Here is a 559,489-nt window from a genome sequence, read left to right as displayed (position 1 = left end):
GCCTTCATTTAAGGGATAGGAGCTAGAAAATGACCTGGTAATTAACCTCTAGCTTAGTCTGACCTTTGGTTTTTTTTGCATTATGCCAGTCAAGATGGCCTTGGATTTGAATATCAAACGGATAAAGAGCTACCATCACCATGTTCCCACAACATTTTAACTGGAATGATAATGTACTGTTTTCAAGGCCTTCAAGATCCTAATTTCATGCAGTTTGTTGTGATACTTATCTCCTAGGGTTACGTGTATCATCATTATTAAAGAACATTTATGAATTGTAATTAGATAAACCACTGCTAGTTACTATTATGCAGATACTTTTTTGTGCTTTCCAGGATAATTGTTCCAGGACATCAGTAATAGAGACAAAAGATCATACTTACAAGCAGGAAATGAAGTGTAAAACAAGTAAGGTATTCTATACCACATACATCTGGGGTCCTGTTACATTTTAAGATGATGGTGAGGGGCAGCCTGGGTGGCTCTGTGGTTTAGCACCGCCTTCAGCCCAGGGCGTGATCCTGGAGTCTCGGGCTCAAGTCCCACGTCCGGCTCCCTGCATGGAGTCTGCTTCTCTCTGCCTGTGTCTCTGCCTCTCTCTCTCATGAATAAATAAATAAAATCTTAAAAAAGAAGTTCAACCAACTGAGCAACTCAGGTGCCTCAAATGAGACAATGTACATTGGTGCCTGACACACATTTATATAGAGCTCAATAATTTTTTTTAAGTCAGGATAGGGAACTCCTTAGGATGTCAACTCTTCAAAGGTTTTCAGTTCTAGAGCTGTTATGTACATAGACAGATGAATTAAGTAGTTGTCTATAGGAGTAGTTTGGGCACTGAATGGCTCTTCCAAAATATCTTCCCTACTGGCCAGCTGTAGTATGTTAAATTCTCACAACTAAGGATTTTATAGGAACTTCTGGAGATTTGCATATCCATTAAATAAGGCATTATGGGAGGGGTCAATTTTCTCACAAGCACTGAAGCACTAATGATTTTTTAAAAAGATTTATTTATTTATTTATTCAGAGAGAGCAAAAGAGAGGCAGAGACACAGGCAGAGAGAGAAGCAGGCTCCATGCAGGGAGCCCGACGTGGGACTCGATCCCGGGTCTCCAGGATCACACCCTGGGCTACCGGCGGCGCTAAACCACTGCGCCACCGGGGCTGCCCAGCACTAATGATTTTTGATGACACTGTCATGCTCCCATATTTCCTAGGAAAGCATTGAGAGGTTTTGCTTAGACAAAAGTCTGAGAAAGGGGCACAGCCCGATGCTAGGAAAAGTGCCACAGTGGGTAGCTCAGATGGTAAAAGGAATGTTGGAAAAGTTGCCCAAATGGACAGTTGGTGGTTTTATCTTGCACTGGTTTGTGAAGTTAAGCTTCTGGTTTTTGTATTTCCTGCTTTCCTCCAGTTTCGCTGTAAAAGGAATATGTCACAATTGATTGACTTTTGCAATAGTTGACTTGGTCATACTTTATGTTTTATTTACCTCCAAAAGATGAGGTGGCTGGTTTCGAAATCTTTAATTGGTGGTGGATTGAGGACAGTTGTGCTTTGCCATCTTTTGCTTCTTTAAGGAGGATTTGTTTGGTTTCTGTGAATTCTTCAACATTCATCTAGACTATAAGCTTCACAAATGTAAGACTGTTGTTTAATGCCAGCACCTTGTACATGGCACAGAGTACTCAATAAGTATTTGACCCAGGTGTACCTGGCTGGTTCAATCAGTAGACTGGTACGAGTAGTTCTATGGTTGAGGTAAATTTACAGTCTATATATAGGTTTTTGCAAGCTGGTCTGAGACCCTAATCACCCTTTGTTATGGGAAAATATGTTATGAAATCCCAACAGTTGGCATACAAATAAATTTTGGAACACAACCCATTAAAAAATTGGAGATGATTGGTAGGCTAATTCATCCATTTTTTTTTAACCAGGAAACCCAAGTAAATAGATTTCCAGATTGGTCTGTATTAATAATGTGTACCACTCCTTTTCTCTAACTCTGGACAAATAGCAGAGAAGGTTTTTCCTTTCAAGGTTGATGTAATTATTTTTATTATTATTTTAGAGAGGCAGAGGGAGAGGGAGAGAGAGAATCTTAAGCAGGCTCCATGCCCAGCACATGAGCCTGACATGGGGCTCGATCTCACAACCCTGAGATCATGACCTTACTGAAATCAAGAGTCAGACACTTTAACTGACTGAGCCACCCAAATGCCCCAAGGTTGATACAATTGTTTTTGATGGAGGATGATTGGCTAAAGAAAATTCTTTCTGATTATTTTGGTGGTAGTGGCCATTATTTTGGGAAGGATATTAGTTTAGAGCAATTTAAAAATACTGGAGTTCAGATTTATTTGAATACATTTTTTTTCTCTTTATAATCAAAATAACACTCATCGAGGCAATTTATTTGACAGATTTCCCAGGGTCTCTTTCATTGTTCAACTTCATTGGCAGACATAAAATGTAGACGTCTAATGTCCTAAGAATGAGAACAGTAACCTTTGAAGAAAGAACATTATGGGTAATAGAAGATATCAGCCAAAGGGACCTTTCATGCTGTCAACTCCCAATTATTTTAGAGCTGGTATGTTGAAAGATGAAGTCATTAGGAATATTTTAAGAGCCACATCTCACTGTTCCCAGTGGGATATGTCCAGGAAATTCTGACTCTGCCTACTGGCCCAAATAGAATTTAAACTCTTTCTCAAAGTAAGAAATTCTGTGTTTTTTATTTTGACGAAAGATTACATTTGCTGAGGTATGAAATAATTGATTTGCTTTTACGTTTAGTCAGAAAACTTCCTTAGGGTATTTTTAAACCATAGTTCAGCTAACAAAAGTTCTACTTACCTACAGCATTTGAACATATTCAATGGCTTAACTGAGAAACATGCTAAAATTAAAGTGGCAAACAAATTTTTATTAAAATTCTGATTCATGTAGCTTAGGTAAATGTTGTAGCATTATTGACAGTATGTTTTCTTTTGAAGAAGGATGGTAGTACACTGTTTTAGGGAGGAGGGAGCAAGGGCTTGGATGGAGAGAGTGAAGTAAGATGGCAAGCATTTTTTAAAAGTTTATTTTTTAGTAATCTCTACACCCAAGGTGGGGCATACAACCCCACAACCCTGAGATCAAGAGTCAGATGCTCTTCCAGCTGAGCCAGCCAGGTGCCCCAAAGTGGCAAACATTTTTATAGGTGCTAAAATGAAGCATAGAAACATCATACATTTTCTGAGACCTTTCTGAGACCCCACCCCCCAGAGACCTTTAGAAGTCAGAGAGCTAGTAGCCTGTAAGCTAACCTTCTTCACTATCCTAGGTACCCCCGGTTCACTTTACACAATAAATATGTTCCTGGAAAGCACTTTAGAGTGCACATAGAAATAATTTTTCTCAGCAATTCACATTTTCACTTCTGATCTTCACTTATCAACAGATTATGAAACTAACCCAGATAGTTAATATGAGGTATGTAAACACAGAAGGAGATTCTTTTGTTTTAGGGAACTCTAGTGAATTATTTCATGAAACAAGCTTTACGAAAATGTGTACTCTTGTGTCCTAAAAGTGAGAACTGCCTATATTTTCTCTAATTTTTTTCCATGGCTATTATGATATTTCCCCTGAATACTAGAAACCAAATTTTCTTCATTTTGGTTATTTGTTATCACCTTATAACAATTACAGAGTAATCATTCATTCTATAAATGTTGATTGATCACATAGGATGTGGAATATGGGAGCATAGGATGAGAGGTTGGAGAAAGAGGGGTTCAGGGAAAATTGCTTGGGGTAGGCGATGTCTATAAAAGTGCAAGCCTCAAAGTAATTTGTTAGCACATGCCAAAGTTTTAGTCAACCAATTAATGAAAGAATCAGCAGCATATACACAAGATTGCTTCTTCAGGGAGCATTTGAAGAACTGGGATTCATCTAATAAATTGGGAAGAGAATGCCAAAATAAGATGACAAAGTTAGATTCAAACCTAATGTTTTATAGTGCAATAAAGTGAAACTTTCGGAGTTATTTACTGAACCAACCACCCTCCAAAAAGTAAGTCACATCTTGGTGGTTTTCTGCACATTAACTCTAACTTTATATGACTAAAATTCTCTGGAACCTAATTAGTTGTGGATAGTTAGTCCAAATTACAAACTTAGAGAGAGTCAGGTAACTGGCAGGCTTATTAGAAAATGTCTGCCATGATATTTAATAAATTCTGCAAGTATTTTTCCTTATTTTCAAGTTTTAGATAAATTTTCTTATAGAGTCTTTTTAAAAAATTATTTATTTATTCATGAGAGACACAGAGAGAGAGAGGCAGAGACATAGGCAGAGGGAGGAGAAGCAGGCTCCATGCAGGGAGCCCGATACAGGACTCAATCCCGGGACCCCAGGATCACACCCTGAGCCAAAGGCAGACGCTTAACCACTGAGCCACCCAGGCGTCCCTTCTTATGGAGTCTTACGTGACCTTGGACAGTTTCTTAAGAGTGTTCTTGGGTAGACACAACAAAGCTGATCTCATTGTGATTTTGTGTCAAGATAATTAGTTGGATTTACTGCTTAGTCATTTTCTATAATTCTTAGAGGTAACAGAAATTAGATATAGACTCAATAGGCTCAATGATATTGTTCATAGTTATTTTTACTCCCCACCTTTCTTGTAAGAGGATTATGTATCCCTGCCCATTGCCAGATAACTTGCCATGTCTCCTATGGGAGGAGTACATATTTGACTTTGGGCACAACTGACATGCTTTTGCAATAGAGTGTGAGGGGATAGGACATATGCCACATCCAAGTACAGGTTTAAGGTGATTATATGGTTTGGCTTAAGCTCCTGTCTTGGCCCTTTGTAAAGACAATAGTATAGCCCAGGTAAAGCCCGAGGCTGGGTCCTAGAATGAGGAGATATTTACATCTCAGCACAGTTGCAAATGATCTGCCATAAGGCCCCAGCTTATATGTAATATGAGCAAAAATAAAGATTACAAGCCCCTGAGATTTCCCCCTAAGGGCAGGAACAAGACAAGAATGTCCACTCTCTCTGCTTCTATTCAATACTGTATTAGAGTTCTAGCCAGAACAAGTAGACAAAATAGTAAAAATAAAGGTATCTTAATTGTGAAGGAAGAACTAATACTTTATTTACGGTTGACATGATGTAGTATATAGAAAATCCTAAGGAATCCACTAATAACTATTAGAACTAATAAAATAGTTCCACAAAGTTGGAGGATATAGAATATATAAAAATCAATTATATTTTTATACAATAGCACTAAGCAACCTGAAAATGAAATTAAGAAAACAATACCATTTATAATAGCTTCAAAAAAGATTAAAATATGTAGGAATAAATTTAACAGAAGAAATGTAAGCCTTATATTTTTAGGAGTATAAATATTATTGAAATTAAACATGAAATAAATAAAAATCCTGTATTCATTAAGATGGCAATACTTCCCTGATTGATCTATAGATTCAACCCAATCCTTAACAAAATTCCAATTAAAAAAAGGGCAAATGATCTGAAATTTTTCCAAAGAAGATACAGAAATGGACAATAAGAACCCAAAAAGATGCTCAACAACATTAGCTATCAGGCAAATGCAAATAAATACAAGACACCACTTCACCCTCAGTAGAATGGCTATAATAAGAAAGACAGATAATAACAAATGTTGACCAGGATGTTGAGAAATGAGAACTGTTGGTGGGAATATAAAATGGTGCAGCCACTTTGGAAGTGGCTGCGGGTGTGTGGGCGAGGCAAGATGGTGGAGGAGTAGGGTCCTCAAGTCATCTGTCCCCACCAACTTACCTAGAACTTTCAAATCATTCTGAAAACCTACGAATTCAACCTGAGATTTAAGAGAGAACGGCTGGAATGCTACAGAGAGAAGAGTTTGCACTTCTAACAAGTATAAATTGTTAATAGCCGCTTTGCACTGAGCAAAATGACTAGAAAGAAGAACTCACCACAAAAGAATCAGAAACAGTACTCTCTCCCACAGAGTTACAGAATTTGGCTTACAATTTGATGTCAGAAAGCCAATTCGAAGCACAATTATAAAGCTACTGGTAGCTCTGGAAAAAAGCATAAAGGATTCAAGAGACTTCATGACTGCAGAATTTAGACCGAATCAGGCCGAAATTAAAAATGAATTAAATGAGATGCAATCCAAACTGGAGGTCCTAACAACAAGGGTTAATGAGGTAGAAGAAAGAGTGAGTGACATAGAAGACAAGTTGATGGCAAGGAAGGAAGCTGAGGAAAAAAGAGAAAAACAAAAGACCATGAAGAAAGGTTAAGGGAAATAAATGACAGCCTCAGAAGGAAAAATCTACGTTCATTTGGGGTTCCAGAGGGCGCTGAGAGGGACCAGAAAGCATATTTGAATAAATCATAGCTGAGAACTTCCCTAACTTGGGGAGGGAGACAGGCATTCAGATCCAGGAGATAGAGAGATGCCCCCCTAAAATCAATAAAAACCGTTCAACACCCCAACATTTAATAGTGAAACTTGCAATTTCCAACAATCCTTGAAAAAGAGAAGATCCTTAAAACAGAAAGAGACAAGAGACAATAGATCCTTAACCTTTATGGGGAGAAGTATTAGGGTAACAGCAGAACTCTCCACAGAGACCTGGCAGGCCAGAAAGGGCTGGAAGGATATATTCAGGGTCCTAAATGAGAAGAACATGCAGCCAAGAATACTCTATCCAGCAAAGCTCTCGTTCAGAATTGAAGGAGGGGTAAAGAGCTTCCAAGATAGGCAGACACTGAAAGAATATGTGACCACCAAACCAGCTCTGCAAGAAATATCAAGGGGGATTCTGTAAAAGAAAGAGGAAGTCCAAAGAAAAAATCCACAAAAACAGGGACTGAATAGGTATTATGATGACACTAAAATTCATATCTTTCAGTAGTAACTCAATGTGAATGGGCTTAATGATCCCATCAAAAGGTACAGGGTTTCAGACTGGATAAAAAAGCAAGACCCATCTATTTGCTGTCTACAAGAGTCTCATTTTAGACCTAAGGACACCTACAGCCTGAAAATGGAAGGTTGGAGAACCATTTACCATTCCAAAGGTCCTCAAAAGAAAGCAGGGGTAGCCATCGTCATATCAGATAAATTAAAGTTTATCCCAAAGACTGTAGTAAGAGATGAAGAGGGACGCTCTATCATACTGAAAGGATCTATCCAACAAGAGGACCTAACAATCATGAATATTTATGCCCCTAATGTGGGAGCTGCCAAGTATATCAATCAATTAATAACCAAAGTTAAGACATACTTAGTTAATAATACACTTAAACTGGGAGACTTCAACACGGTGCTTGTTATAAATGACAGATTTTCTAAGCACAACATCTCCCGAGAAACAAGAGCTTTAAATGATACACTGGACCAGATGGATTTCACATATATTTATGGAACTTTACATCCAAACGCAACTGAATACACATTCTTCTCAAGTGCACATGGAACTTTCTCCAGGATAGACCACATACTGGGTCACAAATCAGGTCTGAACTGATACCAAAAGATTGGGATTGTCCCCTGTATATTCTCAGACCATAATGCTTTGAAACTTGAACTAAGTCACAAGGAGAAATTTGGAAGAAACTCAAACACGTGGAGGTTAAAGAGCATCCTGATAAAAGATGAAGGGGTCAACCAGGAAATTAGAGAAGAATTAAAGAGATTCGTGGAAACTAGTGAGAATGAAGAAACAACTGTTCAAAATCTTTGGGATACAGCATAAGCAGTCCTGAGACGTAAAGACACTGCAAAACAAGCATCCCTCAAAAAATTGGAAAAAACTCAAATACACAAGCTAACCTTGCACTAAAGGAACTGGAGAAAGAACAGCAAATAAAACATACACCAAGCAGAAGAAGAGAGTTAATAAAGGTTTGAGCAGAACTCAATGACATAGAGACCAGAAGAACTGTAGAACAGATCAACAAAACCAGGAGTTGGTTCTTTGAAAGAATTAATAAGATAGATAAACCATTAGCCAGCCTATTAAAAAGAAGAGAGAAAAGACTCAAATTAATAAAATCACGAATGAAAAAGGAGACATCACAACCAATACCAAAGAAATACAAACGATTTTAAAAACATATCGTGAGCAGCTATACACCAATAAATTAGGCAATCTAGAAGAAATGGACGCATTTCTGGAAACCACAAACTACCAAAACTGCAACAGGAAGAAATAGAAAACCTGAACAGGCCGATAACCAGGGAGGAAATTGAAGCAGTCATCCCAAACCTCCCAAGCCACAAAAGTCCAGGGCCAGGTGGCTTCCCAGGGGAATTCTATCAAACGTTTAAAGAAGAAACCATACCTATTCTACTAAAGCTGTTTGGAAAGATAGAAAGAGATGGAGTACTTCCAAACTCGTTCTATGAGGCCAGCATCACCTTAATTCCAAAACCAGACAAAGACCCCATCAAAAAGGAGAATTATAGACCAATATCCTTGATGAACAAAGATGGAAAACTTCTCAACAAGATACTAGCCAACAGGATCCAACAGTACCTTAAGAAGATTATTCATCATGACCAAGTGGATTTATCCACAGGATGCAAGGCTGGTTCAACACTCGTAAAGCAATCAATGTGATAGATCATATCAACAAGAGAAAGAACAAGAACCATATGATCCTCTCAATAGATGCAGAGAAAGCATTTAACATAATACAGCATCCATTCCTGATCAAAACTCTTGAGAGTGTAGGGACAGAGGGAACATTCCTCAGCATCTTAAAAGCCATCTACGAAAAGCCGACAGCAAATATCATTCTCAATGGGGAAACACTGGGAGCCTTTCCCCTAAGATCAGGAACGAGACAGGGATGTCCCCTCTCACCACTGCTATTCAACATAGTACTGGAAGTCCTAGCCTCAGCAATCAGGCAACAAAAAGAAATAAAAGGCATTCAAATTGGCAAAGAAGAAGTCAAACTCTCCCTCTTCGCAGATGACATGATACTCTACATAGACAACCCAAAAGACTCCACCCCAAGATTGTTAGGACTCATACAGCAATTCGGCAGTGTGGCAGGATACAAAATCAGCGTCCAGAAATCAGTGGCATTTCTATACACTAACAATGAGACTGAAGAAAGAGAAATGAAGGAGTCAATCCAATTTACAATGGCATCCAAAAGCAAAAGATACCTAGGAATAAACCTAAGCAAAGAGGTAAAGGATCTATACCCTAAAAACTACAGAACACTTCGGAAACAAACTGAGGAAGACACAAAGAGATGGAAAAATATTCCAAGCTCATGGATTGGAAGAGTTAATATTGTGAAAATGTCAATGCTACCCAGGGAAATTTACACATTGAATGCAATCCCTATCAAAATACCATGGACTTTCTTCAGAGAGTTGGAATAAGTCCTCTTAAGATTTGTGTGGAATCAGAAAAGACCCCGAATAGCCAGGGGAATATTGAAAAAGAAAACCAGAGCTGGGGGCATCACAATGCCAGATTTCAGGTTATACTACAAAGCTGTGATCCTCAAGACAGTGTGGTACTGGCACAAAAACAGACACATAGATCAATGGAACAGAATAGAGAAGCCAGAAATGGGCCCTCAACTCTATGGTCAACTAACATTCAACAAAGCAGGAAAGACTCTCCACTGGAAAAAGGACAGTCTCTTCAATAAATGGTGCTGGGAAATTGGACAGCCACGTGCAGAAGAATGAAATTGGACCATTCTCTTACAGCATACACAAAGATAAACTCCAAATGGATGCAAGTTCTAAATGTGAGACAAGAATCCATCAAAATCCTAGAGGAGAACACAGGCAACACCCTTTTTGAACTTGGCCACAGTAACTTCTTGCAAGATATATCTATGAAGGCAAGGGAAACAAAAGCAAAAATGAACTATTGGGACTTCACCAAGATAAGAAGCTTCTGCACAGCAAAAGAAACAGTCAACAAAACTAAAAGACAACGTACAGGATGGGAGAAGATATTTGCAAATGACCTATCAGATAAAGGGCTAGTATCCAAGATCTATAAAGAACTTATTAAACTCAACACCAAAGAAACAAACAATCCAATCCTGAAATGGGTAAAAGACATGAACAGAAATCTCACAGAGGAAGACATAGACATGGCCAACAAGCACATGAGAAAATGCTCTGCATCACTTGCCATCAGGGAAATACAAATCAAAACCACAATGCGATACCCCCTCACACCACTGAGAATGGTGAAAATTAACAAGACAGGAAACAACCAATGTTGGAGAGGATGTGGAGAAAGGGGAACCCTCTTGCACTGTTGGTGGGAATGTGAACTGGTGCAGCCACTCTGGAAAACTGTGTGGAGTTTCCTCAAAGAGTTAACAATAGACCTGCCCTACGACCCAGCAATTGCACTGCTGGGGATTTACCCCAAAGATACAGATGCAGTGAAACGCCAGGACACCTGCACCCCGATGTTTCTAGCAGCAATGTCCACAATAGCCAAACTGTGGAAGGAGCCTCGGTGTCCATCGAAAGATGAATGGATAAAGAAGATGTGGTTTATGTATACAATGGAATATTACTCAGCCATTAGAAATGACAAATACCCACCATTTGCTTCAACGTGGATGGAGCTGGAGGGTATTATGCTGAGTGAAGCAAGTGAATCAGAGAAGGACAAACGTTATATGGTTTCATTCATTCAGGGAATATGAAAAAATAGTGAAAGGGTTTATAGGGGAAAGGAGAGAAAATGAGTGGGAAATATAGTGAGGGTGACAGAAGAGGAGAGACACCTAACTCTGGGTTAAGAACAAGGAGTGGTGGAAAGGGAGGTGGGTGGGGCGCTGGGATGACTGTGTGACAGGCACTGAGGGGGGCACTTCACAGGATGAGTACTGGGTGTTATGTTCTATGTTGGCAAATCAAACTCCTATAAAAAAATATATACAAAAATAAAAAAAAGGGAAAAGACTGGCTGTTCCTCAAATGGTGAAACAGAGTTAGCATATGATCTACCAATTCTATTCCTAGGTTTATACCCAGGAGAATTGAAAACATTTTTCCACACAAAAATTTGTATACAGATGCTTATAGCAGCATTATTCATAATAGTCAAATGGATCATCAGTTGATAAATGGGGAGGCAAAATAGGGTGTATTCATACTATGGGATATTATTTGGTCATTAAAATGAATGAAGCTATAACATGAATAAACCTTGAAAATGTTATGCAGAGTGACAAAATCTAATCTCAAAAGACTACATATTTATGATTCATGTGATATGAAATGTCCAGAACAGGCAGATCTATAGATATTGAAAGTGGTTTTCTAATTCTGGAGGAATTAAGGGGAATCATGTAGCCAAAGGGTATTGGATTTTATCTTAGGGTGATGAAATATTCTAAAGTTGATTATTGTACTGATTACAAAATTCTTTCTGTATACTGAAAACCATAGAAATGTACAGTTTAAGTGTGTATTATGTCGTATGTGAATTATATTTCAATAAAATTGTTATCCCCAAAAGGTCAGCTTTTGGGCAGTGCATATGAGCTCGATTATGCTTCTATCCATCCTGAGGGATATAGTAGCTGAGATATTCGTATTAAGAAGATCTGACCTACAAAAATTACTGGTGGAATTGAAACTTCTTTTTATTTGGAAACTTTTCTCATATTGTGGGTTTGATGACAAGAAAGCTCTTATACTAATGTTGATATAATTTTCGATTATAAAAGAGGCTTCCAGTAATTGTGGAGGAATGAAGTGTTCATATGTAACTTCTTACAGATAACAATTATAAAAATTGATTTTAAAAACTTGTTAAAGACACTGGAAAGTGCAGAGAATCAGAAGAAAAAACAGCACATCTGCAAGGAGTGAATTGTGAGTTTGTGACTTTCTGATCTGAAGACATTTCCTGATCCCCATGGCTATAGCTGGAGGAAATAGCAGTGGAAAAACACAGCCCTATTGGCTCAAAGTACCTTTCAGGGCTGGAAAATCAGCTGGAAATTTAAAGAGGGAAGTTCTGGCAGCAAGAGAAGTATAGAAAGAATGAGACCCAAATTTCAAATATAAATTATGCCCAGATTCTTTTTAACAGCTGAACTATGCATGTGCAAGAGAGAATTCATGAGACCCAACCCAAAATAGGTAAAGACCAGAGAGAAATACATACTTGGAATATGGAACTACATAGAGCAATATCTGTGTATTTGCTCTCCTTTTTTGGGTAGGTTTTTGGTTTAACTATTTTTTTTTTTACAATGACTTATTTATTTGAGAGAGAGCAAGAGCGCAAGTGGGAGAGGCAAAGGGAGAGGATCTTAAGCAGACTCTGCCGAGCACAGAGCCAGATGTGGGGCTTGATCTCAGGACCCTGAGATTATGACCTGAGCCAAAACCAAGAGTTGGATGCTTAACCAGCTGTGCCCTCCAGGTGCCCCTGTTTGGTTTAACTTTTAGAAGATTATTTTTATTTAAAAAATCAACTCTATTGAGGTTTCTTTTACATTGTATTTTTTTTTTTACTTTTTTATTTGGAAACAATTATAAATCCACAGGAGGTTTCAAGAAGTAGTATAGAGGGATCCCTGGGTGGCGCAGCGGTTTGGCGCCTGCCTTTGGCCCAGGGTGCGATCCTGGAGACCCGGGATCGAATCCCACGTCGGGCTCCCAGCAGGGAGCCTGCTTCTCCCTCTGCCTGTGTCTCTGCCTCTCTGTCTCTCTCTGTGTGACTATCATGAATACATAAATAAAATCTTTAAAAAAAAAAGAAGTAGTATAGAGAGGTCTGTGTACCCTTCTTCCAATTTCCCCCAAGGGTTACATCTTACATAACAATGGTACAGCATCAATACCATGGAATTGACATTGATAGAATGTGTGTCTGTAGTTCTGTGCCATTTTGTCGTATGTGTAGGTTAGGGTAACTACTAGCACAATCAAAATGCAGAACTATCCTGCTCACAAAGATCTCCCTTGTGCAACCCTTTATTTAGTCACATTCACCCCTCCCCTCCCCACCATCCCTAACCTCTGATAACCACTAATCTGTTTTCCATCACTGCAATTTTGTTACATGGAGAATGTTATATAAATGGAGTCCTATTGTATGTGAATTTTTTGACCCTATGAGACTGGCATAATTCCCCTGAGATCCACGTGTTTTCAGTATTTTATGCTTTTAAATTTATGATTAAAAAATAAATTTATGATTAATATTTCATGGAAATATAAATATGATTCACCTATTAAGGAATATTTTGGTGGTTTGCAGTTTTTGTCTATTACAAATCTGCTATGAAGGTTTGTGTACAGGTTTTTGTGTAGACATAAATTTTTACTTTTCTGGAATAAATGCCCAGGATTATAATTGTTGGGTTGTATGGTAGTTGAATGTTTAGTTATATAAGAAACGGCCAAACTATGACCATTGATTTCACATTCCCACCAGTAATGTATGAGAGATCCTGTTGTTCCATATACTTGCCAGCATTTGCTATTGTCACTGTTTTTTATTTTAGCTGTTCTAATAGGTATGTATTTATATCTCATTGAAGTCTTAATTTGCGTTTCTTTAATGGCTAGTGATTTTGAAAATAATTTTAAAAAATAACTTATTGAAGTGAAATTCACACATTGATTATTTTAAAGGTGACAATTCTGTGACATTTAATACATACATGTCATTGTGAAATCACTACCTCTATCTCATTCCAAAATATTTCCATCATTCTGAAGTAAATATTCTTACCCATTAAGTGGTTTCTCCTCAGTCCCCCCCTCTCAGTCCCCCTGGCAAACGCCAATCTGCATTCTGTCTCTATGTATTTACCTATTCCAGATATTTCATATAAATGGATTCATATAATATGTAACCTTACTGTCTGGTTTCTTTCATTTAGCATAATGTTGCACTTAAAATCATCCATGTTGTGGCAGAGATCAGTACTTCGTTCCATGGTTGTGGCCAAAGAATAGTCCGCTGTCTATATATACCACAATTTGTTTATCCATTGATGGACATTTGAGCTGTTTCAACCTTTTTGCTATTGTGAATAGTGCTGCTTTGAACATGCAAGCACATATACTTATATGAGTACCTGTTTTCAATTCTTTTGGGTATATATCTATATATCTAGAAGTGCCTTTTTTTTAACTGAATGCATTCCCATCTATGCTTAGAGCAGCAGAGACTGAAGCCTATGGATTTGCATTGCCAGTAGACAGAACATAAGGCTAGCAGGACAGCTGATGATTAGGTGTAAAGCCTTCGAGGCAAGGAAGCCATGGAAAGGCTGAGCCTCATCTCTGTCCAAATTCTTGGCTGATTGTCAGATTACATGGGCCCATGGGAGACAACACAAGGAACCAGGCTAAAAATCAAAGCAGGGAGCTATAAGAACAAAACAAATACATCATTTCCTGCATACCACAAAGGACACAAAATTTTTCAGTTCGAATTCAGGTAAGTTAACTGTCTAGTAGAATAAAAACCCAGTAATTATAAGAATACATCAGAATCCAGAATCACTACAACATATTTTCTATAAGTCTAATTTTCAACCAAAAATACTTGACATTGACAGAAACAGAAAAATGAGACTCAGGCCTAGGGGAAAAGGCAGTCAATAGAAACTAACTCTGAGTGGGTCCAAATATCAGACTTAGCAGACAGACTTATCTATTATGAATCTATTTGAACATTCAAAGAATTAAAGGAAAATGTGTTATCAATGAATGAGAACATGACAATAAAGATACTGAAGCTATCACAAAAACAGATATTCTAGAGCTGAAAAACACAGTAACAAATAAATTTACTAGAGGAGCTCAACAACACATTGGAGATGGCAGAAGAATTAGTGGACTTAATTTCATATATATATATTTCATATATATTTCAATATATATATATTTCATATATATATATATATCATACATATATAAATTTGAAGACCAGAGAGAAAAGACTGAAAAAAAATGAAGAGACAATAGTCCAATGTATGTGTAATTGATATCCCAGAAAGAGAAGAGAAAAAAGGACAGGAAAAATGTTTGAGAAAATACTAGCTGAAAAGTTTAAAGGATCTCAAACACACCTAATTCTTTCTAGCATCTTTGTTTTGAGTGCTTTGCAATAGGTTACAGGGTGGAGGAGCAAGCCTTTGGTGCTACCTAGTGGCCACTTGGAAATGACAACAATAATTTGGCTATTAAAAACACCTTTATAATTTGAATTCCTTGAATCTCTGAATTTTGTGGCTTGTCTCAGAGAAGGGCAACATCAACAAGAGGTTCCAGTTAACACTGATGCCCCAAAAAGGAAATGGCCACAGTCTTGTCTGTGTTATTAATCAGGAAAAAAATACTTTGTAATAACTAAAAAATAATAATTTCAGCTACTTTATAACTGGAAACCTATACTCTATTTAATTACAATGATTTATAGTTTTAAAGTATGCAAAGTCAGCACAAAAACAACAGACCCTTTTGAACAATTGTATTTGAGTAGGGTAAGAAAAACAAACTTTTGCCATCTGGGTAGAACATGCAGAAAGTAAATAACCTTTTACACCCTCATGGTTGAGAATAAACCATATACTCAGAGACCACTTTTCTTTTTGAGTACCAGTCCTCTACTATACATAGCTTCTATTTTTTTAAATAAATTTATTTTTTATTGGTGTTCAATTTGTCAACATACAGAATAACACCCAGTGCTCATCCCGTCAAGTGCCCACCTCAGTGCCCACCACCCAGTCACCCCCACCCCCGCCCACCTCCCCTTCCACCACCCATAGTTCGTTAAAATCAAATAGTTTTAATAGACTTCAATATGTAATCTAAATGTATGTACTAAACAATGATACATGACCACACTAAAGCTTTAAACTTTAGCTTAGAAGTTAATCTTACAAGCATATTGTAAGACTTTTTATTGTCTGAATTTCCCCTTGTAATCTAAATGTTATGAAGAACAAATAAATTTATATATTATTGAGTCAATTAAAAATGAACTTTTTTATTATTTTTTAAGATTTTTTATTTATTTATGAGCGACAGAGAGAGAGAGACAGAGGCAGAGACACAGGCAGAGGGAGAAGCAGGCTCCATGCAGGGACCCTGACATGGGACTCGATTCCCGTACTTCAGGATCACTCCCTGGGCTGAAGGCGGCGCTAAACTGCTGAGCCACCCGGGCTGCCCTAAAAATGAACTTTTATGGTGACCAAATATTTTCACTTTTTCTGGTTCTCTTTATTTTAGTTTCTTTAAAAATTGTTGCACTTATATAATGCAATATTACACTTGCATTATGTTCTTCAATGTAATAAAATCAGGGAGAAGACATTTACCTTTTTAAAAACCAAGTTTACCAAATCACTGATTTGTGGGAGGATTCACTTTGATAGAGAATATTAGATGAACTTGGAAATGTATGTTAATTTTAATATTCATTTAAAAATATTAAAAATGCTTCATGGAACTTTTCAGTAGTGTTTTTTAATGATTACTAGATCCTAGCTTGATATGTATTTTCAGTTCTTTCTCGCCTCTCTCTCTTTCAACATCCAACTATTTGTCTCAACTTGTCAATTTCTGAATTGGCAGTTTCTGTGTGTGAAGAGGTTTTCCTAAAGGGTCAGTACATTTAAAGCATCAGAAGTCTAATTTTTTTCTTCTATGAGAATTCCTAAGTTATTCTAGGTTTATATAAGCACTTGTTAGTTTCAGTAAGCTAAACAGAGCAGAATGTCTTTTAATTTTAAGACTTTATAATCAAATTTATTACGTCTCTGGAGGTAGGAGGAAGTGTTTAAATTATTTCTCTAGAAAATACTTCACATTCATCTAGTGGAAGAATCCTATCACACTCTTGGACAAGTTAGAATTTGCCCAAGTTGGAGTTTATGGTTGATGTTTTTTCCCCTCTATTTTGTTGTATGCTGTTTTCTGTAGGACTTATCCATTTAATGTGTGAGTTGAGCTAGAGGTTCAATGTCAGCACACAGTTTTTTTTATTACATCTTGACTTGGTTTATTCACGTATGTCTATACGATTTGCTCACTTTTTACAAGGGAGAGAAAAGGAAAATGAATGCACTCAAGAATTATTCAGACTTCTCAGATAATTAGAGGTCATAAAGTGTCTAGACAAGCCCAAAGCAGATGGACACACCCCATTTCTTGTTTTCTCATTCCATGTGTAATATAATATTTAAATACTTATACAAACCCATTCATATTATTGTTATACAAGCCAGAAGTGAAAACTCTGCTTTCTAAGCTATGGAAAGCCTGTTTCAAGTCTATTCTTTGACTTTGATGATAAATCTGTCTTTTTGGATTAGATATTTATATAGTGTGCACAAATGACAGATGCCTGTATCAATCTCTGAAAATGCTCCTCCCAAAAGCCAGACACAAAGGGTTACAATTACAAGTAGATTATAGTACATGGCTAATTTCTTCTGTGAGGAGGGAGTAAAGGTTTTTCTCATTTAAACATACACATAATTGTCTTTAGTCAGGGAACAAAAGGAAATACAGAGACAAATACATATGTGAAATTCACTATAGGGAAAAAGAAAATGCCCATCCTTCTAAGTTTTTAATGAGATAGTCACCATTCTTCACCCATATGACACACTGCTGTAGACCATTAGTTTCTATTTGATCTTGGGATTTATCAACCCCAACCCATGGAATTACTTGAGTAGAAGAAACACGGACAAAACCCCTATAAGTCCGTAACTTGAACTTTTTAAAACCTTTACAGACTTTCAGATACAGTTTTACCATAGCCAGGATGATATATCCAGACTGTTAGTTTCAAACGGAAAAACAGTATCCATGGGACTCCTGGGTGGCTCAGTGGTTGAGCGTTCCTTCAGCTCAGGGCGTGATCCTGGGATTCCAGGATGGGGTCTGCATCGGGCTCCCCATAGAGATCCTGCTTCTCCCTCGGCCTCTCGGCCTCTCTCTCTCTCCCTGTGTCTCTCATGAATAAATAAATAAAATTTTTAAAAAAAAATCTAAAAAGACAGGTGTCTGATCATATCCGGCAGGTTTCACCCTGAAAATATGGTTGCCTCCATGACCTCCGGTTGAAAAACTAGAGAAGGTTTTTCAAACTCTTTAAAAAAAAATAGGTCTCATTAGCTCCTAAATGGCAGACAATCATGATTTAACAAATCCAAATCTTCTCTCCAGATGAGAGAGGGGAGAATTGGATGCTGTAAGACTGTGGGAGAGTTTATTTTCCTTTATTGTTCTGAGATCAGTGGGTCCCTCTGGAGGCTGGGTCATCATTTTTTCCTGTCACTGCTCTTGTCCTAGCATGTGGGGTTGGATTATGATACTGTTCCTTAAGTGAGATGAGTGCACATTGTCTAGAAATAAGATGAGGCTCTTAGCTTCATGCAGCATTTCTTGGTTAGGCATTTAATTGTTTATACTGTTGTTGGTGTGTTTTTAAATTTTTATTTCTAGGCATTTATTAAGAAACCTCCTACTTCACAGAGAATGTGGTTTGAAGAACCTCTGATTCCAATGCCATGTTTTCTCACAGTATTTCTTCTTCATATCCAAGAAGATCAGTTATTTGACCTACAATTACCATAATCCTAGGCCAACTGATAGACCATGCCCCAGTGGAGGGTGTAAATGGAGGGATTCTTGGTACCCTTTATTCAAAATCATCTTTGAAAGCTGTAAAGGGGGATGTTGTAGCTGTTTGGGAGCATTATGGGTAAAAGGGGGGAATTTCCTGTTTGATTTTGACCCTTTTAAATACTGGCATTTATTTATATGGTAACTACAGCTAGAGGAAGTAGGCTGGAGTAAGTTACCTCAGTGTTTAAAAAAGGTTCTGTTCATTTTGCCTTGGCTTCTGCCTGCTATGGTATTAATAATGACAGGATTCTCTTACAGAAATCTAGGAAGTTGGTCAACAGCTTGCTCTGACAATCCACTTTCAATTGCTCTTGAGAAACAATCAAGTGCAGGCTTCAGCCTAAAATGTGAATAGACTGTATGCTAACATGGCTGCTGTGAATCATGTTGATAAATTTGCTGGTAGCTGGCCTGTTTCCTGGTAGCATCTGCATCAAGACTTAAAAGTTCTGTCTTGACATAATCAAGATGGAAAATGTGGTACTTGCCTAGAAAAAAAGAACATGCATTTTGCAATCATTGCATATTACTTCAGGTCATTGCAGACTTTTCAGTCTCGTCCAAACTGAGGACAGTATCTTGCACTATGCTTCCACATTCAACATGGTGAGCAACAAAGCCTGGCAGAAGAAGTTTATGCTGTTTAAAATACAAGAACTGTCCCAGGATACCCATCACTTAGCATTGGATAGTCTTCATTTTTGCACATAATATTGCAGACCCAGAGAGGGGGTCTGACAAGATGCTTTGTAATATTGCAATTGTCCTTATTTTCAGGCAGATGTATGGAAAGAATGAAGTCAATTTTACTTTTTAATTTTTTTTAGAAGATTTTATTTATTTGAGAGAGAGAACAGCACAAGTAGGGGGGCACCTAGAAGGAGAGGCAGAGGGAGAAGCAAACTCCCTGCTAATCAGGGAGCCCAATGCAGGGCTTGATCCCAGGACTCCAGGATCATGACCTAAGTCGAAGGCAGATGCTTAACTGACTGAGCCACCTAGGCACCCCAGAATGAAGTCAATTTTAGATTGATACCTATTATATAATTTAAACAAAACCTGAAAAGGTCCAAGATTATGAAGTGCATGTTGGAGCAAGTTTACCAAGATCAGCATCTTTCAAGATAGCAAAGACCACACAGGTGATATTGTGGGAAGATAGTTCACCTTTCCACAAACATTGAGTACTGAGTAGTAACTGCATGCCAGGGCAGTTTATACTTGTTTTCATTCTCAAAAGCCTCTTGGGAGAGAATGGATTTCTGCCCCTGGAAACCAGCATCCTAGGACTCAAAGTCAATATAGTAGGACAACCACAGGAAGTTGTCAATGCATTTTTTTCCAGAAGATTTTCTGGGGTGGGGAGTACTGGGAACCTACTTTGGAGCATCAAGGGTTATATATATATATATATATTTAACAACTGAACCCATTTTATTCAATGCATTCAATGAATGTACGTTTGCAGCATGTGGTATCAAAAGAACATAAGCTTTAGGAACAAACAGACCTGGGCTTTAAGCAATTTTTGTTGCTTAACTTGCTGTGTTATCTTAGGAAAGTTATTTTACCTTTCTGAGCTTCAGTTTTCTTACCTATAAAATGAGAAGCATAATACTACCTGTCTCATAGGTAGGATGATTCTGCATCTCAGTTTGCCTGGGATAGTCCTGGTTTTGTCTTTTATCCAGTCATAATTATTAATAGTGCCCTCTTTCTCTTCAAAGTGGCCTGATTTGTGGGTGCCTAGGTGGCTCAGTTGGTTGGGTGTCTGCCTTTGGCTCAGGGCATGATCCCAGGGTCCTGGGATTGAGCCCTGCATTGCTCAGCGGGGAGTCTGCTTCTTCTCCCTCTCTGCCCCTCCCCTCCCTTGTGCTTTCTCTCTCTCTCTCTCTAATAAATCTTAAACCTCAAAGTGTCCTGACAGCAAATTATATGACCATTATCATCAGATTCAGCAATCAATATAAAGAGCCTAGCACAATGCCTGAACTGTAGTAAGTAGTTAATGATGCTACTTTTTAATTATCTTGCTGTTAGGGAAAATAGCAAAAATATCAGAAAAATAGTTTTATAAGAAGTCTTTTTAAGTTTAGGAAAGATTAATACTTGAGAAGTTTGCTTGAAGAGAATTAGGAAATCTTGCCTTACAAACAAAACATGAGCTCCTTAGGCAATTAAAATTCAGATCATAAGTTAAATATAAAAAGTAGCCTATTGACAAAGGATAGGAATTGTCAAGTTTCAATCAAAGAAACTAGATAGGAGATGTGAGCTTCAACCTGAAATGGTTAAGACAAAGGCTACAGGCAATCAGCAGCAAAGGAAGAACCATGCTTTGATTTTGGTTTTGGGTGGCAGGACATCCCCAAAATTGCTTCATTGAAGGAAAGCCTAAGGATACTTAAACTTTATGTTAAAAATTATTTGACATTCCACTTCCTGAGGAGTCACCAGATTCACAAAGTGAAAAAATAATCCACTCTTTTAGAGTCTAAAAACATCTGGAAACCCTCCATGCCTCGTTTATTAAAATTCATGTTTGTTAAAATTCACGTCCTGCCTCTCTTTTTATAAACATAAACATTTATTATCCTTTTTAAAATCTAATTTTAAATCCAATATAAGTCCATATGGTGGCTCAAAAAACAAGCGATAGGAAAAGCATTTTCAGGATGGTGGATTAACGACTTTTGGAAATTTGCACCATCATAAAAACAAGAGCACTGGCAAAAATTGTCAAAATCAACTTTTTTGGAACTCCAGAAATTAACCAAAGCTTGCAATGGTCTGAGGAGTATTTATTAAAAAAAATCTGAACCCCACTAAGAACAGTGAATTTTGTGCCATTTTAACTTGCCCCAATCCCATTCCCTTCTCCCCATTTCTGTGATACTCTTGAAAGCCTACAGTTATTAAACCTATGGTAGCTGTAAAAGCCAGGAAGCCTAGAAGCCACTGGAGGAGTTAGGAGTTTCCTGCGAAGTTCTATCTCCAGAGAATTACCACTATTTGACCTGTTGGGAAGCTCCGTGACAAGATCATTTCCCTGGGCTTTAATTTATTTGATCTGACTCAGGTGGCAGTGTATAAAGAGCTGTATCCCCAGGTTACTTCTTAAAACAGTGACAATTATCTAAAATCACAGCTGTCTGAGGTGGTACCTTTTAGCAAGAGGGCTGTAAATAAGGGGCTAATAGGAAGCTGCCCAAAAAACTTAAATAGAAAAGCAGGAATGAGACATCCATAGAGAAGTTTGAAAAGCTCTGACATATTCCTGGGAATCTTGGAGGCCACATGCATGTTTGGGGCTTCATGTATTCAAGGCTAAAGCTGAGTTGTAAACTGCCTGCCGGAATGTTGAAGGCATGCTCCCTGCCCTGCAGCATCTTGGAAAAGCCTCATGGCTTCATGAGGCTTCATGGCATTTGAGGAAATCTCTGTTCAGTAATTAGTTGACCGCTAATCTAACCAAGCAGGGGACCATATTTGCCAAGGAATACAAATATTTTTTAAGATTTCATTTATTTATTCATGAGAGAGAGAGGGAGAGAAGGAGAGAGGGAGGGAGGGAGAGAGAGAGAGAGAGAGAGAGAGAGAGAGAGAGGCAGAGACCTAGGCAGAGGGAGAAGCAGGTTCCATGCAGGGAGCCCGATGCAGGACTCGATCCCAGGACTCCAGGATCACACTCAACCACTGAGCCACCCCGGCGCCCCGCCAAGGAATACAAACTTTGAGGAATTAGTCCAGTAAAGTCACCAAACGAACAGAAGCAGCAACAACAAAAACAGCAAACCCTGGAGAAAAGGAAAAAACTGATTGTTAGAGTTGACACATTGTATTATTTAACATGTCCAGTTTTCAACAAAAAGTTATGGGACAAGCAAAGAAAAATATGGCTCATACTGAAGGGAAAAAAGGAACCAATACAAACTGCCCTCGAAGAAGCCCAGTCTCTAAACTTCATAGATAAAGACTTTAAATTAGCTATTAAAAATATGTTCAAAGAATTAAAGGAAACTATATCTAAAGAAATAAAGGAAAATATGAGAACAAAATCTCCCCAAATACAGAATATCGATAAAAAGAATTTATAAAAAGGAGCTAAGTAGAAATTCTGTAGTTGAAAAGTACAATAATTGAGTGAAAAACTCTTAAGTGGGGTACAACTGAAGACTTTAAGTGGCAGAATAAAGAAGCAGCAAACTTGAAGGTAGGTCAATTGAGATTATCCAGTCTGGGGAGCAGAAAGAAAAAGGTGAAGAAAAATGAACATAACCTCAGAGACCAGTGGGACCCCATCAAGCATACCAGCATATGCATAATGTTGATGGACATCAACCATATAAAAATGTAACTCATATTAGTACAAAGGGGGGTGGACAAGGACTATATATAAGAATAAAGTTTTTGTACGCTATTGAAATTAAAAACTCGATTTTTATAAATCCAAACTGATCTTTAAAAATTAAGTTGTTAAGGGACACCTGGGTGGTTCAGTTGGCTGGGTGTCCAACTCTTGATTTCAGCTTAGGTCATGGTCTCAGGGTTGTGAGATTGAAACCTCTGTCAGGCTTGGTGCTCAGCATGGAGTCTGCTTGTCCCTCGCCCTCTGGACCTCCCCTGGCTCATTCTCTCTCTCTCTCTCTCTCTTCCAAATAAATAAAATCTTAAAAAAAATTAAGTCGTCAATCATAATCTCCAGAACAACTAAGAAACTGACTAAAAATATGTAGTATAAGAAGTGATAAGGAGGGACACCTGGATGGCCCAGCAGTTGAGCGTCTGTCTTCGGCTCAGGGCATGATCCCCATCCCGAGATCGAGTCCCACATTGGGCTCCCTGCATGGAGCCTGCTTCTCCCTCTGCCTATGTTTCTGCCTCTCTCTGTGTCTCTCATGAATAAATAAATAAATAAAATCTTTTAAAAAAGAAATGATAAGGGAATACAATGGTACAGTAGAAAACATCTATTTAACACACAAGAGGTAGGAATGGAGGAAGATAAAGAGGACATAAGTCATATAGAAAACAAAATGGGGGATCCCTGGGTGGCGCAGCGGTTTAGTGCCTGCTTTTGGCCCAGGGCGCGATCCTGGGGACCCGGGATCGAATCCCACGTCGGGCTCCCGGTGCATGGAGCCTGCTTCTCCCTCTGCCTGTGTCTCTGCCGCTCTCTCTCTCTCTCTCTCTCTCTCTCTCTGACTATCATAAATTTAAAAAAAAGAAAGAAAGAAAGAAAACAAAATGATTGGGCAGCTCCGGTGGCTCAGCGGTTTAGCGCTGCCTTCAGCCCAGGGTGTGATCCTGGAGACCCGGGATTGAGTCCCACGTCAGGCTCCCTGCACGGAGCCTGGCCTGCTTCTCCCTCTGCCTGTGTCTCTGCCTCTCTGTGTGTGTCTCTCATGAATAAATAAAATCTTTAAAAAAAAAACCCAAAATGATGGACATAAATGATACTTTATTAATTAGCAATTACATTAAATATAAGTGGATAAAACACTCCAATTATAAGGCAGAAATTGGCAAAATGGATTAAGAATACATCCAACTAGATACTGTTTACAAGAAACATACTTTAGATTCAACAACACAAATAGCTTGAAAGTAAAAGGATGAAAGAAGACAATGACCCAACATCAGTCCCTTTGGAATAGTGTTATTTTGATCATTGAAATGAAATTTAATGGAAAAATCTCAAATAAAAAGGTAGACAGAGTGATAGAGTGAACCTCTATGTCTTTGATGACTTCTTTGCTTTCTGGTATGGCTTACTTTGTACATTATCTGCCCCATGCCTGGAAGCAACCATTTCTCCAAGAAGTCCTGGTTACTTTTATTTGTTGGTTGGTAAATTTGCAAATTACCATTCACTGTCTAGCAAGCTTTCATATATTATTTGGTGAAAATATCCTAGAAGGAACACTTACAAGTCTGGGTACTGCTCGTTCTTAAAATTTCCTTGTGCTCTCCACAAGGAGTCTCTCTGTGATATTTAGGAGAGGGGAAATATTGAGGTTATAGGTTAACAAACACCCAAAGGCTGATTTATTCATCAAAATATATCCCTGTCTAATTAGTATTCTTTCTCTTGGGTAGGCAGAAAATCTGGGTGATTCTATGAGATTTGAGTCTGTTTTCTGGAATGTCTATCATGAATCAGTTCATATGCAAAATTAGTTTTGACTTTCAAAACTTTGTCTATTTCAAGAAGAACCACATTTGAGTGAGGAAAAAAAAAACCTCTCAGCTGGTTTTGCTCCAGAGCCTAGGTTCAGAACTGTATATGTCTCCTAGTCACATCCATGATTATTATCCCAGGCACCATCTTTAGGTCGACAACTTCCAGGCTTTTTGTCTTTCACACGGTCTCTTGCCTAACATTGGAATCTACTAGATATCTCCATTTGGGTGTTCTACCGGTATCTAAAGTGAAAGGTGTCTAAAGTTGAACTCATTAGTTTCCCTTATCATACTTGTTCTTTTTATTCCCGTGTTTCAGTGAATGAGACCTCATAGATGCCAGGCACTGTTTTAAATCATGGTGATTCAGCAATTCATGGGACAGACAATGTCCCTGCTCTTTCGGAGGGAGACAGTTAATAAATAGAAACGTGTATAAATAAAGAAACTATTAGCTAAAGGGATTATGTGGGGAACTAAAGTAAGGTAGTGTGATACATGGTTACCAGATTTGAATAATCAGTCATTTCTAAGGGGGTGACATTGAAACTGATACCTGAAGGATAGTAAGTAGCCAATAAAGGACAATTGTTGTGAAAGAGTCCTTTCAGATACAAGTGCAAAGTGCAAAGCCCCTGAGTTAGAAAAGAATTTGGTCTCTTCCAGATGCCAGAATATGTCTTGTGGAAGAAGTATAGTGAGCAAAGGGGAGAGTGGTCAGTGGGGTTGGAGAGACAGATAGGGACCTGATCATGCAGACTCTTATAGGCTCTGGTAAGGATTTAGTATTTTATTCTAAATGCAGTGGTAAATCATCAGAGCATATTAGGCAGGGGAGTGATACAACTGGTTTATCATTAAAAAAATAAAAACAAACCACTGACTTCTGTGTGAACCAGAGGTGAATTAATTTACTTATAATGGGTCCCTTCTAAGGGCCTATGGGGAGCTGTAATGGGTGTCCATGGCCATATATTTGTATAATATTTGCAGAAGTAAGATATTTTAACAATTGGTTATAACTGCCATCTCTTTCCATTGAGCCTTACCTTCCATCATATTTCCTTTGTTATTGTTGGTTGGCCTTGGACCGGCTATGGGAATTTCTGGGATCTGGCTACTGGGCAGTTGATGGAAATGCATTGTATGTAGTTAGGTTATTAATAATGTAGGAATGTTTTCCAGGAACAGCCCTACTTCCCAATCTGCCCAAAGTGTGAGACCACAGGTTGTGCTGTAGTAACAAATGCGTTTCTGGTGGCTGGCATAGAGACTTTGTGCTTACTGGAGTAGAAACAAGATTCGAAATGTACAGAACCAGAAGCTAGTCTATAGAAAGTTCTTCATATTACCAGATTTGTAATATTTTATGTGGAGGGTTTGTTTCTTATCAATACCTAATCAAGACAAATTTTAGACTGACAGGAATACATAAGTAATGCAGCATAAATTATTGTAAGTATACCATAAACTTTTTTCTTTCTTTTTGATGGAAATCTAGTTAAAGAGAACTTATCAGAATTTCTATGTTTATAAGCCCAAACCTATAGCACTACTATAAGTAAGGAGTATGTGTATGAAGTCTCATGTTTTATACATCCCAACAGATTGGATGTGTTTTCTTATATATATAGTTCCATGCTTTCCAGAGAAAGTCTGGCAGTTTTGCATGGAACAGCATGTAAAATTACCACTAATACAACAAAATGGCTTGAAGAAATGAATGGTCCAGTGGCAAAATGCCTACACATAGTATCCAGTATGTCAGTGAATGGAGCATAAGAATAATGTGATAAATAATGGACAATATGTATCCAATATGTATCCCATTTTTATTCAGAAATGTTGACTGGCCCAAATTCAAATATTATAAGAAGGAAAGTATTGTAGTGGAAGCCAAAGACAAAAAATGGAAGAAGACTGACAGAAGCTTCAACATGTTAGAAGCTCTTATATTACGATAGAAACTAAACACTCTAAAAATAAAAATTGTAGAATTAAGGAAAAAAACACCAAATCAAGGAAATACTGATAATGAAGATGATAACAGAAGAAAAGAAAGAAGATTGTAAGCATCAAAGGAACTGAAAAGTGGAAGATGAAGGTAATAAAATAAAACACAATTTGTAGGGTCAACAGAGCACATGATGAAGGTTAGGCTTCGTTGACTTCAGTAAGAACTGTGAACTTTCCTTGTGCTTTTTATCAAAGAGAATAATTCCATTCAACATTGTTTAATGAATATTTTCCCCATGTCATTATCCCAATTATATTTACACAGAATCATGCATAATATAAAATGGATCTTATAAATACTTAAATTGTTATGAGAGGCTCATTAGCCTATTCCAAGACTGAGGATTATTATTTTGCTTATAAACTCTTTTCAACAAAAGACTAGATAAATATATTAATTCACAAAGACTTCTCAGAGCACCAGCAGGCTATGGTTTACTTGGAATACCTGAAAAGCCAAATGAAAATGCACTAAACCAATGTCTTGAAAAACAGATAAGTGAAGACATTCAGTAGAGTTGCCACAATTAAATTTTTAAGTGAAAGAGATATTCTCTTCAGAGGTTACAAAGAAAAGTGGCATTCTTCAAATTTCAGGGGGGCGGGGCAAGATGGCGGAAGAGTAGGGTCCCCAAGTCACCCGGCCCCACCAACTCACCTAGATAACTTTCAGATCATCCTGAACCTACGAATTAGGCCTGAGATTTAAAGAGAGAACAGCTGGAACGCTACAGAGAGAAGGGTTTGCGCTTCTAACAAGGTAGGAAGACGGAAAAAATAAACAAATAAAAAAGCATCCAGTGGAGGAGGGGCCCCGCGAGGAGCCGGGCTAAGGTCGAGCAGCTAGAGCCTCCAGGACAGCAAAGCCCAGCCCCGGAGAGGCAGGAACTTTAAAAATCCGCGCCGGGGGGATCCCTGGGTGGCTCAGTGGTTTGGTGCCTGCCTTTGGTCCAGAGCCTGATCCTGGAGACCCCGGATCGAGTCCCACGTCGGGCTCCCTGCATGGAGCCTGCTTCTCCCTCTGCCTGTATCTCTGCTTCTCTCTCTCTGTGTCTCTCATGAATAAATAAATGAAATCTTTTTTTTTTTTTTTTTTTTTTAAAGAACGAAGGGACACCTGGGTGGCTTAGCGGTTGAGTGTCTGCCTTTGGCCCAGGTCGTGATCCTGGGGTCCCGGGATCGAATCCCATGTCGGGCTCCCTGCATGGAGCCTGCTTCTCCCTCTGCCTGTGTCTCTGCCTCTCTCTCTGTGTTTCTCATGAATGAATAGGTGAAGTCTTCAGAAAAAAAAAAAAAGAAATGTTTAAAAAAAAATCAACACCCGATTCTTCCCGGACAGAAAGTGCTCAGCAGGGAACTCGGGCAGGATCCCAGGAGGGGCAGTGATGCCCTCAGGCTGCCGGGGTCACTAAAGGAGGAGGGGTGCCTGGGGGAGAGCGCCCCACACGCCGCGGGCTAGCGTGGTAAAGGGCCGGAGCGTGCCCCTCAGGGCCCCGGGAGCAGCTCAGGCAGCGGGGGACACAGCCCAGGATTCGGAGCTCCCGCCGGGACAGGGAGAGGCCGGGAGGGCCCAGAACAGCAAGGACGCTCCTCCGCCGGGGCCCCCAAGCTGTGCAGGTCAACGCCCCCCGGGCCCAGAGCATCCTGGCCTCTGCAGACTGAGAGCGGCGGGAGTTACTGCAAGAGCTGAGTCCAGAGCTGGGGAGCTGGCCGCCGCCACTGCTGTTCCTCCTCCTGGTGTCGCCTTGTACCTGGGACTGAGCAGGGGCCTCACAGGATAAACAGCTCCCACTGAGCCTGGCTCCCGGCAGGGGGTGGGGCATCTCCCCCAGGTACACACACCTGAGAATCAGCACAGCAGCCCCTCCCCCAGAGACCAGCTGAAAGGACAGGGGAAGGGCAAGTTCTTGACCAAGCAGCACAAGAAAGTTCTAGGGAAACTCGAGTGATTTATAGTATATAGAATCAGAGGATATGCCCCTTGTTTTTCTGTTTTGTTTTGTTTTTGGTCTTTTTTTTGTTCTTTGCTTTGTTGTTTTGTTTTATCCCTTTTTTTTTCTCTTTTTTTTTCATTCCTTTTTCCAGTACAACTTGTTTTTAGCCACTCTGCACTGAGCAAAATGACTAGAAAGAAGAACTCACCACAAAAGAAAGAATCAGAAACAGTACTCTCTCCCACAGAGTTACAGAATTTGGGTTACAATTTGATGTCAGAAAGCCAATTCAAAAGCACAATTATTAAGCCACTGGTAGCTCTGGAAAAAAGCATAAAGGATTCAAGAGACTTCATGACTGCAGAATTTAGACCGAATCAGGCCAAAATTAAAAATCAATTAAATGAGATGCAAACCAAATTGGAGGTCCTAACAACAAAGGTTAATGAGGTAGAAGAAAGAGTGAGTGACATAGAAGACAAGCTGATGGCAAGGAAGGAAGCTGAGGAAAAAAGAGAAAAACAAAAGACCATGAGGAAAGGTTAAGGGAAATAAATGACAGCCTCAGAAGGAAAAATCTACATTCATTGGGGTTCCAGAGGGCGCTGAGAGGGACCAGAAAGCATATTTGAATAAATCATAGCTGAGAACTTCCCTAACTTGGGGAGGGAGACAGGCATTCAGATCCAGGAGATAGAGAGATGCCCCCCTAAAATCAATAAAAACCGTTCAACACCCCAACATTTAATAGTGAAACTAGCAATTTCCAACGATTCTTGAAAAAGAGAAGATCCTTAAAGCAGAAAGAGACAAGAGACAATAGATCCCTAACCTTTATGGGGAGAAGTATTAGGTTAACGGCAGACCTCTCCACAGAGACCTGGCAGGCCAGAAAGGGCTGGAAGGATATATTCAGGGTCCTAAATGAGAAGAACATGCAGCCAAGAATACTCTATCCAGCAAGGCTCTTGTTCAGAATTGAAGGAGAGGTAAAGAGCTTCCAAGATAGGCAGACACTGAAAGAATATGTGACCACCAAACCAGCTCTGCAAGAAATATCAAGGGGGATTCTGTAAAAGAAAGAGGAAGTCCTGGGATCCCTGGGTGGCGCAGCGGTTTGGCGCCTGCCTTTGGCCCAGGGCGCGATCCTGGAGACCCAGGATCGAATCCCACATCAGGCTCCCGGTGCACGGAGCCTGCTTCTCCCTCTGCCTATGTCTCTGCCTCTCTCTCTCTCTCTCTGTGACTATCATAAATAAATAAAAAAAAAAAAAAAAAAAAGAAAGAGGAAGTCCAAAGAAAAAATCCACAAAAACAGGGACTGAATAGGTATTATGATGACACTAAATTCATATCTTTCAGTAGTAACTCTGAACGTGAATGGGCTTAATGATCCCATCGAAAGGTACAGGGTTTCAGACTGGATAAAAAAGCAAGACCCATCTATTTGCTGTCTACAAGAGTCTCATTTTAGACCTAAGGACACCTACAGCCTGAAAATGGAAGGTTGGAGAACCATTTACCATTCCAAAGGTCCTCAAAAGAAAGCAGGGGTAGCCATCGTCATATCAGATAAATTAAAGTTTATCCCAAAGACTGTAGTAAGAGATGAAGAGGGACGGTCTATCATACTGAAAGGATCTATCCAACAAGAGGACCTAACAATCATGAATATTTATGCCCCTAATGTGGGAGCTGCCAAGTATATCAATCAATTAATAACCAAAGTTAAGACATACTTAGTTAATAATACACTTAAACTGGGAGACCTCAACACGGTGCTTGTTATAAATGACAGATTTTCTAAGCACAACATCTCCCGAGAAACAAGAGCTTTAAATGATACACTGGACCAGATGGATTTCACATATATTTATGGAACTTTACATCCAAACGCAACTGAATACACATTCTTCTCAAGTGCACATGGAACTTTCTCCAGGATAGACCACATACTGGGTCACAAATCAGGTCTGAACTGATACCAAAAGATTGGGATTGTCCCCTGTATATTCTCAGACCATAATGCTTTGAAACTTGAACTAAGTCACAAGGAGAAATTTGGAAGAAACTCAAACACGTGGAGGTTAAAGAGCATCCTGATAAAAGATGAAGGGGTCAACCAGGAAATTAGAGAAGAATTAAAGAGATTCGTGGAAACTAATGAGAATGAAGAAACAACTGTTCAAAATCTTTGGGATACAGCAAAGCAGTCCTGAGACGTAAAGACACTGCAATACAAGCATCCCTCAAAAAATTGGAAAAAACTCAAATACACAAGCTAACCTTGCACCAAAGGAACTGGAGAAAGAACAGCAAATAAAACGTACACCAAGCAGAAGAAGAGAGTTAATAAAGGTTTGAGCAGAACTCAATGACATAGAGACTAGAAGAACTGTAGAACAGATCAACAAAACCAGGAGTTGGTTCTTTGAAAGAATTAATAAGATAGATAAACCATTAGCCAGCCTATTAAAAAGAAGAGAGAAAAGACTCAAATTAATAAAATCACGAATGAAAAAGGAGACATCACAACCAATACCAAAGAAATACAAACGATTTTAAAAACATATCGTGAGCAGCTATACACCAATAAATTAGGCAATCTAGAAGAAATGGACGCATTTCTGGAAACCACAAACTACCAAAACTGCAACAGGAAGAAATGGAAAACCTGAACAGGCCGATAACCAGGGAGGAAATTGAAGCAGTCATCCCAAACCTCCCAAGCCACAAAAGTCCAGGGCCAGGTGGCTTCCCAGGGGAATTCTATCAAACGTTTAAAGAAGAAACCATACCTATTCTACTAAAGCTGTTTGGAAAGATAGAAAGAGATGGAGTACTTCCAAACTCGTTCTATGAGGCCAGCATCACCTTAATTCCAAAACCAGACAAAGACCCCATCAAAAAGGAGAATTATAGACCAATATCCCTGATGAACACAGATGGAAAACTTCTCAACAAGATACTAGCCAATAGGATCCAACAGTACCTTAAGAAGATTATTCATCATGACCAAGTGGATTTATCCACAGGATGCAAGGCTGGTTCAACACTCGTAAAGCAATCAATGTGATAGATCATATCAACAAGAGAAAGAACAAGAACCATATGATCCTCTCAATAGGTGCAGAGAAAGCATTTGACAAAATACAGCATCCATTCCTGATCAAAATTCTTCAAAGTGTAGGGACAGAGGGAACATTCCTCAGCATCTTAAAAGCCATCTACGAAAAGCCCACAGCAAATATCATTCTCAATGGGGAAGCACTGGGAGCCTTTCCCCTAAGATCAGGAACGAGACAGGGATGTCCCCTCTCACCACTGCTATTCAACATAGTACTAGAAGTCCTAGCCTCAGCAATCAGGCAACAAAAAGAAATAAAAGGCATTCAAATTGGCAAAGAAGAAGTCAAACTCTCCCTCTTCGCAGATGACATGATACTCTACATAGACAACCCAAAAGACTCCACCCCAAGATTGTTAGGACTCATACAGCAATTCAGCAGTGTGGCAGGATACAAAATCAGCGTCCAGAAATCAGTGGCATTTCTATACACTAACAATGAGACTGAAGAAAGAGAAATGAAGGAGTCAATCCAATTTACAATGGCATCCAAAAGCAAAAGATACCTAGGAATAAACCTAAGCAAAGAGGTAAAGGATCTATACCCTAAAAAGAACAGAACACTTCGGAAACAAACTGAGGAAGACACAAAGAGATGGAAAAATATTCCAAGCTCATGGATTGGAAGAGTTAATATTGTGAAAATGTCAATGCTACCCAGGGAAATTTACACATTGAATGCAATCCCTATCAAAATACCATGGACTTTCTTCAGAGAGTTGGAACAAGTCATCTTAAGATTTGTGTGGAATCAGAAAAGACCCCGAATAGCCAGGGGAATATTGAAAAAGAAAACCAGAGCTGGGGGCATCACAATGCCAGATTTCAGGTTATACTACAAAGCTGTGATCCTCAAGACAGTGTGGTACTGGCACAAAAACAGACACATAGATCAATGGAACAGAATAGAGAAGCCAGAAATGGGCCCTCAACTCTATGGTCAACTAACATTCAACAAAGCAGGAAAGACTCTCCACTGGAAAAAGGACAGTCTCTTCAATAAATGGTGCTGGGAAATTGGACAGCCACGTGCAGAAGAATGAAATTGGACCATTCTCTTACAGCATACACAAAGATAAACTCCAAATGGATGCAAGTTCTAAATGTGAGACAAGAATCCATCAAAATCCTAGAGGAGAACACAGGCAACACCCTTTTTGAACTTGGCCACAGTAACTTCTTGCAAGATATATCTATGAAGGCAAGGGAAACAAAAGCAGAAATGAACTATTGGGACTTCACCAAGATAAGAAGCTTCTGCACAGCAAAAGAAACAGTCAACAAAACTAAAAGACAACGTACAGGATGGGAGAAGATATTTGCAAATGACCTATCAGATAAAGGGCTAGTATCCAAGATCTATAAAGAACTTATTAAATTCCACAGCAAAGAAACAAACAATCCAATCCTGAAATGGGCAGAGGACATGAACAGAAATCTCACAGAGGAAGACATAGACATGGCCAACAAGCACATGAAAAAATGCTCCGCATCACTTGCCATCAGGGAAATACAAATCAAAACCACAATGCGATACCCCCTCACACCACTGAGAATGGTGAAAATTAACAAGACAGGAAACAACCAATGTTGGAGAGGATGTGGAGAAAGGGGAACCCTCTTGCACTGTTGGTGGGAATGTGAACTGGTGCAGCCACTCTGGAAAACTGTGTGGAGGTTCCTCAAAGAGTTAACAATAGACCTGCCCTACGACCCAGCAATTGCACTGTTGAGGATTTATCCCAAAGATGCAGATGCAGTGAAATGCCGGGACACCTGCACCCCGATGTTTCTAGCAGCAATGTCCACAATGGCCAAACTATGGAAGGAGCCTCGGTGTCCATCGAAAGATGAATGGATAAAGAAGATGTGGTCTATGTATACAATGGAATATTACTCAGCCATTAGAAATGACAAATACCCACCATTTACTTCGATGTGGATGGAACTGGAGGGTATTATGCTGAGTGAAATAAGTCAATCAGAGAAGGACAAACGTTATAGGGTCTCATTCTTTGGGGAACAGAAAAAATAGTGAAAGGGAGTAAAGGGGAAAGGAGAGAAAAATGAGTGGGAAATATCAGAGAGGGTGACGGAATATGAGAGACTCCTAACTCTGGGACACGAACAAGGGGTAGTGGAAGGGGAGGTGGGCGGGGGGTTGGGGTGACTGGGTGATGGGCACTGAGGGGGCACTTGATGGGATGAGCACTGGGTGATATACTATATGTTGGCAAATTGAACTCCTATTAAAAAATATCCAAATTTCAGGGGTCTCTAAACAAATCAATAAATTGGATCAATTATTGCATAAGTACATGAAAGAATATTAAAATTGACTGGGGTGCGTGAGTGGCTCAGTGGGTTATGTGTCTGATGCTTGGTTTAAGCTCAGGTGGTGATCTGGTCATGAGTTTCAGCCCTGTTGGCTCCACCTTCAGCCCGGAGTCAGCTTCGTATTCTCTCTTCCTCTCCCTGTATCCCTCCCCAGCATTCTCTCTCTCTCTAAAGTAAGCAAATAAATCTTAAAAAAAATTAAAACGTGACTTATTTATTCAAACTCGTTCACAAGATTTACTGGAATCAGTGAGAAAATGAAGTGGAAATTTAAGTTAGTAAACCAGACACCAAATACTACCCCATCATTGTAGATTCTACATTGGATGTGACAAACAGCAATCATTTGGTCATTACTGGGCACGTTTGTGGATATTCCTTGATAATACACCAAAATTTGAGAAGAGTAAGTTTCTTAGAAGTTTGTTTCAATGTGGAATCTGAAATAGTGTCAATGAACTTTTTGTGTTTTTGTACGTGTAAAGTCCTTTACTATTTCCTCATTTTGAATAGATTTTTTTAGCCACGCATTATTTCATAACATAATGCATTGATCATTTGAAAAATATTGCTTCACTGAAGTTATGCAGATCTTTCAAATATTGACATATTTCATGATACAATATAAAAACATCACATTTGTTACTATAGCCATCGATCTTATCAGGAAAGTATGTTTTGGAAAGCTGTCAAGCTCATGGTGGCAGATGCAAGTTTTCTAAGCCTCTAATTTTTACTTGAAAACTTGAATTTTATAATTGGCAAAAAATGCTGTCAGTTGTTTTCCTTGAAGTGACAGCCTCAGTTTGTTAATTTTAGAGAAAATGGCTGCCAAGAACCCAAGGCTGAATAACTGAAGTTTCTCTGTCAGTTATTCTTCCAAGTAAAAATTGTGTTTTGTGAGAAAAAAGTTGCTTTAAAATTGCACAAGTGTTTGTCTTTGAGGCAATTATTATACTTCAGTATGCAGCAGAAAGCGCTTTATACATACTTCCCATTTTGTCATACAAAATATTAAGAAAGTGTGTATTCAATGGTTAATATTTATAATATTAAACTTTTTCACTACTCCCTTGAAGACATTCTTAAGTGCAACTGACTTTTCTTTTTTTTTTTTTTTTTTAATTTTTATTTATTTATGATAGTCACACACAGAGAGAGAGAGAGAGAGAGGCAGAGACACAGGCAGAGGGAGAAGCAGGCTCCATGCACCGGGAGCCCGATGTGGGATTCGATCCTGGGTCTCCAGGATCGCGCCCTGGGCCAAAGGCAGGCGCTAAACCGCTGCGCCACCCAGGGATCCCGCAACTGACTTTTCTTAAGTGCAACTGACTTTTTCTTTTTTAATAACACTGCATATGGTGGTGATGAAAACTATGACCACTAGTTCCATTTGGTTCTAGTCCCCAGTTTCTTAGGGCTGCTGTAACAAATTCCTACAAATTTGTGGTTTCAAAACAACACACATTCTCTTGCAATTCTAGGGGTTAGAGGTCTGAAATCGGTTTCACCCAGGCTGAAATGAAGGTGTTGGTAGGGCTGTACTCCCTCCGGTGGCTCTAGGGGAGAATTCATAGGCTTGCTATTGTTTTTCAGCATCATGAACCACATTGCTTCCTTCATTCCTTGGCTCATAAACCCTTCCTCCATTTTCAAAACCGGCAGCATAGCATTTTGTTTTGTCGTTATGTTGTCTTCTGTTCAAATCTCTCTGTCTTTGTTGTGACTGTTGGAGGAGGTCATGGAGAAGACATGATCACTGGTTGGCCCTCAAGCCAGCCTGGGGCAATTGGAGGCTCCTCATCCCCTCTGCTGTCATTGAAATGTACGCTCTGCGCACTGTTCCCCCAGTGGGAGCTGTTTTCAAGGACACAGTCTTGAGAGAGCACAGGGTTGTTGAGACCATCAGGACTGAATAGATGACATAGCCCTACGAAGGCCTCTATATAAACTTTCAAGATTCTGGTGGGCGGATCTACTCATCTTGCAGCCAGGACAAACCTTGTGTGTAAATTCCTTGCTTATTAAACCTACCACTTACCAATCTGGAATGGCTGCCCTCTTTCTTTAGCCTCGACTTGCCCTCTTTGTATGAAGGCCAGTTTGCAAACCAATAGTGACATCCTAAAGAAACACGATGGACTGCCACCCTCAAAATTGGTCTGGATATCGACTGATGGTGCCACCCATACACAAAGAATATGAAAAGTTTGATTATTTACATGACTGAGGGTATTCTGGGGAGAGGAGGGCAAACCTCACAAGCAGGTCTGAAAATGACTTGAGAAAGCAAGGAAAGGAGACTAGTTATGGTCGTTCACCATACAACACTATTACAATATCATTGACTATATTCCCTATTCTGTGCCTTTTACTCCCTTGACTTATTCATTCCATAACTGGAAGCCTGTATCTCTCATTTCCCTTCACCCATTTTGCCCATCCTCCCATCCCCTTACCTCTGGCAATTATCAGTTATTCTCTGTATTTCTAAGTCTGATTTTCCTTTTTGTTTATTCATTTGGTTTTTAAATTCCAGATATGACTGAAAACATATGATATTTGTTTTTCTCAGTCTGACTTATTTCACTTAGCATAATACCCTCTAGGTCCATCCATATTGTCACAAATGGTTAAAGCCCATCCTTTTTTATGGCTATATAATATTCCATTGTTCATATGGAAATTTTAAATTCAAATATAATGAAATATCAACGTTTCTCTCCACAGTTTATGCTTTTAGTATTGAATTTAAGAAGTTCTTTCCTATGTCTCTTAGAGTCATGTTGTGTTTGTTTCTAAAAAGTTTTACAACACCTCCCTTTACATTTTTAAACCTCTGGAATTTATGTGTGTGATGTGTGGTGTAGTTTTCTAATTTTTAACCTGTAAAGACATTTATCCCAGCACAACTTTTTGAATAATCTGGTTTTTTTCACCACCGAATTGTAACTCCATCTCTTTTATATGCCAAGTTTCTATATATACAAGAGACAGCTTCTTGACTTTCTAATTTGTTCTGGTTGTCTGCTTGTATGTTGCCATACCAATCCCCCATTTAAAATATATTCTTCCTTTTAAGTCTTAAAATCTGGTAGTGTAAGATTCCTTCTTATTCAAGATAATTTAGTCTATTCTTGACTCTTTATTCTTAATTCCAGTTGGAATTTTGATTGGAATTGCAATGAATTAGCAAGTCAAATTGAGGGAATTGACATATAAATATAATTTCCATCCATGAATATGACATATTCATTTATCCAGGTTTTCTTTTACGTCCCTTGATAGAGTTTTTTGTCTTCATAAAGGCCTTACATAACTTTTATTATATCTCCTCCTAGCTACCATAGAGTTTTAAAATTTATAGTGAATTAATTTTTTTAACATTTTTAAAAAATTTTTATTTATTTATGATAGTCACAGAGAGAGAGAGGCAGAGACATAGGCAGAGGGAGAAGCAAGCTCCATGCACCGAGAGCCCAATGTGGGATTCGATATCGGCCAAAGGCAGGCGCTAAACCGCTGCGCCACCCAGGGATCCCTGAATTAATTTTTAAAAATGTAAGAATTAATTTTGCATTTTAGAATTGGTTGTTATTATTGAATAAGAACATGATATTTGTATCCAATCTTACTAAACTCTTTTAGTTTTAGTAGTTTTTAGCTCTTTGTGGAATTTTTAATGGGTTATTTGGCCTGAAAACAATAATTATATTGCCTCTTCCTTTCCAATTCTAACAGATATTAGTTATTTCCCTGTCTTATTGCTTTGTTCATGACCTCCAATACAGTAATAAATAACAGTGGTGATAGAATATCCTTGTTAAAATTATCCTTGCCTTCATCCTAATTTTGATGAGAATGGTTCTAAAATTTCACAATGATCTTTGATGTAGGTATTTGGGAGAGACCCATTTGTGTTTAAGTTCCCTTCTATTCCTGTTCCAAACGGTACCTCATGCTCTAAAGTCTCTTCAGTTCCAGTTGCCATTAAAACATATCCATCATATATTGTATTTGTAGGGCCTTTGAAAGTCACTGGTTTGCACAGTTATAATAATAGACAATACTTTAAAGTGTGAGTTAGTGTCAGTATAGCTAGTGATTGAGAGAGGTTTTTGACTTATCTGGATTTGAATCCAACTCTGTTATTTACTAGCTGGGCAAGTCATTTAACCAATTAACATGTTTAAGCCTCAGATTCCTCATCTGCATATAGGCTATAATAATATGCACTTTAGATTCATTTATTGAACAAATGTTGATTGAGTCAGTCATGTTTTAAGCACTGGGGGCATACCAGTGAATAAAGAACTAAAAGTCTATGCTCTCATGGAATTCATACAGTTGTAGTCCATGCTCTCATGAAATTCATACAGTTGTAGTAAAGATTAAGAGAGATAATGGTCTTCAGTGTTTGGCACAGTACCTGGCACATAATAAATACTCAATAATTGTTACTACTTGCTGTTAACATGATTCTTACTATTCTCCTGGAGGATCTTGTGGCATAAAGCAACTAGATTTGTTTATCCACTGAACAAATATTTATTTATTTTGTCCTTATGTCATGCTAGGCAATTTGCTAAGAACTAGGGGTAAATAATTTTCGGGAACCATCTCCTCTTGGCCCAAGTTCTAAGAAATCAAAATGTTAAAAGTGCTGCTTCAGAATAAAACTGAGGATTTTCTTCTTCATCTGACACTTGAAGCAGATTTTGCTTTTAATTTAAAAAACTGTTACTGAAATTCTAAAATATTTTTTTTATTTCTAGCTATATTTAAAATTCTCAAGTATAGAGAAAATAATGTAATGAACACTCATGTGCCTATTGTTTGTTTAGCTTCAACAATTATCACTGCATATTCACTTTTGTTTCATATGTATCTCCACTACCCTCCCCCATTATTTTGGGTTTGTTGTTTTTTAAGATTATTTATGTATTTATTTATTTGAGAGAGAGAGAGCACGAGCGAGCGAGCTCTCAAGTAGGGAGAGGGGCAGGGAGGAGGGAGCAGGAAAGGGAGAGAATCTCAAGCAGACTCTGCACTGAGTGCAGAGCCTGACATGGGGCTCAATCCCAGGGCCCTGAGATCATGGCCTGAGCAGAAACCAAGAGTCAGATGCTTAACCAACTGAGCCACCTAGGGAGTACCTGTTTTTTGTTTTTTAGATTTTATTTTTAAGTAATCTCTATACCTAACATGGGTCTTGAACTCATGATTCCAAGATCAAGTGTTGCATGCTCCACCAACTGAGCCAGTTAGGCACTCCTCCTCCATTATTTTGAAGTGACTCCCAGACATCATATTATTTCATCTGTAACTAGTTCAGTGCATAGAAGCAGTTGTCTTAATCAGCTCTGCACAGCCTTACTATGACACTCATTATAATTTCTCAGCCTATATTCCCAGGTAGAAGGGATTGTCTCCAGATCAGGAAAATTGAGATAGGCTTAGGAAAATCAGCTTTAGAGTCTCTTTTTCCAGTGTAGTAGCTAAGATAGAGGAAGGAAAGCTCAGAGCTTTTGATAATCTCCTGGAAAACAGAATTCCAGCAAACATGAACAAATATGAAGCATTTTAATTTCCAAGACAAGGGGTCAAAAAGGCCTTGCCAGTGAAATGGACGTAGAATTTTGTGTGTTTTTTTCCAAAAAGAATTTTAATTTAGAGAAAGAAATTGTGTTTCTTTGCACAGCAAAGGATACAGTCAACAAAACTCAAAGACAACCTACAGAATGGGAGAAGATATTTGCAAATGACATATCAGATAAAGGGCTAGTTTCCAAGATCTATAAAGAACTTATTAAACTCAACACCAAAGAAACAAACAATCCAATCATGAAATGGGCAAAAGACATGAACAGAAATCTCACAGAGGAAGACATAGACATGGCCAACATGCATATGAGAAAATGCTCTGCATCACTTGCCATCAGGGAAATACAAATCAAAACCACAATGAGATACCACCTCACACCAGTGAGAATGGGGAAAATTAACAAGGCAGGAAACCACAAATGTTGGAGAGGATGCGGAGAAAAGGGAACCCTCTTACACTGTTGGTGGGAATGTGAACTGGTGCAGCCACTCTGGAAAACTGTGTGGAGGTTCCCCAAACAGTTAAAAATATACCTGCCCTACGACCCAGCAATTGCACTGTTGGGGATTTACCCCAAAGATACAAATGCAATGAAACGCCGGGACACCTGCACCCCGATGTTTCTAGCAGCAATGGCCACGATAGCCAAACTGTGGAAGGAGCCTCGGTGTCCAACGAAAGATGAATGGATAAAGAAGATGTGGTTTATGTATACAATGGAATATTACTCAGCTATTAGAAATGACAAATACCCACCATTTGCTTCAACGTGGATGGAACTGGAGGGTATTATGCTGAGTGAAGTAAGTCAGTCGGAGAAGGACAAACATTATATGTTCTCATTCATTTGGGGAATATAAATAATAGTGAAAGGGAAAATAAGGGAAGGGAGAAGAAATGTGTGGGAAATATCAGAAAGGGAGACAGAACGTAAAGACTGCTAACTCTGGGAAACGAACTAGGGGTGGTAGAAGGGGAGGAGGGCGGGGGGTGGGAGTGAATGGGTGACGGGCACTGGGTGTTATTCTGTATGTTAGTAAACTGAACACCAATAAAATAAAAAAAAAAGAAAAAAGAAATTGTGTTTCATCTTTCAGTGGTTGGCAGTGTCTTTAAGCTACCTCAACTTCATTTATGTGGTTTGAAGCAAGGAACTGAAGTTCACTGTCTCATTTTTGCCTTTCTTCCCTTCTTTTAGTCTCTCTGAGAGCTAGAGTAAGTGACTAATCCAGTTAATGAAGGGATCCTTAAACTTCTTCTGTAAAGGGCCAGATAATAAATATTTTAGGTTTTGTGGGCTGTAAGGTCTCTATTGTAACTAGTAAACTTAACATGCAAAAGCACCCATAGACTCTGTAAGTTCCAATAAAAGTCTATTAATAAATACTGAAATCTGAATTTCATATAATTTTCATGGGTCACAAATTAGTCTTCTTTTTCTGATTTCTATTCGACCATTAAAAAAATGCACAAACCACTCAGCACACAGGTCATACAAAAACAAGTGATGAGCTAGATTTGTGCTGGGCTACAATTTGATGACCTTTGGATTCGTGTTTCAGAAGAGATGGGAGAAATATCACATTTATTTAACAATTCACAAACATTTTCACACATATTATTTCATTTGATTTTTAAACAATTCTATGAAATACATATTTTCATCTTCTCATTTTATAGATGAGAAAACCGAGGCTCAAAGATCAGTCTAAAGCAGTGGCTCTCCACCCTGACTGCATGTTGGAATTATCTAGGGGGCTTTTAAAGAATATCAGGCTCCACCCCTAGAAATTCTGATTTAATTGGTCTAGGACCATGACTCTCAAGTGGGGGCAATCATGCTCCCCCTCTGCCAAAAGACATTTGCCAATGTCTAGAGATAATTTTGTTTGTAATGACTGAGGGAGAGGTGAGCTGGTATAGTGGGTAGAGTCCAGTGATCAGAAAATGAGTGCGAAAAATTAGGGTGACAAAACATGAGAGACTCCTAACTCTGGGAAACAAACAAGGGATAGTGGAAGGGGAGGTGGGGGGGATAGGGTGACTGGGTGACGGGCACTGAGAGGGGCACTTGATGGGATGAGCACTGGGTGTTATACTATATGTTGGTAAATTGAATTTAAATTTTTAAAAATGTAATAAAAATAAAATAAAAAAAGAAACATCCTACAATGCACAGAACAGCCCTTCACTGCAAAGAATTATCTGATAAAAATGTCAATAGTGCCAAAGTTGAGAAACCCTGGTCTTGGGCAAGGCCCAGTCATTGATCTATTTGAAAGACTTGTTATCCATTCTCTATCTGTGGTATGAAGGCTCCATGATAACTTGGATAATTCATATTAACAGATGATTGTGAATTTTCAAGAAAATATGATTCTAGCTCTGCACTGACAACTTTTTTTTGCTTGAGCTGCTAATAAGATGCTAAATGGGTGAGTTTGAAGCCCACTTCTTTGTTTTATCTTGTCCACTCTGTGGAGTAGTATTAAGGAAAGGAAAGGCTTAAATAAGCCTTTCTTTGGTAACAGGGATTTTTGCAGGAAACAAAGCTTATGTATTTACTTGAAGAGCTTTTGCTCTGAAACACATGGGAATCTGATTGGCTTAGGGAAGACTGTAGTCTTCCAGATGGATGCAGCTAAATGGTTCTTTCAAAGGGGAATGCACATGTGTGAGGGCCTGAGAGGTATGAGTCTAGAGAAGGAAAATGTAGAATATGTAACTTTTTCCTAGTTCATGCTAATGAGGTGAAATGGAGCTTAGGGAATATTAGTGTAAGTTGTTTAGGGCATACAGAAAGGCTCTCAAGAGAGATAGTAGAAAGATTTATAATGCAAGGATTCAAAACAATGCAAAGGGAGAAAGAAAACATTGCACGGGTCAGTGTTTCTCACAATGTCATTATTTAATCATTTACAAAACTACTATCTGGGTGATTTTTTAAAAAAATACAGAGTTTTCAGGCCCTACCAAGATCTTTTGAATCAAGACCAGTGGGGGAGCCCTGGAATCTGCAGGCTCTCCAAGTGTTTTTGATGTATATAAGTTTGAGACACTCTGGTATGAGCAGAACTTTAGTTCTAAATGGAGGATGGTTAAGATGACAATGCAGTTTGAAATAAAGATGTCCCTTGCCTTAGGAAAGAATGTCTTCCTGAGAAGTTATGTGTTAATAGACATTTTCTACATTTACATGTATTGTAATTGCACTAGTGGGACTCATTATTACTCAAAGGAGGCCAAAGGTTTAGACTTTCATAGTGAATGATCACATTCAATTGATATTTTAAAACATTTAGGGGATCCTGAATCACTATATTGTACAACTGAAACTAATATAACACTGTATGTTAACTGGGATTAAAAACTTTAAAAAAATGGGGGGAAGCTAATCTGTTATTATCAATATTAGCTAGCCATCTAAAACAAAATATAAGCATCTAAAAATACTCACTTTATACCTATTTCTGTGATCCTTTAGCATTTTTGCCTTTCTCAAGAACATTTCATGTCAATTTTAAGCTTAGAAAATAGAGCGAATTAGGTTTAATTAAATTTGACAACCATGATAACATGCTTGTTATGATTATATAAATGAGATTTTTGTGGCTTCCATATCTGTTGCATCTCGTGTTCAAACAAAGATCTCACATTGGAGCAGAAATATGCTGATTAGATGAATGACATTAAGTACAAAATTGTATTGTGCTGGGTGCATTTAAATTTTACACAAAGAACAGACTCAGAGTCTGATTATCCCAGTCTCTGATTGCTTTGTCATTCACAGTTTTGATAAATGGTTTAATCATTTAATGAATTGATAATTTGCTATTGAGTCAACAAAATATCAAATTGCAAACCTTACTTATGAAAATCTGAAGTCTAGTTGGATTTTCATCCGTTGCATTATTTAATAGTGTATATATAATTGTTCTAATTTTTTCTACTGTCCTTAATCACTTCCACTTGATTTGATAAGGCCCTCACAGGCTCTCTGTAAGATTTTCATTTTGACAGGATGATGATAATACATGGCACATTGAGAATTACAGCAACTCGAATAGAGGAGAATAATGGCTTTATAGTGTGGAAATGTAGAGTCCCTATTTAGAAAATCAAATCGGTGGATAAATGAAATACATTCCCAGCTTGTTTCCAAATTATCTGTTCAATGAGGCCCATGTCAATCCACAGTGTTTTCTGTGTAAAGGAGTCCAGAAGAGTATAGAATTTCAGAACTAATGACTGTTAGAGTTGGAAAGAACTTAGGATTTCTCAAACTCAAATAACTAAAAGGTCCAGGCAATTAACATAAATGAGCAATGTGCAACAAACTGCAATATAAAGGAGGGCCCTCCTCTCCTTGTTGATTGTGGAAATGTGGGCTCAGTGTATCTAAATATTCTGATTTTTCAAAGGCTGCCCAAAACTGGTTTTCCCTTTTCATTCTCTTGCTGTGTCGTTACCAGGAAGTCAGACCCCTCCTCTTAGTCACAGCTGATTGGACCAGGAATAGATGCCTGTCTTTGAGGGATACTGCTCACCCATAGGCTGGCAGCCAACTTTTGTGGCCCAGGGTTAAGATGAACAGGGGCAGATTTTTACCTCAGAAAGTTTGATTCATGACACAAAGGAAATTTACCATTTGGTAGCAGAATAGAAAGAAGCAGACAGGGAGACTGGAGCCAAGTCATGTTAATTGCAGAATTCTTGACACAGGGTCACACACTTCCGCAGCTGAAGTCCTTAGACCTACTTAGAATCTAAACCTACCCACCTTCTATGTCCCCATGCTAGGTAATGTATTTTATTTTAACAGTGATCTAAGCCTAAGGGAAATGGACATACTGTATTGGGAAATGTGTAGGTTGCAGCACTGGGTTAACTGGGGATAAGAGCCACTCCAAGAATTAAATGAGAACATGTGAAAGGGTCTGCGTTAGTACCCAACACACAGTGGGTACTTAGTCTACCTTCCTGGCTCCCTTCTTCTCCCTTCCCCCATCACCTATGTATGGATATGTTGCTGGCCTCAGTCAAGGGCAGGATACCAGTAGCTGTGACTCAGGCCAATGATGGATAAAGAGTTTTTTTCCTTTTAGCCAGATGTTACCTGAAAGGCCCTGTCTATAACTCATATTTTTCCAGACTCAGGTCTTGAGGGGAATTGGTAAAAGATCCTGACCCTGGCTGCCTATATCTGTCAGAAGCCACTCTAGCTATTTTTAGTAGAAAGGGATTTAATAAGGAAATTAGATTAAAGAAACATCCTTGAAGAGATTGGAAGAGTGGGTTCTAGATTAGGCCTGAAGGAATGGCTCCCAGAAACTTATAGAACAGATCCGCCAGTTAGCTACTACCTCTGATACCACCACTGGAAGGCTCAGTTCTAGAACATAGCACCATGGCTATGACCCACAGAACAGAAGCTGGAATTAGGAAATGCTCTGTCACTAATGGGAACAGCCTCTTGACACCAAGATGGACACTAGATGCTGGTACACTGCTGTAGAACATTCTCATGATTATGAGGGTAAAGGAACCCAAAAAGGCAGGGAAGGTGGCCTTGGCTTCACTTCTGTTTTCTAAATCTCACATAAGTGCACATAACTGGTAGAAGCTATCGCACTACTCAAAACTAGCTAGAAAAGAGTTTGTAAAAAAAAAAAAAAAGAAAAGAGTTTGTGAAATATGTAATATAATCACTATCAAAATACCAACAGCATTTTTCACAGAGTTAGAACAATCCTAAAATTTGTATGGAACCCAAAAGAACCTGAATAGCCAAAGCAATCTTGAAAAAGAAAAACAATACCGGAGGCATCACAATTTTGGACTTCAAGTTACATTACAAAGCTGTAGTAATCGAAATAGTATGGTGCTGGCACAAAAATAAACACATGAACACATGAATCAATGAAACAGAATAGAAAGCCCAGAAACAAACCCACGATTATATGGTTAATTAATCTTTGACAAAGGAGGCAAGGATATGCAATGGGAAAAAGACAGTCTTTTCAACACACAATGTTGGGAAAACTGGACAACAATGTGCAGAAGAATGAAACTGAACCACTTTCTTACACCACACACAAAAATAAAATGGATTAAGGATGTAAATGTAAGATCTGGAACCATAAAAACCCTAGAAGACAGTGTGGGAAGTAATTTCTCTGACATTGGTCATAACAACATCTTTTTAGATATGTCTCCTGAAGCAAGGGAAACAGAAGCAAAAACAAACTATGGGGACTACATGAAAATTAAAAGCCTCGCACAACAAAGGAAACAACTAAAAAAACCTATAAGACAACCTATTGAGTGGGAGAAGATATTTGCAAATGACATACATAGTAAAGTGTTAGTATCCAAAATATATAAAGAACTTATACAACTCTATACCAAAGAAACAAATAATCCAATTAAAAAATGGGCAGAAGCCATGAACAGACATTTCTCCAAAGACAGCATACAGGTGGCTGACACATGAAAAGATGCTCAACCTCACTCGTCATCAGGGAAATGCTCATCAAAACCATGATGAGATGTCACCTCACACCTGTCAGAATGGCTAAAATCAAAAACTCAAGAAACCAGTGTTGGCAAGGATGTGGAAAAAAGGAAACCTTATGCAGTACTGGTGGGAATGCAAACTTGTGCAGCCACTGTGGAAGACAGTATGGAGGTTCCTCAAAAAATTAAAAATAGAACTACAGTATGATCCAATAATTGCATTACTGGGTATTTACCCAAAGAATATGAAAACACTAATTCAAAGGGATATATGAACCTCTGTTTATTACAGCATTATTTATAATAGCCAAACTATAGAAGCAGCCCGTGTCCATCAATAGATGAATGGATAAAGAAGATGTGGTATATATACTATATTATTATTCAGCTATAAAAAAGAACGGCATCTTATCATTTGCAACAACCTGGATAAATCTAGAGAATATAATGCTAAGCAAAATAACCCTGTTAGGGATCCCTGGGTGGCGCAGCGGTTTGGCGCCTGCCTTTGGCCCGGGGTGCGATCCTGGAGACCCGGGATCGAGTCCCACGTTGGGCTCCCGGTGCATGGAGCCTGCTTCTCCCTCTGCCTGTGTCTCTGCCTCTCTCTCCCTCTGACTATCATAAATAAAAAAATAAACAAAATAACCCTGTTAGAGAAGGACAAATATCATATGATTTCACTCATATGTGGAATTTAAGAAATAAATGAACAAAGGAAAACAAAAGAGACAAACTAAAAGCAGACTCTTAACTATAGAAAACAAACAGATGATTATCAGAGGGGAGATGGTTGGGAGATGGGTGAACTGGGTGAAGAGGATTAAGGGTGCACTCATCTTTGTGTGTGTGTAAACCTAACTTATGTTTTTACAGGGTTATATTAGTTTCAAGGTGTACAATATAGTGATTCAACAATTCCATGTACCACCTGGTGAAGAGTATACTTACCTTGATGAGCATTGAGTAATATATGGAGCTGTTAATCAAGAGCTATATTGTATACCTGAACATATAACTGTATGTTAACTACAGTGGAATTAAAATTTTAAAAGAGAAAAAATAGTAGGAAAATACACATTTATAGTGGGGGAAAAAAGAGTATGAAATGCAGTTTTCAGTTTTCCATGCTTTGCAGCACAGAAGGCACACTAGAAGCAAGTGGGAATAAAGGATGCATGAGCCAATGCACAGTGTCTACAACACTGTCCTACCATATTAGTCAGTGAAGGCTCTCATGATCCCCTCGTACTGGGCCTGTCACCTGGTACATTCTAAATTCTAATCTACAGTAAATCCTGATTATATTGATAGTTCTGATAAAACACATTCATCGTTTTGTGCCTTTTACCTGTCTCCAGCTCACTTAGGTTCTGTATTTTCTGCACCATTTGGGGTGAGTGGGGGAGGGATATAGGAATGACTCATGATCCTTGAGGACTTTCTCAGTTCAGTGTAAGGACTCCTGGGTACAGTAAGTTTAACAGATCTTTACTTTGGTGCTCTTTGAGACAGTGGAGGCCAACTGAAAAATACATCTCTGTTAACTTTGCAATGCTATGACCCTGCATTTTATGTGATTGAAGTTTTGGACTCCACTTATAGCTTTTTAGAAACTGTTCTATACTTGCTTCTTGGTTTTATTTTCTTCGTAGAAGTCTTTAGTATAGTTTGGGGTTTGAATGCTTTTGGTGCATATAAATGTGGGGAGAAGCAGGACCTGGGTTTAAGATCTTTATCTTTGGCAGGACCGCAGTGCAAGCACACATCCTTAAGGATATAGTGCCCATCTAAAGGGCCATGTATCAGTCAAGGTCCCAGCTAGGAATAGTTGGCGCAATGTGAGTAATTTGACAAGAATTTAAAGATATAGGTAGACTTAAGGAATCAGCAAAGGAGAGTACAGGACTTGAGGGCTAGTAACGGTGGAGGAATGATTACATCTGCTGCCTAAAGGGGTGAGTAGAGGAGGCTGTGAGTGGTCCCCAGACCATCAGGAAGGTAGCTATGTGGAAAGATCCTCTTGATAGCAGCTTGTTGCCTTCATTAGGTCCCAAAGGGAGAGAGCTGGGAGAAGAATACTCTCTTACCATCCTCCAAACTCCTACTCGTGCTCCCACTGGCCAAACCCAAGCAGAAGCCAGAAGGCAAGGGAGCCCATTGACTAAGTCCATACAGGTCAATTTTCTGGGGCACAGAGCATGGTAGAGAAAGTTGGAGGTGGAGTTGATGGACAAATGGAAGACATCCAGCACAGGTAGAAAGAAAGCCACTGCCTGAGTGAGCCTCATAGAAGTAACACAGCCCTGGAGGTCTTCATTCTTTTCCCTGGCTCCAGGTTTGTACCTTTGCATCTTTGGAAAGGCTCACATTTCTCACTCCTGTGCCTGCTGATGTGAATTTGTAAGCATGTGAGTGTATACACTGGCTGTGTCAGATAGCATGGTTCCCCTCTTTTGTGAAATGTCTAACTGCTACAAGTGAGGGAAGAGGTGCACCAGTGGAACAGAATAAGAAGCCTAGAAACAGACACCATCATAAATCAATGGTTAATGACCACTTAATAAGGCAGCAAAAAAAAGTTAAGGAGAAATTGTTATTTCTTCTTTTTTTCTTTTAATTTTTTTATTGGAGTTCAATTTGCCAACATATAGCATAACACCCAGTGCTCATCCTGTCAAGTGCCCCCTCAGTGCCCGTCACCCAGTCATCCCAACCCCCACCCTGTTATTTCTTCTAGTTAACGATTGTAGCATCATTATTCAATAAAGCTATAATCTGATCTTACACTTCAAAATAAATTCCATATGGATTAAATAGTTAAATGTAAATAACAAAACCAGAGATCTAGAGGAAAAAATATAAATATAATTTATGAGAAGGGAAGGCCTTTTAAAACATGGCATCAAAGTCAGAAACCATAAAGGAAAGGATAGATTTGAATGTATAAAAATCAAACTTCTCTATGCCAAAGAAATAGACAATAACATGCTGAGAAAACTTGTGACATATGATAAAGGGTTAACCTGTAAAGTGTTTATAAATCAATATAGAAGATAAACATTCCAACAGGAAAAAAAATAGGTAAAAGACAAGGACAGTCAATTTACAAAGGAACAAATCGGTGTCCATCGAAAGATGAATGGATAAAGAAGATGTGGTTTATGTATACAATGGAATATTCCTCAGCCATTAGAAATGACAAATACCCACTATTTACTTCAATGTGGATATACCTGGAAGGTATTATGCTGAGTGAAGTAAGTCAATCGGAGAAGGACAGACATTATATGGTCTCACTCATTTGGGGAATATAAATAATAGTGAAAGGGAATAGAAGGGAAGGGAGAAGAAATGGGTAGGAAGTATCAGAAAGGGAAACAGAACATAAAGACTCCTAACTCTGGGAAACGAACTAGGGGGTGGTGGCAGGGGAGGAGGGTGGGGGATGGGGGTGAGTGGGTGATGGGCACTGAGGGGGGCACTTGACGGGATGAGCACTGGGTGTTATTCTGTATGTTGGCAAATTGAACACCAATAAAAATAAATTTATTATTAAAAAAAATAAAAAACAACCAATGTAAAAATGAAAGCAATTCAAATTCACTGATAATAAAAAATGAAAATGAAACAAAAATGCCATGCCATTTTGCCTATCAGTAGCAAAGAATAAAAGTAATGATAATACCTAGTGTTGACTGGGGTGTGAGGAAATAAGCACTTTCAAATATAGCTGTTGGGAAAATAAATTAGTATTAGTATAGTCTTTCTGGAGGGTAATTTGCAGTATGTTTCAAAAGTATTAAATGTGCATGTTCTTTAACTGAGTTGTCACAATCACAGGAATTGGTCCTAAGGAAATAATCAGATATGTTATTTGTAAAGAAACTCCTACAACATAATATTACAATGTTGAAAATTTAGAAACCATCTGAATGTTTTAACAATATAGAATTGGTTAACGAATTATGGTATATCCATAAGTGAATCATAGTATTTCCATATGTTGGAATACTATTTGGCCATTAAAAATAATGTTATATAAGAATGACATGGAAAATGTCCATGATATGCCACTAAATGGAAAAACCAGGCACTGTATCTATGTGTATTGAGTGGCAACATTTTATACTCATAGAAAGACAGGAGGGAAATAAAATATTAATGAGGGTTATTTATGGGTGGTAAGGTTATGGATGATTTTTAATGTTTGTGCTTTTCAGATCTTTATTCTCATTTTTTATGCATTTAAGAAGCATTCTCTAGGGAAAAGAACAGAAATTACTATTCCAGTGTAAACTCTTTTGATTTGTTCTTTTGTCTATGAAGGCAACTGACTGAGGAAAATCATTTGTGTTAAGAGTGGTCTTGGGCCAAGTCCAGCCTGTTAGGCCTATGCTAAATTTCTACAAGCAATAGCAAGGGTGGATCAGACTGTGGGTAGTTTAAATGGGAAAATTGCTGGGAAACTCACCTTACCCTATCCTGCAGCACAAAGACAAGTGCTTTCTCTGACACTTGCTTTTCAACCTCCAGTAGCCACTGAATGTCACTGTGGTTCCAAGGAAATGCAGTAAAGTTAAGACTTTTTGGTCCTAGTAATGACTATGGAGGTTGGGGTAGGAAAAATAAATAGGCAAAGCAGCCCCAGAATTCTCTAGAAGCCCGCACAATGCCTACAGCCTCTTATTTCTACTAACAATACATTGGGGCTGGTAAATGAGCAATGAGAACGAAGTGTTTGACTCAACACTTCCCAGCCTCTAAGATTTTCTAGGTCCCGTGTAAAAAGAACCAAAAGCCCCAGATTGTGATCCTGGTTCTACCAAACCCTGTCCAGATTCCTTCAATTCCTTCAATGGATAGGTGGAGACATTGAGCTCAGAGATGGAGAACAGCCCCAGGAGGCAGAAAGGGGTTCCCTAAAAGACAGGCTAAACACCTGCTTTAGCCTGCAAGAAGCAAAAGGACCAACTAGTGATGCCTTTCCTGGAGGCAGAGTACATGTAGCATTCATCTCCATACACTGGTGTGCAGTACAGAGTCTGCATATAGTAGGTGCTCAGAAAAGTTGGAATGGCATCCCTGAGCCTGGGTTAGGTGCTCCTCCCAAGTGGTGCCATAGTACTTGTGCTTCCTTCTCTCATAACACACGGCACCAAGTTACAATGATCCATTTACCTGTTGGCTGGTTGCTTGAGGCTAGGGACTGTGTCTTTTGATACGATCCTCTGCACTTAGTGCAAAAGAAAAAATAAGTTTTTATAATCTTTCCCTGCTCTCCCCTATGCACCATCCACCCAAGATGGTGGATCATGGTAATTAGAAAATCCTCCCTCTCCTGCCAAATGGGCTTACAAGTTTGGAGAAGCTGGAGTTGGATTAGGGGTAGGAATAAGAGGTCCAGGGGTAGAGAAGGTTAGTGAGGCTAGGCAGCTATAAGTGGAAAAAATATCCCATTGCTGGGATGATTGGAGAGAGAGATTGAGACTGGGAGACACGTCAAAAGGGGGCCGGTGAAGCTGTGTATGATATAAATGTTTCTTCTATAACTCTGGGAAATCTTCAGTATAATCTTCAGTGCTTTGTCAGTAGATTTTTGGGTGTGTGTGTAAAGAAGTGTCAACATTGGTGGGCAAAAACAGATGACTGTCCCCCAGGAAAAACTAATCTATGCATTATAGTAGACCAACATACATGTCTTTCAGTTCCATGCTCTTTCCAGGAGAACTGATTTATCTTATTTACATAGGCCTGCTATAATTGGCTGTCCTGATCTGAGAGCCTCAGAGACCAAATGCAACTCTGTGTAAAGTCAATCCCAGGTGTACAGGGAGCTACTACCTCTGTGGTACTGATTTCTTTCCCTATTTTTTATTTTTGTTTTTTTACTGAGGTATAATTGAAGTAACATTATATTAGTTTCAGATATACAATGTAGTAATTTGATATTTGTGTGTAGTGCAAAATGATCACCACCATAAGTCCAAGTCCAAGTGATCACCACCATAAGTCCAGCTAATAATAATCATCATACATGGTCACAAAAATTTTTTTTCTATTAACCATAGTCACCATGCTGTACATTACATCCTTATGACTTACTTTATTTTAAATTTGTTATTATAATTTTCTAAAAATTAAAGTACAGTTGGCTTGTATTAGTTTCAGGTGTATAACATAGTGATTCTACATTTATATGCATTACGCAATGCTCACCATGTTAAGTGTAGTTACCATCTGTCATCGTACAAAGTTATTAAATTATTATTGACTATATTCCCTATGCTGTACTTTCCATCCCCATGACATATTTATTTTGTAACTGGAAGCTTGTACTTATTAATCCCCTTCACCTATTTTACCCCTTCTTCCCTCTGGCAACCACTGGTTTCTTCTCTGTATTTTTGAGTCTGTTTCTGTTTTGTTTCTTTGTTTCATTTTTTAAATTCCACATATAAGTGAGACCTTCCAATATTTATTTTTTTCTGTCTGGCTTCTTTCACTGACTGTAATACCCTCTAGGTCCATCCATGTTGTCACAAATGGCATGATTTCATTCTTTTGAATGGCTAATATTCCATTGTGTGTGTGTATATATACCACATGTTTTTAATCCACTCATCTATTGATGGACACTTAGGTTGCTTCCTTGGCTATTGTACATAATGATACAAAACCAGACAAAAGACACCACAAAAAATTACAGGCCAATATCCTGTTGAATGTAGATGCAAAAATCTCCAACAAAATACTACCAAATCAAATTAGACTTATTCATTGCTGGAAATTTGTACCCTTTGATACCTTTCCATCCATTTTACCCACTCCCCCATCCCCAACCTCAGGCAGCCACCAATCTGTTCTCTGTATCTATGACTTGGCATTTTGTTTGTGTTGTTGTTGTTTTATAATCCACATATAAGTGAGATCATACAGTATTTATTTTTTTCTGTCTGACTTAGCATGAAGGCCCTAAGGTCCTTCCATGTTGTCACAAATGGTAGGATGTCATTCTTTTTTATGATTAAATAATATTCAATTGCATATATATATATACACATATATATGTGTGTGTGTGTGTAAAATGTGGTGTGTAACACCACATTTTTGTTATCAATTCATCCATTGATGAACACTTGGGCTGGTTTTCATGTTTTGGTTATTGTGAATAATACTGCAAGAAACATAGGGGTGCATGTATCTTTTTGAATTAGTGTTTTGTTTTCTTTGGATAAATACCCAGCAGTGAGATTGCTGGATCATATGGTAGTTCTATTTTTAACTTTTTGAGGACCCTCCATACTGTTTTCCATGGTGACTGCACCAGTTTGTATTCTCATCAACAGTGCAGTAGGCTTCCCTTTACATCCTTGCCAACACTTTTTATTTCTTATCATTTTTTAAAAAAGATTTTATCTGAGAGAGAGAGAGAGACAGAGAGAGAGAGAGACAGAGAGAGAGGACAAGCAGAGGAAGCAGCAGAGGGAGAGGGAGAAGCAGGCTTTCCGCTGAGCAGTGAGCCTAGTGTAGGGCTTGATTCCTGGGATCATGACCTGAGCTGAAGGCAGACACTTAACTGACTGAGCCACCCAGGTGCCACTTTCTTATTGTTTTGATAATAACTATTCTAACAGGTGTGAGGTGATGTCTTATTGTGGTTTTGACTTGCATTTCCTTGATGACTAGTAATGCTGAGCATCTTTTCATGTACCTGTGCTATTCATATATCTTCTTTGGAAAACTGTCTATTCAGGTCCTTTGCCCATTTTTAAATTGGGTTATCCACTTTTTTGCTATATTGAGTTGTATGAGTTTTTTATATATTTTAAATATTAATCTCTTATCAGATATGTGATTTGCATATAGCCAATTACCTTACTCATTAGTCATTGCTTTTTGGGCAAAGAAAAGGGGGAAATAGAGGTTTACCCTGAACTGTGAGTCCCATTGTCCCCTTCCTTGGATATTCCCTTGTCTATTCTCCAGATCATCCTGTTTTCTATCTGAACCTCTCTCCCATTCCCTTGGAGATCTGTTCTCTGTTAAGTTTCTAGGCCACATCTTTTTCTGAGGCCAAGGACCCTGTAGATATCCTTGACTCCTCTCTTTCTCTTTTATCCTTCATCCAATTCATCAGCAAATCCTTTGGCTCTACTTTGAAATACACCCAGAATCTGGCCTCTTCTCACCACTTCTACTGCTACCACCCTGGTCCAAGCCATCATCTTCTATCTTACTGGGACTATTGCAATAGTCTCATAAATATTCTCCTTGCTCTTACCCTTGCCTTGGATAGTCTGTTCTTAACATTGCCAGATAACCTTTTCAAAACTGAAGTCCAATCATTAAGCTCTGTGATCACATGTCTTAACAGCTTTCATTTCTTCTGGTAAAAGCCAAAGTCCTTGTGGGAATCCATGACCTCACTGACTTCATCTCCTATTACTCTCACCTATGACGGCTAACTGCAGTCTAGCTACAGTGCCTTCTTGCTGCTTTGCAAGCATACCAGGCATGCTCCCACTTTAGGGTCTTTGCTTACTTTTATTCCCACTGCATGCAATGATCCTCCCCTAGATATCTACAGAAATCATTCATCACCTAAATGTTTCTGCTTAAATGCTGACCACAATAGCTTTTGTGCAAATTGTTTCTTCAGGAATGTGACCTAAGGAAGCAGAAGTGAGGGGCAAGGAAATTGAAATAGGGATGAAGGGAGGGCCAATATAAAGATCGGTTATGGAGTTGGCCACAACTATGGGCGAGTGTTTTCTCAGTCCTGCTGGATGTCTGTGAGGATATTTGCCATGTGTTTCAGCACCATTTTCTGGGGGTTAGAAAGGGAAAGGCATTTATCCATCAGTTCTCTATCCCCCATGCAGGACCAACTACATAATTTGTAGGATCCAGTGCAAAGTGAAAATGCAGGGCCTCTTGTTCTGGGAAGATCAGAGAAAGAATTCTTGCCAATGTTACTAATTCTTTGTTCCTCCATGGCTCTTCTTTTCCCTTTTCCAAAGGAGCTAGGGAATGATGCAAGCACTTCTTAGCACAATCTGTACCTTCCTGGGGTCGTGGCATCAATACATGGGGAATGAACAACAGAGTTTCTCATTCTTATTCTTTTTCATGTTTGTGAATTTGCCTGAACTGTTACCTTTCTTCCTCTAGTATGTGGCTGTGGTTGGTAGATGGGTGCTTGACGTGAACAGTGACATGCCTATCACAGACCTTTGCTGGGGACAGCTCTTCCTCCCAGTGCTTGTTTTGAGTATGCAAACAGTAAAATAGCTGCAGTCTTGACTTTCCATCTGTGGCAAAGACTGCCAGTTAATTACCAAAATATGTTCTTCCCTTCTCCCTAGGAACATGGTGCGTGGTTATGCCTTCTCCTTTGCAGTAGGTTTAGCTATTTGACTACATTCTCCCCAGTGAAATGTGAATGAATGTGGTATGTGCAGCTTCCAGGCCTTAAGAAAGCGAATATGCCTCCTCTGTACTACAACCTACGACAACCTCACTTGAACCAAACAGATGACATCCATGAATGAAGGGATGAGGAGCAGCCCCACCAAAGGAAACTAGATCCTTAAATGATCACAGGCCAGACAGAACTGCCTTACTTACTATGACTTACGTACTTACATCACAAGTAGTGTAAGAGATATATATCAACTGCTTTTTTAAATAAAGATTTTTATTTACTTATTCATGAGAGACACACACAGAGAGAGGCAGAGACACAGGCAGAGGGAGAAGCAGGCTCCATTCAGGGAGCCTGACGTGGGACTCGATCCCGGGTCTCCAGGATCACACCCTGGGCCGAAGGCAGCACTAAACCGCTGAGCCACCCCGGCTGCCCTATCAACTTCTTTTTAAAAAAGAAAAACCTGTATTGTTAGTACTATTAAAGCAGCTCACCATTTTGCCCTAAAACACTGTAAATGGGCTCTATATGAACAGAGCCCCAAATTCAAGTTAGTACCTCTTTGCTGCAGTTAAATCATGTGCAGGTGATAGCAAAAGCCTTATTACACCTGTAAATGGAGACTGAGTTTTTCCCCTGGTGGGAATGTTTGCACAGACATAGCAATACAGTCACTTGTCCTTCCAGGATGGAGGGTGACCTGGCCAAAATCAGAGGTCACACTCAAGGTGGAAACAAAGGTGCAATCTGTCTATGGAAAGTTCAACTGGCTCATGCAGGGACTGAGTCCACTAAAATCTGAGCTTCATTAACAATACGAACAGCTCAATTGAGTTAATGATCCCAGCAGAAAAAAGCCTAAGCACATGAGAAGTTGCGTTCTTGAAAAATAATAGTGAAAGAAAGCCTTTACAATTCTAATAAAGACTCCTAGACATGGAAGAGAAAAGTCACATTTTTTTGTCATTCTGACTTGATTCCACGGTTACTAAAGATTGTATTCTGTGGGAAATTTCACTTGAATGATTTATTAGAGCTTCAGATTTTCTAGAGCAAAGAAAAGTAGGGTTGTCAAAGAGTTGCCAAACCTCAAAGACACTGGATACAAGGTATTCTGAATCTTTATGGTTCAGATAAGCTATCCTTTCTTTAGGTGGCTAGAAATGGAATCTTTTGTCTTCCTAGAAAGCCATGGAAGGCCTTTGTTGATTTCATGAAAGCAGAATTGTGGGTTTAAGAAACATTAGCTTTGTCACCTCCTTGAAGACACTAAGAAATGCGCACCCTTTAAACATGAAAGAAGTAGAGTGTGAATTATTTTTGCTGCAAGTTTAAAGGGTGGTCTTAGAAACATAATTCTTTGGCAAATAAGATTTACTCTTTATAATTGGGGTGATATGAGGTGAACCTGCACCAAGAATTAAGCCCATGTAAGAATTAAATATTTATTTGCCTTCTAAAAAAGATTGAAACAAGAAATCATAAAAATTGCTTTGAAAAAAGTCTTTAAAAATAACTTTTCATCTCTTTCGGGTTGGGGGGAATCTATCACCTGGTTAGCACTGGGTGATATTAGTAGTTGATTTATGTTTTTCAAATAGGGAGAATGTATTTGGAATTGGTTGGGGAATGTTTGTGGTATTTTTCTTGAGAGTAAATGCTATTCTCTCAGGTATGAGTAATCAGTATTTGCATGCCATGAACTTTTTGTTATTTCACATCTTTGGAGCCTGGAGAAGCAATGTTGTCCGTTCGGAGCTAAGTGATGACTCAGTTAGCTTCGCTTCATAACCAATCATCCCCAAATTTAGTGGCTTAAGGCCATAATTAGTTTATTTGCTCACACTTCTGTTGGTCACTTATGCAGGTGAAGAGGAGGGAAGGACAAAGCCACATGCAGAATGGCTTCACCCTTCCCTCCTACTTTGTCATTTCATGGAAGGGTCTTCTGCTGGCAAAAGCTAAGCAGAGCCTCACTTGTAAAGAGAGTCTTGGAAATGTAGGTTTTCTGGCTTTCAGTAGTAAAGGGAAGATTATAGAAGGTCAGGTGTGAACCTTAAGTACCCACAGACAATATCTGATGTAACTACTTGCTTCAAAGGAGGTTGAAAGGATTAATGAGACAGTATATACAAGTTGTATAATATGGTGCCTTGGCACATAGCAAAGTGGTAATGCTGTGTGTAGTTGTGGGTATAAATACACATACATAATAGTCATTGTAAATGCATCTACCTTGCTTATGCTAAATAGTTTTTCACAAACTAAAATGTTTTTCTCTTTTTTCCCCCTCCCTATGGTTTCTTAGACTATATTAAGGGCTCCATATAAAATATTTTCTTATTTATTTCAAAATATTTAGCTGTTAGAAGTAGATTTTAAAACTTTTCTTCCAGGGACGCCTGGGTGGCTCAGCAGTTGAGCATCTGCCTTTGGCTCAGGGCGTGATCCCAGAGTCCTGGGATCGAGTCCCATATCGGGCTCCTTGCATGGGGCCTGCTTCTCCTCCCTCTGCCTGTGTCTCTGCCTCTCTTTCTGTGTCTCTCATGAATAAATAAATAAAATCTTTAAAAAAATTAAAAAAAAACTTTTCTTCTAAAAAGTATTCTAAAAATAAAAAATAAAAAAATAAATAAAAAGTATTCTAGAAATATAAATGTAGCATGTTAGCAGCTTCTAACATATTTCACTTTGCTTCAGGGGCTCTAGTTGTGGGTTAACACTTGTCTATAAGTTAGTTGTGGAACTCCACCAATTAGGAGTATCCCCGTGACTAATTTTCCTTTCATTTCTCTGGTTTCTTTGCATTTGGTTGCTTAAATTTTGGAGCTTTAAAGTGTGATGAATTTTGCATTAACACAGACCTTGGAGATGACAGTAGAATTGAAATTTCTTCATGAAAATAACTGCAAATCTGAGCTTTTCATCCTGCCAATCTTGGCTAATTTCTCAGTTTTCTTTGCAGCCATCATCAAATGATCTCCCATTTCCCAGAACTCAGACAATTTTTCTCCTAAGGCCAGATTTTGAGGTCCATCCACTAAGGCAGTTTCTGGCTGGTAGACACTTCTTTGAACTTGGTATTCCTCTGGGCAGGCTCAACAGTGGAATAGTTTCACCGAGCGGCAGGAAATGGTTGGGAAAAGTGAATGAAATGAAAAAAATGGATAAAAAAAATGGGTGTGAGAAACCAGGAAGCATTCCACCTCATCTTCGTCTAGAGAGTTGTCAAGTTGATACGAGTTATGACAGCACGGTCTATGTTAGATGATCCACTCCTCTGCTCTTGTGCTCTGTCAAATATATACCTAACATTGGCTGGTCAGCTCCCCTTGGCCTTCCTCTACTGCGTGATTGTTCCATTTATACCTGTCCATATACTTGATAACTTTATACCTACCTGCCAATGTATCAGGCAGGTATCTAAAATAATTAAGTGGTTCCTATTGTTTTTATAATAAAATTCGCACCTCTTACCATGGTAGCCAAGGCCTTTCCTGTTTTGATGTTGGCTACTTTCCCATCTGATCTAAACTCCTGCTACTCCCCACCTCATAGGTTATACTCCAGCTACACTGAATTTCATCACCCACACCCAGCCACGGTTCACCACCAATAATCAACAACTACTGACTGCTCACTAACCCTGCCCATGCCCAGTAAGTCCTGCTTACTACGTCTGTACATTAGGACTCTCCACCTCCAGCCATACGCAACAGCCCTGGCTACCACCACGATCTCTGCCCACCAGATATATCTACCAGCAGTTGCCCAATTACTCCTCCTACTTCCCAACCCTTCAGCTTAGTCCTGTTAATTCTCCTTAATATCTCATTAAATGTCCCATGCATCGGTTCTCTTCTCCCTAATTCTACCTTGTTCTGGATCAAACCATCATCATCTCTTCCCTGGAATACTGCATCAGCCTCCTGACTAGGCTCCCTGTGACCAGGTTAGCCTCTCTCCAATCCTTCCAAAGTATGCAGCTAAAAGGATCTTTCTGATATCTAAATATGACCATATCCTCCCCCTTATGAAAGACAGTGATGGTCATTAGTGCTGTCTACTACATATACTTCGCTCTCCACTCTTCTAGGCACATGGTAGGATCACACTTCTTTAGCACCCCTTGAAGTTAGGTATGATCGTATGACCTGCTTTAGCCAATGAAATATGAGCAGAGGCACTGAATGACGTCTTGGGGCAGCAATCTTTAAGAGCCAGTGTACAATTTGCCCTATTTTCTCTTTGTCTGGCGGTGGCTGTTCTGTTAGTCTGCATCCACAAGAAAGAGGCCTCCAGACTACTCACAATAGATATGAGTAAGAAACAAACCTTGTTGTTTGAAATAACTGTTTGGGGTTTTGGTTTTTACTCTGGCATAATCTGGCATACTTTGAATAATACAAAGACTAAAGTAAAGCTCAAACTCCTCAGCAAAATATTGATATCCTTTATAGTCTGACTTCCACCTTCCAGTCTCATTTTATACTGTTTCTCTTCTCACATCCTACGTTCTAGACAAATTACTATTCCTGGTATGCACTCTTGTGCTTTCCTGCTTTGGTTGTTTGCTGTTTGCCCTGTGCTTCTAACTCAGCATGTCCAAAAACCATCTCTCCCCCTTTAACCTTGATAGCGTCTTATCTGGGTCATTTTTCTATTTGTATCAGAGTTTCTTATACATGAATTTTATCTACTCTGTTTTCCTGGAATCTCCTGCATGCCAGGGTTTGTGTCTAAATCATCTTTGTATGCATCTATCTATTTAGATCAATGCCCTTGATCATTTTAGTGCTTAAATATTGGTCAAATGGGTGTACTCTGTTCCTGTTAAACAGTATAATTGTAATAATCATCTTAATTTTTTATTTTTATTTTTAAAAAATATTTTATTTATTTATTCATGAAAGACACACACACAGAGAGGCAGAGACATAGGCAGAGGGAGAAGCAGGCTTCCTGCAGGGAGCCTGATACGGGACTCCATTCCAGGACCTAAGGATCACAACCTGAGCCAAAGGCAGACACTTAACCACTGAGCCACCCAGGCACCCCAATCATCTTAATTTTCACAGTAGGGTTTTTTAAATGTAAAAAATAGCTTTATCGAGGTATAATTGATATACAAAAAGCTGCACATATTTAATGTATACAATTGATAGGTTTGGATATATGCATATACTGTTGATACTATCACTATAATCAAGGTAATGAAACAATCCATCACCTCTAAAAGTTTCCTTGCAAAACCTCCCCTTTTTTGTCATGGTAAGAACACTTAATATGAGATCTCCCCTCTTCATACAATTTTAGGTGCACAATACCATGTTGTTAACTTTAGGAACTATGTTGTACAGCAGATTTCCAGAACTCTTTCACCTTACATAACTGAGACTTGATACCCATTGAACAACCATGCCCCATTTCTCTCTCCTCCCAGCTGTTGGTAACCACCATTCTATTTCTCTGCTTCTATGAGTTTGACTATTTTATATACCTCATATAAATGGAGTCATATGGTATATGTGCTCCTGAGACTGATTTATTTCACTTAGCAGCATATCCTCAAGGTTCATCCATGTTGCCACAAATGATTGGAATATGGGCCGAATAATATTCCATTATATGTATACACCACATTTTCTTTCTCCATTCATCTGTCAATGGACATTCAGGTTGATTCCATATCTTGGCTATTGTGAATAATGGTAGAGTTTGTTTCATGTCACTGGGTGGGGCATAGGGTAGCCCTGAGGAAGTGTAGGGAACTGATTAGGGGGATGGGATGGAAAAGGAAAAGGGGAAGGGAATGGTGAAGTGCATGCATAGTTACCTGGCATTTTCCTAAACTCTAACACTGTGAAGAATTTCTAGGAAGAGGACACTACTCTTGACTCCATGAACTTATTGTCTGGTTTGGTGACAAAACATTATATGCATGAAGCTATATAAAACAGATGGAGATTATAGTATAGACTTCAGTTACAAAAATCTGGTCCCAGACAGTGGATTTTCAAGTATTTCTGCAATATGCTATTGTATGTCTAAGGCTATTACAAAAACTTTCAAGCAAGGTTAGCCACAGTATACCTCAATTAAACAAATTGCCATTCATTTAAATTCGGGGAGAAGGGCAATTCACAAAATTGGGATTGTTGCAAATCCAAACCATGACCAATGGCAAGCTGTTGTGGATGTGAAAATATTGGCTGAGTTGGAACTTGCTCCCACTCAGATTTCTGTGATTGATTCTATTCTGTGTGACTGGATAGCATTTTTAATCTCCAAAGCTCTTTGAAGCAATTTGACATGATTTGAATGATGTGTGTGTGTGTGTGTGTGTGTGTGTGTGTGTGGTGTAGTGGTGATAAATGTTTCACCTTTATCCCAGGGAGGATAGGGCCCTGATTTATAACATTTGCCTCTTTCTTTTGTGTCAATACTCCCACCATGGCCAGTTGTAAAACCGCCAATTGAACATTGACTCTGGAGTTGGGAAGAGAAGAATATGGTTAGCTCTCAAAAGCCCCTGCAAGCAAGCTCCAATACACCACTCGGTGAGAGGGTGGGTGGAAGGAGAAAGGCAGACTGAGTGGTGAGGATAGGCAGAGATATAAACAAGCAAAGGAACTGCTTTAAAGATCCTAAAGGAAGAAGCAAGGCCAGAGGTTTGGATAATTTTGAACTCAGACCCTGGAACAATACAGGTTTGAACTGGGCTGGTCCACTTCTATGTGGATGTTTTCCAATAAATACAACACAGGACTGTAAATGTATTTTCTTTTCCTTATGAGTTTCTTTCTTTTTTTAAAAAAGATTTTATTTATTCATGAGGGACACACAGAGAGAGACAGATACACAGGCAGAGGGAGAAGCAGGCTCCATGCAGGGACCCTAATGGGGACTCGATCCCTGAACTCCAGGATCAGGCCCTGAGCCAAAAGCAGAGCTTAACTGCTGAGCCATCCAGGCATCCCTCCTTATGAATTTCTTAATAACATTTTCTTTTCTCTAGCTTACTTTATTGTAAGAGTACAGTATGACATACATAAAGCACGAAATACGTGTTACTTCGACTGTTTCTGTTACTGGTAGGCTATTAATAGTTAACTTTTGGAGGAGTCAAAAATTATATGCAGGTTTTTGACTGTGCAGGGGTTGGCGCCCCTAACCCCTGCATTGTTCAAGGGTCCAATGTACTTTATTGGCTTCCGGAGAAAGCAAAATCTTGTTAAGCTGTACTGCTAAGGCGCCTGAGCTGCCTTGACAGTGGTGACAAATAATGTCAGTCTTCACTTTGGGAGATTTCTAAGTAACCATTTTGCATTTTTTAAAAAAGATTTTATTTATTTGAGAGAGTGAGCGAGTGAGAGAGAGAGCACGAGCAGGGTCGGGGTAGCAGCAGGGGGAGTGGGAGAAGCAGACTCCCCCTTGAGCAGGGAGCCTGATGTGGGGCTGGATCCCAGGACGCCAAGATCCTGGCCTGAGCTGAAGGCAGAGGCTTCACTGACTGAGCCACCCAGGCATCCCGCCTTTTTTTTAAGACCAATTTTTCATTTTTAAGAAGTTACTCACTTTGAAACTCATATATGGGGATACAAATCAGAATAGTGGTTGCGTTCTGGGTATAGATGTGGAGGGAGCACAGGGGAGCATTCTGGGGTGCTGAAAACTTTTTGTATCTTGATCTGGGTAGTGATTATGCATGTTCATTTAGATCTCAATAATAAATAAATAATCATAAAAATTTGCTCACTTTGAACATCCTGTCCCCTTCCTGCCAAATGTTTCTTTTAGGTGTATGTTAGATAAAAAAATAGTGGGAGGCAGGGAAGAAATACAAATTATCTTATTAGGCAATGCACATCCCAATAACTACTATATATGATGTGTTTTGCACAGTGTACATTTCATACCGTGCATTATTCATTACAGACACGGTGGTATTAGCTAGGAAATTGGGATCAGGTAAATAACACCAGGAAGTAATGACTGTTGACATTACATGTAGTAATCTGTTTTCCTGGAACAAACTGCAAATGTATTCTGTTTGGAATTAATACAGTATTTTAAATTTTATCCATAAAAATGACTTATGAGATTGAATCCATTAGTTTAATGGAATATCACAATCATTATTCCAAACTTATTTATATTGCAATCAGTAGAATGGGATGTCTCTTCCGAATAAGAAAATGAATGTGAATGCCAAAGATTTTCTCTTATTTAATTTTAATAATTGTAAATCATCATATGTGATATTTATTTTTCATATTTATGCCTGTAAGTAAATCCCACCAGAGAAAATAGAATAGAGGGAAGCCACATTAAAATCTGCAAACTGCTTCTCTCAGATGGTTTTAGGGCTTTCTGTTTCCACAGTGAAATGATCAGCATTTTGGCATGGTCCCTACTGAGGGTCAGGTATAGGCCAGGAGAAATGGACAAGGGAAGGCCCATGGCATGGCACTCATTACGTGAAACATCTCAGAGGAGCCTTGCATTTCATCAGTATATTTGTCAAGGCTAGAGCTTCTAATCAAGACCTTGGAAGATCCTGGAATGGCAATTCATTTTGGAAAGCATGTCAAAAAATTTTGGGTGGAATGTTGTTGGCTCCACTGCTTCTAGAAATTAGCTAATAAGCAGGCTTGAAATTTTACTATTAGATACTCATTCCTTTGGTTTGTAGTATTATTGATGGCCCAATTAAAATATCTTGCCACTTACAAGTTGGGGTTAGCAAGTTTCTTAATCTGTCTGTGCCTCAGTTTCCTTATTTGTAAAATGGAGAAAATAAGAGTACTTGCATCACAGGCTTGTGATGATTCAGTAGTAAATATGACTCTCACATCAAGGCATGGCTGATTTATCATATTGTCAAGTCTTTCCCCTAAAGGTGTAATTTCAGGGACGACACTCAGAACAAATTAAATTGGAGGCTTCTATATGGTGCTGTGTCCCTTATGGGAAAAAGAGAGGGTTCAGGAATCAAGGAGTGGAAACAGTGATGGCAGCACTAGCCATCACTCCCGGTGACCTGCTGGAGGATTTTGTGTTTCCTGTCTCTGCAACTCTCTGCTTTACAGTGTAAAAACAAGTCTTCCCCGGGGGACACAAGGATCCCATTGACCTGTAAAATACAACTGGCACTTGGACCCTTTGCGTTCCTTGTGTTCAATGACCAGTAGCCGAGAACAGGATTTGCCATCTTATCGGGTATAGTTGACTCTAGTCGGCAGGGGATAAGAATAACATTCCACAATGAGACTAGAGAGAAATACGTGTAGAATGGGGATGACCTCCCACCCTGACAGTCCTCTAGTCTGCTGTAACTGAATAAGCAGCATGTGCACGAACCCCACTCTGAGAAGGGTGTGGTTTACTGGAGACTCTGATCTTTCAGGAATGAGGGTTTGGCTCAAACTATCACATGAACTACCAAGACCTGCCAAGGTGATGGCTGAGGGGAATTTAGAATGGATAGTGGAAGAGAAAGGCAATGAGTACAGTTAAGCCCAAGACCCAGTGAAGTGTGTTTGGGAGGTTGGCTTTATCCCACCCGTGCCCCTCTTGTAAGGCCCACAAGAGCCCTGGCTGGGCTTCTCCCTGAAAATGCATAGAGAAGTAGATCAGCATAGACCTACCAGGTATGTCACTCAGATCCTTCTTCAAGAAAGGATTTTCTCCCTACCTACAAGAAGAGTATTTGGCTGCCACCAGCTGTTAGCACCTTGAGGGTTGGCTTCAGCTTTTGAGCCAATATCCTACTCTTCTTGAAGAAGCCTCTGGCCAATGACTGAGCAAGGCAGTGATACAAGATTCAATCCAGCTGTTTCTATCCAACATGAAACTCCTCCAATGGGAATCTTTGCTCCAGAAATCCCCCATTGGGCTGCCAGACTCTTTCTCATGTCTGCACCAAGTCTGATAGCACCTTCTACCCCAGACCTGCTTCCTTCTTTTTCCTTCACAGGTGTCACTCCCCAATAAATCTCAACCTCTGCTTCTTGAACAACCCCTCTTTCCTGCATTCTAGTTTTCTGCGAGGCCAGGTACTTCTGGATGTCGTGGTATGTGACATGACCAATGGGTCCCATGGTCATGGGCTCACTCCCGTACCTTCTTTGTTGTGAAGAGGGTCACCCTTGGTGGATTCTATGCTTGTGGATCATGCATTTGCTAAGTACCAGGATAGTGTTTATGGCTGAGGTTCTGCAGGTAGGGAAAACAAACCCATACCCCAAATAGATAACTATTCCTGTGGAAATGAACTGCTGGTTCTTTCAGGATAGATGTGGCTGACTACAGTAAACTTACTACCAGGTGACTGATTTGTCTCCTTGGAAAATGGCACCATGCCAGGCCTTCAGCTTTGGTTACTGTTACTGGTAATTTAAACATTTAGAAGCGTAATATCCAAATAGATCACCCTGAGTGAGAGTGCATCTATATTTTTGGGCCTGTGCATTGCCCAGTGCCTGCCACTATGCTATACCTTTTGGGAGCACATTTTGCCTATGTTTGGGTAGATGATGAAGAAGGGTGGTAGGCATCATTTAGTTTACTTGATATATAGTAGCTCTTCCATGGTAGATCCCTTTTGATGGACAGTAACATTTGATACAAAAATCTTCACCATTCGTGCCCACTCCCTTATATTAATCCATGCACCTCCATTCCAGAATATGTGTGTGTGTTTTTAAATCTGATTTTCCTATCTTTCTCCTTCCAGGGTCCTGACCCAGCCATTCGCCACTGCCTGTCAGGATTTATTGTAATCTTGGGGCATGTCTCTTCCCACACAAAGTAGATGATCAGGTGCACATCCTGTGGTTCTATCCATTGGGTATTTTTTCCTCTACACCATCTTTCAGGGTTACCCCTGAGTGAGGCTGTAATGTAGTCACTTTCTATTTTGGATTTGCCTTGTATATCAAGATAACCCATCTGTAAAGCAAATTCTGAATTTTTCTTCTTCTTTCAGTTGGTCATATAGGACTCCTTCAATATGGTCATGAGTGTGAGACGAAGGACAGGTGCTGGTGTAGCTGTGGTGGGTGACATGAGAGTTTGGGAAACCTTCTCATGCAGCTTGCTGGTGTCTACTGGTTCAGCTTGTGCTAGGTCCTGGATGTGCCATTTCCATATTGTCATGAATTTCTGCTAGGCCTACTTGATGTTAAGACTTGGTAGGTCTGACAAGACCTAGAACATCATGGGCATTTCTAGATGCATGGTCACTGTTTCATGGTCAAGCATTCTATTTCTCTCATGGCCTATAGCTTGCCAGGATCTATTTTCCAAAAGGTGTGTATGTTCTCTGGCATTGCCTTTCCCTAAAACTCTAGAAGCCTGCATTGTGTTTCTCCCATAGCTCTCCCATAAATTCAACATTGTATTTTTTTCAATACCAAAACCTCCAACAACACAGGGTCTGCCAGGTGATATGGCCCAAGTAGCATGGTTGTTTGCACCATGGCTTGGATCTACTATGGGGTCTTTTCTTGCTGTAGACTCTGCTAAAAACTGGTAATCTTTTGGGTGCCTGGGTGGCTCAGTGGTTGAGCATCTGTCTTTGGCTCAGGTTGTGATCCCAGGGTCCTGGGATTGAGTCCCACATCAAGCTCCCCACAGGGAACCTGCTTCTCCCTCTGCCTATGTCTCTGCCTCTCTCTGTGTGTGTGTCTCTCATAGATAAATAAATAAAATCTTTAAAAAACTCCCTGGTAACCTTTTATTTCACCCATTATATAGACCAGAGTATGAACATGTATTCCCATATATGAAATATATTGCATCCAGAACCCAAACAGACCTATTAGGCATTGTGTTTACTTCTTTGTAGTAGGGTTTACAATATTCAGCAATTTGACTCTTGGGAGAGAAGATCCCTGCATGCCTCTGATGTTAGACCTCCTGATAGCTGTACTGAATGATTAGGTCCTTGAATCTTTAAAGTGTTTTTTTCTCACCTTCTGGTGCATGTATCTTACCAGGGCCATTATCATGCTGGTTATCTCCTGCTTATTCTTTGAGCAACATGATGATGTTGATTGATGTAAGAGGTCAATGTGATCATGACCAGACAGAAGTCCAAATGGCCCATATCACTCTGGACTCCATTATGACAGAGGGTATAAAAATTAACATAGCCCTTGGACAGAATTGCACATGTACTTGTTGTCTTTTTCATATGAATGCTCCCTGTTTCCTGTCCTCTTTCCTGATTGAGATAGGAAAGAAGGCATTTACGAAACCAATAGCTGCATGTTATGTACCTGAAGCCATGGGACTACTTCTTGGTTGAGTTTGTGGTAGTATACAGTCATTCTCTAGGATCCATCTCATTAATTTAGGGACTGGATTTTCTAAAAAGATTTTATTTATTTGAGGGAGAGAGAGATCATGAGCAGGGGAGAGGAGCAGAGAGAGAGGGAGAAGCAGACTCCCTGCTGAGCGGGGAGCCCAGGTGGGGCTAGATCCTAGGACGCCAGGATCATGACCTGAACTGAAGGCAGCCACTTAATCAACTGAGCCACCCAAGAACCCTGGGACTAGATTTTTTAATTAAGCAGGATATTGTAGGAACCCTCCAGTTCCATCCACATTGAAGCAAATGGTGGGTATTACGTTGAAACAAATGGTGGGTATTATGCTGAGTGAAATAAGTCAATTGGAGAAGGACAAACATTATATGGTCTCATTCATTTGGGGAATATAAAAAATAGTGAAAGGGAATAGAGGGGAAAGGAGAGAAAATGAGTGGGAAATATCAGTGAGGGTGACAGAGCATGAGAGACTCCTAACTCTGGGAAACGAACAAGGGGTGGTGGAAAGGAAGGTGGGCAGGGGGTTGGGTGACTAGGTGACAGGCACTGAGGGGGGCATTTGATGGGATGAGCACTGGGTGTTATGCTCTGTGTTGGCAAATCTAACTCCAATAAAAAAATATATACAAAAAAAGAGAGAAAAGGATATTGTAGGAATCGCCACCCTTGCATTGTCTAAATCTTTACAAGTGACAGTGATTTCCACCATGCCCCTCAGAATATGATACTACTTTTGATGTACTATTTAGTCATTGGGGGGAGGGAGGCAACTTCAGAAACTTCCATTTGGCTTTCTTCATATAGCCAAGGACTCCATGTAGGGATGACTCCAACTGCCAAATATGTCAATCCCAACTACATATTCAGGTATCATGAAAATGACCAGCAGGTGAGTCAGCAGACCCAGTGGGTCCACTGCAAGTGGGGTTTTGGCCAGGATTCCACTTATTACCTGACCCCCATATGACTCCACTCTAACAAGGGGACATGATGATGTTTCATGTCTCCAAGTGTCAGGGTCAACTCAGACCCTCGGTCTAATAGTCCTTTTAATGTCTGGATATTTCTCTTTCCACAGCATACAGTAAATGTATAGTATATACAGTAAATTTACCCACATAAATGTCTGTGGGTCCCTTTGGTAAGCACTGGGAAAGGAATGGCGTTGCAGGATTCTTCCCCTGGGGCCATCTCTTTTGTCAGTGGGTTATGGACCTGAAAAGTAGCTTATATCTGGAAACTTGACTAGGAATCATGATATTTTTTAAATTGGGAAGACTAGCTTCAAATGTTGGATCATTTATTCTTACTCTTTTAATTTTATCATATATATTAAGCAATAAGCTGTTGCCCTATCGACTTGAATCTAGGGATGCTGTGCTTTATTAATCATCTCTTTAACTCCCTACGGATCAGGCCCGCTTGGTTGCCATTCGAATCTTGTCTGCTGTTCCAATAATTATAAATCCCTGGCTGCTGGTGGCTAAGCATTATCACCTGGACTTCACTGCTGGTGGATAGAAAGGATTGCTTATCGTTTCCATTTTTTCTTTCAAAAAATTCAGGGACGGGCAGCCCCAGTGGCGCAGCGGTTTAGCGCCGCCTGCAGCCCGGGGCGTGATCCTGGAGACCCTGGATCGAGTCCCGTGTCAGGCTCTCTGTATGATGCCTGCTTCTCCCTCTGCCTGTGTCTCTGCCCCCCTCTCTCTCTCTCTATGAATAAATAAATAAAATTTAAAAAAAAAATTCAGGGACAACTTCCACTATCATCTGCCCTGGCCTATAGGGAGAGCCACCATTGAACTTCTTGGTGATGCTGCTGTCCTGCTCACCAACATTCCTCATGGTCTTGGTGGTGAATACTGTGTTCCCTTCACTCTTACATGGAATATAGTCCTCCAGTGGGTCCTCTAGATTCATATGATATATATATTCCAGTATGTCCACTTCCCTCAGCCTTTTAATCCCCTCCTGTACCATGTGCCACAATAATTCAGGAATTTCAATACCACTCAGTGTGGGTCATTGTTTTTTCTAGGCTTGTAGAGGAACCACCTATAAAGAGCAGGTTTATACCAACCTCTGGGAGCCCTGCTTGGATGTTAAGTCCTGTATCCCAAGAAAGTGCCTCCAAATTGACAAACTCTCCCTTATCTAGTCTTAACATAAAACACCTCTTGATCAAGCACCTCCAGAATCTATACCCATGGGTACTCCCTTGACTCCTGCCAGCACATGCTAGCTAGATCTTCTAGTCCTTCAGGGTAGAGTCCCTTTCCTCCCCTGTCAGGTTTAGCTTGTTTTGTGGAGGGCTGTGCTGCTTACAGTCCTGTTGTTTTGTGCAGGAAAGACCTCTGTATTATCTCCTCATACAGAGGAAGTAGTGATTCTTATTTGGGAGGAGTGGGCTCAGAAGTTTCAGAGAAGACTGAGGAGTTAAAATCTTTAGGAGCATCCATTTAGTGTCCCCATCCCTTGTGTCAGGGTGCTGAGTTTTCCCAATTAAGGACCCTGGCTTTAACATAACATACCACCTCAGTTGAGCATTCAACTATCCTTGCAATTCAGCTACTCTAATGATTAAATCCTGGGTTTGATCTTCACCTTTTTATGCTCACTATTGCATGAAATGAGTGTAACTGTAAGCTAAAGAGAGTGTTGGGTTCTCACATTTAGTTTTCTTTTTAAAGATTTATTTATTTATTTATTATTTATTTATTTATTTATTTATTTGAGAGAGAGAAGGGGGGAGGGGCGGAGGGAGAGAATCCTTAAGCAGACTCCCCATTGAGTGTGGTGCCTATTCCAGGCTCTATCCTAGGACTCCAAGATCATGACCTGAGCCGAAATCAAGAGTCGGACACTCAACCGACTGAGCCACCTAGGTGCCCCTCACATTTAGTTTTTAATTATTATTTGCACTCAGCTTTTTCTTATCTGTTTTTAGGGCATCAATGTAACTGAATAACAAACATCAGGTTCCATTTCTTTATATTTATAATTCTCCCATACATTTCAAATGCTTGAGTCATCTCACCAGCTAGTGCCTTTCCTCCACTGGCCCATTCTTCCAAAACACCACAGTGACAGCTTTAATGATTGGACTGCCACCTTGTGCCAGGGGCTGTCTATGCACAACTTCCCACTGGGAATAGGGTCCTCATTACTACCCTAGTGATGAAGGATCCAGTCCCCAAACCCCATCTATGGCCTGCTTTCTTGAGATCACTGCTGGCACCAAATGTTATGGGTCAGACTCTCAGAGAAGGAGGTGTTGAGGAGTTAGGAATGCCAAAATTTAATGTGAAGGAATAGGGACAAAGAAGCAAAATTGAGCAGGGGGTTGGTCATCAGACTGTGATGTGGATCTGATAAAGTCTCTAAGGGGCTTTCTGGAGCCAAGATTTCTCATTAGAGAAGTCCTATGTTGGGTGGACATGACTAGGTTTTCATACAATTGCTTTGCTTAGTCATTAGCTGGGGTCACCCCAAGAGGGTGTGACTTTATCACCACTAGCTCAGTCACTGGCTACATGCTGCCCCAATAAGAGTGTGATCTCAGTTCAAAAGCTGAGATGTTAACAACTGGAGGCTGTCAGGTACCCATACCACTTGCATCTGGGCATCAAGTCATTTCTTAAAGGGGAATATGACAGGTGCATAACTATGTCTGCCACATGGACTAAGCCTAATACCACTGTATATGAGCTAAATTTATCTGCTCTGACTAAAATTTATGTGGCCCATCCACTATCCATCCAGTGGATGAGTCTCACAAAGGAGATTAGATTTGCACATCTGAGTGTCCCATGAGTGAATACATGACGTTGATAGAATGTAGCAGCTTGGGGCATTGGCCAGGGAAGGCACCCCATATGGGTTGGTGATGGTGCCTAGTGCTGGAGATACTCTGCATCCAAAGGAAGTTGAGGGCTTGGCTGCCTGGGTAGTTGGTGATGAGGTGGGGCTTCTTTGGGGGAGAAGAGAAGATGGTGGGCTCCATCCTGTGGGATAGAATTCCGAGAAAGGGTCTCTAGCCCCATCCTAGGGGGAGAGGACAGTCAGGGAAGGCTTCTGAGAGGAAATGAAGCCAATTTAGTCTTAAAGAGAAACTGAGTTAGGCATAAAAATGAGGAGAAGGGAATTCCAGGTAGGTGGAGAAGCACGTGCAAAGCCACGGAAGCATGGAAAGACATGGCAGAGCCAGGAATTTATATAGTTGAATATGAGGAAGTTTTAGTGGAGTAGAAAATGGAGGTGAAGGGGGTGGTAAACAACAGAGCTGAAGAAATGGGCAGGAGGCAGGTTGTGAAAGGCCTTTTAAGGTAAACTAAGGGATTTATTATTTTTTTAAAAAAGATTTTATTTATTAATTTGTGAGAGAGAAGGAGAGAGAGAGAGGGAAAGGGAGAAAGAGAGCAGGGGAGGGGCAAGAGAGAGGGAGAGAGAATCTCAAGCAGACTCTGCATACACCATGGAGCCTGACTAGGGATTGATTTTATGGCCCTAATGGATTTACTCTTATGCCAAAGGGCAATGAAAAGTGATGAGATCCATAGAATCATTCTGGCTGCAGTGTGGAGGGGTGAATTGAGGGAACTAAAGCCAGAAACAAGAGGAATAGTTGAGGCTTTTGCATTAGGCCATATGGCAAGTGTTACAAGCTCAAACTAAGATAGGGATTCACAGAGATGGATTTCAGAGTCAGGACTTGACTGAGGGTAAAATGAAGGAGGCGGCACACAAGGTTGATAACCAGGTTTCAGTTTCTGGATTGGGTTTTTTGGTTTTATGGTAGTGATTAACACCTGTCTTACTGTCCTTTCTGCATGGCCCAACCCTCTATGGTGGTGGCAAGAGTAAGGAAGGAGAGCTAAAGAGTGGGCTGCTTAGATAACTCAGGACACTTAAATACACATGCTTAGCTTTATATAAAATGGATGCACCCCTCACCCCTGTTCTTTCCTTGTTCTTTCTTTGATTCCATCAAGGTTCCACCTCATATCTCCCAGAGAGTTATCAGAACCATCTTTTTGCATTATGCTTCCAAATTAATTTGTGTAGCTTGTTTGGAATCTGCACATTCCTTCACTGATGACAACTCTAGTTGGTTTTCTTCCATGTGAGTGCAAATCATATTATGATTCTGAGATCCAAAAGATGAAAAGAATCATACACATACTTTCCAACGCATCTTATAGCTGTACAAGTTGATGTTAAACTGACTTGTTTTTTTATTGTCATTGTACTGTGAATTCTGCTTTTGAGTGCAAGCCCATTTTTCTCGGATTGTCACATATATCAATTTTAAAGTTTATTAGGTTTATTCTTATATTTTACTTTACTCTCTATCAATCGTTTTATTTTATTTTTTTGTATTTTTTTTATTGGAGTTGGATTTTCCAACATATAGTATAACACCCAGTGCTCATGGTAAACTAAGGGATTTAGTTTAATCCCGTCAAGTGCCCCCCTCAGTGCCCATCATACAGTCACCCCATCCCCCGGCCCACCTTCCCTTCCACTACCCCTTGTTCATTTCCCAGAGTTAGGTGTCTCTATGTTCTGTCACCCTCACTGATATTTCCCACTCATTTTCTCTCCTTTCCCCTTTATTCCCTTTCGCTATTTTTTATATTTCCTGAATGAATGAGACCATATAATGTTTGTCTTTCTCTAATTGACTTACTTCACTCAGCATAATACCCTCCAGTTCCATCCATGTTGAAGCAAATGGTGGGTATTCGTCATTTCTAATGGCTGTCAATAGGTCCATTGTCTGTCAATAGTTTAAAATCAGGATGGAGACTCTTAGAGGGAACTCAGGGTTAGCAGTGGGGTGAGGGTAAGAGCAATAGTTTCTGTGTTGGACATGCTGAGTTTGATGTACTTATGGGACAGTACAAGAGAGGAGGTACCATAGACATTGAGATATACTGGTTTTGTGCTCAGGAGAAAGTTTTGAGATGGAAATGAGGACTTGAGAGACAGGATGATATAGGTGGAAACAGAAGCTATGGGATGGTACTCATAATATAGGTATCAATGGAAACTATGGGTGAGAGTGTACAAAGTGAGAAGAGAGGAAGAAATATGGTGTAACTAAGGAGAACATTGACATTAAGAGATAGAAGAGCAGGGGCATCTGGGTGGCTCAGTGGTTGAGCCTTTGGCTCAGGTTGTGATCCCAGGGTCCTGAGATGGAGTCCCGCTTTGGGTTCCGTGCCAGGGAGCCTGCTTCCTCCTCTGCTTATGTCTCTGCCTCTTTCTCTGTGTCTCTCATGAATAAATAAATAAAATCTTAAAAAAAGAGATAGAAGAGGAGACCAGCAAGCAGGAAAGAAATGAGCAGCAGCAATGTAGGAGGAAGACCAGGAGAGAATGCTGTTATAGAAGTCAAAGGAATAGAGATTTTCAAGGTGGGACAAGTTAATAGCATCAAATTCTGGAAAGAGGCCAATTAAGACAATGACTATCAAGTAGGGTAAAGTAGGGGTTAGTAAGCTTTTATGTAAAGAGCAAGTTAGTAAATACTTAAGACTCTGTGGGCAGTACTGTTGCAACTACTCAATTCTGCCATTGTAGGGTAAAAACAGCCACAGATAATATGTAAATGAATGGTCATGACTGTGTTCCAATAAAACTTTATTAACAAAACCAGGTGGTGGGCCACATTTAGCCTGTGGGTCAAAGTTTGCCATCCCTTGCTATAATGTAGGATTACAGTTTACTGATGACCTTGTCAAGAGCATTTCTTGTAGAGTGATGGGGTGGAAGCCATAGTACAGTTATCAAGGAAGAGGAGATGGGGAGTAACAAGCTTTTCCAAAGCTCTGTTGTAAGTGGGGGAAAACATAGGATTTAAAGGCCATTACCAGGTTGAGAGTGGGTCTCTAGTCTTTCAGAAAAATTTGCACACTCATGGGGAAGATGGCAATGTTGTTTGGAAATATTTGTGAAATTGTTTCCCCCATTGGCTTACATTCAAGCTTATTGTGAGCTATTGCTAGAGCTTTTTGACTTGTTAAGGCTTAATGAATATTTATTAGGAAAAATTTAAATCAACCATTTTGCTACAGGATTGAAACTCAGTGAAACAACTAAAAGGCCAATTTTGCCAAATCTGCTAACATGAGGAGAAGATTATTCCTTAGGCTGACATTGCAGGTTCTTTTTAATTTTAATTTTTTTGTATTTTTTGACAGCAAGAGACAGAGAGAGAGAGAGAGAGAGAGAGATGGGGGCAGAGGGAGAGGGAGAAAATCTTAAGCAGACTCTATGCTGAGTGTGGAGCTCGATGCAGGGCTCAATCTCAAAATCCTGAGATCATGACCTGAGCCAAAATCAAGTTGCTTGCTTAACCAACTGAGCCACCTAGGAAGCTCAGTTCTTTTATACTTTTATAGTGAGGGCATTATGGGGCAATAAATAAACAAATATCTCCTGCTCCAAGGGTGGCAGAAAAATAGTCATTCTGAGGTTCTCCCCAGCTAGGGGCCTACAAGGGCCAGGTGTCACTTAGTTGAAAAGGCCCACGGCTTTGGAGGCACAAAAATTCCACCTGATTGTATTAGAAATCAGTCAGGTTCCACCCAATTACAGTAGGAAGCATACATTCAAAGGAAGAGGCAGAAGGAAAGTCTTCATGTTGGGCTCCTTCTAGTTATTTCCCTGAGCAAAGCACTGAGCATGAATGGACATAGATTCATCATCTACCTTGCCACCAAGCTTGCAGGTCCCCTGAGGGCAGGAGCCAAGTTTGCTACATTACAAGGACAATGACTGTCAAAGAGCTTGGGCATCTCGCCCACTCAAATGAGTTTGTGAACGCTCAGTTTTGAGGATGCTAAGAAAATGGCAGTAGGTTTGAGAGAATGGCAGACCCTCCCTAATACCTCCTTCCATCCTCTCCTGACAACAGTGACAAAAAGCCTCCCGGGGAACCTTTTGAGAAAGCCCAAAAGTGTGTCCTGTGTCTTCACTGAATATGAATGTGTTGTCTATGACTTTAGTCTTAGATGTACATGAAGTCTCCTAGCACCTCATTCTTTGGCTTTCAGTTCTAGAGGCAAATTTCATTAATTCTCAGTGCCATTCTTAACTCTTCCAAGACCTTGCCTTGCTTTCAGTCCAGAGATGATAGGGGTCAAAATGGTAAGTCTCTCCAGTGGCCCATGTCCTGTTGGGATGCCAAGTTCTGTGTGTGTCCACAATTGAATGCAGATATATTGCTACTGAGTGTCATATCTGGAAAATGATCTGGTAATAAACTGGTACCTCAAAGCCCAGTCCAACAGGGTGAGGATAAGAGGGGAGTGGTAGGGGACAGAGTAGCTGAATAGCTGGCTCTGGCTCTAACTGATGGTAGGTTTTGGTGGTATAACTGGCTTATGGCCCTTCTAAGACAGCTTGTTACTCACTCTTCTGCTTCACATAGTCTGCATTCTGAGGAATAATGGGAATAATGGTACTTATTCTTGCTTCTCAATGTGTTCTCCTCTAGGTTCATCTCCCCAAGTCACAGCCAACCCTCTCTCCTCACCCAATTTGCAGCACGGTTCTTGCCTGAGCCTACCTAGGTTTCCTTGAGTATATTTGCCCTTCCCATTTGAAGATTTTACTATACAGTATGATGGGGTGTGATTATTGACAGGCAAGGAAACTAATGTGGGGACCAAGAGTCATTTTACTTTTGTGCATGGAGGGGTGTGTGCATGTGTGTGTGTGTGTGTTTGTGACATTTGAAGCTCAAGACCTCTTTGCAGACCTGGTTGGCAAGTCTGACCCAATGTGTAAGCAAGATATATAGCTACCTGCAGTCTGATTTGAGAAAGACTACACATATTCCTTTTGCTTCTCCCTCCCATCAAGGAGAAAAAAAACAACCCAAACTCCACCTGAACCTAAATTGAACTCTATCATCGTCTGCCACAATGCCTGAGAGTGGCTTTTCCTTCGGGGTAAGGAATTGGAAGTTCTCGTTATTTTGGAAGATCCAGGGGCATCATTTGGTGCTTGAACCGATTTTATCAGTCACCTAGGGAAGCACCACTCTAATCTGGTCACGGAATCTCCTCCCTAGAGAATCAGTTCTCTACTGGTGGGACTGCTGTAGGTGTCCTAACTGAAGACAAGGAAAGCAGCTGAAGAGTAATAAAGCGTGATGGTTGGCCAGCCCATCTGACAGCATTTCCGAGGACAGTGAAGATGGGAGTAATCTGCAGAGGCATGTGGGCCAAATTAACCTCAGTGTGTTTCCATCAGCCTGCACTTCAGAATCTTCTGAGAGTTTTCCTTTCCCACTCTGAGTTTTCTTTGTTTCCAAGGCCTTGTGCTCCCTGTTCGAAACTCTGTGACCCCAGATAGCTTCCTTCCTTTCTCTCTCTAGCATCTCAACTGCCCTTTTCTTCTTTCCTGGCTCAGCTGCAAACAATCCCTTCCTTCCCTCCTGTCATTATCCTCTGTTTTCTATGGTGATCAGGATATAAAATTGGCCTATATTTAAACACTTGCTTTATGTATTGGATAAAACTGTATTCCATGTTCACAATCTACAAATCAGACTAGATCAGTGGCCTTTCGTTTCTCCCTCAGAAACATAAAATCAGTACAGTCCTGATTTCATTATTTCTCTCTGCACACTAGATCAGTGACCCCAGGTGGAACGAAAGTTTTTCTAATAGAACATGAAGTTACTATTAGGAATTTAGACAGCAGAACAAAACTTAGCTACTTAACTAAGAGTACTAAGACACATACTTTGTGATGATGTGGGGCAGGCAGTTGGAAGTGTTATTGAAGAACATCGATCCTTAGTTTGGACACTTTGCTGGGAGGTCAGATCTGGAAATAGGAGTATGGGAAACCAAGGTTAGGGTCAAAGCCCCTGGGGAGAGGGTCTCAAAGGGTGGAGGAGACAAAGAATGGAAATGGAAGGCTCTGGAGTTAAACTTTCCCTATCAACTGAAGTCCTGCTTCTTGCTGTTTATGGACATCGTCTCACTGTTGGAGATCCTGGCAAACCTAACCTAAGGCCTCGATGGCACACTTCTATTTAGGACAAGGGCTCTGAGCTTGTGTGTGGTTGCAGCTGAGTGTCGGTCGGGCATGGTGTAATCCTTTATGAGAATCACCAGCAAGGTGACTGTGACGTCATTGGCAAAGCTTCTGATGGGAAGTAAATTAGTGAACAATAACTTCTTGGCACCTGCACCCAAGTAAATTTTAAAGAGTCAAAGCACAGAAATGGAATTCTTTCTTTACAATTTTATTTACAAAATGTATTAAAACTTTGTACAATACCTCATGGCAATGAGGCTCCGTAATTTATGCCCACACATGCAATTTACGCTTTTACAGCCATTAGTTTGCTTGGCAATTTTTCTGTTCACTGAAGTACAGCTTTAACAACAAAAAGAAAAGAATTGGAAAAAAAATCCTCAAGTGACTACTGCCAAACTCCCATAGCTTGAAGTTAGTAGCAGAAATTTGAAGCAATCAATGTTTTTTTTTAAACATGCAGGTTTTTAAAAAATAACAAACCAATTTACCCGCCTCTTCATTCCCAGTGAAGTTTTCTCTGAAAAACTGATTTGAGTCAATAAACATATATTTCTCTTTATACAGTGCCTATGAAAACATTTGTGTGTAGGTCGGTTGATTTGTTTTATAGAACTTCACATTTGCACGGCGTTAGCTTCCTGCTCTGGACATCATAGCATTCAGAAGTTGAAAATCACAGTTTCATGAAAACAAAACAAAACAAAAACACAACAGCTTTCTTTTTGTTTGTTCAATACCATTTAAAATTTGACAGGTGAGTTATTCGCTTATGACACAATTTTTGGAATGAAAGTTTATATTACACTTTTCTGGAAACGTTTCATTGGAACGAGACTTCTTCCTTCCTTTGCTGAAGACAAGAGCAAATGGGCAGCAAGTCGGCTAAGCATCTAAAGGTCACACTTGGGAAATGAATTCGAGCTCCTAGTTTTTACAGTCTGGAAACTTCCCAATGCACGTCACTGATGAGAGCAAACTACTGAACTACAGAAAGCATACGTCATTATATAGGAGGTAATTAGTGAGCGGAGACTATTTCCTCTGACTGTTCTGATAATGCCAACGGCAGGTACGCAATTAGTGACTTGATAGCCTGTGGAGCAGTGGAGCGATCTTCCGAGAAAGCCAGGAGAGAGGCTGCCCCAAGCAAGGACCTAGGAGTGATGCTGAGGCCCTTGGTTTAGCGGTAGGTTTGGGAATGCATTTTAGTCTTTGCAAACTAGAAAAGGACACATGCAGTCTGACGCAGAGCCATGGGCAGTAACAGGCGACAGCTGGGAAGACAGACCTAGCAAGAGTAAAGTCACACTGAGAACTGGGGTCTGAACCCACTGGCCTGCCTTGCGACGCGGTCCTGTCTCCGAGGTGTACACTTGAAAGGCATACTTAGCGGAGAAAGCAGAGCTAAACACAGTGTTGTTTCTGAGAAAGATCTTCTAAACACATTGGGGAGTGTAGGCAGCATTTCCCTCACCTCAATGCTAAATACTCAACTATATTGACTGAAAATGCACACTGAAGCAAGAAAAACAGATCTGTGAGCTGCAATTCTAGGCTTCTTGGAAAGCCCCGGGATCCGTTTTGGGAAAGCACCGAGAGGTATGCCAGATAGTGTGCCGTCCCTTGCTACACACAAAAGTCAATTTCGAAAGCTCTGTTCATCCCCTCACCGAGTGGGAAGTTATCAAAGCATTTTCACAAAACCATTTCCAGAACACAGAGAAGTCACGGTTTAGTCCCTTTTCCAAAGTGTTTGAATTTTCTTAAGTGTCGCATTTACATTCTAAAGATATACACATTTCAGCAACGTGGAAAGGAAATAGGGTGCACAGAACATCACTACCAACAGGAACTACCAAAAACATCTGGTCAGCAGATCCTAGAAGAAATGCCAGTCTGTCTTCCCAAACACAGGGAGTCAGAGATTTTTTTTTAAATCAGGAGGAATTAATTATTTTAGCTGAGATGGGCCTATTTGCTGAACTGGAATTTTAAATTTGTGTGTGCATGTGTGTGTGTGCGTGTGCGTGCGTGTGTGTGTGTGTGTGTGTATTAAAGAACATGGTGTTCATATACTGAGCAGTGGTATCAAAGAATGGCTTTTGTTCAATTGACTTTTTTTAATAAGATTTTTTTTCGCATACTGGAATCTTGCATGTCCATTTTTTTGTTGGTTTTATTTTAATTTTTTCAAGCAAAGCAAAAAATTTCAATGATGGTTTGCATTGTCGCGAGTCTCAGAGTGTTCCATAAGGCACTGAAGGAAAAAAAAATCAGTTTTTCCTATTGAAAGGTCATTGCACCATCAGCAATATTCGTGTCATGCCCGACACCAAGGAAAGTGAAATCTGGCTCAGGATCCTTGAAGCAGCCACGTTTTCGGTGATTCCTCTCATCACATGCCGCCAGTGGGACGGGATCTGCAAAGGCAAGGGGGAAACTTCCATTTGAAAGGGCTTTCTCTTAGGAATTGCAAAGTTTCTTATGGTTCCGTCTATGTGGGACGAGAACCGTGAATGTTTTCTCAAATTGGCATCTCTGGGGCTGCACTCGGTTTGACTGGCTTGAGGCAACAAGTCTGTTTCACTTCTCTCACCTGATGCAAATGCTTTGCAATGAGGTTAAATTAGGTTCCTTCACTACTGTGCATTGTACTAAGACGTCACAGATGTCGCGTGAAGTCTAACTCAAGGCATTGATCACTTAGGATGCGAGTATACTAGGAAGTCTTAGTAGCATTCATATAGAGATGTTCAGGGCAAGTAACCTGTGGAGTGTAATTCTGATTGCAGAGCCTGTGACAAGGGACTGTTTACCTAAGACAGAGGATAAGCGATGTTCTGTGTGGCTTGTTCATTGAAATCCATTTGACTGCGAGAAGAAAATTTGCTGTTCATTACTGGAAAGGTGACAGCTTGTCCCTCTTAATACCTACGCCCTTAGTTATTCCAATCTGAAAATAGCATATGGACTTTAAAGCACATTCCAGAAAGAGGCCAGAACGGTGATACCCATGAAGGGGCTTGGCAGGGGTCCTTGCCCCAGATGTTATAGGCCTGTTGGGATGCTGAGGCTGCCCTCCTGTAGGAGGTATTAACTAGTGCAGGGGATTCATTTGCCCCTGACTCTGAAGACTGCGGGGCATTTTTCTGCCTCCTTTTCAGGTGCACACCCCTCTTCTCCATCCTTTCCTTCTATACCAAGGGAATCCTTGTTTTTCTCCTGAGCCAACAATTTCCCCAGGAAGAATGTTTATGCATGGGCTGCAGAAAGGAAAATCGATCATTTTGAAAATGGTGGCATGAGCAAAGTTAACACTTTCTGGGAGGACTAAACGGAACCATCTTAGAGGAAAAATAGAAATCTTTTCCCTTAACTTCAAGTATCTTGAGGTTTTGAAAATGAGAAGCATTTCAAAAATATAGTTGAAGAAACCAAAGAAGCTAGAACTAGCTCTAGTAGATGTCTAGTAAGACACCTCCCACCTAGAATCAGGGCTATGAAGTTGCTAATTGTTCTGTTCCCCTTCAGGTAGGTGTGTTAGTGATGACAGGTGCATAAGAAGTAGTTCTTGATGGCAGTGAGGAAATTGGGGAGAATCTCTTAAAACAGCAGAGCCAACCCGAGGGTGCAGTGAATTTGGAACATCTGGCAGTCAGTCACTGCCAAGGCATGCTTGTGGGGGGTGGGGGCGCACACTTTCAGTAGTTGGTCAGTAACCCAGAGAGGCAGCAGACATCCGGGAGCTGTCTGCTCCCTGGTGGGTGCTGAATCTGAGGCTGAGGCATGTGTTCCCACAACAAGTTCATTAATCCTGACTATTCTCACCCATACAACATGAGCGATGACTCCCTCTTCTTTCAAGGATGCTTTTCATTATCCAGGTCTTACCTGGATCATATTTTTGCAAGTAATTGCCCTGGGGTCATTTTTCCTGAAGAAATTACTGGTACTCCAAACTCCTAAGGCTGACTCGATGATTAGCAATAAAAGTAAAAATCTCAGGGTGCTGCTTGATCTCTGTGCCTCCACATAGACCATGATAGATGTAGGCCAATTCACATAACTGGAAGCCTAATAACTAGGTAACAAATTAGAAGTCATTAGGAGATCTTCCAGAACTTCATGGGAATTAAAAGATGAATGGATAAAGGGGTCACCCTTCACTTAATCAACATTCCCCTACCATTATGTGACTGAGCTGGCTGAGGACAGCAATGAGGTTTATGTTTCCTGCTCAGCTTGCTTTGTGCCTCTTGAACTGATACATGGAAGGATTTTTCTGGTATCCTCAGAGGCTTTTCCTTCTTGTCTGGAGACTTCACATAGACTCAGAGGATCAACCAAGATGACTAAAGGAAGGTCAGAGAGCCAGAAGCTGTGGAAATTTCATTTCTGGGCCCCCACTTGAGGACTGCAACATTCTGCCCAAAGGTTTGCTGACCCCAGCTTTTCTTTCTTTCCCTTCCTCTCTTTCTGTTTCTTTTTTTGTCTTTCCTTTCCCCTCTGCCCTTCCCTCTGTCCTTCATTCCCTCCCCCCTTCTTTCCTTTCCTTCCTTAAGTTACATGCCCTGAGATAATTTTCTCTAGAATCTTACAACTCCTTGGACCAGCAGCATCAACATGGCCTGGGAGATTGTGAGAAATGTAGACTCTCAGGTAGCATCCCAGACCTACTCAATCCTAATCCACGTTTTTATAAATTCCCCAGGTGATTCACAACACACTCTGAGGTTTAAGAAGCACTGCTCTGGGGCTTTAACAAGAGATTGAGGCTATAGTAGCTGAGAAGTAGAGACATAGCTTCTCAGATGGAATGGCTGATAATAAGGAGGTTCTGGAGACTGTATGACTTGACAGATTCTTTGTGGGGAAAGCAGGAGATATTGACTATACAACCTCATGTGGAATGTGTAAGAAATGAGTAACCAATGTGTAACCAATGAATGTGTAACCAATGTTTTTTGGTAAACAAGTGGGACATAGACTTAGGATCTGCTTTCCATTTAACAGGATCCTGTTGGGATTTCAAGGTTTCTGGAGACCACCAGGCCACTGGCAGCTAGAGGCAGGATGGTTTGGCAAGGAGAATACAGATATGAGAGGAAGGAAGGCTGGGTTCTAGTCCCAGAATGGCCACTACCTAGTTGTGTTGCCTTGAGCAAGTCACTGGGTGTGACTGGGTCTGTTACCTGAAAGGGAAAACACTTTGTGACCCACTACCTCAAATGAGGCAATAGATGTGAATGCACTTGGAAAACTGTTAGGCAAATTTCAGATGTATTCTTTTTTTGGATGCCAGTATCTCAGAATTTGGGATAATTAAGGTAAGCTGAAATCACCCATGAACTACCCTATGAAAAAACAAATAATGTGCCCCAAATTGTAATGGGCCTATACAACCTACTCAAGAGTAAAATATTGTAAGCACACTAGAACATTAAATGCTTGCATGCAAACAATGCTAATTACAGATGAATCCACATATTGTACATTCAGCAATGCAATGGGAAAACTCAGTTAGTGGGTTAGTTCAGTGTACTGAGTATGTTGTGGCAAAGGGTTGTAGTTGGCCGCAGGAAAGAACAACCAGCAACTTCATCAAATGAGACCATGCTTTCCATGGTGAAGACACACGATTTATTTGGATGAAATATTAATTAAAAGTGGGCTGAATTTAGTTCCACAATGTGAAATACAAGGAGATCAAAACGCAAATACTGCATTTGTAGAAAGTTGAGTGCATTCAAGAAACTCATATTGATGTAGTCTCATGAGGTAAGATATCTCCCACTTAGAATAAGGGCTATGAAGTTGCTAATTGTTCTGTTCCCCTTCAGATGGGTGTGTTAGTGATGACAGATGCACTTGAAGGTGACAGGACTATATTCTTTTAAACACTTCCAGAATGGACAGGCTATCTCACTTCAAGCTTGCCTTTGAACACGTCTGAGTTATTGGTTGGGGTAGGGGTGGGGGTTTGGCTGTAGCTGCTAGACTCAAGGTAGCATCAGTCAGGTTCATCTAAGTATGGATTTGGGACAGCCAACAGCAGGGAGCCTAGACTGTTCTTTGGGAGACACTTACCTGAATATCAGTTCCAAGAAAGGGACAACAAAGAAACTCAAAAATGAAAGAAATGGTCTCAGATTTACACTTAAGAGAACCACCATGCCCTTACAGAAGCACTGCATTTCTCAAAGTGGCAGTGGCCCACTTCCATTCCTCATTTTACCATCAGATCCAGAGCAGCTGTTTTCTGTAGAACTGCACTGTCCAATACAGTAGCCACATGTGACCATCGAACACTCTGTAGGGGGCTAGTACCAGTTGAAATGTAGTATGGGTACAAAATACACGCCAGATTTCTAAGACTTAGCATGAAGGGAATAATGTAAAATATCCCATTCACTTTTTTTAATAAATTTTATTTTTTATTGGTGTTCAATTTGCCAGCATATAGAATAACACCCAGTGCTCATCCCGTCAAATGCTCATTCACTTTTGATATTGAGAACATGTTGAAATGATATTTTGGATATATTGAGTTAAATAAAATGTAGCCTTAAACTAATTTCACTTGTGTTACTTTTCAAAGTGTAGCTCCTAGAGCACTTCAGATTACACATGTGGTTCACGTAGGTGGCTCACAAACATTCCCATTGAACAGTGCTGCTCTAGAGAATTTCTTCTCCTTTTGGGTCACACATCATAGTACAATTACGATGGTGCTATTAGAAAAGCAGCACTGCCCGACAAGAAAGCACAACCATTGTTTTCAAAGAATCAAATGGTTGCAAAGAATAGACAATACTTGAAACAATAAACCAAAGTGAGAGAGAGACAGAGGGAGAGAGAGAGAGAGGAGAAATTAACACATAGTAAGGTGATGCTGATTAGTTTACTAGACCTTGACCGTACCCCTAGATCTTAACACTTTCTGTTCCATACACGTTGTAGCCTTCTCTGTATGTAGCGTAATTTTGAGTGTTGGTGGCAGGAGCAGGCTTAAAGTTTTGGGTGTTCTTTGTGAGTTTCATGCGTTTGGACTCTGCCCGTGATTTATAACAGAATTCTATCAAAGCCACCATCATGGCCAGCCCCAGACCTCCGACAAGTATATAGAAAACGCCTGCCACATTGCTCAGGCTCAGAGCGCTGGTCTTGTCCTAAGAGAAATGAACAACGCGATTAGTTCTTGGGGAAAACACAAGCAATAGGACATCATAATGCATGACAACAATATAGGATAGTTCTAAGTTGTAAAAGAACTAAACATTGATGTCAGTAAGTGTTATGACTCGACTCTGGCAACTGACTGATGTTTCACAAATGGCCCGCAAGATGGTAGATTGTGCTTCTGTTGACAGTTGTGGTCCTCACCTAGACGTTCAGTTACTTTGACTCCTTAATTCCTTTGGTACCTCAAAATGGTGTCAGCAACTAAATATAACAGCGCTTGGCCACAGGAGCAAAAGTGTAAACACAAGCACAATTTATTCTTCTGCCAGCCTCAAAGTGCCATTTGCCAGAGTTGAGCTGTGACATAATCTCTAGAAATGTAACACTCTTTTCATTTGGGAACTTGAAGCACTCTTTCCCCTCTCTGGCCCGCAACACCCCTTTCTCCCTTGTTGTCCCTGTGACAAACTTGTCAACAACTTGTCTTGAAGATACCAGGTGAGAATATTAGAGGTTCCTGATATTCCTATCTGGAGAGTTCCTTCACGAGGGTTTGTTTAAAAGGGATTAACTCTCCCCTTTCCCCCGGTGGCTGAGAAATTGCTCCCTTTGGGGACTGGTTGCTAAGTTTGCATCCTCAGGGCAGCAAGTCTTTGTGCTTCTGCAACAAGGGCATAGCACAAAGAATTGGTTCCCTCCCATCTTCCTGAGAGTTGAAGGAAAACTGTCAGGAGGACCTATTGGGTCCTGAATTGGCTCCATATAAATCAGAAAGCTTTTCCAGAAGGCTGATGATTTAAAAAAAATCCAGCTCATTTTCAGCTTTACTCAGGGAATGTGGCAAATAATTAAAAAAAAAAATACTATACTTATCTGTTCTCTATTTAAAATAGGGGCGGGGGGGAATCGAGGAAGCCGGTCAGTGACTTTCAGGTCAAACTGCAAATCTGACTAAGTTATCTGCCTGTATGAAAAAGCAAAAACTGAACTGCTGAACAATGGAAAGAAAAAAGTTGGTGCCTTGAGCCCTACCTTGAGGTAGGACACACCAAGGGCCCGGAGCCTTTCTTTGAAAAAAAATAAAATAAAATAGCATTTTGTAGTCTTTTTAGAGGGAATGTAACCATTTTGCTGCTGAATGCCATTGAATGGAATACCCAAATTGTTAAGTCAGTGAATTGAATATCTTACTGAAATGGTAATACAGTGAGCAGGTAATGGCCATGGCTGACACTCAACACTCTGTGGCCCAGCTAGTCCTGGTATCATTTAAAGAATTAAATGGAGAGAGGATACGGCCATGTCTTGATTCTATTGTTATAGGAGACAGCGCTATACTTGTTTACCTTAATAAAAAGGCCAATTAGAATTGAATTGCATGGTTGGGGAGGAGGGTATGTGTGAGCCTCATGTTTACAAAACCTTGTAAATAGTCACTCTTCTAGGGCCAGTGACAGGAAACTAGAGAAGTGGGAATTTCTGTCCCCTATGAAACAATGGATCATTTCCTTATTAAGGAGGCTGGTGAGGCTACCTGCAAGGATGCTCCACGATCCACTAGGAAATGGACCGGTTCCGGCAACCCTCCCTCTGCCGTGAGGTTATTATATGTATGTGGTACTTCATGAAGGAAAAGTGTCCTTGGATATAACCCACGTTAAGTTGTGGCAACAAGAACAGTTTCAAGTTCCAGGTATTTAAGTTTCACAGAATTCCCTGTCATGGGATGTGGAAAACCAGTAGCAAAATGGTTCACTGCACAGGGGAAATGAGTGACATTTCATGAAATGAATTAACTGATACCACAATATTAGTTCAAAAAAAGGCAAGGCAAAAATTGAAACTAAAAAGAACTTTCTTAGGGGAGCAAAGGGGGGCAGGAAGGAGGCGGGGAAGAGTGTTTCATGCTTATCAATGTGATGTTATCCTGACAATGTATACCCTTAAGGAGCATGCGACTAAATTTCAAAAGTATTATGTACCGAGATTCAAGTGACACCTTTGGAAGAGAGAAGTGTGACAGACTTAATGATATTCGAGATCTAAATAGATGCTGAACTCAATAGGACAGCAGCTGGGAGGAGGCTAATCATTCCGCTTACAGAGACCAGTCTTTGTTATTTATTTCTTTGACTGTTTTCACATGAGATTGATATAATGTACGAATAACCAAAGGTATTTACAACTACAAAGTCTCTGACATCGTAAGAGGTTAAGAGAAAGTACTGTCACAACTGGATGTTTTTTTTTTTTTTTTTTTTTGGTTGTGGTTGTTGTTAGGTTTTCTCTTTGAACTTTCGAAATGTGAAATACAGTAAAACCCCCTTATAACACAGCTCAGTTTTTCACAGCTTTGGAAGTGCGGTGGGCCAGATTGGGTTCCAATCTCAACACTAGCTCCGTCCTGAAGGTCAAGGTCAATGGTTGGTGCTTGGCGGCAGGTCTCCGCGGTGGGCCACCTGCCTTGTGACTTTAGCGCTGCTGTTATAAAGGGGTCCCACTGTGTTGGGGGGGGGGTGTGTTGGGAAGGAAAGCCGTTTTGGGGTAGAAAATAAACAGTGGTTCAAAATGTGATTGCTAATCAGTACAAAAAGACCTTCAGCGACTGACCTTACTCCCGGAGTCCTTGGCTCCACACTCCCCCTTATCGTACCACCATTTGTTTTTCAGCTTGTCTAAGATGCCTTGTTCACTGAGTTTCAATACTGCAAGGTTTACAGGCGTTCTTCACGTGGGAAATAACATAAATAACATTATATTATGTTATTTTATGTTATTCAAGCTTCAAACTACTTTAAAACTATAGAAAGCGATAAAGCAGGGGGCCCTGGCCACAGAGTAATTTTAGAACACTGCAGGCAACCTGAGCATTACCTTATAAAAAGTTAACACTACAGCAACGCTATATTTACCAGGGCCTGCCCATATCGCTTTGAGTAATCGGCACACACTGTTAAATAATGAGGATAGAAAAACAGGCACTCCTTGGATAGGCTGTGTGTGGTGAGGAGGGGGTCTCCCCTCAAGTGACAATCGTCGGCGGCAGCTCGAGGTAGCTTTATGACGGACATGTGTTAGGTTTGATCTAACCGGGTGTCTTGTTGTACTTCCAGACAGAAAGCAAGCTCTATGGAGGAGCAGGGGAGGGGACGGGGCCAGAAGAGAAAGTCGACTCTACGGGCATGACATGCCTTCTGATTAGTTGTCCTTTATTACACAAACCTTTAGCCCAGATGAAGATGATCTCAGAAAGAACTCTACTACAAACATGTCTTCACTCCGCAAGCTCTGAATTCTTTACACACGTACTGGTTTTAGAATTGATAGAACGTGGACCTCTGAGTTTTGGATGAGAGGACTTTCCACAAGAAGAAAACTGGCCTGTGGCTTGTTCCTCTTGCTAACTGGCTGTCTCTCTGATATGGCCCTATGTCTTTGGTCAACTCAGATGACCAGAGGGTGAACCAGATTGTTTAAAAATGGATTATTAATATGGCACCATCTAAAATGGCACACTGATTCTGCCACTGTGCATAGTACTGTAGAGGAACAGTTTACTGTTCCAGGAAGATAAGACTTCCTCAACTGAGAGTATCCTACAGCCCCAGGAGGCCAGGCCAGTGCTCCCTAGCCCTCCACCTTTTAAAGCATCAGGCCTGCAGTCCAAGCCCCTGGGCAAACGCAGGAAACCCTACTGGTCTGAGGTTAATATTTCCTCCCTTAGAAATTTCTTCAGCTGTAGAATGGGAATAATGGCCTTTACCCTGTCTTCTTGTTAGAGCTAATGGATTTTAAATAAAATATCTTCCATAACTTCGGATAAAAATGTATTATATTTAGAGGGTGGCATAATTCTATTATAAGATAACAAACTACTGTGTGTTCATATTCACACGAACGATGTTGCGAATACTAGTGCATGTTATTCTGAACGCCACCAATTCACAAGGAGGAAAGCAGACACGTTTCTGTTACTATGAACATGCCATAGAATTTCTTAGCTTATTCGGGGTAAGTTGGACCCACCAACATATTCAGTCATTGGGAAGACTTCCTCTAGTCACAGAGATGTGCCCTCTATCAGACCAAGTTCCCAAAGCCTTGTTCCTTTCTCTCCCCCTTTGCTGTTGAGAGCAGAGGGACCATCTCATCCTGAGATATACTGAGAAATGTATAATCATTTAAAAACAATATGCAATTTTAGGGTGCTTGAGATTTGAAAAACTATAAACCTGGAGTGTCAGGGAGGTGACATTTTCTCAGTTGGTTCTGGGCATGGCAGCCAGAATATCTGCATTTTGTATCTCACCAGGAAATTGAGATCTTTTTATGTTTTTTTTTCTTTCTTCTTTTTCTTTTTATGTTTTAAACAAGTTCTTTCAATGCTCAGAACCTTAGCCTTCTCAAATGCCAACCAGTTTGGCTTGGGATACAAAGCAACAAAAGATACTTAAAACTTTGAGCCTCTTTAAGATATCATTGGCAGTGAAAGTTAAGTCTTAGGTTTTTAGTTTCATTCATTTATTTATTTTTAAAGATTTTATTTTTAAGTAATCTCTACACCCAACGTGGGGCTTGAATTTACAACTTTGAGATCAAGAGTCACACACTCTATCCACCTAGCCAGCCAGATGCCCCAAGTCTAAGACTTTTAAAGGACAGACAGGCCATCTATGACCCTGAGATCAGTGTTTGAACTTCCTTCTCCCTTACTTCTCACTGTTTGGCCCCCTTCTGTCTCTCCTTTTCACTTATTAGTTTTTGTTTTATCACCACCTCTCCCTCAGTGCTATGCCTTAAGCCAGACACTGGTGCCCAGGCTTCAAAGGCAGGGGAGATGCTTCCCAATGGCACCTGGGTGCCCAATTCCATCAGGATCCCAGGAAAAAGCACAAAGAATTTTCTTTCTCCTTTCTATGCTTTCCTTTTTCTTATTTTAAAGGGTGCAGTGTCCTCACGTGGCTCTCTAAGCCTTTACCGGTCCCCATCCTCATTCAAGGTCCTATATTCTTCATATGACTATTCAATTTCCTTAGTACAGTGGCTCTTACTAGATCTCAGGAATAGAGCAGTCTGATCAAAGGCACTCACACTATGGTCCAAATAGAGATCTCTTCCTAGAGAACCTGGGTTTTAAAGAAGCTTGTCAACCATTAAGTGAGCTATGTTGTTCATAGTGTTACATGTGGGTTTATTTATTTATTTTTTTCATTATGGAAATAAGTTTTATTGAGGTGGATGGGATAGTACAAAACCAAAACATTGTTTTAGCTTCATCTATACACAGGGCAACCTCTGATCTACATGTGGGTTTAGAGCAATAGTTCTTAAAGTGTGGTCCAAGAACCCCGGAGGACCCCTGAAACCTTTTCATCAGAAGATCTGCATAGTCAACACTATTTTTAATAATACTAAGACCTTCCTTGTCCTTCTCACTCTTATTGCCTCATGAAGTACAGTGGAGTTACCTGGAGGCTTCGTGACATGTGATCTTGCCACAAATTGAATGAAAAAGCAGAAATGAAAATCCTTTTCTCTTATATGGAGCCAGATATTAAAGAGATTTGCAAAATCATAGGACCATATACTCCTTACTAATTTTGTTTTGGAAAAATTTAGTTAGTTTTCATAAAAAGTATGTTATTTATGTTAACATATATTGGGTTTATTATTATTATTATTATTATTTTGGGTTTATTATTTTTAAGATAAATTAAGGAATACATCCTTTTAGAATTCCATTTTAATTTCTGATACAGTAAATATTAGTAGATATGCCACACATAAACAAAATCTTTTGGGAGTTCCCTTTAATTTTTAAGTGTGTAAAAGGGTCCTGGGATAAAGAGAAGTTTGAGAAGCACTGGCTTTGGAGAAGGAATGCTTTTTCTGTGCTGCGGCCTATTCTAGGTTGCTACCATCCACCCTTGCTAAAACCTCAGTAGTTTAGGCTCAGTAGGTCGGCAGTTTGGAATCCTACTTCTGACAAATGGCCTGTCACTGCCGGAGGACATCCAGTGGCCTCTGCAGAATGGCTGCTAACTGCTCTCCGCTTCTATGGCCTCCGCGGTTACTGTGGAGGTTACCTTACTGTCATGGTTCTCAATCAGGGGTCCTTTTGTCCTCCAGGGGCTATTTGGCAATGTCTAGAGTCACTTCTCATGGTCACAACTGGGCGGGGGGTGGGAGGGACACTACCTTGAAGAAGTTTAGTCTTTGATTGGAAAAAAATCACAGGGCTTATGAAATCTGGCAGGGAACCAATGTGCGTTTGGGAACTTCTAAATAAAAATAAAGGAGAAAAACAAACATTTCAAGCAGCAGCACAGCCAAGGAGCATAAAAGCTGTAATCAGGAATCACAGATAATGCCACTTAACAAGGTTTAGGATAGCTGCCAAGAAAAGAAAATACAAGGCCCAAATCTCCTAGAACTGTTTGTTGCTGTGGAGTGGAAGAAATTCCTGAGATGGCAGAGAAATGCTGCCAGGATTTTCTTTTTTACTGCACCTTCCTGGATGTATTGCCCAGCTCATTCCAATTCAACCAAATGTATTGACACTCCCCTGATGCACCCGCACACCCACACACATGCACACACAATCTGGGATTTTAAAGGAAGAGGAATCACGTGGGCATTCTGTCATTTTAAATGTCACTGTCTCCGTGAAGCAGTTTTTGCTCCCTGCCTCAGTATTTTCTCCCTCCTTCCTATTTACACATGTGTCTCTTACTCCCACTAGACTGTGTGTTTTCAAGTGCAGGGACCGTGGCTTACGTATTTGTATCCCTGCTTAGACCCATTCTCTCAACAAGTGCTTGCTGCATAGCTAACTCTCTTTTAGCATTGCTTTTCAGCCTAATATTTCCCCAAGTTATCACACTTCTTACTATTGTTTGAATTTAATGATCACCCTAAGAAGGTAGATTTATGGCCTCTACATTGTAAGTCAAGAAATTGAGGCACAGATAGGTTAAGCAATCTGCTCAAGCCTGCACAGCAAGTTATGGGGCAGGCCAGAGGGCAAATGAATATATATTTAACTCTGTACTGTGCATTCTCTAGTGGAACACACGAAAGGGTGCAGTCCTCTTTATTTCTATTCTTCGTGCTTGGATGTTCATAATGAAGTTTGTCTTTAGGGACTACCACACTCCAAGTAACTATCAACCTAGCAAGGGCATATCTTGCAGCTGGGGCCTTTCACTGTGTGGCAGCAATATGTCTCCAGGGGAGGCTTCAGAGCAATTACTGCAGGCCCTTAACTGGTACCTAAGAGAATTATAAGTCAGAAATATTTATTGTACTCACCTCAATAGAGAACAAAAAGAATTAAACAAAGTAGGTCAGATTCCTATCATGGAAATTAGGCATTCTCACCTCTGACAGGCTTGCTATGAACCTTTTGCTGGGTACAGCCCTCCCAAGAAAAAGGCAAGGGTCCAGAGGCTTAGGGAGAGAACAGGAGAGTTTCGTGATGTAATTTCAGGAGGTCTGGGGATGTCCCCCTGTCCAAAAATATTTTCCTCACGGGTACCTGAAATTCCGTCCTGAGAATTGCACACCTGAGAATTGCCCACCTTTAAGTTTGAGCAATATTCCTTGTTAAAATACAAAGCTCCTTTGGGAAATGGGAAATGGACCAGAGCAACTATTTACAGACTCCAGTTGGAGTCTTTGTTATATTTTGTTTAAAAAGTGTTCAAGGAAGAAGAGTGTAAAACTCCCCTAAGAGTATTCATAGAAATGTGTATGGATTGTTGATCAGATGAAGAGGGTAGGAGCAAAGGTGAATCACGTCATTTAAAAGTATGTGAAGGCAGTGCGGACTGGTGGCAGGATAATGAATACTGAGCGTGGGGAACAGTCTTGGAGTGGCATCTATTTTTCTTTTTAAATAGAGGTAGTAATGTAATGCATAATGCTTTGAAAATGAGTTCTACTTTTGAATAAAAGAAACCATATCTAGCTGATACAAGTTTTTGCTTATCTCTGCCATCCACACCTGGCAGTACCTCAGCTACAAAGGACTGTGCTCACTAATCCAAGGCATCCAGCTCTCGGTGGCGGTTGTCCAGATTCCCAGCTCATTCCTGGGATGTGCCAGCCAGTTCAGTGTTATCTTAGTGATGGCCAGTGCTACATATGGAGACAGTTTTAGGATAAGAAGGCTATTTTCTTTACTGTGAAAGTAGAAACTGTTTATTAAAAAAACCCCAAAGTAACCAAAACTTTTGATATCTTTCAAAGGAAGTGTCCAATTTATTTTTCAATTTTGAGTTCAGGAAATACCCCCAAAATAGGTAGTTTGGAGCCACAAAGAGGAAAAATGTGGGGAGAGAGATGTGAGGGTGCTGAGTTCCCCAGAGTGGGAAAGAAGAAAAAAAATGGCCTGGTGAATTAATGACCAAGTTGATTCCTCCAAATAGTGATCCTGGAAGGGTTGATATAAAAATCTGTACTGTGGCTATGTCTCTGAGCCTGAAAAATACAGGAACCCCGGGGCAGTACTATTTATCTGCCCAAAAGACTGTGGGATAGATTCTGCTCTGAATGGCTTCACTTCTCCTTTCTGAGGGGGGACACCTAAAGAGTAAATGTCTGTTTAATTAATGATGCCAGAAGATCTTCAATGTTGCCCTGAGGAGGGATAGATATATGTGTAAATACATCGGTTACAGAGAAAGACAAATACATCGGTTTACAGAGAAGTAAAAGAAATATACGAGGAAGGGTAGTGTATTTGCATAGGTGATGAACTCAGCCTAACATCTGGATCTGGGTGATGACAATGGAAGCTTATCACAACCTAAGCTGGAAGCCATCCCCTCACCCCATGCCTCATCTCAACCTCACTCCAACTTACTGACACTTGCTTCTTGGTACCTGGTGATTTTTTTGAATGACTTTTTAGAATTATCTTCAGCCCAGTGGAGGGAGGATAGCCATCCTCTCTTTCACTGGCTTTTCTACTGAAGATATTTCAGGTTTTGGGGACAAGTCACCTTTCTGAATTGCTCACATGCTTCCCTAGCCATTTCTGAAAAACTCCTAACATCACTCAGGAAATCACAGACATATGCAGACATGTGCGACTAGAGACATCTCTGCCCAGGTACGTCTTGATTTATTCACTTGAAGCCAATTGAATTGATGACCCAGCAAGAGAAGATTCTTTGCTAGATAAAAAGATTTACTCTAAGGTCCTTTATATTCTTTCCTGATGGTTTCTTTGGGATATGTGACCTCTCCATACAGTAGCTGTTGGGGATCATGGCAGTTCAAAATATGCCCTAAACTACACTAGAATCTGGAGCCCTTAAAAAAAATCTCTATCCAATTCTTTTCATAGGGATTTCTGGATGCAGGATTCTAGGAGAATGAGGGTTTAAGTTATTTCAATCTTTCTACCCTTGGATCAGCCTGAGCTTTCTCCACAACCTGGGAGCATGTACATATGACTGCAGGTATTACTGCACCCTGGCCCCCAAGCAACCCTCAGTCCCCAGGGGCAGCTACAATGATTTGCAGAGTTATGCAGAGCTTAGCTGCTAGAAGCTCCCTCTGAGTGAGAATTTATATCTATGTAGTTCACAAATGCAGCTCAAACCTATTTAACTCCTTGCTAATGAGATCATAATTTAATGCAAGTGCAAAGAGCAAATTCAATAATGCATGCACATAACATGAGGAGTTGAAAGCCGTGAGTCATTTTACTAAGGGCCTAACAATGCTAGTGACTGAAACCTATTGATGAGCATCTATGCTAGAGAAGCAGCTCCAGAAGTCACTTGTGGATATGTGAGTAAAGCTAGTGCTCTTCCAGATGATCATCTCTCAAATTCAAAGTGGTAGACCCCTTGATTCCACAAGTTGTGAATTTCACTGATGGATTTCTGCCAAACCGGGCCTTTGTCCAACCTCTCCCTTTAGAACAGGAATTCAAAACCATTATTGGTTGTGTACTATCTCACACTACCCAATTTGTCTGGAAGGACTTCTTACTCAATTTGTCCCTGATAGAGAGAAGGGCCTCAGGGAAGATGCTAAGCATCTGGAGAAGCCAATTTTGGCTAAAACGTGGCCACAGATACTTCCCCAAGTCATAATTGATATGATGCACTTGAAAACTCTGTTTTAAGATCCATTAAAAACTCAAACTATTAAATTTGGTTGGGCTTTTTTTTTTAACGTATAAATATGTTTTCTTTAGTTCATCCCAATGGCACCAAGAAAGAAAAGCGTAGATGGAGAAGACAGACAGAAACTGGTCTCACATTACATCAGAAACTCACATGACATGTGTTTCTGAAGACATCGAGTTCATGCCCCTGACTCTAGGCAAAATGTTGATTGAGAGTTAAACCTGATGGGTGCCAACATCCTTTCTCCTGAATAGCCCTCTCTTGAGCATGACCCATAGAAAAATAATCAGTCTTAGCTTACACTCCATTAGATTGCAGCAAATGGGGTCTATGTATCAGATCTGAAAGCAGCTGACTACTGGTTGCCATGCCAGGGCACATACCACTCTCTCCTAGCATGCATTCTAGCATCCACTTATCTGCCCTTTCCAGCGGTGATGCTAGATAGGACACACCAGCAGAGTCGGTCTCTCCCTCTCATTCTCTCTCTCTCTCTCTCTCTCAAATGTAAAGTATGCTATTGCCTTAGTTTTGTATTTTGAGAAGTATTTGCTTCAAGGCCAGATGAAATTAGGCTTTAAGGTGAATTTAGTGCTTGGAGCACACTTTTGCCACCTGTGACCAATGGGGATTTGCCTCACGTGCCAAGGGCCAAATGCTGTACCGCTCTCTAGAAAGTCAAAAGAGAATGGATTTTAATTGTTCTCCAAATATTTGCCCCCACCCTACTCCACCAACTTCAACTCCCACCCTCATTACATATTTTCCAATCATTTCAAATCTTTCATGTCTCTTTTCCATGGCTGTCGTGCCTTTCAGAGAGTGTGGTTCTATAACCTTCTCTCCAAATGAACAGAAACCAAATGATTTGGTCTTAGTGGGGCAGAAAGGGTATAGACACACACCATTTCACTCTGCCTCTGTAGCGATGTCTCTCCTCTTGGCAATTATTGTGTAACAGCATTCTTACCTTCAGCCTTTCCACTCCTGCTGCTCTTTCTGCTCTGGTGTTGAATATTTAGTCATTATTTGTCAATTAGAAACACATTCAAGTTATCAGGATAACACCAAAGGTAAATAATCATGTCTTAATCATAGAAATCATGGTTAAGGCCACAGTCAATTTAAAAAAATCACTAGAATGGATTAATTAAAACAACTTTTTTCTGGATTACAATTGTTTTCCGGTGGTAGAATTTATTCTTTAACACCATCTGGCAAAATCAACGGTTTTGGCAGTCACTGGACTGGTTCAGTTCTTAAGGCAAAAAGGTCCCTTGCTTGCAGCAGCCACTTGAGAGAAAGTGAGGGTTTGCTCTTGGGAAGAAGACCTGAGTAAAGTTCAAGGAGCAAATTTAGTCACTACCAGGAAAGAAAACTGTCAGGTTCTTCATACTTCCGGGAGGCAGCACCAGCACAGAGACATGCAAACCAACGAAGAGCATAATATACTCACCCTACTCCTTGATCCCAAACCAGTCTCGGTGATTCACGGGAACTTCTTCTAAGACCCAGGAAGTGCCATCGATCTGTAATGATTCTTGCCTACACACATAACAGTGTCAATAAAGAGTCATTGGGATCCATCTTAACCCTGGGCATCCAAAATGTCTACCTTAGGGATGGCTCCTGCCAATAAAAGGTCCATCTTGTTGCTGGTAAAAGGCAGATGCAGATTTCACATCCGTTACCCAAGGCCCAAGAATGTCAAAGAATTCTGGGTGTGGAAGAGAAGTGGTTAAGAGACGGTGGCATAGGAGAGGAGGTTTGTAGACATACACGGAAGAAGAAATACACATAAAACCGAGGATCTCGTTTATACATATGGGGAACATAGTATTACCTCATTCATCTAAGGACCACCACATAGGAAGCAGAGGGCATTTGGAAGTAGGCTGTTCTAAAGTATAACTTTTCACTGTCTTTGAATATAAGACTTGGTAAGCAAATGCATGAGATAAAAAAATGATTGCTAGTGATAGGAAGGAAGGAGTGTTTGAATTTCTTAAGAGAACAAACTCTTTTTAGGTCCTTTGAAAGCACCCACATAAAAAGAAACAACTAATTTTAATTGCAAGCCACTTTTTGAATTTGTGAAAACAAGTTCCCTAAATGCTCTCCTAGCGTCACATTGGTTATTCTAGTTGCTATATATTTTTAAAGATGACAAAGCTGCATTTCTCTATCAAGATTCTATAAATCATAATGATTATACAAGTGTTTATTTACTTTATTAAAGTTTAACTGCATGTCCCATTGTCATCCCTCGCTTCCTGATGTGCTTTGCAAGTTAAGGTATCTGTCATACAACTCTCATTCTAGTCAAGGGGTTCAGAATGGTTCCGTTTAAACATTCTGTTCCAATGTTCTCCTAAAGCACACAAAGAGTGCTGATTTTCAGCTTGGAAAATACAGACATTGGAAGCCTACATCCCTGGATAGAACTAAAGCCAAGACAATTTTAGGGCGAGGTGGGGTAGGGTTTATAAAGCCTTGTCCCCCAAGTCGCAGAGAGCTTGTTTCATAGACCAGACCCCTTCTAGGAAGGTAAGGCTACACAGGAAAGCTAAACAGGTGCCCTTTCCCCAAGATTAACAGAGTGAAGCAGGGCAAGTGGGGGTGGATCAGAAGAATTCGAAAGTTTGAGGTGACAGGCAGCTGTGGAGGGAGGCTGATGTGCTTATGTGGTAATTCAGCAGCTGAATCCCCATTCTGCTGTGATTTACAGTGACAGACTTTCACTGGCTGTGTCACAAACCCCTGGTGATAGGGGTTTATCGCTGGAACAACCTACTGACTCTTAATTACCGCATTTAGGCACACATTGTAATAACACACTAACACAAAAGGGTGATTTGCAGGTTAAAAATTCCCAAACCACAGCTCTAATTTTCATGATCCTTGCCTGTACATTTATAGTCCATCAAGGAAGGATCAGGTCTGATTTGTTTGGGTCCTATTAGTTGAGGTTCAGGAAATTGCTAAAAGCAAGCAGTTTTTTAGTTCTAGCCTGTAGGTCTGGTTCAGAGGCCACCTCAGTGACTGACCTTGTCTTAATTCCTTGTATTCAGAAAATGAAATAAAATAAACAAAGTGAAATTAAATATCTATTGTGCTGGTTTAAACATGCACATTTAAAGCAGCCTGAAAAATTGCTGGTTCCTTCTGTAGAAGGGTAACTTTTTGAGAGTAGGCTGAAAATGCAGGATGTCTCATGTCAGGGGGAAAAAGTCAACAGTTTATCATAATTACCCATTTATCATTATTTTAAGGTTGCGGAAGAGAGAGAGATAAGTATTGTAGATTTTTCTTTCTCTCCTGGTTTCAGAGATAATAGGTGTGGGAGTGTTTTTGAAAAAATAAAAGCACTCATAAATGTCAGGCTTTGTGATTATTGTCATTTTTAGTAATCAGTACTGAGGGCTGAAATGGCTTAAATATGCCATTTGCCTTGTAACCGAGGTAGTTGAGAATGAACCTGATTTTCATGGAAATATATCACGTGCAATCAGATTCACATTGCCTGTTGGATGGGTATATGTGATCAATCGCTGTCTGCAATATTATCACAAGAGGTGACCCTGAAACTCAGCAGAGATTTGTGACAACATTAGCTGTGTGACCTTCTCAAAGTCACCACCATCTCTGGGTCTCACTCTCTGTGAAATGATGGTATATTCAACAGTCAATTGTCATGTTAACTGGGGATGGGTTACAATAAAGAAGTGTAATTTTCAAGCCATTTTACCAATACAGTCAAACCTCCCTGATTTGGACTAACATAGGGACTGTCTGAATGAGAAAGACCCGAATTACAAAACAGGTTTAAAGAATGACAGTTTTATTACTTTAAGTCTGTTTTGTAATTCAAACTCACTATAATACATTGCCATAGTGGAGGTCCTTGCGAGAGCTACTTTAGCGGATAGCTTTGTAATGAATATGAATGTATCTCACAAATGCTTGCAACATTTGAGAAAAATTTGTTCTCTTAAGGAAAAAATTCAACTGACAATCTAAACTCTTCATTTGCTTAACAAACCTCTCTTGGCCCCTTTCCTGATACTATTTGGGTAGTTCATCGACTGGTCCCTGTGTGGTTTGTCACAAATTAGAAATATGAGGGCTCCAGGTTAATGGGGTTTTGCTGCCTTTTCTACCTTCTTCTCCATTGATTTTTGGCGTCACCACCAAATAGTGGTAAAATGGATTCAAGTTCATCTCTTGCCCCTTCTCTTGCTCACTCTCAGAAAACAGCAGGTAGTAAGAAGGGAGAGGATAAAGGCAAGCTCCTTGGTAATCCGGAAACAGAAAAAGCAATCGTTGGAGATGCAGCACTCATCATACTATTATCCATAGCTGAGAAAAGGGGTTGACTTATTTCAAAAGGCTGGCTGGAGGAATGACCAAAACAAGTGATTTGAGAGATGCCTGGCCGGTAGCACTAATGTCAGAGAACTTGGACACATTTAGACTCTATCTGAATATCGAAAATCAGATAATCTGGAAATCGTGGGCTGGCAATAAGGTTACTTGATAACTTTGCAGCAGTATCAGCTGAGGAAAAAAGAAAGGCTTGATTGCTGGTTGTAATTAGCAAAGAGCTGGTCTAAAGTTTTAGGGGTCTTCATGATACCAAAACATCTGGGTCAAAAGTAAAAATTCAGCCAAATACATGCAGATTTTTTTTTTTTTTGGTTTATGTGACATCAAACATCTGGTTATTTGAAAACTTCTGGACACTTGGCATCATGTGGATGTTTTAGAGTCATCTTGACACAGTCCATGGCTCCTTTGTAACCATGATGAGTGTGAATGATGAATTCATGAGAGCAATGTATCCAATCCAGCTCAATTTTCATTCTGCAACTCACTTGAATGAGAAAATTAGGTTCTCCGTGGCCTGCTAAGAACATGAGAAAAAGACCAGGAAGAAGGTTCTAAATACTCTAGGCATCAGGTTAGCCACTGCAAAACTCAACTGAGCCGAAAGCTTGGCTGGCTAAACTGTCAATGTCATCAGTTCACACTGGTGGGAAAGGAAGTTACTGCTTTCTGACACACATAGTAAAACCTTGATTAATTGGAATCCATAAGGGATGAATGGAATTTTCAATAAGAATACTCATTTTGTTTCATTCTTGGCTAATAATATGTTTTGTTTTGTTTTTCCTCAAAATGCTTGTATCCACTTTCTCGCCTCCGGGAAGCAGCCTCTAATGTTTGAGGGTCAATCCAGATGGAGAGAAGATATAGGAGACAAAGCTGAATGTGACCTAACCACAGGTCATCTCTTGGCAAGTGATTTAAGAAAAATCAATTCCTTGCAGATTTCTTCTCTTTTGGTACTATTGCTGCTTTCTCATCAATGTGGAGTACTGAGGAGGGGCATGAATTCGGTTAGTTGGGGTACTGGTTAGGTGAGTTCTGGTTAATCAAGGTTTTACAATAAAAGACCTCGCCATTGCCTGGATAGATTATGTGTTGAAGAGAGTTGTATTTGAATTTATCTCTTGGAAAGTGCTCTGTATCAGTGTTTCCAAACTCCTATTATACTGCAGACTGGCCAACTAACTTTTCCATCAGGATCCTGAGGAATGGAGAGAGAAAGAGAAGAGCAGAGGTGTAACCATTGTCTCTGAAGGAGAAAAGGTTTGGCTTGCCTGTCTGTTGGCCTGTGTATGGGAAACACTGTTCTTCACCTTAAGATGCCCATGGTATCTTGGTTGTACAAGAGTTGATCTTACATGCTTCAATATAATTCGCATGCCCTTTGGGTCATGGAGGATTCTGTTTTCAGGTCCTCTCCTGTACTTACCCAGTGTGTCCTTCCATTACTTGGTATCATGGCTTCTGAGCTTGCCCCTATTTCTTGTTGCTTGGATGAAGGCTATTCGTTCTTTCTAGCCCCGAAGAGCATTAAGGAGCCAAAGGAGTGTCAAGTGAGATGGATTTTCTCATGAAGGCAGCCTGGATAACAATTAGACCTACCTGAACCAAGAACATGGCTAAGAAGAAGCCAAATCAGGAATTTATACACATGGAGTATCACAGTTAGGCGACGCACTTGTTTAAATATACAAAATGTCTTTGCCAAGTCTGTATATGGGGTGGCCTATTGAAGAAAGACCCCATTTAACTTGAAACCGAGCTTGTTCTTTGGCTTTCAAGTTAAGCGGGGCCAGCTTGAATAGGCCATCACATATCAAGAACAACATCTCATCACTCATACACATAATTGAAGAAGCCAACTCTAATCAACCAACCAATCTTTGTGAGCAACCATCATGCCTTAGTGGGGGGGAACAAAAGGCTGTAACCTGACTTTTCAGTAGATTGATTTGATTTCTCACACCACTCATGTGAGGCAGATGGGGACAGTCTTAAGGAAAGCCTTGGGCTCTTGAAAGCCTAGGCCATTGACACCCACACCATGGCCTTCATAAGGCAACCAGTCTGGTGTGTGAGGGGAAGGAAGGGGTGTGGAGGGGTAGCCTCTGTCTGGGAGTTTAAGAAGGGACCCAAGTTAGATCAAAAATGAGGGCAGTGCCCTGGAGTCTTTCTGGTTCCCAAAGCTGCCAGGCAGGGGAATAACCTGGTCATTCCACCTTATGTGTGAGTCTTGTGCTCTCTCCTCAATAATAAGATAACAGTCTTGCCGATTACTCGTCACTAAGGGTACCCGGTTGTGGTGACATTGAGGCTGACCTTGGAGTCACCGCCCCCGCTGCCGCACTCTCCTTTGTCGTACCACCATTTGTTTTTCAATTTGTCCAAGAGGCCTTGCTCATTCAGTTTTAATACTGCCAGGTTAACAGCATTTCTTGAAACGATAAAACATAACTTGTAAGAAAATGCACAAATGCTTAGGAAATCGTTAACGTATAAAAAGGAGCACAAGAGGACAAATTGGCTAAATTTCACAGAACGTGGAGCTATAAAAATGTCTGTACAGCAAATACAGGGTTAAATATTGGAAGGTGGCATGGAGGATAACATTTGCTCAAAACTGAAGTGTGCGGGATGGGGAAATTGTCTTTGAGAAAAAAAGTAACAAGAACACCACATCCATGCAATTAACATTCGTCACATATGGCACCATAACTTGGCTTTTACCATTTAAATTGAAAAAGCCGTTGAACTGTAAAATTAAAACAGCAACAAACAGTCAGAGAGGACAACACAGAGAGAGAACATTAAAAAAAATGGATGCATTAAATAGATGAAACCATAATTTACCGTCTTATTTAACTCCATGGAATATTGTAGGTTTTAAACTTTTAAAAGTTACCTCAAAATCCACAAGAAAGAAAATGACAACAAAATGCATCAGGGTAGGTGGAATACTATAACAACACGGATATTGTTATATTATTCCACCCACCTTAATGCTGAGCCTTTAGGGGTTGCCACACCATAGCCTTTGGAATCCAGATTTCCACCAACTTTCATGGTATCACACGGCTTTCTCTGCTCAATGTACTCATTCATGGTTGACTCCAGCAGGAAGGCGAACTTTCCCTTGGACTTGCGCACTCGGGCCACTCCGTCTGCGGTTGTTTTGGTAAACACAGATGGCTCTGCTGATTTCATGTAAGACCACATTTTCTCATAGACAGCGATTTTGGACCTCTGCAACAGAGAGAAGAATTCTTAGAGCTACCAGATATTAAAACTGGAAAAGACCTCGGTGCAGTGGTGTTCAAACATTCCTGATGGCAACCCACGGGAAGAAAAGCGCGCCACGCTGTAACCCAGCAGGTACATTCATACATATGTAAACATGGTTCCAAAATAGGTTCCTTAAAAACATACTCATTTTTGCGATGTGTGGTGCTTCCTAATATTTTCTATTCTATTCTAATTCCCTGAAAAAAACCCAAACAAAACGTGCCAGTTAGGACCCACTAAAGTGATTTCATGGCTCCGCTAATGGGTTTGCAGTCGAGTTTGAAAAACACTTTCCTAGTTCAATCTTCCTCCCAACTCAGAAATCTCCCCTCTAATATCCTGCTATGTGATTACCTTTTACTTGCCTGGAAAAAAAAATGCCATTGGAGGGAGACGTACAACCATTTTAGTTAGCCCACTTGGCACGGGGCATCAATTATCTTAAGAAAGTACTTTCTTATTCTGAGCTGAAATTTGTTTCTCTGTCACTCCCAGCCATTAGCACTATTAGCACTATCTGCTAGAGTCATGCAAAGCAATCGTGTCCCTTCTTCTGCATGATGGCCCCCCAAATGTTGCAAGGCCGTTGTTATTCTCCCCTTCATCTCTTCACCTGGTTGAACTCCACTGATGTCTATAACTATTTCCAGAACACTCACAATTTTGGTCTATCTCCCATAGGATACTAGCTAGCAATGCCTCTTTTCAATTAGATTGCCTAGAAATAGACATGGTACCCCAGATATCTGACAAAGAGGATGAAAAGAAATACTGCTTGCTTCTTGTCACTGAAGAATTATTTTCTAGCACGACACTGCCTGAATTTGCATTCATGTATTTAGCCTTTCATCCATCCTTTTAACAAATATTTATTGAACACGTGCTATAGCTAAAGCACTCTCCTAGGGGTGTGAAGGCCTCAGGTAGAGGCCAAACCCAAACTGTTACTTCTTCCTACCAAGCCAAGTTTCCCTCTTCTTTACCGTGTTGGATTTTGAATTTAATGTCATTAAATTTCATCTCAAATCAGGTGGTCCTTGGAACATGTACTAAATTCTTATAGCTCTATGTTAGGCATTCTGGAGAATATAAAGAAGTGTGGTCTGAATGACCCCATGACTGCCAATTGAGTTGGGAGCTAGGTCCTTAGGAATGAAAACCCTGTGGAAAAATTCTAAAGTGCTATTTTACTAGAGGTGAGGTAGCATGGTAGAAACTATAAACATATGCCATGACTTCAAGTGTCCTTTAGAGCTTTTCTGGCCCCTACCTCAGACTTGTTGATTGTTAGTTTAGTTGCTCTTCTCTGGATTTTGACTGGCTACATTCTTGAGGCCTGCTTAAACAATTCCAGAGGGCTGGAGCTCCCAGAGCTATTGCCCTGGAAAGTAAGCACTGTTGTTTATGGCAATCAGATCCCCCACTGAAATTGTTCACCGAGATTGGAAGTATGGTTTCCACATTTGGTTTGCAAACAGAATGGGAAAAAAAGCCATTATGACTGAAGCCAAATGAGCAAAAAGAAGAACAGTAGGAAAGGAGTTTAGAAGGATAATCAGAGGTCAGATCTTATAAGAATCTATGGGTCATGGTAAAAAGTTTGGATTTATTTTGATGGGAAATTATTGGATAATTTTGAGGATGGGTGTGATAAGGTCTGATTTAAAGTTTTAAGTCATTACTCCAGTTGCTATATGAATACACTCTAAGGAGGGCCAGAGTGGAAGCAAGGGGACTGGTTAGGAGGCTACTCTAGTAGTCCAGGGGAGAGATGGTGGTAGCTTCAACTAGGTTGGGAGCAATGGAAGTAGAAAGAAGAGGTTGAGTTCAAGACGTGTTTTGGGGAGACAGCGAACAAGCCTCGCTGATGGACATCTCCACCAGATGGTCCTATAGACACTTTGAGATTAAAGTATCTCATTACCATTGCTCTGGAGCAGGCTCCCATCATTTTTTTTTATCTGAACTACATTGCCTCCTAATTGCTTTCCCAGCTTCATATCTCCAATTTATCTTCCAGTGATCCTTCCAAAATGTAAACCTGATAATTCTTTAAAATCTTCTGACAGTTCCCTAAGACCCAGGACAAAATTCAGACTCTTATGTATGATATTCAAGAGTCTTTATGATCTTGACTACAGTCTCCTATGATCTAGTCACATTGGACTATTGACTATTCAACAAAATATGCCACACACCTTCATGTCTTATGCCTTTGATTATGGTTTTGCTTCTGCCTGAATTATCCCTATTCATCCTACAAGGTCAAGAGCAAATATCATGTCTTCTGTGAAATCTTTCCTGACTCTCTCCTGCTCACGCAGAAGTGCTTTCTTGGGTGCTCCTAAAGCACTTTTGCTCATACCTTTGCTACAGAGCTTACAGGAATGCATTTTGGTGAGTTGACAATGTGGCTGTCTTATGTTACTGGGTGTTCTTGAGGACAAAGTCCTTGCCTGGTTCATTTTGGTGGCCTCTTGGCAGTCAGCACAATGCACATAGTAGGCATTCAAGATATATTTGCTTAATAACTGAAGCTTAGCCCGATCAGGGTGACATCTAGATTGTTAGTCAAAGGTATCAGAAAGTTGATGAAAAATGGCTACCAGCACTAGTTTTAGAACACTGTAGAATTCTAGAAATGAAGTTACTCTCAAGATCATTGGGTCCAATTCCCAGCTAAGCCGATGAGGATACATGTTTTGTAATCCATTTTGTTTTGTTTTTGTTTTTGTCACATGGCCTACCTTTGTTGTCCACACCAGTAATTTTCTACCTTAATAATCAGGCCTTCTAAGATTGAAATCTCACCCATCGATATTTATGAGCCTTCCATATAACATTATCCTCATCTGACACATAAAACAATTTCTAAACATCACAATGAAATATATTCTCAATGACTGAATTTTATCTCAGTAGGAATTTCCTAGTCAGTGGCTCCAAGAATTTTTAAAAATAGTAAATAATTCAGATGTACTGAAAAATAAAAAAATAATGTAAGAATACCTTGTACTTGCCACAAAACTCAATAAAACTTTATGAAGTTAGTTGAAGTCTGACTATATTCCCCTCCTTAACTGCATATCCTTCCTCCAGACCAAAAGTAACCATTACACTGAATTGGGTCTTTTATTTTTTTAAATATTTTATTTATTTATTCATGAGAGACACACACACACAGAGGCAGAGACATAGGCAGAGGAAGAAGCAGGCTCCCTGTGGGGAGGACTTGATCCCAGGACCCCAGGATCATGACCTGAGCCAAAGGCAGATGCTCAACTACTGAGCCACCCAGGTGGCTGAATTTGGTCTTTATCATTCCCTTGCATCTCTTTATATCTTATGAGAATAAACACATCTCCTTTGTGATGGCTGCAGAGTATTTCGATCTATGGCTATACTGTACTTTATCTACCCAACCTCCCATTGAAGGACTTTTAGATTAATTCCATTTTTTTTGGCATTAGAGGCAATACTGTGGTAGGTGCATATCTTTGTGCACTTGCAAGGAGATCTTTTGTGTTCATCTTGCCCCATCAAACCTGAGTGAAAGGGGGAGAGAGGGTGGACCAATTTGTCTCTTATGCTATTTGTAAACAGGCTATGGCTTCCAAAGATAAATTTATAAGACAAGGGCAAAGGGGTCTGTGAATTCTGATCTGAATGCACTATAATTTGGATTCATTTACTTCATCATTTACTTGAGCTCTTTGATTGCTGATACAGGTTAAAAGGTTTATTCCTTTAGGTAATGATGCATTTCTAGGAGAATAAATGGCAGTGTTTGAAGTGGGCACTTTAAATGTGCATGATGTACATGCAGCAGATATTAATGAACCCTGTAAATGAAAAGTTAGTTAGTGGTAGAAATGACTGGGTCCTGGTTGATTAGTGAATTCTGAAGCACTGAAGGAGGTTAAGAAAGGGAAAATGCAATGGCTCATAAGTGAGAAAAATTAAGCTGAGACGTTTATCTTCCTAACTAGTACTTAAGTGGCAATCTAACATGTAGACCAAAAAGAAGAAAAAAAATCATTAGTATTTTTTTCAGTCTACCTTATTTTGGCTGAAATACTGAAGGCAATATAAGGAACTGAATCTTAGCTCAGTCATCTGGGAGAAATTTAAAAAATTATGGGTAAGATGTGTAATAGCAAGTTCTTTTTTCTCAAACCTGCTGTGATTCATTTATTTCATGCCACAGAGCACCATATTGTATGTAAGAAGGGTACGTAACAATGGGCATGACCAGAGATCACTCGAAATTCTCTTAGCACTGCTAGATAATTAGCATATGAGATCCAAAAGGAGATATCCATGAATGGAGGAGGAACAGATTAATCCAAAATAGCAGATAAAGCAGAGCTCTAGCATTCATGGATTCAAGTCACTGTTCCAACTATTTGTAATAAATCATGAAGATCAACCATATGGAGAAATTTGCCCTTTTGTTGAGTGGAAATTTGAATCTTGAGTCCAGTGAGGTTGCTGCATGGAAACAAGTAATCAGTGACCGCACTTAGCCTGCTACTTAGACTCAGACTTCTCGTATGTCTTTGCAGGGGTGCTGGTTGCTCCTCATCACTGTGCATAACTCTTCCTCTGGAGACCCAGGTAATACAAGGTAACTGTAGAGTACAGTGCTTGGGAATGTGGAGTCACATTGCTTGGTTTGAAGTCCGCCTGCTAGGTGCATAAGTTGTCTAGCTCCTATGTTTCTCAATTTCCTCATCCATCAAATGGGATACTTTTTTTTAAAGTACCTAATTCAAGGGATTCTTGGGAGAAATTGAATGAGTTAATACAAGCATCTCACTTAGAACAGTGCCTGGTACACAGGCAGGGCTGAAAACATTACATGTTTTTATAGTATAGAAAGCGTAATTTGTTTTATTTATTTATTTTTATTTATTTTTATTTTTTTCATAATTTGTTTTAGTGGCAGAATTTCATAGCATTATAAATTACTTTAGTCCCATAATCACAGAATCATTACTTGATTTTATGGAGAGAATGATATGTTCAAGTGTTATTCGTGTATTTGGGTCTACAGATATATTCCTGGTGAATGGCCAAGGTCTGCTATCAATAAAAGTCATTATCATTGGATTTGGATTTAAAAATTTTGTTGGAAAAAAATGGTTAGGATATCAAATTTCCCTTTAAAATGTATGTTTGGTAGTTTATTTGGGGTTCATACATTAAAATCCCCATTAACCAGAACATGCTACTGGGGAGACCCAGTGAATGAAGCTTTCTGCTTCCCTAAGAGTTCAATTAAAATATCCACTTGGTCACAGAACATCCCATTGAAATCAGTAGAGTAACAGATTTTAAGAAATAGAAGACCTTAAAAACCACCTGGTCCAGCCTCTCACTCAGTGCACTGGCTTCTCTGTTCAAATGTCGGTGGTGGTGAGGAACTCCTGAGCCCAAGAGAGGCTCGTAGCTTACACCAGTAAAAGCTGATGGAAAATTCTTTTTGCTGGGCTGACATCCTTTATGAGAGTCTCTCTCTTCTCCAGTCCTAATTCTGCCTTCTGTTTGAATTGGGCAGTCTCTCTCCTTTCTGCTTTCATTTCTCCATTGTAGGTAGCACTGGTTATATTGCTTTGTAATGGTCATCTCCAGTGCCATTTGAATGCCATCTGAGCTCCTTGGGAGTAGGAATTATGTCTCTCTCTCTCTCTTTGTTTCTGCATTCCCACTGACCAGCATAATGCCTGGCATGTAGGAAACTCTCATTATGTATCTGTGGAATGAATGAATATTACAACCGCAGTTCTACCTACTGGTCCTAATTCTGCACTCTGTAGCAATACAGAATAAATAAGTTCTTTTCCACATGGTGTGCAGCCTGAAGATTACTACCACTATGTTACCCATTAATTGTCTCTTTCACAGGCTAAACATTGTAAGGGCCTTTGTTTATTATTCTTATGACATGAATTCCAGTTGTCCCCGTCTCCTTTCTGGGATCCTCCCGTCTTCTAGGCACTTTTTAATTTTTCAGAGTCCCTCCTAAAATGTGGCCCCAAGAATTGATGATAATATGCTTGATATAGTGGCACTAGCACAAATGATGATGACACAATCTCTTCTCATGATCTGGACATCAGCACAATTTTTCATTTTGACGGGATTCAACGGGCACTAACAGAACAGATTGGAAGCATGATTGTCAACAGGAGCATGCATAATCTGCTAATTCACTTATGGTATTAATTTGCTGTCCTCATGCTGACAAAGTATTACATAATTTTCCAAGAGTATTGGTGTTTGTGACATCTCTATGCCCCAAACATGTACTGTGTGTTCCAAGTGATTAATTTGAGAGGTCAGGGGAAGATGGTTTTAGATACCTTCTTTTTTTAAGATTTTATTTTTAAGTAATCTCTATATTCAGTGTGGGGCTCAAACTCACAAGCTGAGATCAAGAGTCCTACACTTCACCAACCAAGCCAGCCAGGTACCCCCAGTTTTAAATACTATGTACCTCAGCATTCCCCAAAGTGGAATGGGCTAGCTTTATGCATTTATTTTTTGGACACTTTTGCCATCATGCCTATATCATCCAATTCCACCACTGGAAGCATAAGACTAGCTTTGTACATGTCACAAAGAAGCTGTGTTCTCACTCTGTACCTCTCTCCCCCAATTTCACTGTCTTCTTTACTCAGGGATCCATTCTGTCCCCTTCTCTGGCATCAGTAGTCTTGGTCTTCATGGAGGTGCTCACTGATATTACAAGGGTTTCTGTTACCCTTGGGGCACCTGGGTGGCTCAGTTGGTCTGACTCTTAATTATGGCTCAGGTAGGAATCTCAGGGTTGTGTCTGCTTGGGATTCTCCGTCTCCCTCTGCCTCTTCCCCTACTCATGCTCTCTCACTCTCTCTCAAATGAAAAAATAAATAAAATCTTTAAAAAACAAACAAAACCCCCCAAGAATTTCTGTTACCCTTGGGCAAGGGATCATTTTTATTTGAATAGAGGGGATTGGCGTCCCCACAAGGAGAGTGAATTTCTTGGTGGTGTAAAAGGTGCTGCTCGGGGACTACAAAAAGCCAGCCCTGCAAATAGGCCACTAACAAGAGGAAAATGGCATATTTCAAAAAAAAAAATGCCTTACCCTCACTCAGTTTTGTCTTCTCTACTTTTATTGTAGATCATTTATTGCTTAGGAATTTGGTCAATTTCTTCTCTATACTGTACCTTTAGTTAAGAGAACATCATTAAAAACTATAATCTGCTTTTCCTTCCAAATTATTTAGCCTCTTCTCTAAAATTTCTACTTTTAGTAAAGGTTCGGGGGGCAACGCTAGCTGATACACATTCAAAAAGGTGGCCTTAGCCTGCTGTCTGCCTGAACTGAGCAAGCACTACAAGACTTCTGTGTGCTTCTTGTGCCCTCCTTAACATTCAGGAGCAAATGTGCGTCACTGTGTTTCTCAAATACTGGGATATGGACATATGATCCTTGCAAGACAAGGCAATAGAAGAGAGGAAGCTGATGACACAACTGCTCTGGAGAGCTCCTGACCTCCTCTTTTCTCCCTCTCTTCTCTGTCTTTCCTAATGGTTGATGGCATTGGAAGAGGACAGGTGCTTTTGTGTCCTAGTGGGGTGGGCAGGACTGGAGGACTGGGGCAGAGCAAGGCCTGGATGGAGGGGGCCCATTCTCAAGTGCTTTAATGTGGTTATACATCTCAGGTCTATAGAAGTTCTTTGGATGGGGACGCTGACAGTGGAAGTTTCAAGCACTTGGGTTAGGCCATCAAGGGGAGATTTTTACGGCAACAATGTTGCCCATCACATCACTTTTCATGTATTTCCCTTTCTTATTCGGAGACATCTTAGATTCATCATGACCAGAAGCAGGAGATAGTTGAATTTCTGTAAGCTTTATATCTGTATAGGGCTTCCACATTGCCAAGGTGATTTTATACACACCATCTTATTTAACATCCACGGCAACTTCATGAGGTAGATGCAACAGGAATTGTGTGTTCATTGCTTAATCCCTAGCATGTAGAACAGAGTCTGACACCCAGAGGTGCTCAGTAAATATCTGTGGAATGGATGAATGCATTCCCATTTTATAGATGAGGAAATCAAGAGTAAAAGATGGTAAGCGCAGTGCCAAGGCCAAGTGGTATCACAGTGGACTTTCCATCAATCCAGCCCAGAGTCACCACAAGCAAGTCTGGGTAACACTGTGTTTGCTACACATAGCCTCTAGATAAGTCCCAACCAGAATGCCCCCCTGAAGGGCTTCTGATACAGAGATTCAGGAGTTGCTGCTGGCTCAGTGACTTGCTCCAGGCGACACAGCTAATGAGGAACAAAGCCAAGACACCCTCCAAGTCTGCTAAACTCATGACTACAGATTGTTTTCCCACTACAAGCCCAGCCTCTTTGGCTCTAACACTGACAATATACCTTTTGGTGAAAGAGAGCAACTCATCTTCAAAAACATTTTTAATTTCTTGTTCAAGCCCCCCCCCCCCCCCAGCAAATTGGGATAAACTGCAATCTAACCCCAATCGTTTCCCAGTAAGGGACTGGAGTAAGTGTATGTTCTTGTCACACACTGTAACCCTGCTATGGGCCCCTAGTGTTCACGCCTCACCACGTGAAGGGATCAGAGCAATTTGGAGCAGCAGCAGAAGAGCACATCTGGCTTGCCAAATGCATCTGACACATGTTTTTCTTCCATACCTGTTTTGAAGAAGCCAGTAGCTCTGATGAGGTGCATATGGAAAAAGGAATCATTGAATTTTACACTTTCTTTCCCTAAAGCAAAGGCAATAGTTTCCATTGGAGCAAGGCGCACAGGAAATTACTTCATTTCTAAAGCATGGCCCAAACCCTAGTTTCACTGTCTTTCTTTCCTTCACTTCAAATTTGCACATTTGTAAGCATTCAGACAAGTCCTGCTTGTCAGTTTCCTTCTGCTCAGTCAGCAACTGCCATGTGACTAGGTATTGGTGAAAGCTGGGGGAAGGGGAAAGAAATACTGGTTTCTATTCTTAGTTTTTCTATTGGTGTGCTATGATCCTGCCCAAATTATTTTGGGGGCTGGGCTTTTAGATAACTTCAGTGGAGTTGGAGGTCACCTTTTGCCCAGACATTGAGTTTTGCCCTCAAGCGTCAGGTACCCGTTCCACGTGCCTTTGACTAATAGTTTCACACTGTGCTCTCAAGTCCAGGGACAGGTTTACTTTTACATCAAGGAGTTTCCAGTGTCTCCTTTCCAAAGGTGCAGGTGACAATCCAGATCAGTTTCCAGTGACCTTTCTGGTGTCCCTCCCTAGCCTGCAAAGTCAGATCATTATTCTGATTTGTCTTCTGCTTCTGTCTCTCTTTCTCTTTCAAAATATTTTATTTATTTATTCATGAGAGACACAGAGGCAGAGACACAGGAAGAGGGAGAAGCAGGCTCCCTGCAAGGAGCCTGATGCAGGACTCGATCCCAGGACGCCTGGATCATGGCCTGAGCCAGAGGCAGATGCTCAACAACTGAGCTACCCAGGTGGCCCTGTCTTCTGCTTCTCTTGCCAACCTAGACTAAGAATATTATAGTGGGTTGAAAGTAGCATCAGTGGCTGTAGGACTTTGAAAGCCAGAGTCAACAAACTCTTGGATAAAATGGTTCTGAAGTCCTATTACTCTATTCTGGGGCACTAGAGGAAGGGACCCAGTATCCTCCACCTCTGTGACTCTCAATCAGCAATGATTTTGCCTTCCGGAAGACATTTGGCAACATCTGGAGACTTTTCACTATTATTATTATTACAACTTGGGGAGAGGAGTGCTATTGGATAGAAACCAGAGATGCTGCTAAATATCCTACAGTGCTCACAACACCCCCATGACCAACAACGACCTGACCTGAAATATCAATAGTACCACAGCTGAGAAGCCCTGCTTTATGGGCTTTGATGGAGCCACCCTTAAATGGGCAAAACAACACTAACATTTCATTGAGCCCATACTTTCAGACTCTGTTTTAGGTGTTTTACCTGAATTAATTCATGTAATACAGCAACTCTGTGAAATAGATTATATTATGATCCCATGTTAAAAGTGCACAGACAGAAGGATAGAGAAATTAGCTAACATGCCTAAGGCTGTACAGCCAGCAGGTAGTGGAGCTGGGAGCTCACCCCTACAGCCTCCAGAGTCTGTGCTCTCCAACAGTACACTGTGCCCAGGTGGGTTAAAGGATGGCTAAATTATACTCTGGGGCTGGACAAAGTTGACATAAATTCAGCTCGAAATGGTGCTTATACTTTAGTATGACATCAAGGGGCATGATATTTCTATTATTCTCTCCCCGAAATGTGAGATTGAAGACTAAGATACTTTTACCCTTAACCCACATGAAATCCTCACTTTTTAAACCAGAAGTCAACAAATTATTTCTTTCCTTTATTTTGAAAATGAAAGCATATAAATATGGACTACTAGGGCTGTCATCAAGCAAGACTGAATCAACTTTTATTGTTTCTGATATTCTCACGTTTTACTCCCCCACCTGGGCCATAACACCTCTTCCCCATTTGCCTTACCAGATACAAGATGCCCTCCCCACTCCATCCTGCTCACAGAAAAGGATTGGAGACATTCCCAACTGAACAATAAATGATGAAAAAAAGCTCAAAGTGTGATCCCCTTGCAGGAGAACTTGCATTTCAGCAAAGATCAAAACACAGCTAAAGGAATGATAGCCTAATGGTGGACACATCAACTGGTTAAGGGAGAGGTGTGTGTAGGTATTGAAAAGCTGACATTTCTAACTATATACCGTCACCTTTAGATTGTAGAATCTATTTTCAGGACAGAGAATGGGTGTGCCTGTTGCACCCTTTAACTACTAGCTAAGGCAAAGCCTTCAATTCCTGGACTCCCAAGCAATGGATTGCCTCTAGGCCTTGCCATCACTATTGAACACTCTAGGGTCACTTCCCTCATCCTGCTGGAGTTCTATTTTTCAATGAAATTTCATCTTCAGCAATCCAGAGCCTATAAACCTTGGCCAATTGGATTTCACCTTCAAGCTGTATTTTTATTTTTTATAACTAAGGCATTTAAAAGAGAAGTTCAATACTCTTATTCTTCTTGACTCAGTTATAATTGTAATGCAGAGGCCAAGCCTGACAACCCAGGGCCTAGGAAGTGAGAAGAACAAACATTCTTCTATTAAGGAGAAAAATCTATCCTGGAATTGTAATATTCTGAGTTTCCGCAGTGGCTGTTTCTTCCAGGCCCTTAGAGCAAGAATTATTTTCATACTAAGGGGGAAAAAAGTAAAAGAAAAAAAGAAGTTATTTGTTCAGGAAGATCGGGAAGAGCCTAAATTTTTCACTTAGTGGTTTTTGGGGGAGAGTTAGTTTTCTAAAAGGTGAGCTGGAACTAATCCGAGGAAAATTTCTCTTAAAGCCAGCCCATCTGCTCTCTATCTGTAAGTAATATATACCTGGGCAGCTACTGATTGCTGCTCCTGTGATCCTGATGTAATTGGCCTGAAGCAGGGCCGACGATTTTTTTTTAAAGCTTCCTAGGAACGCCTGGGTGGCTCAGCGGTTGGTCACCTGCCTTCGGCCAAGGGTGTGATCCTGGGATGCAGGATCGAGTCCCGCATTGGGCTCCCTGCGAGGAGCCTGCTTCTCCCTCTGCTTGTGTCTGTGTCTCTCATGAATCTTTTTTAAAAAAGCTTCCTAGGTGATTCTGATATTCAGTCTGGGTTTAGAACAATCAACGACGATTCTGTAACAGCTAGCCACCAGTGATTGCAGTGAATACTGACAATCCGAAGGCTACCATTTATTAAGCACTTGGGTGTACCAAGAATGGCTCTTCATATTTTACAAACACTATTGTGAATCCTCGAAATGGCTTCATGAAACAAACATTACCTCCATTTTATTGATGAGGTAACTAATGCTTATTTACTGGTTCATTTACTGGTTTAAGATGATACAGCTGGCAAAATTTCTAACCCTGACCTCTCTAAACCCTGGACTCGTTTATCCAACTGCCTACCTGACGTCTCCACTTGGATAGCTCATGGGCCTCTCCAACTTGGCAGGGCCAAAATGTCCCTCTCAATTCTCCTCACCCCCACTTGCTACTCCTCCAGTGTTCTTCATCAGAGAAAATGGCACCACCATCCAGTTCCTCCAGTTGTTCAGACCAATCCCTTGCAGTCATCCTTGACTTCTTTCTTGGCTCTCATATTCCGTTCCCTGTCAGCTCCACAATATATTCACAATCTAACCACTTCTTTCCACCTTTGCCCCAGTCCAAGCCAGTCATTTTTCATCTGATGCCATACTCACTTCTTAAGTGGTTTCCCTGCTCCTCAACCTTTACCCTCGCCTAGCAGTCTGCATGGTCCTTTTGTGCATAAATTGGATCACATCATTCTGCTCAGAGCCCTCAAAATGACTTCCTGTCGAACACAGAATAAAATCCAAAGTCCTTCCCAGGGCTTAGGAAGCCCAGCACAATAGGCTCTGGTTTGTCTTGTCTCATCTCTTACTGTGCCTTCCTTCACTCACTTCACTTCAACCATGTGGGCCCTCATTCTCAAACCCACCAAGTACCGTTCCCATGTCAGAGTTTTTGCTTATGCCGTTACATCTGGAATGAATCTCTTCCTACCTCACTCTACCTCATGTTTGCATGGCCTGCCCCTTGCTTCATTCAGGTGCCTGGGCAAATGTCACTCAGCAGAGAGGCCTCCTTCCATCAGCTGAGATGAAACAGCACTCCTGACATGTTGTCTCCTTACCTGCTTATTTGTTTTCATTTCACTTAACACCAGCTGAAACATATATGTTGTTTACATATTGGTTCATCTTTTTTGTCTCATCCACTAAGATGAAATCCGAAAGGACTTTGTAACATTTGAGCACTTAGAACAAGGACTATCACCTAGAAGGTCCTCAATCAATATTAACTGAATGAATAAATGAGTGAAGTAGCTGAGATTTAAACCTAGATCATTTGACATGGAAGTCTATATTCTTAATTACATTGTCATCATTTGTCTCCCCCACCATCTTCCAAAGCATAGAGAAGCAAGGTGATATTTGCATAGATGCAAAACGGTAGAATTAGTACTCAAATTTAGGCCTGTTGGTTTCCAAAACCTGTTTTTTTCCTACTACTCCACATTGCCTCCAAGTGGAGAAATTGCTAGTGACTACATTGACCAAAATGCCAGTGAATTCATTGAGGCTTACTTCTTGGAGCTGTCATTTCAACATGATTTTATATAGCCTTCGTCTTCCTTGGTTCGGCTTTGAAGCCTGTGCAATACGCTATGAGGTAAAAGGCACCAATATAATACTCCACTAGCTTGTCACAAGGCCCTAAATCCTACCATTATAGATCATGCCTTCTGTTTCACTTGGACAAATTACTTAAATTCCTCTAAGGCTCTAATAATTATCTCTGAAATGGAGATAGAATATGAAATGAGGTAAGTTATGTAAAGCACCCAGCACAGTGCCTGGAATGTAGTAAATCCTCAATAAATTAGATTATGTGATTACAGTAAATGGGAGGGCACCAAAACTCCTGTCCACCACCTTTGTATGATTTGGTTTATTTGGGAATTTGTGCCAGAGGAATATGGGATGGATGGAGAATCAAGATAGGTCTTGGAGAGGGAGGGCAAGATGGGATGCCATGGGCTGATACATCAGGGCCACATTGAGGGCATGGGCAATGTGGATGGGAAGGATGATGCCAGGTTATGTGTTATCAATGCTACTGGGGCAGAGACTGGAATCAAAACTAATTCATTAGATGCTTAGCAGAGAATACCTTATAAGTCCAAATGGGGCCACTAAAATGTTCTATTTCAATTTATTCACATTTCACCTTCTCTGGTGGCTCTCAATTTTGAACAGTGGGGTTTAGATTTAAGTCTTTTCCTTCTTGCTGTTAGGAGTGTTCCAGTAAGTATTATTTCTAAAGGCGCTATGCTGATTAAAAAAAGTGGCTGGCTGGGGTTTTGTCTGGCAAACACACTGACTGTGAAAGCTGCAGGAAAATTGATTTTCTGGCATTCGCATGTCCTGGCACAAACTCTGCAGCATGGAAGCTCAAGTTACAGAACCTTCTGGTAAGTGCAGCATGTGGGGGTGACTTCAAAAAATAATTAGGTTTCACTAATCTTCATCACTGGAGGCCAGCAGCAATGGCCTCCATATTCAAAATGGCAGATAAGGCTACTACTTTGTTGTTATTTCCTTTAGAGAAGTAGTCAGCCACTTAGTTTGATACCCACACAAAACCACAAATCAACATACTTCTTTATAACCTCATTCTTCATGCTTAGGCCCTTGATCCCAGCCTGTTTGTATTCTTCCTTGGCCAGCAAGAGTGCTATGAAGAAGCCACCCAGTCACCAATGTTTTGCAAGATGCTGGCCTATCCATGGTGAAATGTGCAGTTAAGTGTTTTCTTTTGGTGCATAGAGCAGAGGTTAAGAACATAGGTTCTAAAGTTATAAAGACCCAGCTTTGGTATTTATTAGCTGAGTGACTTTGGGTAAATCATTTAATCTCACTGAATCTCAGTTCCCTCATCTGAAAAATGGGAATGATGATAGGACCTACCTCACAGTGCTCTTGCAATGATGCAATGAGAGATGGCTTATAATGAATTTAGCACAGCTCTTGACAACATAGTAAGCACTTAGTTATTAGTTAGGAAACTGAGTTCAGCTTCTCCCCCTTTCAATGGTTGTGTCAGGCACTGTGGTGGAATGCTACAGGGCACGGAGATGTGGAAGATATACGGTCCTTACTATCTAGAAGCTAAAGGAACGAACAGAAGCATGGTCCAATAGAACTTTCTGAAACGTTCCATATCTGTGCTGTCCAACATGGTAGCTTCTAGCCACACGAGCCTATTGGCCAATTGAAATGTGGCTAGTGCCACGGAGAAACTGAATTCTTAATTTTAATTTACTTAAATTTAACTAGTCACATGAGGTTATTGGGTACCATATTGGATAGTGTGGGTCTACAGCTTAAGTGAAGCAGAAGGCAAAGGGATTAGAAAGGCACCAAACGGGAACCAGGAATGACTGTCTGCTTCACAATATTTTTCTTGTTTGCTCTGATGGTGGAAGCGGTGGCTGCATCCGAGTCCTGCCTGCAGCAGGGAGGGAGGGATTAGCTATAGCCTAGGTTGAGGGGCAGGGGAAGAGAAAGCATAACTCCTGCTCCATTCGGGTCTGATCTGTAGCTCTGGATCGCTTACCCAGCCTGTGTTTATGAAAGGCCACTCTAGAGAAAGGTGAGCTGTATTATTTGCATGGAAAAAAAATCCTTTGGGCATACACAGGAACTATTTCCTTTAAATTTATTCTCTTCGCATAAAATTGAAAATAAATGAACTCCTGGGTCTAGGTATGCCATGAAAGATTATTCTCATTACTGCTGTCTGAGAACTGTCCTTTCCTTTGAAAGAGCAGAGCATTATACGAGGAAATATTTGTGCCCCCAAAATAGAGTATGTTCCCTAAGTTTCCATCCAGCCTGATTCTCTCTTTCTGGCTCTGTGAGTTGCTCTATCAAGTTGTTTGGATGCCCTCTCTTGGATTCTCCTCTCTAAGAGAAGAATTCTGACAGAGGTGGGCAGGCAGGTAACAACATTCACAATTTCCCCCAGTTTTTAAAAAACAGTACTTCCCTTTATCAGCTCAGATAGATGGGCTGAAGGATCGAGTATAATCAAAATGGAAAGTGGTAAAATCTCCAGAGACGTTTTCCACTAAAAATTCCAAATAACTTTGTCAAGTACTCATTCCAAATGCCTTTGCCTAGCATTTTCAAACTGTGTTACAATTACATTAAGGTCACAGCTGTAAATTTGCCTTTTCTGAGTCACCAAAGGGAGTATGGGACCAGCATTTCATATGGAGTTAAGACTGGGGGAATTAGACAGGTTGAATGTTAGAGCCATTCGGCTGGGTTACCTGTCATACAGTGACCATGGTGTTGAAACGAGCCCTACACTGAGTCCCACACTGAGGGGCCCCTGGGTGGCTCAGTCAGTTAAATGTCTGACTTCGGCTCAGGTCATGATCTCAGGGTCCTAGGATCAAGCCCTGCAACTGGCTCTGTGCTCAGTGGGGAGTCTGCTTGCCCCTCTACCTCTCCCTCTATTCTGGTCTGACTCTCAAATAGATAAAGAAAGAAAGAAATGACGTCTTTTTAAAAAAATAAAAGTCCCACACTGAAATGAATGCTGCCAAATCGCAAATTTGCAAATCAAACCCCATTAGAAATAGAAACAGATTCATAAGCTGAAGCAAAATTGTTGTTTATAAAGGATTATCTAGAAAACTAGGTTGTTTCATATTCAGGCCTGGGTATTTATTGCAACCATTGAACAGAAACAAAACCAAAGTATGGAAACTCTCCAGAGTAAACCTAATCAAACTATTATTTCATTTGTCTTGAGTTTCTGATAGATAACAGTTATCACCTCTGCTCAGTAAGGCTCAATAGTCAAACTGCAGAAGGAAGCCATGTTGAATCCTAAAGGATTTAGAAAAGTAAAGGGAACCTGAAAGTCCAAATTGCATTTCAAAATTTCATATATTTTGTAGTACCTGTGAAACCTGTGACCTGTGGGATAATTTATTAGGAGTCATTGGTTCAAAGCCCCCATTTTGGTGCTAGCACCTTATTACCAAAGAAATACAGTAACTTAAAAAACAGGCCCTCTATTTCTAAGCAAGACCATTATTATCTGGTGCTATTCCAGAAAAATGGAGTAGGGCAATAATACTTTTTTTTTAAGTTATGTATTTTCCCTCTCTTGCTTGCCTTCTATTCCAACTCTGTCAACCAATGGCAGAACATTCTCAGCCCAAATGCTTATTACTCACTATGTCCCACCCTCCATCTCTGCCAGTGTGCCACTAACAGTAGTGAAGTGAATAAATTAAAGAATGCTTATGCAGACCTGTATGTTTTTCAGAGCCCAGTAGGATACTCTGTTACTAAGAGTTATCTGGTTTTCTTTTTCATAATTAGATAGCTTGTTTCTATTAACCCAAGATTTTTTAAGTCACTTGCAAATTTTGATTTTTATTAGGATGCATTTTCCTTCACAGTTCTACATGTAAAGACAACAGGATATTTAATTAAAAATCCTCCTAGACAGTTATGGCTCTTTGAGGCTTGTTTTCAATATCTTCTGACTTGAAATTGTTTGTCGGTATGGTGGAAAACGTGGACTCCCTCCCCACTTCTACACCTAATGGCAATCTGCATTTTCTGCTAATTTCTATCCAGGTCATTCATTATCCACTCACTGAAAAGCATGTTATTAATGAGAAGCAGGTAGGAGTCATGCTGTCCTCCCCAGGTTTAAATGAATCTTTAAGATGGTACAATCAAACAGATATGCAAAATAAGCCATTAATGCAACATTAAGGTTACAAATTTAAATACAAAATCAGGGAATACAGAACTTTTTAAGTTTCAGTCTTGGCAACATGGGCCACGCTGAATATATAGTACAGCGTTGGGAAGACATGGATCCGAAGCATTGAAAAAATAACTTCTATTTGTAAGGGGGACTCCAAGAATAGCTGCCAGACTTCTGGAATGCTGTAACCATATCTATGTAGATTGGCTCAACCTCAGTAAGTAAGGTTTTCAATACCTTCAAACTTGCTTTTCCCTGGTTTGTGCTGCTATGCCTAGATAAGAGTATGCCTTCCATCATGTAACAGATGAATTCCTAGAAAAAGCTGTGCCATGAATTAGATTCATTTTTGAAAATCAAATTTTATTTCTCTTTCGATGCATGGGCTGTTTTATGTTTATTTCTGACAGCTCTCCTCTTAGGTTTTTTTGACAAGCAGTTAATGATCTGTAAACACCAAAATGCACTAGGGGATCTTCATTTTCCAGGGAAGAATATATTTCTAATGTGAGTAATTGCTATTTATTGCTTTTATCAGTTGTGAAATTTCTGATATAAGGATTACTTAAGGAAGGGTCCGGCTGTGTTGTGTAGCCCAGGTTTGGGAAGAAAAGGGGAGCTTTAAAGATAATAAACGGCTTTAACTGGACCCTGTTAATCTCTGGACTGGCAGAAGGGCGATCCCAATAATTACCTGGGAAGACAAAAAAGCCAGTACGAAGCAATTTGAGGTGGGAGATCCAGATACACTGGATATTGTGCTGCACCCCCGAAGTGCCACTGGCCACCAGAAGAGGTATCTGTGGTCACAGCAAGGGTCTCAGTGGAACAGAGGGGGAAAAGATAGGATGCTAGACTGACAAAAGCTGATCTGGTTTCCACAGAAGAGAGAAATTCCTTTTCAGTGAGGGGGAGGATGGAGGTGTCTTAACTGTCGTAATCAGCATCCACACTTCTGTTCAGGAGATGGTGATGGTGGCACCCCAAGGGAGGTTAGAAAGAAGGAACGCTTCCTCTTGAGTACCTATCAGCATCGCAAAGAATTTGGGGTGAGAATACTCTACTACCTTGTTAACATTTCCCCTTGATGGCTTAACCCTGCCTGAGTCTTAGCAACGCCCATAGCTTGCACTAACTGGAAATCTGACCAACTGGCCCTAACTGACGGTGTGGGTGAAGGCTGCAGTCTGGTCTCTGGGCTGGAAAGCATTTCTCTCCTGCTTGGGAATCAGAATGCTCCCACTACCGCCCTGGTGCATCACAGCCCTATTGACCTAATGCTCATAGCATGGAGAAATGGTAGTGACAGTGCAGAATTAACAAAAGGGAGGGAGGAAGAAAGAGCACAGCAATGCCACTTCTTTCTTGAAGGCCCAAAGAGCCAGCACTTCGATCTGGCTATAAAAAAACCACCATACCATTCTTTCCTATAAACATGAGCCCTCAGTAACTCTTCTTAGCAGACATACCAGGAAGAGGGGTTCAGCTCAAATTCCCCTCACCAGTCACCTGTGCTGATTCCTAGGAGGCTGTACTTTGCCATGTGGATACTTGGGGCTGCCCATTCCACAGGTCGGCTATGTGGAGAAGATTGAACCTCTCGCCTCCCTAATGTCTCTGTAAGAAACAAATGCAACTGCGTTTGTTGCCCAATGCCCAGACCCAGGAGGTAAAATAGGAAAAGGGAATGGGATAAGGAGCAGGGGGCAGTGCATTAGAAAAGTGCTTCTGGGGCAGCCCGGGTGGCTCAGTGGTTTAGCGCCGCCTTGGGCCCAGGGCGTGATCCTGGAGACCCGGGATGGAGTCCTGTGTCAGGCTCCCTGCATGGAGCTTGCTTCTCCCTCTACCTGTGTCTCTGCCTCTCTCTTTCTCTCTGTCTCTCATGAATAAATAAATAAAATCTTTAAAAAAAGTGCTTCTGATACAAATCAAAACCAAGATGAGCTACCATCTCACACCTGTCAGAATGGCTACAATTAACAACACAGGAAACAGCAGGTATTGCAAGGATGCAGAGAAAGGGGAACCCTCTTGCACTGTTGGTGGGAATGCAAACTGGTGCAGCCACTCTGGGAAACAGTATGGAGGTTCCCCAAAAAGCTAAAAATAGAACTACTAAGATCCAGCAATTGCACTACTAGTTGTTTACTCAAAGGATACAAAGATACTGATTTGAAGGATTACCTGCATCCCAATGTTTATAGCAGCATTATCCACATAACCAAACTATGGAAAGGGCTCAGATGTCCATTGACTAATGAATGGATAAAGAAGAGGTGGTACCTATATACAATGGAATATTACTCAGCCATCAAAAAGAACTAAATCTTGCCATTTGCAATGACGTGGATGGAGCTACAGTGTATTGTGTTAAGCGAAAGAAGTCAGGCAGAGAAAGACAAATACCACATGGTTTTACTCATGTGGAATTTAAGAAACAAAACAGATGAACATATGGGAAGGGAAAAAAAAAGCAGGAGGGAACAAACTATAAGAGACTCTTTTTTTTTTTTTTTGAGACTCTTAATGATAGAGAAGAAACCAAGGATTGAGGGAGGGGAGGTGGTGGGGGAGGGGCTAGGTGGAGGATGGGTATTAAGGAGGGCATTTGTTGTGATGAGCACTGGGTGTTATATGTAAGTGATGAATCACTGAATTCTACTCCTGAAACCAATATTGCAATATATGTTAACTAATTAGAAATTAAATAAAAATTTGAAGAAGAAAAAAAAAGTGTGTCCATCCGAAGGGCAGGCATTTCCCAGCTCCCGGCCTGTCTTTCCCTTCTGGACCAGTTTTAAAATACACTCCTCTTCCAGATAGAGTTTACATTCTCCTAATTCTGAGCTCTTCCTAGCGACTGAGTTCATGTCTATGCAGCAAAGTTCCTCTGGGTTGCGAACTTTGAGGCATGAGGCTCCCTGAAGCGTCTGAGAAGCAGTAACACAGCACAGCCACCTCATCATAAAAGGCATGCAGAAGGACCCAGACCAGGGAAGGTGAGAGGTCATGTGATAGAGAGAGCTTTGGCTGATGGCCAAGAGTTCAAAGCTCTTGTTGCAATTTCTCATTCTGCCCCTTTTCATTTTTAAGGCCATTTCTCTTGCCCATAGTTTCCAATGATATTTTGATACTTGAACTTCCCCGAGTGAAGGCCAGCTGTTCTGTTTGTCTATCTACTGCCCTTTGGCCTGGGGAATTTCAGAGCTTGGGATTGCCTGAAGCCTCCATAAAAACACCAACACAGCAGCCCTGTTCCCTTGAGACCCTGCAGGTGACATGGGGAAAAACATGGAGGCAGGGCTGGTAGCTTCTGTCATGCTGGTAGGAGATTTCAAGGTCCTGAGCAATCTCTACCCTCTGTCCCATTGTTTTCTTTCTCTTTATGAAATTTTTTGTGCCCCTGCTTCTTTTTAGGTTCTACTGCTTTTGTTTTTCCCTGCTGACTAGCACCTAGGGATGTTCATCTAAATTCTTCCAGGTAGGGCCATTTGAGGTAAGAGGTTCTCTGAAGCCTCTATGAAAGTGCTAAGATAGTAGCCCTGACCACCTGAGACCCAGCAGGTAAGAGAAAGAAAGAGAGAGGGAGGTAAGGGGCAGTTAAAAGGAAGTAGGAGAGAGCTATCTTCTACTTCTGCCCTGTTTTTTCCTAAGAAATTCTGCTATTCTCAGCTTTTACCTAGATCATACTGATTGAAATCTCCACAGAAAACCAATGCTGGATCTGGCCACCTGCAGTCCTCTAGGATGGGAAGTTTGAATCAGGGGCTTACTGAAGGGTCCATAAAGACACTAATACAACAGTCCTGGTCACTCAAGACCCATGCAGTAAATAAACAATGGAAAAGGAAGGGTGTCATAGGGGTCATAGGAGAAGAACTTATAAACATTTTGAGGCCTCTGGACGTTATTCGCCCATAGTGTCATTTTTTCCTCACTTTTAGGACTTTTATTGTCCATAGTCTCCAGTCAGATACCATTGCTTGAGCTTCCCTATAGATTACTGTCTGCATTTGGGGCACCCTAAAGCTTCAGATTCTAGTCCCTGAAACAATCATCTCCCATTGGTCCTTGTTGATCAGAGGAAACTCTTTCCTTTCCCTTCCTAACAGGAACACTGGGAGGAGGAGGCTACCACTCAGCAAGACAGTTGTGTTCTCTCGAGATACCTCTTCCTGCCGGAAAGGCTCTAGCTACTTCTAATCAGGCTTGTCTCTGTCCTATAGGCCCAGTGTCCAGCCTTCTCCCAGTATCCATCACATAGGATTAATAGAAAAACAGCAAATCCAAATCATCAAAGTAGAAATTCTCTTCTATGTGATATAGTTAAATGTTCTTCAAAGAGTGGCTCTTAGTCATTTGTGTTGGAATCACTTGGAGTGCTAGTTTTAAAATGCAGATCAATAGCATCTATGGGATCAACGTGGTAGAAGGAAGCGTGAGACCCAATCATCTGTGTTTTAATATAGCTCCCCAAATCATTTTATATGCAGCTAATGTTGGAAAACATTGCTGTAGTGCAGTCATTCATCAGATTATTGAGTCCCCTATTCAACATCCCTGACAAGTGGCCATTAGCCTATTCTTGAATCCCTTCAAAGATGAACAACTCACTATCTATGGAGACAGCCTGTTCTATTTTTGGATTGCTCTATGAGAATGTTCTTTTTACAATGAGCCAAAAATCTCTATCCCTGTAATATCCACCCTTTAGTTTTGTTCTGTCCCATAGGGCTTCACAAAACAAGTATAATTCATTTTTGAAATGTCTACCCTTCAAATATTTTAAGACAATCCTAATATATTCTACTGCTGCGTATTTTCTTCAGGCTAAATAGTCTCAATTCTTGTGATGTGAAAAACAATTTTGTAAAAAATTGTAGACCAGTCCTTGTAGGTCAGCTCATTGGGCAATTGCATCTGGGAGTGTTTTAAGACAAGATCAACAAAGAACTATGAGAAGCCATGGTTGTCCTCTTGATGTCAACTCTAAAAAATCTGAAGGTGTCCTCCAAGCGCCTATCTTTTACCTTTGACAACTTTCTATGTATCTGTATTGCATGAATGTATCCAAGCCTCCTTGAATGTACTTCTCTTTCTCCTCAATCACTGACCATGCTGTTCTCAACCTTCTTGCTTATACAATTGGCTGAAACCCCAGGCTGAGAAAAGAAAGCAAAAAATGTTCTTCAGGATTTGGCCAGTGGGTCCGTTTGCTCCCTGCTGCTTTCATATATAACAAATGTCAGGTATTTGTCACAATTACCCAAATGGTGTGTATGTGTGTCTGTCTGGAAGAAAGGGGGCAGGATACAAATATTTGGAAACCAAACTTCAAAATTCTGTGCAAAGGGGCTTTAATAGGATTCTCTTCATGATTACCCCATTAAAACTACTACATTCAGGAAAAGGGGCTGTTCATTTTGGATGAAATAATGTCTATTGCAGTAGGGTTATTTTTAAATATGAAGGGTTGGTTATGAAATATTTCATTTGATATTGTTTGCCAAAGCAGAGATGGATCTTGCTTTTCAACTTAGGTTCCTCAAACTCATTTAAAAGAAAGCAAAGTATTCTAAAGTATTCTTTGGAGAGTCCTTTTTTAATGAACCTCATCTTCACATGCCAAATGTGAATGATGAAATTACAAATAAGACAGCTCTCAGAGCACCCTGGTCTCAAGCAATGATTTTCAATATAGCCGTGGCAGTCTATAGATTGATTTCTACCATGATACTATTATTTCAAAGCAATACTTTTTCTGGAAACTTTTTTTTTCCATCCTAAAATCCCTCCCCCAAACATATATACATACACTGTCTTGTGCAAACAAATCTTAGTGTGAACCCTACAGAAAACTAACAGTTCCTTAGTCAAGAGGAGCCATTGGCTAACATGATATGAAGTCATGGTCTTGTTGGTTTTTTTTTTTTTTTTTTTTTGTCATACATATGTTCTCATGTTCCCTTTGAACTGTCTTAAAATTCTGTTTTCTCTCCAGATATTTTTTATATCCAGACATTATAAGATGTCCCTTTCTTCAGTAACCTTTTCTGACTAATTCACCTGACTCCCCTATTGTCTGTATATTGGACTCAGGGGTCTGCGTGGCATCTCCTATTCATTCCAGTGTGTTGAGGACAGGATTCTTTACCCAGTAGGTTGGAAAATCAATGTTACTGAATGATGCAAGAAATAGTCTGTGGGCTGGATGTGTTTGGTGGCTCAGTGGTTGAGCATCTGCCTTTGGCTCAGGGCATGACCCTGGAGTTCTGAGATCGAGTCCCACATCGGGCTCCTACGAGAAGTCTGCTTCTCCCTCTATGTCTCTGCCTTTCTCTCTGTGTGTCTCTCATGAATAAATAAATAAAATCCTTTAAAAAAAAAAAGAAATAGTCTGTGGGCGCCTGGCTCAGTTGTTTAAGCATCTCCCTTTGGCTCAGGTCATGATCCTAAGGTCCTGGAATTGAGCCCTGCATCACAGGGAGCCTGTTTCTCCTTCTCTCTCTGCCCTACCCCCCCCCCCCCCCCGCAACACTAGTGCATGTCCTCTTTCTTACTTTCTCTCAAATAAATAAATAAAATCATAAAAAAAAACAAATAGTCTGTAACTCAGACTAGAGACTCAAAGGAGATAAATTGAGAGTCAAATAAATCAGATGTGAACACCTGATTATAACAAGATTTTTTATAAAACTGGGAAGTAAGACTCAGTTCTGGAATGCAGGTTTCTTTAGGCATAGCAGCTAACCACCTTCAGAAACCTCTTCATTAGGGCAGCAGGGAGTGTGCAGACAGGAGATGAGTTTTGGGAAAAATGTACAGACAGATGCCCACTATCAGAACTGGAAAGAAGTGCAGTAGATCATCACTATCCAAGTCCTTCCATCAAACAGGTAACATTCTAAACCATTTAGAACAGAAAGGAGATAGGTTTCACTCTACCATCCATCACCTGTGTTCTGGTACAATCTTGCTAGGGCATCAGAATTGTAGCCCAAACACAGAAAGAGAAAGCATGTTCCCTCAAATTTTTGTTACAAGCTGGAATCAGTAGCTAAAATATCCAGGACGCTCTGTACATATGTGTGTTGTAGACAGGACTTTGTGTTTTTTTCAACACTTGACATACATACACATACCTCCTCCTCGCTGCAGTCCTGTATCAAGATGAAACTTTGTGATATTAGCTAAAGTTCTGTCTCAGCATCAGCTACCCAGCCACCCTCTTCCTATTGGGAGAGAGGCATCTATTGCCTAAGGGAAGATTAGGATTATTTGAGCAGCAATGGGAGGAAAATGGAACAGAAATGCCCTCATCCTTTGTTTCAAAATAGACCTTAAAACAGAGAAACAAAGAATTGTCATATAATCCAGCAATTCTACTCCTAGGTATATACCAAAAGGAACTGAAAATAGGGATTTGAAGAGCTGTTTGTTCACTAATGTTCATTGCAGCATTATTACTTGGATAGGGTTAATCCTCAAAAAAAATTTAAAGTCCAGAAGCCCTTATGTTTCATACCTTTACTGTGTCTTACTGCTTTCTTCTTAGAAGGTGGATTTATGGTAGAAGCCTATTTTCACAGGTGACTAACTTCATTTTGCAAAAAATAATAATAATAATAATAATAACTACTCTCTCCCTGGTGCCTAACTTGATGATAGACCCTCAATATTTACTTGCTCACTGATTAAAAATGTAGAAGATGTTGAAGATTGGAATCAACATGACCACAGGACATCACCTAGTAGTTTTTTGAAAACAAAATTCATATCAAGGTCTTGTGTGAGTTGCCTTTCCTTTCAAAAGTGGAGTTTTTTGAACAAACCATTTTTGAACAAACCATTCCAGTTAACCAAATGTTTTTGTTAGCTGGGTTTCAGGAAGTTGAAATTTTACTTGATCCTATAGTCAAATTCTTAGACTTCTGCATGGTGATGAAGGAGAGTTTAAATAATTAACCTGTGCTGGCTTGCTAGGTGAACTCAAGGAATGTTTAATTGAACAGATGGACCCAATTCCTCCAACTAGAAGTGCTAAGGTGATTTGATCTTGTCAGCTAAGAAAAGACAGTGAGATCCTGAGGTGAATTACTCTAGGGAAGAGAATTTCAGAGTTCTCCCAAAGATTTGGGGATTCTGTGTGGCGTGAATTACTCTGGCATTGTCCGAGAGAGTTTGCAACCTCAAAGAAAAGGAAGACTTAACTCCCTTAGGGTTTCTAGGCTGTGAAATGCTCTCATAAGCAAGTAGGTTACCTGGGAGGACTAACAGAGAAAGGCTAATGAAATCCATATGGTTGGTTACTTTGGGCAGATGGCCTGCATGCCCCCTTGGAAGCAGCTGAAGTTTCTAGGTGGTCTTCAAGGGCAGTTCTAAATTGTGCATAGGGAAGTTGTTGAATCTGCAGGCCCCAAAGGAATGGCTAAAGATGGACTAAGAGATGAAGTCAGGAGTAGTATTTTATGGCAGGGGTAGGGATGGGATCAGGAGGATGGCAGGAGGATACAATGAGGTTTCTCTCTCCTCCCAAAGACAGGAAAAAACCCACGTCTCTTCCACTGAGCCAGCAGAGATGATTTTATTTTCTCTTATTTTCTTCTTGGGAAATATCCCTCCCTCATGTATCCATAGAGCCTTGTCTGGAGTCTTTATGCTTTAATTGCTCCAGTGTTGGGCTTTTTTCCTAAAGTCTCCTAGGATTTGGGGCATCTGGGTGGCTCAGTCGGTTGAGCATATGACTCTTGGTTTCAGCTCAGGTCATGATCTCGGGGTCGTGAGACTGAGCCCCACATCAGGCTCTGCGATTAGCTCTGAGTCTGTTTGTCCCTCTCCCTCTGCTCCTCCTCTTGCTCTCTCTTTCAAATAAATAAAATCTTAAAAAAAATTCTCCTGGGATTTGTAGAATCCTTTGTACTTTTAGAGATCTTTTTGTGATATTATCCTATTACTAACCCTATAAGGAGGGTAGAGCAGGGAATATTCCCCTTGATAGATGAGGAAACAGACCAAATGCTTCTTACCAAAGGAAAAAAAAGTCACCAGTGGATGTGGAACTAGAAATCATTTTCATCCTCTCTCTTTTTCTTTCCAGTTTTATCCAGCCATGACATAACCCTTGGCATATCGGAAAGTATAATTAGCTGTGAATAATAGAGGTTTGCTGTGTTTGTGGCATTCACTCTAGTTTTATGGATGTCTTCCTTTTCTTTGCCATCTTATCTTGGATCCTTTTGAGGTTACCAGAGCATGGGAGAATGTCATTTAAAAGTGTGGATAGGTTTTCTTTTCTGATTGATCCATCAAGGGATATAAAAACAAAGATCAACCAGGAGATAATACAGATGCCTTAGCATGCTTGATTCATGCATAACAGCCCCTGTTTCTGTGAATGCTTAGGCCAGAAAGGTATTGAGATGAAATGGAAAGAGGATTCAATCTGGACTCAGAGTTCTACTCTCCCCCATTGATCTGAGTGACATTTGGCAAGTCACAATGTCATTTTGCTCCCTGTGTCTCCTCCACGAAGTAGGTGCAATTGTGCCTGTTCTGGCTGCATTGCAGGATTGTCGAGTGAATTGAATGTGGTAATGTTATGTGAATATGTGTTGAAAATTGACAGCCTCCTAGGTTGTGAACTCCCAGAGGCTAGAGGCCATTTCTGTTTTATTCATTACCTACCTGACCTTCATGTTGGGTTTGTGGAGAATCATTAACCCTCCTATTGTTCACCATGGGTTGTATCTGTAGATTGGCATGTGTGGGGAAGGAGCAATGTAAAAATGAACACTGTCAGCTGCCCTGGAGGTGTGATCATCTAGTTTCTTGACATGCCTATATTTCAAGTCTGTCTGTCCCCAAAAATAACCTCCAAATATGGTGGAAAACCCTGTCGAGGTGTTTTCATGTGATTTGGCAAAAGACAGAAATTTAATTTTGTGTACAGAGATGGAGCTTCAGTGCTTAGCCTAGAACTTGGCACATGGAGTGTGCTCAAAGAAAAGAGTTATTATTGAAAGAGTGATGAATACATCATAGAATCTAGGGCATTATTATTAGCCTGTCTTCATTGCTACATTTTCTTCTTTCTCTTGGAGGCAGATATTAGGTATGTTGTCACTTGTGTACAGTTGGCAGGTTAACTGTCTTCTACTCCCTTGGAGAGTGTCCTTTCCACCCACCTCAAGACCTGTCCGCAAGGAAGACCTAATGGAACCACAGATCCCTAGCTGCTGAAGGATGGGAAAAGCCAACAGCTGTCTGGGTGTACCGTGCCCTTTTCCCAAGGCCTATGTGGCCAGGTCTCAGCATCCTCACCTTGTGCCTCCTGTTCCACCTCCAGTCTTTTTTTTTTTTTTTTAAGATTTTTTGTGTTTATTCATGAGACACACACACACACACACACACACACACACACACACACACAGAGAAAGAGAGAGAGAGAAGCAGAGACACAGGCAGAGGGAGAAGCAGGCTCCATGCAGGGAGCCCGAAGTAGGACTCGATCCCAGGTCTCCAGGATCATGCCCTGGGCTGAATGCAGGTGCTAAACCACTGAGCCACCCAGGGATCCCCTCTACCTCCAGTCTTGACCTATGAGGTATAGGAAGGAGTCTTGTTGTGTAATGTATCATGACATAGGAAAATAAGATTGTTTTTGACAAGGTGGCATCCCAACAGCCATGTCAAAGTTAAAAAACAAATTTTTCTTTTTAAAAACTGTCAAGTGGTATATACAACAGATGTCTCTGACCTGCCATCCCTTGATGTCAACTCATCTCTTGTTGTTGCTATTATGTGTTCCCTAGTGTGTGGTTTGGCTGTGTCCTCAAACATTTGGTCACATCATATGTGTCTTCAAACTAATTAAATCTGGTTGCAGTTGTCCAAGTATATTGTCTTTCAAAATTGCAAATTCATCATAGTTACCTGGTGAGAAAATTTTTAACAAAAAGACTTTATAATTTGATGTGTATCCTAGGCCTGGGGCATGCGTTATGGGGTCTATTGTGTACATAGGTCAGTTGTAACAAAGCATAAAAATTAATGGTTAGTTTTCTTGATCATGTCAAAAGGTCAACATACTCAGCATAGGTGCATCTGTGGGGAGACTTCCCCCTTCCCCTTATATACTTCAAAAGCCCTATAAGAAATAACTGCGAAATGTTGAAATGTGGGCTCCAATTAAAAATGCTTGTGTGTGTGTGTGTGTGTGTGTGTGTATGAGAGAGAGAGAGAGAGAGAAAGAGAGAGAGATTCTGAATGTGTAAGCAGGATCCAAATACTATTAGTAGGGACTGCTTTCCAAATCAGTTTGGAGGGCTCTTCGTTTATAGCCTAAATTTAAAAAAACATAAATGACCGATGACAACAATTAGGCAGAGTCTTGTGTTCAAATAAAATAATTTCCATGAGTAATTCAGCTGTGCTACATGGGGGGTACCATGTCTCCAAGTCAGAAGACAGAACAGTCCCCTTGGTGGTTTCCAGATAAAGTTCAATTCCTCTGTCCTACTCAGGGCCCTAGAGCAACTCACTCTCTCTCCACTCCTCTCCTTTTATATTTAATTTCTTAAAGGGGTTTATTTTTTTAGGATTTTATTTATTTATTTATTTGAGAAAGAGAGAGTGAGAGAGTGCACACACTCATGAGCAGGAGGAGGGGCCGAGGGAGAGGGGAAGCAGACTCCCCCTGAGCAGGGAGCCAGATTCGGGGCTTGATCCAACGAGCCTGGGATCATGACCTGAGCTGAAAGCAGATGCTTAACTGACTGGACCACCCAAGTGCCCCTCTTAAAGGGTTTAAGGAGAAAAAATGAGTGGGAAATATCAGAAAGGGAGACAGAACATGAAAGACTCCTAACTCTGGGAAACGAACTAGGGGTGGTGGAAGGGGAGGTGGGTAGGGGGTGGGGGTGACTGGGTGATGGGCACTGAGGTGGGCACTTGACGGGATGAGCACTGGGTGTTATTCTATATGTTGGCAAATTGAACACCAATAAAAAATAAATTTATTAAAAAATTCATTTTAAATATTTCATTTAAAAAAAAATCTCCTTTAATCTCCTGAACTACCTTCAATGGGGATATAGTCAAGTCTCTGGAAAAGACATCAAGCATCATAATTATCTCCTAATATTTCTAGGGGTCTGAAGGCTGAGAGAATTTTGGAAGTGCTTTTTTCCCCAGTGCTACTTTTTTAACATGAATCTGTATCAGGTTAAATTTCCAAAACTTAGTGGGGAATGATCATTTCGGTGCAGCTTTCCAAATCATAGTGGCATTTCTCTGGGTAATGACAATAAAGCTGTCGACTTGTTTTTTAGCATGGGTGCTTCCACTGTAGTTGGGACATTTCGTTTTGGAGCTACTGTCTAAGGAAATCAGTTTGAAAGTCAAGAGGGCTGACTGTAATATTTCAGAAGTCTCTTCCAGCTGCATACATTTTGCTTGGTATCATTCCCTCTCCCCCCCCACCGCCTCCTTTCCTGATGGAGCAGGTCCCTCTGTGCCTATGACTTTACGTGATGGTCGATAACAGTTAAGGATAGCTTGAAAATAAGAGAAACAAAGGAATCATTTTAAAATACCATCATTTTAATGGCAGCTTTATCCAGGATGAGTAAAAATGTCTGCAGGGCAATTGGAAAGGAATTGTATTTTATTTATTTCTCTCTCCTAGTGGAAGAACTAGAGGGCTGGCCCCAGGCTGTTTTATGGTATTACTACTTGGTCCCTGTGGTTTTAGTATGCAGTGAGAATGGGAAGAAATGAGCTCATGTTATGTTTGTAAATGTTGCATGTGATCTCGTTTTATTCTCTAAAGTTCAGAGGCATGCCATCAGAGGCCTTCACTTTTTTCTGTGTGTAGTGGAGTGACTAATCTTAAAACTGCCTTGAGGTCATTGAGGGTTGTGGGGCGGAGGGGGTGGTGGTGACAAGCTAGTTTGTGAAATCCCTGAGTGAGAGATGATGTGTTCTGGCTCATTGTCTTCTCTGATCTATGTGGTTCAAGGCGGGTGGAGTGGAGAGCATGGAGAGGACACATCGCTTCAAGACCAATTGGTTGGGCCCCCCTGTATTAGATGAATATCAACCTTACCCTTTGTTAGGTTTGCATGACATTTTCAGTACAAGCAGGCTAAAAAAGTTGATCTTTCTAGATTGCTCAGTTCCATTCTTAGATCATCAACCTTTGTGTGCTGCCTGAAGAACTTCCCCACAGAATCCTAACGCTGTCATCAGCGACCATTTGAGGAAAAAGAAAAGTGGTGCATGAGAATTAGAAAATGATTTGCATTTCCCTATACCTAGAAATATCCAGCTCCCTCTCTAATCAGATTTTCATAAGAGCTCCATTTCCATACGAATTACTCATTGGCTGTAAAGGTCACTAGGAATTGGTGAGCATTAGAAACCGCAAACCAATTAGAACGCAGCAATAGCTTCACTCAGAATTGGATGTTGATTCAAATTGGCTCTGGTAATATGATGCTTTTTAATGAAACCATCATTGAATAGATTAGCAGACACTTTCCTGGTTTTTCAGAAAGACACAAAAGGCACGGGGGATGGGGTCTGGGTGTGGGGACAATGACTATTTGGTCACACTTTCAAGTCTTTGTGCTAATCAATATCCCTCGAGAGGGTCCTTTGCTGGCAGTATGGATGAATGGCCTTTGAAAGCTTAATGGGAATTGATGCCATCTATCGATTACCATTTAAAACACACCTTCCTAATTTCTAATTGTCTTTGAAGGTAAAATGCTTTCCAATGGAACAAGTATCTCTTATCAGACAGTCTAAGTCCTTTGTCTCAATAGGCTAAGTGATCAATTACTTCATAGGCCAACATGATGCCTATTGGGATGCTGCTGGAGGTTCATACCAAACCAGCTTTCCATGGAGCTGATTATGTGCTGACTACTCAGCAGATGGAAATCCCTGGCTTGCTGCCCTGAAACATGTGAGTGGTTTCATGCAGGCAGGGGATTATTTCAAGATAAGTTTCTGGGATTGCCACAGTGGTCAAGGTCAAGGCCAGGTTAGTTCCAGGAGGTCTTCAGTGATGGGTTCCAATACTGGGCCCTTCTCCCTGGTTGGGGATTTTGATCTGCTCGATAAATAGTGGTAGAATCGAGAAAGGGATATGCAGAGCCAATGAGAATTCTTGAAAGGGTCCCATAACTAATGCTTTCTCTTTCAGGGAATGAAAGCAGCTTTTAGCTAATTGCTATAATTTTAAGAAACATACGCCCGTTTTCCCAGGAAATAATTGAACAAATCTCATGATAATACATGTAGAAATATATTTCTTACTGATTTCTTAAAATAAGCCAGTTTAGAACCAATATGCTTTTACCCTGGACTTGGAGGAAAGGTCAGTACTTATACCTGCCATCCAATAACTTGATTATTGGTTGTAAAGACTAAACGTTTCCCTTTTACCTACTATACAAGTGGCTTCTGGATCATTGCTACAACCAGTTATAGTGATGACAGTGGCAGGCAGTGGATAATGTATAGAATGGGCCCATTTTCTAATCACCATACTTTTGTGGTTGGGGCAACTGAAGAAACATTTGAATTCTTAACCATTCCACTGGTGGTCTTTCTTAGAGTTCAGTTGGTACAGAAAAAAGATCTTGAAAGTTTATGTAAAAGTGGCATGTCCATCAATTTTCTGCTTCAGTCTCCTTTCATCCTTTCTCTTGACAGTGTTTATGCAGCCTGACTAACTTTTGCTCGTGAACAGCTTGCTGTTTCCCCACTAAGGTTTTTTGGTCGATGATGGGGCGGCGGGGGTGGAATAAGTGTACTCAAGAAATTAAAACAATTACCGGCTTCTCTGAAAATGGAACTATCAGCATGAACACTTGAAACAAGTGTAAAACATTTCAATAAGAAACCATTGTCTAAAATAGAATATGCAATTTTATAGTCTATCACTCCTCAGAATCTTCGAGTCAAGTACCTACCTTCTCTGAACTGAGACATTAAATCACTGCTTTTGTAAAAGCTAGAAAGAAGAACGCGCATTACTTAGTTTAGTTCCCTCATTTCTGAAGCAAGGTGATCAAGGCTGACAGAAGTTATATGACTTGCCCAAGGACAAAGGAGCACTCCGCGCCAGGGCTGGGCTTCCAACCTGGGAGTTCAGGCCTCGCGCTCTCCATAGGCCACTTGTCAGGCTGCACGCTCTTAGTTGTCAACAATGAATTAGGTCACCAACTAAGCCCAGCCAAGATGCTCTGCTTTGATAACAACCCCACACGTTCCCCACCCTCCCTTAAGGAGCCTTTGTGAGAAGACTGGACGATAAAAACCAGCGGGCCCGATTCACCGCAAGGCACTTACTCGGAAAAATTCTTTTGTTGAACCGGAGTCCAGGGTCCCATATGCAATTTCAGTCTGCTTAGCTAAGTCTTCGGCACTCTCTATGGGAGAAACCATCCTCTCCACAGTCAGAAAAGCAGCAAGATTGGCAGTATAGGAGGAAATTATGATCAAGGTGAAGAACCACCAAACCCCTCCGACAATGCGCCCAGACAGCGATCTGCAAGACAAAACAGAGACCAAGCCAGACCCAGAGGGGCCGGATTTCAGTTTAAAAAAATCCTTGTCTTTATTTCTGGAAAGGGAAGTGGTTTCAGGAGAGTTGAAGTAGATGATGTCAGGGAATTAAAACACCAAACGAAAGTAACACGTTCACAACATCCCGTGTCAGGATGGCAGATGATGATACATGCATAATGCTCTTCGGGCCTATATAGCTTGCAAAGCGGGATTTTTTTTTTTTTTAATCCTAGGAAAAACATCTCTAGCAGCTTCTGCTTACACGTAAGAACTGTACTTATCAGATTCTCTTCCTGTGGGAGCCCTGATGGGCATGCCTGTGGAAGACGGCTCCTTTCCTTTAAGGCTGGTGGTGCCCAGCCTGCACTGTAAAAAAAAAAAAAAAATCTCATGCTCAGGCCTAGCCCAACACCAGGTCAGTCAGAGCCTGGGAAGTGGGACCCACACATAACATTTTTTAAAGCTCCCCAGGCGATTACGGGGTACAGCCAAGGTTGAGAACCACTGATGGAAGGTGATGTCATGGTAGAAACACAGGATCAAAACCCTTCACTTATTTCAAGAGAAATGGGTAAGTGGAGGCGTACTCTTCACTCTGAGTTTAGGAAACTTAATAAAGACTGTGCCATTTTGTGGAGTTGGTGGCCCATGGGGCAAGGAGCCATTAAGACCGTATTTATTAGCATCTTAATAGAAATGGCTAGTGGGGCTCAGGAGCTTAGCTCTAGGGATCAAAACTTTCCTCTTTTACTAAGACATAGGAGGGGCCTAAAGGTAGGGAACTATCTGTGTACTAGAATTTGCCAGGCACCAAAAGCCTGGTTTCCACGCCTACCTCCCAGCCCCCCCAAACAATCAAAACGAAACCATCCTCACCAGCCGCCAAAGAACTGCTTCAGAGTGGAATCACCCTCTGCGTTTTCTTTAGGAGACTCGGTCAAAAGGTTAACAAGTTAACTTCAGAAGGACCTATTATCACATTGTCTTGGATTAGTCCATCTACTTAGGAGCGGAGGGGGCAGAAGGCGGGTAAGGTGCACTAAGGGGCAATTTTACTCTTCAACAGGACTAGCCTGTGGCTGCACGCCGGGTGTTTGTGAAAACGCAGATTCAGAATGTCCGAGCGCTCAAGAAGCTGCGCCTCGGCCGTGTCACGGGTGATCGCCAGGGGTCTGCAGACCAAACTGAGAAATCTCGTTCTTCTTCTGCATCACCGATTCTCAACTCTGCCTGAACATCAATATCATCTGGGAAGCATGAGACAAAAGACAACAAAACACGACGACACACAAAACATGCCCCGGCTCCACCGCAGGCCAGTGAAATCAGACTCTTTGGGGGTTAGGCCGAAGGAGCAGCATTTTTTTTTTTTTTTTTTTATTCATGATAGACGTAGAGAGAGAGGCAGAGACACAGGAGGAGGGAGAAGCAGGCTCCATGCAGGGAGCCCGACGCGGGACTCTATCCCGGGACTCTAGGATCACGCCCTGGGCCCAAGGCAGGCGCTAAACCGCTGAGCCACCCAGGGATCCCCAGGAGCAGCATTTTTATAAAGCTCTGGTGCAGGGGGATCCCTGGGTGGCGCAGTGGTTTGGCGCCTGCCTTTGGCCCAGGGCGCGATCCTGGAGACCCGGGATCGAATCCCACGTCAGGCTCCCGGTGCATGGAGCCTGCTTCTCCCTCTGCCTGTGTCTCTGCCTCTCTCTCTCTCTCTCTGTCTCTCTGTTACTATCATAAATAAATAAAAATTAAAAAAAAAAAAAAAAAAAAAAAAGCTCTGGTGCAGCCGGGACTGGGGGTCACGGCGGGGCCTGCACTGTGAATGCTGCTCAGGGAGAGGGTCTGGGGGGGCGGTTAGAGGGCACTGGAAGCTTGGCGATGGGAGGCGGCTTGTACGGAGGCACTTTCGTCTCCTTCACAGTGTTGCTGACGGCTGCTCTGGCTGCAGAAATGAAAATCTGGTCCCTAGGTTTTATAAAACGTTGCCACGTTATCTCTAGGATAGTTCTCTCCGTGGCAGAGCTCCATCCTGATTAGGCTCTGTTCTCTCATGCCCAGAAAAGCTCGCAGGCAAAGAACCCACTCTGTCATAAAGTGAAGAATAGGCGTAGGAGCCTGGCACAATTCCAGGCTCTGTGGGAAGAGGGCAGTTCTGGGCTGAAACCTGGCAAATCAAGCTCTTCTCTGTATTTGCATTTTACCACTTGGAAGCAAATTTAAATTCCTGTGTCCCAAGATAAACTTTTATTGGCCTCTGGAAAATTCAGTTGTTTCTGATTTTACACTCCGGTCAAATAATTTTGGCAGGTGTTTGAATAATGGTGGTCTTTATTGATGAACTAAAACAAAACTACTTGATTTTTAAAGTTTGTGATTCCTATTGGTTGCAGGATGCTTAAAACAACCCTGCTTTCTTTATTTTTGAACACAATCACCTGTAGCCTTTCAGATGTGAAAATCTGCTTTGCAACAGATTTCTCTAATGGTTCTATTCTCCCAGGATCTCATCTGGGAACATGTCCCTTTTAATCAGAAGCGGTGAAAACATCCAGGTGAGGCGGAAAGAATGCGTTACCCTTCCAAATGCTAAAAGTTTCCAGGATATTTCAGTTACGAATTTGGACCTTTATAGTCTTTCTTCATTGTTGCCATATATATTTAACTTATCCTCAACTGATCTGACTCTGGAAATAATTTTACCATATAAAAGATTAATGTTTCAAAGTAGCATCTGTAGTAATAGGGTAATAAAAACGATAATGATAATAGCTAACCCTTACAGAGCACTTCCAGACTGTTCTGATTGCTTTAGGTTGACATGGGTCAACTCTTTCAACCCTCCTTCCCTATGGTTAGGCACTATTTATACAGATTAGGAAACAGAGGCATCTTACAGATAAAGAAACTGAGGCACAGGGAGGAGAAATAGGAAATGATCTATTCTTACACAATAGGAAAGAAATGCCCACATATTTGTGCTACAAAATAGTCATAGTTTGTGTAAGAAAATCCAGAATGGTGTATAAATCACAGAAGGTGCAATTTTCTGACAACTGAGAATTATAGTTGCAGGAAAAGCAAACAAGTTTGGATAATTATTGTTTATTATTTGTTCATTCGAAATGGAACTGGGAATGCCATCCTTATTTGGAATGACGGGGTTTTCCTGAGACCAAGGGGAGAACTGACTTTGGAGTATTTCCAGAATCATGCTTTGGTATAGAAAGGGGTGTATTAAGCTGCTGCGAATACCGATGGTAGTTTATGCATTGTCTCCTTGAAACAGAGAAAAATACAGTAATTTATGGAAATTATATTTGTGCCATTCTAGTGAGGCTAATGGATTGTGTCTGTATGATCTAAAATCAAGGCTGCACATGCTAATCTGGTTATTTTGGCCACCATAATAGGGGACTCAGATAATCATGTGGTTGATCTATAGCACTTAGCTGAGATTGGCTGTTGACGTGACTGAAAATAAACCTAAATGCAAAATGGTCATTTTTGTGGCCTCTTGTATACATGGCTATTGACTTTGGCAACTACGTGGTTAATATGATGATATATATATCTATCTATGAGCATGGAAAATTTTGGTGAATATTCATATAGAAATGGTATAATAGTGTCCATAAGCCTCAGCAGAATGGAAAAGGAGCTTCCTTGGAAACTATGTTAAATGCACAAGCTTGCATTCAACATTCTCCCCTCAAGGCAGCAGTAGCTTTGACAAGAATCATAGTGGAATTTCTACCACTTTCTTTCCTTTATGGCGTGAACGCCTAAATCATTTCACTGAAAAAAGGTACAGTGGAAACTCACAGGGAAGATGCTCTGTAAGAATTTTTACATTTCCCTTTTCTCATTAATGAAACTATAGCCATTTAATAACCCACATTTCACATGGAGGCTATATAAAAAGTGACTGATGGGTCAGCCCCATGACATTTTTAAAAGGATCTATTAAAACAAGACAAGACTTTATAGTTGAGTTAAAAAGACCTGTCATTTTCCAGTTTTTTTCCCTCCATTAATGCAGCTTCAAAATGTTTAACATTCATTTTAAATAGTTTTGTTGCACAAGACAGATTTTGAGGTTGACATAATGAAATGGCTATAAAATGCTGCACATTTAGTATTTATAAAAATGCATTATAAGGAGCATATTGCATACCTTTTGAAGAAATGTAAGAGGGAGTGAATGAAAGCGGATTAGCAATAAGAAAAACAGATGTAAAAACACTGCAAAATAATATATAATGTTCTTGTTATCTGTAATCATACCGGAGTTTCTGAGTTAATAATAAAATGTATTTTATGACCTCTGAAATGCTAATAAAAGTGAGCTATGTGCTGTAACCTTCATCCTGTAAGTAAATTTTGAAATCTGCACTTTACTAGCTTCACAAGACCAAGAGCTGAAACTGTAACCACTTCTGTGCACAAACTCTTCATCATGCTCTTTTCTCCCCCTCTTCTTTTTTCCAAAGTATGTATCTTTTCTACACCCTATTCAATGCTCATTCTATGACAGGTTTTTAAAAAATGTGCAGAATCAATCTTTGGCTCATATAGTATTTTCTGATGGGAATAAGTAACCATCTCCCAGACTGAGAACTATGGCGTTCAGCCAGAAAAGTCATAAAATGGTTGCAATAAAAATCCTGCTATTACATCATTAATTGATCACCACATCACTACTACTTGGAAGAGAATTTGCAGTAGGATAAGACCCTAGTCAGACATCAGCAAAGGAAAAGCTATTGTTTAAAATGGAGCCCCCAAATCCTGCTGTCTTTGGGTCCCATTCATTTCATACTCTTCATGTCTTTTATTATTTTGCACACATTTTCCATTTTACAAAAGGTCAGCTAACCTGAACAGATGCCCTGCCTCCTCCTCTAAAGTATCTGATATCTTGCAGAACTAGAGAAGAGTAATGCCTTTGGAATAATATGTACATGGTAATCAGATTCAAGTTAGCGTGCTCCCTCCAGTTTCTCTGTTAGAATTCCCCCAATCCTCCCACCTTCACCCTGGCTAGACCTCAGATGTCCCTGCAGCTTCAAAGAAAGTCAGCAGGGGGAGCATTTGTCTGGAAGGACTCCGACTTTGGACTGCTCTGCAAGGTTCTATCCAAGTTTTACAAAGGAAATAAATTACAGATTAAAAAAAATTGTAACATTTCTGTCAATATTAGTAAATCATTATAGAATATACAATCAAGACGTTTGCACGAGGTGTGATCCTTAAGGAGAGCACTATATGGATTCAAGAAGGAAAGTTGTTGGTTATTTCTCATCAGAAATCGGCTATGTGGCACTGACTACAGTTTCAACTGTATTCCTAAGGAGTTTTAGGGACTAAAAAGCAAGTAAGATATTAACTGCTAGTATTTGTGAAATTAGAGTGGTGAAGAGCAGCCAGTTTAATAATGAGGATAGCTACCCTTTACTGGGAACTTACTATCCACCAGGTACTGTGCTTTACATTTTATGGATGAGAAACTGTGGCTTAGCCAGATTTAGTAACATGCCCCAGAGGTTATACAACTCCTAAGCAGATTGGGGATCTAGTGAAACTAACTCCAGCACCTGCATCCTTAACCAGTAGGCTACCTCCATCTGGCTACACCCACTGCCCATCTTCCCAATCCCCTCCAGGGGAAGAGGGTTGAATGGAATCTCCTCATACTTTCCTCTCCTCACTGCCCTACACAGATCAGTTTGTATATGGATATAACCTCAGCTTATCACATTGATTAGCCTCTCTAAAGGCAATTCAGCCTCCAGCTGAATTGTTCACTCCAAACAACTGGAGTAGTTGAAAATACCAAACCTAATATTGACATGGGCTCTTTAAGCTTCCAAGCCCCTGTCAATACCTTTATTTAATGGAAACAGAATGATGCTCAGCGTTCCTCATGTCGTCTCATTGTTGATTTCCCACACTTTTACTCTGAGTGGGCACTGCCTCCTTTCTTTAACAACCGGGGCAAAGGCAGAGTTTCATTGGAGGCTGGGAGACTAGAAAATACTCCTGTGGACAAATCTGAGGAAAAGAATGGAACAGGCAATGCACCTTCAGATCCGTAGTGGTGAGGCAGTGGGTGGTAGTGGAAACAGTTGTACTGCTGGCTCTTAAAACCTCTATGACCCTGGCCTCCACCACAGTCTCTCTCTGGGTACTGTTCTTTTGTTTGTGCTGTGAAAAAAAAGCAGCATGAAGTGGAACAGCCTAGGTTGTGGACTTGGAGTTAGGTTTGAATACTGGCTCTGCCATCAGCCGTGTGACTGGGCAAATTATTTACACTGACCGTCACCTTCTTCCACTTAAAAATAAGTACGAGGCGGCAGTGTTTTGAAGATTAAAATTTGTATGATAATACAGGAAAAGTACCTATACACGGCAGGAGCTCAGTGAGGGCTGTTGTCCCTCTGCCTTCAGGAAACAGAAGCAGTTGGGTCAATGTACCTGATGTCTCCTCCTGCTATAATAGTTGGTAGTTTTACTTTAAAATGTGGTCTCTTATAATTCCTTGAATTGCTTCAATTTTGGGAAAAGTCAGAGTGTACAATGCATGTTCACATTTGGGGCTTTCTGGAGAGTCTACATTCTAAGTGTGGCCATTAAACCAAGTATAACATTGACATTTGGAGCCAAGGCAACCATGAATCTTAGAGTACAACTATGTCATTATCAGGAATTTCGAAATCTGTTAATAGAAGAGCACATTTCAGTGGACTTTTCTGTTATATGATTGAGCACAAATATATAACCAGTAGAGCTCTCAAGGAGAAAAAAGTGTGCTACAAAGTATAAAATTTTATCAAGAGGCTTAAAGATATAATTTTCTTTGAAGGACACAAAAGACAGTATTGAAAGAGGGATCACCCATGTGGTAGAAGATATACATAGTAATAATTTATTACTCAAAAGCACAAAAAGGAGGATGTTACTCTAGACCAGTGTTATTCCATAGGCTATGTGCACCATTGCTGGGTTGAGTTGCAATTAGTGTTTAAAACAACATGGCACACTGTAAGAGTGATGTTTGGTAAAACTTGTGTCATATACATGTTATATACATATATATGCACTGAGTCATGATGGAAAATGTAGTTCGTATTGAGGGACATGCTCAAAAAGTTTGAAAGCCATTGCTCTATATGACAGTATCTAGTGCAGTATAATGAAATGTGTGTCTCGGAGAAAAAAGGATTAGATATATATATATATATGCCATAGAAGAGCCACAGTTTAAATTCTGCTACAAAAAAAAAAAAAATCTACCCAGCTTGTCATGTTCAGGTCATCATCTTTAAGTTAGTACTTAATGAGGCAATATGCATAAATACTTCCAAAAACAGATAGCTTTTGAAGAGTCCTGTTTGAGTATATAGAGTAGTATGCAGCACTCCAGTGGGGATAACACAAATTTAGTTTTGAAAATTCACTTACAGAAACCAATAAAATCTCCAGCCTTAATGACTCTTTAGCATTGCCTCAACACAGATTACCAGCCATGTTAAAAATCACTCAATTACGGGATCATTCAGAAACCCTAGTCTCCAAGTGAACATTTTAAAAAATAAGAAAAGAAAGAAACTAGCAAAATAAATGAACTCCCAGTGGTACCACATGGGAGATGACACACATTGTAAGCACAAAAGGAACAGGGAGTGAAATACTTTGGAGAATCTGACCAAGCAGATTGAGAGTGGCAAAAGATATGACTTAGACAAAAGAGGCTTGTCCCATATACATTACATTAGAAACTTGAAGATGGTTATCCATGAGTTATGCTGCAAATCTTCATTTGAAATGTTTTGTGCTCCAAGTGGATAATCTTAAAATGAAGTAGGCTGTAAAACCATAGTAGTTGACCTTCTGAGTCCTTATATTCTAAATGAAAGTCCCCATATGTTTGTATAATGGACTCTGGTCAGTATTTGGATTAATGTTCAATTTTACCAAAACTACAACTTTTTATTTCAGAAAAAAACCCACTTCCCCCTGCCCCGATTTTAAAGATGCTGCATTTGCTTATAATATTTTATGATTATGAATTCAATACTGTTTCTGTTTAGGTGAGTTAACACTTAAACTAAGTGGGCAAGGTCTAGGACATTCACATTCAATATTTTTAATAGCTTCACTGAGATAAAATTTGCATATCATAAAATTCACCAATGTAAATGTACAATGAATGATTTTAGTCAAGAGTTGTGCGGCCATCACCACAATCCAGTTTTGGAACATTTCTATCACCCTGAAAAACTCCTTCATGCTCATTTGTGCTTAATCCTGACAGGGCTGGGACTAGGGTGAGACAAGTGAGGCATTTACCCCATGCACAAAATTTAGAGGGGTACCAAAATCTCATTAATCAAGATAAATAACATTTTAGTGCAATATTTAAAAAAATCAAGATTAATTCAAGAAACCCATGATGAACAAATATTAACATTTTAAATAAAGACTGAATTTGCCCCTTTTGCTTGCTGTACTCAACCTCACCTGCCTCAGCCTAATCCTCGTCCTTTTTAGCTTTGCTCTACTCCAAGTCCCCAGAAACCATTAGTGTACTTTCTGTCTCTATGGATTTGCTTATCCTGAACAAATGGAACAATGCAATAAGGGACATTGAATAGCTAGAATTCAATAAATAGAAGAATATAATATGTGGCCTTTTGTGTCTGGCTTTTTTCACGTAGCATGATGTTTTCAAAGTTCATCCATGTCATAGCACATCAGTAGCTTGCTCTTTTAGATTGACAAATAGTATTCCATCAGATGGAATTTTGTTCATCCATTCACTTGTTGATGGACATTTGGGTTGTGTCCACTTTTTGGTTTTTATAAAGCGCCTATGAACATTTATAAGTCTTTGTGTAGATATAGGTTTTCTTTACTCTTCAGTAAATAACTAGGTGGAATTACTGTGTCATGTTTTAAGCACATGTCTAACTATAAGAGAGTGCCAGTCTGTCTTCCAATTCAGCCATAGCATTTTGCGTTCATGCTACTTAATGGATGAGAGCTATAGTCATTCTATGTCCTCACCACCACTTGGTATTGTCTTTTTTATTATAGCTGTTCTAGACAATATATAGAGGTATCTCATTGTGATTTTAATTTGTGTTTCCCTAATGACTAATTATGTTGAGCATCTTTACATGTGATTATTAGCCATTTGTATATCTTCTTTGGGGAAAGGTCTGTTCAAATATTTTGTCCATCTTAAAAATTAGGTTGTCTTCTTTATATTGAATAGTAATGCAAGCGATCTTTATATATTCTGGATTTAAGTTCCTTATCAGATGTATGATTTGCTAATATTTTCTCCCAGTCTGTGGCTTGTCTTTTCATTTTCTTAATGATGTCTTTTGAAATGTCAAAGTTTTGAATTTTAATGAAGCCCAGTTTATCAATTTTTAAAAAATGGATTGTTCTTTTTGTGTTTTGAAAACTCTTTGTCCAGTCCAAGATCATATAGACTTCCTCTTAGGTGTTCTTTTTCCCCTCATCTTATGTTTTCTTTTAGTAGTTTTAAGTTTTAGTTATAAAACTTGGGGAAGATACTATAATGAATAGTTCTAGGCAGTCTCAGAGTGAAATAAAAAAGGTAGGATGCTGAAAGGGGAAAGTAGGAGGGCTTTTAAGAAGAGTTCTATATTCTTTCAAATTTTTTTTTCTAGATCCTATCTCTAGACAAATAAGAAACTGTTTTAGCTCAATTGAAGAAACCATGCCTGACTGATCTGATCAAGATTTAGTATTAGCTTTATCTGAATAATAATATTAATATTAGCTGACAATGTTACCTTTATCCAGAGTCCAAATGTTTGTTATAATATGTACAATACCATAGAAATGCATGAAGGACATTCAGAATAACACCAATAACACACTCACTTCATGGACGCAAGCAAACAAAATGGCTTGATGATAATTTGTCATTGGATGGAATGTTAAATGAAAGAAATCTGGACTTGAGATGGGTGTACATGAATGGATCATGGCCACAGAATGCAAGGAGGCATTAGGTATGACATGGAAACAAACCTTGGAGAAATATCACATCCTTGCTGCATAAAGGCACCCAAGGAAAACCAAAGACTGTTAAATATTCCAAATTCATTTGGAGGATCAGGAGGGCTTTGTGGATCACGAGGTTCTTCATTGTTGTCTTCCAAGTGCCATTCATAGGGGCTGAATCTGCTGACTAGGAAAAGAACTACGCTGACTCCAATGTAAGCAAAGACGATGCACATCCAGATTTCATAAGCCAAGGGATCCAGAAATGAGAATACGCCTGGTTTTGACTTCTGAGGCTTTTTTATCATGATGGAGATGCCCAAGCTCATAAACGGCTTTGAGAAATCTATGACTTCTTCACGGACCAGGGTTATAGTGAGTGGAGCAACAGCTATATCAGCCCTCTGGAAAAAAAATTGACTTTTAGAGATAGTATTTCCATTAGTCATTTGACACTTACTATACCTCTTTGGTGGAAATATAAACTCTTAGATCACTATAACCAATTGATTTGTCAATGCTTTGGTCAGAAAAGTAGCATTCAGTGGTTTCTATAATGCTTTAACTTGATGGTAAGGTAAGGAAAAGACACTGGCTGGCCTTTTGTCCTTTGTGACCTACGGGCTTAGGGCACCCAACTCAATTTTTCTTTCTTAGAATTTTTTTGCTCTCTTGCAACTCAACTTGTACCCCCTTGTGACATATCACTGCTTAACTCTTTTTAAAAGTAAGTGCTATGCCCAATGTGGGACTTGAACTCATGATCATGAGATCGAGAGTCACATGCTCTATGGACTAAGCCAGCTAGGTGCCCCTATCACTGTTTAACTATTGTTTTGTTTTTAAGTCTTATTTATTTTTGAGAGAGAGAGAGAGAAACAGAGAGAGAGAAGGGGCAGAGGGAGAGACAGAATCTCAAGCAGACTCTGTGCTGAGCATGGTGCCCTACAGGGCTCAATCCCATGACCCTGAGATCATGACCTGAGCTGAAACCAAGAGTTGGACGCTTAATCCATTGACTCACCCAGGTGCCCCAACTCATGTTTTTTAAGTTTTAATTCTCATGCTCTTATGTCTTAGCTCTCTCATGTGACTGGGAATTCTTGAGGAGCAAGCATATAGTTTAGACTCCTTATATGTGCCTCTCTCCCCACCATGAGGTGCAACACAGGACTATAGGCTTCAGTGTAATATTTCAGTGTTTGCTATTATTCTTGAACCATTTTTTCAGAGCATGTCTGTTAAAACATAGGTTCTTTAAAGGCAAGGACTCAATCTTTTGTTGTAGTTGTTTTTTTTTTTTTGTATCTATCACTGCAGCACATCTTAAACTAAAGAAACTATGGATGTCCAGAAAATAAGTTGTTGACTATTGAAAATAATCTATGCAAACATGAAAGAATTCCACATGGGCATAACAAGGGTAAAGCAGTTATTAGAATACATATTAATTTCTATAGGAAGCCATCATGTCTAGTGATAAATATCAGTGTAGTACTCATGCATATTGGATCAATAAAATAAATGTGTCAGTAATGCCCTGCATAATGGGATCAGGCAAAGTCAGGCAATGTTTTCATGTTAATCCCATGGAAAAAGGCACTAGGAATTTCTTTTCTTTTTGGCAATAGGAATTTCTACATTTACTTATTTGGTCTTCCACAACTGTTTCTCTACAATAGTAGTAGGTTTAGTAGGCTTTAGTCTAGAGCTAGGCCTTAAAATACACACCTGAAAAATGCTCCTAAGGAAAGCCTTTTGGATGGTGTATCAGATATGAAGTAAAAACACCAGTTTTGGGGTGCCTGGGTAGCTCAGTCAATTAAGCGTCTGCCTCTTGATTTTAGCTCAGGTCATGATCCCAGGGTTGTGAGATTGAGCCCCACATCGACTTCATGCTGGGTGTGGAGGCTGCATAAGATTCTCTCTCTGCCTCTCCCTCTGCCCCTTCCCCTGTTTGCTCCTACATGTGCACACTCTCTCTCTCAAAATAAAAAATAAAAACAAAAGGACCAATTTTGATAGTTGTTTTTTATACCTCAATATCCTTATCAGTGGGGAAAGGTGGAGGAAGAATGATGAAGTCTGAGACAGAGGATGTTTTCAAAGAAATGTTTTACTATCCTTAGTCCCATATGGTGACTCAAACTGATTCAAAAACAGATCTTAATTAATTTAAAGGGAAACGCAGATAATAAACAGCCTGCTAACATTTATTCAGTGCCTTCACTGTGTGTAAGCACCTCATATATATTATCTTATTTAGTTCTCACAGCAAACTTAAGGTTGGCACACAATCATTCCCATGTTAAAGAAGGAGAAACAGGCCTGGGATTAGAACCCTGGTCTTCAGATTTCATAACTCACATGCCTTTTTTCTTTCACGTTTTTATGTAAAATCTAGATAACATATAGTGTAATATTGGTTTCAGGAATAGGATCTAGTGATTCATCACTTACATGTAACACCCAGTGCTCATCACAACAAATGCCCTCCTTAATGCCCATCACTCATTTACCCCATCCCCCACCCATCTCCCTGCATCAGCCCTAAGTTTGTTCTCTATAGTTAAGAGTCCCTTATGGCTTGTCTCCATCTCTTTGTTTTAGTCCTTCCCCTATATTCCTGTTTTGTTTCTTGAATTCCACATGAGTGAAACTATACAGTATTTATCTTTTTTTGACTGACTTATTTTGCTTAGTACAATACACTGTAGCTCCATCCATGTTGTTGCATTTGGCAAGATTTCATTCTTTTTTTATTGCTGAGTGATATTCCATTATATATATTCCTTAACCATTCATCAGTCAATTGACATTTGGGCTCTTTCCATAATTTGGCTATTGTTGATAATGCTGCTAGAACTCATGCTGTTAACCACCACAGTGCCCTAACTCCATATATATGTGCAGGTTTCTACTATACACTGTTTTAATGTATGATAATCAACTCCTCTCGGATTTACTCCAGTGCATATTTGAGTGCCTATTCTGTGACAAGTACTACTCTTGGTGCTGGGGATGAAGCAGTGAGCAAGATAGACAAAGCAGACAAAACTCCTTACCCTTGTGGAGGATGTCCTATAGCCTGGGGAGAGCTGCAGAAAGTATGCATTTCTTGAAGACAACAGCCCACTGACCAAATCTACCTGAATGGCTCACTACCATCTCAAACTCCCCATTTCTGAAGTTAAATACATCATCTATCATAGGAAAGCTGATTCTCTTCTAAGTCTGAGAGTGATGCATATTCCAAACTTTATGCAGTGCCTAATCCTTACTAGCCCACCTTCCCTGCAGGTGATCTTGCCTCTTTCTTCTTTTTAAGATTTTGTTTATTTATTTGAGGAGGATGGATGGAGAGAGAGAGAGAGTGAGAGAGCGAGCGCCTGAGCAGGGGTCGGGGGAGGCAGAGAGAGAAGGAGAAGCAGACTCCTGCTGAGCAGAGAGCCATCTGATACAAGCCCTATTGTCTCAGTGTCTTTTTCCTTCTCCATATTGCTGTATCTTCACCTATTCCTTCTTTTTTTAAAAAAATACTATATTTTTTCTTAAGTAGGCTCCACATCCAATGTGGGGCGTGAACTCACGACTCCAAGTGTTGCATGCTTTACTGACTGAGCCAGTCAGGCACTCTGATTTACCTATTCTGTCATTCTCATCTCATAGCAAATGAACTTTCTAAGGCTTAATCCACTTATTCCTTGCAGCCCATATTCTTCTGTCTCTTCTTAAAATTCAGCTCCATTGGTTCTCTTTTACTAATTTTTCCTTCTCAACCTATCTCACTGGTTCTCAAAGGGTGGTTTCCTGGACTAGCAGCATCAGAGTCACCTGGGAACTTGTTAGAGATGCCAATTCTCAGGTCCCATCCCTGATGTATGGAATTAGAAGCTCTGTGGGCGGGATTCCAGTGGCCCTCCAGGTGATTCAAATGCTCACTGTCATTTGAAAGACATTAATTGATCTTATTCACTTAAAATCATACTCAGGTAATTATGTTTACTGACAGCCTAAAATGAAACAGAAACCACTCCTCCCACCTTCTTTTGATCCTGATACCCTCTTAACCATATGACATCTTTGTCTCCCACCAGTAATCTTCTTGAAGAAATATACCTTTTCTATCTCTTGATTTTAATCCCACTTTGTCCTTATAAAACACCTGTGATCTACCTTCCATCCCCTCTGGTTTAATGACATTGCTTCTTCAACTATATACTTGGTTATCAAACTCAAAGTCTTCCCCTCAGACATCCTCCACTCATGTGACACCACTGGCCTTTTGCACAATGTACCCCTTTTCTTGGCTCTCTGACACTGATGACTATAGGTTCTCTTCCTACCTCCTGGAATGTTCCTTCTCTGGCTTTTTCCCCCAGTTCTTCTCCCTCGACCAAGGTGCACCTCTATAGCCCCAGAATCTACCCATGGAGCCTAGCTTAGGAGATAGTCAATGAAGGTTTGTGAAGTAAGCAGGTTTATGTCCTGTTTCACTTTTCCCCCTCAGTATTATTACCTATGGCTTCGACACTCCTCTCGTTGCCACTAACTCCTGAATCACCAGTTCTGCATTTATAACTGGACGGAGGCCAAACCCAAATTTTACCTATTTTACCCTTTTGCTTGGGGCCAGACCTGATCTTAGAAACAAAAGCTACTGAGAAGAATGGAATTGGCCAGAAAGCTAGTGGGGGTTTTGGCAGAGAGAGTCTGAATCAGCTAGAAAGAGGCCTGTCGTGCCAACAGAATTCACAGATGAAGCCACCTTCTATCCTTGCCAACGTGTTTCTGCCTCCATGCAAATGCCCCACTCGTATCATTTCCCATTTGATCTCATTTGAATTTAATTACTTCATTTAACTAGTTTTTTGATCATTTAAGTATACATAATTGATAGTCCTAAGAGAAATGGCCATTTCTTTTGCTTTGGAAGGAAGAAATAAGTGGCATTTGAGAAAATCACTTTGGATTGAATTTTAGGGAATTGGGCTCTTTTCAAGCAGGTAAAGAAAGAAGTCTGAAAATCTTGACATCCTTTATGAGGAAAAAAAACCCCACCTCGGCACAAACACTCACTAGATGATAAGCACAGCTAAACACTAACAAGAGGTAGCTAGATAGACAAAGCGGGGCTTCTTGTCTGGTTCCCAGGAACATGCAGCAAAAGCACAGATTCCCAAAGGAAGCCACTGCTAGTATGAAGTACTTCTGAAGTCACATAAGACAACAGAAAGAACCTGCTCCCCTCAGGCACTTGCCTGTTTCCCTCAGTCTGGCTTTTTTTTAAAAAAGGATTTTATTTATTTATTTAGGAAAGTGAGAGAGAGCACATGCATGAGCTGGGGGAAAGGGAGAGAATCTCAAGCAGACTCCCTGCTGAGCACGGAGCCCAACCTCATGACCCTGAGGTTATAACCTTGAGGTCAAGACCTGGGTCGAAACCCAGAGTTGGATGCTCAACCAACTGCACCACTAAGGCACTCCAGAAATGTTTCTTCCTAAGGAGCTTTTACAAAGCAGGTGGAGTTCATCTGTTTTTTGGAGGGTGCTCCGTGTTTGATTAATCTTCCTTGATGTGGACCTGGCTCCAAAATGAGATTTCCCATGCTGAACCTTACAAAAAGACCCATTATGGCCAGAAAAAGACAAAGGAATAGCAAAAAGCAGGTGGAAGAAGGCTCATTCAATGAAAAGCAAGGAGCTACTGATCAAGCTGCAGGGATGGCCAGCTGGGTAGGGGACTTAGCAACTCTTCCCATCTCTTGTATGCCTGGTGGGACCAAGGCAGCAGGACTGTCCTACCAGCTCATAGGCAGCTGGGGTTAAGCCCTTGCCTTCTGCCACCATATCCCCTCATCCATATGAAAAAGGATGTTGTAATGGTTGGTTATTTCAGAGCCCAGGATCTGCTTGGCATAATGTCTGTGGAGCAATCACCTGATTAGCAAGGGAAATGGAAGGAGCAGTTAAGTAGTGTCGGAAAATACCAGTTAGCTCTCCTGGAGCTGCCAGGGCATGCAGGCAAGGGGGAAGGTCATTTCCAAGGCACGTTAAAGATTTTGGAGGTCAAGAGTGATGAGAAGGTAGGAAAGGCAACGCCCCAAACAGCATCCCTTTCCTGGTCTCTGCTCTTTATGGCAGGCAGCTGTGGCTGGGAGCAAGGGTGAAGAATTATTGATGGGGCTAGGGAGTAGTAGGGAGTAGGTGAGGTTCGGACTCTGTGATGAACTGCCTCTCACTTCGGGTGTCCTGAACCAGTCAGCGGCCTTTTGTTCTCAAGCTTCAGCCTCTGATAGTAACAGCAGTAGACAGGCCATTTTCACAAATCGAGGCAGGTAAGTTAAGTGGTATGGAGGTGCCTCAGGTGATGGACAAAACCCAGCAAATGGAAAGAGCTCAGGGTAAGAGTTTGCTAGTACTTTTGCTGGCGTCTTGACTACTTAAAGCATTTTAATCAAGCAGCTTAAGAGCGGCTGTGTGGGCTCAGTAAACACACCAAATTAGGTTTGATTTTTCCACTCACCAGTGGCAAACCTGGAGGAACTACATTATTGGAGGGGATTTAACTTGGGGATTTATGATCCTTTTCATAGGTGGGTTTCCAAAGTCGTAAATTTCGTAAAACTTAAATTTCGTAAAACCAACTAAGTCCTATGTATAGGGATGATGCACTTAAGAGTCTGACAGGTTTAAGGCAGAAATGATACTTTGTTTAAATGGCATTTAGAATGATTTTTTTTTTAGCTGAAAGGCTTATATTGTATCTTAAAGTATTTTCACTTGATATAAAACTTATACTAGACCTGGAGACTATGCATGAGCAGGAGCTTGTCAGCTGCCATTTTAAAGCACTTTCTGGGGATGCCTGGGTGGCTCAGCAATTGAGCATCTGCCTTCGCGGCACAGGGCATGATCCTGAATTCCTGGGATCGAGTCCTATGTCGGGCTCCCTGCATGGAGCCTGCTTCTCTGCCTGTGTCTCTGCCTCTCTCTCTCATGAATAAACACAAAAAATCTTTTAAAAAAATAAAGCACTTTCTGAAAGCAAGGGAGAGAGGGGAGGCAATGTATTGGTGTGTAATGCATAAATTATTATGTGTGGGGCACCTGGATGGCACCGTGTCTGACTCTTGGTTTCAGCTCAGGTCATGATCTCAGAGTCTTGGGATCCAGCCCCACATCAGGCTCCCTGCTCAGCACAGAGTCAGCTTGAAATTCTCTCCCTCTGACCCTCCCGCTTGTGCTCTTTGTCTCTCTCTCAAATAAATAAATAAGTCTTTAAAAAAAGATATGCTAACCAAGAGAACAGGCAGACATGACCCAATCCCCTATCCCTGTATCAATCATAAGGTTCTAGTAGCCTTTGGTAGATATTTCTTTTGGAAAGTTTAAATGTGTTTGAGAAAGGAGTGGACAGAGTCAAGCTAAACAATAGGAATATAATTGGACACATTGAAGACAGGACTTAAACTGCTTTACTGGCTGTACTCTATGGGATATTTACTGTCTGCAATTGTTTAGATCTGGAGAAAGGGATGAGGTCTATTTAAATCTGTTCAACAACAAGCAGTGTCACAACGGGATCTCCTCGTCTGCTTAGCCAGAACAGATGTCCCAGTCTAGATCTAATGGTTAGGGCTCCTTGTCCTTGGGGAGCTGAGAGAGTTAAAAAAAAGTGAAGATAAAGGCGTATGCCTGGAGCTGGGTAAAGGTCTGGTGAGACTAAATTTGGTTGGTAATATTTCCCTACCCTCTCTGCTCAGAATGGCAGACTTCCATGCGTCATTAATGCTCCTGGAGTTCATATACAGCATTTGAAAGAGAGGGGCACTTTTATCAAACCATCAGCCCTTCTGCCAAAGCCCAGTGTAATCACCTGAAGGATAGAAGAGAATATTTGGCGTCCGTTACTGCACCCTTGCTTCTCTGCCTTTTAGCTGGAAGGACAGATCGACTTTCTGTCTTTCTTAATGGAAAATGAATCTATCTTAGATAGTGACAACCTAAGAGATAATTTCTTCCAGGTAGAGAAATGTCAGTGTGAATAGCATCTATAAAATTGCCATTTGTCCTGGGGGTGTGAAGGAGTCTGAGGGTGCCCAGGGGATGTGACCTGGAATCAACCATCCCCCAACCCCATCTCCATCCCCAAGCTTTCTGCTCTCTTCTAAGCCAGAGGTACCAATCTGGACAGTGGTTTAGCCTTTCCCAAGGCAACTCTCTCCCTGTTGTCTTTATCTTTAGTTCTAAGTGTTGGGAACATAAGGAACACAGCAGCTGCCTGCTGGCAGGCAACCCTTTGTCAATTAGGACCTCAATTTCTTTCCAGCCCTTTTCCTGATTCTCTTTCTGCTGGGTCATACATATCTCCTCTCAAAGGGCAGAAACCCCCTGCTGTCTACTTTGGGTTTTCAAATATTTCAAGTGATAACTAGGGATGTGCATTACATTATTCTGGAGGCCACAGATAAGCAGGATGGGTATCTTGGATGGAAAAGCTCATAATCCAACTAGATTGTAAGCCCCTTGAAGGCAGGCAGGGATGTCCTATCTGATATACAACACCAATCTTCCCGTAATTTGACAAGCTTAGGAAATTGAGCCAGTGTGACCCGGTGGACAGAGCACTGGGCCAAGAGTTATGAGACTTGAGTTATAGCTTAAGGTTTGCCAAACTGTGTGATTTTGTGACCTTGTCACAATCTCTGCCACCATTCTTGTCATCCCCATCTTACCTCAGGCCTTGCCTGGTTTACCCAAATGGCAGTCATAATGGCTAGTCCTGGCAGATCCCCATATTTATGTGTAAAATGAATGAGGCAGTAGGCTAAAAGATGTCTAAGAGCTCTGTTAGCAACAAAATGTTTTTAAATGTCCTCTTAAAACACATGCTATTTTGGAGCCATAAAAACTTGTGGTCTGTAAGCCATTTAAGCTGGGGACAATTACCATGTGGTGATGTTATAGACATCTAGCTCAAAATCAACACTGCTAAAAGCAGGTGGACAGTTTTGAGTCCATAATGTTCTGAAGAGCTTACATAATGGGGTACGTTGTGTCCTACTGACGTTTGTTTCAAAAATAGCCTTCTTAGCAATACAAGGTGCCCCAAACATCAACCTTGATTTGGTTTTCTTTAGAGAGAAAAGACAACCATTCAGGAATCCTCTGAAAAGAGGCTGATTGGCTTCTTTCTCCCTGAACAAATTTAATTCATTTGACTCTTTCTGGAAACTTTATGGTAGGTACCAAAATCTTCACAAAGATTTTTTCATCTTCATTTTTTTCCTCCTCTGATCTGTTTTACATGCTAAAAGCATAAGAAAAAATTCCTGAAGGATAAAGCTGAACCTGTCTGTGTAGTTTTCATTTTCATTGCAAGAGATAATCCCCTACCTTGTTTTTTTTAAGTAGGCTCCACACCTAGTGTGGAGCCTAATGGGGGGCCTGAACTCACAACCCTGAGCTTAAGACCTGAGATCAAGAGTCAGATGCCCAACCAATTGAGCCACCCAGGAGCCCCACTTTCCTTTTTTTTTCTTAAGCAACATGCAAAACTACAAGAGGCTAGGCCTGCCAGAAATGAATACTTGTGTTTCCACTTCTCTCCATTTATATCGTTGAAAGAGAAGTGGAAAACTTGCCAGTGCTCAAAGATTAAAACTTCTAAATGAAGATGAGGACACATTCAGCTTATGAGGTCATCTGCCTGAGTCTAGAGGTCTTACTCCAAGCATGGCAAGAACATCCATTTTTCATATAGCCCCAAGTTTCAGGGGAAAGTGGAATTTGGCAGTTGGTTTGCTGTCAGTTCCCTGGAAACATCTTGTGTTATAGTCCCAGAAAACATCAGAAACTTGCTCAAGGTCAGAGGAGGGTGGAAGACATTTCCTTAAGAGACTTCCCTGGCTATTGCTTTGGTCTTTAGTAGAAAGAACTGGAGGGAAAAGGTGGGAAGGCTCCTTCAGAAGAATTTTTACCTACTCAGCAGTAAAGAGCTGGTTTCTGAATTACTAAACAAGTAAGGGACTTTAATTCTCTTTAATTCTCTCACTCACACATATTGGAAAGAGGGAGAGAACGTGGAGATTAGGTGGGTGCAGTACAGAGGACATGCCAGGAAAAAAACCGAAACCCAGTGAGAAAGCTGGATCTGTGTCTGAACAGTGTCAGGAAATCTGTCTTGCTCTACATCACTGGGTCTAATCTAATGTCTTGCTCAATGTCAGGAGGGCACTGGGCTATTTATAGAATGTGACAGGTCTTCTTCTGAGACATTAGAAAGCTCTGGCTACCGAGTCACAGTGGGCTGGTAGAACTCAGGTCAGTTACTCTGGCCCAGTAGAAATTGATACCCGAAGTCTTTGCCGTGCTTCTGTGGCCAATCTTCTCCCCAGAAAAGCAGAGGCACCAAAAGCCTTTCAACAAGTTTCAGCTATCTTTTAGGATGAAATGGGTCTGTAATAACATGTCAGCTGCTGGGCAGTCTAGGGCAGTGGTTAAAGAACACGGACTTCATAGTCAGAGACTGGGTTCAAATCACTGTGCCACTACAAGCTGTTCAGTTTTGTTATAGGGCCACCTCTCTAGGCTTCAGTGTTTTCATCTGTAGAATGATGTTAATAAAATGGCACCTCCCTTGGAGGTACATTGTGAGGACTGAGTTACATAATGCCTATAAAGCCCTTAGCACAGTGTCTGGCAACCAGGAAATAAGCAACAAATGGTAGCTAATAATAAAAATAAAATGATACTACTAATAAATAATGATATAAGATTACCTCCTACACTGAGCTAAATTTATTTATTTTTAAAGATTTTATTTATTTATTTAAGAAAGAGTGAGAGAGAGATCACAAGCAGGGAGGCAGGGGGAGAAGCAGACTCCCTGCTGAGCATGGAGCCTAATGCGGGGCTTCCAGAACCCCGAGATCATGACCTGAGCTGAAGGCAGATGCTTAACCGACTGAACCATCCAGGTGCCCATGAGCTAAATTCAATGAACATTGGCTGGGCACTACTGCATGCCAGGCATTCATTCATTAGGGCAAAAAGTGAATATCTACTATGGACCATGTAATGTGCCAAGTGCAGGGGAGAGCTGTGAGCAAGACAGGATCTCTTGGAGCCTGAGTGTTGGGGAGATTAGGGATAGAAAAGGGAAGAAGACTTGATCACCAGCTCATAAAGAGGTTAGAGCTGTGTCAGGATGGTTCAGAGCTTCTCAGGGTCCTTAGAAAGCATGATAGGTGCTCTGCCCCTTGTTCAGCTCCCGGCATTAGAAATTCTTCTCTTTCTCATAGCAGAGTTCACTTGAATCTCATCTGCAACTCAGCTCTGCCCCAGTCCCCAGGGCCAGCCTTGACCCAAGACAGGAGATAATTGGCTCTGGCCCCACTGCTGGGGGCTAAGGTTCAAATTGCCTTGCTGCTTGTCTGACTGGAGGATGGTGCACTAGTTTTGATACTTGAGGTCCAGTCTCATTTTAAGCCTTAATTCCTTCTCTGTGCCCTTATTTTTAGAAATGAGCTTCTGCCTTTGTGCTTGTTCCTGAGGACCTGTTCCCAAAACTTATTTAGTGACCACAGTACTATCTTCTGCTGGGAGAGCTGCACTTTATTCTTGCTGTTTCCCATCTCAAGCATTGGAGTCCTTATCCTGAGCCTCAGCCCAATAGATAACATGGATGTTTGCTTCTTGCCAAGTTCTTCTCAGTTTATGCACTCCCTAGATTCCTCTGTCTTCCCCTAACCTGTTGTCTAGACAGGGACCAGTCATTGCAAGTAATCCTTGTCTGTCAGAAATAAACCTCTGCAGAGCATACTTGTGATGAGCATAGGGTGATGTGAGGAAGTGTTGAATCACCGTGTTGTACACCTGAAACTAATATAATGCTCTGTGTTAACTACCCTGGAATGAAAATAAGAAGCAGGAGAGAATTAAGCCTTGGCTGCCACCACTTACACTTGGGTTAGTTTTCTAGTGACTGGTTCACCCCAATGGGCAGTTCTTATGCCCAGTTCTGCTTGTCTCCATAGGCCTCACTGGGCGGCCCAAGACCTGACATTCCCAGTCAGAGGCCCAAATCTTTGAAAGTGAAGCCACTGTGGAGCTCTGAAGATACTGCTGTACCCCTTTTGAAAGCCCTAAATTAATAGTATAATTCTTCTTGGCCCATGGGCAAGCCCTGGCAGAGCAATTCTGTTCATTTATTAATTCATTCAACAATTATTTGTTGAACTTCCATTATGTGCCATGCTCTGGGATATTGAAATAAATCAGATATGGCTTCTATGTTCAAGAAGTTTATACTCCAGCTGGGGCAGCTGAACTTATAAATAGATCATTATAACACAGGTTCAAAAGGATACAAGAATGCAAAAAGCAGGGACACCTAACCAGACTGCAGGTAGGTAAATGGGATTAAGGAAGGCTTCCTGAGCATGGTGACACCTGAGTTCTGAAGGGCTGCTCGGTGAGGTTAGCTGATGGACAGAGGTAAAGGTACTTCCAAGGATGCCCTGACAGGTGGGCACCTTCAGAGAATTACACATGCTTTTTGGTGGCTGGAATGTGAAGTATGGAGGGGAAAGAGTCTAAGACGAATCCAGAGAGGTAGGTGGATGCCAGATTATGAAGTGCATCATTTGCCATATTGAGGAATTTGAATTTTATCCCTATTTTTTTTTTTTTTTTTTTTTTTTAAGTATGAAAAAATTTTTAATTTAATTTCACTTTTATTTTTTTTTTTTTTTATTTTTTTATTTTTTTTATTGGTGTTCAATTTACTAACATACAGAATAACACCCAGTGCCCGTCACCCATTCACTCCCACCCCCCGCCCTATTTTTAAAGTTGGAGATCACAATAATATGGAGACCTGATTTGCCAGGGTAAGAGTAGAGGCAGGGAAATCAGTTAAATGACCCAACCAATGCTAAGAACCTTAACTGAAATGATGATGGTGGGAATGAAGAATGTGTCTGGATTTGAGAGACAGAAGAGTAGAATAGAGAGGACACAGTCACTGCCTAGAGATGAGGGAACAACGAGCAAAGATGACCAGGTTGCTCAGGCAAAGTTGCTGAAGCAATGAGGTAGGTGGTGATTTTGCTGCCCAACATAGGGAACATGGAGGGAACAGATTTTCAGTAGAGGGCAGGCTGTATTTAATGTTGTCAGATAAAGTACCCCAAACTTACTTTGCTTTTAGCAAGATAATCCTGTCTAAAGGATGCTATTGACAACCTACCTTTACAGAAGTCAACTAGAGAAGAATTTTTTTTTTACAGACTACACGAAAACTATACAATTGGATGAGTATCACACTTGAAAATGAAATCTATTCTCATTAAGTGGAAAGTACAGAAGCAAATGAAAATAGAGTTGAAAAAACTTACCCCGTAGACAAGTTCCCCAACCATGCCATTCCATATTTTTGTCTCTGGATCCCTTGCGCCATATTTCCCATCGCCAACAATGGACAATTTGTACTTGATCCTTACGTGTTTGGCTATTTCATAGGCCAAGTCAACACAATAGCCTTCATATCTTTCATTTCCTTCCAGTTGCTCATGGTTCTTCTTATACATTACATATGGTGATTCCTTTGGGACCAGAGGAAGATTGAAGGATTACTCTTATACATTTTTCTAAGAGATGATACATGTAATAATCAAGGTTTCCCCCCATGTGGCTGTTGAAGTTTGGTGTGTGAAAAGAGCCTTTAAAAAGTGTTTGCTTAACGAGCAGGAGAACCTCAATTGATGGACTATTCAATGGGCTATATATTTCTTGGAGTCCTTAACTGATGATTTAAAGATGTAGAGAATGATTTAAGTTCTGTTTGAGGGTTTGAAAGCAGGACTGGTTTCTCTATGTAAAGTCTTTGTCTTAGTCAAATTGGGCAAAGGTATTGCCCTTACATGAAGGTGAATTGCCTTTGATTTCTTGAGATTTACCATATAGGAATCACAGCTAGCCCAGGAAAGCCCTCAAGAAACACTGTGATCTTTGTGAGGTCAGGGTCTCTGGCTTATTCAATTTTACATCCTCAGGGATGTACTAAGGTACAGTACCTAGGACAAAGTGTGTATTTAACATGTATGTTTAAATGAAAGGTAAACTTCAGCTGAATCTTCATCCAATTATTCACAACTTCAGATCTAGTGGTATACTTATTTTTGCAATAATCGCGCCTCGGATAAACCTCATTGGCTACGATACTGCCACTGCTCAAAGCTAGTGGTATACTTATTTTTAACCCTGGTTTGTACTTTACCAAGTAAGAGCATACCAAGTTTTAGAAAAACATTTTAAAACTAAATGAGAATACCATATCACATTTCAACCATGCTTTGAATTTTGCAGGAAAGCTTTAAAAGGTGAATATTGCCTTGAAAGGGCCTTATGACATTATTATACCCATTTCATTAATTAAAAGAAACATAACCTGAGGCTCAGAGAAGTTGTGACTTGCACAGTTAAACACAGGTTAGTGGTAGACTATTCTCTTTCACGTAATCCCCCCACGATGAAATATCAGTCCTACGTGAGTGTGTGTTTGTGTGTGTGTGTGTGTGTTGGGGGTGGGTAAAGAAGAGAATGATATGTGGAACTGTCCCAAATTCCTATTCTTTTTCGTTTTAGAAATGACATTCTGGGGCACCTGGGTGGCTCAGTTGGTTAAGGACTCTTGCATTTGGCTCAGGTCATAGTCTCAGGGTCATGAGATTGAGCCCCACATCGGGCTCTGTGCTCAGCATGGAGTCTGCTTAAGATTCTCTCCCTTTCTGTCTCCCCTGCCCCTCCCCTTGCTCATGCTCACTCACGAACACTCTCAAATAAATAAATAAATAAATAAATAAATAAATAAATAAATATCTTTAAAAAACTGACATTCTGTTCATGATCATGGCAAGATACTTCAAGAGGTTCCTAAACTGACCTATTGGATGTTTTCACTGCTCAAACTTGGCATCCTTTCTACTGGCTGAATAATGCTTTTCAGAAAGCAGAAGTCCTATTGTATAGAAAACCCACCTCTCTTCTCTCCATACTTACCAGAATGGTAGTCACTACAATGGTCCGGTTCTCTGAGGATGCACTATCATTGCTGATTTGTTGATCTGAGAAAGGCACAAATCTTTCATACTCATTCCAGTAGCCAGCCTAGAAAGAGCAGACATTTGACATGGTTGCCTCTTTTTCACTCAAAAAGTACCACATGAAACCCAAATGCTGTCATGGAATAAAACTTTCTTTTTAGTTGCTGGAACTTTCCTAAGGATTGATGTCCTGTCTCCCTCTGTCTTGTCATCCCCCCAGGACCCTAACCCTGAGACATACCTTCATCCTGGGGGTTCCCAACCCCACCTCACCTTTACTGGTATTTTGTAAAATAACTTAGCCCACTGCAGGATGGTCAGCCATTTTTTTCTCCCTTTAAATTCATATAGGCCAAAAGTGCTTTTCTCTGAACTGTAGGAAGGCTGGAATGTGGGGGTGGGGTGGGGAACCAAGGAGTGTCCTTAGAAATGATACAGGCTATTTTACGTTCTGAGATTTTATCACATGGCTACAGAATCCTCATTTCATGCCCAACTTAACTATTAGTGTGACAGAAGCCAAGTGGTCATTATACAATTTAGCTATAGAGAAAGGTACTCTGTCCAGCGTCCTTTGGAGGGTGAGGTGGCAAAGTGGAGAGATACCTACTTTCCGAATCTTTTGCTAAACCATATGTTCCTTGGCGGCTTGTTTAAATAACAACATGTCGTAAAATTGGTGATTCCTTCCCTTTATTGTTGTTAATGACTCTTGAGTCTCTCACTTTTATAGGACCAGCCTCAGAGGGAAATGCTCCTTTCAAAATGTGTAGATGGAATACTTTGATTGCAAAACAACTGTGCATCATGTCCTCGTTGTTCACCAACAGAAAGGCAAATATGATGTGTGGGAATTTGTTTTGTGTGTCTTTCCTAACACCTGATTTCTTGCATCTGAGTGCTGTCACCTTCTGAAAGACTTTTTCTTTGGACATCTGTTTTGGTTACTTACTTTTCGAGAGCCAGTGACTTTCATCTCGTACACATCGATGGTGTAATTTGTCCTACGTCCATAAGTATCAAATTGGATGTTTCCAGTCATTCCTTGTACTTGCACCTAGTAGAAAGGGAAAATGTAAAAAATTTAAATAGCACCATATTATTGCCGTCTAGGTGTCTGGGGGTAAGGTTCACTGACAGAATTGTAGTGAACTTTTATCTCAAGTCTATACAGATCTTAATTTCTTCCCCAGTGTTTTCTAGATATGCCTTTTAGTTGCGAAGCTTTGAGTGGGTGATAGGCAGTTACCTATATGATACAGTGAAGGCCCTACCTCTTTTTCAAGGGCCTGAAATTTCTACCATTAATCTCTTCTTAAGGGAGTAACCTGAAGGGTATTCTTTTCTTTAAAAATTTTTTTTTATTGGAGTTCAATTTGCCAACATATAGCATAACACCCAGTGCTCATCCCGCCAAGTGTCCCCCTCAGTGCCCATCACCCAGTCACCCCAACCTCCCGACCACCTCCCTTTCCACTACCCCTTGTTCATTTCCCAGAGTTAAGTGTCTCTCATGTTTTGGCACCTTCACTGATACTGAAGGGTATTGCTAACTAACATAATGCATTCTACTAAACTACGAGTTCTGTGAGGGCTGTGGCTGTGTCTTAGCATTCCCAATATCACAGAAACTGGCTTCAATAATATGGGCCCTGGAGCTCCTAGATTCACATTCTAGCATCATCACCTACTAACTCTATAACCTTGGATATGTTCCTTAATGCTTTTGTGCTTCAGTGTCCCAATCTGTAAAATGAGAAATCCCAATAGTACCTATCCCTCAGAGTTGTTGGAAGATTAAATGAGTTATACACATGTAGAGTTTAGAAGAGTGTCTGGCACATAGTATGCATTGCAATACATGCTAGCTATAATAATTATTATTGTTAATTGAAATGAATTTAGTTCTGTTTCTTGAAAGTGTTACACATTTACCAGCTGCCACAGTAACAGAGGTGAATTTTTCTTCTTATTTAACTTATGCCCAGCTACAAACATGTAGCAATGAGCTAGGCTGTGGAGGGATAAACCATACACTGATGAAATTTGTTAAGTCTAAGGAGTCAGGGGTACGTAATACTAGATAAGAAAGAAAGAAGTACTAGAAGAGCCTGGACACCTATTTGGGATGCCAACTGCAGATTCGTGTATGCCACAATTTTTCCTGGGTCTGGTCCCAATAGTATGAACTAATAAAAGGCCATCTCTGCTGGGTAGAGAGATTTCCTTAGCGATTATTTTATGGTTCAGAGACACTGCACAAAAGACCCTCTATAAATAGAAGTCACTGGAATTATTCATCTGGTGAGTAAGGGTCAAGGAATTTGCTTTAAAGAAAAAGCATCTGTCTCATTTTCCTAGGATGAAAGGCTAGAATACTTATTACTTATAGAGAGTGACAAGCTACTAAGCAAGTCAGAAGTGGTAATGGGCTTATGCTGCAGAAGGGAAAATTGATGTCAGATATTAGGGAGCATCTTTTGAAGGGGAAGGGGGCTTGTTCACTACCAATAGGAAAATGGAATTTCTGTTGAAAGATAAATTCTCCAGTGTGAATTCCTGAAGACAAGATGATTGTCCTACTATATTACTCAGCCATTAGAAACAATGAATACCCACCATTTGCTTCAAGGTGGATAGAACTGGAGGGTATTATGCTGAGTGAAGTAAGTCAATCGGAGAAGGACAAACATTATATGGTTTCATTCATTTGGGGAATATAAAAAATAGTGAAAGGGAATAAAGGGGAAAGGAGAGAAAATGAGTGGGAAATATCAGTGAGGGTGACAGAGCATGAGAGACTCCTAACTCTGGGAAACGAACAAGGGGTAGTGGGAGGGGAGGTGGGTGGGGGGTGGGGGTGACTGGGTGACGGGCACTGAGGAGGGCACTTGATGGGATGAGCACTGGGTGTTATGCTATATGTTGGCAAATCTAACTCCAATAAAAAAATATACAAAAAAAAAAAGATGATTGTCCTACTGACCCAACAAACCTAAGCACTATTGTCAGCTCAGGCTTGCAGAGAAGGTGATGTCACACTTCTGGGTAAAACAAAGGTCCTTTGTTGAGATAGAAATTACTTAGCCTGTCTGGTGCACACTGTGATGCAGGAAGGGTTCTTTATTCTGAGCACTGAGTTCTAGGAGAGGAGATAGGTAGAGAGAGCAGAGACACTGGCATAGGAACTTATTAAGGAAATCCTTACTCAAAGTAGCGAAGGCTTCAAGTCTCATTAAGAATGGCATTTTTCAGGGTGCCTGGGTGACTCAGTAGGCTAAGCATCTGGCTTCGGCTCAGGACTGATCTCAAGGTTCTGGGATAGAGCCCCATGTCAGGCTCCCTGCTCAGCAGGGAGTCTGCTTGTCCCTCTCCCTCTGCCCCTCCCTCCCCAGCTCATGTTCTCTCTGAAATAAGTGAATAAATAAATAAATAAATAAATAAATAAATAAATAACATCTTTAAAAAAAGAATGGCGCATTTCTAAAGATCTAGCATATTTGGACATGATAGACAAATTGGACAACAGTCCAGATATGTCCAGGAGATTTGATATTCTAGGATTAAAACTTTTGGTGAGCAGAAGTAGGACTAGACTACTGCTCAGAGAGAAGTCTATTTTCACCAACAGGAATGTCAGTTACAGTTTCCTATCATCCCATCTGGGATCCCTTCCTTAATCACCCCCCACCTTCCCCCCGGCCCCCACTCTCCACCCCAGTCTATATTAGGTGCTTCTCCTCTGGGTTCCCACAACATCGTCTGGAGAACCTAACCATACAATTTTAATCATCTCTGTATTTTTATCTCCCTAACTAGATTGGGAGCATCTTGAGATTTCAACAGGAATTTCATTTTCCTGGGTTTTCAGCAACCAGTACAGGGACTGGAATAGAGCAGGTGCTTAGTAAATGTTTACTGAACAAAGGGGCAAGTTTTGATGACTTAGAATTGTGACCTATGTCAGTCAATCAGGCTCAGGCTGATATTTGTACTATCTGTAGATTTTGAGGAGAATGATCACCCAATTTTCAAGTGGCTTTAAGGTCTTTAAAAGAATTTGTTTGCATATTAGCAACGTATGTGTGAGCTCTCCTCCTCTTATTTCATGTTTGCATACTAACTTCAAGCCTGATACTTAGTCATTGGTGCTCAGTAAGTATTTACTGAATGAATGGTGTGCTTATTTATCCATTAAAACAGGCCCCTTAGGCGCCTCTATCAGGCAATGATTTTGTTTGCCAGATTTCTTTGAAGGAATAGAATGATTTATTGAGCAACAACTATGTGCTTGTCACAGTGAGGGATGCTTTTACACATGCATTCTCACTTTTAATTAACTCAAATAAAATGGGATTTCTTTTAATATAGTAAAGCCTTTAGTACTTCAGGCCATCCTCCTTTGTAGTCCTGCTGAACAGTGGCATTTTACTTGAGCGCTTATCACAAAGGGAACATCTGCTTCTGGAAAAGATTGACACTACTTTCCAACCCCTCTGGAGCAATAGGAAGAGGCTGGCTTGTAGAAATTGGTAGTGCATCCTTTTGGTTGAGTGTTTGATCCTTAGGGCCTGGGAGGACGGTTACTTACCTGGCTTCTAACTCGAGCTTTATCAGTGAGTTAGACATGCAGAAACTATTTGTGCAATAGTATGATCAATTTAATTTTTTTTTAGCCAAATGAATTTCTTATCCTTTACTCTGGTAGCCAGTTTTTTTTTTAAGATTTTATTTATTTATTCATAGAGACACACAGAGAGAATGAGAGGCAGAGACACAGGCAGAGGGAGAAGCAGGCTCCATGCAGAGAGCCTGACGTGGGACAAGATCCAGGGTCTCCAGGATCACGCCCTGGGCTGCAGGTGGTGCTAAACCACTGCGCCACCAGGGCTGCCTCTGGTAGCCAGTTTTCTATTTGGGGAAGGTGGTTGTTTGTGTCATGAATGGGGAGTCCATTGAAGATGCTGGTACTTGCCCCTTGAGATTTTGTTGATCCAAACTCCTTTTGATTTACTCTGAGGGAGTTTTGTATTTCACTCATCATTATGTTTCACCTGACAGTACAAATCTTGTAACTGCTATGAAGGTTGAATTTAATTAACTGCTCTTCAAAATTGTTCAGTGCTACCTCCATAAAACTACACTTAGGGCATTTGTTAGGGAACTGACATAATGACATAAAAATCTGCATGATGGGAGAATGAGTCATATCTTTTTCTTGGAGAGAGACACAGGGGCTACTAACCCCTTTTGATTGAATGCTTCCAACTTGGCAAATTTAAGGCAGCAGTAGGAGAGCCAACTACACAAAATGATGTACGTTAGGAGGCCATTACAAATTCTTCATTGCTGGGTTGTGCACAGTATTATCTTATCATTGACCACTTCTTTGTTTCTCTGTATGTCCCAAACATTAGGATAATTAGATAAGTAGAAATAAGAGAGGCTTGTACTCTCAAAGGCTCATTTTTAATGCATGCATAAAGCAAAATATTCAAGAAAGAGCTCTTGCTCGGAATGCTGCAATGAATGACTGACGCTACTCCTGGTGTAAAGAATGAAATCTGTTCAAAGGATACTGCCTGAAGCCTTAAATGACTCCTACCCATAAATACTAAAAACAAGTGACCTATTTGACTGTCTATGTATTGATTCCTTGTACTTCTTTGTAGGCTTTTTCTTTGGGGCATTGGGGAAAAGCTTCCTAAATAGAAATATATCATATTTTTGCCTTTCATCATGTAGATTAGCATGTATTAAGGTTCTCTTTGGCAACAGAACTACTGCCCCACTGGCTCAGTTCAACAGTCCATCCAAACTAATAGGCTATCCAATGGGCCAGAGGATGCTGTTGTCCTCTGTAATGTCGGCCTTCAAATTAGGAGCTCCCTATATAATATCCCAGTCCCTCTAAGGTAACATCATATCTCTACAAACTTTAAAGTTTTTGAAGCTGTTTACATGTTCAATCCATAATTTTTGAGGGTACTGAGTTTGATTTACTACCCACAGGGCAGCACAGAACTAATTATTCATTTGTCCTCAATTGACCATTTCTCAAGCTTCAAGGAAGAAACTTCTAGTTTGACATTTCTAGATGTTGATGAATAAATATCCATGCTCATCTTCCTGTACACTCTGACATTCTTAGACTCTGAACTTATTCCCTTTTTGGATGTCTTTTCTCAAGACTGAGGTTTCACTTTTTGTGTATCTTTATAAGACCCCTGCCCCACCCCAATAACCCATCATGGTCTTTACCATTTTTAGAGCTCTCTCGATATCAATTCCTTGACTCCAGGGCACAGCAGGATTTGCTAAGCAGTCTCCAGCACTGCCTCTCCGGGATACATCCACTCGCTGTCTCCTCAGATAACGGAAAGCTTCTGCTATGACCAGTATTGCGTCGTGCGTCAGTGCAGATGTATACTGAAATGGATGTATGGAAAACACGATATCCTGACAAATGACACCCTCAAAATTTGCCTTGCTCCTTATAATTCTCATTCATCTCCACTTCTTGCTCTATGAAGTCACCCTCTTAATTATTTGAATCAAGAGATCTCTCTGGGCAGGCCTGACTTTGCTTCATTCTAGAATGATTCCTCTTACCGTTGTGTGTGCACATGTTAAGATTATTAAGATCAAATGGCTCAGGGGAGTCTCTCTCTTGCTCTCAGTACTGTGTTTTGTCTTGAGTGAGTGACTACTAAAAGGCCAGGTCCTTTATAGAGAAAGAAATACACATGAGGCTAAAGGATGGCATATGTAGATTGGTTATTGCTGTTTGTAATAGAAAATTCAGGTCTGGTGTTTACTTAGGGGAAAATGGAAATAGCTAAGTTAGACAGCTTGAAATTAATTTGGAGGGAAGCATTAATCATTTCTGTCTGGACCATGTTTCTGGCAAACTAGGACCTCTGGCCAGCAATAAATCAGTTTTTGTTTCTTGGGGGGAGCAGAAAACCAAAGCTGGTTTTCGATTGTAGAAAATTACAATTGTTATTGAGTTTTATATCTGATAACAGTGACAATTCACAGGCAATACTTCATGATGCTGCCTCTTTCAGGCAAGAACACTTAGTTTCTATCCCTTGGATATACTGATATGCTCTACTAGGGATGAAACCAGTCACTTAATACAAGGGGTTTGATTATCTGTGATTTGATAGGGCAGATACCTTTTCATTAAATGAGTCAACGAAGTCTGATTAAAATAAGCTAGCCTCTGTTTTCCAGGGGTGACAAACACTGGGAAGATATAGAATTCTACTGATTTTTTTAATGAGGCAAAATGTCCTAGGGGGAGTTTTCTCTCCATAGTATGTCCAAATAGAATCGGGAATGAATACATTGTCATCTTTACAACTATCTATTTACTTTTCTTACTTTTCTCATGTTACTTTTCTTTCACTAGCAAATCTTCAAGTGTGACTATAACAGGGGGCATATAGTCTCTCATGAAAAAAAAAAAAGATTTGTGTCTGTCCATCCTAGCACTACATAAACCCAACATGGTGGTGTTCTCTTTTCCAGCTGACTGCATGAATTGTCTATAATTCCAAGCCATGCCAAAAGAGCTATTTAATTTCTACATTTTCAGCTCCTACTTACCAATGTGTGAGCATGTAAAAAGAAAGCCCTAAAAGGCAACATTCATAAAATATAGAATAAATTAAGCATCAGGATTGTAATCTCTAGACAATTTTATTTCCTAATAAAATATTGTATCATTTTTTTAAAGTGGGCTTTTGGTCTGATTGCTATAGAGTGAGTTTCCATGACTAATACTACGCAAAAGCATCTGAAAGTTGTAACTATCTATTTAAAGATTCCATTTTCCTAAGCTTTTTAAAGGGGTTTTCTTATAAATAGTTCTTCTCAGCAAGTTCTGAGAACTGTACTTTCTACATACCATGAGTTATCAATAAATAATCCAGAGCTAAGATTGTTTTCCTTCTCTTTTGTACAACCTCTATAACTTTTGAGCAAACATAGACTACTCTGTAGTATTCTTTTCACCCTTTTATCCTTGTTTTTTGTGCCTAAGACACGGTGACTGACACTTGGTGTACCCCTTAAAATATTGCATAAATGAATTTTTGCCTCTACCTATTACCTGTTAAAATTAGGATGGCAAAGCAGTGGACAGGTAGTTTATTAAAATCTAAATTTGTATAAGCTCACTTAAATGTAGTGGGTAGATTTAGTACATTGAAAAAATTTGAATCATCAGGGAACTGCAAATCAAAAAAGCACATGAGATATCACTTCACACCTGTTATAATGGCTAGTATAAAAAAACCAGGAAATAATGAATGTTGGCAAAAATGTGGAGGAAAGAGAGCCCTCTTGCACTCTTGGTGGAAATGTAAGCTGGTGCAGCTACTATGGAAAACAGTATGGAGGTTCCTCAAAAAATTAAAAATAGAACCACCATGTGATCCAGAAATTCCACTTCTGGGTATTTATTCCAAAAGAAACAAAATCACTATTACAAAAAGATATTTGCACTCCCACATTCAGTGCAGCATTATTTACAATAGCCAAGACATGGAAACAATCTAAGTGTCATCAACAAATGAGTGGCTAAAGAAAATGCGGCATATATATATGTATAAGCTCTCTCTCTATATATGTATATATATATATAGTGGAACATATAAGCTCATATATAGTGGAATATCATTCAGCCACAAAAAGAAAGGAAATCCTGCCATTTATGACAGCATGGATAGATCTTGAGGGCATTATGCTAAGTGAAATTAAGTCAGACAGAGAAAGACAAATACTGTGTGATCTCACTTAAATGTGGAATCTAAAAAAAGCCAAACAAAACTGAACTAATAGAAACAGAGAGAACAGATTGGTGGTTGCCAGAGGTTGGGGCTGGGGGTAGGGGATGGGGGAAATGGGTGGAAGTAGTCAAACGGTGAAAATTTCCAGTTATAAGATAAAGAAGTCCTGTAATGTACACCACAGTGATTATAGTTAATAATACTGTATTGTATTTTGAAAATTGCTTAGAGTTGATTTTAAAAGTTCTCATCACAAGAAAAAATTGTAACTGTGGTGGTGATGGATGGTAACTAAAGTTATTGTGGTGATCATTTTGCTATCTATCTATCTATCTATCTATCTATCTATCTATCTATCATCTATCTCAAGTCATTATGTTATATACCTAAAACTAATATAAGTCTGTATGTCAAGTCTACCTCAATAAGAAAGAAAATAATCATCTTGAAAGTAATTTGACTGCAAACCCTAACATCACAGGGATTGTGACCATATTTGCTGAAACACATCAGGATGCCTGATCTGACCATGGGACAGAATGTTTTAAAATGGGACTACCCTGGAAAGATCTGGCATGTATGCTATGACCACTACAACTACAGAATACCACTTAACTAGCGCGTGGCTTAAATGAATGAACAAATCATGCTTAACTCCTAACTTTTCTAAAACATACCATTTGTATAAAGTCAGGGCCCACTTGTATTATAGTCTCATGTGACTCATTTAGGGTGGACCTGACCAGGTGATACAGAACGTGTCTCTTCTCTGGTCTAGGTCCCCACTGTTCTCTCTCATTCTATTCTTGCTGGGGAGGATGTGAGGATGGGTATCTTGAAACCTTGAGAAAAGAACTATTCACCTCCTTTCTTTTTTTTTTTTTTTAGGGAAAGGCCTTGACTCTACTTTGGTTCCTTATCTTGGTCACAGGGATCCCACAGCCATGGTATATACATACTGTCACTGTATAAGGAAGGAAGAATTTAAAGTCAGTTTTGTACTTGAATCAATGCACTGAGGGAATGGTTACTTAAAATATAAACACTTAAAGGGTCATTTGTGTTACATGAATAACTTTCCTGTAATTTATCTGTTTTAATTCCTGATTTTTAAATAATGGGATTTCTAGCCATAGGGGAACACCTGTGAAAAATGTTCACTCTAAGCATGACTTTCTACCTTTAATATTCTTATCTTGATTTCATGAAAATGAGCAACTTAGGTAATCTAATTACTTTTAAAGATACTTTTCCAAGCAGGAAAACATTTCCGTTCAATATATGTACAGACAACATGCGCTCTGTATTACAGCCCAATTCACTTGGGTGTACTGAGACTCATGAAACTTATTAACACAAAGCAATCACATAAATAATGTAAAATCTAATTTTCTGTTTCAGACTATCAATCTTCCTTACCTATTCCCACTGCCCCCACTCTTTGCCCGACTCAGGTTCTTGTAATATTGTAAATTGTTATGAGCATGTTACAAATGAAATTCATTAAAAAATTAGTTAACATTCCCAAACCCCAGGTTTTAAAGGGCCTCCTTCTCAATCGCTTCTTTATTTGCAAGCTTAGTTTTCAAACGCAGCAGCACCTGCAGTTTGATTTTTAGCATTCTTGAAACGCTTCTGAGCGAAGGCCACTTGATCACAGGATGGCCGTAAATATATAAAGGCCATACTGAGATGTTGTGAAAAGCTGGCCTAAGGTTTCTGCATGCCATGGAACATTACCTTTAGTGGTGCATTCTTGGCTTCAGGGAATTCCCTTTCATCTAGCCTCACCCAGCGCTGAATAAACTGCTGAACCATAGGGTTTTCATTGTTGACAATCTGGAATCCTGTAATGTTGGCTCCCCCATGCATGACTCTTTCTAGCAAAATATCGGTAAAACCCTAGAAAGAGAATGAAAGAGAATCATTATTTGTGGGAGGTGGTGAGTTCTTACCATCTCTGTTGGTTAGAACGCTAAGGAGAAAATGAAAGGCCCTTCCTCAGGATCACTCTCCAAACAATCAAGAAAACCCTGAACACAGTGTTCTATGTCAACTACACCTCAATTATGACAACGATGACGATTACAGATACTAAAAAATGCTGGATTTGGACTAACTCCCAGGGTACTAGGTCTCCGAAACTACAGGCATGATGGAGAAAATATGCATTCTTTCGTTTTAGTGCCTCTTTATTTAGTATTGCTGCTGCAAGGACAAACATGGGTGCCAACTTCAAGCAAATGTTTTGATTTGTTTCACTTACCTGTATTTTTCGTTTCTCTTTACTGAGTACAAATACAATGCTTCATGGAACTGGGAAAGTGTTGAAACACTTGACCCTAACTAGAGGTTTAAAATCTTTTCTTCAGCTTAACATGCCAAGCACAGCAGATTGCTTCAGATTCTAATGATGAGTACTTTCAACATTTGTGACTTACGGAAATGCCAAAGAGCAAAACTGACAGCTTGGTTGTATATGATGGTACAAACCCCAGGGTATGTCTCACATGTGTTTATAAACAAGTCTTGACATCTACTTCAAATCACACACCATTTTCTTTCTCACTCTGGTTACCATCTGGTGTCTCTGTCACCTAAGTCTCCTGAAGGAATCTCTTCAGGTTCACACCAGGCCATCTCCACCTGGGTACCACCAGCTCCACTGGGCACTGCTATCTTCTAGAACACTTCTCCCAGGAATTGTGCTGTTTCTGCTGGATGCCTGGCTCTTGGTAGTTGCAGTGGATGCATTTATGTCCTCAATGGGCTGAAGTCAACAATTATATTCATAAAGAAATGAGGAGAATTCTCCTCCCTTCTTTAGACTCTCTTGCCCAACATTTTAATATACAATTTTCAAATATATAAAAAAGTTGAAAGAATTGTACAGTGAATACCCATATAGTCTCAAATCAGATTTCACAATTAGTATTCTTCTATCCATCCATCACTCCATTTTGTTTTCTAGATGCACTTTAAGTTGTGGACATTATATACTTCACACCAAAAGACTTTGGCAGGAAGTCATTAACTAGAGTTCAATTTTTGTTTGCAATTTCTTTCTTCTTTCTTTTCTTTTCTTTTCTTTTCTTTCTTTTCTTTTCTTTCTTTTTTTCTTTCTTTTCTTTTCTTTTCATTAACTAGAGTTCAATTTTTGTTTGCAATTTCTTTCTTCTTTCTTTTCTTTTCTTCTTTTCTTTTCTTTTCTTTCTTTTCTTTTCTTTTCTTTTCTTTTCTTTTCTTTTCTTTTCTTTTCTTTTCTTTCTCCTTCCTTCCTTTTTTCCTTCCTTCCTTCTTTGAGGTAAAATTTACATCCAATGAAATATACAAATCATAAATGTAGCACTTGATGAGTTCTGATAAATGCATATACCTGTTCTCTGAAGTTTTTTTTTGGATTCTAAGTTTTTATTGAAGTATAACAATCATATAGAAAAGTACAGTTATCTTTAAGTATATAACCTGATGAATTCTCACTAACCGAACACATAAATGTAACCAATATCCAGAAGGGCCCCCTCTGTGTGCCTCTCTAGTCACCACCCCTACTCCCACTTCTTTTAATTCACCTTTCTTTATATTTTAGTGAAACAACTTTATCAGTTACTACTCACAGCCCCCTCCCTCTTGCTTTCACAAGTGGGCCTTGAGTCCATGGAGACTGGACAAAGAATTTGCATCACTATCATTCCTCCTTTCTGATAACCAAAAAACTGTTTTTAAAATTAACATTAACTTGTTAGGTTGAGCTTTGTCCCACAGTCTTCCTTAATGAAGGAAACTAAGAATGCTTTCTCCCATTTGCTGCCCCCCTGCACTACAATCAGCAGAGAGACTGACTTGGTATGAAGTAGTAGAGGCTCCAAATAGGGCTTAAGCCTATTACCCAAATCCCCACCCTTACCCCCCGACATATATACAAATAAAGAGCCTGGGACAAAATTTTAACAAATGGCTTTAATTCACTCACTGTGCCAAACTGTATTTGTCAGTTAACAAGTATTACACAAGAACATTGACCAACTGCCCACCTGCCTGCTGGCGGGGATGAAGAGTGTGCCCTCTGATGCTGTCCTGTGTCTTAAAAGCCTGGGCTGGACAAGTGGAGCTCCTTTCCTTGAAAGAAGGGGGTTGAGAATGCTTCTGCCACCATCCTGGTCTTCAGGGTCATTGCCACAGCATGCACTAGGAAGCAGTATCTCTTGCGCCCCTCACACTTTCATAAGCATCATACTCCTGTTTGCCTAATATCCATAGCATGTTAAAATGGCAACAGAGAATTAACAAAAGGGAGGGAGAGAGAAAGGATCCCTGAACTCTCATGTCTGTCTTAGGGCACAAGAGCTAGCACTTTAGTCTGGTTACTCACCATGTTGCTTCTTTCCAGAAAGATGTTTCCTCACTCTCCTTTTCTTGGCATGGATACTAAAGGGAGGGGTATAGCTCATATTTACCTCACCAATCATACCCACTTACTCCCAGTAGGCTTTATTCTGTCATGTAGGCCCACATATTCCTGCTTGGGTATCTTCCTCTCCAATAAACACATTATAATTTGAAAACATCTTCATAGGCATCCTCTGCACTCATCTTTCTACCTCACAGAAACCATACCACTGAGGACCTAGAAGTTTTTCAGTCAATCCATGTTTTATGACAGACATGCCTGCGAATGAGTTCTGGAATGCACACCTCAGAGTGGAATCAGCCTGGCTGTCCTCACAGGAAGAACTGCATCCACAGCAACTCAAATCAAGCCAGGGGCAGGTCACCTCAAACCATTCTGTTTGGTAAGATACATGCAACTCTAGCGCCTACTGACTGCCCTGAGGGCTTATCCTTCTGTAAGGTCAGAAAGCACTAACATGGACTCACAGACAAAATGGAGACAGAAGAAATATGGTAGAAAAAGAAAGGAGGTAACAGGTATATAGAGAGATGAGATACCTTGTTGCTTAAGGGCAAGAGTTGGCTGGCTTCTGGTCTTCCTTTGTTTCATTTGTGTACATTTTGCTTATTTGTAATCTCTTAGATTCTATGGCCTGAATGTTGCTCTGGTGCTCAGGATTTAGATGCAGCAACCCACATCCTCAAGGTTGAGACAATCAAGACTAGATTCTCCCTATAAACCCTCTTAAAAGACATAAATACAGCTGAGCTGACCAACAAATATCAAGGAAGTAGGAGGGGAAAAGGGAAAGGAGGTGAATGGTAGAGAGGGGGCTGTGAAGAAAGTGGTTCTGGCTAATAGTCATGTGTTGTCATCCTATTTATGAAAATTTTTTTAAAAAAGAATTTGATTTTTGTACCAAATATTGCTAAGTCCCATGATTTGAGTGGCCACCGATAGTCCCCAAGATATAAAAACTAAAATTGTTAGATTTTTCTTTTTGAAATGGCAACATACCCACCTCAAGTTTGGATCTAAATGCCAGATACCTCTAAACCCTCTGGAAAAAAGACTACATTAGAAATGTAGCAATGTACAAAAGACATGACATTAAGCAGATGAAAGGGTAAAGAGACAAAACAGTGAAGAACGATGAGGAAAGAAGGAAGTTAGGAGAGAGCTGTTAGCTGGAGAGCAGAAACCGCCTGATTCTTAGCCGTGTTTGCCATTTCTGTTCGATTGTTTTAAAACATATTGTTTTCTACCACATATTTCCATTGTAGTTGTGGATAAGCATAGTTCGTGATGCTTTGAAAACTGAGGCCTGACTCTCCCCAAAGCCTCAGCAAAGACACTGATTCAGCCGACCTGACAACCAAACCTTCAACAGACAAGGGATGCTATGAACAACTGGGGGAAAAGAGACAAATGGTAGGTATGGTGGCATCAGGGAAGAGATTCTGGTTTTCCTTCTCCACTTACCTTTCAACTTTAAATCATTATTCTTGCTCATGATCACTTGCTAGATTTTCTTTTTTGAGCTTCTCATCCACAGTCCTTGAGTTTGGAGAACTGAGGACAAATGCCCTAAACTCTCTGTTAAGACAGTAAGTGGACAGATCTGATCACCATAGATCCAGTAAGTAACAGCAGAAAGGAGGAAGGGGAGAATGAGAGCCTGAGATGGTAGAAGTTGGTGGTTTCTGGTCTTTTTTTTTTTTTTTTCTTGTTACCCCTCAGTGATCTTTACTTAACGTCTGCCACCCAAAGTCGGCACTTTGGGGGATTTTGGTCCCCTGTCTTCCCTAAACTTTATAAAAAAGCTCCTCCCTCCCCATCACACTGTGATCTACAAGTGGGACTTGCCATTCTGTCTGGTTTTTTGTTTTTGTTTTTTTTTTTAGAACTGAAGTCTTTGGCCTCCTTAAAGCCTTTGTAAAACTGCCCATACAGATTTTATCGCCCAAAAGCCACTAGGTAAAAGTGGAAAAGGGAAAGAGGGGTAAGATATAGAGACAGATCTTTAAGAGAGAGCTACTTTCCTCCTAGTTTCCCATTTCATTCTTTCACATGATCACTGCACTTGGGAATGGCTACCCAAAATCTGCTATGTGGCGAATTTAGAGTCCTCAGATGCTTAAAACTTCTGGAAAAATCTAATGACTCAAAATAGATGAAAGACCTAAATGTGAGATAGGAATCCACCAAAATCCTAGAGGAGAACACAGACAGCAACCTCTCTGACCTCGACTGCAGCAGCTCTTTGCTAGACACATCTAGAGAGGCAAGGGAAACAAAAGCAAAAATGAACTATTGGGACTTTATCAAGATAAAAGGGTCCTGCACAGCAAAGGAAACAATCAACAAAACTAAAAGGTAACCTATGGAATGGGAGAAGATATTCACAAAGGAGATCTCAGATAAAGGGCTAGTATCCAAAATCTATAAAGAACTTAGCAAACTCAACACCCAAAACCCAAAAAAATCCAGTCAAGAAATGGTCAGAAGACATGAACAGACGTTTCTTCAAAGAAGACCTACAAATGGCTAACAGACCCATGAGAAAATGCTCAACATCACTTGGCATCAGAGAAAGACAAATCAAAACCACAATGAGATACCACCTCACACCAATCCGAATGGCTAAAATTAATGTCTCAGGAAACAACAGGTGTTGGTGAGAAGGAAGAGAAAGGCGAGCCCACTTACCCTGTTGGTAGAAATGCAAACTGGTGCAGCCACTCTGGAAAACAGTATGGAGCTTCCTCAAAAAGTTAAAAATAGAACTACCCTATGACTCAGCAACTGCACTACTAGGTATTTATTCAAAGGATACAAACATAGTGATTTGAAGGGGCACATGCCTCCCAATGTTTATAGCAGCCATATCCACAATAACCAAACTATGGAAAGAACACAGATGTCTGTTGACAAATGAATGAATAAATAAGATTTATACATCAGAATGTTAATCAGCCATCAAAAAGTATGCCATTTGCAACAACGTGGATGGAACTAGACAGTATTATGCTAAGGGAAGTAAGTTGGTCAGAGGAAGACAAATACTATATGATTTCACTCATATGTGGAATTTAAGAAACAAAACAGATGAACGTAGGGGAAAGGAAGGAAAAATAAGATGAAAACCGGGAGGTAAACCATAAGAGACTCTTAATTACAGGAAGCCAACTGAGGATTGCTGGGGAAGAAGTGGATGGGGGGTAACTGGTTGATGGGCATTAAGGAGGGCACTTGATGTAATGAGCACTGGGTGTTATATGCAACTGATGAAATGCTAAGTTCTACCCCTGATACTAATAATACACTATATAGTAACTAACTGGAATTTAAAAAGAAATTTAAAAAGAAAAAAAATCTTCTAAGGATATATGGCTCAAAAAAAAAAAAAAAGTCTAATGAAGTAGAGTTAGGTTTTCAACACCCAAACACAAGAGTAAAAGAGGAAGGAGATGGGATTGCTAGTGGTGGGAAGTAGTAGAGGAAGGCATCCTACCTGTTTGCCTGCCAGCTGTCAAATTATTTTCCACAGCCAGCTACCTTAGACTCCACCCCAGAACCTGGTCAGTTTTTCTCATGCGACCTTTTCCAGAAAGTTCCATTCTCACTCCTCCTTGACAGAAACACACATGGGCTGGGACACCATTCCCTCAGGCAATCAGCTTTGAACCTTCTCATGAGGCCTCCTCCTGTCACATATACTTTTAAGTATTCCCACCCAGGCTTCTCCCTGGCGCATAGGCCTAGCCTCTCCTTATACTCCATTTCCAACTCAGTCCCCTGAAAATGGCTGAGTAGTAGTACAATGACCAGACAGCAATACATGTGAATAGATATCAGTTTTTGTTAAAAAATGTTTTTAGAAAATTCTTATCTTTAGAAAAAGTATGTTTGATTACCAGTTTGAATATGTGATAAATGAGTTCAGAAGGTTCTGCTTTTTAACTCACACTCTTGGCTCAAAACTAAATTGACATTTGTTTTATTTTATTTTTTTAATAATAAATTTATTTTTTATTGGTGTTCAATTTGCCAACATACAGAATAACACCCAGTGCTCATCCCGTCAAGTGCCCCCCTCAGTGCCCGTCACCCATTCACCCCCACCCCCCGCCCTCCTCCCCTTCCACCACCCCCAGTTTGCTTCCCAGAGTTAGGAGTATTCATGTTCTGTCTCCCTTTCTGACATTTCCCACCCATTTCTTCTCCCTTCCCTTCTATTTAAATAATAGTGACATTTGTTTTAAAGTTCTCTAAGTCTTTTTGGTTTGTCCTGACTTTTGTTTCAGGGCTTAAGTGCCTGACCTGAGCACTTTCCCAACAGCAACGGCTCCAAAAAGGACAGAAAATCCCATATCCTTTTATTTAATACATGTATTTTAGCATGTCTGACTCCAAAAGAAATTTCTGTGTTATGAATTCTATTTTCTCACTGAGCTTCATCTGCTATTAAAATTATGTATTTTAAATTGAACACCAATAAAAAATAAATTTATTATTAAAAAAATAATAATAAAATAAAATTCCCCTGACAAAAAAAATTATGTATTTTAAAATAACATATTTTTATCAAAAATAAACTATGTTCTAGTGGATTTATTTGTTATTTTGCGTGGGAAAAGATGGCTCATTTTGCATAAGCAGTTTGCTATTTTATAGCAACTGTCCTATTCCTTTGCTGAATCATAGCAGTTCATTTTTTGCTTGAAAACTAGTTTTGCCTTCTGGGATCTCCTATCCAAAGATATTAGAATTTGTTCTTTGTTTTTTCTTTACCTTTTTTCCATTTTAATTTTGAGAGTGGAGGTAGATAGTCATGATTTCTCATCCAGCTGGGCTCTGAGAACCTAATTTTTTAAGAGGACAACACTTACCATACATACTACCTCAGCCAATGAATTTGTTACATTTTGAGACTTCAGAGTCTATAAAACAAATTAATTCTCATTTTCTTTTGGAATTTTTAATTTGAGTTCACTGAATGAGACACCAATGAGTCTCTAATTAGAGCCTGTCTCGTACTCTAGCACCCCTTTCCTGTCTGCTGATTAAATTAACTTTCATATTCCATGAGCACCTTATAAAGAATGTGCCCCAAAGAAAAGTTATTTTATTCCCTCAAAATCTCTTCCTCTTCCTGTATCCCTTCTTTGAATTAATGTACTTTAGGCCTACTGGGTCAGTGGGTGTGAGGTCCTTGCACCTGTATCTTTATAAACTCACCAAGTGACTTCAAAATACAAGTGGGTTTCAAAACCACTGGCCTAGATTATTGTCTGAGTTTCCTAGCTGGTACTCTAATGTCCAGTTCTTTACCTCTCCAGTTAATTTTTTACATAATAAATTCACCTTCCTGGGGTATCTGGGTGGCTCCGTTGCTTGAGCACCCGACTTTTGACTTCTGCTCAGGTCATGGTCTCAGGGTCCTGAGATCAAGCCCTGCATCAGACTCTGTGCTCAGTGGGGAGTCTGCCTGAGATTCTCTCTCTCCCTCACCCTCTGCCCCTCATGTAACCCACATTCTCTCCTACTCTCTATCAAATAAATAAATAAATAAATCTTTAACTAACTAAATAAATAGATTTACTTTCCTAAAATACCAGTTAGAGCATACTATTCCTTTCTTCAAATCGTTGTAATGGTTCCCTACTTTCTACAAATGTATTAACAGCAAAATGTCTTGACTTGGCCTTTGAGAATTTCCATTATCTTTATTTTCCACTCCTCTGGCTCATCTGTACCACTTCCTTCAACAGACCTCATGCTGTAACCATATTATGCCCTTTTGAACCATGCTACCTTTGTTTTGTTCTCTTTGTCTAGAAAGGGCCCCTGCTTCATCACTGACAGCTCTGGTGGTCTCTACTGAAATTTCATTCTTCAAGAACCATTTCCAATAATGACTAAGGAAGATTGATATCAAATTTGTCTTTACAATCTCTACCAGGTAGTAAAAGGGTCCATTTGTACTCATTTTTGGCCAATTATTACGTAGGCTTTTGCACACTGTTGACTGTTTATGGGCTTTTGTCCTCCTTCATTACTGCATGCCTTCCTATACTTTCCATGGAATAAATATATGTGTATTGTCACAGCATCATTGCTAAGTGATTCCAACATTCCCAATTCCCTGCTATACTATGTGGAATATCTGTTGAGCTCATTTTACTATTTCATAGGATTTTATTAACTAGATGTGATGATGAGATACTCAAGGACTTTTGCTTAGACTGGACTTAACAAGTTCTAGTGCTGTTTGTATCTCACCAGTTCTGTTTGGTTAAAATTGTTGTTTGGCTAATTCTTTTCCTTTGGCTGGGCCAAAATAATGTGCAGAGGGAGAAAGGAAAAGAGATGAAAGAAGGCAGAGGAAGACTGGAGGCAATCCTGATGCTCACAGATTGGATGAGTTGAAACTACTTTCTCACTTTTTATGTTTTAGGTATCTGTACAGTTGACTATTTGTCTCTGTGTAATAATGGCAATATTTGACGGAAATATGGATATAATCTCTAGGAGTTATTCCTTTGAGAGGGAAACTACTCATTTGAATTTGTGAGTTCTGCTATATTTCATCAGTCATATCACTTTTTGATCACGTCACATCTGTTTGATCCATCGCACTGCTGCCCACATCCAAATGCAACTTTATAAAAACAACCATGACTTTTGTGTATAAGCAGTTTATATGGGAGACTTGTAAGCTACCCTTGACTGATTTCTCCAGGGCCATCTTTTATACAGATACTGGTTATACAATTGGCATTCAAACAAGATTGTCCTGATTTCAGAATAGCCAGACAAGTCAGTCTTGCAAAGATTTAAATGACTTTAGTATTATCCTGTCTCCCTTGATTTATATATACTGTAATTCAATTTCCTTCTGGTAGTATGGATAATGGAGAGTTGCAAATAAATATATTCAAAGCTTACTTTTAGAGCATTTATTTTCAAGATATTACGTGGAGATTCCTTTCATATAATACTATTCTTAGGGTACATTTTGTACTGAAAGGAAAACAGAAACAAGATAAGTTCAGTGACTTTCAATGAGTTGATGGCAGATTATAGGTGAGAAATGGGAAAGGTGGCTTGCCTATGGGGAAGATAAAAGCAGTAGAAAGAGGGTTGGGAAGCTGCCAAGGTCAAGTATTTATCTCATAATTTGGATGAAGGCTAGCTCTATCTTTAGTGTCATTTGAGTTGTGCGATAGGGAAATGCATAGTAATTGTGGTGACTTAAGTTATCAGGTTGCTAATGAGAGACATAAGTCTTTTTCGAGAAGCAGGTCCATCCTCCTGGGAGGGTGTAGTGTGTGGAGTTGAAGATTACACCATATAAATTAGCACTTGATTATAGGTGCTTGTATTGTTTGCTCACTGTTCTATTCTCTAATCAACATACTTTGAAGCCTTTTAAATGCAATCCATTGGTAACATAATGAGCCATATCAAACTTGCCCTGACCTCTTGGCACTTTAGTCCAGTGGGAATTATTTGTATGAATATAAGTTGATATAAGCGCTATTACTGGGAAAAATAGCCACTGATCTCTTTTTTTAAACAGTTGTATGGAGGTATAATTTAAATACCATAAGATCCATCCATTTGACACTGATTTTTTTTAAAGCAAAAATCAGTTCATGCACCCTTACTCCAGCTTGAAGTTCTTCAGTGGCTTTCTATCACTGTTGAGAAAAGCTAAAAGTCCTTTAACCAGGCTTACTGAAGCCTTACATAATCTGAAACTCACCTCTGCTCTAGCCAAGATTGCCTTCTGACAGTTCAGTGAAGGTATCAAACTCTTTTCTGCCTCAGGACCTTGGCACATGCTGTTCCCTATGCATGATATGAACTTTTCCTGATTCTTCACATAATTGGATCTTTTACATCATTTGGATCATTTCAAAGTCACCTTTCCTGAGAGAACTTGTTTGGCCATGCTATGCAGAATTTTGATTCTCCATACTCTAGCTTCTCTTCATTCCCTGTCCTAGCACCTGTTCTAGCTCCATGCCAATTATCATGAGCTCTAAAAGTTTTGTCTGTCCATTATGACTATAAAATTCTTAAGGACACCATCTTCTGTCTTCCTTGCAGGGGAGTGAACAAGGTATTGGGCATACAAGTGATACAAAGGAAAAATAACTTACTATAAAGATCTTTAGAGCAGTATTACCCAGAGTGTATGTGGACTGGTGCTGTTCTGCTGTTTGTTAGCAATCAGAGGTAAAATAAAGAAATAGAAAGCAAGTTTTCATAAACCTTCATAGCAATTTGATAGGCTAATATGGCTGTTAAATGTAATACTAAAAAATCTGGCTTGTATTTTCTATTCTTTGTTTTGTTTATTTCATACTTTCAATAATTTATTTCTGTTGCACTTTTGTTGATCTGTGACGATATGGAGGAAAAAATTGGCTTTTCTTCACAGATAGTTTGAGAAGCACTGTTTTAGAGGACATGATCTGAGAGCCTGGGGAAGAAAATAGAATTCTTTCGATTTATCTTGCTAGAACATTGGGTAGAAAATAATCTTTCTTTGTTGAGAGAGAGAGAGAGAGAGTTGGCTATTACAATGGGGGCATTTTTGGACAGGGAGAACGAGAGTCTCAATGTTGGCAACTTTAAGTTGATGAGTGCCTGTGGATTTCTAAATGCCAGGTAGGAAGTTGGACCCCAGCCCAGTCCCCAACTCCCCATCCCTTGGTGCTCTGCTATAACCTACCTCTGTTTGGAGAAGAAAGTGAATTCTCAGCCACCAGAGAAGTTGTGTACCCAGGGGGGGGGGTGACTGGGCTCCTGGCATTTGGGACCAGTGGGGATTTTTCACTTATATCCCACTTCCTTTGCCTGTAAGGCCAGGCTCCAGTCCAGTGAGCTCTGTGTTTACATGCTAGCTTCTGAGGTGTCATTGTTCACAACATGTGGCTTTGAGCATTTGAATTTTTTTAAAGAGAGAGAAAAGGCAGAGGAAGAAGGAGGATCTTAAGCAGGCTCTATGCCCAGCATGGAGCCCAATGTGGGGCTCGATCTCACAACCCTGAGACCAAGACCTGAGCCGAAATCAAGAGTCAGATGCTTAACTGACTAAGCAACCCAGGTGCCTCGAGCATTTGAATTTTTTATTTAGAATATAAAAATGGAAGAACAAAGGAAGGGAAGGAGTAGCAAACAAAATGAGAAGACCTGGAAGGGGAAGGGAGCAGAAGGGAACAATTGTTATTGGCAAGCAAAACACATGACCCAATCTCACTTGAACTTGTTTTCCCTCTGAACAAAGGGAGTCCCTCTCTGTTTCAGGTACATTAGAAGATTTAGAAGACTGTAGAGTTCAGTTCTTCAAGCTTACATTACTCCTTGTGGTCTCTTTTGGATTTTGAATGGTACTTTTGTTTTAATAAAAATTTGAAAAAATTAGATGTAAGCTAGTGCCCCCCATTATTTCCTGGCATGCTAATAATATGAATGGGGCAGATAAGAGAAAAGAGGGAGCAAGAGCAAGAGGGGAGATGAGAGAGCAGGAGAGAGGGGTTTGTGTGTGTGTGTGTGTGTGTGTGTGAGAGAGAGAGAGAGAGAGAGAGAGAGAGAGAGAGAATAGGGAATGTGGCACAAGAGAAGAGAGTGATGGACAGATATAATTGGTATCTGTTAAGACGCATTTCAGATTGGCTCTTGGACAAGTTTCAGACGCCGTTTCACAAGGCTCCCCTTGGTTTTTAAACCTTTTTTCTTTCTGATCACTTTACTCTCATAAATGTATAGTTTGTATTTCATTCATACGCATTTATGTCTTTGCAAATGTTCTTAAGTGACCTTTGTGGGGCTGGCCTCTTGTCTCACTGAGATGCTTGAGTGGGTCAAGGGAAAGAGGAAGGTGCTCTGTCAAGAGTCTGCTCAACCTGCATTGGAGGCCTAGCTTGGCAATGGATTAGCTCTGAGACTTTGGGCAGGTCATATATTTTTTCTGAGCCCATTTTCCTGATCTCTAAAAAGCTTAGGGAGGTGCCAAGGTAAGAAGTCTCTCCTCATGGGAGTTCTGAGTAAATTTAGTAAGCAGTCTGAAGAAAATAGCTGACACAGCAATGAGGAGTCTAAGATATGCTAGCTTCCTTCCCTTTGCCCCCTAGCACAATGGCCTCCTGGAATGTCTGCTCATGTGGCCCTCTACCACTGGCAGCTGACATTATCTAACTTCCACTTGTAGGATCAACAACAGTCCCCCACTCTGGGATTAGTCTTGATCCCTGTTGGGTCTTCTAAGATAGTGGTTAACTGGTACAACACTGAATAAGTCCACTATGGCTCATGTTCTCCCTTGGGCCACTTCAAATGCTTGGGATTTTGTTTTTTTGGTCTTATTTGGGTGGCTGGGTGCTGAACATCTGTTGTTGGACCATCTCAACCCAGATCCAATTCATTTTGTGTTGACTGCAAGGTGGTTTTGATTGATTCTTCAGATCATCAGCTATGTTTAGAACTTAGGTAAGGAAAAAAAAAGAACTTAGGTAAGGATACTCAAACCCCTCTTGGCTTCTGCCTACCTGAATGATTTTAAGTCTGCCTTATGACTTTATATCCCTAAGGATAACAGGGCTCTGGTTTTGTTCCCCTATTTATATCCTTAGCTTTTGCCTAGCTGGTGTGCCTATACTCTCACTCAGAGCCTTTTCTGATCCATACTGATCCTCCATGAGGGAAGAAATGTAGAGTTGGAGGTGACCTTGGAGTGTTTCCTAAATTTTAGTCATTAATATGCCACCTTTACAGTTTTTTTTGCCGTATAGGTGGATCATCTGAGCCATAATTTACCTAATATTTTTCTTTACATTGGCTAAATTTTTAAATCTAAATATCTACTTTATCCTCATTCTAAGGAATGGTATCTGTAAAATCACAGAATTGAAAGGATAGTTATCTTTTTGCAATACACAATTAATATAAATTCAAAAGTAGTAAGTTTAAGAAATTTTGCTGTGTATTCCCTAAAATCCTCTTGTGTATAAGTAGTACACTTGGAGAAATTGTAATCTGGTCTAACTCTCCATTTTGTGGATTAGGAAGCCTTGTTTCCTAGCTCTGGGTCTAGTGCTTGTTTTTATTATGTTATGCCTAGGGTTGTTAGTTTAGGGTTCTGCACACAATGACTGAGCTATCATTATTGACATATATGAAAAGATTAAACCACATATACAACATGCTTGGGAATGCAGTATAAAGGATCCTGACCCAGGACCTTGCCTTGAAAGAGAGAGAGGTTGCCTGACTGGCAGATTGTATACATGCTGGTTACCTCTGGTACCAGAGTGGAGAAACATTACCACCTTAGAGTCCAGGAAGAGAAAACAATTAATTATGGAACAACCCCTAAAAATTGACATTATCAACTGAAATAGAATTTGTAAGAGACTTACTTGCTCTCTCATCATTGGGATGTCAACCTCTGGCCTGTGTGCTCACCATATCACATCTCTGGCCTGTGCTTCTTATGGAATATTTTGTTTCTTCCAGGGATTTCAACAAGTTAGAAGTTTCTACAGCTTATTATTCACTATGAAATGTACACCCTGACCTGTGAAAGGCCTGTGTCAAAGCATTCATGGACTATCCAAGTCTTCTCATTTTAGGATTGCTACCAGAGAAATGTCCACGTAAAAGCACATAGAAATCTTTGCCAGATAGATGTAGCTCTGTGGCAAAGGGCACACATCGTGCTCTGATGTAGGTGATTCCAGAAAGCTTAGGTAAGCTCTGTGACCGTTTTTGACTTTGCATTTTGGAGAAGAAGGCAGTGGTTCTGTGTTATCATAATACCAGGAATCAGATTAGACTTTGTTCCTTTGTGTATATGTCTTCAGCTTTCATCCACCCTGCTCATTTTGAGAGGAAACAGCTCTACTTACCCTTTTTTGACCACCTGAGTAACTTCTAAATAGTTTTGGGGTGTGTGTGTGTGTGTGTGTGTGTGTGTGTGTGTGTGTAGAGAGAGAGAGACTTTGGTGGACGTATTTGGGGTATTTTAATCTGCTTTTATTTTTTTAAAGCTTTTATTTATTTACTCATGAGACACACACACACACACAGAGAGAGAGAGAGAGAGAGAGAGAGAGAGAGAGAGAGGCAGAGACACAGGCAGAGGAAGAAGCAGGCTCCATGCAGGGAGCCTGATATGGGACTGGATCCCAGGTCTCCAGGATCATGCCCTGGGCTGAAGGCGGGCACTAAACCACTAAGCCACCCAGGGATTCCCTTAATCTGCTTTTAAAAACCTGGAAACCATGGTGGGATGATCTGTCTCATTTTTATCAGAGACTAGCAACAGTTCCTATCTCTATTGCCTGTATACAATTTGATATAGAGTACAGGGACTTATGGAAACACATGACTGAGTTCAGATGAAAAGAAGGTCACTAGAGGAAAGGAGTGGCAGCTCAAAGCATGGTGAATGAGTTCACGTTTTCATTAGGCAGACTGACATGACACTATATATTACATTCATTCTGAAGGACCAGACTTTACTTGTTTTTGTAGTAGGCTTCCTCCCAATGTCTCATGATTCGAAGTCCTGGTTAGGCATTCAGTTAACCATTCTTTCCCCCAACTTTGTCCTAATATTTCTCTCTTGCAGTTCTATCACTCCACAGGCTTTCATTTCTGTCAGGTCTAGGTCTCAAGTTGAAACCAAAGCTCATCTGAAGGATTGTTGTCAGGAATAGGGAGGCCCAGTTAGAATTCTAGAATGGGGAAGGTCTTTACGTATCATCATCCGTATGCATGGCTCAGATCTCCCTTTAAGATGGAACCTGCCTTGAAGAGTTGAGTTAGCTGACAGCCTCCAGCTTCATGATCTTCCTCAGCTTTCAGGCAGGAGGTATGTGCTTCCTGAGCAGCTGTCAGCCAATGGCTGAGCAAGGTGGTGGTGCAGTGGATCACCGTTTCTTGGCAGTGTGGAGGTGTTTGCACTGGAACTCTCAGTTGTGCTCGCCAAGATGTTCTCAGAACTATACTACCATCATCAAATTTCCTTTCCCTTTCCTTAGCTGATGTCAGACCTCAGTTGTGGTCTTAAGCTCTCCCTTCCCACTTGTGACCCTCTCCCTTTCATTTTCCAGAGGTATCACTCCCAGTAAATGTCTTGCATTTCTAATTATATCTTAGCATATGCTTCCAAAGGGCCCAACAATTACATCAATGAACTCCTCACTCCCATCTGAATTTCACAGTAAAGAAACTAAAGTGACTTAGGCAAGGTCCCACAGCTAGTTAGTAGTAAAGTCCATATGACAACCCAAAGTTTCTGACCCCTCATCAGTGCTCTTTCCCAAACTTCAGTAGTCCACATGCCACCACAGCCACATCCACAAAACCAGATCTTGCCATATGTTTATCCCCCCCATGCTATTGTTTACATGACACATTTTACATGTTACAAAATGGATTCATTTGTTATTAAATCTGTACTTTAACCCTGTATGACATAATGATATTCATGAAATTTGGATTTTGATGTGCTCGTCTCATATTTTTCTAACATATAATAAATAATACATTGCCATTATAATAAAAAAAGTTTATGTGTGTACTATGTAAAATCATCTCATGTACTGTCAGTGATGGGTGAACCCTGGGATATGTAAGGCAGGAGAGAAGGAAAATGGAGAAGGAATGAAGGAGAGCAAAATACTTATTGATGAGAAAGAAATGGTAAAAACCCATCAGTAACTGCCCTCAGGTGCCTTGCTATGACATCCATGTTTTCTGGGGAGCCCTGGTCTAACTTCCAATGAGTCAGCAAATATCCTTTACTTATTGATTGCCAAAAAAAAACCAAATTGAATGTATTCAGATCTAAATGGAAAATCAAGATTTCCTAAAAGAGTTTATTCATTTATCCCCCAAATGGTCTGGAGTGCTCCACTTTGAGCAATCTATTGGAGAAGATGCACACTACATTTTAAAGCAGTAGCTCTAATCTTCATCTCATAAAGTGTTGGAATGAACATACTTCCTAAGTAACATCTCTTTTCTCATTTAAAAATTTTTCATCATTAAAACAAAATAAGATTTTTTCTTTAAGAAATCTAAGAATATAATTATAATAATATTTCATTTTTGTTGTTATTCTTTTGGTGTAAGAGCTCCATAACAATTATCATTCTGTTGTGATAATGAAACGAGATTGGGGTTAGAACTTGTGATATGTAATAATTTAAAAGATTCTTAGTATCACAGTGATCATTTAGCATTTCTCTTTCATTTTGGGGAGGTAGCATTATTCCAAACCTCTGCCAAACAGATATTACTGACTTGGAAGCCATTTTGTTAATTCTAAGACCAACTGTCTTTTTGGAGAAAGAACTATAATCTAACCTAAATGAAATACTAGCTTCTAATGCGTCATAAATTTTAAAGGCATGGGAAATATGAAGGAAAAGATTCAACTTGTGTTTTATTATAAGTATAAAGGTAGCTGTATGCTTTGACAGGGTCCCTTGATGTTCCACTTTCAAATCTACTTCTGGTATCTGGTTTGAAAGGATTTGGTAGTGGTCTGATTCTGGAAAGACAAATCCAGTACTGATGTGCACATATACTTGGGTTAACTGGGGAAAGAGTCAGTTAGTTTCCTGTGTCTCCTGTCTCTTGTGTTATATTTCAAGCCTGGATAAAATGTTTTACATTTCAAATCCAAATCTGATCTAAGAATAATCGGTAAAGAATCATATCAAATTACTATATTTTAAATGAGGAGAGAATATAAGCTTCACAGCTAAAACAGAGACACCATAATTGAAAACAAGGATATTGCATTCAAGTTTTGGTATTTACTTATTCATTTCTCTAAGTGTCTAGAGGGCACGTTACATTCTTCATGTATTTCTTTTTTGGATGATTATAGATGACACAAACGAAATAGAATATATTACCCTGGGAAACAAAAACTCCACTTGTTCTTACCAGGTTAGCAAGCATGTAGTGATAACCTCTTGAATGTTTCCCCAGGATCACAACCTGCAGAAGAAGAAATAAGAGATATTGCTTATTTAAGAAGGGCATTTTCAATTGCCCAATCAATGGGAAGTGCAATAATCAATCAATGGGCTAGAGCAAATTACTTTTAAATGATCAGCAAAGTGTTAGGTCTCTTGTATACAGTAAAATCACAGTTAACTGGACCAGAGTTCTTTTTGCACATTTCAATTTCAGTCAGAGGATACAGGAAGAATTGCTAACATCAAAGTTAAAAGTGTCAAAAACAAGGGAGAAAAAGCTCTCTAAACTTCCAGGTCAGTAGCATCCTTGTCACTTAAAATAGATGGCAGAAGCGATGAAGCTGATGATCCCCCACCCATGAACTGGATTCTGTACTTAGCTGCTGAGATGGAAAATGGGCTGAACATGGAATACAAATTAGAAAATAGAATGTACAGTACTTTTTTTGTTGTTATCTGGAATTCTTAGGGAATAGAACACTCCAGGAATGGGGCTAATGGGATTTTCAGGTTAATCGAGGTTGCTTTTGCTTATTGAAACTTTTCTAAAATGCTTATCTTCCTTTTCCTGCCTTAATATGAAAGATTTGTGACCATTTATACAGCTTTTGGTGCTGGATACAAGGCCCAGGGCAGTGGGGGAGAGGATTTTCCCCTAGGGGACATCTGGAGATGCCTGGAGGCATTTGGTTGTCACATCTGGAAGAGTGACTAGTACATAGTGGGTAGAGGCCAAAGATGCTGCTAATCATCCCACGATGTACAGGACAGCCCTCCACATCAAAGAATTGTCTGGTAAAAAATGTTACTAGTGCTGAGGTGGAGAAACTCAGTTGGGGGTCATCATTCTTAGTTGGGGTCATCATTCTTATGGTAATTTTCATGAATAACACTGTATTCTAAGCCTTACAGTTTATAAAATGCATTTTTGTTATTTTAAAATATATAAGTGCATTGAATGATTTCCAACGAAATGTATTGGTTGTCAGTCGGAAGTTTTTGACTAAATACCTCACATAAGCTTATTTCCAGATAGCTAAATAGGACAAAATCTGGTTAATTGAGATTTTATAAAATGTCACTTTATTAAGTACTATGTACAAAGTACGGTACTGAATGCAGCGAGTGGGAATAAGGGGAGGGGGGTAGCATACAGGTTAAAGATACAACCAGAAGTGGAACCAGATTTTGTTCTAGGTCTGACACTAATACCTAACTTTAGGAGCCTTCTTTAAGAAAAGAGAAACAAAATCATGAATAGTAAGGCCTTGGGAGAACCCATGCAAGTAGGGTACAATTAGGCTTAAGCTTCATGACAAGTTCTATCATGGACACAACTATCAAAGGATTTAAAAACAACTTGGGGGGGGGGCCTGGGTGGCTCAGGAAGTTGATCATCTGACTCTTGATTTTGGCTCAGGTCATGGTCTTGGGGTTGTGGGATCGAGCCATATGTTGGGCTCTGTGCTCAGTGGGAGTCTGCTTGAGATTCTCTCCTTCTGCACCTCTCCCAGCTAAGTAAGTAAATAAAAAAATCTTTTGTAAAGATAAAAAACAACTCGAGAAGATAACAAAATTACATAAGTATCAAACCAGAACTATATATAAAAGGCTATAATAACAGTAAAAACAGCTACCCTTAATTGAGTTCCTAGTATAAGACACACAGTGTGCTAGGTGCTTTATATGCATTTAATCCCTAAAACAATTTAGCAGATTATGTTTCATTTTACAGATGAGGAACCTCAGCTAGAGAGAGTTTAAGTAATATGCCCAAGGCCACACAGCTCATAAATGGTAAAGCTGGAATTAGAACCTGGGTCTGTCTGCCTATGGCAGTACATTACATGGTTTCTCAATATGTGCTAAATGTCAAATACCAATAATTGTTCTAGATTCTTGGAGAAGAAGAAGAGGTATCTAAGGTCTGCTGGGATGGATAGGGAAGGTTTCCTGGAGAAGATAAGGTTTAAGCTGGCTCAAAGGAGTGGAACCATGTAGTTAAATATGCTTATCATGCTGGCATTAGAAGCTCTCCAGTCATTTCAAGGGCTGAGAGTGAGAGAGAGAGAGCGAGTGAGAGAGAGAGCGAGAGAGCTGTTTTTGATTAATTTAAAATATGAACCACATTTCTGACTGATTATTTATGGAGGAAATGAAAGGTTAATGAATGTCTTGAGGAAGTGATTTCTCACACTGTCATGACACAAAATGAGCTGTTAGGTATCTGCTGGGATGTATTCTTCAGTGTCCGCTTGTGAGAAACATCCTTACTGGTGACATTTGTTAACTTTTGATGGCAAGTTGGGGCCATACATTTGTTGAATTTTTAATTCACTGACAACCCTCAACATAATAAAATCAGAGGGTTTTGAGTTCTTCCAGAAAAATGAGCAAGATTCCTGAGGACATCTGGCAGAACTTAGAGAAATAAGGCAGCAAGCCCAAAGGAAATGGGGTCTTTCTCACTGGAGGAAGGGCTTAGTGTCCTTTTGAGCAGAGGGGAGGTGAGAGGGAGCCATTGAAGCATTAGTGTTGTGAGAAAGTCCCCAAATAAGAACCCAGAAGCCCAACCTTGTCAAGTACTCACTGTTTGCTTGTGGGCAAACCCCTCAATGTACTCCTGCCTCCATTTCCTTATCTGTAATCTGGAACAATGAACCTGGCCCTTCCTGTCTCAGTAGTGTCTTCAAGATCAAAGCGAAGAACATCTACAGACCAGGCAGGGATGCGCCTTATGTAATTACTCGAGGTTAAATAACCCGGGGAGGGGGTGGTGTCACTCCCTAAAACATTATATTTGGGTTTAGAAACTCTTGAAGCTATTGGAATATCTGCTTTAGTCCCTGCCCAGATAGTCTGTTCAGAAGAAACTCACTTATTTGAAGGTAGCTGGCTCATATTATCACTCCCAAAACTTAGCTGAAGCTGGAAGGGATGGGGAAGTTATCTAAAGATAGGAACCTTTAGGTGTCACAGAGCTGCTGTCTCGGAGGCCAGGAATTATTTCCTCATCCTTACTTCCAGTACCTTCTTAACTCTTACTTAACATACAGTTCTTACCAATCGTGGGTTTTCAGTTCAAAGTAAATGAGAAGCTGCAAATTAGAAGGGGTATATAGAGAGGGAGGGGCTAACATTGGAAAGAGGAACGTTAGCAGCAGGGGAAGTGACAGGCTGTGACTCCGGCACAGTATCCACAGGGATGTTCATGGTGAATGCCTGAGTCATCAGGGTCTGGTTGATTGCATTGGTAATCTCTGCCGGAGGGGGAAAAACAAAACAAAACCAAAAAAAACCCAGTAATACGTTTTGTGGAAGGTTTTCATCAGAAATGCTCCCAGTCCTGAGACTTTCTAGAGTGTACTCCGATATCTTGAAATCATACTTCCATGAGGCAGCAGCGATCCTACTGATGTGAGCTAAGTGAGGCCTCGCTGCAAAAAGTGCCCTGTTTTGCTCTGGGTCTTTCTCTTTTTTGCATTTTTGGTGCAGGGCTTGTGGGAGGGAGGGTGAGGTGGGAGGACCGTGTGTGATAGAATGCACAAAAGAACTAGTTAATGGGAGTGATTCTTGCGCAGTTAGTCCTCAATCTTGATTCTTGCCATCTGCTATAGATGAACAAGGCATAAATTGTACCCTGAGCTATTTAATGACTCTGGTAACCAAGAGAATATTCAACTTTGCTTTTACAGTAATTATAATAGCTCTTTCTGAATTAGTTTCAGAACTTCAAGTAGAAAAGCTGTCTTAGTCTACTGTTCAATTTAAGGAGGAAATACCAAGTTCCCAAATCCATGTACCCTATTCACTGAGCCTTTGTGAGATTTGTTGGAGATGATGGATGGCAAGTTATGATGGCAGATATGATAAATGTAATAAGGAGAGACATGTCAAATGTAGATAAGATTCATTGTTTTAAGGAAATTTATTTTGAGTCTCACAAATAGGATCTGAAAAGAACAAAATGCCACAATCCAAATTCACTGAAGCTTAAACCACAATTTTGTTTGCAGATAAAAACAGTTCTTACATACTAAGTTACTGAGTCGAGCATATAGCAGATCATTAAGTTATTTGTTAAAGCAGCCAGTGAATCACGGTCTACTCGTTTGGGGGAAATGTTTCCTTATTAACTCCCCCATCCGCTTATCTGTGACATTGGAAGCTGGGTTTCACTGAATAGTTAAAAATAATTCAGAAAATGTTCAGTTGGCTTTCTGTGTGAGAGGCCATTTCTTTTTCAATCTAAAGTTCGATCTAGACATTTTTGTAATTTTAGAAATTTGAAATTAAATTGCTCCAGAAGACTGCTTGAGAAGGCCCACAGACCCTTTGGGAGCAAAAGCATCTGCTTTTCTATGCTCACATTAAAAAAAAATATGTGTATGTGGAAAAGTGTCTATGATTTTTTCCCCCTTAGATCCATCTGGTATGCAGATTAGGTTATTTGCAGACCTAAGTAACTCCATGTTTGGATTTTCTACATCGGTGCCAAAAAAGGATCTATGTATAAAGATTGATCTTGCTTTGAGTACAGAACATGCCTTCCCGCTCACCTTAATCTGCTTCTCTTTGATTTAGGTACCCTGAGAAGTCTGGGAGACTGGGGAGAGAAATGAGGGGGGCTTCCAGTTTTAATGCACCCGATTTACCTATTGTATAGGTGTTTTCCCTTTAAGGAAAAACCCACATTCCTTGTGTTCAAAGGGAAAACATTCTTCAGCCCCCCCCTTTTCTGCTTCCTCAGTTATAAAAAGATATGTTGTCCTATGGCAACCTATCTTATTTCAGCTGTGTTGGGAGTTAAATAGTGATATTCTACAAAAATCAGCCTCAGAATATGCCACACTTCCCAAAAGAAATCTTCCATCAGATATGATAAAAGGCATTCATTTTCTTGAATGAAAACCCCGAGCTACTAAATTGCTTTAGTCTTAGTAAACATATATCAGAAGTCAATTCCGTTAGAATTATTTTGTAATAATCTCAATCTGCACACACGTGCTCTCCTCTAACTGAAAAACAGTGCCTCATCATGTGGTCATCTGACTTGAATAAATGTGCTGGATTAGTGAGGCAGAGAAGAGTCAATCACCCATCCCAAAGTCAGCCCAATGGCAGCAGGGGTGGGGGTGCTGCCGATGGAGAAAGACAGGCTGAAGCTTTTCATAAAGAAGGAAAATGGGAGTATAACCGAGAAATCTCATCAGCGCTTATGCTGTCTAGAGGGGAAGCTTATGCAGAGAGAAGGCAATTGAATAAGGCATCAAATAAAATGATAGGATGTGAGGATTAGGGGATGAGGATTTCACCAAAGAACACATCTTTGGGAAGTTTCACTTCTCAGATTTTAATAGTGCATTCACTATGACTGAATGGAATTTACGGAAGATTTAATGCTGAACAGCAGGAGAAGCAAAGAGAACGTAGAAATGCGAAGCAATACATGGCCACAAGTAAGTTAAAGAAGCAACAGATTATTCTCACTCCTGTAGATAAGGGACCATTTCAGTGCATGTTGACCATGGTGGGACCACCTCACTGTATCAGCCTGAAAACAGTATCTCTCAAATTTCATTCCCTTACAGACTTCCCTTTGTGTTCTATCCACATCTCACAATACTATTACTTACTTCATATTTATCCTTATAGCTAATCCTTTTCTTAAATTTAGCCATGTCTAAAGCAATAATATTCATGAAACTACATACAAGAAAATAAATACAACTGTATAGAAATAAAATATATTTCTCCAGATGTCACTGAAAATCCTACGGTATACTACAAGGGGTGGTGGGAAATACTGCCTTAAAGCCATCACATCTTTAGAGAAGAGAATGTAGATTGTGTCTGCCTGTCTGATAAAATAAGGTTAATTTGCCTTATGGTTCAAATCTTGAGTATCCCTACCTATTTTAAAAAGTTCACGAGTTTTGTAAGGGAGAAAAATGATGGGCAGCGTTTCGGAGGTAACAAATAATGCCTGGGACTGGGTACAAATGACAAATCTGGAAGCTTACGAAAATATTTCCTAAGGCAATTTACATGTATTGACTTACCCAGGAAGTCCAGCAACTTTGGTTAGAGTCCTTGGTCATGGGGCCAATAATGAATATTTAAAACACCTGGACCTTTCCACCAGAACTTCCTGTAAAATGATGTGCTTCCATACACTGTGCCTTTTCTTGGAGTACCTCATCTGGAAGATCTTTTGCAATACCCTATTTATATTTGGAAATATTCTAGATGTTTCTTCAGGTTAGTGGAGTAATGTGATTTTAACTAGTATTTAACCTAGAATAATAGCAGCACAAAGAACCTTAGTTTTTCTTCAACATACCCATATGTATGACTTCTGTAGTCTCTTTGCATTTGTATTAGCTATACCCCAAGTTAGTGATAACTTATTTTACAATACATACTTATTTTTTTAAAAAAAAGATTTATTATTTATTTATTTGAGACAGGTAGGGAAGGGGCAGAGGGAAAGGGAGAAATAATCTCAAGCAGACTCCACACTGAACATGGAACCCAGTGTGGGGCTTGATCTCACAACCCTGATATCATGACCTGAGCTGAAACCAAGAGTCAGAGGATTAACTGACTGAACCACCCAGGTGCCCCTAAACAATACATTTTTAAATAACAGTGTTCTTCACGTGTTCCTTTATGAAATTTATGGTCAGTTATTTTATGTTCACACTTACAACCTTGGCTTTAATATTTACAACTTTATTCTAAATATCAAATAGTATCTTTTTCCTTTGTAGATTCTGCAAAATCATTTGGGCCAAAAGCACTATAATCCTGAATTTCTAAGACCTACTTAGAGAACTATATAGGTGGGAAATAGAAGGCTTGAGAGCGCCAGTGGATTCATTCTTTGTATTTTTTTCATTACTTGGATTAAAAAAAAAGTAATGGCAACATCTGGCATATAGCTGAATAGTCACTCAAATATGTGTTGCTTCCAACCGCAACCACTTGGGGATAGGTAGAATAATGCAAGACTTCCTTCATTTACCCACGAGTCACACTTTCCCATCTTTAGGTATTTATCAGGATCAACAACATTAGTACCACTCCTAAAAATGACACTTTGTAGTGTTTATATTTTTCTTTATAGATGTGATCTGAATCACCCTGAAAGCTTGGAACAAATTGGTATTGATTAAAGGTGATATACTAGAACAAGATGGTTCTGGATTCAAATCCTGCCATTCACCTATTAGCTACATACGGTGTGCAAAACTGAGCCATGGATGGTTGGGTATTAGAAACCCAGGTTCAGCCCAGAATGATGGCGCCTTCACATTGGTGGGGGTAGAGGAAGGAACATTTGGTGTGGGGATATGGAGAATAAGACGTTCTCTTTAAAACTCCCTGATTTTGCCTGTGAATGAATCTTCTGTTTGTTCAATGCTTCCAGCATTCGACAACCTAATCTGTGAGATTTTCTGATTGCTGAAGGAAGCGAGTGAACAAGTTTATATTTTCAAATAAAAGTAAATATCTCTCAGAAACCCAGTATATTTTGGGGGCCTTTGTTTTTTAGAATAGTTGCTTACTTGGCAGATTTCTCCCTCTTCTAAGACCCATGTCATTGAAGTGTCTTTCAATTTAGCAATGGATGACAAATGATAGAGGCTTAGTTCATGGCAGACCAAACACAGAATTCTTCTAATTCACTAATGTTTGGTTTGCTTTGGTCTTTCACTCCTGCTATTTGAATTTGGCATTATCTTCCCCACTCTGACAGCTTGTCTACTTTTGTGATCCCACTGACATGATAACAGTTCAAGCACTCTAGGCAGAATTACAGACTTTCAGCCCCAAACAGGGGGCTCCTGAGAGCCGATCATTAAATATTCAGGAATTTTGTGAGCCAGTTATTAAGGCATTGGTGGCTTGAAATCAGCCATAGTAGGAGTATTTACACTATAGAAGTCAGCCAACACTACAAATCACAGCTTTCCCCCCTTGAGAGCCAGTTTACCTGCATACTGCTGGACTCAAAAGGCATATGGGTTGAGGTCCTTAGTGGATGGAAGACTTGCCTCACTTAACCACATTTCATTCAACTCTTCTTCTCATGGCCATCTGTTGAGTGCCTGCCCTATGCTAATCCTGGGGCCAGATGCTGGGGAGACAGAGGTCACCAAAACCTGGTCCTAAGCCTGGAGGATCTCAACACCAGAGTAGGAAAGACTGCCAAGTTAACAGACAATTGCAACCCTGTGGGACAAGTATGAGGACAGAAAAATGTATAAGGTACAACTGAGGAGAGAATGATGAACTCATAACCCACTTGAGATAGAAAGTGCTTTGTCTCCAACTAAAGACCTAAAGAATTTTTCCCTGTGGTTTTTATAAGTGGGAATCTGACAAACAGGTAACTTAAAGATAATGCTATTTTGAAAACAAAGAGAGATGTATTTCAGAGGGCTATTTCTCTTGATTTCAGGAGAGCCTCACTGTTTTACAGTGCTTACAAACTAGAGGAAAGATTTTTATTTAGACCAACATAGGCATTTGTTGTGATGACAGGCAGGGCTGGCTCCATAAGAAATTGTGAATGAAATGATTGGTTGGAAAAGCTAAGTTAGAAGGGGTCTAAGTGGTTATGTGGTAAATAGAATGGGATCTGCTAAGGGTAATGGGTTCCAGCATTGCCAGTCACAAGCTGTGTAACCTTGGGCAAGTTACTTAATCTCTCAGAGTCAGTTTTCCATCTGTAAAACAGAGATCATAATAGTTGATAGGTAGTAGAGTGGTCAAGAGTGCAGGGTAGACTGCCTGGGTTAGGCTCCCTCCTTTGCCCTTTAATAGCTGTGTAGCTTTGAGCAATTAACTTAAACTCTCTGTATTTCAGTATTCTCATCTATAAAATGGGTCTATCATTAGTACCTACCTTACAGAATTGCAGCAAGGAGTAAATGAAATAATGTATCTATAGTTCTTAACATAGTGCCTGATGCTTATCCTATATTAGTTATGTTCTCCCTTTCTTATTCCTATTGTAATGCTCCTTCCTTCCATCCTTGTCTGCAGAAATTGCATCTATCATTCAAGGCCTGCTCATATGCAGCCTCTTCCATGAAGACTTCTCTGATTTCATGGCCCTTACTCTAAAAATGTACGAAAGTGTTTTCCTGTTGCTATGGGATAAGGGATATGGAGAGGCATCAGAACTTGGTGTGGAGGGGTATTGGAGCCACTGGTCAGGATAGCACAGGGTTGGAGGTGCAAAGAAGGAGCTGAGATTTGCATGTGGAGTTCAGGCATTTGAGTCGAGGGTAAAAAAAGGACAAGAACCTGAGGGTAAACCAACAACAAAGAAATCCACACTGTCACCCTCCATTACTCCCTCCTCTTCTGCCCCAAACATTGATCAGGACCAGGAGTCCAAACCACACAGAGACTATGGTTGAGAAGATGTGTGTGGAGAGCTGGAGGTGGAGCAGAGACAAAGAAGCACAGGTTATCACTGAACTGATCATATGTAGTCATCACAGCATTTGTAGCACAGGAGAGAACGAGAGTTGGAAGTGGGCATTGAGAAAGGTGAGAGCAGTAATTTGACAAGATGGATTTCTCTGCTTGGTAGACAGTTGCCAGGAGTCTCAGGCCACCCCACACTAACAGTAACAACTGGTCCCTGGCTTTATCCACGCTTCATTTCCAGAGCAAGGAGGCATAGCAATTCCAGGCTTTCTCATTTGAATCCACAGAGGCCTTGGGGGCAGAGAGAACATGAGGAACACAATCCACATTCCTTGGAGTCCCAGGCTACAGGAATGTCTTAGGACAATATTTCTCAAAGTGTTTGTCATCTGGATCACCTGGAGAACCTTTGAAAATGCAGGCACCTGAGCACCTCTCCAGGGAGTCTGCATTTTGACATTCAGTTGATTATGATGCGCACTGAAGTCTATAACTACCTTTCCATATGATAATAAATGCACTTTGAAGGATTCTCAATGATGAAATTCTCATGAAAGGGGTTAAGAAGGGAGACACTGAGCTTATGGGGTGCACCCTTGAGAAGCTTCCATGGTAGGGCAGGGGGCAGCATGAGGACACTCACTCAGACTCCTGGAACAGGGGCCAAAGGAGGAATCTCTGACATATTTTTGTTTTTGACAGCATTGCACCAGAGGTGGACTCTTGAGACAAAGATTTGAAGGCCAGTAGTTGGGATTCCAGGAAACACTGACAGAGGAGTGAGAAAATGAGACAGCAAAAGGAAAGAGCCAGTCCACAGTTATTCCTGAGCAGCTTAGCTATGAGTGCTTCTGGGAGTGGTACGTGAGGGCCAGGAAACTGGAGCCTTTGTCCTTCACTCCCCATTCACCATTGGCTGATAGCTTCCTAGTGTATTAATTCCTACCCAGCACTTCTGACTTGTCTCATTCTCTGGCTGGGAGAAAGGCTTCCAGGGGAGAATAGCACGTGCTTACAGTAGGAGGCCACTGGCATGGATAACAAAGGCTAGTGCCAAGGGGCCATGGGTATGGCACCCCCAGCACCTGCTGCAATCGTAGTGGCCCTTAAGTCACACACACTGCCACTTACAGTTTGCATACGGCTTTGCTATTCATCATTTGCAACAGATGGAAAAAACAAACATGAGGTGGGCAGTAGAGCGTCATGGTGGTGGGAGTGGAGCCTGGAGTCAGACTGACCCAGAGCACCAGTTCTTCCTTTTTGTTGGCTGGGTGGCCTTGGACAAGTCACTTTACCTCTTTGAATCTCAGTTTCCACATCTAAAATAGGAATCATAATGGCACCTACTTCATAAGGTTATTGTGAGGCCTAAATAAAGAAATGCATCAAAAATTTCTGGCAGAGCAAGTAGCTTTAAGGGGATTCAACCAATATCGTTTCCTTTCTCTCACCCTTGTCTTTACTCATCTCAGGTACCCCATAGCCTAGAGCCCCAGTGTATGGCACCAAGGTGATGTTCAATAGATGTTTCTAGCACAGAAGGTTTAAGTCCACCTTGGAGAAAAGTCCAGATTGCTTAGAAAGTGGTAGAAGAAGGTGCCATTTAAAGTAATACAAAATTGAGAAAAGTGTATTGTTCAGAGGGATATTGAAGAAGTTCAGATGCAGGGAAGACTCTCTTCTGGAGAGGAAGATGCCTTTTTGACTCAATTTTGAATGACTGGGGGCAAGGGGCTGTTGCTGGCAGGGAGAAGGGAAGAGAGGATCCCTGGTGGAAAGATGCCCTGGGCAAGGGCCTGGTGGTGGGACAGAACAGAAGACACACATATGCTCACATTTATTGAGCATTTCCCATGTACAAGGCACTGTGTAAACTGATTTTTCACACGCTTTACCTCACTGTATCCTTACCACAACCCTTGAAGGTAGGTATTATTATTAATTTCATCTTCCATATCAGGAAACCGAAGCCCAGAGCAGTTGGGTAACTTGCCTGAGACCTCACAGGCAGAAAATGATGGAGCCTGGAGTCAAAATCGGATCTGACTCCAAAGCCCAGTCACTGGGTGGTAGCAGCTATACTAATGATTACTGATCATAAGAACTATGATTTGACTGTGGGATGATCACTATGAATGAATTCTCCCACTATGAATGAATTCAACAAAAACTGAGGACCTACTGTTATTATGTATTATTACCAAAGGGGGGAGCAGTTATGGCCCGAGTCTTTGGAAATTCTCCTTTGTTGCGGGGCATCCTGGGAATTTCTCTTTGCTTTCCCCTAATTATTTCTCAAAGCTGTGGGCCTGGTTCATATGATCCTGACTCCAATTTTCGATTCCTTCTCAGTGTACAACATGAGTTGTCATTGTTTCATCGCAAGCTGCACTTGTGATGAATGCTGGATAATCAGAACAAAAGCACAGGAAAAATAATTAGGGGGAACCAAAAGGAAGAGGCTCACAGCCTTGAATAAGAGACTGTGCGGAGGTTTCTAGGACTCAGTCCCTGAAGCTCTGACAATGTATTTTGATCCTTGTCTGCATGCAAATGAATGACTCCATCAAATCAGAGGCAGTTTGTCACTGTGCAGGTTATGTAGCTAGTTAATTAAAAGTCTGAGTGAGCTGGTGCATCTCTGCACTGGGCTCTGAAGATAACCAAACCTATGTCCTGACCAGGCAATTTAATTTAAAATAAGTGACCTCAATTGGGTAATGGCTGCAAGTTCAAATTCAAGAATCGCTATAATTAGTCCCAGATGGATCTTAATTGTTCTTCCAGGAAACAGAGTGGGGAAGGGGGAAAGAGAAATGCCCAAGCCCAAAGTAAAGGTTATTAGCCATACCTTTCGAAAGTAGGGGAGCTGACTGGGGCAGGGCATAGGTATTGTGGTATAACAGGAGTTTTGTTGCTGCTTTTCTATATACATCCTTCCAGAGGCGGTGTGTAAAATGGGTCTAGCTCTTTTTGAAATAAGGTCTAAAGAAATTCAGCATTCTGAACCATGTGGTCTCAGGCAACTTAACCTTCTTATGTCTGTTTCTCACCTATGTAATAGAGAAAACCCTATTAACCCTACCTACCTCAGAAGACCAAAGGAGATACCTTGCAAAAAAGCTTGGAAAAACTGGAAAGCTCTATAGGGCAGTGTGTATTCTTGCTTTAATCCAGGAAAGTTTCCCAATCAAAGATTTTTGATTTTAGAGTATAAGGCCCTACACATATGCTTCTTTTTATTTTTCCCTTAGGCTCTGTCATAAATCAGGTACCTTCTGAACTACACCTCATATCTGTGTGGTGGTACGTGATGTTCTAATTTCTTAGGAGGTGTACTTAACAGAGCTAAAAATGATTTTGGCTTTGTGGGTTTTTGGAAGAAGTCAGATTATGAAATCGGATCCTTCTCCATTCATGTTAAAATAAATCTTAGACTTGAAATTACATGCTGGCACAGCACTATGGTACCATGAGGTTAGTGTAAGTCACGGTGAGAGCAGGATGGCATTATCCCTGCTTGTTTTTTTATATGAATGCTTGAGTTTCTCTACAGTGTTCTGGTACATTCTAATTGCCCATATCTTCCCAAGCCTTGGAAGCCAAATTAATAAGAATTTGTACAATGGTAAAAACAATATAAGTGAAAAACTCCGAGTACAAAGCCTTGGAAGACCAATAATTTGACCATGTTGGGCTGCACGAATGACTGATTTTGAAACTGTTTTTCCCCACCTTGATTCCACTTTTTATGGTTTTATGGTATTTATTTTAAGGTTTATTTATTTATTCACAAGAGACACAGAGAGAATGAGGGGCAGAGACACAGACAGAGGGAGGAGAAGTAGGCTCCATGCAGGGAGCCCTATGCAGCACTTGATCCCGGGACTCCGGGATCATACCCTGAGCCGAAGGCGGACCTCTGAGCCACCCAGGCATCCCTTGATTCCACTTTTTAAAGGGAATTGTATTGTGATACCCGTTTGAGTCCCTCTTAATGGAATATAAGCATCTAAGACAGATTTACAACCTATGCCTACTGACAGTAATCACAACTGTTTATCCTTCAAGCCTAACCAAAACTCATTTAAGGAGCTTGCTTTTAAATCAGAGTCTGCGTTTTGCCTTGTTAGATGAGCCAAGCAAATAATGGAGTTGTGTCTTCCAGAATTGCATTATTATCGAAGGGCCGTGCCTTTTGCTGAAAAGAGCTTGAGGTCATAATGAACAAATAAACAAACAAAAAGCCCTGGCTCCACATTACCCTTCATCACTGGGAAACACTCATCCGTGGTAGGGAGCAGCAGAGGACACAGCTTTGCTAGGATTTTGCAAAGGTTAAAGTTATAGGCCGAGCCGTCATTTCTACAAATCTCCCCGGGGAGTTCCTGTAGCGCAGCATGAATAAAAGGCACAATATGCAGTGCATGCAGGACTGGCGATTATTCTCCAAGTGATAAATGTCAGGACTTTTTTTTTTTTTTAGCTAAAAAGTCAAGAAGCTAAAGCTATTTATTTAATTCAACAAATATTTATTGAAGCACTTACTAGGTTCCAAACTGTTTTGGATGCTGGGGATACAGCAGTGAACAGGATACAAAAAGCCCTGCTCTCGTGAAGCCTAGACTCTTGTTGGGTTAGCTAGTAATTTACTCCCTCCTGTGAATTCCTATGTGGTTTCTACCTCTCATCTTTCTCTCCCACTACTAATTGTGTGCCTAATTTAGACGTGTGTCCTGGGTCCCAACTAGACTCTAAGTCCTTGAGGGCAGGGCCTCAGTTTAAATTTACTAGTGTGCACATCATTCAGCACAGTGCCCCGTGGGGGCATATTCAATCAATGTTTGTGGATGATGAGAGAAAGAAGACGACTCAGAATACAAGGAAGAAGGATGAGAAGTGACATTAACTTGAAATGTTCTTTCTGGGGTAGTACGTTTTCATATGAACAGACTGCCTTAACTGATACAGTAATTCCAGGCAGTTGGGCTGGAAGTGGGATGGGGTGAGGAGACTGGTGGCCTATTCAGGGGGACCTATATGTAGATTTCTATTTGGTCCATGTATTGGCATAATCCTGGGTGGTGTGCCACGAAGGGTGTGGATGTTAAAATCAAATCTGGGTTTATATTCTTGGTTTTTCACCTCAGTGTCTTCATTGTAAAATGATAGTGTAGTTTAATCCCTAGGTAGAATCCTCTCATTTTGGAGACCGTGTTACTGCATTTCCTGGTGGAAAAACCCCATTTCTTGAGGATCAAAAGGTCATGATGAAAAGATAGAGTCGTGTTCTGGCCAATATAGCCTGTGTTCTTATTGGTATCAAGTTTCTACTATTCTGCTTTATGACATCTGAGCTAATCTTAATCTCCTAATTGGCACTGCTTATTAGCATTCACTCTGACAAGTAGGAAGTAGCATTTATCATACCTATTCAAATATCAACTTCCACTCCCTTCCACCAAACCAGACAAACTACTGGGTCCTTGAAGCCTCAGTTCAACAAATCATGAGGAAGAGGCCTCCCTGATCTTCAGGTCAGGCTGAAGTAGGCATGTTTCTTCTGCATTCCATCAGGATCTGTGTTCTCCTCGGTCACTGTACTTATCACACTAGACCATGATCATCTGTTTACTCTACTGTGTCCCTACTAAACCATGAGCTCCTTAATGGCTCTCTTATTTGTTTTTTACTTTCTCATTGAACTTCTTACTAGTTCTTATCCATGACGACAGACGTAGGCACCGTGAATAGGAATGTTGTCTTGCTTTCAAGGAGAGCTTGAAACCATCTCCTTCCATTTCAGCAGATCTGCTGGAAGGGATTGTGTATCAGAGCCTTCTGTTTCCTTTTCTCATGCAGTTAAGAAGATAAAGCCATTCACTTGTTTCTCCCACTTCAAATAGTATTCTGTTTGTATAGATTCTATGAAGAGGACACTTGAGCAACGGGTCCTTTTCAGTTTCCATAAATAACCAGATCTGAGCTAGTCTTGTTTATGCAAAAAGCCTTTGTCAGATATGCTGGGTTCTGTTGAGATGAGATTGCCAACGGAACCATCCCTCTCTTCCTCTGGACTACAGTAAGGGGAAATTCATTGCCATCTGACAACTTTTCAGCTAAACTCTGAGCAAAGCAAATAATATGGAACTCATGAAATTACTTTGCAGACTGAACAACTTTCATTATGTTTGGAGAAACCAGACTATTTTCTCTTGGCTCAGTACCTAGACCATTATTAACATTACTCCTTTTCTTTAAAAAATACAGTTTGATGGCAAGGCTGTCATGCATGCATTGACATAAGAAAGTTAAGAGAATGAGTTGCAGGTCACTGAGTGGTAAGGACCATAAGAGAAAGTGGCGAGGATTACATGTGTATTGTCTTTTGAAGGTTCTAGATCACTGGCTATAGTTTAGTAAGCAGGGTATTGTGGTGGAGGCTGCAGTGGACTGAATCACTGGGGAAGTAGACCATTGGGAGGTTTTCTCAGGCAAAAACTGTCATCCTATTTGGTTTCCGTATTCTGCAATTAGTGCTTTATCTTCAACAGGTTGGGTGTGAGAAGCAGCCCATAAGTCTTCTGGGGAGGAGATGAGAACCACATTCCCCCTCCCTAATGAAAGCAAATGCCTAAGGATTTGGGGAGGGACCTGCTGCCACCTGCTATTGATGTAGCTAATGCAGAGGAGCTAAAGGCTCTGTTGGGAGATGCACTTTCCTGTCACTCCTTGCACTCTCTGATGGCTTGGTGGTCGTTGCCATGGACACCAATAGCAAAGGGGTTTGGGTCAAAGTTTGAAGGATTGCACTGTGCTTGAGTGAGTGAGACTGAAATTAAGTTAATGCATGTACAAATAAGGTGTGTTTCTTTCCTTTGTGCCTTTGAGAAAACTGCAACAAAGCAGTCTGTCAAGTAACAATTGATTTTATATTGGCCAGGGAAGGGGGAGGAGGAGCGATTTATTTAGTAGGAGGTTCTCAAGTTAAAGCACAGGCAGTAGTTTGAAATAGGTCAAGAGAAGTGAAAAGGACTCTCAGAGCTGTTGAGGACATAACAGTGATGGAACTTAAGAACGGCCATTAAGAAGCTTTCAATAGTGCCTTCTTTGACGGCCTAGTCTACTGCTTAGGTGTCCCCAGATTTTCATCTCTTAATCTAAGACACAGTGCTATGAGGTTCTACTCTATTTTGGTTCTTCCTTCTTATTTACCTGTGCAAGTGTGCATGTGTCTTTTATTTTTATTTTTTTGACATTTGAGAAATCTTTATCATTTCTGCAGAGGTGCCTTCATATGTGTAACGGCTGTGTAAATGCCTTTCAGGTACCCACCATAATTTCTATAAGAAAACTCTATTAATATTTATTGAAGTATAGTCAACATACAATGTTACACTAGTTTCAGGGCTACAACTTAGTGACTCCATTTTGTACATTACTCAGCTCTCCCCATGAGAAGTGTAGTCACCATCTGATCCCGTACAAAGTTACAATAGTACTGACACCATTGCCTAGGCTGTACTTTCTAAATTTCTGTGGCTTATATATTTGAGAACCAGATGTTTATAGCTCCTAATATTCATCTATTTTGCCCATCTCCCACCTGCTTCCTCTCTGGCAATCAGTCAACGTAATCCATCACATTAAGAAGAGAGAGGACAAAAACCATACGGTCATCTCAATAGTGGCAGAAAAAGCATTTGACAAAACACAACATAAAAAGCATAGTGGGTTTTGAGGAAATGTCCATAAACAGAGTAAAGGCCATGTAGGAAGGCCTGTAGCTGATGTTGTACTCTACGATGAAGACCTGAAATCGTCTCCCCTAAGAGCAGGAACAAGACAAGGAAGTCCCCTATTAGCCCTGGAAGTCCTACAGTAGGAATCACACAAGGAAAAGAAAAGGAATCCACACCTCTAAGGGGGAAGTCAAACTGTCCCTATTTGCAGAAGACACGGTACTAGAAACAGGAAACTCTAGAGGCTCCACCAGAACTGTTAGAGCTAATGAGTGACATCACTTGGGGACACAAAATGAACATAGAAAGATTGGTAGCCTTTCTGTGTATCAACAATGAACACTCAGAAAGGGCACTGAGGAGGGCACTTGATGGGATGAGCACTGGGTGCTATGCTATATGTTGGCAAATTGAACTCCAATAAAAACTAAAATAAATAAATTAATTAATTAAAAAAAAGGAAATTAAGAAAATGACTCCACTCTCAGTAGCATCAAAAAGAACAAAATAATGAGACTGAACCAAGGAAGTGAAAGGCTTGTACACTGAAAACTGCAAGACTTTGGGAAGACATTGGGGCTCATGGGGTGGGAGCCTTCATCTTGTTAAAATGCCAATAATCCCTGAAGCAACCCTCACTTTCAGTGGAATTCCTATCAAAATTATGGTGGCAGATTTTATTTTATTTTTTTGCATGTGTCTTTTAGATAGAATTGTTTCAAGGTTCTGATTTACAAATCAATTCACCCAGTTCTGTGTTCCCATTTTTAAGATTGGCAGGCACATTTTCTGGCAGTGCTGAACTTTGAAAGAGATGGCAACCTTCCTGCCCCTGTCCTCAATAATGATCCACTTATAGCTAGAATTTCTACTGTTGGGGCAATTAAAGGCATGAAAATGATTGAAATTAAACCATAGAAATTTGAATATAATACCTCTATTTGGCCCACAAAAACCACAATCAAAGCACCTGCCACCCACTTGGTAGCACTCACAAATCCAAACCTTTAAGATGACTCCTCCACTTCAGTCTCCCTCTCTTGAGATTCCCTCTCGGAATATAGAAGAAGCTTAAATGCTTTTTGAGGTCTTAGGCTCAGTGACTACACATTCCTTTCCTTGTTCATTTCTCCTCCTTAGGAAATAAGGTGCAGTGACTCTAATTATAATGCTTGATATGCTTGATATGTGTAGACTTGCCCTCTGAGGATCTTAGGATACCTTAGAGAAATTTTCCAATTCATCTTAACATCATCCTAGCAAGGCAGGGAAGGATTCTTATATTTTATGGCTAAACTCACTAAGATGATGAAAGGTGTGATGGCTATACAAGGCCACACAGTGATTTTGAGATAGAACTCAGCCAGCTTTTGGGCCTTTGGCCTAATGTTGGATTACTTCAGAAGATATTGGTCAACCGCTATTCTTTTCCTGAGTAGGGTATTGGGGGTTCATGTATATTTGGGAGACTCTTTGGTAGCTATATTTATTTTTAAACGTTGAAGAGAAAATAGTGGTGCCTGAATAATTCTCTTTTCCACTTACCTCTACCTCTAGTGGCATAATAGTAATTGTCACCAGTCTCCCCAAGCTCTGGCCCTTGCCTATTGAATGGTGTTCCTTACTTGTCAATTTGTTATAGCCTCTGGGCAGAGACAGAGCTGGACTGAGGGAAGGCTGCCCCAACAAATATGGGATTTGACCAGAAAGGCTAGTTGAGGTGGTTGGTAACAAACTGACCAAGGGCTCTTTCCCATACTCCCTGTCATCAAAGTCCAGACCTTGGCATGGATCAGTTCATCGCCATTGCTGTTCAGTGTTAGGGCAGTAAAGAACCTGAGTTTGCCTCTTTTATTTTATTTTTTATTACTGCACTTATTTGGCTTGGTGTCTCTCTGTAGGAAATCCCAGAAATCTAAATTATTTTAAACATACGGGTCCTGTGGCAACAGGAGCAATAACTAGCTTTTGTGTTGCTGCTGTAAACTGTGGTTCTTGCAGCCCTTATGAAGCTGTTTGTTACAGCATCTGTTAGAATCTAGGACAAGACTCCTGTAATCATGCAGCTGTGTGATGAAGCTTCTAATTGCTACATTTTTGTTGCTCTTAATCTGGGGAAATTTCCTAATAAAGCAGGATGATGATTCTAAAAAATTCATTAATGTTTACAAGGCAGTCATTCTAACACATAGGACTTGTCCAACTCTCAGTACCTGCAAAGGCTCACCTGGCGCATTCACAGTGTAAGCCATACAAAGGAACAGGTATCAGGGTCTTTTCCTCCCATGCTAACTGAAAATGCATTCTTTGCCTATGGAGGGATAAGACACCTATGTATATGGTCAATGTTTCCTTTCTTTCTATTTTTTCTAAAGACCTGAGGTCTCACTTGATTAAGTGATGGGATCTACTTAAACAAAGGAAGATATTTTTATTAGTGCTATTTTTGCAATTGAATTGGTTCATATTAATTTTGGAATAAGGTAATAATAAGCTTTAATCCTAAAATGTTGGTGTTAATAGATGAGAGAGAAGATCTTTTGATTTAATGAATCTTTACTGTAATCTACTATCCATTGCTATGCGAGAAGGGCACCTGAGCAGGAGGATGACAATGAATATGGATATGATGGGAAACTTATGGTAGGCTTGTGATGAACCAACAAACCTCAGTTAATCAGAAGCCAACTACCAGAGATTCTTGATAGGAATTTTCCCCAGTCATTTTCCAGATATTATGAAGGCTGATGTAATATTTATATATACATTTGTACAGAGCTTTGTTCAACCAGAAAATCCTATTAATGGGAGCATTTGTTATTCTGTACTCTAAGGATAGAAGTAAATGATAAACTTCCAGGCTGTATCCTGGCCTTGGGGCATAGCGTTTCAATTTCCCCCTTCATCTGTGTCTCCAAGACTAAGCAAAGCTCACTGATACCAAGGCTTGCAAGATTCGCAGTCAGCAAAGACACATTCCGTGATGGTCACCAGCCTGGCAGTGATCAGAGAAAGTAGGAAAGCCAACTCACACAGTTTTAGATACTTATCATACTCTGCCTTCCAGAACAATTGCATTGCTTTAATCACCCCTGCTACTATATAGCATGAAAGACATGTCCTTCCGCCTGCCCATATTTAGGATGGTATGGTAACATGGGTTGGGACTCAATATTCCTCCAGTTGCCTACCTTGTTTTTCACAGCTCTGGAAATCATATATAGCCTGTTGGAACTGGAAGGGACCATCATATAGAACACAGTCATTTTACAGTTTAGGAAATGGAGGCACAGAGGGATTAAGTGAGTTTTTGGAATCCTACAGCTTGGGGCTAGAACCCGGGTCTGCCTCAAGGTTTCTGTACTCTGGTTTATAAAACTCCAAGATGCTTCCAGTCATAGCAAGGACTCTCATGAGGTTCCCTAATGAAACCTAATTTGAATTTGTGTTGATTTTTAAAATAAAACCCCCAAACCTCATAGGAAATAATCAAGCAAATAATTAAATACCACAATTTTTTTAAAATAGGGGGAAGGAACTCTTGTTTGAGCAAGAGTGGTTCCTTTTTGAGACCAAAGCTTCTATCATCTGAAATAAACAAGTGTCTTGCTGCTTCAAAGTAATGATCTTGAATGGGGTTTTTTCTCTTTATTTTCCCAGAGGGGATTTGTTTCTAAATAGTCACAAAGCCAGTCTAGCCAGTCTAGTGTGAAGTATGACCAGAGAATCAGACCATCTTTTTAATAAGCTGAAGATAAAATCTCTAAATATAGAATATTGGTGTCTGCTACTAACTATTAGGATAAATATCTTTGCATTTTAGGGAACAAGTTTGTTTAAGGCTGCCAGTGAGTGCTGAAACCACCTAACATGTGGGAGACTTTTACTGCAAGTAAAAGTGTGTGGCTCTGCCTGCTCATGTAGGGCCTGGAGGCTGGATGTTAGGCTGGACTTAAGAGAAATGATGTCTGCAGGGAGCATCTTTAAGAAATCCAACCATTTTGCTTTTGGGACACTGTTCTGCAATTTTGTGGTGCATTTTTGCTTCAAAATATCTATTAGGGTAGTTCAGTATGTATTAAGTAATATCTTTAAATCACCATGTCAATAGGGTAAGAAATAGAAACTATGGGACACCATAATTAGTGAAATAATGAGAAAGGTCCCTGAAAAGGATGTATGAGGCAGCCAATTTCATTTCAGAGAGAAACTGGAATGGCTGAAGGTGGGAAAAGAAAGGGAACATCTAATAAAATACAGTAAGAGATGAAGGAAGACTAATGGGTATGCTTGGCTATGTATCACATGTATGTCTGGAAGTATGACCATTAGGATATTGGGGAGCAGGAAAAGCAAAGAGGAATGGGGTCTTTATTATAATATTATAATACATATATGCCTTATCATGTACGTGGGGGAAGAAGCTGGAGAGGCGTCTGTAGATGCCTTAGAATTTACATTCTCTGATGAATGAACTCCTATGCAAAACTACGCTGTAGGCTTTTCTAATTCCTTTTATTCTACCAGCAAACTATGTACCTTGTCTTTATTATATTCTTTTACATTTGTTGAGATATGCTGCTCTCTCATTTGATTTACATTGCTAGGGGCTGTTACAAATTTTAAAAAGGGAAGAAAGAGAATTTCTATTTCTTCCAATAGTGCCTAGTACAGTACTCTAATATAAGCCCTTGTATGGTGTTAACCTCAGAACAGTTGATTGGCCCTTGTCTTGGAAATTTTCCATGTACATTACAACGCCTGTTCCAGAGGTCTGACCCCTTTGCCTTCCTTCTTCATGAGTTGCCTCGTAATTATGCAGTGATTTCTTAGTTAGGTAAAGAATTATTTACCCATTCCAAGAGATCCCATTCTGTGTGGTCCTTGTTTCTCTATCATGGGGATATGGCCTTAGATCATCCTTAGAAATCCAGATAAATAACACCTACCAAATACTTTATGTGCCTTTAAAGATTCTAAAAGACTTCTCATTTAGTCCACTGTAGACACAGGCTCATAAATAAATGTCATCTTGCTTTGATTCAAGGGGTCTCCAGTGTCACCGTACTATCTCCTATCTAGTACCAACCCATCACAAAAAATTTGAATGTCATGGAGGACATAGACTTGAGTGTGAAGTACAGAACCACTACCATGTGGTGGCAGAAGAATATTTAGCTCTCAGCTTATAACCACGTCTCTGAAAGTGGGTCTCTAGAAGAACTCTGGAATTCTAAGCATAGTGAATCTTTCTTAGACAAACTCTAGTGTTGAAAAGGAATTGACCAGGGGGTGCTTGGGTAGCTCAGTAGATTAAGTGTCTGATTCTTGATTTCGGCTCAGGTCATGATCTCATGGTTGTGAGATCAAGCCCCGCATTAGGCTCTGTGTTCAGTGTGGAGTCTGGGATTCTCTCTCTCCCTCTCCCTCTCCCTCTCCCTCTGCCCCTCCTCCTGCTCATGCTCTCTCTCTTTCTCAAAATAAATAAATAAAATCTTAAAAAAAAGAAAAGGAATTAACCAAATGTAGTGCTTGAGGGTGTGTTGCAGCAGTGGGCATGGAAAGGAGGAGAAAACTGAGTAATTTTATTTCCCTAGCACTGTCCCCCAGACTCATAATTTATCTTAACCATGTCCACTGACCATCTTCTTCTTTGGACTTTGGATAGGGTAAAAGGGAATATCTATGGAATAAAGCAAAAGATATGAGAGTATCAGGAAGATTCTCTGGAGTAGACTGTACCCGCCTCTGAGAGACAGAAGTAGGATAAAAATCTTCCAAGAGTGATGGGCACATCACTCTCTCAGTTCTACTGGATACTTGATTAACTTTTTCACAGCATTTAGGCTAGTCAGGAAGAGATTCCATTACTGTGAAAAAGTGCTCTCCTCAACCTGCCTCACCAAACAAATATCATGATAGGTAACTGGAAGAGCTACATTTACACAGAATGAGAGTAGAGTGTTGAGAAAAACCTACTCTTGGGAATAACTGGACATTTTTACTGAGGCATTTATGTTTTTAGGTATGAGAGACATAGGTGAATAGGAGCAGATTCACCCCTAACGTTTTTGGAACCCACACCAAGAATACAAATGGAGGACCACATACCCTATATTTAATGTTAAAATGTCCAGAAACAAGGCATACCTTGGCCTGGCCTGTTTATCCACATGTCAACCCAAATAAAGAGGTAAAACTAAGGCAAGCTCAAGTTACCAGAAATTGAGTTTGTGGAGGAATAGCAGAGGAAGTGCAATTCCAGGGAATGCAAACTGTAGCATGCTACAGGTAAGCCCATTTAGGGTGTGTGGTGGGCTTATGGGCAAGGAGTGTGAAAAGTGGGGAAGTCCAGTCAGGGTCCAAGCAATAAGTTCATTGGCGTGAGGATGATAAGAGATTCTTGATGGATGTTCATTGGTCTGAAGAGAAGTCAGGCATTTATAGGAAGTATTTCTCTCAGTTCTTAAGTTTCATTTTCCTGAAGGTGCATGTGTGAGATTCTCCGTTTCAGATCCTCTAGTTCCATTTTAGATTGAAATCCTTTTACATACTCATAGGCTGCAGGCCATGCCTTTGAAATAGGTCAGGATGCTCAAGGACTCAGGCTCTCTCCCAGTCCGGCACTACTACCTGTGAGATCCACACACACTGCTAGGGCAGGGCAGGGCCCTGGGCTCAGAACTTCTGCCGAGTCACTGGATCTACCTGAAGCTGGGATGGGGCAGACCTGTCAAGTTCTCCAAGAAGCCAGGGACAGCAAGTTCCCAGCCCAAAGGCTTCTGATGTGGAGTTGCCAAGCAATTCTATGTGTCTTCCAAAATGACATCATTCAAGTAGTGCAGAGGGAGGGAGCACAGTTATCTGGAGAAACTTATCTGCCAAGATTCTTCACTTAGGCTGATTTGGGGAGGCCAACTGTAAACAAAATCAGCCATTTTTATCATTTCCTATTGCATAAGTGGTCAGTTTCTCCTTCATTGCCCCTGCCCTTGGCCCACTCCCCCTTAACCCCGTGTACCTTTGTGCTCTGATCTGGGGAGCCCAATTTGGCTTATGTGTCCCTCTCCCTTTTTTCCCCTGATGCTCAAACAGCTACTAACCATTCAAAAAATCTCAAGACCAAAGGAAAAAAAAAGTCTCTGTGTTTTAGTGTTTGTGTTATGAGGAGTCCTCTGGATTTAAGGATGATAGTGGGTGAGAGTGAGAAACATGACCCTTGGGGGCCTGCTGCTCAAATCTAGTGGCTCAGAAAAGCTCAGCACCCATCCCAAACAGTTATCCTATGGGCATTTATGCTTTCCAAGAACCAGTCTTATTTTATGTTTGGTTTTCTGGGGGTTAATAAAGGGAAGAGGAACTGTTCCTTCCAGACTTTTCCAGTTACATTCAGGTTATTCCCTAGCAAGAGAAGGAGGAAACGGGTAACATCTAGGGCAGTTTGGGATAATATAATGGAGACTGTGGTTCTTTACCTGAGAAGAAATACACACAGATGGGAATGCTAGTTGTACTTACATATCACTCTGATAAAGTACTTCTCACAATTTATTCCTACTCTTGTGGGGCCCATAGCATAATTAGATTGTTTTGGCACCATAAGTAAATGAACTTGTTCATCATAAATGAGCTTTTTACCAAAGGGTAGGTTTAAGGGGCATATTTTCAATTCTGTGTTAATAGAATATGAATCCTCGTCAAGTGGAGAAAATATCTGTGAAATGCTTGTTGTTTAACAACGCTTGTTGTAAACAAAGCTGCTTTAGACCTCATCAGGATGCTTATCTCTTATAACCTCTTATTGAATCTACTCTGCTTGAAAACCTCAGTCAGACCCAAGGCTGATTAGTGCAGTGATTCACAGCATTCAGAGTCCGACTCCCTGGGTTCAAAATCTGGCTCCACCAGTTATTAGCTGTATAACCTCCATGTCTCAGTTTCCACATATGTAAAATATTCCCATCTACCTTACAGGGCTAATATGAAGATTAACTGATGTGAGATATATAAACATACATATCTACACACATTGATTAAAGAGGTATCTGGAACTTTTTAACCACTTAATGCCTATTTCTTATTAAAAATGCCCAGTTGTCATAGGTAGCTTGAGGTTTTAATGCCTTTAGTTATTTTGAGTGATGCTGAAAAGCCTAGTTAATTCTCAAATAGTCCTTGAGCTTATCAATCAATGTGTGTGACCCAATGTTACACTGGAGAAAAAAACAGGTCGTCTAACATGCTAATCTCATATTAGTGAGACCTGAGGCTAGCTCAAGTCTTAAACTCTGTTCTCATGTTAAGACCCTAGATTGAACTGGTATCTTGGGGAATCCATGAAGATGCAGTTCTTGAGCAACAGTCCCTAAATAACTAATTTCCATAAGCATGAAAACTTGCCCCTCATGGGCAAATAGCTACGGTTACCAGTTATTGAGTGCTACTGGGTGCCAAGCACTGAGTCAGGTCCTCTCCACAGATCTTTTTTTTTTTTTAAAGATATTATTTATTTATTTAAGAGAGACAGAGAGAATGAGAGGCAGAGACACAGGCAGAGGGAGAAGCAGGCTCCCTGCGGGGAGCTCAATGTGGGACTTGATCCCGGGACTTCAGGATCACGCTCTGGGCTGAAGTCGGCACTAAACCACTGAGCCACCCAGGCTGCCCTCCACAGATCTAATTTGAAGCCTCACAACACATGAGGATCCCATGAAAGAAAGAAAGTGGAATAGTCTTTCAAGATTAGAAATTGAGCCTCAAAGAAATTAAATCACTTTTTTCAAAGTCATGCAAAAGAGAAGTAATATAGTTAGGATTTGAAGTCAGGTCTATTTGATTCCAAGGCTGGTGCTTATTCAACTCTACCACAAAATATTTCAAGAAGAAGGGATGCTAATGCAAACAGTCTCCTAGACTGGTAAGTCAGCTAAATGTTCCACAAGGAATGTTGAGAGTAAGGGCTGGGTACAGAACTGGAGCAAACAGAGGAGAGGAACTGAATGGTACCACTATGTGCTGAGTGGAGGGTGAGGCCAGAAGTAGGCATAAAGATATATATAACATTTTTAATTCACTTGACCTAGGTCTAGCCATTGACAAAAGTGCTCTAGTGACCCCAATTGCTACACATACTCTGGAGTGAACACTGTCTCTTTTGTGTTAAAGCCCTATACTTTAGAAGGGCCCCTAATATTGCTCATCTTGATTGAATTGTTGCCTTTAAAAAAAAAAAACTATTGCCTTTAGAGACCCGACTTACTAACTTGGATGTTTCACTCTTAAAATGACCATCTTTGAAGTGACAGAGTTCTCAAATGAAAGGAGCTGAAGGATTGACCTGCTTCAAGATTCTGTCCTTAAGAAGTATTCCTTTCATATCATCACAATGAGGTCATTTTAGCCTTGAAATATTTCCAGGAGAAATCATATATTCTGTATATTTCCTGAGAGTAGCACATTGCCACATGTTGGTTTGGGCCCCGCCAAGTTTGTGTATGCCATAATTCAAGCAGGGGCTATGCTGAGATTTCCCTTTGAATTATCTATGGAAAAAATAAAAACATGGCAAAGCCCAAAGGGGGATGTTTAGATGTCTTTAAAGAGATAAACTTAAAAAAAAGAGAGATAAACTTTTAGATATGCAATGGATAGGCAATTTAGGAAATGCCTTATCTGTTCATTAAAATACACCTTCTATAAGGATATTAACTTGTCAACAGACAGGATTAACTCAGAATATTTGTCTATTCTTTTTTTTTTTATTTTTTTTTATTTTTTTTTTATTTGTCTATTCTTGAACAAAATCTTAAAACTATTCTAGATTTGACTTTTCACTACTTTGGAATGACCTCAGCTCCATATTGCCTCCACTGGAAAGCTTTTACTTTCTTCCAGCTTCCTCTCTCCTTGTAATGAGTCTTTTCAAATGCTGACTCTCTATCTAGTCCTAGTTAAGCTCATTTGCTCTGGTCCTGTCCTTAGGCAGGCAGAGCAGTTGGCCAGTGCCCTCTTATGATCATTCCTTATACCTGAGGGTGGTGATGAAACTGCCTCTTGGTTCTCTTTCACTAGCCTAAACAACCCTAACCCCATGTGGCTTTTCCTTGTAGGGCCTGTTTTCTAATGCTTTAATCATTTTCTGTTGCTCTTTTATATAAATTTATTTTTATTGGTATTCAATTTGCCGACATATAGAATAACACCCAGTGCTCATCCCATCAAGTGCCCCCCTCAGTGCCCGTCACCCAGTCACCCCCACCCTCTGCCCACCTCCCCTTCCACCACCCCCAATTCGTTTCCCAGAGTTTTCTGTTGCTCTTCTCTGGATCTTCTCCAATTGCTTTGCAAGTGTTTTGCAATATAATCTGATGAACAAGCCTAATCTAGGGTTTGGCTTTGGCAAAATATTTAATAAATGACTTAGAAATTAAGGAAGGTGGTTCAGTGTAGGGGAAAGACCACTGGACTAGGAGTCAGAAGAACTGAGTTTTGTCCTTGCTTTGCCACTTACTGGGATTGAGCGGAGCACCACATTTGGACAAATCATTGGAGTGTCTGTAAGCATCCATTTATCATCTGTAAATTTGGGATAAACACATCTGCCCTGCCTGCCTCCCATCGCGAGGCTCAAATGAGATAACGTATGTGAGAACACGTCATTTAGCACCAAGGCACTCTACAAACACTATGTGTCAGACACCTTGTAAAAGCTTTGCATATATTAAGTCACTAGTGTACAGTTATCATTCCCATTTTACAATCAGCAAATGGAGGCACAGAGAGTTGAATAACTTGCCCCAGGTCACACAAGTAGTGACAGGATCCACGCACACTGGCTCCAAAGTCCATGTTCTGAAACTCTCTACTATGCTGCCTCTCCAAATGGACTTTAAATGTTCAACAGAGGCATATCCTTTTGTGGGACCTGATTTTCAAAAGCAATCCACAAGTATGTGCTACTGGGATGGAGGATCTATTCTGTCATAGGTAGGAAAGTCCACAAGAGGCAACCTTTTCAAAAGTGAATGTTTAGATTGGTCATTGCATTAAGGCAGCTGTCCACCAATGGGGAGGGAGGGCCTCATGCACACAATATGGCAATAGGAATGCTATATCAGGTCAGGTCAGTGGTTCATTCATCCTAGTATACCCAAATCTTCCTATAGAAAATGTTTCTTCATTTTTAGATCCAACATTTACAGTTTCTAAATATTCTCTGTGAACTCTGACAATCTCTCATGGTTTCTTTCATCTGTCTCTAGCTCTTTTTCTATGTTAATTCTTAGAGCTGTAAGTTTGGAATATTTTCCTTGTAGTTTAACTGTTAAAGAGAGATATTAGTACCTCATTTGAGTCTTTCTGCTGTAATCTGAAAGTTGGAAGGAGTTCAAAAAAGAGCTTTGGGAAGGAATGTTAGAAGAATTTATATTCACCCTCTAACTGAACATTCACAGGGAAATTAGAACCTATATCATGAAATGGGGGAGGTTATGCTATATAACATTATATTGAAAAACTTTATATTTGAAAAATTGCACCATATTGATGTATTTTCATTCACACCCATCAGATATAGAGTACAAGATGAACTTTATGCCAAAAATCAAATCTGTAGGGAATAGCATTATAGTGGTGTAACAGGCTCTTCTACTTCAGACTGTGTGACATGAAGTATCATTTTGTGGGAGACTATAGAGGTTTCCTTCTATGAAAATAACCTCAACCTCCAAAGTTGAAAACACCTTTGGAGGATAGGGGCATCTTTTATTTATTTATTTATTTATTTATTTATTTATTTATTTATTAATTTATTATTTATTTATTTATTTATTTATTATTCAATTTGTCAACATATAGTATAACACCCAATGCACATCCCATCAAGTGCCTTCCTTAGTGTCTGTCTCCAGTTACCTCATCCCCCCACCCACCTCCCCTTCTGCAACCCTTTGTTTTTCAGAGTTAGGAGTCTCTCATGGTTTGTCTCTCTCTCTCTCTCTCTCTAATTTTTCCCACTCAGTTTGGATAGGGCATCTTTTATAAGAACTTGATACTGATTGAACTATAAATGTCATCATTCTAACCAGGATCTGTATAGTGAATTAGGATAAGTTTGTCAAAAGAATAGTTAGGAACCAATGAGAGAGTGATATCTCTGTATGTTAGCATTCAGTTCATTAAAAAAATGTTTCCTCTAAAGAAACATCATGTTGAATCTGTGGTTTAATTTAAATAATTTGTTTAGTGAGAAATCTATTTTTACATAAAAAATAAATGATGACAAATTCATGATATCATCAGAATAGGTTTGAGCAGAGAGCCACCATCTTAAACCTTTGAGAAATGTGTGCTTTAATATATTTTAATAAGTATCATGTGGCTGCAGGTACTTTTTTGCCCTTCGATGGAAGCATAGCAAAATCACAGTGGAACTTACTGAAATGTACTTGATCAATATTCATTCATTCATCTGTCCATTCATCCACCCATCGGTCCAACACTATGTGCCAGGTACTCTATTGGACACTGAAGATATAACTATGAACAAGACAAATGTGGCCCCTACTTCATAGTACTTATGGCCTAGGAGAGATTCCTTAAATAGCAGAGCAAACAATCATGAGTTGATAGTTCTATAACAATTCTTTGAAAGAGGGAAAAAGAATAAGTGAAATGAACTCTTTAGCCTTACCTGGATGTTGCTAAAACTTTTTTTTGAACAATGTTCCCTGAAAAATTGTATAGAAAGTATTTTGAGGGATATTGTGAATGGACATATAGAAGAAAGGAAGATAGAATGTGATACATGAAAAGAGAATGGGTTTTTAAAATAATGTTAGTTTAGATTTCCTGAGAGGGTTTGGTAATAATGAGGTTTTTTTTAATTTTTCTTTTTTTAAAGATTTCATTTATTAATTGGAGACACAGAGAGAAGCAGAGACACAGGCAAAGGGAGAAGCAGGCTCCATGCAGGGAACCCCACATGGGACTCGATCCTGGGTCTCCAGGATCAGGCCCCGGGCTGAAGGCGGCGCTAAACCACTGAGCCACCCGGGCTGCCCGAGTATTTTTTTTTTTTTTCAATAGCAGTTTATGTTTCTTGGAGCAATTATACCAATCACGTAAAACAGAGCAAATTTTATTTTCCCCATTATGCAGATAAGAAAACTGAGGCATAGATATTTTAATTGTCCAAGATCTCATAGCTACATAAAATTCAGAGCTCTACCCACTGCACTTTCTATTACATCATGCTGAAAAATCCCAGACTCCGGTGTAAGACCCTAAAAAACCCAGAAGATTTAACAGAATTTGAGATATTCGAGAAGCCAAAGTTCCTGACACAAAAGAAGGAAAACAAAGTGCAACAAGGAGGATGTTCCTGTGCTTTAGGCTATTAAGTAGGTCACCCACTAAAAGGCTATTTTGGTATAAAATTTTAGAGGGCATGTAGTACATACACCAGCATCACTGACCTGATTCTTCACTTTCAAGATCTAAGAAAATCAAAGGCTTTTTTTTTTTTTAAAGAAGGGAGGGGTGGATCATTTGGGCAGCTCAAGAGAATGTTAGTTGGGAAATCTGATTTAGTCAGGCTATGCTCTAGATTTCATGTGAGATGTGATTCACTAGAGGTGATGCCATCCTCAGGAAGGGGACGGCTTTGTGTCTCCACAATGCAGGGTCAGCGATTTCTCTCTTCCTTCCTTTCTTTCTTTCTCCCTCTCTCCCTTTCCCTCTCTTTCTCCTCTCTCCTCCTCTTCCCTTCCCTATTTTTTTTTTGCTTTCTCTTCTTATGGGGGGCATATCTGACAAATTGTTAATATTTAATTTGCTATAAAAGAGCTCTCCTAGGCAATGGCTGCTCACTATAATTTCAATCTCTGAAGCTGTTTTGGCCTTTAGGTACACTGGGATCGCATTAGAATGGAAATATTTCCCCTACAGTTTTGTTTATGGCAGCAGAGGCACTTTGTTATTAACTGGAAAATTGAGATTTCTAAGGAAAATAATAAACTTTCACCACATTTCAATTTGACTCTTTACTCCAAACAGAGTATCCATCTGGCTTAGGGTGAAACATTTCTTCTAATATTTTTTAGTCTTAGATTTAAATATCTGAGCTTAGTAATGAATACCTTTTGGCCCACTGAATTATATTTTTCCCCCACTTTAATTCCTTTTCAATTTGCTCACATTTTTAAAACCATAAACATTTTTTTCATATGCCATCTTACTTACAAAAGGGTCTAAGTTACATGTACACATTCTCTCTGTCTCTCTCTCTGGAACTGGTGGGATGTTTTTTGCCTTGACACTCTGCAACTACGCCCTGAAACAAAACCCTTCCCTTCTGCCCTGCCTAATCCCTTGTCTGTTTCCTACTGGGAGGAAGTTATGGAAAAGGAAGGGGATTACTTTGAAGCAGTCAGCGATCTATGAAAAGGAGGTGTAGAAGAGTGTGTTTATCTGATAGGTAGCATTAAATTGCAGAGACTTCCAGATTAATCACAGTATGCAATTTTCAACAGCTTACATTTTCTTTTCTTTTTTTTTTCTGCAGCCACTGAGGAGGAAAAAAGATTAGAGAGACTATCAAATACTGTTGGCCCATCTAGTCTATTGGCTAACTTAATTTATTAGCACATATGGGAGCTGCCTGTGGTTGATGATTTAATGTGTTGGCTGGGGGGTGGCATAAATCTCAAACATACCTGTTCCAAAATTGTGTTAATCCTTTCAACTTCACAGTCAATCAGGTATCGCTTTTCCTGCCTCCTGTCCATTTCTTCAATGATGCGCCGGAATTCTTGGACGTCCTTTATGTTTCCCACAGACCTGGCTGTCACTTGCCAGTTGTTTTGCACTGCTGCTTCCATAATCGCTTGGAGAATGGAAAATCCTGAAAGAAGGAAGAACAGCGATGATGTTTTTCTTTTTAAACTCTTCCTGTAGGTATTAAAGGTTCTGCTTATTTTTGATACAGTCCATTGGGTACCTTTGAATCAATCTTATCCACTGTGGAAAGCAGGCTTACTCATGACCCCAGTCTTAACCATCCAGATAATCGGCAACACTATCTTGCTTTATTTTTTTAAATATTTTATTTATTTATTTATTTGGGTCAAGGGAGAGGGGCAGAAGCAGACTCCTCGCTGAGCAGAGCCCAATGCAGGTCTCTATCCCAGGATCCTGGGATCATGACCTGAGCTGAAGGCAGATGCTTAACCAACTGAGCCACTCAGCATCCTCCATCTTGCTTTAAGGAAAGATTCTACAACTTGTAGGCACCAGGTTGGTCATTTATCAGGACTACACTTAAGTAACCACAGCTGAATTATAGTACCTAACTGTTTTTTTTTTTTATGATAGTCACACACACACACACACAGAGAGAGAGAGAGAGAGAGAGAGAGAGAGGCAGAGACACAGGCAAGGGAGAAGCAGGCTCCATGTACCGGGAGCCCGACGTGGGATTCGATCCCGGGTCTCCAGGATTGCGCCCTGGGCCAAAGGCAGGCGCCAAACCGCTGTGCCACCCAGGGATCCCCCTAACTGTTTTGATTGACATGCATTATCAAAACACCTATGGAATGAATGCCAAAGTTTTTTCCTTGTTTCTGGCCTCAATGTTTCCTGTTGCAGTTCATGTCTTTCATCTTCCACTAAACATTCTTCAGAACAAGACATAGCTTCAATAGAGATAGAACCTTATAACATGGCTGATTCTTACATGGATGTCACTATCCAACAAGATAAATTATGTTTCCTAAGAAAAATAACTAAGAAAACCTGACACAAAATAACTAGGAAAACTTGAAAAAAGACAGCCTATAACAAAGATATCATGCTGGTGCTTTGATCCCAACATTATGAAAATGTTCAATCATGTTAAGTCTTCCTGAGTTTTTCCCCTTTCTTAGTTAAATTTACCAGGGATCCTTCATTCCTTTTTAGTCAATTTACATCTGACAACTATTAACTACTAACACCCTATGCTGAATGGGAAAGACAATAAAGATGTGATGCTTGAGTTCTGGATAATCTTTTTGGAGGTAGGGTTTGAGAAGCTGGGAAGAACAGTGTATCTTAAAGTATGAGCCACAAAATAGCACAGCGTTTTTGTGTATTGGTCTTTTAGAGTACTTACATCTCTAATATTATATCTATATTTTTGCTTCTGGTAGGAATCCATAATCTGAGTATAATCTCATCAAGTACAGACATCATTTTATTGGGATATGGTCAAAAGCAGCTCTCTTCTTCCCATAAATTTGAATTGTTTTCCATTTATATTTAGGCAATAACAAATGGAGATGGGTAATGGGAGTGATTTGCAAAGCCAGAATGATCTGTGGCATGACCATTTGGTCACTGGAGCAATAGAGGATGGAGGAAAATCATGGTGCCCTTTGAACACATTCCAGGGCCCATCCTGTAGTGTAAGCAAGCTATGGTTGGGAATCTTCGTCATTGCACCATAGAAAATGGTATTGACATTTGGAGAGCACGCTTCAGGGAGATGGCAGCAGTGACTCAGCCGGTCATTATCACTCCTTTGTGTGCTGGGTGTATGCAGGAAGAAGATCACAAATGAGACCCAAGCACTTGGTAATTTCCAAATGAGCAATTTCAGCACAGGAGCTCAAAATTACAGATCAGAGTAAATTACCATTGCTTTAAATGTTAATTCTTACTCTTTTTAAACCAATCACGCATATTTATTTCTCAGATTTACATTTTCGTGTGGGTTTTCTGTGTTCTCTGTGCTTCAGTGGGAGTTGAGGGTACACGGTGGGGCCAAAGCATGGGATTAAGAAATAAACAGGAAGAAGGAGATTAAAGTATTTGAAAATCTTTCTTAAGCAGTGTACAATAAGGTCTCATTATTTTGAATCCTCCTAATTAAGAATTTATGAAATTCAGCAAGGCCTAGATTGGATTTTACTTCTATACTATCTATGAAGAAAGTATTGGCTGAATAATAATGGAAAGGAAATGACATCAGGGAGTCTCTGATATGTTTAAACTTTTTAAAAGACCCTTTAGCAAAAGACAAGTATTTTTGTGTATTGAGTCAAAAATCTACATTCTTATCATTTCTATTTGCTAGTCCTATTCCACCACTTAGGGTGACCCAGACAAGTTTAATCCCTTTACCATGTGACAGTCCATATTTTTTAATGACAGGTAACATATCTCCTCTTATTTTTCTTTTCTTCAGACTAAAGATGTCCCAATCCTACAACAGTTACTTTTATGACATAGTGATAGTTTCCCATACTGTTCTGTATCTCCCTTAAGGATATTTTATCAATGTTTTATTGACCCAGATAGATCAGATGTGATCTGACTGGTATGGATGACAATGGGATTATTGCCTCCTTTGATATGGGCTATTATTTTGGCAGCCTAGGATTGCTAATATTTTTAAATCGCCACGTTATTTTGTTAACTGACACCAAGCTTGGATTCGACTAAAGCATGTTGGTTCTCTCCATAAAAACTTTGCTACATAAGGACTCACCATCCATGTATCAATATTCATTCCATTCTAACCTGCTTTTGTCTCCCTTTCTTTAATCCCTCACCTCATACCAGTCTGTACCTCTCCTGTATTTTTACATTCGCTCAAACCTGGAAGATGGTTTTGCACATTTATCCAGTACTCTCATTGTTACCTGCTCAAGGCAACTATATCTGCATGTCTCTTTCTGCTACATATAGACCTTTGTGGATACTCTCCTCCCTCCTGAAGCTTCCATAACTGACTTGTCATTCATTTCTCTAGAGATGAGTAGACTTAAATGCAAGGGAAGTCAGTTACAAGCAGTAAAGTAGCACTGTATGACAGGTGTTCAAAAAATCCAAATAAAACTTGTTAAAAAGTTATAATCCAGACACTTGGAATGCTATGCTGCTGTTAAAAAGATGGCCCAATCTCTATATGATAAAAGAAAGGACTTCTGCAATGTATTTTTATGTAGAAAAAAGCTGCAACTAGCACTTATACTATGTAATTTTATTTTTGTAAATAAAAACCTCACAAAGAATGTAAAGGAATTGGCAGTAGTTATCTCTGAGGTATAGGATTACCAAGAACATCCATTGCACCACAACTTATTTATGTAATGTTTGACTATTTTACAAGAAGCAGGTATTATTTTCTGTAAGTACAAAAACAATAAAGATTAAAAAATATGACTTATGCTGTCCTCTCAGAGCATAAGCTCTTCAAAGACACAGATGACAGATGAGTGCAGCTCTGCATGCTGCCTACTGCCACAAATAAGAGGCCTTTTAACAAACACTGATTTTATAGATCTTTTTATACTTTTGTTCTTTGAATCATGTGAATGTCTTACCTACTCAAAAATTAAATAGAGAAATCCACTGACTTTTTAATGAGCTGGAGTCTGGGGCCTCCTGGGCTATGAGCCTTGCTCATATTTTCTAAGCAAGTCAGAACGGTGGCTTCATCCTGCAGTATCTTTTACCAAGCAGAATTTCCCTGGGTCTGCCTGAACGTGTGGCTGTGTACTTGAGAGCCCTGGGGGCAATGATTACTTCAATTTAGTACATATCCATGAGTAATCCCCTCCAAAAGGTTTTATTTGTTTTTGTACCTAATTTATTATAGTTTGACTGTTGCCTGTTGCAGCTTCCCAAAGAGAGTAAATATGACTTGAGGGTGAAAAAAAAAAAAAAAGAAAAGTTTGTCACTGGAGGCAGAGCAAAAGCAGGCGTTGGTGCTTGTAGGAGGTGAGGTACTTAACAAAGCCTTGGCTTTGTAAAAATAAGCCTGCTGTTTTAGCAGCTTCAGAATTGTCCTCCACTCTGTGTGAGCTTTAGCATGCCCAACTTTGCAATACTGAAAGCTACTTTGTTTGAGCAGCAAATTCTCTCATCTTGATTCCAGACCACTGTTGCTGTTCACCTTCTTTTCTTCCTCATTTTAAAGACTGGGAGTTACCACATAGGTAACTGGGTGAACGCTGGATTGTCATCTGCATTCAACCCAGATAATGTAGAAGCACGACAGTATAGGGATGGCGAGGTGACCATGGATGAGGAACTGGGCCCCAGCTATGACCAATCCAATCCTACTGGACTGGTCTTTGGGGTACTCTTGCTAAACAAGGAAGCCATTGTGGGAAAAGCTAGTGTGGGATGCTGTGCTATACTATTAGATGTCCTTTTAGCACCAAAGGGCTTTTTCCTTCAGCTTCCGGGAAGGTTGTTGGCTGAAGAAAGCTGCCTAGCTTCAAGTAATGCTCCCTTCCCAGAGCAGCCTGCATCCAGTGACTGCTTATTACAGGGTACAAAGGCACAACCCCTTTACCCCAGAAGGGGTAACTCTAAAGGGCCATCCCAACCTCAGAGCTCCCTGATGGGTAGGCAGAGACCTTGTTAAGACAGCACCACAGCCCAGCTCCTCCTTCTTTCTGCCCAAACCCGCTCCTTCTTTTTCTCCCATGAGTGTTGGTAGTGAAGATACTCCCCAGTAAACTTTAGCATGCTGATCTCTATCTCAGAAGCTGCTCCCAGAGAATTCAATCTGCGACTGTTGGGTTGACCTCATGACAGGGATGACAGCAGATACAAAAATATCTCAAATCTACAATTGTCAAAATAATTTTCACAGGGGGAGAGAAGGTCAGGATTTCGTTCACTATACAAATGAAATGAAAAACTGCTCCATGCTGAACAAATTTAGTATTTGATCTAAAAACAGAATGATAAACTTGCCCATCTTCTGTCCCATTCTCTCAGCATTCTGTCCTTTTCCAGGTGCCAGTGTAAGAATGGCTCATGGCTTAATGTGTTACCCCCTCCAGCTAACACAGTTGCATCTTGGCAGTGTCCTTCACACAAGCCAGTTTGGAAGGAAAGGAAAAGGAATGTTGAGCATTGTTTTAGGGTCTGCCAATCTCATGAGGTCTTTCACATGTTGGCTCTGAAAGTTGGTGATGCATTTAACAAATGAACAGCTGGTGGCTGGTGGGTATCTCAGAGGCCAGTGGAGTGTGGGGTCACTGTCCATCTTGCCTATGTTACTCAACCGAATTCAGCTGAAGGAAGCATTACTTTATTTTTCTGCATTTTTACTTACTTCTGTGGCTCTTGACTCTGGCTGCACATTATAAACACCTTGGAAGTTTTTAAAAATGGATGTCCCAGCCTCACCCTGGATGTGGGCTTTATTTTATTTTAAATTCCTTGGGTGATTCTCACGTACAACCAGGGTTGAGAACTGTTGACCTATTCTAATGGCTACCTAATACAAGGAGGTATGGGGAAGAAGGCTTGTTTGTTTGTTTCTTTCTTTTTAAGATTTTATTCATTTATTTGAGAGAGAGAGAAGGAGAGAGAGATAAAGAGAGCAAGAGGGCAGAGGGAGAGGGACAAGTAGACTCCTTGATGAGTGAGGAGCCCAATGTAGGGCTTAATCTCAGGAGCATAAGATCATGACCTGAGCTGAAATCAAGAGTTGGACACTTAACTGATGGAGCTACGGAAATAGGTTTCTTTCCTTCATGACTGGTGGAAAGGTTCTGGGTAAGAAAAGCATGATCCAAGAAGGGACCTATAACCTCCAGAAATAAGCAAAAGAGGTACAAAGGCAAGAAAAGAAGGCTCAGGCCAGGGTTATGAATCACTTCTTCCTGTGGTAGATAAGGAATCTGGGAACAATGAATATGTAGGAAGCAGACCCTAATGTATTCAAAACACTTTACAAATGTTTTTCCTCTTCTGAGATAGCATCTTTGTTTTTCTTTCTAAGTATAAAATTAATACATGCTCATTTTGGACATCTGAAAAGACACAGAAAGAATAAAAAAAATAAAATACAAGTATAGGTGACTCTGCTTCTCAAGGATAACCACTATTACCATTTGATATATTCTTCCATTTTATTTTATATAAATATATTGTGTTCTCCTTTTTTTTCAGTAAAATGAATTGTACTATTTGTGTCCTATCTTTAAAAAGCTAACATTATATCTTGAGCACTGTTTTATGTTATTAAATGTTTTCAAACATGATTTTAATGGCTATATAGTATTCCAGCCCTTAAACATATTTATTTAGCCATTTCCCAATATGAAAATTTCAATTGTTCCTAATCTCTCCCTGTTATGAATAATGCTGGGATAACAACATTCATATAGCATCTCTAATTATTTCCATAGGAAATTATAATTATAATTTCCATATTCATACATATTGCCAAATTGCCCTCCAGAAAGGTTGTATCACTTTATGTCCCCATCAGCAGGTTACAAGAGTACTTGTCTCTCTGCCCCTTTGCTAGCATTGACTAATACATGTGCTCATTTGATAGGTGGATATAAAAAGATTCCCTTTCTTGTTAGCATTTCTTTGATTGTTAGTACTAAGCTAATGATTTTAAGAAATTTTTTGGAAGCCTGGGTGGCTCAGTGGTTGAGCGTCTGCCTTCGGCTCAGGGCTTGATCCTGGAGTCTCAGGATTGAGTCCCACATCAGGCTCCCTGCATAGAGCCTGCCTCTCCCTCTGCCTATGTCTCTGCCTCTCTCTCTCTCTCTATCTCTGTGTGTCTCATGAACAAATAAGGTCTTTAAAAAAACTTTTAAAAAGAATATAAATTGTGTCCATGTTTATTCTTTATTTTGATAATTTCCTCTTTATTTCCATTGTTCAGATTTCTACTGTGATATTAATGGTGTTCTTTTAAAATTATTTTTATTTTTTCTAAAAAATATTTTTATCCTTATTCTTATTTTAAGTAGGCTTTATGCTCAACATATGGCTTGAACTCACAACCCCGAGATCAAGAGTTGCATGCTCTACTGACTGAGCCAGCCAGGCACCCTGATGGCTTTCTTATTGATTCATAAGAGTCCTAATATATTAAAGATATTAAGTGTCTGTAATATATATCACATATATTTTAATTCAGTTTATTTGACGTTTAATGTTGTCTGTGACATATTTTAATCAACAGAAGTTTAACATTTTATGAAATTAATATCCTTGTTCATCAAAAAATTATATGAGATGGAAGGAAGCAAATGAAAATTTCTCTTCTGCTCTTTTTTTTTTAAAGACTTTAATTTATTTATTCATGAGAGACACAGAGAGAGAGGCAGAGATGCAGGCAGAGGGAGAAGCAGGCTCCATGCAGGGAGCCGATGTGGGACTCCATCCCGGGACCCCGGGATCACGACCTGAGCCAAAGGCAGATGCTCAACTACTGAGCCATCTAGGTGTCCCTCTTCTTCTCTTACTCTAGTGCTCACCTGAGCTTTAAACCCAAAACTTATGTGAACCACTCTCTTCATTTCGTACAACTTCTTTGGTCTTCATGGAATATCAGATTTTTCTTGTATATGGTGGCAAAGTAAGTGAATGGGAGAACTACATATGGAATATGAAGTTGGTTTCTGAGATACAAGTGAAGAGCAGAAAAACAGAGAAAAGAGAGAGATGAGAAGCCCAATTCAGCTATTTTGAATTATATTTTGTCATATCTAAGTAACCTGATACTCAAAATTCTGAACTCAAGCCCAAATACTTCAGGGTATGTTTATTCATATTACAAATGTACTTTTCTTTTTTAAAAGACATTTAATTATTTATTTTAGAGAGAGAGGGAGAGAAAGCATGAGTAGGGGTAGGGGCGAGGGGAGAGTGAGAGGGAGGAGTAGAAGAGAGAGAATCCTCAAGCAGGCTCCTCACTGTATGAAGAGCAGGAGGGGGGGGGGGCTCTATCTCATGACCCTGAGATCATGACCTGAGCTGAAATCAAGAGTCAGATGCTTAACTGACTGAGCCACTCAGGTGCACCCCACAAATGTACTTTTCTTTAAAGAGAATTCATGGAAAGATTCCTATAGAACATCTGAATCCACATTTTGTCATTTTGTTTTTGTTTGTTTTTGTTTGAACTTGATTTAAACACATTTGGTTTTCACCAAAATCGATATAGCGATTGTCTACATTTGAGATGCTAATGCAGAATCTCTTCTGTGTATGAGGAGCTCAAGATGGAAAGATCAAGAACCCCTCTGTGTTTGCATATGGATGCCGGTCTGTGGATTTTGTGGAACAGGATAAAAACAAATATTCACCCACACCCGGCCCAATTTACCCTTAGTGAATTAAGATTTCCCTGAGGTCTTTCTTCCTCATAATTGTGTTTGGTTAAGTTTCCCTTTAATTAAGAGCTGACCCTTTGCAAATCTTGTCTTCCTTGCAGCTGCATTATTAGGATGGGACCTTAGCTAATTTGGGAGTCAGTGAATAGAAGGTGTCCCCCCAACCCTGTGTCCCAGTTCTATGTCCTTTTCCTCTTTCCCAGTGCAAATCCTCCCTCCACATCAACCCCTTTACTCATACTAGACTGCCCATGACAGATTAAAGCTTAATTGTGACCCCTTCCATGAAGGATTTATGTTTTAAGTTAGAATCAAAGCCTGAAAGTAAAGAGGCAAACTCTAATGGAGAAATGGACATAGTAAGCGTGAGGTATTGTTTGGCAGCCTGAGGTATTTCTGATACTCAAATATCCCACTCGAAGCGGCAACTACTGACTGACTACTTGTCGAGTTTAAAGTTGGTTCTGAAACTGGCAGTGCATGTAATCCTGCTTTTTCATTTTTCTTTTTCATCCTATTCTTCATTATGCACTTTGTCCCCTGCTGGTGAATTACAAAGCTCTATTCTCATCATAAGCTGAGAAGGCATGATGATCAAATAGATACATCAGTGTTGTTGAGTGAAAGTAAACTTGGTTTGCATCGTCAGCTGAGAGGAAATTTAGAAGACCATCTGGAGTAGATTTGTTTAACATCCAGAAAAAAAGCCTTCTGATCCTCAACCACACAAGGTCTGATATAAAAAATAATAATAAAGAAACCAAAGCAAAAATTAAAAAATGGGATTACATCAAACTAAAAAGCTTCTGCACAGTGAAAGAAACCATCATCAAAATGAAAAGGCAACTTACTGAATGCGAGAAGATTTTTGCAAATCGTATATCCAATAAGGGATTAATATCCAAAATATATAAAGAACTCATACAACTTATCACTGATAAAATGAAACAATCTGATTAAAAAATGAGCAGAGAATCTGAATAGACATTTTTTCAAAGAATACAGATGGACAACAGGCACATGAAAAGATGTTCAGCATCAAATTTTTAGGGAAATGCAAATTGAAACCACAATAAGATATCACTTCAACTGGTTAGAAGGTTAGAATAGCTATTATCAAAGACAAAGGGCACCTGGGTGGCTCAGTTGGTTAAGCGTCTAACTCTTGATTTCAGTTTAGGTGGCGATCTCAGAGTTGTGAGATCAGACCCTGAGTTGGGCTCTGTGGTGGGCATGGAGTCTGCTTCAGAATTCTCTCCCTCTCTCTCTCTGCCCATCCCTCTGCTCAAGTTTCTCTCTTTAATTCTCTCTCTCTCTCTTTCTCCCTCAAATAAATAAATGAAATCTTAAAAAAAAAAGACACAAGCAACAAGTGTTGGAGAGGATGTAGAGGAAAAGGAACCCTTATACACTGTTGGTGGGAATGTAAATTGGTTCAGCCACTGTGAAAAACAGAATGGAAATTCCTCAAAAAATTAAAAATAGAAATACCATATGATCCAGTAATTCCACTTCTGGGTATTTATCTGAAAAACAGAAAAAGCCTGATTCAAAAAGATACATGCACCCCTATGTTCACTGCAACATTATGTATGACAGCCAAGACATGGAAACAACCTAAATGTCCATTAATGGATGAATAGATTAAAAAGATATGGTATAGGGGTGCCTGGGTGGCTCAGTTAAGCGTCTGCCTTCAGCTCGGCGTCCTGGAATCGAGCTCCAAGTTGGACTCACTGCTCAGCAGGGAGTCTGCTTCTCCCTCACCCCTGCCCCTCCCCTCTGTTCATACTCTCTCTCCCAGATAAATAAAATCTTTTTAAAAAAGATATGGTAGGGATCCCTGGGTGGCGCAGCGGTTTGGCGCCTGCCTTTGGCCCAGGGCACGATCCTGGAGACCCGGGATTGAATCCCACATCGGGCTCCCGGTGCATGGAGCCTGCTTCTCCCTCGGCCTGTGTCTCTGCCTCTCTCTCTCTCTCTGTGACTATCATAAAAAAAAAAGATATGGTATATATGTGCACATATGTAAATATGTATCTATATATATCCATATATATGTATTCCATCATATATTCATATATATGATACAGTATTACTCAACTATAAAAAAGAATGAAATCTTGTCACTGAAACAACATGGATGGACCTCGAAGGTCTTATGCTAAGTGTAAGAAGTCAGATTGAGAAAGATACTAATATATGGAATCTTTAAAAAAAAAAGTGAAGCAAGTGAACAAACAAAACAAAAACAATTTCACAGACACAGAGAATGGATTGGTGGTTACCAGAGGGGAAGTGGGGGTGGAGCATGGACAAAAAAGAGCAAAAGGGGTCAGTTGTATGGTGATGGATGGTAACTAGACTTTTAGTTGTGATCACTTTGTAGTGCACAGAGATACTGATGTTGTATATCTGAAACTTACATAATGCTATATTCCAGTTTTACCTCAATTAAAAAAAAGAACTAAAAAAAATAGAAGGCAACTGCAATTTGGATTAAAGGGGATGGATACTACAATGCTTGAGCACAATTACTTCATGTTTCTGTTTGGTATCTAGGTAATTGTCCTGGGATACACTGCCTGCAATGCAAACTCACAGAGGGTCCAAGTCATCTCAAAGCTGTTCTGGGGACTGCTCTGCACTTAAAAGATGTCATGTGATGATTGATTGTGCCCATTGATAGGTTTCTTATTTAACATTTCCTCACTTGGCTTTTAATCTTGAAATCAGTAATTTCCAGTACTCGTGTGACAATCTCTTAGCAAAGCAAGTGGTGAGTGGCCTGGGTGTTAGCAGGTACTTTATGGGCAGCTAGGGGAGAGCTGACTATAGGTGTCAACCAAATAATGCACTTGCCACCTCTGATTGTGTGGTGGTGGAAACGCTTTACACATGATTGAAAGGGGGCCCCACTTACAGGTTGAGGGAAGAAGTGCTGCCAATCAGCCACAGTTTATTTTCTCCCCAAGTTATTCCAAATAGAACCTAGTGGCCACAATTAAGATAACCCCTTACTCTGCCATCCCTTCTTTGGCAGGGGAGGAACTTTGAGTGGGTTCCCAGAAGTGGGTGTATTTTGTATTAAGCATCCACATCCTGGGCTTCCCTTTGGACACAGTAGTTTATAGTTTACACTGTGGCCTGTGCTTATGGAGAAATAAGGTAGATTGACCGAGGTGGGACTTAAGCTCAGAAAATATGTGCCTGCATTCTATTAAGAAAAAGATTTCTTATCAGGACAGTGACTTCTCTGAAAACATTTTTGACATTCTTAATTTTAAGAATGCAAGGTTATGGCAAATCTCTTAACATTCCCGAGTTTTGGGGGTGAGGCATGGGTGCTGGCTACCAGCAATAAAGAGAGGAGGTGGAAAGTCAAGGCAAATTTATGTCAAGATGAAAGGAGTTTGGATGTGATTGGAAAGGACTGTCACTTATTCTGCCTGGAAGTGCAGAAATTTCTTGATCCTGATACTATTGGAAGGCTGTCAAAGGTAATATTAAGGGCAAGCTTTTGCCTAGAGGATACAGAGGGGCTAAAGATACAGTCCTAAAGACAGCAGAGAGCATACTTCTCCCTTGAGGAAAGAAAGTTCCCTTTGACTTAATCCTGTGGTCTCAAAACTGCTTGGGAAACACCCAAAGTGGAATGTGCAGAATTTACAAGGTAAAGTAAGGATTTGCATGTGCCCTCTCAGACAAAAAAAAAAAAAGAAACACATACATAAAAACATCGCTAAGATCAACTCATTTTTGATTAGTTGTTTTCTTTCAGCTGAGTTTTTCCAATGGGGATACAACAGTGGATTTAACAGTATGGGTGAGGCTAGTATTTCATCTTGCGCAGGCCTTGGGCTTCCGGAACAGTGGCTGAATCTTGCCTGAACTGTAGAGAAGTTAGGTTGTCTGAGATGGCCAGGATTCTCCTAAGTCTCTTAGCATTCTCAAATATGAGTCAGAATTTAGTGATGGTCCCAATCTCTTCATTGTATAAATGAGAAACTGAAGTCCAGAGGGAGAAAATGATTTCTTCAACTTGACCATGACTGCAACCCATTTCTTGTTTTAACTTTCAATATTAATGTGAAATGATGTTTCTACTGTGTTTTCTGGATAAAAATTCATTCTGGGGCAGCCCCGGTGGTCAGCAGTTTAGCGCCGCCTTCAGTCCAGGGGGTGATCCTGGAGACCCAGGATTGAGTCCCATATCCGGCTCCCTGCATGGAGCCTGCTTCTCCCTCTGCCTGTGTCTCTGCCTCTCTCTCTCGCTCTGTGTCTCTCATGAATAAATAAATAAAATTTTTTAAAAAATTCATTTTGGTATTGAGTGAAAGTTAAAATCCAGCAGGAAAATCATTGTGGGTATTCCCTGTAACTTTGCCTGTAAGACTTCAGTGACTTCCTTAAGGGCTGCACTCCAGGAGTTTGTGTATTGGAGCATCTCTTCCTCCTCAAATCTAGCCGAGACTTCCCTTTGGTTCTGGGGCCCATTCTAATCTACACGGGCTTTGAAACTCGTGGCTTAATTAATCTTGCCTAATCACACAGTTCTCAGGCAAGGCCCAGCCTTCTATAGCATCTTTGATCTCTAATGACTTACTCTGGCTGCCCTCCATACCTAGAAAAGCCTCACTCCCCCCATAAGCCACTCATCTGTTAAAACTCAGTTCCAGACATATCTCATCAAACAGATCACCTAGCTGAGATGGTGGGGAAATGAAGGTTCCAAGCTCTCACATCCATCCTCTATTAGTCTGAGAATTTTAGACTACAGAGGGTGACCACTATCTTTCGAGGGTTATGGGTGAATGCCACCTTTAAGTCATTGCTGGAACGGTAGATTTCTTTTAGATTATCATGTGTAAATTTTTTACTCTCATTCCTCAGATTTTATAGACTTTATTTATTTATTTGAAAGAGAGAGGAAGAGAGAGAGAGCACAAGTGGGGGGAGCAGAGGGGGAAGGAGAAGGAGGAGGAAAGAATTTCAAACATACTCCATGCTGAGCACAGAGCCCAATGTGGGGCTTGACAACCCTGAGATCATGACCTGAGCCAAAACCAAGAGTCGGACTCTTAATGGGCTGAGCCAGGCAGGTGTCCCTCATTCTTCAGTTTTTAAATTGAACTGCTTTTACTTGTCCTGTCAAGTCTGGGATAGGAATATAAATTCACGTTTCTCGAATGCCTAATTTGGGCTCAGCACTGTGCTAAGCCCTTGTACACACTATTACATCTAATCCTTCCAACAATCCTAGGCATATGTAGTTATCCCCAATGAACAGATGAGGAGATTGAGCCTCAGAGAGGTAGGTGCTTATAAATAAATGCACATAACTAGTAAATTTTGGAGATAGGATCCATATCCAGGTTGGGCTTCTAAACTCATGCTCTCCTTTCTCCTCATCAGTGGCTGAAATTACTCCAACATGTGCAGTTGTTCAGGAACTATGGAGTCATACATTTTTCTATGTATTTCTACACGACAAGGAGGGCTTTAGAACAAGGGAGAAGAAATGTCTGGGAAATATCAGAAAGGGAGACAGAACATAAAGACTCCTAACTCTGGGAAACGAACTAGGGGTGGTGGAATGGGGAGGAGGGAAGGGGGTGGGGGTGAATGGGTGACGGGCACTGAGGGGGGCACTTGATGGGTTGAGCACTAGGTGTTATTCTGTATGTTGGTAAATTGAACACCAATAAAAAATAAATTTATTTAAAAAAAAGGAAAAGAAAGAAAGAGAAAAGAAAAAGAAAAAACAAAAGAACACATTGTTGTATAACTACCTGGAGACACCCCGGGATTTTTCAGGCCCACTAGGATGCATGCTGTGCAATCAACCATAGGTGAATGCTTAACAGGAACACAGTCAGAGTCGTCTGGATAATGGCATATCGCTCATCAGTTAATCACCACCTTTGGAGTTGAGCTGCAGTTACTAGACTGGGTGGTTTTTATCATTGCTTGTGCCTGTATTTATTTCTCACACTGTCTCAGATGCCCCCTGCCTCCAAAGCAGCTGTTTTTTTCTGACTTCCCTATTTCTGTCAAATTTCCTAGTTATCAAATCTGAGCATTATCTGTGACTTTTCCATTGCCCTAAGCAAACATGAAGTGAAATTAATTCATCCTTTCTGTGTCTTCACCATTCTTTATATTCCCATGACTACCAGCTATCTTGAAATTATTACTGGTATTTGCTTGGGCTGCTGCAAACTGTCCTTCCCCTTCTGTCCAAACTGCTCACGAAGACCAGCTTTAACATTCTCATTCTTTTGATTACATAATAGCTATGCTCATTCTCAAAAAACCTTCAAAAGTTTTTCTTTGCCTCTGGGATAAAGTTCAGAGGAAGTATTATAAATGTTTCCATTTGCTTGCAATCCAGGATTTACCTTCTAAGAAAGTCTTGAGAGGCTCTTTAAACTGGGTGAGATTGTGGTTGTTCCTTTCCCATTCTGGGACTCAGTTTCTTCAATATTCTATTTTGAGGGGTCCCTTAAGGACTATATACATAAGTACTGTCAGAGTTTGGAGAGGGTAGATCAAGAACATTCTATTCTGCTAATAGACAGGGGGGCTAGGACTTAGAGAAAAGGAAAGATAATCTGAAAGAGGACAGTGAGAAAACATTTTTATAAAAATTTCTGTTCACTTATCCTCATTGTTCCTATCTAGTGTTTCACTTGGGAATGGACACTTTTGCTCATGCTGAGTGTGAAGTTAAGAGGTACAAACAAAGCTAGCCCTACCATTAGGCCCAGCCTCTTTTGCCACCCATGGCACAGATTACCAAGAAGGTTGGCTGGCCAAGATAGAGGGAAAAGTAGAAACCCATTGGATGAGAAGGAGGGTAATTGGCCCTAGCAGCCATCAAAGTCATGGCCTGGGCTTCATTTAGCCAGGGGATCCACCTAACTGAGTTAATGAGTTGCAAATTACAAACAACCATATGGCTATTGCTGAATTTAGGAGTGCTTCAGCAAACTAGAATCTGGAAGGTTTACAGAGGGAGAACCCTGAATCACTTACAGTTAAGATGCTGACTCTAGTGATGGACTGCTGGGAACAGGCACTGGCAAGGAATTTATTTGAATAAAATGAATCTAATTAAGAACCATGTAGCTAGTCATCATAATGATTGGGTTAGTGGAGGGACTAGTCAACCATGCCCAAAAAGCTTCTGTGCTCATTGAGGCAAAGTGCTCAGTGACAGAACTTAACAAAATGGCTAAGTGAGTTCCTCTTGGCTGGAAATTTGATCCCATTGGCCAGTGTGGTAGGTCTATGTATCATTTTGAAGGAGATGTGGAGTTGTAGGGTTCTATGCAGATTAAAGTATTATTCAGCCCTCCATGAGAGTTAAACAACTGGCATAGAAGAGCAGGGACAGTGGGCAAGAGGAAAACAGTTAATGATGAATATTTCTTTGGCTTGGAGATCCTACTGGAGCTAGCAATGGGCCAGTCCAGCAAGACTTGCTCCCACACAGCTACTGGAGAGTGTAGGTATGGGACCATTCTGGATCTTCAAGTAGGCCTACTTTTAAAGCCATCTTAAATTTGCCAATGTGTTTTAAAATATTGCTTGATAACCTCCTTAGGCCATAAAACATGTTTATATTTTGGCTTAAAACCACATAATCATAATGCTCTGGAATCTTCTTAGGGGAATCTTCCCATCTGCAGTGTTTAGCTCTGCAAATATCAATGTAATAGAGCATCCCCTAAGCCAAATACAATGTTCTTTAAGATTTATTTTGAATAAAGAACACAATCAGCAGCAAAGCTAAAGAGAAAAGGATTCAGGAATTAGTTTAGGAGAGAAACAAGACAGAGCATTTTCCAGCAAATTTATGTTTTAACAACTCCAGGAGTTATACACCTTGCACTTCAGACAAGAAATGGGCTTGCTCTGTCCAGCCCAGTATTGATGCACTAATGACATCTGGGGCCTCCTCAAGGGGTACATTGCTCTCCACTGAGGAGCTAAATAGTACAAAAGGCATATTTCCTATAAACTCAAAGCTGTGGCAACTGCCCAGCTTAGCTGGCCTCACTTGGATAGAAGATTGTTTTTTTCAGCATGAAATAAATGGATTGTGCCTTGGATGATGTAGCTGCTTCCGTTGTCTTAACCACTGATGCAGATCACAGCATGAGTGATGTGGCAGCAGCAGCCATCCAGATCCACTGTGAAAGGAGACGCGATAAATGGTGTGGCTGGACCCAAAATGAGTTTGGCCTGCATGATTTGCTTCAGGAAGCTGGGCAGGTGCCCAGGAAGGCTTATTCAAGTAACCCAGGTCTATGCCAAGGTCCACATTTGCCACACCCTCTGCCCAGCTCTGGTTACACTAGAGGATTATTTTAGCCTCAGTATTAAAGGATGCTATTGTTAGCTGCCAAGAAGAGAGGTCACTACCTCTTACTCCAAGTAGCGCAGTTGGGTTGAACTCATTCAGAAGATGGCAGATGTTCTTGCTACTTAAAGTATGACCCCTAGGTCAGAATATCGATTTTAGATTATAGATGACCCTAAACATGATGTATTGACATCTTTGCTACTTAAAGTATGGTTCATGGACCAGCAACAGTGACAGCACCAAGGCTGTTTGTTAGAAATGCAGACTCTCAGGTCCCACCCCAGACTTAAATGAATCAGAATCTGCCTTTTAACAAGCTCCCCATAATCTGTAAGCACATCAGAATTTAAGAAGTACTGGTTATTATTATTATTATATATCTACTGAGAACCACTCCTTGGCTGGTTAACAGATGGGTGATTCAGAGGGAGGGAAAGCCTAGGCTTTGATGGAAGTTACAGATGGGAAATGAATAGTGTTGGTCGGCTAGAAGGGGACCAGTGTATGAATTGGCAAAGGCTGGAGAGTGACTCACTTGCTCCAACTAGGCCCAGGACAAGTTTCTTGACAATATGCTGAGAAATTTATGTTGGTGGCTCTGTGACGTATGGAGTAGCAAGTGAGGGTCTTTATCTACTGGGAATATTTCAAGGTTCCAACCAAGACAGACCCAGTGAAAATCCTAGCATTATCGGGCTGGCAAGTACTCTTTACTACACAGGCCAAATGGGCAGCCTAATCTCATCTCTTATTCTGTCATCTTGCTTTTCCCATTGGCCATGGAGCCTCACAAGGGGCAGTAGCCAAAGAGTTCTGGGCAGAAAGACTATATAGCATAATGGCTCCCCCTACAGGCGTGAAGGGCTGCATTTAGGAAGACCCTGGACTGAGTCCTATAGTAAGTAACAAGGAACAAAAAGATCCAGAGGACTATACCCAGAGCTATCTGCCTAGGCAGCATGGAAGCTGCAGACACTTGATGAGAAACTCTTGAACCCTCTCAGAGGTGAGGTATGGGGAGTTAATGCATTACCATTACCCCTCAGTCGTGTCTCTGTCCTATGTGATATGCTATTTTATTTCAGGTTTTGAAATACTCCTGAAGCTTTGCCTCCAGTGGTTTTTGCCAAAGAACAAATTCCGTAAATCCCACATCAAATCCTATCAACTTGAAGCCATCCAGTTTTTGTTCTTGAACCAACCACAAAACCCACATGACAAGACAAAGAGAAATGCTACCTCCTATGAGTATCCCCCAACACCAACTCCAAGTTAGCAAGTTCTATGGAGCTCAGCAAAATTTGGCTAGCTGATAGGATATTGACATGGATGAAAATTCTGAAAGTGGCCCTGAAGGCATCCCAAGGTTGTTTCCAGGGTGAAGATGCTGTGGGGACTTTGTCCTGACTTTGCCTCATGGTGGTTGCATGAAAATGAAAGGCTTGTAAATGGTTTCCTGTCCCTAGAGCCTGACAGTCCCCTGTGCCATTTTAATTTAAGCTTTGTGGATTGGAATAGAATGAACAAGCAGGGGAGGTTAATTATCCTAATTAGAAAAGAAGTGAAGTTATGGCCCTTCTAGGTCAGGCACTTGGACAAACTTCCCTTGGCTCCAAGCTTTGAGCATTAGCTCCTTACTTGATTGCTAAAGGATACACAAAGCCTCCTCCCCAATCTTTTGCCAAAGTCCCTGGAGCAAGACAAGATAATTCTTTTTAGGAAATGGTATGCGATCAGCCTGTGTCCCAGGGCCAAAGACAGGGTTATCTGCAGGTGGCAGATATGTGGGCACAGCCTGGTGGGTACGGGTATTTGGGTCCACCCCCAGGCCTCCCTCCTCTGTCTGTAGTGCTAAGCGAGCTACATTGAGCCTGCTTGAAATGTGATCATTTCAAAAGATATGTATCTTTCCCTGAGCCTCTCAATATCCTATCTTCAGCTGGCCAAGGATGTTGGTATCTCTCTGGAAGGCAAACTCCTCTGGGATTCTGCTGGTACTTCTTGAATCAGTATTTTGTTGTTGGACTTGTTGATTCCCAAATACAACACACTTTAGATGATGTATGTGAAATTTCTTAGCACAGTGTTCGACACATAGTACGTGCTCACTAAATGTGAGTTTACTCCCTTCCTTCCTACTAGAGAAGATTGTGTCTGGTACACAATCATAATCATCACTTGTTCTGCTCTCTGAGCCTTGTATTTGATGTGTGATGTGATAGCAATTTGTGATCTGGTGACATAAAGGGAAACATACATAAAGCCTTAGATAAAGCTAGAGTAGTAACTGTATAATATTAAAGATCAAACTGGCCAATTATTCAGACAGACCCAACAGATATGTCTAGTACTCGCCTTTGAATTATCCATGTACCCAAGGGATGAATAAAAAAAAAGACCTTAAATGCCATCTTTCAAAACAGACCTCAGATTGTTGAATGATCAATTTGTGGGTCTATTACAATTTGCCTTATTCACACAGAATCGTCCAAGAGCATTAACATCAATGACTCCTAACAGAATGATAGAGCAAGTGGAGGTCTCAATAGACCATTTAATCTACCCAACCCTGCTTCCCCTGGCCTCCCAGCTCCAGCCATTCTGTCTACCGGCTCTTTAAAATGTACTCTTCAGAATTATTTGCAACAGGGTCAGGGAATCTAAGGTGTGAATGCCACACTTAAATTCACTTATAGTTAATTTTGGAATCTTTTTTATGCTTTATAATTGAATATGTATCAGCATGATATGGGAATGGATTTAAATACAAAGGCCTGTGCTAGAAGAAATGTGAAACCACCCCACTTTTTATGCCCATCTCTCGTGCAGTTTGGACTCATGACTCTCTCCATGCTCACCTCTCAGATTCGTACAAAAATTCACCTCTGTAGAATTGTACTTCCCCAATTGTACTTCCCCCAGGGAAGCCTGGTGTGAAGGGTATGTATGTCCATTTTAAAAGATGAATGGAAAGGAAACAGAGGACGTTTGACACATTGGGGGAAAAGGTAATTACGAAAAATGGATTTTCATGGTCCAACTCAAAAGCAGTATTGGCACTGAGGGTAAGTAACCCCAATAATTAGGCAAGCAGAATACAGGAGACATGTCTTCTGAGGTCTTGAGGTTTATGCTTGGTATAAAAATGTTTGGAAATGTGTAGAAAAATCTAAATGTTGTGATATATAACTGATACAGACAATAGAGAGATCATGTAGTCATTCTTTTGACGTGGCCTTGTTCATTTTTTGCTTTGTTCTCTTAGCTCCCAAGTCTTGGCATCACACCCCTTAGTAAGTGGAGCCAATGCCCCCCAGCAGTCAGAATCAGCAGCAGAGTTTTACTTTGGCCTTGAGTGGGCGTGGGTTCAAAATCAGATCAGCTGGTATAAACTGATTTGAAAGCAGGTTTCTCTTAGACTTCTAGAAACCTAAGTCCAAAGTTTGATTGTGGCTCAGACAAGTTTCTTGAGCAAGTTCTTCCTATGGGAGGAAGTATCCAGGTGCTAGGTTTACTAGGAGAAGAAGTGATGGCCTCAGAAATATTTATTTATTATTATAGAACGTTTAAGGTTTATTTTTCTGTTATTGAAGCTTTATACTAACACTGTTTAGGGGAAGAAGGACCAGAAGTGCATTTTGGACCTGCTGAGTGTTGGCAGAAAAAACGTCTTAAGAAGATAAGGCATTTTTGTTAAGACTGCCACCAAATCCCAAGACTGCCTGCAGCATTATTGACAGTAAGTAAAATCATCTTTTTATTTATTTTATCTGATTTATTCCAAGACTCTCTTGCCTTTCAATTAATAATGCAAACTTAATTTCAAACTAGCTCCAGGCCAATATAACCCTCTTGGAAGCAGTTGCCAAACTTCCTTTTACTTAATTCTTTATTTAATAATTCCATGCTTGTCAGATGGACTTCTGTTCTTACATGGGAGGTGGCCTCATCAGCTCTCTTGAGGATAGTCATCAAAAGGACTCTGATAGCCTTCCATAGATGAGCTCAGCAAAACCTCTGCCCTTAGTCAACTTGGGCTAATAGTCCCAAGACTGTGTCCTGGTCTCTGGTACTTCAAAGGCACTGAATGACAGAGGGAGCCTCAGAGGAACTATTTTCCTCTGAGGTAGGCCCTGCTAGAATTATTCATAATTCTAAAAATACAGAGGCCTTTCAAGAGATTGTAGAGATGAAATAATCATAGAACAGAATGGAAAGGGACCTTGGATACTATCTAATCAAATGCTTTTATTTTATGGATGCACATACTAAGGGCCATAGGGGAATGTGGCATGCTCGGAGAATTGGAGAGGGAGGAGGAGCAGGAAAGTGCCTTCTAGTAACGCATATGGAATTTTCTGGGTACTTGTCAGGAAGTCCTTGTGTTGTTATTAAACTGTTATAGAAAATATCTCCAATGCATGTAAGTCTACTTTTCTTCCCCAACAAATTTAACCAAATGATTATTGTGGAATTATTCATGATGCTCCAGGATCTTGCAATATCTCAGGATCATCAGTCTGAACATAGGTATTCATTGCCCAGGACTATAGAAGTCAAAAGTGGAAGTAGTTGGCCAAATGTGTACTGACTCTGGTGGAGTCCAAGAAAATTGTCACATTTATGAAACTCTGATATCACCTGCTCTCTCCTTTTTTTTTTTTTAATCACTTGTTTCTTTCCTAAAAACTCTGGGCAGAAATTCTGGCTATTTGGAGATTCTGACCCATCACACTCCGAATGATTGAGATTTTACTATAAAAAGATAGCTGAATGTTATTTTGGAACCTGAAATGAGGGCAGACACATTGTATGCCTTCATTGGATTCTCCTTGGACTTAGCATTAAAACTGGAGCCTTTGGGTAGTGGGAGATTCTCCTCACAGAGGAAATGTCTGAAGCAAGCCAGGATATTCCTGGGACATGGAAGTCAGACATCAGGGTAGAGGAGTTGAGACGGTGGGATCAAAGAGTATGGCATTCATTGCAAAGCCGTAGACCAGTACTGACACTGCCCGAAATGAGCAATAATGTAAAGCATGAAGCATAAAGAGAACTTCATGGAAAGGGCTAGACCTTTTAACCACAGTGCCTTTCCAGATAGACATTTCTTTAAAATCTTTAGATAGTGAAGCATGTGACTCTCAAAATGGATCAGACCATTGCCAGGAGATATCCTATCAGGTGAATCATACATTTCATTCACCTTAACATCCTTTCCTTAACAATCCAGTGCATTGTCACCCACGCCAAAGTTACAAATATTCCTTGGAAGTATCCTTTCATTTCTCTGGCTAGGGAGAACTAAGCCTTCCTACCTGGATCAGAGCACGCCTCTGAAAACGAATGATTTCATACTTGTTGGGTTGATCAAACTTATATTTTGCCCACTATTGAGTAATTCTGCTTCCCAACGTGATTGATCAGGAGCCTGGACACACCCTTGCTAGATCCTGCAGCCTACCTTTCCCTTGAAGTGCCACAGGGCATATCTGAATAAAATCTAAATACACTAAAATTAATTTGATCTTAAAGAAATTTTGCAGTAGTCCTTGAAAGTAATAGGAGACCCTTCAGGGCTGAGAAATGGTGAAGGGCCTGGACAGTGGGAATTTTCTGCTCCAAAACTTGGATTTGAAACATTCCCTGGGCACCCAGGCCATAGGAAAGAAATCTGTTGAAGGTGTGTAATGGTGGATACTTGTCCTTTCAGGCTTAGACAGAGGATAAAAATAACCAAGGAGAAAGCCATGACCTTTGAAATAGCCGCTTCTCCAGACTTTCTCTGACCTTATCAAGAGATTAAAACCCCTGGATGGAAACTTCCAGCTTAGAGGGAAAGATTCCAGTATTATGACGATACATGGGCTCAGGTTACCCTTGACTTCTTTTAGCACACTGAAGTGGCTTCGTGTGGATAGAGTGATAGACCCATGCAGCAATCCTCAGAATGTCAGGAAGAGACAGCAGCAAACTGAGTAAATGCTTTCTACTATATAAAATTACAAGCGGGACACCTGGGTGGCTCAGTGGTTGAGCACCTGCCCCTGGCTCAGGGCGTGATCCGCGGTCTCAGGATCGAGTCCCACATCGGGCTCCCTGCCTGGAGCCTGCTTCTCCCTCTGCCTACGTCTCTGCCTTCTCTCTCTCTCTGTCTTTCATGAATAAATAAATAAAACCTTTAAAAAAATTATGAGCAACTGGGGGGATGGGAGTATTATTATCTCTAAGAGAAAATTAAGGTCCAGAGAAGGGCATGTTTTGGCCAAGATCATCTAGCTTCTGCTGGGAGCAAGGAGGCAATCTTAGGTCAGTCTGGTTCCAAATCCTAACTCTTCCTGCCTCACTAGAGACCTGGGAGGAGGAAGCCGCTATGAATGAAAGATGCTTCCAAAACTATAGAGAATATATTGGGATTAGAAAGACACTTAAAGACCATCCAATCAGTCTTACTTTATAGACATGGAAACCAAGGTCCAGAAAAGGATATTGATTGAGTCAAGATGACACAGAAGAGAGCTTAGCCAAAAATTCAACACCAAACTCATCTTATCTGAATGAGAACCCAAGTCTAAAAAGAACCAAAATCTACTCTCTAATGCAGTGACATCTGATTTTGTGACTATAATATGATTCCAAACAATCCTGAACATTTTCAGATCTGTCTCTTAAAGATGTGGTTTGCCCAGAGTTCTATTTATTCCGTAATGGGTTCATGGGGGGGAGGGGGGCAGACACCTTTATTCTAGGCCTTGGGAACAACCTGAACCCCTTACTCTTTTTTTTTTTGAACCCCTTACTCTTGTAAGCTGTCTAGGATGCCCTTGCCACTGGCCATGAAGTTATCCAGGCAGAAAAGTGGGAATTACCAGGTAAAGCTATACCACTCCTTAAAAAACAAATGTTTTTTATGAACTTTGTTTCAAATAGTAAAATCTGCCTGAAATCTTATATGAAGACATTACCACTAATATTTTCAGCTGTCTAATTCTTTTTTTTTTCAAGCTTTTATTTATGTATTTGAGAAAGAGAGAGAGCACAAGCAGCGGGGAGGTGTAGAGAGAGGGAGAAGCAGACTCCCCGCTGAGCAGGGAGACCAACTTGGAGCTTAATCTCAGGACCCTAAGCTGAAGGCAGACACTTAACTGACTGAGCCACCCAGGTGCTCCTAACCATCTAATTCTTGTGTCGGCCCAGCATCCACAGTAAGATTGGACTCACAATAATTTGAGAAATTTAGATTTAGAATTGTTTTCTCTTTCTGCCTCCTCAGGCACATTTTAAGTTAAGTAATGGATTTAAGAGTGTGGGCTCTGGGAATGTCTGAGTGGCTTAGTTGGTTGAGTGACTCTTGATTTCGGCTCAGGTCAGGATCTTGCAGTTGTGGGATTGAGCCCCATGTCAGGCTCTGTGCTTATTGTGGAATCTGCTTGAGATTTTCTCTCTCCCTTTGCCTCTGCCCCTATCCCCCACTCAAATAAATAAAATTTTTTAAAAAGGAGTATGGTCTCTGTAGTCACAAAAAGCAGTGTTCAAATTCTAACTCTACCACCTACAAGCTGTATGATTTTGGAAGAGCTATTCAACCTCTCTGTGCATCAGTTTCCTTATGCATAAAATGAAAACAGTAATAGCTGATATTTATTAGATGGTCACTACATGCTAGACATTGTTCTCAGTGTTCATACTTTTCAACTTCTTTCATTCTCATGGGTAATTATCCCCTGAGGTAGGTGCTACTCTTTCCATTCTTCAGAGGAGGAAACTAAGGCACAGAGTTTCAATATCTTGCCCATGATCACACAGCTGGTAAATAGTAAAGGCAGAATTAAACCCAGATTGTCTGATTTCAGAGCTGGCTATTTAGGTACTGCGCAACATCTAACTCATTGAGTTAATGTAAGGATAAAGTGGTGTATTATATTAAAAAGTGAAACCTAGGGCCTTGTCATATAGAGGCATTTGATAAACATTAGCTGTTGTTACCAGTTTCCCCTACTTTCCAAAATATTGATTGGTAACCTGTACATAACTCTCATTTCTAAAAAGCCTTTCTTGAATAACCCATCCCACATGATCTTCCTTATGACTGCATTATTGCAATATAAAGCACACAATTTAGGACTAGATTACATATTGTCCTGGGTAAAAACCAAAACCAAACAAAACATGTCTTTTCCTTTTCTGTATTTTCCACAGTGCCTAATAGTCCCATAGGGGCTCAAAACATGTTTGTGGACTGGAATCTGCAGTGTAACTCTTAGTGCCTGGTGACAGGAATGACACTGTTCCCACAGTACAGTGCTTCCCAAGCTATTTGTTTGTTTGTTTGTTTAATGCTTCTTAAGCTTTTAAGCACACATGAATCACATGGGAATCTTGGGAATGTGGATTCTGATTCCAGAGGTTTGCATTTTTGACAAGCTCCCAGGTGATCCTGATGCTTCTAGTCTATAAGCCATACTTTAAGTAGTAAGGTTATAGGGTGTGGAATCTTTAGGGGCTTTTCCAGAATTGGTATATTTTGGGAGAGGCAAGCTGGAATCCATTTAATAAACTAAGGTATATAAGGACTTATATGTCACAACAGAAGGTGAAATCAGGCATTTTATTCTCATTGATAAACAATACTATGGAAATTTGAGACTGGTCATGAGCAGCCATTCATTTAACAAGACCTCATAAAAACCCTACTAATGCAAAGCTTTGTGCTAACAGTCACTGGGCAGTATGGAGATGAATTTAAGGTAGAGTAGGCTACACATTGCCATGTGGATTTGTCAACTTCGGTAAAGGCCTCTGCTTTCTGCTTCAGTGAACTAAATGGACGTTGCACGTCCAAAATTGAAATCTGGAAGGAAAGGAGTATAATTATTTATTTGTGTGCAAGAATTAGTAATGCCAATTAAGGCCATTTAGATTTGCTGATTGTACTTAACACTGTATTTTCCACCACTTATTATTGGAATAATTATTTGTGTCAAAGTAATTTCTGAGGGAACATAGTGTAATTTATCTCAAGCCCCAGTTAGATGATCTTGATATATCAGCCTCTCGAATAGTAGCAGGAGACATAGGTCTTTAAATGGTGTGTGGAAGTAGGGTGGGAGGTGGGGAGGGTGCTGGTAACAGGAGCAGGGAGATGAACCAGTTTGATTCATGAGCATGGGGTAAGCAAACAACATCCTGGACATTTATTTACAGACTTTTCTCAAATGAGGCAGGGGCAGCAAAAGCTATAGGTAGCATAGTTCAATAGTAAGAACGCTGGGCCAGAAATCAGGAGACCTGCAAATCTAGTCTATCTCCTCTATTGATCTAGTTGTGGGACCTTGGATAAGTTGCCCCACTTCTCCAAGCCTGCCAAAGCAGAATGAAGCATAGCAGTCCTAACAGATCCAAAGACATTATCTGAGAATGATAGGTTGACAAACAAAAGTGATATTAAAAATTCAGGGTCATATAAGCAACTATTTTGCACACAAAAATTGTTCTTAAATTTCCCAGATATATAATGGAAAACCAAAGATCATTCTCTCTCATTCCAAGTGGGAGTGGGAGACATACTGTTCCACTCGCAGAATATTTTTTTCTACTAGAGAAAGGGTCTCTTCCCACATATTATTTATCTTAGTGACACATTCCAAAATTTTTAAGAATGGAGATAGAAAAGAGGTTTAGGAGGTTGGATCCTCTCCCACACTTCCACCAGATATGTCCTTCATTGAAAAGAAAAATTGTAATATGAGCCTTGTGTATATCTGTGTGCCATTTGCCTGTTACATCTAAAAACTGGAGTGTGCCAAAACCCCAATCAGAACTAATAAATGTTTCTGATCAATCTGCTCCCAGTCGACTTGGGTTTTATTGCAATAATTATTCATTCCCTTTCTTATAGATCGTAATTTTGACTCAGTGAGCGTCTGGCTCCAGCTATTGGCCACGACACTTAAATCACAGTGTACTTTGGATGGTGCCCCTCTTGCAGGGTGACCATAACTCAGAACACTTCCTGGGTATGCTATTTAAATATCCAACTCAGCATCCTGCGATATAAAGAACCCCTCCGTGCCATTTGTTATGATAGGTGCTGTGAGGCACGACTCTGATTCCCGAGACTCAAATGTACAATAAATCCGACTACACTCTGCTGGCAGTGCACATAATTATAAAATATGCAGAACGCTTGTTATTAACTAGTCTCATGGAGAAGATCTACTGTGCCATGCAGGATATATTTGGGAATAGAGCTACAAACAGTGATTGATTTTTTAAAATTCATGTCTCTCCTATCCTTTTAATCATTCAACCTCTAAGAACTAGCAAACATTTATAGACATTTAATGAATGGGAAGCAAGGCCCATTTGCAAAGGCTGATAAAAATTATTGTTTGCCTCTTAAGTGAAGATTAAGTTCCGGTTTTGTTTTTAATATGAAATTATTTAACACAGCATTTTTTATGGGGTCTATGCAGAAATGGAGACCAAGATATAAATCAGGTGGGAATTATCAAGGGAGCCACCTAATAGTTATAAAAATAATGAAAGCCATGCCTAACCTTTAACTGTTTGAATCCCAGTTGAATAGGCTATCACATTTTGACCAATATTTATTCTCAGAGGATAGACTTTTGTGTACCTTAAACATCCAACAACAAAAACACTAAGAGCATACACACAATTCCTTCCTCTGCCATGAAGCTACGGCGATTCCTTGTTTGTAGGGTCCTTGTAGAAGGGACTGAATGGGAAGCCGTATGGATGGTGCCAGGCCCCGTTACAGGGAGAGGCTGCAGCCATTAAGAACAGAAATTGCCTTTGCTCAGTTGATGCCAGCTGCATGAATCTTTTTAGTGTGGTGCGTCCCGGAGTGTGATGCTACTGGGCTCCTGTTCCAGGAAGTATTCCCAGCCATGGCCACGCAGAGAGATGTCTTCAACACGGCCTTTTCCTTTTCCTGTGTGGGAGGGAGAATCTTGGGCACAGCAGATCCTGGAACGCGCTTCTGTTAGTGCCAAGTGACTCCTCACTGGAAAGTTGAGGCCACAAGGCCCCAGAAAGAATAGCTTCCCCAGATTAAGGAGCCTCCAAACGGATGCTCACCTGTGTAGCGGCTGATTTCTTGCAACTATAAGAGAGTGGCTATCACGCTCTCAGGTTAGAGGGAACACTTGAAATTCAGCTGTCTTCAGTTTCTGCTATTCACTGCTGACTGCTGACATTCTCTTCTCTGTGTCTGCCCAGCAGAGCTTATGAGCGCAGAGTCCGGAATCAGACTGTAGCACCTCATTTCTTAGCTCTGCTTCCTAATAGCTGCACAGCTCTGGGTAAGTTATCTGTCACCCATTGGGTTGTCAGGATGCAATAAAATAATGCATATGAAGCACTTAATCCAGTGCTGCCTGGTCCACGATAAGCAGCCGATAGATGTGGTTTCTTGAATTATTAGTAAGGTCTTGTTGAGTTATGAGGGGCAGAAGACTGGCTGAAACTGCCCTTAGAGAAAGCATTGTTGGCTTTAGTTACTGGAAAGTTTAAAGATCAAATGATATCAGGACTCAGTTTCTTCATTGCTTCTCCCTGCTTCACAATGATCAAATTTCGACATAAACTTTGTACCTCAGTTTTTTAGTCTGTAAAATGGGATAATAATAATAAATCTAGGGGTGCCTGGCTGGCTAGGTGGTTGAGCATCTGCCTTTGGCTCAGGTTGTGATCTCAGGGTCCTGGGAATGAACCCTGCCCTGGCTCCCTGATCAGTGGGGAGCCTGCTTCTCCCTCTCCCTCTGTCGCTTTTCCTGCCTGTGCTCTCTCTCTCTGTCAAATAAATACATAAAAATCTTTTTAAAAATAATAAATCCACTTCATAGGATTATTATAAAAACTCAGTGCGTTCATGCGTACTAGGTGCCTCCAACAGGGCTTGCTATTATAATTAGTTTGGTTGCTCTTATTTGAATATGCAGCATCTCTTTACCCTGTGTTTTCTTTCCCTTGACGTCTTGACACCCCTTCTCCCTTCTGCTTCTGCCTTCAACTGCTTCTTTTATTCTCCTTCCTGTGTCCCTTCCATGCCTATTCTATTTACACTGCTCTGTGAATTATTATCACCGTCCCATCACCCCGCCAATTTCAGTGCCTCCAGTCTATGGAGACGTTATGCAGGCAAGGTTTCCTATCAGGTATGGGCAAGCAAAAGTACAGAGGATGACCTGTAGATATGAACACTTGCATTTAATCCACTGATGTTTTGCCCTTCCATCAGCCATATCTTCCCCATTAGATTTTTTTCATGCAATCTTTGATGAGAAGGATTTATCAGAGACTGTCTATAAGTATCAATAAGACACTACCACTCTCCTGCTCCTCTCTCAGGAGTCCAGGGGCTGCCTATCCCGGACTTCCTTCAGGGACCCCCTCACTTCGCTCTGCCTGGGCCCTAAACTACAAACCATCCCATTCCTATCCCTCAAAAAAAACCTGCCCATTTTAGGTACCATATATTTAGGGCCCTGATCTTATCTGGGTGATAATGGGCCAACAAAATAAACTAGTAGCATATAACATGTCATCCTTTCCTGGGAATGGAAGGCACCCATCACCAGACAGCCCTTAAGAAACAACATTAATGGGACTTACACTCTTACAGGCCAAGAGAAAAAATATGTGGGCAAGAAGTTCCTTCTCAGATCACATTCTGTGGGTTGTTTTGCCAGCCTGCAGAAAGGTTAATTTTGAAGAGTCTATGCATTATGATCCTAGTGGCCACTCCCAGACTTCCCCAAAGTCCTTTTCCGTTCTGCCTTTCCCAAAAACAAAATGTTACTGGACTTGGGTTTCAAACTAAAGGGAATATGTGTCTGACCTCATCCACATCAAAGCAGCAAAGATCCTTTCTTTCTCGGGAGCCATTCATTCATCTTTCCTTGGAGAGAGAATTCCCAAGAACAAACCCTCAATAGAAATCATTCTGGAGCTCTTAATCATTTTTCCTTTGCTATTTTGAGGGGCAGAGGTCTTCAAAGATATCAGTCAGCAAGTATGATGAGATTGGAAGCTGTATGGGAATAAAGGTAGGGAGGCGAGCGGGAATAAAGGTAGGGAGGCGAGCTGGCACCTAAGGTTCTTGGGCCATTGTACTGCTGTCCATAGCTGGAACCTATTCTGCAGCCCATCATCAAAAGCAATTTGCAGTACATCCAGGCACAAATTCAATTAAAAAAAAGGAAGGGATTTGCATGCATAAAATAACTCTGATGCATGGTTTTTAAAAAAATGACCCTGATAGCTAAAATTCAAAGGCCTTTCTTTGTGAAGGTCCATATCTGGAGCGGGTTAGCTGATGTTTGAGTCTCTGCCCCAAACTATCTGAAAGATTAGATGAAATTACATTCTCAAAGCTCAGGGCGGCTTGGTGGCTAGGAACAAAATAAAACCTGACACACACAGCTAGACGTTAGTCTTGGTGATTTACCCCAGTGAAGAAGCTTCATTCTTTGAATTCTGGATAGCCTGAGGCAAAAGCCAGATGTCAAAGCACATGGCACAGTGTTTGGCACCTAGTAGGTGCCCAGTGAGTATTCGTTGAACTGAATGAGTGGCCAAAGCTCTCCTTTGGTCTTTGGCAGGCACTGTTTGTTGTCTACCCAAGATCAATTTCCCTCTTCTTTGCTAACATAATCCTGGTTTTGTTTAAGGTGGCAATGTGCCCAGCTAAATACTCTCTTTCCCAGTCTCCCTTGCAACTGGTGTTGAGTGGGTGGGGCATGTAATATAATGCTAGCCAAGGAGATGTAAATGGAAGCCTATTGGGGAAACTGGCAAAGATTTTGTTTTCCCCCAAAAAGGTGATAGATGTGATTGGTACTGCCCTTTCTTCATCTTCCTGACTCTTGGGAGCACTGATGTCTTAGTTATCTTGTGACCATGAGGTAGCAACCATGAAGGTGAAAGCCAGCATGCTCAGGATGGTAGAACAGAGAGGAAGAAGTTACGTCTTTGATGGCTCTTGAACAATGGAATCAATGCCTACAACTACCTACTTGGAGGCTTCTGTTGCATATTTTGAAAATCCCTATTTGTTGAAACTGCTGCTAGTCAGGATTTTGTTACTTGCAGCTCCTGATCCTAATAGATACATATCTCTCTGCCACCAGGCTTCCAGGACCTTAAAGTTAGTTCCTGGCTATTCAGTATGTCTCACTAGAGCACTTCACCCAATGTTAGGCTGCTATGCCAATGCTACTGCCAGTGTAATGCATAGACTCTTCAAAATTAACCTGTCTGCAGGCTGGCAAAATTATCCACAGAATGTGATTTGAGAAAAGTTTCGGGTCTCTCCTGACCTCCATCCACCAACACAAATAAAACCAAAGGATAACCTTTTCTGTGTCATACTTCTTCAGGGCCTGGTATAGAGATAGGAGTTAACTGAATAAATGTCTCTGTGTTAAAGCTTTAACTCATAACAGAGTTCTCCAAACTGTTAGCCTCAAAGGGTGGCTCCTTCCATTCCAACAACTGAGTTTTGATAGCTGTGGCAGGACATCAAAGGACACATTTTTAGCCAAAGAAAGATTTTGGGTGTCCATCAACCCCACGTTGGAAGTAGTCACCTTCAAAAGGTCGGGCTGTATTTGGAACTATTGTGGGGATGACTTTTTATTCCCTTCACAGATTTTATTTAGTTGTCAGTAACATTTGCATGATCCTGAGAAGTAATGCAAAAAAAAAAAAAAAAAAAGCACTGGATATGATCCTCTGCAGAATTGTAAAAGTTACTGTGCTGTATAAATTGAGAACATGATTATGATGTCTAATGCAAACACATTTTTTCAGACAGACTCCCTTACATACAAACACACACACAAACACACATATACACACACACACCCTTGAAAAGAGGGAGCAAGAGAACAAAATTTAGAAGCTCATTAAAGCTGAGCATTGATGAATTGCACGTGATGGGTGCCCCTCCCATGCAGAAGACACACTTATTTGGTTCTATGTCTCTGTGTTCTAGCAGCCTATGCCCCCATGGTGTTTTCTGACCTTCATTAGTTAAGCCACCATGTGTGGAATTGTACTGAGAAGCCCATAATGAAAATAAACCAAAGTTATACAGTGACTAGACAGGAGACACAAAATATATACTAGCTCTAACTCAACGGTAAACCAAAAAGCAAAAACACTGGCAGACTTGCAGTTGCCACAGTGAGGGAGAAAGATTGCATTTCATCCTCAAACTTCCAGGATCTTTCCCACTCTTGAGAGATAAGAAGAGGGGCATGCCAAGTAATGAACTGACAATATTTCAGTGCCATGGCAGGAGAGTTCCAACCCTTGTGTCTGACTATCTAATCAACGCTGCTCTCAGGTACTTTCCTCACCACCTTTTCTCCCCCCTCCTCCTTTTTCTCTTGTATCTTAGTGCATCATTTCAATATAAGCTATGGCATTTCTCAGAACATTAAAAAGACTAAAGTCAGTATGGAATATAAATAGCTTTGAAACATCTACAGAATGTGTCATAAAGAAGCAGGGGAGATAAAAATTTAAAGAGAGAGAAGGTATAAATATAAAATAAAATAAAAGCATCTTAAAAAACCCAAATCTTTTCCTTACTGGGTGGAATTTGTCAGGGACTTAGGTATGTGTGCTTTAAGCAACTTGAGAAATGTTCTAGGCAAATGGATTCATATTGTTTGCGGGGATGGGGGGTGGTGGAGGGTGGGGGTGTCATATGGAAGGGTGAAGGAGGGAGGAGCCTGGTGTCTCTCCTAGTCTCACAAGGTTTCTTGTGGGGCTTGTAGATCCATGAAAGGGGGAGTAGTGGTCCGTTAAGAGAAATAAAACTTCCCCTAGGATCCTTGACTAAATATAACACTTGGTTAATCCTTTCTTTAGGGGTTCTCCAATTTAGTATGTACCAGAAACACCAATAACCTGAAGCACTTAAGTACCAGAAGCACCTGTATTCCCATCTCACTTCTGGAAGTTCTGATTCACTAGGTCTACAATGGGTTCCCTCATTTTCATTCTTAATAAATACCCTGGATGATTCTACTACTGTTCATTTGGGGATTATACTTTGATAAGCACTGTCTTATGCAGTAGGGAGAGAGACCATTCTCTCTGTGGCTTCCTTCTAGACTCCAAAGCAGAGGGCTCTTCTATTTCTAGAGAAACCAGGGCATGAAAGAAGCAAATGTTTCCATTAGAAATGGTGCTAGTCAGTGCATTTGTGGTGAGAGAATGGCATTGTTTTCCAGAGGTCAGGAATATTTCTTTCTGTGACTGAGGTGCAAGGAAACATGACCCTGTGTGGGGAGATAAAGGGAAAGAAGAGGACACTGAGAAGACAATAGAACATAACAGGTAATTTTGTTTTATTTTGTTTTAATTTTCTTTCACACATATATTCTGAAATATCTCATTTTTTAAAAAGATTTATTTATTTTAGAGAGAGAGTGTGTGATGGGGAGGGGCAGAGAGAGAGAGACTCTCAAGCAGACTCCCTGCTTAGTGTGGAGCCTAATGTGGGGCTCGATCTCATGACTCTGAGACTGCAACTCTGTGATCTTGACCTGAGCCAAAATCAAGAGTCAGGTGCTTAACTGACTGAGCCACCCAGGTGTCCAACTAGGCATCATTTTAAATCTTATGGCAGTCCTAGGGTTTAAATGAGATATTTCAAAAAAATTTAAAATAAATAAATAAAATAAATGAGATATTTCAGGGGTATCTGGGTGGCTCAGTTGGTTAAATGCCCGACTCTTGATTTCAGCTCAGGTTGTAATCTCAGAGTGTAGTGAGATTGAGCCTCACATTAGGCTACATTCTCAGTGGGGAGTCTGCTTGAGATTCTTTTTCCCTTTCTGTTTCCCTCTACCCACACCCCACTTGCACACTTCTGTGCTCTTTCTCTCTAAAATATATAAGGAAATATTTACAAAATAAATAAAATGATGCCTAGGCTGGTGGTTCTAAAAAGTGTGGCCCTGGACTAGCAGCATCAATATCACCTGGGGATTTGTTAAAAATGCAGATTCTTGGACCCCACCTCTAGACCTATTGAGGCAGAAACTCTGGAGCTGGGGGCCAGAAATTAGTGTTTAAAAAGTCCTTCAGATGATTCTGATACATGCTAGAATTTGAGAACCATTGACTTAGCAATAAACTACCTTATAAGCTCCCTAAGACAAAAGTCTGAGTCTTTTGTGTATGGTGCTGATCACAAGAGTATGATCATGAAATTGTTGTTCTAAGCAGCTGCCATTCTCTAGTATCTGAATTCCTTCATTTTCAGTAATAAAATTAAAATGATATCAGTTGATCTTAATAATAATCTTACGGGTTTGATAGAACAGTCACTTTTACATATACATATGTAAAAATAAGAAATAAGAGGCATCCAAATTGGTAAGGAAGAAGTCAAACTTTCACTATTTGCAGATGACATGATACTTTATGTAGAAAACCTGAAACACTCCACCAAAAAATTGTTAGAACTAATACATGAATTCAGCAAAGTTGCATGATATATAGTCAATCTGCAGAAATCTGCTGAATTTCTATGTGCCAATATCGAAGTGGCAGAAAAAGAAATAAAAGAATCAATCCCATTTGCAACTGCACCAAAAACCATAAGATACCTTAGGAATAAACCTAACTAAAGAAGTACAAGACCTGTATTCAGAAAACTATAGAACGCTTATGAAAGAAATTGAAGAGGACACAAGGAAATGGAAAAGCATTCCATGATCATGGATTGGAAGAACAAGCATTGTTAAAATGTCTGTTTATCCAACACAATCTACACATTTAAAGCAATCCCTATCAAAATACCACCAGCATTTTTCACAGAGCTAGAACAAACAATCCTAAAATTTGTATGGAACCACCAAAGACCTCAAATAGCCAAAGCAATCCTGAAAAAGAAAAGCAAAGTGGGAGGCATCACAATTCCGGACTTTAAGCTGTTTAAAAAAGCTGTAGTTATCAAGACAGTATGGTACTGACACAAAAACAGACACATAGATCAATAGAGAATAGAGAGCCCAGAAACGGATCCATAGCTACATGGCCAACTAATCTTTGACACCACAGGAATGAATATCCAATGGAAAAAAGATAGTCTCCTCAACAAATGGTTTTGGGATAACTAGACAGCCACTGCAGAAGAATGAAACTGGACCATTTTCTTACACTATACACAAAAATAAATTCAAAATGAATGAAAGACCTAAATGTGAGATAGGAAACCACCAAAGTCCTAGAGGAGAACACAGACAGCAACCGTCTTTGACCTCAGCTACAGTAGCTTCTTGCTAGACACATCTCCAGAGGGAAGGGAAACAAAAGCAAAACTGAACTCCTGGGACTTTATCAAGATAAAAAGTTTCTGCACAGCAAAGGAAATAATCAGCAAAACTAAAAGGCAGCCTACAGAATGGGAGAAGATATTGCCAATGACATATCTGAAAAGGGCTAGTATCCAAAATCTATAAAGAACTTATAAAACTCAACACCCAAAACCCAAATAATCCAGTTATGAAATGGGTAGAAGACATGATAGGCACTTTTCCAAAGAAGACATACAGATGGCTTACAGACACATGAAAAGATGCTCAACATCACTCCTCATCAGGGAAACACAACTCAAAACCATGATGAGATATCACCCCATACCTGTCATAATGGCTAAAACAAAAACAAAAAACCAAACATTAACATTCTCTGGCTACTCAGAAGTCTAGCAGTTTATCTTGGGAAACCGAAAAAAATTCATCCCCCCAGACAGTGATGCCACAGACAAGTGTCCTCAACACAAGGATGCAAATGAGCATTTAGTATGCCAACATCATATTATGCAAAATAAATAGTTCTCAACTGGGGAGCTTAAGGACACTATTATCATGGCAACTGCTATTACATTAGATATGACTTTCACCTAAGTTATTCTGAATGCTATAAAAGTTGACCACACATTCAGATATTTCTCTGACTATGATGGGATTAGCTGAGCCTAATGTGGCCTGTGGGGGAGGGAGGAGGAAGTCAACACAAATGCGGGGAAATTAGAATCACCATGGGTATTGTGGTAGGCTTTCTTGTGGAAGGACACGAGACTGAGACTCCAGACAGTTGGTGTGGTCTCAGCCTTGGGCAAGCCACTTAGCATCTCTGGGCTTCCGTTTATGAAGTGAGGAATCTGTCTCCTAAGAGTGTAATAAGGATCAAATGAGACCTAGGCATAACAATGTATGGACAAGTTGAAGATACTGTCACATTAAATTTTAACCAGAACCGTCACTCAACAGCACTGTTCTCTCCCTATGCCTTTGATTTAAGAGACAATAGACAATCAATCTCTGAAACTGGAGATGCCACCAAAGTTGTGTCCCGAGTTAAGTCTCTGTCGGTGCTATATCTATCTTCATTTCTCCCCCTGGACATCGAGGACACATGATCCAGAACTCCAGAGCCCTGCCAGAGCCTCAAATACCAAAGATCCAATGGCATTTTCAAGGCAGGGATGTGAAACTAGACATTTTAGGAGATTTGCTCAAAATAGACCAAACTAAATGAGTTGTTTCAATATTCTTCTAATTTTAGCTCAACAGTTTATCAGAAGATTCTGTTAATTAGAACAGTCCATTCCCTGAGAATTTTGATTAACTAATCCTCAGCTTCCTTATTTGTAATAATAAAAAAAAGTGAGTTATTTAATTTGGCTTTCTGCCATAGAACTGGTTTGGCAGTCCAACGCTGAAGCACCACAAACAAAGATGAAATGTTTTCTGTACGTTTGTGGGCAACAGTTGAACAAGAAATAAGGTGAGTCTCTTATGGAAAGAAGAGGCATCTGTATGACCTGTTTTGGGTTTGGTGTCCAAAACCTTGGGGTGTCTTTTCAAGATTGACCCAGGAGTGTGACTATGATTGGTAAGTGGCACAGTGATGATTTGTTTGCCCTGGGAGCCCTTTTTGGAGCTGTGACACTCATTTGTGAAATGAGAGCTGCTGATCTCATTTGATTCTTTTTCTCTGGTTGGAGTTACAAGCACCCACAATCCTGCAAATTTTGTCTTATGTGGTTGGGAATGGGGTGCCTCGATTAATCAAATATTCTAGTTTAATAAAGTACTTCCCTATTCACCCTTTAGGGATTTCTGATTTTCAAAGAGTGAATATAAAGCAAAATATAATTAATAATATCACATCAGGTTGAGCATAATTTTATCGTTCTTTGGCAATTTAAGGAGGTACTTCAAGGCCTTGAAGGGTTTCTGAGCTATGAGGTGGAACGTCAGGTTTCCTTGTGTTTTGTTGATGTGCAGAAGGGCTGGCTAACAGAGAGGTCTTTGGAGCATTGAAGTGCTGGGAAATGAGCCTTTGCTGTGCTATTCTGCTGGGGCACAACAGGATGCTCTCTGCGTTAGTTAGAATATTCCCCTCCCATTTCCCTCTCCCTCTGCCAGCTCCTCTCAGCCCTCTTCACCTTGCATTCCCCTGCACTCCCATCTGCCTGCTGTTTCTTTTTTTAATTCCAGTATAGTTAACATACAGTGTTATATATTTTTTCTGTTCTGAAAAACACCCTTTTAATGAAGCTTTTCTTTTTTAATTCCAGTATAGTTAACATACAGTGTTATATTCGTTTCAAGTGTACAACATAGTGATTCAAAAATTCTATACATCATTTAGTGCTCATCATGATAAATGTACTCTTAACTCCCTTCATCTGTTTCACCCCCCCCCACACACACCACCCCTGCCTGCTGTTTTGAAACTTCTATTTCCTTGAAGTAAAGCAATTTTGTGTGATAGGAGAAACCTTTGAACCAACATCCAAACTCTAAATCCACTGCTACTCTATAGTGACTCATTAATGACTCTGTAATGACAATAAAAACACATGGTATTATAGTCCAGGGGTGAAGGTTCTGGGTGCATCTGTCACTTGGTGGGGAGGGACTCTGCCAAAAAGCCAACATGCACCCTACAGTCTTATCAAAGAGGCTGCTTTACAAGGAAATCTGGACTGTCCATGACAGCTGCCACACTGACTGCTCATGAAGCCAGCAGCCTGCTATGAGGACCCAGGTAAATATTTTGTCCAAACTGACTTCTGATCTTTTTTACTGTGGGTCAGGGCTTGGAAGTTTAAAGCTGGAAGAGACCTTAGTGAGCATGTAGTTCAATGATTTTCAACCCTAGTCACTCCCTAGGATCACACGGGGAAGTTTAAAGTCCAGGTCCTACTCCAGACCATTAGCTCACTGTCCTCATTATCTTACCTGATTGTCACACATATCTGGAGAGTAGGCATTATTGGCTCTATTTACAGAGAGGCAAACAGATGCTCAATGATGTTAAGTGGCAGTGCCCAATATTACACAGCTAATTAAGTAGCAAAGCTGTGATTTGAGCACAGGTCCTTGACTCCATTTTGAATGTTTGATCTTTCTCTTTTTTGTAAGTATTGGAACTCTTCCTGTCACTGTGTGTGTGTGGGGGGGGGCACCCAATCATGTGGCATGATCTTCAGATCTCTCCTGTTATTTACTCAGACTTCCTGAAAGAGGTGAGTTTGATTCAGGTCTCAAGTTGCACTGGCTCCATCTAATCTTTGGAAGAAATCCATTGTATTCTACTGGATGAAGTCTCACTTCCATAGTGTGGTACAGCAAGCCCTTCATCATCAGGCTCCTGCTCCTTTCTCCAGCCTCATTTCTTCCCCCTCATTTTCTGCCTTTGAGCTAAAAAGTTGGGTAGGAACCAGATTGCAGAACACTTGAAAAGCCAGGCTGAGGAGTTCAAAGTTTAGCCTCTAGAGAAGGGCTGTCCAATAGAACTTTCTGCAGTGAGGGAAATGGTATCTATTTGTACTGTTCAGTATGGTAGCTACTAACTGCGTGTGACTTTTGAGCACTTGAAATGTAGCTGGTGGGACTGAGGAACTGCATTTTAAATTTCATTTAATTGTAATTAATGTAAAGTTACACTTAACCACATGTGTCTGTACTGGACAGCACATATGGAGAGGCAGTAGGGATGGAGAGGCAGTAGGGAATAAAACAATAATGACACAGTTTAGGAAACATATTGTGGCAGCAGTATGTCAGCTGTTCTCAAGGGGATCACATAAAGCCTAAGATCATGGACACTAACATAAGACTGCCTGGATTCAGATTCCAGTTGTGTCACTAGCTGTGTCACCTTAGGAATATCACTGAAGCTCTCTGAGCCTTAGGATCCTTGTTTGCAAAATGAGAACTATCATAGTGCCTACACGAGGGAGTGTAGTGCCTACCCAAGGGAGCACTACACTATGGAATGAGCGAAAATTCACGCACCATTTCAGCACAGTGCCTGGTATACAGTAGGCACACCTCAGAAGAATTTTAGAATTTCCATCTCCTCATGGCTGAGTGGGGGAGAAAGGGGAAGGGGTCCTGTGTTGTTCCAGTTTTAGAGGACCCAGCTGAGTCTAGCAATTAAAGAATGTAATATATGGAAAATCACCACCTAGCTATGGGAATTTATGGAGAGGATGGAAAAAGTGATCCTAAGGTAGAGGAGTAGGTGGTGGCTAGAGGGAACAGAATGACTGTTTTCCAAGTGAACTTCAAAAGCAGGGAACCAGAAGGTTCTAGAAGTAAAAAAAGAAAGTACGAGAAGAGCAAAAATATAGAGGAGAAATCATTGCATAGACCAATGTCATGAAGCTTCTTCTCTGTTTTCTTCTAGAAATTTCAAAGTTTGGGATCTTATGTTAAAATCTTTAATCCATTTTGAGTTGATTTTTATGTATGGTGCAAGATAAGGGACCCACTTCAGTCTTTTGCATGTGGATATCTAGTTTTCTCAACATCATTTGTTGAAGAAACTATCCTTTCCCCATTGTGTGTTCTTGGCACCCTTGTTGAAGACCAGTTGACTATATATGCATGAGTTTATTTCTGGGCCCTTTATTCTGGTTTATATGTCTGCTTTTATGCCAGTACCATACTGGTTTTACTTACTATAACTTTGTAATATATTTTGAAATCAGGAAGTGTGATGTCTCCAGCTTTGTTCTTCTTTCTCAAGATTGCTTTGACTATTTCAAGTCTTTTGTTGTTCCATATGAATTTTAGAGACTTTTCTATTTCTGAAAAAAAATAGGGATTGATGTGGATTGCACTGAATCTGTAAATCCTAAGCAATGATTTCCTGGATATAACACCGAAAGCACCAAGTGGGACTACATCAAACTAAAAAAGCTTCTACACAGCAAAGGAAACAGAATGAAAAGATAATCTACAGAAGGAGAGAAAATATTTGCAAACCATATACCTAGTAAGAGGTTAATATCCAATATACAAGAAACTCCTTCAACTCAATAATAAAGCAACCAAATAATCTGATTAAAAAATGGGCAGGGGGTGCCCGGGAGGCTTAGACAGTTGAGCATCCAACTCTTGATTTGAGCTCAGGTCATGATCTCAGGGTTGTGGGGTCGAGCCCTGAATCGGTCTCTGTGCTCAGTGTGGAATCTGCTTGAGATTTCCTCTCTCCCTCTGCCTCTGTCCCTCCCCACCACTCCCACTAAATAACTAACTAAATAAATAAACAAATAAATAAAATCTTTCAAAAAAATGGGCAGATTTGAATAGATATTTCTCCAAAGAAGATATACAAATGCCTAACAGGTATACAAAAAGATGCTCAGTATCACTAATCCTCAGGAAAATGCAAATCCATACCACAATAAATTTATCAGCTCATACTTTTAGGATGGTTATTATTAAAAGAACAAACAATGACAATAATAACAATAAACCCAAAAGATAAATACTTGTGAGGATGTGGAGCAATTAGGACTCTTGAACATTGTTTGCAGGAATTTTAAAATGGTACAGATATTATGGAAAACAGTATGGAGGTTCAAAAAATTAAAAATAGAACTACCATAGGATGTGGTAATCCCACTCATGGGTACATAGCCAAACAGAGTGAAGGCAGGATCTCAAAGAGATATATGTGCACGCCTGTGTTCACTGCAGCATTATTCACAACAGCCAAGACATGGAGACAACCTAAATGTCCATTGACAGATGAATGGATAAACAAAATGTGTTATGTTCTTACAATGGAATATTATTCAGCCTTTAAAGACAAGGAAATTCTGCCATATGTGACAACATGAGGGAATCCATAGGACATTATACTAAGTGAAATTAGCCAGTCTCAGAAGGACAAATACTGCACGATCCCATTTATGTAAAGAAACTAAGAATCAAACTCACAGAAAAAGAAAGTAGAATGGTTGTGCAAGTGGTTGAAGAGAACGGGAGACGGGGAGTTGCTGTTCAAGGGTATGAAGTTATACAAGTCAAGTAAAGTTCTAGAAATCTGCTGTCCAACATTGTGCCTATAGTTAACAATACCCTATTGTGCACTTCAAATTTTTTAAGAGGGTAGATCTCATATGAAGTGTTCTTACCTCAATAAAAACAAACTAAACATATCAGGAAAAAAATGTGGAGGAGAAAAACTGAACCAGTTTAGAATCTCCAGAAAAGCACCCTTGGACAGTGGACGTAGCACTGGATTGGGAGTGAGGAAATCACTGTTGACCTGCTGTGTGACCGTAAGTAAGTTACTTCCCCTCTCTGGGCCTTTGTCTTCTCATCTCTAAAATGAAGGTTTAAACTAGCTTTCTTTGTTTAATACACTCAATTTGTGTGTTTGGGAAAATGGATGCTTTAAAGGCTTGCTATCATTATTATCATCACTATTCTGTCATTATTATTACTACTCAAAAGCTTAATTTCCTTAGCCTCTAGTATTGTCTGGGAAATGAGCCCCTCTACTGTTCGTGCTCTACTTTGGTCATTTTCTCAGTTTGAACTTCGTAGTAAGTGCCTTCCTCATGGGACTTGGCCAACTAGCAAGATCCTAGTGCTCCCCCTCCCTTGGGTCCAGTTCCACTTCCATAGTCAGTCCACAAAGCTGCCTGACACTAGCAGAATTTTTAACTCTGCAGTTGTGCAAATTGCTAATTAGGCTTGTAAACATTCTCCACTTCACTACCCTAATATTTTTTGGCCATGGAACTCTTCCCACTGTTACTCCCGGGGTCTGCGCCTGGTGTTTAATTACATTTGGGCAGCCCTGCTGTCTGTGCAGCAGCCTGGCCACGCCCCTCCTGCCCGCCTTGCTGTTTGCTCGCAATATGCCTTCCGAGGCCCAGATCACCCTCAGAAAACACAAGGCTTGACATTTGCCAAAACTTGTTCCTTTTTCAAAGAGCAGAATAGCACAGCAGATGGCTGGGGGGGTGGGGAGGAGTTGGGGATGAGAGGCAAATAGTACTAACTATATTTCCTAAGAAGGCCTGGTGACATTACTTTTATGTCATGTACAAGTGACTAAGACCAGTGTCATGATGGGCTAGATGGTACATGTTTCTTTCTCCTATAGCTGCCTTCACTCTTCCTCCCTCACCGCCTCTCGGCCCTCCAGCACAGTGTCCCATGCTATAGGTCAATCACAACCAAGTGTCACAGGCAAACAAATGCCCAGCTGGCACGGTTTTGATGATAATTCTCGGCAGACCAGGTCTTACTGTTAAGCCAGGGTTGGCAGATTTAGCAAATAAAAAAATAGGAAGCCCAGGAGATTTGAATTTAGAATGAACAACATATAATTGTTAGTGTGAGTCCAGTGCAATCTTTGGGATATACTAAAAGATTTTGGTTTTTTTTAGTCTGAAAATCAAATTTAGTTGGACATCCTGTTTTTTATCTGGCAACCGTAAATTAGGCAAAATAGATGGCCACTTAGGTGGTGTAAGTTACAGAACTGTGAAGTTCATTTGCACAATGATATTGCCCTCGATGGCCTGGCTCATTGCTCAAAATCTTTGCCATACAGAGTGTCCTTCACTTAATGCATTAGAAGCTTTTGGCAAAACATGTGTATGACCAGGGAGAGGTTAGACATTGAGCTGTTAACCAGTATTTACTCCCTAGCCCACATTTGCTCTACAGGTGAATTCATTGATCATCTCATGCAGTTTAGATAAAATGAGACACAAAACAGGCAAATATAATTTGGGAGGAGGAAGACAGGTGGGACAGGACTAGCTAGAACCAGAACCAGGGTGGCGCCCAAGAACGGAGAGTTAACCTCACACACAGACAATCACTAATACGGTAGGACTGAAGAGGTGGCAAGCACAGTCCCAGACATCCCCAAATACTTCCCCCTCTTACAGCCACGATGCTCGATAGGTCACCATGAGTCTTCTCTTTGGGTTGCCATTGCTTTCTCTCTGAGAATCCTCCTAGATGAGAGGCAGCTGTATGTAATAAGAGCCTAGAGAGCTATGAGACCTGAGTTCGAGTCCTAACTCTGCAACTCACTAGCTGTGTGACTTAGGTTGGGCAGGCAGGGTGTCCTTTTATTTCTTCATCTCTAAGCCAGAGAAAAGGATTCTTGCCTTGGGAGTCTCACAGGATTGTTCTGAGAAGCAAAGAAAACATTGTATGTACACAGACTTTGGAAATAAGTGCTGTCAAAATGCTTTAGTATTAAAATGCATGTCCTCCTGGGAAGGGTAGCACAATCCTGGTTATTTGGTATATCACAGAACTGTCCTCCCTCAGCTGAAGAGGTGGACCAGAAGAAGGCCTGGGGTATCAGTGGTGGTAGCCACTGTGGGGCTAGGGTGGGGAGGAGGAAACGACTAGGCAAAGAAAGCTGGGACTGCCCCACCACCACCCCCAAATAGACTGCCAGCTCTAGCATTTTGCCAATGACTGATCCTATGGCATGAGCTCAGAGCAGGAAGGCAGGCCTGAAGGGAGGAGGTACGGAAGACTCCCTTGAAATAATGCGGGTGGCATTCACCAGTTCTCAAGGAAGAGCTCCAAGTTTAGGGGGGCAGGTGGCCAGCGGAGGTTTTGAATCTACCAGAGGAAATTATCCTCCCTCTGTGTGCCCAGGATAAAATCTCAGAGCCAGGGAATGTTTGTAAATGGACTCTCTCATTTAAATAAATCCCACTTAAATATTTATCAGATCATGAATATGCATGTTTCTCTCAGCGCTGGAAAGAGAACGGGCATGTAATTTTTAGATGGCACATAAATAATGTAAGGGGGGGAAAAAGAGATCTTTGTTCTGTGTTGACTGTGTATTTACAGCATCTCAAGAGGTCTTGAAATAATGAACTGATTTTTCCCCTTCCTGGTCTAAATGTGCACGTGTAACTTCACCTTTCCTGTCTTTAGTGTGATTTGCTCTCATTTGTATCCTCAGGGAAGAAATTTCTGGAAGCAAGAAAACGAGGCTGGTCAAGCTCCAATTAACAGTGAGTTAGTTAACCATAGCAACCCATACCCTACCCCCTTCTAACTGGCTATCCCTACCTCAGATTGGGATGGGAGAGGGCTATAGGTAGAGCTGGTTCTCCATCCCCCGATTCAGATGCTAAGAAGGTGAAGGGCTAGAAGGCACTTCTTAAAAAGCAAATGTCATCGAGGTGTGCAACCACTGTCCTCCTCAGTCTCCAGGCATCTAGCAGAGTTCCGGGGAATGGGGAACAAGGGTGATTGTGGTGAGGGGTGTGAGATAGGTTGGAACAAGAGCAGGACCCTAAGCTCCTCATGGGAGGATGGAAGTGAAAGAGTGACTACTCCTACTTCACCCTTCTCTTTGGTTGAAAACCATCTGTGACTGGAGCCCAGATGGTGAGCAGGTAAGAGGGGATCTACCCCTGCCCTGAGTTCTCTCTGCTGGATTCCGTGTCCCTAGCTGTCCTTCCACAGCTGTGCAGTCAGGGCTTTGGGATTAGGCATGATTTGCCTGCTTTCTGTACTTCTCTATCATATGAGGAATTGAGAGAGGACTGGCTTATCTTTTTGCCCTAAAGCATCTTTAAAAATAACATCCTTTCCTTGTTAATAAGAGAGCTGGAAGTTCCTGTCAGTGTGGAGTCGTAGAAAGAACACTTGACTGGGAGTTAGGAAACAGGGCATCTAGAACTAGCTTCAGGACGCACTAGGAGTGTGGCATTAAGCAAGTCACTTACCTCTGCCATGCCTCTACTTTCTTATCTGTAAAATGAGAATCACAAGTACCTTGCTATAGAAGTGTAGTGAAGATGAAAGGAGTTGTTGCATTTAAAAGGCTTAGTGGAGAGCCTGGCACTTAGCAGATGCTCAGGCAAGGGAGGATGTTGGTCCAAAGAATTAATTACTTGTTTGCCCCTAAACATCCCCCCTAAAGCCTGAGTCTATCATTGTCAGTATGGAAATAATCTTTTGACCTAAAATCATTCAGCAGCCTGGTGGAATGGGAAGACTGTGGGACTGGGTGTTAGGAAATTTGGACTTGAGTCCTGTTTTCACTACTCATTAGCTGTGTGACCTTGCACAGGTCACTTCCCTTTGGGGGGAATATAGATTTTTTTCAGCAGTAAACTGGCAGTGATACGCCTGCACTGCCCTCCTCACAGGGCATGAATGATGACAAAAGACATGAGAATGATGCTTGGAAGTGTAAAATGGTAGGTTTTGTTTTGAATAATGTTAATTAAAATAACTGCTCTTCCATTTTGGTGGGTTCCAGCTAAGCAATAATTTCGATCTCTCAGTGACAGGTGAGCTCATACAAGCAAATAGTTTATGGAGATAGTTCTTGAATTTCAAGTTGGAACATTCAAAGAACACAAAAGATAGGGGGCCAGGAGAGAAATCAGATTCACAAAGCTCTAAATAGCTTATCAGTAGCTACGAGGAATTATGAGGTCAGTGAGAAGGTCGCCTTCTTTCTATGCCTTGTTAAACTGAAGGGGAAGCAGTGTCTACAGATACAGCGATAGGACATCTAGGATTTTCTGGGGCAGGTCAAATTTCATGTATCTTCTTTTCTTGAACTTAGTAACTAAACCATGTCTCATGTCGATGTGTCTGCAAAATTTCAATCATTACCATAGGTAATAATAGCTAACACTTACCAGGTGCATTTCTGTTTATCAGACACTGTGCTAAGAGCTTCCACCATATCTCATTTAGTTTTTGTTAACAGTCCAATTAGGCAGATACTTTAACCAATGCCACTTTACAGATGCTTAGGTTTCTTCCCCCAAAGTCACACAGCTGATCTACGTCAGAGCTGGGACTGAAATCTTTAGGCCTGCCTGCCTTGGAAAAACCAGAAAGAAAAGAAAGCATGTTGTAGGACTGCATGTCCTGTTTTTGTGTTCAGAAGACGTGGCCACTGTCCCATGGTATCTTGAACGCCTGTGCGGTGGGGACAACCACTAAGGTAAAGTGATGAGGCAGCTGGGGTTTGGAGGATGCTGACTTTGGATTTGTCAGTGAGGGTAGTTGTTATATCTTATCCGTTCATCTCTAAGGCTGAGGAAAAATCCTTTGCATGATCTCTCTCCACATGACCAGAGACTCCCCCCATGCTCTCTGTGGTTCTTGACTTTCTTTTCATGCCCCTCCTTGTGGGTGTATACACAAATGATCATGTCTGTCCAGTCGCATGGCCATGGATGCAGGGAATGGGTCTGCAGGTGCAGGCAGAGACTGGAAGGGAACCTGTACAAAGACCTGGCCATTCCTCCCTTTCCCAACAGTGGCCAGCTTTTAGCCAAACTAATGTAAGACCATAAACTGAGCTTTGCTTCAGGATTCTAGGACTCTGTATACATACTATGAATCCAAGAGAGCCTAAAATGTCAGAAAAGACATATGCTCCACTTTCTGTCAGCTTATCAAAAAATGAAAATATAGATATGTTTTTGGTGGAGCCACTAGCTTCAGGACTGTCCAAAGAGGCTGTCTGTTTAGCTTAAGTTGCCTTTAGGCATTTCTATTTGCTTGTGAATGAAGAGAATGCTGTTTTCTGTTTTATTATTCTCCAGAACATGTGCCCAGTAAAACCACTAAAATGTGCTGGTCCAGCTCTTCCACTCCTTCCCTTCTCTTCAGCAATGGGTCTAGCCTTGGCAATATGTGGGACAGAGGGCTGCCTATGAAGTTAGGATTGCAGGAAGCCAATGATCCTCCTCCTCCATCACCAGTATTGCAATTCCAGAGGCAAGGCTTCCTTCCTGTGGCCTGAGGCTTTCTGCACTTGCCAAAAACACAAGAGGTCTGCGTGAGGCTGTGTACATCAGTCACTTCTGCCCCCGTGTCATGTAAATAAACTTCCTCGCTCCTTTCCCAGGAACGGGTTCTGATTCTGATGGAGGAGAACCAAAATTAGCACACCAGAGAGGTGAGCAGGGTCACCCCAAAAGTGCGGAAGAGACCAGATAGGGCAGCCTAGGATTCTCATTCTGTGTCTCAGTCCTTCCCCTTCCCTGTGACCCCAGTAAGAGCCTAATAATGATGGTTGACACTGACAGAATGTTAACTAGGTGCCAGGAACTGGTGGAGGAGCCTATCCTAGATGTAATCTGCACAACAATCTTATGAATTAGGTATAAGTGTTCTCTCACTCTAAAGGTGAGGAAACGGACATGCAACCCCGAGCCTAGAGCCCGTGGCCGTTGCTGCTAGCCATGGTATGGCCCTGGTCTGATGAGCATTTGTGGACTATCCCCATTTAATGTGGTGGCTTGTTGACTTGCTAATTGATGCAGAGAATGGATAGAACTGGCTGGATCCTCCGGGTGGGTGAGTATATGAAGAGTGTGGAAAAGTGTGTGCTCTTTCAATTCTGTTGGGTAAAACCTGGTGGATAGCTCTGTAACTCTGTGGGCGCAGATGATGAGCCTGTCTTGCATCTTAACCACTTATCTACAGAGTTCTTTGAGCTGTAGGCAATTGCGCAGTCATGCATTTGATTTTAGCTTACGTCATTATGCCATTCCTCTTTATTCTTGCAAGATAGGGTGCAAAGTATATTACTGCCATTATGTAGATAAAAGCATTGAGACAGAGTAGAAAAGGCTTAATATGATAAATCTGTGGCTAGCCTTTAGATTTTTGGAATCCCACATTTTAAGTAGAATTACAGATTAGGAGACTTACCGACTCGACAAAATATGGGGCCAATCCATTTTTCAGAACCTGAAACCTCAGACTTAGGAACTTTAAAGACCTCTCCAGCTTGACATCTAAGTTTTAATGCTGCTATCCAGCACTGTTAGATAAAAGTGGTGGGATAAAAAAAATCACTTAGATAAGCCTTAGTGCTTCCTCTTGAAAGTTACCATCTTATTGACAAGCTATAATAGACTTATATTATTGAAAAGAGTCAAAAAAGAAAGACCAGGGCTAGTTTTAGCAAATATTGTATAGCTTTCTGCTGTATGTAGTATGCCAAATGGAAACCATTTATTTCTTCTCCAGGATTTCCAGGAGGAATACACCTCTACCAAGAGCTTCCCAAAAGAAGAAGAGACCCAACTAATCTTTAGAGGCTTTTTCTCAGCCTCTCCGAGGTATACAATGCTTCTGTATAATAATTCTGTAGTTTGCTTGTTGAAACCTGGAAACTTTAGAGCTGATGCAATTCTTTTGAATTTCTTAAGCAATATAAATACTTACTTTCAAACCTCTTTAGCAAAAATTACCAGGCTTTCAATGTTTACTGTCAATTGTCTTTGTTCCTGATTTATGTCTGTCAGTCATTATGGTTTCAGGAGTGGGGCTGGTCATTTTAAGATCAGCAAAGTTTGTTTTGGGGGCCTCGACATCATGTCTTTTCTCCCCAGATTCAGGGCCCTTCCTCTGTTTCCTTCTCTGTCCCCCTTATCTACTTCTATTTCTCCATACAACTATTTTATATCCTATTCCTGGTAATTCTTCCAAAGGGTGCTTCCTGTCTTTGGGAGAATTTATAATTGAAAGGACATCTTTAAAGTTCCCTTCCCCTAGAGTACCTCCCTTTATTTCCATGTTCAGCTAAGCCTAAGTAGTATAGAAACAAGAAGGAAATTCTGTTATAAAATGGCATTTTTTCATGCCCACAGAAATGCCCTTTGGCTTATCTGTGCCTGTTTCACTTCATCTTGTATGGATAACTGAGAACTGACTGCATTTGCTCTCAGGTTGCCTCTCATCCTTGTCACATCGTCTACATAGACATGTTGAAATAATTTGCTTTATTTACTTTTTCATTGGCAGCTGTAGAAATTAATATCATGTTCCTCTTATCTTTAGAGAATTCATGTGGATCTCTAAATGCCATTGGTTGGTATAAAATAGTACAGGACCTATACACTGGCTCTTGAAATTCCTCAAACGTTAATGACTCTGTATTGGCTGAGACTTAGGGACCATCTACCATATTGGAGGGGTGTCCTTTAGCCAAAGACCTACAATGAATGTTCCCAGCACTAAAATGTTCATTCTGCTTCCAAGTTGATTGGACCAGGAAGGTGATATCTTTTTTGTTAATTTTTTTTAAAAGGAAAGTGATATCTTTGGTGAAGGGGTTGGGTCACAGAAGGACTCAAAGTGAGGACTAGCCCAGTGTATAAGAGGTAGGGGGGGCAACATCTAATGTATGACCTGAGGATACAACCCACCCAAGTCCTTCTTTTTTACCACCTCCTCTAGGCCCTTCAAATATCCCATTTTGTTTTAAATGAAGGTTCTGTTATTCACTCATTCATTTGTTCAATTTACAAATAATAATAACCATCCAGGCATTGTATTATACTCAGCACTTAGCACAGTGCTGGCAGAGATGAGTAAGACAACAATCTTCAATAAGTTTACAGTCTCTTGAAGATAAAAGCATAAACACATAATACTACTATAGAAAGAGCATAAACAGATAATACTACTATAGTAGGATCAGATCTATACTAGAGGCATATACAAAGTATTATGAGGACACAGGGCAGGCAGCCTTGTACACGTAGGCCTGGGGAAGTGAATATTTGAACAGAGTTTTGAAGGACATGTCATTTAGCAGATAGTGTGTGCTTGTGTGTATGTATGTGTGAAGGTGAGGGGAGCAGGGTGAGGGAGCTGAGCGCCAGAACGTCAGAACAGTATATGCAAAGGCATGGAGCAAAAACATAAAGGTACTGCACATATGGCATATTGAAACTAGTATAGTTCCAGATGGCTAGAGTACAGAGGCCTAGTGGGTAAGAAATGGGAGGAGACGAGGCTAGGAAAACAGGTTGGAGTTGCATCAAGTAGGGCCTTCTGTGCCCTGCTAAGAAGTTAGGACGCCATGCTAGGAGTCATGGGACACCACTGAAAGCTTTTAGGCAAGTGAGAGATGTGAAAGGAAGATTGCTGCCTGGTGGCCCTGAAAGGGGTAAGATGAAGAGCTCTATTAAGTGCAGGAGGTGATGGCAGGCTGCACTTGAGTCAGTGGTGGAGGGAATGCAGAAGAGGGTCTTGGTGATGAGTGTGAGGAATGATGAAGAGGGAAGATTCAAGGATGAAGTTTTTGCTTTGGGTTGCCAGGCAGTGGCACTCATGGGGCCTGGGAACACAGATGGAGGAAAGAATTTTCTAGGAAGATGATAAATTCAGAGAATTCAGCATGTTGAGTTTGAGGTCCCAGTGGGGCATCAAGAGAAAGGTTTTAGAGGGAGATGAGATATACAGATCTAGACTTGGAGAGACCCTTTGGAAAGCCCGTGTAACTGTTTTGCCTCATGAAGCATTCTGAATTTTTGCAGAATTTGGATATAGTCAAGAAACAAAGCTACATTATTATCCTAGAAATTTTTGGTAGAAATGCATTGATTTCACAGAAGCCTTGAGACTAGAAAGGGCTGTGTGGGGCTATGGCTTAAAAATTTGAAGGGTGGGAACCCTGGGTGGCGCAGCGGTTTAGCGCCTGCCTTTGGCGGGGCGCGATCCTGGAGACCCGGGATCGAATCCCACGTCGGGCTCCCGGTGCATGGAGCCTGCTTCTCCCTCTGCCTATGTCTCTGCCTCTCTCTCTCTCTCTCTCTGTGACTATCATAAATAAATAAAAATTAAAAAAAAATTTGAAGGGTGCTGGTAGTAAAGACCTTAGGTAGGGGGAGGACGGGACTGTTGAAAATTCCAGCACATCTCATTAGAAGAAAACCTGTGAGATCTACCATGAAGGGTTTTAAGAGCTACTGGACATCCTAATCTACCAGCTTGGCCTTGTTTCCTTTATTCCTCTGCCTAGCAGGATCCAGGAAAGGTTAAGCACTGGGCACTAAGGGGTGAGCAAGAAGGATCTCTGAGTGTTCTGAGGTTGTCTGGCTAACTTTCAAAGCTGATGTGAGTGAATATTTGAGTCTCTGTAACCCTCCCTAAGAGTGGCCATTTGAAAAGGAGTTCTGGTTTCATTATGGGGGAAAAAAGAGAAAGAAATGGAAGTGCTATGATAGCCCACAGAATTTTAGAACCTGAAAGAATCACTGTAGATTCTACTTACTTATTTACACACCCTTGCTCCCCTTCGAAACTGTGAGCTGCTTAAGGATAGGCACTCTGTTCCATTCACTTCTATAACCCTAGTAATGCCCTTGCCACACAACTGCTGCACCCAGAAATTGTTGGTTGAAGTATGATTGAGTCCACTCCCCTTGTTCTTGCAGGTATGGGATCTGAGGACCAGAAAGGCTCTGTGACTTGCCCAGGATCACACATGCTACTTAGTGGCACAGTTGGGCATGGAACTGGTTTTCTTCAACATCCTTATAGCTGGGCCAGTCACCTCCTACAATAGTGTATTTTTCTTGCTGTGCGGTTGGAGGCTCTGATTCTAGAAGAGTAGACACGGTGGTCCTGAAGAACATTTCCCTATTTCTCAGTATTCCTCTCCACCTCCCAGATGCATAGCAGACTCTTGAGATTATCTTTAAAAAACCCAGGTCACAGAATGCCAGCACCCTGTGTGACCAGTTGCCTACGAGAAAGCAAATATGACCCCTTAAATCTATTGTGCGGTTTGTGGTGACCTCAGTTTCGAGAAATCTTCAAACATCTCTTTCCCTTAATAACTCACTATGAGTCTGTCATCCATGAATTCACCTAAGCTTTTATTGGGGGGAGGGAAAAGCTATTTTTATTTTCAGTCTAATCTACCACTTGGTGTAATGAGTTCCATATGTTTCCTCCATTTTCTACCTGCTGTGAGAAGTAGGGCTTCCTTTACTTGTCCTAAACTCACCTCTATGGGCTATGTGCTGGTAAGACACGCACACACAGTCTGTCTGTCTGTCTGTCTGTCTCTCTCTCTCTCTCTCTCTCTCACACACACACACACACACACACACACACTTACACACATGATTTAGGAGGGAAAATGACCCCACTATTAATTTTTTCCCACTATTAATTATTATCTTTGTTTACAAGCATATTAAAAATTCAAATGAAAAAAAATTCAAATGAAAGGAAGCTAAAGTAATGCAACTGAAAGCAAACACAGTGGCAGCTCATTATCACAAGAAGAAGGAGTGCATCCTGGACAAAACAGAGGCCTGTTGATGCAGGAACTGGTGGAAATAAATGCGAAGCCTACGATGGAGTCAGGTGCCTGGCCAAGCACTGTCTGCCTGCGGTGGAGTTGAAGCGCCCTCTAAAAGTTCTGTGTGGCCAGGAATATAACCTGTCAGCCTCCTCGCCTGACATGATCTTAATTAGCCTCTGTTCTACTGCCGAGAAGGCCCGCTGAGGCAGTTAGCACCAGAGAATTAATCAGATCATTTGTGGAGTAGACAAAGCAGGATAGCAGCCGACACTGGCAACTTACTGATGGGAAAGAATCCAGGAAGATGGGGAGGGATGTACTCTCTGTTAGTGCCGGCACTTTCCCCGACTGAAGGTACTCCATAGAGACTGGGGAAGGGGGCAAGAGGGGAGAGGGGAGGGCAGGGTGAAGTGAGCTGTGCTCCACCTTAACCTCCCACTCATCCTGTCTTCCTTGCTTCCGTCCACTTTTCTGCTAAGGCATCATGTGTGCTAGTGCTGATGCCAAACAGTGTGTTTGACTACAAGAGAGAGGGAGAAAGCAATGTTGATTTTGTTGCAAATTGCACTTTTGCTACAGGATTAGTTGGGGGGGGGGACATGGAATTTTGCCAGTATTTTCCTCCCTCCTTTTGTTTACTGCCTATTTTCAACAGCTCTGTAATTGCTTTCCATTTAGTAAAAGGAACATTGTTCCTTTTTTTGGTTTTTCCTTTAATTGTGTTTCTTGCCCTGAGCTCTGACATTTGGGAGCCTTGATGGGAATGCTATGTTGTTTTGGTTCTAGATACCAACTTGGCCTTAGCAATCAAGGCAATGTCATTGCTAGTTGGGTGGTGAGCTTAGAAAAATGTCTAACTTCTTCTGTTGAGCTTTCCCTAATGGGTCAGCTTGCCTATTGCAAACTGTCTCTAATTTGGATTCCCACGATACTTCAAATCTGTACTACACAATCTAGCTCTTGCCTTATGTTGTTTTATACTTATCTTTATGTCATGTGCATTAATCTTATCCTGTCTTGCTGACCATAATAGAAGCTCTTCAAAGCCAAAGGCTTTACCTCCTATTGAACCTATCCTATCTTAACACTAACCTAGGCACAGTAGGAGATACTCAGTAGATGCTAGATTGGTTCACTGACAACCCCTTGAGGAGTTCCTGCAACCATCTGTCCTTTGACCCTGATGCTACCTTGTTCCAGATAATTCTTTTGGAGGTGGATACTGTCCTGTGTGCTGCAGGATGTTTAGTAGCATTCCTGGCCTCTCCTCACTACTGATAATGTCTCCAGACATTGCCAAATGTCCCTGTGTGTGTGGGGGGTCAAATCACATTCCCTCCCCACTGAGGACCACTGGTCTATAATGATAATAGTAAAAGGTAAAATTTATTGAGCGTATTACTGTGTCCAGCTTAGTGCTAAAGACAGTACATGTATTCTTTTAACTTCACAGCATTCCTGCCCTGGCTTTAATTGTTTCCTAAAGGGGCTCCTGGGGACGAATCTTAAAGCCACGGTTGTAGGTCTACACCACAGTCTGTCGCTTCCCGCAAGGAACATTTAGAAGAGCCTTCTCAAGGACCCTTCAGGCTCAACCCTTAATAGTATCAGGACCACTCATTCATTGAAAACTAGATATTCAGCTTAGTGAGGGTTAATTCCTCAAGGAGCTCGATGAAAAGCAATGGAAGGTCAGAGCAAAAGCAACCCTGCCAGCTGTCACCTCCTTTTTTTCAGAGATGTGAATACCATTCCAAACAGCTAATGCATGGTAGGGGGGCTAGAGATTTATTTCTTTTGCTCTTATGATGGCATTTTAGCTCAGGAAGCAGAATTTCTAGCTAGCCCACTGAAGTGTCATTCCTGCCCTAAATCCTGACCAGCTGTCTTACAAACAATGCAATTGGTCACAAGAGGGACAGGGCAAAAGAAGGTAGATAAACCAGTGCAAATTTGTCCTTCTGTCTGTGTGGGGGAGGGTGACGACTCGAAGCACATCTCCTGATGGTCACACCATCTCTGAATATGAAGGACAGCCCAAGAGAGAAAATTCGACATTTTAGCTTACTGTGTCTCTGGAGAGGAATGGCTCTCTCGCTGTGAAGTCAGTTTAACCACAAATTCACTGCCACCAAGGAGTTAATGATACATTAAAATTAGTCATGTTGTCTGTTGGAGAAATATTCTACTTATGGAAAATACCTTTATAGGAAAACTGCCTTTCTGAGGCTGAGCTGGAAATATTACAGTAAACAGGATCTAATCACAGCGAAGCCTTTTTTCAGCTTTGCGTGACAGCTGTAAAATATGACAGTATTTATTAATAGTCACTGCAGTCTAATCTGTAGCACTGGAGAGCTACAGCAAAATATGTTAAGCCACTGAGAGAACAATTTCCACAGTAACTAATATTCAGCTTTTGAAAGGGTAGTTTAATGTCTTGCGTTTTTTTTTTCCCCTACTGATGGTCCAACCCCAGGAACAAGCTACTAAGCTAATAACCTTTGTGGAGAGGAAGTGTTTAAATGATAATTTATTTCAAGAGCTGACAACAAATTGCTCTGCACTTTCTCTTTTTATGCCCCAAAGCAGTCAAGGATGTGCAAATCGAAGTATTAAAAAATATGACAGCTTCGGTATTTTCATTTTCAATGAAATTCTCATTACAGACATATGTGCGGTCTTTTATTCACAACCGAGTCCAAATAATAGTCATTCACTGTTATTATTGCACAGGCTCTCAAGATGCTCTCATAGTTGAGGACTCATCACAATAGATTAGGCAGGCCGTAGAAGCTACCAAATGTCTCAGGTACTGTCAACCCCGATTATTGCCGCTCAAACAGGGGAATTTAGTATCTGTCTCTCACAGCATAATGTATTCTCTGGGCCTTCCTAATTTATTCAGATGTAAAAAGTAGCTTGAATTTCAATAAAAACTCTCTTGGCTTTGCTTTTCCCAGAAGGCAAATGGACATGACTAGAATTGGAGCCATCTGTTACCTTCGCACATCCTTTACTCAGTTCTTAAAGTGGAGGAGAAAAAAAAATCCACGATAGTCTGTCCTTTTTCTTTCTTTCTTTCTTTTTTTTTTTTTTTAAATCAAGGTACCTGCTACTTTTTTTTCCAGGTTCCTGCCAAGTAACCATGGTAGAACCTATCTTCCGCCTCTCCTTGCTTTCTTTTTCTCCAAGCAAAAATGCCGCCTTAGTGATGAACACCTGCACGCTCAGAGCTCTCTCTGCACTGGGAACTGTTTCTGCCCCAGAGAGGAATCTCTGAGTTCACTTCACCTCAGAACCAGGTCCCCACCACAGCACTCCATGAGTTTGCACCATAGGCAACCCCCATGTGTCTGACTGTATTAGCTACTTTTGCTACTCATTTCCCTCTTAGCCAGGATTTTTTTTTTTATTTTTTTTTTTTTTATTTTTTTTTTTTAGCCAGGATTTTTGATCTGCTGCCTATCCGGATTCCTGGAACTCTGGGACCACGATTTCTTGTGTTCATTTGTGGACACCAGGTTTTAATAGAGGATATCAACCCCTGGACAAAGTACATCCATAGGAAGACCCCCTAGGACAGGGAGGGTCTAGGTACCAGGTCCTTTGAGAACGGCTAAAGGAAGGACTAAGGGAAGAGGTAGTAGAAGATTTCAAATGTTAGAAGTATGGGAGGCAGTAGGTTAGTCCAGCGAACGGCATGCATGGACTGTGAATGTGGCAGACCTGGGTTGACATCCTGGTTTCACTACTTTTAGCCTTTTTGTGCCTCGGTTTCTTCGGTCAAAAGATGTGGGAATGCCATATGGATTCAATGGGGTGATCTAGAAATTCAGGGCCTAGAGCATACTAAGTGCTTATAAGAAATGGCAGCTGCTCTTACCAAACAGCTTTATCTTATGATAAAATGGTGCCAATAATACGGATATATTGATTTGTGCCACTGATTGGTACTGGGATGTGTGTGTGTGTAAAAAGGGAGAGGGAAGCAGGAAGGAGGGAGGGAGGGAGAGCAAGAGACAGAAACAGAGACAGAAACAGAGAGAGATGGGAGACAGAGATTCTGTGCTTTATTTGGGAAAGTAGAACTGAATGAGAGAGACAAAGCCAGGTTGCATAAGTAGGTGGTAAATGACAATATGCAGGAAGGTGTGTGGAATTGAATCCAGTCAATCTGAAAACACTCCTCTGAGGAAAGGCTCTTTTCTCCTTGTCTGAGGGGAATCTCTTTACCTCTTAAACCCTCAAGCTCTTTCAACGTTTTCCCATCTTCCTCACTATCTGGCAACAATTTTAATCTTCACAAGCTGTCTGCTCTAATGAGTGCACATGTCATTATTGGATGAGGGAACAGTTGGGTTAAAAATTAATTTTTTCCAGGCCTCTGATATAAATCACTGTTTCAGCAATAGGAGTGTGAACTCTTCAAAGCCAGGACCTAGTTCTGCCTCTCTTAAATACTGCCGGTAGCCTGGTGCAAGCTAGCACTAGAAAATGCCCAATAATTACTTGGTGACTGATGGACTACCTGTTGCCACTGCCCATGTTTCTGCCACAACTTTCTAGAGCAAATAGAAAGGTCTTTTAGAAGGCTGTTGATTTCCAGAGAGTTACTTGGGAACTGAGTAGGGAGTTTCGGGTTGAGAATGGGAAACAGCAGGAGTTTATTGAACACTGGCAAGAAGGTAGGGACTAGTTGCCTCAAAGGGCACTTAGAACTATTATCTCATTATCTAAGCTGAGAGCCGCAGCCTGGGCCAGAACCTTTCATCTCTGTGGGCTGTGCCCATTGAAGGCAAGGAGAGTTGTCAGGGGCACGAGAGAGTCTGGCTGCAGTTCTCAAGTATGTTGCTGTTCTGGGGGAAATGTTAGCACCACAGAGAACTAGGTCACTTATACCCAAGAGACAAGTCTAACAGAAAGCTGGAAGAGGTGGCCACCTCCCTGGCATGGCTTTAGGACTTTCTGTATAGGAAGCGGTGTGGGCAAGAGACCTCCCCAACTGGACTTGTGGTGCCTAAGATCCCAGAATCAGAGAGCCACGCTCTGGACTAGGGTTCTACGTCACAGAAGGGCCCTTACCTGAATAGAAATTTTTTTCCCTGGATGGACTAACACATCACATCATTAACAGCTATAGAGAAATTAGTGTGAGTACATTGGTCAGCTGAACTGTTGTCACTTGCAGAGAAAGTCTATTAATCAGTGGAAATGAAATGTGGGACAGGAAAGCTTCTGTGGAGGTGTAGAGGCGGGTTGGGACAGAGAGATCAAGGCTTTGCTCCCTCCAGGGAGGGCAGGTGTAGAGAAGTAACATAGAAGGAGCCCTGGGTAAATAAAAAAGGGGTGTCAGTAAAGAGGAGAAGGCACAGAAGCGCAGATATCTCACTTAGTCAACCTCATGATTTTTCTAAGAACTGAATTTCTCTGTATATAGCACCAAGAGCAGAATTTTCAACTTTGTATTAATGAAACAACATGGTATTTTGGTAACAAAGCAAAGTGTTGACTGCAAACACAAAACCAGACCTTTCTCGGCAGATAGAAATCCACGTGTAGCTAACAAAGCCTTGAAATCCATTTGCTGTTTCATCATTTCAGAGGCAATGTTACCCTGATTGCGCCCCAAATCTTTTAAATGACCTCAACTGTGTAATCCATTTCTCAGCTTCTCACTTACCCCTGCCCTTATACAGTAGAGTCACATCATTTATATATTTAGCTTATTTGAATGTAATTATAGGTGCTCCCTTCTGTCTGTCTTCCATTTCTCTCTTATGTAATTTAAAGTATTCTAAAATTTGATTTCACAGTTGTAATTTTCCCCCATTATTTTTATTACAAAAGCAATTGATGGTTATTGTAGAAAACGAGGAAATACACAATAGGTACTTTATTGAATATTTTAAAGAACTGTACCTCATGGTTTGATTTATAAACTGGGTTCTCAAATTGAGTGGGAAATATCAGAAAGGGAGACAGAACATGAGAGACTCCTAACTCTGGGAAACGAACAAGGGGTGGTAGAAAGGGAGGTGGGCGGGGGGTGGGGGTGACTGGGTGACGGGCACTGAGGGGGGCACTTGATGAGATGAGCACTGGGTGTTATTCTATATGTTGGCAAACTGAACACCAATAAAAAATAAATAAATAAATAATAATAATAAAATAAACTGGGTTCTCTCTCTCTCCTGCTTTCTTCCTTTCACATGTTCTTTCTTCCTTCATTTCCTACCCTCAATCTCTCCCTTCCCACCCTCCTTTCTTGCTTGCTTGCTTGCTTCCTTCCTTCCTTCCTTCCTTTGTCTCTGTCTTTCAGTCCAACAACAAAAAAATGGACATGGGCTTACTCTTTAATCAGTAATGGTGTTGGGAAAATACTAAATATGTCCCCAGTCCTGTGCTATTTAACAGAGTAGGCACAACGTCTGAATCTAGGGGCTAACCAATTGTTTGTTATCACACTGGAGAGAGGGGCTTAGGAAGGTATAGAGCAGATGCACTGAAATAACAATGGCGAACACTTAATGTTAAGTGCCAACTGAATGGCATGGACAAAAGGGTTCTGTGGGTCTTCAGAGGTGGGCAGGATCTCTCATTCTTTTCCTGCCCAGTCAACTCAGTAAACAGTATTTTATCCAATCTCTCAGGCCAAAAGCCTAGCAGTCATCCACAAAGCCTTCCTCTCCCTCACATTCCTCCCTCACCGTCAATCTGTCCTCAAGTTCTGTTGATTCTGTGTCCAAAATGTATTTCAGCTCCACCCATTTTCTCTATCTCCAGCCTAGTCTAAGCTGCCATCATTTCTTACCTAGATAATCATGGTGGCCTTTTAATTGGTTTCCCTTCTTTTGCGCTTGTACCACATTCCACTCTCTATAGAAACTTAGATCACGTGACTCCTCAGTTCAGAATCCTCCAAAGACTTCCCATTGAAGTTAGAATAAAATTCATACTCCTTACCATGGCTCCTGTCCATTCTCCATGGCTATGCTCTGTCTCCTGTCTACCTCTGTAGTCTCATCTCAGGTCACTCTCAACCTCCTCACTCCCCTTTACCCACACTTGTCTTCTTTCAGTTCCTCAAACATGTCAAATTCTTCCCTGTCACAGGGCCTTTGCACTTGATATTTCCACTGCAGAAACTCTTTCCCTCTACTCTTCACACGGTTGTCTCCTTCTAATCCTTTAGCTCTCAGTTTAAATGCCCCTTCTCAATGAGGCTGTCACTGAGAATCTTTAAAACTAGTTCCTATACATTAGGATAGGTGTAGAAATTAAGTCTATCTTGTTCACCATTGTAATCCTAGCACCAATTGAATGAATGAATGAATGAATATGAGCTGGAGTAGCCAGGGAAGGCTCTCTTATTTTTTTTTTTTTTTTTTTATTTATTTATGATAGTCACACAGAGAGAGCGAGAAAGGCAGAGACACAGGCAGAGGGAGAAGCAGGCTCCATGCACCGGGAGCCCGATGTGGGATTCGATCCCGGGTCTCCAGGATCGCGCCCTGGGCCAAAGGCAGGCGCCAAACCGCTGCGCCACCCAGGGATCCCGGAAGGCTCTCTTAGAAGTAGAGTTTGAGGTGGGTTTTAAAAAATGGAAGCATTGGCAGGATTTTCATAATCAAGATGAAGGGGAGAATTCTAGGTAGTAGAGATCAAGTAGCTGAGACCAAACGTAGTTCTGGTACATTTGGGCAACAGTGGAAAATGGGAGCTGCCTGCAGTAGAAGGTTTTCATCAGGTAACATAGGGATAATAGGTTTGATAGTTGGTTGAGGCATAATTATGTTGAGTCTTAAAGAATAGACTACTCCCCGCCACCACCCCCCCCCCCCCGCCATGTGGGCAATTAAAGCCATTGAAAATACTGGAACAGGGTCATGATTCAGTGTTTTAAGAAGGCTTTCCAAGAAGGGAGTTAGTGTAAAAGTTCATAGAAAGTATTTAAGCTGATCTGATCAGCTCCACCAGCTAAATGGCTATAGGGGAAAAATATGAATACACACAATTAAGAAAGGTTTCTTTCGGCTCCAAACCACAGAATTGTCCAAACTATTTAGTGAAATGATCTGAGAAAATAGGCAGGGATAGGGAATAGACCTGGATGGACTTTTGCTTCCTTTCTCCACTTCACAGCTCGTGGGCAAAGAAGGGTCATGGGAGATGAGGAGAAAACACATGAATTGTATCTTCTGCTTTTAAATAAATGAGAGGTCATGGTATTAGCAAAACTGATATTTAGTTTACAAAAGATTTCAAGAGAGAAGCTGCCTGATTTACAAACTTCCTTTTTGAAATTTAGATTGTTACTCACTAGAGAACACCCTATACAGTAAAAGGAAATAGGCTAATTCATCCTCAGTGTTTGAAAGAAGTGAAATGCATTAGAATTTAGCAAATTGTGAATTAGAATATTGAAGCTATTTTGGTACCCTCATCAGGCAAGGCTCTGTGCAAATGCATAGCACTCCTTCCTGATTCTGCCCTTGCTTCATCTCTTTTCCCTTTTTCCAAACCACACCTTCCTATTCTCTTGCAATCCACAATTTCCATATCCTTTAAAGCCTAGATCCTCTAGCCAGCCTTCTCTGAAAACTCCACTTTCTTGGGATGCTACCTTTTCATAATTCTTAGAGCGACCACAGTCTATAGCGTAGTATTCAATTTGATAGTGTTCCACATTGTTCATGAATTGTTTCATGTATGTCCTTTTCTGTCCACCACGATTAGAACTGTATTATGTGAGCATCTATCACAAGACTGGAACACACCATTCGGGGTTGGTAACAACTTATAGAATTGCTTGACTAATTAACTGATAATATATAAGTTAGGGTTAGTAACAAGATACAAAATGTCCTGTGTCTGGTATAGTATCTCAAAAAATCACAGAATGTGACATGAAAAGTACTCTTCCCTAAAGAGTACTTTAGGGAAGGGGACAAGGCCAAGAGAGCTTCAAGGTCAGAGATCTCATTAATGGCAGAGCTTAAAGTAGAACTTGGATCTCTTGCTTCAGATTCATGAAATCTGATATTTTAGAAGTAAGTACCATAGGCAAATACAGGGAGTTCTCTGTGTTTCCAAAAACAAAATGGTCCTTCAAGTTAAGTTACCTAGAAAAGACCTCCTCTCCAGGTACCACTCAGGCAGACAGGCCTTCTATCTGCTCATTCCTTCTCTGAATCAGAAAGAACCATCCCCAGCCTATAGCCAGAGTTGCAGGCAAACAAATGATAAAGTAACATTGTTTTATTTTGGGGGGGGGATCTTACAGAGGTGGGATCCCTTGGTTTTACTGGGAAACCCCTCAAAGATAACTGGATTTTCGAAGAGTCTGGCTGAATTATAACGTGTTACATAGTTAACAGATATACCTCACTGTATACTATTTAAGATCAGACTCTTAATTTCTGAGACTGTTTCAACAGAATGTGTCCTCAATATATTACCTCAATATTAGAAAAAACATCCATTCCCAAAGACCAGTTTAGATACTCTCCACTTATTATTTCCATCAGATGATTGTTGAGGTCCTGTAAGCTGAAGCCTTAATGTGCTCTGTTAGGACAAGCGCTAAATGCAGGAGATATTGACACCAGTCCCAGCTCTGTGCTTAAATGGCACATTTCTGCTTTGGGTTTTAGTTTTCTAACCTCTAAAATGGGGATAATTAGACTCTCTGATATGACTGATTTTCCAAAATGTTCCAGCTGAGGCCTCTCTCTATTTTAGATAAAGCTGCTTTTACTTCGTGCATTTTAGACCACCTAAATTATTTTGGGGGGAGAAGGTTCTTTTTCAACAACAGTGACTCAACCAGGAGAGTCCCAAACCCATTTCGATGGCCAGGGGTGGGAGGACGTATTTAATTTGAAAAATTATATTCTAAAATTACCATTGCATTGATTTTTTTGGTCTTAATTTTAATTCATCTTGAATTTAAAGACTACTTTAAAAGAGTATTAGATTGTATTTATTGAAAGAGAAGGGAACAAACATGAGTCGAGGGAGGTTGAACATCATTGTCACATGAATATTCATAAAGGAGAGCAGATGCCTCTTCTTACCTCTTTCTGTGTCGTAGAGGTATACAAACTTCTCCCACTTGTAGTGACCCAGCAGACTCAGAATGGCGCCCTTCAAGGCTGGGCGCATCTGGATGACAAACTGCACATCTGCATCAGTGGGGAAGCTGGGCGTCACAAAGGATGTGTGCAGGGCCCCACAGAAGGAGGTCAGAGTGTTCATTGACATCTGGTCATAGAATCCAAAGATGGCATACACCCCTCTTGAGAACTGGGAGCAGACTGCAATGAGAAAGAGAGGAATACATTTCAATAGCCCCATGGTCCCTTGCTGCAGCTTGCAGGGTTGGAAAGACAATGGATAGTTAGGCTTTGGTTCCAAATGATATGCCTCCAAGGAAAACCAAGATTTCTGAAACCTCTAGAAGCCCTTGAAAGCCCAATTGCCCAACAGGAAAAGCATAAGGAAGGGAAGAATTTATTTGATATTGTTGCATGTTTTCTATGTCTACCATGAGCAAGAAACTAAGATAATGTGGGAAGGAAAAAGGTGAAGATTGCCTTACCCTCTTTCTGCAACCCTCCCAGCTCACCCTCAAGGCACCTGGTTCTTGTACTTCTGCCATAGCTGCCCAGCAGTCTCTTAATGTACCCATGCTCCCATTAAGGTACAGCTGTCTTGTGTCCCACCCCTTCGGTGCTTTTCCCACTAGATGACAATAAGGACTGATGATTTAGTCAGACAAATTGCTAAGGTGTCTGATAGGAAATGTGTTATTCCTCCAAGGTTATATAATGCCTTAACTATAGTTATGTCATCATGATTAAGACCCTTAATGTAGGTTACTAATGAAGATTTCAGATCCTGGGCAAGCCATTGCAAAGACTGGCCTTTCAGTGCCCAGGGAGTCACATGAGGTAGGTATAATTGGCAAAGTTCTATTTTGCTCCTTTTGCATTTACCTTTAGATCTATCAGCTCACACATTGAACTTTTATGTCCTTCATTTCAAAGTGGGCCTTACCACCACCTTTTCCCTCTTCTGGCCTACATGAGCTTAAAAAATGTGAACCAATTTCAATATTAGCTTAAGTAGAACATAATTAGCAAAGCAAATCAGCTACAACAACACTGTGTGGTACATTCCCAAACCAAGTGGAAATGATCTTTAGATTATCTGCTCTACTGCTCCCTTCCATTCATGCGAAGCAGATAGAACAGGCAGCTGATAATGTGGTGTGATTTAAGGAATCCTGCATGGCCTCCCTTATCTGCTAGGGAGCCACTGTTAGGCTTACTTCTTCAGGCTTAGGGTGTTGAAAAAAACTCTGTGGTTTGGGAGGAGGATTAAATAGAATCTTTGAAAGCTGTTAGTATGTTAAGATGAATTAATATCTCTGGGGCACCTGGGTGGCTCAGTGAGTTAAGTGTCCAACTCTTGATTTCGGCTCAGGTCATGATCTCAGGGTCATGAGATTGAGCCCTGTGGTGGGCTCTGCATGGGACATGGAACTTGCTTAAGATTCTCTCTCTCCCTCTCCCATGGCCCCTCCTTCCCCCTCCTCTCTCTCTAAAAATAAGGATGAATTAACATGTCCTATATCCAATTAGACACCAGGGAGGGTGTGTAAACACATAGGCAAGTTTTGAGAGGGAAGGGTGGGTCAGAGAAGAGAATGTAAAGGGTCTGGAGTCTTTCCTGAGAGGAGAAACAGTGAAGGCATTGGTCACCAAAAAGAAGGAAGGTATTGAAAGTAGGAGGAAGACAAGTGGAAAACCAATTTAATTCATTTCTTGACCAACTGTGAGAGACAGAGAGTTCTCAGTATCTGTGGGATCTTGCTTTCCCAGCTTTCCATTTAAACCTGTTATTGGGGATCCCCGGGTGGCGCAGCGGTTTAGTGCCTGCCTTTGGCCCAGGGAGCGATCCTGGAGACCAAGGATCGAATCCCGCGTCGGGCTCCCGGTGCATGGAGCCTGTTTCTCCCTCTGCCTGTGTCTCTGCCTCTCTCTCTCTCTCTCTCTCTCTGTGTGTGTGACTATCATAAATAAATAAAAAAAAATTAAAAAAAAATAAACCTGTTATTGATCAGGGCTGTTCCCCTTTGTTAGCCAAACTCATTAGTCATTGGCTTAAGGGTAGCATTTCAAAGGTGATTACCAGTCACTCAGGTATCTCCATCAAGGAAGACCATAGCCTCTAACTTGAGGAATTCTAAGTGACCCCTAAACACAGGTATATAAAAAAGGTCTTTATATTAAAAGAGGAAAACCAATTAGAGAAATGAATCTGGGGCACTTCATGATGGGGTGGGTGAGCAGGCAGAAGAAGTATTCAGAAACAAAAAGGAAGAAGCAGGATGCCACTTTGCCTTGGTTATCACCAAGAAAGACACTAAGGAGAGTCAGTTCCCAAATTAATCCTATAAATGGAGAGTTTTACGTATCAGCTCAGATCTTGGCTGATGCGCATAATGTTCCACATAAAACTGACAATAATAATGACAATAGCCATTGAGTGCTTAGTATGTACCAGGCATTATGCTAAGTACTATAGAAACATTATTTAACATTCCCAGCAACCTCATGGTGTATTGCTGTTATTTCTATTTAATAGATGAAAATTCTGAGACAAAAACATTCTGTGTCTTGAGTGGAGGAGCCAGGATTTGAACTGGAGTCTGACTCTAAAACTCATACTCCCAGGGACACAAATCCAATAATGACCTTAAGAGCAGTTATTGTCCCAAATGAGATAAGGCAAGGTTTAACAAGTAAAATATAGGATTCTGTATGCCTCAAGTTCATACATATATTAAAAAATTATTTGTTGTTGACCTGAAATTCAAATTTAAGGATCATGTATTTTATCTGGCAACAAGCAATCATGGCCCTTCAGCAAACATTATTCAGGAGGTAGTCCGTAATTCTTGGATCCATATCAACTAGCATGCAAAGCCCAAGATGAGGATCCATGAACCCTAGACAAAAATAGCCTTGTGGGGGAAATGCAATGTATTTCCAACAAGAGAATCCCAATCCGACTAAATTATGGACAATAATTGAGAGGGAAATGAACTTGAAGAGAGGCAAACTTATAGCTGTGATCCACTTAGAGTTTTAAAAAGACCTTGCCATTGAAAGGAAACAAAATAAAAGTATGTTACGGAAGTGAGATTCTGTTTAATAAAAAACCTTGCATTGCTCTTATAATCATTGTTTTTGAACCTCAGGGGTACAGAATTAATCACTATTAGGTCATATATGGACTTTTCATACTTATGACATTTATTTATTTATGAACACTGGTAGTGAACACCCATAAACCCAAAAACTATAACATTTCTGAGAGCTTATTTTTACCTTTGTCTTTCCCTTCTATTCTGTCCCCCTGTTTGGACATCCCTCTGGCCCTCCCTCCATAACTACTATCCTGAATTTTGTGTTTATCATTACGTTGGTCTTTTAAGACATACAAACATACACACACATACCTAAGCAATACAATGTTTTTTTTGGTCTTTTTAAAACTTTATGAAAAGGGAATTATATTGAATATGTGAAAATCAGACTCCAGTAAGGAGTGCCTGGTGAAGTCCTTCAGCCTACATATGATGATAAGCAATGAGACAAAGGAAGACCTTATACAAATGTGAGTGAGCAGGTGTGAGGGAACCAAGCTGTGGCTCAGGCAAGGGATTTAGAACTATTACAGATCAGCAGTAATCCTCAGGAAACACTAGGCTACTGTGGTCCAACAGGCAGACACATGGTGGTAGACATCAACAAAAAGAATGTTAAGAGAAAATCAGTAAATGTTCTATTCCCTTCATATAAAACAGAGGTGCAGCTGCCCTGCAAATGTAATTGTGCATTGTTACCCTTGCTCTATTTCAACATGCATAAGTAACATAAGTACAAAGCCCAATGGGGGAGATTAAAGAGTACTTGCATCATGATGAGCACTGGGTAATGTATAGAATTGTTAAATCACTGTATTGTACACCTGAAACTAATGTAACACTGCATATTAACTACACTGGAATAAAAATAAAAAATAAGAAGAAAAAGAAGGCCCAATGGGAGAGACAACTGCCATGTTAGGAGAGGGTTAACCACCTTCGAGAGAAGCCAGGGAACAGGAGATCTATGAATGGCCTCTCACAGCAAATTCCTGGGCCCATTCCTGGCTGTAGAAAGTGAGGCTGAATGGAATGCTGTGCTGACCCAAAGGACAGTGTCTGGTGTTTTAAGACTCTGAGAAGGTATGAGTTAGAATGAACTAAAAGACTGTTTTATTCAGTGATTTTTTAAGGAAAGTTTTTCATGTGGAATCGTTTCTCCAAATGAAATTTTATGTTGAAAAGTCCAATATATAAAAGGGATAAAGGAAAGCTCTTCTGATTCAACAAAGTTCCACTGGTGCCTCCCTATTATAAAGAAACTGTGACACAAAGAGAGGAAGTGTCTTGCACAAGGTCACACGGATGAATTATGAACCAGTTTCTTAGGAAAGCTGTATCAGCATCTCTACACCATCCCTACTCTGGAGCTATGTAGGGCAGCATGGGTCAGGATTTGCCTGGCATGAAAGTGACTTGCCCTCCATGCCTAGCTCCACCAGGGGTTTCCCATGACTCATCTGCCAGCTGCTTCTCTCACCTCCCTCCAACCCCAAATACCAACAATGAGATTAGGTGGCAGATTGGTGATCTTTTGGGACTCATGATTCTCTTGGGTGATGTCTGTTACCTTTGTTTGAACCCTTAATGAACCACACCCACTTGTTTATCTCAGAAGATGAGTCCTTGGTAAAAATGATAATGGAAGAAATCATTATCTTGGCAATCTTCTGAAGCAGTGAAGCACAGAAGAAAGGGCAACAGTTTCCGGGACAGTCAGACCTTGGTTTTAATCACAGCCCTGCCAGTCTTAAACTGCATGGCTTTGTGCAAGTTACTTAACCTTTCTGAGCCTCAGTATAGGACAGTGATTGCATAGGCAGGTTCTGCAGTTAGACTGTATAGGTTGAAATACTCAAGCAATCACTTATTGGACAAGTTACTCAATATCTCTGGGTCTCCAGCCCAGTTTCTTCATCTATAAAATTGAGATAATAAGATTAACCTGTCTTAGCATTGGTTGTGAAAGTTAAAATGAGTTCAGTCATGGGATGATATCTATAACAGTGCCTGGCACATAATAGATAAGCAATTAATGCTAGCTAGTCATGCAACAAATATTTACTGAGCATCTATTATGTGCCAGGCATTGTTACAGGTACTGGGAGATACAGGAGAGAAAAGAGTCCTTTCCTCTTGGAACTTACATACTAATGAGAGATATATTAATGAATGAGATGAGTAAAATATGATGTCTCAGTTGTAAGTATTGCTTTGGGTTACTGTCATGAAGTAAGGAATAAATGAAATGGTACATGGAAAATATTTACAGGGCCTAACATATAACTTGGGAACCAAATAGTGCTTTGTCTGTTTCTTGCCTCTTGCCAGGTCTTTCTAGCATACTTTACCTGTTAACCCCAGGTTAGCCTTTGCACAGAAACTGCTGCCTGCAACATCACACTGAGTACACACCCAGGTAAGCATAGCTTTTTTTTTTTTTTCTCTTTCCCTTCCCCTATACATTTCTTCAGTGCTCTTTCCTATTCTAATTCCTGGGAAGTAATGGTTTAAAAAAGAAACCCTGCTAATTTGCCTTGAGAATACACTATTGCCCTCCAACTCTTTCCCTCCCTATATAATGCCTTTGTGCTGCTTAAAATGCTGTCTCTTCTTGGGACCTCTGTGCCTTCCCAGTAGGAAATATCTTGGTTTTCTGCTTCCTAACGGTGCCGTCTCTGTCTCTTCCTACTAGCAAAACACCAAATTCTTGTTGAAGATGCCATTTCTGACTATATCCTGGATTCCTGGGGACTCTAGTGTAGCTCCCGGCTGTGTTCCCTTCAGTGGTTAGTGACAAGCAAGGCTGGAGCCAGCTGTCACGCTTTTTATTTATAGACCCTAAGTCTATAGGGTCGGGACAGGTATTGTTAATGTACAATGTAGCAGCTAATTACGCCACCCTATTCCAAAAGGCATCATTACAAAAATGTCAAACAACTTGATTACCCCAAAGATCAGAATAGCAATATTGCATATCATTTACAGAACACTTTTCATAGCCTTTTGAATCAGGGGAGAAAAAGGAAGCTGAAGTCTCTTACTGACTTAATGATAATTTTTGAAGCAAACAGGAAGAAGAAAAATATAACTCTGAAGGAACTGATAGAACTATATCACAAGAAAGTTCTCCAGGAAATACCATAGTACCGTGTATTTCAGAGGATCAAAGAAACAGAGCTGCGAGGGACCTTAAGAGATCATATAGTTGTGCTTTCCCCCCCTTTTAAAGATTTTGTTTATTTATTTGAGAGAGAGAGAGAAAGAGACAGAGAACGAATGGGGGGAGAGGCAAATGGAGAAGGAGAAGCAGACTGAGCGGGGAGTCCATTGTAGGACTCCATCCCAGGATCATGACCGAGCCGAAGGCATATGCTTAACCAACTGAGCCACCCAAGCGCCCCTAGTTGTGCTTTCTAAAGCTGTAGTGTTAGTCCATGGGTCCAGGGTGAGTTTCCGGTTTGGTGAAATAGGCTTGTGTGCATGTATGTTGGAGGAAGGTTGACAACTGTTCTTTTCTGGACAGACAATCCTTTTGTTTATATCATTTCTGTTTTCCATTATTGTATGTACTCCTTTCTTTTCTGAAATGATGATGATGATGTTAATGAGAAATGGTATGTGTTTGTGCAAGCGTGTGTGTATACACACATACATACATATATACTTAGTGTGTGGTGGACTGAATAATGTCCTCCCAAAAGATGTCCATGTCTTAATCCTCCAAATCTGTGAACTAGGTTACATGGTGAAGGGGAATTAAGGCTGCAGATGGAATTAAGCTTGCTAATCAGCTGACCTTAAAATAGTGAGATTATCCTGGATTATCTGGGTAGCTCAAGGTAATCACAAGAGCCCTTAAATGTGGAAGAACAGGGCAAAAAAAAAAAGTCAATATCAGCGTGATGTTATATGAGAAAGACTTGACTAGCTATTGCTAGCTTTGGAGTTGGAGGGGACTGTGAGCTAAGGAATGTGGGCAGAGTCTAGAAGTCGGGGAAGGCAAGAAAATGGATTTTCCCTTCGAGCCTCCAGACAGGAATACAGCCCTGATGACTGTAGGCGGGTGAACCCCCTACCAGACTGCTACCTACAGAACTGGAAGATAATAAACATGTGCTATTTTAAGCCGCCAAGTTTGTGGTTATTTGTACATAGAAAACTAATACACTTTACAGAGCAAAATGTAAAAGTCAGTAACTCTAGATCAACCTATACTCCACTCACCTTTCCCCCACCACACCTTAAAATATTACTGATATGAGAAGTCCAAAAGTTAGGAAACTAATGACCTAGTCCTATTTCTGATTCAGTACAAGAACCACCTGCTATGAGGTCATGTTACCATTGCCTGAATACATCTAGTGACAAGGGAGCTAACTACTCACAAGTAGCCCTTCCCTTGCAGGGTAGCTCTGATGACAATGGAGCTCTTCCTTAAACTGAACCTAACTGTACCTGTTGGGGCTCTTGAGTGCCACATGATACACTGAACTCTAATTCTGCATGACCTCAACTTTGTTTTACAGGAAGCTCAAAAACACAACTGATGTACTAAGGAGATATGTAATGGCTATTGGCTATTCAAGTTTGTGCATTTAGTCTCTCTATGCTGCCTTCTTCCTGTCAGGCTAAAAATTTGCTAAAAGATCCCACCTGCCCTCGATCCCTGCTATCTCCATAAACGATCTTCCTAACTCCTTTACCATCATCACTTATGACGAGATGATGAGGACCTTGCAGCCTTCTGTATCTGCAACCCAGTTTCTGCTCCCATTATTCCACTGAACCTGCTCTCTCAAGTTTGATGATGACCTAGTCACTGTTAAACCCAACTCCATCCAAAGACATCATCTGATGTCTTTGACTGCTGAGCAGCATTTGATTTTGTTGGCCAAATCTTTCCTCTTTAAACTCCTTTCTGCTTCAAGAGCACTAAAGTCTGCTGGCTCTGCCTCCTTTACTGTGCCTGCTCACTTCCCTCTTGCTCCACTCCTTTCATGAAGATGTGTCCAAAGATTTTATCCTTGGCCCTATTTTCTCCTTACTCCAAATGACTATTTTTTTTCATTCAATAAATACTTATGGAGTTCTTGCTATGTGCCAAGCAGGGGTCTTAACTCACCCTCTCCAGATAGATGGCTTCCAAGTAGATACCTCTAGCTTCAGACACATTCTTGGGCTCCAGATCCATGTTTCTGACTGCCCATAGACCAGACCAACCTAGAGGACTTTATATTATTAGGCCGTCATATTCACATACTCAGCATATTTTTTTCTCTCCTCTCACCTTCCTCCCATGGATCTGCTTCTCTTGTCCCTGTTTTGCCTAATGCATTGCTCTTCTTCCAGCCACCCAAGCTGGAGTCTTCAGGGTTATCTTTGGCTTCTCTCTCTGTCTCATCCCCATGTGTCATTCTCTAGTGATGCTCCATCCACTCCACCTCTACAGCATGTGGGGTACCTATTTCCTGTTCATCTTTAGTCCAGGTTCTCATTTCCCTCTCTCTTAGACTATGACAGTGGTCTCATAACTGGTCACCTGCTTCCAGTCTTTTCCTCAATCCATCACTGGTGCTGCTATCACATTACTCTTCCTTCTTTCTCTTCCAACTGTCCAATCAAAATATACCTATCCCAACTCCCATTTTGTCAAGAATCTGCCCTGTGTATGAGTTGTTAATGGACTAATAAATGAATCTTTACAAATGAGTCAGTTCAGGATTTCTCAACCTTGGCGTGCACTATTGATATTTTGTGCTGGATAATTCTTTATTGTGATAGACTGTGTGTTGTAGAATGTTTAGCAGCCCTGGATGCTACTCTAATATTAGATGCTATAGCACCAGCATCACTCTCCAGTTGTGAAACCCCAAATGCCTTCAAAACATCATCAAATACCCTCTGGGGGCAACATCACTACCTGTTCCCTCCTCCCTCCCTGCCCCCCATATGAGAACCACAGAGTTAGCTTATGACTTACTCTCCACAGAGAACAAGACCTTAACCTAATGAAAATGCATACATATCTAGAACAGCCCAAAGGAGTTATTTTAGTGGTAGAAAGTCAGGAAGGGTATATACTTTGGGCTCTTCTAAGCCCACCGTACAAGCAGATCTACCTCCCGGGTCTTGCTCTTAATTTGGCTATTTGTGTCAACCTTGGGATGTAGGAGCAATCAAACTAGATAAAAGATGGAGGTCGTGGGATATGCATGGGATAGTAGCCAGCTCATACCTTCCCTGGGTTTATATAGATCAGCCTCTTCCTCTCCACCAAATATCCTTTGGTCTTGGGTTCTAGTAACCCAGTGAGTGCTTGTAAAGTACCAGAGTAAGAACAAGGTGTCAGCCCCATTCTCCAGCTGATGATTCCATGGTTTAATTACCATCTTTGGGTTAATTCCCTTGAACATTTTGTTCAGCTCTCAGGAGTACACTGCCTTCCGATAGTCTAACTAGTTATTTTTGCAATTACATGGCATGTATCTAAACGCTGGCAAAGAAAACATTCATTATCAACATTTGATCCTACTTGAATATAACGGCTTGCAAATGCAGGCATTAACATATGAACACATGTATTTTGGAAAATTCGTTTTGCAACTGTAAGTGCAACCCACCCTTTCATAGCAGCATTGGAAATGGCAGGAGAGATGCTGAGGTGGGTTAGGATAAGGGGGTACTTTTTAGGCCCTTTTATATCAAGACAATATGATTAAGCATTGGAGCTCAGGAGTTTTAAATTTTTTGCTTGTTCATTAATTAATTTACTCATTCACCAAATAAGGTTTTGGGTTCCTATTGTGTGACAAACATGGTCTAGGTGCTGGGATATAGCAGTGAGCAAAACAGATATGATCTTTGTCCTCATGGCCCTTACATTTTAGTATTGGCAGAAAATATTAATAAAATATACCCATGTGTGCTTTTCATGGTCTAAATACTAAGAAGGGAGGGTATTAAGATGCTATGAGACTATGTGACAAGGTGACTTTAATTTAGGTCAGGGAAAAGTTATCTGAGAACTTGACATTTGAGCTGACACCTCAGAGTAGAAGAGCATCCCATGGAGAGAAAATAGCACTTGCTAAGGCTCTGAGGGAGGGCAACATCTGATGCACTGGAAGAACTGAAAGATTAGCCTAGGTGGAGTATGGCCAGCAAAGAGGAGGGCACAAGATGAGTCTGGTAGAAGGCAGGGACTCAAGCATGGAAGACCTCATAGGACCCTGGTAAGGAATTTAGATTTTATGCTAAAGATCATGAGTGGAAATCTTGGAAGGATCATGAGTATTCCATGAGCTGATTTATATTTTAGGAAGGTTTATCTGGCTGCTGTATTGACAGTTGATTTAAGGGAGCATCAGTGAAAGCAGAGAGAACATTTGGAATGTTATTTCTGTCATCTTGGTGAGAGAGAACAGTAGCCTGGATTTGAGCTGTGGCAGTGGAGGTAAAGTGATTTGGAGTTTATTTCTGATTTCACATTAATGGATGAACAGCCTTGAGATAGTTACTTGAGCTCTCCAAACCTCACTTCTATACCTGTAACAATTTCTACCCCATAACATTGTTGTGCCTATTAAATGAAAATGTTCGAAGTGCTTAGGACTCTCATATAAGACTGTTCTCAATTGATAAAATGGTATCAGCTACTAATATTTGTTTAAAGATTTATTTAATTTAGAGAGCAAGAGCACATGGGGAGGAGGGACAGCAGCAGGGAGGGAGGGAGGAAGGGAGAGAGAGAGAAATAGAGAGAGAGAGACTGACTCAAGAAGACTCCTTGCTGAGCATGGAGCCCAATGTGGGGCTTGATCTCAAAACCCTGAAATCACCTGAACCTAAACCAAGAGTCGGCCACTCAACCAACTACACCACCCAGGCACCCTACTAATATGATTTTAAAAATTATTCTTAGTGCTTTTACACTGGGATGAGTTTTTATATGGTTCAGTCACTAACTTGCTGTGTGACCTTGGGTCAGTTACCTCACTAGGCTTCAGGCCTGTCATTTGGAAGCCAGCAGAACTAACACCTGCCCTGCCCACTTCAAAGGGATGTGCTGAGAATAAATGGGAATAATAGTTGATACTCTCCTTTGAAAAATTATAAAAGCTGCTGAGTGTCAGTGAGGAAGTAGTTGGTTCTTGACTCTCAGTAATCATTATCCCCACAACAAAGAACTCAACAGAATCATCATTCTTCCCAGCCCCTGTCTCTGGCATTCACCCGAGTATGTCTACCAATCATCTAAAGTAGTTGGGGGCCTGTCCTAACTTGTAACTCATTTTACATGGGATTTAGCACAACTCTTAATTAAAAAACTAACTGACCCAGGGATCCAGTCAGTCAATGAAACAATTCCTAAAGCTGGGCAGGAAACTGATGAACTCTTACGATGCCTTTGAATCAGCCCTAAGATTTGTCATAGACAGGTAAGAGCTTCAAGTTTGATATTGTACATATAGCATTTAAAATCCATTTTCTTTAATTTTGCAGCCCGTGCTGGGGAGGAGGGTGAGCTGACTCCCTAAACAAAATTATTCTTAAAAGTTAATTAATGGTTGTCTTGTCTTGTATATGCTTGAAAGACTTCATAATTCAAAACAGAACAGAACATATTATATAAACATAATAAAATGTTTAGGCCCACTGTCAGTTGGAAAGATACACTTTTATTTCCCACTGCGTTGGAATTCCTTAGCATCACATTCTTTTTATGGAGTATAATGGACTAGGTCACCCCCTCCAGCTTCTTAACAGTGCCACAATCTTCTCTATAATTCGACTTAACAGGTGGGTATTCCGTCTTCCTTGAACACTTCTGATGACAGCAAACTTACCACTTCCCAAAGCAGTTCATTCTACTTTGAGGTGGGTCCAATTATTAGAAATGCCCTTATTACACTAAATGCAAATCTGCCTTTCTATAACTTTCACCACTTGTGGTTCCTTCTTTTTTCCTGAAGCTCACAGAAAATGTCTATTCCCTCTTCTAATGGCAGGCCTTCAAACATCTGAAGATATACGTCCTACCAGTCTGTGCCTTCTCTTCTTCAGGCTAATCACCCATAGCACGTCAGATGTATGTAATAGATCCCAGGCTTTCAACTCTGGCCATCTTTCCCTTGATGTGTTTCAGTTTGTTAAGTGTCATTCTTAGAATTTGGTGTCCAGGACTGAGCACTGACTGCACTGCAAGTGAAATTGAACCCACCCCAGAAGGCAATAGACTCCCATTTTGAGCTAGACATCTTATATATCTATCAGTGATGCCTAGAATGGCATTGATTTCTTTTTTACCTTTCTACTATCCAATTGGGATCTACTCTTACTTTGTGGTCTTGAATTTATATCCCAGGTATCTTGTTAAAGAATTCTGCCAAGCCGGGCTTCTCCCAACCTTGGATATGTGCTGTTGATTTCTTTTCCTTTCCTTCCCTTCCCTTCCCTTCCCTTCCCTTCCCTTCCCTTCCCTTCCCTTCCCTTTTCTTTCTTTCTTTCTTTCTTTCTTTCTTTCTTTCTTTCTTTCTTTCTTTCTTTTTGTAGCTAAATACCTTTTTTTTGGTACCTTTTATCCTCTTAAAATGTCCTTATGGCTTTGACCCAGACTTTTAAATCTTGATTTGGTTAACAAGTTTATAAGCTATCACTCCCAGTTACTTGTCATCTAAAAATTTTATCAGCCTGCTTTGGGTAGCATTATCCAAGTTATTGACAAAAGTGCTAAAGCAGACAGGGTCAAGGACAGAATTATTTGGCAGGCTACTTCATTTTTCATCCTGACACTTTCCAGGATGACAACAATTAGGTAATAAATACTCTGGCTAGAGTTCTTTGGCCTGCTCCAAATGTATCTTTAATACACTTGTGGTTTAGGTAATACAAATGATCCTTAATATTGACCTTGGTTCTTCAAACATGTTCATAGGTCTGCCTTTCAGGGAAAAATAAGTAACTGGAATGATTTTCTTCTTTCCTGGTATCATCATCCCTGATCATGTCTTTATCATTTATCACTGAGTTTTATAGGGAGGAAGTGAAAAAAGAAGAAGACGCTGAGAGGAGTCAGAGAAGTGCCTTCTAGTCAAGAATGAACTACCAGAAGAACTGAGAAACTGTTCCTTTCTACCCTCCAACTCAGGCAGGCTATCATTACCTAAGGTCAAAAAGCTGACTCATTGCCCTTTGTGGGTCAGGAAGCAAATGGCCAACCCATTTTACAAGTGGAATAATTGATGTCGGATTAGCTCCCAGGGTCTGTGGTCCTTAGTATCCTGCTTGCTAGTAGACTTTAAAGAAACTGTAAGCAGTCTTACAAAATTGCCCAAGTGTAATCCTGATGGGAAGCTACTATTGAAAAGCCATCTTCACAGTATCCAGAATTAGTGGTTATACAAAAAAGTTCACCCTATTGCTGTTTGAAAAATCTATACAACTGGTTCCTTCAAATATGTTCTACCAGCCTGGAGAATAAAGAACCTGTTTTTTCTTTGGGAAAAAAAGGCAAGTTTAAATGAAAGGCATTTTTTCTAACTCAAATTCAACTGGTTAGAGTTTTGAAAGTAATTCTTCATTATAGGTTTGGGAGGACATTCAGGGTCTGTGGAGAACTTTGGGCCAAAGATGTCCATTCAGAGGTATTTGTCTTGTCAAGCGTAAAGCTTATATTCAGGCAAACTTCAGTGGCCCTTGGAGGACACTGGAGGGTCCAGCTACCCTCTGGTCTAGTAGGTCCTATTAAAGTTACCTCCTGTGCCTACCCAACTAAACATGTTCAATTTTATTTTATTTTATTTTTTCATGTTCAATTTTAATTCAACCAGCACTTCTTCATTAACTTTGGGCATTGTACTAGCTACTTTCACACCTTTTTTTGTTGGGTATGGTGTTGTTTAATGGTTAATGGAAACAGATAATGGATAGGCAGAGTGAGTAGTTGCATTGCAGTGTGCTTTGAGGGCCTTTTTGCCTTCGACTGTCTTCTACACTGACTACTACAAGGTTTGGAACATCTATCTCTATCAGCCAGGATGATAATATTCCCTGTCAGGTGACAAATGTGGCCTAGAAGGACAACATGTGGTTGGTGTCACTCATGACCATGTCAATATGGAGGGGTTTGCTAGATTAATTCTGAGAACCAGGCACTGAGGGGCTAGGACACAGATCAGGTAAATTTTCAGAGCTAGTGGTGGGAGTCAGGAAGTATCTGGGTCCATTATCTCCTACCACAGTGCCTCTCCACATGGGGGCACCACAGTCTGGGGGTCTTTCATTACCTGAAGGCAGTGCTGGGTATTATTAGGGCAGAGACAAGGGGGGGAGGGGTACAGTTGCTGACAATACACCGCGTCAGCACTGCTGTTTCCTAAAGGTGGGTACTGATCTTCCCTGTGTTTAGATCATATGTGAATGAGGGTGTTCAGACAGTCTCTAACTTGTGTGTGTTGATTCAGCGGATATTTTTTTTTATTAAACATTTATTTTTATTAAACATTATTGAACAGTTTCAAGTACTATATGGGATGGTGGAAATGTTTCCAGTTCCCTTTCCTACAACCTTCTATAGGGCATTCAGAGCTGGTTCAGTGACAGCCATACCTCTCACCTTTCCTAAACTCCACTTCTCTGTTCCTTCTCTATTACCTGGAACCCACCTTTCCAATTCTTATCCCACACTCCACTGTCTCACCCTCCCTTCTGACTTGTTACAGACCAGAGTCTATGACTGATAAGGAAAAAATAAAGGAAAATGTACTCTCCCTCCCTTTCCTTACAATAAGCATTCTACAAATTGCAGGGCACAGCCTACTAATGGGTTATAAAATCAATGTGATTTTAGTGAGTCATGACCTAGCCTTAAAAAAAATGAAATACGATAGAAAAATGCCATAGTGTATCTGTGTCTAAGAGTAAATATTGTTTTGTGAAACTTTTGTTTTGGTTATCCAATATATGCATGTGTGTTGTGGGTCATTAAACAGAATGTTATCTCTTTACCACCTTCCACCATTGTGGTTCCACGGCGTGTCCCAAGCCTAGCACTGGTTTGGTCTATGTCTGTGTCCTCACTGTTTATCACCTCCTACAGAAATCCTGTCTTATTCCTTCTCCTGTTTTCCCAGTCCGTTCCTCCTCCCTAGACCCTCCCAGCCCCCATCTGGACTCGCCCTCCTCCCATCCAGCTGGAGTCCCATTGAACTGCCACCTGGGGATAGAAGCTGGAAGAATCTCTGTTCCCACTAGCTCGGATGGGAGTGATTAGGGAACTTGTGTTACTCAGCTTTCAAGTTGAGACTGTGAATGCATCTTCCCACAAAAATATGAGCATGCCTGGGGACTAGGTTCAGCACTGTATGTACGGCCCTTCAGTTCCAGCCTGCAGCCTACATGTGACAGTGGATAGCTCTGGTATCCAGGGCACCTGTATGCCAACCAGATGACACATCTTCTTTCAGAACTCAATCCATTTGCAAGTTGAGAAGAGAAACCACTGGTGCAGAGCATCATTCAAATGGATTCCTACTTTAACTTCTTGCAGCAACACAGAACAGCTGAGTCCTCTTCCACGGACTCTGCAGAGGCTCCTTCAGTGGTTTGAAAGTAAGACTGTGTCTCCCAAAGTGCCTAACTTGCTCCATGGGGAAGAATCTGACTAAAAATAGCTAGAAATAGCTAGAATGAAGTAACTCATGTAACTTGTACAATGTAATTTCAGCCACAGACAAAATGAGTAGTCCCCGCTGGCACTTGGTTGCTCAGTCATGTATTAAACTTGTAACTATGTGCTACCAATGAATACATCTGACCAGTCAGAGTTGTCCATTTGCTCCAAGAGGAAGAGGAATTAGGCCTCTGTAATTCTCTTTGTGCAGTGCCATGCAAAATTAAAGGCTTCATATTTTCAGATAACAATGGCATTGCCTGAGCGAAGCTGCATATTTAGGCATAGAAATTCTCCAGTTAAGTCCTCAAAGGTTGACCAAGGACATGTGAGTGAGGTAACTGAACACACTGAACATACCTTATTTTAGGTATTGGGACCTAGTGACTGGACCCTCAGCTCCCTATTGCCTGTCATGTCATATGGCCCAAACCCTTCAGCATGGAATTCACATCAGAAAGACATGATGCACAAAGCTGTACATGGTAGGTACTCAGTAAATAGTGCATATTTGCATTCTACCTCAATGGGTCAACATCATTAGGGATTAATGAACTATCCAGAATTGTCTCCCACAATTCTCCAGTAGCAACTTTCTGCTTCAACTTGGGTTGGTCTTCCTGTGCTCAACACAATTCTTACTCATTCCTGCTGCCCAGCATTTTTTCATGTTGTATCCTCATCCTGGAATGCCATTTCCCAAAGCTTTACCAGTCCAATTCTTGCCCACCTTTCAAAACCTGGCTGAAGCACCCTCCTCCAAGGAGCTTTTGGTGCCCATTTTATCCCCCAAGAGACCTATTCTTTCTCTGAGTGTCTGCAACACTTGCACGGAAGCCCCCATTTGGCCACTTGACCATAGCATGTCTCAACTAAGCTGTGGTCTGCTTGCCTTATGTGTGTGAATGAGAAGTTCCACCTATGGCTGAGAAACTGTTGAGCCAACTAATGTCCCACTAGTTTTGTGTCTAGTTCAGTGTAATCTGGTTCATGCTATTAGCATTTAATGAGCCAATGGTATAAACTGGTATTGAAAAGCAGAATTCTCCGGCTCTGTCTCTATGTCACTAATGACTCAATTTGCGACCTTCACTTTACCTTTTTCTAAGCTCTTACTCCTCTCCAGCATACTGGCAAGGACAGTATTTATATACCCTAAAGAGATGTTTTGTGGATTTGCCATAATGAGTACAAAACATGTCAAAATATGAAGATCTGTAGAAACCCTATTATTACAGGAATAATAATAATTACAACTACACTTGGTTAAATGCTCCAGAAACCATATAGAAGACGCCTTCTCTGGGGGGGGAAAGCAGCCAACTGTACCAGCAATTAGTCAATTATGAGTATTTAATTTCATTTCATTGCTTGTGATTTTTGTTTCTGTGCACAATAGGAGCCTTGTTGCCTCTTATTTATTTGTTTTAAGATTTTATTTTTAAGTAATCTCTACACCCAGCATGGGGCCTGAACTTAGGAGCCCAAGATCAAGAGTTGCTCACTCTACTGACTGAGCCAGCCAGGTGCCCCAGCCTTTTTTCCCTTTTAAAAGAAATCTCTGGTGAAGTTGGTTGGAGATCAATCTTTATGAGGCTTAGACTCCCCAGAGTAATGTTAAAGACACAGTGACTTTACGACTATGTCTTACTACCCTTTGCTCTTGAGGCTTCCACTTTGGCCAATGTTCCTTCCCATGTTGGTTTTTATCTGTCCCTAAGAAGGATTTTCAGCTCCAAGAGTAGTGAACATGAGTGTTGACCAGGCAGCAATGGCATTCAAAGGCACATGGAGGGAGTGCGGAGCCCTTGACAGGTGCCTGGGAGAGACACACAGGAAACAAAACATGTATTCCCTTAGCTGTGAAAGGTTCCTTTGGTCTATAAGAGGCTTGAAAAAACTAAGAGGGGCCCTGAGAAAAATCAAAGAATCTTTTTTTTTTAATTGAAGAATCTTGTTCTCTGGAAAGCAGATGCACTTTATTTATTCAGAAAGGCTTCCATGTATTCCTGGTTGGAGGCAGAGAGATGACCTCTAGATAGTTCCACCTTCGCTAGGAACCTCCAACTATAAAATATTTTATTTCATCTATATATTTTTTTGTAAAATATTTTTAAAGAAGTATTCTTTGGGACTCATTCTGTGTCCCTATCTTTATCCTTATTTATCTGACCACCTGAATTCTACACAATGAATTTCTTTTTTTTAAATAATAAATTTATTTTTTATTGGTGTTCAATTTGCCAACATACAGAATAACACCCAGTGCTCATCCCATCAAGTGCCCCCCTCAGTGCCCGCCACCCATTCATCCCCACCCCCCCGCCCTCCTCCCCTTCCATCACCCCTAGTTCGTTTCCCAGAGTTAGGAGTCTTTATGTTCTGTCTCCCTTTCTGATATTTCCAACACATTTCTTCTCCCTTCCCTTATATTCCCTTTCACTATTATTTATATTCCCCAAATGAATGACAACATACAATGTTTACACAATGAATTTCTATAAAGTGTTCTGAGATATCTAAGACAAAATTCTTTTGTGCATAATTAATAATTTCTCTGAGTAGAACATGTGAATATATTTGATACAAAAAATAATTGAATGATAACACAATTTCCCTTCTTTTTCATCTATCCAGCTAATACAGAAAAGTATTATCTATGTGCTGTCACTCATTAAACAAATATTTATGTGTCTGGCCATCAAAATTAGAAATCAGTTGGAAGATGAGGGTTTTTTTTTTTAATTTTATTTACTGTGCTTCACGTTCATCAGTTAGCAAGCACTGGCTTTCTTTTTTTCTGGAGGTTGGATTGCTGTATTCTTATGTATTATAAAGTTTTTTTTTTTGTATTATAAAGTTTTTGTTGCGCTTTTTCTCTGAAGTTCTCAATGTGAGCAGCTTTGGAAGGATTACAGGGAATATACTTTAAAAGACATTTCAAGTACCGCAAAACATTCCTTTTCGTGAGTACTGCTTTTCCTTTCAACGTTTTATGAATCCCTCTTTGGTGGAGAGTCCCCTACTTTCTGGCCCTGCCCTGCCTCATCCTTTCCTCCCTTCATCTAGGGCCACCCCAGAGCCAAGCAGCCTCTCCTTCTGAGGAACCAGTTGGTGACTCCCCCACCCGGCTCCAAAAGCAGAGGTGACTGCTCTGGAATCTGCTACACAATGAGGAGGTATATTTGGAACTGTTTGATTTTCCTACATTGTTTTTCTACATCATTCAGAATTTTAGATTTTTTCTACTTTTGTTTCCCTCTTTTTTTTTTATTGCTTCAGATTTCTGATTATGTATTCAGCACACACCACTGGATGCCAATTTAATTTTATTGGCCCATTTAAAGGGCAAATAAACCTTTGTTTTTATAAGAAGATAAAGGACCAATTATCCTGGCCCTCAATGCATATTTGCTATTTGAGCTTATAATCCAGTTATGTATCTCTAGAAGAGATTTTGCCCTTTGCATTCTCTTATTTCCTGGTATATTGTTGCTAAGACATCACACATTTGCCAATGAATACCTTACCCTTTAATGCAGAGTTATTATTTCTTTAGCTGCCATCGCCTTATTTCTGTTCTAAGCTCCCATTAGGAGTGGGCCAAGCACTGAGAATATTCCACTCCCTTGAACGGAGGGGTTTCCTGAATCCCAGTGTGTTGCCACGATGCATGAAATGATCGGATACATGTTGTAATTGGATTGTCACCCAATCAATTTCAAGGAGCCGGGCTGGCGCTGCTTGCCTGCTTAGAATGTAATTTCCTCTAAGAAGCTCACCCTGAACTGGCCCATCCTGCAGATAATTATTGCCTCTACATATCACTTTGCCACTCTAGTTATAATAATACTATCAGTATTCCTGAGTCAGAAACATTTGTGAATTGGATTCCAGAAGAGAAAGTATAAACCTCTTGAGGATAGAAGCCTTGTGGAGTGGCATGAGGACCAGGAAGGTGTTTGTTGTGGGGATGACTGTTGCTGTTTGTGGAAGTGATAGACTCAAGAGACAATGAGGGAAGTGGCTGGAAATTCCCTGCCCTGCTGAGGCCAAAGTCATAGGCTAGCTGGTAGGGGGACCAGTTGGATATCCATCATTGGACAGACCCCCTGGGACCCAGGTGGAAGAACCTGTGAGGGTGAGAGCTCACAAGAAGGAGAGCCCAGGACAAAAGTATCATATTCATCTACAAGGATAGTATTCTTTTTCTAGGGTCTTGTGATGTTATGCAAAGGAAGGAAGCAAGAAGAAAATGAGTGGAATGTTTCTGGTGTAAAACAGGGGCTGTTATTTTCCTAATTTTAGTGTACTCTTTCCTTTCAGGAAAGGAAAACATGAAAAAAAGGTAAGTACAAGGGAATTATTCATAGGAGTGCTTCTAGCTCCTATCAACTAACTAACAGCTTTATATAGCTAATACTTTTCCTCAAATACTTACTATTCATGGCTTCAACCCTTGATCATCTGATCCCCTCGCAGTAGACATCATTCTTTCATTTCTAGATCTTAAGCATAAAAGGACTTAGGTAGGGATAAACCAGAAACAGTAGGAATGGCTCTTCAAAACAGGTAAGAAAGAAATCACTGAATTCTGCATATTTCGTAAATGCAGCCAGGTTCCTTAGTAAGTGAAGGTCCAGCAAATTCCCAAGGCACCAGACCTATTTGAAAGACTTCAGCAAGGGGAGGTAAGCCATTAGGGGTGGGCAGCTGGAGGTCTAGGGTGCCAGTGTGATAATCATGAAGGCTGGAGAGGTAAAAGGAACCTAGGAGATAAACAAGAAACTGAGGCTCAGAGAAGGCAAGTGATTTTCCAAGGGCTTCCTCATTTCACAGATAAAGAAATTGAGGCCCAAACAAGTAACATAATTTGGCCAATCTCACACAGTAGCAAATGTCAGAGCTAGGATGTGAGTCTGGAACTATCTGAAATACTCTCATGATGGCTAAGCAGGGCCTGTGACATCTGGAAGGTTCTTCACTAAGGGGTGGACCTAAGCTTAGGTGTTAGGTCAGGAAGAGTTACAAAACTTGGGAAGCCCGGAAATGGCAGAGATGAGCAGTTGAAAGCACACTGTGGTTTCCAGATAAGAGACTATAAGGATTGAAATAGATGAGGTGTAAATAGATAATGACCTAGGAGGCAGTGTGTTTAATGGGTGAGTACAATCAAGAAGATCCCAGCTCCTCGAAATATTTACTGAACACTCTGTGTCAAGCAAGGTTCTCAATGTTGGGGATATGGGAGTGAGCAAGGCAGATAACAAATCCCTGCCCTAGCGCAGCTCAGATTCTTACAGGGGGAGACTGATTATCTGTTTGACCTTGGCCAAATTGTTCAGCTTTTCAGAGGCTCAGCTCTCTCAGCTGCAAAATGGCAAGAATGGAGCTCAGGTCAAAGGGCTGCAGTGAGGATCAAATGATATAATGCATCTATACCACAGAGTGCCCGAAACAGTAGCTTTCATCATTATCCTGCTGCATATGACTGATCACAGTTTAATATTAACAGTTAATTTTCAACTGAGGTGCAATGGGGGGGGGGCGGGCAGAATGATAAGCCCATTCAAAGTGACATGGCAGAAATGGGAACCTCTGAGAGTGTCAGAATTGTCCTTCCACATCTGTGGTACAGGACCCCAAACCCCTTGGGGGGTTAGCACCTGCTGTATAGTTTTGTTGCTCGCCCTTGTGGACAAGGCACTTCCAGTGAGAGCTGGAAGGGGTTAAGGCCTGGTCTCTGTCTGCTGACATATTGCTGTGTATATCCTTTTCTGCACACATGTGTGAAAATGCCACCATTCCTTATTTCTACTGCAAGCTGTGGACTTGATTTCAGTGAGTGTCACTTGAAATCTACTCTTTGAATATACGTTTATTTTATTTTCAGGTCCCTTGCCAAAGGATGAGGATGTGACCTTTTCAGAAGCTGGAAAAAGTGATTATCTGCCTAGGTATATGGTGCTAGTAAGTAAAAACAACTGTTTAATCAGAGAAGTGATTTAATAATTATTTTAATAGATCCAGATGGCTACAATGCCTTTCTCTCTACTGCACCCATACTTCTGAGGAAATAAAATATACTGGAGATCCGTCTGCTTTATAAAACGTGCAGGATGTCTGCACTCTGAGAGGGGAACTGGGATAGCTTTGAGCTGACCGCACTTTTCCATGTGCTATCTAGAGTGTTCTCTCTTCTCACATCTCTTCCTCCAACCACAAGGACAATTTTACTCTGCTAGTGGACTTGCCCTCATCTTCTGTTTCTTAGCCTAAACCATGACCTCCTCAGGGAGAGTTCTCTTACTCCCTCCACAAGGCTGGATCACTCTCCTAGCATCCTGTGTTCATCCAGCACAGTATGGATCATATTTACAGACAATGAGTTCAATGTCTGTCTTCCTAAGCTTTATAAGGACAGAGATAGAGACTGCTTGTATAGCCCGCCCCGAACTTAGCACGATGCCTAGCACATAGTAGGGGCTCAAAAAATTTAGTTAACTGACTAGATGAATGAATAAATAGCCTTCAAGAGTTCTGGATTCTGGTCCCATCCTTGTTATTTTCTGGATGTGTGGTCATACGTATGTCACTTGACCTTTTTGGGCCTCAGTCTCCTTACCTAAAAAATGAGGATTCATTGATCTCTAAGGTTCTTTCTGGCTTGAAGAGTTAACCATTCCATTGAAGTCAGGATTTGGGTTCTTATCAGTGGGGGAAAATACTCCAGTTAAACTACCCAGGGTTTGCTGCCTCTTATTTCCAGGGATCTCCAGTATGCTAATGCTTTGAATTGTCATGGTAAAAACAGGTTTAATTAGTGGATTCTTCTTCAAAGACCTTGTAGCAGGGACAGTGTTGGTTTGTTTGGGAAAAGACTAGCAATTTGCCCACTGCAGACTTCATTTCTCTTATCACTTGCTCTTTGTTTAGCTTTTACCTCTAAGATTAGGTGCTTTCACAGGGAGCTCTTCATCTTCTTTGTGTTTGAAACAAAAAGAAGTATTTAAACTAGGGAGGGAACTCTCTGATGCTAAGTGGTTATAAGCAAACAGCTGCCAGGCTTTTTCTGCTGTTTTATTTCTTGTCAATCAAATACACAGCTTGAAGTTCCGTTAGAGACCCCAGCTGGACCACAGAACTAAAAGCTCCAAGTTGTGTCACAGCTGGCTTTGTATTCACAGTAGCTAGCACAGTGCCAGGTTCAGAGTAGGTGTTCGAAATGTCTACAGAATTAGACAAGGTGACAGCTGGGAGGCCCTACATATAGGTTGAGTAGGCAATTTTCCCATATTTTTGTTATTTTTATAATTTGTACCCAGTTGTATTTCCAGAATGATCTGAAGCACAGTTGCCTACATAGTGTGGTTTGAGGACTACCAAAATGCTCCTAATATGTCTCTGAATCACTCCCTTACCAGCCTACTCAGGTGCCAGAAATTTCTACCAAGTTGCGTTAGGTGGTCATGGTGGGTTCATTAAAAGGAAAGTATTACATCTGGATCAGTGGGGATAAATGAGGTATTGGAGATCATTAACACCTCAGAATGAATTAGTTTTTATATTAGCTAATGCACTTGGGAGTGGCACTAAAAGTCTGGTGGGGCACACTGAGAAACCATCTGGGACTATTTCACAGTGGCAAGAGACCTTATATCTGGTCTTGAGAAAGCCTGAGCACCTGAGATCAAGACCTGAGCTGAGATCAAGAGTTGTACCCAGACACCTGGGGTCTGACTCTTGATTTCAGCTCAGGTCATGATCTCGGGGTGGTAGAATTGAGCCCCACGTAGGGCTCTGCACTCAGTGGGGAGTCTGCTTGGGATTCTCTTTCTCCTGCTCCTCCTGCCCCTCCCCCACTTGCACATAGTATCTAAATAAATAAAATCTTAAGAACAAAAGAGTCAAACACTCAACTGACTAAGCCCCCCAGGTGCCCCAAGAACTGGGAATTCTTTAGCTTTCTTCTTATCACTCCCTCCCTGCCCCCACCTTCATGCATTTGACAAAGCCTCCTCTATCTTAGCATCTCCACCTCCCTCTCAGTATCCAGTTAGTAATCTGGACCCCGCTGGGCAGCCTGAGTCCTTATGGCACACGTTCTTTTTCTTATAATAATAGTCATAAAGAGTACTATTTGATAAGTACTTACTATTTGCCAGGCATCATGCTAGGCCCCTACATGTGTTATCTCAACTGTCAGATCCATTTAAGCACAAAATGCATGATCTTTCTATGATCTATCAGGCCCTCTCCTCCACCTTCAGTAGAGCATCAAGGACTGGAGACCTCTGTGATCAACCAATGAGCAGTGATGGACTTTACTGTGTGCTCCATACCATGCTAAATGCTGTGGAGGAAACAGAAAATAGCGTCCCAGACATACACCTTGCTTTGAAAACTGGCCTCTGTCCTTCACTCTGGTTTCCTTCGTCTAGTTCTTAGAGTCATGGGTCCCCTAAAGTAAGGCAAGGGAGGGATGCGTGGGAATGAGCACATTCCATTTCCTAACACAATATGCTATCTGGCAAGGTTAGGGAATGGGCTATTTAGATTAATTCAAAGTTATGTTTAATGGCGAGTCTTTATAGACACAAAAGTGCAGAAAAGTAAATGCAATAAAATTCATAGCACACTGGCAATAGAAGAAACAGGATGATTTTCTCTACTAATTAGAAAGGTACCTTAAGGTCTTTTGCAGTTTCAGGGTGATCATGATGAATGCATTATAAACAGCGAGAGGTAGTGTGGTATAGTGGAAATTGCATCCATCTGGGGAGTTAGAGAACCTGAGTTGTAGTTCTAGCAATGCAACCTTGGGTATAACCCTGGGCCTCAGTTTCTCCATTTGCAAGGAGGAGAGGTCAGTCTCTAATCTCTAAGGAGTCTTTCAGCTCTCAGATTTTGCCACTGCTAATTTTCACTACACAGCATGGAGATGGGCAAGGTCCTGGTGAGTTGACTGCTTGAACCTAGAGTTTTCAGCATTTTACCCTCAGTGAGACACTCCTCCTTTTGAATTAAACAAGTATGTTGCCTGTGGTGATCAGGCTTCAATGAACCATGTGCCCCATTTCATAACAATATGTTATATAATCAAACCAACTACTTTGCTGACCTCTGTGTTGAACTGTCCTCCTTCTCTGGCAACTCTAACTTCCCTCCATCAGTGACATCCTACTTTTCTCAGGTCTCTAGAAATCCAAAGGAGCCTCCTTCCTCCCCCAGCTCTGCTAGGACAATTGTCTGATTTGTGCTTTGGACTAGATATATTTTACATGTGCTTGCCTAAGTGCTGAGTGGGAGTGAAAGGGACATAGTGAGGCATTGTCATAAAACCTCAGATTCAGACATCTGCTTTTGAATGGATCCTTGATACCAGAAGGCATCACTGAGTCCAGGCAGTAAACTAATTGTTATTAAATCGCTTCATAAAAAATATTCATTTTTGGCTCACCTGCCAAGTCCCTCAACTCTAAAAAATTGTCTGTGCTAGCCCCTAACCAAATTTTCAACTACCAAAGTCATGGTCTCATTATTGGACCTGTTAGCTCACCTGGGGCTTGCCCCTACCTAGCACAGTGGTGTTTCAAGCCACTTGTTGGAAATGCTTCCTGTGGCCCTTTGCGGCTTTCCCGGACACGCTGGAACTCTGTAAATGTACAGTAATACAATTTACTATAATATCCTTTCCCTTTTCGAGCAACCCAGATGTCTGCAATCTCCAAGTCCCAGCTCGCTATATTTGATGGAGGGTATATTTAAAATGAACAGCTGAAATGGCCCCATAAACTGTCTCTTCCATATCCTTTTTATCTCCTCATTGACAAGCATAGGGCAGCTCCATGAGGTTGACCGCTGAAAGGCTGACAGTGTTGGGGCAACAAGCCCATGCTATTATGATAATTTCCATTCTTCCTTTTTGTGCTCTGTTACTGTTATTAAAGCAATTTTTTCCTAAGAGGTGCCAGAGAGACAGCAGGAGAAGTTGAAAGGCTCTAGGCTCTAAAGTGGAAGCAAAGTAGAAACACCTGGGAAGCTACTCCTTCCTCACATCCTACGACTTCAGCGCAATACAGAATGTCTCTCCAAAGTATGTTCCTGCTGGCTGAAAGGGATGATGATAGAGCAAAGGAGACATCATAAAGGCGGTTACACATCCCGATGCTTGAACCTTTCAGCTCAACTTAAGAGAATCATGCAAAGACAGAAATATTCTGCCTCCTAAACTAGTTCACCCGGTGTGGTGGAGAAAAAAATTGACCGTGCTACACACAGACACCAGTGACAAAAAGTCAGGCTGTGTTTCAGCCTGGTAGCTGTGTTTCACTCCATGACTTATACATGGTTGATTTCCACTTCTAGGCCTCCCTTCTCTTTCACCCCCCAGAATATCTGTGTCTGGCAGATAGGGGGTGCTCAATAATTTTAACTGTTGGCTGACTTAACACTTGCAGGCCATCCTTCTTGCTGGCAGGTGCTGTGAAATCCATTAATCAGCGAGGTGACATTCTTGGGTGCTCTCTTTTCATCTATGTATTTGTTAATGCGTTTATTTCTTTCTTCACTCAATATTTACTCTATCGAGGATCTCCACCATCAGGCACTATAGAAAGGGCTGGCGAGACAAAGGTGAACAAAGCACACTTCCTGCCTCGAGTAGCTCATGGTCCACATGATAAAAATCACAGCAGATAGAAGGGAAGTACTCGGTATGAACTGTCACATAGCGGACATGATCTTGTCGAGGAGATAAGCCTTGAACATATTAAATGATTCAAGAGCAATAAGATACTATGAAATCCAGCATTAAAACACACAGCCTAGGTAATTAAGTGGGGAAAAGGAGTTGGAGAAAGGAGAAGCTGTGTGGGTTTTGGGGGGATGTGGAAGACTTACTAAAGGAAGGCCAATTTGAGAAACAAAGGTAAAAGGCCCCAAACCCAAGCTTTCATTAATCCCAATATTAAGTTTTCATGAACACATGAAATATAATCTAAAACAATTATTATCCTTGGGGTGTTTGTGCACTAGTACTGGGGAAAAGGGACAGGAAGCTACAAGTTGCAGCTAAGTGTGATTTAACACACCTGAAAGCATCAGCTCTCTTCTGTTCTAATGGTTAATCAAGGATTAACTGCATACAAGAATGACTATTTGCATATTGTTCTTTTTTGTATCAAAATGGAATTTTTCAGTGCTCTCTGCCTTTAATTTTTATTTTTTATATCATTAAGATTAAAGTCATTGTCATTAGAGAATCCCCTTCTGTCCTCATGCCATTTCTCTTTCGGATTCCAAATTGAAGTAAAAAGGGCTGGCCGTTATGCCATCTGGACTCTCAGAGTATTTTTCTCTGAAAAACTGAAGCCCTGGGAAAACCTTCCAGGCAGTCATACAATTAGGATTACAGTTTTTCTGAAGTTCTTAAAATCTTCTTAGGGTACCCAGAATGCTTAAGAAGCAAGCTTTGAAAAAAAATGCAGGAAATGAAAATGAATGGGAAAATATACAAAAATAATTCTGGTTGTATGTGGATAATGGAACTTTGGATGACCCTCCCTCACTCTCACTTTCCAAACTTCTTGTACTTTTCTTATATTGTTTTTATAACAATAATAATACTTCTAATGTCTGGTTTCCACACTCATTTACAATAGACTTGACATAAATATTCTCCTCTGGGCCTTTTCTAGGACCAAGTAAAGGGAAGACTATAGTGTTTATCTTTTCCCAAAGGGTAGGGCTTCTACTGAAAGCATGCCATAGGGTGCCTGGGTGGCTCAGTTGGTTAAGTGTCCAACTCCTGATTTCAGTTCAGGTAATGATCTCAGGGTTATGAGATCAAGCCCTGAGTCAGGCTCTGTGCTGGGTGTGGAACTTGCTTAAGATTCTCTCTCTTTCTCTCTGCCTCCCCCCTCCCTGCCCTTGCATGTGCATACTTTCTCTCTCTCTCTTAAAAAAAAAAGAGAGCATGCCAGAATTTTGAATTTTTAAAGGATATTCCTTATCAAGGCACATTAAACGATTATCCTGGGTTGAATGTGAAAGGTAATCTTTGAGGATTTCATGACTAAAATGGAGGTCAAGAGATTAAGATGGATTATAGGTGGGAGGGGGCAAGAGTCAGAAATGCCATTAATTTAAATTTTTGGTGGAATTTAAATGGAGTTTGGAATGAGTTAAACATCTAAGGTCCCAAAATCAAGATGTGTTACTGAACCTGATTCAGAAAATGGTATTTTCAAACATGCTGGGCTCAATTACCATTACATCTTAAAAGTTATTGCTTGCCACATTAAATAATTATCACACTAATTGAATCATCCTATTTGTCAAATATTAAAGTAAAAAAAAGTCTGGGAAAAGAACTTTGAAGTGCACACGTCAAAACTTGTATTTGTTGGGAATAAAGATGTAAAAGGTTCAGGTTCAAAAGATAAAATGCACATATAAAGCTTGTGGTTTATCCAACTGCTACTGTAATGATCTGACTCCAGAGAAGGAAATTCATTACATAACTCAATTTTTATGCCTTTGACAAGGATCCCAAGATCCAACAAAGGAAGAAACTCCTTTGTAAGTGTTCTTCAGTCTTCCATGCTATGATGAATTTATTCGGTAACCATTTATTGAGTACTTGTTTTCCACAACACCATGTACCAGTAGCCCAGAAAAAAATTATAGCTAACATTTATTGTGTTTATTATGTGTCAGGCACTAGAAGTGTTTTATATGCATTATCTCATTTATTCCTCTTGAAACGCTGTTACCTCAGTTTTGTATATGAGAACACTGAAGCTTAGAGACATTAATGAACTTGTCCCAGATCACACAGCTAGTAAGCAGCAGAACTGGTACTCAAATCCAAGTCTGTCTGATTTCACACTCCGAAATATTAAACATGAAGGCTGAGGCGGAATCCTTAAACACCTTAAAGAACTCTCACATCCCTCAATTAATTCTGCCTGGAGATTTTACACAGGAGATGACATTATGGTTGGCCAAGGTAGCATTTTAAAAATATGAGTTGAAAATGGGAAGGAGAGAAGGTTCTTCTAGCTAGAGAAAGTAGTATGAACCAAGACATTGAGATATGAACTAGCATAGCATATGCAAGGAATGGTAGAGCATAGGATAGGTGGGATTGAGGTGTTGGGGAGGGGTCAGAATGTCAGAAGTAAAACTAGAAAGGTAAAGCAGAGCTAGCTCATTAGATGCTTTGAATATTATAGGGCAAGTATTAGATTTATTCTATAGGTAGAGGGAAGCCCCCCCCCCCAAAGTTTTCAAACAGAGTGACAAAATCAGATATGTCTGTGTTTCCGAGAGAAATCCTGGAGCTAATGAGTACAATATACTAGAGGTAAGAGATTGCAGACAAAGAGACCAATTAAAAAGTTATTATAACAACCGAAACAATACAAGAGGCAGAGCAGATTGGGAATGAGGATGAGTGTTCACTGCAGGGCCTGGCAAAGATGTCCAAAAGAGAGTTGACCACAACAGGTTTCGAGTTTGGAAGGATGACTGGGACAAAAGATAAAGATTTCAGAGTCCTATATAAGTTATATCATGGGAGCACTTATAAAGTGTGGAGAGGGCCAAGAAAAATGTCATCATTTAAGGGATAGAAATAGGAAGCATAGCCTAAGAAGACAGTGAAAATAAAAGTTGAGAAATAGGAGAAGTTGGAGTGAGATTGTGTCACAAAGGTCAAAGCAGGAAAGAATGGACAGCAGTGTCAAATAATGCAGAGGTGGCAATCAGGATGATAATGGAGAGCTGACCACAGGATTTGGCCATTGAAGGTCATGGATGTCTTCATGGGATCAGTCATAGCAGAATGGTGAGTACTGGAGGCAAATTTGAAGGATGAATGGAAGATGCAGAAGTAGAGACAAGGTGAATAGATAACTTAGTCTTGCAAGGCATTTGGCAATGAAGGGAAGAATGATCTCATATACTTTTGGCAATTTGTCCAAGGGTCTACAACAAAGCACCTCTGTACTTTCTGATCCTTGAAGGGCACCTAAGCTATATATCACTAAAAGGCCATGCCAGATTCTAATTTTTCAAATCTGTATTTTAGGATCTTAGTAGGTTGAGATTTTTTCCATTAAGGTTCCTGCCCTGTTTCCTTTCACCCTTATCCTGCCTTCCAGCCTCTTCTATCTACACACACAGTAGGCAAATGTTTCTGATGGAGTGCCTCTAGAATAAAGCTGTCTTATGACCTTGTGGGACCCTCTGTTCCCTGTATAGTGTTCACACTGTTCATCTGAGAGCCAGCCTTCCTTTAGAAGCCCTATGTTCTGAAAAAGCATTGTTGATAGAATGCTAGTGGTTAAAAAGGCTCATGTCTTTTTGAAAATAGCCTGGAATATTTTAATTTGACATTTCTAAATCCTTGGCATGTCTGTTCTTCAGCTAGCCCAGAGCTCAGGGATGTTTTGACAGGTTATGAAAACGCTAAGATGTCACTATATTGGTCTTTCTGGCCGATGAGGCATTGGTTCTTGCTGTAGCATTCAAGGGCCATTATGTGGTTTGTATGTTAAATCGATACCTTATAAAACTCCTGCGTAACTGTTGGCTTATTATTGAAAGCAAAAGAAGAACAAATCAATTCCATACGTGTCAAGGACATTCTTGACAAAGGGCCGAATGGAATGGGCAGGCTCAGTGCCATGAAAAAGTCCAGTGAAATGGAAAGTTGTGCATTGTGTTTATGGATTCCTTCCAGATCAGCAGTAGGACTCCAGGCTGCTCACATTTGTTTGTTGGGCTTTCCCAGCCTGGAAGCAGGGCAGGATGGCAAGTGCTTTAGAGATATATCCTGGGATCAGAGGAGCTTCTTTGATGGCAAAATAACCCATATAACATTAAAAAGCAAGATCTCAATAGCAGTGCTGAGGAGCCCCAAGACTTTGCACAAAGTTTTAAGCCAATGGGTAAATGAGGTGAAGTGAGATGTTAGGTTGTTGAACAACTCCACTGATAGATTTTGTGGTGTGTGGTATTAGAGAGGAAGGTGGAGGGTAGGTAGGGCAGCCCTGATAGCAAGAGAGACTCAGCTGTAGTCAGCATATTGATTTTCAGAGTAAGAAGGGGCCTTATGGACCATCTAGCCTAGTCATTCTCAATTCTGGAAACATATCAGACTCACTGGGGAGCTTTTAAAAAATACCAATGCTCAGGCCTCACTCCACAGCAATTAAATCAGAAACCCTGGGGAGAGGATACAGCACCAGTAGTTTTTAAAGCTCCCCAGGTGATTCTAGTGTGAAGTCAGAGATGAGAACCTCTGATCTTGCTCAATATTCTTAGTTTAAAAATGGGGGAACTGAGGCTTAAGGAGGGGAGATATCTTCTGCTAGTTCCTCTGGCTGCTGCTGATAGATTTGAGACTAGAACAAGTGTGATTAGGTTAGTGACTGAGGAAAGGGAAAGTTTCTTGGTAGAAGCTAATCATTAGTTTCCTCTCAATTTTGTATCTTTTGTGTATGATAACATTTCCCAAGGTCCCTAATAAAATGAAGACATCTAGAACATATTCTCATCATTGTACATGATCTTTATTGAATCGTCAAAGGTTTGGTGCTATTTCTGAGAGAGGGAATCCGTGGTATGGGGAAGTGGTGGAAAGGTCATATATACTTTTGCTTGAAACCCAATTTCTCCCATTATTAGCTACATGACTAGGAAAATAACTTTCTGAGTCCCATTATTTTTGTTTAAGTTGAGGATAAAAATGTTGACAATTCCCATCTTTCTGCTCCTTACTCTTGGGGGGTCTCATCCCTGCTTTGCTAATGATAAAAAACAATGTTTGGCTACAGCAGTAGCCTGCCAATGGTCAGGGAAGAAACTACAGGTCTGCAGCATCCTGGACATTTTCACACATGTGTGTCTGCATTCTACATCTAGACAAATCAACCCACTTTTCTCTGTTCCCCTCTTTTATCTCTACCTGGATTTCCAACTAGTACTACCTTCAAGGTGGTTCTCTGTGCTCCCCTGGTAGGCCACCCAGTGGTGCTACTTTAAGCCCAATATAAATTTGTATTTCTACTTCTGTGTACTATGTCACTTTAATATGGATAGTTGTTTCGACTGACTGGCTACCTTTTGAGCAGCTATGCATTCCTTCCAGGGTGATAATCCTTATCCTATATGTGTTTTCCAGTTTCTGTGAACCATATTATGCTTTTGTGACATAAATTATGGAAAGTAGCACCTGTTTTATTTCAATTTCATCTGAGAGATATGTATTGATGATAAACTGGCCTGTTGTGTCATTGTCATCTGTACTTCAGATTGTATGTGTGTAAGCCTGTTTTTCTTTAAGATCAAATCTACCTGATTCTAAAATAAAGTTATAATTTGAACATACTGACATATTGCCATTTTTATCCCTCATTGTTTTACATGTAACAACTAACATTTACTTCATGGGATTGTTGTCAATGTAAATTACTGGATGTGAAAGGGCTGGGTATATAGTAGGTGTTTGATAAATGCTAGTTTCCATATACCCCTTGAGTATTTCTGAACACAGTCATATTTCATAATATTTTTGGAGGGTATTAAATGTTCAAATTATTTTTTGGTCCATAATATTTTCTTCCTATGCCAACCCATGAGGCAAGTAGTAGCATTACCCATATTTTATAAATGAAGAAATGAAAATGAGAGCATCTGCCTCCTTTAATGTTACCAAGGGAGTTAGCCTCAAGAGTAGAACTCAGACCTAGAAAAAAACTCAAACATGGGGCTCTCTCTGCTTCCCTTTATCACAAGTCAGCTACTTGCAGTTGTAATGACAGACAACATTAACTCATTAGTTAGGGCACAGCAATCAGAATTAATTGGAAGCTTGACCGTTTACATTAGTATGAGGTTAACAGTAGCCAATGTGCATTGGGAGAAAGAGGGAGCTTTTGTTAGAGGCAGAATGAATGAGATCCTTCTTGAGTCACAAATAAAGACAGCAAGCAGCAGCTTGGTGTACATTTACCTGTATCACAAGGCTACCACAAGTCTGGGTCTCCAGGACAGCTGATTAAAGAGAGACCTACCACTATCATCCTTCTTCCTTACCTGTGTGCATTAACATCCTTCCAGGGCAATTCCTCAAGCTATCTATAAATAAAGAATATGAAAGGTTTGGCCAGGCCTTTCTCATAGGTGGAGGCAGCTCAAGTTAACCCTGTTGTGGGTTGTTTGTTCTCCCTCTTTTCGTTCTCCACTCAGTAGCTGACTCATCATATGACCTTGAACGGAGGCTTTTGTTCTAAACTCAGCACTTGAAGCATGAGGCTAAGAATATAGACCCGCTCCCAGGGTGCTCAGGTGGACTAGATAATTTCTGCTTTTCAAATGTAAAGGATTTTCTAGTGAGTCCCATGGGGCTGAGGATCCCCCGAGGTGATGTGACAGGGGGCAGACCCATCATGCCTACAGTCTGTGTCTGCTGTCCCCATCCGAGTCTAGGCTGCCTGCCAAGTGCTATTTTGGAAATGGCTCAAGTCGTCCGTCTTTTGAAGGTCGTGGACATTCTGCTCCATGGGAATGCATGTGGCAGAGTAGACTGAGACAAACCTCAGTGTCACTACTAGAGCTTTAAGCAAAATGACTACAGTGTACATTCAGGGTCAACCCTGGTACCTGGTACACAGTAGCTTCGATATTACAGATGATATTCACGGGGCAAGGCACATGAAACAACAAATCAGAATTGGTTCCAGCTATGGTCCTGGAGGCTTTTGCCATGCCAGACATTACGCATTTGTTGTTGGATCTTGTGGAGGCCTGGGGATCTCAGAGTAGGGTCTGAGGTAGTCAAGGCAAGGGGTAGTGGCTATTTACCAGCTGGTATGGGAGGATGTAGCATTTTAACAACAGGTGTGCCCTGCTGGCCAAAGATTAGCCTTGTGCTTTTTTATTGGATAAATGGATCAGATTATTTGGAATTCTTTCCATTATAGATCAGTTCAATGATGTGTGCTTGCCGGTATGGCCCTTCCTATACACACATCTTTTCAGTAGTGCAGTTGTTGGCTAAAGGGAGGTCTACTTCTAGAGCCTTAACAGAAGAAGGATGGGGATTAGGGGTAGGCTCATTTCAAAATATTAGTAAGGAATAAAAGTTTTTAGATGGCTCAGGAAAAACATGCAATACCAATTTAGCAACCTTACTTTGCCTCAGGTGGATTCAGGTAAAAAAAAAATGACAGAAGTGCAAAAGACAAAGCAAAAATCATAGGCAAAATACACCGCCTGTTAGGAATGGACACCTGCTTGTGCCTGGATTTTTGGCAACATTAATAGGTTATTTGTGAATTAAGCTGAACATTTTCATGCCCTAAAGCAGCCAAGGCACTTCCTCTGTCCTATGTTTAGGGCAAAAAAGGCAGCCATTTCCAATGTGTGATGGGAAGTATGTCAAATGGTGTCCTTGTCCCCAAGTACCATCTCTACCAGTCTGAAATGCTATCATTAGAAATTAATTCCTTGTCAACCAGTCTCCTGTAATTAGAAGGGGCATGAGTTTAGCTCATTATCAGCCATGACCACTTAGCATATAACAACTCATTTAGCCCCCAGATGACTCTTTGGAAGGTAGGCAACAGAGCCCTCAGAAGAAGGACTCAGGATAGAATTTTGGGATGGGAGGGAGGAGGGATAGAAAGTACTGAAGACTGTGGAGGCATCGTGAGCAACCTGGACTGAGTAGGCCATGGGGGGCCCTAAGCTGCCAAGAAGAAGTGGGTCCCAATGGTTGGGGTGTGGTGATAGAAGGAAATCAGACAAGCTTGCTCCATTTTGCTCTGACCACTCGGGTAAGTCCACCTGCAACAAGTGATCAGAATTCCTCACCAAAAGAAGTCTCATTATTAGACAGTAATGCTCATTTGGAATCAGCATCACTAGATGCTTTCTTAGATACTCTGGAACTCAGAAATCTGTATGCTTTTATTCTGAAAACTCAGCTGTAACTCAGGACTCAGATTATTGAGTCTTCAATAGTCTACAGCCTCTAATAAAATGGATAACCTAAATGCCAGGTGTTTATCTTCCTTCCAGCAAAGCACACCACACCCCCTCCGCCAATCCTCACTCCCAGCTGTCAGACACATAAGCTGATGCCATGGGCAGGCCTTCCAGGTTCTACATTGTCTTATTTAGAACCTTAGGTCTGAAAACTTCTAAGCAGAAAATTTTTGTCACACTATGGGTTGCTTTAAATGTTTTCTACCTTACAGCGGTGCCTGGGTGGCTCAGTTGGTTAAGCATCTGACTCTTGATTTTGGCTCAGGTCATGATCTTAGGGTCATGAGATTGAGGACCAGGTCAGGGCTCCATGCTCAGCAAGGTCTGCTTCAGATCCCCTCTCTCCCTCACCTGCCCCCTGTGTGTATGTGCTCTCACTCTCTCTCAAATAAATAAATAAATATTTTAAAAAATGTTTCTTCCTCACAATTTGATAATAAGACAAATTCTCTTAACTCCTGTATTTGCTTTATCCCCCTAAGCAATGATATCACAAATTAGCAGTTTGCAATCTGTTGGAGATAGCTCAGATGAAGCTCTTGTATTTTGGGGCCCATATGAGGAGGTATCGTGATATTGGTGGATTCAAACCCTAATTCAGTTTAGGCTTTGAACCAAGGGGATACCTGTTGGGCTGGCTTATGCTTAAAGAGGTAGATCGGTATTCTTTCACATGGAATTGAATGTGGGGTCCTCCAGGATCTCTCTGCTTGAGGCTGCCATTTCACTGGAAATCCTTTTCCTACATATACTCTTTTGAGTGAAGGTATTCTGTTGCCATAAGATAGCTGTTTCATTATCAATATGTGACCCCAGTGGAGACCATACTAACTCATGAATAGCCATTGGTGCATTGGCCTGGGTCAGCTATCATGAGGTCAAAGCAGTGCTGGGGGAATGACGTTGCTTTCAAAGACAGCGGAATACTGAGGAAGGTCCGAGGAATGTGGGTCTGTTGAGGGAGGAAGGGACCTGAGGGTGGTAGGAAATGTCTGGTCAGTTGGCATCAGCATGGGGGGCTCAGGTGCTTTGGGAAGGGAGAAGATATTTAAAGTGGGATGGGAACATGTCAAAGATAAATCTGGCCTGCTTTCTTCTTTTGCTAATGCTGAGGATAGGTAGTTTTGCCTTTTTGTTACATCTTTCCTTCACCCTCTTCTCCATTATCAGGCTGTTCCAGGTTCTTACAGAGCTTTTTCCTTGGCTACCTTATGATAGGCCTGGCTCTGGGGACTGGCTGGGATTCCTCAATTCTCCTGACTCATCCTGCAGACTCATTGTCCTCTCTAGTGACCTTCTGTGGGCCCTGAGCTCATGGCCTTGACTTTGCTGGCTCAGGGAGGTCTCTGATGAGGGGGAGTTTGCAGCTGACCTATGCTGTGGTTTTGTTGGCTTTGCAAGATCTGAACACCGTTTGTTCTGCTGGGGGGAAAAAAGGCATTGCAGAAATGTCCATGGTTACTGTCAGCACCTTTCGCCCTTTAGCAGTATCAGATAGTCAGTACTGAAGGCTATTTGAGGAGTTGGATGTTAGGAATGAAGCACAACTGTCCAGTGGATTCTAGGTTGAACAGCTGAGACTAGACCAGAGCTTTAAACCTCACTTAGACTCAACTATGTGAGCCGTCTCAAAGGAAAGCTTAAGTATTTATTCATATATGGCTTCTCAATGTAGTCTCTTCCTACAGACCTTTCTGGAAGAAAATCAGGGGTAAAAAATGTTTGCTTCATTTAATCCCTTTCCCCCATCGCTTATTTTCCTATTTAGGAACAACACCTGTGCTATCCATAGGGCCTTCTTCAATCAGGATATGTTTTGCCCTCAGCGGTGGGGGAAGGGCTCAGCGTGGGGTTGAGTGGAAGGTGCGAGAGATTGCCGGCTAAGTGTCCACTTCATCCTCTAGTCCTGCCTTCGACCCTTGCCACCCCTCCCCTCCATCTCAGAGAGGTGCCAACTTTGTCACTCCTGGAAGCCCTGCTAGGTGTGGGGATTGGGGCAAGTGAAGAGGGACACGGCAGGAGTTGCTTGTCATTTGTTCCACCGACCAAAGATGCTTAAGGCCCAGATGGGAGCATTACTAGGAAATATTGCATGCAAGCATTACTGGAACCTCACCTCTCTCTCACAAAGCCCGGGAGAATCGCTAAAGGGAGGAAGAACTGTTAGGAAAGCCGCATTCCAATTAGTATGACCACTGATTGTCATGCAACTCTGGTGAAATCAATATTAAAAAAAAAAAAACAACTAGTGGCAAGGATCTCCAACTCTCTTGACAGATTGCAGAGGATCTAAGCTTTTCAATCTTCGAGAAAAATGAACAGGAATCTGAGAAGAGAATGATGTGAGTGAATGTGGTATTTTTTTGCTCGGCGCTAACCCTTCAACTATATTCAGGTGCTCGAAAGGTTGGCCTTCAATCAGTATTTTTCCTCCTAAAGGGCAGGAGTCACCTCTGCTTTACTGGCTTTGTCCTGTATGTAGTACGGCACCAGACACAAAGCGCACCGCAGCCTGTGACTGGGCTTGTGCTGGCTGCTGGAACAGAGCCCTGGAACTGCAGCCCTGGGTTAGGTCAGCGCTTGGCTCTTCTGGGTAGATCAAGATGACATTGGATGTCCTTGGACTCCCTGATTTAACTCAGCCATAATGAGCTTTGCATTGGTTTGCCTCTGTGACTAGCTGCACTCCTCTCTCTGGCCCCCAGTTAAAGGGTTCCCATTTTATGCCACAATAGGCACACAAGGGATTTTCACTACAGTGCCATCAGCGACTTAAGAGTAGGACTCATCTGTTCAGCTGCGTACCCCAATGCATGCTGACTCCTTGTTAACTGGATGGAATCGAGTGGGGTACATTAGTACGTTGCATTTGACTTTGTATCACTGACAAGGGGGCTGACTAAAGAAAATTACCCTTGGAAAAGCATAGCTCCTCTAAAACCAACACCAAAATTTCCTGTCCCCTCCCCCTCACAATTAAGCTGACATCACAGTGCTACACCAGGGGAAGAGGGGAACAAGAAAAGAGAAGAAAAGAATTAACATTTTTTAAGATTCCTGTTTGTAACAGAAAATCTCTATATACATACCACCTGTTTAGTTCTCACAGTGGCGTGGCACTCTGAGGTGGAGATAACCATTCTTATGTTACAGATGAAGAAACAGGTAAAGTGGCTGTCCTAAAACTCAAGAGCTTAGCAAGTGGTAGAACAGATCTGCTCACCTATGTTCTCCCATTGTACCCTGAAGTGGCAGCAGAGCTTTGGAGAATATTTAGCTGGGCTTGTTCTGTGCACCATTTCCGGATTCCCATTACTTAAGGACAAGTATTTCCCCTATGAATAGCCCAGGTTTTTGGACTGGTCAGGTGCTGAAATTTCAAGTGTCAAAATGTAGTCATGTCATATTTTCCATCTTTGGAATTTAATTTTCAGTCAACCTTGCCAGTGTAGCTGTAAAGATATTCCTCACCTTTGGAGCAACAATGGATTCTTCTGGTATCAGCTAGAGTATGGTATCTAAGAGTTACCTAAGAACGCAGATTCCTTATTAGCCAACTCCTGCCCCCCACCTTCCCACAGAGATGTTTTCTACAGGTCTGAGGTGATGGCATTTTGACACCACTAACAACATTTTGAGAAACACTGGTGCAGAGCAGCACATCCTCAAAGCGTACATCAGGAGATTTTCCTCATAAAAGGGGCATATGATCAAGGAGGTTTTGGTAACTCTGAGTTAAGAAAAAGAAATTGATTTCATTCCTGTAAGGCCTTCTTGGAGCTCTTAATAGGTTCATGTGCCTTGTGAAGTTCCAGAGGAGGTTACAGACAGTAGGCAAAATTATCTCATGATGGAAGCTTTTGTTTTTTAATAATAAATTTATTTTTTATTGGTGTTCAATTTACCAACATACAGAATAACACCCAGTGCTCATCCCGTCAAGTGCCCCCCTCAGTGCCCGTCACCCATTCACCCCCACCCCCCGCCCTCCTCCCCTTCCATCACCCCTAGTTCGTTTCCCAGAGTTAGGAGTCTTTATGTTCTGTCTCCCTTTCTGATATTTCCCACACATTTCTTCTCCCTTCTCTTATATTCCCTTTCACTATTATTTATATTCCCCAAATGAATGAGAACATACAATGTCCTTCTCCGATTGACTTACTTCACTCAGCATAATACCTTCCAGTTCCATCATGATGGAAGCTTTTAATCCAGTATTTTAGAACTTGTAATAGTGCCCGGTACACAGTAAGCACTTAATTAGTTGCTATTCATTACTGAGGCTTCTATTCTTGCTTTAGACTTGACTCAGTTGTGAGAAGAGAAACATATAGTTCAACTTTATTATTTAGGGCTAAATTGATATTAAGATCAGTCTTCATTAGGGTAAAGTCTAAATTACAGAATGTTCTTAGGTGAACATTGAACTTTATATAGGGACCTTCAAAAGGCTAAAGGAAAGCTACTGAGGTATTTTGCATGGACACGTTCCAGCTCTGTGTCCTGCTATAAGGAATAGGTGGATGAATGTCAACTAACCTTAATCTTCTCTTTGCCAATGAGTGCTTCTAAAGTACCTTAAAAGCTTATGTGCAATAGTTGGTTAATATGAATTAATTCAAGGGAGCCTTTCCCTCCTTGTATAGGGTGAAAAGAAATTCAGCTCATCTCTGTCTGAGCATCCCAAATTCAGAACTAGTAAGGCCTGAGAGAGGAGAGTTTTATCGCTTTGTACAGTAATTCGCAAACTTTACTGTGTGTCTAAGTGATCTGAGGCATTTGTTAATGCGCGCATTCACAGGTCCTGCTCTCAGGGGTTGGGCTTTGGTATCTGCATTTTTAATAAGCACTCCAAGGGATTCCTCTGAGAAATGCTGATGGAGTGTTTCTATTTGGAGAGGCTATTAAAGCTGTCAGGCCACTAAGACTAGAGGGACTGGCTTTCTTGTACTAAGGTGTAGATCTAAGGCATGAAAGAGTTAACTCATCTCAGAGAAAGCAGTCCTGCTGCATATGGATAAGTTTAGATAATTTGGACTTTTAGTGTCTATTTTTTCTTCATTTGTCCTGAGATAATTCTGGAGAATGGCTTCAACCACTTCTCATTCACTGCTCTGAAAGCTAAAAGTGAGCAGAATGCTGTAACCCTGTGTTCCATAGGATAAAAAGCTCTGTGTACGGGAGAGATGGAGAATTTACTGTTGGCATTAGCTTTGGGACTGGCTTTTGTGACTAAGGTTTTAGCTCTGATGAAATAGAATACGGAATTCATTATTAAACTGGTTTGTCTCCTTTGCTGGCTTGCCTTTTACTTGATAGTAGAAAGAGCATGACCTTTAGGGTCAAACCTATCTAAATTAACATCTCTCTTTAGTGGTGTGACCTTGGGGGAAATTCCTTAACTTCTTTGATCTTCTCTTCCCTTTATCTGTAAAGTGTGTTTAAAAATAACAATCTCATAAGGTTGATGGGAGTATTAAATGAGGCAACTTATGTAAAGCATTTGGCCCAGTTCCTGGCACACGGTAGATGCTCACTAAATATTAATGCTCCTTCACAGGAAACAACTAATGCAAATTCTAAACATGTTTCTCTACCCAGATCATTTGTCTGAGCAAATAGCCCTTCTCCTGGAGACACCCCTACTTCTCTAGGCTTTAGTCTCATTGGTAAAATGGGGCTAACAAAGATCCCTTTGGCATAGGTCTATTGTATGGATTTAATTGACATAATACATGTAAAAGCATTTAGCAAACGCCTGTCACAGCATAAGAGTGAATGTTCATAGGTATTATTACTGTTTTATTATTACTCCTCATTCTCTCCTTGATACTGCATAAACTCCACATACTAATAGAACAAATAGTGTTGTTGCGTTGGATAGAAGACTGTTGGGATGATTTCTTATTTTTATAAAATGTTATAAGTAATTATTAATTTGTGCCAGAAACCTAAATATAACTTTTGGCACATGACAGCAAACTCTTTGTCACTGGCACCATACCACCTGGAGCTCTTGACAAATAAATTGGCATTTTGTTGAATGTATTTAAGCCTGAAATTATGACAATGCAACACAGTGACAATGACCTCTCAGGGTAATATCTTCAAGGCCCAAAAGATAAAGATGTTTCTAGAGAAGTAAACATTCTGAGTTTCAAAATGAGATATCACATTATTTCTTGTAAGAGCAGAGCATTGGGATTTCTCATTTGAAAATAGACGGAAGACTGGGTAGTTTGCAATCTCAAGGTAGGATTTTTTTTTTTTTTTTTTGCTTTTTATATAACAATTCTGGTGATGTTTACTCACTTTAAAAATAATCTGGGTTGTTTCTTTCCCCACAGACTTAGAATCAGTTGTGTTACCTAGAACAGACTTTCACGGTCTTGTCATTCCAAAAATGGTACCATCTTTCACTTAACTACATAAAGTCCTTCCAGAACAGTGCTGAATCATCAATGAAAGATAACTTTATGTGCAGTGTACTGTTAGTCATGAGTAAATTTTATTTTCTTCTAACTCTTAAAAATAGGTAAACCTTACATGGAGGGTTTAATGGTTCTCTAGTAACTTGAATACCCAAGTCTATCAATTTGAGTGTTCCCGTCCCTGACAACACTTGATAACAAAACAATATGATACAATAAAAAATCAGCCAATTAAGCAGATTTCTGAACACTAAAGTGGTATGTGGTGTGTGTGTGTGTGTGTGTGTGACAGAGATAAGAGGAGGGTGGGAGAGAAGAAGGGAGAAGAGTGGTAGCCAGCTGTTGACCTATTGTACATAAATGAACAGTTTTTAAATTTTTGACAGAGATTTGGGGCCCTGCTAACTCAGCCACTGACTGTTAAGAACTTTGGGCAAGTCACTGAATTTCTCTTGTTAAAGGAGGGATAATAGTCTATCATGCCTTGATAAGACACTGACATGTTTATGTTCCATGGATCAAGAGAACTCCTTTGTGTGCAAGGTCTTTCAAATTCAGATATTCTTTGGTGATAAGCAAAAATATAATGCAAAACCTCAGCTGACTTTTTTTTTAATGTGGCTTACTTTGGGAGCAGCTTAAGGATCCTTATCCTCACTCTCGACTGGCTTCCTCAGCAGAGACCAGTGTTTTCTACCTTGTACACTCATAGTTTCCTTCTTTCGACCTTCTTACCAAAAACATCTATTTATTGTGTGCCTCTTGGATGCAGATATTGCATCCCTTCCTTTTCATTAGGAAAAGGGAAACTTCTTTTTGTTTGTTTGTTTGTTTGTTTATTTGGAAAAAGGGAGCGTGCATGCATCCATATACAAGTGAGCAGGTCAGGGAAGGGCAGGAGGAGAGGGAGAAAGAGACTCTCAAGCAGACTCCACCCCAACATGAGCCCAGCTCAGGGGCTCGATCTCACGACCCTGAGATCATGACCTAAGCAGAAATCAAGAGTCAGACGCATAACTGACTGAGCCACCCAGTCGCCCTGGGAAGGGGAAAGTTCTCACCCAAAGGCTTTGAGGAGATGGCTTTTAAGGGATGGATTGTCAATCTTTTGCCCTGGGGTCTCAGGCAACTCTCTTCAAGGTGTCTTGTATAGCACCTGAGGTGTGTGTGAAGGAAAAAATATCAGTAGAAATTGTGTTGTAATATTAGGCTCTCTTGAATGTCTTCAAGTGATGTTATATGGAGACTCACAGGGTTTAATACACCCCACAGTCTATTTCTGTGTAAAGTACGAATTCAGTATTAAATCTTTATGTATTATTTGTAGCTCTTTGTTGATGATATTGAGGAATTCTTATGGTTGATCATAATGCCTTCGCTTGGCTTAAAAAGTTGTTTAATTTTCTAAATATCCAAATTAAATGGAACAAGGTGAATGATATCTGGCCCATATACATTTTTGAAAGTCTAATATTAAGCATAAGCAACAGGATATTGCTCTAGAATGTACCTTGTATCTATTTTCAAGAAAGGCACAGGGTAGTATCTAAGCATGTCAAACATATGTATTCTCAGATAAAGACGGAAAGCAAACATAGATTAAATATATATCAATCAGCAAAGGCCCAGCTTTATGAAGTTTGTACATGCATATCAATTACTGGAACCCTAAAATAGATAGGAGTGGCTACAAAACCTTTAATATTAAAAACATTACAACATGTCGAAGCCAAATAAAAGATCTCAGGTGTATGTCGTTGACTCTGAGAGAATAGAATGTTAAACATGGAAGAAACTTCAAATATCACCCTGTTTAAACCCTTCATTTTACTGATGAAGAAACAAGCCCAGAAGAGAGAGGTTAACTCTCCTGATGCCACAAAGGGAATACGTAAAAATCAGAGAAAAATCCAGAAAGTGCAGTGTCATAGAAGCTAAGGAAAGAGAGAACTTTAAGAGCGGATAAAACTGGTGTGTCATCAAAAAGAGGTTGAGGATGGACAACTGATAAATTGTCCTTGGATTTGGCAAGAAGGAGATCACTGGTGAATTCAAAAGAGAAATACTGGCAGATCAGTGAGAATAGAAGCAGATCGTGGGACAGAAAATCAAGCAGTTCAGATGAGAAGAATTGAGAAAGCAAAAGGAGGAAGATGGCTAAGAACATGGCAGGGTGAGAGAGTGATGTTATTTTTATGTGGCACTTTGAGCATTGTTTCAAAAAGGTAGAAAATGAGCCCTGAGTCCCAAACTTACCATGTTTCTATGATAGGAAAATAATAAACTGTAGAGTTGATTAGCCCCTCCAAACCAGCACTGCCTCCCAAAGCAAAGAACACAGCAAGACCCAACCTCGAGTCCAACCACGTTCAGACTAATAATGGTGCAGAAGGAAGGGCACAAGCAAGAATTTAAGTGACAGAGCCTTGCTGGTCCCAACTGTCCTCTCATTATCTTTGACAAGCATATGGGCTCAGTAACTTTCCCTAAACCTAAAACTCATGCTAAAACTGTAACATTTCAATTTGGTAACTCTCTTCTCCCATAGTAAGGTTGAAATATATGTTGGGGACATTTTTTTCAAGAAAGCCACTGGGTATGTCTACTCCTAATTGGAGCTAATTAATTAGGGAAACCACTCTGAATTCCTATTAGCTGGGTTAAGTTGGACAGGCTTGCAAACATGGTTCCTCTCAAATTATGAACATAGAACTGGTCTTTTTGTGGTTGTAAATCTTGATCAGGGTCTAGGTTGGCATTTCAGTTGCTTATTAGTTGATATTCTGGCTGGTGCTTGAGTCAGATATTCAGCTAGCTCCATGGATGGTTAAGGCAATTTGAAAGTATTACTGGTGGCTGCAGGCATGTGTATCAGCATCATTCATACATGAGTGCAGCAGAGGCAAAACCAAGCACAGACACATCCATGGCCATCAATCTAGGGCAACACCGTGGATCTAGGGCTGAAAGCATATTGAAATCAAGTATGCTGCCATTATGGCATTGCGTGATTATTGCAGTTAATTCTCAACACCATCCCTGTGCAGTAGACATTATTACTATGCCCATATTACAGTTCTGGAAAACTGAGACTCAGGTTAAGAGACTTTGACATGGCAATACAGAGCAGTTAAGTGACAGAGGTGAGATAGAAACCCGAGTCCGACTCCAAGTTGCCATACATTCTATTAAAGGTCCCATTAGGGGATCCCTGGGTGGCTCAGTGGTTTATTGCCTGCCTTCGGCCCAGGGCCTGATCCTGGAGTCCTGGGATCAAATCCCACATCGGGTTCCCTGAGTGAGCCTGCTTCTCTCATTCTCTCTCTCTGTCTCTCTCTCTCATAAATAAATAAGTCTTAAACAAATAAATAAAGGTCCCATTAGAGGTGCTTCACCCTCCCCTCCATTCCCATACTATATAATTTTTGCCTGTCACCGAAGCCTGTTTCACTCTTTTCAAGAATTCTGTATCTTTGAGCTTGCTTTCCTATTAAAATCTGCTTTCATGATAGGATCTGCTATGTGCATCATGATATGAATTTAGACAGTGCCACCTCTTCCAAAGGGATGTTATATATTACATATATATACATATATATACATATATATATGTTATATATTTTCAGTGTAGAATGAAAGTCTAGGCCTTCTGTCAAAGGGGCTTCTGGAATCAGTGAGCAGAAAGAAGAGCTATTTAGGGTTGAGAGTCAGAGGACCCATCCCAGCACCTGTGACTTCTAGCCAAGTAATCAGCACCTCTTCTGCTTATATATAAAGCTGGCACTAATCCCATGCTTAGACTGGCTATGTTTGGACAAAGGGAAGCCCAGCCCTGGAGGGAGATGGGAAAAGATGACCTTTAAGGTCCTTTCCATCCCAGAGATTCAATAAGCCTATGATTTGATGACTCAGAGGGGTGAGCGATTATCTAGCGATATCAACTGGGAGAGACCAGACCAAAAAGAAATCTACTATCTGACTCCAGTGGTCTGAGTTTGTTGCTCAGAAACACCCCAAAATAGCTCAAATCTTTGCTTCATTTGGTCAAATCATCCTCTGAGTATCCTTGTTGCTCTAGGGAGAATCATCTTTCATTAAAAGTGGTGGTGGTAGGGAGGCTAAAATCAGGCAGGATTTATTTTTTTTTTTTTTTTTTTTTTTTTATTTTTTTTTTTTTTTATTGGTGTTCAATTTACTAACATACAGAATAACACCCAGTGCCCGTCACCCATTCACTCCCACCCCCCGCCCTCCTCCCCTTCTACCACCCCTAGTTCGTTTCCCAGAGTTAGCAGTCTTTATGTTCTGTCTCCCTTTCTGATATTTCCCACACATTTCTTCTCCCTTCCCTTATTTTCCCTTTCACTATTATTTATATTCCCCAAATGAATGAGAACATATAATGTTTGTCCTTCTCCGACTGACTTACTTCACTCAGCATAATACCCTCCAGTTCCATCCACGTTGAAGCAAATGGTGGGTATTTGTCATTTCTAATAGCTGAGTAATATTCCATTGTATACATAAACCACATCTTCTTTATCCATTCATCTTTCGTTGGACACCGAGGCTCCTTCCACAGTTTGGCTATCGTGGCCATTGCTGCTAGAAACATCGGGGTGCAGGTGTCCCGGCGTTTCATTGCATTTGTATCTTTGGGGTAAATCCCCAACAGTGCAATTGCTGGGTCGTAGGGCAGGTATATTTTTAACTGTTTGAGGAACCTCCACACAGTTTTCCAGAGGGGCTGCACCAGTTCACATTCCCACCAACAGTGTAAGAGGGTTCCCTTTTCTCCACATCCTCTCCAACATTTGTTGTTTCCTGCCTTGTTAATTTTTCCCATTCTCACTGGTGTGAGGTGGTATCTCATTGTGGTTTTGATTTGTATTTCCCTGATGGCAAGTGATGCAGAGCATTTTCTCATATGCATGTTGGCCATGTCTATGTCTTCTTCTGTGAGATTTCTGTTCATGTCTTTTGCCCATTTCATGATTGGATTGTTTGTTTCTTTGGTGTTGAGTTTAATAAGTTCTTTATAGATCTTGGAAACTAGCCCTTTATCTGATATGTCATTTGCAAATATCTTCTCCCATTCTGTAGGTTGTCTTTGAGTTTTGTTGACTGTATCCTTTGCTGTGCAAAAGCTTCTTATCTTGATGAAGTCCCAATAGTTCATTTTTGCTTTTGTTTCTTTTGCCTTCGTGGATGTATCTTGCAAGAAGTTACTATGGCCGAGTTCAAAAAGGGTGTTGCCTGTGTTCTTCTCTAGGATTTTGATGGAATCTTGTCTCACATTTAGATCTTTCATCCATTTTGAGTTTATCTTTGTGTATGGTGAAAGAGAGTGGTCTAGTTTCATTCTTCTGCATGTGGATGTCCAATTTTCCCAGCACCATTTATTGAAGAGACTGTCTTTCTTCCAATGGATAGTCTTTCCTCCTTTATCGAATATTAGTTGCCCATAAAGTTCAGGGTCCACTTCTGGATTCTCTATTCTGTTCCACTGATCTATGTGTCTGTTTTTGTGCCAGTACCACACTGTCTTGATGACCACAGCTTTGTAGTACAACCTGAAATCTGGCATTGTGATGCCCCCAGATATGGTTTTCTTTTTTAAAATTCCCCTGGCTATTCGGGGTCTTTTCTGATTCCACACAAATCTTAAAATAATTTGTTCTAACTCTCTGAAGAAAGTCCATGGTATTTTGATAGGGATTGCATTAAACGTGTATATTGCCCTGGGTAACATTGACATTTTCACAATATTAATTCTGCCAATCCATGAGCATGGAATATTTTTCCATCTCTTTGTGTCTTCCTCAATTTCTTTCAGAAGTGTTCTATAGTTTTGAGGGTATAGATCCTTTACATCTTTGGTGAGGTTTATTCCTAGGTATCTTATGCTTTTGGGTGCAATTGTAAATGGGATTGACTCCTTAATTTCTCTTTCTTCAGTCTCATTGTTAGTGTATAGAAATGCCACTGACTTCTGGGCATTGATTTTGTATCCTGCCACGCTACCGAATTGCTGTATGAGTTCTAGCAATCTTGGGGTGGAGACTTTTGGGTTTTCTATGTAGAGTATCATGTCATCGGCGAAGAGGGAGAGTTTGACTTCTTCTTTGCCAATTTGAATGCCTTTAATGTCTTTTTGTTGTCTGATTGCTGAGGCTAGGACTTCCAGTACTATGTTGAATAGCAGTGGTGAGAGTGGACATCCCTGTCTTGTTCCTGATCTTAGGGGAAAGGCTCCCAGTGCTTCCCCATTGAGAATGATATTTGCTGTGGGCTTTTCATAGATGGCTTTTAAGATGTCGAGGAATGTTCCCTCTATCCCTACACTCTGAAGAGTTTTGATCAGGAATGGATGCTGTATTTTGTCAAATGCTTTCTCTGCATCCAATGAGAGGATCATATGGTTCTTGGTTTTTCTCTTGCTGATATGATGAATCACATTGATTGTTTTACGGGTGTTGAACCAGCCTTGTGTCCCAGGGATAAATCCTACTTGGTCATGGTGAATAATTGTCTTAATGTACTGTTGGATCCTATTGGCCAGTATCTTGTTGAGAATTTTTGCATCCATGTTCATCAGGGATATTGGTCTGTAATTCTCCTTTTTGGCGGGGTCTTTGTCTGGCTTTGGAATTAAGGTGATGCTGGCTTCATAGAACGAATTTGGAAGTACTCCATCTCTTTCTATCTTTCCAAACAGCTTTAGGAGAATAGGTATGATTTCTTCTTTAAACGTTTGATAAAATTCTCCTGGGAAGCCATCTGGCCCTGGACTCTTGTGTCTTGGGAGGTTTTTGATGACTGCTTCAATTTCCTCCCTGGTTATTGGCCTGTTCAGGTTTTCTATTTCTTCCTGTTCCAGTTTTGGTAGTTTGTGGCTTTCCAGGAATGCGTCCATTTCTTCTAGATTGCCTAATTTATTGGCGTATAGCTGTTCATAATAGGTTTTTAAAATCGTTTGTATTTCCTTGGTGTTGGTAGTGATCTCTCCTTTCTCATTCATGATTTTATTAATTTGAGTCTTCTCTCTCTTCTTTTTAATAAGGCTGGCTAATGGTTTATCTATCTTATTAATTCTTTCAAAGAACCAACTCCTGGTTCTGTTGATCTGTTCCACAGTTCTTCTGGTCTCGATTTCGTTGAGTTCTGCTCGAATCTTTATTAGCTCCCTTCTTCTCTTGGGTGTAGGATCTATTTGCTGTTTTTTCTCTAGCTCCTTTATGTGTAAGGTTAGCTTTTGTATTTGAGTTCTTTCCAGTTTTTGAATGGATGCTTGTATTGCGATGTATTTCCCCCTTAGGACTGCTTTTGCTGCATCCCAAAGATTTTGAACGGTTGTATCTTCATTCTCATTAGTTTCCATGAATCTTTTTAATTCTTCCTTAATTTCCTGGTTGACCCTTTTATCTTTTAGCAGGATGGTCCTTAACCTCCATGTGTTTGAGGTCCTTCCAAACTTCTTGTTGTGATTTAGTTCTAATTTCAAGGCATTATGGTCCGAGAATATGCAGGGGACAATCCCAATCTTTTGGTATCGGTTCAGACCCGATTTGTGACCCAATATGTGGTCTATTCTGGAGAAAGTTCCATGTGCGCTTGAGAAGAATGTGTATTCAGTTGAGTTTGGATGTAAAGTTCTGTAGATATCTGTGAAATCCATCTGGTCCAGTGTATCATTTAAAGCTCTCGTTTCTTTGGAGATGTTTTGCTTAGAAGACCTATCGAGTATAGAAAGAGCTAGGTTGAAGTCACCAAGTATAAGTGTATTATTATCTAAGTATTTCTTCACTTTGGTTAATAATTGATTTATATATTTGGCAGCTCCCACATTTGGAGCATATATATTGAGGATTGTTAAGTCCTCTTGTTGAATAGATCCTTTAAGTATGATATAGTGTCCCTCTTCATCTCTCACTACAGTCTTTGGGGTAAATTTTAGTTTATCTGATATAAGGATGGCTACCCCTGCTTTCTTTTGAGGACCATTCGAATGGTAAATGGTTCTCCAACCTTTTATTTTCAGGCTGTAGGTGTCCTTCTGTCTAAAATGAGTCTCTTGTAGACAGCAAATAGATGGGTCCTGCTTTTTTATCCAGTCTGAAACCCTGCGCCTTTTGATGGGGTCATTAAGCCCGTTCACATTCAGAGTTACTATTGAGAGATATGAGTTTAGTGTCATCATGATATCTATTCAGTCTTTGTTTTTGTGGACTGTTCCACTGAACTTCTTCTTAAAGGGGAATTTTAAGAGGCCCCCTTAAAATTTCTTGCAGAGCTGGTTTGGAGGTCACATATTCTTTTAGTTGCTGCCTGTCTTGGAAGCTCTTTATCTCTCCTTCCATTTTGAATGAGAGCCTTGCTGGATAAAGTATTCTTGGTTGCATGTTCTTTTCATTTAGGACCCTGAATATATCCTGCCAGCCCTTTCTGGCCTGCCAGGTCTCTGTGGAGAGGTCTGCTGTTACCCTAATACTCCTCCCCATAAAAGTCAGGGATTTCTTGTCTCTTGCTGCTTTAAGGATCTTCTCTTTATCTTTGGAATTTGCAAGCTTCACAATTAAATGTCGAGGTGTTGAACGGTTTTTATTGATTTTAGGGGGGGATCTCTCTATTTCCTGGATCTGAATGCCTGTTTCCCTTCCCAGATTAGGAAAGTTTTCAGCTAGAATTTGTTCAAATACATATTCTGGCCCTCTGTCCCTTTCGGCGCCCTCGGGAACCCCAATTAAACGTAGGTTTTTCTTCCTCAGGCTGTCGTTTATTTCCCTTAATCTATCTTCATGGTCTTTTAATTGTTTGTCTCTTTTTTCCTCAGTTTCCCTCTTTGCTATCAACTTGTCTTCTAGGTCACTCACTCGTTCTTCCACCTCGTTAACCCTCGTCGTTAGGACTTCTAGTTTGGATTGCATCTCATTCAATTGGTTTTTAATTTCTGCCTGATTAGCTCTAAATTCTGCAGTCATGAAGTCTCTTGAGTCCTTTATACTTTTTTCTAGAGCCACCAGTAGGTGTATAATAGTGCTTCTGAATTGGCTTTCTGACATTGAATTGTAATCCAGATTTTGTAACTCTGTGGGAGAGAGGACTGTTTCTGATTCTTTCTTTTGAGGTGAGGTTTTCCTTCTAGTCATTTTGCTCAGTGCAGAGTGGCCAAAAGCAAGTTGTATTGGGAAAAAGAGAAAAAGAGAGGAGAGAAAGAAGGAAAGAAAAGAGAAAGAAAAAAAAAAAGGGAAGAAAAAGAAAAAAAAAAAACGAAAAAAAAAAGAAGAAAAAGAGAAAGAAAAAGAAAGGAGAAAAAAAGGGGGTGGGGGAAGGAAACAAATCAAAAAGCAAAACAAAACAAAAACAAAAACAAAAACAAACAAACAAAAAAAGAACCACCGGGGAGTATCTTCTGATTCTGTGTTCTTTAAGTCCCTTGGCTTCTCCTGGAAGTTGTCCGTCTAGCTGGTGTTCTGGGGGAGGGGCCTGCTGTGCTGATTTTCAGGTGTTAGCAGTTGGGGGAGCTGCTGTGCCCCTGCCTGGTGCAGGGCTCAGTAGGGGTTGTTTACCCCGTGAGGCCGCAGGAGGAACAGCCCCAGTGGCGGGGCAGCTCTGGAAACCTGGATTCAGTCCCCGCAGTAACTCCAGAGCTCTCCGTCTGCAGGGCCTGGAGGCTCCGGGCGGGGCCGCTGATCTGCTCAGCTCGGGGCAGGAGCGTCCTTGCTGTCCTGGGCCCTCCCGGCCTCTGCCTGTCCCGGGGGAGGCCGGATCCTGGGCTGTGTCCCGGCGCCCTGTGCTCCGGAGCCTGCGCTGTTGGATTCGCGCTCCCGGGCCGCGCAGCCCCCTCCGCGGAGCTGTCAGGCAGGATTTAACGTTGGAAAAACCCTCAGAGCCTATTCACTCCAACCCTTTCATTTTAGGAAAGGGGCTAATCAAGACCCAGAGAGGTCATGGTCTGTTAGAGACCGAGCTGGAGCTGGAACCCAGGACTCCTGGCTCCCAGCCCAGAGTCCTGTTTAACATACCCCACTGTCTGGTAATATCCTTTTCCAAACTCATATTTTCATTTAGTTGCTGGTAAGGCCAGAAAAATATAACCACCAAAGTGAGGTTTAGCAAGGGAAACATCTCCCTCTTCATTCAATCCCTTCCCACTAGGGACTTTTTCTTTTGAACAACTTGATACCCCAGTAAATCCCTAGGCTTGGGATGCATATATTTAATTACAGAGAACCAGCTCTTACTGTTTGCCTTTCCAATTGAACTGGCTCTGAGCAGCAGGAGAAAGGCTGAACTTCAATGGTGTTTAGTTTGTGTGGTGGCTCTGCCTATAGGTAGAGGGAAGTGCTGAGCCCGAAGCAGGGTGACCCCAGGGTGTGTCCCAGCACAGTCCACACCTGTTCAACTGGTGCCGATGGGGGCTCCGGGGCCCTCACCTCTTTTTTGGCCTTCTCTTGTCCTCACTGTTGGGTGGACTGGTGCACAGCACTGAGGTGACTGATCTAATGACTAGCACCCCACCTCCCACCTGAAAGTCCAGGCTTTTCTCCTGCCTGCCTGCTGCCTCAGCTGGATTTGCCTGATTCCATTTAGTGGTAAAGGCAGTGACACATGCAGGTAGTCCGTGCACTTAGCAAGGAGCCAGCCCTGCTGAAGACAAAGCCCAATTCTAACCTGTGCAATCATCTGAGCAAAGAAAACCTCCTACAGATCTGCAAGGAAACAATAGCTTATTTCCAAGGAGCTTGGGATGGGTGGCTCTTCCAGTGCAGTCTAGCATAGAATTGGGGTTAAAAGCAAAGGCTCCCCAGCCAGGCTAACTGTCCTCACCTTCAACACTGTCACTTACTAATTGTGTAGCCTTTGGGCAAGTTACTTGACCTCTCTATACCTCAGCTTTCTCATCTGCGAAATAGACCTAAGTCCGGGGACTATTCTGATGGTTGAAAGAGTAAATATGTGTCAATCATCTAGGAGGATGCCTGGTACATTGGAAGCACTGTGTTCACTCTTTTTATTCCCAACACTGTCCCTGGCAGCATCTACAAAGTAGTTATAGGGAGAACAAACAAAGGTGTGTTCCTCCACAGTTGTTTGAAACCTCTGTTCTTTTGGCTTCTGGCATTTGGGGCAAATTAAAATACTGAGGTCATTTCCCCCCAATCCGGTATGTTAACATCATAGTGATCCCTTCTGCTCTAAGCTCCAGTTGAAAATTTGTCTTGCAGACACACACATTTTCTCCAGAGAGGGGAGTGGTCCTGTTGCTGCAGCAGAAATGAATACTGTGCTGAGTGCAGGGGAAGTGAAGGGCCCTTGTAACTAAAGTAGCAAATTAGCGATGATCTTGCCAGCAGTTTTAAAACAAATGGATTGAAAGAGATTTCAATAACTACATGCCTAACTTGGAGCTGCACTCGAAGCATTTAGTAAACATGTCATTCCAGTATTGAAAACAGCATCTAATCAAAGCATGTTTATAATTAGACATCACATATAATATCCCTCAAAATTATGTTCCGCCAGGTAAGATGCCGTTCCCTGGAACACTGAAATCAGCTGTTTGTTAGGCTTTTGTTATTATTAAAAAGAACAGGTTGGGGGTATCAAGAGAGGCTCAGATAAATGAAAGCGCTTAATTTTAATCAGAGAGAAAGAGAGAGAGAAAATACAATGTGTATGGGTAGCCTGTACAGAGAACCTCATGCCAATAAAACCTGCCTCAAAAGGTATGACTCTATATTAATTTAAATCAGACAGACATTGGCACTGTGTTCTTTTATTTTTCATTAACATTTTGATTTAGAACAACAGATTGCTGCAGTGAGGGGACGAGAACGGCAGCCAGTGAGCCATCTGCCGAGCATCTCACTGACGACTCCGCGAGCGAGAGGAGCCAGTGACTCTGGAATGTATGCAAGAGGGACACACACCATTAGCTAAGTGACAGGATGAAAGATGGGAAACTTTGCCGGGTCAGAGGAGACAAAGATGGAGAAGGCAGAGCAGAGCCCATTCGGATTGGAACCTGAAAAGATCCGAGTAATGGCAGCAAGCCAATAAGGATGGCACTCCGTGGTGGTGGGTTTGCTCGAAGGGATTTTATTTTATTTTTTATCACATGGGATATGTTTTCCAGATCAGTGAAGATTTGCCCCTTTCGACACACGCACTCTTGAGCCATTGGAGATGGAAATCTTTCTAAGATGACTGCTCCCCCCACACCCCCGCCCCGCCTTTTGGAACACAATAGAGCACTAGCACCCCGAGGCAGGGGTGAAAGCGATCTGCCTGGGGTGCCCACAAGAAGAGGGTGCATTGTATGTATAGGATTTAAAGACAGTAATAAATGGTCTAAGAGTCTGTCTCTTATTACCACTGTGGACAAGCAATTCTAAACAATATCAGTGAAAAAAAAAAATACTCCTCCCAGCTGGGAAGGACCTCATTCCTTCCCCATGGTAGACCACTGCAATTAAATCCACACAATTCAATTTTCTGTTGGAGAATTCTGGGTCTTTATCGGGAACTCCAGTCCCAGGGATGGCTATGTTGTCTGTGAGGCTATTTGGCCTCTCCGGCCTCTTTGTCCCCGCACTAAATAGCCCTGGACTGCTGTACCTTTGTAGTTGCCGATTCTGCACACTGTTTCCTCGCTGTCAACTGTCACATTTCAGTATGCCTGCTTCTGGGAGCACCCCATCTCTAATATGCTATCTTCAGTAACCTAGGAAGTATTGAATGTTGTCAGCCTCACAGTGAGAGAAGAGATAGAAGGCTATGAAAATAGAAGATTAAAAGCACAGTAATCTGTATCTTCTGCATAATAAGGCATGGAGGTGTGGGATGCATTGTAGAAAGTTTTTCTTCAAAAATGGCTAAAATAAAAATAGCGCTTGCACTGCTGAGAGATGCGTGCTTCAATTATCTGGAAAATTAGCTTACGTGAAACCACTTCTTCCTTTCCAGTGCTAGTTACATGGAGACAGCATGGTGAATGCTAAGAGCTCAGGATTAGAAGGCAGTTTTGGGTCGTACCCCTGCCACTTACTGGGAATGACACATTGCCTTCTCAGGGCCTCAGTTTCACTAGCTATGAAATGAATATCGCTTTGCCTCCCTCACTGCAAAGTGGGCATTACACCAACCTTCATCCATGCATGCTCCCAGTAAAGTGCCACCAGTCAGTGCTGGTCACCATCTCTCTCACCCTCCTTCACGCTGGACCTGGTACATACCTTCAGGAATAATCTCTCCTTCCTTCTTTCCTTGGTCCATTAAACTCTGAAGGCATGTTTATGTTCATGCATGTATGCCAGTTAATTCCTGGGGTCTTTCCTCCAAAGATGGAGGGCTTCTCACTCAGAAAAGCCGAGGAAGAGAAACTATCTTTAGGTAACCTGTGTAAGATGAGCTATGGGGTCCCCAAGTCAAAGCACACACTCTGGTCAGCAGAGGTTGCATTGAGAGAAGCTGTGTCTCCCTGCTCTCCATTCCCATCGCTCCCCTCAGCCCCCCAGCACACATCCACGGTGCAGAACATGGGGCTCACGGAGTAATGATCCTTTATTAACCTTTCTTGCAATTTCATCAACCTGGATGCCATTCCATCTCTGCTTTGTCTTGTTATTTTATCTCCAAATGGCATGGCATCGATCCCGAAAGCACGTTTGGGCTCAACCTGCCACCTTCCAGCGGCACACCCCCCCAGGGCCATGGTGCTACTCAGTGAGAACCCGACAAGGGAGGAGATAGGGGTAACTGTAGTGGCATTGTTCTCACCTCATGGTTTAACTTCACCCCTTGAACAGGAAGGGGACATACTGGTCAGCACTCTGCGTGGATGAGCCACGTGAGGGAGTTACCTCTCTGTCAACCTCCCTACAGGATCCCCATAGGCAGAGCGGGCTCCACAGGGGAGTGAAAGTAGCATCCATCCAAGTAACCCAAATGCCACCAGAAATAACTTGCTTGTGGGCCTGTGTAGTTTCCAGAATGCCCCTACTGAATTGTGAATATGCTATAATTGGGACCACAATGGGAGGGAGGGGGTGCTGAGAAGCTGAATGACTTCCACCACTTCAAAGTTACCAGCTTGATTATCAGCTCAATATTGATTGGCTTAGTGGTTTTGATTTGTAGCTCCACTCTAGTGAAGAGTAGAGAAGTATGCCCACTGGTGGTAGCATTTACGGTGTGCCAGGCATTATGTTGCACGTTTGATGTGAAGTCTCCCAATCAATCTTCAGAGTCACTCTAGAAGGAAGGCAGATTTGTGACTGTCATTTCATATAAAGAAACGGAAACACAGAGGGTTTAGGCAACTTGCTGAAGGTCACACAGCTACAGGTGGCAGATTTGTGTTCTAACCCAGGTCAATGCAACCTTTTCAAGCCCACACTATGCTGCCTCTAATACTTAGAGCCCAAACTTGTGCAACCTGCACTGAACAAAACCAGCCTTCTATATAGAACCAGTTCTACCTCCTTACTGGGCAGCTGGGGGCTTGGGAGAATAGGGGAACAGGCCATGAAATAGAAATCCTGCTGTGGAAGTGGGTCTTGAGTGAGACATCTTGGCCGGGTCTGGGGCACCCTTTGAGCATACTGAAAGGCCCAAGCTGCTGAGCAAGGGAGGGCAAGGAAAGGTACAAAGCACCCCCAAACTCTCCAAGGGAACTCAGTGATGTTTAAGTTAAACCGATTTGAAGCTAGAAAGGACCTTTGGGGTCACCTAATCTCATGCCCATGTTTTACACATGGGAAAAGGGGAGGTCTGGAGAGGGGCAATCCTGTGGCTGGTTAGTAGTGGCAGGGCAGGGGCAAGGTTGTATCTTCTGTGATGTATTGCCTCCCTTCTATGTGTGCAAGAATTGAACTCTGAACAAACCAGAGACTTCAGCAACTCAGGCAGAAGCAGTCACCCTTAAATAGCCCCCCCCCCTTTTCCCTAGCTTAACTGGAACATGAGATCACAATCCTAAATTCATGGACAAGACTTATCCAGTGAGGCTGTCAGAGGTCCTAGTTGTCCTCACTGATTTTGAGCTCAGAGATTAAAGATGTCCCCAGACAGCATGAATGGACCAAAACTCCTCCAATGGTATTTACATTCTCAGCTGGCATCAGCTCTGGGTGAAGGGTTCCGTATGTTTACTTCCCACTCTCTAAAGCAGGCCTGCCTTTGACTTGCCCAAAATTGGTTCTTTTACAGTTTCCAGGGGGAGCCCCTCGTTCTACAGTAACAGGGCTTGGTGGACCAAGGTCATTTCACCTTTTCATACATCTTGCTGATTTCAGACCATGGCCACTTACTGCAGATGCCAGAGGCCTGATTTCGGCTCACTCTCGCTGCCCTATTTCAAGCACAGCACCCAGTGATCTCTGTAGCATGACAAAGAACTTTCTAACTGCTTCCTCCTCCCCTCCCTCAGTGCCTCCCAGCCAAGGCAGGGAGTCCCTCTCCGCAGAAGCCATGCCGAGCACAAGGTGACAGTCAGTTGCCTCTGGCAACAGGGTATCCTCAGCTGAAGGGAGGAAGGGGGGTGCTTCAGGATTAGGGCAGAGGGTGAACCTTGATGGACTCTGTCCTGGCCACAGTGGCATCTGAGGAAGGCAGCCCCAAGTCTGGAGCTAAGAATAGTGAGACCTCTTTTGGGTTCATCCTATTGACACATTTCACACTACATTTCTTAACGGGCCGCCTTGTTGGATAGCGTTTTTAGTCACCTTTAGAGTCTGCTATTGAAAAACCCCTTTCTTGTTTCTTTTTAAAATAACCTTCTGTGGTGTTGAACTTGAAAAGGTTGTCAGATGGAAGTGTTTATGTGCTCTCATCTCAGCTAAAATAGCGTAAAGATGAAAGTATCCAACACATATATTTACTGAGTACCTGGAGGGATATAATTCAGGGGATGCGGTGATACCTGGGCTGCCATCAGGGATGCAGCTCTTGCTTGACATTGGCTGTCTGCGTGCCAGGGCAAAATGAATGGTCCTCTGGCTGTAATCAGTTTACTTCATTCAAACAATTGGCAATTGTATTTGCAAGCAACTGGCAATTTCATCTGCTTTACCAAGTTCTCCAAAAACACACAACTGAGGACCAACTGCAAAGATAAATATTAACAATCAAAGAGAGGCCATCTGCTGCAGTGGTCATTGCTGGGAACCACAGAAGTCCCCTAGGAATCGGCCAAGTATGAGGACACACTCACCCCACCTGAGAGGGGTCTCACTCCTCGCCCCTCCACCTCCACATCACTTTCCTGCCCCTTTACTCTCCTTTCCCTGGAATGAGGTTGGCATTTAAAAATATAGCAGAGCTCTGCTAGATGCAGCTTGTCCTCACAACCAAACTCCAATTAATCAGTTCCTACCTACATGGATTCCACAAATAACTACATCTTTTCCTCATCCCCTTTGAGAGAAAGGCCGATAAATACAGAGCTGCACGGATGGCTTTGGGACTCTGCTCAGGAAATCAGGGGCCTGAGTTCTAGTCTCGGTTTTGCTACTGGCTCTGTGATCTCAAGCTGTCTCTGCTCTGCAACCCTTTGCTTCCACATAACATTCCAATGTCAGGCTTACAGGATCTATAAGGTCCCATCTGTCTATAACAGTCTGTGTGTCCAATAGCAGGGGTTTAGTTCTGGAAACCTTTTTCTAGGCTCAGTATATTCCTCCCAGTCTCTCCTGTACCTTCGGCATCTCCAGTCCTATGGACAACAATCATACCTGACCTCTGACTTGACGTACTTTGCAATCATACTTCATGGTTTTCAAAAATAATTTCACATTCATTCTCTCATTTGATCTTCATAAAATCCCTATAAGGTGCACAGGATTAGTATTCCTGTTTTGTAGATGAAGAAACTATGACCTAGACAAGTTAAGTGACTTCCACAAGGCCATAGGGCTACAATAAGAGCAGAGAAGGAACAGGAACCAGGGCTTTCTGGTTCAAAGTCTGGTGCTGTACTCATTTCATGCATATAATACTTGTAATTGTGACTAACATTTATTGAGTGCCCACTATATACCAAGTACTTTCTTCATATGTTCTTGTTCAGTTTTTACCACCACCTTATGAGGTGGGTGCTACTATTTTCTCCATTTATCAGACAGAAAAACTGAGGCCTGGGGGTGGTGGTGAAGTGCCTCATCTATGGCTATCCCACCAGGAAGTGATGGGTCTATGACTTGGGCCCAGACAGTCTGACTTCTAAGCACAACCACCACTGCTATACAACCTGTCTTGAGCTATTTAACATGTACCTTAAAAGAGGCTGGAAGGTCAAGCTCTGGCTTTGGCTGCCCTATCCAGGGGAGGAATAATGATGACTACAGAAAGGCCAAGGCAACTTATCAGTCAGCAAGTACTTATTAAGTATTTGCTGGGTGTTCAGACCTGTGCTAGGAGGTATATGGAGATATTACAGGAGGCCAATGCGTATTATAAACCTCGGTGAATTGGGAATCTGGCTAAATGCATAAAATTGGGTAATGGTTATATAAAGTCATGGCATATATACGCCAAAAAGTGACAGTATGTGACATAATAATTTATAAACATTAAATAAACAAATTTTTAGAGAACATTTAAAGACTGACTCTGGAAGAACGCTCCCTATATAACACAAAGTAAAAAGGCAGGATACAAATCTCTACATATGATAAAACCCAGGTTTGGGGTGATTTTCTACTTTAGTTGGATGATTTTTCTTATCTATATTTTTGAAGTGTTTTTTTTTACAATGAGTATGAATTAATTTTCCATTTTAATTTCTATAACTGTAACAAAATAACCTATGCTTTAAAAATCTAGTTGGGGTGATATGACTTACATACATAAAACAATTAGAGAAAAAAAAGATAAGCAGCAAATGGGAATGTAATAAAACATGTGGTGTTGCTGTAGTACAACACTCTGCTGGTGAAGGTTTTATTTTTTTATTATTTTTTAAAGATTTTATTTATTTATTCATGAGAGACAGAGAGAGAGGCAGAGACATAGGCAGAGGGAGAAGCAGGCTCCCTGTGGGGAGCCTGATGCAAGACTCCATCCCAGGACCCCAGGATCACGATCTGAGCCAAAGGCAGATGCTCACCCACTAAGTCACCCAGGTGCCCTTGATTAAGGTTTTAAAACGTGGTGGAGGGATGCCTGGGTGGCTCAGCAGTTAAGCATCTGCCTTCAGCCCAGGGCGTGATCCTGGAGACCTGGGATCGAGTCCCACGTCGGGCTCCCTGCATGGAGCCTGCTTCTCCCTCTGCCTCTGCCTGTGTCTCTGCCTCTCTCTGTGTGTCTCTCATGAATAAATAAATAAAATTTTAAAAAAATAAAACGTGGTGGAAAAGACCCCACTCTGGGAATCCAACCGTCTAGACCCTCATCTTGCTTCTGCCACTAGGGAGCTGCATGCATCAACTTTGGCAAATCTCTTCTCCTTCCTTGGCCTCATTATTCTTATCCACAAAATGAGGTAGCTGGACTAGAAGTACTTGCTCTATCTCCAACAGTCTGTGATCTATAACAGGCCTTCAAGACTTTGTTTTGCTCATTTGTGACTATAAATCAGAGGGTGGTAAAATGACAGGTTAACATCGGAGGCACTAAATAGAAGATACCATTATGTGTGGCCCCCGAAACTCATGCTTTACTGCATTTCTCATTCACTCACTGTGAATTCATTCTTCCTTTCTGTCATCTACTTAAAAAATACAAGGCTGTCATTATTTTCATATATAGAATCATGGAATAGCAGTCAAAGTTAAAACAAAAGGGATTATGTTGGGAAGACAGTGTAGAGAAGTGCCAAGAGTTAGAAGACCTGCACTGTGAGCTCAGCCATCCATTGGCTGTGTGACCCTGAGAAAGTCACCTAGCCTCTCTGTTCCTCAGTTTTCTCATCTGAGAGGGACAAAAGATCACTGATCCCTTGAGGCTGCATAGCAGTTGGCTCAGATAGGAAATGAGAAGAAGAGGTGATGCAGGCAGGGCAAGGGCACCCTGGGGTAGGAAGGAAAAAAACTGCTTTTGGTCATCACCCAGGTTTGGGCCTGCTGGAGACACCATGCTGGCAGATCAGCCCCAGAATACAAAGGAATAGAGGGTAGGAAAAGGACTGCATGGCCCTGTGGTCCTCAGCAGGATCCTTTCTAGTGAGTCTGTGCTTGTGGAATTAGCTAGTTAACCTTTGCTCTGGGGAGAATGGAGGCTGATATGCTGGAAAATCACATTAGCAAAATTTCTCTTTTAACCTTTTCCATATCTCCTTCCTTTGCTATTTTTGGTCTGACTTAGGCAAGCAACATCAAAAGAAGAAAATCCATACACTCAAACTGATATGCTCTCAACTTCCATCCACACATCACCTTTAATTAAAAGAACTTGGAAAAATCACAGCTGGGAGAGCTCAACTGGCACCACATTCTTCCTTGTCTAAGTGGAGATTCTAGGATCCACTTTTCCACTCTCCCACTCTCAACACGTGAAAATAGATTTTACATTTGATGAAAGGTTGTTCTTTCCTTCAAGCCAGCAAGTGCCAAGGTTATCGTATTACTATCCATGCTACTTTCCTCCAAGCATATCTAGTTCAGATTTAAAAAAAAAAATTAGAAAGGAGCATGTCCTTCTAGACAATTCCACTCAACAAAGGCATGATTGAACTTAGTGGTGTGTATGTGCTGGCTTTTGGGGTCATCAAGTCAATTCTTTCTCCTTTGCTTTGCCCCAAAGCAAATCCCTTATGCCTGAGGCAGCACTGTGACTACTCCAAGGTGACCCCATCTGGCCTGGTTTCAGCTACAGACCCACAGAGGGTACACACTAGTTTGGAGGGCTTTAGGGATGGCTAGAGGTGAAAAGAATCTCTTCCAGTTTGGTTTTGACCAATTCTATTCCTCTCTTCCACTTACCAATGGCCACAGTACTCCATGTTAATAACAGCTACCATTTATTGAACACTTACTATATGCTCAGCATCATGTTACATATTTTACATGGATGATCTGAGTCAATCTTCACAACCGCTTTATAAATCAGTTACTACTATATTCATCTTTGTCTCGCAGGTGAGAAACTGAAGGCTCAGAGAGGTTCAGTCACTTGCCCCAGGTCACATGAGTAGTAAGAGACAAAGCCAAGATTCAAATGCAGGCAGTCCAATTTAGAGTCATCCTTTGTCCTCCAGTGGCTCCCAAACTAAGTAAGAGAAACAGCAGCCCCTGATTCCAGAGAGTTAGGTATGGGACCCAAGGGCCAGCAGTGAGCATACAAAGAGCTTGGCAGCTGCAGGTCTAATCCTCACAGTCTCAAGTTCTACAGGCAGCAGAGGGCAGGATGGGGACAGGAAGAGTTGGGAGAGACAGGAGCCAGGAGGTTGAAGGACACCATGAGTGTCCTTGCACAAAGTGGGCTGAACTCTTGGAAGAGGCTGTGGTATTTACTCAAAGGGTGGACTGGACTCAGAGATGTGCCAGAAGTGGGTCTCTGTGGAGCTGTCATCATCTGGATGGCAAGAGACTAAAAGGATTAGACTAAAAGGATTAGCGAATGCTTAGTGTCACCAGGCAGCAGGAAGGACTAGGGGAAGATGAATGCAATGTATGTGTGCCAGGGCACTGCCTGTTCTAGAAAAGAAAGGGCAGTACGGAGTGCCTGTCTCATCAGTCCCCTGGGCTCTTGTCTCTGGGACTTATGGAGAAATCACACTCCCTGATGGGCCAATGGTGCCCAAGGAAATGAAGGGGCTTCCTGGAAGGCCTGGAGCAGTTCCTTGCTACTTTTCCTTCCATAACTTATGTGGGCAGCCCCATGTCTAAGAGAGGCTCTAGGGCCTTGGTGAAGAGCCAGTCCCCTGGGAGCTTGGCCCAAGTGTTTTCTTCTGGATCAACCCTCAGAGAGACTTGTGGATGCCTCCTGCCTTTGGGAAGTCAGGGGGACTACTTGTGTTGTGTTTGCATAATGTCTTGTCACAAAAGAACAGAAAGGATGATTCATTTTTGTGCTAGGAAATAGACGGAATAGGGATGAAGAAGACCATTTATTTGGGTAAGAAGACTCTAGGTCTTCCCTTGAACCCATAGTCCTTAGATTATGCAGAAAACTGCATCTCTGAGTTCTTTGACCACAGAGTATATCTGAGTAGCTATTATCCCCAAGAGGCAAACTGGATGGGCAAATTTGGATGCGTGGGTGAGGGATGTAGAAGGTCATGGTGGTAGGCTGGTGATCTGAAAGAGTGCTGTGATGGTTTTTTTGGCAGGAAAAATAATCCTGGGTTCGGGGAAGAGCTGAGAGCTCCAGAAAGGCTTAGAGGGCAGCTGTTCAGGAAAGAAATCTGGTCTCTAAAGCGACAAGAGATTTTACTTTTCAAATGAAATGAGGTTTCTGTTTTTAGGACAAAAAGCTCAAAGGATTTTAAACTAATGATTATGTTGATAATAATAATATCCAATATGTGCCAGGCACTATTCTAAGTGCTTTATGTGGATTTGCAAATTGTCTCATTTTGAAACTCTCCACAACCCTATGAGGTGCAGACTATTACTATCCCCACTTTATAACTGGGAAATCTGAGGTACAATGAAGTGAAGTAAACTTGCCCCAAGCTCTCACAGCTAGTAAGTGGAAGAGGTGAGATGTGAGCAAGGATAAGCCACAACTGGCTAGAAGCACTGTCCATTGGTTTTAAGGATTTAATAGTTTTGTCACAGTCTCCTAAAGCCAGAGAATAGATCCATATAAAGGGAAGTTTCCAGATGTAGATGAAGAACATGGGGGGCTTCATTTTGGATGGTCTTTCCTCAGAAACGAAGTGAGACTAGAAGAGGAGGTGGTAGGGACAAGAGGGAATGATAACATGTCCAAAATGGAAGCCTCTTTAGAGATCATCCAGAAGAACCTTCCCATTTTACCAAAGATAAAAGCTTCAACCAGAGAACAGAGCGACTTGCCAGAGGTTGTCCAGATAGATCTCCCAATCCTGCTCCATTGTTCATTTCTCTATGCCCCTAATCCCCCTACAGTTTATACTGCGCTCCAAGGCCATAAGGAATATGGTATCTCAAATGTTATATTTTCTGTAATTTACTTTGTAAGACTTCAACATAAATGGTGAGCCACAGATGTGGTTTATTTAGTTAGAATCTACACCCTGGCATGGAAGGGGCGGGGGGGGGGGGGGAGGTCAGTTACCCTTACTGAGAAATACACAGTGCAGGAGTGATTATCTAGCATCGAAAAATTCCAACCAAGAAGTGGTCCTACCAGCACTTTGGGTATCTTTATCTCTAATGAACACCAGATGCTTTTAAAATTAACATTAAAGTTCTCATCGGTGACCTCAGTGGTGTTCAATATATGTCGATTCGCTAGAAATATGGTACAGGTATTCCCAAACTAGCAGAAAGAAGATATAAGGATCTAATAAACTCTATAGTGTTATCCCTTGGCAATGGCACCCTAGGCTTAATTTGTAAATAGTCCTGTGGGCAGCCACTAATGAAGATTCCTGGTTACCTGCAACCGGCCACTAGAATATTCTTTCTCTGCCCCAAGTGAACCTTCATGCTCTAGGAGCACCTGAAAGGAAAGACAGCTGGACTTGGCTGAACCTACAGAACAGGCTGACCAATTATTTTTATGTCTACTTGCTATTATTTTAATGAGAAACAGAATTTTGTCCGAAGCTTACTTTTAAATCGGATAGTGAGGTTATGGGGAGAAGACTTAAGCCCACACTCTAACCATGGCGAGTACTGATATTCAACAAAATATACCTAATGATTTGAATGACCAAATTGCCTTAGGTCAATTTATACAGCTCCACACAACTAACTATGCGTCTGTGCTTTGGACCTCACTCTAAAGTTAGTAAGCCTCTGTCTTGGGGTGTATGGGCAGCTCCCACCCTGGGGTGAACGTCAGTAGAGCCGCACTTGAGCCGGTGGCCTCTGCTTTGTGGGCCTGGGATTTGCATTTACCAGACAGAATCTGAGCAGTTTCCCCTACAGTGCCCCCTAATAGTGCCTCTTCTGACCCGCTGAGCACTTGTCATTAATGACCCCGTGCCAGCATTCTGCTCTTGCTATACGCCTCAGCACTGCTGGGAGGAAGGCTGGTCAAGGTTAGTCAGTCATGAAAGGCCACTGGATATTCAATGTATGCACCCAGGACCACAAGTATGTGTACGAAGGCAAGAAAGTTCTGCCATATTAAGGTACGCTGATGGCCCACTAAGAGGAGAGGGTCAAATAGTTCTTTGGTGCAGAAGAGATTTTCTGATTTTCTCAGCACTTTTAACTACGAGTTAATAGACCTTCCCTCAACTAGCAACTTAGCTGCTAGAGGAAGGGGGGATAGTGCAGTGCAGAGGGCAGAGACTCACACTTGCCCCAAGTCCTGTTGCAGATGCTTTGTTTGTCCCACAGTGGTTTTTCAAAAAATGGACTTGACTGTCTTCAGGTGAGGGGCATGGACTCTCCAGATGGCCACAAGTCCCACCACTCCACACCTGGCCCAATTTATGTGATCCATCTGAGCCTGTAATCACTTGAGATTTCAACCCCAGTTGAAATTGAGTTCAGGCTCTAGAGGCAGGAATATCCCAGCCAGAATCCTGGCCTCACTAATTAGCCAGCTGTATGACCTTGAGCTAGTTGCTTTATATTTTGAACCACCTCCGATTCCTCTTTTATAAAATGAAGATGAGAGTAATTCTTTTCTAGCAACATTGAGATGATCCATGAGATAAGGCATGTTGAAGACTTAGTGCCATGTCTTCCACATAGTATGGGTTCAATGAATCATAGTTAATATTATTTCAGCCTTTCTGGTAGCAAGGATGGCACAACGAATACCATATAAAGTGACTGCAGTACATCTGTTTTTTGACAAATGGGTTGGCATTTGCCATTACATCTAGTTTATGGCATGGCTAAGGACCAATCATTAGTTAACAAGCAAAGAATAGAAGTATTGTCAAAAAAAATCATCACCTTGTCTCTACTTACCATTGCAAAAAGCAGTTTTGCTTTGTTTACCTCAAAGACTGACTTGAGGCTAGTCTTAGTTCTCTTAAGTCTTGGATTTCCGACCTGAGAGCCACTCACTAATGCTCTCATGGGCCAAAAGCACCCTGCTTGCTTACAGAAGTGACATATGTGAAAGTGCCTGGTGCAATGCCTGGCGCTTAGTGGGTGCTCAACAAATGTTCAATCTGAATCCATAGATCTCTGTTTGCAGTACCAGGGCTAACTAAACTAGTGATTCCCAAAGTGAGTGCGCATTAGAATCATCCATCATAGAATCAATCATCATAGAGCTTGTTTAAAAAAGAAAGGCCTATCCTTATATTTTCTGATTTAAAACATCTGTAATGTGACCTAGGAAATCATATGTTTAACAAACATCTCTGGTGATTCTGATGCAAGTGGTCCAATTCAAGAAATACTATTTAAAACTAACCAACAAGTAGCTTTGGAGATAACAATGGAATATAAGAATATCTCAGACTCTGTAACAGGTTTTGGCTGACTGTAGGTATTGGCAGCCTTTCTACCTTAAATGTGTAAAGGTGTTCACCCACACAGAGTCCCACACCCACATCCACACAATTACTCCGGCGCAGGCTGGGTCCTGATCCCTTGCTGTCTCATTCGTTGCTGGTAGCCTGATCCCTTTCTGGGCAGCTGCAAGAATGAGGCCCATGTCGCAATGAGTAATTGGTAAGGTAGATCAGCCAATCATGGATAATTGAAAGGGAACTAGTTTTGATTGCAACATTTTTAAAAAGGTTTAAAAAATCCTCACCATCCCTCATCACAAACTGGTTTTACTTCCGAAAATATCCCACAGTAATTGCGGGGAATCTAGAGGCTGAGATCATCTGTTGCAGCAAACAACCATGCATGGAAGAGATTATATACCCCCCCCCCCACTATCAAAAGGGTGTGACTTGAAGGGTCAAAGACAACTAAAATCTTAGAGAAGAAACTCCCAGAATTTATCCTTGGAGAAAGTCAAATGCTGCCAAATAGGTGAAGTGTATTTGAGGAACCCCTCCTCATCTTCAAGAGTCTCCCAGTGCCCCGGATTGCCCACCATTCACTTTCTGGGGAAGGTGCCTTGTTTGGGGGCACTTACCTGTCTTGGAAAACCTCTAAGGATTCTGCAAGGTAATAGGTGGTAACTTGGTCATAGAATTCTGGTTGAAATCTTAATGGCTGCTAATGACTTAACTCATTCACTTTCAGATAGTATGCTTGCATTTGAGCACAGGCCTTGAAGTGCGGTAATACAAATAAATAAATTTGTGGAACTTCAGACTAATGGTAGATTGCCGTAGGGGCAATATTTAGGGTAATGGGTGCCATTTGGCAGTTCTCGAATGACACTGGGTAAGCTTCTAATGACTTCTCTGGCGAAGTCCTCAGCTCAGATATGTTCCAGAGTGACATTTCTTCCCTCTCCTCCCGCCCTACCTCACAATGTGTTCTTGGCACCAGCCTTGAAAATGGAGTTGATTTTTCAGGTTGTTAGGGAACCAGACAGAATTTGAGTTGTGTTGTATTTCTTGATTCTCACCCCATTTAAGGGAAGTCAGACAGCTGAGGAGCAGATGCTACATGCCTCCTTCTGGCATGCCTTGACCCAGAGAAGCAAAGTGGAAAGACAGTTGCAACCGCATGCCAACCTTAACTCTCTCGGGCAGGTTGTTTCTAAAAGGGACATTTTGGGGTGTGGCAAGAAGCCAAGACTCTGTCATCCTGGCTCATGAGCCACCTCCTCTCTCAGCCTGCCTTCCAGTCTTTTCCAAATCCCTACAAAAAGCAACCTTAAGGAGAAACTCTCATCAGACATCTAATCATGCCACCTACAGACATGGCTGAACCAGACACAGGGTTGCTGGGAATGTGATAGGGACATCCTGGAGTCAGAATGAGCCAAACGTGTCTCTCACAGAACCTTCTTTGGAAGGCAGAGAGATATAGATAGCTGTTAAGAGCTTGTCTGGGAGAGCCTTTGTCTTTGGTAATCACAGTCTCCCTGCTCTGGATTCTTTACTCAAAGTGATTTGAGTACTGGCAGCATTGGCATCACCTCAGAGTTTGCTATCACCGTGGAATTTGCTAGAAATGCAAATTCTTGGATGCTACCGCAGACCTACTGAATCTGGAACATCATTTTAACAAGATTCCCAGGTGATTGGTGTGCATATAAAAGGTTGAGAGGTGCTGTTCTAGACTGAACCGTGTGCCATAGGGTGAAGGGGCATTACCAGCTCTGTTTCCTCTCCTTATCCCTCCAGAGCTACCGTTTAGTGTCTGTGAGGGGAGAGTGCTGCCTTGCAGTCACTGCATTCTACATGCCATCTCAGGGAAAGGAAACTTTCCTACAAGACTTTTCAGCTTCCTCACCACCTTCCTCCTCTCCCATGACCTCCATCCCATGCTGGTGCCCATGGAAACACCTTCAGATTCGACAACAGCCTCTTTTTTTTCCCTTTTGGTGGTACATATGAAAAGTTTGCACTTTTTAAGAACATTTACTTGAGTATGGTTGACATGGGGGAAAAAAGTTGTACATATTCACCTCCTTCATAAAATGAATCCCTGTGAACTGTGGCTAATCCCCAAATCACCACCAAGTCCAAGTTCAACACGGTGAAGCTGCACGTGCCCTGTGCCTTGGGCATGCTCACACCAAACCTACCATGTGCAGGTAGCTTTTTTTACTCTGGCTGCAGAGGTCTTCCATGACCAGGGCCAGCTGCTCTTTGGTTTTGGTAGAGTGAACAGCCACTCTGTGCATCATGTCCAGAAACATGCTCATTTGAGTATCTTTCTTTCCTTAAAATTGAGGCATTAGGGTTCTCATGGTCTTCGGTTTTAAAGCAAATATTCCCATTAGGTATACCAAGCCTTTACCAGCCACTTTCAGCTAGGTTCGTGTATTAGGTAAAATGCTGTCACCCCTAAAGTAGAGTGCGGGCCCTCAAGAAGATGGGTCAAGAACAGGGATGTTCTGACAGAGAAGGAGCAGAAAAGTCCAGAATGGAGACCAGTGCCTAGGTAAGTTTCACTTTGGCTGGGATACCAGAGTCAGGGGCCACTCAGAGACCAGCAAAAGGGCAGGCCTGGGCTGGGCCGGCAGAGCAGGAGGGGGAAATTATGGCAAGAGAAGTAGAAGTGTGAAAGAGGACAAATTCTGCCCGTGTTCACCTTTTGCCAAGGACTGACCCCTTTTGGGGGGCAGCTGCCCTAGCTCAAGGCTCAGCCCACACACAGGCTGAGGCTATTTGTGGCTCTACGTCTGGAGCCCAGACATTTCCTGAGCAGGGAGGGAGTTCCTTTTGCGTCTGCACAACACCCACACTCCTGCTGAAGAACACCCATCGCCCCCACCTTGGGTTTTAATTGCACCCTCCTGTGGACATTTTATCTAATTAGATCCAAAGTATCAAAGCCAAAGGAACACAGTCAAATGTTTAATGGGCCAGGTAAAGTATGCAGATAATATTCCTGGCCCGCAGAGAAGGTAGAAAGTTTTGTGAAAGGTCCTCCCAATCTGTTTGCAGTCTCAATCTAGGACGTTCAAAGCGAAATCATCTGAATAAGCATGTTCACTCCCCCAAAGTTAGGAATTCTCTCTTCTAAAATTCTGGCCCTCTCTGGAAATCCGTGCTGTCTTTTAATCCCTTAACCCTCTGTATAAAAATGACAAATCTCCTCTCCACAAAGGAGACTGACAACACCGCCTCCGGAGCTTTATTTATTTTCCAGCCCTGTTACAATGAAACCAGCCAATCACCTCTGACTACCCATAATAATGACATTTCAAAATAAATCCAACCGGGAGCCCGAAACCAGAGGATAAAGCTCTCAAGCAGCCCCCACTCTTCTCATTCCATCTTGGGGAGGAGGGAGGAAAAACGCTGAATCACAGAAACCTCGGGTAGGGGTCGAAGTGGGGAAGGTGGGAAACTCATTTCATTTCAGGGAAAAAAAGTTAAAATTGCGGAGAGGAAGAAAAACCCTGTGGCTCACTTGGCTGTCAGCGCAGAGAGAGAACAATAGTTTTCTTTGTGCCTTCCCCCTCAAACCCTTCCAGGCCAGCCAGCCCCCGCCCCCACTTAGGAGAGCAACAGGAAGCTGCCTTCTAGGGGAGGCAGTACACTTCGCTGGAAGCTCACCTTTACAGCCTGCTGATTGCCATCTATTTTTATGGCCCAAATGAACAGCATCACCTTCCTGCCTCCTCTCCACATAAAAAATAGATTTCAAAAACCCATAATAAACCTTGTGAGAAGGTCACTTAAGTCTTTGACTGGCACCACGGAGGCAACCTCTTCGTGCTTCAGTGGGCTCAGCCAGCTGGCCAGAGGGGCAGCTTGGTTATGCTGACCAAGATAACGAAGATCTGTTGGAGGGCAGGAGCAGTGATGCTGCAGGTCTTCCCCTTGGTTCCGAAGACTACATGGCAAAGACCAACACAAAAACAAAACAAAGCCCACCAAAGAGCAGAGAATCAGATCAGGGGAGACATCTCCTTCCCAAATGGACCTAAACAGTTAAATGGATCCTGGCAATTAGAATAATTAGATAATTAGATTGTGACTCCGTGGGCAAAGAGATGGAAACCTGTCTCAGCTAAGTACACTTGGTAGCAAAATGCGCATACTTATAAAAAGAGCATGCTTCTCAGCAGGTATATTTCACGGGGCTCCGGGAAAAAAATTAATGGAATAAAAATGTGCAGCTGATGAGTTAGATTTAGGCAGCCAAAGGGATTTTGCTTGGGGCTCCATTAGAGCCTGCACTCCTAAGTCCCACCATCACTATTGCGCCTCCATCAACAGATTTTTATTTAAGCTAACGCGTTTAGAGCACAATTCCGTGGTGAATAACCTTTAAGGTTACATTTGCCTTTTCCTTGCTTCTTGCAAACAGTGCGTAATCCACGGGCACATTTGTTGGCTGTAAAGGTGTACAACAGCAATTTTTGCAATGACAGTGCGGAGAGGGAATATGAGATCTGTGTGCTAATGAGCTGACACTGCAGAGGCTGGGGCGATGTAGTGTGGAGTGCACTACAAGTGCACAGCAGCAAGACACAGGAGGGGACTTCAAGGGAATCGGAGGTGGCTCTCAGGAACCAGGGCAGCAAAGCCACGCAAATGAGACCTGGCCCTCCCTTGGTGTTTCCACCTCCCCCAAAGCCTGAGGACAATAAGATTTGGTTTTTAAACAACAGACACGTAACTTAAAACGTGTGTACATCTCTTTTTACACACACTGATTGTGTGTGTGAACGCATATATTCTGAAACCATAATAGTCACGCCGTCCTCCTTACTGGGGTCATCTAGTTAAACTGAAAAGTAAGACAGCAAGCTCAATTAATTCCTATGAAATAGGAACATGTGCTCCAAATCAGATGAGTCTCTTCAATAAACTACAATTTACCTCTGAACTGAGATCCCAAATGAACCACCTTTCAAAGCCAAAGAGGCTTTTATTGGCCTCTTAAGACACAGAACGAAGTTGGAGTCTGTCTCAAGTAAACCTCTTGGGGGTGGTGAAAAAAAAAGGAAAAGAAAGAAAAGAAAAGGTTGCTGGTGAAGAAGAGTCTTTAAATAAGTGCTGCCTGGGATTCATTGCAAGGAAACCTTCTAAATACTTTGGGGGAGGAATGTGGAGGGAGAGCCAGCGGAGAGAAGGTACCCACACAGAAAACATTAGCCTTTGTTTATTCTTCCGAGTTTGTTTACCTGCATACCTGGGCCCTGGATTGCGATGTAAGGAATATTCTGGGAAGAAATCGATTCTAGGGCTAGGATAGGCTGAAAAACTAGGAATTCTAAATTCATTAGACAGGGAAAAGTTTCTTTAATTTTTGCCATCCTGTTCCATACTGAACCAGATAGGAGAGGTGGGTGACCAGATTTGGACTCATCAGGGATTTTCTCCAGTTCTCCCTAGGTCTCCAGGAAGGGGCAGGACAGAGGATCCAAGGGTTTCTTCTCTGCACAACAGTGCAATCAGTTGGAAGAATGGAACCTGGGGTCACCTGCCAGGCTTCAGTCCTGAACTAGTATTTTGTTACGCCAGCATCTGAGATATATGATCTCTACTTCTCTGAGAAAAAGAACCATTAAGGTGGGGTGTGGGGGGGGGGGAGGATGAGATACACCTCCAGGGCTTCCATGGCCCCTTGAAACACTTGTTTTCTGCATTCTGAGACTATCAGACTGTGGTTGGACCAGTCATCTTTCTCATACTAAGCTTCTAGGCAGCAGCTGCCCGGAGACAGCTTTGAGATCTGGCCCCCATTCAATGATTGTGACATTCAGAGAGGAACTGTTTCGGGGACCAAAGATGATAGCTTTCCTCCTCTGTCTTCTGAGCTGTAAAGTCTGAGAGTGCAACAGGCAGCTGGGTACACATCACTGGTTTCTGGATATTTCTACCATGTGTGTCTTTGTGTGCATATATGTGCATTTGGCATAACTAAGAGCAAGGTCACTTTGTTGTTTTGTCTTTCATGTTGCCCAGCGAGCCACACCCATTATCTTACACTTTCAAGCCCCCAGCCATAACCTAGCTTTGTAAGCTTTTAAACAGAAGTGCCATGAATTCGGGGTGTGGGGGCTGATCAATTTCTTTTCCTTTCTCATTGTTGTTCCTTTATTGCCCTGGGAGGTTAAGACATTAAGGCAACTCAACACCGATATGAATGACTTATTGCCTCAATTGTTTTCAAACCTGAGCTTTTCACACGGCAAGGATCATTTCCTTAGTGCTACTTGGTAGGGTTCTGAGAGCCCTTGGCAGATGGGTGTCAATCTTATTTGACCATAGAAAAACAGGACCAAAGACCTTGTAAATCAATCATTCCTAAGAAGTCAACTGGCACTCTTATCCCAGTCCCCATCGGTAGAAAGACACTAAAGTGAGGTGAAATAAATATTATTCATTATTATTAACAAATCCTGCTAGTTTTATGTATTTGGTTTTAAATCTGTTCTAATTGATACTTAGGAAGCTGCATTTGAGATTCAGCCTCTTGACAAGATCACAGTGCTGCAGGATTAAGAGTCAGATGTGTGTTGTAAGTGCTGTAGCGACAGGCTGGGATTACTGAAATAAGATGCAAAGTATAGACAGACATTTTGTAACTTTCACACTTAGCTGGAATTAATAAGTTCCTATTTTTGTCAATGTCGGAAAGCCAATGAATGTCAAATACAGAGTATCTCTGAACATGTTCATATAAGGATCTGTACCTTCAGCTAAAATTTTCTTAAACCTGCTAAGTGTCACATTTCTTGCGAAGTACTTCACCCCCATCCCCTTGACCTAAGTCTTCAAATCCAAGGAGCCTGTGCCCTTGGTGACCCTTTCAACGGTTATTGAAAGTCACATATCCTTTGCCACGGAAGAATTTGAAGGAAGTTATATTCAAAGTTTCACCCAATGAAACATAAATATCATTTCTCCCTTGAAACAAAATTAAACCCCAAATGCCAAACTACACCAGCCAAAACAGCAAAACATATTTATGCCATCATTAGCCTCATTGTTGTGAAAACTTTTAGTAAAATAAGCTTAGATGAAGAATTACCGGTCTTTCTCATAAAACAATCCATTCAAGAAAAACCTGTGTCCAACAGGCTATTGATCATTTGGGTTCCCATGGTTTTACTTCTCAAAATGTCCCCTTTCCAGAGGAACAATCACAGAGCACAACTAGGTATTTCAGAAATGGCTTTGGGGCTGATGAAATTCCTCCCTTCTGATACTCAGGTTTTCTGCTGCAAGCTGTCCCCCTCCCCTTTTGCTCCTTAGGACTGTGTGGTCCTTAAGAATCAGGAGGGTGAACAATACTAGGGGAGGCAGAAGTAGCTTCCCAAACAGTAATCTGAGCTCTCTTTTCCTTCCCTTCAGTTTGCCAGGCGTTCATCACTTGTAATGAGTTTGTTGTCTTATCAGTTCCTATCAGAGCTCTCTCAGTAAGAAAGGTGATATTATAGGACAGAAAGAGGCCAGGGAACCCAGCCTGATCTGTGCCTCAAGGTCACTTCTTTGCAGAATTTCTCATATTTGCCTCCTAAATATTAGGCGATTGTCAAATTCAGCTCATTCCTACAACCAGGAGCGAGCTTTAACAGTCAAGTAATGTACATCCTGAATTGACTCAATCAAGAGGTTTCTTTTTTTTTTTCATCCCGTCTGAAGAAATTTCCCTGAACAACCATGCTATTTTTTCTTTCTTTTTTTTTTCCAGCCAAAAGAGGGGGGGGGGGAGGGAACACCAGTTTGGCAAGGAGGAAAATAAAACTTTTGCATCTAACATTATTCACAACAGAGTTTTGTGCACTGCCTTAAGTCCCTCAGCAGGATCCTACGGAGATGATTTATGTCGCAGGAAACCTGGATTGACTAGAGCCCCTAAAATGTCTACTGAGGCAATCACTGCCCCCGCCCCAGCACACAGGCAGAGTCTAAGTCCCACAAGCAAAATGCAAATGAGGTCCCCAAGGTCCCAAAGGGAGGAAAAGCAGATCTACTTACAAGCATTAGTCACAGAAAAACTATTGGAAGAATCCAAGTGATCTACGTGGTAATTCAAATGGAAGGGCTTCTCCGTGGTGTTCTGGTTGGTGTTGTATAACTGCACGGCAAAGCGGAAAGCGCTGTGCTCCTGCACCGTGTTTCTCATGAAAAGTCCACCTAGAAGCAAAAGGAACCGAGATTTGGCTCACGTCCCCCCCCCCCCAGCACCGGCTACAAACTGGGGGGCATTATAGATAGGGGATATCTCTCAACGGCACTGGGGGGTGCGGTGATTATTGATTTTCAACCTGAGTGTCTTTCTAGACTCTTTGTGAACTCCAATTTTGGCCAAGAGAAACCTTGTTTTCCTCTTGAGCGAGGAGGAAGAGGCCGGAGAGAAGGGGGAGAGGGGAAGAGGGGGCTGCTTTGGGGTAGGCCGATGGCAGCAAGCGCAGGACTTGCTTCTTTCTCCGGCAGTAGCTTCCTCTCTACCCCCCACCCCCCCCAACCCGACGCCCATCTCCACAGGCTGGTTCATCTTTTCCTGGTGCAAAGGGAAGGGCTGGGAAGAAAAAGCATTCCATTCCCCCTGCTGCCCCATCCCGTTCCCGGTAGCCATCCCCCATCCCTCGGACAATACAGGGGTTTGGTTCAGTAACGGCAACGATTCTAACTTCTCGACTTGTAAATATGAGCCAGGAGCTGAGAGAACTCTCCGCCAGCGCCCGGGAGCCGGGCTCCAGACCCACACAGCGGCGATTCCTGAATCCGTGGTCTGCGTGACTTCGCCGCCGGCTCCTTGCCTCACCCCCGCCTCCCGCCCCATCGGCCACCCGCCCCGGCTGCCGCCCGGGTCTGGGGGATCCAGGGTGGGCTTCCAGCTCCCCCGGCTCTAGCCGGTCTCCCGCAGACGGACACGCGGGACGGGGCGCCCTGGCGCGGCCAGACAGGCGGCACCACCCCGGGACAACTTGCAGCCGCGGCGCGCACGCCATGGCAAAGTCCAGAGCAGCGAGCTGAGAAGCCGCGACTCTTCGCCCCTTTGCAGCCTCCGGCCTCCCGCACGCCTCCCCGGCTCGGAAAACCGGGCCCCCCACCGCTCCCACCCCGGCCCCAGGAGACCCCTCTCCGGTCCCCGCCGCTCCCCAGCGCAGCCGGCTCCCCAGGGCTCAGCTCCCCGCCGTTCGTGCCTGCTCCCCGTCCCCGGTCCCCCGCCCAGGCCACGCAGGATGGGGACCCGCGGCCGCAGCAGCCCCGCCAGGGCAGCGGTCTCCGGCGCAGGGGAGCCCGGCCCGACCCGCTGCTCGCTCGCTCGCTCGCGCTTACCTATGCTGATGGTGTTGGGGAATCCTCCGTGAGAATGACCCAAAAGCCCCAGGACTAAAAGGAAGACCGCCCGGAGCACGTTTTGCCCCATTTTCTTCTGCCTGGCCATGCTACGCCTAAAACGAAGCTGACAAGAGCATGGGCGCAACTCAGGAGTCGTCAAAATAATAATAGAAAAAGAAAAAGAATTCGCCGGCTCTTACACCCCCTCCCCTCAACTTGCTCTCTCTCGCTCACTCTTCCTTTCCACCCCACACTAGTCCTCCTCCTCCACCGCCTCCTCTCTCTCTCTCTCTCTCTCTCTCTCTCTCTCTCAATCTCTGTCTCCCTTTCTTGCTCCCTCTCCAGGCTCTCTCACACCCCCTCCCCGCCCCCCACCTCACTTCTGTCTTCACACCAATCTGGAAGGCGGGTTCATTGGCTGCAAGCTCCGTTCGCCAAAGCGATCTCTCTCCCTATCACTACGAGAGACAGAATGACAGAGAGAGAGAGAGAGAGAGAGAGAGAGAGAGAGAGAGGAGAGAGAATAAAAACCTAAAACACCGAACAAAACAAAAAAGACAAAACACCGAGAAACAAAACAAACAAAAAACCCCGAAGAAACAAAAGAGAGAGAGAGCAAGCGAGCGAGACAGACAGAAAGAAATTATAAAGAATATCCGAGACTTCTTCCCCCAGAAGATGGTGGGTCTAAAGAGGGGAAAAAGAAGGAAAGAGCGAAAAGGCTCGGCGCCGGTGAATTGGGCTCTTCCAATTGGGCCGGTAGGGGGATATTGATCAAAGTTGATCTGACGTGGAATTAAAGCCGCACACCGCTTAGCTCCACTGCAAACTGCAGCCCCGGACTGCAAAGCCTCGGCGCTGGCGTTTGTCAACACCGGAGATGGGATCGATAGAAATACACTAGTCTTCACGTGGACTAGCCTTTCACGCGGCAACTGGCCCTTTAAAAAAAAAGAAAGAAAAGCTGCATTGCCTCTGCGTTTGTGTGTCTGTCTTAAAGAAGCGGGGTCCTGGGGGGGCGGTTAGCGGTTACTCCGGAGTCTTTGTAGGGACTCGGAGAAGCAGTTCCCATCACAATGCGCCCGAAGATGCTGCGCATGCCTGGTCTCTGCCGCTCAGTTTTTACAGCAGAGATCCGAGGGCCAGTGAACAACCCCCCCCCCCCCCGCGCCCCGCAACCCCACGGCTCTGGGAGGCCAGTACCTCCCCTTACCCAAGTGCAGAGCCGGGCCGTGGCGGGGAGCCGGCGGTGATGGGCGGCGTGAGGCTGTTTGGGAGGGCGTAGAAAAGTATGTGCGTGGAAGTGGTAACTAAAAGGTTAATGAAAAGGACGCTCAGTCCCACCGGCAGACGAAGGAGGAGAGGGGTGTGGGAATGTGCGGGGATAAGGGTGGGGATCGAAAGTTAAGGTAGGAGGAAACTGTCCCTAGCGGCTTTGCTCCCTTGCTGGAGCGTCTAGACGCAGCCTGGGCCCCTGACTGATGACCCCAGAGGCAATCAATTCTGCCCGGGTCCTCTTTTATTTCCTGTTCTAAGGGGAGGAAAGAACCTTCCAAGATGGGCAGTGCGGCCTGGATCTCCGTTGGGGGATGGTCGCCTCCACAAGAACCTGTATGGGGTTATAGACTCTTCTCCCTAGCCCCTTTCTCGGGTGGTGGGGAAAAAAGAAGCTTCCTTATCTCCCAAGTCATTCACTCCTCCCCCAGCTACTCGGTAAGAGACAAGTTTTATTCCTCTCCATGCCAGCTACTCTGGTCTTCATATCCTTTCCTCCTGGTCTATGGGAAAAATGAATTTTTCCTGCCAGTGTACAGGAAAGTGGTCTACATGGGGCAGGGGCCCAGCTGATCCACCAGTTACTCTAAAACTTTGGATTTGGCATGACACAAATTGGAGCCTGGAATAGAAAGTTTCCAAACCCTACAGCAAACAGAAAAAGGGTTCTAGGCTCTCCTCAATTTTATATCCATTCTGATAATGCAAAATCTCTATCCCACCACTCATGGAAATCTTTTATCTCCATGTGGCTAGTCCATGGCTAGGAATGAGGGAGAAACCTGGATGTCACAGGAGACTGAATTTGCAAGTGACTGGAGCATTAGGGCAAAGGACTTGGCAGACTAGGTTGGCCACCCCCTGAGAAGTGTTGAGAGTGACATAGCATGGTTCAGGAATATAGGCTTAGGAGACAAGACTCGGTTCAAGACTGTATTCTGTTACATATAGGCAGTGTGTGACCTTGAGCAACTTTCTTCATCTGAACTCCAGTTTCCTCATCTGCAAAATGGGAATATTACTACTTTCCCTATAAAGTGGTTGTGGATTAAATCCGGATCAAATAAGTGGATGCAAAAGCATCTAATTCAGTGCCTGACTCACAGAAGAATCAATAAATGTTAATTTCCAAAATCCCTTCCCTCTTTCTCACCTTTTAAAAGCGCCCTTTCTCCCCTCATGCTGTCAGCCTCCCCTTCCTCCACCAGCCCCAGACCTCAGACTCTGCTGCCAAGTCTTTGCCAGTGTTCCATCAAAATCTTCTCATCATGGTACCTCAGGAGCCCTAGAGACAGGAGAAAATCTGGTAGATGAATCTTTACTAAGGTTCTAATGGCGGCAGTGACAATTTGATATGAAAAATGACATTTAGAGAACCTCGACTCTGTGCCAGGCACTACATGGCTCTCCTTTTAGATAACATAATTGCATTGTAATAGGAGCCTTCAGCGCCTTGACCCAAAGGAATAACTCTAATGAGGAGTTTCAGTTTTGATTTCAGGTGGGGAGACACTAGACACTCACTTTGGATGGAGGGGGATGGCTTTCAGCACATCTCAATTCATTCCTGAAAGCATCCCCATCCATGCTTGGCTAGCCATTAGAAAAGGTGGATGAAGAGACATGTGGCCATCTTCACTATCAGTTGGCTTGAAGAGTAATGGGGTGGATCAGTAACCAAAGATGAGAGGAAGAAAGGCATTTCAATGCCTCTGCACTTGAAAATCCTCCATTGAATTCATCCCTGTAATGGCATCTATCCTTCCCATTTTCATTCTCCCCTGCCCATTACCTGTTCTCCTCTCTTTTATCTGCTGCCACTTTTTTTTTTTTTTTTAACTTTTAGCTGTCAGTGGCAGCTGTTGGCAGAATTGGATTAGTCCCATCTGACCCAGCAGGGACACAGTGGTGAACTAGGCATATTGCTGTTGGTTGAAAAGTCCGTATAATACATGCAAATTCTTTTGCATTCAATCCCTCACGCAAGAAAGCAATGAGATGCTTTTTGAACTTCAGCTTTGTTTTTCCAATGAAGAGCCAGAGATTGTACTAGCAGCATCAGAGCTGCCAGAAGTTGCCGACAAAGCAACAAAGCAGCAGAGCCCCACGTCTAGCTCTCTGTGGTTGAGAGGTATCTCTGCTGGATTCGGAATTACCTGGTAGTCTTCGGACCCATAGTCTGCACTTCTAAATGAGCTCTATGATACAGTTTAAGCAGCAAGAAAAGAATTCCTTGCAGTTCTTATTGAGAAGTTGTTTGCACTCTTTCATGAAATGGTCAGTCAGGTATAGCCACAAGAGGGGACACAAGAGAGGCACAGGAAAATACGTTTATTATACTCACAAGTTTTAGAGAAACAGAGTCACTGTATGCCATGAAGGCCATACAAGGCAGGGGACCACCAAAGCAGTGGACTCAGCCAAGCAGATGGGGAGAGAGAGAGATTGACCCAAGGCAAGTGCTTTTATCAGGACGAGCACACAGCAAAAGGCATGAGGTGATTTCATTGGTACATTTGAATGCTAGTAGGTCACAGTCAGGGGAGGGCAAGGCGGGGAACTTGTGTCAGGGGCCAGCCTCATCACAGTGGGGCACCCAGTCACCTGGGTGGGGTGCTCACAGCCCGTTTGGTGTGTGAGGATGTTGAGGCAGAAGGAAAATACGAAATCTTAAACTTTACAATACAAAAGTGAAAATAGTGCTTCTCATGACGTTTCTGTTCATTTCAGGCTTGGGATAGGGGCACTTGGGTGAGCAGAAAGAAATGTCAGCCAGTGGATTTGGGGGAAGAGATCTAACTACACATTGATCCTCATAGCTGTTAACCCGATACCTTGGAAATAAGGAAAATAATGACAAAAATCATCCTGATTCATTGGAAGGAAACTGCTCCACCCTTTAAGGATAAGGAAACCAAGATTCTGTGTCCTTTGCCTAATGGAAAGATAACTTTCTCACTGTTTGACTTGAAACTTTGATATCATCAATGAACGTTTGACCACCTGCTATGTGACAGACTCTGGTAGGCACCGGGGATATAAGGAGGCAAGGCCATTTCTGCTTTCAATGAATTTCAAGTTCAGAGAAGGGGCAGATGTATTCAGTGGCAATGACAATGTAACATGGTAAGTGCTGTGAAAACAGTGAGCACCAGGTACCATGGGAGTACAGAGGAAGGTGTTCAAAGATCTGAAACAAGATACTTCCCTTATCCCAGATTCAGCCACATGCCATCAAAAAGAGAAGATAAAACAAAGTGATTTCTAAAGACCCTTCCTGCTCTCCTGTTCTACGCTCCTAAAGTTCCATAAGGCAGGATCATCTTAGGGTCAGAAAAACTGTCCAAACTTTAGCCTACAGTTCTAATCAAGGAACTCCTTTAGGTACTCCCGATTCCTTATGGCTATCTCTTGCACTTTCATTCCTGGATTAGTTGGGAAGAATAGAGTTCAGTCATACCTGGAGACCAGGTTGGGTGTAACAAATAAGAAAGCCTGGGTCTTTCATCTAACTTCTCTATCATTCAATCTTCTCTATACTACAGAAAGCTCTGTAGAAGTCCTCTATGTAGATGTCATCCTTAGGTGTTGCTGAATAAATCCATAGCCCTGCAGAGCTGAAATTCTAGGCATGGGCCTAGTTGGAACTGCTTCTGGTAGGAGTTTATGGGTAGCTCAGAGAAGAAGTCTTAGGAACTTGGGTTTGATATGCCCAGAAATGGATCATAGCAACTTCCAGGAGGAGACAGTTACACCAGATGAGCGTGGCCATGGAAGCAATTGTTTATCTTGAATTATTTTCAGATTGGCTTGCTTTTTATAGATGGCAAGGGTGTTTTGTTGAGAACTACTTGTTTTGTCCTGAGGATATCTCCCTCCAGGAGCTATTTACGGGCCTAATTACTTGGAGATGATCTTTCCCCTTTAGTACCTCTATTGGAACCTTTTCTCTCTGGATGAAGCACTTTCACATTGCCTCCTTTAGGTACTCTCAGGGCTAGTGACCATGCTCTTGACTCCTTCAGTTCCTAGGATGTTTCATGCTTCAGGCAAGACAAGACCCACTAATACTGGCCTAAATAATAAGGGGGATGCACTGCCTCACATATGTGGAAGAGACAGAGATAAGACTGCTTAAGAATTGATTAGATTCGGGCAGCCCCAGTGGCTTGGCAGGTTAGCGCCCCCTGCAGCCTGGGGTGTGATCCTGGAGACCCGGGATTGAGTCCCACGTGGGGCTTCCTGCATGGAACCAGCTTCTCTCTCTGTCTGTGTCTCTGCCCCTCTCTCTCTGTGTCTCTATGAATAAATAAACAAAATATTTTTTAAAAAAGGATTGATTAGACTCAGTAGTTCAAAAATTTTATCCAGGACCTAACTTCTTTCTCCTTTCTCCTTTTTTCACCCACCATAGCATGGCAAAATGTCTGTAGCATGTCTTATCTTCACATCTGCACCACATCTTATATCATTTGTTCAAAATGAATCACATGAACATTCATAATCAAATCCTGTGGTCCAGTAATGTCAGATTTAGGCTTGAACTACCTGAACTAATCACCTTGGCATGGGGGGAATAGGGTTACACCCTATCCATAGCGTCAGTTCTTCCCCAGCCCTCTCCAAACCACATGAGCAACAAGCAGTGGGGGAGGGAGATATGGAGGTTGAGTGGCAACAACCACAATAACCACTAAAATCCCTGTCTTGCCAAAGGTCTGCTCCCTGAGAATTGTTGGTAGTAATCATTTTACTCTTGAAATCTCTCCAGGCCCATGGTAACTTGCTGAATGGTCTTGTCTTTGGTCCATTTGAGGTAGGCTGCTCAATGGTGAGATCCTTCTGTGACTTTAGTAACTCATCCCCCTAAATTCAGTTTGTGATGCATCTGCCTGATATTTAATTCTGCTCCTAAGAAAGTAATTTTATACTGAGTGTCCAGGGTGAGAAATGAATGTAGAAATAATTCCTTTTCCTAGGGGGAGAGGAGAACAGGCCTTTGGATCTTTTCAGATAGGGATTTAGTGACTCTTCTTTATGTCCTCCTCAGGATAAGCAGAGGTCTGGAGTGTTACTCCATAGACTGTGAAACCCAAGGAATCAGAGAGGTTTAGTGAATAGCTCAAGGTCACACAGCCCAGGGGTGGGGAATGGAGTTTCTTATCCCTCTCGGGCTTTATCCACCAGACCAGAGTCCCCATCATGCTGTGAGAGAATTGAATCATAACAAATATATTCTGCTGGGATGAGTACAACTTAACAAGTAATTATCCCCTGGTGGGCTCTGAATGGGCTTGCAAACTGCAGATGGAAGTCACACTGGCTTTGAGACTCCCACTTATAAGTTCTTATAAGTTGCAATGTCTCTCTGATGGGAAGTGTTAATTTATTGTGAATTATTCCAGATTATCTCCCGAAGATGTTATTGTTGACGTTTTAATTAATATATGCTTTTTAAAGTATTTATTCATTATTATTACTATTTTTTACTCCTCTGAGAAGGTTAGGAAGTGTCACTGTCAAATAGCACAGGCAAGTCTGGGGAAATTGACCCCCAGCCTAAAACTCGCCCTGCCTCACAGCCCTAATTGGGGATGGGTTGCATATTCGAGCAGATTTGGGAATTTTATTGAAGGATTCTGGATGCCGATCAGTTGAGGAGTTATGCTTTTATATTTGGCCGGAAACATTTTCATTTTTCAAAGTACTTATGAAAACTAGAAACTGACTCTGGATTCTGAAGCTTACATGACTGTATGTCAGGAACTGAGTCAGCATCATGTCACATCATATGAAGTCAAACAGACTCCCCCCACCCTTCCTGAGGCATGTGTATGTGTGGGGGTGGTAGTGATGAGATTGGGACAGCTGAAGCGTATGTGTTAGATTGAATGAGTGCTCTAATTATTCACTCTTTCCTGCATTCATACCTTTATCATGGCCCCATGTGGGCAGTTTATTTCTTTGCCCCTTAATTTTGGGCTTGGCAATGTGACTTGCTTTGGCCAGTGGCATATGGGTAGAAGTGACAGGGTACCAATTCCAGCCTACATTTTGAGGAATCTTATGCCGTTTTGCTTGCCATCTTCACCTTTGTGGGTGTCATGAGAAGAACGTGTACCAGATAGTTTCCTGGTCCAAGAAGGATGAATGATGTGTGGAGCAAAACTGGCCCAGTTGATTCACAGGCCTGAAGTGAGAAACCGAGCCATCTCAGTTATTATATATTACGGTCTGTAGCAGAGCTGCCCGGTTGAGATTAGTCTAGATCAGCTGAACCACGGACGACCCACGGATGGGTGAGAAGTGAGAAATGATTTTGTTTTAAGCTACTAAGATTTGGGGCTCTCTGATATAGCAAGTATCTGGCAGTGGTGAGGTTCTATGAGTGATCTAAGGCTAAGATGACCACGTATCCTGGTTTGCCCAGGACAATTCAGTTTATGCCCATTGTTCCAGTGCAATTATTACTGATGCCCCCTTTCACTCTCAAAAGTATTCTAGTTTGGATGATAAACTGTCTGGTCTGTGTAGCCGAGGCAATGAGTGGCTTCTGGGTTGCTTCAGGGGCCAGATGGAAGACTCGTTATCTGTTTGTTTGCCACTTATACCACATAATTTCTGTTTCCCAATCTGTTTGATTAGGGGGTTTGACCCTAGCTATCTTTAGGAATAAGGTATTTTTAACACTCTCTTAGATAGGGGAAGGTCTGTGTTTCCTGCTTTAAAAGTGAATTCAGCATATTTAGGGGAATGAAAAGATAACTGGAAACAGTTGAATTTTCAGATACTTGACTGTAGCTAATTCTTACAGAGGAATTGCTGGATTTGCTAAAGTTAAATCTGTTCTAATCTGTATGCCGTGAGCATATTCTGTTGAATCTTCGTGACATCACTTCTCTGAACATAATAATATTTTGAGGGAAAAGAAAAGCATCACATTTTTTCTGGGTGATTACCCCCACACAGCCAAAATCAGTGGTTTTCTCCTTTGAAAATAAGGTATTTTCTAATTTAAGAAAATCTAGTATGTGGAAATACAAATTTGGAGAGAGTAGTTTACTAAAGGATTCACCACATGTTCCCTTTAAATAGTGAAGTGCTCTCATGAAGTGGTTATGAGTTGGATGTGGTTTGCTCCCCAGGGGATAAGTGGCAATGTCTGGAGACTTTTTGATCGTCACACCTGGCAGTGGGGAGTTGGGGAGGATTTCTACTTACACTTAGTAGGTAGAGACCAGGGATGCTGCTAAACTTCCTATAATGCACAGGACAGCCCCCAACAGCAAGGCATTATACAGTCCCAGAGGCCAACAGTGCCACTGTGAAACCCTATTTCTTGTACTCAGAATAGGAGTTTTAAAAAGCCAAATGATTTCCACACACCTTTTTAGAAACGTAAATATAGTACCAGGTGTCTGAAAACCTGGATTCTAATTGCAGTTATGCCCAAATTATTCTTTCTGAGGCTCAGTGTTTTAGCTGTGAATTGGGAATATATCTTATCTGCCTTTCCATATAAGGCACTGAAGAGATATAGATAGACAGACAGATAGATAGATGATTAATAGAATCCACTCAATATTGTGACATTCAGATTGGTAAAGTTGATTAGTTCAAGTTAATGAAATAAGGAAACGTGAACTTTCTGAGAGAATTTCTACTGCTTTTACTTTTTTAAACATTCTATAGCAATAGCTCTCCGGTGAGGAACAGACAGGTCAGAATTCCCATACTTCCCCAAACCTGACACCAAGGCTTTCTGACTTCCTATGCTGTTTATGCCTTAACTCATTGCAAGCTACCTACAGTTCTGTTACTAGACATCAGTGCTTCAGGTTACAAAAATATCTCTATAGTGATCCTCAGAGTGCAGGGCTAGTCAGAAAGGTAGTTGCCACAGTCTCCACTTAAGGTTGGGGAATGGCATGGACTCTGCTTAGTAGCAGCAGGGAGAAAGACTAAGAACAAGGTTCACAAAAAAAAAAAAAAAAAAGAACAAGGCCCACCTAGTTTTCAGAAACTCTTCAGGGCAGAGAGGACTGGCTATATAATTTGTGGGGTCCAATGCAAAATGAAAATTCTGGGCCCCTTGTTCAAACGTCCCAACTTTCAAGACAGAGACAGCAGAGCATGATAGCAAGCATGGAGCCCTGTACAGGTTAGGCTGATGAAGCTGGCCCTGAAGGCAGTGCCTGCTCTAAAGGAGTGCCTCCCTCCTCATTCCCCTGGGCTCTTGACTCTAGCCCCCAGGGAGAAACTCATTCACTAAAGGTCCTATAAGGTCTAAAGGAAATGAAAGGGCTTCCTCTGGGGAGGCTGCAAACAGTTCCACACTGCTTCTTCTGGCCTCCCTCAGTGGGTAGCCCCAGTCCCAAGAGAAGTTTCGAGTTACAAAGGAAGTGGGAAAAAAAATCACTTAAAATCACTGTATTTTGGCAGGAGGCCAGTCAAAGAGTGGTCTTACAATCTTACTTACCCTGTCATCCAAACTCACATTGAGTTCCCTAAGGGGAAGATCATTTTACATCCAGAGGTACCACATTAAGAAAGTCCCTGTGAGGCAATACCTTTAAATTCAAAGCAAAATAAGACAAAGCAAAAACAAACACCCTGTCCCCCTCAAAGTTTTGGTTAAAAGTTTAGATTAGTGTCATGTTTTGCTAATAAAGGGGAAGCAGTGACTCCTCCTCAATTCTGATTTGCCTTTACTCAAATTGCTGATATATACAGATTCAGTTGGTTTTTCCCCTGATGGTTATGATGATGACAACGAGGTCAATGATCATGGTAATGATGATGACTAATATAGTTCTTCCCAGGGACCAGGTACTTGCTAAAAGATTTAAGTGTATTGTCTCATTGAATCCTTACAGCAATTCTTTGAACTAAGTACTGTTACTGTCCCCATATTTAATGCAAGCCAAAATTAAAAGCATCTCATACAAACTTGAAAGGAAAGAGACCCCCGAGAAGCATCTACTAAACAAGGAACGATAAATGGAGAGTAATTGCACAAGTTAGACTGCGAAAAGTGTCATTGCCTTTTCCGTTTATTTAAGGATGCTTACTCTATAGTATATTTTGTGAACACAAAATTCATTTTTACAAGCTTTTTATAATGCTTGGTACCCAGAGGCTTCTCAAATGAGTGCTGAATGAATTAATGAATTAATGAATGAGGGCTTCCATGAACTTACTCAAGATCTCTACCTTCTTAAGTTTCTTGAAAACATCCTAAGCTCTTTAATCATAAATTCTGCCACAAGGGTTTTGAGAAACAAAATTTTGTCGTTGGAGAAGTACACTGTACCTTCATTTCAGGCAAATCATACCTATGTTATCAACCTTTCTGATATGGTTGTAAACTAAGGCATCATTACCACCACCTTGTGGGTGTTTCCAATAATTGCAGACCAATTACTCAAGCACAAAGCCACAGCATCTTGACTATTGAAATCTTACACTTCCCATCAGTACATTCCTTGACTTTTGCTTAAGTTAGATTCATGGCAAACAAGTTAAAGCAAAAAATTTCTATATCTTTTATTGCAGGTAAAAGGACAAGGCCTTTTGAAGTGCAGAGCACTGTGGAGAAGAGTGGAGGGTGAATCTGGTGAGACAAAAGGAGAATAAGCTTTCTCTTCTTGCTACTTCACGGTCAAAACTTACCCATCCTTTCTGACTTCCTTTCAGCATTCTGTTAGATAAGTGGTTGGTACAGTCCACATGGTACTTGGCGGAAAGCAGTCCTTGTGTTACCATTAAGGAATGGATGGCAGTTGAGAAGAATTGGAAGCTTGAGTCAGTATAACATTTCCTGTTTTTTTAAGAACATGGAAATTGACTGAGTGTGTCTGTAGCTGGCCACAGCATGATAAGAGGCTGGGTGGTGAACGCCGACAAAGTGGTAATGGACATCAGCAATTTGCTGCTATACCTTATAATATGGGCAAATCTTGCTTTATGCAATGGGCATGCATCTAAAAAATTGTGTGGAAAATGAATTTAGGTAAATTGAATTCTATTTTAAATCCAGAGCACGTGCTTGTCACTTAAAGGAACTCTGGAGGAAATCATTTTCTCAGGTGAAAAAATTGGCTGTTTTGTCATTTTTGTGGTTTCCTATAAGTACTGGGAAAAAAAAAACCCACAGTCTCCTATAATTTAGAGGGAAGATTCCTTTAAATAAAGAGATGTAGTTTGGGCCTATTTGTTTTTCAAGGCTTCTGTTACCAAAGCTTAAATCAGGAAATATCTGGCTTCTCTTGAGTCCCAATATTCCAATCTGGTATGTTTTTGAGGTATACTTCTGAAGCAAGGTCAGTAATTTGCCAGATTATCTGGTTCAAGTCGAAGTGTTAATGAAATATATATGATATCACCCTCCCCTGCCTCAAATTGCCACCATTCATTCACCGCTTCACTGAAGCCTTGGATATATAACATAAGCTGTAAATTTCAGGTCAGTGGGAGAGGAATTACAGTATGAGCTATTTATACATCAGGTGCTTACTATGTGCCAAATATGTGCTAAGTGATTTAATACATTAGTTCGTCTAATCCACTTCAAACCCATGTTGTAGGTACCACTATTATTTCAATTTTATAGCTAGTAAAACTAGGGTACACACACAGAGATTAAGTGACTTGCCTAAGGTCACACAGCTCCAAGTTGCGGAGGTGAAATGAGATCCAGGAAGCCTCTATGCCACCCTGCCTCCACATCACACTGTGTATGTGTGTGTGTGTGTTCTGACATCCCAGCTACTTTGTGTGTTCTCAAAGGATAGGGAGCCTCTATGCCACAGAAACTCAGGGGCTACTCAACCAGCATTGTGGACTGGAGCAAACAAAGACTTGGGTAAGAGTTTGTTTTTATAAATGTCTGTCTCCACCTTAGCTAAATAAAGCAGATTGCTTTCTTCAGGGGATGGAGGGAGTACTGTTTGTGGGTCCTAGAACACAGTTATTTACTAAATGGTGATCACGTGCCCTGGAAGGGTTAACTTTACAGTCTGAGAGGGGATGAGGAAATGTGAAGAGTGCATACTGGTTTCCGTCCATCAGAACTATGGTGGGTGGTTTAGAGTGAAGACCACTCTTCCTGGGTTCAAAGTCCTGTGTCCACAGGATGTTAGGGCCATTTGACTTCCTTGGGTCTCACAGTCCCCGTCAGTACAATGGGGATGATAAAAGTAGCACATACCCCACAAGGCTATTGTGAGGATGGAATGAGGTAATTAGAGGGCAGAGAATAACACCTGACACGTCATAGATGATCAGGGATGTCAGTTACTATTGTTATTAGCTCCGGAGCCAAGAGTATATTTTAGCAGAGATCCCCCTGAGCTGCCTTGGTTCTGGGGGGGCTCTGAGAGAGAGCATTTTGCTAAGCTGGACAAAGCAGGAAAGGCTTGTGTATGTGCAGAATCTGTCAGCATTTGAATTTGTTTAGCCCTGGCAGAAAATGGCTTCCTGCTTGGAAAACAAAGAAAAAAATGTATTTTAAAGTGAAGGAACACCTTTTAAAAAATACTCAGAAGACTTATTAGACAGAAAACAGCTTTTACAGAGCGACGTCGTGGTGATGGAGGGGAAAACATTGTCAAGTGTCTGAATCAGATTGCCTTTAATGGAGAAGCGGAGCCGAGCATGGCAGAGCCAGCTGGGATGATGGGGGGAGAGGGGGAGGGCAGGGGGATGCAAAGGTTTTGCCAAAGAGCCACGGAGATTGGCCTGTGCCAGCGCAGAAGCCACTTGCCAATGAAAGCTGCAGTCACTCTCACCCACTGCCGCTCTGCGGTAATGAATGCATTTTTGATTAGTTTTGCTGATTACCTGCTCTCTATGCACACAGCGCAAAATAGAATAGCCGAGTCTGGGGCTCCTGGTGAAGACTTTAGAGGCAAGGGGGGCGGCAGGAGGGCTTTGATTATCTTTTTTTATTTCTCTCTCCTCACCTGCTCCTCAGTGTACATTGAGATAACGCTGGCTTTTCCCAGCAGCAGCCGAGAGGCCAGAACCTTGGGGTTTTTTCCACACATCGGTGCTGTTGCAGGGTAATAAAACTAGTGCCAGAGGGGCAAGGAGCTACACAGAAGCCCCCATCCGCTCTCCTCTGATTTCCTTGTAGTGTGCAACTGATCCCCTCAACCACAGGAGACAAATGTCTTTGCATATATTGAAAAAGAAATTATGTCTTTGATTTCCTAGATACATTACAAGTATTTACCAAGAGCTGAGAATTAGGTGGGGAAATAGGTTTTGGGCTCAGAAGGCAATGTCTCTGAAGATTTAGTGCAATTTGGATGGGAACACAAACTTTGGGAAGGAAAAACACAAGTTATCAATTTTGGAACAATTTCCTCTCTGGTGCTGTAAGATGAGAACTGAAATCCAATGTTTATAATCAAATGATTCTTCTTTTTTTCACATCAGATACAGTGGATTATTTTCATGTATTTTCTCTGTGCACAGGCTATTAATGTTTTTCTTTTTGGTTATTGTCATTGTTCTGGATTTGGCATTGCACGAGGACCAATCTGTTTCTTACAAGTGGAGGCTAAGTAAGTGGCCAGATTCACCCGAGTTTTAGCTCAGCCCCAGACTGAGTGATCCTGTCTAGAGCAAGCACTATCTGCTGTCTGGGTGAAAATGGAGAGGATGGCAACTGTTTGCACACCTGGATCAGGTCCAGCCCTATGTTTAGGAGGAGTGAGTTCTTCCTTTGAGTTTGATTTGGGGGGCTTATGGGGCTTCTATGTCACCTTCTTTTTTATCCTCCCCATTGGCCTTGTTCTACTTTCGGAGATTCCTGTCTTCCACCTGTCCGTTGGGACGCGCTCTGTTAAAACGGCGGCACTTCCTACATTCGGTGCACGGCTTCCCAACATTTCCCCATCATGGCACGCAGTCAGCTCCTCAGAACTGGAGTCAGGAAGCTGGGAGACTCGGGCCACTCCAGGGCCTTGAGACCTGAAGGCACTTAGTAAACTCAGCATGGCTCTGATCCATCCACATGACACCATCACCAGTCCTTCAAAAGGGTCACTACAGGGATGCCTGGGTGGCTTAGTGGTTGGGCATCTGCCTTGGGCTCAGGGCATGATCCCGGAGTCTGGGATCAAGTCCCACATTGGGCTCCTTGCGGGGAGCCTGCTTCTCTCTCTGTCTGTGCCTCTCTGTCTCTCTGTGTCTCTCATGAATAAATAAAATCTTGAAAAAAATAAGGGTCACTACATTGTTTATTGTCCAAGCTGGGATGTTTTGGAGAGTGGAAGAGGACACTTAATAATTAAACCAGGACATCAGATAAACTGTTTAATCTAGGAAATGTGTTCACCCTAGTCAATTACACCCTAACCCAGGTTAGTTTTCCGGACTAGTCCTGCTGATACCAAACCTTGGAAATGTGTGCTCTTTTGGTTGTTTCCTCCATTAGCCCATTTCTTTATCTGCCTTTCTGTTTATGCAGCTGCTGTCACTGCTATTATATATTTTTTTAGCCTCCATTTTATAGACAAATAGATAGATAAGAGGCTAAATGTTATCCCCCACCCCCACCCCATGTTTCCATCAGAAGTAAGCGGTCAGGTAGCATGAGGGTCTCTGGGAGCTCTGGGGCAAATCGGTGCTGTTTGGGGAGATATATATATATATATATATATATATATATATATATTTTTTTATTTATTAGAGAGAGAGAGAGGCAGAGACACAGGAAGAGGGAGAAGCAGGCTCCATGCCGGGAGCCCGACATGGGACTCGATCCTGGGTCTCCAGGATCACACCCTGGGCGGAAGGCGGCGCTAAACCGCTGAGCCACCCGGGCTGCCCTGTTTGGGTTTTACTAGCTTTCTCTTTTGGTATTTTTCTAGTCTCCTGTGTCTTATCCTCTAGCTTTCCAGTGCTCATATTCCCTCCCATGTCCAGAACCTTCTTTCTTCTCTCATATTCATTAAAACTTAACTGTTCTCTACAGTATTCCATTCCCTCAGGACTTTGCCCTCTGTTCAAAAATGAGTGCTGAACAATTCATGTATTAGCCTCCCTAGACAGCATAGTCACATTTTAATAGGGACCTTTGGAGATGTAACTGCATTAGTCCAGTGAAACAGCGATAATGGTGGGAATTCAGTAACCCTGGCAAACTAGGGTGTTGTTTTGGTGATAAGATACAGTCTCATTGTGACCTGAAATATACCATATAAGGCCTGTGTTGGTCAGGGCCTTCAAAGGTGGATAAATTGTAAATGCCTCTGGACAAGACTCTTGCAGTCATCTGAATGACATGCTCTATGGGATTGTGCCATCATTTTAGATTTACTTGAATTTGTGAAGAGGCAATAACAATGCTTTTCATAATGGTAGAAGTTGATGAAAGAGTAAAGAAGAAAAATAATCCAGGTTATGTGCCTGATCTGCTCCAGGCAGAAACATGAGCTCACTTCGGAGTGGTAGAGATTTGGAAATGGTTATCTTTTATCTTGTCTTCTTGGTATGATGAGACATAGATTGCCTAGAGGATGGACAAGAGCTTAGAGCCCTCCATTTTAGTATCTTCCCCATCTGCATTCCTTTGAAACGAGAGATTAAAACATCAGGCATCAGAATTCTTTGGGAAATCATTTTCAAGGGACAATTATAACTTATTTCTTTGTGGGGCACCTGGGTGGCTGAGTTGGTTAAGCATCTGGCTTTGGCTCAGGTCATGATCCTAGGGTCCTGGGATTGAGCCTCTCTTTGAGTCCTGCATGGGACTCCTTGCTCAATGGGGAGCCTGCTTCTCCCTCTCTCTCTGCCTGCCACTTCTCCTGCTTGAGCTCTCTCTCTGTGTCAAGTAAATAAATAAAAAATATAAATAATAATAATAATGATTTATTTCTTTCTGTTTGTATATATCCTCTGTCCTACCAATTGCCATCTAAACCAGCTAGTTGGTTCTCCCTGTGGATGTGACATTTACAAATTTTTCTTGAGCACCTACTATGTGTTGGATACCGTGGTAGACTCTAATGAACACAGTAGGCATAGATTCTGCTCTCATGTTAGTTAAGCAAAACGCAAACAAGTAACAAATATAGTAACAATCCACTTGGATTTGGTTAACAAAGAAAGCCAATAGGATGCTGCAATATGAATAGAAGATGAGGACCAACTTTCAACAGCCAGTAATGGAAAACCAAACTAAAATTAGGTCAAGTTGGGGCGCCTGGGTGGCACAGTAAGTTAAGTGGCTTCCTCTTGATTTTGGCTCAGGTCATGATCTCAGGGCTATGAGATCTAGCCCCGTGTCGGGCTCCATGCCCAGCATGGAGCATGATTAGGATTCTTTCTCTCTCCCTCTCCTTCTACCACTCTGTTCCCCCTGCCCTAAACAAAAATAAATTTTAAAAAAATTGGGTCATGTAACATGGAGTTTATTATCTCAGTGAATAAGAAGTCTGGAGGTAAGATACCCAGGGTCAATTCAGATACACAACATAATTATTATGAGGGACCTAGGCATATTCCATCTTTCTATTCTACCATCCTTAGCATATGGGTAATGCTTCACTTATGACTGCAAGATGTTTTACCACTTGCAAGCATCACATGTAGACACACAACAGTTAGACAAAATGATATTTTCTCTCTGTCTCTCTCTTTTCTCAGCAAGGACCTTTCCAAAGCAGACTTCCCTTTGTGTGTCTTTGGTCAGATCCATGTCGTTTACTCATCTCTAAACCAATCACTGGCAAAAGGGCAAGATATGATCATGATTGTCTAAGACCAATTATTACCTACTATTTGCAACTGTGAAAGGGCCAGGCTCCCTGACCATGTGACAGCCATATCTTTGAACAAAATCATCATTGTGCTAGCCAAGAACAAGGTAAGTGGGGGTTGTTGCTATGGGGACAGTCCATATTTTCTGCCTCACGTAGAGTGGTGAGGAAAGGCCCATTTGCTGGAATGACATGTTAATTGAGACATTAGGATGAGATAGAGTCAAATGAAGTGGGGGAGATAGGGCTTTGGGGCAGAGGGAAGAGCCTATGCAAAGTACTAGAGACTGAAAGAGTTTGGCATCTTTGAGGACCTGAAAGAAGATAAGCATGACTAAAATGTAGCAGGTGAGGGGAGAGGTCCATGAAGTGAAGTTTGGGAGCAAGATGGGGGCTGGTAGGACATGGTATAGATTTAAGATTTATTCTAAGTGCACTAGGAAGCCACTGAAGGGTTCTAAGTAGGTGTGGGAGATGACCTCTATTTTAGGACACTCTTGCTGCTATATAGAAAAGGAGTTGAAGGGTGGGCAGGAGTAGAATTTGCAAACCAATTAGGAGATTTTTGCAATGGTATGGACAACAAATGGTAAGAACTTGAATAGGGAGATAACAATGTATATGGAGAGAATCTGCTTTGGCAGGAGTGAAAGTGTTGATCCAAGGGTTCTGCTTAACAATGTTAAATTTCAGATGTTTGTGAGATATCCAAGTGGAATGGTAAAGTAGGTAAGTGCATAGGAGACTCTAGCTCAGAGGAAAGGTCTGGGCCAGAGATATGAATTTGGAAGTCAGCTGTGTATAAATGGCATTCGAAGACGGAGGGCTGGATGAACTCATTTAGGGAAAAGGAGTACAGAGAGAAGAGACAAGGGTTTAGGACCAAGTCCTAAAGTCCATGAATATTGAAACATCAGAGAGATGAAGAGGAGTCTGCAAAGCAAATTGTGAAATGGAAACCACTGAGTTAGGAGGAAACCCAAGAGAGACTGCATGCCTTAACCAGGGTCCCACAGCTCACATTGTCTCTTGGTGTCTCAGGAGGATGGTGTAGAAGCCTTTGAAAGGGACACAGCAGATGAGAATAGGAAGAGGTAATTTTACAGAAATTTAAAAATATTGTTTTTTTGAATATAAATATATTTATTGTTGAAAATTTAGAAGACACATAAAAAGATGAAAATGAAAATCACTCCATTTATTATTTTCATGTAGATCTATTTAGTCTTCCCCCTCCTTCACTTCCCCTCCCCCCCTCTCTCTGCCCACCACACACACACACACACACATGCACATATGTGCACACATACAATATGAGCAAGGATGGGCTAGGCTGTGTTATGATAACAACCGCCCCTAAATCTCAATAGCTTCATACAATAAAAGTTTTTTACATATCTGACATATGTGGGCAGGGAGCCTCTACACATCATGGTCACTTGGAGACCCAGGCTGACAGAAGACTCTTTTCAACACATGCTTCCACGATTGTCAAGGCAGGAAAAAGGCATGTGGCACATTGATCACTTAAATGTTCCATTCACATTTCTCCAAAACATAAGTGCGGAGGACACGAATAGACAATTCACAAAATAAAAATGGCCAGAAAGCATACAAAAATGCTTATTCTCACTATTAATCCACGAAAAACACACACAAAAACAATGCAACTCTTTTTACTGAGAAAACTCAAGTTTCTCAAGTTGTGTTATGTGACCATATGTAACATCAAAGGGATTGAGAAGCACAATCATACTACATGCCTTGAAGGAGAGAATGTGAAAATATTTATGAGCAGTCCTAAAGATTGCTATAAACATATATATATATGTATATATGAAATGTCATACTCTATATACTATTTTGCAACCAGCTTTTAAACTCAATATATTTAAAAATATATCTCTAAACATTTTCCATGCCATTAAATCTTCCATAATTTGCTTTTTAATAGCTGCATATATAGATGTACAATAATTTATCTAATCAGTCCCTTAACATTGGCTATTTCAGCTATTTCCAGTATTTCACTATGGCAAATTATGCTGTAGTGAAGCCCAATTAACATATATCTTTGTTTTCATTTATGATTCTTTCTATAGGAAAAACTCCTATGTGGCATTGCAGAGTCAAAAGATATTCAAACTGTTAACGCTTTTGCTACTTACTGTTGAATTTTCCTCCAGGAAACTTTTATCAACTTATGCTCTTACAAGTGATATACAAGAGTCTACGTTTCCCTGGATGTCACTAATTCTGGCTGTTATCCTTTATTTATTTATTTTTAACATTCGCTAGTTTTCTCAATAGAAAGAGTCACATTGTTTTTGCTTGTGTTTTTCATGGATTAATAGTGAGAATGAGCATTTTTGTATGCTTTCTGGCCATTTTTATTTTGTGAATTGCCTATTCGTGTCCTCTGCACTTGTGTTTTGGAGTGACCCTTATACCAATATCCATACTTCACTTTTACACAGCCCCCACTCATGAGCATACTTCTTTTCTTTCTTTTCCTCTTGAGCTTAAGATGCTTAATAGTAACTAAGGCAACAAAACATGCTAGGTGGTTCAGCTCCAAAATAGTAGTGGTAATCACGCTGAAACACTAAACGGAAACTTTTATTAACTATTTATGGCCTAAACAGAATTGTCCTTTACATTCTGAGTGTCTATTAGAGACACGGAGACATTTTTCATGAGTGCTTTTCTAGGTATATGGAATCCCTATCCTGAGGACAGGATTGCTGCATTCTATGTGAATGGACTTGTGCAACGTGCTTGCCTTGCTGAGGGCCTGAAGGTCCTAGAACCAAGGTTTCATTCCTATTAGCTCCATCTGATTCTGTCATTTTCTACTTCATCTTCTCTCCCTCACTTCAATTCTAATCATCAAGGGAATATTTTTCATCATAAGGGATGTTATAGGTTAGCATGAATAAATGACTTCTTGCTCTTAGGAAAAAAATAGTAGCACAATAATTGATTCAAGTAAAATCTGACACAAAACCTCAAAATCTAAAGTAGATAATGTGAAGCTGCTCTGATTGGAGCAATTGTGTGTTCTCTACTTGGCCTCACCCTCATGCTCCCTGCACAACTCAGGATTCCCACAGAGCACAGTTTGAAAACTATTGGTCTAATGGATGGGAACTGGGCCTGGAATGAGGAGTGGAACTAACTGGCTGTGGAACCTTAGATGTGTTGCTTAACATTTCTGAGCCTTACTTTCTGAATCTATAAAATTAATATTAAATTGGTACTTACATATTGAGCACTTACTTTATATAAAAATCACCTCACTGGATACTAGGGAGGGTTCAAATAGAATGAGTCAGTCCTTGCCCATAAGGGGTTTGTTTGTTTGTTTAAGATTTTATTTATTTATGAGAGAGAGAGAAAGAGAGAGAGAGAGAGAGAGGCAGAGACACAGGCAAAGGGAGAAGCAGGCTCCATGCAGGGAGCCTGACGTGGGACTCAATCCTGGGTCTCCAGGATCACACCCTGGGCTGAAGGCAGCACTAAACCGCTGAGCCACCCGGGCTGCCCATAAAGGGTTTATGATTCACTTAATACCTACTTTACTGATTTTCTTTTTGTTTTCTTTACTGATTTTCTAAGATACCTATGAGATCCAATAAAGTAGCAGGTGCAAGTAAAGATAACGATGTGAAAATGCTTGGAAGAAGTGAAAAATCACACAAATGCAAAATGGTATTATACATATTGAACTATCATTAATATTTCATTGAGTGCATCAGAAGGTGGGAGCTTCCTGAAAGGTAAATAAGGCTGCTTTATAGAGCTTGAACCAATTGAGAAGTGGTAGTTGCCATCCTGCCCACATCCCCAGAGCTCCTCAGTATCTCAAAGAGTCATGAGAGATGCTTCGCATCTGAAACTACCGTCAAGTCCTAAGACCTGTCATGAAGCCCACCCATGGGGAAAAAGGGTAGGCACTGAGGCAACTTCCAGGAGTCAGTAGGATTCAAGCAACAGTCAGCACTAGAGTGTACATTGTTATGTTAGTGTGTTAGAAAGATAGATGCAACACGTGGCAGTAGGTCTTTAGGACACAGTAAGCAGACATGTGCATTTGAGAGACCCATCTATTAGTAGCAAAATCCTTGCCAATGGATGGAGATCCAGGGGAGGGAGCTGAGCCTAGCAGAAGGTCCCGAATCAAAAGAACTTGGAAGTAGGAATTAGGTCAGAAGTGCAGGCTAATTAGAGGAGATCTTTGGGTTCTTAGTGTCTTCCAGGCTATAAATTTACATGAGGTGAGTAGAATGCAAGAACTCTTTTCTACTGCTATACTTAAGAGGTAATAACCAAAATGGAGAGACAATAAACAGGACGGGTTGCTAGAGGAATTCCCTAAGTAAGTCAGTCGGAGAAGGACAAACATTATATGTTCTCATTCATTTGGGGAATATAAATAATAGTGAAAGGGAATATAAGGGAAGGGGGAAGAAATGTGTGGGAAATATCAGAAAGGGAGACAGAACGTAAAGACTGCTAACTCTGGGAAACGAACTAGGGGTGGTAGGAAGGGGAGGAGGGCGGGGGAGTGGGAGTGAATGGGTGACGGGCACTGGGTGTTATTCTGTATGTTAGTAAATTGAACACCAATAAAAAATAAATTAAAAAAAAAAAAGAAACTCTTTCAATACTCTTCTTCCCCTTGGGAAAGCATATCTTTTGGGGAAGAATTTAAAATGCATTTTATTGTTACATTTCCTGTGCTCGGTTGCAGTATATTACGGGAAGGGGATTTGTGAAGCAAAATGTTTTCCAGATACTAAACTTTTGTTAATTTTAACAACAAAAGGCAAGTGAATTCTTTAGACTGTGATGATGCTAATGATGCATTGTTTTCTGACTGATTAAGAGCAATTAGGGCAAAAGCTTTCCAAATTGACAGTTCTTTGCTCTCACAATTCAGGGTAGAGGATGAATTAGGGTGGGCTAGAGTTGATAAGGAGAAGCTACCTGTAGTTGGATTAGAGGATATTGTAGCAATGCAAGTGAGAGACTTTAGTGGTTTGCTTGGGAGTGATGGTAATGGAAACAACGAAAAGAGATAGACTGAGCAGCCTTGGTGGCTCAGCGGTTTAGTGCTGCCTTCAACCCAGGTCGTGATCCTGGAATCCGGGGATTGAGTCCTGCATCAGGCTCCCTGCATGGAGCCTGCTTCTCCCTCTGCCTGTGTCTGTGCCTCTCTCTGTGTCTCTCATGAATAAATAAATAAAATCTTAAAAAAATAAAGAAAAGAGATAGATTGCAGATATATCTTGGTTATAAAATCAACAGAGCTTGATGATGAGTTGGACATGTGTGTAGTGTGGGAAAGGTGCGCCGGTGGGACTGTGACACCAGTGGGAGGGAGATGTCAAAGATATAAGTCCTGGCCTTCTTGCTCACACATCCGGATGTATGATGGTGCATTAACTAGGAAAGAGGACACTGGAGACAATTAGGTTTGGGAATAGAAAACTATCTCCAGTTCAGTTTTAGACATATTGAATTGGCACTGCTTTTGAGACTTTCAGAGGAAATGCTGAGTGGGAAGCCTAAAGTTCAGGAGAGAGGTCTATGCTGGAGACATTAAAATTAGGTGAGTCATTTATGAGTCACACTATACATATTATCCTGTAATTTGCTTTTCATCTTTAATATGTTCTGTACATCCCCAACTGAATACACATTAATCTCATTTAATAGTCATGTAATATTCCATAGTATGTACAAAGGCACTGTAATTTATTCAACCATTACCTTATCAATTCTCTTATCAAATTTAGATTGGCTTCAGCATTTTAAAAAGTATTATAAATTCTGCAATAAACAAACTTACATATATATCTTGATATACTAGTGTTTTACATCTGATGGATAAATTTTCAGAGTGAGATTGCTGAGTCAAAGCTGTGTACATTTTAATTTTAATAAATATTTCCAGGTTGGCAGTAGAGTACACTGGTTGAGAGCCTGAGTTCCAGAATAAAAGTACCAGGTTTCAAATTTTGACTCTATCTCTTACTTACTAGCTTTATAACCATGGACAACTTATTTTTTGTTGCTAAAGATTTTATTTATTTGAGAGAGAGAGAGACAGAGTGAGAGCATGTGCACAATTTGGGGGGGAGGGGCAGAGGGAGAAGTAGAGGCCCCACTGAGCAGGGAACCAGATGTCAGGCCCCATCCTGACCTGAGCCAAAGGCAGAGGCTTAACCATCTGAGCCACCCAGCACCCCACCATGGACAAGTTATTTAATATCTTCTGCTTTACTCAGTTTCCTCTTCTGTAATCAGGAAGTATGGGATCTCATATGGCTGTTGTGAGGATTACATGAAATAATAGATTTATATAAACAGCTTAGAAATTTTGAGACATACAATGAACTCAATAAATGTAGTTTTTATTATTTTAAAAAATCTACTCCACCCATGGCATTGAAGAATACATATTTCTCTCACAAACTCAACAGCACTGTATGTTAATCAATTTTTTAAGAAGTTGCCATGATTTCCAGTTCTGACCATGACAGATTACCTGGTATTAGGCTCACCCTCTTGCCATGAACAACTATAAAATCTTGACAAAATAGGGATGCCTGAGTGGCTCAGTCAGTTTAACATCTGACTCTTGATTTCGGTTTAATTCATAATCTGAGGGTTGTGAGATGGAGCCCCTCATTGGGCTCCGTGCTGGGCATAGAGCCTACTTAAGATTCTCTCTCTCCCTCTGCCCTTCTCTCCCTCTCTATGAAAAAGTTGACAAAATATATAAAACAACTATTTACGTATTTGACAGTGATCAAAGTGGGACTGCAATCCTTGAGAAAGACAGCAAGTATATGATTCAAGCCTAGCATTTACCCAGGGTGAATGTTCTCCCTGTGTGTATTTCCCAGGATGGCAGAACCCAAACAGAGAAAAGTAGGCAAAAGAGGCAGAAATCACAGTTTTGGGACTACGAAAGTGGTTGGAATTTGTGAGCAGGTTGCCAGAGAGATTAGAGACATGGAGAAGTAACCCTAGAAGGCTGAAGGTTGTCATAGTAATTCCTAGCATGTGCCAAGCAGTGACCCAAGTAATTTTAGCTTTAATTTAATTCTTTCTAAAACAGATTTATTTATAAGAGAGAGAGAGAGAGAGAGAGAGAACGAGAACAGGGGAAGGGGGAGAGGGAGAGAGTCTTAAGCAGACTCTGAGATGAGGGCAGTGCCCGATGATGGGGGTGGGGGCTCTAGCTCATGACCCTGAGATCATGACCTAAGCCAAAACTAAGAGCCAGGCACTTAACCAACTGTGTTACCCAGGCACCCCGTAGCTTTGACTTAATTCTCATAGTAATCCACAAAATCTATAATTTATTATTATCCCCATTTGACAGATGTAGCTTTATTATTACCCCTCTTTGTAGCAAAGAATAAATGGAAGTACAGAGAGGTTAAGTAACTTTCCCAAAGTCACACATCTCAAAGTGGTGAGCTTGGATTTGAATCCAGGCAGCCACTATATCATACTGCCTTTCTGAAGAACAAGTACTGGTCTAAATATCTTACATATATTAACTCATAGAAGAGCTATTATTATCATTCCCACTTTAAAGTTAACTCCAGCTGGGAAGTACTGGAAGTGAGATTGAAACCCAGGTAGTTAGGTTCCAACATACAACAACAACATACATACAACATAACTTCTATTTTTTATTTTTTGGCCTTTTTATCTGGAAAGGTTACAGAATTTAATACCTTTTAATTATTATTTGTTGATATATTATTAGATTGTTTCTTTTTGATATTTTCTAAAGTAGACTCTATGCCTAAACCCCTGGTCAAGTCCTGAGGTCAAGAGTTGTATGCTCTATCAACTGAGCCAGCCGGGGGCCCCCTATTTTAAATTTTTTAACACAAATCATGTTAGATTTCCTATATCTTTCATAAAATGATGTTTTTTGTTATTTATAATTTTTATATTTGTATGAATGAATAATCTTTTTCCTTTTTTGCATGTTCATAATGCTTTCTATTTAGGTTGTAAAATTATAAAATAAATTGAGAAGTTTTCTTTTTTAAAAAAAGATTTATTTATTTATTTTAGACATAGAGACAGCAAGAGACCCTGAGCACAATGGGGAGGGGCAGAGGGAGAGGAAGAGAGAGAACCTTCAGCAGTAGCAGTAGCCCCCTCTGAGCCAGGAGCCTGGTACCAGTAGCTGGAACCTGAGACCCTGAGTTCACGACCCGAGCTGAAATCAAAAGTTGGATGCCCAACAGGTGCCCTTAAATTGGGAAAATTTCCATCTTCTTTACATATCCCATAGTAACTTGATATTCTTTGTTCCTTCCTAATTTTTTTCTGTGGTAAAATACACATAACATACAATTTACCACCTTAACCATTTTAAAGTATGAACTTCATTGGTATTAAGTACATTCATGTCATTGTGCAGTCATTACCACCATCTATCTCCAGAACTCTTTTCAACTTGCAAAACTGAAAATCTGTACTCATTAACCTATAACTCCCCAACCCTTCCCCTGCACCCCTATATATCTTATTGCTCTATGTACCTTATAAAAGTGGAATTATACAGTATTTGTCATCATGACTGCCTTGCTTCACTTAGCATAAAGTCTGCAAGGTTCATCCATGTTGTAGCATGTGTCAGAATTTCCTTTTTTTAAAGCCTGAATAATATTCCATTGTATGTTTATACTTCATTTTCTTTGTGCACTTATTTGTTGAGGGACACCTGGGTTGTTTCTACCTTTTAGCTATTGTGAATACGTTGGTACGAATATGGGTGTGGTGCTATCTTTTCAAAACCTTGCCTTTAGTACTTTTTGGATGTATACCCAGAAGTGGATTTGCTGGATCATATGATAATTTTATTTTAATTTTTTTATGCAACAGCCTTACTGTTGTCCACAATGGCTGTACCATACTTACCAACAGTGCACAAGAGCTCCAATTTCTTCACATCCTCACCAACACTTGTTCTTTTCTTTCTTTCTTTCTTTCTTTCTTTCTTTCTTCTTTCTTTCTTTCTTTCTTTCTTCTTCTTTCTTCTTTCTTTCTTTCTTTCTTTCTTTCTTTCTTTCTTTCTTTCTTTCTTTCTTCTTTCTTTCTTCTTTTCTTTCTTTCTTTCTTTCTTTCTTTCTTTCTTTCTTTCTTTCTTTCTTTCTTTCTTTCCTTCTCTTTTCCTTCCTTTCTTTCCTTTTTTTGATAGTAGCTATCCTAATGGATGTTAGTTATCTCGCTATTGGTTATGATACGTATTACCCTAATAATTAGTGATGCTGAGCATCTTTTCATGTATTTATTGGACATTCAGATACCTTCTTGGGGGAAATATTTATTTAAGTCCTCTGCCCATTTTTGAACTGGATTTTTTTTATCATTGAGTTTTAGGAGTTCTCCATATATTCGGAAAATTAATTTCCCATTAGATACATGGTTTACAAAGATTTTCTCCTATTCTGTAGTTTGTCTTTTTACTTTGTTGATAGTTCCTTTGATGCACAGAAATTTTAATTTTTATGAAATCCAGTTTGTCTATTTTTGCCTTTGTTGCCTGTGCCTTTGGTGTCATATCTAATAAGTCATTGCCAAATCCAATATCATGAAGCTTTTGCTCTAGGTTTTCTTCTAAGAGTTTCATAGTGTTAGCTGTTTTAAGTCTTTAATCCATTTTGAAGTAATTTTTGTATATGCTGTTAGGTAAGGGTCCAACTTCATTCTTTTGCTTGTGGATCTCAGGTTTTCCCAGCACCATTTGTTGAAAAGATTATGCTTTCCCCATTGAATGGTCTTGGCACTCTTGCCAAAAAAATCACTTGACTGTATATGTGAAGGTTTGTTTCTGGTCTCTCTATTCTATTTCATTGATTTATAAATCTGTCTTCATGCCAATACCATTTTGTTTTAATTACCCTAGCTTTGTGGTAAGTTTAGAAATCAGGAAGCATGAGTCCTCCGACTTTGTTCTTCTTCAAGATGCTTTGGTTGTAGATATATGACAGTCATATCAATTTATTTTATTTCTTGTTTTTATTTGAGTATAGTTGACACACGATGTTACATTAGCCATATATCTACAACCTTCTGTAAAGGGGACTATCTCCCCTTTTTCCATTTTGGGTAAGAAGGTTGTCATAATCCCTAGAGGCTACTGATCCATGAGAGGTTGGGGAGCTGTTGACTTTGGGGACAGGGTTGGTCTGAGCAACTTTGGGTCAGTTAAATGACTGGAGTGTGGCAGGGTGGGGAGAGGGATGGGAGGAGTTCCTTTAGAGTCAGGGAGCAAAGCAAGACAATTGAACTTCTACCCTTCAGTGCATATGTTAAGGGGGAGAAATATGTAAATCAATTTTGAAAATATTTTTACTTTATAGATTGATTTATTTGCATTTCTTTCCTGTTTTTAACATAGTTTAAAAGCTATTTTTTGAATTTTAAGATCTTTTTTATTAAAAATTAGATATATTTACTGGAGAATATTACAATATATAGATAAAATTAAAACATGCAAATTTCTTCCACAAGAGAGCAGATCAGTGATTGTCTGGGGCTGGAGGTTGGGGGAGGTAGAATTGATTAAAAGGGACAGGAAGAAACTTTTTGGGGGAGATGCAAATGCTTCATCCTGATTTCAGTGGTGATTACCAATGTGCATACACTGTCAAAATTTGAACTGTATACGTAAAATTGGTGTATTTTATTGTATGAAATTATATCTCTATAAAGCCAATTAATATTTTTCAAAATACTTCTGTCATCACCCATACAGAACTACTCTTAATACCCTTATGTACATTTTTTTCAAATGATTTTTCTATATATCTCTATATACACATTTGTTTATGCAAAAAAGGTATCATTTTTGATTAACTGTTAAAAAAAAGATTACTTTGGTTATTCCAGGTACCTTGAGATTCCATGTAAATTTTAGGATGAATTTTTCTATTTCTGCAAAATATGTCATTGGGATTTTGACAGAGATTGCATTGAATATGTAGATTGCTTTGGGTAGTGTCAAAATCTTAACAATATTAAATCTTCCAATACATGAACATGGGACATCATTCCATTTATTTATGTCTTCTTTACTTTCCTCCAGCAGTATTATATGGTTTTCGTTATTAGTCTTTCACTTCCTTGGTTAAAATAAGTATTTTATTTTCTGGTGCTATTGTAAATGGAATTGTTTTCTTTTAAATACATTTTTTAAAGGATTTTATTTATTTATTTATGAGAGACACACAGAGAGAGGCAGAGACATAGGCAGGGGAAGAAGCAGGCTACCCACAGGGAGCCTGATGTGGGACTCAATCCAGGGACCCTGGCATCACACCCGGAGCTGAAGGCAGACGCTCAACCACTGAGCCACTCAGGCATCCCTGGAATTGTTTTCTTTCTTTCCTTTTCAGATTGTTCATTGTTAGGATATAGAAATGCAACTGTTGTGTGTGTTGACTTTGTGTTCTGTTACTTTGCTGAATTCATTTATTAGTTCAAATAATTTTTTGAGTCAATTTTTTATTTAAATTCTAGTTCAAGTAGTTTTTTTTCTTCATGGAACCTTTAGGGTTTTGTATACGTAAGACAATATCATTTGAAAACAGAAGTAAAAAAAAAAAGAAAAAAAAGAAAACAGAAGTAATTTTTTTAAAAAAGATTTATTTATTTGAGAGAGAGAGCGCAGAGGGGAGGGGCAGAGGGAGAGAGAGAATCTCAAGCCAACTCAACACTCAGTGCAGAGCCTGACACAGGGCTCAATCCCAGGACCCTGAGATCATGACTTGAGCTGAAACCAAGAGTCGGCTGCTTAACTGACTGAGCCATCCAAATGCCCTACAGAGATAATTTTACTTCTTTTCCAATCTGGATGCCTTTTATTTCTTTTTCTAATAAGAAATAATAGCCTAATTAGCCTAACGGCCTAGTAACTTCTAATAACCTAACGGCTGTGCTAAGACATCCAGTATAATGTTCAAAAGAAGTGGTGAAAATGGGCCTCTTTGCCTATTTCTGATCTTAGAGGAGAAGCTTTCGGCCTTTCATCATTGAGTATGATGTTAGCTGCCAGTTTGTCATAGATGGCTTTTATTACACCGAAACAGTTTCCTTCTGTTCCTGGCTTGCTCACAGCTTTTAATACAAAGCATAAGTACATTTGGGGGATAAATTTTAGATAAATCATGATTTCTATTTTAATTTCTTTTATCCAAGCATTCCTCAGTTTCCAGATGGCTGAGATACTAGTATAGTTTTGCCATTGTTTCTAATTTTCTGTACCATTGTTAGGTAAATGGCTTTTTAAGACTTTATGAATTTCTTAAGGTTCCTTTGTGTCAAGTACATGATTGATTTTTGTAAATATTCCATAGCCAGAGAGGAAAATGTATATACTTTCTTTGAAGGGGACAGAAATTTTTGACTGAATGGCTCTCATCTTCCATATCCTTACTTACTTTTTCTGAAGGACATCTATTAACATTCTTCACTCTGTAGAAGAATTTGGCTCTTAAATTGTTTGGTGCATAAGTGCTTATGACTTAAATCTTATATCTTCTTAGCATCTTAGTATCTTTTACCATTACACCTGTTTTAAGTCCTTGCTCAAATGTTATCTTCTCAGATAGACTTCCCTCACCTTACCTAGGCTGTCCCCACTATCCTCTCCTGCTTTTTTTTTCTCTCCACAGCATTTATCAGATTCTAATATGCCAAATAATTTGCTTTTTGTTGCAAAGCTCACAAAAGCAGTTCTTTTGTTCTGTCTGGTCATTGTTTTTTTCCTTGTATCCAAAACAATGCTTGACACATAGTAGCTACTCAAAGAATGAATCAATTACCAATGTTTCTCTTTGTGCCATTTAATATGTTTCACTTTGATTTTCATTTCCTGATACCAATATTCTTACTTTCTTTCTGTTAGTATTTGCCTGATACATTTTTGCTTATTCCTTTATTTTCAACATTTATTTTTTATTTCTTAATTTAATTTGGAATTCATTTCTTTCTTTCTCCTTTTTTTTCTTTTTTCTTTTTTTTTTCCTTTTTTTTCTTTTTAAAGGGAGTTCAAACATTCACATTTGTTGGGATGGTGGATATATTTAAATTTTTCCTTTTTTCTTATTTTGTGCTTATTAGTTATTATACCTGTTATTATTTGCTCATTTACCCTTTATTGTATCTAGATTTCTCAAAGTGAGAAAATTTCTTTTGTCCTCTGTTAATTCATAAATTCTCTACTTTTCTAGTAATATATTTCTACATTTTTGTGGTATTTAAAGCTATATTCCGGGATCCCTGGGTGGCGCAGCGGTTTGGCGCCTGCCTTTGGCTCAGGGCGTGATCCTGGAGACCCAAGATCGAATCCCACATCGGGCTCCTGGTGCATGGAGCCTGCTTCTCCCTCTGCCTGTGTCTCTGCCTCTCTCTCTCTCTCTCTGTGACTATCATAAATAAATAAAAAAATATTAAAAAAATAAAGCTATATTCCTCTATCAAAATACCAAAATTAAACAAGTTATGCTTTCCAATCACCAAAATATTTTACTACTATGTTCAAACAAATTTCTTACAAAGTTTTAAGTGCCTCACTCCCTTTTTTCTCCACCAAATCCTGAAATCCTGAAATACTCCACCATATACTGAAAATAAATTTTTCAGTACATTACAAAATGTAAGTTATAGTTCAACACATCTTTCTTAACATTTACGTTATGGTTTGTGCTCATGTTATTCTTCATTTAGATTTTAACAATACATTTTGCAAGAAGCATGACTCACCACCCCTTTGTATACACTTATCTTCCCTCATTTTGAGTTCCTTCATCTGCTATAATTTCATTTGGGAACAGTCTTTCTTTGAGTAGTTTGGTTATAAGAAGTATAGGATACTTTCTCTCTCCCTTGATTTTATGATTTTTTATTATTTTTTATACTGCTTATGCTATTACTGACTTATTTTTTTGAGTATAGTTGACACACAATGTTACATTAGTTTCAGATGTACAACATAGTGATTTGACAGCTCTATACATTATGCCATGCTCACCGCAAGTAGCTCCCATCTGTCCCCATACATCACTATTACAATATCATTGACTATATTCTCTATGCTGTGCCTTTTATTCCTGTGACTTATTCATTCTATAACTGGAAGCCTGTATCTCTCACTTTCCTTTACTCATTTTGCCCACCCCACCTCTCCTCTGGCAACCATCAGTTTGTTCTCCATATTTATAGGTCTGATTCTGCTTTTTGCTTATTTATTTATTTATTTTTTGGATTCCATTTGTGAGTGAAATCATATGGTATTTGTCTTTCTTAGTCTGACTTATTTCACTTAACATAATAACCTCTAGTCCAATCATGTTGTCTCAGGTGGCATGATCTCATCCTTTTTTATCACTGTGAAACACACACACACACACACACACACACACACACACCACATCTTCCTTATCCATTCACTTATTTATTATTATTATTATTTTTAATAAATTTATTTTTTATTGGTGTTCAATTTGTCAACATACAGAATAACACCCAGTGCTCATCTTGTCAAGTGCCCCCCTCAGTGCCCGTCACCCAGTCACCCCATCCCCCCGCCCACCTCCCCTTCCACTATCCCTTGTTCGTTTCCCAGAGTTAGGAGTCTTTCATGTTCTGTCTCCCTTTCTGATATTTCCCACTTATTTTTTCTCCTTTCCCCTTTATTCCCTTTTACTATTATTTATATTCCCCAAATGAATGAGACCATATAATGTTTGTCCTTCTCCAATTGACTTATTTCACTCAGCATAATACCCTCCAGTTCCACCCATGTCGAAGCAAATGGTGGGTATTTGTCATTTCTAATGGCTGAGTAATATTCCATTGGATACATAAACCACATCTTCTTTATCCACTCATCTTTCGATGGACACCGAGGCTCCTTCCACAGTTTGGCTATTGTGGACATTGCTGCTATAAACATCGGGGTGCAGGTGTCCTGGCGTTTCATTGCATCTGTATCTTTGGGGTAAATCCCCAGCAGTGCAATTGCTGGGTCGTAGGGCAGATCTATTTTTAACTCTTTGAGGAACCTCCACACAGTTTTCCAGAGTGGCTGCACCAGTTCACATTCCCACCAACAGTGTAAGAGGGTTCCCTTTTCTCCACATCCTCTCCAACATTTGTGGTTTCCTGTCTTGTTAATTTTCCCCATTCTCACTGGTGTGTGTTGGTATCTCATTGTGGTTTTGATTTGTATTTCCCTGATGGCAAGTGATGCAGAGCATTTTCTCATGTGCTTGTTGGCCTATCCATTCATTTATTGATGGACACCTAGGTTGCTTTCATATCTTGGCTATTGTAAATAAGGCTGCAATCAGCACAGGGGTGCATATATCTTTGAATTACTGTTTTTTCCCCAATCCAATAGTAAATTATTGGATTATATGGTATTTCTATTTTTAATTTTTGAGGAACCTCCATACTGATTTCCCAGTGGCTATACCAGCAGTGGTGTACGTTCTGAATTTACTCATGTTCACAACTTTTTTACTCTCACATGTGAATATTATTTCAATTAAATCCTCCCCCCCAATTTATATATATTGTTCTAATGTCCCCTAACTTCCAGTGTTGTAGAAGAGAAGTTGAATGCTGGTCTAATTCTCTTTTAGTTATAAACAACTTGTTTTATTTATCTGGATGTAAGATTTTACTTTCTTTGTAGCTTAGATATTTCCATAGGTATTCTAGGTGTGCATATTTTTCATTAACAGTTTGAAAAGATGTATTCTGGTCTCCCCTGTTTTGCATTCTAGTTATGTCTCTTTGAGGATCCTCACTAATTTTCATCTAAAGTTCTCTTCGTCCCCTTATAATTATTTCAACCTCAGTAACCGTCACAAATTCTGGTTTTTCAGCTTGACCATTCCCTCCAGTTGCTGAGTCTTCTTAGCTGGCTCATGAATTTTCAATCCTTGCTCATGGGTGGGTTCCTTCAGCACACATAAAGATCAGCTCATTAGGGGTCTCTGGCAATAAATAGTGAATTGGAAGGTGCTGGAAGATAGAGTAAGGCTTTTTATTCCAGTAGTCCTTTAGCAAGTCAAAGAAAAAAATGGAACTTCTCTATGAGGTGTGTGTGTGTGGAGGAGGAGGAGGTTCTCTTCTCAGTCTTCTTTGAGTACAAGTAGAAAAAATGCATAAAATGGGAGGGATGCAGCTGATGCTCTTCTGGAATGCCTGGGGTTGGGGTAATGAGTTATCCTCATCAAGGATTACTTTAGAAGGTGGAAGAACTGATCAATGACATTCACTCATTTCTTGACCCTTCCTGCATTGTTCTGAAAAACAACATCATGCACTTGTTATGTCCTCAGGAGCTGTGGTGTTCTCAGATGCAATTAAGATTTTCTCTAGGTGTTTTCACCATTAATCCATACTAATTTAAACTAAATAGTCCTCAAATCTATTAGATATATTATGCTAGATATTAGAATCATTTTGGGGGTGTATGACTATTTAGTATGTATGGCTAGTATGTATGACTATTTGATTATCTGCTTCCCTCTCCTCTCTCAAGACAATTGAATCAGTTTTTGGTGGTGGCACCTGGACACTCAGGCCACCATTTTCCAAATTGTTTGCTTGGTTGTTTCCTCTGCTAGATATCTATGCTTATTGCTCTACCCTGAGGTAAGAGGTCAGTAAGGGTTTGCTAAATGAATCAATTACTGTAATGTAATTTAAAAATTTATAATTATTCATTTGAATATATAGTATTTGCACATGATATAAGCCCCTAAAGCCCCAAAATATATACAACAAGTCTCCCTTTAGCCCTATTTCTAAGTCAACCAGTTTCTTTCTCAAGAAGAAACCACTTGTTGCTAGTTTCCTATATAGTCTTCTGGAGACATTCTATGCATATTTAAGCATATAGTACCAACCACTCTCTTGTTAATGGACTTTTATATGGTTTTCAATCTGTTGCTATTACAAAAAATGCTGCAATGAATAAATACTTTTCTTACCTAAATCTCTTAACGTGTGTATCTCTATGATCTCTAGGAATTAAATTATTAGATTTGAGGATATGAAATGTCTTTCTATTCCTGGAATTAGCCCAACTTAGTTATTAAAGTTTATTGTTTTAATATACTATAGGATTCTATCTGATAATATTTAATTTAGATTTTTTGTATAACTTTTACATGGCCATTCATGTATGAGACTCATGTATCTTTTGCCCCAATTTCCTTTTTTTTATTTTTAAAATTTTTTTTTTTTAGCTTTTATTTATTTATGATAGTCACAGAGAGAGAGAGAGAGGCAGAGACACAGGCAGAGGGAGAAGCAGGCTCCATGCACTGGGAGCCCGACGTGGGATTCGATCCCGGGTCTCCAGGATCGTGCCCCGGGCCAAAGGCAGGCGCCAAACTGCTGCGCCACCCAGGGATCCCTTTTGTTTTTTTTAAATTTTTTTTTTTAGCTTTTATTTATTTATGATAGTCACAGAGAGAGAGAGAGAGGCAGAGACACAGGCAGAGGGAGAAGCAGGCTTCCTTTTTTTTTATTAAATGAAACTTTGGTAAGGATAGATAAAATATTAATATGTTACCCCTCCCAAATAATGTATTTGTATTCAAACCAAAGCTTTCTAGAAAATGGCGTTCTAATTTAGTGTTTTCCCAATACTTCTGCTGTGCATTTGAATCACTTGCAGAATATTTAACAATTACAGATTCAGGCCTTGCTTGAGAACAGGGGTCAGAAAATTGTGGCCTGTGGGCCAAATCCAAGCTACCACCTGTTTTTTAAATAAAAGTTTTTTTAAACACAGATACATCTTCTGACGTATGCATAGTCTATGGCTGCTTTTGCACCACAATACAGAATTGGGTATTTGTGACAGAGTCCATGTGCCCAGGAAATCATAAAACATTTACTTTCTAGACCTTGCAGAATAAGTGTGCTCTAGACTCTTGCTCTATACCCATGGAATAAAAATTTGGTACTGAGGCCTTGGTGTATGTATGGTGAAAAAAAAAAATCCGTCTAAGCAGGTCCTTATTTGCACTAAGACTTGAGAGGCAATATTTTAAGACGAAGTTAAAAAACTAGGTAATTGTCATTTCTTCCTATGCCAGTTTTCTTTCTGTCTCCTAGTCTACTACCTGGTCCTCACCTTGAACCTCCAACCCTGTAGTTGGGGCTGTATGAATTTCTACCAGATCTCCCTGCCACTGTGTTCTTCTCACTAGCTCCTAATCAAAGGAGCTATAGAATAGGGACACCCTATTCTTTTTTTTTTAAAGATTTTATTTATTTATTCATGAGACGCACATACACACACACACACACACACACACAAAGTGAGTCAGAGACCCAGGCAGAGGGAGAAGCAGGCTCCATGCAGGGAGCCTGATGTGGGACTCGATCCGGGGTCTCCAGGATCAGGCCCTGGGCTGAAGGCGGCACTAAACCACTGAGCCACCCGGGCTGCCCGGGACACCCTATTCTATAAACACCTGGGTGGCTCAGTAGTTGAACATCTGCCTTTGGCTCAGGTCATGATCCTGGGGTCCTGGGATTGAGTCCTGCATCAGGCTCCCCCCACTCTGCCCCACACAGGGAGCCTGCTTCTCCCTCTGTCTCTGCCTCTGCCTCTGTCTGTGTGTCTCTCTTAAGAAAATTTTTATAGAATAAATAACTTGCCCATCTCTATTTTAACATTCCTTTAGCCTATATTTTGTTGTATGTATGCTTACAGATATATAAGGTGTGAATCTCAGTCCATAAATTCATGTGTCAAAAAATGAAACTATTTTTCTAATAAATCTCAAGTTGAAATTTTTATTCCAACAGGGTTTGGAAACTTAATTGTAGTCAGTTTAGGGATTTCATGCTTCTTTACTTTGGGTTGTGTCTGAGTTATTGAGGGGTAGGTGGGGATGTCGTGTAGTGCCAAGATATTGGAAGGTGATCTGTTGTATCTTCAATGTCAATCTGCATGTGTAGGTATCTGTTGGGATGCCCATGGCTCCACCTGAGCCTACATCAGGTTCATAAACACCACCAGGATGATCCTTGCTCTTATCTTCACAGCTCCCTTCGATTGATTGTTTTTTAATGCTACTTCCATGTCACTTTTGTGCTCACAGAAATCACTCAGCTCTTCCTGCTCTATGATGAAGTTTAGTAAAGTGCTGTGAGGCTGGCTGGCTAGTCCTCTTCTGCCTAGACATATTCAAGAGCCATTTGTCCCTCATGTATCTTCTTGTTACCCAAAGGCTTTATCTGAAAATAGGGCTTAAATTCCCTATCTCTTAGAAACAAAAAGCCATTAGAAACAAAAAGCCTCTATGGCTTTTTATTTCTGGCCCCCTCTCTTGGAACACTTGACATCTATATTCTTCATCTATATTCTCTTCCTCTCTACCTTTCCTTAATTCTCTTATCCTAGGAAAAGTTTTCTGGTGGGTATGGTTGGGGTAATTTTTTAAAATAAATTTATTTTTTATTGGTGTTCAATTTGTCAACATACAGAATAACACCCAGTGCTCATCCCATCAAACGCCCACCTCAGTGCCTGCCACCCAGTCACCCCCACCCCCTGCCCACCTCCCCTTCCACCACCTCTAGTTCGTTTCCCAGAGTTAGGAGTCTTTCATGTTCTGCCTCCCTTTCTGATATTTCCCACTTATTTTTTCTCCTTTCCCCTTTATTCCCTTTCACTATTTTTTATATTCCCCAAATGAATGAGACCATATAATTTTTGTCCTTCTTGGATTGACTTATTTCACTCAGCATAATACCCTCCAGTTCCATCCACATCGAAGCAAATGGTGGGTATTTGTCGTTTCTAATGGCTGAGGTTGGGTAATTTTTACTTTTTACTTTCTCTCCAGTTTTATTTTTCTACGTTGGGAGCCCTTTGCTAGGCTTTTGAAACCCAAATGCCAAGATGAGATGCCTTTTGCTTCCCTACTGCTTTATGTCATTTCTGCAGTTTGCTGTCTGCCAAAGCAAATGAGCAGAGAACTATTTAGCTGTTCAATGAGGGGAAGGGCAAGAAAAAAGGAACTCTCAGGAAGAAATGGTTGATATTTTAAAAATATCCTGCCAAAAAGGTACATTACTATCACTTAACGGCCATGAATTAGCATTGTTTTCTCCTTCCTAGTATGCTCCTTTGTCTCTCCCAGTTAAGTCCCTAAAGAACCTAAAGAACTCTCAAGAGTTATTTATTAAGCACCTATTCCAGGCTTAGCCATGCTTCCTTGAAGTGACTCAGGCAGTGAATAAATGTGAAATCCCATTTATTTGCTTTTGTGGCTTCTTCAGATACTTATTTTTCTTGGAATGGTCAATGATCATAAAAGGTTGAGTCCCCGGTGGATGGAAATGTAAATCTGGGCAAGCAGTAGAAGACAAATCAACTATCCAAAAATAAATAGAAACACTAGGAAAATTCATAGCTATTCCTTTAGGTCCCCAGGTTAAGTATTCCATAGAGACAGTAGGTGAAGTTTATATCTCACTTTTATAATTTAATATGCTGTATTTCATATTGTAATAGTCTATTATGTTTATATGCAAAATGTAGTGAGTTAGGAACTGGATAGAAAAGTCTTGCCTCTAGAATTCATGTTTGTTTTTTTCTCCTTCCTGAGCCAGAGCTTTTTGCATTGGTTTGATGTACTGTAGTTACTTGGGGTTTAATCTTGTATAATAATTAACTTCAATTGATCCACTGCAGTGTGTTAGCAAAGTGCCCGAGCCTATTAAATCCGACTAAGAATCCTCCATTGCTTTCCTAATTTCCAGCATCATTATGCTGCCGGGAAAGCTGATTAATGTAAAGGCATTCCAAATTGGGTCTTTTGCCTGGTGAAATTTTGGAGAAGGTGCATACTATTCCATTTTGCAATATTGCATCTGATAAATACCAACATAGAGGATTTCCATTCTTAGGAGAGTCTTGGATCTATGAGTGAGGTTTCTTATTCTTCTTTATAACAGAACTCTTAAAGAGGGAAGCCAGAATCATCAGAGCTTCACTTAATGGAGGCACATATGGTTGATTTAAAAACAAGTAGAAAATGGAACATTACTGAAAGTGTGCCATGCTCAATAGGCCTCTGGAAAAGAAAACAAAGACAACCAATGAGAGAGAGGACAAGAGGAAGAAAATAAAAGTTCAATGTAAATGAAGCTGTTATATCGAATATTTACAGTGGATATTTTTAACCTTTGAGGAAATTTTAAATAAAACATCCAAATTGTTCTGGGTAGGGGGATTTCTGGTGAAATACTCCATTTAGAAAACTTTCCTGAGACTCAGCTGTATGTCAGGGGGACAAAGAAGACTGAGACTTGGTCCTTATCTTTGAGGATTTCACACTTTAGTCTGTCTCGATTGCCTTGCTGAGATACAATCCTATTTTGTTTTTCCTCATGTTCTTGGAAATTTTTTAGTCTGAGTCCATTTTCCTGCCTTAGCAAGTAGAATCTAGTGAACATCTTTACTTTTGTGGATTCACAGGCTCATCGTCTCAAGAATCAGTGATCAGTCTCCAAGAATGGATGGAACAGATGTTGGATGGAACAGATGTTGTGCATGAGGCTGAGTATCCACCAAGACCAAGACACCCCCTGCAAGGTAATTAAAAATTAAATTAGCTTATTTTTTTTTTGTTTTGCCTCATTATTTTAAAAGTTGTATTCAAAAGAATTCTACTTAATTAAGGGTTTTGGTTGTTTGGTTTCAAATAGAATTTTTCACTGTAAATGATTATATTACTCTCAATTTTATCATTGGAAGGAGATGGAGATTATCGTTGTGATTTAATTAAAGTTATCAAGAATGTTAAAGTTGGTGGAAGTTAATGAAACTGGGATTTGTCAGAAAGGTATCATTTTCTAATCCATGGATTACAATCCCATTAATGTTTTCTCTGATTCCCTATCATGGTACAGTCACAATCCAGAGACGGGCCACTGAGGGCCACAGATGTAGGAGGAAGCTCTCTGGTTGAGGTAGGATTTGTGTTAGGCATAAAAGGGAGGTAGATGTCCCATTGTAGAGGGACAGAAGAAGGGTATTTCCAGGTAATGGAACAGCATGAGCAAAACTGTTGAGGTGGTTGCAAGCATGAGGTACAAAGAGGGTAATCATGAGACTTGTTTGACCCAAGGGCAGGATTCAAATGGGCAAGTAAGTCTTGGATGAGAGTAGGGTGAAGATGAAAGTATTTGACGAAAATCTTGAAAACTAAACTTGAGGAGTCTGAACGTAAACCAATTAGGGTAGAAAAGTATGTATTATAGACATTGAAGAAAAAAACTGATTAAGAACTGAAATATTATGGAGGAATCTGTAACAGTTATTAGTTGGACATTATAAAAACTAACAACAGTTTTAGACTTTTGTCCCTTCATCTGTTGCCACGTATAGATTAAACTGATTCTTTCAGAACACAATTAATTAAATGAGTTTGATGAAAGGCAGGGAAGCCAGACAATGCTACATCATAGACAAGCTAGAAAAAATCTTTTAAAGCTTTTGGAGAACTTGGAGGCTGCCAAAAATAATTTGGGAGTATGTCCTCATAATACAATTTATACAAATTATTTCATGGTAGAGTAGCAGTACAGGTCCCTCTGCCCCTCACAATCCCAAAGTAGAGTATTCCCACAAAGCCTTTTGTAAGCTGAAATGGTATGATGCAAAGAAGCAATTACCATTAATTTATATGGAACAAATTTGACAATACTCACACCCCAAAACTCACCTCTCTTAGGCTTTTCTGATACTTTAAGACACATCTTGCTAACAGCTGCACAAAATAAATTTAGATAAAGCACAGATGCTCACAGACACAGCTAAAAGCTCTGGTGGCTTGATGTGGAGATGCTGAGTATTGCTCCATTGTTCTGGGGAAGGAGTTGAGCGGGGCTGCTCTCCCAGCTCGGGGTGCCTCTACAAGAGGTAGCTGCAAACAAATGCTAAAGGCTATTTTTGCTTTTCACTTTTTTTCATGGAAGTGACAATCCTCTTTGGATTGCTTTCAGTTAGTGAAACAGGTACTAATGTAAGTCTTTGGTAAAAGCGGAGTGGCCTAACATGAACTCTTGAAAAATGGGGGATGCCCGTATTAGGTAATCTGTGGACAGAATAGGATTTGCAGTTCAAGATTGGGTCCTGGTTTTACCACTAATTGTGACACTGTCAATAATTATGTTACTCTTAATTTTATCATTAGGAGATAGAGATTATCTTTTTCTTCAGTTGTGCTCTGTGACATTAGGCAAGTCATTTAACTTCTCTGAGCTTATTTTCTTTCTTTATCTCTAAAATAAGAATAATGGTACTTATTGTTGTGTTGGTAAGAAAGAAATGAAACAGTGTGTCTTATGAACCTGAATAATGAAGCTCTCCAAAATGTGTTGTAATTTTATGGATTTGGACATGAAGCATGTCCAAATGGCCAGTGTCTCAGTAGAAGGTTGTCAGTGGAGAGATAGCAGTAAGCTAAGATTTGGAAGCATCATGAAGCCTAGTGGGCACTGAACCTACTGGACCTGGCCCCAGAAAACAGTGGCCAGCAGGCTAAGTCAAATATTCCAGGAGAAGGTGGCGAAATCCTGTGTAGTCTCAGTAGCTACCCATGGTGATGGTTGCACAACTATGTGAACACACTATAAACCATTACTTTGCACACTTCAAAAGGGTAAATATTATGGTACCTGAATTGTATCTCAGTTTAAAAAATAAACAGGGGATCCCTGGGTGGCTCAGCGGTTAAGCGCCTTCCTTTGGCCCAGGGCGTGATCCTGGAGTCTTGGGATCGAATACCACATTGGGCTTCTTGCATGGAGTCTGCTTCTCTCTCTCTCTCTGCTTCTCTCTATCTCTGTGTCTCTCATGAATAAGTACAATCTTTAAAAAAAAAAAAAAGCTACTCAACCTCCAAGAACTTATTCTTTCAATTTGAACGGACTGTCACGGATTCAATGAACAACACTTGTTCCTGTTTAGAAGTGTGTCTCGCTCAACGTTAAATATTATATGAATACTTTAAAAAATAAAAAAATAAAAAAATAAAAAAAACAACAGTACAAGATCAATATGAAGCTTAACCAAGACCAGATGTCATCAACATAGAATGAACTCATGAGACCCAAGGATAAATGTAAAATAATAAAATCTAATATCCATTATTCAGTGTTTATAGTGATTATACTATGTATAATAATTTTATAATAATTTTTATGTAAGTATTTACCTTTGTAACTGTAAATATTTTTAAACATTTGATGGCTCAAAAGTATATCATATTCTTTCTAAATTTATCTGGCTCTGGCACTCTTAATATTTGCATTACTAGTCAATCTGTTTCCCAATTCATTTAACCACCTGGTTTTCACTAATTATTAAAAGACTTTATTATTGCAATAATATGTATATATTTACACTTCAACTGGTTAATGAGAATTTCAATATATAAAGCACAAAAGAATATTTTTGCTCCTGGGTTAAATGAGAATGCTCATTTTACAAGTGAATATTCAGATATTGACAATAAGTCTAAATGGGGTGCTTTGTTTCTATTACTGATATTGGTATGAAAATTAGATGTGATGGTTAACGTCATGGACTAATGGATAATAATCTCATGCAAATTCAAGAATGCTAAATATACTGTTAAAGTATGTAGTTGGCTATTTGGCCTTGTGAAGGCTAGGGTTGAAGCTCAAGCCAAATACAATTTGCCTGAATATGAAGACGGATATATGTTATATGCTACAATGTGAAGCTGGATTTTGTTGTAGTTCTGGTATATAGGTTCTCGAGGCTTATCCCAAGGTTATTAAATGCTAGCTTTTAGGTGGTAGGCTTATTTCATACCTCTACCCTTTGTATGGTAGGAACACCTCATCTGTTTATAGGAATAGTTCTTGGTAGAAGTGGGGTAGGTATCCTCCTTGCTTTGATTTCTCCTTTTTCCTTTAGACAACCCAGGTCCTTTACAGGTCATGCCAATCCTTTTTTTTTTTTTTTTTTGGTCATGCCAATCCTAATCTATCACCTGCTACCTCTCCTTATCTTCTAAACCAGTTACTTCCTTTCATTCAATAAACATTTCAGGATACAAAAATACTGATTTGAAGGGATATATGCACCCCAAAGTTTATAGCAGCATTATCAACAATAGCTAAATTATGGAAAGAGCCCAAACGTCTATTGACTAATGAATGGATAAAGAAGATGTGGTTTGTTTGTTTATTTATATACCATGGAATATTACTCAGCCATCAAAAAGAATGAAATCTTGTCCTTTGCAATAATGTGAATGGAGCTAGAGAGTATTAATGTTAAGTGAAATAAGTCAGTCAGAGAAAGACAAATACCATGTGATTTCACTTGTATATAGAATTTAAGAAACAAATGAACAAAGGAAAAAAAAAAGAGAGAAAGACAAACCAAGAAATCGACTCTCAACTATAGAGAACAAACTGATGGTTACCAGGGGGGAGGTGAGGGGGATGGATGGGTTAAATAGGTGATGGGGATGAAGAAGGGGATTAAGAAGGGCACTTGCGGGCAGCCCAGGTTGCTCAGTGGTTTAGCGCCGCCTTCAGCCTAGGGCCTGATCCTGGAGACCCAGGATCGAGTCCCACGTCAGGCTCCCTGCATGGAGCCTGCTTCTCCCTCTGCCTGTGCCTCTGCCTCTCTCTCTGTGTCTCTCATAAATAAATAAAATCTTAAAAATAAAAAGGGCACTTGTGATGAGCACTGGGTTTATGTGAAAGTGATGAATAACTAAATTCTATACCTGAAACTAATATTACACAATATGCTAACTGGACTTTAAATAAAAACTTGAAAAAAACCCACCTCAATATTTGACCCACTTTCTTCCTCTCTCTCCCTGAGGTTGCTTATATTCTTGATGGCTTCGACATTCACATGGAAGACCCATCCGGTCCTCTGGCTCTTCAGTTCCTTCACTTCCTTTCCGATGGTCTTTTTCTTTATTCTGCCTGGCCCACTGAGTCTCAGGTTCAAACCCTTGGACTGTCCTAACCAAAAACTGAACCACCTCCAAGATTTTTATTTTAATTATCGTAGAGTCCTTTCCTTGCATACCTTTTCAACTCTTGCCCGTCACTCCTTCAGCTGTTTCCCTTGCAAAATCCAAACCCTGTTAATGCCCTGCTCTCTGCCTATTTCAGGCCTTCCCACAAGCAGCCAGACTACTGCGAAAAATACACAATTCTGTGCTCATCAGAACAATGGCCCCCCAAAGATATTCATGTCCTAATCCCAGTAACCTGTGAGCATTATTTTATATGGCAAAAGGGCTTTGCAGATGCGATTAAGACCTTAAAATGCGGGATCCCTGGGTGGCTCAGCGGTTTAGCGCCTGCCTTGGGCCAAGGGCGTGATCCTGGAGAACCGGAATCGAGTTCCGCATCAGGCTCCCTGCATGGAGCCTGCTTTTCTCTCTGTGTCTGTGTCTCCTGTGAATAAATAAAATCTTAAAAAAAAGACCTTGAGATGGGGGAGGGTAACTTGGATTATCCAGGTGGGGCCAATCTAAATCCACGAGCCCTTAAAAGTGGAGAAGCGTTCTCAGTTGTGGTTAGAGAGAGAAGTAGCATAAGGACTCCTGCCATTGCTGTTTTTTTTTTTTTTTAAGATTTTATTTATCTATTTGAGAAAGAGCACACACATGTGAGAGGGAGAGAGAGAGAAAGCACACTGGTGGCGGAGTAGGGTAGGGCCAGAGGAAGAGGGAGAATCGGTTGCCCTGCTGGATTTCAAGACAGAGTAAGGGGGCCGTGAATGTGGGTGGCCCACGGCATGCTGGAAAGGTAATGGGTTCTTTCCTAGAGCATCGAGAAAGGAATCTTCAGATATCTCGACTTGATCCCAGTGGGACTCATGATGGACTTCTGACTTACAGAACTGTGAGATAAATCTGTGTTGTTTTAAACCATCAACTTTGTGGCCATTCGTCATGGCATCAATAGGAAACCAGTCTATGTGCTACCTGGTTTCCCTTTAAATTCGTGTCCTCAAATTTCAAACTTAACTGCTGGGGAATTCTGTTACACTGTCTTTGCCTATTTGCCTTTCTGCTCTTTGAAACAGTCACTTCATTTTCCTCTCTGCTGAAACTTCTGAAACATTCCACCTCCCTCAAAAGCAACCTTATCATATGGGAGTTTCCTCACCTTTCTACTATTAAATCTATCTAACCTACTTCTGTATATTCTTTATTTCCATCAAAGGCAATCTCTCTGCTTGTATTCTGGATCCCATCTGCTCTTGAATTCTCAAGGACTTTTCACCTGCCATTGTCTCCTCTCTGTTCTGCATCATCAACTCAGGCACAGTTAATAGACCTCTTGTAATCACCCGACACAATTGACCACTACCTTATTCTTGAACCACTTCTTTTTTTGGTTTCTAGGACACCATATTTCCTTCATAACTAGTGGCTGTTCATTCTTAATCTGCTTTGCTGGCTCCTTTCCCCTGCCCTATTTCTAAATGTAGAAATGCCCCAGGACTCAGTGCTGGCCCACCTTTTCTTCTCTATCTGTACTTTCTCTCCAAATGATTTTATTTAGTCCCCTGATTTTCAGTACTGCCTATATGCTGTTGACCCCAAATTTACATCTCTAACCCTGATTTCTCCTCTAACCTCAAGATATATGACTATTAACTTGAGATCTCCATTTTCATACCTAATAGTCATCTCAAACTTCATATATTCAAAATAGTTATTTATCAAGAAAGGGGTGGATTTGCTTTAAGTAATCCATAATTTCTCACTCAATGAAACATATTTGTAAGATTCTTGGCTTGGGTAAGTGCTCTAGTCTGTGATAAAGAGCCAATTTCATCAAGAATCCTTGATTTTTCCTGGCCTCATTAATATTGTGGGTTAAAGTTACTTTGGTTGCAGGGAATAGAGACCAACTTGGGCTAATTCAACTAAAGGGAGGGTGATTTGATAAAGGAAAGTGGCATTCAAATACAAATAAAGAAAATGAAATAAGCTAGACTTCATTGGAACTGGTAACTAACCTAAGATACTATCCAGAAAGGAGATTCTTTCATGATCTCTTTGCTTCTCTCTGTGAATCTGCTCTGTTTTCTCCTCTCTTTTGACATCTTTTGCTTACTCATTTTACACATGGTTCCTAATGACTGTTGCACCAAACAAATCAACCTAATGGCCATAGGTTCCTTCCTATCAAGAAACAAAGGTAGTGATGTACTGGTAAGTATTTAATAACTGGATCTTGGAGTAGAGGAGAGGTAAATGGCCTGATCTGTCACATTTACCAATTTCTGTGGCTCGAATATTTCTACCATGGCTGATTTTTAAACTACCAACGTGACATCAATGAGCTTTATAAATTCTGAAAATTTAACGTTTGTCCTTCACAAATAGGTATGGGTTGGCTCTAGTACACTACTTAAAGAACTCAAGCTTCATGGCTCCTCACTTGCATGAGTCCCTTCCCAGACTTTGTGCCTATTATCAAATTTTGTGTTCTTTTACTACAAATTCTTCTGCCCTACCCCAATGGTATAAGGTCTATGCTGCACAAAACCTGGATTTGCCTTGTTAATGACCTTTCAGTTCAGTTCCTCTAGCTAACTTGCAATTACCCTGTGATTTTTTTTTGTGTGTGGCTTTTTGTTTAAATTACCAAGAAAAGAAATTATTGACTTAGCTCACCTCTTTCAGGGCTGATCTCTTTATGCCATGCCATGCCATGCCATAGGTCAGTTATGAGTCTGTGGCTGAACTTCCCTGGTTTAGGTGCCTGTCTATAGTCTAAAAGAACTATAGCTAGGAAAGTGGAATCATGTGTTTCACTGTCAAACTTAACAAGGTCTGTGTGTGGGCCAATTTCCTGTAGAAGAATCTGTCAGTGGAACATGTTTTACCTAGAGATGTCAAACTTTCTGAGTGTCCTAGCCATCAATACAAATAAGACTTCTAGCACACAATAAAGCACAGCCTGTCTTTGATATAATAGTTGAAAGTCAAAATGATCAGTCTGTCTTCTAAGTAAAACCATGAAGATTATGTTCTAATCTAGAGACTCAGTACTTTTTGATTAAGACTATTCTAAGAGTTATTGAAATAAATAAGCTGAAGATGATATAAGATTTATGGTTTTGACCAAAAGTAACAAATGGCTACATGGAATTCCAAATGGAGATGGGAGACTATAGACATGTTAGCATTTATATAAACTAGTCTCATTGTATTTGTATGACCCAACACATAGGATGGTTCAGCAGAAATGAAGGCAGATGGTAAGTAATTAGCCTTGAGGATTCTATTATGTCATTGCAACTGTGATGGGTTCCTCTCTGTAAGCCCTTTTTACAAGAACATTTCCTCTTACAATTGTCAATAATTTATAATAGGATAGTTCCTGAGTTGCCCCAAACCCTCTGAAAAAGACTAAAGGAGGGGCTCAGGAACCTGTCTTTTTAGGACAGCTCTGGAAGCCCTATTTTATTAAATAATCCTGAGGTACACTGAAGTTTGAGAATCCTGTGGCAGACGATGTGGTACCACTGGATCTCCAGTGTTAGAATAACTCCTGACGTCGAGCAAGCACTGAAGATGGTTGAATGAATGAATATGTCCTTTATGGTCTGGGAATTAGTCACCTACATCTTCTTTAGAAATCACAAGGAAAAGGACATGAAGATACTTACTATATGCTTTTTAACTGTTGGAAACACTAGCCTGCTCTGGATGTTATCTAGGACATATGTATAGAAAACAATCATTGTTATTTACCTCCTTCATCCACCTAATCCTCCAAATCTATGCCTTATTCAGCCCATTTAGCTCTGTAGGCTGCCTTGCTCAAGGGATTCACTCTAATTGTTCACACCATCAGGGTGGCACTTTGCAACTTGTCATTGTCACCGGGGGTGAGAATCAAAGTATTTAACAACTGATATAGTGCAGGCACCAACCAATCAGTACAGATTCTGACTATGAACAACTGAGAGGGCCATATCAATCCATAATGGCTGAAGATCAGCTTTAATCATTAGCCTTGTGTAGAAGATTGTGCTCCTAAGCATTGGGCTTTATGGGTTCTGACCAAAAATTATCTATAAAAGGGTGAAGCTTCCTGGGTCTTGGGTCATAGCTCAGATTATACTGTGTAATAGGTGAGAATAATGGCCCTTTAAAAATATCCATATCTAATCCCTGAAACCTGTGAATGTTGGCTTAGATGGCAAAGAGGACTTCACAGATGTGATTAAGTTAAACATCTTGAGTTGGGGAGATTAACTTGGAATATGTGGGTGGGCCCAATATGATCACAAGGGTCCTTATAAGAGAAAGGATAGTCTAAGTCAAACAAGAGATATGATGAGGGGAGAGGGTGGGAAGTGGGGAAAGATGCAATGCTGCTGAAAGATGGAAGGAAGGGGCTATGAGTCAAGGATTGAAATTTGTCTCTAGAAGCCAGAAAAACTGAGGAAATAGCTACAGATTCTCCTCTAGAGCCTCTGGAGGGAGTACAGCTTTGTTGACATCTAGATTTTAGAAATTCTGATCTCCACAACTATCAGATAATACATATTTGTTGTTTTAAGCTACAAATTTGTGGTGACTTACTACAGCAGCAATAGAACACCTGTTGTAGGTATGATTTTCATAGTCAAATTCAATTATGTAAAGTTGTGATCATCCTTTGCCAATACTGTTTGTAGCCCATATCATGTTCAGTCTCAGAAATCTTAATGTTGACAATTAAAGAAAGATACTCCTGGTCAAATGTGTGATTAAGGATTTTTTTTTCAAGTAAAAACCCAGTAAAAATCAAGGTTTTGTTCTTTTCCCTCTTTATTCTATGAGGTAGCACCTAAGTACTAAAGTGGAATGCAGGGTATTTTGTCTGTGATCATTCCCTGCTTTCTCTTGGTATCTGAGGAGGGGAATTTAGCTTCTATTATATTTGAGTTATTGGTCTTTATCCTTATTGCAGTGTTCTGTTTTTATTTTATTTTATTTTATTTTATTTTATTTTATTTATGATAGTCATACAGAGAGAGAGAGAGAGAGAGAGAGGCAGAGACATAGGCAGAGGGAGAAGCAGGCTCCATGCACCGGGAGCCTGACGTGGGATTTGATCCTGGGTCTCCAGGATCGCGCCCTGGGCCAAAGGCAGGTGCCAAACTGCTGCACCACCCAGGGATCCCCTTATTGCAGTGTTTCCTAATGTCCACAGTCCAACCAGATGTACATTGCACTGTTAAAATGGAATTCATTGTCAGTGTTTCCTTATTAAAATTACAAGGCCCCTACACATCTCTCAGTCATCTGTACCCTTCTTGAGGACACAGATAAGTTTGACACATCTTCCCATAACCCTCTGGGGTCTTAAGAGGTTTGGAAGACTTTCTGGTCCTTTCTATCTAGGCATATCTGGCCATCATTTTTTGCAAAATTTGCTGCTTTCCTGAGTTTCATCAGGGAAGTTAAGCACAGGTCTCTGCTCTCAGTTGTCCCCCAATATCTCCAGGGTTTCCATCACCCCTCTTCCCAGAAATGACTTTCAACTCTCCTGCCTTCCTCAGCCAGTTGAACTTGATTTCATTTTGGATGCGGAAAATTGGCTCTTCTTTCACCATAAATTCTTCCCAGCTCCCTTGTTTATGAGATAACCTTTTTGCTAAGTCTTCAAACTTTTGAAACTCAAAATCTTTTACTCTTTCAAAAATCTTGGGTTTTGTAATCCACAGGTTTATCTATTAAGACAGTGGTTCTGCCAAAGGTTTCAGAGATCTAATTCTAAAGTAAACTCCAAGAATGTGACTCTTTGTTTTATGCATTGGGCTCTTGCCTGAGGTAATAAGTCTTAGGCTCAAGGTCTAATTTTAATGGGAAATGTTGAGGGGTAATGAGGGGTAAAAAGAGAATAAAAACCCATCCGTTAATACTTGAAGATATTATGCCTCTACATTTTTCTCTCTAGTAAATCATTGCATTTGGATTCCTCAACACAGGTCTCCCCTCCCTGCTGCTCCCCCACAAGTTATGCAAGGCCATTGCAAGACTTATCTGACCTCTGTGGAGGCTGTGCCTTCAGTTATGGCAGAATTCAGAGGGGGAACTAAGCCCCTGACCAGAATCTGTATATCCAGAGTAACAGCTTCCAGGATTCACAAGGGTAGTTATTAGGATAGGCTCCAAAAATAAAGGTGACAAAATTTTAACTGCTGAGTTGACAAAAAGGGCCACTTGTTTCAGTATAATTGAAAAAATAAGTTAGGAAGACTACAAGATCAATGTGAATACTTTCTCCTGCCTTTTCATACTCTCCCCATGTCCATCACATGTGCAACATGTGTGTACACATATGAAAAAAGACTTTTCAAGCAGGGAGTGATCAGAGAAAGTTTTGGAGAGGTAGAGAGCTAGACATGTTTTTGGAAGTTCTTATATTCTATTCCCCCCATCCTAGTGGGCCAAATATGAAGGGTGGTAAAACATGATGAAAATCCAACTTAAAGGTTGAAGAAATCGAAGGAAGAAGTATTTGAGCTTTACATCCTAGGTGAGGACCAGTGAACTGGGAAGCCTAGTTGAGCAATCCACTTCCTTTCAGCCATATGCAGCACCCTTATGGTAGGGGTGAACTGTGTGACAGGCCTAGGCAAGAAAAGGTCAAAGATAAGTCTCCACCCTTACTACCTGCCACCTCCCATCCCCTAAGTTCTCTAACCCCTCCAGGAATGTGGGAAGCCATATGAAAATGTCCTGTGGTTCCTTGAATTAAGTGGGGAGGTTATATGAGGAAAAGAGAACCAATGTGTTTCTAAGGTGCTTTTATCCAGGATAAGAAGATTCTGTGTATGATTTGAATAGTTGTGGCTATGAACTAGGATATATAATACCTTTCACTGGCTTATCAGAACAAGAGAGCTAAGTAGAAGCTAAGCAACTATAAAATAAGCAATTTCTGGGGCACCCGGATGGCTCGTTGGTTATGCATCTGACTTTTGATTTCAGCTCAGGTCATGATCTCAGGGTCATGAGATTGAGTCCTGCATTGGCTGCTTAGGATTCTTTCCCTTCTTCTGCCCCTTGCCACCACTGCTCAAGTGTGTGTGCACACCCTCTCTAAAATAAACAAACAAGCAATATCCATTTGTGGCAGCTTGATGCAGTAGTTCTAACTTTTATTTTTTTAAGCTCTCTTTTATTTATTTGAGAGTGAGTGTGAGTGAGTGCATGTAAGTATGAGAGAAGGGGCAGAGGGAGAGGGTGAGAGAGTCCCAAGCAGACTCCTGGTTCAGCATGGAGCCTAATGTGGGGTTCAATCACATGATCCTGAGATCATGACCCGAGCTGAAACCAAGAGTTAGATGCTCAACCGACTGCACCACCCAGGCACCCCTAATTTTAATTTATTCATGCCTTTCTGTTTCTATACTTTTTCATAGCATCCCTCACATTGACTGTAAGCTTGGCCATGTTGCTTGATTTGGCTGATGAGACAACAAAATATGATAGCTAGTAGAAACTTAAAGGAGGGCTTACAAATTAGAGTTTGCCTTTTCTTGCTTCTGTTGGGATTCCAGATCTCTCTGTGATCAGCCTATTGGATTATGAAGGACATGTGGTCCAGTTATTCTCTCATCCCAGCTGACAGCCAGCCAATCTCCAGACATGTGAATGAGGTCCTTGACTGCCAGCTGACTGTAGATGCATAAATGAGTCCAGCTGAGTCCAGCCCAAATTGCTTACCCACAGAGTTGTGAGCTAAATAAATGGTTGTTATTTTTAATCTACTAAGTTTTGAGGTAGCTTGTTAAACAGCAAACATCAACTGATAGAGAATTCAAGGGAGCATCATGCAAAATGTGTGCCTAGGAACAGATGGGATGAGTTACATCTGCAGCAGTAAGCAAGCAAGGCCAATGCAGTGGCATTCCCTTTAGTTCCCTCCTCCTTTCCAAACATCCCTAGAGCTGATCATTGATCCCGAGGAAGAAGTGAACCAAGGGGGAAAATAGTGATTATGATTGAGTATCCAACTTAAGCTCCCTGGGAAATTGCTGAATTTACTTGAACATAACTAGCTGGAATTCTCTATATTAGGCAGAATGGTGGTGGCTCAGAGGAAGATATTTTTTAAAGCACATCTGAGTCTGTGACCAGGGAAATTGTGCCTGCTGTACTTGGTATTTCAGTATTAATGCCCTAGACAGAACCTGGTGTATCTGAATGATTAAGCCCAGAGCCATGCATCACACTCACATACAACTGTGAAGACCTGAGTCAATGGGTGACTGGGTGGCCTAGTCGATTAAGTGTCGGCCTTTGGCTCAGGTCATGATCTCAGGGTCCTGGGATTGAGCTCTGCATCAGGCTCCTTGCTCAGCAGGGAACCTGCCTCTGCCCCTCCCTCTGCTCATGCTCTCTCTCTCAAATAAATAAATACGATCTTAAAAAAAAAAAAAGAACTGAATCAAAATCCATTTTGAGTTACTTCCCAAGGTGCAGGAAAGGAGCTGCCTTGCTGTGAGTGGGAGAAGCATGAAAAAATATGGATTCTTGTAATGGGTTCTTATTATTCCTTTAGCTTTGCTATAATGGAGAGCAAAATAGGAAGGAAAAAGATAAACATTTTCCATAGGTTACATTTTATTAATTTTAATAATTTAACACCTAACATTAGATTGAATACTTAGCACTCGGCTACACTCTTTATATGCGTTGCCTCATTTAATTCATGCAACAAACCCATGAGGTAATACATTATTTCCCCCATTTCATAGGCGAAGAAACTGAGACTCACTGATAAAATTACTTAAGTTCATGCAATGAATAAAGTGGCTGAAATCCAGAACTGTCCATTTCTGAGAATGTGATTTCATTTTGGCAAACACTGCCTCTTAAATGCATGGTAGCATTTTGAAATTTATTGCTAGCAATGAGTTTTCTTGGAAGAGAAAACAAGTATTGAGAAGGACTGGAGAGGAAAATTGAGTGCTGAAGAACTAGTTATGCTTTCATGGGGGACTCAGGACATTGGGAAGAGCAAAGCTGAGAGAGGGGCCACTTTGTTGCTTTTGGATGGATGATCTTGCTCAAGGGGCTTCACACAGACTAGAGATGATGGCAATGATTCGTATTGAATTTGGCCGGGGGAAGGAAAAGCCAACCAAGTTTTTCTCTTTAAAGTAATAGTGCTTTACGATGAATTGTCCTGATAATAGCTTTCTTGTAAAGAAAATAAAGAAGATATACAATCAGAGAAAGCACAACTGATCTTCAGGCCTCCCCCAATATCCAGGTCAGTACTAATTCCCAGCATTTAAAAATTGGTTTATTTTATAAAATGTGCCCTGATTGTGATTTTCTACCTATGATAACTAATTTAAAAAATGAAAAAAAAAATGAAAAATTTGCAGGCCAAGAGATTCTCATCTGAAATGACTTGCTATGTATCATAGTCATCACATCTCTCAATTATCACTCCCACGTTCCAGCAGAGGCCTTGGAAGATAGAAGACTCTTTGCTTTCTACCCATTCTATCTCAGGGTATCATCAATGTGGCACCAAGCTTTGGCAGAGCTGTTTGCCTCAGTGCTATTCTGACCTTCTTGTGGTCTGTGTTAGAGATCCACATGGATTTGCCTTGCCACAATGACCATTTTGCCCACTAGGTCACTGGAGCCCTAACTACCCCTACTTGCTGCCAGACTGCCTCTATCCTTGAATGCCAATCAATACACAGTCATCCAATGGACTGGTCACACTTGACCCCCAGTTTTTTTCTCCGAGAGCGAAATGTGTTCGTTGGGAAATACCTTTCCTGGAGGCAGGGGACAAAATGATTAGATTGAATGTATGGTCGAAATGCCATCTTTAGACTAAAAAGATATCATGTGTGTGGAAGCACCCAGGTAGGAGGCACTAAACCTTTGTTTCCTTCCCTTTTCACCTTCATTTTATTTCTTTTTTCTTTTTTAAAAAATATTTTATTTATTTATTTGACAGAGCTCAAGCACTAGTGCTAGCACAAGCAGGGGGAGGAGTAGGCTCCCTGCTCAACAAAAAGTCCAATGCAGAGCTAGATCCCAGGACCCTGGGATCATGACCTGAGCTGAAGGCAGACGCTTAACTGACTGAGCACCCAGGTGCCCCTCACCTTCATTTTCAAATGAATGAATATGATGTGGGAAAAATTGGGGTACTTTTTTTATGACAAACTGAGCTATTTTGAAGATTGTCAGTCAACAATTAATCTATTTTCTACCTTTTTCCATGAAATCTCCTTAATTTTTTGAAATGTGTGCCCTTTGGTTCTTCTAGAGCTTGTCAACATTCATAAAAACCACTTTCAATATCTTTTTTCAAGTACCTTCAATTTTCTTTAATACTAGGCAAAATACATGATTCTGTATGAGATACTGCAATCCTTTTAGAATATAATTTCTGAGATGTTAGAAATTTCATTTTAACTCCAAACAACCAAGTTGTTAGTTCCTCGTTGCTAAGGAAACCATTGTGTATAAATCACCAGTAAACACAATAGATGGTAGTTAGACTCTTGTTTGGTGGGGGCAAGTGCCTCTCCTTTGAGATTAGAAAATTACTACCTTTTGATTGGAAAGAACAAGTCATGTGGGTTTAGGCTATGGCTTTAGAGAAACACACCTGCAGGATTTTGTTCTGTTTTTCCTTTTGCTTAGGCATGGATAAATAGGCAGAGAACCTAGGGGTAGTTTTTAGAAAGACCTGGCAGACAAGCAACTCTGTCTTTCTCCTTGCCTGCAGACGTCCCATTCCTAACAATGAGAGGCAAAGATCCTTCACCAGTATCTCCGAAATCCTTTCCTTCCTTTCTTTTCCATCTCTGTCTCCCTGATCCAGCCCTTGTCGTCTTGAACTGAGACTTTTTTTTTTTTTTTTTATTGGTGTTCAATTTACTAACATACAGAATAACACCCAGTGCCCGTCACCCATTCACTCCCACCCCCTGCCCTCCTCCCCTTCTACCACCCCTAGTTCGTTTCCCAGAGTTAGCAGTCTTTATGTTCTGTCTCCCTTTCTGATATTTCCCACACATTTCTTCTCCCTTCCCTTATTTTCCCTTTCACTATTATTTATATTCCCCAAATGAATGAGAACATATAATGTTTGTCCTTCTCCAATTGACTTACTTCACTCAGCATAATACCCTCCAGTTCCATCCACGTTGAAGCAAATGGTGGGTATTTGTCATTTCTAATAGCTGAGTAATATTCCATTGTATACATAAACCACATCTTCTTTATCCATTCATCTTTCGTTGGACACCGAGGCTCCTTCCACAGTTTGGCTATCGTGGCCATTGCTGCTAGAAACATCGGGGTGCAGGTGTCCCGGCGTTTCATTGCATTTGTATCTTTGGGGTAAATCCCCAACAGTGCAATTGCTGGGTCGTAGGGCAGGTATATTTTTAACTGTTTGAGGAACCTCCACACAGTTTTCCAGAGTGGCTGCACCAGTTCACATTCCCACCAACAGTGTAAGAGGGTTCCCTTTTCTCCACATCCTCTCCAACATTTGTTGTTTCCTGCCTTGTTAATTTTTCCCATTCTCACTGGTGTGAGGTGGTATCTCATTGTGGTTTTGATTTGTATTTCCCTGATGGCAAGTGATGCAGAGCATTTTCTCATGTGCATGTTGGCCATGTCTATGTCTTCTTCTGTGAGATTTCTGTTCATGTCTTTTGCCCATTTCATGATTGGATTGTTTGTTTCTTTGGTGTTGAGTTTAATAAGTTCTTTATAGATCTTGGAAACTAGCCCTTTATCTGATATGTCATTTGCAAATATCTTCTCCCATTCTGTAGGTTGTCTTTGAGTTTTGTTGACTGTATCCTTTGCTGTGCAAAAGCTTCTTATCTTGATGAAGTCCCAATAGTTCATTTTTGCTTTTGTTTCTTTTGCCTTCGTGGATGTATCTTGCAAGAAGTTACTATGGCCGAGTTCAAAAAGGGTGTTGCCTGTGTTCTTCTCTAGGATTTTGATGGAATCTTGTCTCACATTTAGATCTTTCATCCATTTTGAGTTTATCTTTGTGTATGGTGAAAGAGAGTGGTCTAGTTTCATTCTTCTGCATGTGGATGTCCAATTTTCCCAGCACCATTTATTGAAGAGACTGTCTTTCTTCCAATGGATAGTCTTTCCTCCTTTATCGAATATTAGTTGCCCATAAAGTTCAGGGTCCACTTCTGGATTCTCTATTCTGTTCCACTGATCTATGTGTCTGTTTTTGTGCCAGTACCACACTGTCTTGATGACCACAGCTTTGTAGTACAACCTGAAATCTGGCATTGTGATGCCCCCAGATATGGTTTTCTTTTTTAAAATTCCCCTGGCTATTCGGGGTCTTTTCTGATTCCACACAAATCTTAAAATAATTTGTTCTAACTCTCTGAAGAAAGTCCATGGTATTTTGATAGGGATTGCATTAAACGTGTATATTGCCCTCGGTAACATTGACATTTTCACAATATTAATTCTGCCAATCCATGAGCATGGAATATTTTTCCATCTCTTTGTGTCTTCCTCAATTTCTTTCAGAAGTGTTCTATAGTTTTGAGGGTATAGATCCTTTACATCTTTGGTTAGGTTTATTCCTAGGTATCTTATGCTTTTGGGTGCAATTGTAAATGGGATTGACTCCTTAATTTCTCTTTCTTCAGTCTCATTGTTAGTGTATAGAAATGCCACTGACTTCTGGGCATTGATTTTGTATCCTGCCACGCTACCGAATTGCTGTATGAGTTCTAGCAATCTTGGGGTGGAGACTTTTGGGTTTTCTATGTAGAGTATCATGTCATCGGCGAAGAGGGAGAGTTTGACTTCTTCTTTGCCAATTTGAATGCCTTTAATGTCTTTTTGTTGTCTGATTGCTGAGGCTAGGACTTCCAGTACTATGTTGAATAGCAGTGGTGAGAGTGGACATCCCTGTCTTGTTCCTGATCTTAGGGGAAAGGCTCCCAGTGCTTCCCCATTGAGAATGATATTTGCTGTGGGCTTTTCATAGATGGCTTTTAAGATGTCAAGGAATGTTCCCTCTATCCCTACACTCTGAAGAGTTTTGATCAGGAATGGATGCTGTATTTTGTCAAATGCTTTCTCTGCATCCAATGAGAGGATCATATGGTTCTTGGTTTTTCTCTTGCTGATATGATGAATCACATTGATTGTTTTACGGGTGTTGAACCAGCCTTGTGTCCCAGGGATAAATCCTACTTGGTCATGGTGAATAATTTTCTTAATGTACTGTTGGATCCTATTGGCCAGTATCTTGTTGAGAATTTTTGCATCCATGTTCATCAGGGATATTGGTCTGTAATTCTCCTTTTTGGCGGGGTCTTTGTCTGGCTTTGGAATTAAGGTGATGCTGGCTTCATAGAACGAATTTGGAAGTACTCCATCTCTTTCTATCTTTCCAAACAGCTTTAGGAGAATAGGTATGATTTCTTCTTTAAACGTTTGATAAAATTCTCCTGGGAAGCCATCTGGCCCTGGACTCTTGTGTCTTGGGAGGTTTTTGATGACTGCTTCAATTTCCTCCCTGGTTATTGGCCTGTTCAGGTTTTCTATTTCTTCCTGTTCCAGTTTTGGTAGTTTGTGGCTTTCCAGGAATGCGTCCATTTCTTCTAGATTGCCTAATTTATTGGCGTATAGCTGTTCATAATAGGTTTTTAAAATCGTTTGTATTTCCTTGGTGTTGGTAGTGATCTCTCCTTTCTCATTCATGATTTTATTAATTTGAGTCTTCTCTCTCTTCTTTTTAATAAGGCTGGCTAATGGTTTATCTATCTTATTAATTCTTTCAAAGAACCAACTCCTGGTTCTGTTGATCTGTTCCACAGTTCTTCTGGTCTCGATTTCGTTGAGTTCTGCTCGAATCTTTATTAGCTCCCTTCTTCTCTTGGGTGTAGGATCTATTTGCTGTTTTTTCTCTAGCTCCTTTATGTGTAAGGTTAGCTTTTGTATTTGAGTTCTTTCCAGTTTTTGAATGGATGCTTGTATTGCGATGTATTTCCCCCTTAGGACTGCTTTTGCTGCATCCCAAAGATTTTGAACGGTTGTATCTTCATTCTCATTAGTTTCCATGAATCTTTTTAATTCTTCCTTAATTTCCTGGTTGACCCTTTTATCTTTTAGCAGGATGGTCCTTAACCTCCATGTGTTTGAGGTCCTTCCAAACTTCTTGTTGTGATTTAGTTCTAATTTCAAGGCATTATGGTCCGAGAATATGCAGGGGACAATCCCAATCTTTTGGTATCGGTTCAGACCCGATTTGTGACCCAATATGTGGTCTATTCTGGAGAAAGTTCCATGTGCGCTTGAGAAGAATGTGTATTCAGTTGAGTTTGGATGTAAAGTTCTGTAGATATCTGTGAAATCCATCTGGTCCAGTGTATCATTTAAAGCTCTCGTTTCTTTGGAGATGTTGTGCTTAGAAGACCTATCGAGTATAGAAAGAGCTAGATTGAAGTCACCAAGTATAAGTGTATTATTATCTAAGTATTTCTTCACTTTGGTTAATAATCGATTTATATATTTGGCAGCTCCCACATTTGGAGCATATATATTGAGGATTGTTAAGTCCTCTTGTTGAATAGATCCTTTAAGTATGATATAGTGTCCCTCTTCATCTCTCACTACAGTCTTTGGGGTAAATTTTAGTTTATCTGATATAAGGATGGCTACCCCTGCTTTCTTTTGAGGACCATTCGAATGGTAAATGGTTCTCCAACCTTTTATTTTCAGGCTGTAGGTGTCCTTCTGTCTAAAATGAGTCTCTTGTAGACAGCAAATAGATGGGTCCTGCTTTTTTATCCAGTCTGAAACCCTGCGCCTTTTGATGGGGTCATTAAGCCCGTTCACATTCAGAGTTACTATTGAGAGATATGAGTTTAGTGTCATCATGATATCTATTCAGTCTTTGTTTTTGTGGACTGTTCCACTGAACTTCTTCTTAAAGGGGAATTTTAAGAGGCCCCCTTAAAATTTCTTGCAGAGCTGGTTTGGAGGTCACATATTCTTTTAGTTGCTGCCTGTCTTGGAAGCTCTTTATCTCTCCTTCCATTTTGAATGAGAGCCTTGCTGGATAAAGTATTCTTGGTTGCATGTTCTTTTCATTTAGGACCCTGAATATATCCTGCCAGCCCTTTCTGGCCTGCCAGGTCTCTGTGGAGAGGTCTGCTGTTACCCTAATACTCCTCCCCATAAAAGTCAGGGATTTCTTGTCTCTTGCTGCTTTAAGGATCTTCTCCTTATCTTTGGAATTTGCAAGTTTCACAATTAAATGTCGAGGTGTTGAACGGTTTTTATTGATTTTAGGGGGGGATCTCTCTATTTCCTGGATCTGAATGCCTGTTTCCCTTCCCAGATTAGGAAAGTTTTCAGCTAGAATTTGTTCAAATACATATTCTGGCCCTCTGTCCCTTTCGGCGCCCTCGGGAACCCCAATTAAACGTAGGTTTTTCTTCCTCAGGCTGTCGTTTATTTCCCTTAATCTATCTTCATGGTCTTTTAATTGTTTGTCTCTTTTTTCCTCAGTTTCCCTCTTTGCTGTCAACTTGTCTTCTAGGTCACTCACTCGTTCTTCCACCTCGTTAACCCTCGTCGTTAGGACTTCTAGTTTGGATTGCATCTCATTCAATTGGTTTTTAATTTCTGCCTGATTAGCTCTAAATTCTGCAGTCATGAAGTCTCTTGAGTCCTTTATACTTTTTTCTAGAGCCACCAGTAGCTGTATAATAGTGCTTCTGAATTGGCTTTCTGACATTGAATTGTAATCCAGATTTTGTAACTCTGTGGGAGAGAGGACTGTTTCTGATTCTTTCTTTTGAGGTGAGGTTTTCCTTCTAGTCATTTTGCTCAGTGCAGAGTGGCCAAAAGCAAGTTGTATTGGGAAAAAGAGAAAAAGAGAGGAGAGAAAGAAGGAAAGAAAAGAGAAAGAGAAAAAAAAAAGGGAAGAAAAAGAAAAAACGAAAAAAAAAAAAAAAAAAAAAGAAGAAAAAGAGAAAGAAAAAGAAAGGAGAAAAAAAGGGGGTGGGGGAAGGAAACAAATCAAAAAGCAAAACAAAACAAAAACAAAAACAAACAAACAAAAAAAGAACCACCAGGGAGTATCTTCTGATTCTGTGTTCTTTAAGTCCCTTGGCTTCTCCTGGAAGTTGTCAGTCTAGCTGGTGTTCTGGGGGAGGGGCCTGTTGTGCTGATTTTCAGGTGTTAGCAGTTGGGGGAGTTGCTGTGCCCCTGCCTGGTGCAGGTCTCAGTGGGGGTTGTTTACCCCGTGAGGCCGCAGGAGGAACAGCCCCAGTGGCGGGGCAGCTCTGGAAACCTGGATTCAGCCCCCGCAGTAACTCCAGAGCTCTCTGTCTGCAGGGCCTGGAGGCTCCGGGGCGGGGCCGCTGATGTGCTCAGCTGGGGCAGGAGCGTCCTCGCTGTCCTGGGCCCTCCCGGTTGAACTGAGACTTTACAATAACCTCTAAATTTGTCTCACTATGTCCAGACTCTTTTCCCCATATTTCATCCTTCACATGCTGTGTCAGGTTAATTCTGAGCCAGACTGCTCGTGTTTATTTTTTTAAGATTTTATTTATTTATTCATGAGAGACGGTGAGGGACAGAGAGGCAGAGACATAGGCAGAGGGAGAAGCAGGTTCCACGCAGGGAGCCCGACATGGGACTCGATACCGGGTCTCCAGGATCACGCCCTGGATCATGCTTCAGCTAAACCAGTGAGCCACCCGGGCTGCTCAAGACTGCTTGTGTTTAAATCTCAGCTCTGCCACTCATGAACTGTGTGAACTCTGGGCAGGTTACCGACCCTCTTTGCTTCAGTTTCTTCCTCTGTAAAATGGACATAATATCTATTTCATAATATTGTGATTAGTAAATAAGTTAATTCCTATAAAGCTCTTATTACAATGTCTGACGCAAACAACATAAGTCAGCTCTTACTAGATTCCCTAAAACATCACTTTACATACCATTATTTTCTCTTCTTGATTCAAATACTTCAATGATTCTCCATCATATACTCTTTGCCATGACATTTAAGGTCTTCACTGAATGTCAATATGTAGCAATATGCCATGCAATAAATGGCAATATAGAGTCAATTCTTCCATTTATGAATGGACCTATTTAAGTAGCAGAGGTGGCAGTGGGTAGTGGCAAGGATGCTGACTTGGGAATAATTCACAGCTGAGATTGAATTTCAACTCAATTACTGAATAATCTTAAGCTGTTTGAGATTCAGTTACTTTTTCTGTAAAATTCAAATGACAAGTGCCATTCTCATAGGAGTTCTTCGGAGAATCAAATAAGAAAGCCCTTATAGAAGCACCTAGTATAGTACCTTCCGTCGCTGGTGCTTAACAAACATTATTTCCTTCTCCCTTTCCCTCACTTCCTCTTCAGTCATGCTGATTGTTATGGGCCAAATTGGGTCCCCCTACAAATTCATATGGTAAATCCCAGACCTCCAGTACCTCAGAATATGACTATATTTGGAGATAGTACCTTTGAAGGGGGAATTACGTTAAAAGTGAAGCCGTTAGGGTGCGTCCTAATCCAATCTGACTGTTCTTATAAGAAGAGGAAATTTGGACACATGGAGAAAAACCAGGGATTTGCACTCACAAAGGAAAGACCATGTGAGGACACAGTGAGAGGCCAGCCATCTGCAAGCCAAGGAGAGAAGTTCAGGAGAAACCAAATCTGCTGACACCTTGATCTTGGATCTCTAGCCTCCAGAACTGTGAGAAAATTACTATTTGTCATTTAAGCCACCAAGTCTGTGGTATTTTGCTATGGCAGCCATAGCAAACCAATATACTGATCTACTCATTATTTCCCCAATGTGTGTAAACTATCACCTTTAATCTCCAGCTTGGTGGACAGACCATGAAAGGTAAAACCAGATGTAATACCCACTGTGAGAAATCACTTGCAAGGCTCCTTCTGAGAACTTCCCCATGAGTTACTACCATGCTTTCTGCCAAATAACCATATCATCCCAGCCACAACTGATTGGATCTTATCCAAACTCAGTCATCTAGAAAGGTCAGTGATCTATGGGTAGCTTGGCATAAGAGCTCTCCTAAAAGGGGTACTCTAAACTCAACAGTGATAGTCCAGCCCATGTAGATTCTCTGTGTTGTGGCACCATGTGTAAAAAACACATATATGAGTGTCAGTAGATGGAAGTCAGGAGATGTCAGTCTGAGTGTCAGCATATGGAAAAGTAGGCAAGAACTTAGAGACACAGGATATTATAATCAGAAGCTACAAATAGTTGAGAAAGAGAGAGACTATCAAGTCATTTGTGGAAGGGTGGGAACATAGAAAGATGTAACTAGAAAGGGAGAAACAGAGAAAAGTGAAAACAGTTGAAGATATGAAGTATGGTTAGAGTTGAAAGTTATAGACGTCTACTTGTCTGATTACTTGTTGGATCTTTAGAGTTGCTATTCAACTACTAAAACTGCACATCCTAAAAGACCTTTAAGGTCCACACAGTGCCTGGCGGTGAAGCCTCTGAGACCACTTTCCTACTTCCCCACATAGTCTTACACTGGAGGGTTACTTCTCTCCTCACTCAAGTACCCTGATTGTGCCTTTGTCCCTTGAACTTCAAGGGACTAACACACTTGAAAAATCATTGCCTCTCCTCTTTAGTTTTCTAAGTCTTGCCTTTCCCTTGTGACCTAATTCAAGTCCTGCTGTTCCAATAAAGCCCTCTTCAACTGTTTTAGGATTGGAAAACACCTATAGCCCTTATTGGCTTAATGATGTATTGGGCCCCTAGCAGTTAATTTCAAATATTTATTTCTGCATTAAAGAACTCTTGCTTATGGATTCCCAAGTCACTGGATATGTCTGAATGTCCTAGCTCTATAGGTTCATAAATATGGAATTTAGACTCAAACTGATGAACAGTCTTCTCCATATTATTCAAATTAGTGAGGTACTATTGTCAGCCCAACCTCACATCTGGTCTTCCTTGTAAAGAGAGGTCCTGATAGGGCTTTATTTGGCACCTGACCTTCTAGTGTCTTAACAGCTATGGCACTCAGATGAAGCTTGGTGTCACATGAATTGTATCAAGGTACCAGATTTATTTGTGGAGTCATGCTCTAAGACCAAAAGGTCAACATTATGCTGTGGGATGATTCTGTTGTATGTCTTTAATAAGTAGCTGTCAAAAAATGTTGTCCATTCTTCCCATGCTGCCCATTGGGATGGACCTCCCCTGCAGTGGCATGAGGGCATGCTGACAATTGTGAGTGCCTAGCTGTGTAGAGTAATAAAGGTGATGGCCACAGCCAGCTCCTCAGCTCCTGTTGGAAAATTACAATTTGCTCTTCTGTGAATTAAGCCCTGGAGGAATCAGTTAGCTGCCTTAGTAATGACCTGATGAACAAAGGTGTTTCTAAGCTAATGTCTGGCCCTCTCTGTCCCCTGCACTTTAGATGTATTAGTGTCCAAGGGCTTGGGTGAGTTTGTTTGAAAATGTCTGGAGTAGCTATTCTGAGAGGGTGAAGGCCCTTGCGCAATATTTGAGGGGGGAAAAAAAAGGAGTAGAGCTGTGCTATTATCACTCTGAGGAAGACAGCCTAGATATTTCCGGAGCACTAGCAAGAATGACTTTGTCCTGAAATGACTTGACTCTAAACTCTGGACCCTCCCATTACTGTCTCTTGTTGCAGTTCCTTGGATGTTGATTAGTTTCACTAAAAGGCTTTGGAAAAGTGTTCCATAAACCAGGAAATGTTACATTGCTACCTATTCTAGATAAATCGAAGGCATCAAAAGCTAGCAGAATCTCTGGAATAGGAGATGGAACCGAGTTGCAGTCTTGGTTAATAGGCTTTCAGGGCATATTTGTGCCATCATGTGGGGCTTTTGGTTCCTTTATCATGATCACTGGTTAGCTGCACAGGTAGAATCAAAACAGAATACCATAGAGAGCTAGGACAAGTAAATTGTTCTGGCAAAAAAAAAAAAAGTGGAGATTAAGAAGGAAGGGATGGGGTAAGGTACTGAATATCTTCTCTGTGCCAGGTGTTCTATTTGATGCTTTATCTAACATAACACAAAACACTGTGAGATAAGATCTACTCAGTTGCTCAGGATGGGGAAACTGGGGCACGGGGTGGGGGTTAAATGATTTTTTCAAGGTTACACAGCTTATAAAAATCTCAGAGCTGGGATCAGAGATCATATTTGTTTTACCCCAGGGCTGATATTTTAAACCACAAAAGCATTATATCTTAATATATTTCCATGTTACTATTAGGTCTTAAATACTCATTAACCCATTTGATTGATTTATCAGATGAGCTAGAATTCCTTTTGCATGGGTCTGAGATATGATACACAGAGAAGGGGAGTTTTAAAGGGTGATTTAAAGAAGGGAAGCAGATCCAAAGCAAAAGATTGAAACCATATTTATCTTATTGGTATATTGGGAAATTAGAACAATTTCAACGAGGACCTTCTGCAGGGGCAGCAGGAATGACCTTCCCTGGTAGGTCACCAAGTTGTTTATCACTGTCATTCCCTATTCTTCCATCAAAATGTACTCTCCTGACAAGATCAGTTATAGCTTTGTGTTTAGTGCTGACAAGGTTCAAACATGGCAAGGATACCAAAGGGTTGTAACGCTAAGATTCGTTGTACTGTATTCACTATTTTATGATTTTATTTTATTTTACCATCTTCACAAAGACAATTCTGAGGCATGGCAGGGCTATGTGATTGGGAACTGGATATTTCATGTGGACAATGACTATATTTACTAGATAGTCAACTTTTGGCGGACTCCAAGGAAAAATCTTTGGAAGTCCGTACTTATTGTCTATTTAGTTTGCTGATTTAAACCTTTTGTTGACGGGAAGAGGTTCATTATTTATTCTAGCTCCAGAGGAATACAAACAGCTGTCTCTCTTCCTCTTACCTATCCCTCCTTTTACCTTCAGGATGACCTCCTCATTACATATTAGAATCCTAAAATAAAGCTTCTGCCTATTGGGCCTCGAATCTTGGCATTATTAGAAGCTTTAGAAATCATTGGCTAACACCATCATTTACTCACCAATTAAAAATGGAAATCAAGAGGAATGATGCGACCTGCATAGAGTCTTTCAGCTAGTTATTTAGTGAATGGTAAAATGAAAAATCCTCTGATCTTGCATCAATGCTGATAGTCTATGAGGGTCTTCTTTTTTCTTCTTTTTGCATCCAGGAGTCAGAGCAGAAACTCTATTTCTCCCACCTTTGTTATGATTAGTAATATTATTTAAAAAATACCTTCAGCTTTTGAAAAAATGGCTTCCATCATTTTTGATCTTTGTTTCCTTGTGCAATTTTCCTGACTTTGGGAATTCATCCCTTAGCTGGAGAGTTGGGGGGTGGAGGGAGAGCCTTGGATAGTTTTAAAAGGTTCTCTGTTGCTGCAAATTGCATTTCCGTCACAAACAGCTCCTGCCGTCACCATTCCTCTATGTCTAGCTTAAATGTCAATGGCAGCTCCAAGTCCCACAGTTTTCCAGTCCCTTAGGGATGGGATTTCCTAAGTGGCAGCATAGGCGATTGAAACACAAATTTCCTTTCATGTTCAACATCTCAAATGACAAATAATGCATGAGGCTTAAATATTCCCTCTGTTTCAATCTTTGCATTTTTATTTTCTGAAAAGGCTAGCAAAGGTTTTCCAAAATTTCTTTGCTGAAATATTCATGGCTGGTCTATGAGGCTGAAGGACACATTGATAAGACAGAGGTCTCTCTAACATAAACAGGAGGCTTTGGGCTCAGCTGGTGTTTGACAGTGGGGATGTTTATCTTCAGTTAGCTTTTTGTTGAGGGACTTTCCTCCATCACAAAAGCCCCCTTTTAGTATTCACTAGTAGACTTTGTTAACTCCTTTGGATCTGAACCATTGCTATTGCAAATTGATATCTGTAAGAGAAATCGAATTTATGGGACCTGATCAGACATCAAAATCAGGCAAGAATACAGCTTATATGGTAAACTAGGACACAAGTCTGGTATGAAAGTAAAAAAATCTGAAATGACCATTTGGGAAGGAATCATTTTATTCCTGTCAAAGGGAATGTTAAAAATTAGCACAGATAAGCAAAAATTTCCACGTTACCTAATTTTGTCTTAGAAGCAAAGGGCTCTGAATATACAAACAGTATTTAGTTCTAGGCAGATCCAGACATTTTGAAAAAAAGTATGAATTTCTTGAGATTTTGGAACTAAGAAAGGAAATTAACATGTATTAAAGTGCTGCTTTATACCAGGCACTATGTTAGGCACTTTACATAGACTCCCTAATTAAACTGTCTCAACAAATGGGAAGGTAGGTGTTATTGTTCCTACTTTATAAAAAGGGAAATGAGTGTGCCGATTCTGGGCCTGTTTGCCCCCCAGATTAATTTCTTGCCTTTCCCCTACCCTGCTTAGTAGCATAGGAATGCTAACCCCTGCAGACTATATATCTCAAGCTCCAGTGAAAACTAGCTTCTGGCTGTGTTCAGCCAAATGGAGATGCAGGTAGGAAACTGGAGAGCAGGAGAAGGGAAGAGGTCATGATATTTCTTACCATTCTCCCCAAATCTCCAGCCTGGGGTAGCACTTTTATAAGTGGCTGCCTTTCTTCTGTGGCTCCAGATCCCACCTGATAGGACTGATGTGTTTCCATCTTCTTCTGGGTAACTCTGTCCCCTGGGCTCCAGATAAAAACAAACAAACAAAAAAAAACCCCAAACACATTTTCCTTCCTTCTTTCCTCTCCAGTCATAGGGGTGGTAGTGATCTCCTGCTGTTGCTAATCTCAGGGTTGCCTCTCTTCTCTTTCTTTGGATTCTCAGCTCCCCCATCAACTGTATATTGCATTTCTTGTCTTAAATACCCTCTACTTCAAAGACCATATCAAAAATAGTTTCTGGTTTCTTGGTTGGGCTAGGAGGTGATTAAGACTTAAAAGTGTTTATACTCCTCCCTTTTGGTTTGAAAATATTACAGTTTCATGATTTTCTCTCAAGACTTAGAAAATCTTGGGCAGAAAAAACAGTTTTAAAATATTTCCTCAACAAAATCATAGTTCCATCTGTACCTTATTAGACTCCAAATTGACAAGAGTTTGTTCTATTACTTTCTAGCCCTTGATGTTATACATTGAGGTGTTCATTACAGAGTTAGTCCTTTGCTAGCCCAGTGGAAACATCTTATAGGTTTCTTAATTCCTCCATGTCATCCCACTCTACCCTTAGAATAGTATTCTATTTTTCCAGTTTTATTTCTTGTTATGTCAACTCGAGTGCAGTAGACTTTTTTGAGGCCTGGACCTCTGCAGAGAGAAAAGTACCTAAGGTCATACTGTCAGTCTAGATCTGAGCTTCCTTCAAGTTACTGAGAGAGATAGGAAGGATGAATGCAGGGAGGGAGAGAAGAAAAGGCACGGGGCAGGAGAGACTGAAAGAGAAAGCTAGGAGGAGGAGGAAGACAAGAGGAAATTCAGTGAGAAGGAAAAGGAGGGGGAAGACATAAGGAAGGAGGGAGAGAAAAATGGTTTTAATGGATTAAGGCAAATGTCATGTTGAGTTTTTCAGGACACGTTTAAGAATATGGGGATTTGTAATGTTGGAATATGAAGGAAATAATTGTCAATTTTCCTTCATTACCAAATACTGTCATTATTTTCCTCTTAGAACCGAGACAATTTTCTAAACAAAGACATCACCTTGTATAAATGATAGATCTTGCCATTATTAAAGAACAAATCAGCAGAAAGCCGACTAGTCCTTTATCTCAAGAATATAGTTGAGATTGGTTTGATTTGTTCAAAATCTTTTTGTCTGAGTTTATAGAATTAAGTATCTCATATCTCACTCCCTGTGCATAACTGAAACTGTTTTATTTAGAGGCTGATAGTTGGGGTGGGTACAATGATTTGCAGAAAGAAGTTTTGGAAGATACCTGACTCAGCTGGATTCTTCTAGTCTCATGTTGGAGGCTGTCATTCTTTCCAAGTGACACATGATGTGGCAGAGACTTGGTTTAAAATATAGCACAAACCCCCTTTCAGTTGGTTTGGCAATATATTACTGACTTTTCCTATAAACAGGCAGAAAGTGACTTGACTGAAATAGAATTTTTAGTTGTAGCCTAGTAGAGGGAGCCCGAAGCCTAAGGAGGGGCCTTTAGGAAGTTTGTTAACACCTCTTTATTCCACTGGCATCTAGACTAGACCCAGGAAGACTGGGAAGTCAATGACCTTTTTCTTGAATGCTCCCTCCACTTTTAGCGACCCTTCTTTTCTCTCAACCTTCTTTATGCACCCGTCCTACAAAACACTTGCACTCATGGACGCACACATACTTCTTGTCCAGAACCCCCAGGACCTCAGGGCAGTCATCCCAATAACTAAACAAGACTCTTTCTCCTTGCCCATTATAATGTTCCTGAGCTGAGGATGACTCTCCAGCACAATCTGAGATTTAAAATTCTGTTTTGGAAATGCCTGGAAGTGTTTTAATGCCATCCCTTTCTCAAGCATTTTGTGCATGGTAGGGGTCTTGCAGTTCCTAAAGGCAAAGGGATGGACAACAGTGATCTGGAGGTCCTGCAGGGAGTTTTGTTTTATTTACTGTTTCATTTTTTCTTTTCAAATTCTTCTTAAATCAGGTTTGCCTCAGGGCTTTCGGATGGTGCAACATTGCTTTCCCACCAGTCCAATAGCTGACCTTGCAAGAGGACTTGAAAACTGTGCCAAAAAGAAGCCAGTGTTAGAAAAGTCTCATAAAAAAAAGAAAAGTCTCATCACTTTATCAGCAAAAGTGCTTGCTTTGCTCTTTTCTTTGGTGAACCATTGGAAGTCCCTCTAGTCAGTAATCTAACATTAAAATGTGGGCGGGATTTTCAATTAGCTAGTTAGTGGCTATCACTATTTAAACTGCATCTTAGAAACTCCACTCTGAGATAGTCCATCTCATTGTCTGACATGTCTCCATTAGTGACAGTCCTTTGGGTGAAAGCAAAATTTACTGAATACTGACAACTCAAACATTGCCACTGGAAACTCTGCTGTGGGACAAGGAGATTGGCCCCATAAGGCAGTTTCAATCCTGTTGAGTGCTGCAGCTCTGGGCCAAGTGGAGCCAGCGGGAACCCTGAGGGTAATGAGTGCTAGAAGAAGGCTGATGAAAGAGTCAAAGGAGTGGCTAGGGCTGATCATGTCCTGGGGAGAAGCCACAGAGGGAACCTCCACTGTATTTTGTTCTTGGCTGCTGAATGGGGCCATTCTGCATTCCACTCCAGGAGTCTCCTTGATTTCTTAACCATTGCTTAACTTGTTCTCACTTACTCAGACTAAGATTTTTTTTCTTTTGTGGAGTGAAGAGTTCAGAGAGAAAACTGGTTTGACCATTTCTATTTCTTGAATTTGACTGGCTTATTTTCTCCTTTCAAATAGTTTGAAATTACCTAGTTCTCCATACTAAAAGTGTCACTTCAAATTCCTCAATTTTCTGGGCAAATCATGCATTTGTCCTGCAGCTTTTGGGGTTATTTTACAGAAAGTAAAGTAGCTTGGTCAATTTCTATAAAGGGAATGGGAATAAGTGGAAAGGAATATTCTTGGTATATTAGCCTTACTATTTATTGTTCAACCTGGATCAAATTTTGAAAGTTGGCCTGCTGGTCCACAGAGAATTGAGTCTTTCATCTTAATCCTCATTACTATACCCACCTCTGGAATGATGTCAGCCATTTTTCTCATTTGGAGAAAAGAAGCCCTTCAGAAAATAAATACCAGAGAGCTACAAATATTGATACTATAGCTTAATTTCTCAGAGTAATTTGGTCTTGACTTTCATTCCATATGCTGGCAGATACATTTGTAAGCATTAACTGAAGTATGGGTATAAGGCAATGAGTAGCAGTTTTCCAGAAGTGTTCTTTCTAGTCCTTTCTATCTGCAATATGCCTGTAATTTGGTTGTGTATCTATCAGAAGTGTTTATGGGTTGGGTCTTGAGAATTCACTCCTATGCATAAAGCAGCCTAATAAATTTTGTGCTTATTTCAATCTGTTTACCTTGACCTCATACTTCTCACTAACATTGGTGGAAACTGAGGCAACTTAATAGTTTCAAAAGTAGACACTGTGATTAAAGACTTGCTTTGAACAGACATAGGATTTTGAGGCAGAAGATCTGGGTTTAACTTCTGGCTTTGTCACTTATTAACCATTGACATTGGGGTGAGCCAGTCAACTTTTCACTACCTATTCTTCATCTTCCAACTAGAAATAATAACACTTGCCTTGTAGAACTTCTAGGAAGATTGAATGAGCAAACATGTGAAAGCTTAATCCAGTGCCTAGGACATGGTAGCCCTCAACAAATGTTTGCCAGATTAATTCCTTTCTGTAACACAATGAAAACTAACAAAATCTTTTGATGCTAACAGGCCCCAGTCCCCTGGATATGTTCCCAATTTATTCAGATTCAGCCTCAACACAACTGGGTTGTCATTCACTTCCCATGCCTGTACCCCATATCCCTGTTTATCTCATTTGAGCCATTTATTCTCCTTACCTTCTTTCCATATTAGGTAATATTTGTCTTTGTGGAATTACCATGTGCATATACTATTTATTGACTTCTCGTGCAATGTAACGGATGCAAGGTAACTGATTTGTTAACAAGAGTTTGGTAACAGCACTGAATTTTCCCGGTTTTCTATACTTTTCTATAACATAGGCTAAATAACAATACTATTAGCCTTCCAGATATGAAGAATGAACAAATTAAGTATGAACTCCCCACTCCCTTTGATTGGGTCCTTTAGAATAGGAGGTATGTATCCTTCCCCTCCATTCCCTTGGCCTATTTGTTGTATGTCCTCTGTGCTTACCCATTAGCAAGTGTGTCTCCTCTGCCAACACTTTTTGGGTGGGAAGTCTAGGGAGTTCTTTTCCAGATCTTCTAAGGACTTTTTCTTTACTTTCTTTATTTTTAAAAAATATTTTATTTATTTATTTGAGAGAGAGAGAAAGAGAGAGAGAGAGAGAGGAGGGGAAGGGAGAGGGCATGAGTAGAGGAGAGAGGCAGAGGGAGAGGAAGAAACAGATTCTCCACTGAGCATGGAGCCCAATACTTGATCTTAGGACCCTGAGATCACGACCTGAGCTGAAGGCAAATGTTTAACTGGATGAGTCACCCAGGCCACCCCTCTCTTCAACTTTCTTCTTCTGAGTTCTGGATCTATACTTTGGAGCTGGGCGACCCTGACCAACTGCTTGACTGTTAAGCCTTGGTTTTTTCATCTGCAAGATGTGGGTAATATTAAGTACATGACAGGACTGTTGTGAGGATTGTTAAAAAATAATCGACGTACTTGATATACTAGAAAACACTGTACAAACATGATATTAAGAGAGAATGGAAGAAAAGCTTGGAGGTGGGATATGATGGGCATGTTCTGAGAGTGGTGAGTGTAGCTAGATCCTAAGGTATAGCTAGTTCCTAAGTCTATTCCCCTTCTGGCCATTCTCCCACTTATCTTCTCTTCTTGCTTTCTCCTGTTCCCCCCCCCCCCCCCACAAAAACAGCATTGGAGAAATACAGGCAGGGTTGGGTAGAGGTGAAGGAGAACTGAGCCATGCTAACTTAACACTCACTGCCACCCTAAATCTCTGCACACTTGCCACCTTCAGCCCCCAGAATGGTCCTTTGGTCCCCCAAGCATGTCCATGCCCTAATCCCCAGAACCTGTGAATGTTACCTTAGATAACAAAGCATGCTTTGCAAATGTGATCAAGGTAGGGATCTCAAGCTCGAGAGATTATCCTGGATTACCTGTGTGGGCCAATGTAGTCACAAGGATTTTTTTTTTTTAGTCACAAGGATTTTATAAGAGAGATGTAAGAGGAGCCAGAGATAGACAGAAGGTGACAAGAAGATGGAAGTAGAGAGCTTGAAGATGCTACACTGCTGGCTTTGAAGCTGGAGGAAGTGACCGCAAGTCAAAGAATGTAATGAATACAGAGCTAGAAGCTGGAAAAGGCAAGGAAAATAGATTCTCCCTAGAACCTCTGGAGGGAGTATAGCCCTGCTTCCGCCTTGGTTTCAGCCCAGTGATACCCATTTCTGACATCTGTCCTCCAGAATTATAATAAATTTGTGTTGTTTTAATCCACTAAGTTGTGGTATTTTGTTATAGCAGCAATAGGAAACAAATGCACTAGGTAGGACCAGTTATCACACAGTATTTATAGATTCTAGGAGCAGCTATATTCACTGCTCTCTACATCTTTAACTCCACCTGTCTTGTTAACTACTATCTGGGACCAGATATACCTGGAATGACCAACCATCCCAGTTTATCCTATTGAGCACTAAGAATCCTGCCTTCCATGAAACGCCTCAATCCCATGCAAACAGGGACCAACTGGTCACTCCACATGTTCTCAATTTTCCAGACTTTTATTAGTCTTGGTTATAGGGCCTCTATCTCTAAGACCTCCTCTGTTGTTTATGTTCCTAGCTTGTTACTCATTTTTCACTTTTAATGCTGGCACCAACTCAGCTTGACATGGGTGGCTTCTCTAAGTTCTTCCAATACTATTCCTGCCTCACCCTCAGTCACTTGTCTTTGCTTCATGTCTTGAATGGTGGCTGCTACAGATTCTCTGATGATATCTCCTCCTCCAATCTTCACACTCCCTGGTCTTGGTCTTTCTGTTGCCTAGTGTTGCTCTGGGTTGGAATAACCTTGTTTTGCTTTGGAACATCTGTGAATGTGTCTGTGAAGTTGTGTCACTCTTGCTTGGACTGTGAGGCCATGGAAACAACCTTGAATCACTGCCCTTGAATCCTGAGCCTGGCAGGAGGTGTGAGGCATGTTTAACTCTCATGGTTTGGTGCTTCAGTTCAACATCATCCCTTGTCCTGAAAGGTTTCCACTTGAAGGGGATCTAATATGCAAATATACAAACATAATCAGAGGAGAAATTATTCACATAACACAAGAGATTCTTAACATTACAAAAGGTTTAACTTTGTGGTTTACTTAAATAGCAAGTCCCTGTAGTGGATTTAAAATGATTTTAATTTTGAAAGAGAAATTCACAGTTTTCAAGGACATTTATGGTGATAAATGCTATAAGCTTGCCTTAACACTGTAAGTGCTATGATTAATTGAAGGTATGACATTTGAATTCTTTCTATTGAGTTGATGCATCTCTGATCTTACAAAGTACTGGGTCCTCAGGAAAGAAGGCATTTTGTGGCTGTCTCATTTATTCTTATCTTTTTCTGAGAGATAGGTTACCAGTCAGCCAGTCATCCATATGGACATGATGCTGATTGGTAAGGCTTTGTATCCCTCTTTCTTTCTCTGTAACAGGTCCCTTCCTTCCCTCTCCTATCCCAGTAGCAGCAGTAGCAGTAGCAGCAGCAGCAGCAGCAGCAGCAGCAGCAGCAGCAGCAGGACAGTCCATTTTGACTCTAGGATGTATCTTTGCCAGAGGCTTTCAGCAGTTCCAGACCAATATTCTTGTACTCATCCTCAATTCTCTTTATTGCCAAGCTAGCCCTGACCTTTTCCTTCCATTCTGATAATTGGCCAACTGTCTTATTCTGAGAGCCAGTCCTTACTTTATATCTTGGCTCTGATTAATGTCTTGTTTCCTGTGCTTGAGACCTTATCTTGGTAGCCTGCCCGACATCCTCATTCCCCTAGGACTGACCCCTATCTTGATTTTGTCATCACTACTGCCCCTCCCACCATACTTTGTAGACTCCCTGAATTTCAGCCCTGTGTTTGGATCCACTGCTAACATGCCAATAGAAAGTCAGCTATGAGGATTGTTGAAATATCAGTCTCTCTTGAATTTTCTTTTGCCATTTTCCATCTAAAAAATCTGAGGACAAGAACTATATCTCACTTGTGTCCATTTTCCTCAAAGTTTTTCATGTGCTCAGTGAAATTTGTTCGATGGTTGAGAAATTGGGTAAATGATGAAAGAATAAGTGAATTAATAAATGATGTACTCCCTAAAAGCTGGAGATTGGTGGACACTAGTCTTTCTGGTGTTGCATGACCTCTGGGATGTGATTCTGGCCTGTATGGATATGGACTCCTAATACAAATATGTTTATGAGTGTCCTTGGGAGATCTGGTTCATTCATTCCTTTTTTCTACTTACTATGTGTTGAGATATAGGGAAGCAATTAGCAATGAAAGTCAACAGCAATAGGAGCATGGAGCCCATTGGGATGAAATCACTAAGGTTTTGTGAGAAGGGTCTATGATTGCTCTGCTATATGACTGAGATTGCTACAAAGCCTGTACTGAGAATAAACCAGCAACAAGATAACCAGCATCAGGTCCTAGTGAAGTAAATACCAACTGGAATAATATAGAATGTGATATTAGACATTAGCTGGTTCTAAAATAGGAATTTGTGGCAACTGTTCAAATCAGAGGGCAGCCATACATTTAAAGGTACACATATACACAATTTAGAACGATACTGTGCAAGACAAACAAAACATGTCTGAGGGCAGCATCTGGCCTTCAGGTCCATATTTTATGACTTCTGAAATCTGCCTGGCTGATAACTGTAAGGGTGATTAGTGGCTAGGTTTAGGAATGGGGGAAATGTGATAAGATTAGCTATACTGTGGATAGCTGAGAGATGGGAAGAGGTTCTTAAGATTCATTTGAAGAAAAACTCAGGAAAATATTCTCAAAGATGATTGGAGTGTTGTCAGGGGACTCTGATGCTACCCTGGGGCCAGTCTGTAGTATCTTGTTTCCTTGGCTCTGGGAACAGTTTATTAATGAACAATATACTCTTCTCTCACTGGCTCTCACATGGGAGAGATTTAGGGAGTGTTGGGCCTAACCAAGCAGGAGATAGCTTAAGGTATTTTCATGACTATTATTTTTAAGATCCATATAAATTCTTAGAGAATATAATTTGTGAGTTAGGTATTAGTATTACTTTAAAATTTAGTGCAATATTTATTCTTCTAAGCTGCCTTTATGTTAGCAAATAATGATAAAATTGGCATTAATCTGACAGTAATATATTAGGTTATCCAATTCTGTGTTAATTTTGTTAGACCAAAATTTCCACCTTACTCTTTAATATGCTCTTTTTGACCAAATGTATGGTCTTTTTGACCCACCCACCCCCAACTCCACCCTCACAATACACTTGTTAAATCATTTCTATTCTGAAAACCCCTGGAAATGTTTCATAGTTATAGTACTTTAAGGAATATGAATCTAGAAGAAACCAGGACAGGATTGTCAGAATTTGGAAATGGGGCTGGCCGGGAGAGACTTAGACGTTGGACATAATCAAATAGTGGAATCTGGCAGATTCTATAAATTAATGCACAAATGGGATCAAGTCCACAAAGGCTAAGTTAAGTCTTGGGGTGACAAGCAAGGTCCATGGTCTTAGGGGGTCTGACAATATGAATGGTTGGATATATCAATTCTGAGACTGTTGGTACTCTGCTATCTTGAAACATTTGGAAATCCACAGCGCTGTTCTACTTGTGATCAGGTAGTCAAAGACCCACAGGTCAAAGGCAGAGGTATTGGGATCATTTGATATTTTTATATCTGGTTTCCTACTGTATATATCTTAGATAATACCATGGAGAACCCAAATGAAAACTTGGCTCTCAAATCGCCTATCTGTCCTATAAGACAGTTATCCCAAAATGGACCTGGGACAGCTGTATCTGCAGATATAAATTGGCTAATGCTGATGTCTTCCCAGAAATGAAGGAAGTTTACCAGATTTAGGCAGTGACGTTGAGTGAGCTTCTTATAGGCATTCTAGAACATAACTCTTGGAAGTTATCCAGTTGTCATGGCATCTTGCCATTGATTGTGAAGGAGTGGCAGGCTTTGAAAACTCCTGTATATTTTAATAGCTTTATAGGGGATTGGAGAGAAACTTATATATTACAGAATCCAAATGACACACTGAGGTTTTATTTTTCCAATGAATTCAACTGTTTTTAATTCTTTTTATTTTGTTCAATCACGCTGGTTTGATTTACTATCTTTGTACAAGTATGGAAGGAAAAAAAGAACCCTAACATTTATTGAGCATTTACAAAGTACAAAGCACTGTATGGTTTACCGACATCATTATAGGTAACCTAGTCAGGCAAGAATTGTTATCTTCATTTTAGAAATAAGGCAGCTGAGTCTCAGAGAGTTTAAGTAGCTTGTCTAAATCTACACAGCTAGTAAAGGGCAGAGCCAAGATCGGAACTCTAGTGTATCTGTCTCCAAAGTCCTCCTTTTTGCCATAAGCTGTGTTCTTGAGCAGACTTCGTTATATTCATACAATTTGAATCCCATTCAATGACAAAAGAGGTGCAACTCATTTTGTAAGAGGGCGCTATGCATGCAGTAGACTTGATAAATTTTGTCACATTAGTAAAAAGCTGAATGCTTCAAAATACAGTGGTTTAACAGGAATGCTCACATTTGACTTCTTTTGTACAAAACCATGAGTAAAATAAAACCTTTCTGAATTTTAGTGTGAGATTTCACCTCCTGGATTTTAATTACTGTATTTTTCATTACCCGATGGTGCTTCTGTATTTTAATAATCATCAGCTTTCAGTAACTAATACCAGTGTGTATCAGTAATAAGCTTTGCTTTATGAATGAATTAATGAATGTGCCGGCCATCTTTTCCCCACAGGAGATGTTAATGACGTTTCCTGAAACCCAATGAGTCTACTGAGTCTCCAAAATGTAAAATTTTAAATCTGCGATTTTAATCTGGATTGTGCATTTTATTTCACTTTGGGGGGAACCCCCAATGTTGCTTTATTGTTATTTTCTTAGTTGTTTCTTTTGAATCTCAAGATTCAAGTAATGCTTTGGAAAATATGAGAAGCTAAATGCCACATTTACAATTGTTTTTGAAAGGTCTAACCTTTTTTAAAGTAACTGGGTAAATACAATTCAAAAGGGTTTACTTCTCTTGTAAATTAAATGGTATGTTTGTAGACTGAAAGGTCAATTTTTCAGCAGAGTCTGGTTTTTAAAAACTATCATTTTTTGTCTATGGTAAATCAAGAAGGCTAATTTGTTTTACATATATGATACATAAGCAATAATGCTATTCGTCTGATTGCAAGCTCAGTTACTTGTGGCACAAAAGCACTTTTTATGATGAAGTATAAATGTTGGCTTCTGAAGACAGATGTAAGAGAACTTTGGACTGAAGTATTTGGCTTCCTGCACTCAAGAACTGAATTTATCTTCAGAGATATGTAACCTAATCATGTTCTACATGTCACTTTGGGTCTATTGAGTCATTTCATACCTTGCTATAGAAAATATTATTTTTCCTTTTTTCATTAGAGAGAAAAATTACCTTTTCCTTTTCATTATCCAAAAAATTCATTAAAAATTATAACCCCCCCAAAAATAAAAAAAAATTATAACCCACTTTATTTTTTTTTATTTTTTATTTTTTATTTTTTATTGGTGTTCAATTTACTAACATACAGAATAACACCCAGTGCCCGTCACCCATTCACTCCCACCCCCCGCCCTCCTCCCCTTCTACCACCCCTAGTTCGTTTCCCAGAGTTAGCAGTCTTTACGTTCTGTCTCCCTTTCTGATATTTCCCACACATTTCTTCTCCCTTCCCTTATTTTCCCTTTCACTATTATTTATATTCCCCAAATGAATGAGAACATATAATGTTTGTCCTTCTCCGACTGACTTACTTCACTCAGCATAATACCCTCCAGTTCCATCCACGTTGAAGCAAATGGTGGGTATTTGTCATTTCTAATAGCTGAGTAATATTCCATTGTATACATAAACCACATCTTCTTTATCCATTCATCTTTCGTTGGACACCGAGGCTCCTTCCACAGTTTGGCTATAGTGGCCATTGCTGCTAGAAACATCGGGGTGCAAGTGTCCCGGCGTTTCATTGCATTTGTATCTTTGGGGTAAATCCCCAACAGTGCAATTGCTGGGTCGTAGGGCAGGTCTATTTTTAACTGTTTGAGGAACCTCCACACAGTTTTCCAGAGTGGCTGCACCAGTTCACATTCCCACCAACAGTGTAAGAGGGTTCCCTTTTCTCCGCATCCTCTCCAACATTTGTGGTTTCCTGTCTTGTATAACCCACTTTAAACACACACACACACACACACACACACACACGAGTGACAGTCTCCCTTAGGCTTTATTTTCAGATATTTGTTTTGGGTCTGGAATCAGTTTTGAAATCCTGTTAACTTAAAGAAGAAATGCATGAGGGAAATCATGCTTTGAGAATGCTGGCTTTGAAAAGAGCTTGCATAGAGAAAATTTAATTGATAAAAGGAGTCTTAGGCCTGATTCATTCTTTGGGTTTTGAGGTTTTTGGTTGGTTTTACACAAATGAACAGGTAGCCATCTATAAAATGATGGAACTACATGAATAATAATGGCAGTACTAAATGTTAAGTAAATGTTAAATACAAAGAATAATAAATGCTTGTTCCAATAAGAATATTTGAACAATTGTTTCTCTTAATATGCTTTATTTTTTGTCAGTGTAGAGAGTTCAGCTTAGTTCAACACGTTAATTAAGTATTTATGTGATAGGCTTTGTGCTCAGGACTGGAAATTCAGAGAATATGAATATGGTACCAGCTGTCCCTTCCTTTTTCCTTTCTTCTTAATTCTGTTTTCTTGGCCACAGGAGCTTGCTTGCCTTTTCTTTCTTTCTTTCTTTCTTTCTTTCTTTCTTTCTTTCTTTCTTTCTTTCTTTCTTTCTTTCTTTCTTTCTTTCTTTTTTCTTTCTTTCTTTCTTTCTTTCTTTCTTTCTTCTTTCTTTCTTCTTTCTTTCTTCTTCTTTCTTTTCTTTCCTACTGAAGTCAGCAAAATATGTGAAAACTTCTGTTCTAGAATCTTAGGTTAGGAGATTGTTGACTTCTTTTGTTTTTGTTTTTGATATTCACCTGCTTACCTTGAGGACAGAGTATGTGACAAATTCTTATCCTAGCTTTATGATAACTAAAAGTCAGGGGTGTGACACATCATTTTACTTCTCTTAACTTGTATTAGATTAGCTTCTTATTTTTACAATTCTCACCTTGCCTTACTGGCTCAAGATGTTTGGCAGAGCTTCTTGTAATTTGACCTAACAATATGTTTGTTGCAACAGCAATGGATTTAATTTAATTCAACAAACATTGCCATTTTACAAAAGCACTCTGCTTGGCCCTGTAGGCAATACAACAAATAGGATCCAGTCCTGTCCTTCGGGCTCTCCCAGTTTTGGCTGGGGAGAAGATAATTATATAAGTAATTATAATAGGCAGGATATGAGAAATGCCATAACAGAGGAATGAACAAAATGCTATAGTGACTTGAAGGAGGGAGAAAGTACATGTAACTGGAAACACCTGAAAAGGTTTCCTGGAGGTTGTGGTGTTTGAGATGGCCTTTGGAGAATAGGTATGATTTAATAAGCAGGGATGCACAGAAGGTCCAAGCAAAAGGAGTGAGAGCAAAAATGTGGGATGGAAACACACAAGGAATGTTTGTGTGCACTGCAGGATTCCTGTTGGGGGTGATGGAAGAAAATACTGGAAAGAGAATCTGCAATCATATTGAGGAGGGATTGAGCATATTGATCTGAGACATTTCTACTTCATTTTGTGGTCAGCATTGGCATGGCAGTAAAGATTTAAAAACATACATCTATGGATTTGTGTATGTATGTATGTATGTATGTATTTCTTTATTTACTTATAACAGGGGGTGATGTGATTTTGCAAGGGGAATAATCTAACAGTAGGCTGGGCTGAAAGGCTGGGCTGAAAGGGAAAAGCCAATTTGAAATAACTAATAAAATATTTTCCCAAAAAAAAAATTTTCCCTCTGATTACAGCAGTAATACAAGTTAATTATAAAAACTCCAGAACATAAAGAGAAGCACAAAGAAAAAAAATTACCTGTAATTTCATCATCTAGTGGTACTCATTATTTACATTGCAATTTATCTATTGCACCCAGTTTTTAATGGTATTGTTGATCATCTGCTTCTTCATATATCAGGAACAATTATCAGACCATTCAATTGAATTGAAAACTCTGTTTTAAAAGGAAGAATTGTGCTACAATTCTTTCTTACAAACAAACAGTAAGTTTACAATGTCATCAAGTAGAGGTCCTGCTAAGCCTACTTTAATAAATATATTAATTATTTGTAGTTAGAATGCCAATTATTTGATTAGTGCTGCTCTGGTGTGTGCTTTTTGTAAGTCAGCTCAACATGCTACTCTGTCATATTTCTTCCATAGTTAGCTCACTACTATTTAAAACATATTAGTATAATATTAATCTATAAATTTATTTCTGTCCAGATTTTTAAACATTCCAAGTTAGTATGTCCCAGACCAAAGATGATTTTCAGTATTAGCAAGTTTATTTAGGAAGAGAATTTTTATCACTGTTTTTTTCTTTTTAATGATCGTCAAATTTATCTTTTTCTGTTCAGTATTCCTTGATTGTTAATGTTTCAGTTATCTGGAGGGATTATTTTGATATTCCAACCGGATTTTAAGACACCTGACACATCGATACAGTTTTTTAAATTGCACGTATTTATCAGAAAAATGTAGTTATTAATGGGTCCCAGAGCATTCAATATTAGGAATATCCCAGGTTTAAAATGAGATTTGTTTTTCAGTGTTTTATTATTCAATCAAAGAATTAAAAAAAACCCTTTGCCATCTCTGTTTTGTTTTTGTTTTTTTTTTTTTTTAATTTTATTTATTTATGATAGTCACAGAGAGAGAGAGAGAGAGAGAGAGGCAGAGACACAGGCAGAGGGAGAAGCAGGCTCCATGTACCGGGAGCCTGACGTGGGATTCGATCCTGGGTCTCCAGGATCGCGCCCTGGGCCAAAGGCAGGCGCCAAACCGCTGCGCCACCCAGGGATCCCGCCATCTCTGTTTTGGTCATTAATCCCTTAAATTCAATTTTAGTGCCCTGCCCCTTACAGGTCATGGTAATGCCTCACCTGTATAAACCTATGTCCTATCTGTCATGAACTTTCCACTAATGCGATGCTTTAGTGCTGCTTACTCAGTTCAGCTTGTCGGCAGCCTTCCCTGGATTCCCATCTGCTTTATAGCCCTATATTTCATAACCAGGATGTGGTTCCACCAGGCTCTTGTGGATGATACTATAAACTGTGTTGTAATGGCTCATAGGATTAGTTAGAGGCTATTATACATCTAGCCTGGAGTGCTAATGTCTAAAATTAGGCATGGATTTTGTAAACTGTAATGAAATGGAAAGAAATGACTTTCAGATGTATTTTGGCCCTGTGCTATGCAATCACAACCCTAATGTATCAGGGAACCTTGTCCTTCCCCCAGTCATGATTAAATGCTGTACTCTTCCTTAACTAGACTGTTGAATTGTGTGTGTAAATCTCAGTGTCCCTTAAGTATTATTAATGCCATAAAGCCAGGATGCTCTAATTACCAATATTTCTCCCTTCTTGAATTATTTGCTCTTTCTGGGCTGTCTCTGTGACTTCAGTACATTAGTGACTAACCCAGTCTCAGACCTGTGGCCTTTCCCCTCTCATATAGTGTGTTTTTGTTTAAAGAGGTGGTAGGAAAAAAAAAAAGAGGTGGTAGGAATGCATTTGGAACACTTCCCTTAAACGACAGGGTTGAGAAAATGGGGTCATTTCTGTTCAAAAGGTCTCTTAAAGAGAAGAGTCTGTAAATCATTATGCAAGATAACCCTTTATCCAGGGTTTAAAGAAAGTGCAACTTGCTTGAACATAGAAATGTATAAACATACGAAGCATATCAATTAGTGATTGACTTACTATATCACAAGAGGCATTTTCATTTTGCAAAGAGACTTACCATGCGGTTCCTAAAATGGAGAACAGTTCTTAGGCATTTGACAGATTACTGCCTATTTGGCATTCACTATGGACACAAGCAAAGAGAAAATGAAACTGAAGGAATTATTGTCTGTGGAGGACTTACCTGCATGAGTCACCTTGTTTTTAAAATTAGTGTATAAGCCAATGGGAAAAACAAGGGGTCATTAAATTTCTGTTTCTTGAGCACTCACTATGTTCTAAGCACTTTATACACATTATGTCATCTATCACATCAGCTTGAATTGTAAACCGGCTTTATAGATGGACAGACCAAAGCTTGCTTAGTGTTATACAGCAAGTAAGTGGTGAAACAGTCACATTTATTTCTGTCTTCAGGGATTCTACTCTTTATACACTATAAGCTAACAGAATTGATTTAGGAAATGTCCATATACGTACACTTTTTTCACACTCACAATTAATACATACAGTAAAGGACACATGTGTGGATAAATCCGGTTTTAAATCTTGGAAATCATTCAGTAAATAGCCTGAGATCCTTTCTCTTGTTCATTCAGTATGGCCTCCAAGAAATTTATTTGATAGGATGGTATATCTGCTATGACTGCAATTGTAAAAAAAAAAAAAAAAACATTTCAAAGCCAGACAGAGAAGGTTTCTGAATTTGCCTCTGATTGGAATGATCTGTGTTGCATCTTCCTTCCATTAGAGTGACTGTATTATGTACAATGTCAGGTTTTGAGGTTTCTTGACAAGTCCAATTAAGATGCATTTATTGAGGCACCTGGATGACTCAGTCAGGTGAGTGATCGACTCTTGGCTTTGGCTCAGGTCATGATCTCAGGGTCATGAGATGGAGCCCTATGTCAGGCTCTTTGCTCAGCAGGGAATCTGCTTGTGAGTCTCTCTCCCTTTGCTCCTCCCCTCACTCACACACTCTCTCTTTCTAAAATAAATACATCTTCAAAAAAGACGCATTTCTTAAGACAGTGTGGTGTGGTAATAGGAACATGAACATTGGAGTTAAACAAGTGGATTCTAATTCCTCTTTTCTCAGTCATTGCCAGTGAAACCTTACTGAAATCACTTAACCTCTTTGGGCCTCAGTTTCCTTATCTGCTAGCCATTTTTTAAAAAAAGAACATCACATTTTCTTTCTCTCTGCTTTCATTCCCAGTCATAGGAGAATTGTAGTCAATCACACCCCTAATCACATGGATTTTTTTTAAACATACAGTAGTTTATTAGTTTCAGGTGTCAACATAGTAATTCAACAATTCCATATGTCAACTGAGGCTTATCACAAGTGCACTCCTTAATCCCCATCACCTATTCCCCCCACCCCCATCAACCTACCTACCGTCTGGTAACCGTCAGTTTGTTCTCTATAGTTAAGAGTCTGTTTCTTGGTTTCTCTCTCTCTCTCTCTCTCTCTCTTTTCCCCGTTTGCTCAATTGATTTGTTTCTTAAATTCCACATCTGAGTGAAATCATGTGGTATTTGTCTTTCTTACCAACACTTATTGTTTCTTGTGTTGTTAATTTTAGCCATTCTGACAGATGTAAGGTGATATCTCACTCTAGTTTTGATTTGCATTTCCCTAATATTAAGTGATGATGAACATCTTTTCATGTGTCTGTTGACCATTGTATGTCTTTTTTTAATATTATAACCGTGTTTTATTTTATTTTATTTTATTTTATTTTATTTTATTTATTTTTTTATTGGAGTTCTATTTGCCAACATATAGCATATCACCCAGTGCTCATCCCATCAAGTGCCCCCCTCAGTGCCCATCACCCAGTCACCCCAACCCCCCGCCCACCTCCCTTTCCACTACTCCTTGTTCGTTTCCCAGAGTTAGGTGTCTCTCATGTTTTGTCACCCTCACTGATATTTTCATTCATTTTCTCTCCTTTCCTCTTTATTCCCTTTCACTATTTTTTATATCCCCCAAATGAATGAGACCATATAATGTTTGTCCTTCTCCGATTGACTTATTTCACTCAGCATAATACCCTCCAGTTCTATCCACGTTGAAGCAAATGGTGGGTATTTGTCTGTCTTCTTTGGAGAAATACCTGTTTATGTATGTCTTCTGCCCATTTTAAAATTGGTTTGTTTTTTGGGTTGAATTTTATAAGTCCTTAATTTTGGATACTATCCTTTTATCAGATATGTCATTCGCAAATATATTCTCCCATTCCATAGGTTGTTTATAAGTTTTGTTGATTGCTTCCTTTGCTGTGCAGAAGCCTTTTGTTTTGATGCAGTCCCAATAGTTTATTTTTGCTTTCATTTCTGTGCTTCAAGAAGACATACCTAGAAAAAAGTTGTTGCAGGCAATGTCAAAGAGATTGCTGCCTGTGTTCTCCTCTAGGATTTTTATGGTTTCAGGTCTCACACTTAAGGCTTTAGTACATTTAGAAATTATTTTTGGGTATGGTGTAAGGAGTGGTTCAGTTTCTTTCTCTTGCACATTGCTGTAGTTTCCCCAGCACCATTTGTTGAAGGGACTGTCTTTTCTCATTGCATATTCTTTCCTGCTTTGTCAAAGCTTAATTGACAATATAGTTGTGGGTTTATTTCTAGGTTTCCTATGCTGTCCCATTGGCTTATATGTTTATTTTTGTGCCAATACCATACTGTTTTGATTATTACAGTTTTATAATATCACTTGAAGTCCAGAATTTTGATGCCTCCAACTTTGCTTTTCTTTTTCAAGAGTGCTTTTGGATACCTGGAGTCTTTTTAAAAATTTGGGGTCTTTTGTGATTCCATACAAATTTTAGGACTGTTTGATCTAGTTCTGTGAAAAATGTTGTTGGTAATTTGATAGGGATTGAATTAAATGTATAAGTTGCCTTGAGTAGTATAGACATTTTAACAATATTTGTTCTTCTAATCCATGAGAAATGCATGGACTATGTTTCCATTTTTTTGTGTGTCATCCTCAATTTCATTTATCAGCATTTAATAGTTTTCAGAGTACAGATCTTTCACCTCTTTGGTTAGGTTTATTCTTAGGTATCTTTTTTAAAAAAAAGATTTTATTTATTTACTTGACAGATTGAGAGAGAGAGAGAGAAAGAAGAGAGATAGCAAGAGTAGGGGGAGGGGCAGGCAGAGGGAGAGGAAGAAGCAGGCTCACCACCAAGTAGAGAGCTTGATGTGGGGCTCAATCCCAGGACCTTGGGACTGCAACTTGAGCCAAAAGCAGCCAGTCAACCAACTAAGCCACCCAGGCACCCCTATTCTTAGGTATCTTATTATTTTTGCTGTAATTGTAAATGGGATTGTTTTCTTAATTTCTCTTTCTGCTGCTTCATTATTGGTGTATAGAAATGCAACAGGTTTCTGTACATTGATTTTTGTATACTATGACTTTACTGAATTCATTTATCAATTTTAGTTTTTTAGTGGAGTCTTTTAAGTTTTCTATATATAGGACCATGTCACCCCCAAATAGTGACAGTTTGACTTCTTCCTTACTGATTTGGGTGTCTTTTAATTCTTTTTATTGTCTGATCACTCTGGCTAGGGTTTCCAGTACTATGTTGAGTAAAAGTGGTGAAAGTGAACATCCCTGTCTTGTTCCTGACCTTAGGGGAGAAGCTCTTATTTTTTCCTCATTGAGGATGATGTTACCTGTGGGTTTTTCATATATGGCCTTTATTATGTTAAGATATATTCCCTCTAAACCTACTTTGTTGGGAGTTTTTTTTTTTTATCATGAATGGATGTTGTATTTTGTCAAATGCTTTTTCTGTGTCTATTGAAATGATCATGTGGTCCTTATCCTTTCTCTATTGATGTGATGTATCACATTGATTGATTTGCAAATATCAAACCATCCTTGCAACCCAGGAATAAAACCCACTTGATAATGGTGAATGAATTTTTAAAAAATGTATTGTTGGATTTGGTTTGCTAGTATTTTGTTGAGGATTTTTGTACCTATGTCCATTAGGAATATTGGCCTGTAGTTTTCTTTTTTTAGTGGTGTCTTTATCTGGTTTTGATGTCAAGGGCTTGCTGGCCTCATACAATGAATTTAGAAGTTGTCCTTCCTTTTCTTTCTTTTTTTTTGGAATAGTTTGAGAAGAACAGGTATTAACTCTTCTTTAAATGTTTGGTGGAGAGTATTGCTTCTGGTTCTTTCTTTTGTGGTGAATTCTTCCTTCTAGCCATTTTGTCCAGTGCAGAGTGTCTATATGAGCAAGCTGACTCAAAAATATCAACCATGACCTAAGCAAAATACACCCTAGATGATTCCGAAGAGGTCAGAAGCCAGAAAATAAAAGAAAAAGAACAGAACAAAATAAAACAAAAGGACCACTAAAGTGAAAAACAATTTTTAAACAAAATAGTAAAAATAAAAAACCAAAAACAAAGATGAAGAAAAAAAAAGAAAAGAAAAAGAGGAGGTGGATGGTGGTGGTGAGGAAGTGGTGAGGGAGAGAGAATGTAGTCAGTCTCCCTGAGGGGACCTAGAGGGTGATCCTCTTGGTTCTGAGTGTATTTTGTTCTGTATGTTAGCCTCAATGTCCCCAATAGCCGAACTGTGGAAGGAGCCACAATGTCTTTTGACAGATGAATGGATAAAGAAGATATGTGTGTGTGTGTGTATATATATATATATATATATATATATATATATATATATATATCTACAGTGGAATATCACTCAGCGATCAGAAAAGACAAATATCCACCATTTGCTTCGATGTGGATAGGACTGGAGGGTACTATGCTGAGTGAAGTAAGTCAATTGGAGAAGGACAATCATATGGTTTCACTCATATGGGGAATATAAGAAATAGTGAAAAGGATTATAAGGGAAAGGAGGGTAACTGAGTGGGAAAAATTAGAGAAGGAGACAAACCATGAGAGACTCCCAACCCTGCAAACAAAGGGTTGTAGAAGAGGAGATGGATGGGGGGGATGGGGTAACTGGGTGATGGGCACTGAGGAGGGCACTTGATGGGATGAGCACTGAGTGTTATACTATATGCTGACAAATTGAACTTAAATGAAAAAAATGTAGGGATGCCTGGGTGGTTCAGCGGTTGAGCGTCTGCCTTTGGCTCAGGGCGTGATCCTGGAGTTCCAGGATCAGTCCCACATTGGGCTCCCTGCAGGGAGCCTGCTTCTCCTCTGCCTATGTCTCTGCCTCTGTGTGTGTGTGTGTGTGTGTGTGTGTGTGTGTGTGTCTCATGAATAAATAAAATCTTCAAAAAATAAATTTAAAAATGTAATAAAAGAAATGTTTGGTAGAATTCACCTGTGAAGTCATCTGGTCCTGGACTTGTGTTTGTTGGGAGTTTGTTGGTTGTCAGTCTGTACAAGTTTTCTATTACTTCCTATTGTGACTTTGAGCCCTTTTCCTTTTTTCTTGATAAGTCTGGCTAGTGGTTTATCAATTTTATTGATTTTTTTGTTAGAACAAGCTCCTGGTTTCACTGATCTGTTCTACAGATTTTTTAGTTTTTATATCATTTATTTCTGCTCTAATCTTTATTATTTCCTTCCTACTGCTGGCTTTAGGCTTCATTTGTTATTCTGTTTCTAGGTCCTTTAGGTGTAAGATTAGGTTGTTTAGGATTTTTCTTGCTTCTTGAGGTATGCCCATATTGCTATAAACTTTCCTCATAGACCCAGTTTTGCTGCATCTCAAAGGTTCTGGATAGTTGTGTTTTTATTTTCATTTGTTTCCATGTACTTTTAAATTTCTTCTTTTATTTTGGTTGACCCACACATTGTTTAGTAGCATGTTATTTAACTTCCATGTATTTGTGGTCTTCCCAGATTGTTTTCTTATGGTTGACTTCTAGTTTCATAGTGTTGTGGTCAGAAAAGATGCACGGTATGACTTTGGTCTTGAATTTGCTGAGGCTTGTTATATGGGCTAATATGTGTTGTATTTTGGAGAATGTTCTAAGTGCACTTGAAATGAATGTGTATTCTGCTATTTTAAGATGGAATGTTCTTAATATATCTGTTAAATCCACCTATCTCAATGTGTCATTTAAAGCCTTGTTGATGTTCCATTTAGATGATGTGTCCATTGATATAAGTGGGGAGTTAAAGTCCCCTCCTATTATTGTATTATTATGGATTAGTTCCTTTACATTTGTTATTAAGAGTTTTATGTATTTGGGTACTCCTAATCTGGACAAATAAATATTTTAATTGTCAAATCTTCTTGTTGGATTGTTTCTTTTATTATTATATGGTGTCTTTTTTTGTCCCTTGTTACAGTCTTTGTTTTAAAGTCTACTTTGTCTGGTGTAAGTATTGCTACTCTGGCTTTATTTCTTTTTACTTTTTTCTCTTAAAGATTTATTTATTGGGGCACCTGAGTGGCTCAGTGGTTGAGCATTTGCCTTTGGCTTGGGTCATGATCCTGGGGTCCTGGGATTGATTCCCACATTGGGCTCCCCACAGGGAGCCTGCTTCTCCCTCTGCTTATGTCTCTGCCCCTCTCTGTGTGTCTCTGATGAATAAGTGCCATCTTAAAAAAAGATTTATTTATTTATCTTTAGAGAGTGAGAGTGCACAAGTGGGAAGGACAGAAGGAGGAGAGAGAATCTTTCCCTTTTTTTTAAAAAAAGATTTTATTTATTTATTCATGAGAGACACACAGAGAGAGAGGTGGAGACACAGGCAGAAGGAGAAGCAGGCTCCATGCAGGGAACCCGACATGGGACTGGATCCCATGTCTCCAGGATCACACCCCAGCCTGAAGGCGGTGCTAAACCACTGAGCCTCCTGGGCTGCCCAGGAGGAGAGAAAAATCTCAAGTAGATTCCGCACTGAGCACAGAGCCTGATGCAAGGCTTGATCCCATGACCCTGAGATCATGACCTGAGCTGAAACCAAGAGTTAGACACTTAACTGATTGTGCCACCTAGGTGCCCCTACACTAGCTTACTTTTGACATCCATTTGTGTGATAGATGTTTCTCCATCCCCTCATTTTTAATATGAATGTATTTTTTAGGTCTAAAATGAGTCTCTTGTAGGCAGGATATAGATGGGTCTTGTTTTTTTTTTATTTTTGATTTTTTTTTTAATTTTTTTATTTTTTTTTATTGGTGTTCAATTTACTAACATACAGAATAACACCCAGTGCCCGTCACCCATTCACTCCCACCCCCCGCCCTCCTCCCCTTCTACCACCCCTAGTTCGTTTCCCAGAGTTAGCAGTCTTTACGTTCTGTCTCCCTTTCTGATATTTCCCACACATTTCTTCTCCCTTCCCTTATTTTCCCTTTCACTATTATTTATATTCCCCAAATGAATGAGAACATATAATGTTTGTCCTTCTCCGACTGACTTACTTCACTCAGCATAATACCCTCCAGTTCCATCCACGTTGAAGCAAATGGTGGGTATGGGTCTTGTTTTTTAATCCATCTGTTCACATATGGATGGGTTCTTGGATGGATATATAATCAGATCAATGAGAGTTGTACCCAAGACTTTTGGGGAAAAGAAACTGATTTCCCTTGAATGTGAAGCTGAGGTTATATCAATCTGGCATTGCTGTGGCCATTTTAGAATTGCCAAGAGAGAGACTGTCTCAGAATAAACCAGATTTAAACCATGAGTCTGAGAGAATCAAGTCCTGGTGACATCATTTGAGTCCCTGCATCAAGCTCTGCCCAAAGTTAGCAAGATTCATCCTTGAGGTTTTCGTTTATATGGATAAATGTTTCCCTTCCCCTCTTAAAAAATTGTCCTTTTCAAAAGACCTGTTTAAGTGGATTTTCTATTCATGGAAATCAAAAAAGTCCCAATTTTTATACACTCTATTAAGGCTTTGACTGTAAGGTTAAATGAAATATTTTAAAAATGGCTTCATATAGAACCTAACCTCTAAGGATCTATAAGGTTATCCTTTCTCTCCTTCGGTAGGATCACTTGGGTCTGAGCCAAACAGAAGCCGACTGTTTAATTCCAGTGATATTGTTTTTTTTTTTTTTCCCAGTGATATCGTTTATGTCTCTGTGTGACTTAGAACTTTGCTTAGGAAGAGGTGAGGGTTATTCAGCAGTGCCCAGCATCTGAGCTCTACCATTTTCTTTGCCTGATCTTTGTATACAGGCCATAGACTATGTCAGTGAATCCTCATCAATGCCCAAATGGTGAGGTGGACCCTTATTTCTCTTCATATAGCAGCTATATATAAACAAAGGTCCACTTCAAGTCCTGGGCATTGATGAAATGATTGATGCTTATATATACCAGGATAAGGGAGAAGAAGTATAGCTCTGCTTCTGATCATTGCTGGTGAGCTTCTGTGGTCACAGACTTGCACAGATATATTCTTTATTCATTTAAAATTTTCCACACTTTTGTATAAAACTATTATTTTATTTTTTTAAGAGCAAGGGAGGGAGGGGGGGTTGGAGAGGTGGAAAGGGAGAGGGAGAATCCCAAGCAGGCTCCATGCCCAGTGAATGAGCCCAATGAGGGGCTCAATCTCAAAACTTGTAATCTATGACCTGAGCCAAAATGAAGAGTCAGACACTTAACTGATTGAGCCACTCAGGCACCTCAAAACCATTATTTTTGGACACTTTACATCAGCTAATTAGATGAGGATGACTAGTGGAAGCAGATCACGACATTTCTCTATTTAAAACCCTTTAGCTTCTCATTACTTTTGGAAAAAAAATCCAAACATTTTATTATATATAAAGGCCACCATGAAGTAGCTTCTGTCTACTTCACAAGCTTCATACCTTACTATGTTCCAATACAAACTCCATGCTTCAGGCAGGTCAAACCTCTGGAAATTCCTTGAGGATCTCTGGCTTTCATATAAGCTATTTCTGTTGTTTGCAATGACTTGTCCTTACCTTCTGCATCCTGTGAACTCCCACATGCCATTTAAAACTCCACTCAAGCAACAGTGTCGCTGTGGGCGACTTCATTGTGCCCCCTCTCCTTAACTGGTTTAGATGCTCCCTATACTTAATCCTATCAGCCTATAGTACTATCATGTCTGAGTTACCTCGCTGTTCCCTTCTCTAGAACATGAACTCCTTTTAGAGCAGGGACCCATCTTATTCATTTATGTTCCTGTCACCTACTATAGTACCTAGAACAGGGTAGGTGTTCCAAAATATGTTTGATGCTGCAACATCATCTAATTTGTAGTAAGCAGCAGAATTCTAGTTATTGTGCCACAAGTCCTCATAAATAGAAGTGTTATTTTTTGTTAACATAAAAGTGAATGACTATTTTATAGTAAGAAAAAAATAGGATATTTTATTTTATTTTTTTTAATTTATTTTTTATTGGTGTTCAATTTACCAACATACAGAATAACCCCCAGTGCCCGTCACCCATTCACTCCCACCCCCCGCCCTCCTCCCCTTCCACCACCCCTAGTTTGTTTCCCAGAGTTAGCAGTCTTTACGTTCTGTCTCCCTTTCTGATATTTAAAAATAGGATATTTTAGATGAAGTTGAAAAAAATCTGAGTTGAAGTCTTGTTTTGCTTAAAGAAGATAGAGCAATTTTAAGACAGACTAGTATTAGTACAGAGATAGATTAAACAGACATAATAATAAAAAGACAAGAAAGCAGTTCAAGATTATGTAAGAATTTAGTATTGCTTAAAGCATGCGTTAATAGTACTTATTCAGCAAATGATATTGGGACAATTGACTAAACATTTAGAAAAAAAGCTTTCATAATGTGCACTGAGGAGTTTCATGTGGATTAAAGATCTATATGTAAAAATTAAATAGAAACATTTGCAAAACTGTATAGATTGAGGTTAAGCATGCCTGGATTCAAACTCCGAATCCATCAGATACTAGCTTTGTGACCTTGGCCAAGTCACCTAATCCGTTCATGCCTTAGGTTCCTCATCTATAAAATGGAGGTAATGAAAGTACTTACTTGGCAAGGTTATTGTGAGGATTAAGTGAGCTAATGCATGTAAAGCAATTTAAAAGAGTGTCTAGCAAATAGTACATTATAAATGTTGTATCTTGTTATTGCTAGAAAAAAATATAGGCAAATCTTTACAGCATCATGAGGTGAGGAAAGCCTGTCAAGGGATAATAAATAGAAAAAGCACACTTGGAAGGAGATAGATGAATATATTTGATTACATAGAAAATAACTTTCTCTTACTTGGTACCTGCTTCAACTTCTCTTATTCTTAGGGCTTAGCTTACATATTCTTCCCTCAGAGGAGCCTTCCTTGATGTTCTAATTTAAATCATGTATCTTCCCCATTTTTCTTTCTCATAGCATCCTATTTTTTTGTCTTCAAAGTGTTCATCACAATAATTATGCATGTCTGTTTGTTTATATGTTCAGTGCCTCCCTAGACACCTCTCTTCAGTAGACTCAAAGTTTCATGAGTGAAGGAAACAAATTTTTTTTCTTCATCTTTTTAAGCCAATGTCAGGCATAGTGTCTCGTACCTAATAAACACTTGGTTCATTTTGCTGAATTACTGAATTTAATATAGTGAAATCCTGATTCATGAGCATGTTCAAGGTTGTGTGCCAGAGAGTCTGATTAATCATATATTTTTCTAGAAAGTTTTTCTTGAGAGGCAGTACAGTATAGTGGTGAAAAGTATAGACATTAGATAACCCTTTACCAGTTGTACATCTTATACAAAGTTTATTGCCATTGTTAATCATATCTTTTGAATAGTTTCTAACTGATCATTTTTTGTATATAAGGAAGATACAGATTTTTAAGTAATCATTTGAAAACTAGTCATCTTACTTTATTATTAATTCCAATAAATTTTCAGTTGATTTTCCAGTAATCAGCAATATCTATTGATAAAACTTTTATTTCTTTTTTTAATACTTTTCTCTATCTCATTGCAATATCTAGAACTTCTGGAAAGAATATTATTTTTATTTTATTTATTTACTTTTTTAATTTATTTTTTATTGGTGTTCAATTTGCCAACATATAGAATAACACCCAGTACTCATCCCATCAAGTGCCCCCCTCAGTGCTCGTCACCCAGTCGCCTCCACCCCCCGCCCACCTCCCTTTCTACCACTCCTTGTTCGTTTCTGGAAAGACTATTAAATTATAGTGGTGATACTGTTTGTATTGTCCCCCTTACTATTATGGTAATGTTTTAGAGATTTATGATAAGCTAATATTTTTTTATCACATTAAGATAATATATGCAAAGTTCTTATTTGCTTTTACTTAGGAATGGATGTTCAATTCCTATCAAATGATTTTTTTTTTACTCTTTGACCTATTGATAGGATAAATACATTTATCACACGTCAGTAAAATAGCACATTATTGGTATGAAGTATATAGATTTTAAACCATCGAGTTTGTCCTTCTCCGATTGACTTACTTCACTCAGCATAATACCCTCCAGTTCCATCCACGTTGAAGCAAATGGTGGGTATTTGTCGTTTCTAATGGCTGAGTAATATTCCATTGTATACATAAACCACATCTTCTTTATCCATTCATCTTTCGATGGACACCGAGGCTCCTTCCACAGTTTGGCTATTGTGGACATTGCTGCTAGAAACATCGGGGTGCAGGTGTCCCGGCGTTTCATTGCATCTGAATCTTTGGGGTAAATCCCCAACAGTGCAATTGCTGGGTCGTAGGGCAGGTATGTTCTCATTCATTTGGGGAATATAAATAATAGTGAAAGGGAATATAAGGGAAGGGAGAAGAAATGTGTGGGAAATATCAGAAAGGGAGACAGAACATAAAGACTCCTAACTCTGGGAAACGAACTAGGGGTGGTGGAAGGGGAGGAGGGAGGGTGGTGGGGGTGAGTGGGTGACGGGCACTGAGGGGGACACTTGACGGGATGAGCACTGGGTGTTATTCTGTATGTTGGCAAATTGAACACCAATAAAAATTATTTTATTAAAAAAATAAACCATCGAGTTATTAGGAAAAGGCAAACTTGGTAAAAACTTTTTTTTTTTTTTTAATTTGAGAGAGAGCAAGTGAGAGAGCACGTGGTGGGGTGGGGAGCGCCAGAGGGAGAGGGAAAGAGCATCCCAAGCAGACTCTGCACTGAGTGTGGAGCCTGACATGGGACTCAATCTCACAATCATGGGATCACCACCTGAGCTGCAACCAAGACTCCATCACTCAACTGACTGTGCCACCCTGGCATCCCTGGTAACAACTTTTGTAACAACATTTAAATTCAATTAGTACTTTATTTAGTAGTTTTGCGTTTATTATGATAAGTGAGTTTGGCCTCTCAGTTTTCTTTTCTTGTGCTTTTGTTTGACAATCAGGCGCTATGCTAGGCATGGAGGTACTCTGTTTTTCACTTTTCAAGCCACAATCCTCTCCTATGTGTTGGGGAAACGTGAAAACACTACATTTAGAATTATTATAAGTTTATAAAGTAAGTCAGAATGTTTTATACCTTTTTCAATGATTTGTAATGGTTTAAGTAGCATAATTACCTATGCTTTGAATGTGTGAAATAACATGCCTATAATAAGTAAAATGTTTAAAATATGGTAGGGTCACACTTCATTTGAAAATCAGCTCTACTTTGACAAGTTTGATAATGCAGATCCATCCATATGGGAAGGGAACATTAGGAACAGGGAAGAACACTCCTCTCTCCAATAATATACTTCATATTTTTCTTTCAAGTTTTTGTTTACATTTATAATATTTCACACAACAAAGTTTTAAAATAAGGAAAATTTTAAAAGACTATTTGAACATTTAAATAAGGACTCAAAATAGTGCTGAAGAAATCAGATATTTTTATTCATTCAACCAGATGATGAACTTTGAGAGTACCGGCTAGCAAGATAGTTTTAAATATAGCAGCAATTAGACTCATCTGAGAGGGAAAAAAATGAACACAGAAGATTCTGTGAAGATTATGCCATGCGTTCTGATTTGATAAATAGAAATGCTGAACATTTGACATTTATTGTGACTTTTCAAGGGAAAAAAAGGACCAAATAATATGCCTTTGAGAAAAAATAGTAACTCAGGATAAAACATGTCATTTTCACTCTGAGCTAGGAAAACTGTCATGGCAAAACCAACATCTTTGTGTTCTCAAAAGGCCAACAAGACTAAACATATGAGGACTGGATTGGTGTGCATTTCTTGCCCATACTCATCCTAGAGAGTCAAGTGCTCAGTTTGGATCATTACTTACTGATTATGAAGCAAAGGAAAGAGATCAAAGGACTTGGGGAATTGTAATGTACTTTGTGTATATTTTCTCATTTAAGCTAGATATCCATCCACACCAATTTTATGAGTCAAGTAGTATTATGGCTGTTCCTTTATTTTTTATTAAAATTTATTAAAAATTTTATTTAAATTCAAGTTAGTTTACATATAGTATAGTATTAGTTTTAGGGATTATTAGTTCATAAAACACTCAGTGCTCATTATGTCAAGTGCCCTCCTTAATGTCCATTTCTTTAAAATGAGAAAATATCTCAAGGAGGTCAAATAATTCACTCAAGGTCATATAACTAGTAATTGGCAGTTGAGTTTTGAACTTAGACTCCCTGACTCCAGCATCTGAGCATATTAGTCACCAGGTTTCCCTTTTTATGGATAGTGCTCAAGGTAATATGAGTGGACATTGCTAATGTGGTCAGATCTAACTGGTATATTTTCTCTCAATATTTTGGTAGCCCCAGATTAGTGTGTGGAGGGTATTTCTTTCCCTAACAGGCTAGATCTCCCTAGTAACTTCTTCCCCATCCATGGGCAATCGCCACACTGGCAGAACAGAGCTAGCTATAAAGTCCTACTAGCAGAAGCCAAAAGAGGACTTAGTCGGCAGAGCAGTTGTTGGGAAGTGTCAGGGGGGCACAAATAAATGCTTTTCCAAAGTGCCACCCAAACTGTGTATTTTGAGCAGCTGTTTAGAGCATTCAGTGCTAGCCATGGTCCTCTGGAGGGCCCCGCTCCAAGACAGAGGCACTTAGCAAGGGTAATTGGTGATCCACCCAATTGTTACAAAATCCATACCTGCTATTGATACTGATCAATTTGTAACCTGCTTTATAAATATGAACAGAAAAGGAAAAGTCACTAGATATATGGACAGAATCCACAGTTTGATAGAGAGTAGTTGAATAATTAGCACATTTGGCCCCACTAAAGCAGAGTTAATATAGGAAACAGGAAATAACTTTGAGAAAATTAGAAACTGGAAAATCCAGTTTCTAAATAACATTTGAGAGGTTATAGCATCAATAAAATAAGACCAATGGGCAGCCCGGGTAGCTCAGCGGTTTAGCGCCACCTTCAGGCCAGGGTGTGACCCTGGAGACCCGGGATGGAGTCTCACATCTGGCTCCCAGCAAGGAGCCTGCTTCTCCCTCTGCCTGTGTCTCTGCCTCTCTCTCTCTGTCTGTGTCTCATGATAAATAAATAAATAAAATCTTTAAAAAAAGAAATTAAAAAAAATAAAAAAAAATAAAAAAATAAGACCAAGCTTCTATGACAAAGAGAAATTGGGGGAAAAATCACCTTCTCTGGCCCTCCACCTGTCTTCTGCTAAACTTCGTCTCAGTACCTTCTTTATATTTTTCCGAGCACTTATTAAATTTTGCAAGTATTTTATTTATTTTTCAGTTTACTTTTCTACCACCTCCTTCTCCATAGTCTACTAAAATACACTTCCATGAGAACAGCTATAAGATTGGTTTTATTCAACTTTTTAAAATCCCCAACCCAATTTTATATTGCACAGCACTTGATATAAAGTTAGCAATCAGAAAATATTTACTAGATGAATTAGAATTTATAAGCTCTATTACCAATACAAAATAAGCAAAATGACTCAATAGAGGGAGAAAATAGAAGAAAAAACACTGCTGAAGCCCAAAGTACTGAACTAAAGCACCCTACTCACCAATTCTCCCAATAAAATTGGGATGGGAATAAAACAGAAGAGAAAAGGTAGTCTTGGAAATTATGGGTTTTAATTTATCAATTTTTGAAGAGGTAGTAGATAATGTTTAAACGATGCTATTGTTATAAAGAGATGTAGGTTAAAAATGAGTTTTTGGAAATGTAAAGGGAAACTCGCAAACCATGAAACAAAAGATTTATATTGTTGACTACCTAATAATCGAAACTTCTATATGACTAAAATTCTATGATAAACAAAAATAAAAGTAGAACAAGTGAAAGCTGGGAAACATATAAGACAGACAAAGGACTACTTTCCTTAATTTAGAAAAAGTCTTTATGGATCAGTAAGAAAATGATGAATGACCCAATACAAAAATGCATAGAAAATGTAAATAGGCAGTTTACCAAAGAAGGAAATAAAAATGACCAAAAATACATGTTATAATTCTCAATTTCACACATAATCAAAGAACTAAAGATCAAAACAATGAGATTTCACTTTTCATTTATCAGATCAGTGAAAACAAAAAGTTAGATGAAACCCAGTGTTGGTAAAAATATTGGGAAGTGAGCAATTTGTACATTGTTGATTAGACTGTAAATTTATGCAAACTTTCCAGAAAGCAATTTATAATGTTTTTAACAAATTAGAGTACTTATGCATTTTGATTCAACAATTTGATTTTTAGCAAAATTTTAGGAAATATTTTTGCAAATGTTAACCTAGATGTCCATCGTAGCATTTGTATGTGCATGTGTGTGCTTGTACATGTGTGTCAACACATAACAAAAAAGTGAAAACCGTCAAACTGGTTAGTTCATATGGGTGAAATTCTATGTATTGTTGAAAGAATTAGGTAGCTCTGGAAGTGAACATGTGGAAGAGCTCTGAGATATGTTACCAACTGAAAAAGACAAGCAAGGTTTAGTATTACTTCATGTACTATGTATAAATAAATATATATAAGGGCATACAGGACTTTGTATATATAGAATCACAAGAATTTGTAGTTAACAGGCGCAGGGCTGAATAAGAGAGGCTTTCAATTCTCCTTTTGTATCTTTTCATACTATTTTATTTTTAAAGCATAGTGTGTATTACTTTTTGTTTTAAAAATATTCTTATGGGTTAATAAGGAAGAGGAGATTTTGAGAGTTCTTTAATTTTTTAAAAATTTCTCTACACTTAAATAAAGCATTTTAGGTTAAAAAGTAAGAGAATTTATTAGTAGAGTGGACCTATAATATGGCCTTTCAAAATAATTAGGGAGATATAAAAGCAGAACGTAGACTTGGGTCAATTTTGCAAAATCAGGAATACATAACAATACATAATTATAGTAGGGAATTTTAACTTACCTCATTTTAAACATGGTAGTTCAAGTAGACAAAAAAAAGGATAATAAAAAGATTTAAACAGCATTATTAACAAGCTCAGTTTTATATAGATACACTTCTACTGTGCACAGTATTTTAGAATAGCCATGGATATTTTACAACAATTTAACCTATGTTAGGTCATAAAGAATAAATGGAGGGTCACTCTAACATTCCTTGGAAGGAATTGGACGGAAAGAGTCAATAGTTTTTAAATATTAATTATCTTCATGTAATTCCAAATGAATTTCAAATAAAACATTTCAAAGATTTTGAGGAAGTTTGATAAGTTTATATTCTAGTTTATCTTGAAAAATAAAAGAGATAGCATAGCTTAGACAGTTGGAGAAAACCTAATTGTGGAGGAGAGGAATTGTCCTACCAGATGATAAAACATCCTATAAAAATAAAGTGATTAGAGTATGTGACTAGCATGGGAATAGCCAGGTAGATCGATGCAGTTGAGTGGAAGGTTCAGAAATAAATGCATATCTATCTACCTAATAACATACCAATTTAATATATATTAAAGCAGTTCAAAAGACTATATTATTCTATAAAGAGTTTGGGGGCAATTAAATGGCAATGTGTGAAAAAATTATCTATCTACTGACAGCTCATACAAAAGAATATTCCAAAAGGATTAAATATTTAGATAATGGTATTAGAAGAAAATATAAATGAATGTTTGTATAATCTTGTAGGTTGATGAGGATTTTCTATGCATTACATCAAGGCCAGGGAAAAAAATGAAAGAAATTATTTTAAACATTATTAAAACACACACACACCCCTATGTACACCTTTTTTTAAATATCAAAGGCCAACATGATAATGTTGAAAGAGAAACAAGTTGGGAAAACTATTTGTGACATTTATGACACAAAAAGATAGTATTTTTAATATATTAAAGAACTATTGCAAATTGTTAGGCAGAACTCTTTCAGTTACAAGAGATAAAACCTAACTCAAATAGAAAAAAGAGGGGAAATGAAAAGGGGCAGAAGAAAGAAATAAGAAACTTAAGCCAGTAATCAAGAAAAGATATTCAGTCTCACTAATAATTGACAATATAGTGATTTAAAAGGATTAGGACAATTTATAGATGCTTATGTGGATGTGTATCTATGTTATATTGTTAGGAGAAAAAAGCAAAGTATAAAGATATGAATAGTATGTTTCCATTTATGTGAAGCAATAAATATACAAATAAATTATATTTATATATAAAAATCTAGAAGGATGTATGGTTGACCCTTGAACAATGGGGGAATTAGAGACACTGACCTTCTATGCAGTCAAAAATCTGCATATAACTTTTGATTCCTCCCAAACTTAACTACTAATGGCCTACTGTTGACTGGAAGCCTTAATGATAACATAAACAGTTAACACATATTTTGTATGTTATCTGTACGATACACTATATTCTTCCAATAAAGTAAGCTGGAAAAAAATCATAAGGAAGAGAAAGTACATTTATAGTCCTGTCCCATACTCATTGAAAAAATCCACATATAAGTAGACCTGGGCAGTTCTGTTTTCCAAGGGTCAACTGTACTGTTAACTCGCTTGGTCTAATATGGTAGCCACAAGCTACATGTGGCTCTTGAGCAATTTGTGGGCTTCTCAGAATTGAGATGTGCTGTAAATGTACCTACTGGAGTTTGAAGATTCAACACAAAAAGTATGTAAAATATTTCATTAATAATTATTATATTTTAATTTTTACATGTTGGAATAACAATATTTTGGAAATATTGGATTAAATTTAAAATATTATTAAACTTACTTCCCTTTGGTTGTTTTTGTTTTGTTTTACATTTTGGTGTAGCTCCTAGAAAATTTAAAATTGTTTTTCAAAAAAGAAAATTTAAAGGTGTGTATGTCCTCTCATTATATTTCTTCTCAACAGTGTTGCTATAAGCAGTTAAAAATGGTTGTTTCTGAGATAGTTGGATTATCTAGAAAAATTTTAACTTCCTATTTTATGCATTTATATATTGAGTGCATATTATTTTATGCAGCTAAAATCAGTATACATTATATTAAGAAAAATATATATTTATTTTGGAAAGACAAATTATGTGACTAGCTTCTTTCTCTTAATGATCTAGCTCATAATGTCTGCTTCCAGTCATCAGGTACTGACCAGGAAATGAATTTTCCAGCTTATTCATCAGGTTCCTTCCCAAATTCCTTTTAGCTTCTTCCTCAAATTACATCTATAGTACAAGAAGAGAGATTTATGATGAGGTTTTCCAGACAAACTTGATACATCTCTTAAAGTAATTCCCAAAGAGAAACTTAAATATGAAAAAAAAAAAAAAGAAAAAGGAAACTTAAATATGTGTTGAGTAAGGCACAAAGTCTTGTCCAGGTGAAGCAGATACAGATAAGACACCTAAGTGTGTAGCTATAGGTAAACATATGGCTACCTGAGGACACTAGGCATATGGAGATCACGAGTGGTTCTAAAAGAGCCATTGAACGTCTAGGTTGGATGTGGCTTTCCAGCTCTTACTACAGCACTATGCCTGATGAGAATGGAAATATAAGTGTCACATTGGGACTTGGTTGACAAGAGGACAGAAAAATCTGGGAGTGGGACAAAAAGGCTGATGTTCACCTTCACAGGAGATGGGCTATTAGGTATCCCAAACCAGGTAGGCCTGGAAAATCTTTTTTTAATTTTTAATTTTATTTTTCTTTAAATTTATTTTTTATTGGTGTTCAATTTGCCAACATATAGAATAACACCCAGTGCTCATCCCATCAAGTGCCCCCCTCAGTGCCTGTCACCCAGTCACCCCCACCCCTCCCACTCACCTCCCTTTCTACCACCCCTTGTTTGTTTCTCAGAGTTAGGAGTCTCTCATGTTCTGTCTCCCTTTCTGATATTTCCCACTCATTTTCTCCTTTCCCCTTTATTCCCTTTCACTATTTTTTATATTCCCCAAATGAATGAGACCCTATAATGTTTGTCCTTCTCCCATTGACTTACTTCACTCAGCATAATACCCTCCAGTTCCATCCACGTCGAAGCAAATGGTGGGTATTTGTCGTTTCTAATGGCTGAGTAATATTCCATTGTATACATAGACCACATCTTCTTTATCCATTCATCTTTTGATGGACACTGAGGCTCCTTCCACAGTTTGGCTATTGTGGACATTGCTGCTAGAAACATCGGGGTGCAGGTGTCCTGCCGTTTCACTGCATCTGTATCTTTGGGGTAAATCCCCAGCAGTACAATTGCTGGGTCATAGGAAAGATCTATTTTTAACTTTTTGAGGAACCTCCACACAGTTTTCCAGAGTGGCTGCACCAGTTCACATTCCCACCAACAATTCAAGAGGTTTCCCCTTTCTCCACATCCTCTCCAACATTTGTTGTTTCCTGCCTTGTTAATTTTCCCCATTCTCACTGGTGTGAGGTGGTATCTCATTGTGGTTTTGATTTGTATTTCCCTGATAGGCCTGGAAAATCTTAAAAGGCAAAAAGGAGCAAGAATGTGGGAGCAGTTAAGGGATTTCACCTAAAGAAAGAAAGCAAGGTCCAGAATCCAGGGAATTTAAGTAGATCATAAGCATAGGACTGAAGACTGGAAATCATGGAGTGGAGTTAGTGAAAAGATCTGGACAACAGTGAAGTTAGGTATTTTGAACGTAGGCTGGAAATTCTAAGTGAGCAAAGGTGAGCTCCTAGGTCTAGGTAACAGGTATGGGCAATGGCACTATGATTGAACCAAGTATATGCCTGATATACAGAAACAGTTCTTAGACTCAGACCTTGGGCATGCCATAGCTTTCACATAGGGGCATTGGTAGGATTAAGGGGAGGGGGGAAGAGGGCAAAGGGTCAGTAGTTCTTATTTGAGAAAGGGGCTGAGGTGAGATTTTTGTGTACTAGTCTGGGCAGATATTCCGGGGATGAATGTCAAATGGGTCAGGATCAAGCCTCATTGTGTAATTCACCTTAAGTTCCTGTTAGTTTACCTAAGTAAGGTTTTTATTTTTTTTAAAGATTTTATTTATTTACTCATGAGACACAGAGAGAGGCAGAGACATAGGCAGAGGGAGAAGCAGGCTCCTTGCAGGGAGCCTGATGTGGGACTCAATCCCAGGACCCCGGGATCACCACCTGAGCCATAGGCAGATGCTCAATCACTGAGCCACCCAGGCGTCCCTACCTAAGTAAGGTTTGAAGCCGGATGATCAAGAGAAAAATCAGCCAGCATGGTTGGATTGTGCTTTGGTAGTAGGTGATGGTATTTGCAATGGTGGATTACTTTATAAGATCATGACCAATGCAGAGATTATGGAGGCAGTATTGAAACAGCTGGGTCTTCCCCAGAAGGGCATGGTGAGTGAATGCATATGGAAGGAGTGCTTGGGGAATGTGCTTCGAAGGGAATTGGATCTTAAAACTCACAAGTGTTGCAAATTTAGCTTCTCTTCTAATTATGCCAATATGACCTCATTGGGAGACACTTGCATTTCTTAATGAGTGAATTTCATGGTTTCTTCAAGTTAGCCAACTTCAAAGTATGCATTCTAACAGGCTGCATATTTAAGGGCATGCATAACTTAAGGCAGATGTTATGTTTCTGTTCCAAACTGTTTTCAAAAGCATGAACACAATCAGTAAATTATGGTATATCTATAAGATAGAATATTATTTGGTCCTTAAAATTATGTTGCAGAAGACTAATGTGTTTGTCACCTGAAAAAATTCAATAAATGCTATTAAAGTGTTTTATGGTATTTGGAAAGCACATTGGCTTGGCTTTCAGGAGATCTATGTTCCACAACCCGTTCTGCCCCTGAATTGTTACATACCTTGGACAAACCATGTCTCTTGCTCTTGGGCTCAGTTTCCTCAATAGAAGAGGGTTCAGCTGGATCAGTGGTTTGCCAGCAATATTTTGGGAAGCCCTAGGGTTCTGTGATGATGCCTCAGAGGCTGCTAAGGGAGAAAGAGGAGGAGGCTAAATGGGTGGGTTGTAGGTCATTGATATATATATATATATATATATATATATATATATCATATATACATATATATGAGAGTATATTTATACATATATATGAGAGTATATTTATATGAGTGTACATGTATATATATATGAGAGTATGTGAGTATATACATATATGGGAAAGAGAGAGAGATTGAAGTTTGAAAATCATTGGAGTAGGGATCCCCGGGGGGCTCAGTGGTTTAGCACCTGCCCTTGGCCCAGGGCGTGATCCTGGAGTCCCTGGATTGAGTCCCACATCAGGGTCCCTGCATGGAGTCTGCTTCTCTCTCTCTCTCTCTCTCTCTCTCTCTCTCTCTCTCTCTCTCCCCCTCTCTCCTGAATAAGTAAATAAAATCTTTTTTTTTAAAAGAAAATCACTAGAGTAGATGATCTCCAAAGCTCCTTCTAGCTTTGACAGATTTTGTTCTTTAGACTTCTTATAAATTCCCTGAAGTCTTCCTCTGAATTGGTCTAAACTTGTGTGTTTTATATTAAATTTGAGATAACATTGAGAATGATATTTGCTGTGGGCTTTTCATAGATGGCTTTTAAGATGTCGAGGAATGTTCCCTCTATCCCTACACTCTGAAGAGTTTTGATCAGGAATGGATGCTGTATTTTGTCAAATGCTTTCTCTGCATCCAATGAGAGGATCATATGGTTCTTGGTTTTTCTCTTGCTGATATGATGAATCACATTGATTGTTTTACGGGTGTTGAACCAGCCTTGTGTCCCAGGGATAAATCCTACTTGGTCATGGTGAATAATTTTTTTAATGTACTGTTGGATCCTATTGGCCAGTATCTTGTTGAGAATTTTTGCATCCATGTTCATCAGGGATATTGGTCTGTAATTCTCCTTTTTGGCGGGGTCTTTGTCTGGTTTTGGAATTAAGGTGATGCTGGCCTCATAGAACGAATTTGGAAGTACTCCATCTCTTTCTATCTTTCCAAACAGCTTTAGGAGAATAGGTATGATTTCTTCTTTAAACGTTTGATAGAATTCCCCTGGGAAGCCATCTGGCCCTGGACTCTTGTGTCTTGGGAGGTTTTTGATGACTGCTTCAATTTCCTCCCTGGTTATTGGCCTGTTAAGGTTTTCTATTTCTTCCTGTTCCAGTTTTGGTAGTTTGTGGCTTTCCAGGAATGTGTCCATTTCTTCTAGATTGCCTGATTTATTGGCGTATAGCTGTTCATAATATGTTTTTAAAATTGTTTGTATTTCCTTGGTGTTGGTAGTGATCTCTCCTTTCTCATTCATGATTTTATTAATTTGGGTCTTCTCTCTCTTCTTTTTAATAAGGCTGGCTAATGGTTTATCTATCTTGTTAATTCTTTCAAAGAACCAACTCCTGGTTTTGTTGATCTGTTCCACAGTTCTTCTGGTCTTGATTTTGTTGAGTTCTGCTCGAATCTTTATTAACTCCCTTCTTCTCTTGGGTGTAGGATCTATTTGCTGTTTTTTCTCTAGCTCCTTTATGTGTAAGGTTAGCTTTTGTATTTGAGTTCTTTCCAGTTTGGAAAATTGGACATCCACATGCAGAAGAATGAAACTAGACCACTCTCTTTCACCATACACAAAGATAAACTCAAAATGGATAAAAGATCTAAATGTGAGACAAGATTCCATCAAAATCCTAGAGAAGAACACAGGCAACACCCTTTTTGAACTCGGCCATAGTAACTTCTTGCAAGATACATCCACGAAGGCAAAAGAAACAAAAGCAAAAATGAACTATTGGGACTTAATCAAGATAAGAAGCTTTTGCACAGCAAAGGATACAGTCAACAAAACTCAAAGACAACCTACAGAATGGGAGAAGATATTTGCAAATGACATATCAGATAAAGGGCTAGTTTCCAAGATCTATAAAGAACTTATTAAACTCAACACCCAAGAAACAAACAATCGAATCATGAAATGGGCAAAAGACATGAACAGAAATCTCACAGAGGAAGACATAGACATGGCCAACATGCACATGAGAAAATGCTCTGCATCACTTGCCATCAGGGAAATACAAATCAAAACCACAATGAGATACCACCTCACACCAGTGAGAATGGGGAAAATTAACAAGGCAGGAAACAACAAATGTTGGAGAGGATGTGGAGAAAAGGGAACCCTCATACACTGTTGGTGGGAATGTGAACTGGTGCAGCCACTCTGGAAAACTGTGTGGAGGTTCCTCAAAGAGTTAAAGGTAGACCTGCCCTACGACCCAGCAATTGCACTGCTGGGGATTTACCCCAAAGATACAGATGCAGTGAAACGCCGGGACACCTGCACCCCGATGTTTATAGCAGCAATGGCCACGATAGCCAAACTGTGGAAGGAGCCTCGGTGTCCAACGAAAGATGAATGGATAAAGAAGATGTGGTTTATGTATACAATGGAATATTACTCAGCTATTAGAAATGACAAATACCCACCATTTGCTTCAACGTGGATGGAACTGGAGGGTGTCATGCTGAGTGAAGTAAGCCAGTCGGAGAAGGACAAACATTATATGTTCTCATTCATTTGGGGAATATAAATAATAGTGAAAGGGAATATAAGGGAAGGGGGAAGAAATGTGTGGGAAATATCAGAAAGGGAGACAGAACGTAAAGACTGCTAACTCTGGGAAACGAACTAGGGGTGTTGGAAGGGGAGGAGGGCAGGGGGTGGGAGTGAATGGGTGACGGGCACTGGGGGTTATTCTGTATGTTAGTAAATTGAACACCAATAAAAAAAAATAAATGACCTCCTGGGAGGGATGGCTTCAAAAAATAAAATAAAATAAAATAAAATAATAAAAAAAAATAAATAAAAAAAATAAATAAATTTGAGATAACATGCTTGGTGCCAAGAAACAATCCCTTCTTGCCTATGAGGCTGTATGCAGTCCTGTTGCAGACACAGGACTGTGCAGTCAGTGGAATGGATTAGCTTGGGTTTGTATGGAACTGGAAAGCTAATCAACAGGGGGAGAGTTCCCTGGAGGTCAAGGGCTCTTTGAAGCCTGGTACAATACCTTGAGGCAGTTGTAAGATGATGTCTCTAATGACCTGTGGCAAGAAATCTATATATTTTCCCAAGGAGAGACAAATTTATTATTTCTCAGTTTTAAATATTGAACCCTAAGGTGGGAAGGGGAGAGAGTGTACCCCTTGTGACTTTCCTTTTTGTTTCATCTACCTTATGAGGCTGTGTGCCTTGCTGGTGTGGAACAGAGGGACTGAGTAATGAAGTGCTTAGCAGGACAAAAACAACTATAGCATCTAACTCATATCCCTTCTCAACATCCCTCCTTGTAGACAAGAATTCTCAAGAGTAGGTGGGACTCCTGTGTTCCAAAACATACAGAAATGTGACAGCAGAGCTACTGATTAGAGGATTGGCTGGTAGGGTGGCATCTCAAGGCAGGACTAGTTTTTACTGTTAACCTAAGGGTTTTGTTGGGATCCAGCCTACTCAGAATGAAGAAGGTGATAAAATTATCTCTGGAACACTCAGCTTTTCTCCAACCCTGCACTTTATTCTTCTTCCTCCTAAATCCTGGGTATCTCATGGTACTCTGCTCTCAATTTTATTCTGTTGATTATAGAGCAAAATTGCTGATAAAATCATTCTCTAAGTTACAAATGACTGATCATATTACCCCTCTCCCATAGAAAAGACCATTGACACCCTTAAGTCAGAGGAGTAAATCCACAATTGTAGGATTTTAGGCACACTGAGTGCATGGAGTAAGTTTCTTGAGGAGGGCCCCCAGCCTGGTACTCCTCTCTACTTAGTGAAAAGACTCTAAATCCTACTTCTTGGGTAGCCATCTAATCACAGGCCTGAGCCTGTTTTTTTTCCCTAAATATGTGTTTGCTGTGACAATTAGGAAAAGTGTAAAAATGTAAAAATGGAGTGCTCATTAGCCTTGGTGATATGACAGCCTCCCAGGGGGCCCAGCTAAGAAAGATCTCTGGGAAAGCAGCCTCTTTCCTTAGGGGTAAAGGAATCAGGAGATAGCGCAAACCAAACAACCTGTGAAAGTAATCCACAGGACCAAAAGATTTCTGGTAGAGTTAAACGAAAATTGCATTTATTCTATTGCCACTGTTTTGAATGGTAGTCAAGATTTATCAGAGGTGTTTAATTTTAGCACAAAAGAGAAGAAAAAGTAGTTTAAAAATAAACCAGAGATTTAGAAAAAAGGCTGGTGAGCCTAGTTTAATCTCAGGCATAAAAGCACAAATGTCCCAAGTTGGATAGATGGGAAGGGACTGAGACAGCAAGGGGACAAGCTTGAGTGTTACCATCTGTGAGTTGTTAGGTCTGATTACTTGCCAGTGGCATTTCTAAAAGGCTTGTAATTGTGCTGGATGGTAGGAGTGGGTGGGTAGTTTATACAATAGATATAAAAAACCTATTTCATGCCCACTATTAGGATTTAGTTACAAAATGAATCAGGGCAGAGTAGGATCAATTCAGAGGGGATTTCTACAGAAAGAAGGTATCCTTTGTGAGGGATGTCAACATTATAGCATGGCAGTAGTGATTTCCAAAGGAAGCTGTGAAACACCATTCATTCATTTGGCAAACATTTCCTGAATGTTTACTATCTAGAGACAGGAATGGGACATATTTGGCCCCATCTTTAAAAGGAGTTCTCAGTCTACACCAGTGGTTCGAGGCCCTCAGTGTGGATCAGAATCACCTGGGGGATATTTCATCTGTAAGCTGCTGCAGCCTTCACTCAGGATTTTTTTTTTAAATTTTTATTTATTTATGATAGTCACAGAGAGAGAGAGGGGCGCAGAGACACAGGCAGAGGGAGAAGCAGGCTCCATGCATCGGGAGCCCGATGTGGGATTCGATCCCGGGTCTCTAGGATCGCGCCCTGGGCCAAAGGCAGGCGCCAAACCGCTGCGCCACCCAGGGATCCCTCACTCAGGATTTTAATTTCAGTTGGTAAGCATGGTGCCCAGTCCGCTGGGGGTTTCATGGTTACCCAGGTGACTCTAAAGTGCAGCCAGGATTGAGGCAGTTAGGCAAGTAGAGAAGATATTATATAATTCACACAGGTGAATGCTAGCAGGGTCTCTCAGAGCTTGAGAAAGACCTAAGCATCTTCCATGTTTTGAGGCACCTCGTAAAATGAAAGAGATGAAGTAATGCCAAGGCAAAATCAAAATTTTTTATTTAAATTTAACAAGTGGATCCTTTTTACATACACAAAGAATACAATGTTATATAATTGTGCTATTCATAAGATAATTACACAGAATTGATAAGTTTATTTCAAAGTACTCTAGAGGCAGTGTAGTCTGGTAGTTGGATAATATTTAAAATTGTGTGAAGAATTCTGTTTTCTCCAATTCTGCATTGTACCTCTGTGACCATGTATCATCTCAACTGAGACCGTTTGGGTGCTGTGAGCACTGAGGGACATTTGATCCAGTTTATGAGGGTTAGGAAGGGCTTCTTAGAATTGGTGCTGATTCTCTTTCCAGGTGTGTTTAGTTATTACATGGCTGTGAAATTGTTATATGGTCAAATTATAATGGGCAGACTTATACAAGACTGCTTTGTAGGGTGAGGGAGGAAGCAACTGCATGGGTCATCACACAAAATTCTCTTGGGGTAAATGGTGATGCTGAAGGGAGGCAGGAAGACTAGATGCATTTAGGCTCAGTGGGGCCAGTCTCTACAGCCTTTCCTGTCAGCTTGGAATTAGATCATGGTCCTCAGGCTGGAACTCAGAGAAGGATTGTGTGTGGGTGAGGCAGGTTTGGAAAAAATTTAGTTTGTGGCTTTCTCTTTTTCTTATCTTTTTTTTTTTTTGGCTTTGGTTTTAATTCTTAAATGAGGTGACACACTCCCCCTGGGGACCAAGACTGCTTCCAAAAGGGAGTAAAAGGAAGAAAAAAACCTGAGGGAGGAACAAAAACTCAATAGAATTGGTTTGGGTTCTACAGGAACAATTATCCATTACTCCTTAGAGATTTCCTTCCAGAATTTATCCTCTGCTCACTAGAGAAGATTCTGCTTCTTCCTGGGTACAAATCCTTGAAAGAAGGCAAAGCAGTTGGTTTGCCTGGAGCAGAGAGTCTGTTTTGGGAAAATGACAAGACATGAGGCTGAAGGTGGTTGAAGCCCTTGTGAGAGCACCCTGAGCTCAGTGTAGGAGAGTCTGCCTCTGAGATGATGGACAGATGCTGTAGTGATCCTATGTGAGCCCCACAGACTGGAATGCTTAAAGATTAGCAGGCCTTGCCTATAGCAAATTGCATTTACCCCCACCCCAAAATTTCAACCCACCAACAGGCAAGGCCTAGCATGACTCATGCTGCCCTGAATATCTGGACCCAGCCTATTTGGCATAAGTCCTAGGCACACACAGGTCCACTGAATTGCAGCCCTTCTTTCCTCCCACACTTGCAATCCCCCACTGGATTTTTCTGTCAGTTTTCTATTTAGTGCTACCATCCCTTTGCTGGGACTGGAGCCTTGCTCTGATTTTCAGCCTACTTTCCTGGGCCCCTGACTTTCTCTCTGGTTCTATTTTTTTTAAAAAAAATTTTTAGGGGATCCCTGGGTGGCTCAGTGGTTTAGCGCCTGCCTTTGGCCCAGGGCACGATCCTGGAGTCCCGGGATCGAGTTCCGCTTCGGGCTCCCAGCATGGGGCCTGCTTCTCCCTCTGCCTGTGTCTCTGCTTCTCTTTCTCTGTGTGTGTGTGTCTATCATGAACAAATAAAAATTTTATTTATTTATGATAGTCACAGAGAGAGAGAGAGGCAGAGGGAGAAGCAGGCTCAATGCACCAGGAGCCCGATGTGGGATTCAATCCCGGGTCTCCAGGATCGAGCCCTGGGCCAAAGGCAGGTGCCAAACCGCTGCACCACCCAGGGATCCCTCTGTGGTTCTTTCTATCCCTTCCCTTGCACTTAGTTTCCTTATCTATAAAACAAGATGATGTAAAATAGAGATAATGATAACATATTTTAAATAGACTTCTTATGATGATTAAAATAAATGTAAAGTGCTGGCATGGAGTAGCTATAGAACATCTGGTAGGTGCTTTCATTGTTATTATAATTATTAGGCACACTACTTAAATTTGTACTTTTAGCTCCCAGCCACTTAGTGGGGTCTTGGTCTCTAATACAATGATCATTCAGTCCTAAGATGATACCTTTGGTGCCTATTCTTGTCATTCCCTACCCATGAGCCTCTGGGAGAGGAATATTGGACCACATAAATCCTGAATTGGTTATGCTCCTTTGAGTATTATTTAGTAGATTACTTATATTAATTTCCTATTGCTGCTATACAAAATACCACCAACTTTATGGCTAAAAACTGCACAGAGTTGTTATATACAGTTCTAGAAGTCAGAAGTTCCAAGTGGATCTCACTGGGCTAACACCAAGGTGTCAGGCTATATTCCCTTCAGAGGCTCTAGGGGAGCACCTACTTTGCCTTGCCTGTTTCAGTTTCTAGAGGTTGCCTGCATTTCTTGGCTCATGAGTAACCTCCATGCTCAAAGCCAGCAATCCCATTATAGTGACTTTTGCTTCCATCCTCACATCTCCTTCTCTGATTCTCTGGCTTCCTCTTTCACTTATAAGGATGCTTGTGATTACTTTGGGTCCACCTGGAAAATTCAGGATAATTTCCTCATTTCAAGTCCCTTTTAACGTGTGAGGTAACATAGTCAGAGGTTCTGGGTATTAGGACATGGAAATCTTTGGGAGCCATTATTCTGTTTACCATACTGCCTCAATCAAAATCCATATCCCAGTGGCTGAATCAGAAGGAAGTGGAAAGCCAGACCCATGTGTAAAGGTATTTTGTAATCTTGGCTTTCTCTTGGAGAAATCTTTAACATCACCATTTCGAACTTGAAGCAGTAGGGATCATCTGCTTTACCTGGCCTGGTTCTATATTTACATGATATTCGTTCTCTCCTTCAGGCTTTTGCTTGTACCTTGAATTCAGCATGTGTCCCTTTCTGCCAATTCAGAATCTACCTATCCTTCATGTTTCAGCTCCAAGCCCCGCTTCTCTGTGTAGTCTTCCCTTAATTATTTTTATAGTAACCACCAACCCTGTACGTCTTCTTACCTGACATTCAACTTCTCTCTGCTGCTTACTTTGGGGGTGGGGTGGGACACATAGAAGGGAGACTGGCACTCCCCAGAAAGTGGGCATTTCAACTGTCATTTCAAAGTAAGGAAGAGAAAGAGTAGGAGACTATTTTGCCTCTAAGTCCCTAAGCATCTTGGACAGCAGAGAAGCTGCCAAATCTAGTCCATTGCTTCAAATCTGATAATCCTTTGAGGCTGAGCATTTGCTCTCGGTTACTATAACTACGGGTTTGTAGGCGAACGTTAGAACATAAAAAGATGTGAGTCTTTCGGCTAGTTTAATGAAATCTGGAAGTGAAATCTCCCTGAAAGACAGTCCTTAGGTCTAATCATGTCAACTGGTTATAATAATTGTGCCAGCCTGTGCCTGGGGGTCTTCTTTCAGAGTGGGCATCAAAACAATTGGGAAATTTGTTAGAAAGTATGTGTCAAAACAGTTATTTGACTAAACTAACAAGTAATGTTCAGAGATCAGTGAAAGGAATTTGGAAGTGTCACCTTCTAAATTAATGACTTCCTGATAAACCTGTGATAAATAATCACCAAGGTATATAAGAGTATATCTTTAAAAAAACTATTGAATTTGTTGTTGATTCATCTGCCAGAAATCTCCTGGACACATGTCAAGTATTTTTAATTATTTCTGAATAGGCTATAGGTAAACCAAAGCATGCCACCCCCAAAGGGCAAACATCTAAGAGCACTGGTGGAAACAGCAAACATCTGGATTAAAATGGAAGAAAAAATTATGAAGCATCCAAATCTTCTAAATGACACCATTTTCAAGTATCCATCTAAATGATTACTTGACTTTTCTAGTTTTATTCTGGATGTCTCCTGGCTTAAGAGAGATAGTTTGGGGATCAATACAGGTGGTGGACTACATGAGTTGGGCCATTTGCTGGGGATTTGGATTACTTCTAAATGTCTGGCTTTTGAGGCTCAAACAAGGCAAAGTAAAACCTATTCCAGCAGGGATGAAAATACAACAATGGGAGTTAAATTAATGCATGGGAGAGACTGATTAAAAAGATATGCTGAGGCATATGCTTCACTGATTCTATTTCTAATTCTTTGTGCGCAAGTTTCAGCAGTAAACAATTTTTTACAGAGCTTAATGTATTGGTGTTAAAAAAAATCCTTTCTCTTCTTGGCCAGTTGCCATCTGAGTAGCACTCAGTGTGTATCATAGGTAATATTTCTATTTGAGAATATTAATATTTTATGAAAGAAGATTTTGGATCGAGGTACATGATAGTCTGCTCTTTTGGATTGAATTATCACTTATATTTATGCTCTCTTCTTCACTTTTCTTGGAATTGTTAAGTTTTAGGTAGTATGCACATACCACAGAAAGTATTTAAACGTGAGAAATCCAGTCTCTAAACCAGGATTTATTTTGGTTAGTGTGTTGAAATAAGTATACCAATTTTGACAAAGAAAGCAGCCAAATCAGATGGAACAATTAGGCGATCATTGTGAACATAAAACCCAGAGACAGGCATGCCAATTTTACTGTCCTCAAAAGATAGCTCAAATATGCTCCTTTCCATCCCACTCCACTGCTACCACCCTATTTGAAACCTCTTTGGTGTGGACTATTGTAATAGTTTCCTGTTGCGTCTCTTAGTTTCCTCTCTTGCCCAGTGCAGGGCAAATGCAGGCTGGCACTAGATACTGTGAAACTGGGTATGAGTGTAAGGTCAAAGAAGCCTAAATTTTAAGTCCAAGTGGCTGACTAAAGGTCCAGGAACTCCATGGGACACTTGCAGAAGCCAAGCTCAAAGGATTGCAGTACAGCAATCTCTGGAACCTGTCCAAGCAGTGGCCAGGAGAGGTCTAAGGCCATAGTTGTTGCGACAGCTGTCTGAAGGTTCTGTAATCCTTTCTGCCATAGCAGCTATACCTCACGGCTCAACTCCTGTCTCTCCTGGTTAACCCCTCTGAGTTTAAAGAAGTCTTGCTGGTTTCCAATAGGGTTCCTTCATTACCAGTCTCCTAAGTAAGCTCAGGCTTAATAAACCCTTAGCACAGGACCTTCCATAGGATAATCAGTTAATAAGTATTATCTATAAAATATTATAATATGAACATAATACACATATTATGTAAATGGTGTAAATATTATCTATAGGAATTTTATCTATATATCATCTTCTCTGGCTAGATAAAGAAACCCGGAGAGGCATGTGAATGCTCTGGGGCTGACCATCTGTTGTCATCACTGTTTTCACCCTCTCAGGGCTGATCAGAGAGCCTAAAACTGGCTGTCTTTTCCTTGGAGCAAAGTGTAGCAAGAAAATTCTGGAAATTTGAAGTTTGTATTTATAGAGTTGTGGTTAATCAAAGTTTTACTGGGTATCACTGGAAGCAATGAAAAAAATCTAGTACTCATCTTCTGCAAAGAGTTTGGTTCATATTTAAAGTAAAAATTTTAATAGATATTTTTTGTTCCCCAAATTCATCCTTATGAAGTATGTCTCCAGTTCTCTCCTGCCTAGATTATCAGGAGGAGTTGAATTGTATGGTATTTGGGAATGTTTCCAAAAGTAACTGTTCTTACCTGCTGTATTAGCATAGGCTTCTTGAAGGTTTTTTGTTTGTTTTCTACTAAATTAAACTCCTTTTGTGAAATGAAGGGCATTTATTGAAGGTCCTGATTTGTTTTTATTCTTTTCTGAATTTTGGTGAGTTATTAGTAATCAATTTACAGTGATGTTATAACAAATCACTTGGGGCCCGGGCAAAGAGAGGGCAATAAAAAAGGTAAAGGAGAGAATTCTTTCCGTGGCTTTGTTTGGAGTTGATTTTGCTCAGAGCAATGGTTGCAGGAGTCTCAGATTTTCTGCCCTCATGGCTGTTGCCAAATGATTATAATTTTAAAGGAGAACCACAGAATATTAGAGCCACCTCTCTCATTTTACAGATGGAAAATCCTGACCCAGAACGGTAGTAAAGTTGTTTGGTCATGATCACACAGCAGGTGAGATTTCAGAGATTCACAGAGTCTCAATGTGAAGGGAATTCGGAAGTTACGTTGGTCGACTTGACTTCCAACCCAGTGCAAATGTTTCCTCCATACCATTCCTGTGTATGGCTTTTTCTTGTATGTTGTGCTGACTTTTTTCTTCATTGAAGTTAGCAAGCCTGCAAAGGAGCATGGATTCTTGCTTTGAGGTTGGTCGGACAACATCAAATAATTGGGTCAGGTCAATCAGAGCCATTGTGAGGCTAGGTATACACTGTAATCACACAATCAGCCAAATGGGAATAATTTCTTCACCAACTTTTTTGGTCTGTGCTCCTCAAATATCATGGGCTGAATAGACACTTTTGTTTCACTTCATACTGTTTTTACTACATTGACTTTTTATAAAAATCAGATGGCTCAAATCAGCCATTGGAATAGCCCCGGGTTTGTTTTTTCTTTTTTGGCCTGATATTTCCTTTTGTAAGTCAACACAAGTGTACCTCATTATGGAATAAGGACTAATGGTAGTTATAGAACTATAATAACTACCATTTATTGAAGATTTTCTTTATTTTTTTATTTTTTTTTTAATTTTTATTTATTTATGATAGTCACAGAGAGAGAGAGAGAGAGAGGCAGAGACACAGGCAGAGGGAGAAGCAGGCTCCATGCACCGGGAGCCCGACGTGGGATTCGATCCCGGGTCTCCAGGATCGCGCCCTGGGCCAAAGGCAGGCGCCAAACCGCTGCGCCACCCAGGGATCCCCTGAAGATTTTCAATGTACCAGGCATTGTGATAATAGATAATTTCCATGTCTCCTCATTCTTCCCATTACCCTCCACAAGGTAGGTTTTACTAAATCCAATTTGTAGATAAGTAAGTGAAATCTCAGTGATGTTGAATAACTTGCCTAATGGAAGCAATTAGCAGCAGAACTGGGATTTGAATCCAGGCCCATCCAATGCCAAAGCCCATATATTCTACAGTATTGTGCAGCTGGAAAAAAAATAAGAAATAAAGATGAATGAAATAATAATTAGTATGAAGTGCCAGTCACAAAAGGTGGAACCCATGGAGAGCCTCACATTTACCAAATCTCTTACCCTTATTATTCCATGTAATTATCCCAGCAGCTCTATGACATAGGCATTAGTATTATCCCAATTTTATATGTGAGGAAACTGGGCAAACTATTTCATCTATCTTGAACAACCTCAGGCTGCACATGTAAGTAGCAGAGAGGGGAGTAGAAGAGCAGGGATTTAAATCCCTCATCTTCAAAGCCTATGCTCTTTCTACCTTCCTGAACAGTATTACCAAGAACTGGAATTAAGTAGAACAGTTGTAAATACAATACTATTTCCAAAGCACAAGGGATGTTTACTATCTAAGCATCCTATTATGAGTCTGTTTGAAAAACAATGAAAATCTATTTTTTTGTTTCCTTTTTAAACTTTTTTTGGGGGAAGCAAATAACCACTTACTTTAAAATTGGTCTTTGGGATGGCTTGGAATGTTTTGTATATTGCCTTAGCTTAATCAGGGCACATCTATGATATCAAATGACTCCTTATTTGATGTTAGCGGTCATTGAATCTCTGATAGGAAGCTAAAACTGCTAAACGGTATTACTTCTGGTTTATCTTAGTTGCATTGTACACCAAATGGGAGGCAATGGGGCTTGATTCGGCCAAAGATTGAAACCCAGTTACAGAGCCAGGTGAATGTTGTATAAAATAATGAAGTCTTGGAAGAGTATTGGCTTCACTTACATTATAAAGATAGGCTTCGGGATCCCTGCATGGCGCAGCGGTTTGGCGCCTGCCTTTGGCCCAGGGCGCGATCCTGGAGACCCGGGATGGAGTCCCACATCAGGCTCCCAGTGCATGGAGCCTGCTTCTCCCTCTGCCTGTGTCTCTGCCTCTCTTCTCTGTGTGACTATCATAAATAAATAAAAGTTAAAAAAAAAAAAAAGACAGGCTTCACAGCCTTCATGTAGAAGGTGTGATGGCAGCACCTGACTGATCATTAATACTTGAAAGAGCAAATTTTGTCTGTTGGGCTATGTGATGAAGAACAGGTTATTACACATTTATTCTCTGAATGTTCATGCAATAATTTTTAAATTTTGATACATCTTTCGACCATTAATACTGTAGAGGGGAAAAGGAAAGTTCTAATCACTTCTGGTACTTTGGAGAAAAAAGCAAATGCACAGAATTCTTGCTTGGCTTTTCTTTTCCTAATTGTGGAATGACTGAAAGTTTGATTTTGTCATTGTGGTCCAGTCTGTGGGCTATGTATGAGTAATTTGATTTGTCCCAGTGATACTTGTGTTCACTTATTAATGAATTCGATAAATTAATTTAAAAATACACTAATTTATTCAGGAGTTGTTTATTGGACACCTGACATATGCTAGCCGTTCTTCTGGGCTCTATAGCTACAACAGTGAACAGGACATGTTGGGACCTAAATAGGACACAGAATACAAAATCTAAGATTCAGAGAAGGCTTCCTAGATGAAATCAATTATAAGAGAAAAATTGAAAGTAAAAATTAGCTAAGCAAGTTGGTAGAGTAGGGGGGAATGGATAGGTGGAGAGAGGCAAGGAGGGGAGAAACATGGGAAATAGTTCAATAGAACTGGGGCATAGATTGTAGTGACGGGAGTGATAACACACATGATGGAAGAAATAAGCAGGGGCAGATGGTAAACTATCTTCAAAAGTTTGAACTTTGCCCTAAGGGAAATGCGAAACCAGTGAAGAATTTTAAGCATTTGGTTCAGACCTATCACCTGATGGTTTTGTAGAGTTATTGTGTAGTCTGGGGTAGCTTTGTGCCTCAAGAGAAGACACTGTATTTACTATTTATTCCCATGTCTCTTGTCAATGCCATATCTCATCGTCTTTCCTGCAATTGAAATAATGTTTGTTTGCAAAACTATCATAATTATGGTACACAGAGGTACCACATGGTACCATTTTTGCTCTAGACATCATTGGTGTACTGGTGTTAGTATCCTAATCTCCTCTTATAGATCCAGTCTTCTCTCATTCTATTTCTCAACAGTGATCCCTTTGCAACTGCTGGTCTGTTCCTGTGCTCTGAAGCTATTAATTGTCCTATCCATCCTTTTGATCATATTATATCATCCATCTTGAAATGATATGATGATATCACAAGGATGATATAACATTTCTTTTTTCTAGGCCAAATCTTACCCATCCTTCAGGATACAGCTCTGGTCTCACCTTCTCTGGGAAGCCTTAACTGATCACTCCTGCCTCATCAAATCCCATTATTTTCTTACTTCCTAGAGCATTCTGATTCTTCCTCCCTCTTCCAAATTGATCTAGCACTCCTTTATGTACACTTTTGTGTTGTCTCTCAGTGGTTCCCCAAAATGGACTGATTATCAAAATTACTGGAAAAACTTGTTAAAAATATAGATTTCTGATCTCTATTACCAGAGATTTTGATTCAGTAAGTTGATGATGGGCCCAAGAGTCTGAATTTTTATAAGGGCCTGAATTAATTTTGGCAATTAACTGCTTTGCATGTTTCACATATATTAATATTTCCTTTGTATCTGGATGGAAGCTCCTTGAAGACAGGACTCATCTTCAAATTCCTTTGTACTTTCTCCTTCACTGCCAATCCTTTTTAGGAGCCTACAGTAAATACTTGTTGCCTTGATTCCCTCATCTCATTATTTATTATTATTTTTGGGAATTCAGTTATAATTTACTCTTCTTTCCCATCTCTAGATGAACAAATATAGTATGCAGCAAATATGCCAACATATTTGCATGAGTATCTGTGTGTATGTTGTTTGACATTGGAGTGACCAAAATTCAATCTCGAAGCATTCCCAAGGATTCTTGCTGAAATACATGAGACTATCCCTGCCTCCCCAGACCTCATTGAATTTTGCATAATTCACATTAATAATACAATCATCATTATCTACCCATCCAAGGAGCACTGTGAGATGCCCTTTCTGTTGGCAGCTTCTTTTTAATGTGACTTAGGAAAAAAATAGTAGTCTTTGAAGGGAATTATGCTGTTATAATCCAGGAGAGCTTTCTCAGTGTTACACATACGAATCTGCAAGATTGAAATATGAAAACTGCTGCTCTATTGCTGAGGATGGTAGGTGTGTGTAGCACCAAATGCATTTGTCTGAATACTTCTGGAATGTCAAACTAAGCTTTTTAAAGATATGTCCTTTTTGTGACCAATCTTTGCACATGGAAATTGCTTTAGACTTTTTATGAATTCTAGGATCTCAGAATCAAAAAATTTTAGAGCTTTCTCACTCCCACATATTTACATATGTACGTATGTACATATGCATGTATGTATCTACCTATCTGTGTATTGCAGAAAGAGAATGCATCTATAAAAAATTGAAAAACCAGATTTGAAAAATGAAGTAAACACACACACACACACACACAAACACAAATAGAATAGAATAAAGTGGCTAACTCACTTTATTCTAACTCAGATGTTTGTTTTGTTGTGGTAATGATGTTGGTTTTTTATGAGGTTCTGAATATTCTCTCTCTGATGATTTTTGTAAGTGGCTTGAAGGTGAGGATGAGAGGGCAGGTGCATGTGGGAATGTGTGCACATGCACATGTGCCTGTATGTTAGAATGTATTTGAAGAAAATGGTAGCATATCCACCCATGATAGTGGATGTCTGATGGGTTGATCAAAGGAATTTCTTGCATCAAAAAATGATTCTTAGCACAGTTATAGGTATGGAAAATTTTGAACAAAGAAGGGAAATTTTGATACATTCTATCTCTGATATGTGCCACAGATATCAGTAGCTTAGGTCACACTATTTTTTGTCCCCTTCATTTTTTTTATACTGTCTTTGGGCTGAATATTGACAGAGTTTTTTCTATTAACAGTAGTAGTAGATATTCCAAAGCTACCTGAGAATTCTTTTCCAAATATCAATGCAGTGTGGTGGAAATAAAAGTCTATTTGGTTTGACATGTGGGCTGTTGATTCAATTCATCATGAAATCCATTCTACTTGCAAGAATGGGTTTGCCTAAGTAGGGAAGTTTCTAAGTAGTTAGTGGTTAAAAGCGGTTGCGTCACTGCTGCCTCTCTTGAAATTAAAATAATTTAAAATGCCAATTGAGTCATGGCAAAGAGCTTTGTGTCTGCCAAATCATCATAAATAACTCTATAAATGGGGGAAGGATTAAGGATCTCAGAAAAAGACCTAAAAAAAGAAAACTAATGAAAATCATGGTTCACGTCCCAAGAACAAGGAAGCCTGGGAGTGGGAGAATAATGACAGTTTACTTGCATCTGAGTAGGTTCTCATATTGAAAAGTTTGTCCATGTCATGGACTAACATGATTAGTGTATAAGACTTAAGTTATGGTGAAGGATTCCTTTCCAACTGGACCAGTTTACCATACCTTTTTTATTTTCTTATTTTGTCCATTGACTGCTTTTAATATAGATACACCAATTGGCAAACAAGTTACAGTACACTTACAAGGAAGTCCAGGCAAGAAGAGTCTGTGTACTCAGTGCAAGTCCATACCTACCCTCAAACATCAAAAACTCCACTATCTTTCTGAATTTTTATGCTTTGCCAAGCACTTTGCTGGACACTTGAGAGTATGAAATGCATACAAAATTGGTTCCAGATTTAAAGAGGTGTATATGAGGCAAATAACCACAGTGTCAGGATATGCTGGAATCTCCACAGAGTGTGGTAAACAAGGTTAAGAGAATGACTATACATGGTGATGCTGGAATGGCTTCCCAAGGCTAGTTCATAAATGATGAATTGAGAAGAGGGTAAAAATGAGGGAAAGAACAAGTGTGAAGGTAAAGAGGCCTGAAAGTGCCTGGTGTGTTGGAGGGGTGGCAAATGTTTCAAGGTGTCAGGAAAGGTATTTTTCAGGGAGGCTTGGGGGGAATGGCAGCAGATGAGGCTATAAAAGTAGGAAGGACCAAGATTGTGACGGATCTTATATGTTGTAAGAAGAACTACATCCTGAAGTGTGTTTGGAGCCACTAAAGTTTTTTTTAAGCAATGGGACTTACGGTGCCTTGGTAGTGCCATTTGTTGATATAACAGTCCTATACATCTCAAAATAAGGCTTTTGTTTCAGCCAATAAAAACTTTAAGTGGGGCTAGCATTGCCCATGACTTGCCTTCAATCTATTGCTTATTAAACAGAAGGGTTAGTTTCATTCATTACATTTGACACAGATGTTTACTGTAAGGCAGTTAGAACATCCAAGAATTTGAGCTTCACTTCCACTATTATCGCAGTAGGGAATGGCTGCTCACAAAGGTTTTCAGACAAGTCTTGGAACTTTGGCATCCTAGGTTTTTTCCAAGTGACTACTTTGATTCCTCTCATCTTCTTTCTGCATGAGGAAAAAAAAGCAAGTAGTAGTAGTAATAATAATAATAATAATAATAATAATAATAATGAAGATTCTAGTATTCCTTCCATCTTTGTACCTTTTCTATTTTGTATTCTTTAATCCTGACAAGAGAAGATTTGATATAAAATAAAAGCACTTGATAAATAGTATTAAAACTTCTTTCAAAATCTTGTGATTGTAACTAAAGAGATTTCATTCATTGTCTCTCTGATCAAAGTTACTGAAATAGTCTGAATTAGAGGAAAGGGCTGTGTTTGCATATTGGCTTGAAATAATTGTCAATAGATCGTTTATGAAAACATATACTCTTCCTAGCACTGTGTAGTTTGCACTTCCTCTTCATCACAGGAATCTGTTGCTGAGGTTCTGGGTAACCAATCTTAAATCAGTAGGATGCCTGCCAACCAGAAAATGCAATAATCTACAGCATTCCATGATTCTGTGGTTTCAGATATTAGAGCTAAAGCTATTAGCAAATCTCAAATTCTTATGTGAAAGAACCCTAGGCTTGGTGGAGAATGTGTCATAGCTGGGCTAATTTCATGTAGGCTTTATGATACCCATTGGAACTTAGGGTTGGGAAAGGGCACAATCCAAACCAATTACTTGAGATTGCCTCATTAATGGTAATTGTGTAAAATTTCCTAGGATTTAGACCTCTTGGAAGGTTCACTTCATCATACTTAGATAACTCACAGCAGTGGAGGATGTTTAGAAGCTCTACAGCAGTCTCTATCAAATGATACATTAGAGCTGATGGTGAGAGGGTCCATGTGAAGAGCTTTTATTGAGTCTGTGTGAGTGTTCAAAGCCTTGGATATGTCTTAGCAGCTGATTCAAGATTAGCTCAGGTGGGTGTGGAGCTACAGATGCTCAGGGCTCTGAGAGCCAAGATTTTTCTGAATCAAAGCTGGAAATCAGCACAACGTCTCCCCACTCTTTACATGTTCTGCAAAGAGAAGAAATGTGCAGATCTATTCTGGTCACTCAGTCTCATTGAATATTTATGGAAGTTCTGAAGTGAGTGAAATATTCCCAGATATCTCTTGAAGCTGAAACAGGCGGCTTGGAAATAGATAACCGGCAGTACTGGGTTTGTCTGGGTAGGGCAGCATAAATTTTAAAAAAAGCACACAGGAATTGTCAAATGTGCCATGTCTTGGTGACTTACCATAAAATTAGTGAATTCCTCTGAAATCCAACAGATTAGGAAAACACAAAGCAAAGCAAAATTAAAAAGAGAAAGAGGCATCTTTAAACAACTGTTCATTCAGTGCTTAATGATGTATTTCATTTAGTTGACCAACAGAATAAAGGCTTCTGTTTTAGTCCAGCTTCTTGCCATTTTGTACCAGGCCATGTATTTTGTTATTCCTAAATTATTTGTACTAAATTTAGGACTTTTTAAATAAAGGATATCTTGATTGCAAAGAGAAAACACTGAAGAAAGTTCAGGTAAGGAGGATTTATTATAAGAAAACTAGCCAATGTCACAGACCTAGGAACAAGAGTACAGTCACAACTCTTGGGAAGTGGAACTGGGAAGATACTAAACCAAACATTCTTTTTTTTTTTTTTTTGTTAAGGGTTGTGGAAGATTTATTGCATATGGTTCTAATTAATGGTCTTCCTATATCTTCATCCCATGCTCTGTAACTTTGAAGGCTTTTCCCACTGTGACTCTACTCTGGGCTTGGTCATTTGACTTACTTTGGCCAATAATATATTAGTATACAGGATGTAAGCAGAGACTTGAAAAGTATGTACACATTTCCTGTCCCACTCTCTGATTTTGCCATGAGAACATGCCCAGGTTAGCCTGTGGGACAATGATATGCATGGAACAGAGTCCAGTCAGCTCAATTGTCTCAGCTGAAGCTCTAAATATGTGAGAAATTCCAGCTAAGATTAGCAAAGCTACCTAGAAAATGCACATTTGGCCATAGATGCATGAGATTCCATGGAGCATATGTTAGATCGGAGCATAACTGCCGAGCCAACAGACTCAAGAACAAAAATAGATGTTTATTGTTGAGTACTGCTAATATTTTCTGGTGGTTTATTGTGAAGCAATATTGTGGCAAATAGATAATGGAAGCAAAGTTTAAATTATGTCTTTCATCTCTGCTTCTGCCTCCCTCCCTGCCATTCAGTTCCCAGCTTGTACATTGCCCAGTTTCACTACTAGACATTTGTCTGCCTAACCTTTGTCCAGTACACATCACCAACTACAATCTCTTGGTTCAAATTCTTGACATAGGAAAAACTCTGTTCTGAGGAAAGCCATTGAATTGGTTTGCTTCAGGTCAGGTGTCTACCTGGTCCAATCAGCCATGGTTGAGGTGATGGTACTGGTGAAAACAGAATAATGTCACATGGTCTGGGAGGGTTCAAAGAAGACAGGTCTTCTCAGAAGGGGGCTATAGCCAGAAAACTACTGTAATTTATATCGCTAATCAAAAGTGCAAGCCTAAAATGTAGTAAGATACACAGAAAATATGATTCGTGTATCAGCAGACCATCTTGACATAAAATGCTAACTAATAAATTCTTTCAAATATGCCAATAATAATTCTTGTAGCTTACATTAGTGAATCTTGGCTATATGATAACACTGTGATAAATATCTTAATCTTCACTACTATGTTACGAATATGAGATTGTCATTATCATTCCCATTTTACACATGGAAAATAAGGCTTAGGGAGGCTAAGTTGCCCTCTAGCATACAACCTGAGAAAAGTAGAGGCAGAAATAGAATCAGGATTAAGCTGAATCCAGATCTCATGAACTTTTTCTTTCTTTAATTACTGACTTTACCATTTATAAAATGACTAGGAGAATAAGACTGTAAATTGATATCTAATGGTAAGGCTTACCAGGTACTCAGTTGGGCAAGTCAGTCAACCTATGGGTGATTAAGAAGGTGTTTAAAAGATAGTGCTGCTGGGTACAAGGTTCTTGATTGCTTCTTCCTCGGAGATCTACTCAACCATTCTTGGGGAATTAATATCAACTTCTGTTTTCTGCACTCAGATTTCATTATTCAGTAGGAGAGTAGACTTTCACTTAATTTTCCTTTTTTTGGCCTTAAGTCTCACTCCTGTCTGGTGTTACCACATTCAAAGTCTCTCAGGTTCAATATTCAATATCTTTAAAAATAAACCTCTTGTCTCCTTTGGGAGGGAGGATAGTGATTTGGCCGTTCAGGGTAGAGGTTTGAGACCTGGAAGTCTAATTGCTCAGTATAAAGACTCTGAACAAATCTCATTGTTCCTATACTATGCACATTCATGCCTTTTGTGGTAGCTGGTGCCTCCAAGACATGACATTTCCTTTGTTCTATAGGGAAAACAAATTTTTCTCCAAAGAATATGATCTCTCTATGTAGGTTCTTAGATTGTAACATGCTCTGCTAAATTAATTATTTCACTCCTATATACTTTCAGTCTTCAAAAATTTCATTAAGTTAGTAAATTGAACACCAATAAAAAATAAATTAAAAAAAAAAAAAGATCTCTAGTCCACTGTTTCTTTTTAGTATGTCCTTGTGAGTTTACCTATTTCTATTAAAGTTTGTTTACTATGGGGATCCTTGGGTGGCTCAGTGGTTTAGCGTCTGCCTTTGGCCCAGGGCGCAATCCTGGAGTCCAGGGATCGAATCCTATGTTGGGCTCCTGGCATGGAGCCTGCTTCTCCCTCTGCCTGTGTCTCTGCCTCTCCCTCTATGTCTATCATAAATAAATAAAATCTTTTAAAAAATGTTTGTTTACTATAATTATAGTTGGGTTTCGGAAGAGATTAAAATTAATCAACTATGTTTAGGAAATTGTCCCACCCCCATGAGCTTTTATTTTTTATTTTTATTTTTATTTTTTTTTATTTTATTTTTTTTCCCATGAGCTTTTAAATAGAAAGTTTTTCATTTGAGTTTTTCAAGCTTTATCTGAAAATTTTATTAGTAATATTAATGTTCAATTCTAGCATCATTTCTTATGAAGCTTCCAAACAAATAAACCAAACACTTAAATTCTGGTCTTAAATGCTGTGACATGATTTTTTTCCATTGCACAAATTTTAATTTAATAGAACTCTAATTTTAATGTTACTCTCAATTCAAACCTTTTTTATCTAGGATGAATATTGTTTGTGGAGTAGTCCTTCATCGTATTTTCTTACAGGGCAGAGAAATATTCTTTGACCTGCACCTTGGAAGAAAGTAAAAGACAGTGCTAGGCTAAGGAGTTGACATTTAAATACCAGTTATTCTGATGTGTTGCTAATTACCGCCAACATCATCCCTTGTTCATGATTTGAGATTCATCTATGTTACTTTGGGCTCATGTGCTTTTGTAATTTGTATATAGCTATGAGGTCATAACATTTTATTTTTTAATTTTTTTGTATGTTTTTTATTGGAATTCGATCTGCAACATAAAGTATAATACCCAGTGCTCATCCCATCAAGTGCCCCTCTCAGTGCCCATCACCCCATCCCCTGCCCACCTCCCCTTCCACTACCCTTTGTTCATACATTTTAGAAAATTAATTGGTATTGGTTTCCCAGAAATCCATGGAAATGTTACTTCTAACAATAACATACTCATGTAACTGGCATTGTAAATGCTCAGTTTTGCCTAGAAATAACGTTCTTAAGAAGGATTGCCAGGGCTTGTGAGGATTGATATACATATTTCAGTGTACAGGAGCCTTTTGGCAATCAGCCTACTGTTAGGGTTGCCTAAGAACAAGACAGGCCTGAGCAAGGCCTCATGTTTGTAGCCCCCATGCCAATTAGGCATGCAAACATTTGAAATTATTATTGTATTATTGTAGCTATTTATTTCTGGGAAACTCTGGGGGAAAATATATAGAGAGAAACCTTTCCCAAATCTCTAGAAATCATCAGAGGATTTTTGCCATATTCCCTGAAAATCTGAGGAAGTCAGATCATATGACATTAAATTAGTGCTTTCATAAAGATTGAACAAGTGGCTTATGAGGCCAGATAAATTTCCCCATAAAAGTTGTATCTTGTGGAGGAGAATTTCCCAGATCAAAACCACATTATGGCTTTTAGTAAATTACTTCATTCATTCAACACATATGTCCTAAAGTCCTACCCTGTCCCAAGCCCTTTGCTAGGTCATTATAAACTCAAAGAATTTATAGCTTAGTGTGAGTATTAGATATATACTTATATAAATACAAAACAGTGTAGTATAAGATAGATGTCACATGAGCAATATAAATGATGCATCAAGGAAGAAAGCCAGACTATTTTAAGAAAGTGTGATTAGGTAAAATGTTCTATTTGAGCTACATCTCATAGTTTAGTTAGGAAAGGGAAAAATACCTAGGAAGACAGAATGTCATGATCAAAGTGATAGAAACGAGAAGGCATAGGGTATTTGGGTAAACAGTGAGTAGTGACTCTTGATTGGGGCCTATGATTCATATTAGGGATTAGTGGAAAATAAGACTGGAGAGATAGCAAAGGTTATCCTATTGGGAATTTAAATGCCAAACAAAGTAGTTTAGGTTTTAATTTGTCCTTGGTAGATGGGTATGAAAGTTTTTGAATACAGTTATCAACAAGATTAAACAAATGGACATTTGCTGGAAGGTTTAGGGTGGATATTCTAGAAGCAGGCAGGCTTACTAGGAGCCTAAATCAGTCATCTGGCCATGAGAATACTGGGGCCTAAACTACAGAGAGGACATTGAGAATACCAAGGAAGAGAATACAAAAAGAAACATTATAGCCAACTTACAGTTTGAGGCAACTGACTGGAGATTGGGAGGGAGACATAATGAAGAAATCATACTCATTGAGTTTTAAAATCTGGGTGACATATGGTATTCTCAACAGAAATGAGCAATCATTGGGTTGGTGGAACAAAACGTGAGTTTAATTTGTTTAATTTGAGGTTTCTGTAGAATCCAGGTGGAGATGTCCAGTAGAAAGGCAGATATACAAGTTTAGATCTTGGGAGAATGGTTGGACTTAGAAATAAAGATTATATTCACCTTCATAACAATGATAGTGAAGCCAACGGAGTGGGAAAACACTTCAAGAAAGAGAGTATACAGAGAGAGGTGGGCCAAACCTTGGGTAAGGGAAATGGGCAAGAATATAGAGAAGGAACAATAATTAAGGTAAGAGTAGAACCAAAAGAATGAATAAAAGGCAATGAAGGAGCAAGTGATTGGTCTAGAATGCCAAATGTAGAAGAGAAGCAAGTTTCCTATTTGTTCTGGAAAGCAGAACTAGGTTCTGCTACAACCTAGTTCATAAGAGCCAGAAGTAGAAATCTTTTGTTTTTTATTTGACTATTGCAAAGTACTTCCTCCTAGGAGTATGCAACTTGTACTTAAAAATAACTTTGTTATGATTGTAAGATAATATACGCTTTCTTGTAAAATTTTAACAAATCAAAAAGTAAATTATAAAAATAAAAATTATTCATGTTGCTAACATCTAGGAATAACCCATTTATTGTTTGTGTATATTTTCTTAATTAGTTTTCCTGTGTCTATTATAAAATTGGGAACTACATATTTCAACTTGCTAGCATTCTTCATGAATCAGCCATGAGAACACAATTCTCTCAAGTGTCTTTTTTTTCACTAAAATCATTTGATGAGTTCTTCATGTTCTTTTTTTACAGAAACTATGTTTAATGACAATATTTCTTTAAGAGATGTATCAAAATGTATTACCTCATTCGTAGACATTTGTTTCCAAATCTTGTCTTATAAAATGTTTCTATCAATTTTTTTGCACTTTGCTTTATACCCTTAGGAATGAGTTTACTAGGTTAAAAGTTACATACATCATTTAAAAAGCTTTTGATACATTTACCAAATGACTTTCCCTAAAAGTTGTTATAGTTTGCTTTTATCTTTGTGGATAGGATCTTCCTTAGTTATTGAACAAAGTGACTCCTGCAATAAATGAAGGTTGTTTTTAGTTTTCCATCTCCCTGGGTTACCATTTTCCCACAAAACATTTTAACGAGCATAATTAAGAAATATTACCAATCAGCGCACATGGCAGTAGCGTGTAATTTAATGTAGAATGATTTAGGTGGTTCTACACTACTTTTACCTTTTCCAGTCATAAACTGTAGATAATTAATCTAATAAAATCCCATATATATTCCTATCAAATGCTAAGGTCATTAACTAGTTTATACCTAAAAAGGCCTGTGAAACCTTTCAATGTAGATGATCAAAGATATTTACATTCATTTAATGAGAGCCAATGAAATTGGCCCAGTCATATCCATTTTCTTCATTTTTCTTATTGATCTCCAGGTTTTAATTTCTCTAGAATCAAGCATTCATGGTCAACTCAAATAAAACTTTGAAAACACATTATTTAATTTAAAAATTGATTTTGACGTGAAAAAGTATGAAATCTCTTGTATAAGAGGAGGTATAGTAATAGATGTCCATATTCATTTTTTAAAAATTTTTATTTATTTATGATAGTCACACACACAGAGAGAGAGAGAGGCAGAGACATAGGCAGAGGGAGAAGCAGGCTCCATGCACCAGGAGCCCGACGTGGGATTCGATCCCGGGTCTCCAGGATCGTGCCCTGGGTCAAAGGCAGGCGCCAAACCGCTGCGCCACCCAGGGATCCCTCCATATTCATTTTTAAATGATTAAAAACAGTCGGAAGGATACACAAATAATTACTAAGAGTGATTACCTGGGGATATGGGTGGAGTGGTTTCTGGGTGGATGATGGATGGAATAGGAAGGAATTTTGAGCCATATCAATGTTTTACTTATTCAAAAACTAAATTAAAAAATCAAGATCATGATTTTATGACTTAAAGCAAAGAAACATGTAAAAAGTATCTATTGCAGTATCATCATTTTTATAAATAAAAAATTAGGAAAACCTAAGTATTCATTAAATGGAGAAGGGATAAATTATAATGTATCCAAAGAATTGATAGCATTTGGTAACCATTTGAGTAGAAGATGTGACTACCAGATTTCTCACTTGGGTGGGTGCCGGTACCATTTAGCTAAGAAAGGGAATAGAGGAGGTGTGGCTGTGAGTCGGGGTTTTTTTTTCAGTTCAGTGGACATGTGTAGGAGGTGTTTGTGGAACATCTAGGTAGAGATGTGTAGTAGGCATATGAATATTTGAGTCTGGGACTCAGAAGAGAGTTCAGACTGAATTTATAAATGTATGAACTCTCAGCATAAAAGTGGTAGTTAAAACCATATACATAGGGTGATATTCAAGGGAGAAGAGGGATTAAAGGTATGTTTTATCACTGAAGACATTACTTTCACGGAGAAAGAAAATAATCTACATTATTTTGTAAAAATCATACATGATTTATAAGGTCACTAGCATTTTAATATTCTTACCTGTTTCTATTTTATTTCTTAGATGTTTTGTACATCTAATGGATGATGTTTCATCATAATAATAAATAATAATAAATTTTCATTATTTTGGATTTAATATTAAGACAGTAATTTGTGACTAGTCAGTACTGGGTGAGGATTATACTCTCCCTTACTAGGGTCAGGGGTCAGGATTTTGAAAGATATAGCACTAAGAAGATGTAAAACCTTAGTATCTTTGGGTGATTGGGCCCACTGCTCTGAAAGCAGGCAAGGCAAAAGACATGGGAAAGAAAAGAGAACAAGGGTGCCTGGGTGATGCAATCTGTTAAGCATCTGACTCTTGGCTATGCTCAGGTCATGCTCTCAGGGTCTTGAGACCAAGCCCTGCATTGGGCTCTGCATTCAACAGGGAGTCTACTTGAGACTCTCTCTCTCCCTCTCCCTCTGCTCCTCCCCACTGCATGCACATGCTTTCTCTCTCTCTCTCTCAAATAAATAAATATTTAAAAAAAGAAAAGGGAACAGACATTTTATTAAGCACCTTCCATGTGTCAGAAACGATGTTAAGTGTTAAATATGTATTAGCCTATTTAATTGTAACAATAGATCTATAATGCTAATGTTTTACCCTGAGTTTGCAGATAATAAAACTGAAGATCAAAGAGGCTAAGTCACTTAACCTTATGTCACTTTTTAGGAAAGGTATAATAAAAGCCAGCATTTCTTTACCCTGGTGTTGAGAACTGTGAAACCTCAAAAAATGCACATTCCAGAATTGATATTTCTGTAGTACTGCATCATCCATCAACCTTGCTCACTCTTTTGCAAATAATCTCTTCATTAAACTCTTAATTATCCCATTTGAGTGTGCCATCTGTTTACTTGGAGTCTGACAGGTAATACATATAGAATACTTAGCATAGTTCCTTGCACATAGTACATTCTAAATAAATGCTTATCATTATAGACAAAGTCTTGTGTAATATATTCTTCAAATGTATGCATTTTGTTATCTTGTTTGGAGTTTATGCTTCATTTGGTCCTTAAAATCTAAGTTCAGTAAAAACTCATTTAAACAGAATTTAGATAATAAGGACCCTCAATTAACCAGATTTTCTTCTTTGTTTTCCTTGCCTACAGTTAGCTTTTTAGAAAAGAAGATAAATGACTAGAAGGTAAACTTATATTTAAGATTTTGTAAAAAGGGAAACAATTTTTTGGAGCATGTTTTACAATGAGTATTCATTCAACAAAAGTGTCATAGACTTGGAATTGCATCCTGGCTCTGCCTCTACTAAGTCACTAAATTTCTCCTAATTTATGAGTTTGTTTGATAATCCAATGAGACAAAATATGTAAAGTGCCTAGCACAACTCCTGAAACATGATACAAGTGATCCCTTTCTTTCACTCTAGTCTTTATCTCAGGCTTTGGCAGATTGATGGCCCTGAGTCCCTGTAGGGTAACCACTCATCACCCACATGTTACAAGTGGTTTCTAGACTGAATTTTTTCTTTTGTTTTAATTTTTTTATTGGAATTCAGTTTGCCAACATATAGCATAACACCCAGTGCTCATCCCGCCAAGTGCCCCCCTCAGTGCCCATCACCCAGTCACCCCAACCCCCCCCCGCCCTAGACTGAATTTCTTCAGGCGGGAAAGTAGGTAGTGTGTTTTATTTGTTTTAAAAAATTTTATTTATTTAAGAGAGAGAGAGGGAGCATGAGCATCGGGGGGAAGGGTGAGCAGGGGCAGAAGGAGAGGTAGAATCAGACTTCCCACTGAGCAGGGAACTAGATGTGGGGCTCAATCTCAGGATTTTGATATCATGGCCTGAGAGAAAAATAGCTGCTTAACTGACTGAACCACCCAGGTGCCCTGGTAGTGTGTTTTAAAAAGATGTTTAACAATTATACAGAATCTAAAATAAGTTTTTGGTTATTACCTTCTAAAACTTGAAAATTCCAATAATAAGATACCCTGTGTTTGTACGGAATTTTGTCTAATGAATTTAAGGTAGTCGATCCAAGCTTATGCTTCATTTTTTTTTTTGCTTGGAATAGCAATAATTTCAGATATGCCAGCTCCATGTTCTCCACTGTATTAAAGTCTTCCATTAACCACAAGAGCTGTAACATTGCTAGGTCTGATGGAATAAAGATAGGACCATAACCAGCAAATAGCATGATGTATTTTGAATTTTTATTTCCTTCTCACCTGCCAGTTACAGGACATTAATTAAAGGGCACTTTAAAGAGACAGGCTCCATTTCTCTTTAGGGAATACACATTAAAATATGCAACCCATATTTTATGCCATGGTTTTATGAAAAGGATAGAAAGAAACTGATACCTTAAAATGACATGTGATTTATTCTCCAAATATGACTTTTTCTGGGGAACACTCTTGCACTGTTGGTGGGAATGTGAACTGGTGCAGCCACTCTGGAAAACTGTGTGGAGGTTCCTCAAAGAGTTAAAAATAGATCTTTCCTACGACCCAGCAATTGCACTGCTGGGGATTTACCCCAAAGATACAGATGCAGTGAAATGCCGGAACACCTGCACCCTGATGTTTATAGCAGCAATGTCCACAATAGCCAAGCTGTGGAAGGAGCCTCGGTGTCCATCGAAAGATGAATGGATAAAGAAGATGTGGTCTATGTATACAATGGAATATTACTCAGCCATTAGAAATGGCAAATACCCACCATTTGCTTTGACGTGGATGGAACTGGAGGGTATTATGCTGAGAGAAGTAAGTCAATCGGAGAAGGACAAACATTATAGGGTCTCATTCATTTGGGGAATATAAAAAATAGTGAAAGGGAATAAAGGGGGAAGGAGAAAAAATGAGTGGGAAATATCAGAAAGGGTGACAGAACATGAGAGACTCCTAAATCTGGGAAACGAACTAGAGGTGGTGGAAGGGGAGGTGGGTGGGGGGTGGGAGTGACTGGGTGACGGGCACTGACGGGGGGCACTTGATGGGATGAGCACTGAGTGCTATCTATATGTTGGCAAATTGAACACCAATAAAAAATAAATTTATAAAAAAACCCAATATGACTTTTTCTTTGTACTATATAAAATTAAGCTTGAAGATACTGACTGGTAATGATGATAATTTTAATTGTTTTTTTTTAATTGTAGAAGCCTCATTATGTTATGTTGTATAACTATAGAATATCAACCTTCATGACTTCAGCCTAAAAAATAGGTCAAATTGATAGGATGTGTAAATGAGCAAAGTTGACAGTGATAGACAGTCAGAATTTTTCCTTTCTGTAATTTTGTTCCAGACTAATTGTTATTCCTATAGATTCTGATTTATGGTTTTACATATCTACCACATGAATTACAGAGAGTTATTTACCTTATGTATTAAAAAAAAGATTATTCACTTTATTACAACAAATGCACTTAGGTATAGTGATTCACTTTTGGAAACTCAAATGTTTCCAAGTTCAAGCTAAAAACTCAAGTGTTGGATGCTACTACACTTTGCCAGTCCTTCAGAAAAGAGAAAATAACTCTAAACGATTGTGCAGACCAATGGGAAATATGATTGAATTGATAAAAGTTCCATTCATTTATGCATTTTTGGTAGCACATTAAGTCTATACCTAGATCTTATCTCCTCTCTCCAGCACAGGATTAGAGTCCAAGGCTCTCCCTTCTACTTCTTTAAACTTGGGTCTTGTTGATGATTCTGGAAGACCTTCATGGATTACATACTTGCTTACCCAAATATTCTATCTCCCTTTTAGACAATTCACATTGTACATTACCATATTAAGGATTCTGCTATGTTCTGCAGAAAAGAAATCTCTTTAACCTTGTTAAACCTATCAGTTCCCAAAGTTATTTGGCCATATGACTTCTCTCCTGTTTTTCAGTGTAATATCTAAACGCACTTAAAATAATTTTAGAGAGGCTCCAAAGAGTTTCTGGTAACCCCTTTCCAACATTGCTCCCACAGTCTGCAAAGGATGCCTTTAGAAAGTTTATTGAAACTTCAGCCATTTGACCAACTGCTCCTCCTTGTTAAAAATCATCTACTGAATTCCTGGTTATTACCCACATTCACTGGAAATTTTAGCTTTCAACTCATTTCTTTCTCTCTATTCCTTTTCTTTTCATCATTCTTGGTGACTCAAATATCCAAGTAGGTATCCTTCCAACTCTCTGGCTTATTTGTTTCTTCACATCTTCTCTTTGAATTATCTTGACATTCACCCCACCTTAGCCAACACTTTTCATGGTCATCATTTAAACCTTCCTTCCAGAAACTTGACTTAGAGCATCTGACTCTCTGAACACTGCCTCCTATTTTTCTAGCTTACTTCATTTGGTGACTCTAACTCAATGATTCTTTAAATACTTTGGGATCTCCAATCTATAACCCTTTACCTTGCTCAGCTGTCCATGATTCACTCCATACCCTCATTTCTTCCTTACCAAATGTAGATTTCATGTTCTATCACTATAATCTTAGCTTTGTAAAAATACTGAACTACTTTGTTTTCTCTACCTCCATCATACTCACCTGGAAAACCTTTAACCCTGGTTCATTCTAACACTCCAACTCAGTCTACACCTAAGCAGTTAGACCTGACTGGAATAAAATCACAGCTCTCCTGACTGAATTAAGTTTAAAATTTTTGCATGAAATTTTTCTCACTGTCCTAACATACTTTAAAAATCACTTGCACTCCCATGTCCCCAGAAAATATTTTCACCTGCTCCCCTTAGAAATTCCCAACAGCTTCTTTACACCTCAACCTGAACTAATAATCTTATTTCACTGAAAAAATAAAGAAATCAGAATGAAGCTATTTCACCCTCCTGCCTCTGTATCTATCAGTCTACCTCTGATGTCTTACAATTGATAAGCTGCTCCTGGCTTCATCTAAGGCCAGTCTTCTGCATATGTACTGGAAATCATTCCCTCTCAGTCTCTTATCTTCTCAACTATTTTGCCCCAACAGTTATCTTCTCTTTTTCATGCAAAATTAGATTTCTCCGTCTCAGGCATCATTATTATCAGTGCACAAGCACGTACATTTTTTCATTAAAAAAATAATTCCTGGGGTACCTCGGTGGCTCAGTTGGTTAATGCATCTGCCTTTGGCTCAAGTCGTGATCCTGGGGTCCTACGATCAAGCCCCACGTTGGGCTCTCTGCTCAGCAGGGAGCCTGCTTCTCCCTCTCCCTCTGCCTGCTGCTCCCCCTGCTTGTGCTCTCTCTCCCTCTCTCTCTGTCAAATAAATAAAATCTTTAAAAAAATTCCTTCATTGACCTCTAGCCTCCACCCCATTTCTTTGCTTTCTTTTATAACAAAAATCCTAAAAATAGACATCTGTACTCCCTGTCTCTAGCTCTCATTCTTTTTTGAACAAACTCTAATCAAACTCTCATTTCCATCCTTTAAATAAAATGGCTTCTGTTAACATAAAGACCATTATCTTGTTCAAGCCAATGGTCAAATATCTTTCCTCATCTTATGTTGCTTCTCAAAATCATTGATACAATTAATTCTGTGTGCCAATTTGGGTCCTTGGAGGAGCAGATGCCAAGATGAGGTTAAAGGTCTAAGAGAATTATTGAGGGCAATACCTATGAGTAATAAAAAGGAAGGAGTAAGAGAAGGTAGGGAAAGCCTTGGTCTGTGATGTAGATCAGAGACATGTGAAAGGAGAGAAGGAAAAGAGTATAAAGTAGGAAGAGGCTCAGAGGAGTCAATGAACCACAGTTGCCCATTTGGACTCCCTCCCACATCCTACGGTAGAACTCTGCACTGTGTTCAGTTATTGGCTGGCAAGGGAAACCTGGCCTTAACACAAATGACATGGTGGATACAGAAAGATGGAAGCTGGGGTTACTGGTGAAGTATACCCCTGCAGGTAGGTCTGAGTGAAGCATTAACATGGCCATATGCACCTCTTTCTTTTTGAAACACATTCTTTACTTCGTTTCTGGGATACCATATTCTCTTGATTTTCCACCTTCTCAGTATTTCTTGTTGATCCTCCTTTTCTTTCTAAACTATGATGATTGGAGCATTTCCAGGACAAAGCCCTCTACCCTCTGTGTTATCTAAGCATACTACTTAGTGGAATTCACCCAGGCTGATGGATGATATACAGATTCATACTATAATTTCCAACCCCTATACTTGACATCTAAAAAAATGCCTCAAACTTAACATATCTAAAAAGAATTACTGGTTTTCTACTGTCCCACACCTCACAAAACTTCTCCTTCCACAATGTTACCTAATTCCATAAAAGACAACAAAACCATTTATTAATTATTCAAGCCAAAGATTTGGAGTTATCTGTAAGTCCCCTCTTTTTCTCACACTGCAATATTTAATTCATCACAAATTCTGTCAGCTTTGTTTCAAAATATGTCCTCATATGACTATTTCTAAAGACCTCCACCTCTACTACCCTAGTTCTAAACTACTGCTGCAGGCTCCATCTTTTACCTTCCTAATAGAATTCTATTGTTTTGTCCTGGTGTTTCTAGATTTCTGCATCTTTGCAGTCCTCTTCCTATGCCTTAAAACTGATGCTTTGGTTGACATCTTCAAACCTCACCCTGAACACTATTTTAAAAAATTTCCTGTGGCTCTGCACTATACAGCTGGCAACTCATCCATTCATTCAACAAACATTTATAGAGTGTCCTCACATATAATGAATAGTTCTAGGTAATGGGGATATACCATTAACAAAATAAATAATGTCACAGCTCTCTATAGAATTTGTGTTCTAATGGAGGAAGACAGATAATAAATTAATTAATGTATAATTAGTCATGTGGGGTAATTGACAGAAAAATAAAAACAAGTATGGGGGTATCAGAGCACTGAGGAATGTTTTCTATTTTTATAAATGGTGGTTAGGGAAGGTTACTCTGAGAAAGTGATGTTTGAGCAAAGCTGGAGGTCATGCACTTACCTTGTGAGTATTCCAGGTAAAGAGAACAGATAGTACCAAAGCCCTAAAGTAAGAGTGTTCCTGATGTGTGCAGTGAAGCTGTGTTAGTTATCTATTACTGTATAATATATTACCCAAAACCTAATGGCTAGACAAAAATTATTCATTATCTCACAGTATCTGTAGGTAAAATATCTAGATGTGACTTAATGGTGTACCTCTGTCTTCCAAGGTTGCAATCAAAGTGTTAGCATGCACTCATCTCAAGGCTTGACTTGGGGAAGATCCACTTAGCTTACTTATATGGCTGCTAGAGGCTTCAGTTCTTGCAAGCTGTTGGACTGAAGGCCTCATTTCCTTGCCTGAGTTCCTTGCCTTGGCTGTTGGTCAGAATCCTCCATCAGTCTCTTTTCATGTGGCCCTCTCCTTGGGGAAGCTCACCATGGGGCAGCTAGCTTCCCTCAGAGTAAGCAAATAAGAAGGGTGAAGATGGGATCCAGATTCTTTTCGTAAACCCATCTCTGAAGTAACATCCCATTGTTTCTGTCATATTCCATTTCTTCTTTTTAAATATTTTGTTTATTTAATTATTTAAGAGAGAGCTCAAGAGCAAGAGCGAGCACAGAGAGGAAGAAGCAGATTCCCTGCAGAGCAGAGAGCCTGATGCAGGGCTTGATCCCTGGACCCTGGGATCATGACCTAACCAAAGGCAGATGCTTAACCAACTGAGCCACTCAGGTACCTCTGTGATAGTCTATTTCTTAAAAGCAAGCCACTAAGTCCAATCTTCACAGAAGGAGAGGAGATTACACAAGGATGAGAATACTAAGCAGCAAGACTCATTGGGGGCCATTTTAGAAAGATTCTTTGGGCAGCCCTGGTGGCGCAGCGGTTTAGCACCACCTGCAGCCTGGGATGTGATTCTGGGGACCCTGGATCGAGTCCCACGTCGGGCTCCCTGCATGGAGCCTGCTTCTCCCTCTGCCTGTTCCTCTGCCCCTCTCTCTCTCTCTGTGTCTCTATGAATAAATAAATAAAATTTTAAAAAAAAAAGAAAGATTCTTTAGTACAGAGGTCACTGTGCCTGAACAGAATGAGGGTATATAGTGATAGGAAATGAGGTCAGGAATTGTATGATAATGTTCAGTCTTATAGGCCTTTGTATGGATATGAATTTAAAAGAATAACCTTGACGGGATGCCTGGGTGGCTCAGAGGTTTAGCACCTGCCTTCGGCCCAGGGTGTGATCCTGGAATCCTGGGATCAAGTCCCACATTGGGCTTCCTGCATGGAGCCTGCTTCTCCCTCTGCCTGTGTCTCTGCCTCTCTCTCTCTCTCTCTCTCATGAATAAATAAATACAATTAAAAAAAGAATCACCTTGGCTGCTTTTGGGAGAATGGACTATATGAGAGTAAGGGCTAAAGCAGGAAAGAACAATTTAGGAGACTATTACAATAATCAGGGTGAGACATGAGGGTGGCTTGGTCCTTGGTAGTGCCAGTGAAGGTTGGATATTCTGGAAATTTTATGGATGTGCAGTGTGAAAGAGAAGAGTCAAGAATGACTCCTAAGTTCCTAATCTGAGCAACTGAATGAATAAACTAAGCATTAATTGAGATGAGGAATGCTATAGGAAAAGCATATAGAAAGGAAAATCAAGATATTTGGTTTTGGACACAGTAATTTTGAGATGCTTACTAAGACCATGTGAAGTAGGAAGTTGAACATACAAGTCTATTTTTTTAGGGAAAAGTCCAGGCTGGATATATAAATTTGGGTAGCAACAGCATAAAGAGTATTTAATGTCATAAGACTGGATGACATCACCTATGGAGAGAATGTGGAAGAGAGAGGTCTGAGAACTGATCTGTGGGATGCCTCATTTGAAAATAAGGAAGAAGAGGAAATGCCAGTAAAAGAGACTGAGACAAAGCAGCCAATGAAGTAGAGGAAAACTAGGAGCAAATCCCTCAGACAATAGCATCCATTTACAATACCATTTAATTCATGTGGCTACTGGCTGAGGTGTGCCTTGGGGATATAAAAATAAGAGTGAAAAGATAACAGACATAGATTTCTGCTTAGCCTCCACAGCAGAGGTTGAAGATTGGATAGCTCTAGCCCCCAACATGAGAGAGGAAACAAGAGAGAGAAAGTATATATGTGTGTATACTCATACCTTGAGTTTGAATGCTCTATGGTTTGGCACAGGGCCCACCACTCCTTACTACATTATTGTATCCTTCTTGACCCAAGTCACACATGGAGTCCTGGAAGCATTTGAGTTTGAGAGACATTATAGTTGGAACCATTTAAAAGGTTAAAGTATTTCACATTTCTATGGGGTGCCTGGGGTGGCTCAATATGTTAAGGATCTGCCTTTGGGTCAGGTCATGATCCCAGAGTCCTGGGATGGAGCCCCCCGTCGGGCTCTATGCTCAGGGGTAGCCTTTTTCTCCCTCTCCAACTGCCCTCCCCCTCTTTGCGCTTTCTATCTCTCTCTCTCACACACACACACATACACACACACACTCTCTCTCTCTCTTTCATAACTAACTAATTAAAAAAATATTTCACATTCTAAATGTATTCCAATCAGTTGAATTTAACAAAACACAGAAATATGAACAATCCATTTCAATAAAAATAGCTAAGTCAGTTTCCTAATATTGATGAAATATTTTTTCTCTCCAGAAAAATCAATAATATTAAAGATAATTAATACTTGTATAGCATTTTAACTACATTATCTCATTTAAATCCCACTGTTGCAATGTGATGTATTTGTTTATTATTTTCATTTTATAGGTGAGGTAAATGAAGTTCAGAGAGCTTAAGAAGCTTGCTCAATGTCATACTGTCTATAAGAGCTGGGCCTTGAACCCAGTTTGTGAACAATTTTCTATCACATGTTCAAGCAATTATGGCGCTTGATAGGTCATTCTCAGTAGGAGCTAGGAGAACAAACTCTAAGAAGGGCCGTAGGAAAGTGCAGGCAAATCAACTACTATGTGTGCTGCATAGATAAAACCATTATCACTGTATGTGAGGTTGTATAAAATATTTGCTATGGACTGGATTGAAAGAAGCTACACTTTTTGCAGCTCAGTGAATTCCTGAAGTCTCATTGGTTTTTCCTGGAGGAAAATCAGACTTCATGAACACCTGTAGCAACATCACATCTGTGTATTCAGTGTAACCCTCTCCCTTCCATGGTAGCACCCACTTTACTCAAATCTAAAGGCCTCTTGAATATTCATAGGAAGAGATTATATTTAGGGAGCCAGATCCAGTTATCTCAGACCTATATAGCCAAATGCCACATGCATTTTCTTTCCTGAAGCCATCCCTGCCTTACCTCACTTTGCATTATGAAGGAAATTAGGAAGCCACAGTGACTGTGTTGGCATCCAGGTCACCATCTTCCTTTCTCCTGGGCTTCAAGGAGAAACTATGCTCATTAAAGGAGATTTAAATTATGAGGTGAGGATGCTGTTGCCACTCACAGTTTCTTTCTGCAATATTTCAAACTTCAGTGCCTTAGCTGGTTACAGAAATAAATCTTTAATATTATCATTGCATTCATATTATTTCTTGTAGATGTACCTGAAGCCTACCGCTCATCCAATGATGCAGCATTTATTGGAATTCTCACATCTATCCCTATGTTTTTTTAAATGAAACAAAATTCAACAGTATCAAATGTTGACAGTGTGGAGCTCAAATCCATCTTCTGTTTTGAGCTCATGTCCTGTCTTTCTTTACAGAATAATTTGTAGCTTTTTACCTGTCAGCACCAGGATTGTGAATTGATGGAGTCATAAATTAAAGGTAGAGTTAGTACATCTAAGCTAATGGTATATAGATTTCAAATTTAGTAGATTATTTGTTTCAAATGAAATTTTCTGTGAAACTCAATATTTTTTTTTAAAGATAAAAACGGAGTTGCTCTGGCTAAAACTATCATTGATAGGGGTCCCTGAGCCATGTCCCCTAAGTCTCCTCCTTACTCCACAGTGGCTTTTAAGTAACTCAGTAGAACCCTCAAGGCTTCTAGTAGTTTGAGAATCACAAGAGTATAGGATTAGCACACAGGTACACAGCACTCAAGGCAAGGCTCAGAAACCTATGGTCATGGATGGAGTTGGGGGAAGGAACAATGGGAGCACTGTGGAATGGAAATCCATTCAAGTATTGAGGAAAAGCATGGACATGGCTAGGAGTCAGAGCCATACAGGCAATTAAATCATAGCTTCTCACAAAGAGGGAAGATTAAGTGGTACCTTCAAGACCAGGCAAACAGAGAGAAGGATAGACATTCAGGAAAGGAGAGAAAGAAAAGTCATTAGAAGGTTAGAAGCCAGAAGATTTCCTAAGGGCTAAGGAACAGATAGAAACAAGTAGGGAGGTGGAAGGGAGAAGAGAGAGAAGAGAGAGAGAGAGAGAGAGAGAGAGAGAGAGAGAGAGAGGAGTAAATGAGGTGCTAACCTCAGGTTGAGAACTTATATAAACAAATAAGAGATAGACTACAGGAAAAAATATCCTGCTGGGAAAGCAGCAGTTAAATGACTGAGGATAGAAAAAAGCTGACTTATTATTTATGAAATTAGAATACACAATGGTGCCTGTTATAATGTCAAGTCCCGCAAGGATCTGGGGAAAATTGCCTTTGGAGAACAACTGTTTTTTTGTGAGGGACCAGACAGAATAGGGTTAAATAAATAAAATATGCTGAGGAGAGTCTAATGTGGAGAGGAACCATCTGGCAAAAATCTCCACTATGCCCACACTGCCTTCTTTCTCAGTGCCCTTCCCTAGGGACCTTGGAACAGCTGTGTTGAGATACTAGACCCAGAGTTTTCATATTCATATCAAAAGTGAAACCCAAAATGTCTGCACTGCTGCTGATTAGAGAGAACATTTGAGTGGTTCAATATTGAAAAGATATGTGGCACATTGGACTCTTTTGCTTTGAAACACCCAACTTGTTATGAGTTTGTTTCCCAGTGCTACTTGGCTCAGCTTTTATTTTTAAATCTTCCTGCTTTACTGCTCTATTGTCTCTGCTGGTGATAAATACAGAATTTCAAGGAAATGCTTTTTGGACATTCTATTGAGCCAGGATTTCCGTGCTGTGTGGTATGTTGAAAAAAAGGCTTAAGGTCAGTCTGGCTTGTGTGAAAATTTGTCACTTAGATGGGCAAACTGCTTTACCTCTCTAACCCCACTTTCACCATCTGTACAATGGGAGAGGTCATAGTTATCTAGCATGATTGCTATGAACAATAAGAGATGCATAGAAGGTAAAAAAGCACTACCTGTGTTACCTGATGCATAGTCTTTGCCTTACAAATGTTAGTTGTTGTTATTGTTTTTATTATTACTAACCTCTCCTAATGAAAACATATGCTTCTTAACTTGATGCACAGATGTACTTGTGTGTGTATATATATAAAACACATCTAAGTCAGTCTTTGATTAGTGATGGTCTTCTGATAATTGTGACAAAATTTAATTTAGCTCAGGGTGATATAAATGCAAACACTGTACGTGTATCACCTAGAATTGTTCATGGAACATGTCTTCTCATAGTTTGTACTTTTGAAACTTCTAGAGGCTTTGGGGGTAATATTGAATTATTAGAAGGTTATTATAGGTACGAGAAGGCAAGTGGGAGGCTTGGGAACATGGGTTAGGGATCCTACCCTTAGCTCTGCTTCAATCAGAGAAACTCCATTTTTACCACAAAAGCATGGAAGTTTTGTGGTAGGAGCCAAGGAAAGAAAGTGTTTCAGGGAGGAGGAAGTGAACAACCGTTTCCAATGCTAGGAGCGTTCAAATAGCCTCAGAAGAGAATGTGAAGCTTCAAAAGTTCATTGACATTTATAGAGAAGGTAGAAATCCTAAACTGTGGTAACTTTATGCTCATGACCCAAAGTTTTGGAGGCAGGAGCCCAAGTGTCTGATCAATGGGATGTCATGAGACCATCTGTTAGAAGTCATAGATAAAATCAAGAAACCAAGAGATGAAGGAGTAACCTTCCTGGCTCCTGGCATCCTGTTCTCTGTAGGGTTAAGGCCTTTTACTTTCTCTCATTTACCGGAAGAGGGGGGAAAGTAACCCTATGGACTTTCTACAAGGTGTTAAAGAAAAATTATGGTGGAATGTCATACAGATCAACTAGAGGATTAGGCACATGGGTAGAAGGTCAGTAGCTGTTAAATCAGATGGATCAGTGATCAGGCAAGTTTTTGAATAGCAGTTAAATCATGCTACTGTAAGCCAGGACTGGAAAGTGGCTAGGGCCTGAAATGGTATCAAAGGCAGTGATCGATAAATGAAATTATCAAAATGAGACAAAGGGGATCAATTTTTTTGGACAAAGGAGAAATTAACCCAAGGAGCAGCCAAGTGGGGAGTAGAGGTAGAGATCAAAGAATTAGGTTGGCCACCACGATCCCTGCATACCTCTGTCATTCTGATATGTTATCAGTCTTTGTCTGGTAAAATTTTGAAAATTTTGCCTTAGATGTGACTATGCCTTCAGGGATCATGTAGTCTACTAGAAAAAAATAGGATCTAAGCAACAAATAAGATGGGGTTTGCTTTTCAGGCATCCAATTCTCCTTTTGCACCCAAATCTGCTGTCAAGTGGAAAGAATTTTACATACTTTGGCATAATGTTTGCTGCAGTATGCCAAAGGGATCTGATCTTACACATCAACTTTCTGGCATCAGTGATAGATCAGTGTGACCTTTTTAGATAATCAAACACACAATGTTTGCTGGTGCTTCTCAAAGCGTGGCCTACTGACCAAAAACATTCAACTCACTTGAAGGACTGTATTAAAAGTGTAGATTAACTGACTTTCTAACAAATTAGCTGATCCAGAATATTTGAGGACAAGATCTGGGAATCTGCATTTTAACATACCTACCAGGTGATATTTATCTACAAGTTAAGGAACTACTGATGTGTGAAGCCACCCACTCCATTGTTTAGGCTAGACTTGATATGTGAAAAACTCCTTCCCTGGAGTGGTTGGTATCCATATATATGACATCCTAAACATAGTTTACTTATTTAACCTCAAATGAATGCAGATTGACTGCTATTGGATGACGCCCTTGTTTTTAAATACTTTTATTTTTTTGGGTTTTTTGTTTGTTTTTAGATACTTATAAATAATTTTCACATACCTTTGGATCCCATTTTCACTTTGAGTATGATCTGAGTGCAGAGGTTAGGGTGGTGGACTTCTAAAAAAATCTTTTGTTTTTTAGTGGATCTAAGATTCATTTACCATAGTCCCTGTGAGCACAAGCAGAATACCAGTTTCATCTTTTTTTTTTTTTTTTGTATAAGATGCAAAGAGTGAAAAGCTGAGGGAAATTCAGTCTAAATTTCTTTTCTTCCGTAATCATGTTACTTGACATTTAGGAAAGTATCTGGGAGAAAGCACTGGAATTAGGGGTAAAGGCATCTAAATCATACCCAAGTACTAAATAATGAAAACATTGACCTCTATATGGCTAGAATTGATCTTACAATAGTGGGGAAGAACAAAAATTGCCATTATCATAAAGGTGATTTAGGGATAGAAGTCTGACCTTTCTTCAGTCTGCAAAAGTTACATTATTAAAGACCCAGTAAATTATGACACTGCTGAAGTGAAATATTGTTATTATGTTCTGTGGGGTTTTTTTCTCTAAAGAAAATTCTTGATCATTTTATTTGCTTTTTCAGGGAGTCTAATAGGCTAACAAAACAGTCCAGATATTATGAAGTGCTAAGTGGCAGAACCCAAGCAGAGATAATGAAATGTTTCTAGAAAGACAAAAAAACATAAAAGACCATTTTACTTTGACTCTGTCCCTAGAAATATGATTAATCCTCTCACCCTCCAGAAGCTGTGGAGTGGTGTTGGAGAGACTCTGAGAGGTTAGGCTGGTTTTTTTTTTTTTCAAGATTTTATTTATTTATGAGATAGAGAGAGAATGAGCAGGAGGCCAGGGCAGAGGGAGAGGGACAAGCAGACTCCCTACCTAGTGGGGAGGTGGACGCAGGGCTCAATCCCAGGAACTTGGGATCATGAGCTGAGCCAAAATCAGATGCTTAACTGACCGAGCCACCCAGGCTGTTGTTTTGAAGAGGTAGCCTGGCTGTTCAATCAGTCAGCAGTTATTTGCTGAATATCTCTAGTGTGTCCATTATTGTGGTAGGTACTATATTAAGATCACCCCAATTTACTCTTTTTTGCATTTTTCTCTTGAAAAGGAAGAAATGATGCAGACATCAGTCTTGCCTATAACACACCTGAACCAAGTGTTCAATAGGTTCAACAATGCAGTCAAATTGTGTTTTTGGCATTTATTAAAATTAACTGCACCCTTTTCTACTCATTGCCTTTAGTTAGTTGAGCTCAACCTGTCAGCATTCTGAATTTGGTCAGTCTAATGCATGTAGACATAGAATTTGGTATTACAAAAATAGATGCTTAATAGAATATCCCAGACTACCCAATTTCAATTGAATTGCTTGAGTCACTCTCAACAAGCCAAACTGAAAACAGGAAAAACCTTGCCCTGGCTCATTCAATTTAAGGATTGAACTCCCAGACAATATCCACCCTGATAAAATATGAGGCTAGATAAAACACAGTGCAAGAGGATCATTTCGAGGACTGATCAAGTGTGGGAAGGCACTCTTTATTGCTATTGAGATTTCAAGGCAGAACAGAAGCTAATAGTCTCTTTGGTAGTTATCTTGGGGTAGGTGTGACTTCAGGGTCATAGATAAATAAAGATGATTACCATCTGTATACCCAGACATTGTACAGTCCCTCAACTCTGCAAATTCCCATTATGCCCATCCAACAAGATTTTATTACAGGTCAATAAATAAGAGGGAAAGAGAGCAATTGTAGCTGGTGCTCTGAGGCGGAAGGAAAGGAACAGGGCTGCATTTAATTGTGTCGTGATTGTTATGTTTGGCTTCAGGTTTGCATTCGGTTAATCATAATTCGTTTCTCAAGCAACTTTTTAGGTCTCCCTTCATAACGGACTCTTCAATCTACCTCCTCAAATGGCTTTTCAGTGCTTAACGAGCTTACTACAGTGGTCTCCTGTGAGGTAATAGCAATAAAGTTAAAAGGAGGGGAATCATGAATCACAAGCTTTGTTCACAGGCCGTGGTTTTTCCCGGGTGTTAGCCTTAAGATGCTAATTAATGGGCACCTCATCAATCAGCTGGTAGATAGACACTTGTGTGCTTGCTCAGCCCAAAAGAGGATCTAGCCTCTGCAGCCTCATATTACTTTGGGTTAATATCAATCTAACCACCATGCCCACTTCTCTATTTATTCTGGTGGAATAAAGAGACATGCTAAAATCTGAATATAGGATGGAAAGAAATCAAGTATAAAAAAATAATAAGGGGCGCCTGGGTGGCTCAGTGGTTGAGCATCTGCCTTTGGCTCAGGTCATGATCCTGGGGTCCTGGGATTGAGTCCCCATCAGGCTCCCCACAGGGAACCTACTTCTCCCTCTGCCTGTGTCTCTGCTTCTCTCTGTGTCTCTCATGAATAAATAAAATCTTTAATAAGGCTGCTTATTGTAGGGACAAGGTTATGGTTGGTAGGTAAGATAGGGATACTTGGAGAGCTTCACAACTTGTATGAACATGGCAATGAGTCTGTGAAAACACACATGTAGCTGGTTATCTTGGGACCCTGGCCCTTAAAAAATATATAATCTTAAAAGAAAAAAATAAAAAATTGTGGCATAATCTCAGCATTATATTTTCAACTCAGATCTTGCCCACTACTGCTGGAAATCCCAGACAGTGGTATCCCAGTTAGCAGTGGCCTTCTTCTAGTGGGAATATTGAAGTGAGGAAGTAATTATAATGCTCTCATTGTAGGCCCCAAACTGTGTTATAAACAGTAGAGATCTGGGAAATAAAATAATAAGAAAGGCAAAATTCTTGCTCACAATTAGCTTCCAGTATAATGGAGATGGGGGTGGAAGCCTGCATATGTAGATAAAGTAGAGAACAATGCACAAAATCATTGATTATTAGAATCTTAAGAGACCTTAAAAAGCATCTAAGTCAACCAACATTCTAATGCTTAAATATTTCTAAATTATATCAATCAAGAGATTGCCTGGTATCTGTTTGAATACCCATAGTAATAGGGACCTCATTAACTCTGGAGGTCATCTACTTGCTATTCAGACAGCTGACTTTTATTTTTTATTTTTTTAAAGATTTATTTATTTGAGAGAGAGCATGGTGGGGACCAGCAGAGGGAGAGGGAGAGAAGCAGACTCCCTGTTCAGCATGGAAACCAATGTAGGGCTCGATCTCATGACCCTGACATCATGACCTGAGCTGAAATCAAGAGTAGGATGCTTAACTGCCTGAGCGACTCAGGCAACCCAGACAGCTGACTTTTAGAAGGTAAGTTGCTTATGTAAGACCCAAATCTGCTTTCTTGGAGTAGCCACTAAATTCTTCTCTTTGAGACCACTCATCATAAGTATAATTCCTTATTTCATGTGATATTGAAAGTAGTAGCCATGCATCATGGAATCGTCTCTTCTAACTTTTCAAAAAACACATCTTGTTCTTTCAACAATTCTATTTTAAGACAATGAATAGGCATATAATTTTGGGACACAAAGAGTCATTGACATCGAAGTTCAGAGAAAGGGCTGGGTTGTCAAGAAAAATAAGAAGGTGGTATTTGAATTATTTAGTTGTATGTTTTCTGTCTCTCTTCCTAGAATTTAAGCTCCATGAGGGCAAAGACTTTGTCTTATTTGTCATTGTATTCCCAGAACCTAAAATTGTGCTTGGTAAATAGTGGGAGCTCGATAAAAATGGGATGATTTAGAGAAAATCGCCTGAGGAAAGTCTCTTTGGCCTATCTTACCAGAATATAAACCATGAATTTAAAACTACTGTGTGAAAAGATACTGGGATAGGATTGCTGCATATAGTGAAAAAATGGGTAGAAGTACAACAGCTGAAAGAGCCAATGTGCCCTGGAAAGTGGACTTATACAGTCTGTAAATTAATGGCTGTAAAGTTTACCAAAAGATCTGCTGGAAATCTCCAAGGGATTATAACCAAAGTATTTGTTATAGTTTTGGTGTTCATTTCAATTTTGTACAATTTCCTACTGATTTGGAACTTGTGAAAAGAGAAGAGCAAAAGATAGGGGGATCGGGGTTTGTTGCTTAGCCACCCTACCAACATTTGCTCTTTAAGTTTCCCCACTTCTTTCTAAAGGTAATGTCTTGTTTAGCCAAAGACCACTAGGAGGAGACCTCTAACAGAGTCAGTTGGATTTAACACTCATTGCAATGAGGAAGAACAGAAACCATGGAGAACCATGGAGTTCTTCAGTGAGAGAACATTAGAAAGGACTTATTACTTATTAGAAATGATTTGGGCTTTGATTAGGTGATTTGAGGGAGCGCCTAGGGAAGCAAGGATTCTCTCTGAGTTGGGTGATGTCAGAAAGTGGGGACAGTTCTATCATTGGAAGTCCCCATAAATCTTATCTACAGAGAGGGCAGGCTAGAGTTCAGGCTAAAGTGGTAAATGGTAAACAAGCCTTGGCTCCTCATATTAGCCAGGAGAGAAAAATATTTGGTATTTTGTGGTTTGAGTAACACTCTTGTTTTTGTTTGTGCTTAGATGAAAATTATAAAGTGGCCTGTTTTCTTACTTTATTGTGGTCACAGACTGGTGTTGTCTGATGTTAGCATTCAGTGAGATTGTTTATGCCCAATAGGGAAAAAACATGGCCTACTCATGAGTGCCAGGCCAGCTTCTAACAACACCAAAGCCAAAGTGTCAGATCTGTTCCCAGAAATCAGGGCCTTTTTAGTAAGAAAAGCATGGAAGCTGGAGGTAGCTTCTACAATGGCAATATTTTCTCTTTTCCAAATGACTCATTCACCAGGCACTGACCCTACGCTCACCTAAGGGAGAGTCTTGCCCAGAGGATTTTGCCAATGTATAATCTTGATCTTGTTGACAGGGTCAATAGATACCTACTTCTTCACAGGGTCAATAGATACCTACAGGTGCTACTATAATTTTTTGTCATAGTCGATCTGTGGTATCCAAGATGATTTTGAAGCACATTCACAGAATTGCTTAATGTGGCCACTCTCTTCTTGCTCACTGTCCCAAGTTTTGCTCTTCATTTCAATCATTTTTGAGTGAAAAAGATACAAATACTTTCCACTACACACACTGAGCTCCCCCCTACTGAGCACAAACTAATTGCTGTATGTACCTACACAGCCTCTGTTGCTGCAGTTGTAAAGACTGTTAGCTCACTGGGAATTCATTCTGCATAATACATTACACCACATTCTACCTTTTGGTTCATTTAGGAATATCCTCCCTTTGTTGTAGATAATTAATATCATTTGACCACCTGCAAAACATTGTAAACCAGCCAGTAAAGAGGCAGAAAGAACAATTAATTTTTACTCATGGTAGGTCTTCTGAGCAAGACTTTCTGGATCTTGAATAATGCTGTTGTTTGGACAATGATTAATTAAGAGAATGGAAAATATATCCGGTGGAACGACCTCCTCCTGCTTCCCTAATGTTTCATGATTTGAGGAGCATTGGACAATTGCACTGTGTGCCCTTCCTATGAAGAATGAGCTTACCAATGCGAGGACTCTGTGTTAGCTATAGGAAATCTTCTGATTCTCATGCACAAAGATTGATATGTTTACAGAAATCCAGCCCTCACAAATATAATTGAGCCTTAGAAAGATCTGTAGCAATGGAGGGAAAGCAGGTGAGGTGACAGAGTTGTTGGAAGTTGCAGGCTGAGTCCCAGGAAAGGAGAGCTGATTTGCATGGAGTGGCCAGATTGATTCCACTGCAGGACCTAAATGAATAGCAAACTGTTTCTCAGTATTTGCCTTTCACCAGACCATAGAAATAAGCCACCACAAAAAATATTATTGACTGAATCACTTGGTCATTTTTAAAAATTGAAGTAGAATTGATACACGATGTTACATTAGTTTCAGGTGTATAACAGTGATTCAACTACTCTGTAAGCTGCTCTGTGCTCACCACAAGTATAGCTACAATCTGTCATCAAACAACGCTATTACAATACTGTTGAAACCATGCCCCATAAAGTTAAAGAAGTTGAAGCTAGTAGAAAGTTTAAAGCTTGTTTCTTGGAGAACTGTTTCCCCCTAATCAGCTATTGTGTCTTTTCAGACCCACTAACAAACTCACTAGCTGTCTCTGCAGAAGACTGGACTCAAGATCTACTGATAATGTTCTAGCCTAGGAACAAACAAGGCCCTGCATTCCTTATCTGAGATAATAAGTTCAGGACCCTATTCAGTTTATACTGGCTCTCAGAGCATGCCCATAGCCCCTTCTCCTTGGAGCTAACTTTTGCCTTGTTCTGTAAGTGTCCACCCCAAAGTGGACATGGGATATATGTTACATATGTGTTTGCTCAGTGCGCATGCTCCATCTTTCCTCATGAATAGTTATAAGCTACCTCGTTCTTTTTATTAATATGTATGTAATCCCAACCCCTGTGATTATAAAAGACAAAAACAAGAACTTGGTCTGGGGTGCCTGGGTGGCTCAGTTGGTTAAGCATCCAGTATTGATTTTGGCTCAGGTCATGATCTCAGAGTCATGGGCTCTGTGTTCAGCATGGAGTCTGCTTGAGATTCTCTCTCTCCCTTTGCCTCTGCCCGCCCCCTCCACACACACACACACACACACACACACACACACTCAAATTTTAAAGAAAAAAACTTATTCTCTCCCCCTTTGGAGAGGTAAATAAAGGTCTCTTTGTAAGTGTGAAATATATGTGTGTGTGTATATATATATATATATATATATATATATATATATCTATTATAGATATATTACTTGATTGTTTTTATCTACCTAGTAACCTAGTAATACCACCAAAATAGGTTAAAAATGAAATGAAATGGTTTATGTTTTTGGTTCCTTCCCATATGCCCAATCTAGATCATATGTCTCCAAATCTTCCTTTTCTGTTTCACACTTACAAAGAGACCTTTATTTTATTTTATCTTTTACTGAGGTAAAATTGGTATATAACCTCATATTTGTTTCAGGTGTACAGTATAATAAGTCAATATATGTATGTGTAACAAAGGGATCACCACAGGAATTCTAGGAATTCACCACCATAGATAGAATTGATCCCTTTCACCCTTTGTGCCCACCCCCACCCCTTCCCCTCTGATAACCATCAATCTGTTTTATGTATCTGTAAGTTTTGTTTTGTTTGTTCATTTATTTTGGTTTTTTAAAATTCCACATATAAGTTAAATCGTACAGTTTTTGTCTTTCTCTGACTTATTTCATTTAGCATAATACTCTCAAGGTCCATCCATATTGTCACAACTGACAAGATTTCCTTCTTTTTTATGGCTGAGTAATATTCTGTTGTGTAGGGATGCCTGGGCAGCTCAGCAGTTGAATGTCTGCCTTCGGCTCAGGGCATGGTCCTGGGATTTGGGATTGAGTCCCACATTGGGCTCCCTGTGAGGAGCCTGCTTCTCCCTCTGCCTATGTTTCTACCTCTCTCTGTGTGTCTCTCATGAATAAATAACTAAATCTTTAAGAAAAATACTCAGAAGTGGAATAGCTGGATACTATGGTAGCTATTTTTAATTTTCTGAGGAAACTTCATACTGTTTCTATAGTAGTTATACCAATTAATAGTCCTACCAACAGTGCATGAGGGTTCCATTTTCCATTTTCTCCACAACCTCTCCAGTACTTGTAATTTCTTATCTTTTTGATATCAGCCATTCTGACAAGTCTGAGATATTTCATTGTGGTTTTCATTTGCATTTCCCTGATAATTACTGATATTGAGCATCCTTTCATGTGCTTGTTGGCCATCTGTTGTCTTTAGAAAAATGTCTATTTAGATCCTCTGCCCATTTTTTAATCAGATCATTTATTTGTTTCATTTTGGAATTGCATGAGTTTGTTGTATATTTTGGATATAAGCCTTATTGAGTATATGATTCGCAAATATCTTTTCCCATACAGTAAGTTACCTTTCAATGTTTCTGATGGTGTCCTCCATTGTGCAGAAGCTTCTTAGTTTAATGTAGTCTCATTTGTTTATTTTTGCTTTTATTGCCATTGCTTTTGGAGTAAGATCCAAAAAAATTTGCCAACAATAATGTCAAGGAGTTACTGCCTATGTTTTCTTCTAGGAGTTTTATGGTTTCTGGCCTTACATTCAAACTTGTAATCCATTTTGAGTTAATTTTGTGTATGGTGTAAGATAGTGATCTAGTTGCACTCTTTTGCATTTGATTGTCCAAATTCCCCAATACCACTTATTGAATAGACTAATTTTTCTCATTGTATATTGTTACATCTTTTGGAATAGATTAATAGATCATATATGAGTGGATTTATTTCTAGGCTCATTATTCTATTCCATTGGTCTATGTGTCTCTTTTTATGCCAATACCACACTGTTTTGATTACTATAGCTTTGTAGTATAGTTTGAAGTCAGGGAGCATGATACCTGAAGCTTTGCTTTTCTTTCTCAAAATTGCTTTGGCTATTTGGGGTCTTTTGTGCTCTCATACAAATTTTAGAATTATTTGTCCTAGTTCTGTGAAAAATACTATGTAATGCCCTTTTTTGTCTTTTATTACAGTCTTTGTTTTAAAGTCTATTTTGTCTGCTATAACTACTCAGCTTTCTTTTAATTTCGATTTTTATGGAAAATCTTTTTCCTTCCCTTCACTTTCAGTCCACATGTTCTTAGATTTGAAATGAATTTCTTGTAGGCAATATATAGGGGAGTCTTGTTTTTTTATTCATTCAACCACTATATGTATATGTATTTTGATTGGAGAATTTAGTCCGTATACATTTAAAGTAATTATTGATAAGTATGTACTTATTGTTATTTTGTTACTTGTTTTCTGGCTATTTTTTAGTTCTTCTCTGTTCCTTTTTTTCCTTGCTCCTTACTGTTATGTTTAGATCCCTTTCTCATCTTTTGTGTATCTCTGTAGGTTTTTGTTTCATGCTTACCATGAGGTTCACATATGATGGACTACCTATAATCAATCTATGTATCTATCTATCTATCTATCTATCTATCTATCTATCATCATCATCATCTATCAATCATCTATTTACCTATCTATCATCTATCGCAGCCTATTTTAAGTTGGTAGCAACTTAAATTTGAATGTATTCTGAAAACTCTACATTTCTACTCCTCCTTCCTCATGCTTTATGTTTTTGATATATATTTTTTATTTTGTATATTCCTTAAATAATTATCAAAGTTATAGTTAATTTTTACTACTTTTGTCTATTAACCTTAATACTAGCTTTACAAGTGGTTAATCTACTACTCTTACTATATATTCACCTTTACCAGTAAGATTTTTTTTACTTTCATTATGTTTTCTTTTTTTTAGTTAGTGCCTTTCTTTTCAGCTTGAAGAAGATCCTTTGACATTTCTTGTAGGGCTCATTTAGTGATAATGAATTCTTTTAACTTTTACTTGCCTGAAAAACTTATCTCTCAATTGTAAATGATAGCCTTGCTGGGTACAGTATTTGTAGTTGAAAGTTCTTTACTTCAGCACTTTGAAGTGTTTCATGCCACTTTCTTCTGACTTGCAAAGTTTCTGCTGAAAAATCAGCTGATATGAGGGTTTGCTTGTACATAATAAGTTGTTTTTTCTTGCCAATTTTAAAATTCTCTTTTTATCTGTAACTTTTGACATTTTAATTATAACATGTCTTGGTGTGGATCTCTTTGGGTTCATCTGATTTGCAACTTTCTTATTCTTTGATGTCTGTTTCCTTTCCCAGGTTAGAAAGTTTCTAGCCATTATTTCTTCAAGTGAGTTTTCTGTTCCCTTCTTTTTTTTCTTCTTCTCGGAATTGTCTCATAGGTTTCTTGAAATATCTTTGCTTAATTTTTTTTTCTTTTGGCTTCTCTATTTTGGGTGACTTCATCTCTCTGTCTTCTAGGTTGCTTATTTGTTCTTTTAATTTATCTAGTCTGCTATTGAACCCCTCTAGTATATTTATCAGTTCACTTATATTTTTTAGCTCTGTGTCTTCTGTTTTATATTTTCTTGTATTTCATATCTCTTTGTTACAGTTTTCTTTTTTAAAGATTTTATTTGTTTATTTGAGAGAAAGCATGAGAGAGATAGAGACAGAGATAGAGAGAGAGAGAGCGCTATCACAAGCAGGGGAGGCAGGTAGAGGGAGAAACAGACTCCCTGCTGAGCAAGGAGCCTGATGTGGGATTTGACCCTAGGATCATGACCTGAGCTGAGGGCAGATGCTTAACCAATGAGCTACCCAGGCACCCTGTTGCAGTTTTCAATGTATTCATCCATTTTTCTCTGAGTTCAGTGAACATCTTTATGACCATTGGTTTGAATTCTTTATCAGATAAACTACTTATCTCCATTAAGATCTTTTTCTGATGTCTTATCTTATTCTTTCATTTGGAATATATTCTGTTTTCTCTTTTTGCTTGATTCTCTGTGTTTCCATGTATTAGGTAAAATAGCTACCTCTCCCAGTCTTGAAAGAGTTGCCGTGTGTAGGAGGTGAACCTTATTATTCAACCTTGTCCTAGCTCTTGGTTATCTCTTGAACCTTTGTTATTGTTTAAGTAGCCTGATTTACTCTTGACAGGCCCCAGTTGTTGAGGGTGTGCCAGGATTTGCCAATGTTCCAAAAGGATTGATCCTAGCACCTAGATTCAGGCTGATTGAAAACTAGATCCTCAGGCAGCACCTTTTTAAAGTATGCAAAAATATACAGTCCTGTGGGACTATAACCATAGACCCTGGCGACTTCCACTTCAGGAGATCAGGAGGTATCCTTTGGATGACACTTATAAGAAGTGAAGCTTCAGATAAGTGTATAAGCTTGTTTCTAGGAAGTGCCAACAAGTTGCGGTGAGGCCAACAGAGGGCACACAGATGGTTCTCTACCTATATTCCCCCTGAAAATGCCCTTATAGCCTTTAGATGTGTGGTAAACCTGAGGTCTGTCCCTCAGGTTGAAGCTCCAAGACAATTATTTTTTTTTTAACGACTGTACTTACTTATTCATGAGAGACACAGAGAAAGAGGCAGAGACATAGGCAGAGGGAGAAGCAGGCTCCATGCAGGGACCCTGATGTGGGACTCAATCCTGGCACTCCAGGATCATGCCCCGAGCCAAAGGCAGACACCCAACCACTGAGCCACCCAGGCATCCCACTCCAAGACGATTAAATGAACCTTTTCCACATATAGACTGGCGGTATGTTTAAGTTGCAGTCTGTGCAAACCATAAGAGACTCTTAATCATAGGAAACAAACTGAGGGTTGATGGAGGGGAGAGGGGTCAGGGGATGGGGAAACTGGGTGACAGGCATTAAGGAGGGCATGTAATATAATGAGCACTGGGTGTTATATACAACTGATGAATCACTGAACTTTACCTCTGAAACTAATAATACTCTATATGTTAATTAATTGAATTTAAATTTTAAAAAGTTGCAGTCTGTGTTATGCTCTGGGTGTGGTATCCTGTTTTTCTGATTGTTTAGAATCCCATGGGGCCCAGACACTCAATCCCCTCTGGCCACTAGAGCCAGGCAATAAAGAGGTGCCACCTGTGTGGACTATGCTCACCCAATGGCTTTGATGAAGCTGCAGGAGAGTGTTGGTGGTGGGGCATAGCCTGTGACTTTAGCAAGCCAAGGAAAGAGTGTTGGCAGGTAGTTTTAATGATGTCCAGAAGAATGCTGGGGGCAGGGACACATGGGTGGCTCAGTGGTTGAATGTTTGCCTTTGACTCAGGTTGTGATTCCGGAGTCCTGGGATCTGTTCTCCTTCTGCCTATGTCTCTGCCTTTCTCTGTGTGTCTCTCATGAATAAATAAATAAAATCTTAAAAAAATGCAGGGGGCAGGGCACACCCATGCCTTTACTGAGGCTGCAGAAATGTATTGAAAGGAGGCATACCCTCAGCTTTAACAAGGCACATGCCCATCTGCTTTAGCAAGGTAGAGGGAGAGTACAAAAAAATGGCACTCTTCAGCACCTCTGTCTGAGGAAAATACCAACTAATTTCTCCCTTTCCAGCAGATGCTTTAAGATTGGCAATTGAATCTCCTTCGTATATGATCCAATTACCTCTCAAACCGCTCTCTCTGTACTGGTTCCTGGGACAAGTGAGTTCATGTGTTAGCCTCTTAAAAGGTGTATTTCAGATCCCTACAGCTCTGTCGATCCCCTGGATGTAAGTGTCATTGGTTTCCAAAGCTAGATGTTTTTGAGGCCTCATTTCTCTGGTGCAGGTCCCTAGGTTTGGGATGCCTAATGTAGGGCACAAATCTCTTGCTCTTCAGGGAGAGGCTCCAGGCCATGAGATCCCTATTATATGTTACCATGCCAGGGATGAGGGGAGTTTTTCAGGAGACTACTCTGTGTCTCCTACCCATCTTGATGTAGCCCTTTCATCTCTTGTTTTGGAGCATCTGTTCAACTAGTTTTCAAGTTTTTTCCAGAAGAAATTATTCTCTATGTAGTTGTAGATTTGGTATGTCCACGAGGGGAGATAAGTTCAGAGTCATCTAGGACTGCCCAAAGGGACCTCTTTTAAATCATTTGGAATTTTATACAAACTAATTTATGTCAATGCTGATAAGGAGTTACTGTGGTTTGCCTTCCATGGATATTTGTATTGTAGTGCATGTGACCTACACTGTCTTATCCCAAAAGAATAACTCTAATGGTGGGATTTCAGGAATTCTGTTAGGTTAGAGATGGCGACTACCTTTAGTTTCAGGAGCATCCTAGTACTCCATAAACCACAGCATTTAGGCTGTCACAGACTCTAGCTATAAATGAAGTCTGTTCATATCATGCAAACAAAACCTTTAAGGAAACAGTGTCATGAGACTCCCTGAAAAGTCAGCCAGCAGAAAAACAATCAGGAGGAATGATGATTAATTTTATGTGTCAACTTGACTGGGCCATTGGGGTGCTCAGACATTTGGACAAACATTATTCTGGGTGTGTATGTGAAGATGTCTCTGGATGTAATTAACATTTGAATGTGTAGACTAAGGCAAATTGCCCTCACATATGCCGGTCTCACCCAATCAATTGAAGATCTGAATACAACAAAAAGACTAAGAGGGAACTCCTTTAGGAGTTGATCTGCAACATTTTTTTAAAAAAGACTTTATTTATTTATTCACAAGAGACACACACACACACAGGCAGAGACACAGGCAGAGGGAGAAGCAGGCTCCATGCAGGGAGCCCGATGTGGGACTCGAACCCAGGTGTCCAGGATCATGCCCTGGGCTGAAGGCAGGCACCAAACCGCTGAGCCACCCAGGCTGCCCTGATCTGTGACATTGATTGGTCTTTTCCAACCATCAGATTTAGACAAAAACATCGGCCTCTCTTGGGGCTTGAGCTTGTCAGCTTTCAGACTGGAACTTACACCATTGGCTATGCTTGTTCTGAGGCTTTTGGACTCAGACTGGAACTGCACTTTGGCTTTCCAGGATCTCCAGGTAACTGACTGCAGATCTTGGGGCTTCTAAACCTCCATAAGTGCATGAGCCAATTCCTTATTATGTCTTATTATGTTTTGTTTCTTTTGAGAGCCCTGTCGAATACAGAGAATTTACTCTTTTCTCAAAAATGGTAGGACTATGTATAATTAGAAGAATTCAGTAAAAATATTTTGTCAGGTTTTCTTACTTGCCATAGCTATTTAATTTCAGATTGAACTGACTAATCAATTTAGGGAAATACTAATTTGGTCAAATAGCTGACTTGTTATAGTGCAAACAATAATCAAAAAATTCAGGAAAGCTAGTCATTTTAATCAAACCATTATTCATATTAGTTCTTATTAACTAACTCAAACCTTCCTCAGCTGGTCAAGACAATCAAAACCAGTCAAGGAAGTAGTTTTAATTACTCTATACTACATAGGAACTGTATAAGCTAGTTAAGATACAACAAAACTTCATCAGTAAGCACAAAGGGCAAGCTTTGGCTGATATGACTGATTGAATCAAGCAAAGCAGTCACGGTGTCTTGTCAATCTATGACTACATTTCATCCAACAGTGGGTAAGTTTAGTCCACCTTTCATTTTTATTCATTTTGAATTATTTGACTGATCATTTTGGCTGAACCAACCAGCCAATCACATAACTTCATAAAGACATACACTTGAAATTGGCTGAATTTTTCAAATCTGATTAACAAAAAAACCCATAAACATAGGTACCACAAAAAAAAAAAAAAAACAAACAAACATAGGTACCACATATATAAGGAATCCATGAGCCCCTAAGATGGTCAAGGGAAACCATTACATGATTGAGCCAAATGATGTAACAAGTATAATCTGGTTCCTTCAGTTGTCTATACTGGAAAGAATAGACTCTATATGGGAAAATAGTATTACACAATCAGGCCGGTTTGTTGGTCATCTCTCTCTGCCAGTATAAAACCAAATATTCAAAGCAACATATGAGAAAAAGTAATAAAAGAGAAAAATGGTTACAACTTCCTACCTGATCTCAAAAGATTTTATTCATAAGAAGAGAATCCTATATCCTGAAGAAACATTAATTCGATTCATGTTCTATTCCTTTGAGGATTACAGTGTAAATTATTTCCCCATTGCCTGGCTCCTGCCCTGAATAAATTTCAAAGATTTTTTTTTCCTCAAAGAAAAGCAAATTAAGATTTTTGCTTCCCCCTCAAAAGCTAACCATGTCACTGCAGTCCAGTCCACAATGGTGTCAGAATATAAGTTGAATACTGTACATAGGTTGTGAAAAAAAAACAAACCAAACCCAAACCAAAACACCATATTTTTTCATGATTTTGGGGTTAGGTGAATAAAAGCTATTTGAAGTATGATGTAGACAAAAAATTCAGATGCAGAGTGTGCAAATGCAGTCCCGCGATTTTCTACTTTGAGGATTCATATGGTTGTTTAAACCCAGGCTGACACCTCCCTGCCGTCCTGCATTCTGCCCAGCTGTATCCTGAAAGGAGAGTGGTATATTATACTATAGTGAACTATTTTTCAAACTGTGAGTCATAGACCATTAGTGAATTGTGAAACAAACATAATAGGATAAAACTCACCTATTTTTTCCCTTTTCTTTCTTTTTTTAGTGAAACAAAACAGGATAGAAAATATTAGAGTGCATTGCCCACAGTATTGGTAGTATTATTTTATAATTTTTGTGTATGTGAATTTTGTGATTATAGTCTGCATGTGTATATGTATCTACTGTGTGTCATGTAAGTGTGTTTTTACTGGGTCATATGTGAAATATATTTCTTAGTAAGGTGTGTGGTCAAAAAAGTTTGAAAGATACTATGTTAATCGAAAAACATGCATTTTTACAGTTACACAGATCTAGTTTCCAGAAGTGTACCCAGCATTGGAGGTGGGAGGGAGATTGGTAGGAGTGATCCTCCCAAGCAGGGAGAGAAACTATTTCTCTGACATGTTTAGAAGTACCAGCTTATGTCAATCATAAAAAAGAACTACTAAAGTCAGTGTTATTATTTTAAAATTCTTTTCTGATGGTGCACTTATTTCCTGCACACATGATCTAGTGTGCCTGATACATAGTAGGTGCACAGCAAATATTTTTGAGTAAATAAATCTAAGATTTCTTTGGACTTTTTACCCGATATATCATAATTTGTGCTTATATTGGCATTGTGACCAACACATATTTCTAGTCTTTCTGGATGTGAATCTCTACAAAGTCTTCACTCAGTTTGCCTTTGTTGATTCAATTTTTGAATATATATAAGAATTTTCTTTAGTTTGGCTCTGTTGATTTGGGATACTTGTATCTTATTGGGTGATTTGAATCTTAATTCTGTCTTAGCTTTCTTTCCCAGCTTTATGAACTCTGGAACAAAAAATAAACCACCACCAATAACAAAAATAAAATAAAAGCAAATAATCAATTAAAAAAACTTATAAAATGACAACAAAATGCCCTTTACATCTTTATCCAAACATGACTCAGACTGTTTTAAGACAAATAATATCAAATAATGTGCTGCAAAAAGCATATGCATTATAAATCTAGTATTTGTACATTTTGCATTTAGTTCATTAATTTCAGATAGATAGTTCAATTGGATGACTATAAGGTGGATTTTCAAGGATTCAAGATGGTACCTTTTGTCCTATTTGGTTGGCCCCCAAATATGCACCTTCAGTTAAAAAAAGGCATGCCTAACTTAGCATAGTTAACTTCCCTACTAAGCAATCAACCATAAGCACTACTTATGGGAGTATCAAAAGGGCAAAAACATGGTTGATGGAGGACAGAGTGAATTAGGAGGTGGCTGACTTAGGGAAATATTGCTGAGAATATTGCCAGCTGTAAGAGTAAACTGATTATCAAATACTAAGATTCTGATGTCACATAATTCAGAACTCATACAGAGTTCTCTTCTAGATAAGTTTATCTTCTCAACTTGCTGATTTCTATTCTGTTCAATTTTTCAGTTTAAAAAACCTTATGGGGGACACCTGGGTAGCTCAGAGGTTTAGCACCTGCCTTCAGCCCAGGGCATGATCCTGGAGTCCCGGGATTGAGTCCCACATCAGGCTCCCTGCATGGAGCTTGCTTCTCCCTCTGCCTGTGTCTCTGACTGTGTGTGTGTGTGTGTGTGTGTGTCTCTTGTGAATAAATAAATAAAATCTTTTTTAAAAAATAAATAAAGGGATCCCTGGGTGGCTCAGTGGTTTGGCGCCTGCCTTTGGCCCAGGGCGCGATCCTGGAGACCCGGGATCGAATCCCACGTCGGGCTCCCGGTGCATGGAGTCTGCTTCTCCCTCTGCCTGTGTCTCTGCCTCTCTCTCTCTCTCTCTCTCTGTGTGAGTATCATAAATAAATAAAAAAATAAAAATAAAATAAAAAATAAATAAAAAATAAATAAAAAATAAAAAACCTTATAGCCATTGTTCAGTCTTTTCCTTTCTTCCTTCACATCTGAGCCAAGGAAAAGTTCTTTCTATTAAGTCAACCATAACTAGGTCCAAATTCTGCCTCTGCTTCTTACTGGCACATTTTCCTCAAGAGTAAAATATCTTATAGTAAGTACTCAAAAATGTCTACCTTTTTTCATCTTCCTTTACATTATCTTTCTAATTTGTTTCGTTGCTACCACTACCATTAATCACTTCATACTCAAAATACTGAAATAAATTCCTAGATCAATGGGATGTTAACCTTTTTATTGCCCCAACATAATGGAGATATGACATGTTCTTGTTAACTCATTAGTACAGTGGTAACCCATTCTAATGATTATCATCTGGATATAGATGTGAGGAAGGAATTTGTCAGAATCTAAAGGATCTGTATTTTGAAACAAACAAAAGAAGAAGTGTCTGAACAAACAAAGGAACAAATAATAAACCCCAGAGATTCTGATTCACTTCTGTGGGCAGCTGCCCATATGTCACATATAATCACTGTCAACTTTCTTGACTACAAGGTCCTCCAAGATTTAGTTCTATCTACCATATAACAGATGATAATAACTGACACTCACATAGAACTTTACAGTATTAAAACTTTCATATATATATATATATATATATATATATATATATATGTATTTAATTCCCCTCTAACACAGCATATGGTAGGTATTGATATTCCTATTCCACTGATGAGGATATGGGCTTAGAAAAGTTAGATAACATGATAGAGCTGACATAGAAAGTATGGTGCAAAGTAGAATTTAAACCTAGGTCAGTCTGGTCACAAAATACATAGCCTAATTGCATGGTCCTAATTGCTGCTGGCCCTCTCTGGTTCCCAGTACTTTTCTCTTTTTCAGGTATTTATCTTCTGGGCTCTTGAGCTAGATTCATGCCTTTGATTGACACATTTACTTCTCTCAGATTGCATTGGTTGATTTGGGTCCCTGATCTTACATGGCTCTAGTTTCTCTTCAGGTCCCTCTATTATGCCAGTACCCATAAGACAGGTCAGATTGTTCCTTCAGACTTAGGAGTTCCCTTGGTCCTCTCTTCTATCATCTCAAGTCCTCCATCCTTCAAGGCCTCACTAGATTCCTAGTCACCATGAGGCCTTCTCTAAACAATTTAATTGTTTTTCTTCCTTGTTTGCCTCCGTTAAGCAATTGTTTGTACTTCAGAAATGAGCATTTTATCATAAAGCGTCTTTTCTAATAATTGCTCCATGAGAATTTTTTGTCTGTTCACTAGGTTGCAGATTCTTTGTTGGCAAGGACTGTATCTTTTTTTTTTTTTTTTCAAGGACTGTATCTCATACACTATTGTACCCCTTATAATATCTGATATCATGATAGATGCTCATACATACTGATGAATTGAGTGGTTTCAAGTGGGACAACACTGATAAAAATAAAATGAAAATGACCACTCCTTGAATACAGTATTCTGAAATGCTCCTCAAACATGAGAACCTCCATGGGAATCTTTTAGAACCTGTCCAGAGATTGATTGATTGATTGATTTGGTTTGGCTATATTCATTGTATGTTATCTTGACTGACTTTGAGATGAAGTCTTGCTGCTGAAGCAGAGTCCAAGGAAAGCTAACCTTATGATACAATGAATGCCATTTTTAAATTTTTCCATGACCTTTTTAAAAGCTTGTATTGAGATCATTTTAAATCCCTTCCAATCTCCAAGATATTTGAAAATCATTAGTACCTGTTCTTTTAAATTCTATGCTTCTTATATTCTCAGTGCTTATCACACTTGGAGATATATAGCAGGCACCCAATAAAGTGTGTGGAATGATGTTTTAATATTTACATCTTTTGCTGTGAGAGGCAGTAGAGGTGAGTGACTAACAGCATACTTCTGGAGGCAGATTGCATGGGCTTAAGTACTAGCTCTGGCACTTAATGCCATAACCTTAGGAAAGTAACTTCCATTTGTATCAGTTTCCTTACCTATAGAATGGGAATAGTAATAGCAACTACATCCCAGGGTTTTTGTGTATATTAGCTACAATAAATCTAGCTAATAAAATTCACATAATAAATCCAGTGCCAGGAACATAGCAAGTTGTTTGTTGTCACGAGCATTCTCCTTTTCTCTGCAGCCGATATCTATGCTTTAATTCTCTGCTTGTCCATTTCTTCTGTACCACATATAACTTATAAAAAAATGTGACCAGTGTTTATATATAGTATTTTCTAATCGTGTCCCATGTAGACTATCTCTCACTGAGATATTTCCTCAGTATGCTGAATCCTTAATACCTGTAATTACTATAGAATCAATTGCTGAAATGCACCCTCGTATGTATGAGCAGTGTGAATGTGCAGCTATTAGGAAAACAGTACGGAAAAAGTAATAAAGTTGAATCGATTTGCATTATTCATGCATCATCCTTAATGTCTTTAAACAGTTCCATTTATTGGGTTTAGTAAACTCAGAGGAAGGTTGATACGTTGCCTGGATATTTTAGCAATTTTTCAACTTTAAACTAACTGTTCTCTAAATCTTCCTCTGCAGCTGCTAGTTGAAGCCAGTCTGATACATCCTTTGATGGGTTTCAGACTAACTCATTTTCTTGACTAGAGGACCCAAAGACTCCTGTATTTAATAACAGATTTTCTTTTTTTTTTTGAGTGAGGCATTTGAGTGATAGTTACTATATATGTAGTCACACTGCATCCTCCTTCCCAGTTTTGACTAGTTAATATGATACTTTTTCTCTTGCTTTTCCTTGTGATGTCCTCAACAGAAATCTGAATGATCCTGTGTGTTGGAAGGCAAAAATGTATGCTTTAACCACTGTTTCACACCTCTTTAGTTACTCTGACAAACCCTATTGTGGCAATGCTGATCGCAGATAAAGCTATAGAGTATAACTTCTGGCTTTGTGAAGAAACAATAAGGGGATTTGGTCCTATAATTATATTTTACTATTTAAACATTAAAATTCCTTTTAGAGTGGGATTGGGCATGAGACTAGATAATTCAAGCAAATATGGGGATGCATAGCATAATTGTTAAGCTTATGTGCTCTAGAGCCAGTCTACAGTGAAGAAACCCTGGCTCTGCCGTTATCTGTGTGGCCTTTGGCAAGTTACTTAACTCCTTTGTGTTTCAGTTTCTACATCTGTAAATAAGTTAATAAACGTAAAGCATTTTCAGGAGTACCTGGCACATAGTAAGTGCGTAGTAAATGGTTCTATTGTTACTCTGAGTAATATATGGAGCTTTGTTGTTGAGAGAGAGCTGTATTTAGAGAATTTTCTAAGGAAGCTTCTAACAAGCTTTTAGTTCTCATTTGGTGCTGAATTAGAATTTACCTATAGGCATGATCTGGTTGCTCTATACCTATGCAATTGAACAAGCTGATTTCTTAATAGAATATGGTGGTTAAGATGGGCCTGCAGAGTAATATTTCTCTCTGGATGTTTTTTTTCTTGCCCACCCTCACAAAGCTATAGTTGTCATAGGCTGACTTTGGAAAGATGCTCTTAAAGTCTCACTATACCTGTAAGCATGAATGATAACATAGTATAGTGAAAACAGCATAGATTTGACTTCCATTTCTAGTAATATCACATAACACATAGTCTGCAAATTCTCATCCCACTCCCAGCTACAACACATCAGAAATACTGGATAAAATTAACTTATTCATTCACCAAGTATTTTTTTCAAGATTTTATTTATTTATTTGAGAGAGAGAAAGAGAGAGAGAGAGAGAGAGAGAGAGAGAGAGAGAGAGAAAGCACAAGCACAAGCAGGGAGAGTGGCAGAGGGAGAGGGAAAAGCAGGCTCTCTGAGAGCCTGACATGGGGTTCAATCCCAGGGCCTTGAGATCATGACCTAAGCCAAAGGCAGACACTTAACCAACTGAGCCACCCAAGTGTCACCACCAAGTATTTTTTTAAAGAGATTTATTGATGTATAATTTATATACTATAAAATTCACTCATTTAAAGTGTGCCAATAAATATTTTTTAGTATACTTACAGATGTATGCAATCTTTATCATAGTCAATTTTAGAATATTTTCAAGACCTCAAAAAGAAATCCTATACCCTTTAGCTATTGAATACCTTTCTTATGTGCCAGGAAGTATTTTAGGTGTTGCAGAAAGAAGTAAGCCAAATTGGCACAAATTCCCGACATAGTGGAGCTTACATTCTGGTGAATAGAGCTAACATAGTTTTAGAGGCATGGTTGACTTTTCAAGACAGAAAGATACTTCCAGGGGCCAAACACAAAGAGGAAACTGTAAACTCGAGTGGTACGCATGAGTTAACACTGTTTCCCCAAATATGTTGGAAATTTGGATATTAGTGACCAAGATTTGTGTTCTAACACTCATGCACACTATAAGATTTGAGACCAAGACGTCCATGTAAAACTGGGTCTTTCAAAGTGCTTTATGTGCAATGAAAGAGTGTACTAGGAGAACTCTTCTTCACAGAAGAAGATGGCAAGTGAGTTTGTCTGTCTCAAGCTGCATTCTTGGCAGAGAAAAATGTCTTTCCCAATGATGTATAATCATGTACCTGCCCTCATGTGGCTTTAAATTTGAATTTAAACTCATTGCATAGTCCAGAAATATACAAACAAAACCCAGAATATAAAAGTGCTGGCATTTGCCACCAGGTGTTCTATGTGAAAAATTCTGCCATCATCCAAATTCCAGCCAACAGAAATAAGAACAGGGAGATAAGATCTTGGTGACTAGACCTGTAGTAGATATTTTGAATCATAAGATAAAATCCTAACATTGAGAATTATGGAGCAATGAGATAAATCTGGGATATGGGTTCTTGACGATAATGGAGCCACCATACTGGCCCTTGATTTTCTACATTAACAGAAGAGAGAAATACACTTCTATTTTGTTTACATCTTCTTTTTGCTATTTGCAGCTGAATCTAATATCAATTAATACACAGTGTGAATAAAACAAAGGCATTTTCAAATAAATAGCAACTTAGAGCTTACCTTTAAAAGACCATCATTGAAAGAGCTACACTAAAGGATGTATTTCAGGAAGAAGAAAATTGATCTGAGAGGGAAGGCTTGAGAAGCAAAACAGCTTTTTTAGCAAATAAATTATTATATATGTAAATAATTCAAAAGTAGTGTTGATGACACAAAACATTTATGATAGTTTTGACAGAGTATAGATTTTTAAGTTAGAGAATAGGGATCAAATCCAAGCTTGGCCATTTACATTCTGTGGGACCAAAGACAAATTACTTAACCTCTCTGAACCTCAGTTTCCTCACTTGTAAATTGGAAGAATTACGATAATATATACATAACATAGTTACTTAAATATTAGAAATAATTTATGTAAGACTCTTGATATGCTGCTCAATGCATGTACTTAAAGTATGGAAAATTATAATATTAACAATTATAGAGAAAACAAAATGTTTGCTAGTAATCACAAATGACATTGGAGGTGGCTGGTACTTTGCCTGGGTAATGGCCATTTGACTATTTCCCCAAATATCTCACAGGGTAACAATTAGTGCACTAGGTTTTGTACTTTTGTTTGAGACCTAGCCTTCAGCCTGTTTGCTTACACACCTGGTATTGTCAGCATATTTGGAATAGATCTGTCATTTAGAGGCAGAGGCATACGAACTATTCTCACAAAAGTGATATATAAAACTAGAATGTCAGTGTATTGATGAATGATGAACAGCATGATTGTAACACAGAACAAAAATCTTGTTTTGGCATGACCAGAAATTCCTACCTTCAGGACAATCTATATGGAAGCCAAATCATAACCAGAGTTTCAGTGTATTAAATCACAATGAGAAATAAATTTCACAGGAACTGGAATATATAGTCTTTATGACCAACACACCCTCTTCTTCTAGGCAGATGGATATGGGAAATCAAGTCAAAATTGTGGGACCTTTAGCAAGTCATTAGCCATGAAACTTGATGGGCTTCAATCAGGTTAAGGTGAGTTAGAAGAATTGAATATTTAGTGGCATAAAACTAAGATTGATATATCTCAGATAAGGGGAGGTGGTGCAATGGGAATAACATACTTGATTTCCATTGTCTCAAATTTCCTATAGTTATTATCATAATAGAGATGGAGAATCTTGCTAATGGAATCAGAATGCAAAATCCTTTGGCTAAGATATTTTTCCCTGGATAGTTCTTGGCTGGGCACTGTCAAAAGTCAATATTTATTTATTGACTATCTTTTTCCTATGTTTGTCCAGTTCCCCCTTCTAATAGCACACATTTGTCCTTTAGCTATATTAATAACGTTTAGGTTACAGTCTAATTCTGCTGGCCTATGAAAATTCGGTTTCTTGAAAGTGATTTTTGCCTATTATTCTTCTCATTTATTATATGATTTCTTGTTAATTCTGAAGGCAATCTTATTGCCCTCATTTTTAAGTACTTGTGTATATATGTGGGGGCCAGGGTAGTTTACTGTAGGCTCGTATATGAAGTCAGTATTACTGATCCATCACTGATTATTTGATTAAGATGCATTTTGGCTTAGCCTTATCACCGTGGAAAACACAAACTACATATATGTTGTTCTTCCAATTAGTTTCTAGTGGCTGAATTGCAGAGGATACATGGAACTTTAGCAGCCCAGACCAGTGAGGAAAGAGATGTTTGGTATATGGCAGTGTCAAGGCCTAAGAGGAATGACAAATCTGTAGTACTACATTTTGGGAGGGAACCCAAAATCCAAAGTTGACTGGTTTGGTGGAATTTAGCTGCATTGGTGGTCAGCATTAACATCCAAGGATGATCTCATTGATGGAATTTGGTATTAGTATAGGACAACTAGAGTCATTCAGGAGACAGGGCTATCGTTTGAAAAATCTTTTAGGACTAAAGCAGGTCTCCAGGCTGTAGCCGAAAGTAAAAAGACAAATTTCAGGGATCCCTGGGTGGCGCAGCGGTTTAGCGCCTGTCTTTGGCCCAGGGCGCGATCCTAGAGACCCGGGATCGAATCCCACATCGGGCTCCCGGTGCATGGAGCCTGCTCCTCCCTCTGCCTGTGTCTCTGCCTCTCTCTCTCTCTCTCTGTGTGTGTGACTATCGTAAATAAATAAAAAATTAAAAAAAAAAGACAAATTTCAGCCCCTAAGTATGATAAGTTGGCAATTGCTGAACAGGGAATCAGGATCCCAGCCACATAGGGATGAGGTTAACACAGTATCTACAAGATATTATTTAGCAACCAACTGCCCGTGCCAGAAACAGAAAGACTAGATGACTGGAAGGTAACACTTGAAACTTATATGCCATGATCTCCTAAGAGTTTAGAGCATAAAGTGAGGGATTGGATTCTGAGATGCCCAAATTTATTCAGTGCTTCTGATAAGATGAACTCACTAATATAAATGGAGTTATGGAGAGAAAATTATTACTTTCTGAGAGTATTTTTAAGAAGTTTTTTTGGTTCAAATAATGTACAATGGAATTTTAAAAAGAGATTCAGGTGACAATGATGAAAAATAAGAATTGTGTATATAATATATATATAAGATATAAGATATAACTTATATAGATATATAAAGATATAGTCATATATATAAGATATAACTTAGGGATCCCTGGGTGGTGCAGCGGTTTGGCGCCTGCCTTTGGCCCAGGGCGCGATCCTGGAGACCCGGGATTGAATCCCACGTCAGGCTCCCGGTGCATGGAGCCGGCTTCTCCCTCTGCCTGTGTCTCTACGCCTCTCTCTCTCTCTGTGACTATCATAAATAAATAAAAATTAAAAAAAAAGATATAACTTATATAAGATAAAGATATAATATATATCATATATAACTTCTCTCAATATAGATGTTTGGCTCCTGTGATGAGAGGAAATACAGGTTTTGAGTGGCTATAAAAAGGTTGCATAAGTCTGGAATTGGTTTGGGGAGCTGGTATCTCCATGGCTACAAGAGTATCTAGCAGCAGAAGGCTAATAATGAAAGGACAGCCTGAGGTTTCTTCTCTCCAAATATATTTCTTGAACTAAATCTAAATTGATCAAAGGCATTTTTGAACAAAATCCTTTTCCAGATACTGACTTTATTATTTCTTTTTATTTAAAAATCATGAGTTCAACTATCAGTTCTGTGTTTAATGACAACTATACTAATATTTCTACCCTCCTTCTACTTATTTTAAATCCCTCAAACGTTTCTACTGATCAACGGATATGTCCAATTGGATGTCATATGGGGCCTTCAAATTCAGCAGATATAAAAATGAACTCACCCTTTCCCCTTACAATATTTCCCATTTTTGCATATTGTATGAGTGATTCACAGGCTCAGGCCACCAGAGAGCTTAATAAGTGTTCCTTCAATTACACAGCTAACAAATGGCAGAGCTAGGACTAGAATCCAGATCTTCTGATTTCAATCGTGTATATTGTAGTGGATTGGGCCAGGTATAAAATGATCAAACCCCTGAGTCCGATAATCAAGGCCCCTTACATTTCAGCCCTGAATCTCCCTTTCCAACCTCACTACCACTCCTTCTCATGTTCTCTTTGCCTAATAACACCATGGCTCTTTTAGTTTGACAAGCATGTCTGGCATTTTTTTTTTTGTTCCTGTGACTTTGTTCACACTGTTCAATTTACTTAGCATGTCTTCCCTAATGCCCATATCCAATCTTGTCAGATCTTCATAGACCAGTGCAAAAAAATAATCTTCTACCAACTTTTTTCTAATTTATCTTGGTTAGAAGTGACTTCTCCCACCAATAAATGACTGTAACAACTTATCCATATGTCATTCATCCTGCTTATTACTATTTACCTTGTATTGTTTACTTTGTATTGTTAGTTTATCATTTATTGAGTGTCCATCATCTTCCATTTCTATTTGAAATGGGGAGATACCTCAGTGAATAAGTTGGTCAATGTCACTGGCCTCATGGGATTCATTGTCTAGTCACAGAAGAAAGACAAGTTAAAAAACAATGCCATAGGGTCAAGAGTCACAATCATAAAGAGCAGGTGCTATTGGATCCTAGAGAAGTGAGCCTTCCCCAGAGCTGAAATGGTAGGGACAATCGAGAAAGGCTTCTTGAAGGTCTTGACACTGTAACTTTAGGGCAAAGTCCTTGCTTGAACCCTCCAGCCCTGTGCTGTGGACTGAGTAATCTCTGTCTGGCATTGTCATATTTTCTTTCTGGGGCTACTCCCTTATTTTAAGGTAGTCAGCTATACTTCATTGTTTTCCTGATATTGGGAGTGCAGTTATAATTAATACTTGACAGTGGATATCTAATGATAAATTGAAAATCTGAGTTAAGGTCTCTCCTAAAGACCCCCTTTCACGTGTGTCCCCTTTCACATGTGTCTTGGTATTAAACAGCAATTCAGATGACCACATGTTCGCTGTAAAAAAAATTCATATAATAGATAAGCCTTGCAGAGCAGCCTATTTTCCCTTCATGGCAGTTATCATGGCTTGTCATTATGTATGTGTATAATTATTTCACAGATAGCCATCTTCTACACAAGATCAAAAACTCCATGAGGGAAGGTATTATTTCTGTTTTGCTCAGATTTGTATCCCTAGGGTCTAGCACAGTGCATAGCATTTCATAGCCACCCAATAAATATTTGTTGAATGAATGCATGGAATGATTAAACAGTCAAAATTTGATATAATTTCTTACCACTTATTTTAGAGGATTGTTTTATTGATCAATATTGGAATAAAAATGAGTGATGAGAAAGTATCTATATTATAGGTTCTCTTTTTTTTAAATGGAGAAACACTGTGTTTTGCCATAAAAAGACAAGAGACATACAGATATACATTTGTATTTATGGTCTCCTGATGGGTCTCCTTGCTTCTACCTCTATTCCTCTAGAGTCTATTCTCAGCACAGCGGGCAGAGTGATCTTTTAAAAGTGTAAACTAAATCATGTTACTTCTAAAACCCTCTATACACTCAGGGTAAGGCCAAACTCCTTACCATGACCTACAAAACCTTCCTTGAACCTTCCCCTGCCTACCTCTCCTCTTGCTTATTCAACTCCTGCCACACCGGCTCTGTTTCTGTCTCTTGAACTTGCCATGTTCTTTCTCTTCTGAGGAACATTGTACTTGCTCTTACCTCTGGCTGGAGTGCTCTTCCCTGGATATTTTGCAGAATTTGCTCCCTCCTCAAAGAGCCCTTCATTGACCGCCCTGTCTAAAGTAAATCCCATCTGCCACTATATCTTCTTACATAGTTTTATTTTTATAGCAATTATTATTGTCGGAAATAATTTTATTTATTTGTTTACTTTTGAGGGGTCAGTCTCCTCTACTGTAATATAACCTCTATGAGGGTAGAGATTTTTGTCTGTTTTGCTCATTGTTGTGTTTTCAGTACTTAGAACAGAGTCTGGAATAGAGTACACTCCTTAAATATACAATATGCATCTTTTATTTATATTAATATTAAATTAATAACTATTTTATTATTATCCACTTCAAAAGACTCTAAGCTTTTAGGGATAGGAACAATACCTATTTTACTTCAGTATTGTAGCCCCAGTGCCTTGAAGGCTGCTTAGGATATAGTAGATGTTCAGTAAGCATGCTTGAATTGAACGTAATCATACCCATAGATACATGGACTAAATGGACCCCCAATTTATTTTTAACATTACTGAGCCTTTCTGAAATGATAAACACTCTAGAAAGCAGCTAAAAATTGAAAAAACTTTGTTTACAACCTTTAATCCTTAACTAAAGTGCAAATGCGATCCATCCTTCCATCCCACCTTTAGCAACCTCTTTGATTTCTCCACCCTAAAACTAGTCATTTACCAAGTCAGACAGTTTGTAGTTTTGGATTCATCCACCCCTTTCCATGCCTACTGACATTTTCCTAATAAAGGCTCTCATTGCCTTTTGTCTGGACTTTTACAGAAAACTTTTAACATGTCTCCTTGCCTCCTACCTTTCTTACCTCTTAGTCATCCAGCATACAGGATGCCAGATTAGTCTTCTGAGAGTTCATATTTGGTCATATAATTTCTTCATTCAAAAAACTAGACCTGTGAGGTATATGTGGACATATATAATTGAACCCTGTCTACCAAATTAACCATAGAATTCTCACCTTCACATTCAAAGCTCTCAGTGGAATTCTACCCATCTAATTTTCCATCTTTACTTTTGATTATCCACCCATGAGCCCTACTATCCTTTGAAACTTAAGTACTTGCATATCTTGGATGCATCCATGACTGTAGCTGTTTCTCCTAACTCAAATGCCCTCCTTTTCATACTTGTTTGCTAAGATCCTTTCAACCATGTGTTAAATGTCATCTCTTCCTTTCATGTCTCTCCTAAGGGAGATGTAAGACAAGTACCTAAGTAGATGGCTTTCATGCTAGGTAAACTAAGATGAGCTGAGTCTCACACCAAAATAAATCACAAATGTCTGTGGGACACAAAACTCTCTGAGGGCATGGAATGTGTCTATCTTATTCTCCATCACCTGCCCAATTCCTAGCAGTTTCTGGCACAGTAGATGCTAAATAAAAATGTGATAAATAAATAATGAATGACTTAAAGAAGAGGAAGATCATATTCTATATCATATGCTTCTTGAAGACAGGGATTTCTTTTCCAAATTTATGCTCATGTCCCTTATAGCCCTACATAGTAGATACTCAAGAACTATTTGTTAAATTTAATGGAAAACATAGTGTCCTATAAACAGTGTCATTACTCGAATACTGATTATCTTTGAACTCAGCTTGTACTGGGCCAGTATCATTAACAAGATGTAGGTCTGGGGCAAAATGATGTATTGCGATTTTACTGACAGATTTAGGGAAGATGGAATCAAAAGAGGCCAAACTGAGGGCTTCATGTAGTCAATTAAAATTTTTACATAAAGAAGATTGACTGGAAAACACCCAAAGGCCAAATAAAGTTCTTAGGAAGATGATCAGTCCAATGAAGCATTAGTTTTCACTGTTTATCACCAGCAGATGATTTCAATCAGTTGTTTGTGAAGGGAGTTAGAATAGCTTCATCTTGTGGCATCTGGACCCTTTAGCTTGGTCCAGCCATGTGAAACAATGAAACAACAAAAAGTCCCATTGTGGAAGAGGTAAAAACTTAAATCATGTTGACATTGGTGTTATTTGATGCCTTTTTTCACTTGTCTCTTTTTGACTCCTATACAGGTACACTGGGCTGTTGTACATATTCTTTTGTGGTACCCCATGTTATGCAGCAGATCCTCTTTGACTTGGGTCTTTCCCCATATACTCTTTCAAAATCCAAACTGACAGTCCCAGGTTGTCAAAAACCAATGTGGAAAAAAAATAAGTCAAGGTTTTAAGTGATTGCTTCTGGCTTTAAGAGTGACATCCTTGCATTTTAATGGATTTTTAAAAGCAAAGCCTTTACCTAAGAGAAAACCCTAATCAGAGGGGTTTCAAGTGCAAAGGCAGAGTAAGACAAACCAGAACACTTTGGTATGGCCCATCTGACTCTGAGTCCCCTGAAAACCAAATGCAGTTACATTAGCCAAGACTCTCAGGGGAAGAATTGACATGCTCACTTGTTACTGGGTTATTTGGGGATATCTTTAAAGCACTCAGAACTCATCAAAGACAAGTACTATTACTTGGAGCTAGAGGAGGTATCTTGAAAGCAATAAAGTGGAAATACCACTTTATCCAGAAGGTGGTAAACATATGGAACCCATTACCTTAGGAAGTGATGTAGGCTGAAAATAGAGAAAGGGTCTAGAAGGGCTGAGAGAAAGTTTTGGATTCTATATCCAAGGGAAATGTACATATGCATTGGGCCTTTCAACATCTAAAGGGGATGCCATAGGTGACATCCTCTTATAAGGTTCCTATTTGGCTCGATGATAGAACCAAGAATAGCATTTCTTATATTGTCATCTTAGTTCTTTTGGAGGTGTCGTTCCTTCTCTTTGTCTCCCTTTTAAAGTCTACCCTCTTTTTCCCCCTCTTTGGTCCTTCCCCTTCCGAATCTGGAGGAATTTCAAATATTTTCTCTCCCCATCAGTCCCAGAATTCTGAGCATCTAGAGCTGCACTGTCCAATATAGTAGCCTGTAGAGACACATGGCTACTTAAATTTAAATTTAATTAAAGTTAAGTGAAATCAATATTTTAGTTCTTCAGTTGCACCAGCAAAATTTCAAGTGTCCAATGATCCTATGAGACCAGTGGCTAAGCTACTATGGCTCAGATAAAGGATTTTTCTATTATTATGGAAAGTTTCAGTGGACAGCATTGAACTACATTTCCATTCCCCTCTCTCCCAAAGGCCTAGACATTCATAAATTTGACAACAGATACATTTCTTAAAGCATATTATCCAGGCACTGCACTCAGATTTTTACATATATAATCTCATTTAATCCTTTCAACACTCTTATGAGCTAGATACTATTATCATCTTCATTTCATAGATGAGGAAACCAAGTCTCAGAGAGATTAAATAACTTTTCTGAGGCCACACAGCTAGTAACTGGAAGAGGTGGGCCTGGAACCCAAGTCTGATTTTATAGCCTATGCTTTTAGCCACTCGACTAGACTGTCTCTCATCAATTTCTTTCTTCCTCTTGAGTTCGTGTTCTCGTCATCCTTCTGATATCACATAAGAAGGAGTTGACATTGCTTGGAAAGATCCTAGCATCCACCATGTTTTCAGCCCCATAGATTCAACTTGAACATACCCTTTCTCTCACCTATCACTCAGCTGTCCTTTCCTATTTACTTCCCCATCTCTCCTTTCATATTCTGAAATATGCATATTATAAGAAATGATGGTACATCACTGATTCATTTTAAAGTAAACTATACCAACATTGCTCTAGGTCCAACTGTTTTTCCTCCAGAGCCCACTGTGGGCCAAGGTTGGAGAGAGAATGGGTAAAGTACAAGTCTTCCTGACAATAGTCAGTGTCAATGCTTTAGAAAAGAAAATGTGGTTATTTTGGAAGACTATAGGAATTTTAACCTCCTCCTCCCCAAACCCAGACCGACTCTGAGATTTATTCAGTACCCTGCCTAAAACTCAGGCAAAAAGGTCAGTATTTGTCTATATCATCTGTCTGCGTGTATTTATCTGCATATCTGTATTTTTAGTACATCTTGAAACATCCCATAATGCTGCAAAACATATATTTCACTCACAAATTAATCTCAAGTATTTCTTAAAATGGTGTGCTATGGGATACTATTATGCAAGATGTTAAAATGTGTTCTATAGGGATAAAAGTCTTTAGTGATCAAATGTGCTTGGGAACTACTGGATTAAAAATGCTAAGCAGATTTCTTTAAGGTGGGACTTCTCAAAGTCTTGATGTAAATTGAGTTAAGCCACTTTCCTGCTCAAAACCGTCTAATCCCTACCACAGTTTACAAGGCCCTACATGAGCTGGCCCCTGCCTTCCTTTTCAGTGTCCTCTGGTACCCCTCTCCCCCTTAACATTACCCTCCAGCAGGTGCTTACTTGCTGTTCCTTGAACACACCAAACTCCTTCCTGCTTCAGGGCATTTCCAGTATTCACTGTTCTCTATGCTTAACTCTTCCCCTTGCTATTCCAATGGGACTGCCTATAAGTTTCAGATCAGATGTCACCTCCTTGAAGAGTCCTTCCCTGTTGATTCTATCTAAAGTGGCTCCAAAACATCCTCTTGCCATGCTCAATCACATCCCTCTATTTTATTTAATTCAAAGCATTTATTATTTTATTATTATTATCTCATTTATTTATTCATTGACTTGTATATTTTCTGTCTTTCCAACTAAGATATTAGCTCCATGAGGGCAGGGACCACATTTGCCTTATTCACCATTCTGTCTCCAGATCCTACAATAGTGCCTGAAACATTGCTAAGTTGAAATTGTAAGTAATTACTGAAATGGTAAATAATTGAAATCATTAAAATTGATTGAAATTATAAATAATGTCCATGTATGTAAAAATATATGATATAAAACATTCCCAAAACCTGTTTCAGTGTACAACTTCTTCCCTTCAGCATGCACTTAAAAAATATTAACTCTGAACTCATGGTCTATAGCACACAAGTTGGAAAATTATGATCTAAATGTTTTGGGGATTTACTTTTTTAATTTGGCAATTAATAATTCCCCCTAAAATTGATAGAGACTTGAACAATTTTGAACAAAAAGTTGCCACAGTGTATATCCAAGAATAAAAGCCAGCAATTTATTTTCTCTCTTCCAACTTTCTCATATCCCAACCAATCAAGTGCTCACATAGTTTCTCCATAGAAAGTTAGCAGAAAGATAAAAAGAAAACACTAAAAGGAGATAGGAATAAATAGCTTTTTTTTTCTGGGGGCGATCTGGTAACAGACCCTATTAGGGACAAGGAAATAAAAAGAGGGGTCATTCTACTTTCTCAAAATGTCAGTGAAATGAAGCAGCAATACAGAGCATCCCTACCTGCAGGCACATAAGAGGAGACCGTAACTAGCAGCAATAGCAAGCCAGCACACCAACAGTTTTAATTTCATCTTGTGAACAGAAGGTGGCTAGACAGATGCGTGGTCCAATGTGATAATTACCAGTGTCTGCTCAGAATATAAACTTTCTTGTCTTCTGCTTTATTTTCTTTCCCAGTGAATGGATTTAAAGAGCCATTTTTGAGATTTTTGTTAGGCTTTTTGCTTTTCTGCCAAGGACATTCATTAAATATTTAATGAAATTCTGGAAGTTGACTTTTAATTATGATATGCAAGCAGGCTGCTTAGTCATAGGTCAAAGAAAGACCATAGTAATCCAATGAGAGGGGTCTCTGACTGAATGCAATTATAAAAGTAATGCTAATGTGATTTTTCAAAAAGAAAGGGTTTGGATTCCAGAAATTATAGGCCAGTGATGCTGACATCAATCCTTAGTGGAACGCTCTAGTTGGATTCATAAAGAAATGGTTGCAAACACTAAGAAATGGTAGTGATGATCACAAGGACCCAGTATGCTTCACCAAGGGTTAAGTTATGCATAGTTAATTCCATTTCATTTGTTCAATAACAAACATAGGAATATCACAGTCATTGCATGTGGGCTTTAGCAGTAGACTTCAGGTTTTAAATCATAGCTGTACCACTTATTAGCTGTGAGATCACAGGCAATTGAAATAATCTCTTGGTTCCTCAGTTTTCTGATCTATAATATAAAAATGAAAGTAGCACTTATTTCATAGGATTGTTGTGAGGCTAAGAAGTGTTTATACAGGTAAATTTTTGGAATGGTATCTAAGGACTTTAGAGCAATACCTAGTAATTGGTCAATAAACATTAGCTTTTGTTATTTGGTTGCCTGGAATATGAGCTGTAGGGGCAATAGTATTAGGTAGTTCCATAACTAGTTGAATAACTCCCAAGTGCAAACATACTAATAAGGAATTTATGTCAATCAGAAAGGAAATTTCTGATGGTGTTTTGTTCATCACTTTTTATCAATAAAATGGCTGAATATTGAGATGTTAAAAGAGATCTAGAAATAGTGAATATAATAATAATAGCTCATTTGATATATGCAAATTTCAAGTCTCAGTTCTTGGATTTAAAATCAGCTGTACAAATGTAAGCTGCGGAAGATCTGGTCCAACAGAGGTTTCTATGTGTGAATTCTAGAGGATTATTGGACTGTATGCTCAATGTGAATTGATCACTGATCAACGATGCTAATGGAGCCTTAGGCTATACTGGTAGAAATTTAGTATACAGAATGGGAAAGGTGCGTTGGCCCAGCCAGTCCTTTGGTAACATTTGGTTCTTTTTTTTTTCTTCTGAAGTTTGTTTGTTTGTTTATGTAAACCCAATGCCCAATGTGGGGCTCAAACGCTTGACCCTGAGATCAAGAGTTGCATGCTTTTCCGACTGAGCCAGCCAGGTGCCCCTGGTAGCATTTGATTGTAATGTCTTATTTTAAGAAGTGTTTTTGACCACTGGACACTTTTTGAGGATAGGAACTGTTTTAGTCATTGTTGTATCCTCAATATGTAACACCATGCTTAGAATGTAGTAGGTGTTCATGAAATGTTTGATGAATAAAAAAATGAATAACCAAATGTAACACATCCATAAAACATGAACAAGATGATGAAAAGACCATAAGCTATGTGATATAAGGAATGGTTGAAAACACTTAAGTTATTAAGCCTGGAGGTACACAATCATCTATCTTCAGATATTGTTATGTAGAAGAAGGATCAGAAATTCTGTGCAGTTTGAGATTAGTTTTAGAACAGATTCCAACTAAATCTGATAACATTTGTAAAGCACTTTATAGTTAATTGAACACTTTATCATATATCACTTCATATAATTTTTATTTTTACCAACACTATGAGGTAGTTACTGCAGAAATTTTACCCCAATGTAATGAAAAACAATAACAGCTAGCACTTATATTGTACCTACTGTGTATCAACCATTATGCACATATGAACTCATTTACATTTCATCACATGAGTTAGTTACTTCTATTATCAGGTGTACCTTACAAGACAACTAAGCTGAGTCATGGGAGGAGTCAAATAGCATTCCTAAGATCACACATCTAGTATCTAGCAGAGCCAAAGTTTGATTCCCTTCAGTCTGGACTTCAGTCTACACTCTAAACTGTTACACTACACTGCCTTTCACATTGGCACTTTTCTACAGAGGAGGAAATTGGGTTGTGGCTAAATCAAGTGATTTAAGATCACACAGCTAAAAAGTAGCAGTCAGGATCTAAATTCTGACTAAAGATCTAGTGCTCTCTCCATTATCCCTGGATATTTCATTTGTTGGATGAAATTTAGACTCTTTAGAGCCATTCAACAATGTGGTCTGGTGCAGGGGCGGGAAACCTACCTGTGCAGGGGCTTGGAAACCAAGCTGTGGAGGAGATGCCTACATAGAGTGTGAAAGGCCCTTTAGTGATCTTCAAGGTTTACTCTCACTCAAGATTTTATGAGTTTATGAACACAGTATTTCAGGAAGAGTAGAGGAAATCAGCTGAGGAGGAGAACAAGAAGATGAAGGAAGGTCAGTCTGTATGTACTTCTCAAGGTGTGGTACTCAGAATATTTGTGTCAGAATCTAAGGCACTTGTTCCATTGCAGATTTCTGGGCTTCTCCTCGGACTTACTGAGCCTATTTCTGGGGTAGGATAAACATACCAAGTGATTCTTGTTGACATACATTTTGAGAACCCCTCATTTACAGTTCAGGGCCAGATTAGCGAGAGTCTTCAAAGTCTTGCTAAGGATAAATAAACAAACAAATGGTTTTAAGGGAAAGAGTGATATGAAGAGATTTTCTAATTAGGAAGTTCATCCTAGCTATCAGAAGGATAGGTGAAAGAAAGGTAAAAATGGAAGTAGGAGGAATAGACAGGTGTCTATTTTAGTAATCCAGGCAAGCTATATTTTCAACTCATAAAAGTAGTTATAGGTAGTGTTTGGAGAATCTCAGATTGGTATTATAGCCTGAGATGCTAAAACCTTTGGTTCCTGCACTCTCAGTGACCCCTCCTTCTTGCAGTGTTCTATCGAAGAACAATAACCAAATGGGAATATAATTACCACTTCAGTAATAGCTGAGCCAATACTCCATGATCCTTTAGTAAAAGAGAATGGAATGATGGACTTAAACTGGAGGCTTAATGAAGTCTCTCATCCCCACTCCCTAATCCTAATCTTGAAATCTGTGTAGTCAAACATGCCTGTTTGGGGCAGGAGAGTGAGGGGAAAGAGAGAAAAGCCAGGTCTCAAGAAGGGCCCTGGTCCATTGACCCCACCAGCAATATGGAGTGGCATAGGGAGAAGATAGAAAGAATGCCATGTTTGTTCCTGAGGCAGGAAGGTAAAAAAAGAGCAACGTACTGAAAAAGAGGATGACTGAATCTGCACCAACAATATAGACCCTTTCTAGAGGTACTAGTGAGAGAATGTCATGAATGGGTTCTGGAATAATAACTATAATCCACTATTCAAATGTAACACGATCTATGTTTTAGCCTTTGCCCAATAAGTATATCAATCGTTTTTCCCTTGTGGAGGTGTTGTTAAGGGGACAGAGGAAGAAGTTTCAAGAGAAGAGTGGAATTTCCCTCTGCAATACTCAAAGCAGGGAAACTTTTATTATATATGGTGACAGTATGTTCTCTAGCTCCTGGCCATGGTTCTAGTGAAAGGCATCAGGAAGAAGGCAGGGGGATAATTTAGAGGATGTAGATAGATGCTTTTGAGCCAGTATCTCACTGGAGAAAAAAGAAGTATGTCTCTTGAGTTCCTCAAGAAGTATTTCAAATCTTTATGCTGTGGAATAAGAATAAGCCAGTCGCTATGCTACATGACCTGTTCAACCAGACTTTTGCAATCCTTTTAACCAAGCTCAACTACTGTGAAGAAATCAAGATGCAGGCCCAAGTCATTTGTCCCTTAGTGACATTACAGAAAATGTCCCTCTCTGTTCCCTTTACTCTTTGCCATTTGTTGATTAGAATGAATCATTCTTTACTAAAGAAAAGATCTCAATCTCATGTTCCCTTTGTGAACTTGGCTGCAGTGATTTGGAGCTGCAAACCCCAATCAAAATTCCACCCACAAGTTTTCTTTCTTGAGAGAGTAGTCTTCTCGGGCACGAGCCTGGGAATCATTGCAGCCTAATCAGCTTGTCATCCCTTAGTGCCACATATTCTTGTCTTTGGCAAGCATTCATTTTGAGGTGCATCCTGTAAAGCTCATGATGCTATCTTCATTGAACTCATGCTTATAAGAAGAAAATAAGGGGCTATAGAAAACTTATTTTTAAATTGAATTTAAGTAGTTTTGCCACATTTTAAATGTCAGACGGAACTGTTCCACAGTACAAATCTGCCAAGTCTATGCAGGCGGCTGTTTTCAATAGGACTGTTCGTGCCCTATTGTACTAATCTTTTTTTAAACACACACCTTGCTGGAAAAGGCCAAGAACACCCACACAGGCAGTGGGCACTGTTACTTTTTTCTTGCTCCAAGTGGATGAATAGGCTCTTGTTCCATTTGTTGTGGTGCATTGTGCAGTGTTTCCCAATCATTTTCTTTCCTTGATGGACATTGAGCCTTCTTAGGACACAGTAGGCGACAGTCCCTGTGTTCTCCCACATGGCCATCCACTCCTCCAGCCATCTGCCCATCTATGTGCCTCCTCTTGATCACCCTCTCTTCTTCTTCCACATAGAGTGGATCCTCAATTCAAGAATGATCAGGAATTACCTGCAGTGGATGAGTGTGGAGATGATCTGGTGAGCTAGAACTCTGTTTTTTTTCAATTGTGAATACTGACAATCTTCCTCTTAAGTAGACTCTTTCACCTTAGCAAAGTGCACTCTGGTTACCAGCAGATAATTTGTAAAATCTTTAGGATAATATCTGTCCCTTAGTTAGGCAGGATGCCTACAGGTTTAAAACTCAGATTCTGGAGTCAAACGATCTAGGTCCTGGCTCCCCCACTTACTAGCTAATTAACCCCAGAAAAGTTACATGACTTCTGTGAGACTCAGTTTCCTTATCCGTAAAATGGAGCTAATAATACCAACCTCACAGTATTGTTGTGAGGACGAAATGACATATCAGTCAGGTGCCTGGCAGAGTGTCTGCCATACAGTAAATATGTATTGTCTATTGTTTTTAGTAACTTAAGTTTAATAAAATTTAATAAAATGTTAGCTATAAGTGACACAATAATGCATTATTATTGATTACTGATTCTAAATCTATAATCTTAGACTCAACAGATATTTTGGGGGTTCTACTTTTGTATAAAAGATGATCTGGGAGGATACAGAGAAGGTTGACATTACCCTAGGCCTAAATGAGCTTTCAGTGTACTTGGGTAGATAAAATACTTGTACCTACAAATAAAATTAATGATTATATTGGGGCACCTGGGTGGCTCAGTTGGTTAAGGGGCTGGGCTGGCTCTTCATTTTGGCTCAGGTCATGTCTCAGGGTCCTGGGATTGAACCCCACGTCAGGCTCTGCGCTCAGTGCAGAGCTTGCTTCAGGATTCTTTTCCTTCCTTTCCCTCTGCTCCCTCCTCTTCAAATAAATAAATAAGTCTTTTTAAAAACTAATGACATTAAAGTACCAGACATGTGATATAGATACAGTAAGATATCAGAGTTCATAGAAAGTAGATGCTCCTGTGGGCTGGAGGTCGAGCTATGAGTTATGACTTAAAAAATGAAAACAATAATAATGATACTGATGCATCCTATTTTTTGGAAACCTTACGTGGGCTGGGTGTCTTACATGCATTATCTCATTTAACTCACTAATATTCCTACAAGGTAGGCAACATTATTATCCCCACTTTTCGGGTGAGGGAACTGAAGTTTGGAGAAACTAAGAAACTTTGTCTAAAGGCACGCAACTGTTAAATGTCAGAGCCAGGATCTGAGCCCTGGACTTTCACACTCCAGAACTCATTCTCCTTTCAACACACCAGACTGCCTCCTGTTAGTGAAGAGAATGAGTCTGAGAAAATCAGGCAAAGGAGATGATGCAAGCAAAGGCACACAGGAACTGATGATCAGGAACCAATGAAGGGGCCATCTGACTGGTATGAAGAGGATTTATGTATAGGAATAAAGAGAGAAGAGCCTGGAGAAAATGAGGGCCTGATTGTTTTCGAAAGGCTTTGAAAGCTAGGCTGAGGAAAACAATCTCTGTCCCATAGACACCAAAGAGAGGAAATGGGGATCAAGTTATTTGGTCTCTGACTAAATTTTTAATTTGGGTTTTGGTTTTGTTTCTTTCCTTTCTTTAGGAAGGGAATGATAATAATAATGCCATTTGTTTGAAGTTTGAAGGTAGATTTTGTTTCTTTAGGGTCCTCTGGGAAAGTGTGTACATGTGTGAGGCAAGAGAGACCAAGACAGCTCAATATGCTTTGATTCATTAATATTTTTGTGATGCACCAAAACGTCCTGATACCCAGTCTAAGAGGTGCTAGTCTATGTCTGTCATTATATCTTGGTGAGATTAAGCAAATAGCACCATGGAAAAGATGTGGATTTCTTCTTATTGGCAAAAGAAAAACAACCCCCCCTCCAAAACAAAACAAAACAAAACAAAACAAAAAAAACACAGGATCTTCTATAGTTATAGGGCTTACAACCTGGGAAGATGCCACATACATAACATAAGCAGTTCCTAACTTACAAATGGGTTGACTTCCAAAAGTTCATCTATCAAGCATTTTTTTGTGACTCAGAACACACTGTGCCTTGGAAATAATGCTATATAAAAATGGTACTTGTTTTTTTTTTCCGTTACAATAGAGATGATAGAATACTTATGATTCTTTTGTATAATCTTCTGTTCCATAAAAACTTGATAGCTGGCAGTAATTATGCTTTCAAAGTCCTGAAAGGAAAGCCAGTCAGAAGATGTTGGTCCAGACATATGTAAAATTGTACACTTTTCCATGCAATGTACTACTGTCCATTTTTTTAAATTGAAAGACATAAAAACTAGTTTTCCAAGGATATTTCCAAGTATTTAGAGCTGTGCAGGTAAAGACAGCTTTAGCAAGTCAATGTGATGAGAAGCTTTTTTTAGAGCAATTTCTTTCTAGCTTGTGTATGTTGTATAAAGGACTGGTATTTTGTGTATATGCAGTGGGAGGGTACCTGTAATATAACTTGAAGGGTACAACTGTTATGTCCTTATATCCCAAGTAATAATCCTACTATGCTGCCAGAGTGCCAGAAATTCTACCATAGATATTAACTTTGTACTCTGGTATTTGTTTCCTCTATAACTAAAGTGGGAATCCTTTTGAATAGGGTAACTCATCAAGGTCTTTCCAGTGATCAACAACTCAGCATAAGTTAGTTTTTCAAGTAGAGGGTCCTGAGAGCACTTGCCAGGGAACAGGCAAATTTGATGAGAGATGCAGAAATTGGAAATAATATTTTCAAATATTATCATCTATTTTGCCATAGATCTTAGACAGGACAAGCTTGGGGAAGGTTGTAACAAGGTGTCTTTGCCCAAAGGCATTAATTTCCTGTAGCAGTAAAGAATTTGCTCCAGGTGAAAGAGGGTAGTTTTTACAATATGGAATAAGTGACAAAGGGTCTAGAACTTGTGGTTTGGTTAGATAAAGTGGGATCAGCAAAATGTTGTAGCTTGGAGGAACAAACTGTCTATGAAATTCAAGTTGACTTTGCTGATAGGCAAGCTTAGTTAATGAAAGACAGCAGTGTTAGACAGTTAAGCAGCACAGAGGTCACCACTTGTTAGGCCAGATAAGATAGCAAAGAAGAGTTAAGGAGAATCCAGAAAATTAGAAATGTTGACAACAATAAGAAAGAAATACTGAAGTAAGCATTTGTCTTAGAGAAGCCACCCCACTTTGTTCTTTGTACCAGTGAGTGTAACCTGGTTTTCACAAGTGTTAATTATATATAATAAATGCTTAGAAGTCTGTGGGTATAGCTGATTCTACTTGCGGCAGTAAAAAAGTGTCATAAGCCTTGTCTATTCCAAATTCCACACATAATCTGCTATTATTCACTTATATGTGTATCTTAAAGGAACTCATTTAGGTCTCAGGCAAGAAAATCCCCTTTTGCCAGACAAGAGAAGTTAGGGAAATTTTCCTGGACCTGAGGCAAGAGGTGAAATTGTGACAAGTTAAGGAAGGAACAGTCTAGGTTTATAGTGCTTTTCAAAAGCCTGTCTGGCAAAAACTAGAAATAATAGCACAAATAAAACTAATGAAAATCACAGAAGTACAAGTAAAATATTACTGTAGTTTATATTATTAGACTTAGTGTCTGATTCTTGGTACAAGGATTTCTTCTGAATTCGGTGGTACAGGATACTCTAGTACCTGAGGGCAAGAAGCCAGACTAATGATCTGCTGGGAGGACCAATGCAGAGTTTTCTGCCTTTGGATGACATTAGAGACTATGCTAGATAGCTTCTAAAATGGCCCCCAAATATACCCAACCCCCTGGTATTTATGTCCTATGAAATCTTTTCCCTTTCAGTCAAGTCTTAAGATGACATTGCAGTCTGACAGTTTGATGGTGACCTCAAAAAAGACCTTGAGCCCGAGGCTCCTAGCTAAGCTATGTATAAATTCCTGACCTACAGAAACTGTGAGATAATAAATGTTTGTTATTTTAAGCAGCTGAGTTTTGGGGTAATTTATTAATGCAGCAAAAGATAACTAACATAGAAACAAATGTTTTACCTATTCCATATTTTTGCCTATTATATAGGTAGGTACATCAAAATTCATTATTTGGAGTTTTGGTTGTCCTCTGCTCTGTAATCAGGGAATTTGCCCACTTCTTAGAGGATAACAACATGTACCAATCCTCTAGAGTTCCTGGAGCCTTTTGGGGCCTCTCCCAGTAATCCCTAGGAAGTACCCCCATCAGTGTATAAGTAAAAAGAAGTCTTGGTGGAGTGCAGTAGTATGGTGAAGTATGTTCAAATTTTGGCTTGGTCACCTATTAGCAGGACCTTGGACAAGTTATTCTGTGTTGCTATGTCTCAGTTTCCTCATATGTAAAACAGGAATAATAATAATACTTCATTGGGTTGATACAAAATTTTAATGAGTGGTTAGAAAGGTACCTGGCACAAAATAAGTGCCACATAAGTATTGGCAAGGTAAAATGCTCTTGTCCATCTCTTCTCATGCTCCAGCACCCATAAACCCATTAGACTAGGAAATGAATGAGGGCAGGATGATGTCTCATTCTTTCCTATACCTCTGATAACCTAGCATAGGATCTGACACAGAGTAAGAGCTCAGAAATTGAGCTGTATTAAATTCATGGTCTCTCTTACTACACAATACTAATAGTACTGGAATGATGGTCAGAACACACCATTGGTTTCTCCTCTAACTCTATTTTGGGCCTATTTGGCTTTAAAATGCCACTTGCTAAGCATGAGATCTACCCAGTAAGTTATACAGACATGGCTTTGTGCTTGAGCAGTTTATTCTAGTCTGGAGCCCAGTCAGAGTTCCCGATTGCCTGCTGAGGGGCTCAAATCATCCTGAAGCCTCAATAGCCAGAGCTGAAGGTTCTATAACTAGTTGCATATAATTCACATTTGGTGATCCCATATTTTTGCCTGATGTTTTCCTCCTATTACATTTTTTAATCCTCAAAATAGTCCTATAGCAATTATTATTTCCATTTTACAGATGAAATAAAGGCTCAGAAAAGTTAGCTAATGTGCTCAAAGTCATGGAGCAGAAATTTGAACCTAAGTGCTCCAACTTTAAAGCTTATTCCATAGAATTAGAACACATGGCCTCTCTATTCCTTAATACCTCTTTATAAGAGCCATTGACCTCATAAATTCTGTCTATCTAGAGCAGGGCCCACTACTGGTAACGACTTCATCCAGAGTAGAAATTATAGATCTGGTACTTTTTGGGACTGTTCTAGAAATTTAATAGAATCTAGATGTGAGTGAAGAACCAAGGACCCTAAGCAAGCAGAGACATGGGCAAGTAATGAACTGACTCAGTGAGTTAACAGTGGCTCCTTAGAATTGAAGGCTGTATAATCATTGAGTTCTTCTCATGCTAGTTCATGAGAAGTCAGTCCAGAGCAATGATATTGAATCCCAGGTCTGCTTTTACTAGCTGTGTGACTTTGGACCAGTTACTAAATATCTCTGATCCTCATATTTGCTATCTATAAAATGATGGTAACAGTAACTACCTTATATGGTTGTTGTGAGGATTATATAAAATAAATAATGCGTGCAAATGCTCATCAAATACCTGCATACAGGAACAACTTAATAAATACTAAGTGTAATCATCACTAATAAGTATAATAAATATAAATAATAATAAGCTTTTAATGTTATAATAAGTACACAGACCCTTCAAGTTCTCCCATGAGATTTCTCAGAATCAGAAAAATTTTTAAGTGAACTCAGACATTTTAGAGGAAGCAAGGGATAGAATGTGTGGTCTGGAGTCAGTCTACTTGGGTCCAATTCTTTATACTTAGTAGATGTTGTGATCTAGAGCAACTTGCTTAACTACTTTGAATCTCATTATTCATCTGTCAAAGTGGTCTATCAGTCAGTGTTCTCCAGAGAAACAGAAGCACTAGGATATATATATATATTTCAAGGAATCAGCTCAGTTGATTGTGGGGGCTGGCACGTCTGAAATCTGTAGAACAGGCTGGCAGGCTGGAAACTCAGGCGGGAGTTGCTGCTGTAATCTTGAGGCAGGATTTCTTCTCTGAGAAAACTTAGTTTTGCTGTTAAGGCCTCCCAACTAATTGAATGAGGCCCATCCATGTTATTAAGAATATCTTCTTTTACATAAAGTCAACTGATTGTGTTTGTTAACCACATCTATAAAATACCTTTACAGTAACACCTAGATAGTGTTTCATTGAAAACCTGGGTACTATAGCCTTGTCAGATTAACATATAAAACTAACCATCTCAAGTGAGTAATAATACAATCCATCTCATCGGTTTGTTAAAAGGTTTAAATGAAATAATCCATGCAGAGAATTCTGCACAATGCTTGCCCACATAATAAGTACTCAAAACAATGTTACAATAATATCGCTTCTCTACTTGGGACTATTGGAGAATGACACTCAACTGTGCTGTGAGAGTGGCTTCTTGAGTTTCTGTGGGCCAACACCTAATGTCTCATGGGTTGGTTTCTGGTTTATGAAGACAAGTGAAGTTATAGTTTCCTAGCTAAAGCAACACTACTACAGCATATATTTCAGTCTCCAGGCACAGAATAGGTACCAGTCCTAAAGTAACTAGAACTGGGCTGTGGCTGGATTGGCAAATAGATGACATTGCTAGTTCATTGGGCTAAGAGAGAGAAGCAAAAGAGGATGGACTCTGTAAACTTTAGCAGCATCAAGGTCAGCAAAGGCTGGCCCAAAGATTCTGGGCTAGTCAACAGAGGCAGTAACCTTTGACAACCTTCCTAAACCTATATCCCTGCTCTGAGCCACTGTCCCCTCACACTTGGACTAGAGTAATAGTCTCTTTCCTGGTCTTCTGGCTTCTCCTCTTGCCCCCTTCAATCTATTATTCACATACAGCCAGGGTGATATTGTTTAAACATAAGTCAACTCCTGCCACTTCTCTGCTCAAAACCCACATGGCTTGCCATCCCCCCAGGATCTGAGCCAAAGGAGAGTCACTGATAATTCTGGGCTTTCATCAGATAAGCGACAAATTCTCTGGACATTCACATCCTGGAGTAGGATCCTCATAGGTTAATGGTTACTATGATCATCAGGCAAGCAGTGCCATTGTAATAGAGTAAAGTGATATTCTCTGGCTAGAGTAGATGGAGATTGAGTAGACTGAAGCAGAACCTAAACAATGAGGACTTGTCATTACCTTTGTGTTAGGTCCTTCATAAGAATGACTACTATTCCAAGGTACATGATAAGATACAAGAATACAATGGTAGGATTTATATATAGGACCAAGACTATGTTACATGTGGGGTATGGCCTCCAGGTTTATACCCAGGAGTCATTAAAACATGACTTAGTTTATTGATATGGGAGTCAAGGACAGCACTGTTGTCTTCTTGCCACAAACAGAAGCTTTACTTGCCTGCTACCCCAAATAATCCCCATGCTCCCCCCCATCACTTGCAAAGTAGCCAGATAGTCAATCTAGCTTACCAGCTACTAATGGTGAGTAGTATCAACTATGGGTCATGGATATTCCTAATTGAGATTCTAGTCACTCTGAGACTTTCTGGACTGTCAGAAGTGAGCCTTACGTAGTAGTGAGATAATCCATAACAAAGAAGGTTAAGACCTAGAGTCTAAATAGACCTATTGGGAAACAGAAACTGGTCCTGAAAGTTCTTAGGAGTAGGCCATAGAATGAGCATATAGAACATAGGAACAATGAAGTTTTAGGTAATAGGCAGAAACTCCCAGGAATTTCAGGTACCAGGCACATAAAGACATGTACAAAAAAAAAAAGGCATGGTTATTGGAACAAGAAAATAAGACAGAAGTTGATCATAAGAAACAAACAAACAAACAAAAAACAGTTTTATGTCAGAGGAGGATCTGTGAGCAGGGTATACTGGTTTTGAGTTTCTTAAATTCTCTTTAATTATGGTTCTGATTGATCCAGAGTTTGGAACAACATTGAATCTGAAGCATGGGACTAAATGATCCCAGAGAGGATTGTAAGTCTTTATGGACAAAGGGTGATGCGTGGTTATGTTGGTTAATTCACATCTTACCCAGTGGGCCTTAGAATTGAAGTGTCTTCCACAGGGTATCTGTTCCCTATGTCAGAGTGTACCTTTTAATCTGGATCATTAGAATGCAAAGAAGGTCTAGAGTGTAGGAAGGTCTGCATCTGAGAAAAGTTTATTTTCAGGGTCATTCTATCCCTCTCACAGGGCCCATTAACTTTTTGATATGCATTAGAACTAGCAGAACCTTGAATACCAGAGCTTTTTTTCTCTGACTTTTATAATTATGGCAGTAGTGACACAAAAAGTGAAAAAAAAATCGTACATTCATTTTGGGAATACAGGTCTGGTGAATTTGTGCTGACATTGTGGATGATCAGAGACTTTATGGTTTCCTGGGAAGATAGCCTCATATGGTTATGGAAAATGCCTTTTTTTCAGGTAAAGGACAGTGTGCTGTGATGGCAATTTGCATTACTACCCATCAAACCTTGTTTCCCCAACATAACCATACCATTCAGTAGTATGATATATTTGGGTGTGGGTCCTAACCTCTGGAAACAGTATTATAAAAAGATACTTGTATGTTTTTTTGGGAAATGGACTTCCAATGGCCTCTTCTGTTATTTATGGGCTTTCAGTAGAAGAGGCAAGGATATTGTCATGATGTTTTATGAAGCTGGTTAGCTTTATAGTGTGAGAAACTTGAGCTATGCTTTTGGAACCAAAATAATACCCTGGCTTCCTCTGACAACCCACACCAGAAAAAGAAGAAAGAGAGAGAGAGAGAGAGAGAGAGAGAGAGAGAGAGAGAGAGAAAGATCACTACTCCCAAATCAAACAGAAATCTGTGTTTGTAGTTTGGTCAGAAAGAGAGGATTGTTTCCACAAAAATGATAATCTCAGTAAGAAGATAGCTGGGAAACTGGCAGCAAAAAAGATCTGGACAGCAAAGAAATCATCTGATTGAGACTAAATAGAATAAGGACCCACAAGAAAGAGAGGTGAGATAAGATGGGGGCAAGAGAAAGATCCTTCTATAGAGCTCGATTGAGCCTATTGGCTACCTACCAATATTAATTTGGTCATTTCACTTTAAGAGACCAGACAATAGGCATGGGGATCTGTCTTTATTGCTATCACCAGGTGCTAAAATTGAACAATCCTTGTTCTAATTAAAAGGCTTTTTAGGATTTTATCTCATTTTGGGGATTTTGGATTGAATAATAACCTTTAAACCATTTCCATTGGCATTCATGGAACTCAATTATGTTGAAAGTCATGGGTTTCCTGATAGGCCCTCTTTGGCTATGAGCAGCAATGTTAACAGACTGTTTTTCCTGGCTCCCTTGCCTTGTGACTGGGTAACTTACTGGCCAAGATGATGGGTCCCATGCAAGGTGAGCTGGGATGAATAGTTGGAAGTTCTTTGGGGCTGAATTTAACTCTGAGCAAGTTCCTTTTCATATACCATACACATAACTGGGGCCCTAAGATGTTCAGAACTCATACTACAAATGACCCTATTAGGTTCAATTACATGTTAGAGCTATAATTCTAAAATTTTGTTCAGTTTAATTCTTCATTTTATAGATGTGGAAACAAAGGTTCAAAGAGGAAAAGTGATTTATCAACTATGGGTCATGGATATTCCCAACCAGATGTCTCCTAACTTCAAGTGCAGTGCTCATTGTAACAGGGTCTATATTTGTAAGTTACACTCAGAGACAATTATATAGAATACAGGAACCTATTCTCTTGGAGCTTTTCCAGCTGAGAACGGAAGGATTGCTGTGGCTCAACCACCATGACACTTTGCCTCATAATTTGGCCTCTTGGACATTTGCTCAACCAAATTTGGAGTCATCTCCTCTGGAAAATTCTAAGTATTTCCCTCCCTGTGAATGTTTCTGTTTATAGTTGATAGATTATGAATTGATATTTAAATTTTGGTACTGGCCCCACATTGTCTGGCAGACTAAAGTGAAGAAATGGGATGATTCTAGAGTGGTTTCTAGGGGCATGGAATTAAGCCCTGTGTTGGTCTCCATGCTCACTGGGGAGTCCGTTTGAGATTCTCTCTCTCCTTCCCCCTCTGCCCTTCCCCCTATTCATTCTCTCTCTCTCACACATAGACATAAGTAAATACTTTTTTAAAAAATGACTAGGATGGATAAATTTTCTTGAGCTGAAGCAAAAGAAAATACATTACTTATATTTATTATAGATAGATGATAAACTTGGCCCTGATCTCCAGGCAGGAAAATTGTGAACATAAATGAATAGGACTTAAGGACTTAGGTCTCCTCTACAAATATGCTACTGAGTTCCTCAGAAATATTCCAGCATCATGGAGTTGCTCACCGTGGCTCTATAGTCTTGACTATTAAACCTCTAGTTGAGATTTGGACTAGACCAGTGTTTTTAAAACTGGCTAATCATCAGAATTACCTGGGGGGTGGGAGGGTTCTTATTTAGTTAAATCTGTTTTACTGTTGACTGAAAATATGCATGGCAATTAAATCTGGAATTGTAGCACTTTTCAGCATGCTATTTCCTAGGACCTACCTCTAAGGATTTAGTAAGTGAGAGGCATGGCTTCAGAATCTGCGTATTTAATCACCTTTCCAGGTGATTCTGATGATCATCTAGGTCTAAAAGCTGTTGGACCAGGCTATTTCTCTTTTTGTCCACTTCTGCCTATAAAAGACTCCTCTGAAAAACTCACATGATGACAGACATGCTCTGCTTAAGAAAACCAAGGCCTGCAGATGCCTAGGGAAGGGGTTATTGACATAGCCAGAAGGATTCTTTGTTTAAGGAGAAAGAGTCACAGTGGCAAACCATTAAAGAAGAGGCTTTCCTACTGTTTTAAATTATTTATTTACAGAATTACATTTAACTAGGTGACAGAGAAACCAGAGGAGGAGGCAGAAAAGATTCGTAATTCGTGTCAGAGGATCATAACACACTGAAGATCCAGAAGATACGGCTATAACATTTCCAAAGTGATGTTGAACTCAAGGAGAAAACAGCATTCGCTTGATAAAAAATTGATTCTCTCACCCTCATCCTCTGGATATTTTCAGAAGCATGTTGATTTGGCTAAGTGAGATTTCACCTATGCTAAGCTGAACCCAGACACAAGTTGGAACATGTCTGGGAGGCAAAGCATCTTGAGTTTGTATTCCTTTCCATAATTACCCACTCTCTAACCATTTCTTCCCAGCCTTCCTGTAACTTGTGACAAAATAGGCAGTCAAGTGCTACTGAGAATCCCTCACCATTTGTGTAGAGTTCTAAAGTAATAAATCATCAGGGAGAGCCTGCTTTTAATTTAAGATGCTGTGAAGTGCTTTGAGAGAGTGGCACTAGAAGTTCTATGACACTAAGCAAAGGCCTTTGAGGTAAAAGTCACCGGGAGTCAACAGGCCCTCCTCTCCACATGCAACTTGGAACTGCTTCTATTTGCCTCTCCATTTACAATGCATATTCCAAAGGTTTTTACAAACATGGAGCCTGGGCTCAGTCTTGGTAATCCCTGCTGGGGTACTCTATTTATGCCTGTCTTCTGGGTCATGTCAACTCCATAGTAAACCTACCTCTCCTCAATGAAAAGCCTAGTTCCTTTGGTTCCCTCCTTAGCTAGTTGTAGGAGAGAAAAGCACCTAACACAGTGCTAATCAAGATAACAATTATGCTTAACATGATACCAAGGAAGGCTTCCTTTACAAAATAAAAATTAGAGGTGATGGCTCTCTATGGTGGCACTTCAGATCCTGTAGCAGTACACTGGGAAGATAGATTTTGGGATGAAGTGTGCATTTTTTTTTAATTTATTTTTTATTGGTGTTCAATTTACTAACATACAGAATAACCCCCAGTGCCCGTCACCCATTCACTCCCACCCCCCGCCCTCCTCCCCTTCCACCACCCCTAGTTCGTTTCCCAGAGTTAGCAGCCTTTACGTTCTGTCTCCCTTTCTGATATTTCCCACACATTTCTTCCCCCTTCCCTTATATTCCCTTTCACTATTATTTATATTCCCCAAATGAATGAGAACATATAATGTTTGTCCTTCTCCGACTGGCTTACTTCACTCAGCATGATACCCTCCAGTTCCATCCACGTTGAAGCAAATGGTGGGTATTTGTCATTTCTAATAGCTGAGTAATATTGCATTGTATACATAAACCACATCTTCTTTATCCATTCATCTTTCGTTGGACACCGAGGCTCCTTCCACAGTTTGGCTATCGTGGCCATTGCTGCTATAAACATTGGGGTGCAGGTGTCCCGGCGTTTCATTGCATTTGTATCTTTGGGGTAAATCCCCAACAGTGCAATTGCTGGGTCGTAGGGCAGGTCTATTTTTAACTGTTTGAGGAACCTCCACACAGTTTTCCAGAGGGGCTGCACCAGTTCACATTCCCACCAACAGTGTATGAGGGTTCCCTTTTCTCCGCATCCTCTCCAACATTTGTTGTTTCCTGCCTTGTTAATTTTCCCCATTCTCACTGGTGTGAGGTGGTATCTCATTGTGGTTTTGATTTGTATTTCCCTGATGGCAAGTGATGCAGAGCATTTTCTCATGTGCATGTTGGCCATGTCTATGTCTTCCTCTGTGAGATTTCTGTTCATGTCTTTTGCCCATTTCATGATTGGATTGTTTGTTTCTTTGGTGTTGAGTTTGATAAGTTCTTTATAGATCTTGGAAACTAGCCCTTTATCTGATATGTCATTTGCAAATATCTTCTCCCATTCTGTAGGTTGTCTTTGAGTTTTGTTGACTGTATCCTTTGCTGTGCAAAAGCTTCTTATCTTGATGAAGTCCCAATAGTTCATTTTTGCTTTTGTTTCTTTTGCCTTCGTGGATGTATCTTGCAAGAAGTTACTATGGCCGAGTTCAAAAAGGGTGTTGCCTGTGTTCTTCTCTAGGATTTTGATGGAATCTTGTCTCACATTTAGATCTTTCATCCATTTTGAGTTTATCTTTGTGTATGGTGCAAGAGAGTGGTCTAGTTTCATTCTTCTGCATGTGGATGTCCAATTTTCCCAGCACCATTTATTGAAAAGACTGTCTTTCTTCCAATGGATAGTCTTTCCTCCTTTATCGAATATTAGTTGCCCATAAAGTTCAGGGTCCACTTCTGGATTCTCTATTCTGTTCCACTGATCTATGTGTCTGTTTTTGTGCCAGTACCACACTGTCTTGATGACCACAGCTTTGTAGTACAACCTGAAATCTGGCATTGTGATGCCCCCAGATATGGTTTTCTTTTTTAAAATTCCCCTGGCTATTCGGGGTCTTTTCTGATTCCACACAAATCTTAAAATAATTTGTTCTAACTCTCTGAAGAAAGTCCATGGTATTTTGATAGGGATTGCATTAAACGTGTATATTGCCCTGGGTAACATTGACATTTTCACAATATTAATTCTGCCAATCCATGAGCATGGAATATTTTTCCATCTCTTTGTGTCTTCCTCAATTTCTTTCAGAAGTGTTCTATAGTTTTGAGGGTATAGATCCTTTACCTCTTTGGTTAGGTTTATTCCTAGGTATCTTATGCTTTTGGGTGCAATTGTAAATGGGATTGACTCCTTAATTTCTCTTTCTTCAGTCTCATTGTTAGTGTATAGAAATGCCACTGACTTCTGGGCATTGATTTTGTATCCTGCCACGCTACCGAATTGCTGTGTGAGTTCTAGCAATCTTGGGGTGGAGACTTTTGGGTTTTCTATGTAGAGTATCATGTCATCGGCGAAGAGGAAGAGTTTGACTTCTTCTTTGCCAATTTGAATGCCTTTAATGTCTTTTTGTTGTCTGATTGCTGAGGCTAGGACTTCCAGGACTATGTTGAACAGCAGTGGTGAGAGTGGACATCCCTGTCTTGTTCCTGATCTTAGGGGAAAGGCTCCCAGTGCTTCCCCATTGAGAATGATATTTGCTGTGGGCTTTTCATAGATGGCTTTTAAGATGCCGAGGAATGTTCCCTCTATCCCTACACTCTGAAGAGTTTTGATCAGGAATGGATGCTGTATTTTGTCAAATGCTTTCTCTGCATCCATTGAGAGGATCATATGGTTCTTGGTTTTTCTCTTGCTGATATGATGAATCACATTGATTGTTTTACGGGTATTGAACCAGCCTTGTGTCCCAGGGATAAATCCTACTTGGTCATGGTGAATAATTTTCTTAATGTACTGTTGGATCCTATTGGCCAGTATCTTGTTGAGAATTTTTGCATCCATGTTCATCAGGGATATTGGTCTGTAATTCTCCTTTTTGGTGGGGTCTTTGTCTGGTTTTGGAATTAAGGTGATGCTGGCCTCATAGAACGAATTTGGAAGTACTCCATCTCTTTCTATCTTTCCAAACAGCTTTAGGAGAATAGGTATGGTTTCTTCTTTAAACGTTTGATAAAATTCCCCTGGGAAGCCATCTGGCCCTGGACTCTTGTGTCTTGGGAGGTTTTTGATGACTGCTTCAATTTCCTCCCTGGTTATTGGCCTGTTAAGGTTTTCTATTTCTTCCTGTTCCAGTTTTGGTAGTTTGTGGCTTTCCAGGAATGCGTCCATTTCTTCTAGATTGCCTAATTTATGGGCATATAGCTGTTCATAATATGTTTTTAAAATCGTTTGTATTTCCTTGGTGTTGGTAGTGATCTCTCCTTTCTCATTCATGATTTTATTAATTTGAGTCTTCTCTCTCTTCTTTTTAATAAGGCTGGCTAATGGTTTATCTATCTTGTTAATTCTTTCAAAGAACCAACTCCTGGTTTTGTTGATCTGTTCCACAGTTCTTCTGGTCTCGATTTCGTTGAGTTCTGCTCGAATCTTTATTAACTCCCTTCTTCTCTTGGGTGTAGGATCTATTTACTGTTTTTTCTCTAGCTCCTTTATGTGTAAGGTTAGCTTCTGTATTTGAGTTCTTTCCAGTTTTTGGATGGATGCTTGTATTGCGATGTATTTCCCCCTTAGGACTGCTTTTGCAGCATCCCAAAGATTTTGAACGGTTGTATCTTCATTCTCATTAGTTTCCATGAATCTTTTTAATTCTTCCTTAATTTCCTGGTTGACCCTTTTATCTTTTAGCAGGATGGTCCTTAACCTCCACGTGTTTGAGGTCCTTCCAAACTTCTTGTTGTGATTTAGTTCTAATTTCAAGGCATTATGGTCTGAGAATATGCAGGGGACTATCCCAATCTTTTGGTATCAGTTCAGACCCGATTTGTGACCCAATATGTGGTCTATTCTGGAGAAAGTTCCATGTGCGCTTGAGAAGTTGTGTATTCAGTTGAGTTTGGATGTAAAGTTCTGTAGATATCTGTGAAATCCATCTGGTCCAGTGTATCATTTAAAGCTCTCGTTTCTTTGGAGATGTTGTGCTTAGAAGACCTATCGAGTATAGAAAGAGCTAGATTGAAGTCACCAAGTATAAGTGTATTATTATCTAAGTATTTCTTCACTTTGGTTAATAATTGATTTATATATTTGGCAGCTCCCACATTCGGGGCATATATATTGAGGATTGTTAAGTCCTCTTGTTGAATAGATCCTTTAAGTATGATATAGTGTCCCTCTTCATCTCTCACTACAGTCTTCGGGGTAAATGTTAGTTTATCTGATATAAGGATGGCTACCCCTGCTTTCTTTTGAGGACCATTCAAATGGTAAATGGTTCTCCAACCTTTTATTTTCAGGCTGTAGGTGTCCTTCTGTCTAAAATGAGTCTCTTGTAGACAGCAAATAGATGGGTCCTGCTTTTTTATCCAGTCTGAAACCCTGCGCCTTTTGATGGGGTCATTAAGCCCGTTCACATTCAGAGTTACTATTGAGAGATATGAGTTTAGTGTCATCATGATATCTATTCAGTCCTTGTTTTTGTGGACTGTTCCACTGAACTTCTTCTTAAAGGGGAATTTTAAGAGTCCCCCTTAAAATTTCTTGCAGTGCTGGTTTGGAGGTCACATATTCTTTTAGTTGCTGCCTGTCTTGGAAGCTCTTTATCTCTCCTTCCATTTTGAATGAGAGCCTTGCTGGATAAAGTATTCTTGGTTGCATGTTCTTCTCATTTAGGACCCTGAATATATCCTGCCAGCCCTTTCTGGCCTGCCAGGTCTCTGTGGAGAGGTCTGCTGTTACCCTAATACTCCTCCCCATAAAAGTCAGGGATTTCTTGTCTCTTGCTGCTTTAAGGATCTTCTCTTTATCTTTGGAATTTGCAAGCTTCACTATTAAATGTCGAGGTGTTGAACGGTTTTTATTGATTTTAGGGGGGGATCTCTCTATTTCCTGGATCTGAATGCCTGTTTCCCTTCCCAGATTCGGAAAGTTTTCAGCTAGAATTTGTTCAAATACATATTCTGGCCCTCTGTCCCTTTCGGCGCCCTCGGGAACCCCAATTAAACGTAGGTTTTTCTTCCTCAGGCTGTCGTTTATTTCCCTTAATCTATCTTCATGGTCTTTTAATTGTTTGTCTCTTTTTTCCTCAGTTTCCCTCTTTGCTATCAACCTGTCTTCTATGTCACTCACTCGTTCTTCCACCTCGTTAACCCTCGTCGTTAGGACTTCTAGTTTGGATTGCATCTCATTCAATTGATTTTTAATTTCTGCCTGATTAGCTCTAAATTCTGCAGTCATGAAGTCTCTTGAGTCCTTTATACTTTTTTCTAGAGCCACCAGTAGCTGTATAATAGTGCTTCTGAATTGGCTTTCTGACATTGAATTGTAATCCAGATTTTGTAACTCTGTGGGAGAGAGGACTGTTTCTGATTCTTTCTTTTGAGGTGAGGTTTTCCTTCTAGTCATTTTGCTCAGTGCAGAGTGGCCAAAAGCAAGTTGTATTGGGAAAAAGAGAAAAAGAGAGGAGAGAAAGAAGGAAAGAAAAGAGAAAGAGAAAAAAAAAGGGAAGAAAAAAAACGGAAAAAAAAAGAAGAAAAAGAAAGGAGAAAAAAAGGGGGTGGGGGAAGGAAACAAATCAAAAAGCAAAACAAAACAAAACAAAACAAAACAAAACAAAAGAACCACCGGGGAGTATCTTCTGATTCTGTGTACTTTTAAGTCCCTTGGCTTCTCCTGGAAGTTGTCCGTCTAGCTGGTGTTCTGGGGGAGGGGCCTGTTGTGCTGATTTTCAGGTGTTAGCAGTTGGGGGAGCTGCTGTGCCCCTGCCTGGTGCAGGGCTCAGTGGGGGTTGTTTACCCCGTGAGGCCGCAGGAGGAACAGCCCCAGTGGCGGGGCCACCTCTGGAGCCCTGGATTCAGCCCCCGCAGTAACTCCGGAGCTCTCCGTCTGCAGGGCCTGGAGGCTCCGGGGCGGGGCCGCTGATCTGCTCAGCTCGGGGCAGGAGCGTCCTCGCTGTCCTGGGCCCTCCCGGCCTCTGCCTGTCCCGGGGGAGGCGGGATCCTGGGCTGTGTCCCGGGCTCCCAATGCTCCCGGTCTGCGCTGTTGGATTCGCGCTCCCGCCCCGAAGCCCCCTCCGCGGAGCCGCCGCCCGAGCCCCTCCGAGCTGCTCCGGGTCCCGCCGTGCGCGCTGCAGCCCTTAGGGAGCTCGGCGCACTGTCCTGGGCGCGCAGTTGCTCTGTTACTGTCTCAGGGAACCCGAGGGCATCCCCGCCCTCCTGGGTCCTGCTCCAACTCCCTGCGAGCCCCTTTCCGCCCGGGAAGGTCGGTGCAGCTCCTGCTCCTCCGGGACGGGGCTCTCCTGTCCTGGGGACACTCGCCCCGGCCTCAGCCCGGCTCCTCGCGGGGCCCCTCCCCCTTGGAAGCCTTTGTTTCTTTATTTCTTTTTCCCCGTCTTCCTACCTTGATAGAAGCGCGAACTCTCCTCACTGTTGCATTCCAGGTGTTCTCTCTTTAATTCTCAGGCCGAATTCATAGATTTTCAGGATGATTGGAAGGTTTTCTAGGTAATTTGGTGGAGACAGGTGATTTGGAGACCCTACTCTTCTGCCATCTTGCTCCTCCCCCTTCCAAGTGTGCATTTTAAAAATAACTCTTAATAAGCTTTTCATTTTAGAATAGTTTTAGATATACAAAAAAGTTGCAAGCATATTAGACTTCCTCTATACTCCATACCACATTGTTAACTGGTGAAAAATTAAAATTAAATTGATTATTTTTATAGTTGGATTATAGAGACCATCTTTGCATCTGTTTTCTCTTAGCTTCATCTTTGCTCTATTTCTATTTTTCTCCTCTTTTTCTACCTTCTGTGGCTTTAATTGAATATTTTATGTGATTTCATTTGATCTCTCCTGGCGTGTCATTTATACTTCTTTTAAAAACATTTTAAATAACGTTAATTATTTATTACTAATTATCAACTATGACCACAAGGAGACGTTTTTTAGATTCTCACTGTGAGTACCTGGTGAATTACTGGAGTTAAAGCCCATGTAACTGTGAGGAGCCTACCTATGACTGCAGCACCCCCGGAGTTTGTCACCCTCAAGGTAGTCTGCACTTAGCTTTCAGAAATTTGTCAAAATAGTCATTTAACTATCCCCACCAGCTTATGGATTTCAGGGGCTTTTGTTCCAAATAAGCAAATTTCAATGGTTATATCACTCTGGATATGATTGTCTCTCCAAATTTTGGGGTAATGTTTGCTCTGCAACATCATTTCTGTGATGGGTCCAAGAAATGTCATTGATGTTTTTGTCCAGCTTTTTGTTGTTTCAAGAACAAGAGTGACAATTTCTAAGCTCTTTGCATAATCTAAACCCAAAGCTTGTCTTTTTATGTCTCAAATCATAGCCTCAACCTATCCCCTCACTCCACTACTGCTAACTCTAAGTAAGGCTGATTCTGATGACCATATATCTGTGTGTCTAGAATCAATTTATGCTCATAATAAAAGGATGAAATATAGGTCCAGTGTCCAGTAGAATATTAATTGGCTCATTAACTGTGAGTACACTATTTTATTTTCATTACTGAAGACCAGGTTAAGAATAGGTAAAATTCTAAATTCAACCTTTTATTTTTGTTTATTTTTAAAAGAGATATTTATTTATTCATGAGAGGCACAGAGAGAGGCAGAGACATAAGTGGAGTTAAGAGCAGGATCCCTGTGGGGATTGATGTGGGACTCGATCCCAGAGCCCTGGTATGATGGCCTGAGCCAAAGGCAGACACTCAACCACTGAGCCACTCAGCTGCCCCTAAACTCAACCTTTTAGTGATAAATATATGCTCTTTTTTGGGCAATTACTATAAATAAATAGCCACCAAAAGGAGTTTGGAGGAAATAAAACGTAAACCATGTTTTCTCTAGGTTGATTGCAGAAAAGCATGAGAATAGACATAAGAGTGGTTACTGAGCTTTCCTGGAAGACTAGGATGAGGGACTGGCTTGGAGAAAGTAAGCTTTCAAGGCAAGATGATCCCCTCTATGCTGTGGGGTTCCACCCTTTATGGAGTCCTCAATTCTTTTGAAAATCTGATGAAAGAAAATGAGCTTCTTTTCAGAGAAATGTACATTCTTGCCACATTTTAAATCCATGTTCTCTAGATAGAATTTTCTTTTGCATTTTGGTTATCTGGAGAACTAATCATGGCCTGTGACATCTTTAGCCCACTTAGATGCCTTGTAGAGCACCCTGTCACTTTTTTCCTGCTTCAACCTATTAAGGACCTTAGCCTTCCTACTCAGAGAATTTGTGTTTAGATCAATGTTTGGCAAAATTTGGCCAATTGGTGGTGGTGGGGCATGTAAAATAAAGTTTTATTGAAATACTGCCACACCCATTTGTTTATACACTATGGCTGCTTTTTTTCCCTTATAATTGCAGAATTGAGTGATCATGTCAAAACTAAAAATATTTATTATTTGGTCCTTTACAGGAAAAGTTTTCTGAATCTACTTTAGATGAAAAAGTCCAGAAGAGCACAGCTGATAAAAGAGTTAACGTATACAAGAGTTACCCTGCCCAAGGATGTTTACATTTTAACAGGAATAAAAATACTTTTGATAGCATTTTGGATATACTGAATATTAAAAGTGGAATTTTATGTTTTAGTGAACAAATGCCTAAAATCAATTGATAAACCTCTAACTCAGATCACTCACATGTGTGTTCAGCTGTGCTAGTAAGCAGAAAAGTCTTTATCTGGCCATTTCCTGTAATTTAAGTATTCCAAACCTACACCAGATTGTCTCACACAAAACTTCACAATAAAGTCTCTTTTGGTAGTATGCTGGACTTCCTTTCTTTTTCCCCTTAGCCAGTGCTATCTAAAAGCATCCCAGCTTTCCAGAAAAAGAGGAGCATTTTCTGATCCTCTTCTCCTTAGGGTCTCAATATGGTGGCTTTCTAATACAAATACTAGTGTTCTAGTGCTCTTTGCTTAGAGGACCAAAGTAAGCAGTTGTAAACAGCTTTTTCTGCAAACATTAATGTTCAGGGGGCCAGCAGAGGAACTGACATAAAGTTCACACAATGGTATTTCTCTCCAGTTTAATATTTACACAAGCTTCTCACTGGTTTGAAAGGCCAAAGAAGCCAGTTGTGCTAATATCTATATAAAGGCTGAATCAGGGAAGAGTCTCTGACATAGACTGCTTTGAATACAGGGCCTAGCTGGCCAGTCAATGGTGCTGAGCATTCAGGCTTGTGTTTCTACTAGTCATCTCAAGGTTCCAGGCTAATCTCACTCAGGATTGGTTCTTAACTGAGGAAGAGAGATGTAAAGACAATCTATGGTTGTTCTTTTGCTCTTTGTGCTTCGTTTTTACTAGCT

The 559,489-nt window shown here is 40.2% G+C and overlaps 1 protein-coding gene and 1 pseudogene across 7 annotated transcripts; both read right to left on the bottom strand.

Moving 5' to 3' along the window:
- Positions 1-78,458: 78,458 nt before the first annotated feature.
- Positions 78,459-360,384, bottom strand: GRIA3 (glutamate ionotropic receptor AMPA type subunit 3). 7 transcript variants are annotated; one of them, XM_038588235.1, is made up of 18 exons: positions 360,299-360,384; positions 359,896-360,026; positions 359,083-359,209; positions 357,775-357,933; positions 283,891-284,130; positions 221,572-221,759; positions 189,631-189,684; positions 172,002-172,163; positions 167,725-167,892; positions 162,416-162,520; positions 161,420-161,527; positions 159,757-159,963; positions 146,381-146,757; positions 136,094-136,292; positions 102,981-103,228; positions 88,062-88,176; positions 85,191-85,438; positions 78,459-80,689 (listed from the first exon to the last, which is right to left on the bottom strand). In XM_038588235.1, exons 3-17 carry the CDS (start codon positions 359,189-359,191, stop codon positions 85,193-85,195), a joined length of 2,685 nt encoding a protein of 894 aa, XP_038444163.1. In that variant the 5' UTR covers positions 359,192-359,209; positions 359,896-360,026; positions 360,299-360,384; the 3' UTR covers positions 78,459-80,689; positions 85,191-85,192. The 7 variants fall into 7 exon arrangements, 6 of the variants coding, with proteins under 6 accessions (XP_038444163.1, XP_038444162.1, XP_038444161.1 ...); XM_038588234.1 differs by lacking the exon at positions 360,299-360,384 and having other exon boundaries at positions 359,896-360,121; XM_038588233.1 differs by lacking the exons at positions 359,896-360,026; positions 360,299-360,384 and adding an exon at positions 359,461-359,865.
- LOC119868694 lies at positions 160,485-160,599 on the bottom strand (annotated as a pseudogene).
- Positions 360,385-559,489: the final 199,105 nt, after the last annotated feature.

This window comes from Canis lupus, chromosome X, assembly GCF_011100685.1.
Source record: "Canis lupus familiaris isolate Mischka breed German Shepherd chromosome X, alternate assembly UU_Cfam_GSD_1.0, whole genome shotgun sequence".
Taxonomy (NCBI): domain Eukaryota; kingdom Metazoa; phylum Chordata; class Mammalia; order Carnivora; family Canidae; genus Canis; species Canis lupus.
The sequence above is the reverse complement of the archived record's forward strand: the minus strand, read 5'-3'. Positions and strand labels throughout refer to the sequence as shown.

What these genes read in the sequence shown, in the direction of transcription:
- GRIA3 (XM_038588235.1), bottom strand. Translation starts at nt 359,191, where the DNA reads ATGGCCAGGCAGAAGAAAATGGGGCAAAACGTGCTCCGGGCGGTCTTC. An exon ending in ACTACATGCTTGCTAACCTG is followed by an intron (nt 172,164 to 189,630) that starts GTAAGAACAAGT and finishes TTCTCTTTCTAG; the next exon opens with GGTTTTACCGATATTTTGCT. An exon ending in CCAAGGACTCCGGGAGTAAG is followed by an intron (nt 85,439 to 88,061) that starts GTCAGTCGCTGA and finishes CATTTCTCTTAG; the next exon opens with GACAAGACCAGCGCTCTGAG.